The following is a 576,716-nucleotide window of genomic DNA, read 5'->3' on the forward strand; positions in this document are numbered from 1 at the left end:
CAGAGACTCCTCCTTGTTCAACACTGCAAAAGAAAATGACATTATGAACTAGGCTTTATTTGCTGAACAGAATACAGATGTGTTTGCATATACTTCTTAGCTTCCTTTTCTAATGCTCACAGTTTAGTTTATAGATTCATCACATATGCATATGTCAACTTGTGGCTCTAACAGATTCATTTCACTTTATCCAATATGTTGCTAAACCTCTTGGGGAATTCTGTGGTTTAGTGCAATGGGCTGACATAGCACTAATTTAATCCAAATTCTGTGTTTCATACCGTTAAGATGTTCATTATTGTAGCATTGTTTGGGGGGATTCATATAAGGTTGTTTAGTGAAAGAAAACATAAGACAAATATGACATTCTCCCAAAAATCACAGACAGCTAGAGATCCTGCTTGAACCAAGTGGTTGGCATCTCCACCCTGGCTCAACCGCCAATTCTTCATTCACATCTCTTTAGCTCTTCTTGGTGCTCTATGATCATCTCCTTCCTGCTTGCCCCTATTCCAGAGTCTCTGTTTGGAAGCAGGTTTCTCTCTAATCTGATCATGACCTTCCTACCTAACTAAACTTTTTGGGTAGGCGCCTATAAGATAAAACAGAAAACAAACAAACAAAAAAAAATGTGGCTTTACGAAAGTACAAAGAAGCTCTGGCTTTGTACAGCTACCTGAATTTATGAATCACCACAGTCTACAGCTTTGTCCTCAGATTCATAAGCTCAGAAATGTGGTCAAGTATCTTGGCAGTAGACCCATGTTCACTAAGCCTACAAGAGTCATGTAAGAACAAAAATTGTCAGTGTATTAATTTTCATTGAAGCATATTTGCTAGACAATTCCTAATCCTCATTTTGGCCTGAGTTGTATATTCCTCCCCCAGAAGCAGTTACATGAGCAGTCATTTTATAATAAGATTATTTATGGCGCAAGGAGAGCTAGTTGTTCAGCATTTGGGCCCTTAAGGGAATGACGGTTCTGGCTCTGGTCATCAGGCCCATCTATCTCACTGTAGGCACATGCAGCAGATACAGGAAGCTCTCTTTTATAACATGATATCACTTCATTGGGCTTCAATCCAGGCTGACCAGACCTCCTCCCTCCTTTTCTTTTCTCTTTTTTCTTTTTGGTGAGTGGACTTAGGACCTCACACATGCTCAGCATACACTCTACAACAGAGCTATACCTCAATGCTCAACTAGCCCTTTTCTGTTGGCACGAAACAGTAAATTAGGTTCCATATTCTGTACGAAATTAGTGCCTACTCTCTGAGAGGGCATGTCCCTTGGAATTCTGGGTGTCCCTCAACTCTGCAGTAACCAACTTACTGATGAAGTAAACCAACTGGTTCTTGCTTCACTCTCATTAATGGAACACTTTCCATCTATGCCCTCTCAGGGGACATCTTTATTTTCCAGTTCTTAGAGGTCTCTTTTCCTGTTGATCTTTAAAACCTAGCCTCAACTTGCCTTATCTCCACTGCTTCCCACACATACCATTCTCCCTGGCCACACCAAACTCTCCACTTTTCTTCCTCTTTGCTGGATCCATAGACTATTATTCTTTAAGCCATAGAACCAGCTCTGGCTAAGTTCAGCAGAAAAAGGATTTATAAGGAGTATACAGAATAGCTTTCTGCATCGAGGGCAAAACTGTAAAAGCAGGTTTCAGAAAAGACAGAAACTGGGGCTATGCTGAGGACCCAGGTAGCAGAAACAGTTGGGTGTATCTTCAGAAAGTCACCACCGGGATGAATCAGCTCCTATCGTGTTCTATCCTGCCAAGCTTCAAATTCCTACAACCCACACTTTGGGCCAAGGAAGGCAGGGTACCTTTACTGGCAGAACCACAATCCGGTACAGAATAAGAGAGGAACCATTCCTTAAAGGAAAATCGGTGTGCTAGAACTATCACAGTGGTGGTTGAAGAGAGCCAACTGATGGAAAGTGGTGTGGAACCGAAGAACAAAGTTGGACCTGAAGACGCACACAGCACAAGCATTTAAATGCACAATTTGAAGGTTAATCAAGTGCATGAGTAATTTGAAGGTCAAAAGAGAAAACATCTAGGCTGGGCACATTGGCATATACCTGTAATCCCAGCAGGCCTGGAGGCTGAGACAGGAGGATCTCAAGTTCAAAGCCAGCCTCAGCAATTTAATGAAGCCCAAAGCAACTCAATGAGATCTTGTCTCTAATAAAATACAAAATAGGGCTGGGGATGCGGCTGAGTGGTTTCATGCCCCTGAGTTCAATCCCTGGTACCTGCCACTCCCCAAAACAAGAGGAACCATCTAGGAGGTACCACGCTGTATACAAAGGACAGTGAGAAATGAGAAGAAAGGGGTGAAAGTTTTAATACAGTCACATGCAGCATAATGACATTTCTGTCCACAACAGACTAGATATATGAGCACGGTTCTTTAAGATTATGATGGAGCTGAAAAATTCCTATCACATAGCGACCTTGTAGCCTTCCTAACACCATAGAGCAACACATTCCCACGTGCTTGTGGTGATGCTGAGTGTGAACTAACCTCCAGGAAGATAAAAGTATAGCACACACAGTTTTGTTCAGTACATAATACTTGATGATAATACAAAATTGTTACTGGTTTATGAATAGAACATACTATTTAATCATTATAATGTACATATTCTACTTATAAAATGGATTTAATATAAAAGAATGCATCTTGTGTTTGTGTAAGAGTATCCTTGTGTTGCACAATGACAAAATTACTCAACCGCACATTTCTCAGAACATGTCCCCATCCTTAAGGCATGACTCTATAGGTAAGTGATTTATGGAGATTTCACATGGTGTAAAAGCATAATGCATAATAGGCAAACACTTGGTAATAAAAAAATGAATTTTAATTGGATTTCAAGATCCTAAACAAATTCATAGAATTAATATTTTCAGCAACATTTAAAGTCCTAGCTCGCCAAAATGGTTTCACAACACAAAATCTGACCTGGCTACTCTTCCAGCCACTAGTTTTCTAGGCTTCAACAATGCCCCACATTTTTTCCCTCAAACACCAGATTCCTCCAACCCTAAGACCTTTGTACTTTTGTTTCTGCATGGTTCCTTCTCTTAAAGTCTTCCTCACCTCCTATATTAGAGTTCTTCAGAAAAAACAGAACATATGTATAGTGCACAACATTTACAGGGTAGGCTGGAGGGCTAATAAACAGTGAGAGGTGATTTCGCAGTCTTGAGTCCAAAGACTGGAAACTTGGACATAATTTCTATGTTGCATTCTCGAGGAGAATTCAAATTCCTTCCTCTTGCAGGATATGAGAGGGAACCTCAATCTTTGTTCTTTAGACTGTCACTTGATTAGGTGAAGCATACCCACATTATAGAAGGTAATCTGAATTATTCAAAGTCTACTGATTTAGTGTTCAAATAATTTTTTTTAAAAAAAATATTTTTGGCCAGGCATGATGATGCACACCTATAATCCCAGCTACATGGGAGACTGAAGAAGAAGGATAGCAGCTTCAAGGCCATCCTGGGCGATTTAGTGAGACTCTGTTACAAAATAAATAATAAGATGAGTTGGGATGTAGCTCAGTGATAATGCACCCTTGTGTTCAGTATCAAAAATAAAAATTAATAAATGAAAGCGTGGAAAATCTGGATTGGTGTTTGAATAATGAAGCATCACAGCTAGCCAAGTTGACGCATAAAATGAGCTTCTCCTGTGTCCCCACCTACCCACCTCCATGGAACTTGATGCTTCCTTCATGTTTCACCTCAAACCTCAGGCCCCTGGCGATGACTTCTCTGACTTCATCTTACCCTTTGAGCACTCTGAACTTGGCTTCTCAGCCCTTCTCATAGTCAGGGACTCAGACTGTGAGCAGGAGCATAAAACTGTTTCACTACAATGTCTTCGCCCACTGAAAGGTAAGTCCCATGAGGTTAAACTGGTCTTCTCATCACTTATCCTGCTCATATAGGCACTTAAATTATTTTTTAAATAATATTAAGGTTTACGATCATAGCCTATTTACAGACTTTCAAAAGTTAAAACAGCCACAGAAAATCAGTGGTAGCTCTTACTGGCCTTCTAAGTTGAACTCAACTTCTTACAAGGAGCATCATATAAAAGATTTTTCTAGAAGTTTCAAACAAAGAGTCCCATGAACTGTTCTCAGCCTGCAATTAAATATGTTTTAGTTTTCTTTTTCCTTTTTTTTTCATAATTCCAAAGATAATAAAGTTAAGGAGGGTCACTTTGGTTACAAGAAACCTCCTTCCAATAGTAAACAGACTTCACTGGGGTCAGAGATCAGAGCCTCAGTGACAGATTGAAGCTCTCAAGAAAAGATCTTAATGTGGAATGAAGAATGCTATTACCCCGGGAATCATCTAAATACATACAGTTTCACGGATAATGGATTTGCTAAGCATGCTTGGAATATTCTCCATCTTAAACAGCTATGAATAATTATGGTATTCATAAATTACTATACTATAACAGAATGAGCAGGCATACTACAGTCAAATTTAAGTCATTAACCCTTTCAAAACTCTGATCCCAGGAAAACTGGAAGAATATATCCGTAAGAGTAAATCAAAAAAACTCCATAAGGTTCCTTCCTAAACAAAATACCACTGACTGTCTCTTTCCTGTGACAATTTAGTGTGATGAGGACAAGATACTATGAAAAATAAATGAACAAGCAAATATGATTGTATCATGTCATTGGAAAGATCTTTTTTCCTTCTGGTGTCTTCTACCTACTCCACCCTGCTCATCCTTGACTTTCTCAAGACAGGCTTTCTGGATTTACCCAGGTTGCCCTCTCTGGCTTCAAATAATAGAAAGCAAGATATATCAATAGATAGATGGATAGATGATAAATAGATAGATTTTTTCCCCAGTGTTGGGTATATTTAAAAGAACACATATGATGACTTTATTTTGGCCTTGGCCTTTAATAATGAAATGCTTAGTATGCACTCTAACAGTCATTAGAAAACAAAGACAAACCAGACATAAACAAGGCAATGAACAAAGCACATGTACAGACATGGATGGTGGAGTACTTTTTCAACATGCACTGCCAAAGAAATAAAAAGCTATCTTTGTCTTTATAACTCAACTGGGTTGGGGAGGGAGGACAATTAGTAGTCACACTGAAATTGCCAGAAACCTAAGGCTATAGGAGACCATTCTTCATTGGGTACAAGATTGATTTCTAAATGCAAGAAGGTCTAAGTCAGTGGGACTAGATTTGATGGCTTGGGGTAGGAGTGGAGGAGGCCGGGGAGAATGACTAGTCAAACCTAAGGGAGTTTAAGACCAGGTCAGAAGAGACATCAGGGCTGGATCCTACACACACCTGGCTGCAGAAAAATAGCATCACCAGGAGGATCAGGGAGGTAAGTATAAAACACTCGGAGATGGAGGGTCTTGATTGCCAAGTGTTTAAATGAGCTCTAATGAACAACAGCACATCAGCCCAGGGAGTAATGGAAATTGCTGTCAAGGAAGTCGACAGTGGAATCAATAAAAGATCCTTGATTTTGTCTCTCATTACTTTTTGACTCAGGAAAAAAAAAAAAAAAGCTTTAGAAGTAACCACTGACTTTGGACCACACTGAACAACAACAACAAACAAACAAACAAAAAAGTAGGGTTGTTTCCAGCATCTGTGCAGTACAGATTGCAGCCTGGGGAAGTGGGATGTGGTCTAGTAAAACAAATATTTACCAGTAAATTATTTGTGCTCGTTTTCAAGGGCAATTACATATTTTATGCTTGCTTTCAAGGGATTCGGATTATCCTCCTTTGATACATAATGGTGACAAACTGTATCTAAAGATTTACCCAGGGGTTTTCTAAACTAAAAAAAAGTCAAGCAAACAGCTGTTTTAAAGAATTAGCTCGTCCTGGAGAGGCTGCATGGCACCTTGGGACTGAGCCCTTTAAGAGCCTTCAAAACAATAAGCCATGATGGTCTAATGCAAACCAGAAATTCACCAGCACAGCTTTCTGATTTACACACACTCCAGGCCCAGCTGGAAAGCTAGCATTTCAAAAGCCAGGGTAGATAGTTCCAAGTGGAAAAGCCTTAGCTCTGAATAGCAAAAGTGGAGTTGGAGGAAGACAGTAAATGACATTGCAAAGACAATTAAAGGAATAGACAAGACAGTGTGGAAAAAAATAATATTTAAGTTTTCCTCGCCCAGACATGAAAATCAGATCTTTTTTTCATTAAATTTTGGATTAAAAAGATGAGTAATCAAGAAAGCACAGTAAGACCTACAATTTGAATTTTGTTCTCTAGGGTTCACTCCTAATGAAGGTGAAATATCTGAGAAGAAAATTCCAAAGAATCACAGACTTAGATTGCTTGCTTTTTTTTAAAAAAAAAAGAAAGAAAGAAAGACTAATTGAATTTTCCATAAAGATGGTTGACACCATCTCAATCATTAATATGTTGGTAGTAATTATAGTTTAGGGATTTGGAGTGTGTTTCCATGCAGAACATATGCATATTCACTTACAATGGTTAACAGCAATGTTCACCACACAGAAGGTGCATATTCTCTTCATGGTTCAGACTCCCAGGCACCTATAAGGCACTATGACCATCTTCATCTCACAAAATGAGACACCAAAGCAACTTTGTCAAGGAACTATTCAATGGGACAGAGATGAGGTTGGAACCTAGTCTAGTACTATCCATAATTACTGCATTAGATGCCTTTGAAAGGGTGTTTCAAAATAGTTTCTACATAATGCTAGTTCACAAGAAGAGATTACCTATATCAACTGGCAAGAAGAACATCAAAAAGTACCTGACTAGTTGTGCACTATGAATTCAATGTAGCTATTCTAAAGAGTTGAAATAAACAGGAATGTCAAGCACTTCTCAGTATAATCAATTATTAAATTGTACATCGTCTGAATGATCATTGTCCATATATCTCAAAAGTTTATTTTTAAATTGTCTGATGATACTTTAGGGTTGGCCTCATGAAGACCAAACAGGAAATGGGAGCACAGCTTAGTCACAACAATGATTAACTTACCTTCTCCCCAACTTTACCCTCTTCTCCTCCAAAGTCCTTGGTTCGATCAAAGATGTTTTAACAGAATGTAAACCCCATGACCACACCTTTTTTTTTAGTGACTCAATGTCAAAAGCTCAGAAGAACAATTAGATACTTATTAGTTAGAATCATGTTTATTATTTCTTTCATAAATTATTTAAACAAACTCTATATTTTAAATGCACTAGCATGCATGAATTCTACTTGTTAGGAGGTTCCTAAATTCAGGTAACATCTTCAAATATCCAGTCATAATTTCGAGTTACTAATTTTTCCCAAACTGACAAATTCTTTCACAACAAAACAATAAAACTTGCTGAAGCGAAATTATCGGAGTTGGGTAAAACTCTCCTTCTGCTTTTTAAAAATTAATTTCTGCATCAATGCAAAATGAAAATCTATGAATAATAAACATTTTAAAAGGAGAGGGGATTTATGTTGACTTGAATGTATCAGTTAGTATCCCAGGACTCTTACAGATAAGCACTCTATTTTCTACAAAAACTTCATCCTTTCAAAGAGAATCAAGCTTAGGTGGGAGGAAAAATTGTTCTTTAGCAAAAAATACTCTTATTCTTCTCCACATAGAGAAAGCAGACCATTTCTATGTTAAGAACTCAGTGAAAATGTAGATGAGCGCAAAGTCTGTCAGTCTATCAAAATAACAAAACCCATCATTTTAGACATATAAACCTGCACATATCACTTTGAGATTATTGACTTCATATTGCCCAACAGCATCTGATTGAACAGCATCTAATTCACATAGATGCAAATCTAGATTATACAATAAATGAGCAGTAAATAGAATTATATTATCTCCCTGAAGACAGGACCTACTCTTTTCTTCCAAGGCTCTAGGAAAACCTTAGAATAGAATTCCAGTTCATACTTAGATTTTCCCTCTTTAAGTGAATTTTATTTAAAATAATGTTTAGTGTGTTATTAAGAAAACTTAATGTTTAAAAATAAGAATATGCACAAGAATAACTCACTTGAGGAGTAATAGTTTGCAGTACAAGCTAAGAAATAACTTGATCTTAAATTTTTTTACATAGGTTACAGAAAATTTGCCTGATCTGACAATACAACCCCTTCTACTTTTAGAAAATTAGACATTCTAAAATATATGCAAAACTGTTACAAGATCTCTGGTTTCCAAAGGGAATTACAAAAATGAATGGCTACTCAAAGCTAGATTGGTAAAATCAAAGCATGCAAACTGAGGCTCAGCAACCCAGGGAGTATCCTGACCAGAGCTGGAATGTCAATATCCATCCAGAAACATAAGACATTTGATCCCATGAGAGGGTAGAAGCTAGAACTAAGTCTCCTACAAAACAAGAACTTCAAAAGAGCAGCTTCTCAACAGCCCAGGGCAGCAGTAAAACAGCTTGTTTGCTATAAAGGTTCTGGGAAGGGGAGACAATTCATGAAAAAGAAAAAATCCCAAACCTGTGACATATGTAGAGGTGGGGAAGTCAAATTTACACCACCTGTGTGATAGAGAAATGGCAGGCCGAGAACTTAAACAGATGCTAGGCTGGAGACTCTGCTGCTGAGTGCAGATTCCATTGCTGGGCACCTGTGACGCCTTCTCAACGTGCACTCCCGATTCCTTTTGGTTCCAAGTTCAAAATGGCAAGTCTCCAGGATCAGCTGATTGTGAATCTTCTCAAGGAAGAACAGGTCCCCCAGAATAAGATTACACAGTTATTGGGGTTGGTGCTGTTGGTATAGCCTGTGCTATCAGTATCTTAATGAAGGACTTGACAGATACACTTGCTCTTGTTGATGTCATGGAGGATAAACTGAAGGGAAAGATAATGGATCTCTAGCATGGTAGCCTTTTCCTTAGAACACCAAAAGTTGTCTCTGGCAAAGACTATTCTGTGACTTAAAACTCCAAGCTCGTTATTATCACAGCTAGAGCACGTCAGCAAAAGGGAGAAAGTCGTCTTACTTTGGTCCAGTGTAACGTAAACATCTTAAAGGTCATCATTCCCAGTGTTGTAAAATACAGCCCACACTGCAAGTTGTTTGTTGTTTCCAATCCAGTAGATATCTTGACCTATGTGGCTTGGAAGATAAGTGGCTTTTCCAAAAACTGTGTTATTAGAAGTGGTAGCAATCTGGATTCTGCCCAGTTCCATTACCTGGTGGAGGAAAGGCTGAGAGTTCACACATTAAACTGTCATGGGAGGGTCCTTGGGGAGCATGGAGACTCTAGTGTACCTGTACGGAGTGGAGTGAATGTTGCTGGTGTCTTCTTGAAGAATATGCACCCAGATTTAGGCACTGATGCAGATAAAGAACCTTGGAAAAAGGTTCACAAGCAGGTGGTTGACATTGCTTATGAGGTGATCAGACTAGAAGGATATATATCCTGGGTCATTGGACTGTCTGTGACCGATTTTGCAAAAAGTATAATGAAGAATCTTAGGCAGGTGCACCCAATTTTCACCAGGATTAAGGGTCTCTATGGAACGAAGTATGGTGTTTTTCTAAGTGTGCCTTGTGTCTTGGGACAAAATGGAATCTCAGATGTTGTGAAAGTGAATCTGAGGAAGAGGCAGGTTTAAAGAATCATGCAGATACACTTTGGAGCTGAAAATTTAAAGATTTCTAATGTCATATCACTTTAATGTCCAAGATACAACAGGATTTTAGTTAGAGGTTGTGCATGTTGTCCTTTTTATCTGATCTGTGATTAAAGCAGATGGCCTGGGGAAAACATCAATTTCCTAAAATTAGAAATAGGAATGGCTTATGAAACCCTACAGATATCCTGATGCTGGATGGTACTTAACTTATGTAGTCCTAAAATTGTTAGTGTAAAATAGTTCTACCATCTCTGGGATACCACTCCCCATATTGCACAGCTCCAGTTGCCCTTCAAACCAGATGTGTGATATATAACTTCATCAAACATGCCCTAGTCCAACTGTTTTGTTGTTTTTGTTTTGCTTTTTTTCATTCAGTCACATCCTGGGAACCAATGTTAAATCCAGTATTGCATGTCTTGTGTAAACTATTCTAAAGAATTTTATTCTGTGTATTATATGTATCTGTAGCGCACATTTCTATATTATGTAAAAAGAAAGATCTTTTTGTCACACCAACCAAAATATCAAATAAACCTTGAACATCTAAAAAAAAAAAAAAAAAAAGTCAGGCTGGGGATGTAGCTCAAGCGGTAGCGTGCTGGCCTGGCATGTGCGGGGAACTGGGTTCGATCCTCAGTACCACATACAAATAAAATAAAGATGTTGTGTCCACCAAAAACTAAAAAATAAATATTAAAAAATTCTCTCTCTCTCTCTTAAAAAAAAAAAACAAAAGACTTAAGAAAAAGTCCTAGACTATGAAAACCTGGGACTCCAATAGAAACAAAAATATGAAATATCCTGTGTGGAAATGTCCACAACTAAGAGTCAGGAAGTTCATGCAAAAATGCTCACAATGTAAAAAAAAAAAAAAAAGGAAAAAAAGAAACCTTTGGGAATCTCTTGCAAAGAGGTAAAACCAAGGTGACAAACAGGGTCAGTTAGGATCTAGAGCCAGACAATAGAAGAAAGAACAATTAACTGCATTAGAATGATTGTAATATTAGAAACTGACAGCTAAAATACAGGTCAAAACATGCAGTTGGAAACAGACAAATGATCATTGTCAATGAAGAAATCAAAACGGAAATGTTTAATACTTGGAACTGATTAACAACCAGAGCTAAGAACTGTAAGGCAAGTAACATGTATATGTATATGTATATTAGGCACTGATGCAGATATTTTAGGAGGAAATCCATATATCTTCAAATGCATATGTTTTGAAAGAAAAAAAAAGTAAGGAGCCCAGCAACTCTTTAACAAGAAGTTAAAAGAACAGAGTAAACCTGAAGGAAATATTAGATACAAAAGCAGACCAAATAGAAGACAAAACAAAGAAATACTAGAATTGATTAGGAAATCAAAAAAATGATTCTCTGGGGGGAAAAACACACAAAGAAATTACAAATCTCTGGAAGATCAATTAAGGATAAAAGAAGGAAACAAATGATATCAAGAAAAAGAGAATGGATATAATTGTAAACAGGATGGAATTTTGTACAAGAGAATATTATGTAAAACTTTATGCCAATCTATTCAAATGAAAATTCTAGAAAAATATAAATTGCCAACATTGACTAATAGAAAGTTGGAAAATATGTATAACCCCACATAAAGCTAAAAACTGGGCAATATTTAAAGATCTAGCCACAAATTTTAAAACAACTTTTGCCAAATCTTGAAATAGCAGAAAATCTGAATCTTATAAATCTAGTTCAGAGATTTTTTAAAAATAAATAAATAAATAAAGAAGCCCATTGCTAATTTAAAAGGTTAGTATAAACTTAATATTTAAACTAGGTAAATACTATGTGGAAAAACAAATCACTAACTGTTATCACTAATGATATATATAAAAATTCTACATAAAATGTGAATAAATTTTATATCAAAGATTTCCTGAAATTTAACAGAAAAATAGAAAACTTCTGAAGAACCAGGTAGAGTTTTGGTGGAAAAGACTATAGTTTTAATCTCAGACTCTGGGAGGTGTCTCGTCTCTGTAATGGACGAGTTGTGCATGTGTGTTGAAGCTATGAACAAGTATTGTTTAACCCAAATATGCAAGATTAATTCAGTTATTTGTAGTCTATTAATGTAATTCATCCATGTTAATAGATTAAGGAAAAAATCACAAGATCAACTCAATACAGGCCCCAAAAAGTCATCCACTAAATTTTGACATTAGTTCATGATTTAAAAAAACATACTCTTAGCAAACTAGAAATAGAAGAAAATACCTTAATCTAACTAATAGTGCTAAATCATAATAAACTTCAAATCACACTTAATAGTGAAATATCACAAGCAATTTATTTAAGGTTGAAGACAACTATGAAGGTTATTACCCATTTTCTCCACTAGAGTACTGCCCAAGTGTATTTGTACCGGCCATACAGGAGAATTCCAGTTTCTCCATATCCTAATCAACAGTTAGTATTTTAGATATCTTTTTTCTGAAGTAGTATCTCACATTAATCGGCATTTCCTTAAAGTTAGTGTGACTGAGAAGTTTTAGATGTTCAGTTTTCCCTTGTATGAATTGCCTTCCATATCTTTTTGCACAATTTATTATTATAGTCCTGTGTATTTTTCTTATTGATTTTATGAAGTTATAGATGAAAAATATGTTCCTCATAGTCAACTCTTTTGTAACCACCACAAAGCCAGTAATGGGTGAAACTAGGATTCCATCCTAACACGCTTGAATCAAGATGCATCTCAAAAAAAATAAATAAATAAAACCAATAATAATCCTTACTTTGCAAAATGATTATCCACAGAATCCTACAAGAATTAATTCCACTATTACATTGAATGTTTATTTTGATTTATCTTAATTTGACTGCCAATACACTTTTCAGGATAACATTTTTTTTTCCATAAACCAGTGTCCACTTGCTGATCAGCTGACAAAATGTATCTATAATAACATCACTGTCTAACTCCAGTTGGCACTCACATTGGAAGATCTGGACCCCAAGCAACTACTGTGACTCTAAAAGCATCCTTCGGTATTCTTCTAGAGTCAAAGGCTCAGAGGGAGAAGAAAGCCACCAACAAACTCAAATCTATATGGCATTAAGCCATCTTGAGATTGTTGAAGAAAATCTGTGACTTGGCAGCCATACTGACTGACAGGCTCAGTTTAAAAATATATGTTACAACAGTTAAGCAGCTGTTATTTCTCCTTCCTTTGCCAACTGATTATGTACAGCAAGTTTTGCCATTTTCCCATTATTCACGACTCTTGGGTTATCGGTCTTCTGAAGAAACGATAACGTGCTTTATTGGAAGACAAACTGTTTGAAGATGGAGTTGGAAAATAAGTTATTTAGGGCAACTGAGAAGGGATTTTGTGCATCAGATGGTTTTAATTAAAGGAATGATATCAAATCTGCTTCTACTTACAGAGACGAGACACCTCCCAGGGTCTGAGATTAAAACTGTAGTCTTTTCCACCAAAACTCTACCTGGTTCTTCAGAAGTTTTCTATTTTTCTGTTAAATGTCAGGAAATATTTGATATAAAATACAGACAAACAGAGGGAAAAGGCTAAGTAATGGCTCTCCCAGGGAAGAGAAAGCTTAATCTTTTTGTTTCTGATTTGTTATATTTATGCAAAAATATTAGTATCTAGAATTACCTTAGCATAGGTGTACAAAACTCCAGTTTCTCCTACTGCTTCTCCAGAAACAGAGTACATGTCTCCATTTGTACCCCTTCTACTTGGCAATATATACAGAACTCTGCAATTATGGCCAAGAAGGGCATTTAGGATGCTGTGCCATTTTTATAGACATTATGGCCTTTTATCTTCACAATTTTTGTCTGCCTGAAAAACTGTCTACCTTATAGGGTCCCACGTGAATACTGGACACATGTTCTATTGCTCCTGCCAAGTTGTAGGCTTTTCTTAGTTTTCTTTAAGACATCATTGAAAAAAAACATATTTAGATCTCTCATCAAACTCTGTCACTCAACACAGCACTGGACTCATAGCTGCCAGTGTCAGTAAGAGCTTCCTTTTAAAATTCAAATTCAAATACACACTGGCCTGCCCCTTTCAAAAAAATAGCATTCAGCTCCATCTCTGTAATCCTAGAAGCAGAGAAATTAGGTCATAAAGATTCATGGAAGTTAAAAGGTAATCCTAAGGGCTGGGGTTGTGGCTCAGTGGTAGAGCACTCAGCTCGCATGTGCAAGACACTGGGTTCGATCCTCAGCAACACATAAAAATAAATAAGTGAAATAAAGATATTGTGTCCAACTACAATTAAAAATAAATAAATATTTTTTTAAAAAAAAGGTAATCCTAAAACTATATTTTCTTAAATCTAGTCACCAATACTAAATGATATTCTAACGTAAAACTGGATTAATTAAACCTTTATCTCTTTCCTATTTCTGATCCCCTCTGACTCCATTAGTTACGTAGAAAATTTTAATGAGACTTGCTTTCTACAAAGAGTTTCCAGAAGCACCCAGCATAATTCCTTAGATTGTCAAAGGGAAAAAGAAAAAGGCCCAGAGTCCCCTCAGTAGTGCTGCCTGGGTAAACCAGACTGACCTCCAGGGCAGGTTCTGAGTAAGCAGGGTCGTATCACCACGAGAACCTGAAATGCATAAGAGAGTGTCTTATTTTTTCTTGTTTACTCAGTCATGACCACACTGCTCAACACATAAAAAGTTCTCAATAAATAAGTATGGAATAGACAAATCTCCCCCTTGTAATCCACCAATCAATTCAGATGGACTGTCTTCTGAGACTCATCCATTTATTCATCCATTCAACATATATTTATTCAGCGACAACATGGGCACTGGGAATTGCTATGGTTTGAATATGTTCTCTAAAACTCCTGGGGAAATTTAATTTCCATTGTATCAATACTAAGAGGGCCATTGAAGAAGGGATTAGGTCATAGGGCATCACCCTTATGAATGGATTAAAGCTATCATTTTGGGAGCAAGTTAGTTACCATAGGAGTGGTTTAGTCATGGGAGTGGCAGCTCAGTCCCTTCCTTTTCTCTCAAGTGTGTGCTCTCTCGCCATCTGAGGCTTTCTACCATATCATAACACAGTGAGCAGGTTCTCACCAGAATCATCCCCTTGATCTTGGACTTCCCACCTCCAGCACTGTATGTCAACTAAACTTCAATTGTTTATAATTTACCCCATCTGTGACATTCGGTTAAAGCAAAAAAGAAAAAAAAAAAACTAAGACAGGGATGCAGCAGTAACAACAATCCTTCCCTTGAGAAGCTTACATTTTAATGAGGAGGAGTGAAGCCATAAAAAATAAGTAAAATGCACAATATGATAAGTATTGATAAGTCCTATTGGGGGGGATTAATCAATCAAGGGAGATAGATAGTTTTGTGGAGTGAGTTTCTGTGATTATATAAATAGAGTCAGGAAAGGCCTCACTCATAGCAAAGAGGATCTCGGGCAGAGGACCAACAAATGTGAGGTCCCTGGAAAGACAAAGGAGTCATATGGCTAGAGCAGGTTGAAGGAAGGGGAGAGCAATCAAACACAGGATAAGGGAAGTAATTAGGGTTCAGGGCCTCTTGGGTCATCACCAGCTCTTACTCTCAGGGAAGTGGAAGCCATTGAGGCTCTTAGAGTTTAGACATATTAACAGCATCACTCCAAGTGCTATATGAATAGCAGGCTATTGAAGAAGAATGGCAAAACAGGAATGCAAAGGAGGAGTGTGTTGGAAGTCATCTACAGGCAAGGGACAGCACCTTGGACCCAATGGGTAGTAAGAGCTGTGTTGAGATGTGCTCAGATTCTGGACATATCTTAAAGATAGAGACAAAAAAAAAAAAGTGGACAGGTTGAAAGTGGTGTGTGTAAAAGAGCCTTCAAGAATGACTCCAAGTTTGGCCTGAGCAACTGTAAGGTAGGTTGCCACCAGCTGAGATGGAAAGGGCGACAGGTGAGCAAGCCTTCTAGAGAAAATGAGGGTCAGGTCCAGTTTGAAATGTCCACTAGACATCCAGCAAGGAGGCAGAGTAAGCAGTTGGAGTCCTGGCTTCCGTGGAGTAATCTGGGCTGAACATCATTAATCACAAAGGTGCCATTAAAGTTAGGAGATCAGATAAGAGCCCAAAGAGAGTGAGTGTAGTGGGGGAAGAGAAGAGAGACACTTGGGTCAGAGTTCCAGAGCCCCCAACATTAAGGGGTCAGAACAGGAAGAACAGGCAAAGAAGACAGGAAGCAGCAGCCTGTGGGGAGGAGGAAAGCCTGGGGATGTTCATGCTCTGGAAACGAAATTTTAAAAGTGCCCTAACAAAGAGGGAGGGATTAACGGAGTCACATCTCTCCTGGGAAGTAAGACAAGAGCTGTCTTCCCAGTGGGGTGCAAGCTCCTGAAGGAGAGGAGCTCTGTCTTCTCCATAGCCATTTCCAAGTGCCTAGAAGAATGCCTGATGATCATCAGCACCAAGTATTAAATGAAGCTTTACAGTGTGAACGGGATGTGAAATCTTCAGAAGCTCAAACCTGCAAGAAATGGAAGAACTCTTCTTTCTATAGGTGATTTCACTTGTCTTGAGCCTCACCCCAAAGAGATGACAGGAAGCTCAACCTCAGTCATTTTCAGACCCCCTCCTCTACTCCAGAGTTGCGTCAAGGACGTCAAGGTGTTTGTGCATCCCGAGTACCTCTGATTCCCCCACGACTGTCCACCCAGGCTACTTAAGGTTGTAGTTCTGCCTGGGTCATAGGAGGATTCTGAGAGGCCACTTAGAACAGGTGTAAAAGCTACAAACCTGGCAAGGCCAGGCAGTGTGAGGGCGTGTGACTGTGCATGCTCATGCCCCATCAACATGCCCCACCAGGTATACGGAGCAGCAGCCATCCCACCCCTGTGGAGGGTTTCCAGGCAGGAATGTGGCCCTGCAATATCAGATCTTCCAGGTATTTTCAAGAGAAGATAAGATTTTAGATTTTCATGTGAAATCTTTGAATTTCGAATGACAGACATGTTTTAGAGGGGGAAAAACAATACAGGAAACAAAGTGTGTATATGCCATTGCTGCCATGGCTGCTAGAAAGAGGAAGAGGCCTATCCTCTCTGCCAGCACTGCTTTCTGCTCTCACAGTCTTTTGGGGGGTGGGCAGGAAACAGGGTGCAATTCTCACATGGCCCCCTGTCCTCCTGCCCCACTCCCAGGGAATCATTTCCTTAAACTAGAAAAAAGTCCCACCCTCTCCCTGGCTGTTTTTATGCCTGGGAATTCACACGTATAATGGCATAATTTGGCGTGAACATACTTTATATACAGAGTTATGAAAGCTTGTGCTATAAATGGGTAATAATGAGTGTAATATATTCCACTATTGTCATGTATGTAAAAAGTAAATAAATAAATAAAACCCAGAAAGATACATTCTGCATGTGCATTACTGTCTCCTCCCCAGATACCTCCTCAAAGTAATGTGAATTATACTGCCCACCGGATGGGAGATCAGAAAATGGAGGTGCAGGGACCCACAATGTTGGGATAGGACAGGGAAAATACTAGAAGGCAAAAAAAAAAAAAAAAGCCAGTCAATTTCTCAATTATCTAGATATGTATACCAGAAAAGTGATTTCCCAGATCACTTTTGGGAAAATAAAGGAGTTTAGGAATGGTCCTAAAAAAAACTTCTAAAATGCAGAGGACAACACACACACACAAGAATGTCCATGAAAAACATGGAACACAAAGCATCATGTTCAGAATCAATTCCAGATGGAGTGACTAAGAAAACGAGTCATTAAAAGTTGAATTGAAGTTTGTCTTACAGAATAAATAAATACATTTTTATTTTTAGGTAGACATTGTCAGTTTGAGCAAGATTATAAACTACATTTCCAAAAGGCAATTTGCAACATTTACTTGAATGCCATGGTGATTCTGTGTCTAGTAATATATCTTACTGATAGGTTCAATGATAGTTGAACAACGATGTTTATAGCAGCACTGTTTGTACTAGAAAAAAGAAAGGAGGGGGGTAATAAAATCTAGATATACATAAGGAAAAAATTACAATATATCTATAAAGAGGAATATCATGTATTCAAATTAAAATGTAAACAGTCAAAACAATATATATATATATAAGAATATATATATTGACCTATTGATTTTTAAGGAAGTAATTTATAGCACGTGTCATCCCATTTTTAAAAGTATGGGTTGTGTGTGTGTACACTTATTCTTGCATGTTGAAAAGTTTGTAAGGATATATACATAAAAATACTGATGGTGGTTATGGCAGGTTCATCGGCCCCTCCTGCTGTGGGTGGGATACATACACTACCTTAACACAACAATGCTGCCCATAGATAGGACTTGCTCTGACCAATGTGGTATGAACAAAGAAAGTATTCTAGACCACACCAGTGCTTTAAAGTTGACCATGTGATTTTGTTCAGCCTCTCTTCTTGCCCTCTCTAAGAGCAAGGGCATGTCCCAAAGCAGAGCTCCTCCTTCGCTGAGATCCAGAGGGAAAAGATGCGTGGAGCAGATCCTAGAGCCTGGACCTTATCTGCAGTCAGTCTCTCTAGTACTTGAGGGAAAGATACGTATTTCCTACTGTAAGCCATGATAATTGTGTGTCATTTGTTATAAAAACTAGAAAAATACAGTAACTATCACTGGGAAATTTTTTTAATGAAATTTATAGGTAATTTTTACTTTTTTTAAAAAAAAATTGTACATTTCTATAGTCCAAAAAAGTTAACAATGGGCAAAGATTACTTTTGTCATGAGGAAAAGCAATAAGAATATAAAAAGAGAAAAAAAAAAGTTTTCCTGAAAATAAAAGACATCATCAGGACCTTGCCCTTGTAAAAGTTCTGTTTCTATTCTTCACACTTGAATAAATCCTACTAATTAAAAAAGAATCACATAAAAATATTAATAACCCTGAAAGTATAAAAATATTTTTTGTTTTTAAAAAACCTTCCCAAAAGTAAGCCGTAATGCCACCAATTATGAATAATCTCTCAGTTTTGGAATAGGAATTTCTAAAGGTGTTTTTACTGTTTTGTTTTGTTTTGTTTTTTTGGGGGGGGGGATGATTGAACTCAAACTGAATATAGAATTTGTTTTGTTTTTTTCCTCATTTCTTGGAACATACATAATTTTCTATGTGAACAAATATTGTATGATGATTTTTAATGTCTATGTTTCATAGATTTTATAGATGTACCATACATAAGTCTCCTTTGCTAAACATGTAGGGTTTTGTAACTTATAATTATGTAAATAAACATATACAGAGATATGAAAAATTGTGCTCTATATGTGTAATAAGAATTATAATGCATTCTACTATTGTGTATTTAAAAAATAAAATCAACAAAACAAATACAAAAAAAAATATGTAAATAACTACAATGAACGTTTTTGGACATTAAACTTTCTGTTATATCAAGCATTATTTCCTTAAGAATAGGAAACATTTTAAGACCCAGAACAAATTGTCCAATTGCTTGATTGGTAAAAATTTTACCAAAAAATAAATAAATAAAAAGAGCACAGAGAGCATGAATACAAGCACAGGCCATATTCATTGGACTGAAGCAGAGTAAGCATGCCCATATCACTATGTCGAAAAAGTCAACATTGAGGAGCCACTGCAGACCACTGCAAAGGATTTACAGGATGAATAAGATGTTTAGAAAGATATCTGAGCCACCCAAACCCACTGTAAACTGGAAGATACAAGAGGCTAGAGGCAGAGAACCAGCAAGAAAATTGTTATAGAAGCTTTGATATAAAGTGATGAGGTTTTGGATTAACTTGAAAGAGGCAGGAATGGTTTAAGGATGGTAGGATATTGTACCTGAAAATTCAACAGCACTTTACAAATTTATAACCAGTAGATTCATTAAGTATTATTTCACTTTCTGCTATTTCAGTTACCCACAGTCAACCACCATCCCAAAATACTAAGTGAAAAATACCACAAATAAACTATTCATAAGTTTTAAATTGCCCTGTCCTATCTGGGATGTGAATCATTCCTATGTCAGCATTCCCATCCTGTATACACTACCTGCCCATTAGTTGTCTCAGTTATGATATCAACTATTGCAGAGAGTGGAAGAATTTTACTATATTTTTTCATTAAAACCTATATTATATGAAATTCTAATTTCATTCATATGCTGCCATTACCATGAAACATGAAAGAAAGAAAAGACACTTGAAGAATTAATGACAACTCAGGAGGATATCTCTGGACCTCATTGTTTAATGCATAACTTGAGGAGGAAGACAAGACCAACAGCATTTCTCTTGAAATGTACACTGAATTCATAGACGTTACATAATCACATTTAAATTGGTGGAATAATCTTTACAAAATGCTTGTCTGCACAAGTTTTTAGAAATGAAATTTGTTAGCCAAACATAATCCAATGAAATGAAACTATTTCAGGATGAGTTCTTCTTGAGTTGTCATATGACTGGGATATAGCAGACGGTTTCATTTAAAGCTCCAGAGGATATGGAATCGGCATGAATAAAGTTTTTAAGTTTATCTTCAAAAAGTCAGGACATTGATGGCCAGAATACCCTCCACTTAACCATGTGAAAATAATAAAAATTAAAATGACAAATTAAAAGCAAGGAATTCAAATCAAAGGCAGTCAGAATAAAGCTTGGCTTTGAAAAGCTTCAGCCCCTTTCCTGGAAGTCCTAGCCTTCATACTAAGAATCTCAGAGATAGTTCTGTTAAAGCATATTTACTAAAACAAAAAGCATTCATCTTACTTTAAAATTTTATTCTAAAGTTTAAAGCCAACCTCATGTTTCTTTTAAATCATTTCTAAACCTTTCTCAGTGGAAAACTTAGCCCATATTTTTAAGCTTAAAAATATCTCCGATCACATCAATGAGTTATATAGTTTGTATATTACCTCAAACTTCATCCCCAAGAGCAAAAGCATGAATTCAATAAAATGAATAACAGTGTCTAAGCTGAAATCACAGTAGTCAGTAAATATTTCTATAGCTAGTTCAAAATGTAAATATTTGGTTCCCAAAGAATCTCTATTATTGCCTAAGGACTAATTTTGTCTAATAAACTTCTTCAAATAAAGCAAAACCATGTTAGGAGAGAATTTTACTTGATACCCATCCCCTTACAAGAAAAAAAAAAAAGCAGGCAGTCTTTCTCCCCATCTATCTAGCTATCAAGACACAGGGACATATGGTTCAAAAGTTTACCAGGGTATTTTTATTCCCAGCCACACCAAAAAATAACATCCTTTAGTGCTGTTTCAGAAATGTAGGAGCACCATTTAAATACATCAAGTTATTTGTTACAGAACACATACTAAACCCTGGAATTGAACCTCAAAGTCCATCCCAAAAAACAGATCAGATATTGGGGCCTTTCCAAGCAAAATTGATTTATGATTAAAATCTCACTTAGACCAGTTCTTATATTTTGACAAGGAAAGAAGCATTTTAGCTATTTGTACATGGTCAAGAGCGTCCAGAAATAGCAGCTCTGGGTGAATGTCATGGGGTAGGTTGGCAGCAGCCTGATAGCAAACCTCCAGGGAACAGCATGCAAAGCTGAAAAGGTTTCCTCAAAGGAGGTGAAGGGCCAGCAATGTCATTTCTAGTGAATACCTTGCTTCTTGACCACACAGACAGCTAAGAAATCAGGAGTTCAAGTTCGAATCCATTCATCCTAGATTCAAGTTGTACCAAGACAAACTCTAGAAAATTTCTTTCTCCAAAATTGAAGGTGTGCTTTGACATGACAAACAGCCAAAAAAAATAATAAAATAAAATAAAAGCAATCCACCCTTCCCAACAGACAAAATTCACAGTGAGGCCACAAGGGCTGAAGATCTCAAGACACTAAGTCCTTCCCCAGCAGCAGCCCTGGCCTGAAGTTCAACCTCTATGCAGGGCCTCCTGCCTCCTTCTCACAAGGCTGTTTCCTCCTTAGCTCTCTATGAGACTGTTTCTTTCATTATTACCTCCCTTTTGTGACAAAACTCAGTGAAACTCAGTATATTCTAGAATGAGTTTGAGAGACCTCTGCAAGGGTGATTCAGATGTCCACAGGTGTTTCTTTCCAAACAGTTCCATGGTCCAATACTTTCAGGAAACTCTGGATGACAGAAGATTTTAAATGTTTCCTTTTTTTGAGTTTAGCAGGAGTCTAAACAGGTGGCTATGGACTAGGACCCAACCCAGAACAAATCACATGTTAAACCTGACCACACTTATTCCCCTCCCCCACTTCATCTTCACATGCTTCTAAACTGGGGAGATGCCTGTGGTCCCTCCCTCCCAACAACTGTCCCACAATGCGTGTTTCGACTCAAAATAAGAAGCAGAGAAATATTAAGAGGCTTTAAATTGGTCTTGAGGTCCCTTTCACAGTTCTTTTGACTGTAAGACTTAGGGTTCCTCTGGGCAAGTGGGATCTTGGGCCTATCAAAAGTTTCCCACATCTCCTCAAACAAATGAATGAGATATAAATAGCTGGAGTTGGTGTATGAAAGGAGATAGGGGTATAATAGCATTCCCTGTCATAAAATGTAAGGAATTATTATTTTCACATCATTAAGTAAGCCCCTTTTATATACCACCACGCACAACTAAGCGCTTAATAAATACTTTTTAGAGTTTATAATGATTGAGTAAATTGCATCCATGCAATTATGTTTCTGAAACTCCGAGATGTGGAATGACATATGGCCAAAGTGGGGAGAGGTGGGAGCCGAAAAGAGGGTGTTGAAGTGAGTAATTAAGTAAATGAGCCTTCAACCTAGCAGGACTAGTTTGGCAGGTGGAGATTTTCCCCCCACAGGGCCCAGTGATGACATCATGGGAATCCAAGTCAAGACCAGCCATGAGGTTAATGTGGCTGAGAACCCCCAAACCCACCTAAAAAGTCAGAGTATGGGTGTACAATGAGCCAGTGCTGCCCTGTGTACAAACAGAATATTCTGGATAAGCCAGAAAAGTATGAGCAGTGAAGGGAGAAAGAGGGCAAATATGAGAGGCAAGAAGAGGGAGCAGGGGAGTTGAAGGGAAAGATTTCCCCAGCTCAGTCAGGACCAGAAATTTCTGCTCTCTGGAAAGACAAGCACAGTACAGGAGTGGGAGTCTCCATGGATCCCTGCTTCATGTAAAGGATAGCCCAGGTTCTGGAGGCTCAAGTCGGGGCAACAAAGCATCCTCAAAACCAAAGAGCCAGAGGATACAACTCTTAGTCTCACCAGAGACTCTACCAAGAGGAAATGAGAATGATGGATCCAGATGACAGGAAGAAGCTCACAGACCATCCCAGAGAAGAAGAAAGACTACAAAAGCAGGTATTTAACCCATGTTTCCCACCATGACCACCACCAATTTTAATTCAAGGTAGGAATTAGAGCTATTTCCAAGGCAAGATAAACTTTTGAAAGATCAATTCTTCTCGGGAAGATACTACAAAAGAGCAGAGGCCTAGCAGACCAGGCCTGGCCTTGCTACTAACTGAAGGAATTTCTTCTCAGTCCTTCAATGACCACATCAGAAGAGCAAAGGAGATAATGCAGGTAAAGGAGGTTTGAAAGTACAATGCACCATGGCACAAGAAGGGCCTACTATAACTAACCATGCACAGCCTTTCAGATGGGTGGGTCTTTTGACTGATGGGTGGGTCTTTTGCAGTCATCATCTTGCAACCCAAAGGAGCCCCATTTCCTCTTTAGTCCCCCACAAATGCCAAAATCAACCTAGGCTTAATCAGGTAGACCCAAGTGTACCCAACATGCTTATCTCACAGAAGATGTCCACGGGACCCCAAGGCCTTCTCCTTTTCTCTGTGTATCCACTTGTATTTTCTGTTATGCTTTTACTTTCTATATATGTCCAATTCTATTTTCAATAATTGACCTGGGTTTTAGGTTTTAATAGCCTAAATATCAAATTTTGTTGGTTCAGCTGCATAGTTAAAATGCTTTCACTCTTTTACCCTTAAATTAATGAATACCATTCAACAATGAAGGATTCTGTTTAATCTTTTTTTCTTTAATGAGATTTAAATGATTCTGTTTGCACATGGCCCAAGAGAGGCTTTTCTTGGGGGTTAGGGGTGGGGGGGCAGTTGTTGAAGAAGTGGCACAAGCTGATTTTCCTTAGTAGAAAAAGATTCTTGTGACTGTAAAAATCGAGAGCTTCCCCACCTGGTAGTTATTTAGGAAACTGATTTTTTAACCTAATCACAGGATTCTTACACTTATATTAAATTCCACTTTTGTTAGTTTTGACCTAGCAATTCATCCTGTACATCCGTTTTGAAATTAAGCTTTTATTGTTTTGTTTTTAAAGACTTTTTTTAAAGTAAGGACTTAAAAAGTCAAAGAGGGACTAATCATCTCCTTTCCACAGAACCTACCACCTCCTCCCCACAGCTATTCACCCCAAACTCAATTTGGACAAATGCATGCAGAGGAATATCCTTCAAACTCTGTCATGTAGGCATTGCATATATCCAGATGTAATAATGTCCTGAAAGTAACCCAAAAGCCCAGATAGTGTTTTGACTTTAGTGTCTACATGTTTCTAGGAGGATGGGGCCATCAAAAGGAACCCGACCCTCAAATACAACTTGATCTATACACTATAAAAAGTTATTAGGGGAACCCACCTTAGGGTAGTGCTACATTCTTTGGCTGGCAATGATTTTGGTTTCCATCAGGAACAAGCTGCCTTAAAACAAGGCCCTTGAAAAGAGTTATTCCAGACCTTGAGAAAGAGGAGCTTGTCAACTGCCAAGTAATTTCAGGAGAGAATTCAGTTGCTCTGGAAACAGGTTTTCGACAATGGTTGTGTGTGCCAAAGGGCTGAGCACGCAGAGGGCACTGGGTTCCCGCTCTTTGAGTGATCCTTGGGGCTTAGTTCTCCAAACAGATGACTTCATTCCAACAACAATGCTTTTTTTTTCTGAGTATCTGCCAGTTAATACACATCATAAAATAATTTCTCTCATGGACACCAGAGTGGCAGGAACTAAAAACATTTTTTTCTAAATATGTGAATTAGAAAAGGTAAGTTGGAAAAGAAACAAGATTTCTCAAAAAAAAAAAGAAAAAAAAGGAATTGTAGTAACTATGGAAACTCAACATCCAATCAGCAGCTATTTTATCAGTTCCAGTATTGATTAAAGAGGGATGTGGGGCTTTGCACAACTGCCTTATTATCTTAGGGGAAGTTCATCTCAGCCTGAATAAGGTGTTTTGCAGCACGTTTTCTAGTAATGTCTAGATCTTTGTCTTCCCTGCTCTCCCAGAAGACCACCTCCTCTCAAGGAACAAAGACCCAAAGGCACATTTTTCTTTCTTTTTTTTTTTTAAATCCCATGTCCCCCATCTCCCACCCAGGTACTAGAGGGGTAAAAGGATGTAGACAAGGAGGAGTCTTTGGATGTAGTTTTTCCTCTATTTGAAGCAAACAGTGAGGGATGAGAGGAGGCATCTCCTCCCCAGTGGTGCTCAGTCTGAGCCCAGGAGCCTAAGTCATAGCTGTAAACACACTTGCAAGATGTGGAGAAGATGAGAGTTTGCACTTGATAATCCTATTCCATTATCCTTACCCTACTAAACCTTTGGATATCTTTCTATATGTCAGAGTACCTCGAACTTTCTGCACAAGTTCAGACAGTATATATTTGGACTGCAGGCCACATATGTCCCCTCCCCCTTTCTCTTCCCCTATTCTCCTTCTCACCCACACTCACCTCCTCTTTCTCCCTCTCCTCCTCCAGTTGTAAAAACAATTCGCAGCTCCTAGATTTGATCCATGTACCATTCCTTGTTTACCCCTGCTCTATGTTATGCCACTGAAATTCTGATATCTCAGCCTCATAGAATGTAGGCCACTGTGTAGTGCAAAGTTAAGTCAACCAACCAAGCACACTGTCAGAGCCACTTCCAGCTAACTAGGCTAACACGTTAAATCCAGAATCTCTCCTAAGTGCATTCATATCAATAAATTCAGGTTGACCCCATATTGTATTCTATTGTCTTGATCTAATACACATAGAATTTATTCTCACCATACTTCGTACACTCTGGGTTTCCGCTAATGTAAATTCACTAAATCCTGCAATTCTCGTGAAGTCTATGCTATCTCTTTTTAAAGTCAGATTTGAACTTATACTCCTTTACCTAAGAAGATATGACTTTAGCTATAGGTCTAGAGACAATAAAGAGTGCATTTTTGTGTGTGTTTTGTGTTTGTTTGTTTGTTTGTTTTTTGTTTTGTTTTGTTTTGTTTGTTTCTTTTTGGTACAGGGGATTGAATCCAGGGGCAATTGACTATCACAGCCTTATTTATTTATTTATTTGTTTGTTTGTTTATTATTTTGAGACAATTATTACTAAGCTGCTTAGGGCCTCACTAAGTTTCTGAAGCTGGCTTTGAACTTACAAACCTCTTGCCTCAGCCTCCCATGTTGCTGAAATTATAAGTATACACTATCACACCCAGTAAGAGTGAGTCTTAATGGGAAGGTGAGAAAATAAATTACTCTCATATGACAATATCATCAGGTATGATAAAAATTTCACCAAAAGAGAAACAATCTGAGACTTGAAAGAAGGAGTTTGTTCTTCTAGCAAGAAAGGTTAAGGGAGAAGTGAACTCAAATTTTCAACATTTTGTGAAATTTCCCATTCCAAAGCTCAGAGTCTCACTCCTTGACAATCAATTCTTGAATTTACACTTAAGAATTTGGTAAGTCTATTTTTCCAATTTCGATTGTAGTTCTATAGCCCATACAATTAAATTTGGGGCTTGGTTTTCAGTCATGTTTGTTCTATATCTCCGAGAGATATAATGATCTTCTATAAGGGGATCATAGAAGTCCTCTGTCTATCTTTTTAAAAAGAATTTTAACTATTTTAAGAATCCTATATATTTTTTAAACTGTTTTTAGTAGTTGATGAACCTTTATTTTATTTATATGTGAGGATCAAACCCAGTACCTCACACATGCTAGGCAAGTGCTCTATCACTGAGCTACAACCCCAGCCCTGGTTCTCTGACTCTTGAACTGAGAATTACAAACCCTGAACTTGACATTTTCTTTTTATTATTCCTCCAGTGCAGACAGAAAAAAAAAAAAAAGATCTCATGACATAGTCCTTGTAATGGTTATTACCACTTAACAGTCAACTGCAGAAATCACTTGGTCCTCCAATAAACTTACTTGATCAGGAATTTCACAGGAGCATTATCCCAAGTGATCTTAGTTTATAATTTATTTACTATGCTACTTCATACCATGGACTAAGAGTATCCCATTTTCCTTTGGAAAGAAGCTCAAGGCTGTATTCAAGGCCAAGATCATAACAAAATCAATGCATCAATCCATGAATATCATCATTTATAGTCTAACAGGACCATTCTTATTTGAAAAGAAGTAAGAAAGAAAGGAAGGAGGGAAAGCAGGAAGAAAGTAGAAATTACACCAATCATTTAAACAGGGAGGAATTAAAATAGGATATTGATTTCAAGGGTATTAGCAAAATTAAAGAACAAAAACACCAAAATACCTTAGAGATGCTAACTATGGGAAGAATCTAAAACATTTATGACTAGTGAAGAAAAGGAAAAAGGCTGGGATTATCAAGACCTATAAAATTCAGAAAAGGAACATGCATTCCATAAGGTTTAGTCTGAGGAAATGTACTTCCCAGCTGCTTGTAGAATCTCAAAATCTCAGAGAAAGAGCCCCTCTGAGCTGGGGCTCAAGTCTTTGGGAAAGGGGTAACCCTGGCTACAGGGGATACTTCTCAGAGGTAGAATGAAGCTGGTTCTGGTAATACAAAGAAAAGAAAAAGACCAGAGTAAAATTCCAATGTCAAAGCGACACTGACAAGACCAACAAGATATAGGAAGAAGGTCTTCATTTTCCAGCTCTACCTTCCAGTCTCCCTCTGGTGATGGAAATTAGCAGAACCCAATCAAAAGTCAGCAGGCAAGAGAGGCTGGAGTATGTGATTGCCAGAGCTGTAAACCCCGAACCACAGAGCAGAGTGTAGACTTGTGGGTTTCAGGCTGAGAGTCAAGGTGTAAATGAGCATCATCACGGTATGCTTCTCAGAGTCCTTCTTTTTAGAATAGGCCTATTAGATTCTGAGATGCCTTTCAACATTTTATATTCCCACTGTTAACATTTTACAGTCACATTCTTGCTTGTCACACCCAGACCCAAGACTCAGACAGGAAAATCACTCTTACAAGTAAGAAATCTCCTTTTCCACACATCTATGAATACCTTGGTTATTTTCTTGGTTTGGGCAGATAGACCTGAACACTATTGTAGAACATTTACTTTGACCATCAAAATGCATTTCCAAAGTACATGCCAAGTAGATTATAAAGATAAATATGACCAAAAAGCTAAACAAAGTCTAAGAGGGGACAACTCATAGCATACTCAATAGAATGCCTTGGAATAACCAATAAGCACTACCATGCAATCTACAAAGTAGTAGTAGTAGCAGCAGCAGTAGTAGTAGTGGTGGTAGTGGTGGTGGTAGTGGTCATTGTCATCATTGTAATAGTAGTAGTAACAGCAGTAAAAAATAAAAATTAAAATTAAAAATGTATCAAGCTAAAACATTAGGTACCAGGCACCAAGCCATTTACATATATTAATTCATTGTATCCACCTACCCTGTGAAGTAGGAATTAAAATTATCCCTAGATTACAGATGATGAAGTGTAAAGCTAGCCTGCACAAGTTTCATTAAAGCATTATCTAAACTATAATATATATCTCTATAGCAGATAGATATGGAGAGAGATTGATAGATAGTTTGATTGATTGATTCACTTCCTAAGCCCACCCTGATAAAGAACCTAATACCTCAACAGTGTTGCATTTTATGGTGGGAGTTAGTCACAGTAAGAGCCTTTAGCAATCTCTTTGGTCCATTTCCAATGAAAGCAATGAACTTGCTCCAGATTCAGATTCCAGAACTTTCAGAGACTGGAGATAGTGGTGATCTGTCTGTGAGGCTTCCATGTGTATCATTTCTCAGAAGCCAGCTAGCAGAACAGGCCACCTGCCAGGATATGGTTAGCACATTTATGTCAACTGGTTTGTCAGCCAGGTACCAGGGCTTTTTCTAAGTCATAGCTTCCAAACCATGGGAACATAAAACCACAACCCTAGCCAAGATAGCAATAAGAGACTTTTCTTTGTATGCCACACTAGTGGCTCTACAAAACAGTATGTGACATACTTCTGTGTACTGTAACTGGCAGTTCAGAGCAGCACAATCCTTTCTGACTTGATGTGTTTCTCTTCCAGCTGTTTTAAATTCATATTTTTTAGACAAGAATAGAGTGAGTGAGAAAATGAAGGATACTTTGATATTAAGAAAGACTAGAGCCAAGTTTCCTCCCAAATCATGTTGGAGCCCTGTCTACAATAAGCAAAAGACACATGAAATTATCTCTAAGAGTCTGGTTCTATTTTTGGAAATTCTTAACTTCTCAATATTGACCTAACAGAGTTTTTTTTGCTTTTTGTTTTGTTTTGTGTTTAGTTAATCAGACATCAGATAAAACTCCATATGCCTACAAAGAGTAATGGGAAAAGCTTATTCCACTTTGTCTATGATCAAATTTTTTAAAAGGATAAAAACATATGCATCTATTCTTTTGAAACATGGGCTTCAAAATTGTACAGGATTTGTTCCTGAAAGAAAGGAAATAAACAAGCTTCTACAAATGTCCCTAGCTTCTACCTGAGGACTAGAACAAATGAATATGGAACACAAGTAGATAACAGGATCTTAGAAAGTTTGGAAAGGTAGGGTGGATTTAATTTGCAAAGCCAAGCGTCAGAAAAGGTAGAGTTGCACAAGAAAAAAAAAAAATCCTCAGAAATCAGCATAGGTGGCCCCTTGAATCTTTGGCAGAATAGGTAGTTGCATACGTGTGGTAAGATACCATGAAACCAGGCAAAGAATAAGTATGAGTAAAAAAAAAAAAAAAAAACTACTATTAAGCTGAACAATTCCCAGAACTCATACAGGCCTGGGAGTCTTCCAGGAATCTCACTGAACAAGAAAGGCATTCAGAAGAGACCCCAGAAGTATTAGGGCTAAGCTATATTAGACGGAGGTTACTAAAGACCTGCACTAAAAACAAACCTCAAAAGGATCAAGTTGGTCTGCAAGAAATTTAACTGTCTGACAAAATAAAGTCCACCTATCTTTCAAAGAAAATTCCAAAAGCCACTCAACAAAGTGGTATTCACAATGCCAAGTAGCCTATAAATTTTTTTTTCTTTTAAAACTAATCCTGACCAAAAATAGTAAAATGGGACTTAAAGTAAGGGGGAAAAATCAGTTAGTAGAGACATACACAGAAATGACAGAGATGACATATACCTTAAGATTAATATTATATACATATTTAATCTTAAATTTAAAGGAAAACATAAACAAAAAAAATTAAAGATGAAAAGATAACCAAATAAAATTTCAAAAGCTAAAAAATACATTACCTGATGAAAATTTGGCTGAATGAGATTAATACCAAATCATATACTTGGGGGGGGGGACAGTGAACTTAAAGATAGAGAAATAGAAAATGCATAGAAAAATAGCTCATTCTTTTTCAAAACTTAATAAAAAGCCTATAGACCCAGGAATACAATACAGTTCCAACAGTATAAGCATAAAGAAAAACACGTTAGAAAGTATCATCTTAAAATTGTTGGAAACCAGAAGTGGAAAGAAAAAGCCAAAGTCACTTAATACAAAAGAATTAAGGTAAGAAAACCACTGATATCATGTCAAAAACACAAATGAGCCAGAGAAAATCAAATGGCATTTTTTAAACTACTGAAAGGTGACAAAAGTAAACCCAGACTACTATATACAGCAAAAAATATTTGAGAAAAATGAAGATATTTTTAGACAAAAATTGAGACAATTTATGATCCTCAGATTTGTACAATAAATGTAAAAGGAAGTTATTTAGCCTGAAGGAAAATGCTAACTATCAGAACCTCACCCATGAAAGGAACAAAAGACCTCCAAAAATGGTAAGTATGTGAGAAAATATCAAAAGCTTTTTTAATTTTAAAATTTCTTTAAACATAGTTTAAAACAAAAATGATAACAATGTATTAAAGAGATTGGTATGATAATCAATAGCATAAAGAATGAAAGTGGAAAAATCAGTAATATGTAATTTTGATGTTCTTACTTTACATGTGAAGTGGTAGCACATTGCTTGTAGGTAATAAGTGCTGTAATGACCACTAATAAAAAGAATTAAAAATAGCCAATATTAGAGATAAAATAAAATGCTTAATTACTGGATACAAAGACAGTAAGGAAAAGAATAAATTCGGGGTGGGGGTGAGTATGGGACAAATAGAAAACAAGTAGCAAGCTGATAAACTTAAACCTAAGTATATGGCATTACTTTAAATATAAATGGTTTAAATATTACAAAGTAAAAAACAGAGGTTGTCAGATGAGATTTTTAAAACACAAGCCCTAATTATATGCTTTCAGTGAAAAACACTTCAAACATATTGAAACAAAGAAGTCAATAAAAACGGGATGTAAGATATATGCCATGCAAATACAAATTATAAAAAACTAGAAAGAATATATTAATTTCAGACAGAGCAGACATTAGGACAAGAAAAAGTAAAAGAAATAGATGCATAACTCATTGATAAAAAGGTCAGTCTTCATGAAGACATAACAATCCTAAGTATGTGTGCATCTAATAACAGAGCTTCAAAATCCTTGAAAAAATACTACTACAACAGAAGGGGGAGGGAACGAGCTTGCACATAGGTAACTTTCAACACTCCTCTTTCTTCTTTTATTGGTGCATATTAATTACATAGAATGGTGGATTTCATTGTGGCATATCTGTGCATCCAGAAAAGTACAATTTGAACAGTTTCACTCCCTAATATTTCCCCTGTGTTCCCCTCCTCCCTCCTTCTGTTCCTCTTCCAATTTCATGGAGTCTCTTTTTTATTTGTTTTTTCCTTCTAGCTTCCACATGTGAGAGAAAATATGAGACTTTTCTGAGTCTGAGTTATTTCACTCAAAATTATGTTCTTCAGTTACATCCATTTTCCTACAAATGACATAATTTCATTCTTGTTTACAGCTGAATAAAACTCCATTGTGTGTGTGTCACATTTTCTTTATCCATTCATCTTTTGATGAACACCTAGATTAATTCTATAAGTTGTTCATTGTAAATTGTGCTGCCATATATGGGCATATCTCTAAAATATGCTGACTTTAATTCTTTTGGATAAATAGCTAGGAGTGGTATAGCTGAAACATATGCTAGATCTATTTTTGTGGGAGAGTGTACTGGGGATTGAACTCAGGGGCACTAGACCACTGAGCCACATCCCCATCCCTAGTTTGTATTTTTATTTAGAGACAGGATCTCACTAAGTTGCTTAGCACCTTCCTGTTGCTAAGGCTGTCTTTGAACCTGTGATCCTCCTGCCTCAGCCTTCTGAGCCACTGGGATTACAGGTGTGGGCCACCACACCAAGCTTAGATCTATTTTTTTTAACACTCTTCTTTTGGAAACTGATAGGTACTTTTTTAAAACATTATTAACAATTTAGAAGACTTGAAAAATTCAATCAAGCAACATGATTTAATTGATATTTAAAAACACTACACATAACATGGCTAAATATATACTCTGTCAGTTGTAAATGGAACAATCATCATGGTAGACCCATGTTAGGTCATAAAAGAAATCCCAATACATTTTTAAAAATTAAAATCATACAGTATATATTCTCTGGTAATAGTCAAAATAAATTAGAAATTAATAACAAAAGTAAAACTGCAGCAATCCCCACTATTTTAGAAATTAAGTAAAGTGCTTAACTATGGGTCAAAGAAGATATCACAAGAGAAATGTGAAGATATTTCAAATTATAACAAATAATATATAAAAATGTATAGGATGTAATTACAGGAGTGCTTAAGGAGAAATTAACAGTAGCTTTGAATGCATGAGAAAGAATGTTTCAAAATAAATGATCTAAGCTCAAAAGCTAAAACAAGTTAAACTTTAAATGAATAGAAGGAAGGAAATAATAAAGAGTAGAAATCAATGAAATAGAAAACAGAAAAGCCACAGAGAAGTCTCTCTCAGTCTCTCCCTCTCCCTGTCTCTCTCCCTCTTTTTCTTTTACTCATTCCTGAAGAATTCAGTTACCACATTGAAAGAATGGACCCATTTGGTGAGGAGCTGAGGCCTTCTGTCTACATTCATATGACTGAGTGTGGAAGCTGATCTTCCTCTACCAGGTAAGACTGGGGATGACTGCAGCCTTACCCTGCTCTTTACTGCCACATCACGATAGACTCTGAATCAAAACTGTCAGCTAAACTACTTCCAGATTCCTGACCAGAGAAATTTTGTGTGATAATAAATGTTTGTTGTTTTAAGCTCCTTTTAAAAATAGGGAAAAGCTGGGCATGGTGGCACACGCCTGTCATTCCATAGGTTAGGGAGGTTGAGGCAGAAGGATTGCAAGTTTGAGGCCAGAGCTTCAGCAACTTAGCAAGGCCATAAGCAACTTAGTGAGACCATGTCTCAAAATAAAAAAATAAAAAGAGTTGGGGCTGTAGCTCAGTAGTTAAGCAGCCCTAGGTTCAATCCCCAGTACAAAAAATAAAGTAGAAAAAGAAAAAAAAATTAGTGAAACAGTAGCAGATTTTTTTTAAATATTTATAAACTTCTACCTACACTGATCAAAATAAAAAGAGAAAAGATACAAATTATCAACATAAGACATGATAAGATATCATTACAGATCTCACAGACATTATTATAAAGGAATATTGTATTTCAGTATATGTTACTGTATGGTATTTGACAACTTAAAATTGGCAAATCTTTTGAAAAGATAAAAGATGAAAACTAGTATATGAACAAATTTAAATCTGAATACAATGCAGTTCCAATAAAAATACCAGAACGAAAAAAAAAGAATTTGAAAGGCTGCTTAAAATTTTATAGTGATATAATACAAAGAACCAAGAATAACCAAGCAGTTTTGGAAAGGAATAACAAATTTGGAAAACGTACACTTCTAAAAGTTATTGAAATGGAGACAGTGTGGCATTTATATAAGGATAGATGTATAAATAAACAGAAAACAATAGAGTGTCCATAAATATAACCACATGAGGGTGGACTGATTTCTACCATAATCCAATAAATAAAGAAGAATGTTTTTAACATAGTTCTAGAAAAACCAAATACTATATTTTTAAAAATAAGCCTTGGCCTTTGCCTCACACCAAAGACAAAAACTGACTCAAAATTATTATAGAAATAAAACCTAAGGCCAGGCATGGTGGCGCATGCCTGTAATCCCAGCAACTCAGGAGGCCGAGGCAGGAGAATTATAAGTTCAAAGCCAGCTTCAGCAAAAGCGAATCTCTAAGCAACTCAGTGAGACCTGTCTCTAAGTAAAATATAAAATTGGGCTGAGGATGTGGCTCAGTGGTCAAGTACTCCTGAGTTCAATCCCTGCTACCCCACCCCACCCTACCCCACCCCACCCCCCAAAAAAAGAAATAGAACCTAAAACTATAAAACTTCTGGGGAAAATGCAGAGGATAAAAATCTTTGTGATCATGGGGAAGCAAAGAATTTTAGATAGAACAGATAAAAATCACAATATACAAAAGAACAAAATTATAAATTAAACATTATCAAAATTAAAGACTTAACTAGTCCAAAGATACCATTGCAGAATAAAAAGGCAATCCACTGACTGGGAGATAATATTCACAGTGCAATGCCTAATGAAGTTCTTATATCAAGAATATTTAAAGAGCTCCTGCAATTCTATAGAAAGGCAGGGGGGAAAATGTTTAACGGGCAGAAAATTTGAACAGGCACTTCACAAAAGATACACAAATGTCCAGTAAGGGCATGAAACATCTTGGTCATCAGGAAAATGTATGTTTCAACCATACTCATATGGAATTTTTTTTAATTTATTTCTTAGCTGTAGTTGTACACAATACATTTATTTTATTTATTTATTTTTATGTGGTGCTGAGGATTGGACCCTGGGCCTCCCATATGCTAGGCGAGCACTCTACCGCTGAGCCACAACCCCAGCCCAACCATACTCACATGGAATTATTTACAATGAAAGACTGACACTGTGAAGGAAGGGCAGGATATAGAGCTTCTGGAAATTTCATATTTTTTTAGTGAGAATATAAAAAGTAACAACCACTTTTGAAAACAGAATGATAATATAAAGTTTAACATAAATTTCCTGTATGATTCAATAATCCCACTCCTCAAAATTTATCTAAGATTGGGCTGGGGATGTGGCTCAAGTGGTAGCACACTTGCCTGGCATGCGTGGGGCACTGGGTTCGATCCTCAGCACCACATAAAAATAAAATAAAAAGATGTTGTGTCCGCCGAAAACTAAAAAAATAAATATCAAAAAATTCTCTCTCTGAAAAAAAATTATCTAAGAAAAATGAAAATGGATGTCCACACAAACATTTTTACATGAATGTGCATGTAAAATGGAATGGAATGGTTCTGGGTTTATTTAAAAGGATGGTGGCCTTATTTGTAATGTTCTACAATTGTAAACTAAAGAATGAGTATCATGTAGAGAATGAATAAACAAAGTCCATATGATGGAAAATTAGTTACAATAATACTGATATAACAAAATGCCTAATTAGAATAAATAAATAAATAATATTGATACAACAAAATGGATGAATCTCAAAAATATTATGCCTATGAAGGAATATATGCTGTAAGATTCCATGAAAATCTAGAAGAGGCAAAACTAAGCAATAGTGAGAGCAAGCAATATATGGTAGCTGGGGGCCACAGATGACAGGGATTTTTCTTCATAGGAACACATATTTTTGGAATGTTAAATATATTTTGTCTTGACTGTAATGGTTGTCATACAATTATATACATTTATCAAAATTTATTGAACTCTGTATTTAAATGTGTACATTTTACTAAGTGCAAATTGTCCTGCAAATCTTATTTAAATTTTTTTTAAAAAAAAACTTATTTCACAGAATAACCAATGTGTACTTTTATCATTCAAACCAGCATGTAAGATTTTGAGATAATAGGGCCTCCGTAAGGCCTATTCCCGGCAAGATTGTCCTTATGGAGATCTTTCCATCTTGAACAATGCTGTGTTTAGATAAATTGCCTTCTCCAAAGATGGTAGCATACTACATGCTATACTGCAAGATGAACTTGATACTCTTCCCATCAAAAAATGAAGTCTGTACCTTCTCTAAAACCAACAGAAATGCAGTGGAAATGACATTGCATGACTTCCAAGGCTAAGTTAGAAAAAGTAATGACTGCTTAGCTCATGAGAGCCCTGAGCTACTATGTATACATTCCAAATCCCTGAAGCCACTATACTGTGAGGAAACCCAAATATCCCAACTGGAGAAACCAAATGGAAAACATTGTGACTATGTGGAGAGAAAGATTCCCCAGTCAGACCCTAGCTTCTTCCAGCACCCATTGTTCCAATCTCCAGCTACTCCAGACTACAGCCCATGAGAAACCTTCTTCCAGAACCACACATCATACCCCTTCCCACATTTCTAAGCTACAGAAAGTACGAGGAGATTTGACCTGCAATGAGGATAACGGAATCACACCTGCAACACTACCACACTTGGATCAGTGTTCCAAGTCAGTGGAAAGAGAAGGTGCAACACCACCATCCTTCTAAATAAACCCAGAACCATTCCACTCTTTGATTCACTGCTCCCAGGTAGAAATCAGCACGCCTTCTTTTACTTTTAAGACTAACTAAACATGTGCATTAAGTGACTTTCTATTATCCTGGAAAGGGGCGTTGTATTAATCCCTGAGACAGCCTGGCTCTTTGGCAGGAGTGGTGACAAATAAATGGTTAAACCTACAGGCACAATAGACTTCTCTTTTTCTGGACCCTGGACTCTCTCTGGGAGAAAAAGAATTTTTCTAAAATTCTACTAGAAAAATAATTTTACTGGGCTGGGGTTGTGGCTCAATGGTAGAGCACTTGCCAAGCACACATGAGGCAGTGGGTTTGATACCCAGTACCATATTAAAAAAAGAAAAAATAATAAATAAATAAACAAAACAAAGGCATTGTATCCATCTAATAGATAGATAGATAGGCAAACAGCATTGGCCAAACCCAAAGGAACTTCAGAAACTTGGGCTTATTTCTTTCTCAGTGAAGGTTCATGATATACATTATATAAGACATGGCACTAGACCAGGAGCCAGCCCAAACAAGACTTTGAAAAAATAATTCTAGTTCAAAACACATCAATCTGCTACATCAGCATGTTGAAGAGACAAGCTGAGCTCCAGGGAGGCCTACCCACTGGTAGGCATAAGTCTTGCGATGGTAGCTAATGGGCTAACTGCCTTTCCCCTGGTCAAAATCCCATCCATCCATCTCTGCTAAGCAGCAAGCATGAAATAAATTGAAGCAAACCAAAAAGGAGCATACACAGAGGCATACACACACACACACACACACACACACACACACACACACACATTGACCTTTCTCACCCACCAGTCAGGGAAAGAGAGCAAATAAAAACGAAGTATGTGCCTGTGTTTAGTTTAAAGTGGATGTTTATTTTTCAGTTTCCATAGGAAATAATTGAGCTAACACTATCTTCCAAAAGTAAATACCTTTATGCAAAACTCCCTAAAACTGATCCCAGGCCAAGATTCCTGCTTCGGCCGCCTTTTGCCCTCATGCCTCCGAATTCTCACAATGTGGTCCAAAGCAGAGGATTATTAACAGAGAGGAAAGGCCTTGCTTCTCCCCCCCCCCTCTTCTGAAAATTGAATTGCAGTTTTTTTCATATCCCTCTTGCCAGATCCTACTGCTTGAGATGAGAGATAAAATCTAATGGGAAACCAGAAATGCGAGGACTCCTGGAGGTTTGACCTTGTCAGTTCCTCTTGGCCATGAACCCTTTATTCAAACCTAACTGAGTCTTTTCTGGAATTCTGTAAGCCAGAAAGGCTGGTGTTGAGTTTGGGTTGTGTTTCTGGGGAGCCCTGTGAGTTTTGTGCTATTGTACTTTTGAGTAGTATTTTTCCATATATTATTTTTGGGTTTTGCTAACTTTCCTCCAAGATTCTGTTCTCTAACCACTCTCCCTTCATCAACACCACCATGACCTTTTAACATCATCTGTCTGGTTTTAAAACAACCAGATATTCCGAATGTCAATGTAATGATCCCTACATATTTTTTTTTATCATCAAAAACTACATTTTCTAAGCACTATCCTTTTTGGAAATGCAGTAAGCTCCTAATGTTTTTGAGGGGACAGTTCTAGAGACCTTTTCCAACCCCAAAATCTCAGACACAGGAATGTTTACACAGGCCTCTGGCTCTGAGTCAAGAGGTCTGAATTTCCTTTGTATGTCATCGCTCTAACCACATTTTGACCTGGATAAATGCATATAAATGGAGAAAACATGACCAACTACAGATTCGGGCTCATAAAAAAAGATTAAATTATTGAAGATAGTGTGAAAGGAGACCTGAAAGGAATTCGAGCCTTCTCCTCTTAACAGAAATCAGGCCCATACACATTAAAAATCAGTTGTTGAAATTGTTAGGCCGATTGCAGAAAAGTTATTAAAGAGTTTTTATCATTATATAAAGTGCACATTCTGTTTTTGCTCAGTGTATTCACTGAAGATGAATTCTAGCCTTACTGCAAAGGCTGAAGTCCTTATGTGTTATTAGAACATAAACGTTAAGACCCTACACATATCACCCAAAAGATAACCGGCAAAGACTGTTAAGCAAACCAAAACAAATATTCAGGAATGTATTCAGAAGGGGATAAGGAAAAAGTGTACTCAACCCAAAAAGTCCAAGAAAGGCAAAACAATTAACAAAATAAATGTCCATCCATTCAATGAAGTAGAAGGCAAACATTAAAATTATCAGCATGTACTTGCATTGTGGCTGTCACCGATCCAAAGGACCCCGAGTTCTTTAGGGCACATTATCCCATGAAATTGGCTCAAGTCTCTGTTCAGGAAATAATCTTCCTGGACAGCTAAGCATGGGCCTCCTGGCAGGAACAGATTCTATTTATTCATTAATTTGAGTCTTCTGCACATGGTATTGGAATGCTATCTCCTGATTGAGTTTAGTCAAGAAAAAATATCCTTAATACAACACCCACCGTCTCCAATGATTTACTTACAACTCTTGACCTGGAATCCCAACTTTGCTCCTAGTGTGTAACTTTGGGAAAAAGAGTTAACCTGCCTATTCTTTAGTCTCCTTACTTACAGAAAGACATGATGACATACTTTAACAATTATTGGTCTTTTTGAGAGTTATTGTAAGGAAAAATAAAACACATAAAAGTGCCTGGCACATAGGTCAGGATTTATTGATGGGTATTCTTGCTTTTCTTCTTACTTCCATATAAAAGTCATTGTCTGCCTAGTATTCAACTATTCACAAACAAAATAGAATGTAGTTTACACACCTAAGAAACATGCTATTTCTCTTCCTTAGATATTTATAGTTCATGATCGAAACTATGAGATCTCCTTTTCCAAGTTTTAATTTCAACTAAGACCTTTGGAGTGCTGTACACATCCTTAGTTTGTGGCTGGATCTGTCATGTCATTGCAAAGGAGGAAGGGCTATTCATCAAAAACTAATTACAGATGAAGCACTGCTTAAGGCATATATATACTCTTTCACATTGCTAAGCTACTTTTAAAGGTGAAGCAATAGAGATCCAGAATGGTTAAGAAACTAGCCCTAGATTCCAGCTAAGTAAATGACAGAACCAGAATTCTTATTTGGACCTGTTCAACTCTAAAGACCATGCGCTTTCCATTACACTCAGCTGCCAAGTTCAGTTTCTTACCACAATGTCGTGAACTATCGTTACAAGAAAATGAGACCACTGTTTACTATCTGTCATGGCTAGATTTTAAATCAAGCCCAAGGCCATAAAACTTATGACCTCTAAGTCTTAAATAAAAACCCGCTTGAATTAAAACCAAACAATGGAAAAATGCCTTAGTAATAATATTTGAAAAATCTCCAGAATGTGAGATTTCAACTGGCTTTATTTAGTGGAATGTCCCTACGCAGAGATGGATGGATGTCTGTGGGTGTCAGAGCGGTCCATCTCTCCAGAGTGGAATTTGTGAATCTAAAAGCTATGTGTTCTTTCTTCCTTGGTCACCAAGCCACAGTTTTATCTGCCATAATTACCCCTTTCTACGGTTTGTAAGCCTTTACCCCAACAAGATTACAAATTCTGACTTGGATTAATTTTAAATGAAAAAAACAAATGAGCTTCATTCTTTCAGTACATGAGTCAAGTAGGCAAAGAAAATTGTGGTTGGCTGTACCTTTCCTAGTCCCATGATTCTCTGGTACACACTTCTGCAAACAGCACTAAACAAGCTGAGCACTAGCAGGATGGCCTTCCTCCTGTGCCACCCTCACCTGCCTCATGCCAAGGGCCAGCTTTTAGCCCACAAGCCTGGTACACCACCTGGCACTATTTAGTATACATTTGTTCAGTTAATAAATTAATGAAAACTTGTTTTCCTGAAACATCAAGGGAACAAAATCATCCCTTCCTGGCTCCCCCATACCAAGCCTGGCCTTTCTTTTACCTGGTCCTCCTGCCTACAGGTTGAAGCCTCCTAACTCACAGGTCAAGTGCTTTCTCGAGTTTCCATCTGTAAGTCATGATGCCTGTCTACCCTAAGGTCTTAAGAGGATCAAATTGGATGAGGTGGTCAAGAGCCTATGAGTCACAGTGGATGCACCAGGCCCTTGAAGATGAGCCAAAGAGAATGCATCAGATTTTCATCCCTGGCCACAAGTTGAAATCACTTGGACAGTTTCCAAAACACAGAGACCTGAAGTCAAGTTAAATCAAAATCTCTGGGGCATTTAAATGGGCCAGATTATTTATAATTTGAAATGTAGCTAAGATTAAAGATCATGAGGTTGGAGGAGAACAGAAAGGAGGTACACTGGCCCCACAGAGTGGGAAGAAGCACCTTGCTCTCCTACAAAGGAAGAGTGAGAAGCAGAAAGCCCACTCTGGAGGAGCAGCTACTGCCTCTGGGCACAGTGCCCTCCCAGCACTGCCTCCTCCTCTCCTCTAAATAGTCCTAAAACAGGCTGTGGTCTCCTCCTGGGTAGGGCAATGGGAACCCAGGCATCCCACTCCTTAAAATTAGAACCAGCCTCCATCCCATGCTCCCTGCTCACTAGCCTCATTTCTCAAAGGACTGTGCTGTCTCCGTCGTCTCTTCTCCTCCTTGAAACTGGAGATTCCAAGTGACAAACCCCAAATCGATACTGATGCCCATTCAAAGCATTATGCAAAGGTGTGCATTTCAGTGAGTCCTAAAGGCAAGCTGCAGGAGGGAGAATAACCAGAGACCCAAATGTCAGAGCCACTTATGTCCTTTCTGTTATGACAGAGTCACTGGGGGGAAAAAATGCCTCTCAGATCTAATGTGGCATAGGAAAAAACACGCACACACGCACGCACACGCGCACACACACACACAGAGGCACATCTGTGTTTGATTTGCCCCCAGGTTCACAGCCCAACTTTTAAGGTCTGAATATTTGTGTCCACCCAAAATTCCTATGTTGAAGCCCTAACCCTCCCATGTGGCTCTATTTGGACCTGGGTTCTCTTAGGAAGTGATCAAAGTTAAATAAGGTCATAAGGGTGGGGCCCTAGTTGGATAGGATCTGTGTCCTAATAGGAGACATCAGAGAGTTCATTACCCATTCTCCCTCCCTACCAAACTCTGGCCATTGAGGACATGGCAAGAAGGCAGCCATCTTCAAGCCAAGAAGAACGTTCTCATCAGGAACCAATTCTGCCAGGCCTTGACCTGGGACTTTTAGCCTCCAGAACGGTGAGAAAATAAATGTAAACCATCTACTCTAAGGTATTTTGTTACAATCCAAGAAGACCAAAACAACAACCTTAGACAAATCACAAGACCCCTTACTCTCAGTTTCCTCATCAGTAAGAGATAAATCCTGTTCATAAACATGGAATGAAGTCATGTGTGCTTTAAGGGTTTTGTAAATAATAGAGTATCGAAGGCATTAAATCATTCATTAATCTCCACCTCTGTGCTCTCACACTTTTCAATCTTTGTGCTAGCCAACTATTTACCACACTATATTAGATTGAATTGTTTATATCCTTATGGCCAGGAGCCAAGTCTCATTCATCTTTGTATACCCAATGCCAAGGCATACAGTCACTGCTCAAGAAAGGATTATGAAACAATCCCCAGGTGGCATTAGATACCCTTTTTCTGTGTCCCTTAACACCTTTGTACATGCATCCATCTCTTATCATCAGGTACTGAAATTATTAGTTTTTGTGTTTTTCTTTCCTACTGGAATGTAGGCTCCCAAATGAGAGACCACATACTATCCTTACTGTATCCCTAGTGACTATTTCAGTGACTGGGACCTACCAGAAACTCAGTGAGAACTGATGAAAAGGAAGGAAATGACCCATTTATTGAGGAATGTGCATCACTGAATTTCAGTGTTCACAGCTGCCCTATATTCAATCCACCATCTCTAGTGGAACAAACTAAATGCTCCTTATCCCATTGAATCTTTTTTCAAAGGGCTCCGAAAAGGTCTCAACTCATGAATCTCTTTTATACTATTAGAACCAGCAAAGTATCTGAAAGCACCATTTTATTGTACCAATCAATATCATCCCCAGATAACCAAGACTAGTCATTTACACCAATAGCAGTTGCTATGCAACCTCTTTCTAAGGCTTGGTTGAAAGATCCATGGCTAAAGCAGTGATTTTTTTTCCACTTGGAAAGGATAATAATTCCTAAGGGGGAAAAACACATTATTATGCAGTCACTCAATCTACTTACAAAAGGAAATTTAACCACATCAAAAAAGGATGTTTCCTAGGCTATCCCTAAATGGGCTTTCTATAAATAGAAGCATGTATTTAACTACTGGACTCCAAACACACATACAGAAATATTTATAAATTATATAATATATATTATATATATATGAATTTCAGTGTTCACAGCTGTTCATAATATATATATTTTTATATATGAATTTCAGTGTTCATATTATATTTATAATATGTATAAATATAATATATATATTATATTGATGAGTATATATATGTGTTTACCAAGAAGGGAGTAAATATCATTTCTTTTCATTCCAAAGAAGTTCCAAAATGATAAAATTATTCCATTTTAATTTTTTTCAATTTTTTTGTGTGTGTCTGTGTGCACATGTATGTGTGTTACTGGGGATAGAGCCCAGGGCCTTGAGCATACGAGGCAAGCACTTTAAGTCCATTTCTTTTTACAGAAGCTAAACTTTTTAAATAAAAAATTTGAATTTTCTCAGAGGAAAAAAATCAGAAAATCTATGGAAGATAAATCCATATCAAATGCCTAGACAAAATAAAATCACTGCTAGCATTTGGTATGTAACCCTCCAAATGTTTATACATAAGAACATTTATATACATAAAACACCAAAATGGGAACATATTTTATATAGTTTGGATACTTCCTTGCTTCAAAAATTCACAATATGCTACGGATATCTTTCCAAGTCAATATGTAGTTAGAACATCATTTTTAAGGCTGCATAATATGCCAGTTTAAATACAATACAATGCAATTATCTTCTTGTTGTGTTCATTTTTCACTAATATAAATAATTTAAAAAACATTTTCATGGACATTTCTTTGAAAATGCATCTGATTGCTTTAGTAAGTTTTAATTCATGGACTAGGTCAGAGATCATACATTTAATTTGAATTCCCAGTACCAAATAAGTTTAAAAGTTTACCAAGAAGGTAAATAATTAACATTACTGCACTAAAGCTATTCTCAAACAGCAGAAACTAATAATATCAAAAGAAATGAAATTGGACGAGAGAGAGAACATTAATACTACAAGATTAGTAACACCCAAGAATGTCTGGCCAAAAATGTAGGGTCATAGCATGAAGGTCATAGCACCCAGGTGGTGCAAAAGCCCTCACTTGCATATGCTTCCCAGATCTGCTCCCTGTTCCTTCACTTTCCTCAATCTTGAGAAACTGAATGGACAGTTGCCAGAATAGTATTTTACAGTATGTAAAAATAGAGCTGAGACCTACAACCTGTAGCAACCAGCCCAGGAAGTCAACCTACTATTTACAATAATCAGCCCAGTGTTAAAAGAGAAAATTCCTTAGGCCAATTATGTCTAATAGCAAAGAAGAACAACCAAAACAGGATTCCCAATCAGGCAGCTCCCAGAACCAAATCCGGTTCTAAGAACTCCAACTAACAAAGTTATCTGACAGCAAGACATAGAAAACAACCTAGGTGGCTACAGCTTAGTCCATCAACAATCAATTGTTACAGCTTAGCTAGTTAGTCCACCACAGAGTCTCCTTCAACCAACCAAAGCTTCCTTAGTATGATTCAACTCTGTATTGGTCATTGGGCCTGGTGCAGATGACCAGTCCAAATCCATGGCCTCCTACAAAAAAAAAAATTAATACCAAGAAGCCAATCTGCCTTTCATAGTAAAACCAGTCCAGGAAGAAGTCAAAAAAATCTCTAAAATAATCAGCCCAAAATGGCCAGGACTTGATTAATAACATAGCTTCCCTAATTTTTGTACGAATTTCCAACTTAGGATCAACTGGAGAAAGCCAAATAAGCACCCTCACTGATCACACAGGGACCCCAATCTTACTATCACCCTTACAGCTTCCCATGCCAAGAGCCTGCATTCAGGGCACATCTAAAGCCTTCCTCCTTTCTACCATAGAGCTCTCCCACTCCTCTGCCTGCCTCAGAGTTTCTGGCGAAGTAACTGGGGCTGGCTGACTCGTGATAGCAGCTCTGAATCAGCAGCTTTTGCTTGTCTCCTCTGGATAATCATCATTTGTATTCACAGTCTCAACTCCAGTCCTGATGTTGAGAGGTGACTCAGAAAAATTTTCTAAGAAACACACTTCATGATCTTGATTCAACCTACAGTGTGTAGACCATTTGAGAGTTCAAAGCCCTGAAGGCCCATGCAACAATCCAGAAGGTTCTAAATTAGAAAAGCCTGGAGCCCTGACTGGGAAATTAGAGTCCCTGCATGGCTCTGACTTTAACCTGCTTGATCATTTTAGGCATAATACCTTAATGGTTCTGTTTCAGTTCCTCACCTGTAAATTGAGGATAAATCATGTGCTTATTCACAGTCTTGGTATAAGAATAAGACGAAATATAATATAAAAATGTGCCTTGGAATGGTTCCTAATTGTGAAAATACACTAGGTTATTTTGGACACATGCAGCTCTTCCTTCAGCACCCCCTGGTGCCTCAGACATGGGAGAGATCAAATAGGGATAAAAAAGGAAGGAAAAAGAAAATTGGCTCAAAGTACCTTAGCTGGACGAAGTGAGGAAGCATGGCTGCCCAGCCACTGGAGCTGGTTCCCAGTCATGTTATTCTATGCTCTTAAACTCCCACACAAACACTGTTGCTGGCCAAAATACATAAACCTCTTTGAATTACACTCCTTCTCTTACAGGAGCAATTGACTACAGTTGGATGTGATTTTCCTTTGTTTGTTTTAATTTATAGATGACCAGGAATGCTACCCTGCCTCCCTTTGTTTAAACACCCACTATTCTTCCTTCAGAGTGCCTCTTCTGGGGTCTTAGTTTTCTGGTAAAAATTTTTTTTTTCTAAGAATAGCTGTGGTTAGAAGCAGCTTCAAGCACAGCCCCAGGCCCTAAGGCTCATTAAGGACATTCCCCAACTCTCAGACTACAGCAGTAAATCACTGGCTCCAGAGGGTGGGTGGGGTGTGGAGGGCAACTAGAGAGCCTTGAGCTAGCTTTAAGAGGAAGGCCCTTTGGGTCTCACTCCAGGGACTGCTCCTATAAAGAAGAAAGGTTTGAGGAATTTAAGAGGGAGGACACCAAGACCCATAAATACAGACTTCATCTCTCAGTCAGCACCTGTTATGTTGCAAACTTTGCGAGCAGGGAGAGAACCAACTGTACTCAAAGACGACTCAGAAATGTGCCACCTTAGTTTCTCACTTAAAATCCCCCAAAAATGACTTCTGTCCCACCCACTTCCCAATATGAAGGGAGACTTTGACTAACACACCCACTAGAAAGACAAGTTACATGATTACAAATCAGTCCTCAGTAGAACAATGGAACCCTCTTTGTTTTTTCCTGACTTCACTATTTAGTAAGAGGGATATTTCTAGCAATGGCATTTTCCAAAGCTAGTGTAGGAACATAAAGTCAAAATGGAGGGTGGGTCGGTTTCAGAAAAGCTGACTGCTTCCTTGTCTTGGAGTGTCACAGTGCATCGTGGAATGCTAAAGTTTTTGAGAGTCCTGTGTTGGAAAAGGTGTTCATATAAAATACTGCATTTCCCAAATCTGCTTAAACACAGAACCCATTTTTGTTCCTGCGTAACATCTATTAATGTTTTGTAGACAGTACCGTCTGGTTTGAAGAGAAAGGCAAATTTGCCTCCAAAGAAAATCTTCCCAGTGCATGATTCCTCACTAGAGTAATGCTGTCATTCATAGGAGCTCCAGTCCCTGGACCAGGAACAAGTGGCAGTTACTCTCAACTCTTCTGTCCCCAACTCCCACCTTCCACTACCTCTCAGCTGTCCTCTGCCACATCTCCTCAGTGAAGACAAGCCGATAGCTTCATGGAGCCACGTGGCAGAGAGCGGAACAATTAAAATGGATACCAGCCAAAGAAATCTGTGAAGCAGATGATAATATCAAATATACATTCAGCGCATTTTTATGTGGTTCTTAAATGGAAAGAAAGATTTCTCTTCTTTCAGTCCTTCTGTTCATAATTTCTAACAAATGGACTTCTTGGAATAAGCACATTTAGAGATGGAAGGAAAATATCTGTACGTGAAACTTAAGTTTTCATTAAAGAAAATATCCCAAAGAAAAAGTGCCAGGCAATTTGCAGGACCCAACTGAGGGCTGATTTTTAAGACGACCCATGGAAAATGATTCACAATGTCCTGTTGGGTGAAACATCAAATGTAGCAAAACAGTGTAAACACTTTTAAAAGGCCTCCATGTTTGTTGAAAGAATAAACAGACACAAAAGGAAACTAAGAGAATTTATACCAACTGACAGTCGTTAGCTCTGAACGGGTTTTCTTTCTTCTTTCTTTTTACTTATCTAACTTTTCTCAAATAAAAAAAAATGGTATTTTCAAAATATTCTCACCCATCTCTCATGTTATTTGTGAAGAAATGATCCAAAAACAAAGGAAACAGTTGTGTGTGTTGTGTCTGAAGGGCGCCAAGCCAAAGAGGGCCAAATTCAAAGGTTTTCTCGACCAATCCCCGGAGGACACAGTGTCAGCTCACTGTTCCTGAGTCACCCTGCCAATCAGCACCCGCCATGTCGCCTATGCAACCCTTCTTAAGCCGAAGCTTGCAAGCTGACGCTCTCTGCCCTCTTCCTCTTGTTTCTCTCCTCTCTCTGCTCTCTCTCTCTCTCTCTCTGCCCTCCTCCTCTCCTCTCTCTCTGCCTCTCCTTAGGGCAGCCCCCCAATAAAATCTCTTGGTTGAATCTCCCTCTGGGGTGAGTCATTCGCCTTTCATCTTTCCTTGGGGGGGGGGGAAGGGGAATCACGACTAGACGGGGGTGGACAATGAGCAGCCAAGGACAAGACCATACCTTCCACAGCACTCAGTATAGGTGAAAGGAAAGCAAGGAACTGGGAGATGGGCGAGCGAGAAATGAAAGATGGAGACCAGGCAGAGATACACATGAGAGTTTATTTGTCAGAGCTGCAAATAGAGACACACCTCTCCATAGACAGAGAGAGGCAAAAACAGGCTTGAGGTTGGGGACTTTTATGGGGCAGGCTAAGAGATTGGAGAGGGGGGGTCCTAATGCAGGCAGTGAAAGGTTGGGTTGGTATGAGGGAGTGGTGAGCCTTTCTCAAAAGCGTCCTTGGGCGGGAAAGCGAAATTTTTCTTAAAATGGCAGCTGTCACTTAAGATGGCCGTCCAGATGCTAAGCAAGGACCTTACAATAGGTTTTTGAACACAGGAGGCAATAAGCCCTTGCCAAAGACAAACTATAGGGTTTATCAACAGCAAGTCATATATTGTCTAAATATCAAGGACAACCAGTACATCCCAAATAAGACCAGCCAGTGTGTCCAGGGGTCACAAATAAGATCTCAGCACTTAATACAAAACCAACAACAACAACAGCCCCTCTGCACACATACCAAATGAACAGAAGTCCAGGCCTCTCTGAATTTCCTGTTCCCATTCAGTCCAAAGAATGTCCAGGGTTGTAACTCCAATGTCCACCAGTTGGATTGATTCCCCTAGGAGTCCTAAAGAAAGGACTGGGGGGGAGGGGGTCACATGTGTGATCATGATCACCACCTGCCCTCTGCTGTCCTACTCTGTGGACCACTTTGACTACATCTCCTACAGGCTACTGGCCCCTCAAGGCCAAGTGGTCTCCTGGAAACCACCCGGCTCAGCTGCTCTTCCCTGTTGCCAACCGCTGGGAAATCTCACTGCTTCTTATAAGGACTTCCACAGAAGATCCCCTCAACAGTGCCTGTAATTCCCTTGGGTCTTCTCCTCTGTACCAGAGTTCCTCTCTCCTTTGAGTGGACAGGATGGACAGGCAGCTCAGGCTTGAAAGGGGGTCTGGTGATAGTGAGAGGAGATTTAGAGAGCAAAGTCATGTCTGGGTTGAGAGGAACAGTCTCACCCCGTATCTGAGCTCTAATATTTAGGCCTTGCTCTCCCGAGCAGCCCAGCCTGCCAAGATCTTTCCTTATACAAAGTTTTAATTCAAGGTTTTGTTTCTCTCTCTTTGTTCTGGTTTCCTTTAGATCCCTCACAAAGTACCTCAGGAAGATCAGTAGTCCACAAATGAACAGAGTTCACATGTTTTCCCCCACAAGACTCGGGCTCCAAAAAAAGCAAAAAATATGGTTAAAACCTGTACCCCAAACAGTCCAAGATAGTAGACATGTAAAGTGGCCCCACCCAAACACACTCTTTCTAAGACAGAAGACTAATCAGCCTTGGACACAAAGATTCTTTAAAGGAAGACATGGCTAATTCTGGCCAGTCTCAGCTCTGATGTGGCCAATATGCCTGTCACATGGGTAACAGTGCAAAGTAAGATGTTTTTCTCAAAATTCTCACACCAGCTAGGAGAAGCCCTACTAATCTATCCTTCAGCCCCCTACTTCCACCCACCACCCCCATTACAGGTGAGGAAACGGACTCTATCACTCAAGTCATCAGTATTATTTAGACTGAATTATAAACCTCCAGGTCTCTACCTCTGTGGAAGAGAATACCAGACCCTAATATTAAAAAATAACAATAGTTGTATTATAGAATACATAATTAGAGACATTTATCCAAATCAGATCCAACTTCTATACTAGTTTGTCTTTTACTCTTGTCTAATTCCCTTTAGTCTTTAATCTTTTTACAGATAAATAAACTGAGGCTCAAAGAGGTAACTTTCCTCGAATCATTCAGTTTGAACGTAGGAGAATCAGAATTCCAACTGAAGCCAGTTTATTCCCAAAGCCCGTGTTTTTTCTTCTATAGTAGTAAACTGCTAATGAAAATCAGAGAAGTTAGCATAGATGAAAGCTTTTATGTGTAAGCATGAAGTAGCGATTTATCAAATGAATTTACAAAGCAAACAAAACTGTATGAGTGTGCTGAATGGCACTAAATCCTCATATTAAAGACCTGTTCCAAATGGATGTTCTCCCTTCTCAAAACTGCAGTGATCTCTTCGTCAATCACATAGAATAATGACAGAAGAGAGTTCCTCTGAGGAGTAGCATTCTAATCAAGTAATTTTGAGGAGAGGTAATAGTATAATACCTATGCATTCAAGGATATTTCAAATATCGAATGGCAGTTCATAAAGAAAGAAAATATGTTTTTAATCGATGGGTAAACCATCTCCTTCAATTCTTGAAAACAACTAGAATATGAAAAAACACCAATTAGTTAAATTTGTATATAAATATTTAGATTAATGAAAGATTACCATATTTCACAAGTACTCTGGAGCGAGCATACTTATATTTTTCAATGTGCCAGATATGGGCTTTAAGCTTTTAATACATGGATAAAAGTTTAACACTTCTCAATACTTGGTGGCTGGAAAACACATGAATAGATTCGTAACAGTGTCTGTGTATATGCATACGTAGGAGTTGTGCCATGTATGAATGTGTAAATATTTTGTTCATGCTACATGAGGTGTTTGATTAATATGATTCATTTGAATGGGTGCCTATCAATATTGTTTGAAATGAAAACAAAAAAAATTTTTTAAGAAACTACAAAATAGTGGGCATGCCTTCTATTTTATAAGAAAGAAAAACTGATGTAGGTTTTCCCTTAGACCAGCAATAGATTCACTGAAACATACACTCAGAGAGACAGGGACAGAGTAGACTCAATCCATATCCTCCTTGATCAGCATCTTTTCCTTTTTTTTTTTTTCTCTAAAGTAAATTAGTGGTGGATTTTAAATATAAAAACTTTGTAAAATTCAGAAATAAATCAATATCATTCAGAGGCAACTACAGGGAAATTTGATTGGAGTTACTATTTTGAATATGCTATGTATAGTTTTAATTCTATCTTTATCACTTATACATACCCTGTATGTTTTTTACACATTTAGATATATTTTGAAAACATGATTTTTAATGGTAACATTCTTATATGGATGCTCAATAATTTATTAAGTCACTTTGCTATTGCTAAATAGAATGTTATTCCAAATTTTGCTATTATAAATATAAAGATATGTTAAATACCATACATGTTTATCTGCATCTGGGTTAATTTCTTTAGTATTTACCAAAAAAATGAAAAGTAACTACCAAAAGTAGAATTTTGAGGTCAGATTTCAATGTTTAATTTTTTCTTCTTTTTTTACTCAATTAGTATTTTATTTTTTAAAAATTCAAATAATACAGGAGATAGGAGGATGTGGAGGAAAAGGAATACTTTTTCACTGTGGCGGGACCATAAATTAGTACAAGCACTATGGAAATCAACATGGAGGTTCCTCAAAAGGCTAGGAATGGAACCATCCTATGACCCAGCTATACCACTCCTTGCATCTATCCTAAAGAATTAAGGTCAGCATACTACAGGGATACATGCATATACATGTTTTTTTAATTTTTTTTAAGAGGTGGGGGGAGCATATACATGTTTATAGTAGGACAATGCACTATTGTCAACTATGGAACCAGCCTAGATGAATGGATAAAGAAAATGTGGCACAATGGGGTTTTACTCAGCCAGAAAGAAGAATGAAATTACGTTATTTGCAGGAAAATGGATGGAACTTGAGAACATCATGTTAAGCAAAATAAGACAAACTCAAAAAGTTGTATGATTTCTGTTGTACATGGGAGCTAAGGAGGAAAGAAGAAAGGAAAGGAGGGGCTCATTTTCACATGAAAATCAAAGGAAGATCAGTAGAGGAAAGGAACTGGGGGAAGGAGAAGAGGAGGGAAAGGGGAAATTCTGGGGTGTGACATTGGCCAAGTTATGTCATTACATTGCATGCGTGGATGAATTTTAACAATGAATCCCATCATTATGTACAACTATAGTGCACCAATAAAAATATGGAAAAAAGAAACTGCTTCAGCAACAAAGAAAATTCAAATAATATAGAAATGCGTGGAATAAAAAGAAAAATGCTCCTTTCTGCCTCCCTGATCCTATTCTCATCCCTCGGTTACAATTTCAGTTTTGAGTTCCTCCCATTAAAAATTTTACTTTGTCAATCATATTTTCAATTTTCAAAAACCCTCTCTTGTTCTCTGTTACTTTCTTACCATTGCCTATTCTTGTTTTACAAATGTAAATATTCCCTTCAGATGTTGCCATTGTTGGTTTTATCCAAAGACAGAAAATAGAATTCTTTTAAGATTTTTTTTTTCTGAACAATCTGTCTTTTCTAGGGTCCACTAGTTGTTCATTCCACTTGATCTTTCTTGCTGTTGGTTTTGCACAAGCTGTCTAGTATTTCTGGATTTCCCACTCGTGTGTATGAATAAAGACTGAGAAGCTTTATTTAAGAAGCTTTGCAGTTGCAAGGGTCTTTCCCCCACCCCATACCACTTGTCTGACTAGGAGGGCTGGCCAGATGCTCTGTGGAAGACTCCCTGATGCAAACTCTGAGCCCTGCCCAGGCAGCAGTGAACCCACTTAGGTGCAGATCTTGGTGTTTTAACCAGGAGTTCATGCCCTTCCCTATTCACCCACCTCTCAACTCCAGGACCTGAGGCTCAGTGTTAAAGAGTGTATGGGTCTATCTGGCCAGCTCAGTAACAGTCACACACCTATTGTTTCGTGGCCCCTCCTTTTCTTTGTTCCTTTGATATTTCTCAAACTGCTCTTATCTACCTGGCAGTTCTCTGTGTTTTCTCCATCCTTATCAAGTCAGTCTCATTACTTTCCATAGTCCAGAAAATTCCTGTTTCTCATATGTTGATGCTGCCCTTTCTTGATTTTCATGAAAGTAGTAAAAATGCAGTTTTGAATAAATAGGCACATTTTTTTTTCTTTCATTTGAAGGAATTTAGAGAAGAGACAGAGGTGGTCAAATGTGCCTGTAAGAATATTATTTTAATTGTGACTTTTGTTCCATCTCAAAACCATCATCTTCTTCTATATTCAAGTTATCATCCCAGAACAGGATTGGAAACAAATATCAGAAAACACTGATCCAAATTCAAGCCAATCCCTTGGTTCATGTAGCTGAACATTTTAACAATGGTGTGAGTTTCAGGTGAGGTTTGACTGAACAGTTCAACACTAATACCAAGAATTCATTCTAAGGCTTCAACCTGTGGCTGGAAAGGTAGCTGCCAAGGATCCTGGAATAGTGGAAGTCTCCTGAACAAGCACCAAGCAGACAGTGTCTTGGCTGTTAGACTTTTTGAAATTTCAAGAAATTTGTTTTCTAGAAGTCCCTAAAGAATGTCTCTCCACAGCCCTTTGAACCAAAATGGGTCACATGAGTCAATCTCTGGTCAAGAGAAGGGAATGTGCTGATTTGGTTTAAACCAAAAGGGGCACAGTCTAGCATTTGCACCTGGTTGGGGTCATCAGCACCACATATTGAGGTAAGTATGGGAAGGGAGGCTGGGCAAGTGAGGAGGGGTGAATTCTGAACAAAAATCAGAGTATAGTACTGAAAAGAAGGGGAAAATAAGCTACAGTAGCAAAGGGCCACCGCTGTCATAAAATAATATGAAAACCTATGGAAAGCAAGTCATTCAGAGGATGCAGCAACACATTTGAGTCACAGAACTGAGAATCTGCTCCCCCTCACCATCACACACACACACACACACACACACACACACACACACACACGGTGATTACACTGCCTACTGCCATAAAATTTTCCACTTTAAGTTCTTCACCCAGTATATTATCTCACAGACCTGCCCACAATGAATTTCCACAAGTTATTTTATGATATTTGTACTTTACAAGAAATATTTTAAGTCAAAATACTCGCAATGCATTTCCTATACTGCAAAGTCTGAGAACACAGTCCTACATAAGATCCCCCTCACTGGAGACTCTGGCCTCCTGTGGGGAAGGAGGGCCAGGACCACCATCATTGAGGTCAGTTTGTTACAAATCCAGGCACGCCCAGATTCCCTTAGGTTTGATAATTCACTAAAATGACCCACAGAACTTAGGAAGTATTATAATTATAGTTTTACTATAGTTAAAGGAGATGAATTAGAATTAGCCAAAAGAAGAGATGCACAGGAATCAGTCTGGCAGGGTCCAAATATGAAGCTTTCTGTTATCCTCAGAGATGAAGGATCTTCTGGTCTCAAAGAGCAAAACTATGCAAAGGCTACTGCCAACACTGGGCGTGATTGATTAGGTCATTGTCCATGTGACTCAATATCTAGCCCCCACAGAACACCCAGAGGTTGCACTGATAAGGAGTTTGGGCTGATATCAAGGGGCTCAAAGCTCCAATTCTCTAATAATGTGGCTGCTGATTCTGGCATGGCTAGACCCACCCTGAGTTATCTCATTAGCATAAACCTCATTAGCATGAAGGTCTGAGGGTTCCTTCATGAATGGTGAAGATAGTCCTATCACTAGGGAAATTTTAAGGGTTTAGAGGTTACCTCCCAGTAACCAGGGACTAAAGCCAACCATCTTCTTTATTGTACATATTTCATTGAGATCAGTATAACACTAAAGTTGTATAAAATAGGTTATTTTATTATCATCTTTAAAATTTATAATAAATCGGGGAAAACATCCATCTTTTCACTATTTAACAAGTAACATAAAATGCTAAATCTATTTTAAGTTAATTATATAACATACAGTAGGATTTCTCAACAAATGGATTTTAAAATGACATCACATTTGAATTGGGGCCCAAGTATTTGTGAAATTATAGACTAAATTTAACAGAATGTGATGGTACTTAAGAAAACTATTGTGGCTCCGTGTTTAAGATCCTTATATTTTGTGTTTGAAAAATTAAATAATTTATGTTCATTTTTTTAAATGAGAGGATTTTTGACTACTCTTTGGAAAAATTTCTCTGCAGAAAATCCATCACTGGGTCTTAACCTTTACATATTCCAAACATAGAAAAAGTCAGTTGGTTATAATCACCAAATATTTACTTTTTTTTAACACTGGGATTTTTATATTAATGCTGGGATTTCTATTATAATGTTGGCAAAGATAGTGATTCATGAGTTTAATAAGCTGTTTCAACACAGAACTCCACAGTGTGTGAATGTAAAGGACGATGGAAAAGCTCCTTAAACTCAACAAGAAGAGAAGGTTAGAGAGAGAGAGAGAGAGAGAGAGAGAGAGAGGAGAGGGGAAAGAGAGAGGGGGGGAGGGAGAGGAGAGGGGGAAGAGAGAGGGGGGGAGAGAGGAGGGGGAGAGAGACGAGGGGGGGGGAGGGGAAGAGAGAGGAGAGAGAATAAGAGTAAGAGAACGAACACGAACAGGGTATTGATTTATGGGCTTAACACAGGATGAGGAGGAGCAGGGCAAGTGGGCTGTTACTTCTTCATTGGATTGGAGGTGTGCCATTCAGGCATTGGAGGTGTGCCATTCAAAGTTCGCACCATTCACAGGGATTGGAGGTGATGATTTGTGCGCCATTCAGTGCGTCATGGACCTGAGCTCCCGGAAGAGAAGTGCTCCAGACGCCATGTTTCCTGAGCTCCCGGAAGAGAAGCACTTCGGGCGCCATCTTTACCAACAGTCAATGTGAAAATGAAACTGAATTATTATTTAAAGAAATAGCATGCAGACCCATCCATTTACTCTTCTATAAGATAAACTATCATTTACACTTTTTGTCAATATCTTTATTTTTCTTTTTTTTTTTTGACAAATATTTGCTATCTATTCAGAAAACATGAGAAAAACAAAGATTAAAATAATATACACACCAGCATAATTCCACTTGCTTCAGATACTACTATTCATTTTTGGTTTATGTTCTCCAAGCTTATTAGGAATACTCACATAATCTGTATTTTCTTTTTATTTGGACCAAGTGTTTTGAAGCCTGGCTTTCACCACATGACTAGGGACTCATCAAGGGGACTTCTCCTGACACATGGACCATGTTCTCCAGTGTATATCACTACACACAGTTCATCACAATGTAAGGGAGGAAGAGACCACCAAGAGACTGACTCATGCAATTGCAGAAGGGGATTTATTGAGGATCCAATTCAGCGCGCTGAGGCTGTAGGCTCACTCAAGAAGTGAGAGCAGCCCAGAGCAGAGGCTAAGCAGTGCTTAAGTACATTTTTTGGGGGAGGGCGAGGTCTTTGCATACATCAGAACAAATCATCATGAGGCACGGGAAAATTGAACAACAACTCTCATACATGATTAGCACATTCATTGGCGGGAACAGGTTGGGGGGGGTGATTGGTCACTCCTAAGCGGGGTACACATTCAAACTGACAAGCTTCATAGGACCCTAGGCTAAATGGCCAGTAGGGCGTTGTCTTAACTGCCTCAGGAATTTCAGGTTCTGGGTGTAGCAGAGGAATTTAACAATACCTGGTCCTTCACTTTTTAATTCAGGCTTTGCAGCTTAGAAACTTTACCCTTTCAACAACATGCCCACCCTGTAGATATGCTTCTACAGATGTGCATCCTGTGATTATCCAGAACCCAACTCCTGGACCACAGGAGAATCCACCTCAAGGCCATCAAAACATCCACCTAGCTACCTTCAAGAGAGCTGTGTTTTTCAATTCTTAACTACCCACAATTCTCACTTGACTGTCCAAAATAGTGGTTTTCTTTTCTTTCTTGTTTTGGTGCTGGGAATCCAACTGATGACCCCATCACTGAGCCACATCAATGATAAAACGGTGCTTCTCAAACTCGTCTCCACTCTTGAAGTCTTATGCAAAGCCTCCAAAAGTCTGCAGCTTTGACCATGTGAAGTCAGCCTGGTGGCTGAGGAACCCAGAAAGGACCCACCCGGCCAGTGCTGAACTGGGCTTGCCTGTAGAACAGTGTTCTGGGGTACGTTCCTGAACTGGTCCAAACCCAGAAGCTGGCATTGTTCTTCCCACTGGGTCCCACAGACTTTCTGGCTGACAACTCTGAGGTCTACTTTGTAAACAACACCAAGGACCCTAAATGGAATCTGGTGACCTGAGGGGTCAGGCCACTGGGTCAGCTTGGCAGCAGTTAGGAGAGCTGAGAAGCTGGGAAGGTCCTATGTCCTCCCTAAGCCACAAGAAGAAGCCTCACTTAGCTCAGAGACTGTTCTTAAATCACAAACACTGGAAATGCCCAGCACAGACTAGGCCTCTTTGAAGATATTCCCCCAGTCTTAGAAAGAATATGGCCACGTTTTACTGTTTATTCCACTGTCTTTTTCCCAGCTCCAGCTATGCTAGGGAGAAGGTCGAAGCATACAGACGGTCCCTGGAGGTTCAGACACACCAGCCAAACCAAACTGAGCAACACTTGTAGGGTTTGGAGGAACACCAGGAGGTGTTTCCAAGTAGGTGAGCTTTAACCAACTGTACATACAAACTAGAAGGACTGACCTCTACACAAAACAGTGCTCAGTGGGCAGGTCTATTCAGAACACGTTCACTCACCTTTGTAAGGGGTCACCTCGGGGCTGCAGATCACAGTGAGATTTGAGGATGTAAGGCAGATGAAAGGTACTGGGTCTTTCTTCATCTGAAGGTAATCCTGCTCCAGCCTCTGGGATGCTGTCCTTGGAGTTCCACTCCTGCTGCTGCTCCTCTATTGTTGCAGGTAGATAGCCACTACCTCAGGCTCACGGTGGTCGGGCTCGCAGTGGGTGAGGCCTGAGCAGGTTGCAGAACAGAAGGGCCCAGGCCGCAGAGCCAGAGCTGCCTCCAGTATCTTCTTTTACTTGATTTTCAGGATTCCTTTTGTAAATCAACCTAATTAAAATATAATACATTACATCTATTTAAACTTTAGAATTGCTGGCTTTTGACTTGGTACATGAAACCATCACTATAGTCAAAGTACAAAATTTGTTCTCCATCCCAAAAGATTCTTCCCCCCCTGCCTCTCGCCCCATCCCTAAACCCCAGCCTCCACTAATGCACTCTTCATCACTAAGGATTCGTTTGCCTTTTCTAAAATTTTATGTAAGTGAAAACATATGTAATACACTGTGTTGCATTTCACTCAGCAGGATGATTTTTAAAATTCTTCCAGATTACTACATCTCTATCAGTAGTTCATTCTTTTTCACTGCTGAGTAATCTTTCATCATATTGATATATGATACATGATATATTGACCTATCATACTTTATTTGCCCATTCAGCTAATACTGATGAACATTTCAGTTATTCCTGCTTTGAACGATCATGATTAATGAAGTCATAAATTTTGTGTATAAATCTTTGGGTATATAAGTTTTTATTTCTCTTTGGTAAATATGTAGAAGAGGTATTCTGGTTTGTATGGTAAATTTAACATTTTAAGAGGGTGACATCTTTTCCAAAATAATTGAGCCATTTTGTATTTTTATGTGCAAATCATTTGCCCATTTTAAAAACTGAGTTGGATGCCTTCTTTTTCAGTTACAGGAATCCCATATATTTTTTTGGAATCAAGTCCTTTGTCAGCTACATGCTTGGAAAATATTTTCTCCTTTTCTGTGGCTTAGCTTTTTAGGTTCTTCCTAGTGTCTCTGGATGAGCAGAAGTTTTTAATTTTAATAAAGTCCAATTTGTCCATTTTTTTCTTTTTTGGTTTATGCCTCATGTGTGATACCTAAGAAATTCATCATTACCCAAAGTCACAAAGTTTTCTCCCATTGTTAAAGAAAGCTTTATAATATTGACTTATACATTGTTTTCATCAGCTTTTTCCCTGCTGTGACTACACGACCTGACCAGCAAAACTGTAGAAGAGGAAAAGTTTATTTGAGGCCTTACGGTTCAGAATTCTTAGTCCATGGAAGACCAGCTCCATTCCTCCGGGCTCTAGGTGAGGCAGAACACCATGGCAAACAGTATGGCAGAGGAAAGCAGCTCACATAGTGATCAGAGAGCAGAGAGAGGCTCCACTCACCAGATACAAATATATATATATACACCAAAGCCACGCCCCCAATGCTCTACCTCCTCCTGTCACACCCCACCTGCCTTAGTTACCACTCAATTAATCCCATCAGATGATTAACTCACTGATTGGGTTAAGGTTCTCCAAACCATAACATACATTTAAGTCTATGATTAATCTTGAATTAATTTCATATATGGGGGGCTGATGTTTCCATTTTTCATATGGAAATTCAATTATTCTAGCACCATTTATTGAAAACCAATGGACTACATATAGAATTGTTTAATAACAATTACATTGTTATTAAATTATTATTTAATAACTATTATATAATTAAATAATCATGCTTTATAATAATTTAATAAGAATATTATTATTATAAAACTAGAATTTATTTCTGGACTCTCTTCTATTGACCTATGTTAATTCTATTGATCTGTATGTTTATCGTTTCACAAATACCACAGCTTTAATGACTTTAATAGTAAATCATAAACTCAGACAATGTAAGTTCTTTTTTGTTTAATGTAAGTTCTTTAACTTTTTAAAAATTGTTTGGTCTATTTTAAGTCAGTTGCATTTCTGTGAAAATTTTAGAATCAGCTTTCAATTTTTATACTAAAATATTTAATTATCTATTTTTACATATTGTTGGATTTAATTTGCTAAATCTTTTTTGAAGACTTTTGGTTTATAAAGGATAATAGTCTGTAATTTTCCTTTTTTTTGTTTTTGCATCTAAATTATCTCTTTTTTGGTATATATTTGCTCATAATAGTTTTATTTTAACCTTTTTATAACTGCAGGATCTAAAGTGATAATGCTTCTTTTCTTCATAATATTTGTGATTTACATCTTTTTTCTTTATCATTTTAATTAGATGTTCTATCCATTTGGTTGATTTTTCAAAAAAGCCTACTTTGTTGTTGTTGTTGTTGTTGTTGTTTTCGTACTGGGGATCAAATTCAACTCAAGGTTTCATGCATGCTAGGCAAGCATTCCACCACTGAGCCACACTGCCAGCCCAAAATCTACTTTTGATTTTGTCATTTTCCCTATCATTTGTTTTTGTTAAAAAAGATTTACTCTTGTCTTTTTATTTTCTTCCTTCCATTTACTTTGGATTTACCTGCTCTTCTTTTTCTAGTGTCTTGAAAATACCTTAGGTCATTATTCTTTGTTCTCTCGTAATAGAAACATTTAAAGCTACAAATTTCCCTCCAAGTACTTCTTTAGGTGAATCCTAAAATTTTAATATATTGTATCTTCACCATTGTTGAGTTAAAAATATAATAATTTATTTGTAACTTCTCTTTTGTCCTACCAATATTGTTAAATTTGTTTTTTTTTAATTGCCAAATATTTGGGATTTACTAAATATCCCATGTCATTGTTTCTAATTAATCTCATTGTGGTGAAAGAATATAATCAGTACTATTCAATTCTTATATATTTATTAAGGCTTGTTTTATAGCTCAAAATATGTATTGGTGAACATACCATGTGCACTAAAATAAATGTGTATTGTACTGTAAAATAATTTTTATTTTACAATGGTTCAGTGAAAGGCCTCATACTTGATTAGGTCAAGATAGTTGATAACATGATCAAATCCTCTATGTTTTCCTACATAGTTTTGGCCAATTTTCTGTCAGTTCCTGAGACAGTTAATAAAAATCTTCTACTAAAATTCTGTAATTGTCTTCCTATAACGATGTCAATTTTTGCTTCATATGTTTTGAGACTGTTTTGGGGCACATGCACAATAATGTTTGTCTTCTCATCAATGAATACTTTTGTCGTTTTGCTTTACCTCTAGCTGTATTTTTTTTCTTAAAATCTGTTTTATCAGATATTAACAGAGCCCACTTCAGCCTTCATATGCTTACTGTTTTCCTGACACATCTTGTTTTATCTATATATTTTCAAGCTATTTTTCACCCTTTTATGTCAATGGATTCTCTTCTAGTTATATGTAGTTGAGGCTTGCTTTTTTTTTTTTTATCCATTCTGACAAGTTCTACCTCTTAATTGGAGTGTTTAATTCATTAACATTGCAAATGTGAGCTCAGCTATTACCTCAAAGACCAAGGCCTCCAGGGAAGACAGCAAAATCTTAGCACTGACAACAACCACAAAGACAAGCACAGGAACATGTACACTTAGGAAAACAAATAAAAGAGATTTAAATTGCTTTCAACAGAATGTTTTAAACCTCAGTAAACTCAGAAAAAACAGCTGTGAGCTCTCCAGAAGACAAAATTCATTTCATGTTGCAACAGTTTTACATATTTAACTCCAGTATCATGGTCACAGCCCTGTCGGCCTGATGGGTTTACTGGGTTCAGAAACCCTTTCACTATTCAAATATTTTTATTTTACAATTGATTGATAAAATGGAGGAAATAAATTCCTCATGAAAATCCTCTGAGCTAGAAATTCTAAAGGGACCAGTAAAAAGATCAAAAGCCCATTTTCATTCTTGAACTACAGCTGCATACAACAATAAATCAAGGAAAGTTCTTCTCTTTTCTTGAAACTCTGTCAGTGAAAGTCAGAACTAAATTAATAGCTCACACTTTTAGAGCTTCTGTTAAAAAATGTGATCCAGGGGCTGGGGATGTGGCTCAAGCGGTAGCGCACTTGCCTGGAATGCATGCGGCCCGTGTTCAATCCTCAGCACCACATACAAACAAAGATGATGTGTCCACCGAAAAAACTAAAAAATAAATATTAAAAAATTCTCACTCTCTCTTTAAAAAAATATGATCCAAATATTTTCAACTTAAAGATTCATCAAAATGGATAGCTAATTAGTTCAAACAAGATATATCTAATTCATCTTCTTGCTAATATGCATTTTTCACAATGAATTGGTGGCTAAGATATGAACAACTTTTTAAATTTTATAGATTACTGATTCTCTGTAAAAAAATAATTTCTACCCATCTTGAAAGACCTCCTTAAGACTCCTAACTTTACTGATCCCTCCAGCTCACTCTAGCCTACAATATACCCTTACACTGAGTGTTTATACCACTTTTTATCTAATATCCAGTTATTTTGATATTATTTGGACACTTGCCTGTAATTCTATAATTTCCCATAAGAATGGGTAGCCAATGACTGATGAATCTTCTATGGCTATCAAGAAAGAATATAGGTGACCTTCAATTTCTACAAAAGTAACGGTGACTGCATTTTTGTCCAGCATGATATTTGATAGCAGCAGGAGTCATCTACAGAAAGTAGAGCAAATTTTTCAGCAGGTCTCTTATCTAAGAGAAAGGCAACTCTAGTTTTAGTGACCCATGCAGGTAACCCCAACAGAATACCTCCAAGTACACATATTCAGACTTGTCAAGGTGATATAGTCTGAGGGACAGTCTCTTAAAAACTCAACGTTGTTTGCCCTCATTCAAAACACCTTCAGATGTAATAATTTGTGCTCCTGAGAGAATCTTCCCACCCGCAGGGCTGACTGAGAAGAAGAGGTAAAGCTTGCCTACCTTGCCATGACTTGAGCCTTTTCATTCAGCCAGGTCCATCTTCCTTACCTCCACTTCTGATGCACCTCTGGATTCAGTCTTACTTCATAATTCTCACCCACAAGCCATGTAGACGAGATGAACTGGGTTTAAAAGTGCTGGTTGCAACATCAAGCTAAGAAAGCAGCAAAAAATCAGGCCACCCAGAGAGTAGTTTTTAAACCCAGGGCAGGACGCCTCTGCGACCTTAAGGGTCAGCTTCCACTCTGGAAAGAGCCCACATTTCCTTTATTTTATAAGGAGATATCAGAGGGGGATAGAGTTTCAAGGGTGGAGTCTTGCCTCGTGATGTCTCATGGTGATGTCTCTGGGTCATCGGAGACATCTTGTAGAGTCACACCCATCGCAGGGGCTATGTGGATCTCAGGCAGAGCTAGACGGGGAGGTGCACCTGCATCATGCGTTCAATCCCTGACAGGCAGTTCGCAGAGCCAGGCTTAGCCCCTCAAGAGGCTACTATGCACAACACAATCCACACACATACCTGGAAAACAGACATGGTCTGGACCACATTCAAGGAGGCTGACTTGAAGTTCCTCTGGGTAGGTACTGTATTGGCACCCATTGTGCACAAGCAGATTGGAAACCACCCTGAACACCACATTGGAATTGAGTCATTTGCCACTGTTCTCTCTAACCCTGAATCCCCTGCCATCAGCAGTCCGCTGGGCTTTCAATCCTTATCAGCTGCCCATAGGGAGTTGGAAGTCTTCCTTGGTGTCCTAGGTCAGGAGAGATGGTCAAAAAATTCAACCACAGGTACAACAGTCTAGCAGGTGCCAGGCCTCAACTACAATGGGTGCATGCCAGCCTCTTGGCAGCTGGAACCTTAATAATTTCCACCACTAATTCATCACACGTCAGGCACCAAACTCTGTGCCTTTCAAATACATGATCTCATTTAATCGTCCGCGCAACCCTTCCCAGGAACCTCAGGCTCAAGGTTATATGATTTTCTCAAGGTCTCAGAGCAACCAAATTACAGGGTCAGGATTTAAAGCCAACTCTTTTGTTTCTAAAACTCATATTCTTAATCTCCAGGGTATTGATAGATTTAGTCTCTTTTTTATGGTGCATTGTAATTATACATAATAGCATGATTCATTATACCATATTTTTAAATGAACATAGCATCATTTGATCCATAAATCAATTCCCAAGAACCTTCTTTTTCCTTCTTCTCCCTCCCCTGACTTAATCTCTTTAAAGTTTCTTTTTTTTCTAATTAGGTAAATACGACAGCAAAATTTTGATTCATCGCATACAATTGCAGCACAACTTTTCATTTCTCTGGCTGTACATGATGTAGCGATGTAGTGTCACACCCTATATACAGTCTTACATTTACCTAGGTAATGATGTCCATCTCATTCCACCATCTTTTCTGCCCCCATGTACTCTCCCCACACTCCCTCCCCTTTGCCCAATCAAAATGTCTCCATTTTTCCCATGTTTCCCCTCTCCCCATTTTGGATCAGCATCCACTTATCAGAGAGAACATTTGGACTTTGGATTTGGGGCATTGGCTTACTTCACTTAGCATGATATTCTCCAACTCCATCCATTTACCTGCAAATGCCATAATTTTATTCTCTTTTAATGCTGAGTGATATTCCATTGTGTATATACACCTCAGTTTATTTATCCATTCATCTATTGAAGGGCATCTAGGTTGGTTCCACAGTTTATCTATTGTGAATTGAGCTGCTATGAACATTGATGTGGCTGTGTTACTATAATATGCTGATTTTAAGTCCTCTGGGTATAAATGGAGGAGGGGGATAGTTGGGTCAAATGATGGTTCCATTCCAAGTTTTCTAAGGAATCTCCAAACTGCTTTCTAGATTGGTTGCACCAATTTGCAGTCCCACCAGCAATGTATAAGTGTGACTTTTCCCCCACATCCTCGCCAACATTTATTGTCTGTATTCTTGATAACTGCCATACTGACTGACATTCGATTAGTAGTTTGATTTGCGTTTCTCTAATTACTAGAGATGTTGAGCATTTTTTCATATATTTGTTGATTGAATGTATATCTTCTTCTGAGAACTGTCTGTTCAGCTCCTTAGCCCATTTATTAATTGGGTTGCTTGTTTTTTGTTTTTTGGGTTGTTTTTTTTTTTTTTTTGGTGTTAAGTTTTTGAGTTATTTATATATCCTGGAGATTAGTGCTCTATCTGACGTGTATGCAGCAAAAATTTGCTCCCAAAATGTAGGCTCTCTGTTCACTTCATTGATTGTTTATTTTGCTGAGAAGAAGTTTTTAGTTTGAGACCATTCCATTTATTCTTGATTTTATTTCTTGTGCTTTAGGACTCTTGTTAAGGAAGTCGGGCCTAATCCAACATGATGAAGATTTGGGCCTACTTTTTCCTCTATTAGGCGCAGGGTCTCAGGACTAATTCCTAGGTCCTTGATCCACTTTGAGTTGAGTTTTGTGCATGGTGAGAAAGATGGCTATATTTTCATTGTGCTATAAATGGATTTCCATTTCTCCCAGCACCATTTGTTGAAGAGGCTATCTTTTCTCCAATGTATATTTTTGATGCCTTTGTCTAGTATGAGATTAAATGTGGGCTTTTCTCTGTGTCTTCTATTTATGTGGGGTTTTCTCTGTGTCTTCTATTCTGTACCATTGGTCTACATGTCTATTTTGGTGCTAATACCATGCTGTTTTTGTTACTATAGCTTTGTAGTACAGTTTAAACTCTGATATTGTGATGCCTCCTCCTTCACTCTTTTTGCTAAGGATTACTTTGGCTATTCTGGGTCTCTTATTTCTCCAAATGAATTTCATGATTGCCTTTTCTATTTCTATAAGAAATGACATTGGGACTTTAATTGGAATCACATTGAATCTGTATAGTGCTTTGGGTAATGTGGTCCTTTTGACAATATTAATTTTGTCTATTCAAGAACATGGGAGATCTTTCCATCTTCTAAGATCTTCTTCAATTTCTCTCTTGAGTGTTCTGTAGTTTTCATTGTAGAGGTCTTTCGCCTCTTTTTTTAAGTTATCCTAATTTCTCTTTTAGAGGATTCCTCACTGATGTATATAGAAATGCATTTGATTTATGGATATTGATTTTACATCCTGCTACTTTGCTGGATTTATTAATTAATTCTAGAAGTTTTCTTGTGGAGTTTTTGAATTCTTTAAGTATATAATCATGTCATCAGGAAATAATGATAATTTGAATTCTTCTTTTCCTATTTGTATTCCTTTAATTTCTTTCATCTGTCTAATTGTTCTGGCTAGAGTTTCAAGGACTATGATGAATAGAAGTGGTGAAAGAGGGCATCCATGTCTTGTTCCAGTTTTTAGAGAAAATGCTTCCAATTTTTCTCCATTTAAAATGATACTGGCCTTGGGCTGGAGATGTGGCTCAAGCGGTAGCGCACTCTCCTGACATGCGTGCAGCCCGGGTTCGATCCTCAGCACCACATACAAAGATGTTGTGTCCACCGAAAAAACTAATAAATAATTAAAATTCTTTCTCTCTCTCTCTCTCTCTCTCTCTCTCTAAAAAAAAATAAAATAAAATAAAATAAAATGATACTGGCCTTGAGTTTAGCATAGAGAGCTTTTACAATGTTGAGGTATGTTACTACTATTCCTAGTTTTTCTAGTGTTTTGAACATGAAAGTGTTTTCTCTGTCAATGTTTTCTCTGTATCAATTGACATAATCATATGATTCTTATCTTTAAGTCTATTGATGTGATGAATTATATTTATTGTTTTCCTTATGTTGAACCAAACTTGCACTCCTGGAATGAACCCCACTTGATCATGGTGCACTATTTTTTTCATATGTTTTTTCATACAATTTGCCAGAATTTTATTAAGAATTTCTGCATCAATGTTCAGCAGGGATTTGGGTCTGAAATTTTCTTTCCTTGATGTGTCTCTGCCTGGTTTTGGTATCAGAACAATTCTAACTTCATAGAATAGATTTGGAAGGGTTCCTTCCTTTTCTGTTTCATGGAATAACTCAAGGAGTGTTGGTATTAATTCTTCCTTATAGGTCTTATAGAACTCAACTATGAATCCATCTGGTCCTGGGCTTTTCTTGGTTAGTAGGATTTTGATGGCATCTTCTATATCCTTGCTTGAAATTGATCTGCTTAAATTGTGTATACCTCTTGACTCAGTTTGGGTAGATCATATGCCTCTAGAAATTTGTCAGTGTCTTTGAGGTTTTCTATTTTATTAGAGTATAAATTTTCAAAATAGTTTCTGATTAACTTCTGTATTTCAATAGTGTCTGTCATGATATTCCCATCACAAATTTTAATAATTTGAGTTTTCTTCCTCATTCTTTTCATTAGAGTGGCTAAGGCTTTGTCAATTTTATTTATTTTTTTCAAAGAACCAGCTTTTTTGTCAATTTTTTGAATTGTTTCTTTAGTTTCAATTTCATTGATTTCCACCTTGATTTTAATTATTTCCTGTCTTTTACTACTTTTGCTATTGATTTGTTCTTTTTCTAGGGCTTTGAGCTATAATGTCAGGTAATTTATTTGTTGATTTTTTTCTTTTAATGAATGAATTCCATGCAATTAATTTCCCCTTAGCACTACCTTCATTTTGTTAAGAGATTTTGATAAGTAGTATCGGAGTTCTCATTTACCTCTAGGAATTTTTTAAACTCCTCCACTGATGTCTCCTGTTATCCATGTGTTCATTCAATAGTGTATTGTTTAGTCTCTAGGTGTTGGAGTACCTTCTCTTTTTAATTTTATCACTGATTTCTAATTTCATTCCATTATGGTCAAATAGAATATTTTTTTGCATTTGCTAAGACCTTGCTTTGTGACATAACATATGGTCTATTTTGGAGAAGGATCCATGTGCTGCTGAGAAGAAAGTGTATTCGCTCATTGATGAATGGAATATTCTATATGTCTGTTAAGTCCAAATTATTGATTGTATTATTGAGTTCTATAGTTTCTTTGTTTAGTTTTATTTTGGAAGATCTATTGAGTGCTGAGAGAGGTGTATTAAAGTAACCCAGTATTATTGTGATGTGGTCTATTTGGTTCTTGTATTTGAGAAGGGTTTGTTTGACATACATCAATGCCCCCATTGTTTGGGGCATACATGTTTATGATTGTTAAGTCATGTTGATGTATGAATCCCTTAAGCAATATGAAATGTCCTTCTTTATCCCTTTTCACTAGCTTGGCTTGAAATCCACTTTATCTGATATGAGGATGGATACCCCTGCCTGTTTACAAGGTCAATTGCCCACTCTTTCACCTTCAGTCTGTGAATGCCTTTTCCAGTGAGATGAGTCTCTTGAAGGCAACATATTATTGGGTCTTTTTAATCCAATCTGTTAGTCTATGTCTTTTAATTGATGAGTTTAGGCCATTCATATGTAGGGTTGTTATTAAAATATGATTTGTATTCCTGAACATTTTGGTTTATTTTTGGTTTTTAACTTAACTTGGCTTCTCCTTTGATTAGACTTTCCTTTAGTATACTTCCTCCCTTTGCTTATTTTTATTGTTTTTTCATCTCCTCCTCCTAGAATATTTTGCTGAGAATGCTCCGTAATGCAGGCTTTCTCACTGTAAATTCTTTTAACTTTTGTTTATCACAAAATGTTTTTATTTTGTCCTCAAATCTGAAGCTTAATTTTGCTATATATGAGATTCTTTGTTGGCATCCATTTTCTTTCAGAGCTTGGTATATGTTGTTCTAGGATCTCCTGGCTTTGAGGGTCTGAGTTGAAAAATCTGCTGAGATATGAATTGCTCTCCTCCTATATGTGATCTAACTCCTCTCTCTTGCAGTCTTTAAGATTTTTCCTTATTCTGTATGCTAGGCATTTTCATTATAATGTGCCTTGGTATAGATCTATTGTAATTCTGTATATTTGGTATCCTGTAAGCCTCTTATATTTGATTTTCCAATTCATTCTTCATGCTTGGGAAATTTTCTGATATTATCTCATTGAAGAGATTGTGCATTCCTTTGGTTTGAAAATCTGTGCCTTCCTCTATCCCAATAACTCTTAGATTTGGTATTTTGATGCTGCCCCATAATTCTTGGATGTTCTCTTCATAGTTTCTTACCATCTTCACTGTGTGGTCAACTTTATTTTCCAAATTGTATACCTGGTCTTCACTATCTGACATTCTGTCTTCCACGTGATCTAGTCTGTTGGCAATGATTTCTGTTGAGTTTTTTATTTGGTTTATTGTTTGCTTCATTTCAAGGAATTCTGACTTTTTTTTTTCAGAATCTCTCTTTCTTGAAGTAATCTTTTGCTACCTATATCTGCTCCCTATCTCTTTGTTGGTGTGATTGATGGCTACCTGTATTTGCTCATTTAGGTCATTATTTAATTCACAAATCATTTTAATTATGCACATTCTGGACTCCTTCTCTGACATTTCATCAACTGCGCTGTCCATGGGTCTTGTTATTGTAGTATCCTGGTTTTGTTTGGGGCACTCCCCCACCCCTTTGTTTTTTAATGTTGTCTGTGTATCTTCTTGCAGTATGGATCTGAGGTATGACAGTGTCTACCCTATAATCTTTAGTATCCATGCAGATTATCTGTACCTCGCCTTGGGGTTGGACTTCCAGACCCAACTGGTGTCCTGCGATGGATGTTACTGCAAGTATAGGTGGTGACGGCAATAGTGGAGGTAACTGGAGATATCAGGGGAAGTATCTCAAAATGGATGCAACCTCTTTTGGAGATGGGGCTGAAAGGGTGGGCCTTACACTGGCTTTGGGATGTTTGTTCCAAGGTGCAAGCTGCTTCTAGGCCCTGTCCATTGTCCCAAGGTGGAGGCTACTGCTTGGGGGAAAGCTATGGCAGTGGCTGTAGTGCCCCAAGAAAGAAGTGGGTTAGGCCTGGGCTCCAGGTGATGGTGGGTAGGGGGGACCTGGGCCTACCCTTGGCCTGGACTCCTGCACAGTTCTGCGGGGTAGTCCTGAGCCAGGGCCTGAGCTCCGACATGGGTCTGCCTGTCAGCAGAGTGTACCTGTTCCTATCCTGGGCCTGGGCTCTCGCTCAGGTCAGCAGGGGAGATCTTAAAGTTGTTTTTGATGTGACTTTGTAGTCAGAGGCCAAAGTTCAGAATCTGCTTCTTCCTTTCTTAGTTGTTTGTCCTTTGGTTCACTCTGAACCTCAATTTCCCTATGGTTCACAATATATGCATAAGAAGACCCCAATTCTCAAGCTTGCCATAGACTGACTGCTTTTCATAAATCTACTAACCATGCCCCTTCATCATTGCAAAGCCTCTCAGTCCACCATGGAATGTAGAGTGCCTCAAGTGCAAACACCCTTGCAGAACCAGCTTAGTAAATACATCCATCCCACACTTGAGAATTAAGATAAAAATCTAATATGTAAAGAGGAACTTGTAATAAATCTAATAAATTACTAGAGATGAACACTATACCTTTGTATTGTGGATAAGAATTTGGGAAGAGTTAGTAGCCACCTGAGTCTGATCACAACATGCATATCTAGTTATACCATCAGCATCTTCTTGCTTGCATCCGCGTGCCCTGCAACTGGGTGCCCTGCCACAGATTGCATAGTTGATCTACCCAGCAATGCTCCCTAAGAACTCTGGAGGAAAGGTTACTTGTATACTATTGAGGCCTATGAGGGACACTACTGGTGTCTAAGGTAATGCATTTAGGCTCTATAGAAGGCACGATTGATAAACCAAGTCCAGGTCATTTGGGAATTCCTTAACTAAGTGAATCAAGTCCTATTAGCTCCCCCAAGGACCCAGGCTGTTATCATCAACATAATAGAGTCTCTGGAGACAGTTACTTGAGGTTGAATTCATCAGTATTTGAGGGTCTTTCTTTTCTGTGTCTCTTTAATACTAGAGACAGCCAAGGATGTGGGGTGAGCCTTGTGTAATGCTGGGGATAGGTGTGGGTTTGGTTTCACACTCAGGGTTTGATTTCCTCATCTGAGCCATCCTTGAACGGTTTATAAACACTGACAGGATGTTGGCTCAGACTGAAAACTTAGCGGCTGAGATTCTGCATTACAGCATCTTCTAGAAAACGTGTTATCTCCAGCTGTGTGAGTTCTCTGGAGTCAGAGGTGGTGAGATATGGATGGAATATGTATGTTAAACAGAATTTCAAGTTGATTTATCAGACGAAGCAGAGCTATTTGTTTTCACATATGTGGTGATCATGATCTCCTTTAGAACAGGGACTGTCTTGTTATATTTCCTTCAGTACCTGGTCCAATGCCTGGCACATTACTTTGCTCAGAAAACTTGTTTCACTACATTCAACTGAAGATGGCTATCAGAAGGATTCCTGCATGGCGTGGTGGCACATGCCTGAAATCCCAGTGGATAGGGAGGCAGAGGCAGGAGGATCATGAGTTCAAAGCCAGCCTTAGCAACCTAGTGAGGCCCTAAGCAGCTCAGCAAGACCCTATCTCTAAATTAAATACAAAAGAGGGCTCGGGATGTGCCTCAGTGGTTAAGTGCCCCTGGGTTCAATCCTCAGTACCAAAAAAACAAACAACAACAACAGAAAAGATTCCTGTTACCTTCCTGAAATCAGAAACAATAACCATGTGCATATTCTTTGTGCTTATTATTTCTAAATAAGTTACAATAAACAAGGATTACTTTGTATTAAGCAAACCAATGTCAAAAGACAATTCACATTCTTTTATAAAGCAAGGGGGTATGTAATGTGGTAAAATTAATTGCAAAGACAAAATATTAAGTGCACAATTTCATTTTAGTTACTTATCATAATGAAGATAAATTATTTAATTTATTTATTTTATTTATTTATTAAAATATTTATTTAAATTATTACTTATGAAACAAGAAAATATCCAGAGAGCGACCCTCAAGAAATTATACACAATGGTCAAGAGCCTGCCTATGGCATTAGGTTGACATAAGCTTCAAATCCTGACTCTGACACTTATGAGCTGAGTGTCCTGGACAAGTTTCTTAACATCCCTGAGTCTTAACTTCTTAACCCTGAAACGAAGATAAAAATGATACCCACTGTAATGGGTTGTTATAAAGAGTAAATAAAATTATGCCTGTAAAAGACTTATTAGGCAGAAGACCTGCATAGAGTAAGTGCTTAATAAGTCATGGTTATTAGGGCTATTATTGGTTTTATTCTGTTATTAATCAGCTCTTCCCACATCTACCCTTCAGTCTTCTCCTTAGTTCCAATTCCCATCTACTGGTGGAGTATTACAGTTCTTCACCTCTCTCCTGACTTTAAGGGGAGGTCCTTCTCCCTTTCTTCAATGAATTCTGAAACTTCTTTTCTTTCTTTCCTTCAACCCAACTAGATGCTTAACTTGTTAGCTCTAGTACTAGAACTCTGCTCAGCTTTCCCCGTGCTTCTCTCACCTCTTTTTATTTTTTATTTTTTCTTTAGCTAGTAGTCTTTATTTACTTGGGTGGGGGAAGGAAGTTTCAGATATAGAGAAAATTTAAGCAGGAATTTCAGAGAATTTCCATATACCCCTGAACCCCACTTCTCAGCTTCCCCTGTTATCCACCTCTCGCGTTAGTGTAGTACATTTTTGAAATTGATGATCCAATATTGACCCATGATTATTAACTAAAGCCCAGAGTTTTCGTTAGTTTTCAGTCTTTAGGCAATGCCTGCTTTTCTCATCTCTTTTTTTGTCCATTTTTTTCTATGGATCTCCCTACCTCTTGCTCTAACCCCCTTTGATTTGAAGGCCCTTCCTTACTCCACCTTTTGCCCAGGCTGCATCCAAGTCCTTAATACCTTTGCATAATCTCGCCTCTAGCTTCACTTGTCATCTATATTCATCTCCGTATTTTACAATAGTTGGCTCTCCACGTGTGCACTTAACACAGCACCTCCCTGGATGGTCCTTCTGAAAGTGATTCTTTCCCCTGCAGAGCCCTCTGAGATGCTGGGGTCACCCAACCAATGAGTGTTTTGCACAAATCTGACAGAAGGAAGAATCTATAGAGAGTGAAAGACTCTCCCTTTCCCACCCTGCCCTGAGAGCCTCTCACCCCACCATTCATTCCCATCACTCTTGTCCTCATCAGACCAAAAGAAACAGAAAATAAGCGCCTCTGCACCTGCCTGGCTTCCATTCTTCCTTCCTTCTTTCCTTCCTTCACAGAATCCTCTAAATTAGTTTAATTAATTGGTGAATGAGAGAACATCTGCAAAATACACTAGACATGGAAGTAAGGCTCGTGGATGCAAGGAAATAGCGGTGGCAACTCCAGTTCTTCTCTAAGTCCCTGCTGCCCATGCAATTAACGTACCTAGGGCTGCTCTCAGGCACCCATCCTCTTGCAACACCTTGACTTGGATTGGTCACCAACTCCAACAAAACTAGAAAGCCAGAACCTGCTGAGGGCATAGTGTTAGAAAGCTGGTATCTTGGGGAATGCATATTGCTTTGTTAAAGTCTTTCACATCAAATTTGCTGACTATGCGTTTGAGGCCAATGGCACATTTAGGCTACATCAATACGAATCAGTTTGACTGGATTTAGTAAAATTATGTGTATAAGATTCAATCAGATAATTGCATTTTCTTATTTACATGACATTAGTGATGAAGTTTTCAGTCTTCAACTAGTTGCTTTGACAAGTGCAGTCCCAAATTAAACCACCATTTTGTTTTTTTGCTTCATAGGACCTGGGTTAGGAAAAAAAAAATCTTTGGCTCAATGTTTTAAATGGTATTTTCAAGTCACAGAGGGGATTTACCATTTCCTCACAAGCTAAAATGCCTTTAGGATGTATGTTTAACTGCATTCTCACCCCGACATGCACTGGACAGAACTTACAAGCCCCGGTGGAGAGTTTGGGGCCAATTTTATCGTTAAATAAACTCTGGAATGCCCCAGGCAGGGTTGTTAACTTGTCTCCACTACAGTCTACACGTCCAAATAGCCACCTCCCTTCTGTGGGTTCCCACAGGGCTCTGGGTGTGCTCCAGAGCCCTCCCCCTGGCACAAGGGACAATTGGACCATTATATTTGTACCAAGAGTGAGCAGTCAGCTTAGTTCAACCCTGTACACAAAGATGAAATAAAATGGGCACCAAATATAGGCCACTAGGACAATTTATTTGTCTTAAGAGTGTTTAAGACACACAAGCAAGCCCCGTCACGATATAAATGGTCAGCTTTGTGCAATTACCACACAAGCCCAAAGAGTATTTGATGTGAATACAGTCTAGAAACCCTACCATAGGTCACACCACGTAGGTGGCCTGACAAGAGTCCCAGTCCTTGCATCTGTGACGATACAGGAGGTTAAGAACCCACCCAACATCCTTCTCCACATTTTGTTTTGTAATGATTTTTATCATTGTCTCACTTAAAACATCAATTTTAAATTCCCTTTTTTTCCCCAAAGATATTTAAATTAATAAGCATCTTAAAACTTCCAAAAGTTCTTCTTATCCAACTCTCTGATTCTTTTTTAGAAGAAACTGGTGCCCAGGAGTGTTCATAAACTTGAGATAGCTCTATTCTAATTACAGCTTTACCATCAACTCCTAGCCCAGTATGTTTTCACTACAACTGTCGACTATACCTGAAACACATATCTATGTTCCCATAAGCTTTTCAGGAAAAGAGGCAAAAAAGAAAGAGAGAAATAGAAAAATAAGAGAGCAAAGAAATGACAAAGAATGAGAGAGAGAGAGAGAGAGAGAGAAGAAAGCAGGAAAGAGGAAGAAAGCAAGCAAGGAAGGAAGCCAGGCAGACAGGAAAAGAGCCTTATTTTCTCATTCATTGTTTACAGTATGTCTTTCAGATAAAAGTGTGGGCAGGAATGCCCCTGCCCCAACCCTCTGCTGTCCATCGGGAGCATTTGCTCATCTATAATCCCTGAGGATTCTAGCTAGTTGTCTGGTCCCTCTCCCTTTTCTGGAAAGGTAAATGTGCCACCCCTCCTGGCTCATCAGCACTTTGTGTTGCAGCAGGGAAAGTCTTATCCCACAGCAGAGGAAAGCCTCCACTTCCCTCCCAGGCTTTGAAGTCCAGAGTCACTGTGTGGAGTCCCCAGGCCAAGGAAGCTGCCAGTGGAGACAAGGATGGAGTGCAGTGTGAACAGAAAGGCTGTCTGAGTGGCAACTGGGAGCCTCTCTCTTGAAAATAATAGTGAGTACATAGAAGTCTAGGCAGAGAAGACACAAAAACAAAACCACATAAGCACACGAAGGAGATTGGAAGATCCGTCGGCTTTGTGTCCAAACACAGCCAGGGACAAAACTAACCAAGAGTAGCCAAAAGGAACTCAAAGCACCTGTTCCCTTCAGGAAGGGACTGCTGAACCAGGCAGTTCCAAAGCCAGGATGAGTCAAAAAGCACTCTGTAGTGTTTTGGCTCAAGCTGCCCCATATACCCCAACTTATTGTGCCCAGCCACCAGAATGTGGCCATCTCTAGTCAGTCCCATGACCCAAGCCAGATTCAAAGTGGCTTCAGCCTGGTGCGGGCAGGGTTTAGCAGCTGTCCACTGTTCCCTCCATGTCAAGGTGCCCCACTTTCTCATTTTCCTTCTTCATGGCCTTTTGCAGATGCTACACCTGCAAGATAAAGAAGGGAAATGCTCTGGACCAGGAGAAGGAACACCTTGCCTAGGCTTTTAATTAGCTGAGACCTAAGTCGAAACCTTGAAATGGTCTGACTCTTATTAGATGGATCGTCATCTGTCAACTTGGGAAAATAACCAGGAAACAATAACCAGGGACTAAATGGCAGCTCCAGGATCAGAAACTTCATATTAAATGGCAGCTCAGCCACTTACACAAGGTGGGTAACTGGATTTGCTTCCTGACCTCTCTATGCTTTGAATTCTTTATCTGCAAAATGAGGGTAGCAGTATTGTTGTGTCAATGAATGGAGAAGACGTACATGGTAATTAAGTATGAGTGTCCCATTGTTAAATTAAGTGAGAGTGTCTCATTGTTACCATGGTGCCTGGTGCGAAGTGAAATGCGGTGAAGGTTGACCATTTGCATCATCATCGTTGTCACTAACCTTTACCAAAGGATGAAGCAGTGTTGAAAAGATACCACACTACACTTATTAGTATCCTTATTAGTATCCTGGCTTGGCTTGGCTTTTTCCTACTTTCTGGTTTGTCATTTCCTTCAGCCTCTTTCTCCCGGTGAAAGGGAAAAGCCATCCTTTTGTTACTTGGGAGAAACAACTAAGGTCTGAAAAACAGAAATCTTGCCTTCAATTCTCAATGGATTTAGAACAAAAGAAACCTGCAAAGCTCCGATAAATGTGGAGCAATAATCACCAACCGCTGCTTTTTTCTAAATTCCTTGGATCTTGTGCATCTCCTAGTGGTGATCTTTCAAAATAACTCAAACCTCACCCTTTAAAGGAGAAACTGTGGAAGAGTCATTCAAATGTCTAGACCTAACATGCCCAGACACTTACAAATTAAAGGGACAGATAGTGAGTTTGCTTCTCCCTAAAGAGGCATCAGAAAAATCCAATCAGTGAATTCCTCTGTGTTTTGTGTGGGCCCCATGCTAGTTAGTTTTCCATATTGTAACAACATACCTGAAATGACTTATAAAGAGGAAAACCTTATTTGGGCTCACAGTTTTGCAGCCTTCATTCCATGGCAGATGGGCCCCATTGTTTTGGGTCTGTAGTGTCATAGTTTTTTATGGTGGGGAGCGTGCAACCAAAGAAGCCCATTCACCTCATTGCTGGGATGAAAAAGAGGAAGAAGGAGGGACTGGGGTCCCACTGTCTCCTTCTAGGGCACACCCTCCATAACCTGAATCTCCCACTAGGTCCTACCCTTTAATGGCACCACGCTGGGGAACAAATTTATATCACATGGGCCTTGAGAGACATTATGGATCCAAACTATAGCAAACCCCAAACAAAACTGTAAGAAAACGCCGTTAACTGGAGACAGTCTCTAGTGTCCTTTTCTGTTTCCTGCCCTAATCCACCTCCTCCTCAGTTCCAGGAGGAGGTAGCAGTAGACAGGGCTGCATCTATCCACACACCCCAGAACCCCAGGACTCCTGGGCCTTTTAAGTGTGTTCCATAATGCACAATAGGCAATTCGGGGCAGGGATGAGGGTCATACAAAGAATTTGGACTTCAAAATCAGCCAGGCCCCTGGGTGATTCCAGACTCTGCTGCTGACTGTGACCTTGAGTAAGTCATTTATACGGGTTGAGCATCCCTAACCCAAAAATCCAAACCCCTAAGTGCTCCAAAACCCCAAAGTTTCTGAGTGCTGACACGATACCACAAGCAGAAAACTCCACCCCTGGCCTCATGTGATGACACAGACACACTAAAAATATAGGAAATTACCTCCCGGCTATGTCCATGAGGCATATATGCAACATAAATGAATTTCTTGTGTTTAGACTTAGAGCCCATTCATGATTCAGATTCTTCAGATTTTTTCAAAATCTGAAAAAATTCCCAAATTCCTATTTTCTGGTCCCAAGCATTTCAGATAAGGAAACTCAACCTATATTTCTAAGCCTCAGACTCCTACAAAATGGAAATACTAACCTCTTTGCAGGGTGGCTATAAACAGTACACAAGAGACGTCATAAAAGTACCTAACCTTGTGTCAGGAAAACAATAGGATCTCAGTGGACATACTCCTTCCACAATTCCTTTCTAAAGGGCTAAGGAAAATATTAAAGACCTTCCCTGTTCACGTACCTGCCGTGGCCTTTGCACATCCTTGATGGAACATCTAAAGAATCCTGCCTTCTTGCGAGGTTTGGCTCACTCATGAGAACTCGGGGACATTCACTTATTTCAGGCTATCACTCTCTCCCTTCAGGGATCTGGCCAGTCCTTAGGGAGATAAAATGTCCTTGATGGGATCACTAGGTCAAGTAGGTTGTTAGAACTGAGATTTCCTTGTTCTAACTTGTATTTAAGAAGCCCCAGGAGCAGACACTCTGCCTGAGACTTCTCATTCAAGACCCTGAACAGCTGCCCCCTGACTCCTCAGGTATATGTTAGTGTCTCCCCAATCTGGTGATGCATTTTCTTCTCTCTCACACCTATCACTTTTGCTTTTGCTCTTGCTTCCATATTATTATAAAAATAAATGTTATCTTGTATAAAGTGAGTGTCTTTGTCTTTGGCGGATCCGACCTGCCAAATTCAGCATCTGCATATATAGGTAACATTTTAACATTACACCTTCCCACCCATAATCAGAAATATTAGTGGTAAAGGAGCCAGACAGGTGGAACACACTTGTAACCCAAATAACTCAGGAGACTGAGGCAGAAGGATCACAAGTTTGAGGCAAACCTCTGCAATTTGGTGAAACCCTATCTCAAAAAAATTTTTGAAAAGAGGGTTTAGCTCCATTCTCAAGTGCCTCTGAGACCAATCCCTAGTATTGCAAAAAAAAAAAAAATGCTAAAAGGAGCTAGTCTTCAACATGGGAACTCTCCCTCAAGTTGATATATCCTTGCAGGGCATTATCTTTAAACATAGATGCATGGAATGCCTTCAAGTTCTCTGATTATCCTGCTCACACTGATGTGCTTGTTAATGTCAGCAATTTTGATAATAACAATAGGTGAGTAGTTAAGTATACTACTGTGGGGGGCCACCCCTGAGCTATTTGAGCATCTTCAGTCGGCGGAAGAGATTTTGGTTTGGCACTGCAAGCTATTTTGTGGCTCCTCCCTCTTAATGGATTGCACAAATGCACATGACCTCTGTCTATGCTCAGCTAGGAAGACTGATCTCTTAGCTCTGGAGTTGGGCGTGACCCATTGGGGAGTGGACAGCCCACCTCCTACCTTAATTGGCAAAGAACATTCTGTAGAAAGCCTTTGAAGTTCCTCCATATAAATAAAGCAAACATGGATTCTTGCTTTCTCTTTCCAGCATGGAAGCTCGACCCTTAAGGTCGAAGAGCCGTCCTGCCCCTGCTTTATGAATATTTTCTGTGTTGTGTGATTTTTTGCCATATTTCTCAGCCAGCTCGCTCCATGCAGGGGAACCCAGAGTCCGTCGCCTGCACATGCCGCAGGCGAACTACTACCATAAACTCAAATGATGAAATATTTGCAGCCATTAAAATGCATTGTATTTGGTGGATGGGCAATGCTGAGAATTAAACCCAAGCCTCATGTAGTCTACCACGGAGCCACATCCTCAGACCCAATAAAGAACTTGCTAAAACATGGAAAGTGCTATAAGAAAGTTTAAAAAGCAGAGGGGGGAAAATTGTATATTCAGGGTAATCAAAGCAATGCTAACTATGCAGAGAAATAAATCTAACTGGAAAAAGAAAATACACACACACACACTCACATACACTCACACCAAACTATGAACTATGTTTTTTTCTGGATGATAATACTTGGAGTAATTTTTCTCTATATATTTTCAATTTTCAAAAATGTCTCTAATTGCAATGCATTAATTTCATAATAGAAAACACTAAAGTAAATTTCGTGGGTTTTTAATTACCTTGCTGAATCAGCAGGACCAATGATTTGAAACAGGAGAGGGTGGAGAGATCCAGTAAATCTTCAATGGCTATTTGAACAGAAAAAAAAAAAAATTGTGCCAGTGGCTTATTGGAGAATATTATGTGTCCCGAAAGCAGAAGCAATCAAAGACAATTCAAATTAATAGCTGAATAAGGAATTCAGATCACCTCTCCTATTATGCCAAGTCTTTATCAGTTCGGAGTCCCATCCACCTTTTCTTTTTCATTTCATCTGAACTCGACTGAAGTCACACCAAAGCAGTGTTTGAAAGTAGAGGACGGTCAGCTATAGAGGCAGGAACAAAATAACACCAACAAGGTTGCCTAGGCTTTACCCCCTCTCATAACCAGAAAACCACAGGCCTGTACTCAGTGGGCACAGGCATAAAACACTTCTTTTTCTCATTAATCACATTCACCCATGTTCTATTGAATTTCCCTTCCTGATTGTTTTGTTTTAAACTCCACCTTTCACATCCCGTTCAAGGCCTTGTGCTTCCCCCCACCCTACTCCACCCCAGCTCCACCAGCTCAGTCCTAACCCCTGGCCCTGAGACCTGGGCCGTAGCAGACCTCAAGAAAGGAAGCATTACCTGTCTTTTCCACCCTGTATCCCTACTTCTGCCCCTCCATGGTGGGGCAAGAGAAGGGAGGCAAGCTTGTTTATGTCCCTCTCTTGGCTACCCTAGCTGTCTGGGCTTTCCTGGAATGAGGTGTCTGCTAGCTGCCTCCCCGTGTGGAGTGTAGGCTCCTTCCATGGGAGATGCTTCCCCGTAAAACTTTCTCCTGGACACACCTTGACTCCTGTGCCAGGCCCTGCATTCCATGGACTTTACTTATAGAGTCCTCTGGCCCTCCTGGGTGGGTAATCCATTCAGACATACAGCTGCAGCAGCGCAGCATCCACCAATAAAGATAGGTACCCAGGATGTCCTACTGAAGCTCATCTCTCCTCAACCCCTAGTCTCAATTCATTCTCCCCAGCACAAATGAGAGCCACACTACAAGCACCAACATTTTGCATAAGAGAACCCCACCCAACAGGGTAGTGAAGTTTCAGTTTTGCTTTCTTGCAGGTACCCCGTCTCTAAAGTGGCTCTCAGAGTCACATGACTTGGGGCTGGAAGGACAGGAGATTGTCAGGAGAGAAAAGAAATGCCCTGAAGCATCCTGAGCCTAGACCTGCTCTCCATCAAACTTTCCCATTCCGTGAATGTCTCTTTGAATATCCTATGTACTCTGTATAAAGGTTGGAAGTGGATGAGAGCAAATTCCAGAATAAGATTTGCTGCCTCATCATTTGTGCGGAGTTAGGCCTAATGTCTTTTGAAATTTATTACCTTTTTTTTTTTCTATCTTAGGGTCTGAACAAAAATATCATCTAAAATTTTGTTTTTCAGTGATAAGAGAAGAAACCCAATTCATCTTAGTAAGTTCAGACAGTTTTATAGACCACTCCTTGACACCTATACTCCCTTCCCAGCCACGAGCTCACTCGCCCAGTCCAACTTTTCTTCCTTCTACTATTTCCAGGGCTTTTCTGGGTAGACATAAAATATTAGTCTGCAATTGCTCCTTCCAGACTAGACTGTAGGAAATGTAAAAGCTGACTCAAGACCTCTCTGCCAGACCACAGAGCCACTTCTACTCCAGTACCAGGTAACCAGGACCTTGCCACCAACCTGGGTTTGCCCTAAGGATAAGAATGAAGGCCCCCTTCTGTCTTAGCTTCATTGACTCCATCTGGGAGTTCTGTTTTTCCTACTTCCAAAATTACACAGCAGCTGACATTCCTATTCTTCCAATTTCTATCTCCTTTCTGCAGCTTTTGAAATCTTTATCTAATTGGTGAAATGGGCGGTAAGTGGAGGATGAAGCAAACCTAGCTCTGATAGAGCACATATTTTTCCACATCCATCATTTAATTCCCAAGTCCTCAGATTGTGAAACTAAAAGCCAACTATGGAAGTACACCTTCTCCATGCCATCCCTCCCCTGAAGCAACTGAGGTCATCCAGCGAGTGGAAGAGGAGCTGGACATATCAGGGAACACCTAAGACAAGAAAACCACACTGGATAATGAGTTTCAGTGTGCACTGAAAAGGGCCTAACACTGTTAGGTTGGGGACTTGGCTAGATATATGACTAATAAGAAAGAGACCAGCAGAGTGTAATTACAGTTTCCAAGTTTCTTCTAAACACCGGTTGCGGGTTCTTTTTATACATTGACCTTAGCGTCCAGAAGAAAACGTGCTATTTAAGGAAACACACCCAGTCTCTCAATCTACCCAACTCACCTGTCCAGCTCCTACCAACCCTTCCACTTCCCCTGCCCATAAACACAAGTCCAGAAGCACAGACACAATCCACACGCCAGACATTTCTCTACGAGGCTGTGTACTTCCATATAGTCACATACACTCCTCCATGTCCCTTGAGTGGCCTACTGCCCCACCTCCACTCTTAGCTCTGTGTCTACTTAGAGAACTACTTCTCTCTTGTATCTAGCACAAGTATCATCTTCTTGGGTGTCTGTAGGAAGCATTAGCCACCTCCTGTGTGTTCCCTATTTGACTGTGAGCTCTACAAGGAGAAAGATCATGGCTGATGCCTTTTATCCCTCACGTCTTGCAACTAAACTGTAAGGGTGGTTAACAATTCTTCAAGCTTTACTCTAAAGAGAATCCAGACTTCACCAGCCCTGCGCTCTCAGAATCCTTTTAACATATCTCATCTCTAATCCACTCACATGAGTGTCACAAGCCTTAACTAATCCCATGCTTTCTGCTGCAATAAGGATAGGGGAAGTTCTACAAAATGGTTTTCGTGATAAATGGTTGTCATTACCTTAGGTCATTACCTTAAGATTCTCAGAAGACACAGATGCCTTACTTAAAGTTCAAACATCTCTAGCTCTCACTAATACACTTGTCCTCTTCATTACTCTTTAATATGAACAGAGAAGCATACAGATCTTAGATGAAATTATGCTTGTAAAATTTTGCTAAAGCAAGTCATTGGATCTTTATTTCCACTGCAAACTAGGTCATCTGGCAACAGATAAGAAAAAAAAAAAAAGAAAGAAAGGGAAAAGGAAATCAAGAATGGCCCTGGCCTATCCTGAGTCACTTGCCTCTGGCGATGTATGTATGTGTGTGCCCAAGTACAATAGTCCCCACGAGGAGAAAACAGCTACCTCTTTGCCTGCCAGATGGCTAGGATGGATTCCAAACTAAGAAAGCACCCATGAATTAGGTCATTTATCCCAGCTACTCTAATGCAGAGTTTAGAGGACACTTGTGAGAAAGGTCAGCCCTGGAGGTAAAACGATTTTCCAATAGGAACACTTAGCTCCCTTTGGAGGTTAATCCAGCACCAGGGTGCCTGGTCCCAAACTCTCCTGCCCACAGGGCTTCGAGCCCTCTCGTTGGACAATAATCACATTCAAATCTATATTTTTAAAGTAAAACAAACTGTGTCTTCTCAACCTTACTCTTCCATTAAGCTATTCTGGTCTTCCTTTTACAATAAAGTTTTCAAAAATGTGTCTCAATGACTCTTCTTTCCCACTATATAGAACTATGGTTTATTTAAATCATTATTCCCCAGGATGGCATTCACAAGATTTAACAAGTGAAATGGAATTAATTGAAATGGAGCATGCACTGAAGAGACCGGCACAATCCCGCAGAGCTAGCATGGCTGCACAGAGGGCACCAGTGAGCAGCCCCTCACCCACTCACCCACATGCCCACCCCATGAGGTTAATCAACAGAGCACCCAGCCTAATGTTAATATAGGAGCTAGAATAAGATGCTGGCTGATCCTGTTTTCGCTAATGCCCTATGATATTTTTCCAGATCTTCAAGTTCTTGTCCTAACTTAAAATGTCTAAGGAAGCCATTGCCCCCCACCCACCCCATTCTCACGTGAACTGCCACTGGCAGAAGAGAGATCCAGAGTAGCTGCAGAATAATGCCATCTCTCTCCTAAGAAACTTCGGACCACTCAGCAGATTTTTCGGGTTGAATTGTATCTTCCAAGAAGATATGCTGAAATCCTAACCTGTAGAACTTTGAAATGTGACTTTATTTGGCAATAATGATATCACAGATATCATTAGTTAAGATGAGGTCATACTGGATAGGATGGACCCATGATCATTCCCTTTAAGAAAAGAGAAACTTGGGTAGAAACACAGGGTAACTCACCTTAAGAAAACATAGGTAGGGATTAGGATGTTGCTACCATAAGCCAAGAAACACCTGGGGTTTCCAGAAGCTGCCAGGAGCAAGGATGGATGCTTCCCTCTATGCTCAGAGGGACCATGGTTCTGCCAACATTTTGATTTTAGACTTCCAACCTCCAGTTTGTTTTGTTATGAGAGAATAAATTTGTTTTGTTAAGTACTCAATTTTCCATATTTTGTTACAACAGCTCTAGAAAACCAATCAGGAAGCCAACTTGGATCTTCTTAGTACCTCTGCCGGCTTGCAGAGAGCTCTCTGAGATCTCACAAGAAAAGCTAAACCTCTGTTCTTTCTCTTTTCTCTCATGCTGACTTCCTCCTGGTCCAAGTTGTTACCTTTTCTCTGCACAGAGAGTCACCTCCAGACTCCCTGGAAGCCCCGTGTCCCCAACTAATAGCTGCCTCAGAAAAGCACTCTTTTGTATTTTGAGACCCAAGATAAACTAAATATTGAAAGTCTATTTCCGAATTAGAAGATGACACCTTTGGAAGTTCCACGTGAACCTCTTAGAAACACATTTCATCCCACAATAGAATACTTTATTTGAGGGAGCAAATCTCAACAAGCTGAATGCTGTAATTCTGCCTCCGAGACATAACACTGACTAATATTTCTGAAAAGACATAGTCTTATCTCATTTCTATTCATGTTTCATTCAACATTTCCATTATATGATTGAGACATATTATGGACATGATTTTATAAAATACAAAAAAATTTTTTTTTAAATTAAGCAATAGAAGTTTACCTATGGCTAGATATAAGTATAATTTGGAAAATCTTACTAACTAAAGGTTAGTTTATGCATTTTTTGAAGTACTGGACATTGAACCCAGGAACACTGAGCTATATCCCCAGTACCACCCCCAGCCTTTTATTATTTTTTATTTTGAGACAATGTTTCCCTAAGTTGGTTAGGCTGCCCTCAAACTTGTGATCCACCTCCCTCAACTTCCCAAGTTTCTGAGATTATAGGCATGTGCCACTATGCCCAGTTAGTTTGTACAGTCATTAACAATATACTAGTGCTGATAATTTTTAAATATGCAAATATAACCTATACCAATTGTCTCCAAGTTACTTTAATTATTCTCCTAACAGCAAAAAAGAAAAAGAAAAATGCATGTTCTCAAAATTTTATAATATATACACATTTGCGATACACTAAAATACATTAAACTTAGAATTTTAAAGATAAAACTAAAGCTAAATATAAAATTTCTTTTGCTTTTACACAGACCATTTTAAGAATTTCACTTTGAAGACCACTAGCTTACATAATGGTAAATATAATTTAGGCGAAGAGTAAAATCCTGAGTTACTTCAGCAGTTGTTGAGGATACTTGGAGGTATTCAAGAAATAGCATAGAACCAGGCCATGGGAAATCTTTTTGGGGTCCCCCTACTTCTGTGGCTCTTATACAAAACCTCTCTTGCCACTATTGCACATGTTATCACATTTCTAAAATACAAATACGGATAAAACAGATTATACCAATAAATCATAAATGCTTTCAGCCAATGACATATTGAAGAACAAACCTTAAATTTCAGAACTACATGCATCTTTTCAAGTAGAAATAGCATTAAATAGTCACACATTGAGAGGAAATACAGTATGATAGGTAGGGCTCTGGCTAGGAAGCCTGGGTTTGAGACAAGAGAAATAGGTTGAGAATGTCGAGTCATTTCTTAATCTACACATATAGAAGGTTCATATAATTAAGCAAATACTAAGCAAAGCTGATGTAAATGTCATAGGGTTATTTGGAGTTTACACACACAAATGATGGGTTTGAGTCATTTTTTCAATCTACCTACACCAATAATGGGTTCACATGTCTGGAATATGCCACACAAACCCTCTGTAAATGTCTCTCTATACATCTTTCTGTATTTGGTATGGATTTTTTCCAGATATCAGCAAGACCACTGAACTGGCACTTACATAATGAAAGTTTTCATGCTAGAATTATAAACATTTCAGCTCTCATTTACTGAGTACTTGGTAAGTACCTAACAAACATTATCTCACCCAGTTTCATGTTTCCTCGTGTACAAATGATATTATAATAATTGCCCCCACTGTGTGGTTAGTGTGATCAAGTACCTCATCCAGGATCACACAGACAAGATTTCAGGGAAGGCAGCCCAACTTCAATGGGCTTCACCACTCTTATATTTTCAAGAGTAGACTGCCTCATTTCACTGGATCAGAGAAATGACATCAATTTACCTTTTAACAACCCTTGCTACTCCACTAAATCTTCTTTCCTACTTGGTAAATCAGACGGTGAGGGGAACACTAAGCAATTAGTTGCCTCCATTCTTGCTCTTTTTTCTTAACAGCCTCAAGTTATTCATTACTGGAAACTGAAAGGAACTAATATATCACATTCTCTCCTACACCAGAATTTGAAATTTATCGAGAGAGACAAAGGAATAAAAATACAGAGAGCACATTAGCACCTCTATTATTAATAAGACTATGTTGAAGGTAATAATTTTGCCCCCAGAAAGCTATAAAATAGGCCCTAATGGTTCATCAATTAAATTTATCCCAATACCACTCTTCATCCCAGGTCAAAATCTCATTACCTGTATTCTATTTTCCACTGCAAATGAGTCTATTTGCATTCTCCAAAATATCAACAGTTCTGCAAAAATAACATCATGAAGACACTCCAGTGATAAATGCCAGGTATCTTATGTATAAATTTAAGCCTACTCACTGACTTTCCTAGAAAAATAAAATAAAATTCTCAAATAAAATCCTTTTATAAATCTGCCTTCAAAAGGGAAAACTCCAGGGCTGGGATTGTAGCTCAATGGTAGAGCACTTGTCGACCATGTGTGTGAGGCATTGGGTTCGATTCTCAGCACCACATATAAATAAACATGTCCATCAACAAATATCTCCAAAAGGTTTCAAGTCTAAAATCAAACTCCTTTCTTTTATATGTTAAAAATCCAAGCCAGACGTGGTGACAAACGCCTGGAACCTCAGCTGCACCTGAGGCAGAGGCAGGAGGATTGTGAATTCAAAGCCAGCTAAACAACTCAGTGAGACCCTGTCTCTAAATAAAATACAAAATAAAGCTGGGGATGTGGCTCAGTGGCCAAGTGCCCCTGAGTTCAATCCCTGGTACCAAAAGAAAAAAAATTCAGCAAGATTACTGAACATTGAAGTCAACAGCTGCTCCAGGGATGTAGTGATCTCTGGTAGCCTACAGTTGAGTCTCCATTGAGTCAAAAACCACAAAGCTATTATCCTAAAGAAGGTGAAATGTCGCATGAAGGACTCCTGATAAAGCCTGGGTCAATAGGCTCAGAGAAAGTAAAAACAATGACCCTATAGAGATAAACCATAAGGAAACTTGACTCTTAGTTATGGATCAAGAAGGAAAAACCATATTCTCTGAGAATTTATGTCTACAAACTTCATCGATTGAGACTGGACTGGAATTTATAGTATGCATGTGGCCAAAAAGCCTCCAAGTTGAAAATTTAGTTTAAAGTAGTCCCAGGTTGGTAATGGCATGAGCTACATAGAAGAACCAAATATAAATTCAGCCTGAAGGAATGCAACATGATCTAGTCCTCAAAGAATTGCCACAGATAGAGGTTTTCAAGAGCATGAGCTAATACTAAAAAACTATTCTAAAATAAAATGAAAATGAAATCAAGAAAATAATATGACTGAGAGTTGATAAGAAAAAAAACACAAACCATAAAAATTTAATCAAATCCATAACTAACACAGGTACTGGACTTAACAGGTATAAAATATAAATTACATTGTGTTTAATAGAATGAGCAAGCTTGAAATTATGATAGAATAAAATAGGTCAGAAAAGTTTAAAGATCAAAAATTTAATTTTAAAAAGTTAAAATATAATCCAAATCACAGACTCATGATTGAGCATAAGCTCATTAGATTAAATATAAGCTAAAGAGAACGGTAACACAGAAGACCTGAGGAATTTATCCATAATCAATCACAGAAGGACAAAGAAATGTAAAATATCAGAGGTTAAGAGATATGGAGGACAAACTGAATATGCACATTCAGAAGAATGAAATTAACCCTTATCTCACATTATATACAAAAATCTACTCAAAATGAATTAAAGACTTAAATGTAAGATCTGAAACTATAAACTAATTTTAAAAAATAAAAAGAAATCTGAGAGGGGTAGAAGGAATTGAGGGAGAGAGAGAGAGAAAGAGAGAGAGAGAGAGAGAGAGAGAGAGAGATGGAGGAAAACACAAGGAGGTCTAATTCAGTGCTTGTCAAACTTTATCATGTGTACGAAATTTCCTGAAAATCTTGTTAAAGTGAAGATTCTGATCTTATAGTATGGCGTGGGATTTGAGCTCCTGCATTTCTAGCAAACTTCTAGAACAAAGGAATATTGCTAGTTCACAGACCATACTTTAAATAACAAGTGTCTGATAAATATCTAATCAAAGATCCAGAAGAGGAGGGGAAAGGAGGAAATACCAAATTCATAAAATAAAAATATATAAAGTATTAGCTGAGACTTTTTCAAAATTGAAGAAAAACACTTTTAGAATTAAAGGGGTTATGATTAGCAAATAAGATTTAAAAGTCCACAGAAAGATAAGGAAAGTGTTACTTAGATACACTGTAGTAAAATTACAGAAAACCAAAGAAAAAGATTTTAAAAAGATTAAAAACAGATACATTGCTGAAAAAAACAAATGGCAGACTTCTCAAGGGAATCTGTCACAATGGAAGCTGGAAGAACAGCAGAACATGTTTTCGAAGGCTCAGAGAAAACAACTGTTTCCCTAAATATTTATATATGGCAAAACTATAAAAATGCATTTCCAGAGAAATGAGATTTCTACCGATAAAACTAAAGAATGTACCTGAGGAAGAAGAAAAATAATGCCAGAAAAACAGAGATATAAGAAAAATATTGAGCAAAGAAATTTTTTACAGATGTGAGAGAAAATTAGCAAACTGACTTACACAAATGCTAAAGATAATGTCCAATTCATTGCATTTTAAAAAACTAAAGAGAACTCAAATACCACACAAGACAACAATAATATGTAAATTAAAATGTGCATATTGATAGTCCTTTGGCAGCCAGTAAAATATTGGAAATAAGGTATATAATTTCCTAAGCCACATGGGAGGCAGAGTAAAAGGGAGAATAGTTGATTTAAAACAAGAATGAATAGCAGACAAATAGAAGGCACGAAAATAGATGATAGAAATAAATCTAAACAGAGAAGTTATCCCAATGAATGCAAAGGGACTAAACACTCTAGTTAAAAGACAAGGATTAAAAAAAAAAGACAAAGATCATCAGATTTCTGCAAAATAAAATCTCCTTATATGCATTTGACTGAAGGCATACCTAAAATATAAGAGAAAAAAAAGCTATTGAAAAATGAAAACATACACAGTTAAGCTGGGTGCAGAGGCAAACACCTGTAATCTCAGCAACTTGGAAGGCTGACACAGGAAGACTGCAAATTTGAGACCAGCCTCAGCAAACTTAGCAAGACTCTGTCTAAAAATATAAAATAAAACATGCTGGGTAGCTCAGTGGTAAAGTACCTCTAGCAAAGAAAAGAACATATATAAAATTAAAATTGATACAACTAAAAAGGGAAGTTAATACACAATATAGTGGGGAATTTTAGTACACCTTTCTTAGTAATTAATAAATCAAGTACACAGACAAAAAATCAGTACATTTGTAGAAATTTGAAATGCCTGCTGGGCACAGTGGCACATACCTGTCCCAGTGACTTGGGAGGCTGGGCAGGAATATCACAAGTTCCAGGCCAGCTTCAGCAAGTTAGCAAGGACCTAAGCAACTTAGTGAGACTGTCTCAAATGGAAAAAAAAATTAAGAGGGCTGGGATATTGCTCAGGAGCAAAGCACCCCTGGGATCCATCCCCAGCATGATAGAAAGAAAGAGAGAGAGGAAGGAAAGGAGGGAGGGAGGGAAAGAGAGGGAGAAGAAGGAAGGGGAAGGAAGGAAGGGAGGGAGGGGAAGGAAGGAAGAAAGGAAGAAAGGGAGGAAGGGAGGGAGGGAGAAAATTGAAATACACAATAAGCAAGCTTGGCATAAACAATATACAAGTTGAATACCCCTAATTCAAATATCCAAAATCTGAAATGCTCCAAAATCTGAAACATTTTGAGCACAGAAATGACACCGCAGTGGAAATTTTCACACCATGAAACTGTTTCATGCACAAAATTATGTAAAACATTATATAAAATTATGTTCCGTCTGTGTGAATAAGGCATATAATGAAGCATAAATGAGTTTCATGTTTGGACTTGGATCACATCCCCAAGATGTCTCATTATGTATATGCAAATATTACAAAATCTGAAAAGCTCCAAACCCAAAATACTTTGGTCCCAAGCATTTGAGATAAAGAATATTTAACCTGCATAAAATTCTGCCAACAACAATCTGAAAATACACATTCTTTTTTTAAGCGTTACTGAAAACTAGTCATGTAGTATATAAAGCAAACCTCGACAAATTTCCAAGATTCAGCACATACTCTCTGATTTCAGTATGTCAAAGTATAATTTTCAAAAAAATTAAAAAACATGACTCACAAAAATATAAAACGAACATGTGCTGAAAAGACAACTGGTAAAATGGTGAAGTTAGTTGTAAGAGAATTTGAGAAACTAGGTATTTATAAGCATTTTTTAGAAAGAACATTCCAATAAGATTGCTAGATTTCGATTTTTTTTAATAAATTAATAACCTATAGGACAAAAATAAAAAACACAACTTGTTAACTGTCTTCTCTACTGGGTAAAAATCTACCAAGTAACATGTGACTTCACGAAAGTGGGCCTTTGCTCAGAGTGAATTGCTAGTTAAATGAAGGTGCATTTCTCTAGATAGTTGAATAATCCCCGGCCAGTTAAACAATGTTCCAATATGATATGGAAAGAATATGCTGCCCTCTCTTTGCCTTATTCTATGTTTCAGATAATTTTTCTTAACATGTGTTAGCTTTGTTGGTTTATATGGAATTGCTTCTGAGCAAGGGGACTCAGAATAGTGGGAGTAAAATTATAACCTTCAGTAAAAAAGAAAAAGCCCTCAGTTCTGCTGTGGTCTTGGCAGAGCTATATTTTAAGACATTTTCAAACAAGCTCCTTTTTTCGAGGGTCCCGTCTGCTCAGAAGCACAGCCTCAAGCTTCTGTGATTCTTGGTTTGTGGAAGGTCACACCTCCACCCAAGCCCCACCATTACTGCAGCCTCAGCCCACTGACCCAAGCTCTCCTTATATCTGGAGCCAGCCCTGCTTTAATTAAAGGGTTGCCAATACGTCCATCCTTTTTTTATCATACATTTTTATATCTCCTATGGCAGCCTGCCTGGACAGACCAGATTCTCTCTCCAGGTGCCAGTTATTGCTTTTGCAAATGCACTGCTTAGAGAGTTGCCTAAGTGTTGAGGGCTATGCCCCAACCCTGTTTTTCCCATAAGCCCTGTTATTTTAGTGTGTAACATTTATGGTATGCAAGGTTTTTAGGAACTTAAACAGCCTATTATGGCAGAAACTTCTTTGTTTCATAAGGTGTTTGAAATAGCAGGAGACACTTTTTAGATTGTGGCAAAAATTATGGTAGATGAGGGATATAACTAACAGATTCATTGGTATAGACACTGTAAATAATTTGTCTAGTATTATGAAAAAAATCGTACTAATGGTAATACTGTCATAAGCAAAGACTATTTAGGAGTACCACTTGCAATAGATTTGCAAACTTTTAATTGTGAGTTGATTAGAGTTTAAGTTTCAAGCATGTATAAACATCTCTCCAGAGGGAGCTATCGCAAAGAAGAGACAGTAACCTTATTATTCATATGCTCATTTTAAACCTTCATTTGATACTATTTTATTCTTAAATGCTTTAGTTGACAAGAAGTGAATGCTGCTATTCACAGATCATTAGCTATTGCCATTAAATTGTAAATATTATTGAATCTACAGTGTTAAACTCACATTTTTAAAATGTCGCCTATGAGGAAGGAATCAATTCATACCCAGTACTTGCTCCCTCAGAAGTGATGTTTGCCATGGAGCCATATATTATTAATATGTTGCTGTTACTGCTGTTAATTTACAAGTGAAAACAGACACTTTCTTATGAAAGAAAATGTGTGTAAGATAAGCTGGACACTTGCGGCTAGCTTTGCCCCTGAAGTTACACGGAGGGCATTTTCCAAAAATTGAATGAACTCAGTGTGCAGTGCCAAGAACTTGATTTAAAAAGCATTTAGAGGAAAAGAGAGACACAGAGAGAGAAGCATTTACAGAATTTTATAGAAACCTTGTACTGGTAAAGGTTCATAAATATTAACAATATTTATATTTTCCCAAACACTTCTATGTATATTGGGTTAAACAGAATTAAAAGAAAATCAGGTAGAATTTAAAGTCTTTTGAATAAGACTCAGTAAAGATTTTTTATTGTTTCATAAGAACTTAGAAAGTGGATGATCTAATGATTGGATATGACATCCTTTTACAAATTTTATTGTTTTCAAGTCTTTGCTTTCAACAAAATTATAAATATTAACAAAACCCCACATAATCATATTGATCCATGTTTAAAAAGCATTTAGTAAAATACAATACCTGTTCATGACTTTGAAAAAATGCTCAGTAAACTATGACTGGAAGGGAGCTTTCTGAACACTACAAAATGGATGTCTGAAAAATCCACAGCTTAATATTATACTTAATAGTGAAATATTAGGAAAAAAAGAAATAGTGTCTGTTCTCAAGACTTCTATTCAACATTGTACTAAAGGTTCTAGCCAGAGAAATTAGACTAGGAAAAAAAATGAAAATTTTCATATTGGAAAGGAAGATGTAAAGATATTAGCTTATTTATAGAAAATCCTAAGGAACCCATTTAAAAAACTATTCAAGCTAATAAGTTCAACAAGGTTGCAAGATACAAGATCAGCATACAAAATCATTTGTATGATGAATACTCCAAAAATGAAATTAATTTGTATGATGAATACTCCAAAAATAAAATTAAGAAAGCAAGTTCATTTAAAATGCCATCAAAAAGAATAAAATACTTAGAGATAAACTGAACAACATTGAGAATCATAAAACATTGTTGAAAGAAATTAAGAAGTTCTAACAAATAGATATTCCATGTTCATGGATTGAAAGACTTAATATTGTAAAATTGCAATACTCCCCAAAATGATGCACATAGTCGCATTAAGGCCCCTTTACAGAAATTTGCATGCTGATCCTAGAATTCATATGGGAATCTAAGGGAACAAGAAGAGACAAAAGAAGTCTTTTAAAAGGACATAGTCAGATAACTCATACATTCTAACTTCAAAATTTACTACAAAGCTATAACAATCAAGGCAGTGTAGTGCTAGCATAGGAAAAGACATAGAGATCAATGAAACAGAATTAAGGATTCAAAAATAAACCCTTACGTCATGGTCAATTGATTTTCCTCAAGGGTTCCCAGACAATTCAATAGGGAAAGTCTTTTCAACAATGATGCTGGATAACTGCATACCCACAAGCAGTAACATGAGGTTGGATCCCCAGCTTCACATCATGTATGCAAATTAATTCATTAAAGACTTAATAGTAAGAGTTAAAATGATAAAACTCTTAGAGGAAAGCATAGAAGTAGATTTTTAGAACTTTGGATTCAGCAATGGATTCTTACATCTGACACTAAAACCATAAACAAAGGAAAAAACAGATATATCAAATATCATTAAAATTTAAAACTCTTCTACTGCAAAAGATACTATCTAGGGGCTGGGGTTGGAGCTCAGTGGTAACGCACTTGCCTGGCATGTGTGAGGCACTGAGTTCAATTCTCAGCACCGTATGTGTGTGTATATATATATATATATATATATATATATACACACACATTATTTTTAATATATATATATATATTAAAAATAATTCACAAAAATGGGGTGGAATATTTCAAATTATATATAAGTTTCAGAATATATAAGGAACTCTTATAACTCAATAATAAAATATACATGACCCAATTAAAAAGTGGACAAAATAGCTGAATAGACATTTTTCCAAAGAAGATATATTTAAGTGATTGATAAACACATGAAGACCTTTAAAACTATTATTCATTAGTAAAATGCCAATCAAAATCAAAATGAGATAGTATTTCTCATCTTTTAGGAAGGGTATGATCAAAAAGACACATCATAACAAGTGCTGGTAAGAATGTGAAGAAATCAGAATACTCACACATTTCAAGTGGGAATACAAAATGTTATAACTACTTTGGAAGACAGTTGGTATGTCTCAAAAAATCACACTTATTTATTATATTACTGGCCAATTCTCCTCCTAGGTATATGTCCAAGACAACTGAAAACACATGCCTCCCCACAAATTGTGTCCAACGTTCTTAACAGTGTTATTTATTTATCACAAACAAAAAGTAGAAATAATCCAACATTCATCAGCTGATGAATGAATACACAAATGTAGTATATTCATATATTCAGCAATAAAAAGGGAAGAATTACTGACATGTGCCAAAACCTGAATAAATCTGAAAAACATTATGCTTCGGGGCTGGGAATGTGGCTCAAGCGGTAGTGCACTCGCCTGGCATGCGTGCGGCCCGGGTTGGATCCTCAGCACAACATACAAAACAAAGATGTTGTGTCCACTGAGAATCTCGAATCTCGAATCTCTCTCTCTAAAAAAAAACAAAACTATGCAACTATGCTTAGCAAAGAAGCTAGACCTTAAAGATTACGATTATATATCTGATCTCTTTTATGGCCACAAATGGATCATTGATAGAGACAAAAGCAAATTCCTGATTGTCAAGGGTGGGAGTAAATGATGATTGACTGCAAATAGGCAAGAGGGTTGATAGAAATGTTCTGAAGCTGAATTGAGCTGCAAAATTGAGTTGGTTGCACAACTCAATTAAAAAAAAAACTTAAAAAAGTCATCAAATCACACACTTGAAATGAATGAAATTCATTGTGTATATGTAAATAGATCTCAATAAAGTTATTTTTAAATAGAAAAAAAGACAGTTTTGTAGGCTTAAAATAACACTTTCTCCTTGCCACTTATCAAAGTCATTTCCTAGACACTTACTTGAGAGAAATGCTGGTTATTACACTCATACTGTTAGTAGCCTACATAGTTTAGCCTCAATGCTATGAAGCAGATGCAGATATGCCTCTTTTAAAGAGGAGAATACTGAAAGGTACTACTTAAGTAACCTGGCCAGGATCAGATAAGTAGCAGAGCTAGAATTCAAACCCAGGTCTGTCTGACTCCAAAGCCCTAAGCCACATTGCTGCTTTGCTAAGGAATAAAAAGAGTACCGATGATATTTTTCTAGTAAAAGAAAAGAGAGTTGTTGCCCAGCAACAAAGCTCTCAGTTTCAAAACATCACATCCTCTCCATAAAGCCAGTCGAAGAATATTTCAAAACCTTTGTCGCTGACATAAAATGAAGACAAGACAAATGACTTGAAGACAGACCACCCATGGTCAATCCAGCATCTCTAACCATGACTACCAGTTGGTTCAGCTGGTTACAAAGCAGATGAAGTGGGTTCATTTATTGAATACACACAAGTCTTCCAAGTCTTACAAATGCAAATTCTGGTGTTCTATGCCCAGAGGTCCAGTAAGCCTTGGACAGGGACCCAGAAACTATATTTTTTAACAAGCATCGGAAAATTGTTAAAATCACAGACTTCAAAAATAAGGATCTGAATACCACCTTTGACCATTAACTGGTTGTAACATCTTGGCAAGTTAGCATCCCTGGGTCTCAGTCTCCTTGTCTGAAAAAGGATTTGAGAATAACTGTTGAAATCGAAATTATTATAAATTTATAATGGTTAGATATCATTACAAGCAGGAACTTTCGTGTGTGTTTCCTGAGAGGGAAGAATCTTGCCAGCAGTTGAGACTGACCGCTTTTTCTCAGAACAGGGTCAGCAGCCAACATGCTGCTGAGTTGGATGAAATCAACCTGACAGAAGAAGCAAATAGCCAAACCCTCAGGCACTGCTGACTTGTGGCCTCTGTAAGATATTTTAATATTTGGAGCTGAACTCTATTAGACTCACAATTTCATTCTATCCCTGGCCTTCAAAAATGATGCGGAGAAAAAACAGGTAAGCCACCAAGAGGAGAAACCATGAAGCAAAGATGACACCTACTGGCAACATGAGGCCCTTTGCAAAAGGCCTTCGGCCCCTTGCTTGGCAGCCTCAACCTGGATTCATCTTTGAAGCATCAGACTATTGTCCTCTTACACACTAAATGCTATTGCCAAGGACTTAATTAGAGATGTGGACAAAGGTTTACGTGAAAAATTTTTCAACCAATATTATTTATAAAAGTGAAATATTGGGAAGAGTATAAATACTCTTATGTTAAAACACTGAGAAATGGATTAAATAAATTTTGGTACATTCAGACAATGAACTATCAAGAAGCTATTAAAAGCTATGTTTTGAAATCATTTGAATAACCTGGAAAAATATGCAAAATAAATACAGAAAGCAAGCTATATGACAAAACATCACGATATAATGATTAAAAATGATGTTTGTACATGCTCATAGAAAGAAAATCTAAAGTGAAGTGCAGAAAATGTTAATAGTGGTCATCTAGAAAGATTCGTGTTTTCTTCTTTGCACATTTCTATGTTTTTCAACTTTAATAAGCATGTATTACTTTAGGGAATAAAAAGAAAAGAACTAAATATTAAATTGTCAAAAAAAAAGAAAAAGAATTTTAACAAGAAAGGAAAAGAATTACAATGACATTTTAAAAGAGACCAGGAACCACACGCAGATAATGATGGGATCGTGGAGAAGATTAGAAGAGAATAGTTAAAACCTGGATCTCAGGAACCTTGAGAGAGGCTGGAGAAGCAGAATCTGGACAGCATCAGATCAGATTCCACATTGCAGGACACTGAGAACAAAAGGAAAAAAAAAAAAGCTACATCATTTCTAAGAAGGAGAAAATTTTTTACTTCCCCGACCTAATTATCAGATGTCTGTCTCTCCTTTTGTGTTACTGCTAAATGATTTTATTACATAAATAACTATGATTAAAAGGTCTGCCCCACTGGGGGCACCTCCAATAGATGTCTGGTTGATGCACCTCTTGTTCCTTATGACGTTCTTATCAAGGCCTCTGGCTCTATCACACACCAGCTCTGTGGCCAAAGGGAAATCACCTGCCATTTATACTATTTGTTCTTCTCTTTGTTAAAGGATGACAGCAGCCACTCCACTGACCTCCCACAATTGCCAGCTGTACAGAAGATCATATGCTTTGAAATTCCATGCAAGGTCATGTAGGCAACATCCTGCATGAGCAACTAGGTGACAGACGTCAGAGGTGTTTTCTTAGAAGTTATTTCATTTAATCATCATGGAAAACCTATGAATGAGTAGAATCCCATTTTACGATTGAGGAAACTATACTGTAACTGGCTCAAAATTGACTGTTTTACATCGTAGAGCCAGCATTTGAATTCAGTTCTATCTCCAAAGGAAGAGCTCTTACATAGTAACCTGTTCTACTGCATAGTATCTTGGAATTCAAAGGTACCCTACAGATCATTAGGTTGAACCCATGTAGCTTGCAGACAAGGACATCAAGGCCCAGAGAAGAAACATGATTCATCCATAACCCAACAAACTTCACTACACAGGACACTAAGATCCACCACACAATCTTCTTTCTAGCCAATGTGGTTCCCTATTCCCAGGGAGTGGGCTGGGGTTTCTGTTCTCATTTAGCACCACTTCTCTATTGCTGGTAACTGAAGCTTTGTGTCCACCCTGTTATTCAATGGTCAAATTACATATTCTGAACTGTACCGGGTGAACCTTTGAACTTCTAGGGAAAGTGAAATTCCACACAATCAGTTTCCACCAACAACAAAGCCAAGACAGGAGCAGGGGAGGGGTGCAGAGAGGCCATGTTTTAGACAGCTTTTTTTGCTGCTGTGACTAAAGGACCCGACCAGAACAACTATAGAGGAGGAAATGTTTATTTGAGGGCTCACGGTTTCAGAGTTCTTTGTCCACAGAAGACCCGCTCCATTCCTCGGGGCTCAAGGTAAGGCAGAACACCATGGCAGACAAATGTGGCAGAGGGAAGCAGCTCACATGATGATCAGGAAGCAGAGAGAGGTCTCCACTTGCTACATACAAATATATACCCCAAAGCCACACCCCAAAATCCCATCTCCTCCAGCCAAACCTTGTCACTTCAGTTACCACTCAGTTAATCCCCATGAGGGGATTAATTCACTGATTGCATTAAGACTCTCCCAACCCAATCATTTCTCCTCTGAACCTTCTCGCTTTGTCTCACACTTGAGCTTTTGGGGGACACCTCACATCCAAACCATAGAAAGCCACTAATAGGAGGGGTCCAAGATCACCAGAGGACCTGAGCCCTAGGTACAGGATGCTCACCCAAACTTATCATCTTAATTAGAACTCTTGAAAGGGAAGGGGATACTCCTAACCATTCCAGTCACCATATCTACAAAACAAAACTATTGTCAGAAGCACCAAGTTGGAGAAACCAACAAGAGGCAGAGTTACTATAACTTGGGTCAAAGGGTCTGAGGCCAGAAGCAGGAAAATGAAACCATGTTTGAGCATCCCTGTGGGTTGTGTGGGCTTAAATACTGAGGTTATCTGCTCTTCATCAACACTCAAGTGCCACTTCTCTGATGCCATGTTGTGGCCCACATCCTCTCTGGCATTTATTATCATTTGTATTCTTTTTTTTTATTCTAATTTGTTACATATGACAGCAGAGTGTATTACATTTCATATTACACATATAGAACACAAGTTTTCATATACCTGGTTGACCAGAAAATATAGTCACACCATTCGTGTCCTCATACATGTACTTAGGGTAATGATGTCTATCTCATTCCACCATCTTTTCTACCCCCATGCCCCTCCTTTCCCCTCCCCACCCCTTTGTCCTATCTAGAGTTCGTCCAATCCTTTCATTCTCCCCACCCCCTCAACCCCATTATGAATCAGCATCCTTATATTAGAGAAAACATATGGCATTTGGTTTTTTGGAGGATTGGCTAACCTTACTTCGCATTATATTCTCTATATTGTTTGTATTCTTTATGACTGCCATTCTGACTTGAATGAGATGAAATTTCAGCGTAGTTTTGACTTGCATTTCCCTGATGGCTAATGACTTTGAACAATTTTTTCCTATATTTGTCAGCCACTTGTAGTTTCTTTTTTTTGAGAAGTGTCTGTTTGAGAAGTGTCTGTTTAGTTCATTTGTCCATTTATTAATGAGGGGGGGTTGGTGTTGAGGTTTTTTTATATATTCTGGAGTTAAGTAATTAGCAAAGATTTTTCTCTCATTCTGAAGGTTTCCTTAGCTGTGAAGAAGCTTTTTAATTTGATGCCATCCCATTTATTAACTCTTGGCATTATTTTCTGAGTTTTAGGGTCCTAATGAGGAAGTCATTGCCTGTGCCTATATGTGGGAGTGTTGACCTACATTTTTTTCTGGGATTTGCATAGTTTCTGGTCTAATTCCTAATTCTTTGATCCATTTTGAGTTGATTTTTGTTCAGGGTGAGAGATAGGGTCTAGTTTCATTCTTTACATAAGGATAACCAGTTTTATTAGTACCATTTGTTTAAAAAGCTATGTTCTCCAATGTATATTTTTGGCACCTGTGATTTATCACATGACTGTAGATGTGTGGGTTTGTCCCTCTGTCTTCTATTCTGTACCATTGGTCTATGTGACTGCTTTTATGCCATTACCATGCAGTTTTTGATACTATAATGCTGTAGTATAATTTGAATCCAGGTATTGTGATGCTTCCAGCATTGCTTTTTTGGTTTAGAATTGCTTTGACTATTCAGTGTCTTTTATTCTTCCAAATGAATTCTAGGACTGGTTTTTTTTTTTTTTCTAGTTCTGTGAAGATTGTCATTGGTATTTTGATGGGGAATTGCATTGAATCTGTATATTGCTTTTGGTCCTTTTAACAATATTAATTCTACCTATACATGAACACAGGAGATCTTCCTATCTTCTAAGATCTTCAGTTTCTTTCTTCTATGTTCTATAGTTTTCATTGTAGAGGTCTTTCACCTCCTTGGTTAGATTTATTCCTAGGTGTGCTTTTTTAAGCTATCATTAATGGAATTGTTTTCCTGATTTCTTTATCAGTAGATTCATTATTGATATTTAGGAAAGCTATTGATCTTTGTATGTTGATTTTGTATCCTGCTACTTTGCTAAATTTTTTTATTAGCTCTAGCAGTCTTTTGGTAGAATTTTTTGGATCTTCTAAGTAGAGGGTTGAATCATCTGCAAAAAGTTATGATTTGACTTCTTCCTTTCCTATTGTTATCCCTTTTCTTGCCTTATTGCTCTGACTAGAATTTCTAGCACTATATTAAATAGGAGTGGTAAAAGTGAACATCTTGTATCATCCCATATTTTAAGGAAAATGCTGTCTGTTTTTCCCCATCCACTATGATGCTGTCTTTGGGTTTTTCATTTACAGATTTTATGATGTTGAGGTTGGTTTCTTCTTTCTTAGTTTCTTCAGTGTTTTTATCATGAATGGGTGGTTTTTTGTCTAAGGCTTTCCTTGATTTTTTTTTGTTCTTAATTCTATTTATGTGATGAATTACATTTATTGATTTGCATATGTTAGACCATCCTTGCCTCCCTGGGATGAAACCAACTTGTTCATGATGAAATTGTACAGTATGTTAAAGGTTGATTAAAGAAGGAGTAGAACAGAGAGAGAGAGAGAGAGAGAGATATTGAAATTCTGAATAGAGGATATGGGGAAGATTTCATTGAAAAACTACATTTTAAATAAGGTTTGGAAGAAGATAATGAAATCATTAGTGAAGTTATCTTTGGGGGAAATACTCTAGGCAGAGAAAACAACCTGGGTAAATGTCCTGTGTTAGGACCAATTCTGCAGTGTTTAGGAAATAACAAGCAGTCCAGTGTAGCTAGAGCAGAGTGAACAATGATAAAGACTAACCAAAGATGAAGTCAGAGTGGTGTTAGGGGCCAGATCACACAGGGCCAAGTAAGCTACTGTAGGGTCTTGTGCATTTACTTTGAGTAAATAAAGAACTATTTCAGGATTTTGAATGAAGGAGTGACATAACCTGACTTACTTTCTTGAAGGATCACTTTTTCTTCTGCATTAAGCAAAGACTAAATGGGGCTAGGGCAGAAGCAAGAATACTTGATAAGAGTCTCTTGCAATAATGAAATCCAGGGATAATGGAGACTTGACCACTGTGGGAGCAATCAAAATGCTAAAAGGGGACTGAGTTCAGGATGTGTTTTGAAGATAGACCTGGTCTGCCTATTTCCTGATTTTAAAAAAAGAGAAGAGTTAAGAATGGTTCCAGTATTTCTGGTTTAGCTGCAGGAAGAATGGAGCTACAGTCAATCAAGATGGAGAAGAACGGGAGTGGAACAGGTTTGTGGGAAGAGGATCCGAGGTTCAGAGGGAAGATGTGAAACTTAACTGCCGATGGATCTGTTCCGGGGGTCGTTGTATATGTGAGTCTAGAAGGCAGTTGGGAATTCTGGAGAGCTATCCATCAATATTTGGGTGTTACTTAAATATTTGAAGCTAGATGAGTTCCGTAATGACCTAAGCAAGATAGAGAAGATCAAGAACTGAGCCTTATGGATGGCCTTTTAATGTTAACAAGTCTGAGGATGAAAAGGAATCCGCAAAAGAGCCAGAGAAATGGCTTTAAGTGAGTTGGGGAAGAACCAGGATAGTACAGAAAGATCAATTCTAACTTTAGTGGGCACACAGGTCATTCTTTTCCCCAACAACTTTTTTCCTTGGTTCCCTGAATCAATGCAAATAAACTCCACATTTCTGAGTGCTTTTTTCTTTTGCATTTCATGTCCAACCATCTCAAGCCCTCGTCCTTGGTTGCTGTGTAGGTGTGGTGGCAGCCAAAGTGGTAGCCCTGATATCAAAGAAAGAAAAAGAAGGAGCTCAGATGGGCAGCATTTCTGTAGCTCTGATGTACCCCATGTCCAGATGGAGAACTATAAATCACAACAGAATCCACAGATTACGCTGTGAAAACACAGAATGACAGAATACTCAAACACTCTGCCTGTGGCAAACTTTCAGTTATCACACAGCTGGTGGGCACTCAGCAGCATGTAGAAGACAGTGCACAGAACCCAGGGAAGAGGACGAAAAGACTAGGGAGTCCAGCACATCCTACAACTTGAGATGGACAGCCTCTTGCCCTTGTAAGTGTCCTTGGCCACATGTTGAAGTTGCACTTAGGAGGAAAGCAATGTCTAAGAATTAACTTCTATAGTCCTAAGAACACAGAAACAGCTTCAAAGCTTTAACTCTACAATCTGATTATACACTGAAATTTCACCATTACAGAGTTTAATCCCTTAATTTAAAAACATGCTTTTAATGAGCCTGCTATTCCTCATTCTGAGCTTCAAATGGGAGAACAACAAAGGAAAGGACATGGTATGATATCACAGACAAAGCCCCCTTTACTTCTACCCACCTCCCACCCCCCAGGAAGGCAAATGGTTTAGCACAGGGAAGCAACCTCCACCCCTGGAGTTTCCCTGTTGACAGATGTAGGCGGGAGTCAAAGGGATGAGTCAGAAACTCTCTGGAGGAGGCTTTAAAGCTGCCTCTGCAAATTTTCTCAGATCTTCTTTGCTACCAGAGAAACCAGCCTAAACCCAAAGGCCTTGCTGGTACACGGAAACCACCAGGAGAGCACATGGGCCCGTTCCGAAGGTCTGAGGACGGGTTTCTCAAAGCCTGAAAGAACCTCAACTCTCTCTCCTTCTCTTTCCCTTTTCTGCCAATTTACTCTGGCCTTTTGCTCTCCACCCCACATCTCCTTCAAAAATTTCACCAGTGCTGAAAAAATATTCAGTATTGTGGTTCTTTTTTCTGCTTTATTTCATATCCACATTTCTCATCTCTCTTCCAGGAAATTCTTCAAAATGTCCTCTTTGGAAGGAAAGAGGTCAGAGGAGGCAAGAGGCAGAACCGGGGGATTCTGTGAACCCACTGAATCTTGTGGCTGTTCTAAGTCTAACACTTTTCTGAGGCACTATGCTCAGAAGCTACTGGAATCTGAAGGCCAGATCCCCAACCTTGAGCTTGGAGCCTCCCTTTGAAGGCATGGGGTAGGAGGTCAGGCATACACAGTTTACCACCCAGTGCCTGGCTCCTGGATATGAATCTGGGTCTATGACTGCTTCTGCTCCCTAGGTGCCTAATTCCAGCCCTGTGTATAGATTTGATCTCAATAACTGTCTAATCAAGATTTGTCTGTCTACCCAAAAGCCTGAATTATTGTTTCTTTTCTGATTTTAAGTGATCATGTCCTCCATAACCTTTGGGGAGCCCATCTGAAACCCCAAGTAAGTCAATTTGATTTGAAATGAAGATAAAAGATTAGCATGATACAGTGAAAAGACATTGGACTGGACAGGAATCCCCAAACTTGACATTTTGGTCCTAAGTCTACCTACTGTTAACTTATATAAGATCTCTTTGTCTTTGTTTCCCCCATCTCCTCTGAAATGGGGCAGGAAAGGCCTTAAATGAGTATAGAGGACCTGAAGACTAGAGTTGGGTGGGGTGGAAGCCCAAGGCAGCCAGTAGATACAATAGCAGAAGACAAGCCCTGTTCTTACAGAACACAAAAGGCCCAGACTAAGAAAGAATACCAAATTTCTCACCAACATCAACGGGCCAAAGCCAGGAAATACATTGGTATGTCTTACATAGGGTGGCTAGAGAAGGTCACTTCAGCAAAGGGACATTAGAACAAAGTCCTGAAGTCAAAGGATTGGAAGCCAAATCAATATCTGAATAATTTTTAATCACCAAGTATTTATTAAAATCTGCAACATGCTAACTGCGAGTCACTGGGAATGCAATAATAAACATAAGAGTGACCTTGCCCTCAAAGGACTTACAATTTGATAATGGAGACAGCCCTCCCCCCCAAAAAAAATCTAATGACAAGTTGTAATAAATATAATGAAAAAAAATGAGAAAAGTGCTGAGAGGGAAATATACAGGGAAGAAACAGTTGAGATAAGGAGATGGGAGGAGAAGCTCTGTGAGAATTCCAGGTGGAGGGAAAGATTGCCCAAAAGCCTCCTTATGGCAGGAAAGAGCTTAGTAAGTTTGAGAAACAAAAACAGAGGCAGGAGGGGCTGCAGCTGAGAGAGGGACAGAATGGTATGTCTTTGAGTTCTGAGTGGGGTTTGTAGGCCAGGGCACTGAGTTTGTGTTAATTCTTCATGCAATGAAATGCTATCAAAAGGTGTTAGACCACATAGTGATGAAATCTGATTTACATGTTTAAAAACCTTCTCTGATTGTTGCATGGAGTCCAGATTGAAGGAGGGCAGAATGGCTTCAGGGAATCTAACTGGGAGGTTGCTGCATTACTCCAGGTGAGAAATGAGGGAATGGGGAACAAGATCAAGGACAGATTAAAGGCAAGATGCGTCAAGACGATTACATTTGGATTGAGTACATGACCTACAAGTGCATCATCCTGGCTGAAGGTCTAGTATTGGGAAAGACAAGTTTCCTCATCTGTGAAATTCATTCAACACGTATTTAATGCACATCTACTGTGTGCTAAGGACTGGGCTGATCACTGAGACCATAGCAATAAATGAAACAAAGTCCCTGCTCTTCTTGTGAGCTCAGCTTCTAAAGGGGAAAGAGAGATAATACACAAATTAACAAATAGATAACAGTGATAAGTACTGTTTTAAAAAAGAGAGAAAAGGGGATTGGCTAACAGGAAATGGCTAAAGCTTCAACAGAGAGAGTGCAATTAATGGAAGTAAAAGTGAAGACAAGTGGGAAGAAAAGTAAATAGGTTCTATGTTCTGAGCTCTGTTCTGCAGAGCCCTAGGTTTCATGGAAGTGCTCAGGAGTCCCTGTGGGAGTGGATGGGGACAAGTGTGGTGGGGATTTGGATAAAGTTTGGCCAGTAAGGTTCTCTCCTTGCTTCAATCTGCTCTACTTTTATCTTTGTAGTTTCCATTTGAAAAATCCTTGGGGGGCAAAGAGTTCTACTGCTTAAAACACAAACCTTTTGAAACCATTGCAGCACATTCTACTTCTGGGAAAGGAACAAGACTGTGGAGAGGGCCCCTGTCTGCATTGCTGCCCCAGGGAAAGTCTAAAGCTGAGGGTGAGAACCACAGCTGGATGATTTCTAAGGCCTATTTCAGTTCCAAGGTACTTGTATTCTACTCTCTTGTTCCTAATCCCTGAACAACAATCTCAGTTCAGTCTCCAACGGTAAGGTGGTCTGATAGTGGCCTTGATGGAGACCTAAACCTGGCTAGCCCTCCTACACTGGCTTGATAATTTATGGGCTTCTAAGAAGCAATGTAAGAAACATATATTTTGTGGTATAGGAAGCCAAGTGCTGCCTTCAATGCTGATCTTGGGGGAAAAAAAATATCACTGGGCTGAAACATTCACAGCAAGTCAGGAAACCCTTCCCTGGTCTTCAGTCTTCCTGGCCTCAGGCAGTATCTGGACAAGGTCTCATCCATGACTGCCAGCTTCCTTGTAACAGAGAAATTTACCTTTCCTGGGCAATTTTTCAGGGTCCTCCATTTTTCTTGGTGTCTTAAATAAGCAATCTCTCTGCCTCCTGTCACGATGAAATGTAAACAAGTCTACCCTTCTTCCCTTGGACAAAATTTTCTAAGCTCTTTCAATTTACCTGTAGGTCTGGAGAAGAAGTACAATCATCTTGAAGAAAATCTGTGCTTAGTTGAAGCAACTCTGCTTGTCTTTGACAGATTCATTTCACTGCAGAAAATAATGCATGAGCAGATGAATTTAGGAACCTCTAATGCATATATTTAGTGCCTGAGGTATAGAATGTTTTATAACTCTCGCGGTCTTCTTCTTATGAGACTTTAGCCCTAGATTGTATGGAAATCAAGTGTATCTCCATTCTAACACCATTTATTGCCACAAGAGAAAGAAAGCGTGGTGCCATGAGTAAGACACATAGGTCACTTGCCGAGTGTAGTGGACATCTGATGTCCTTATTGTGCAGCATCATTTCTCTACACCTCCCTGTCCCACCTTCCTCCCTGTAGTATGGTGAGGTTGATTCTCCACCCTGCTACAGGGATGGGTATAAGTCAAAGTCCATCAGGGCATTCCATCCTCCAGCTCAGAGACTTGGCCACCAGAGGTTAAAAACTCACTTGGACCGTGTGAAACTGCTGCACAGGTGATGGATACTCTCCTAAACCTGAAGTTATGGGGATATGAACCTGATGCTACTAGCATCCATCTTGCCCCATGAGGAAGCACATACCTAAGCTGAGAACCTAACTCATCAGACAAAAGAGCAGAAGAAGAAATGGTGTTTCGGACTCTGTGGTGTCTAAAGCCACAGACATGAAGTAATTCTGTTTTTCTCAGATAATTTTAATTTTTTTTTTTTTGGTCACTTGCAAACAAAGAAACTTAAATGACTGAGCCTCTCTAGATCTTGATATCTGATACTGGAAACTAATCAGTGTTTCTCAGTGGGGGCACCATTGGCACTGGGCTGGGACAATTCGTTATTGTGCAGACTGGCCTGAACATTTGTCTTTGCCTCTGCCCACTAAATGCAAGAAGCAACCCTCAGTCTTTTCTTTTCTTTTTCTTTTTTTATTTTTTTAAGTTTTTTTTCTTAGTTGTAGTTGGACATAATACCTTTATTTTATTTATTTATTTTTATGTGGTGCTGAGGATGGAACCCAGTGCCTTGCACATGCTAGGCAAGCGCTCTACAGCTGAGCCACAATCCCAGCCCAACCCTCAAACAAACAAGTAGGCACCACATTCGAATGAACGTTGACACACACACACACACACACACACACACACACACACACACAATTTCTACATGCCCCTTACTCTCAGCTAAAAAACAATAAGCTAGAAAATTTCTCAGACCCCTCATAATCAGCCTGAAATTAGACAATGTTGTGCATCAGAAATTAAATTCCCCAGAGTCTACTCCTAGCATCAATTGAGAATAATTTAATTTCTGTGTTAATTTCTTTAAAAAAATGAGGATACTAATGTACAACAACATGAGTAAACCTATCAAAGGAATACCGTAATAAATTCCTTGATGTGAAATAACTCTAGTATGACCCAAAGGGATCTTAGCTACTTTTGAATATCATTGTTACATAAAATTTGCCCCATTAAAAACATTGGGAAAAAAACTAAAGTGATCTTTTTCCTACTCTTAATTCTTCTTTTGACAAGTGATTAAAGTAACTTACAAAGCTACTCTCTGTACCATTGCTTTTCTAGGCCTCTTTAATTGTACCTCCAGCAAGAACAATAGTCTTAGCAAAGGTGTAGTGGGCACTAGAGAGCAGAGACATCGATGGCAAGGGGCCACCATGTTCATTCACTTCTTTCTGGTCACAAATTTACTAAGTGTCATTCTTTGTTAGCCAAAACCACAAATATAAAATCCATGAATGCCAAGGACAGAGGGCTAAGTAAGTGTAAGAGAATAAAGTTTTCAGTGTGGTTTATATAAACTTGTCAGTTTTTAAATCTATTTTAATGTTACCCTTGTCATCTTTGTGAATTTGGATTTTCTTTGTGTTGGAGTTTGGGTTTCTGTTTGTTTGTTTGATTTAAGCCATGTTGCTTTTTCTTCTTGGCAATTGTGTGCTCTTGATATTAATTCTCAAACACATGGCCTAAACTCTCCACTGGCAAATTTGGATTGGTTGAGAGAGTGGGCTAGAGTCCATGCCTTGTCTTTGAAATCTGAGCCCCATTAGATGACTTCACATTGCGTGAGCTCCCCAACCAAATTCAGGCAAAGGGATACAGCCCCGACACAGACGGTCTTTTCATCCCAGCTCTCTTCAAAAAGGTCATAAATTATTGTTGCAGGCTGTATTTCCAGGAGTCTGGGGACAATTTTCGTGTTCAAGAAGATTAGAGGGGGATGGTGTACCACCCTATGGGTTCAATTAGCTAGCAACTTCTCCTCTCGCCTCAGCCCTTCTGTGAAGCACAGTAGTGGCTTTGCACAGTGACATCAGCCCTTTGCAACAAAGCAGTCATTTTGCTATTTGAAAGCTGAAAAAAGATGTACCATATACATTAGAGAAGTGAGACAGGAGGAGGACGTAGGGAGAGGAAGTAAAACCACTTCAAAACAACTTTTAGAGTTTCAGGCTGTGTAGAAAGTGGCTCTGAAACTGAGAGGGAAACCTCAATCTTTCTTACATTCATCTTTGAAGCCAGAAGTTGACAAAAAGCACAGTCCCAAGCCTTCACGAATAGCAAACTTCAATCATTTCCTCAGATTTCCTACATTCACTTTGCTTTAAATTACTGAGCTGTCCTGAATAATCTCCTTCAATTTCTTTTTCCTTTATCTCCAAACCTTCATTCCTCATATTTAGGCCCTGAAAAAAAAAAAAAAAAAAAAAACCTGAAATGTAATACTCAACAGAATAGACCATGACCAAGCCTCCTGTGGGGCTGTCTGTGCATTAGAGAAATGGAAGCTTCTAGAGTCTTATCCATCCCTTCTTTATGCAAAGTAATCACCTCCAGCTGGGCCAAGCTGATGGAGCAAATGTTCAGTTTTCACATGGTTTTGCTGTAACACCATAATGAATGTATTTCTTTGATGGAAGAAAGAAGCTTCATGGAATAAACTGTTTCAGGATTTGAAGCTAGAGCTGGAAACATGGGCTGCTTTGTTCTTATGACAACTGCTTCACTATCTAAAACATTTCTCCATTTCGAAGGATCTGTCTTTTCTCTTCCAGCCACAGCCCTCAAGCTACAATAACAGGCTCATGATTTTTCTAGATGCCAAGGTTATGAATGCTCTTTTATGAATATTTTCCTTTGAACTCACTTCTCCTGAAGAAGAAAAATAACCCTATGTATTTCAGGGTTGACAGTAATAGGCGAAACATACAAATTGTTCTCTGAGGGGCAGTAAAATGCTCCAAAATGCATACAGAAAAATTCCAAATGTAACATAATGTTTATGGAGCACCGCCTTTATGGCCATAATTTTCAAAAAGTAATATTTCTGACTGGCATGAATTACACAGAACATATTACAGAGATTAATATCAAAGTTAATACCTTAAAATGTCTCCCGTTATGACATCATGATTGCTTTTCTCATATGAATGCACATTCTGAGTGAATTTCAGGATGTGCCAGTCTAAAGCAAGGAAACCTTCACTGGATTAAGCTGCTTATGTTTTCACTTTTCCCGTCATCTCATTTCAACATGTCCCTCAACCTCCTCTAAAAATAATTCAACCAATGCCAACTCAAAAGATTATAGTAGATCTCCTATTAATTTCACTCTGCCTCAAAAGGAGCTTATCATTTCAGCTTATAATTATATATGCAGTGCTGTCAACTAATGTGTAAGTTCCTTGTGAAAACTTATTTTTATGCTGTTTATCATCAGTTAAACCATTTAGCAGTTAAACAATAATACCATCAGTTAAACCATTACTCTTATGGTGTAAAAAAAAGAATATGTTTTCCCTGAACTCCTTTCAAATGTTTTATCTCATCCAAAAAATTAATCTCAAAAATTCAGCTCCCTTTAATCCTGCTTTGTGGCTTAGATTCTTTAGCCCCAGAAGCCCTCGTGTTGATTTTCTGTTATACCCAAGCTAATGTAAAATAGCCTTTGGTACGGTGGGGAAATAATTATGCACAGAGATGATGTGCCTTTGATGCTTGAAATTGTCAGGTAGATCATGGTAATAAGGATTTAAGAATGTTTCCCCAGATAGAAGGAATGACCTATAAAAACTTCAAGATGCAAATGTTGCTTTGCATTTGACTTTGAGAATATTCTGCAAAATTCTTTTTATGTACAGAGGCAATGCTTTACAGTGGTTCCAAACATAAGTTTAGAGCCAGACTGCTTGGGTTCAGATCCCACTGAACTTATTAGTAATGTGATTCTGGATACATTTACAATGAGGGTAAATTCAAGAATCTAACTATATTCTTGATTATAATTATACATAGCCATGAATTTTTAAATTATACTTCTCTTACCTGGACAGTATGTTTAAGCAATGAAACTACTTTTCCAATGACTTACACTGAACTTAAAATTGACATTGCTTCCCCACTTACCTGGTCTGTCTCACTCTCTATTCGGCCTCAGCAGAATAATTCAGTGATTATTTACTGTCTACTCCGAACTCAGAGAACAGTGGCCCCAACCAACTTCATCTATTTGGCAGGATCAATTTCCTAATTGTTCAGTTGATCAAGTTTATATTTCTAGATAATTGTCTCCTAAGACTAAAGGCAATTTGTGTGGCCTATGTATTTCCAGGGGAAAAAAATATATGCTATAAATAATTAGCCAAATTTGAATACCATATAATTTACCTGCACAAAAATTATTATAACTAGTGTGCTTTAACTCTTACTTTAATGTTGACTTTAGAGGAGCTGGGATTGTAGCTTAGTGGTAGAGAGCTTGCTTACCACACATGAGGCACTGAGTTTGATCCTCAGCACCACATAAAGATAGATAAATAAATAAAATAAAGAAAATTTAAAAATATATTTTTAAAAATATTAACAAAGACCACTCAATGGTCTTTGTCTGTCTTCAGCTCAATCCAAGACCAAAACAACAAATACCTGTCTGGAAATTACAATGATTAACAGGGGAAAACAGGCCCAAATAATAAGCCTTTTAATTAAACCTATATAAGAAAAATCTGCACTGAAAAAAAAAATAGAGAAAAAACTTTAAAAGCAATGATGATTCTGTCAGTACAATAGGATATTCTTTTTTAATCAATTTTCCAATGCTTTTATTAGTTACTATATTATTTTTACAAGAATAAAGTAGCAAAACTATAAAAATTGGGCTTCGAATTTAATTACATACTTCTTCATTTATGTATATGACAAAGAAATTCACAACATGGCATTTAATTCTTATTTTAATTCCTTGAAATTAACCCTACAAACATTTCTCAAAGAAATTTGAAAGTCTTCAAAGTACATCTCTGTTTTATGTTATAAAATAGATTTTCATGGTTGAAAAATCACAAAACTAAGGTTACATATTGCACACCACCATCATATTTAAGTACTGTTTAAAAACTATGATATTGAATAATTGAATCTGATTTCATTTCAGAGCTTTTATCTAAAGAATTTTTAAAGACATTTACTTTCTGTTTTCTTTACATGTTCCCTATTATTTCTAGATGAAAATTAATAGGTAATTGAAGACATAATTCTATAATTCATTGATCACATATTCAAAGATACCTACAAAATGCATCTCCAGGATAGAAGCTTCCATACAGCATCTATCTGGAATCAGATTATTTAAATGGTGCCTTGAATTTTGAATTTGGTGCAGAAACAATTACCATGTACTAAACCAGAATATTACAAATGAAGATATTCCAACACAAAGACTTGGATGATTTTGTTTAGATTGTCAATGGTTGACTCATCCAAATTCTCCTCATTGTCATCCATCGTGTGCCATACTTCAGGGAAAGGAGATGGTATCAGATGCAGAACTGGAACACCTAATAAGAAAGAAACCACTTGTCATTTGGGGCAGGTTTACAGCAAGTAAAGCAGAAAGTGGTCTTCTGCAAGCAGAGGGAGCTCTGTACCACATAAGGACACCTGATAATTCATCATCTGTTGGACACTTCTTTATATCTTACTCTCATACTCCAAAAACATTCACTCCTTAAACAAGTAATAATTGACTCATTAAATAAGTAAAAAGCACCTACCACCCACCAGTTCTGGTTCTATGAGTTGAAGTTTCTTTAGTGAAAAGACAAAGCCATGCCATGTGAAGCTTGCATTCCAGTGGAGAAAGAAGCAAATAAACACATATCAAACATAATTTTAGAAAGTGATAAAGTTTATTAAGAATAATTAAAGAGGGGGTTGGAGGTGTGGCTCAGCAGTAGAGCGCTCACCTACTTAGTGCGTGCAAGGCCCTGGGTTCAATCTTCAGCACCACAAAAAAATAAATAAATAAAACAAAGGTATATAAAAAAAGAATAATTAAATAAGGTAAGGGAATAAAGGATGAGAGGCAGGTAAGGGGGTGGGGGGGAGGGGCACACACCAAAGGAAGGGAAAGCAAGCCACACACAGATCCAGGGTTAAGCATTGCAGACAGGGTATTAGCAAGTGCAAAGTACTGAGGCAGGAATGTGCTTATCCTACTTGAAGAACAACTAGACTGCCAGTGTGGCTGGATCACAGTAATACCTGGAAAGTGAGGTAAGAAGTGATACTGAAGAAGAAGAACAGAGCCAGAAAATGGAGGGTGTTATAAACAATGGTAAAGACTTCAGGTCTTTTTCTATAAGAGCAAGCCATTAGACCTTTAAAATAATAACTATCACAATTTGATTTACATTTTTAAAAGATAGCTCTAACTCCTATACAAAGAATAGAGAAACAAGAACAAAATCTGGGAACAAAATCAGTTGGGAGGCTACTGCAAGAGTCCTCGGGTTGATTCAGACCTCCAACATCCCTTCTTTTTTACTGTAATTCCATTTTTTTCAAATTCAAAAAATCTTTATTGGATTAATATTTTACATGTACAGTGTATACACCTACATGGTGACAATATTTACATACGATTCATATCCTCATATGGTCTCTATAATAAAAAGTTTCTCACAATATAACCAAATGCAATAATAGGATATGATCAATAACTTAGAAGAAGTGATGCATAGAGGTTATTAGGAAGTTTAACAATTAAAAGCATGTTTAGAACTTTTATAGACACAGAAGTGAAAAGGGACTTCGTATTACAAATGCTTAATTTAGATATACCCATCTACCAAAAAAAAACTTCCACCATCTTGACACAAGGATATTGTTCCCTTATTGACCAGACAACATTAGAGTTACACAAAGTGCAAAACACAACCTAACTTTTTTGGCGGCGAGGCAGGATATCAGTATTATATAGGCTCTCATCAATATTCTACATGTAAAAAAAATGAAAGTGTCCTCAGGATTTGGAATGACTTCCATGAAAAAAAAATACAAGCCATGTTATGATATGGGAGATAGTTAAAGTTATGGTTTAGATTTGGAATGACCCTCAAAGCTCAGTGTCCCCAATGAAGCAATGTCCAGAGGTGGGGCTTTGGGGAAGTGATTGGATCGTGAGGGCTCTGACTTCATTAGTGAATTCATCTGTCGAAGGCTGAATGGACCATTGGAAGGTAGGACCTAATCTAAGGAAGTAAGTCAAGTAGTCACTGGGGTTAAGACCTTGAAGGGTTTATCTTCTCTCCTCCAACTTCTCTCTCATTCTTTTTCTCTCTCTTTTTTTTTTCTTGCTTTGTTTTATTTTAGTTTTTGTTTGTTTATTTTCCTGGTACAGGGGATTGAACCCAGGGCCCTTTGCATGCTATGCAAGCACTCTACACTGAGCTACACCTTCTAACCCCTTCTCTCTGTTAATTAAATTTAATGGTTCCTCACATAGATTGTTGCAAATCAGAGGGAATAAGAATTATTACTAAAGTCCAGTACCGCACACCAGTATTCAACTTGGATGCTACCTCAAAGACCTAAAAATGGATGTGTGTTAGATATGAATGTAGATCACAAGGAAAGAGACAAACTAAGGACAACTCCCAGGAGTCTGACCTGAACAACTACATAAATGTAGACTATTCACCAAGAAGGGCAACACTGGGAAAGTAAAATTTACTTTGAAGCCAGTCTTCCTCCATATCAATGAACAATGGTGGGTTCCCTCATTTCATTTTATAACCTGAAGAGAGAGGCCTGGTAAGGGAAAGTAAAAGCGTTGTATGTTGCATCTAAATCATATCTGGTGTCACTAAAGATCAGGTGAGGAACTTTCTAGACTTCTTCCTTCTCATTTAATGTGGTTCAAGCATCTAACTTCTTATAGGCACATAATCAGAAGATACATATTGGCCAAAGTTTGTTCATAGTACAAACTATAGTCCTTTTGAAACTATAGTTCTCAATCAAATTAATTTTATTGTCTATTTTTAAATATTTTAAATATTTTTGGATTGGTTCAAATCATTAATACATAAATTTAGCATAGTCAATCCTTAAAGAACAGTCTTAGTGATTATAAACATATTATTTATGTTTAATATGCTCTTTGAATGTACACAGACATTAGAGACCTGAAAATCTTCAATACTAAAGAAAAATATCTGATGGTACCAAGAAACTAAGGTCTGAGGATGAACCATGGCCAAAAACATTGATCTTAATTTACTTTTTTTAAAAAAAAATGTTTTTTTTTATTTTATTATTTATTTCTTAGTTTTCGGCGGACACAACATCTTTGTTGGTATGTGGTGCTGAAGATCGAACCAGGGCCACACGCATGCCAGGCGAGCACGCTACCGCTTGAACCACATCCCCAGCCCCAGATCTTAATTTACTTTAAAGAGGAGATAAGTGATATGTAGCCTTAAAATTTCAAAACGCACATAAAATACAACAAATACAATAGATAATAAAAAAGTGCACCTGCAGAGGTACTGCTACACACACACACACACACACACACACACACACACACACACAAACATTACCTTTTCTTAAAAATGGAATATGGTCATCCTGAATAATACCTCCATGACCCAAATTCTGGAAATACTTCCTCTCCAAAGAGTGATCCTTGAGCAAACCCAATTCATGAAGTTCATGTTCTGCAGATGATAATTAGATAGCCATGAATATCTATTTTTATCTGATCAAGACTCAAAACATCCTTTTGAAGGAGTTGGAATCTTAATACATGTGGCCATCATTTTTTAAAAGACTATGCAGCAGTGAGCATGGCCATACCAAGAAAATACACATCTGGCTTAAATTTAGTATTTACATTTAGAGTAGGAAAAGAGAAGAATGGCTTTAACCTTCAGATGAGAATCTCCTTGGAGGTGGAAACTCAATAGGATGATGAAGAATGAGAAATCAAAGGAAAAGAGGGGTAAACTCAGGTGTATAGGTGCTTATAAGTCCAAATGCTGCATAAAGAATGCCTAAAGAAGAGATATGGAGCTTAAAAGTGGAATACTCAAACATAATAAGGATGAAGTATATCAAAAGACCACTATATGAAAAAGAGGTACCTATTGTGACCCACATGAGTGGTTCCTGATCAGTAGTATCAGCATTATTGGGAACTAATTAGAAATGGATATTATCTAGTTTCCCCTCAGATCTACCAAATCAGAAATTCTGGGGTGGAAATCAGCAACCTGTGCTGTAACAAGCCCTCCAAGACATTCTGATGCTTACTCAAGTTCAAGAACCACTATCCTACATTCTGTCACTCTTGTCATCTTGAACATATAACCCATATGTACATAAAACCTATGTGACATATGTTACAAGATGATGAACAATCACAAGAAGATTATAAAATAACTAAATAAAAGTTCCTAAGATAGATATTTATTTTTTAATTGCTAGATTTATAAGGTGAAACTAGGCCACCTAGTAAGCAAGCACATATGATATGATTTTTGGAATATTGGGAAGCTGTAGCCACCATCAAAAACAATATTCCTATTTATTGATATTCATAATTTAATTCCTTTATGATAGGATAAAAAAATTTTCCTTATACAATTAGAGATAGAGTTTGAAGTGTAAATACCATGCAGAGGAGTAGCACAATACATTAAAATTGCATTAAGGTAAATGTTACTGATATAAGTTCATTTGAGTACAAGAAATAAGAGAAGAATGCAAAATCCTTAAAAGAAGATAAACTCAATCTCTGGAGGTTACCAGTAAACTAAGAAAAACATGGTGCAAGAAAGAGGTCCAAGGAGTTTTTATCAATAATGCCAGAATAATGATTCTTTCAAAAAGGAATTGAAATTCGCCAAAGACAAGTATCTGGAAATTCAAGTTTCTCTTGTATCATGTCTAGATCTTGATATTGGCAAATTCTTAAGTCATGGCAAAGGCCTGAGCTAAGACAGCAGTGCTTTTCCCACTGCTTAGAAATAATAAAATTCCATCTTTCTCCAAGAAGTCTTTGTGTCCCATAAAACATTTCTGGCATGAAATTATTGCTTCAAAAGCAGCCTCCTAGCCTGGGATTTATTATAAAAATCCATCTCAGTTTCATCTTTTCCTGACGCCTCAATGGTTTGTCTTGTTTTGTTCTGTTGGTTTTGTAAAGATGGGAACATGAAGGGAAGAAGTTAGGCTTTCCTTTCTCCAAGTCCCAACCTCTCTTTTGAGCCACAGGGAATCACTGTTCCTTGGCCTGACCATCCTTGATCTCTCCTACTAACCCTCCATTTATTTGGCTTAAAGTTTAAATGGCTCTTACTGGATCTCTTCTCTTATATCCTGATCACCTACTTCCTTGAAAAATTTAGCTGAGATTGTATTATATCAAAAAGAAAATATTTGATAAAAGGAGACTTTTATCAAATATTTTTTGATAGGGAGCGAGAGCATGGGAGGAATAGACGAACTCTAGATAGAGCAGAGGGGTTGGAGGGGATGGGAGGGGGCATGGGGTAATTAATGATGGTGGAATGTGATGATCATTATTATCCAAAGTACAGGTATAAAGACACGAATTGGTATAAATATACTGTGTATACAACCCGAGGTGGTGGGAGGCGTAAATGCATATAGTTTTGTGAAATAGCCCAAGTCTGTCAAGGATGCATGTATATTTTTGTCTTTGTGACAGTCTAGAAAAGTCATAACTATAGAGATAGAGATTTAAAAAAAAAAAGAAGAAGAAAAGGAAGATTATTGGTTTCCTGAGGAAAGGGAAGAAAGATAAATAGATAAGCACAGGATATGTTTAGGGGAGTTATATTATTTTGCAATAATGTAATGATAGATACCCAACATTATACATTCATAAAAACTTGCAAAACTACAGAATATGAAGAATAAATCTTAATGTAAGCGAAGAACTTTATTTGATGATATACAGTTACTAGTAATATATCAATACTGTTTCAATTTTAACAAATGTATTGCAATATCACAAGATACTAATAATCAAGTAAACTGAGAAGGTAAAGATTAGGGGAGGTGTACGGGGATTCTCTGTATTACCTGTTCATTTTTTTGTGAATCTAAAATTAAATTAATGAGCTCTATTAAGAAAAAATATCACTTGGTTTGAATCCTACAAAAAAAATAAAGAAAATAATGTCTATTTAAGGCAAGAAATGGATGATGATAAAAGTAGAAAGAGAACAGAATAAAAATTAACGACTATCTTTTGGTATCATCGTAAGGACATAATATTCATTATTAGTCGACACACTTTGCTAAGGAAAGTTTTCCCTAGAAATTCATTCTATATGCATCAAACAGGATTCTGAGGAAATATTTTCAAATCATTTCTAATAATATGCAGATGTAGAATGTAGTTAAAATACTATATTGAAACATTTCCCTTTCAAAATAGAGATACACACAGGAAAATAAACTGGCCCTATTAAAGAGATGGGTAAGGATTACAAACTAATCATTAAGGCAAGAAAATGTCATTAAAGTGCATTAGACATTTAAATCATACACTTGAATCATAAAATTTGAATTTTAAAAAGGTAGTGTTTGTCAGTAGAAAGAAGCCATGTGTTACTTTTTATTAATGGTGCTTACCGATTGCTTCAAGTCTCTGAAACCATCTGGCAGAGTTTGGGAAAAAATTGGGAAATGTTGGGTTTGAAGCTCCAATTAAATCCAATAAGACCATTAAATCCTAAGGGAGAAAAATACAGTTACTTAATCACAGTCACCTAAGTATGTTTCATACTCATCAATAGGGAAAAACAATCAGTCAAAGCTAACTGCATTGTAGTAATTGAAAATGCTACAGGGAGCTATTTAAAACAACAAAAGCTTTAATAAGAGAGAAAAGCTTCTGTCAGGGAATGGGGAGTAAATGGGAAGATACAGGTAAGAGGACACAAAGTAGCAGATATGTAAGGGAAGAGTTTTTGACCTAATGTACAATCTCAGGACTGTGGTTAGTAAGAGTGTACTGTGTTCGGGACTCTTGTTAGATGAGCAGGTCTTAGATGCATTTGCCAAATAAACAAAGGGGAGGCACGTACATGAGAGGATGGACATGTTAACTAGCTTCACTGTGGTAAACATTTATTATCTATACGTATCCCAAAACATCACCTTGGATAATTTAAATAAACACAATAAAATTTTAATCAATATTTTAAAAAAGAACAAAGGCTTTGGTAATATTGTATGTTAGTTATTTTGGAGAACTTTTTCAATCTTGCTTATGCAATGTGGACAAACTGGCAAAGTGTTAATTCTTTGTGCATACATCCCCCCAAAAAGGATGTCACGAAGGATATTAGTGACATCCGGATTTCATAGATTAAAGAAGAGTATATTTATTTTCAGATGGGAGTCCAAGCCTGTCAGATCTTCTACTCCATTCTAATTAGCCATTTTACCTTTAATCTATGATGACATGACAGTGTATTGGAAAGCACTTGAATAAATAGTAACTATCCATCAAGGAACAGGAAAGAAAAAGTCCTTGTAAAGGAGCTTTATAACGTTGTGTCTCCAGATTTCCATTTCCTTGTGAATCAAGTGAAGAGCTCCAACTAGCTAATCCCTAAAGATCCTCTCTAGTTATATGCCTCTATAATTAAACCAGTGTTCCTTGACTTATTTGAGCCATAAAGCATCAGCAGGCATGAGGACTCCCTCAAGACTACTTCCTAGCTTAAGACCTCCTGATTTATATAAGTGAAATGATGTGTGGGTAAATACCTAGTATAGATCTTGACACATAGTAGATGAATGCTGTCAGAGTCTGTAATTCTAAAAGAAATAAAGATACACTTACTAATTTTTTATTTAAAAAAGAGTATGTTCTAAAGAGGTAGTATGTATGAACTCATGAATGATAATTAAACGCGTACATTTTAAAAACAATAACCTTTGAAGCAGGAACATATTAACAAGGTTGGGTAAGCTACTAAAAATTTGTTTCTGGGGAGAAAAAAAGTGCCTTTGCCATCACTATGGATTCATATATTTAGAATGAAAAACAAATAACTTTGTTCTTATGCTGGTCAACCAATTGTCTCCTCCTTCTCGGATCCTTTCAGTTGCTTAGGCACAAGTGAATGAATGAAACATGGACTATATTCCCCTGATCCATACAGGATAATACAAACTTAAGGTTTGTTAATCATAGAAGACATTAAATGTGGCCACTTAGACTCCTATGGTGACGGTCAGTGGAGAGTTTAGGAATAGGTTATCATTTATGCTTGGTGTGAGGATCAGGGATGAATGAAGCATCCTGGGAAGAATAAAGTAGCATAAGGTCCCAAGGTGGAGTTATTGAAGTCTTGAGGACTAAGTAAAGATAAAAATGGGAAAAGTGGAAGAGTCAGGAAAGAATTCAGGAATAGGGGGTGAGGGATTAGGGATGGAATGTGAACTCAGGAATAGGAATGAGAAAATAAAGCTGGGTGTTGGGGTAGAAGGGTTTTAAGGCAGCATCAAAATGTCCCCAACCCTCATGTCAAAAATGCCACAATCAAACCAACACATGAAAATATCATATGTCCGCTACAAGGATTACAATGTTTTCATGACACTGAGAAATTCCTCATCCCCATCCTCCCCTTACCCCATTTCCCAGGACATCAGTTTCCATTGCCTTTACAAAGGCTTCAAAGAAGGAATTTGCTCTCTCTACCTCCATACACTATTTGAAGACTGTGCTGCCCTTAAACCAAATTGAATCTGATGATTCCTTAATCTGATTTTTTACATCATTTTAATTAAGCTCGGTCAAACATGGCTTCTAAACCAGAATCATTTTTCGTAGCTCTGGGATTCCTCAAAAACCCAGAGCCTGCCAAGGAATGTCCTATTATAAACACTCTACTCCAGGGATTTCATGGCACTTTTAGGTCTTTACTTGGCTTTAGCAACCTTTTCTTTAGAGGCAGAGCCTGAGCTGCAGCTCCATGGAAATCATCCAGACTCACCATGCCATGCAGTTGGTTGGTGTCTCCTGCTCCAGGTGGGTGCGAGGTTGACGCCATCTTCAGAGCTAAGTGCTGAGACCCATACAGAGAGTCTTGAGGCGACCAGTGAAGGAACGCTTCTTCCCCATCAAAGAAAATTAGCTGGAGTGAGAGATCTGGCTTGGAGTCTAAGGCATTCTGGCAAAAAGAGCAATAAAACGAGAGCAAAAATGCTGTGATGATTAAAAAAAATAAAATAAAAAACAGCACTCTTTCTTATTAACTGAGAAAAAAATAGACATGCCGTAAAGAAAGAAAGATACCAAAGCAAGTGAAATGATGCCAAATTTTATTTCACACCACTTCCTCTCCAAAAATCATCACATTTCCCATGATCTACACTCTTATAAATCTCACCTTCTCTCTGTCCCTCTGAAAATAGAAGGCTCACATTTGTTTTTACTCCCCAGAGAATTGTGAAACTATGGAACTACTGTGATGAACGCTGTGATAGGCCACCAGTTCCCCTTACAGGGGGACATGATACCCCAGTTGCTGGGGGAGCTGTCAGCAGCTTCAAGGACTGCCTGGGTTGCCCATCCTAGGCCAGTCCTACACCCTGTAACTGGCCTAGACAGGTGTGAAGGGCTCCCTAATGATGGTTGTACCTCCAGAGCGCCTCAGAGATTGGCAGAAGCTGCTGTTGAACCAGCACCACAGCTTGACTTCTCTCTCTATCCAGTCCCATATCTTTTCCCTGCCAGTGTTCATCCTCCCTCATAAATGACCTGAATGCTAAACTCCACATCAGAATGTGTTTCCTGGGGAACACAGATTGAAATAAATGCACATCTTTCTTGCCTCTCACCTTACTGAACTCTGCAATTTTTTTATTGAACCTACATTCAAGAATCTGCCCTAGGAATGTTATAGGGACACTAAGAAAAATTATAGGCTTTCCTTTAAAGGGCCCACACTTTAGTTGGGTTAGGAGAGATAAAATAAGTTCATAAGCATGGTTAAATGTGCCAAGAGCCACAAGTGTAATATAAGTCCTCTGGAAACTGGAAAGAATGAGACAAAAATCCTTGGGACATCAAGGAAAGCATTATAAAAGGGGCAGCATTTGAGCAGGACCAAGAAGGTGAATAGGATTCTGATCCACTTTCCACTTTCCACTCTTGGACAACTTTTACCTTTTGGCTTCGTCCTTCTGGTACTGAAATCCCCACAGTCCTTCAACCCCACTGAAATCACTCATACTCAATTGTTTACCTTTTCACAGCCCTTGGCCCCCATGATATTCTCGCTTCACTCCACATTCAGCTTAAATTCCAGTACATCATTCTAATTGCTCCCTTGCCTCTCTCTGCCTGGTCAGACTTTCCTGGCAAAACATTACGTCCAATTCTTTACCTACCTTGTGCCTGCTCTCATGGAGCTGAACCAACCACACTGTTTGGTCTTGCTTAAAATTCATGACCACAAACCTCAAGTTGGCGTGTCATGTGAACTGCAGTCACACTGTTCTTGGCTCATTCACCCTCATACTCTGCTGGCTTTTCACATTCCTCCTCTCCCTGACCTGCAACACCTCAGCCGAGCTCACTCCCAACTGATGACCTTGATTTCTTCCTGCAGTGCTCATATTAGATGCCAGTCTCTCCACGTGTGCTCTAAATCCTATCCCCTCTCATTTGTTCAAGGACATCACTCCAGCAAATACCATTTCTCCTACATCATCAATGTTTCCATTCCTGCTGGATAATCCCCATCAACCTGAAAATACACATTTGCAACTGTCATCTTAAAATATTTGGCCCCACTACGTCCATCCCCATTTTTAAGCCCTTTTACAGAAAAACTCCTTGATAGAGTTTATCTATTTTCACTGTCTCCGATTCCTATTCTTAAACCTACCCCAATGAGGCTTTATCTCCTCCATCTACTGAAACTGCTCTTGTCGAGGACACTATCACCTCTACATGGCTCAGTCCAAAAGTCAACTCTCAGCCTTCATATTGTATTTTACCACATAATCATCACAGATTTTGTGCCCCAAAAATAAAAAAGAAATTTTGGGGGGGAAAAAGTGGGAGGGTATGACCACTGTGTAAAGCTTTTTTTAAAAAAAAAATTATGCCAGTATTACTTAAAAATCACTTATTACTAAACTGTCTACAACACAAGATGAGGATGCACAGAGTATTTATGACTATATATTAAAACTGAAGAGTCCAAATTGGCACACATTTCTTCATGACAATTTAGCAAACATATTTCCAGTCTGAAAAAGAAGTGACATATTGATTGTCATTGATTTGTGCATTATAGTCAAAATACTACACTTGAGAAAATTTACTACAGTGTTGCAAAGTATTAGATTTAACAAAATTTAACCTGTGGCCAAAGAGTCTGCATGGCTATCACTGATTTTGTTATGTGATGCACTTTTCTCAGTGCCACTTAGACAAGATGTGTTTACCATTAGTACCACACAGCACTTTAAACTAACCACACAAGTCAGCTTTCAGAAATATATCAATAGTGCACCAAATTCTCAGCTCACAGCTTGCAGTTCCCAAGAAGAACAATGTGCAACCATGTGCCACTGGTGAATACATTGCTGCTCTGGTTACCTTCAAAATGGTATGATGAACAGAATCACAACCATGAAACGATTTACACAATGAAAAGTTATAAGCCAGATTTTGGACTGAAAAAAACAGGGCACAACAATTATGCCCTAAGGAACTCCCTCTGCCTCTCCTATATGGCCCCAGAAACCAGATCTCATGACTTCTTCTTCTTTTTTTTTCCAATTAATTATTTTGCTGGAGCATATCTTTTAAGGAACTTCTAAAATGAAACAATACATAGGAGTGAACATTCTTGAGCCTTTACACAAATGAAAATATCTTCATTCTGTTGTCATATTTGATTTGGCTGGATATGAGGATTCTGCAATGCAAATTATTTCTATTTAAAATATTTAAGGCCCAATTTCATGGTCTTCTAGCTCCCACGATTTCTGCTGAGAAGTTAAATGCCATTCTCATTCTACTTTTATATGACCTATTGGAATTCCTGGAATGATTCTCCAGAAGTATTCATTATCTCTTTTCTTACTGTTCTTCGTTCTAGAAAAGATAGTTCTTCTACTTTAGAATCCAACCCTTTTACTGATGTTTTAAAATAGTTTTTGTTTGTTTTGTATTGGGAATTAAAGCACCCAGGGATAGTTTGTCTTCAAGCTACATCCCCAGCCTTTTTTGTTTTTTATTTTGAGACAGGTCTCGCTGAGTTGCCGAGGCTGACCTTGAACCTGCAATCCTCCTGCCTTGGCCTCTCAAGTCACTGGGATTACAGGTGTACACCATTGCAATTGTATTTAAATTAATATTTAAAATAGGGACTGGGATTGTGACTCAGCGATAGAGTGCTTGCCTAGCACATGCAAGGCCCTGGGTTCGATCCTCAGCACCACATAAAAATAAAATAAAATAAAGATATTGTGTCCAACTATAACCAAAAAATAAATATTTTAAAAAAATATTTAAATAGTACTTTTAATTTTCAAGAGCCTTTTCTTACTCTGTGATTGTTCTGTTATTATGCATTCTGTTTTTGTTTCATGGATGTAAGGATATCTCTAAGGATATTGAAAATAGTGTTGAGTCATCGTCTGCTCCTTATACTATTCTATTTCCTCCAACTTCATTTTTTCAGTTTTTATTATATATTTTGCTTTTTCTTTCTTTCATGATGGAGACTGTTCTCAAATGTCTGGTCATCCTTTGTGTTTATTCATATTAAAGAATAAACACTGAAACCCTGGTTAGAGACACAAATCGGTTAGCTTTGCTGCAGCGCAATCTAGCACCCATGAAGTGTTTTTATTGAGAATCCCCAAATGTCCCTCTCTGTGACATAAGGTGATCCACATTCTCCAATCCTCCAGTTTCCTATCTGGTGAGTATCTGCTGGCTGCTGGTTACTGGGTTTTGGAAATGGGGAAAAGACTGACCATCTCATTGTTCAAAACGTAAAAATGTTCACTTAATCTCCCAGATTTCCCTGTGGCACCTCATTACTGCTCTTGTCTATATCTGATGTCCCCAAGTCCAGAATCTCCTTAATTCAATTTCTTTAGAAAATATTCTCTCATCTTCTGCAGAGGTGCCCTGGGGCACCTACCCTACCTGCTGGTTATGAATCAGGAATGTAAAATCTGAGTGTTCCTTATATGGACTTATAAATTCTCTGCGCCAGCTCCCTGCCTCACCTCTGTCTCCCTAAGAACATCATTCCTCCAATTCCTGAGTCGTTCCAGGATTTCATCAGGAGACCAGCTGGCTTCATCTGATTCTCTCCCGATTCTGATGTGTCATTTGCCATCTCCATCCACTTCTACCTTCATGTTGTGGTTCCTGTTAACATGTGTGCCCTACTTTCTTCAATGGTGGAGTTTTTCTTATTGTCTTTAGTGTGCTCTCATAAAAAAAGAGAAGAAAGTGTCTTTATCATCTGAAAACTAAGTTATCTGTTGCCAAACATTTTGATCATCTTAATGTTGCTCCTTAATTAGCCCACAAATTTCATTTCATTTTAAACCTCCAAAACTCCTGATAGCACTCAGCAGAGGATGTAGCTGTGCAACATACATGCACTCAGGATTTAATAAGTACTAAGCAGCTAAATAGATTTTCTCATTGGCAAAGATGCAAGACATATTCTTCAGAAGAGACATTCTAAGCTTCCGGCTATTTAAAGAACTTTTAATGCTTCCAAAGTTCTAGCTCCAAATCAAACAGCATAATTCCAGAGCATGAGGGCAGTTCCAGGAGGTAATGTCCATCTTCTGCAAGCTTAAAGGTTTGGGTGCCTCACTGAAATTTCAACAGCAGAGTGATTCCAACAATCAGAGCAGTGACTTACTTTCATTCTGTTCTCTTAGTACAAGTTCATTTAGACAGGAATAGACTGTTGTGGACACTGATTCTGAGTCCCACGAGGCAACCTGCTCTTTTTGCTTCTTTTCAGGAATGACAGAAAAATAACAATAGCCTTCCATTTCTAGTAACTTAGCTTGTACCTTGGAGCTAGAAGAATCTTTGTGGCCTGATTTGTGCAGGTCTTCATGAAAATATTATAAATGCCTAGTTATCAGGGTTCACATAGTTGGTGAATTATCTGCAATCATCCCCAATTAAGAGATTAAGCTAATGTCACAGTAACAAAGTATAACAAGTCACCCCAAACTCAATGGATTAAACACAATAATTATAAATGCTCCTGGGACATGAGTCAGCCCAAGGAACAACAAGCCTACAGTGGGTTGGGGTGGAGTAGCTCTGTTTCACCCTGCATTCAGCGAGGTTTCCTCTGCTCTATGGGTGTCTCTGATCCTCCTGCTAGAACTGGAAGGCCAGCCAGAGTCTGATCTTCTCAGGGTGACAGCAAAGAGAGACACAAAATAGCAAGCACATTCCCAGCCTCATGGCATATCTACTAACAACCCACTGACAAAGGCAAGTCAATAACCAAATCCAGAGCCAAAGGATGAGGAAGTATAACTTGCTACAAGGGAGGACACAGCAAAGTCACAGGCAAAAGATGTGGATATGTAATTACCATCCTATTACTGGAGATGGGAAGGGCTGCCAAGAATTGCCATCTCTCAGGTTACTTCCCACCATCACCGGCGCAATCTCTGATGGCTGAAGAACTTAGAATAAGACCTTAATGTTCATTTAGTTAAAATATAACTGGAAGAATAAATTCGATGCTCTCCAAGTGTACAGTCAAAAAAATTTTAAAAAATCCTCCACATCACCCTTTACCTCTAATAGAAAAGGCAAAGAAGAGAACGTACATGGTGACTCAAATTTTTAAATGTCAATCTTCATCCAACAATTCATTCAGTAATTTTTATTTCTGGTCACCAAAAACATGTGTGAGCTATGTGGCAAAAGGTAAAGCTGCTCACCAAGAGAAAAATACAGCAGCTAAACAAAACCGTGCCTTTACATAACACTTCATTTCATGTCCTTACACTAAAAATGCAAAAAATGAAAAATTAAGCTGTTAAATCAGCTTCTGAACTCCCTCACCCTATTGCTGGGGAAAGGCACATGTGAAAAGCAGGACAGAGCATGGGATAAAAGCATCACAGAAGGTTCAGAAAACAAAATAAGATGAAAAAAAAAACAGAAAAACGAATACTGAGAGTTATAAACAATCCTTGCTTTCTTCTAGTTCAGGACATCCACAAAAATAGAACCAAATATCTCTAATTACTTCCATTACAAGATAAACCTTTTATTTCTTTATACCCATTGTATCAAAGGCTGGACCCTTCATAAAGCTCTGGGGGAAAAAAAGATATTTTTTGCCCATGAACAAAGTTTTTTGTTTTTGCTTTGTTGTGTTTACTTGGTTATGAGTGATATCAGAACAAAATGTCTTCATCTAGTTTAGCACTTTTTTCCAATAGCCCCTAAGAACACAGAGACTGAAATAACATCTGAGAGTCCCCAAAGTACTTTGAGCTGGGAGGATAACAAAAGCTCTGCTATGCTACATAAAACTGAGCTGAGATTCAGAGATAATAGCAATAATGCATTTCTGCTTCATGCTTTTCATCTCGATATGTCTGAATTACCCACTCTACTTTAGAACCACATCCCTGCAGCTCCCTTTCCCCAACTCAAGACCCACCATCTCTCAGATCAGAAGGTTGTAATGTTTCCTCGCTGTATAAATAAGAAATAAACATAGTTTATTATATAACAAAATTCTTATACTTGGGCCTGTACTAACCTTCCTCCTTCTTCATTATTTGTAAAGAAATGTTGTATTTAATTTAATATGTACTCAAGGATGGCAAACTAGGGGCCAATTAATGAATGTACTGTCACATATCTTAAGCTTATTATCCATCGTTGACGATTTGAATCATGTCATCTTCCAATGAATATTGATTCAAACTCATATCATTTTGAAACAAAATACAAAAATATTCCAAAAAGTTTCAATTTCCAAATGGCCTTCTCACTTCCCCAAGGATTCCAGAGTTCACTCAGAGTTATTGCTAATATATGTTATCCTAGGAGTCAACAAAAGGAAAGTAGATACCTTCAAGGAAAGAAGTCTCTTGTCTAAGGCTCGAGCAAGTTCCAGAATCATTGCACACGGCACAGCTGAATCAGTGGCTCCCACAAACACTCTGTGGTCCCAATGGGGAAAATACTTGGAGTCGTAGTGGCAGGCAAGGACCAAATGTCGTTTAGCAGTGGGGTCAAGGGTGCTGATGATATTTGAGAAAGACCGGTACCCAAGGGGCGTCTTACTCAGAAAGGTGTCTACTTCCAAGACCCAGTCAGCCTGAAGTCTCTGAATTCGCTGCAGGATGTGCTGATCAAAACAAAAACCAAAACTTCAGATCTAAACAGTTTTCATTTATTAATTATGTTTTTAAAGTTTTATGTGATAGATTTCAGTACACATCATTGTGCTTATTAATAGTAAAACATTGCTATTAATTGCTCTTATAATCCTTAGCCATTTTCCTATTTAAAGAACAAATTCATCCTCTCCCTCTCCCCTAATCTTCCTTCTATCAATCAATCCCAGCCAATTGTTAATACTAACCAGTGTTAATAGTTTGATGTAGGTCTTTCAACATAGCTTCTCCTTGCTTATATGAACCTGTTAGCACACCAACGGATACATCTGCCGGAGGGTTGTTCATTTTATAGGAAAAGAAACTTACTTTACACATTACTTAGCCCTGTTGCATTCCTCACTTAACAATGTATCATAAACATATCTACACATTAGAATGGAGGCAGCTGGTTCAGAAGTATTAAAGTCAAGTTTTAAGGGGTTGGGGTTGTGGCTCAGGGGTTGAGTGCTTGCCTGGCATGCATGAGACACTGGGTTCGATCCTCAGCACCACATAAAGAAATAAAATAAAGGTATTGAGTCCATCTACAACTTAAAAATAAATATTTTTAAAAAGTCAACTTTTAATATTTCTAAGAGTCTAAGAAGGCATGATTGAGAAATCATATATGTCAAGGTCCTACAGGTCTCTAAGCTCTTTGAAGCTAGGAATCCCTAAAGGTAGCTGTTTTTGTCTCAAATGCATAGCATGTGCCCCAGGGCCAGCAAATGTTTCATATGCAATGAATAGTAACTGAAGATAATTGACACCCACCTGCCAAGGGTCATGGAGAAAGAGCTCATAACAAGGGAATGGGTCGGGGATAGTTGAGGCCCCTGCCCACTGTAAGAATCAATAAGCAACTCTGATCCATGTTACATATCAAGAAGCTTTGCGGGGGGTGGGAGAGTGGGGGGGTCTGGGGTGTGGCTCAGTGGTAGAGAGCTCATCTAGCACGGGCAAGGCCCTGAGTTCAATTCTCAGCACCAAATAAATAAATGTATTAAAAAAAAAAAGAGGAGAAGAAGAAGCTTTCCATCTGCATCCAAGACAGGTCCAGACCCATTGCTAATGCTGGGAAAAATAGAAAAGAATCTCTTTCCACGCTCTCTTGCCCACCTTGAGCCTTATGAGCAACATAGTGACTACTGGGAAGAAGCAGCAGATGGAGAAAGGACCATCACTTTTGGGACTGGAAGTGTCTGCCTTAATGACCTAAAATTTGTGGTGTGAGAAGAATGGGTAAGTTTATTGCTATTTCATTTTCCCTTTCCAGTCCTTATTTTCCCCTTGCCTCATTTTTCTTATTGTATTATTTTTTTCTTTCTTTCAAATATTATATACATGTTTATCAGTTATTTTTTTAAAAACTAAAAATGACAAACTAACAATCAAAATAACTAACAATTTGTCCCACAATTAACATCCAGAAGGGATAGACTTTGAGAGGATGAACAAATAACTTAAAATAATTGAAAACAAATGGGAAGGGTTTATTCCCCAAGGAAACATAGGATTTTCTATGTTAGCCAAGTCTTATGTGGCCTGCTGCTTGCTAATGTGATATGACACGTAGGCAAGGGCTTTGGAAAAACTATTGCAGGAAGCTTCCAGAGAAAGGGAACTTAAAAGGGGTAAGATACTGATTCTATAATCAGTCCTAAACAGGCCAAATAAACAAGATTCTCTGCAAATCATTCACTCCTTGCTTTTCATAGTGGGTGAGTGGTGGCCTAAAGAACATTGTCACTGTCAAAGCTTATTTTTTCTATACAAGTTTACATGTTATGAAATCCGCATTCATGTTTCACTTATTTTGTAATTCTCCACAATTCTTAGCACTGTGCTTTGCTTACAGAAGGCTATGGATTGACTGTAATAATAAATTTGGGTAGATGCAATAAGAATATGTAAAATTATATAATACAGAACCTAACTCTTTGAATAGAGAGAAAAAAAAACTGTGCAGCTAAGATAAGCTCTTGTACATATGGAAATGAGTTATCCCTAGAGTATAAAAAATATTTTTTCATAGAAGAGATCATCTTTAAAAAAGTATGTATATACACACACACACACACACACACACACACACACACTTACACACACACACTCCAGAATGTATATGTGTGTGTTTGTATATATATATATACACTCCAGAACATCTGGTATCCAGATGATAAACTGCTCCATAAAAATGGCTTCTTCAACACTAAGAGTAGCCCAAAGAATGGACTGGAATTTTTAAAAGTTTAATCTGTTAGCATTGTTCAGAAGCCTCACATATAAACTCATTTATCAACTACTAGCGAGGTCTGGGCCATAATTTCTAATGTCTACATGGATACTAAAATACACACACACAAAAAAAATAGCAAATGCTCTAAAAGAGTTCTTCCTGAAGGAACCTTTTTGCATTCAATATAAATATTTGTATTTATCTTAGCAACTGAGACAAATATTATTTATAAACAATCAAATTGGCTGCAAAATCTGATTAGGTCACCAACCACCCTGGTGGTTGTACTTCTGACTTTCAGACTTAGTCTGCAAGCTCCCACTACAAGTCTCCAGGGATGAAAGGCTGGCCCCTTAATGTCTGGTAAGGAGCCTAGTAGATGACATTCTACTTCCGTTTAGGGCAATAACTTAATCCTAAGTTAACATTAGTGGATAATCCTGGGTCTAATTTTAATTAAACTTAAATTCTAATTTTCAGATTTTGAGGAACAATGACATCAGTAGACCATAATTGTATGGAGGAAGTAGATTCTCCAGTATTTGTACTAAGCCTACAAACACTGTTGTCAGATACTGCACTCTGCCCCTGTGAACTTCAGGAACATCTTCTTGGATGTACCTGAAATAAGTGTGGGGTTGCAAGCTGAAGGCCCTCCATACAGGCCCTCCACACAGTGCCTGAGGGTGGACACTGGAATACCCACACCACTGGATACGTTCAGTTTGGTGTCTCAGAAGCACTGTGCACCTTTAGGAGATTTTAGATACTGATTCTTTTTTGTATGATGGATGTTTTTGACTTTTTTTTTTTTAATCGTTTTATTAAGGTCATAGGTTCTGTGGGCAGGAATTCAGATAGAGGAGAAGACCCCACCATGTCTGGGGTCTCCTCTGAAGAGCCTCAAACACCTAGGGGCTGGAACAGTGAGGTGCAGAATTCTTCACTTTTGTGAGTGCTTCCTGGACTTGGATGACCAAAAACCAGATAAGATGGACCATTGACCAGAGTACCTCACCTGTGGCTTCTCCACGTGGCCAGGCTTTTTTCAGCACAATGGGTGGGTCCTGACTCTTCTGGTTTGCTTCTTTAAGACAAAGGATATTTCTTGATCCATCATGAGGCCTTATCATTCTGCTTTTTTAAGTTATTTTTTATTCCAACCTTAGATAAAAGTCACTGACTACTTCAAAATTCAATGCCTTCACATTACTTATTCTATGAACAAGTTATTTACTCAAATAAAAGTATTCTAATAATTCTATAGGTAATTTTAGGGTCACTGAGTAAAGACCATGAAAATGTAGATTGTAACATGTGATCCCCCAAAATATTCTCTTATCCTGAAAAAGAATGCATAGCAATGCATATCTTTATTGATAACTGCAAAAGTTAATTCATTAATCAATATTATATCAAGTCCACAGTTTTTCAGATTTGAGAATCTTCTCTAGGTATAACCTTATAGCTTTGTGAGTTATAAAACTTCTGATCTAGCTCTCAAAAAGGCCTCAAAAGGAAAAAAAAATGCTAAAATTCTTGTCTCAGTTCCGAGTGAAAGACTCTAATCCTAATCAAATTAAGGTTATTAGTGTAGTGCCCACATAATTACTCTGTCATCTACCTCATTTTTAAAAGGAGATGCCCTTTGTCTTTTACAATGTAGGGGATAGGTCTCTAAAAATTAAAGGTGATTTTGCTTCTCAAAAAAATTATAAAACTGGGGGCTGGGGATGTGGCTCAAGCGGTAGCGCACTCGCCTAGCATGTGTGCGGCCCGGGTTCGATTCTCAGCAGCACCACATACCAACAAAGATGTTGTGTCCGCCGAGAACTAAGAAAAAATAAATAAATGTTAAAATTCTCTCTCTGTCCCCCCCCTCTCTCTCACTCTCTCTTTAAAAAAAAAAATTATAAAACTGAATCTCTTAAGTGAAATTTCTAACACAACCATCCTGTTATGATTTATTGCTCCATCAGCTGTCTGCACGGACAGCCCAGCCTCATTCCCAACACATTCTAAAACAACGTCAGTCAATTATTCCTTTGCCTCCACCCTTAGGAGCAGTGGAAAATATTACTGTGGATTTAAAAACTTTTAAATGAATATGTATTTTGTAACTCACTGTGTTTGTTGACTTTTACAACCCATAGGCAAGGAATTCAGACCTAAAGTATACATGTGTTTCCAGGTATAAACAGCCTTCTGAGCAAATAGTGTGGGAAAATGAAAAAGGTTGAATCAAGTGAGCACTGTAGACCTATGTTTTCTTCTAACAAAGAACTGAGGGTTTTGGAAAGCACAAGTGATTGCCTTGACCTTTTAAGAAAATGCTTGGGAGATGAGGTCCAGAGAACACTGTTGAAATGAATGGTATGTACCTCACACTCCAACTTGGATTTGAGAAGACACAGAGCTGGAACTGTTTAAGTATGCCTACCACAGAGTTGGTTCCTCTCAGCTCTTGAGTGATAGGATGGAGAAGTCAAGCACATTTGGGTCCAGATTCACTAGTACACGCATAACCTTAAGCAAATTAATTCATTTACCTAAACCTCTGGTCTTTTTAAATCCATAGCTTTGGGATAATAATGGCACCCACAGGTGGCATTGTTTTGAAGACTGAATGAAATATAAAAGGGCTCAGTGGAAGTCAATCATCATCACTGTTGTTCCTCTGTCTGCCTAAAGGTTAGAAAGTACCAAGGTCCTCTTACGGTCTGTCTCCACCATCTAATTCCTTAAGACAAGAGGAGCTGATTGGACCAAGACAAGAAGTTGGTGGGGCAACAGATACATGGCTGTCCTGTAAGACTAATGGGGCAGAAAGGGGTAGGAAAAGAAGAGCCCAAAGCCACAAAGTGGACCTTGCAAGTCTCTCTGGGCAGCTGGTATCAAGGTCTTTGCTCTGAGAAGTGCAGGGCAGGTGGAGTAGTTGTAGAGGAAGATTAGAGGGGCCAGTCCCGTTCCTTATCAAGATGTCCCTCAAGATGGAGCTAGTTTGAAAAAGCAGATATTCAGAGGTGGGATTTCAGATTGCTTAGGAAGACATACAATAAGGAGACAAAGAGAAATTCAAGGTCTAGCCCAGCTAAAATTCTGATTCCACCCTTCACAGCAGAGTCTGCCAAATAGCAGTGGTAAGATTAGTGAATCCTAACATCAGTTTAGTGGGTCATGACCAGTATTTTTTTTTAATTAGCAAAACAGAAATTAACAATATCCCGGTGTATCACAGGTAATGAGAATGAGCATTTATCACAAAACATTGGTTTCAGCTACACATATCTTTATGTTTGTATGTATAAAATGTAAAAAAAAAAAAAGAAAAATACTTTCACTGTGGGTCAAAGTCAGAAGTTTGAGAAGCACTACTCTAGAAAAAGTAGCTCATCACTGCCTCAGAGGAGAAAACAATTTCCCTAAGGGGAAAGAAAGATGACTGACAACTGACAATACAGTGATTCACTCTTTGCCCAAAGCTGTTAGGAAAGGACTGGCAAAAGTTGCTGATATTGGGTTTAAGGGTTAGGAGCCTGGGGCATGTTATTGAAATGGTCAAGAGCTGATACTTCAGACCTAGATTTCACAAAGATCTATTGAGATAAACATGTATTGCTTAATTCAGAAGACATTTCTATGACAATGAATAAAGAAGTGACAAATCTGAACATTAAATACTTCAGAACTTCAGCCATGACATCATCCCTTATTGGAAAACTAAATATTTAACAACCTTTAGATTTGTACATCATCTTCTTACCTGCCGAGCCGCATAACTTCCAGGGGATCCCGGATATCGCTCTATGAGCAATGGTCGTAGATCATTTTGCCACATTTGAGAAATACTGGTGCCTTCTGCAACTTGCCGAAGAGACGATGAATTCAAAATGGCTGGTTGGTGATAATTCTGAGGATCAAATGAAATTGCTTAACTGGCTATCACTGTATATTTAAGACAGACTGACACATTCGCAAATAATTGCATTAACTCTCAAAATAAAAGAATATTTTTATATCATATGACATGGGTAAATCAAACTACTCAACTAAGAAATTGGCCTCGTCCATTCACAAAGTTAAAATAAAAAGTTTGGCAGCTTATTTTAAAAACAAAATTGTCAGAATGCTTTTAACCTAGGAATTACTGTTTCACACCTATTACCTGTATAAATTTGAATGATGTCTGAACAATTGCTTTGTAAAATTAGGTTTAAAAATATCAGTTATGGAGGGGCTCCTGCTTCCCCCCGTGTGAGGCACTGGGTTCAATTCTCAGCACCACACAAAAATAAATAAATAAAGGTATTGTGTCCCTCTATAACTAAAAAATAAATAAATAAATATATCAATTAACGGTCTATTAAGAAAACTACAGTAAACAAAACAATATGCTTTGCTAGCACACTTACCTTGTAAAAAGCAGTGTTGTTACAGAATAAGTATTGTCACAAACCAGAGAGACTATATTCAAAAGCTTCCAGCTGTCATTCATAGGTATATGACCTTGGGTAAGTTTCTTAACTTCTCCTTCCCCCAGAAAAACTAATAAAAGAATTTGATCTAAATCCACACTATCCATCATGAGAGCCACTAGCCACGTGTGACTAAGAAGGACTTGAAATGTAGCTAGTCAAATCGGGATGTGCTTTGTATAATATCAACTCTGGATTTTGAAGACAGCATAAAAAAAGGTAAACTATGTCATGCATAATTTATAGTACATTATTAAAATTAATTTCATTTGTTGTCTTTTTACTTTTGTAATGTAGTTACCAGAAAATTTAAAAATGACATATGAACATATCATTATCTGTTTCTATTAAACAGCACTGATTCAGATATTGTTGCCATTCCTTTCAATTCGAGCTTGATGATCCTACAATCTGCTAAATAGTAAGCTTTTAAAAAAAATGCAATTAAAATTATTTTAATATTCTATTGACATTCACACTCTTAGGTACACTTATATATTAAAAACAAAACTTAAAAAGCTAAATAAACTTCACATTCAAATTTGCATCTTTGGTGTGACTTCACACATGCCATATTTTCTTATGATAATAGAAATGATGAATCATTCATACATTGTATGTCTATTACTCAATGATGGAATGTGTTACACTCCTCTTCAAAGGGAAGTAGATGATGGATCAGATGACTTCTTCCCTGAGGGGAATGATAAGAGTGACATAAGGATACTGAGTTCTTTGGAATGTTAAAGACAAATTGAGGGAGACTTGTCTAGTTACAGTTCCTTCCTGTACCAGTGAAGTTGGATATGTTGAAATAATCATGCAGATAGTTTCACTCCAGATGAATTACTGCATGTGACTGGTGAGAAACTGTGGAATTAAAAAATGCTTATTGCCTAATTACTTAGATTTCTCTACACTGTGAGATGGCCAGTCTCTGGTATTTATCATGCAAAAGAACACAGCTGTTGGATCAGACATATCCTCTCAACTCAGCATCCTCTGTTTAACATGCTATAATTCTGGCCAGGATACTTAACCTCCTTAAGGGTACATTTCCTCATCTATACAATGGAGGCAATAACACCTACATTCTAGGCTAAATAGAATTAAGTTAGCTAATATATGTATACTATCATTGTAACTATTCAATGTTTTAGTTCTATTTTATTATCTTCTATCAAACACTAAAGGGGGATAGAATGTTAGAGCTGAAAAAGCCACTTACAGATGATCTAGCCCAACCTCCTTGATTTATAAATGAGGGGAAACTGAGGTTCATAGAAATCAGCTTGTTGTCCAAAGCTATAGGAGAGCTACAGGCAAGTCCATGTAGAGATCCCTGGCCTGTGGGCTCCTAATCCTGTGCTCTGCCTCATCTATGTACTCCAGTTTACTCCTGAATGCTGTTGCTGTGCCTGAATGTCTTCAGGTTTCTGTTTGTTTATTAGTAACACATTTTTAGGTATGTTTTCTTAATAGATCTGTCACTGCCATCTTGGTATCTCCAGGGTCTAAGTCGTCATGTTAGGTCTCAAAATAGCACTTGAAGAAAAAAGCTAAAGCTAAAAGACAAAACAATGGAAATGGAAAAAGAAGAAAATAGAGGCAAGGTCTTAGGACTTCTATTGTTAAGTAATACTTAACCTCCTAACAGGAGCCTGCCTGTCTCTCCCACTGCCTTACAAGCCCCTTGCACTGGGCCCCCCACTGGGCTTTGGTCACTGGCCTCCCTACAGGTCTTAAAACACTCTGAGGCTCTGCTCCCTTAGGGCCTTGGACCAGCAGTGCCACTTCAGGCTATTTTTCTTCCTCTTCACTTGGCAAACTTCTACATGCTCTGGCTATGGTGTAAAGGCCTCCTCCTGTGGGTTAATATCTTTATTCATACACCCTGTATGAAATATTAGCTGCATGAGGGTTGAACTGTCTTATTTACCTCTCTCTTCCTCTCCATAGCCACTCAAGGGGCTGGTTCATGTTAAGCATTCAAAAAATGTTGGGCAAATTCATCAAATAAGGAATCAATAAGTGAACTAACTTTCTAAAACTGTCTTTATTAAGAATGTATTTATGTGTTAATAAAGTAAAATTTGCATCTTTGTCATCAAAAACATCAACTCAGTCAAATATACAAGCAAGTATAAAGACAGGACACACAGAGGCTACCTGCCCAGGAGCCAGGAGGTCACAAGGTTCAATATTAGCGGGTTTCATTCATTTTGCATTTCGGAATGTAGATGCTTCTGCCAGTTTTGATCTAGGTTGGCCCAGGGCGGTCAGAGTGATAGTCAAAAACTGTTGTGTTCCTGCTTGACTAGTGAGTATCTTGTTTTCTATTTACTATCTTACTCTAGCCCAGAGCCTACCTGGTCATTGTGCTCAAAGTCCTTCATTCCTGCGCTTCACATTCACAGTGAAAGAAAATCAAGTTCATGTTTAAATGAGTGATTTACAGAGGCTTGAAAAAGTTCTTATGAGACTTATGAAAAAACAGAGGCGAAATATTCCTTCAATGTCTCTAACTGTAAGGCATATTTGTAGATGAAACACAGCTGAAAAAATAGTACCCCCATATATAATTTTGGGGGTGCTATTTTTCAGCTGTGTTTCATCTACAAATATATATATATATATATATAGATTTTTATATAGACACTCATGAATCCAGAGACTAATGTGTGCTCCTTAACCTCCAGAGATCAAGCAATTCATTAATGTACTTCCGTAAAGGGTCCTCTTCCTCCCTGCCTCTCTGGGAGCAAAGATATCCTATTGACTCACAGAGATATAAGCTTCCCAGTCATTGCAGGATAGAAAAGGTAAAACAGCTACACTTAGTTTATTCCTTAGACTCATCTACTATTAAACCCCGTATGGAAGAGCATCTGACCTTCCCACTCTAAATAGTATATACATTCAATTATTAAGGAGTCTTAGTCTCAGAACTCCATAAATATAAACACCTACGTGCAGATGAAAAGACCAAATAAAAGGAGAAACCTGAGGGGGGGAAAAGGGTGCACTCAGCAGGAAGACAGTAACAGAGGCAAAAACAGAGTTGAGCCCAGCAGTAAATGCAAACCCCAAGTTATTCTAGGTTCATTTCAGTTTAAAGTCACTTAGACAATTTCCATTGGTGCAGGCATTCTCAGAGGAGCAAGGTTCTATTACAGTCCTGGCCTTGTCTTTTCATCCAGGCAGAAAGGACAATAAGTCTGCTCTAGGTGACAAGAATCTTTTAGCTAAAAAAAAAAGTGTGAACCAGCTATCCTGAAGCATCTCCTCTCTGCTAATCACATGGTGCTAAGTCAGAGAGGGGTTTAGTTACATAATTTAGAGAGTTGGCCCAGCTTGCAGAGTAAGTTGAGGTTCCAAACCACTGAATTAAAGGGAAATCCTCATAGACATGCCACCAATTCAAGTCAAGCTTCCAACCTATAGGAGGGCTCCAGCCAGCCCTCAGATTAACACTTCTGTCTGCCTGCAAATTTAACTCAGCCAGCACTTATTGAACTTCTGTGTGTTACATGCCACTGACATTACAAATGCAGCTGGGAAAGAGTTGGGAAGTGAATGAGATAACATCTGTCTTTTTAAAATGCAAGCAGTCCCTTCTTAAAATTAGAGCAGAGCAGGCTTTAAAAACAATTGAAGGTCAATTCCCAGCTTCCTCATTTATTAGCAGTGTCTAAGAAAAGGTTTCTAATGTGTAAATGGGTGTTATAGTACTTACCCACAAAACAGGAGAGGTTCCAAAAGGATGTGTTCTTTTTCCCTCTGTCAACACCCAGCCTACCACTGAGCTCCCTGTCCCTGCCTTGGTGTCTCCATGGTTGCTTCCAGAAGACTCATGCAGGTGGAAGGGTGGATGACTAAGGTCTTAGAGTAATGGAGGAGAGAAACCCTAAAGATTTAAAATACATGTAGTTCTGGCCAGGCATGGTAGTGTAGTCCTGTAAAATCCCAGCAACTGGAGAGGCTGAAGCAGGAGGATTGCAAGTTCAAGGCCAGCCTCAGCCTCTTAGCAAGGCCCTCAGTAACTTAGTGAAACCCTGTCTCAAAAATAAAAAACAAAAAGAGCTGGGGATGTAGCTCAGTGGCAAAGTGCCCAATTTCAATCCCCAGTACCAAAAAATAAATAAATAAATAAATAAAATACATATGGCTCCATAGGTAGAAGAATATAAAATGCTATAGAAAACATTTAACAGTTTTCCAAAGCCCACTCTGGAGTAGGCATCCTAGGTGATGCCAATTATCCTGTATGTGGTTCCCATCTTCAAAAAAAATCTACCTTTTAGCTGGGCACAGTGGCATAACATATAATCCCAGCTATTCTGCAGGCTGAAGCAGGAGGGTTGGCAACTCAAAAAAAAAAATTCTTTTTAATGATTGGTGCTTTTCATGAAAGTATCATGCTCCACACAGGCCAAATAAACATTAGCTGAAATTTAAAAAAAAAAAAAAAAAAGATTGGTACTGCAAAAAGAAAAAAAATAACCATGCCTCTTCATCCTCCCTAATTATATATGCGTGGGCCCACTTGGGAGTTTAAAGATTTATGATACTGTTTCCATAGAAAAATTGTTTCCAGGTTTCAAATAACCAGATCATGGTCTTCTATACACAACCATACACCATTGTTCATCTGTTTTTACATATTAGATGCCACTGAAAGAGACACACCTTTATTTCAAAACAAAGGAAATAGATTTAGAAATCGATGCTTTCTTTACCACACCTCTCCTGTTGGCAGACCAGGGTACCAAGGGCACACCTCACATGATTTAAATATCCAAATGTCATAAAAAGCAGGAAGGCATGTATTTTAGAGTGAACTGAATCATCACCAGGCTGCAAGCTGTAGCTGGTTGCCTGGAAGACTTTATGAAGGCCTACAGCACAAGGGAGGGGGGGCTAGAAATGTGGAAATGTCACGGTTGATTGTCATTTACTTATACCATTTGCTTCATCTGCTTATGCCACTTGAAACTATTTAGTTTCCCAATGGAACAGTGATTAAAAGCTTCTTAATATAAACTTAGTAGGAACTCATGCATTAAAGATATTTCTCAAAAGTTAAATTCTCATTAACTTAAAACATTTTAAGAATCACACGGTACCTTCTCCTACCCACAAATACCCCCTGCTTACACATGCCTACAAATGATCCCTTCCGAACAGCTAGTTCTAACAGTTTCCATCTCATTCTCCTTCATTTAGAAGTGTCTTACACATCTAGTGTGGCCCCACATTCTGGTTATTAATATCCCCTTCCCCATGTCTGACTCATAAGGTATTCCCAGAGGAGTAATGAATATGAGAATTTTGCATGGAATTTAATGGTCTTCTTCATGGGCATCACTTCTAGCCAACACCAGTGGGAAGTTATTTTCCTTGAAATGACTGGAGTTGACCTCCCTCTCACCTCCATCAGGTTCCCTGTAGCTGCTGGTCTCCCTAGATAAGTGGGTGCCTGGTGTAGGGTGAAGCTGATTAAGCCTGATCAGGACTGAAGTGGGCTATTCTCATACATATGCATGTGTTAGTGTGGGAGCAAGCAGTCACCAATGTGCCCTGCATTTCAAAAGTTTGAGTAGACACAGGCGTTCAGAAAGCATTTGGAAGAGCTGTTCAATAACATTGAAAAAGTTCATATCACTCCACTTTGCTGCTTTTTTGTAATTTCTTTAAAAGTATACCGTTTCACTCCAATGCCATTAACATTGGCACGAGCCCTCAGCAACTTCATGATTTCAAAACTGTTAACGCAAGAAAAGGAAGTAATTGTGAATCTATTTACTTCACAGAGGAGGAATTACAAATCACTTTCATCATAAGTTCCTATATGAGAATTCCACTACAACTAGATGTGTTTCCCTGAAAACAGCATGTACCCTCTTTTAAGGAAAAAAAAAAATTTTTTTTGTAAAGTGGAATTTCAGTTAAGGTTCTCCGTTCCTTAGAGTTGCTCCGCTTAATAAATCTAAAACAACACACGTAGGTCATGAGATGGCAGGGAAACTTCAACGCTAGGAGCGCATCCTTGGAGATGCAGAATGGGGAGCTGCGGGCACATCCCCAAGCGTTCCCAGCACCCTGGCACCCTGGCGGCCCTGGTGCGCCAAGACTGCTGGCCTCCAGGGTCGCGATGTGACCTCCTTTGCTGCTTGCCCACAGCGGACAATACACACTCCCGGTGCCTATCAGCACGCCCATTAGACCACAGTCGAGGGGAAGCCAGTGACATCACCCAGGCCCCCACCCCCCACCCCACGTCTGCTAAGCAGCCCCGGGGCCAGCTGAAGCACCCTGGCGAGGACGCATTCCCGACTCCCCGGCCCGCTGTGTTGGGGCGCCGGCTCCTGAGCCCGGGACCGCAGCTCTGCCCTGCCTCCCACTTTGCCTAGGTAGGGTTAGCCGAGCCCCGGGTCCCGGCACCCGCCAAGAGCCACTCAGGTACAATTACGCAGAAACAGACCCTCACCTTCTCTTGGGTCCAGGCAATTGGGGCCCGACTGTAAGCACGGGCTGCCAGGGGCAGGGCGGCCAGCAGCAGCAGCAGGTGGAGGGTGCCCACGACTCGCCGGTCACCGCCGCCTGCCATCTCTCCAAAGCTGTGTGGGCGCGGGTTGCCCGGGCCGCCGGCGGTCACGAGCCCGAGAACGCGCGTCCGTCGCCGTCCCCCTTCTCCTCCCTTGGGTCGACTGCGCCCGCCTTCCCATCGCCTCCAGCTGCGCCAACGCAGGCCGCAGCCGCAGCCCTCCTCCCCCAGACCTTAGCAAACCAGGGGGCTTGGCTGCCCTGCGTGACACAAGCTTCCGAATCCGAGGGAACAAAGAAGGCCACTTCTTTGTCTTGGAGAGGATGCAAGGAAGGAAGGAAGAGACATGGAAGAGCCTTTTTATGATCTTCAGTGCCATGCAGGGAAGAGAAAGGGAGAAAGGGTTCATCAGACCTTGGGGCTTAGGAAGTGTTTTTTTTTTCTGAAGCTCTTTAAGAAAACATTTACTGAATATTCTGTACCAGGCCTTGTTCTACTGCCTTTTCCGTGATCCTCTAATCTACTAATCCCATTTGACAGATGAGGAAACTGAACCCCCTGGAGAAAGCCTGAACTGGAACCCTCAAAAATAAATATTTATAACAGTGCATCTTTATCTTTTCTCACAAATAGTTGCCTGCCTTGTGAGAAACGTACATCCAAATTGAGAAGTAGGGTTGAAGTAATTATATGAAATATATAAATTCTAGAATATATGGAGGCTCTCAATCTTCTCTAGTGTATGCCTCCAAAAGGAAAACCGAAAAACAATTTTATTTACAATTGTTCCTCTATTTCCATGGGTTCTGCATCCCAGGATTCAACCAATCATAAATCAAAAATACTCAGAAAAAAAAAATGCATCTGGCCGGGCGCAATGGCGCACGTTTGTAATCCCAGCCGCTGGGGAGGCTGAGGCAGGAGGATCGCGAGTTGAAAGCCAGTCTCAGCAAAAGCGAGGCACTAAGCAACTCACTGAGACTCTGTCTCTAAATAAAATACAAAATAGGGCTAAGGATGTGCCTCAATGGTCGAATGCCCCTGAGTTCAATCCCTGGTACCCTCCCCCTCCAGAAAAAAAGCATCTGTATTAAATATTTTTTTTTTCTTGTTGCTATTCCCTAAATAATATAGTATAGCGACTATTTACATTGCATTAGGTGTTGTAAGTAACTTATAGATGATTATACAGGAGGATGGTCATAAATTATATGCAAATACTATGCCATTGTGTATAAGAGAGTTGAGCATCAGTGGATTTTGGTGGGAAAGATACTGAGGCATAACTAACATCAAAGATCATTGTTACCCAAATAATACTATAAATAATAAATAAACAACAGGGTTGGGGATGTAGTTCAGTTGTATTGTACTTGCTTAGCATGTGCAAGGTCCTGGGTTTGATCTGCACACCAGAGAGAAAGAAAGAAAGATTTTGCATGTAGGTTTCTGATCCAAATTGCTATCAGGACTATTACTTCGCCATCCTCTTTTTCTGCCACAGTGAGGTTTAGGGCTTGATCTCTCCTGAGTCATCTTTCAGCAACAGAGTTCCCAGAAAAAAAAAATCAGAAAAGGGATGTTGGAAAAAAAAAAAAAACTATTTCCTAGGAATTAGAGCAAGAATTGGAAGATAATAAGCACTGCTACAAGACCCATCCACTTTATTTTCCCAGACTTGACTACAGGTCAGTTTTTAAATTCAGAGGACTGGCTGGGGAATATACACTGTCCTGCCCCCATCTGGAACTGCTAGGGAAGACAGCATGGAAGTACCTCCTTTTCTTAGATCAAGATTGCTAATCTGGTTCATTTTTTTAATATTTATTTTTTAGTTATAGGTGGACACAATATCTTTATTTTATTTTTATGTGGGGCTGAGGATCGAACCCAGTGCCTCATGCATACTAGGTGAGGGCTCTACCTCTGAGCCTTAACCCCAGTCCTGTTAACCTAATTCTTGTCCAAGAGTTTGAGTGACAAAAATATACAGGCTTAAATAACATAAATAGTTTCCTTATTACATACAGAAACAGTATGTAATAAAGAATATCAGTATGTAATAGAGATAATTGAATCACTTCAGAACTTTCTATTGGTCCAATGTTCAGATTTAAACCATTATTACACATCCCAATATATTTCCTCTCTTGATGCTTAAGCTAGCCTTGAAATAGAGGATTTCCAGAATGGTAATAAAGAAACTAGTTTTCTTAACCTATTATTACCTTTTTATATTTCCACAGTATGATTTTTATAAGAAAAGGGGTGTAAATTGCAAACCTAGATGAAACAAAATGTGAATATAATATTATGCTAAATATAAGCAACTCAAAACAAAAAAATACAGGAAAAGTTGAACTTGCTGCCTTTTTTTTTTTTAATAGGAACATGAACCTAGGAGTACTCTGCCACTAAACTATATCCTCAGTTCTTATATTCTTTATTTTGAGACAGGGTCTTGCTAATTTGCCTAGGTTACCATCAAACTTATGATCCTCCTGCCTCAGCCTCCCCAGTTGCTGGAGATTTTATTTTTTGGTGGGTGGGGCACCAGGGTTTAAACTCAGGGGCACTCAACCACTGGGCCACATTCCCACCCCTTTTTGTATTTTATTTGGAGACAGAGTCTCACTGAGTTGCTTAGTGCCTCACTATTCCTAAGGCTGTTTTTGAACTCACGATCCTCCAGCCTCAGCCTCCCAAACCACAGGGATCACAGGCGAGTGCCACCAAGCTCTGGCTTGAGCCAAAATTTTAACAAGTTACTTGACAATGACTTTCTATTCCCTAGAGTTCTCCAATTTGAGATACATTTAAGTAAGTAAGATGCTATTGCAGTTGGGCTTTACAAAAAACAGAATCTGAAACAATTTAGCAAGCAGATGTGAATTAGGAAGTACCTCTGGGACAGATACCTGTGGGAAGAAGGAGGAACAGAATGAGGCAGAGGGACAGGTTAGCAGGGAAGTAGACCCCACAACCTCACTCAACCTCAGAGGGAGCTATGGGATTTAAATAGCCTGTCCTGTGATGGCCAAAATGATTGGGGTTTTATCTTCCTACCAGATAGAGGGATTTCCCTTTAATATCTCTGCTGCCAAGTAAGTTGCACCCAGCCACACTCAACAACCAGAGCAGTCTTTCCCTGAAGGCAAGTCTGAGCAACTCATTTTGTGGTAAAGCACCACAAATGCATCCATATGACAGATCTCATACAAACTAAAATATTTCACATAGTAAGTGAGGCTGATCTGTTTACTCAACCCAACTGTAGGTATCCCTACCTTTCTTATTTTCACATTTCTGTGTCTAAATATCCTTCTTCCATTTTCTTTCACTCATTTTTCTGTTCTTTCCTCCTTTATTCTAGAAACTTATAGAAATCCCTTATATCTGCTATTTTTTCCCTAGACCAATTTTTGCTGCCCTAAATCTCTTTCTATGGGACATAACCAATAACTTTTACACTTTAATTAAAGTCCCAGGCTCTGCTTTTTATCATGGAAATAAATCGGTTGTCTATGCAGTGATCCCTAGGCAAGATGGCACATATCCGTAATCCCAGCAATTTAGGAGACTGAAGTAGGAGGATCACAAGTTTGAGGACAACCTCAGCAAGTAAGCAACTTAGACTCTCAGCAACTTAGTGAGACCTTAAGCAACTCAGTGAGACCCTGTCTCAAAATAAAAAAATAAAAAGTGCTAGGGATATAGCTCAGTGGTAAAGCATCCCTGGTTTAATCCCCAGTACAAACAAACAAACAAACAAAAAAGCACCAAAAAAACAATAGGAGTGGTTATCATCTTAGTATAGATTTTATACTGTGGTTTAAAAGAGTAGCAGAACCCAAATGCCAAAAAAAAAAAAGACCTTCCTCACAAAGCTGCCACAGCAGGATTTTCACACACATTGTCCCATCTTTAAAGTGACATCATTGCACTAAAGAAATACTGATAGAATGTTCTATTAAAAACAACAGTTCTCTCCAGGCATGGTAGAGTACACCTGTAATTCCAGTGACTTGGGAGGCTGAGGCAGGAGGATTGCAAGTTCAAAGCCAACCTCAGCAACTTAATCAGGCAATAGGTAACTTAGCAAGACCCTGTCTCAAAATAAGAGATAAAAAGGGCTGAGGATGTCACTCCATGGTTAAGTGACCCTAGGTTCAATCCCCAGTACTGAAAAAAAAAAAAAAAAGAAAGAAAGAAAGAAAAAAAAAACAGCATTTCTCAAAATGTAGTCTATGGACCCCTGAGGATTCCCTGATAATTTTTTGTATTTCTCCAAAGCCAAATTAGTTTTTATAATAATACTAAGACAAGAGTTAGCCTTTTAGTGCAATGACTTTGCACAAATGTTGCAAAAACAATGGTGGGTAAAACTGCTAGTCCCTTAGCTCCTATCAAGAATGGTCACAGAAGGACTGGGGTTGTGGATCAGTGATAGAATGCTCACCTAGCAGGTGTGAGGCCCTGGGTTTGATCCTCAGCACCACATAAAGACAAACAAATAAAGACTGTGTCCATCTACAACTAAAAAATATTTTAAAAAAGAAAAAAAAAAAGAATGGTCACAGAATTACTATTACTTTTTTTTTTTTTTTTGGTACTGGAGATTGAACCCAGAGTGCTTAACTACTCAGGCACATCCCCAGCCCTTTTTATATTTTATTTTGAAACAGGGTCTCGCTAAATTGCTTAGGGCCTCACTAAGTTGCTGAGGCTAGCCTTGAACTAGTGATCCTTCTGTCTCAGATTCCCAAGCCACTAGGATTACAGGCTTGTGCCACCCCACCCAGCAAGGACACAAAATTATAATATTTTTAAAAACTATAGTCTTTACTGCCATGCAGAGATGGAGGGAAAGAAAAGAAAGATAAAACAAAAGAAAAGAGCCATTCTCACTTAGGAGAATTTATTGATAAAGCAATTAAAAATTATTGCTTTCATTAAATCTCAACCCCTTAATACATATATTTTAAAAGCCTTATTACAAGATAATTGTAATGCTATAAACTAAACATATGTAAAATGTATGATGAGTTTTAACATACGTATATATCTATGAAACCACAACCAGTGAGTGGACATATTCACCACCTGTAAAGTCTCCTTCTTTTCCTTGGTAATCCATCTCTCTACTAGCCCAGACAACCACCAACCAGTCACACGGTCTTTCAAAGTCGTTATATGAGAGTGTGTGGTAATTTTAGTTCTACCACATTCTCAACAAAAGTTTCATGAGTTAATCTTTAACCTTAACCATAAGACCAACTGACTGATTTCATTGATGTTCTCTATTTATGCTTCATTTTTTCTCCCATTAATTTCTACTTTGATCTTATTATTTGCTTTCTTCCGCTTACTTTGGGTTCACTTTGATACACAACAAACTCCATTTAAGTTTCAAATCATGGAAGCCTGAGTCTTCAATTTACAGCATTTTACTTTTTTCTGATAAAAAGGCTTTGGTCCCTGATTCCTCCTTAAGTACTACTCCGCTTTGTTCTGTGTATTTTGCTGTTGACTTTGTTTTCATTCAATTCAAAATGCTTTCTAGTTTCCTTTTTATTTCTTTTCAATTGTGCTATTTAAACTGTATTATTTAGTTCCAATTGAGGATTTCCCTAATTTCTTTTGTTATTGATCTCAAATTCAATTCCATCGTGGTCAGAGAAGACACTTTGTTTAGATAATTTAAAAATTTTTTTGAGATTTAATTTATATCTCAAAATAATAATCCACTTTGTTAAATGTTCCTTGTGCATGTGAAAAGAAGGTATATTCTCTTATTATAGGGTAGTATTCCATAAGTGGCAGCTAAGTCAACTCTATAGAGTTGCCTAAATCTTCTATAAACTGGTCTATTTGTTCTATTTATTAATGAAAGACTGGTGTTAGAATCTCTGATTGTAAATGTGAATTTCCTATTTCCTTTCTATTGAAATGTCCTCCTAACAAATTGACCATTTATCATCATGAAGGAATCTGTTTGTACTTGGCAATATGCTTTGCTCTGAAATCTACATTTTCTAATACTAATGTAACTAGTCCAATTTTATTTTGATTAGTGTTAATCCTTTTATTAGTATCCATCCTTTTATTTTTAAACTATGATCTTATCTACATTTTAAATGTATTTTCTATAGGCAACATACAGGTAACCTTTGCTTTTTTATACAATTAGACAGTCTTTGGCTTTAAAGTGAGGTATTTGGATGTGAATGTGATTATTGAGTGTGGATATTGGATATCGAATGTGATTATTGTAATCAAATTTAAATAAACCACTCTGCCATTTCTTTTCTATGTGTTCCATCTGTCCTTTGTTCATTTTTTTTACCACTTTTTTCCTGATTAACTTGATTTATTTTCTTAGTATTCCATTTTATCTCCTTTGTTGGCTTTTTAGCTACATTTTCGTTTTTGGTTTTGGGTTTTCATTTTTGTTTTGCTTTGTTTTTTCTCTTCTTCTTCCTTTTTGCATGTTTGCTTTGGGATTTGTAGTGTACATTTTAATTGAGCACTATCTGTCTTCAAAAATCACTTACCTTGTAGTATAAGAACCTTACAGCTGCGTATATGGTAGCCTATATTCCTAGCTTCTCAGGAGGTTGAGGCAGGAGGATCACAAGTTCAAGGCCAGGCTGGGCAACTCAAAATAAAAAATTTTTAAAGCTGGGGATGTAACTCAATGGTAAAGCACCCATGAGTTAATCCATGGGTACTTCTACTTCTATTGGTCTCTATGCTATTTTGTCATATATATTACTTATATACCTCAAAATATATTATCTTTGCATTAAACAATTATCTTTCAAACTTATTGAGTTTTTAAAATCTTTTTCATCTACCACATATTTACCATTTTTTATATTCTTCCTTAGAAGATTAGATGTGTTTCCTAAAATGTGTTTCTCCCTGTTCCCCACTCCCCAATCACCAGTAGTGGGGATTGAACCCAGGGTTTTGCACATGTAGCTCTGTCACTGAGCTACATCCTCAAGCTTTTTAAATCTGCCCAGTCCAGCATTGAATTTTTGGTCTCCCTGCCTCAGCCCCCCGAGTAGCTGGGATTACAGGGATGAGCAATTGTGCCAAGCCTAGAATATATTCTTTAGTATTTCTTGCAGTGCATATACTACAGTGATGAATTCTGTTTCTGTACAATGGAAAAAAAAATTTTCCTTAATTTTTTAAAGTTATTTTCTGTGAGTTTAGATGTCTATGTTGAAAGATTTTTTTTACTTTCAGTACTTTATAAAGATGTTACTCTGGCAGGGTATTTTTGTTTGTTTGTGTTGTAGTGGTTTGGGTTTTGTTTTGTTTTTTGCTTTGTTTTTCTTACCCTTTTCTGATGATAATTCTGCTGCTATTCTTATCCTTGATCCTCTTGGCATGTAATATGTCTTTTTTCTCTATCTGCTCTTAAAACTTTTCTTTATTCACAGGTTTTAAGAAATTTGATTATGATATGTCTTGGTGAAATTTTCTTTATGTTCTTGTGCTTGTTGTTTACCAAGTTTCTTAGATGAATAGGGTTTAAGTTTTCATCAAATTGGGAAAAATTTTAGCCATTACTTCTTCAAGTATTTTTTATTCTCTCCCCATTCTCCTCCTGCCCCACTCCCCACACACTCCTTTAGGGACTCCAAGTATACACTTATGAAGTTGTTTGAAGTTTCATCATAAGTCAATAGTCTCTGCATCTTTTTTGTCTCTCATTTCTATTTTATTTGTCTTCAAGTTTGTTAGTCTTTTCTTTTGCAGTACTTAATCTGGTTAGTCCCAATTAATGTTTTTTCATCTCAGATATTGCTTTTTCCCCCATATTTATGTTTAATTTAGGTCTTCTTTATCCCATCCTGTCCCTTCCTGCATGCTCATCTTTTCCTCTGTCTTCTTAAATACATGGAATATGGTTATAACAATAACTGTTTATCCTTATCTGTTCATTTTTTACCTGTGTCAGTTCTATGTCTTTTTGTACTGATAGTTTTTCCTCCCCATTATGGATTACATACTCCTATTTCTTTGCATATCTGGTAATTTTCAAATAGATATGAGACATTGTGCATTTTGCTCTTTTTCAATGCTGGGCATTTTGTGTGTGTGTGTGTGTGTGTGTGTGTGTGTGTGTGTGTGTGTGTGTGTTCCTTTAAATATTCCTTATCTTTGTTCTGGGTCATAGTTGTGTTGGAAACAATTTGAGCCTTTAGAGATTGACTTATAACTTCTGTTACACTATGCAGAGCAGCCTGTAATTCAGGACTAATTTGATCCACTACTAGGACAACACTTTCCTGACTATTCTACTGTTTGTCCCTTATATTTGAAGCTTTTCCACTCTGACTGGTAGAAACATGAAATAGTCCTGATCTCATCCTCGTTCCAGGGCTTGTTGCTCCTGCTTCTTTTTGGTTGTTCTTACTCCCACTCTGAGTATTGTTGTCCTTCTCACCTAAAAACTTGTGGAGAAATCTTTACTGACCTCTAAAGGCTTCCCTTCATGAAGCTCTCTCTTCTCCCAGAGTTGCTTCTGCAAAAATCTGACAACCTGACCTTGCCCTGTGCTCAACTCTGTCTTTTCATCTCCTGGAGACCACTCGGCTCTGTTTGGATCTCCTCTACCTGCACTGCACTAGAAGTTTTCTCAAGGCAGTAAGCCAGGGAAAGCACCAGGCTTATTTAATTTCTTTTCCATTTTTTCATCACTCTCCCGTAATGTCTGGTTTCCAATATTTGAACATCATTTTTAGTATTTGTTTTTCAAAATGGGATTATTAATACAGTTCCATCTTAACCAAAAACGTCAGTTGAGTATATGCTTTTTATATTCTGCATGATAAAATGAGAGGTACAAAGAAAGCACTTCTGTGTAGTGAAGGACAGTTATCATCTCAAGCAAAAGGCATTTGTAAACATTGTTTCAGATTTGTGGTGAACTTTTTGCTTTTTTCATAAAATTCAACTTTTAATTGAAATAACAATGACTGATGTTATGATTACTCAGACTTGAATATTCACCAGATATGTGTTTGAAAATAAATAAACTGTACCTATCCCTTCAAGGAAAATAACTAACAATATTAGTTGCCAATAATACAATTGGATCTTTCAAGAGAAAACTGGAATTGGAAAACTTGTATCTGCTACCATAATCTTGATAGTTCTCTAATACATAATAACTTTTCTAAAAAATCAGTGATGTTAACAAATGTGATTATACTATGTAATGAACTGTTCAACATTTGGAATATCTGCATAACTCAGTGCATCAATGTTTTTCAAATTCTCAATTTGCCATGTTACAAAATCATGGAGAAAAGATCTATTCAAAGTATACAGAAACCAAGGGGGGGGGTGTAATGTAATAAGAGTAATATATATAAAATAATATATAAAATATATAAAATAATATATATAAAATTTTACTTATGTGCTTTAGATTCTAAAATTGCAGCTAACTTTTATGATACTAATTGTCATGTTTTGATTTAATAACAAAGATTATCAATAATTATATGAAAATGCTATTAAAATACTCATCACATGCTACTACTTCAAATTTTCTTCATATGCTTTAACAAAAATAACATATTATTACAGATTGAATGCATAAGTAAATATCAGAATCTGGTTGTCTTCTAAGAAGTCTTTTTTTAAAAGAGAGATTGTTATTTAAAGTTCAACAATGTCAATGTACTTACTAAATTCTTTTGTTTTAGAAAATGCAGTTTTCTCATAAAAATGTGTTATTTAACATAATGCTTTTACTATTTTTAAATGAATCCATAATTAAACATCTATAAAATGCCTGTTTTAATTTTCAATACAATGAATATTGACATATTCCACATACATAAGAGTTACTTGTGGTCCTCAATAATGTAAGAGGTCCTGAGATCAACACATTTGAGAACCACTATGTTCTCACAGTGAAGAGATTATACATAAGCCAATGATTCCAATGGTAACTACACTTTAGAATTATCTAGAAAGCTTTCTTTTAAAATAGTGACATTTGGTCTGGGTATCAGATTATTTAAAAGCTTCTCAGGTAAATCTAAGTGCAGCAGGCTGAGAATCACTGAATTAAGCTTTGAAATTATACTTTGAAAAATACATTAGTAAAAATCATATAACCAGATTAATGATAACATTAGTAATCATGTTGCATAGTAGTTATTTTGTAAGGCTCTGAGGATAAAAGTAGAGAGACTGGGAAAGGGACAGTCCTAGAAAAATTATTAAGCAGGCAGCTTAGATTCAAACCTGTCACTAACCCTTCACTTGCCCCCTACATTTTTGCCCCTACACAAACCTCAATCTGAAGAACCCTGCTCATAGACAATTAAATGCACCATATTATATCCTTGCTCAAATCTGTCCACCGCTGCTCTCAATAATAGAATGAACATTAAAATATTTGTTTTTACAGTCTGGAGTCATACTTTTGTTATTCCTTAGAAATCTTAGGAATCTAGTTTTCCTGTAAATTTTCCCAACTCCTTTCACAAGATCAGAGGTCAGGTCAAGGTGGGAATGAAAGTTAGAAAAAAATAGTTTCCTTTTCTCTTTTGATTTCTTGGCCTTCTCCCTTCTGAGCCCTTTAGAATAACATTTACTCTCTTAAAGAGAGGGAGATACACAGTCCTCATAAACCCTCCTTCCTTTTACCAACGCTAACCATGTGTCCCAACACAATTTCATTCCCCCCTTTATTAATTTCAACATGCTGGTTTGTTTGGTTTATTTTGGTGTTTGGTTTGGGGTTTATTTTTTCTTGGGGGGGGTTGCTTGTTTTTCATTTGTTTGTTTTTTTAAACCCAGGGCCTTGTGCATGCTAGATAATCACTCTGTTACTAAGCTACATCCCCAGTCCTGTCATGTTATTTTTATCAATTTTTCTCTAAGGGCTTTGAAAAACAAAAAATGTTCAAGATCTAAAGAAGTGAATCTCTAGTAAGGAATTTCTATCCACTCAAGGAGATGAAGTAGAGAGAAAACAAGATGAAGAACTGAAGATAACTTCACTCTTTACAGATTATGAAATAGCTCTGAGCTACACAATGTCAAAACTGACTATAATGGGAAATTACAATCAACTGGTTGTTATGGGAAGTATCCATACATATAGTATATTATATATATATATATATATATATATATATATACACACACACACACATATTGGCTTTTTATTAAAAAAGATCGATCTATGTTAAATTTCGCATTTCATGGGATCAAATAAGGTGAAAAAGCACCAATTTCTGCAATATGTACATGTACAATATGTACATGGGAAACATAAAGGCTGTTAGCTCAAAATTTTTTTTCCATTTAGAATTACTAAATTTTTGTGGTATATATTGAAAATATGAACATGGATGTTTAGTGTATCCTTCAATTATGTTTTTAAAGATCTTCTAATTCTATCAATAAGTATGTTAGTGATCTTGTCATTGTCCTAATTATTAATGACAAGAAAATTAAGACACAGGGCAGTTAATCTGTCCAGGCCCGCATAAAGCTAATTCATCCTCATGCAGTGTACCCTTGTCTTAAACCATTTTCTGTTTCTATAACAAAATACTGAGGCTAGATAATTCATGAAGAAAAGAGGTTTATTTAGCTCAAAGTTTGGAAGGCTTAAGGTCCAAACAGCATGGTGATGGCTCTGGTGAAGGTGCCCCTAACTGCATCACATTATGGTGAATGACATCATGGCAGAAGAGCAGAAGTTAAGAGGAGAGGGAGAGATCACATGTCAAGACATGAAACCAGAGCTTGGGAAAGGGCTAGTCTTGCTCTTTTATAGCTACCCTCTCTTGAGAACTAGCCAGGGTCCCAGAAGAATTGCATTAATTGCGGGGCACGTAGCTCAGTGGCAGAACACTTACCTAGAATGCACAAGGCCCAGGGTTTGATCCCCAGAACTGCAAAACAACAAATATGGAAGTGCCCCCAGCAACCTTAATCATTTTCTACTAAGCCCACCTCTTGAAGTTCCCACAATGGGAACCAAGGCTCCAAGGCATAAATTCTTGGGGGGCAAATCGTGTCCAAACCATAGCAATCCTACAGGCACTTAACAGTTTCAAAGGAGAAAATTTATGAAAAATCTACTTTTTAATATGCTAAAATAAGCTTTTACTTATTTTACATATGATCTCTCCCTCTCTTCTTACTTCTGCTCATTCCAAAGACAAGACCTTTGGAATTATCTTATTTCCAGGCTTTAAGCAGAATATTCATTTTTGCATTACTTTCTCTTCTTTAAAGAAAATTAAATACCATAATATAAATTAATATAATCTAAAGTCAAGACTGAGGCACTCAGTTATCTTTTGCTTTGGGATCATTTGTGCATTTTCTAAGGTGCATCTTCTATTTATATTTGTTTTAAATGGTGTGCAATTGTGAGATTTTTCTACTGATCAGGCTACAAAGAGTTTTAACTTAAAAATTCCCTTTCTCTCAATCTTGTAATCTTGGAGCAGTGTTAATTGTGCATGTTAATTAGTCCCCTTCTGACTTTTCATGAAAGATCAATCATTGCAAGAGTAATTTTCAAGTTATATTTTAAAAAATGCTTGTTTTTAAGGTGTAGGTTAAGCTTGCTAGTCTCAAATGAAACAGGAAGAAAGACTTTAAAATCTCTTTCCACAGGATCTAAAAATAGAACATTAAGAAAGCAAATATGGGTTGGGGGTGTGGCTCAGTAGTAGCACACTTGCCTAGCAAATGCAATGTTCTGAGTTCAATCCCCCAGCACCAAACAAAAAAACAAACAAGCAAAAAAGATGACACAGATTCACAGAAAATAGCAATAGTCATTAAAAACAAGTTGGTTATACCATACATAGCTACTACTACTAGTACTAGACAGAAAGTTGCAACATAATATCATAACTCAAATTCTGCCTTAAAACCACACTATGTTCCTACATATATCTTTAGTTTTACTCAGTTGGGCCAATTTTATGCTGTTTGTTTTATTTATATACTTGAAAACACTAACAAAGTAGTTTGAGTGTTTTGGTAATACTGAAACAGCAAAAATTGTGGTTATAAAATAATCTTTCAATTTATCTAAATCCCACCCCCCAAAAGAAGCTTAAATTTTAGCATAAAATTTTAGCAAGACTAATCCCCTTCTGTTACTAGTCAAGGCTTGATATTTTATGGGCTTCACTCAGTAAGTCACATAACTGTTATAGGGAATTCTACAGCTTGAATTTAGAGTTCTGTGACAAAACAAAAGAAGTTGATTAATTACCTTTTATAATATGTTCATTTAGTCTTTCAGGAAAACCCTTCTAATAGTTTGGGTTAGATCTGTATTACAAATTAGGAAGAAACAAAGTAGTAAATTTAGAAAGGGGGAAGGTAGAGATTTCATAAGCAAAAGAAGGTAAAATGATTACCTTCTTTTGATACAATTTTTAGATTAGAGAAAATGAACATCAATCAGAAAACAATGTAATAGCTTAGACAGGAAATGAATGTCATTCACGAGAAAGCCATATATATAGGATGCAATAAAAATTATTATTCAGGATTTTTACAGACTGAAAATGTGAGGGAAACATGATATAGCAGATAAACAATAGCCTGATTACACACATCTCTGTGTGCTACAATTACATTTTATTAAATCATGCAGCTAGTTACAGAATACTTTTATATACACACACATCTTTATCATACAAATATAGGTATAAATGTGTCATTTAACAAAATAGGTACATTCTAAGAAGTGCATCATTAGGCAATTCTGTCATTGGGCAATTGTCACAGAGTACTTACACAAACTTAGATGTAATACACACAATACACACCTAATACACACCTAAGCTATATGTACCCGGGTTTCTTGATTGCCTTTAGGTTTGCAAGTTGCACCGTTGCTCCGAGTTGTTCTTGGCTTCGGGAGGGTTTTCATGAGATGATATGTGGTTGATATATGTTTGGTATAGTTTATTGCTCCTAGGACTATAATGAACAAAACAACAGGAGATTAAATTAAGTACAAGAAAAAAATTATACAATCAAGAGATGCTATAAATATATGAGGCTCCTGCCAGCAAAAAACAGTATATAGTTTTATAGTAAACTTTTTTTAATAAGTAAAAGGAAAATACTTTAAAATAACAATAAAAAGTATATTGGGGGACAAGGATGCAGCTCAGTGGTAGAGCAAGTGCTTAGCATGTATTAGACCCTAGGTTTAATCCCCAGCACCAATAAATAAATCAGTAAACAAATAAATAAATAAATAGTATAGTAAATACATGAGCCAGTAATAGTCTCTCATTGTTATTTCAAGTATTATGCACTATACATAATTATATGTTTTCTACTTTTATACAACTGCTAGTTTGTTTATACCATCATCCACCACAACACATGAGATGCACTTCTCTGACATTTTCTAACCCTTTATTTTGCCTCCTACTTTTTTTTAAACTCTTTTATGTTTTATAGATTTTTCCCATACCTTAGCTAACAGTCTTTAGGTTTAGACATAAATATCTCTTAAAAATGTTTAGTGAATCAATAAATCAAAGACTGTAAAGTCTCAAAGGAAATCTAGGAAAAACAAACAAGCTAAATTAAAATAGATTAGGCTTCGGCTAAGTTCGACTTCATCATTTAAGTAACAGACAGCTTCAAGTCTAAGTTGTATACTCAGTTCATTCTGGAGTTACTTGATGTTGTCAACTTTGAGGTATTATGATCAGAGTACAAATTAAAATTAACTATCCCAGTCATGATAGTTTAACTGACTATATTTAAAATAAAACCAACAAACATAAAACTAATGATTTTAGTTGTACTGGAACACTGCATAAATGATAGCTTCTGGTCACTTGAGGGTGGCAGTCGGCCTTCCTTTGATGAAGCAAAAAGGAATTCACTCTATGACCATTCAAATTCCTGTTCCTTTTCAGCTTTTTTGTTATTTTAAATCTCCCTCCCTAGAATCAAGGTTAACCTACTTTTATTCCTCTGTATTGCCAAATGATAGGAAGAGATAAATAGATATAAAAAGCTCTTTAACATGAATAATACTACTAGTATAACACATAATAATAATATTTATTGAGCATACTCTGTGTGCGAGGTATTTAAAAAGTGCTTTCTGTGCATTATCTCATTTAATCCTTATAAAAATTCATGGGGTAAGGATCATAATCATCCAAATTAATTGATGAGAAAGAGACAGAAGCACAAAATTTAACTTACCCATGGTCACCATAGAACCATGATACATACCAAGGCAGATTATATTACATGTGTAGTAATACATTACATGTATTTTTTTTTTCATTTAACTCTCATAAGAACCCTATGAGGTAAATAAGTATTTCCTTTCCCTTCATATAAAGAGATTAATTCTTAGTGAGGTTAAGTGGCATGAAGGTACTAAATAGCAGAGCCTAAGGGGCTGTGTCCTAAGTACCTTCCCAGCTGCTTCCTTCCAATGGACTCCTTTGGCTCCACAATATGAGAGAGAGGGTTCAACTCCTCTGTTTGGATAGGTCCTGGTGTGGTAATTTAAATAGCTTCCTATGAGATCCATAGTACCTTTGTTCTCTTTCTCAGTTGACTTTTTAAATATATTATAACTAACTGGGCACAGTGGCACATGCCTGTAATCCCAGTGACTCCGAAGGCTGAGAAAGGAGAATCACAAGTTTGAGTCCAGCCTCAGGAACTTAGCAAGGACCTCAGCAACTTAACAGGAAATAAAAAAATAAAAAGGGATGGGATGTATTCAGCGGTAAGGTATCCCTGAGTTCAATAATAGAAAGAAAGAAAGAAAGAAAGAAAGAAAGAAAGAAAGAAAGAAAGAAAGAAAGAAAGAAAGAAAGAAAGAAAGAAAGAAAGAAAGGAAGGAGGGAGGAATTGTAACTAGTTTTCAGTTTTTCAAAAGAGAGTTTTAAAATTAATACCCAATTATATTAAATCTAGAATAAAAGAAATGCTCTATAGCCACAGGGAATCTAATGTTAATTCCATTTTTAAAAATTCATTAGGACATTTATGCATTACCTTTTGTTTTTTTCCTGGACAAACCCATATTATAATCACAAAGATAAACAGAAATTATGGGGGAGGAGAACACATAATTGGCTTTTTATTGCAAATTAACTGAATTTTCACTTTTAAGGACACCATATGAAATTCTTGGTGGGGCATATATAGTAATTTCTCCCTTTAGTTAGTTACCAGATATTCCTAATCTTCCTCTTAGTCAAGCTATATAAAGATTTTTGATTATATACAGATGTTATAAATACACATGTGGATATATGCAGAGTCTATTGCATAATATTTTAGGAGTACTAGGCTAACCAATATGATAAAAACATTGAAAAATTCACCCAAATAAGCCAAAAGTTACTAAGCACTATGCTAATGGATGAGTAAATAAAAAATAAGACATGGTCTTCCACAAATTCATTAGGGGAAAGGGCAGACAGAAAGCCCAGGAAGATCCGATAAACAATTTACAATTCAAATGTGACAAATGACAAGATAATTGTATATCAAGATTTATCAGAGTACAGAATAATTACTGAAAGCATACAAATCAGAGGAGACAGTTCCAAGGGTATAATGATTCTAGATAGTCTTGAAGGAGAACAGCTAAAAGTCTTTTGTAGTAATCCAAACTGAGATATGAACAGGGTGATGGCAGTGGAAACAGAGGCAGGAGGTTTCAAAGTCTATATCAAGTGTCTCCGTTGATAAAGAAATAGATCCTAAAGTATTTCCCCCCCCCCCATAACTACCGAATTAACTTTATATTGACAGCTTTCTGAGTTTTTCAATTATGTTCCAAGGTCATGAAAAAAGACATAAACACAAAACAATTTTCCAGTAACTGCATTCTATCAATTAAACCCAGCTGGTCCTTAGCAAATCATGTTTTTTTTTTTTTCTTTTTTGTACTTAGGATTTTTAATCAGGAAATTCTCCTGTCTCAAGGCACAAAAATTTGACCCTTTTGGCTTTTGGCATATATTATGTACCATGTGTGTGGCTTTGTGTGTGTCATTAAGTATGAGGAGGAGGGATATTCCATACGGGAAAAGAAGACTGGCAATTGTGGCCGTGGAAGAGAAAGATTTTAATATTTTGTTTTCACAAAATACCACTCAGAAGAAAACTTCTGTCTGGGTCATTCAGATTGCATTTTCTATTAGGGATAAAATATATCACTTATTAAACCCGATCTGTATCTCTGTAATGCCCTTAGAACAAGAATGGAACGTCTTGAGGAAGTTGAAGTTCATGTCAAACAAAAACATTACAGGTACAAAATGTCTTATGTTTAAATGTGTTGTTGAAAGATTCAACTACAGTGGAGAAGACAATTTACTTTTATAAAGAAGCAAAGCAATGTGAGTGAAATAAAGTACATATAAACAATCTGTTCTCTCACAAGCACTTAAAACTCTGTATATTAACAGTTTGATTCATTTAGAAAAGGTCTTCTAGAAGAGTAACTGTCTCTTTAAGGATCACAACAGAAAATGGAAGTCAATAATGAGATGAGACTGGCTGCAAACTGCTCCAATGAGGTCCTGGGAATTTTGCTAAAAGGATATTTGGGCTGGACTAAAACTTTGGGAAGTGGAAGGGAAAAAAAAAAGTCAAAGTAAGGCAAGAGAGTTCTTTGAAAAGAAGATAAATGAATCTACTTTCAATTCTAAAACAAAAGTATGGAAGAATAAGACTAAATACAAAAATATAATCAGATTGAGCTAGATGCTACTGGAGACCATCAGCTTACAATTCCAGAGACTGTGTCAGAAACATCATTTAAAACTAGCTTCGGAGTAGAGCAGGGCTACATACAATTTTACTTGTTCCATCTTTAATAGAACTTATTTTAAAATCCCCATAGGGGCCAGGACCTCTGGAGAGATAGCTAGACGTAAAGTCAGTGTTGAGCATGTGTGAGGCCCTGGGTTCAATCTCCAGAACAGCAGCAGCAGCAGCAACAGTCACAACAAAATCCCATTTCTTAACTTCAAATCCAGGAATATCCACTAACATTATGATATGGTATCAAAAGTAGGGATCCAGCCAGACGCAGTGGCACACGCCTGTAATCCCAGGTTGGGAGGCTGAGGCAGGAGAATCTCAGAGTTCAAAGCCAGAGCAACATAGCAAGGCCCTGACCAACTTAGCAAGACCCTGTCTCTAAATAAAATACAAAAAAGGCTGGGGATATGGCTCAGTAGTTAAGCACCCTTGGGCTCAATTCCTGGTACCAAAAAGAAAGAAAGAAAGAGAAAAAAAAAAGGTGGTGCCCACTTAGGTCGGATTTCTTTCCATTCTCAAAACTTCCCTCTTGACCTCTGAATGGGGATAATTGACTGTAACCCCTCCAGTTGTTTCCCTGTATTTTACTTAAGTATTATTTCGGATAAAATGTTGACAGGAAAACTACGTCTTTTTGTGACAATGACCATTAGCCGCTCTGGCTTTTCTCCCACATATATCTATCATTTAACATCTCTTCCCCCTAGATCCCTATGTGACTTGCACTCCAACACTCGCCCTGCGCTGTCACCCTGGCTTCCCTGCGTGTAGGAGCCGAGGTTCGGTGATTTTCGACTGCACTTCACTTGGATGTTAGAGGTCATACTCGAGGGTGAAGATGGACAAGGAGCAAACGCGAAAACAGTGCAAATTGCCATTCCTGGTTTGCGGTGCCGAGGTGAAGCGCCCCGGCGGCGTCCTCCTCGGTGCGGACCGCCCCGGCCGCCAAGTCAGGCGGCACCTGGAGGGTAGGAGGGGAATGTGGGCGGGAGCCGACGGCGTCTTAGGGTGGGACCTGCTTACGGCTCCGGACACCTTGAAGTCCCGAGTTCGAGACTTCACCTCTAGACGCCATCGTCTTCCTTGGAGCGGAGAGCAAAAGAGAAAAAGGCATGTCAGTGGGAACGGTGGGGTTCCAGTGCAGCGCGGGACTGGGCACACACGGGGTCGCGCCAGGGGCGGCGTCGCCGCTCCGCCGCCCAGCGCTCGCAGGGCCGCCGGGACCCCACAGGGCGTGGGGAGAGGCCCGGCGCGCCGGACGCTGCCGCTGCCCCTCACCCGCGTGCGGAGAGCGGACGACCTCCCGCGCGGACACCACCGGTCGGGGCCGCGGGGGAACTACAGCTCCCGGCAGGCGCCGCGCCGGCCGCGCGCCCCCGCCCCGCGCGCCCCGGCCCCCCGCCCTCCGGCCTCAGGACGGGACGGGAGGGGGGGAGGAAGGGGCGCCGGCGGCGGGCGGGATCCTGCGAGGCGCGTGAAGCCTCGCTGGCGCCTGGTCCGGGACCCAGACGCTGGCGGGCGCGGAGTTTCTCACGACGGGCCGAGCCCGCCTCTGTAAGTAGTCGCCTCAGGGAGTGAGGAGCAGACACCGAAAAAGTTCGCGCCGCCGCCACCGCCGCCGCCGCTTTGTTCTCCCGGCCCGTCGGGCTGAGGCGGCGGCGCCCCTCCCCCACCCGCACGCGGCGGCCGCGGGACCGGGACCCCGCGGGGGCTGGGCGGCGGCCGCGGGGCTGGGCGGGAAGTTGGGGCGGCGGGCGGCCGGGGGCGCCGGCGCGGCCGCCAGATGGGGCCAAGTTCCGGCGTCCGCGCCGAGGCCAACTTGGATTCGCTCTCGCGGGTGACCACCGCGCCCGGCCCTTCAGGGTCCATCAGTTCCCGGGGACCCCAAACTAGTTGCGGACGCCACTCACAGTGCCGAATTTTGCATGAGGCTTTTCGTTTCCTTTCATCACTTTACGCTGTACCCGTCTGAAAGGGGTGAGTAGATGCTTGGAGAGTCCCCCCACCCGGGTTTCCTGATTCCTTTAGGTTTGCAAGTTGCAGCATTGCTCCGAGTTGTTCTCGGCTTCGGGAGGGTTTTCTTGAGATGAAGTACTGAAGTGCGACTGTTTCTTTGAGCAATAAAAATAACCACATACTATTTGATTGCCTGTTATTTTGTTTCAAGTTGTCCGAACCAGAAGCATAGGCCTTGCGGTCTGCAAGCACGAATATAAAGCGACAGGCAACCTGCAGAGCTTTCCACGCACAGATTGATGGCATGGACATAACTGTCTCTTCAGCCACACCCATCCCCACAGGAAATGAGACTATCGGTGTCATCTTTGATTAGGAAGGATAAGTTACACCCTGAACTCCTACTCTGCAGGACATGGCCTTAAATTTATGAACTTTAGCCACAAATGAAACGAAAACTTTTTAAATGCGCTGATTTGTCCTCTAGAAAATATTATTACGCTTAAAGTACTTGTACTTGACGTTGTGGTTCTGGTGTTTTTAGCGATTTTGTTTTTGCTTAGGTCAAGCTTAAACTTTTAATGCAGTAAGGGCAGGGAATACCTATGGATTTGCTGCAGAAAATTTCCATAAAGTTCCCCGTTTTACTTTCCTCTTCCCATATTAGAATCTGGAGTGAGGTCAGGTATGGCAATTCAGCTGAAAGGAAGAAGTTGCAAGTTTTAGTAAAAGTAGTAGTTAAAAAATGTGTCAACAGAAATCTTTAAGGTAGCTTCTGCTCCATAAGGTAATAGTATAAATGATGTAGACCTGAGCAGATGAACTTTGAGTATTCCAGTTTGAGAAGCTAGTTGTAAAACAGTTCCCATTTCAGGATTACTCAGATTCAAGAATGTTGACTGCTGTATACTTTAAAATTAATTTTTTAAGTATACCAGATAGTCTGAGGTTTTTAGTGTACACATTTTATAAGCTTTCGGTTTCATCAGATGACCTTTAAAATAGACATTTCTTTCTGTTAAACACTGCCACACACACACAAAGAATGTAATGAGTTTTGGGATATTAAATTTTTTTAAGTTACATAAGAACTGAAAACAGTTCATACAGGAAAAAATGAATAGATGATAATTTAAATGCACTTTTCTTAAGGGAAATTTTGGTACAGTTTTTAAAAAAGACATTCTATAATTGGCAAAAATATTAACCATAGTGAAATTAATTGCTCATTTTTAAAGTAACTATACAGAATAAGGGGAAATTATTTGCTAGTAAAAGTTTAAATTTGATTTAATAATCACCATCTTCTGTGCTGCTCGTACTTTGAGTCCCTCCAATTATATAATTCAAATTGAACTTGTTATATATGTATACCTTTTTGGAGCAGTTGTCTTATGAAAAAATTGAGGTAGGTACTTAAGAGATGTTTTAGTTTTAATTTCAGTGTAGGAATAAAGTTTTCTCCACTTGTGTGATTAGTTTATAGTGGTGGTATGTGAGAAATTGCTCTTTGGATATTAGCCAATCAGATTTCTTATATACTACTGGTGCGAAGATGAAGATATATGAAACTCAGCATAGATTCACTTTGCATTGCAAGACTGGTAGTCTGTAATCTTATTACTGGATATAATTTTCAGTGCCTGAGCAGAGAGTACAGGTACTATGCCCTCTCAGTACTCTGCCTGACAATGGAGGGACTGAGATTCAAATGCCACTGGTCCAGGTAAGCAGAGTTTTAAAGGAAACAATTTAGTTGAATTAATCTAAAGTAATAGTCATGATTTTGAAAATGTATTAAGTAAATAGTGGTATTTTTAAAAATAAGCAGATACTTGAGTTTTTATACAATATACAATATAAAGACCACATCCACACTATTAAGTACAGTGAAACTTGTCAAGGCAAAACATGGACATTGACTTCAGCACACTAGTCAGTGAGTGTTGCACTGAAAAAGGTCATGTTTTTTTACATGGTAAAAGAGTACATGCACATAATAACATGGAGGTGATGAGGAGACCCAACCTGCCACTTCATTAGCATTCCTAGCACACAAAACTAAATTGAACCTGGACGACCTTTTGCTGGTGGGAGTCATGGTAAATATACTGTTCCAAATAGGAAAAGCATTTTACCTCTTTAGCTTTTACTGAGTACAAAAAGAATGCTGGCTGCGCTAAATAATGAGCTATCTTTTGAAATATTTAGTAGCTAGATATGTTTTGTCTTATGATTCTGTTGCCTCTCTCTGCCTTCCTGACTAGTATGTATCAAATGGTCCTAGCTTAAATGTCACTTCCTTAAAGGGACCTTCCTTGACACCTCAGCTGAAATTAAGTCCCCTTGGTATGCATAGTCATGTCACTTCTCATAGTTTGTAATTGCCTAGCTATTTATGCAAATGTTTGTTTAATGTCTGTGAGTTCCTTGAGAGCCTTGTCTGTTTCTGTCACTGCTATCTTAACTCCAGTGTCTCATAGCAGTCTGGTAAATATTGCTTACTCAATGAGGATTTGTTGAATGAAAATGCTGCTGTTAGAGCTTCTCTTAAGTAGCTACTTTGTTAAGGTAGAAAATAATGTGTTATAGGAAAGGTGACTCTGAGAGGAAGAAGGTAGATGAACTTGTTATATACCATGCAGTAACCTTCAACCAAGTCCCTTAACCTCCAAGACCTTTGTCTATAATAATTTGGCAGACTGGGCTCATGATGCCTTTAGTATTCTATGTTTTAAGCCAGGTGTGGTGGCACATGCTTGTAACCCCAGCTGCTGGGGAGGCTAAGGCAGGAAGATTGCAAGTTCAAAGTCAGACCCAGCAAAAGCTAGGGGCTAAGCAACTCATTGAGACTCTACCTCTAAATAAAATACAAAATAGGGCTGGAGTTGTGGTTCAGTGGTCAAGTGCCCCTGAGTTCAATCCCCAGTACACGCCCCCCCCAAAAAAAATTCTGTTTTGATTGCATTCAACTATGGTGACAGATGATGTAAACTCACTTAAACACAATATATGACAGCTCCCCAAAAGAATACCTGAGATGTTCCACATAAACAGAAATTCTATTATCTTTGATTATAACCTCTCTTATAGCTGTTAAAAATAATATATCTAATTGATATACAGTTTATAAATTAATAAGATATACTATTTCAGTCTTCTACTTGAAGCATAAAGACAAAAAATAAAGCAACATACCAGGGTTTGTATAAATTAGAATTGTTAGGTTTTTTTTTTTTTTTTTAATACTTGGTCTTGATATTTTGCTTCCTACATCTTGTTGCACCTTACAGAGCAAATCGAAGTTCCCTAAACTAAACAAGGAGAGGGAAACAGAGGGAATGAGTAGGCTGAAGATAATATGACAACTTCTTGGTTTCTTACTGTTCATACTGAAACTTTTTAAAAAAATCACTTTTATAGAAAATTATATGTAATTATAAACAGTTATCATTAGTTCTATTAGGTAAATTGTATTATTAGTTACTACTATTTAATATTAATTGGTATATAAAATAGAAATTTATTGGGAAGATATTGATCAAATAATATAAAACAGTGATATTATATTTTTTAAGAGATTGGTTTGCATACAGTGTTCATCAATATTATACTACTTTATTGTGACAGTTCAGCTTTTTACAACTGTTGAGTCAGACATTTTATGGAGTTCATTCCCTCTTAAGACAACCTGTTGCTAGGTGGTTGATGTGGAATGAAATATTAGAAAAGGGATTTGGAGTCCAGAAAATTTAAGTTTGAATCTCAGTTCCATCACTTATTAGCTATGTAATTGTGGGCAACCAGCAACTTCTTGAAACTCTGGTTCCTTTTCTGTAAGAGTTAAATCTCATAAGGATGTTGCAAGGATTTAATGAAGTTTGTTTATCTCACTTGCAGAGTTTAGCATAAGGTAAGAGGCTTAATTTTTTTTTTCTTTTTATTTTTTTGTACCAGGGATTGAACTCAGGGTTGCTTAACCATTGAAGCCACACCTCCAGCCCTTTTTATTTTTTTTATTTTGAGTCAGGGTCTTGCTAAGTTGTTTAGGGCCTCCCTAAATTGCCAAGGCTGGCTTTGAATTTGTGATCTTCTTGCCTCAGCCTCCTGCTGGGATTACAGCGCCACTTGCCTGGCCTTAATTGCTATTTCTTTTGTAGTTACCATGAAAATTGCTCAAACTTACTGAATAGTTTGAGCACTTACTGTAAGCTAGGTATTGTTATAGGTACTTACACAAGTAAGTAAGTAAGTAGTGTTTCCATCTTCTGCAATAACACTGAATAAAACCAATCCCTCTATTAACACCCCTTTAAGTATTTGATGACCACTTAGTCTGTTTGGTTTTGTTAAGCACATGTTTATCACATGACATTGCTTTCCCCTTTATTGGATGCAGTTTTTTCTTCAACTCTAAATCTCTGTAGGTCTAGAAATGTGGGCCATGAAAATAAACATTACCGTATACAGATTGATGCTGATGCATTCTTGGTGCCCAGGGAATTTAGTTTTGCATTAGTCTTCTAGTCACTATATATATTATATATATATTATATATTATATATATTATAATATATATTATAATATACTATATATATTATATTATATTTATTTTATATATATATATATATATATATATATATATATATAACATTTATTATGCCATGAATTCATAGGAAATAGGTTCCAGCAGTTCAGGCTCCTTTCCATTTGTTCTCACAAAATGTGCTTCTCTGGGTGGGGCTGGGTGGGGCAGGGTGGGGCAGGGTAGCCCTTCAGCTGAACCCAGGTACCTTTCTCTTTGGCTTCCTTCTTTTTCTGATCATTTTTCTAGTCACCCATTATATTAACAGTGCATATTAAACTCTTGGGTTCATAACCCAGTCTCATATGAACAATTTCCAAGTCAACATTTTTCTTTTTCTGATGCACATTTAAATTTCTGAAACAAAATGCAAAGCTTTACATTTATCCTTGTAAAGTTTCACACTCATTTTAGTTTTTATTTCTCCTGTATTTGTTCAATCTGAAGATTGTATAAGCATGTCACCTGTGTCTTCATTAACGCACACATAATGAAAAACAATGTAAAGCTGAGAACAGAGTTCCAAGGCTCTCCCCTAAAGAATTATGTAAGTTAACAGAGCAGTACATTTCCCAATGACACTTAACATTAACTCACAAACAACATATTTGGAAAAATAGTATGGAAAGTACTTTAACTTCTGAACTTCTGTTTTCTCAACTATAAAGTGAGTTGAAAGGATTAAATAAGGTAATACATATACAGTGTTTAGAACAGTGTCCCGCAGATAGTAAGAGTTCAGTGAATGTAAGGTATTATTTCCTCCATCTAAGAAGCTGTAATAGTCATTTTTTCTAAGTTGTAAATGCAGTGGACTTGGCATTACTTTTTCTATTTAAATTCAGGCTGACATCTAGTGACCATTTTATTCTCTGTTTATTCACAAAACATTTGCTTCATAATCTATTCTTGGATTTAGTTAAAGAGTTATAACTTTATGTATCTAATTTTTGAAATTTGCTTATCTGCTTCTCTAGCCCCCAGTATTTGAAGCAACTCTACCCAACTTCTGGATTATGACTCTCTCATTCTGAGATCTTTCTCCAAGATTGTCAGAGTCAGCTTTGTGATTACACTTGATCACAAAGTGTATGGAGTGGACTGCATTTGGGCCCAGAGGCTTGAACTCACATAAAGTTGCTTTAAGTCTCTTATTCAAGAGACTCAGGTTTCAGTTCTTAATCTTTTTCTACAGCTATAATTTAAAACAGTTGGAAAAGAAAAGCAAAATACAAGTTGAGCAATTCTGTGTGATCTGTCAACCTTAGCAACATCCTCCCTGAGCAAGTAATTCTCAGTTCCTTGTTCTTGTTGAGAGATATTATGTGATTGTGGAGAAGGCACTAGATAAGAAAATATGTAACCTGCATTCTGATTTCCACTCTATCTCTTCATAGCCATGTGACACTATGTAAATTGTTTTATTACCTTGTGCTTTAGTTTTCTCATCTGCAAAAATGGTAATATTTCTCTGTCAACTTTCAAAGAGGTATTGTGAGATACAGTATGTGAAATGAACTATTAGGTACTGTACAGTATAAGTGTGGAATAATAATTTATTTGAAGGTAGCTATAAATACTTTTAACAGTTTTTCTGGTCTCAGTTTTCTGTGAGCTTTCTTTTATAATACTGTATCTGCATGTCTTTGTTGTTCTGTCATGTTCATCCTAATTCAGCACCATTAACTACTCTGCAGCATGTCACTATACGTCCACACTGGATGCCTTACTTTTTCATCATTGGAATTGTTGATAGGTACATAGATAGAGTTTAGAATCCTCTCATGAGCCATTTTACTTAGCCACATGGGGTCATACCAATGTTTTTTGTTTTTTAACTTTCCGAACTGTTTTCCTAACAACTGTCATACATATTTAATTGTATCTACTGTTGTCTTTCCTACTGTTAGAACTTCTTATGATAAAATCATTTTATCCTGTTTTCCTATCTTACGTATTTATGTCTTTGTTGTCCGGTATATTCCCTCTTGGTCCCTTAGCCTTCTGAAAGGAATTTGTCAGCAAAGCAAGTAAGGAGTCATATTTTGCAGGATTAGAATTTTAACATATGAAAAAAGAATACTTAATTTACCTATATTAGGAAATTGTTATACATCCTTTATATGACTGGGTGGTATATGTTTTACATCTGTGTCAGTGTCAGTTTTACTTCTCTTTTTTTATCCCTTCTGTTTTTCTCTTCTTGTCATACTCATTTATAATTGTACAATAAAAGTGTTGAATTTCATTGATTTAAAATCTTGCAGCTTTTTTAAAAGTGATCATTTCTTCAAGTTTCAAGTGTTAGCAGTGCCGGGGATATTTTTTAAAGCAGGAGGCTCTCTCTAAAATTATTCCTGTAGAAAAAAATGATTCTGATAGCTAGACCAAAAATGGCTACTCATTGTGAATTATGAACATACAACCAAAAATTATCGTTTTAAAAAAGTATCAGAATACATACATTTTTTTTAAATTAATGTCAAGTGAATATAAACTATTAAACTTTTTACAAATTCCTTCTAGGCTGACAGCATTTCAGAAAGCATCTACTTTTCTTGATGGATCCATTCATCAAATGAAATATGCGTGTACTATTTTTAAAAGCTTTTTACTTCATCATAGAAAAGTTTATCCCCCCAAATGAAAATGAGGACATTTGAGAGAGTGATTTGAGAAAGTGTCTTGTCAAATCGGTGAACCAAAGGATAAGTACTGAATAAATTAATCTAAAACACTATTTTTTAAACCAGAAGGCTCTCATCTTGACAGAAAAACAATTTTGATTCAGTGTGTATCTTATGAAATGAAAAGTGAGAGACAAAAACAGACTTAATATAGATGAAGATATTTAGTAAATAAGCATTGTCAACTGTATTCTCATGAAGATAACTCAGTAATGTGAAATCCTATACAAATCCTTGATTGTGGCCCTAAAAACAAGACTGTTTTTGATGGGACTGATATTAAGAGAAGTAGGACTATTTGTGCATTCAACTCACAGTGATAGAATTTGTAATCATCGGTATGAATGGCTTAGTAGAGGAAATAAAGAAGATTTCATCTACATCCAAAAGTACAGTCACTTTTTTTTACTGCTGTTATTTTGAAAACCTTTTCACAACCATTTAAAAATAATTGACAGCTATTTTTTAAAGATTAAAGAAAGGCAGATGTCTGCAAATAATTCTCCTCCATCAGCCCAGAAGTCTGTGTTACCTGCAACTATTCCTCCTGTGCTTCCAACTCCTTCTCCGTGTTCAAGTCCTCAGACAGGACTCTCTTCCCGACTCTCTAATGGAAGCTTCAGTGCACCATCACTCACCAACTCCAGAGGCTCTGTGCATACAGTTTCATTTCTACTGCAGATTGGCCTCACACGAGAGAGTGTTACCATTGAAGCCCAAGAACTATCTTTATCTGCTGTCAAGGATCTTGTGTGCTCCATTGTTTATCAAAAGGTACTGTGCCAGCTATTTATTTCAATTGTTTCTCTAATAATGTTTCTAATGCATCTCTATCAGTTATATATATGTGACAATAAGTTAGCATGTAACAATGAGTTAACCCATAATGGATCCATCAGTAATTTATATCCTGATTATGAGCATTTTTAGAAATATTCTAGTAGACTATGAGCTGAAAATCTGAAATTTCAGAACCTAATTGGAAATCTATATTCCAGATTGAGAATACCACTTATCCTAGCTTTAAAATGCTGCTGCTCTGTCTCTTAAAAGCAGGAGAATCTATAAAATCAGGGAGATATAAGAAATCTCATTTGCTTTCTGAGAAAAAGGACATTGAGGTGGCTTACCAAAAACGCAAGATACAGCAACAGCTGAGTCCCAGGTCCACATTTTGTGTTTTCTAGTTGCCCTCTACTCTCTTTTGTACACTTTCCTTTCCCTTTAGATCCTGATTATTTTTCAGAGATGGAATTTGGTCATGTTTGTTAAGTTCACTCTGTCAACTTCTTTTTCTGTGTTCCGATCACTTATATTTAATACAGTTTTCACTATAGATATATTTAAATATACAGGTGGTCTCCTGCTGATAATAGTTTGATTTAGGACTTCTCAACTTGATGATGATGTGAAAATGGTACTCATTCAGTAAAACTACTTTGAATTTTCCTAGCTAGCTATACATGGTACAGTACTCTTGCAATGCTGGGCAGCAGCAGCCAGCCCCCGCTCCCAGTCAGCCAAGCGATCACAAGGGTAAACAGCTAACAGCACTACAGTGTACTGAGTTGCTAAGTTACTGATGTTTGGTAGGCTAGGTGTATTAAATGATTTTTGACTAAGTATTTTCAACTTAGGATGAGTTTATTGGGATATAGTCATAAGTCAAGGAGCATCTATATAAAAATATTTGCTATTTGTTTTATATTTGTCCCTTCTGTTCTTGGGGACTTTTTACCCCTTCCTTTTCTGCCTTCTTTTGAATTGAGTATTTTATATCATTTCATTTTATCTTTACTGCTGGTTTTTTATTATAAAATTGCCAAACAATTCTTTCAGCTATTTTCCTACTGTAGGGGTCAGTGGTTTACATCAAAAAGCAAAATCTAGTCTTCCATTTCTTTTATTTCTATATACATTATTTCTTATTATTCACAGTAGTCATGCTCTAAAATCTCTGCAACTACTGAATTAGCAAGTACTGAACCATTGCTCCTAGTGGAAATACAGGTTAGGTTCCTCAGTCCTCTGTTCATAATATTTTTGTTAGTAAAGAAATTAACCTTGTACTCACACAGTTAGTAGCACCATAACTCATGGCTGAATAAAGGTTGATTAACTCAGCCAGAGTTTAGAGCCAATGGAAATTATCATACTTAAGGACCAGATGATAATAATCTGAAGGTTTTTTTTTCCCAAACATTTAAATTGTATGTTTCATTATATGAGCTTGCCATTTGTTTTCCCTATGCTGAAAATGTAATAATCTGGTAATTTAAAATTCATTGACGTCCACATCTAATCACAGTTTAATTAAGATAGTTGCATCTAGATAGAAAGAAAACAAATGCTAGTGACTTTGTTTTTTCTAATTGGCAGTTTTCAGAAAGTAAATAGTATGATACAGTTGTCCCTTACCTCAGGACCATTATCTGTTTTGGCCTTCAGTTGAACAAATACTTACGGTCCAGTCACAGTGCTAGGTACTACTGAAGCTCCCAGGAAGAAAGATTCCTTGCCCTTAACAATTTATGTTTCAGAAAAAATGAGTGAATGTGAAATTACTGTAATGTAAGGTAGATCGTGAAAGAAAGGTTCAAGATGGTGAAATGACTCAAATAAGAAAAACTTCTAGACTGTAGAGTTAGGAATGCCTTCCTTTTGGCTTTTGCCATCATCTCCTGTATACTTCACCTGGGGAAATAAACCTTACTGCTAGTATAAATAAACTAAGACTTTAATATCATCAGTAGTCAGTAAAAGAGCAGAAACCAATCCATTTATGCACAGGTGGACTTCTTTTTCATGGTGAAATGAATAAATCCTTGGGTACTATGTAAGCTAGGCCTAGATATTTAAGAAATTCATAGAAATCTCTGCCTTCCTTGCTTCCCTGAAATAAACTAGGCAAGCATTTGTAGTTGCTAGCTGTGAGAGGTGACAAAAATATGTGATTACTTATGTAAAAGTATTACTGCAAGATTACTTACAAAAGTGTGCTGATGATTCCCAAAAGCATATTTGTGATCCAGGTTACTTTCATAACCTTCAAACATGCCACATGCTCTCTCATTAACTAGGCCTCTGTGCCGACATACCTCTGCTTCAAATAACCTTTCCCCACCATATCATCTGCTTGGACCTCCGGCAAATCTTGCTGATTGTTAATTTTCACTTTATTTGAATGTATGTACCATAAAGCTCTATGAGGCGAGATAACACAGCCACAGTAAGTGCTCAATAAATATTTCTTGGTTGAATAAAGAAAGGAATTCAAGCTAGACACCATGACACATATCTGTAATTCTAGCAGTTTGAGAGACTGATGCAAATTATATAATTGCAAAACAATTCTTTCAGGATACAACAAATCTTTAAAGATTCTTTCAACAATTCTTTCGCAAGTTCTAGGCCAGGCTCAGCAACTTAGCGAGACCCTCAAAATAAAAAGTACAAAGGACAGGGGATGTACTCATAGTAAAGTGCCCTTGGGTTCAATCCCCAGTACTAAAAAAAGGTGGGGGGATTCATATGAAGCAGCATGGTATTGTACTTAAAACATGAAGTTTACTAGTTGGATACCTTGGTTTATTATCTGAAAAATGATATTAAAAATAGTCCTCATTTTATGTTTTTTTGTGTGTGTTGTATATATGTATGTATGTATTAAATGTTTATAAAATACTTAGCCCAGGACCTAGCACATAGTAATCACACAATTTTTTTTAAAACAATATTTAAGAATAATTGTTAGCTTGTCAATCTGATCTCACTGGGTTTCTAACTAAAAGATCTCCAAATCTCTAGCCACTGTGCTTTAAGATTACTCTCTGTTGAAAATATAATAGAATTCATCAGTGGTGATCTAGAAATGACTTGAAAGTTACTAACCAACTAAATGTATGTCAACTTCCAGTTTTGTTCTTTATGAAATATACATATTTGTCAATCTGTTTTATATAGAAGACAAATTGATTTTTTTCTTTGATCTGCATAGATAAATTTACAGTTTTCTATTAGTTCTTCTAATGCTTTTTATTGGTACAGAAAATTAGAGGTTAATGGTTTATCAGTTATGTGATTGATTTACTTTTCTTGTATGCATGTGAAAATTATGATTTCTTTATTAGAATAAATGTTCATCGTGGTAAATGTCTTTCTTTAGATTAATGGTGATTGCATATATGATCAGAATCATTTAATTTTGAGTTCACCTAATTTAACTAGATAGTTAATTGTTAAACAGTGAGTAAGCATGCTTTTTTGTATTTCCATACCCTCAGGCTATTATATCTAATATAATGAAATTAAGATACTTCTGCTTTATATACACATTCCCAAGGTTAAACTGCCAAAAAAAAAAAAAAAACATACATACATACAAACAAAAAAACCTATAGAGTCGCTACAGAGGGATAATAGTTAATAGATTACATAAAATCTTTTTTGTTGCTTTTGTTTTTGTTTGGCTAATCACTGAGCCACATCCCCAGTCCTTTTTATTTTATTTATTTATTTTTTTAATTTTGAGACAGAGTCTTGCTCTAGGGGCTGGCTAAGTTGCTGAGGCTAGCCTTGGGTTTGAGATCCTCTTACTTTAGCCTCCCAAATTGCTGGGATTTACAGGCATCTGCCACTGCACCAGGCTTAAGATCTTTGGTATCATAAGAGGGATAAGAAGACTAACTAAAAGTATGTAAATGCAAATCAGAGGTAAATTAGTATAAAATGGAGTTAACAATCAAACTTCTGAACAGTAGGAAACTCTTTCCCAGATCAGTAAACAGAAACAAAAGAGAAAATTACAGTATGCAGATTTTATTGTACAAAATTGTGATATAAACATGTAAAAATAATAAAAACAAAAGAAAGAAAGAAAAATCTTTAACGTGCTCAGAACAGAGCACTTTAAAGTGAACACTGACCTCAAATATTTGGTCAAATTATATAAAAATATATTTCACAAAAAGATTAATAAAATGGGAAAAAACATGGGGAAATGTTCAAAGTAGTTTTAAAATAAGTATAGGCCAGGCACAGTGGCACATGCTTATTATCCCAGCAACTCAGGAGCCTGAGGCAGGAGGATCACAAGTTGAGACTAGTCTCAGCAACTTAGCGAGACTCTGTTTCAAAACAAAAAATAAAAAGAACTGGGATATAGCTCAATGGTAAAGCACCCCTGGGTTCAATCAAACCAAAAATAAAAATAAATATGTATAGATTAGGTATCATGTGTTCAAGTAGGGGGGAAAAGAAATTTGTATTCTTGATATGGGGCAGAACATAATAGAATCTTATAAAAAACAATGATTTAAGGCTTATAGTGAGTTTAAGTTAATCCATTAAATTCTAACAAGGATAAAACACAAAATATATACACTGAGATTTTTATTTTCCAAGAAAATCTCTTTTCAATCAACAGATAATGTTTAGTTGAGCTTTGAATTTCATGACACATTTCAAGGGTGGAATGGGGTGGAGTTTCTTTTGTTTTTGTTGTTAGCATAAGCCAAAACTTAGCTTCCTTTTTTTTTTTTTTTTTGAAGCTTTGAAAGCCTTCCAGCATCCATGATACATTGTGATTGGTGCTTACTCATCTCTTATGCTTAGAAATATCTTACTTAAGCAAATGTTTGGTAAAGGACATTTTACCTGCTCTTACTGCTACCTAGGGATACTACAGATAATCTTTGATGGTAATTACTTGCATTGATGAAAAGATTTATAGTTGTCAGCACTGAAAATAAAAAGTAATGAGCATATAAGCACCAGTATTTGTTTCCATCCTACTTCATGTGTCTTGTGTCTTAGTTGTGCCCAAGTTGCTCTCCCTAGTGTAGATAGTTTAATTTAGTTTGTCTTCCTAGGGTTTCCTAAAACACTTTAAAGTTCTCAAGATGTTTGCTCCCTCAGGACACCAGTGGACCTATTCCTCATTTCACATATGAATGTGAATTATACTGGGCGCATGCCTGTAATCCCAGAGGCTTGGGAGGCTGAAGCAGGAGGATCTCAAGTTCAAAGCCAAGCCTAAGCAGTTTAGCAACTCAGCAAGACCCTGTCTCTAAATAAAAAAAGGGTTGGGGTTGTGGCTCAGTAGTTAAGCGCCTCTGGGTTCAATTCCCAGTAACACACACACACACACACACACACACACACACACACACAAATGTAGATAAGCCCTGTACTGTTCTTAATTGTGGAGTATTATAGTCTTGGTCTCTGATTTTAATATATAAGATCAAATTAAACTGTGGTTCTTAACTGAGGAGATTTTGATACCCACCCCAGGTGTCATTTCTCAATGTCTGAGACATTTTTAATCTTCCCAATGGGAGCGGGGAAGCAATGCTACTGACTACTAGTTGGGTAAATGGCAGGAGTATTGTCACAATGCACCAGAGAGCCTCCTCAGTAGTTAACTGGCCCAAAATGTTAATAATGCTAAGGTTGAAACCACTTATTTAAACTGACACAAAAACAGAATTTCTGACCTTTGGAGAAATCTAAAACTTTTCTCTATTGACAGATCTTAGAATATTTCTTAGATTAAAATCTTCTAAATGTAAATTGTAACTTGAGATGTTCCAAGTAAAATTTCAGGTTGGGCTTGGGCATTTTTGTTTGTTTTAGGAATAGTGCATAGTTTCTCTTGTGAATATGGATATAGTTAAACAGTGAATGTAAGATTTTAACCTGTAGGGGCTGGGGTTGTGGCTTAGTGGTAGAGCACTTGCCCTCACATGTGGGACACTGGGTTTTATACTCAGCACCACATAAAAATAAATAAAGATATGTCCATCCTTAACTAAAAATATACTTAAAAAAAAAAAAAAAAAGATTTCACCAAACAGGATAGCTTACACCTGTAATTCCAGAGGCTCGGGAGGCTGAGGCAGGAGGATCATGAGTTCAAAGCCAGCCTCAGCAATGGCAAGGCACTAAGCAACCCAGGGTGACCCTCTCTCTAAATAAAATACAAAATAGGGCTAGTGGTTGAGTGCTTCTGAGTTCAATCCCTGGTGCCCCTCACCCCTAAAAAGATTTTAACCTGTGTATATATTAGAGTCCCTTTTTTTGTTTTTGTTTTTTTAAGAGCTGGGGATTGAACTCATGGCCTTGTGTATGTTAAGCAAACACTCTGCAACTGAGCTACCCCACCAGATTCCTATTTCTTCGTATTAGTTGGTAAAACAAAATTAAGCACAAATAATATATCTGTCTTCTAGAGATTTATAAACTGAGGATAGCACGCTGTGGTTTCTTTGTTTTTTGTTTGTTTGTTTGTTTGTTTTCATGATAAAACCCAAAGAACTAATGGGACTGGCAATCAGACATATCTGAGCAGCAGGTGGAACTGGGAATGAGCCAAGTAAAAATTTGCTTATCAGATCCCAGGTGGGAGGCACAATCAAAAGATTGATTACAAGTGAGCAAATAAGTACTGAGGGAATAGACCAAAACTTTGGCCCATTTTATAATGATGCTTCATGGGTTCCAAATAGTGAAATTGCATTAGCTTTGTTATTAGTATTTTTTTTTTTTAAGAATAATCCAAGGAAGACATAGCAGAGTGTATTATCTCAGTAGAATTTCAGGAGAAAACAGACCAAGGATGCAAAATTTTTATTTTGTCACTTTCTTCTTTTGTGTGAAGTTACAATCATAATACTCATCTCTATAAAAAAATATAGTGATTAAAATACAGAGCTGATAATACAATGTCTGGCATATAATTAGTGTTCAGAAATAGTAATACCTGTGTTTTTTTTAAGTGTTTTCAAATCTGGAAAGATCATTGGTCTTGTAGAAGCCTTTAAACTAATAAATATCAGAACATGTATAGCCAATACTGTTATTTTGCTTTGCTCTTAACTTTTTAGTATTTAGCAAACTATAAAAAATAAGATTCATTGTTTATCTTATTAAAGGACAGGGGTTACTTGTTTTAGGAACTTTCAGGAAAATAAATAAGATGACTTATGTCAAGCGCTTTGTACAATTTCTGGTGCATAATGACTATACTCAATGTTATCTTTCCACCTTGCTTTCATATTGTCTGGAGGATTAGACTTTATAGTCATAACACTACTGCTAATGTTAATTTGTTGAATGAACATAGTAACTGGAGTGAAAAAGGAAATACACAGAAAGCAAGTCTTTTTAAGTTTGTAGCAATGTTTAGCAAAATCAAAATTATTCTGACTAAAGCTGACCATCTGCATTTAGCTGATTTTAAAACATTTAGTTTTAGTTTTGACCATTTACATGATACTAAACCTGAAGACAGCGATTGCAGCCTGATTTTATGAATGATTTTGGTCTACTGAATGAGTATATTGTCTCTGTAGAGACGGATTGAGTATAATTTTCAGGTTCTGCCAAGGCAGAGCAAAAAAACCCAGCTGTATCTTTTGTTTTCCAGAAACCTATTGTCAGTCTGTCTTGTTTTCTCTACTCTATTCTTTTTTTACTACAGCTGTGTTACAGTGACTTGGTGACATCCTCCCCCTTTCCCCTACATTCTTTGTCTAGGCAAAACAAGTGTCAGGCAACCATTACTAATCTGGAGGCTCAAACTGGAAGAAGAAATTTTTTTTTTAATTCTGCTTATTCCGGTTAAAACTTTGGTCCCTGAAAGTTTGAGTTAAATATAATCAGAATTAATAACAAAACAAGGAAATAAAAGAAAAAAATTGCTCTGGTTTGGGTCAAAAAGGCAGGTGTTAATTGAAACAGCTTTTCTGGTATGTAATATCCATAAAATTCTGAGTTGGAGATTAATGATGAAAGGTAAAAATAAATTCAAGTTTATGTTGAATAATTTTCTCATTCTCAACTAGACTTTATTGCTTTGTGTATATATCATAAAGTCACTGGAATTCTTCAACACTTCAAAAATTGATGTTAAATTAATATTAGACTTGGTTCTGGGGAATTTAGTAATGCCAAATTAATTGCTTAATATTCACCAATCTGGAGCCATAGCTTAGTTAGTGGTAGAGTACTTGCCTAGCATGTGTGAGGTCCTGGGTTCAATTCCTGGCATCACAAAAATAAGATTAAAAAAATAATAATAGTCAATAGATTTTTTTATCTTTTAGAAATCTTAAAACTAGTAAGGACCTGTTAAATAACTATATTCTAGGTTCTTAGGGATTTTAGAGGAAACCTGAAAAGAGAACATTCTTGCCAATTATTTTCTATTATCTGATTTATGCATAAAAAGACTATTTTAGTATCAAATTTGAAAATCATGTAAATATTCAGCATCTCAAATTAAGGGCATATGAAAAAAATCTGTGGTGCTGAGAATGTTTTATATCTTAACCTAAGTGGTGGTCAAATTTATATAAATTTCCCAGTGTCTCTATACTCTTGACTCCTTTATTCCCTATATCAGGGTTTCTCAACTTTAGCACTAAATGGCATTTTGAGCCAGATACATGCTTGCGCGCGCGCGCACACACACACACACACACACACACACACACACACACACAAGTGGGTCTGCATGTGCATAGTTTTCAGACTTCTTAAATGAGATTAGTTACTTATTATACCCAAAACAAAAACCTTTTTTTAAAAAAGTAAATTAAGTGGCCAGTCTCAATGGCACATGGCCACAGTGGCTCAGGAGGCTGAAGCACAAGGATCGAGAGTTCAAAGCCAGCCTCAGCAATTTAGCAAGGCCCTAAGCAACTAGGCAAGACCCTGTCTCTAAGAAAAAAAAAAGGGCTGAAGATGTGGCTAAGTGGTTAAGTGCCCCTGGGTTCAATCCCCAGTACCAAAAAAAAAAAAAAAAAGGAAAAAAGAAAATGTATGTTAAAACTCCCGTGGTTTCCCAGTATATTTAAAATGAAATCCATACTCTTTTAAAATAATGAGAAATTATTCATTCAAATAATGTTAAATTCTGAAGCTTCTGTTTATATGCAAAAATTGTGTGATGTGACCAAGTAAAATAAAAACTTGCAAGCTTCCTAGCTCATCTAACATTTTAGTGACAGAAGTTTAATGACATGAGCTTAACCTTAAAGAACTCTCTAAAGGGCTGGGGTTGTGGCTCAGCCATAGAGCGCTCGTATAGCACATGTGTGGCCCTGGGTTTGATCCTCAGCACCACATAAAAATAAACAAAATAAAGGTATTGTGTCCAACTACAAACTAAAAGATAAATATTAAAAAATCTTTTTTTAAAAAAAAACTCTCAAAATATGTGTTGCTTAAATAATTTTTTTGCAAGTATTGGAATCTTATAACAAGCATAAGTTAATGCCATAAAAAGGAACTTCTGTAAAATTCTTGTAGAAAAATGAATCTTTTGTTCTTGAAGCCATATCTTTCATGGAAAATCAAAGAAAGAGTCCAAAGTGAATAAAGAGAATGTGTGGGAGTGGGAATTTAATACCTTTATGATGAAATTCTGTTTCTTTCCCATATGGACAGGGAAAAGAGTTCATTTTGCACAATCAAGAAGGCTCATAGGTATAATCTGTAGAAAACAAATCAAGAAAAGCTAGTTAATTCTCATGATAATTTTATGAAATAGGCACTGTTTTACAGATGGAGAAACTGAGGTAAGATTATACAATTAGTAAGATTTGAACTCAGGGCAGTTTGACCTTAATTTTACTGCTCACTCCACATCCCATCAATAGAGACTAGTAGAAAGCAATGCAGTTGTGAGTGCAGGGAGAATAAAAACTTCCTTTGTTAATGGAATAATCTCTATTGCTAAGTAAAAAATTTTAAAAGGTACAGAAAAGTGTAGTGTGCCACCATCCATGTAAAAGGGAAAAACATATTCATGTTTACTTGATTGTATATAAAATATTTTCAAGATTCTGGGCGGTATTGATTATAGGATAGATAACCAAGCAACTAGGACTTAGATTTTGCCCTCTACTCTTTTTAACCCTTTGAATTTTTTTAAAATATATTTTTTCTAGTTGTAGATGGATACAATATCTTTATTTATTTTTAAAGAGTAGAATATCCCAAAGTATAAAATAAATATCCCTGAGTCTATACGGATATTTATAAATGATTGAATAAACAAATAAATGGAGGATAATAGACGAATCCCCTAGGTAGAAGAATTCCAAATAATTTTTGTAGATATTCTACCTTCAAGGAAAGAAAACATAACTTTCTGCTTATTAAGTGGGGGATGCTCATTTTAACTTACTTTGAAAAAATATGGTCTGGACAGGGGGTGGGTAGATTTGCAGTGGAGAAATCTGGCAAACCTTAACTCAGTCAACATCAGTGATGTCATATAATAGCTTCCCTTGATAGGATATAATGAAGATGACACAGAATGGCACTTAACCTCTGTGGTCTACCTCCCTGACACCAATAATCCCAGTCTAACCATGAAAAAACATCAAACACATTCCAGCAATGGGGCATCCTACAAAATACCTGACCAGCACTCTTTAAATACAACAGTCAAGGGCATTAGAGTCTGAGGAAATCATCACAGCCAAAAGAGGCCTCAGGGTACGGGACAACTAAAGGTAATGTGGTAACATGGATGGGATACTGGAACAGAGAAAGGACATTAGGTGAAAACTAAGGAAATTTTAATAAAATATGGGCTTTAGTTGATAAAGTTAGGTGATTAATTTATAATGTACCAAACTAATGTAAAATGTTAATAGGGTAGAACCCTCTATGTACTATTGTCTGAATTTTTCTATAAGTATAAAACTATTTTTAAAAATAAAGACTATTTTTAATATATTGAATAATGTTTTTAAAGTAAATTTAGAATTCAGGTGTCTATGGGAAAAGAAAACCTGAGCATCTTTTCAAGTTTTAAGCTCCACAGGTGGTTCTGATGTGTAACCAGAGTTAAGGCATTGTTTTACGTATTTATTCATGCTTGAAAGAACTAATTTCTGAATTTGTAAAAATTATGAACAATATCCCTGTATATCCATTTCATTGGCAGATTGTTTTGTTTATTTTGCATAATTGTTTAGACTTTTTAAAGTGTGTTCTCATTGTTTATTTCCTGTTTCTTCTTTTTAGATGTTTATCTTTAATATATTCATGCTTCCAGACTTCTAATATTTTTAAACCTTGGCCACAATGTTTCCCTCATGTTCAGTGACAGTATTTAATCTTTTGTTGTTTTTTTTTTCCAAGCTACATTTTCTATTATCATTTAGTTCTGACCCTTGCTTTCAGATAATATTACCAAACACACCTAAATCTCTTATCAGCCATACCATTAAATTATAATCTCGAGTAGCAAAAATCCATTTATTTTAGGCTAGTTATTACAACTTTTCCCCTCAGAATTCTTAATTTGTCAATTTTATAGGTGAGTATATTATGAAAGTATTTACTAGCCTAGAAAATGACTTTATTCTTTATTACCACCAATAGCTTTCCAGCCTCTGATGTATAAATTTTTATTTTAAATAAATATTTGTTATACTTTCTGTAATTTTTTAACTTACTCTTGCATCTCTTAATACCAATTTCTTCTTGTTGTTATTCATTAGGTCATATGTCTGTTAAGAAGGTTATGTTTGTTTTTTGTCCAAGCTGTAAATTTATTTTAATATTGTTTTCCTTCTTTCATTGGTATGTTTATTAAATTCAGTTCTTTATTACCATTCTTTAGGACTTCTGCTTTGATCAAATCAGCATTAATGATCCATATGTTTTGTTAAAGAGAGAAGTATTCTTCATCTCTTTTCATTTTGTATTATATAATCCAGACTCTGATTTTTATTTCCCATACATTAGTTTCATTCTTTGTTTCAGGAGATTGCTCTGGTCTCTTCTATTTCAGTTTATTTACACAATGCTATAAGCATTATTTTTTTTAGGTAACAGATTTGTTCATATTATTGCTTTGATCTGAGTCTCTCCCTCTTGGATACAGAATAATATGAACCACCAGTATTTATTGATCATAGTGCTATCAAGAAATTTAATTTTGACAAGAACTCTATAAAGCCACACTACTATGTTATCCCCATTTTATAAACAAGAAACTGATAAAGGGAGGTTTCATAGCTGATCTAAGTTTCTGTAGTTAGTAAGTAGCAGAGCTTGAACTAACTCTGTCAACGCCAAGGTTTTTAGTATAGTCCGTCAGGCCTGTGTGTATATTTGTGCTATTTCTGCCCTGTTCTTCCCTACCTCATTCTTCAGTCTCATGGCTACACTTCACCTTGTTCCATTTACCTTGTACTTTCTCAACAATGACACTTACATGTTTACCTTTATCTTATGGAACCCATGCATGCCCCCACCAGCTTCTTTAACTACAGTTCTGTTTAAATATCATTCTGTATCCTTTACTGTACTTTCCCAGTTATTTATTTGCTTTTATTTCTATGATTTTGTTTTTATTTCATTTTCATCATTAACTTAACCATGTGGTATAATATTTGTGTTTATTTCCTACTAGATTGTAATCTCCTAGAAGATAGTATCTTTTTTTTCTGTTTATACATTATGGGGCAAATACCTTGCAGTTAGCAGACTTACAAGAAATATGACTTTTAAAATTCAGCTTCATTCATACAAATATTTTATCAGAAGCTAGACATGGTAGTACATGTTTTTAATCCCAGTTGTGAAACTGGAGCAGGAGGATTGTAAATTCCAAGCTGGCGTAAATAACTGATCAAGACCCTGTTTCAAAATTAAAAAAAAAAAACAGGGATAGGAATGTAGCTTAGTGATAGAGCACACCCACCAGTATTTAAAAATAAAAAAATCCAATTATTTTGTTAGAGAGTTTATTTTTATAAGGATGAAATGTGGATTTTTTTTTATTCACTGTGAAAAATTGTTGGAACTAAGTTATGAAGATATTCTCTAATTAAAATTTTAACATTTTTAAATTATTTTAAATTTTAAATATCAGTTACCCTTCCATATAGGGTATATTTAAAATAATATTTAAAATAATAATTTCCTGAGTCTGTATTTTTATTGTTATCTTTCCAGCTGAGAATTATTATAGTGTTAAATATTTTAAAGCATATTATGAATTTTTATAAATCCTATTGGGCAACTCAAATTATTGAAAATAGAATTAGTTTTATAAAAATCTAAATATTTCTATTTTTTCCTATTATTTAACAGGTTCAAAAAATACTAATAATCTCCCAACTTTCTAATGAAGTTCTTGTTTTCAGTTTTTTAAATTTTAACTTTAAAAAATAAAAGATTTGAGAACTCTTGAGAGAGAGATATAAAAGATTTTTCTAATGGGAAAATTAAAGTCAGAAAACAAGAGGAAGGTAGGTTGCTTCTGCATCTAAAAACACCTGCCATAGATCCTAGACTGGTAAAGTAGACTACAAATATGGCTTGTTTTTTTCTAGTAGGCAAAGTAAACACAAAAACATCACTGATTATATATCATCCAAGTTGCTCATACAAAACTAACCAGGGAACTTTTGTTTCATGGGTCCTCACAAAGCAGGGCTATTGTATGAAGTAGTAAACTCTATCACCAACAACATCCCTAAAGTAAATGCATTTATAGTTTTATGTGATTTCTTTCAGGCCATTCAACATAGGCCTGATAAGGCCTGACACACTGTATAGTTTATTAAAAAATATTTTGTGAGGAGCTAAAATAAGTTATGAATGTTCATAATTCTTGAGACCTGAAGAATTTTCTAGAGCAGCATATCCCAAGACCCTAGTAGGTTTGAAGATGATCTCATTTTTAAAAAATGATTGGGAAATTAAACATGGTTATTTTGTAAGGCCAGTATTTAAAATCCTCTCTTAACCTCAAACTATTTACTATTAAAAATATTAGTCATACATCTTCATATTTTAGGCCACATACAAATCCCCAAAGTGTCTTGGCACTATATTGACAAAATGGAGAAGCCTTAAAATGATACAGATAGGGCATGTGTGAACAAATCTGCAATTCTCCTGCTCTGGCCAAAGGTGTTTTTTTGTTGTTGTTGTTGTTTGTTTTAAAGAAAGGTATTGTAAATGATGCATTTGTAATTACAGTGAGTAAATATAAATAAGGTATTAAATAAATGCTAGAGACTGTGTGTCTGGCAAAAATATTGGAAATAGCAGTCTTGTGACTATAGTTTGATTATTATTGGTCTTCTAAGCATTGTTCAATACAATGTACTAGGATGGTGGAAGTGTTCTATATCTGTCTTGTTCAGTATGATAACTTGTAGCTAGCATGGCAGTTGAGTGCTTATATATAATGTGGCTTGAGTGAATAAGGAATCAAAATTTTATTTTTACTTAATTCTAATTATTTTACATTTAAATAACTGCTTGTGATTAATAGCTACATTAGGCAACCTTAATAGACACCTGAGATAAGCAGCTTATAAAGAAAAGGTTTGGTTTGGCTCACAGTTTCAAAGGTTCCACTTGCTTTCAGTGAAGAAACACATAATAGTAGAAGCATGAACAGAATAGAACTGTTCACCTCATGAGGGAGCAAAAGACAGTTAAAAAAAAAAAAAAAGACCAGGGTCCCACAGTCCCTTCAGGGAACAATGACATAAAAACCTTCCAGTAACCCTACTTACCACTTAATTGCTCCATGATCTCCTAATAGCACCACCCCAAGGTGCCAAGCCTGTAACACATAAATCTTTGGTGAGGACTTAAGATCCAAACTATAGTAGTAAATATAGAAGCTATATATCAGACAATGCAGTTCTAGAGAATGTGAAAAACTACTTGTCTTTCAAGCTATATAATAATAAAGTATGAGTTCAAGATTATATTCTTCATCAGCAATATAAAAATTCTCTATTTCAAAGAGGTGTGGGGCTGGGGATGTAGCTCAGTGGCAGAGCATTTATCCAGCATGTAGGAGGCATTGGGTTCAATCCCCAGCATGACACAAAACAAACAAACAAAAAAAGTGCTTTCATTCAAAGAGATTTTGTCTTTTAAGATAATCAGTTGGGGCTGGGGATGTGGCTTAGGCAATAGCTGGATCACCTGGCATGCGTGCAGCCCAGGTTCGATCCTCAGCACCACATACAAACAAAGATGTTGTGTCTGCCGAGAACTGAAAAATAAATATTAAAAAAAAAATTCTCTCTCTCTCTCCCTCTCCTCTTTCTTAAAAAAAAAAAGATAATCAGTGACTATTTATAAATTTACTTTTCTATTTTTGAATTTTAACCACAAATCTTGAATGTGGCTTTTTTTGGATATCAATAAAATTGCTATCAAATAGTGTTAAGCTAAAACACTATTAAAAATTCTCTTATAACTTTGAGACATTTACTTATAAAAACAGAAAGTTATGAGTATATTGATATAGGACTATTTTCCCACAGTTTCCAGAGTGTGGATTCTTTGGCATGTATGATAAAATTCTTCTCTTTCGCCATGACATGAACTCAGAAAATATTTTGCAGCTGATTACCTCAGCAGATGAAATACATGAAGGAGATCTAGTAGAAGTTGTTCTTTCAGGTAAGTAAATAACTCCTTTTATTTTGTTCTTTTTTATTTTAATTTTTGCAAAGAGCTTTATTTTCTGCATTAAATGCTATGTTCAGTTACATTTGGTCCTGGTACTATATGGTTGCTTACTTCTTTCCTCTATAAAATAGTCATTATTATGTAATTTTACTTTTAGGAAGATTACTTACTACTTTCACAGATGAAAAAAAGTAGGAAAATGAACTGCAAATTACTTGTGTTTTACTAAATTAATGGAATTGTCAGTTGAACTGACAAAGAAATATGTTCTTTTTTTATCTGAATCAAATAAATAAAACAATATTAAAATTTTGTTTTCTTTTTCCATTTTATAAACAGTTTAGATGAGGGAAATTGAGATTCAGAAAAGAGAATCGGAAAAAAAATATTAAAGATATGAAAGAGGAAATAACAGTACTGGTTTCCTTGGCTTAAAAAAAATGCTTCTTCCTAGTAGGGACTGAATTAGAGAAAATTATATTCCATGATTGTATAATTATGTGTCAAAATGAACCCTAATATTATATATAACTAAAATGAACTAATAATATCAGAAAAATTCATCTTCTCATTTTGTTCCCAATGGGCATTTTCCTCTTTACCTTATTTGCTTTTGCCATTCCTTGTTCTTTAACTCCATTTTTAGTCTCATCAACAGTTTATGGGCAAGATTGTTAGTGACATATGTAAAGGGAGAAAGAGTGTCATAATTATGCACATAATAGGTCTGTGATACTTTTTGTTTGACAAGAAAGGAAGACTCATAGAAAAAGCAAATAAACTTGCCACCTAAGAATTCAGAGTCCTGCTACCACGTTTCCTTCACCCCAAACTCATCTTTGAGCCTATTCTTTAGAGCCTCTCTGACCAACATCACCTTTCTTTATTAGTTCCTACTCCTTTTATATTTCTGTTCTTCTCATTCATCTAGCCCCTCCCCATCACTCTTCTAAACTACAACCCCAAACTATATATATATATATATATATATACACTTTCCATTCCTTGTCTTTTTCACTCATGAGGGGCTTCCACTCCTTGCCTTCCCTGCAAGTCATGCTCACATCCATTCCTTCTTTGTTATGGACCAGTCGGAATAAAACCACAAGGATGTATAGTAATTATACTTGCAGGTTTGTTCTTTTGTTCACTGAGAGGAAAGGAGTCTCTCTCTCTCTTAATCACTAAGACTATGGAGAACAAACAGAATGTATCATGGGATCCTAAATCAGAACTCTTTTCCAACAGAAATTTGTGATAAATTGAGGTTAAGTTCCACAGTATTTTCATTTTAATTTTAGTGTTTTTTTCCCCGGTGTATTGGAAGCTAAACAATTTTTAATTAGTTAAAATAGATCTAACAACTGTTTATTGTCTTGTCATTATGTGAAAATGCTTGTGGACCAAATAATCTGCATATAGACCTCCAAGTTGAGTTGGAGTTCAAAATTTGAAGCCAGTGGACTTTCTAAACAAGTTTAAAATTCACAGTATAGAATGTGGAAAATAATTTAATTTTATGGTCAAATGAAAGTTTTAGAGAAATGGTGATTCTGTTTCAACATAAATGTACATGGTGAGCATTTCTGATCTCCTTGTAATTACAAATGCAAAGTTTATTTTAATACTTCTCTTTTTTTAAAAGCTTTGGCCACAGTAGAAGACTTCCAGATTCGACCACATACTCTCTATGTACATTCTTACAAAGCTCCTACTTTTTGTGATTATTGTGGTGAGATGCTCTGGGGATTGGTACGTCAGGGACTAAAATGTGAAGGTATGTGGTTTAAAATTTTTCATATTTGCATTTTTTATTATTAAAGAAAAAACAAGTCATAGTTGGATCTAGTAGTAACCAGGGTTTAGAATTGCAAAGATTAGCTGGGTGCAGTGATTTGGGAGGCTTCAGCAAGAGGGTCACAAGTTCAAGGCCAATCTCAACAACTTAGGCCCCAAGCAACTTAATGAGATCCTATCTTGAAATAAAAAATAAAAAGGGCTGGGGATGTAGCTCAGTGGTAAAATACCCCAGGTTCAATCCCCAGTACTGAGAAGGGGGAAAAAAAAAAAAAAAGGATTGCAGAGATTATAAGATTCTGTTCCTACTTCTGCCACCTACACATTTTTATTCGTAGGCAATTTACTAGACCTGAGGATTGATTTCTCTGTAAAAATATATTCAACCCCACTGGTTTCATGAATGGTTCAAATAAGGTAATATAGATAAAACATTTGGCACAAAATGTGGCTCAGTAAATATTAACCTCCTTACTTAAAAGTTTTTAGAATTGCTAGGGGATAGGCTGCAGATGTACATTTTTTACAAAGAAGCAGTCTTTTAGTATGTAGGGTCAATAAACTTTTTTGTAATAGCCAGAGAGTAAATATTTTAGGTTCTGCAGAGCATGTGGTGTCTCTGGTGACTTAATTCTGTTGTTGTAGTGTGAAACAAACCATAGACAATACATAAACAAATAGCATGGCTGTGTTCCAGTAAAAGTTGTATTTTTGAACACTGATATTTGAGTTTCATACGGTTTTCTCATCAAAGGAAAGATTTGATACATGACCACAGTTTGCTGCTGGCCACTGTATTAAGCTGTGGCTCTCAAACTTTACCAGGCATCATAAAACACTTAGGTAGGCCCCCTCCTGAGTTTCTAATGAAATAAATCAGAGGTGAAACCAGTAATTTACATTTCTAACAAATTCCAAGGTGATTGCCTTTGGGATTGCACTTCAGGATCTACTACTTTAAAGCTAACTTAACCTTTCTAAATAAACCTTTCTGCATGTTTCCTGTTCTTGAATTTGTTACCTTCTACTTAGCCTGTCATCTGAATTCTTAATCAGGGTAGATATTGTTGACAGAGGAAATAAGTTAAATAAAAGAAGTGATAGTTTTTTATGTGTCACATGTAAGCAGTAAAGTTTTTTTGATCTTACATTTTACCTTTTAAAATATATTTAGGTTGTGGACTAAATTATCACAAACGGTGTGCCTTCAAGATACCAAATAACTGTAGTGGAGTAAGAAAGAGACGGCTATCGAATGTATCTCTACCAGGACCTGGCCTCTCAGTTCCAAGACCCCTACAGCCTGAGTGTATAGCCCTTCTCAGTGAAGAGGTATGTATTCTAAGGAAATAGAAGGAGGTTTTGCTAGTTATTCCTAATGCTTCCACAGGGTATGACATCATTCTAGAATATAACTTATATAATTAAATATAGTAATATTCCTACACTTAAGAAGTTTAAAATGTAATAATGAAGACAAATCTTACCAGTAGGAATAAATTGGATTTTGTGTACCTAAGGATTGCATTATTTTATCAATTGGGCCATTGCATTAGCTACTAGCCAGTATCCTGGCTCCTGGTCTCCATACTTAACTTTCCATCTCATATAAAACAGCCAGATGAATTTCCCTAATATGCAACTTGATGTTGCTTCCCACTAGAAAACTATTAGTTCGGGAGCTCCAGAAGAACAGAAACAATAATGTGTGTGTGTGTGTGTGTGTGTGTGTGTGTGTGTGTGAGAGAGAGAGAGAGAGAGAGAGAGATTAAAAGAGGGAATTTATTAAATTGACATATACAGTCAGAGGTTTAATAGCCCTACATGGCCATCTGTAGGCTGGAGAGCTGCTCAGTCGAAAAAGCTGAAACCTCAGAGTGTAAGAAGGACCAATAATGAATCCCATTTCAAGGCTACAGGCCCCAAAGTGTCTTGGAGAGTTTCTAGTGCAAGTGCACATTCAAAGGCTGAAGAAGCTGGAATCTGTGATGGCAGCAAAAAAAAGAATCCTCCCCCCTAAAAGAGGATAGTATGCATGTACAAGTTTTCTTCTTCTTCCGCTCTTTGTTAAAGCCAGGACCCCAGCTTATTGGACAATGCACATCCAGGGCAGGTCTTTCCCACTCAGTTCTGTGACCTGCATGTCAGTCATCTTTGGAAACACCCTTCCAGACACACCCAGAAGTAAGCTTTATGGATTTTCTAAACATTTCTCAATCTAGTCAGGTCCATAACCAAGATTAACCATCACAGAAATCTTTATATAATCTATGTTCCTGGCAGTCTACGTTATTCCAACATTTCCTGCACATCCTTGTTCCTCCTAACTTTGTTCTTCATGTCAGTCGTACATAGTTTTTCCAGACCTACCTCAATAGCTACCTTCCTGCCTTTCCCAATTTTCCTTACCTAGAAGTTATTTTATTTTGTGAATGATATCATACTTTTCAAAACTTTCTAATTGTATATATGACATACTACCTAATATCACTTTTGTGTCCTGAAGGAGTTTATTATCTATTTAGAGAAGACAATATTTGTGTCTTTATGTGCCCCTAATGCTCATCACAGTAACTGGTACTTAGTAGATACTCAGTTGATGCGTGAATTAGTGAGTGAATGATTCCATTGAACCTCACATTTTGAGGTATATTCATAAGTCTGTATACACATAAGACAGTGGAGACCCAGAACCTGTCTGAAGTCACAGAGCAAATGAATAAGAGATATTAGAATTAAATCCAGATCTCATTATTTTTAAATCTGTGATTTTTCTCCCTAATGTATTGTGCTTCTCAAAGATAAAGGTCAGAGAAAAAAGAAATAATCCCTTAATCATTTAATAGTACTTGAAATGACTTTCATCCATAGATTGTAATCTTATCATTTAGTTGTTTTATAACCTTTTTGATCTTCAGTATATTAGTGGCAAAATCAAGACTTGGGATATTGTCTTGATGCCCAAGGGGGTTACAAGATTTTGGTATACTGAGATATTGGGGTAAAACCTTCTGATTTTAAAGTAGAAGAAGAATACTGTGGCATAGAGACCAAGAACAAGGAGTTAGGTATAAACATATGGAAAAGCTTGGGTGAAGATTGATAGTAGGAAAGTTGGTGCATCTTATGAACAAGTTCATGGATGCTCAAGTCCTTTATATAAAATGGTATAGTATTTGCATATAACTTTCACACATCCTCTTGTATATATTTTTTCTTCTTCCTCCCCTTTTCCTCCCCTTCTTCCTCCTCTCCTCTGTTGATCTTCCTTTCACTCCTTTATTTTTGATTCGTATTTTCAACATGCACAGAATTGTGAAATTCTCTTTGGTACATTTATATATGCATATACTCATATACTTTAAATCATTTCTAGATTACTTATAATACCTAATATGCTGCAAATGCTGTGTAAATAGGTGTTGTTCTTACTGTTTTGGGAACTTTATTCCTAAGGAAAATAAAAAGTCTGTGTATGTTCAATACAGATTCATCCACCATAGGCAAACTACATTTGTAGTTCAGGGTTGGCTGAATATGTGGATGCCAAACCCATGGGTACAGGAGGCTAACTAGTTAAATTTAAATCTTTTATATTTTATCCTAAAGATGAAAGTTCCTTAAGAAAGTATAAGAAGTAGAGTGACAAGTTTGAATTGGCTTGATTGCTTAGAATATTTTACAACAGGTAAAACTGGTAGAGTGGAAAGTCCTCAAGGTTTTGTTTTGTTGATCTAGTCATGCAGTCTCAGAAAGTTAGATATAAAGTAAAGGAAGAACTCGGGAGGAAAATCACAAGGAAGAAAGATAAGAAGAGAGAATACATTATAGGAACAGAGGAGATAGCTGAACAAAGAGAAGAGCAGAGTGGCTCACATGTGCCAGGCTTTGTGCTAGGAGCTTTACCATGTCTCCTAACCACACTCCTAGGAGCTATAGTCTTGTCCTGATTATATAGGTAGGGAAATGAGAAAGAAAAATTTGTGAGTCACTGAGATATTATTCGTATTAGAAATCTTTGAGTCTAACAAGATGGTTTTTGTTCACATGTAAGAAGGCCGTTTCTGTTATTATATCAGAAGTCAGTCTAAAGAGGAAACAGAGATAGAAGAAGAATAGAAGAAGATATACTATTCATTGAGTTTGGCTAGATTGGGATCACTAAGGTTAAAGAATCCAAAATTGAGTGCTGACGTTTTGAAGATGAGACAGTTAAGTGCTTCTTTATATTCTTGAGGGTATAGAACAGAATGGAAAGAAAATGTTGGATCTAAGTGTATGTGTAAAAGTGGAGATATTTCTTTCACTGAGAAATACTCCAAAGCCAATTAAATATACATAATTGAGGAATTACTGATTTTAAAAATGCTTTTATTTTCTTCATTATTATATACAATATAGTATTGGTAATGTTATATGGTTTTTGTGGACAATTAACTTGGGCAAATGTTAGCTTAAAACTAAACTGGAAATAATCAATTACTTTTAGAAAATTTCTGGCTTTGCATTAATAGGCAAGAAATAACAATTTAAGCAAAATGGTAATTTGTAAATAGGGGACATTAAAACAAGGTAAGAAGAAATTTCACTCATTGTTACTTTAATCTCAATAGTTCCCTGCCCGTGTGTGTGTGTGTGTGTGTGTGTGTGTGTGTGTGTGTGTGTGTGTGTGTGTGTGTGTGTGTGTGAGACACGCTCGCTGCCAGGGATTGGACTTAGGGCTTTGCATATACTCTATCATTTAGCTAAACTTCAAGCCCTGCAGATATTTTCCCAGATAGACCTTATGTGTTTCTTTTTAAGTATCCTGTGTTTGGGATTTTTGTGGTGATCGTGGTGAATTTTTTGTTTGTATGTGGTTTTTTTGTTTTGTGGTGCTAAGGATCAAACCCAGGACTTCACATATGCTAGATAAGCAGCTCTACCTCTGAACTAAATCCTTAGCCCCTTCATAGTCCCATTTTAATCAATTTCTCTTGCTAATCTACCAATGTTCTCTTTCCTTCAAATTCTGATTAAGTCTGCCATACCATTTCTTCCTTAATAGATAAACTGCTGTTACAAGTAGGATTGTATTGGAAACCTGAATATATTTAAAAAAAATTTTTTTAATTGTAGATGAACACAGTATCTTTATTTTATTTATTTTTATGTGGTGCTGAGGATCAAGCCAAGTGCCTCACATGTGCTAGGCAAGTGCTCTACCACTGAGCCAAAACTCCAGCCCCCTCAATATATTGAGATGGGAAATCTGTAGATGGACTAGAATGAAGAACTAAACATAAATTTAGATTCTGATATTACCGCTTACTGGTATTAATCCCTTTGAGCCTATTTTTTCCTATTTAAAATTGAGATAACATAAATAACTTTACCTGGATATAACATATTAGGTAGCTGCTACAACCTTGATCCTCTGAACAGTTCCTGATACACATGGTCTTTACCATGTCCCCAAGACCCTAATCCCAGCAGGACCTGACCAGAAGGCAGTAACTGACCACTGATATGTGTAAAGGTCTGTTATGAAGTTTCTTTTTTACAGGAGTGCCCTTTATGTTTGATCATGGCTGCCTAAATCAGTCTAACTCCACCTTGTGTGTTTTGAACTTGAGATAAATCAAAAGTGGTAGAAGCAGAATCAAGAGAAGCAGAGTATTGAGCCACCATTAGAATAGGGAACCAGGGGTAAGCAGACTTAAAATATCTGTTTCTGGTTCCCTTTGGCTTCTTTCTTAACTTTGCAGAATCCCTGTGGTGTTCCTTTGGCTGAAGGTGTTCCATGCATGGCAGCAGGGAGGAAGGGTGAGCCAGACTAGACACCTTGGACATCTGAAGCATGCAAGTGTGGTTTGGGTTTTAACATTCTTTTTGAACTTTTCCTGAATTAAACAGCTTCATAATTCATTTCAGAAATTTCTCGCTACACATTAGGAAAAAACTATTGATCTGAAATTACATTTGTGTTCCTTTTATAGTGTTCTGCATTCAGTTGTTTTGTTCTGTTCTTTTCCTTTTCTTCTGTGTTTTGCTCATCTTCCTCCTTTTACTTCCTCTTACATTTCTCTGTCTCTTGTTTTTTTCTGACTTCTTTTGCTTCCATTAGTGGAATGTATCAATATAGAATAACTCAACTTTTCTGAGTTATAAATATTCCTATTTACAGAAGACATCCAAACAGTCTCAGGACCTCATTTCTGGCAGAGAAGATACAAGTAGTTACATACAGCATAATCTGTTCATATATCTAGGTGATAGTTAGGTATTTAACTTTGTGCTTGAGAACCTGGGTTATGTTTTATTCAGTTTTGTGTCCCAAATATATAACATGGGGCCTAGCATATAATAATAAGTGAATGTTTGGTGAATGAATGAAATGAGCCACATTGAAATAGCCAACAATTTACTTTATTTCCTTCATATAGAAAGAGCCATAGTTACACCTTACATTACACAAAAATTTCATATTGTTCTTTAATTTTGTTTTTTGTTCACTTGGGAGAAAAAAATCCAAAGAACTTGAAAATATTAAGGAACTACTTAAAGCCTAATTACTAAGGCTAAAGCCATTTTTTTTAAATGCATTTTTTTAGTTGTAGCTGGACACAATACCTTTATTTTATTTATTTTTATGTGGTGCTGAGGATTGAACCCAGCACCTCACACATGCTAGGTGAACACTCTACCGCTCAGCCCTAGTCCCAGCCCCAGCCCCTAAAGCTAAAGCCATTTTAATTATTTTGTACCTGTCATTAATTGTATCATCAAAATGAATTAGACATAAATTTATATATTTTGGTTGAGATATATTTGAAAATCTAAAATTTATTTTAAAATAATTTTGAGACTTCATGTTCAATAATACAATAATAATCTTCAAATTTGTGTACATTTTCTATTATTAAATCCTTAGGGTTTTGTTTTTGTTGTTTGTTTGTTTGGGGTTTGGAGGTTAAACTCAGGGTCACTTAATCACTGAACCACATCTGCAGCCCTTTTTATTTCTTATTTTGAGACAGGATCTCACTCAGTTGCTTAGGGGTCCTCTGAGTTGCTGAGGCTGGCCTCAAACTTGTGATCTTCCTGGCTTAGTCTCCTGGGTGGCTGGAATAACCAGCACGAGCCACCATTTCTGGCTTTGGTCATGTTTTGAATAGATTTGAAAATTAGTTATAAACTAATGTTAAACCGATCATGGTGATACACCCCTATAATTCCATCAGTTTAGAAGGTTGAGGCAGAAGGATCATAATTCAGTGCCAGACTGGGCATCTTAGCAAGACACTGCTTCAAAACAGAAAATGAATAAAAAGAACAGGGAATGTAGCTCAGCATTGGAGCACCCCAAGGTATGATCCTCATTACAACAAAAAAAATAAAATAATTGCATCATGTTAAGGTTTTTGGCTTTTAATTATATGCTGAACGTGCCTGGCAAATAATAGTTAGTCAATGAAAAAATAACATATATCTGAGTGAACACACCTTATTTTCATTTGTTGTTGTTGTTGTTGTTGTTAATGTAATAGCAAGAAAAAGAATCTTTACTTTTCTCCTTCAAGGGTTGATAAACTAAATTTTCCATAGGAAATTGCTGAAATCCACATTTCAGATTATTGACTTTAGCATTGCAAATAATGACTTTTGTGGTTAAGCTGTGCTCCCACACTTTGTTTTTAATATTGACTTATTTATATTTTAGTCACATGTTCACCAAGAACCAAGTAAGAGAATTCCATCTTGGAGTGGTCGCCCAATCTGGATGGAAAAGATGGTAATGTGCAGAGTAAAAGTTCCACACACGTTTGCTGTTCACTCTTACGGCCGCCCCACAATATGTCAGTACTGCAAACGGTTACTGAAGGGTCTCTTTCGCCAAGGAATGCAGTGCAAAGGTAGGATTGAATGTTTTCTTTCAGTAAAATTTCTTTTTTTTTCTTAATAAATATAAAATATTTTTAGTTGTAGATGGACACAATACCTTTATTTTATTTGTCTATTTTTATGTAGTGCAATGGATTGAACCCAGTGCCTCACATATGCTAGGCAAGTGCTCTACTACTGAGCTACTAAAATATTTTTATTTAGAAGAATTTGCTGAAGAAATTGTTCTTCTACTTGTCAGCTTTAAAAAGAAAGGGGTGTGTGTGTGTGTGTGTGTGTGTGTGTGTGTGTGTGTGTGTGTGTAAAAGCATATAAAATATATGTGTCGGGGCTGGGGTTGTGGCTCAGAGGTAGAGCATTCGCCTAGCATGGGTGAGGCACTGGGTTTGATCCTCAGCACCACATAAAAATAAAATAAAGATATTGTGTCCACCTATAACTAAAAACCAAATATTAAAAATATATATATGTGTGTATGTTAACTTTTACCTGCAGTGTTTGTACTACATACCAAACATTGTATGAAAATCATTAGTACTAGCAGTCATTTTCCATTTGTAAATTGCTTAAGATCATATACATAGCTAGTGGAGCTGGGGATGTAACTTACCAGTATAACACTTGCATAACATGCAAAAGGCCCTGAGTTTAGTCCCCACCACCACAATAACAAAAAAAAGTTACATCACTAATACACAGAAAAACAAGAATTTGGCTCTTGTAAGGTAAGTTATGGTTATCTACTAGGTGGTTACCTACTATATGACTCTTTCAGGCATTAGGCTTTCTCTCCTTTTTTTCATACTGGGGATTGAACCCAGGGCTTTGTGCATGTGAGGTAAGTGCTCTACCACTGAGCTGCATCCTCAGAATGATGAGTTTTTAAATAAAGCCTGTTAACTCTGCCACTGGATTATTAGATTAACCTTTTAGGATTCTAGAAGAATAATATTTTGTTCTTATACTGGTTCAGAAAATGTCAAGTTAATATTTCTGAATAGCTGAGCCTTTTCAGTGATCCATATAATTATAATCCAGCAATTCCTGTTTATTATAATATGAATTAATACAGTTAAAAAGGAAAATAGTCATTGTTTTCATTCATTTGAAAAGCTAAGAAAGCAAAAAAAAATGTTAACAATAAAATTATATGGGGTCATTGATCACTCTTCATTTATTCATCCATCTATTTATTTATTCTCTTATTTTCAAATTCCTTTCCTATACAAAAACTTAATGCAGCTTGAAGTCATGTGTAAAATCTAAGCAAGCATAAATAAATTACTTAATAAATGGGTAAGAACATAAAGAAATAAAAATGCCTACAATTAGAACCTATATACTACAAGTGGACCATTTAGCTTTACATTTTCAAAGGGAAAATGGAACTTGTTATTTGCAGAATTTGCAAAGTTTATGAAATTAAAACCTAATATGTTGCTTAAGAGATATACAAGATATTAACATGTATGATTTTTTTACTAGGACCTCTCCTAAAGACTATATTTTACCTAATGTGAAGTTTATTACCCATCAAATTATTAAGTTCATGGCTGTTTTTTTCTATAATCACTTTCAACCTATGCTGCTCATGTGATACATGGGATTTCCTTGACTCACAAGAGTTACAAAGCATTGTAAATCAGGACTCAAATTATTTTTACCCAGTTATTTTTGGTAAATTGATCTCAGAAGCAGTGTTAGACATGGTTACATTAGTGGATCTCAATTTTAATGTTACTTAAAAAAAGCTCATTAGGACACAGATTTCTCAGCCTTACTTCTAAGAATTTACATTTCTAACAAGTTGCCAAATGATGCTGATGCTGAGCTGGGGATCACAATTTGAGAACCACTGAGTTATACAGTCATGTTGAATAGATTATATCTGATTCTATTCTGCAGTGCCATCAACTCTGAGGTTCTTGTAGGCAGAAGAGAACCATTATGTAGAAATGGAGATGTAAGTCCTTTCTTACAGGGCTGTATGTGAAAATCCTTATTAGAATATATTTGGAGTCTCAGTCTCTTTTCTGCATCTGGTACCTTTTAGCATCTGTATCAGGTTTTAATACTCAGAAGATAAAAATATGTATCTGATGTCAGCTTAAAAGACTCTTATAGGAGATTATCAGCTTAAAATACAGGAAATACAGTGATATAAGAGATACAATGCATGTGAGATAAGAGAAGTAAACATGGAGCTGCCAGCACACTTTTGCAGTATTATATTAATGCTACTAGCCCCATTATACAGATGAAGTTCCCTGGTGGAGTTGAGTAACTTGTGGAAGGTTAAATAACTATTAAGATGTGTCATCAGAAGTTAACTAGACCTTTATTGCAAGACTTGAGTTCTTAGTGGAGAAAGATACTATTATTTTAGCAGCAATATCATCATTAGTATTTATATTCCATGTGTGATTTAAGGAAAGTCTAACCATATCTGATATTGCCTATCTACATATAATAATAATAAGCCATATATTTTTATTTTAGATTGTAAATTCAATTGCCATAAACGCTGTGCATCAAAAGTACCAAGAGACTGCCTTGGAGAGGTTACTTTCAATGGAGGTAAAATTATTTTTCTTAATTTCTGTAAAAGAACAGAAAAGATCATGATTCCTTTGTGTATTACCTTTGTGTCAAATTATATTTACATATTTTACTTTATTTTTCTTTTTTAAGGTTTTTTTAGATTTAATAATCAAGCAAACTATAGCGATTAGTGATACTATTCATTCAATAATAATTATACTGTTGGACTGGGGATGTGGCTCAAGCGGTAGTGCACTCGCCTGGCATGTGTGTGGCCTGGGTTCGATCCTCAGCACCACATACAAACAAAGATGTTGTGTACGCCAAAAACTAAAATTAATAAATAAATATTAAAATTCTCTCTCTCTCTCTCTCTCTCTCTCTCTCTTTAAAATAATAATAATAATAATTATACTGTCCCATCTTTCCTCTAGCCACATTCCACTTTGTTGTTTAAAATAGCCAGTAGTGCTACATATCAACTTCCATCTGTAGACATAAGATCTCTTTTAAAACCCTGCTGTTGTCCTTATTCTTGCAAAGTTCCTGTATTTATTAGCTTTTTACTATGTTATACACTGTTCTGAACTCTAGAAATATATTGACATTTAAACATAAGAAGAACAACCCTTTGAGATAAGTACCAAGAAATGAGTAAACAAAGGCACACGACATGAAATAACTTGTCAGAAACACAGCCAATAGTTAGCAGAGTCAGAATTTGGACCCATATGATCATATGATCTGGGTACCTTAGTTCATGTCATTGAAACACTACCCTACTGTCTGTCATTGTGTCGTCATGTCCCCCCCTACCCCTTCTCTTTTCAAGATAATACTAAGCAAAGACATTACCATTTTTTGAATGAAGGAGGAAGGACTCTAAATTTTCAACATATTTTTCCTTTGACAATTTACATGACTATTAAAAATATAATATGTTATTCTGTAGAAAAAAGCATAAGAAATGAAAAATTAAATTACTTGAGAGTTTAACATTTTCTTGTGCTGGGAATGTGGCTTAGTGGTTGTTTGTGTAGTATGTATGAGGCCCTGGTTTCAGTTCCAAGCACCGCAAAATAGAAAAAGAAAATTTGAAAAACAGAGTTTAATGTTTTCTCTTGTGGCATGCTTTCCATTGCTACTGATTGTCTTGGTCTGTTCAGGCTACTATAATAAAATACCAAAAGCTCAGCAGCTTATAAATGACAAAAGTTTTTTTTATAGTTCTAGAAGCTGGGAAGTTCAGGGTGCTGGCAGATTCTATGTCTGGTTAGGGTGTCCATCTCTTGGTCCATAGATGATACCTTTTAGCTGCATCTTTAGATGGTAAATGGGTAAACCAGCTCCATTGGGCCTATTTTATAAGGGCAATATCCCAATTATGAGAGCAGATCTCTTATAATTTAATCATCTCTCAAAGGCCCCACCTCCTTATACCATATTATTCTGGGAGTTAGGATTTCAGCAAATGAATTGTGGGTACAGTCATTTGCACCATAGCTAGGTAATATCACTGACAAAGTAAAGTTGGTTTTATTTTTCAATTAATCTTTATTAATATAGTTTTCTATGACTGAAGTCTTCTAAATTTACAGTTCATTTATTTGCATTTTTGTATCTTTTTTCCTTTGACAAATGGATATGAAATACTATGTATTTTAGTGTGCATTTCTCTGATTACTGTTGAGTTTGAGCATCCTTCAGATGTTTATTTGTTATTTAGAATTTCTTTCCTTGTAAATTGCCTGATCAAATGCTTTGCTATTTTGTTTGTTTATTATAGATTTTCAGAAGTTGTTAATTCTACATACTAATCCTTTTTCGATTATGTATGGTATAAGTAGCTTCTCAGTGACTTTATGTTTTAACAGATTTAAGATGTAATTTGCATACCTTACAATTCATCTAGTGGATACATTCACAGTTACACAGTTGTAACTGTAATATTAGAACATTTTCATCACCCCCAAAATAAATTCCATAACTAGTGGTTCCTGTCCTCTCCTTCCTGTTACCCCTGGCAACCTCTAATCAACTTTTTGCTTTTGTCTTTTTAGACATTTGTATACTTGGAATTACACAATATGTAGTCGTATGAATGGTTTGTTTTACTTAGCATTAATGTTTGCAGGGTTCATCTCTATTGTGGCATCTGTCAATACTTAATTCATTTTTTATATATTTTTAAAAATTTTTAGGTGGACACAATATCTTTATTTTTATGTGGTGCTGAGGATCGAATCCAGTGCCTCATGCATGCTAGGCGAGCACTCTACCACTGAGCCACAACCCCAGCCCCACTTAATTCATTTTTTATTGACAAATAATATTGCTTTTCAGGTTTATGCTGCATTTTTATTTATCCATTCATCAATCAATGGATGTTTGAGTTATATTGGCAATGTTAAGAATAAGGTTGCTATGAACATTTGTATAATTTTTCAAAGGAGATATTTTCATTTCACTTGGATGGATACCTAGTAGTAGAATTGTTGAGTCATACAGAAACTTCATGTTGAACATTTTGAGGACCTGTCAGACTTTTCCAAAGCAGCTGCACTATTTTACATCCCACCAGCAATATATGAAAATCTAAGTTTTTCTGTGTCCTCACCACCTGTTGTTATCTGTCTTTCTGATTACAGGTATCTATTAAGTGTTAAGTCTATCTCATGTGGTTTTCACTTGCATTTCCTATTGGCTAATGATATTGAGCATCTTTTCATGTGCTTGTTGGCAGTTTTTATCTCCTCTTTGGAGAACTTTCTCTTGTGGTCCTTTCCCCATTTAACTAAATTATTTGTTTTTTTAATTATTGTTATAAAAGTTTTTCAGATGTTCTGGATACATATTCCTTATGTAATATATAATTTACAGGTATATTCTCCAATACTGAGGGCTGTCTTTTCACTTTCTTAAGGTGTGGTGTACCCCACAGAAGTATGTTTATTTGATAAAATCCAGTGCATGCATTTAATTATTTTTGTCACTTAGGTTGTTGGTGTTGTATCTAAGAAGTCTTTGCATAAACCAAGATCACAAATATTTACTCCCATGTTTTCTTCTAAGCATTTATACTTTTAACTCTTATATTTTAGGTTGATCTACTTTGAGTTAATTTTTTAATATAGTTTAAGAAAGGCATCAGACTCAATTCTTCTGTATGTAAATATCCAGTTGTCCTATCAGCATTTATTTAAAAGACTATTTAATTCTTTCCTCATTGAATTGTCTTGGCACTGTTACTAAAAAATTTTTTTTACCAAAATGTAAAATAGGGGCTTATCTTTTATTTTGCTTATATGCAGTACCTTCTGTCATATGGAAATTTAAAATTCTAACATAATCAAAATTAATTTTGTACCTCATGATTTTGTATCTGTGTGTGTGTGTTTGTGTGTGTGGTGGGGATTGAACCCAGGGCCTTGTGCATGAGAGGCATGCACTCTGCTAACTGGGCTATATCTCCAGCCACCATTTTGTTTCTTCTTTAAGAAATACTTATTTATCTTAAATCACAAAGATATTTTTCTATGTTTTAAGAGTTTTATAATGTTTTTTCCTGTTTAACAGACTACTTAGATATGTTATTTCATTAACATAAAACTCTGAAATTCATTTAAAACTTTGCCAGAACCTTCCAGTCTGGGAACAGATACAGATATACCAATGGACATTGACAATAGTGACATAAACAGTGATGGTAGTCGAGGCTTGGATGACACAGAAGAGCCATCTCCCCCAGAAGATAAAATGTTCTTCCTGGATCCATCTGATCTTGATGTGGAACGAGATGAAGAAGCTATTAAAACAATCAGGTAACACGGGTAGATGTTGCAGACTGCTTCCAAAATCATGGTCAGGTTATTTTTCTTAAAAAGAAAAATATTTAAATATAGTCTAGATTTAATGTCTACTTATGGGGCAAACCACAAGGTGTCAGTATGCTTCCAAAATCATGGTCAGGTTATTTTTCTTAAAAAGAAAAATATTTAAATATAGTCTAGATTTAATGTCTACTTATGGGGCAAACCACAAGGTGTCAGTATTAAACCATCAGTTAAAGCAGCCAGTTTCTTCACACAGGCAAATTACCTGATGATAGAAATAGCAATAAAGAATATATTCTTGATGGGCTGGGGATGTGGCTCAAGCGGTAGTACGCTCGCCTGGCATGCGTGCGGCCCGGGTTCGATTCTCAGCACCACATACAAACAAAGATGTTGTGTCTGCCAATAACTAAAAAATAAATATTAAAATTAAAAAAAAAAAAGAATATATTCTTGAGAATATTGCATAAAAATGAAGGCCATGAATTTGAGGGTAGTTTTCATACTAACACAGTTAATCTATTAGCATTTTTGTACAAATGTTACTGGACTATAAAACTTTTAAATATTCACTATTATGTAAATTAAATATTCATTGCCTATAGGATATACTACTTTGTAGTAAGATGTAAGCATTTTTGGCAGGTTTTGTTTTTCAGTTGGCAGTGAAGAGTTATTTAGAGAAAAATGGGTCATTTATCAATCTCACATGGCTGAGTCATCATTTATTTACTTTGACTTTTCATTAAATTATAGCTTTTATTGTCATTATCATTACTAGCTAAAACTTGATGTTTACCCAGTTTGGAGACTGCTAAAAAAATCTAGCTAGTTTTCTAATCATGGATACCTCCTAGTGAAGAGAACATTATTTAACTGTTTGTAGATGAACTTTCAAAACTATATTTGAGATATATATATATATATATGTATATATATATATATACACACATATTTATACACACCAGATTGCTCTTTTTCTCCAGCTATAGTTACTGAGCAACATTACAGTATAATCTGATTGGACTGATAACATTGGGTTTATTTATTTAAGAAAGAATTATTTATGAATTATTTTCTTTTGGGGCTGGGATTGTGGCTCAGTGGTAGAGTGCTTGCCTCATAAATGTGAGGTACTGGGTTCGATCCTCAGCAACACATAAAAATAAATAAATAATAAAGGTTTTGTGTCCGTCTATAACTAAAAAAAATTTTTTAAAAATTATTTTAGTATTGACTATTAGAGGGGCTTTCGCTAACAACATAATCAACTGAATTTGACATTTGAGCCATGTGAATTTGAGTATATGTATTTTGCCATATTATGGATTTGCTAATTTATCATGCTGCCTAGGCAAGAAAACAACTCCACAGCAAATCCAAATGAGATTAGACCCTCCTCCAAGCTCCAGATCTTCTAGTTAAGGAGTATTTTTTCTGCTGTTTATTGTTTCCCTATTTTTTTGTGACCCTCCAGAAAAAAATCATTTACTCATGTAAATAATGAGTATTTAAAAATTATTATCTTAGTTTTCTATGTATCATAATAATAGGGTTAACTTATTTTCTTTTGAGTAGTTATCTGTTTTCCTAAGATGGTTTGAAAAATTTTAGCTGTTACTTTAAAAAGACTTGATGAGCTTATAGTATTTATGATGTTTTTAAAAAAATCTAAATTATAAATATTTATAAATGTTAAATATTTTTTAGTCCATCAACAAGCAATAATATTCCGCTAATGAGAGTCGTACAATCGATCAAGCACACAAAGAGGAAGAGCAGCACAATGGTGAAGGAAGGGTGGATGGTCCATTACACCAGCAGGGATAATCTGGTCAGTAATTACGTATCTTTTAATATGCTAGTGAAACTTGCTTCTGAGTTTTATTTTCCATACTTTTAAAATCAAAATGAGGATGAAATGTACGTATATATTAAGACATCTGTGTACAATATAGCAATATGTAAGTTACACTGGAATTATAGTTACAGAAGCTTTTGAAAGGCATAACATCTAATGTGTTGTCTTTACAAACTGAAAGAATAGTCAAGATTCAAAAAGATTCTGAATCAGTCATGGTGGTGCACACCTGTAATTCTAGCAACTGGAGGCTGAGGCAGGAGGAATGCAAGTTCAAGGACAGTTTAAGCAACTTAGCAAAGCCCTAAACAACTTAGCGAAAGAACCTATCTCAAAAAAATAAAAAGGGCTAGGGAAGTGACTCAATGACAATAGTGCCCCTGGGTTCAATCCAGAATGCCCCCGCTAAAAAAGAACCCGATATTATACAATAAAGAGTAATGAATCAAAACATAATGAACTACAAATAAAGGTGGAAGGAACTAGAACCTTATCCAAAGTCATTGTAAGTTATTACAAAGATAGAGGCATCTGTTTTTATGTAGATTTTGACTTAGTGTAAATAGTCAAATTATTTTTTAGATCTAGCTAGCAAAGAAAAGGAATGGTGAAATTATAGTGGGATGGCAGTAGATATGAAGAGTTAACTTAGTGTTGTAGTTAAGAACATAGACTTTATACCTAGACTGCCTGAGTCTATGTGACTTACTAAAACTTTATGAACTTGGGAAAGTTACTTATTTTCTTTATGCCTCAGTTTTCTCATCTGTAATATTGTTGTAATAAGAGTAACTACCTCACAGATCCAAGTGAGTTAATATGTAAGAAAAGTTTAGAACAGTGTTTGACATGCAGTAAGTTCTCAAGAAAGTATTTAATAGCCATTATTTTGTTATTTTTCTTAATTTGATGAAGGTTACTGAAAGACTTTTTAGTAGACCTTTGAAGAATATTTAGAGTATTCAATACATTTAGCTGGTTTTAAAGAAGTTCTATTTGATGACAGGAGTACAGATTATAGATGTATATATAGAGAGATATAAATATTATTATTATTATTTTTAATTTGTAGTTCTTATCCTTCTAAATGGAACTCTGAGTGATACATGTTTGAGAATTTATCAGCATATCAAAGGTACTATATCACATCAGCAAGGTGAGAGGTAGATAATTCAATAAATGGTATTGGGACAACCACATAGCCATTTTGAAAAAAAAAAAGAAATCATAAACATAGCCCACACTCTACATGGAATAAACCTAAGTAGATCTAAAATTTAAATGTAAACAAATTGGGGCTGGGGTTGTGGCTCAGAAGTAGAGCGCACACCTAGCATGCATGAGGCACTGGGTTCGATCCTCAGCACCACATAAAGTAAAATAAAGACACATGTCCACTTATAACTAAAAAATAAATATATATAAAAAAATAAATGTAAACAAATTAAACCAGTAGAAGAAACTGTAGAATTGTTATTTATAAACTGCCAATAGGGGGGAAAAATCAGTAAATTCAATCTTGTAAATTCCACATGGCGGGCTGGGGATGTGGCTCAAGCGGTAGCACGCTCGCCTGGCGTGCCTGCGGCCCGGGTTCGATCCTCAGCACCACATACAAACAAAGATGTTGTGTCCGCCGAGAACTAAGAAAAAATAAATGAATATTAAAATTCTCTCTCTCTCTCTCTCTCTCTCTCTCCACCCCCCCCCGCCCTCACTCTCTCTTAAAAATAAATAAATAAATAAATAAATTCCACATGGCAAAAACCAAATGACAAGCTGGAAAAATTATTTTTCACTCGTTTTCTAAACGGGTTAATTCCATAATATGTGAATAAAACCAATAAATAGATATGGAAAACATCACATCACAGTAGGAAAATGGGAAAAGAATATGAAGAGAGGGCTGGGGTTGTGGCTCAGCAGTAGGGTGCTCACCTTGCACGTGTGAGACCCTGGGTTCAATCCTCAGCACCACATAAAAATAAATAAAATACATTGGGCCCATGTATAATTAAAAAAAATTTTTGAAAAAAAGAATATGAAGAGTTCACAGAAAAATGACTCTTACATATAAGATTTTGATTTCATTTACAATAAAAGAAATATCAATTTAAACTTGCATTGAAACACCAGTTTTTATTTTTCAGAATTTCAAACATCAAAAAGTTTAATAATATACTGCATTAGTGAGAGTATGAGTAAAATAGTACTCTCATGTTGCTGATGAGACTGCAAATTAAGTCTTGTATAGAATTATTTAACACTATTTTTAAAATTACACATGCACATATTTTTCGATCCAATAGGTCAGCTTCTAGAAATTTCGCCAGTAGGTAAATTATATATCTGTGTGTATATGTCTGTAACAAATACATATTTATATGAGCATGCATACATTTCTCTAAAACAATTTTCAAAAATCTAACAACATTGTTTGAATGGAATGAGGGTCAGGAATAGGATCTGAGTGACTGCATATCTTATATTTTGAAAATTTAGAATCGTGGATTTTAAACTTATCAAGAATACACACTTCTGCTGGGGTTGTGGCTCAGTGGTATAGCACTTGCCCCACACATGCGAGACCTTGGGTTCGATCCTCAGCACCACATAAAAATAAATAAAATAAAGGTATTGTGTCCAACTATAACTAAAAATTAAATATTTTTTTAAAAGATTACACACTTATGAGTAGAAATTAAGGAAAAAGAAAGTATAAGTTCTTTGGAGGAATTATTTTTGAACCTCACCATCTTTTGATCTCTAATTTATAGAGAAAGAGGCATTATTGGAGACTTGACAGCAAATGTCTAACATTATTTCAAAATGAATCTGGATCAAAGTATTACAAGGTAAGCATTTTACATTTTATGAAAGTTATTAAAATATTTTATTTTTCCAAATATATCTAAATATATACTGTTATGACCCTGCCTAATATTATTTATAGAAGTCACTGTTAAATTTCTTATTGAAGCACCTATTCTCCACCCCTCCACACAACTCCTGTCAGCAACCCTGCTACCAAAGATTGCTTTTTGGTTGTATGTGTGGTTTTGTCCTGTCAAGTTGAAGCTGCTTTGATTTGGGATAGTGTGATTTAGATTGGACAGCTTAGAAAGTCCATTTCATTGCCTATGCAGAAGAGCCCACATTATCTTGGGCTCCAGTTCCCAGTTATTTATTTTTACTCTTCATCTTCTTTGTATAGTCTTCTTCCTTGGCTTTGCACCACTTTTTGCCATGTCACAGACTAACACTAAACAAGATTATAAGTGTAGCAATTTGGTCAGTAAGAAAGAATGGGAGGAAAGTTTCATCTTTCACTGCTTTTGGAGCCCTCCAGGTTAATGTTCAATACCAGTACTTTCCGTAGAGGGGAATGAAACATGGTCTTTAAAGGAAAAGCAGCTAAAAATTAAAGAATTGGTGAAAATATTCAGTGAATGAAATATGGTTTCATGCTTAGAACAATCCAAGCTACTCAGAGTCTGAGGCAGGAAGATAACTTGAGCCTGGAAGTTTGGAGCTAGCTTGGACAACATAGGGAGACCCCATCTCTTTAAAAGAAAGAAAATGCACAGAAGCACAACAACATGTTTTTAAGAATAAACTTTTTTTTCCTTAAGAAGTAGACTGAACATTAAATGACTGGTAGTTGACTTCAATTGACAGAACCAGGGAGTATTTATGTGACCTCTTAATGACCCAAGATTCTGCTTTTTCTGCTTCTTGCTCACTTTGGGGCTATAACTTGCAAGAAAGGTAGCCACTAGAAAAATAGCTGTTAAGCTAATTTAATGACAAGTGGAAACTGAAAAAATTTTGGATATAGTGGCACACTACCCTCCTAAATCCTTCCTTCCTGCATCCTAATAATGTATTATAGGCCTAAATCTTTTGTTATACTTATCATATTTCATGCTCTGCCTTTCACATTGCTAAACATGCAGGTCATTTAAGGCAGGCATTATCATAAGACTTGATTCTGTGTTCAGTATACCACATATTTTGTTTATCTTACTGGAGTTTTTTCAAATGCATGTCTTAAATTTCTAAGCTTATTTAAAAATGAAAACAAATAGGTATTCATATTTTTTTAAAGTTTAATTTTTTACTTACACTTTCAGGAAATTCCACTCTCAGAAATTCTCCAAGTATCTTCACCACGAGATTTCACAAACATTTCACAAGGCAGTAACCCACACTGTTTTGAAATCATCACTGACACTATGGTATACTTTGTTGGTGAGAACAATGGGGACAACTCTCACAATCCTGTTCTTGCTGCCACTGGAGTTGGACTTGATGTAGCACAGAGCTGGGAAAAAGCAATTCGCCAAGCCCTCATGCCAGTGACCCCTCAAGCAAGTGTTTGCACTTCTCCAGGGCAGGGGAAAGACCACAGTAAGCAATAAGATAGTTGATGACTTTTTCTCCTCTTTGGTTTTAAACATTTTGGGATGTAATTATGTTCCCTTGTGCATTCTTAATGCTTAGCTTAAGCTTTATATCGTTGATTCCTTTATAAAATTATGCTATTATATACACATGTGCCTGTGCACGCACACACACACACACACACACACAGCCCAGAGCCAGGCTCCAGAGTAAGTCTCCCTACATATAAGTAGCTTTACCAACCCGCTATATGTTCTTAGTCAAATACTTTCCCTCTCTGTAGTAGTAACTGTTTCATGGAGTTATTAGTATTAAATGAAAGGGAATCTATAAGGTACAGAACAGTACTTGGCATCTATGAAATTTCACTGGATTAAATATTCTGTTAGTATTTTTGCATATGTTGGGATGTAAACAAGCAATAAAGTATTATGTTCATACCATACCTACAATCAGTAAATTCATACCATACTCATGATATATGTGAAGTCAGAAATGTTCATTTACGTGAATTTTAAAAATTCAGCAATATTAAGAATTATTGAAACACATGTTCTACAGTGGGAAAATTTGTAAAATTAGCCCTAGATTTGATAAAGGTTTGAGTGAATAGTTAACAATCAGAAAATCATAGTATAATGCCATTTATACTCCATTGGCAATATGGAGAAAAAAGTCATTCAAGAAATACATTCATATTGAAATAAGTAACAGCCACTTGCCAAATATAGTTTATTTCACTTTACCTACATAATTTTGTGCAACTCTTTTTGGTTTTATGCTAAGCCATGAGATAGAATACAAAAGAAATAGCAAAAATCAAAAGGCCTATATGATATACATAAGTAAGTGGATGGATGCATTACTCAAGAAACTCTAATGTGGATAGGAAGAGAAAGTAAGAGACTTCTTAATAGAATCTGATTTGGACTTTGGACATCAGGGAGTAATAGATTAGGCAGAGCTAGATAAAAGAGGTAGGAGAGTAATATTACCCTAGATAAGGAGAATAGGGGTGTTCAAAGGGATGATGATGACCACGTACATTTTTGCTGTTTACTATTGATATTGTGAGGGATAGGTAGATGGATATTTGACAATGATTCTTAAGTTCTGGGAGTTTTAGACAGAATCTCAGACGTTCTCATTAAAACCAAGAACCCTTTCCCCAGAAAACAATGCAGACGCATACACACACATTTTATATGTAGTTTCCAAGGGTTTAGGAACCCTTTAAAGCTCATCTATGCACCTCTTATCTAGAGTTGAGTCTCTAAAGATAGAACTGCAAGTCAGGCACTGTGATACATGCTGGTAATCCCAGGCGCAGGAGAGGCTGAGGCAGGAACATCACAAGTTGAAATGCAGCCTTAGCAATTTAGCGAGGCCCTAAGCAACTTAGTGAGACTCTGTCCCTAAATAAAAATATAAAAAAAGAACTGAGGATGTGCTCAGTGGTTAAGTGCCCCTGGGTTCAATCCTGGGTATGCACACCCCCCCCCCTCAAAAAAAAAAAAAGAAAAAGAAAAAGATGAAGATTCTAGAGAGTTTACACTCAGTTCTGATGCTTACTGGATATGTGTTCTTAGACTCTACAGTTCTCTAAAGTGGAAAGAAGAATAATGCACATAATGTGCTCAAGACAGTGCCTGATACATAAATGTTGTTATTGCTGTGCTGTTGTTCTTGTGGTCCTTAAAACAACCTTTCTGGAACAAATAGAAATTAAAATTGGATGGAGCTTGGAGCTAGATAGAGGAAGCCTTTGAAAGAAAATAAATACTGAGACTTAAACTAGGAAACAAACTACTGAAAAGCAGAGTGTTAGACACGCTAATTTTGTTCATGTTCTGCCTTTTATTGATCATTAATGTTTAAATTTTGAGTTATTTAAAAAACAATTGAAAATCAACTTTAAAAAATGTAATGGTACCTTTTTCATGTTACTTATTTTTGGTGAATACTTTGCTTCCATTTTTGTATTAATGACGTTTTATATTTTTATATTTGGGATTATAAAAGAAACTCCATTTTTTTTGAGTTTTCTCTGAAATTCTAGATGTTTAATACTATTCTCTTGCTAACTTCCTTTTTTCCTTTTTTCTTGTCAGTTGCTTACTTTGCTTACCAAAGCAATACATTTAAATTTTATAGAAATATGTAATTTAGCTGGTAGCACACACCTGTAATGAAATTTTGAGGCCAGTCTGGGCAACTTAGTAAAGACAGAATTAAAAGAAATGGAGAGGTAGCTCAGTGGTAGAGCACCCAAGTCAACTCCTACTGCAAAAAATTTAAAAAGAAAAGAAATATGTAATATAAAAAGAGAAAGTCCTTCCTATACATATGTAATTCCCACCCCCCCCAAACTCCTGTAACTCTGCCCTCAGGAAACCATTATTAAATTTGCTATAAATTTCTAGATTGGGGAAGAATTCAGGGTGGGGAGAGAAACCTACACTACCTGCTATACTGTTTTAGTTTCCTTTTTACAAAAACATAGAGTCATACCCTGTGTTCTTTTTGCAACTTGCTTTTATTCATGATTTAATGTATACTAGATACATTCCAATTACAGTATGTAGGCTTACCTAATTAATATTTTTAAATAAAAATAATGCATGCTTTTTATGTTTTAAAAAGTACAGATAGTATAGAAGTAATATTTTTATTTTTAATTCAGATGTTACCACCATGCAGCTTTTCTTTTTTTGCAGGGGGTTGGTTGCTGGGAATTAAAATCAGAGCCTTATGGATGGATGCTAGACAGGAACTCTACCACTGAGCTATGCCTGCAGCTGACTCAATATGACATCCTGGCTAGCTTTCTGATTACATATTTATAGTTCTATGTCATTTATTAAGTGTTTAGAGTATCATTTGAATAGATTTATCATATTTTATTTAACTAGTTTCCTCTTGATGGATTAGAATTTTGTACATAGAAAATTATTTTAATGTACATATTATATATTAACCTATTTTTTTAAGTTTGCTATGCCATAGGTATTCACAAATCCTTAAATATTGTTAAGTCATATACTAATAATTTGTTCTTTTCTCATATACCATTCTTATATTTTACAGAAGATTTATCTACCAGTATCTCTGTATCTAATTGTCAGGTCCAGGAGAATGTGGTATGTAATAATTAAGCTAACATTTATAAATTGGGTGATTAAAATAGGGAAAAATAAAATATGAGATCTTACTAGAGAAATAGGTTCATAGCCCAAAGTGTTGAGCAGTTTGCCTAAAGACAATTATACTTTCTGAGTGAGAACTTACCTAAAGAGTTCTGCTTTATGGAGGAAACTAAGGCATATTTTTTAAATTACAGAAGCAGAATAAACTTTTTCACTTAAAAAGTGACATTAGAATAAATGTCACTAAAACAATAGACTTGTTAAAGAAAAAGGAGAGATTACTTCTTTCTTGGTCAGCAGGGAAGGCTTCCTAAATAAAGTACAATTTGATCTATGTTAAAGGGATGGTAATGGGTTTTTGATAGAAGTACTGAGGATATAAAAACAAGAGAACAACATTTTATGCAAGTACAGGGAAGATGAGCAAATAGAAAGAAGCAGAAAATGCAGGACTTTTAAGAAATAGTAAATAGATTAAGTTTGGCTAGTACAATAATAGGTATACTAGGATTTTATAATTGGTCAGCAAACTTCTGAACAGGGCTAGATATTAAATATTTTAGGCTTTGTGGACCATATAAAACTTCCTAACTCTGCAGTTGTGGCAACAAGGCAGCCATAGGCAATACATAAATAAATGAGAGATCCTGACTACTCTAGTAAAATTTGTAGACTTTGAAATATGAGTATCTCGTAATATTCACACTGCAAAATATTATTTGTTTGGTCATAAACTTTAAAGACCATTTTTAGAGGCCATGCAAAAAGAGACAGAAGGTACATTTGTCCCACTAGCCATAGTTTGCCAACTCTGGATCAGAATGAAGAAAGGCTAGAAAATGAAGCCAGAAAATTGTAATTTCTCTAATTAAAATTTCTCTTTCTCTAACTTGGGCATTCAGCTGTTACATTTCTCTAACCTACAATGTTTGAAATTTCTAAGATCACAGTGAAGACTGGACATTTAATAGTATTATAGGAGATAAGAAGGTTTCAAGGAGATACAATCTATGTGTTTCTTGTCCAGGTGGTAGGTAGAATAGTTTATTAAAAAAAAAGAAGGAGGACACCAAGAACATGAAAGGACAAACTGAATGATCTCACAGGAACTTAAGGATATATCCATGCATAGATAAGAAGAAAAAGATCCAGAATTAGTATTTGTTGAAGAACCTTTTCTGGCAGTTATATTTATATTGGATGCCCCTGGTCTAATTTAATTAGAACCCAAATTGGTTAGTTATATGAAAAAATTGATTTAAATTGAGAAGCACATAACAACTTGGCATGTATATATGCACATTCACTGGCCTTAATTGCTGGGCTGAGGCTTTGTCTTTAAGGGTGATCTGCTAAGTGAAGTTACACTTTGTCTTTCTTCAGTCACACCTGTAGTGCAATTCTGACACTACACATCCCATGTTAGTACATGAATATTCTGACAGCAACAAACACTATCAAAAAAAGAGGGAAGAAAGATTGAGGAGTGAATTTGAATTAATTTTTCAAAATCAGCCTAATCCTAATATATACTTCTGAGTTTTTCTTCCCAATCAAACATAGTAGTCTTTAAAAACAACAACCCCCCCCCAAAAAAATTTTTTTTTTAGTTGTAGATGGACACAATATCTCTGTTTTATTTATTTATTTATTTTTTTAAGTGGTACTGAGGATCAAACCCAGTGCTTCACGCATGTAAAGTAAGGTCTCAACCACTAAGCTACAACCCCAGCCCCGTAGCAGTCTTTTTAAAAGCAAAATAGATAAAATTTTGTTTTTAATTTTTTATGTTAATATTCTTTTATATACTTAATATTTTATATACTTTAATGCTTAATAAATACCACATCTTTTTATTCAAAGTATTTTTTCTTCAAGGTTCTTGGGGAATACTTTATACTTGCCCATTAATATCATACCATAACATTGGAGCTTAACTTTTTCTAGAATATAAAAAGCCTGTGCTTCATGAAATATTTTGTACTTTATGAAAATTAGTTGTCTTTAACATAAAAACAAAATGTATTTAAGTATTTGAGTTAAGAGATATTGGCATTGTTTTCCAGACATAAGTGATGATTACTTTTTCCTGATAGGACATCAGTACCGTTTATCAGATCTTTGCAGATGAGGTGCTTGGTTCTGGCCAGTTTGGCATTGTTTATGGAGGTAAGCAATTACAGCCTTTTGTGTATTGTAGATCATTTTAGGAAAATGATGCAATTTTAAGCCTGCCAGCTATTTTGTCATCTCATAGTTTATTAAGTTGCCTTTTCTCAGAGATTTACTTGTATCCTTTTGGCTGTTCTTTTCACTAAAACTGAGTATTTATTCCTTAAATTCCACTGTAAAAGTAACAAAGAATCAGAAAATTAATTTTATAATAGTTTTTATCTCTTGTATCTCACACATAAAGATGTTTGTGGTGGGGCTGGGGCTCAGCAGTAGAGCACTTGCCTCAAATGTGTGGGACACTGGGTTCAATCCTCAGCACCATAGAAAAATAAATAAACAAAATGAAGGTATTGTGTCCATCTACAATTAAAAAATATATATATTTGTGTGGTGGGGATGTAAAGTTTATGATAGGCTATTTGAACTTGTCCATTGAAGTATATTCCCTACTAGTTCTGTAACACAGATGTCTTCATTTGTCCAGTATTGACATAAATGTTCTATCATATCGAAACCTTAAATTTTATTCTGCTCTATGACTTATGTTGGTGAAGTCATTTTTGCATTACTGTGTTCATCTGTTTAATGGAGCTAATAAAATCTGATCTGCATATTCACATATTCAATATTTTAATTTTTATATCATTAACTTTATATTTTAATTGTATTTTATATTAAATTTAATATTAATTAAATCTAACATGTGCTCCAAGATACAAAATAATTGTTAAACCTCATTATCCCTTGCTACAACTGTACAGTAGACTGTTAGTAGTTGGCCTTTCCGCCTCCAGTATTATTCTTTATTCATATCACTCTTGGAGTGAATCTTTCAGAAAACTCACTTCTGATAATTAGTACTACTTCATATAGAACCATTTTTTACAGATTCGTGGCCATTGTTCTTAGCAAGGCATACAGAGCTGCTTTGATCTCTCCCAGCATTTCTAACTTCTTAATACAATTCCCTCTTTGCTGTCTTCTTCCAGACCTACTGACATGCCTCCATCTCTTGCCTCTGCTCCTTCTCTATCCTTTTATCCCTGTAGTGAAGATTTATTTATACTTCAAAGCTCAACTGAAAAATCCTTTCTCTTAAGATTTTCTTTTCCCCATCCCTACCTTTCCATCAGATAAGACTGATTATTCCTCATTGATCCTTTTGCTGCATAGTAGACATATATCTGTTAGAGTATCTATAACTTTGGGTTTCTGTTAGTCTCTTCTGGTAGGCGAAAAGATGTCTGGTTTTTCTTTGTATCCTAACAAATATCATTATGTTTGACATACAACAATCACCTAGAAAATACATACATATATAACATCTATGATTTGTAACTTTCAGTTTGTCAGTTTTAAGACTAGTGACATCTCTGGAAAACTTTCTCATTGAGGAGGCAAAGAACTGAGGTACTTTTGACTTCTTACCAAACATGCACAGAATTGTCTATTCTTTTGAAGTGTCATATTTTTATGATTGTGCCCTTCTAATAGCTGTGGGTTACTTTCAGATACATAGCAAGTCACACACAGATTAAAAGAAGTAATATCAGAAATCTGTCATTTTCACTGCTTAATCTGTAGTGTCTAAAAGTACCTACTGTATAATAGGCACAAGATATCTAGTTAGTTTGAATTAATCAATGAAGGAGGGGCTATTGGTTGCATGACTCTATCTTAAAAATCTTATATGTAGTTAATCACTGTGTAAACCTAAAATAAAATTATTTGTAGTGTTTCCATCTTGATAGTGTCTGAACACTAGGTCAGGGCATTCTATTGTCATTTATTTAACAAGGTAGATTACTTTTCAGCAAACAAGTTTATTTAAATTTTCTTATTTTTTAATAAGAAACTGCTGTTATTAAGGAGAAACACTGTAAAGGAAAAACATAACTTATCAAAATAAAAAATGAGTGAACGCATGTGGAAAAAGAAAATGAACATAGTACATGAGTAAATTTCAGTCTATGGACATAAATTTCAGTCCAGGGACAACTTTCTAGTAAAGCTTTTGTATTGTATGTGAGTTGTCTGTCAATTTGCTGCTTTCTTTTTTCTTTTTTTTTTTTTTTTAAATAGGAAAACATAGAAAGACTGGAAGGGATGTGGCTATTAAAGTAATTGATAAGATGAGATTTCCCACAAAGCAGGAAAGTCAACTCCGTAATGAAGTGGCTATTTTACAGGTAATAAACAGAGTGGCTTGTGTAGGTTTAATTTTATTTACCAGGTGGTTTTTTTTTTTTTTATCTGAGTTTATTTAGTATGCAGATAAGAATAGGACTTGTTTTTCATTTTGTTCTTATGATCTTCTGGCTTAGAAAAAAGCTGGTGAAATACTGATTTAACTGTTTGAGTCCTTTTTTTAATATTACAGTAATGTATAAGTTAATAATGCCTGCCATTATTTTGCTCTGTAATAGCAGTTTGTTTAGAACACATTTTTGTAAGTAAAATCTTTTAAAATATCTTTATTTTATTCATTTATTTTTATGTGGTGCTGAGGATCAAACCCAGTGCCTCACATGTGCGAGGCAAATGCTCTGCCACTGAGCCCCAGCCCACATTTTTTAAAGTAAAAATCTTTAAAAAGAAAGAAAGAAAAGAAAAGGTAAAATTTCATTCTTAATTCAACAGTCATCACTCAAAGAACTTCAATTTGCTGCTTCAACCATCACATTTTATTGTGTCATTGTTATGCCCTTCCAGTTCTCACAAATTATATGCTAGATTATTATAGCTATTACTATAAAAATAAAAACTGCTAAACAATACCTTTAACAGCAGCATATTTTTTATTTATTTGAAATCCTATTTAATAATTTTATAATGGTGCAGTCAATTAAGGTATATTAAGAAATATAGCAATGATTTAAGTCCAATTAAATAAGTTACTAAGTGTTTTTCTTTTTATCTAACATTTTTACCTCTTTGGGGGGGTAAAAATGAAAACTAAACTTTAGCTTGATCCTTAGATCATTTTTCTGGGTTTCATGTATAATATTGATGGTATGCAAATGTCTATTAATTCATTGCATATTGTTTGCATATTATTTAAGAATCATAGCCATTTAATAGTTAATGCCCTTTTACTTGTGAGTGAAATTCAAGAAAAAAAACTGCCTACTTATGCTTCCTTGAAGAAGGTAAGAAACTTACACACAAAAGATGTTTCATTTGTTACATTGTTGGTCACAGTGGTAACTATTTGCCTCAATTTTTTTTTTTCTCAGAGGAATGCTAATAATGGTGGTCAAGTGCCCCTGAGTTCAATCCCCAGTACCACCCCGCCCTAAAAAAAAGCTTGTGGTCCAGTCCATAGCCACCTAATGTTACATTAAACCTACCTCCTCCCTTGCAGAGCTACCTTTAAATATAATATTAATAGCATTTAGATTCTGTTAGAGATATATTTGGATATTCAATTTTGGAATCTTAAGAGCTTGTTTGGAGGTTCTGACAGGGGAGTGCAACTACTTGTAAACCCTTGGCCAAAGAATAGTCATTTAGCAGTTTCAGCAGTGATGCACATGGAGTAATGAGGGAGGAAGGGGAAGCCTGCATAGCCAGCCAGTCAAATCAAACCTGGCTATCAGTGGTGTGACAAGTCACAAATTGTCCTAACCACACACACACACACACACACACACACACACAACATATATATATATATAATCTGGAGGCAGCGGGGGTTGGGCGTATCCGGGATCAAACCCAGGTTCTTGTACATGCTAGGAAGGTACTGTACCACTCCATTCTACCACATCCCCAGGCCTAATTTTAGAATCTGATCATCCAACTAAAATGCAAAAATATTTTAAATTAAGAATATATGCCTAAGGATTGATTTCTCCCTGACACTTTGATCACTAAAGTACTTTTCCCCATGTTCAGCTATAGATCATAACTAAATTTAGGAACTTTCAGTTAATGCACAGTGTGAAAAAGAATTATATCCTTCTGGTTATTTTCATCAATATTGCCAAACTGAGACTATAATTAAGTAATTTCAGTATATCTTCAAATATACTCTTTCATACTAATTTAATACATCACTGCCTTTGTTGTAGATTCTTTAAATAAAAAATGTACATTTTATATTTAGTAAATAACTTATTTTGTAATGTAAATATACTTTTTCTCAGCATAACTGAATAGGAAGAAGGCAGGTTCAGAATTTAAATCTAAACCTGTCTGCAAATCACATATGCTTTCTTTTTTTATTTATTGGACCTACTGTATATGTGTGTGTACATATGTAAAACAGTGACTTAAAACAATCCTCTGCAGTTTGTAAACTCAATAAATATAGCACAAAGTTGAATTTAGCCTATTTTGTATATGAAATACACAAATATAATTTTGTTAGTACAATATGAATGGATGCAATAAATATTTTAAAAGAAAACCTATTCAAATCATCCCTCATTTACTGAAATTAGTTCCAAAAAATTGAGGTAGACTTTCACATAGATTGAAAGGAATCCTCTATCCTGTACCCTTACACACCATACTTTGGCTCTTTCCCTTCCTGTTGTATCATCTTTACTTTTCCATTTTTTCCCTGTGTTCCTATATGTAGCCTTCAACAAACAAACCATTCCTGTGGTTTATTCTGGTATTATCTTCTCCTACGCATCAGTGACATCCATAGCTTTCCTTTCCCATGCCCACGTGTACATATTATTTGAGATCATAACTTTGGCCTTTTCAGTAGAAGGAAGGAAAAATCCTAACAATCAGTTTAATTTAGAAGTGATTGTACAGCATACGCAGCAACGTAAGCTTCTCTGATAAGCACTTGTTGATAGGCTCTGTATTCCTCTCAGTATATTAGAAATAAGCATGTACTATTTTTGGATACTTGGGATTGTTAATTAAACAGAACCAAAATCCCTTGAAAATGGCTCCACTGTAGATAACACACTCAACCAACTTAATCTCTTTTCTAAATGATGATCACATTCACTTTCTTGCTGTCTCTCAGACATCCTCCTGTTTTAAGGGCTTTGCATTAGCTGTTCTCTTTGCTTAGAATGCCTTCCCCCTTAGATATCTGCATGACAAATTCCCTTGTCTCCCTTACAGTTTGCCCAAATATCATTTCTTTAATGAAGCCTTCACATTCTATTAGCACTAAACCCACCCTCCCACCCCTACACTCTTATTTTAGTCAGCTTTTTTGTCACAGTGACCAAAAGACCTGAGAGGAACAATTTGAGGAGGAAAAATTTATTTGAGGTCACAGTTTCAGAGGTCTTAGTCCATAGATGACCAACTTCATTGCTGTAGGCCCAAGATAGAAAGAACATCGTGACTAACAGACATGGTGAAGGAAATAAGCTCAGGACATGGCCACCAGGAAGCAGAGAAAGAGCTCCACTCACCAGAGAAAATATATAAACCCCAAAGGCACACCCTCAGTGACCTGCTTCCTCCATCCACACCCTATCTACCTAAAGTTACTACTCAGTTAATCCACATCAGTGTATTGATGCACTGATTAGGTTAAGGTTTTCACCAATCATTTCGCCTCTGAACTTTTGTCTTGTCTCACACATTAGCTTTTGGAGAACACCCCATAACTAAACCAGAAGTGCTTTTCTCCAAAGCACTTAACCACTTCCATTGTAGGTAATTCACTACTATTTCCTACTATATGTCTTACCTCACTGGAATTAATTAACTCTATGAGACAGGGCTTCTTTTTCAGTGTTATTAATGGATCCAGATTATCTGCATAGTTCTAGGAAAATGACAAATACTCATTTACTATTCATTGAATAGATATGTTTAGGTAGGACATTATCTACAATGTATTGTTAAATGAAAAAAAAGTGTAGAATTATTACATTTGTGTGACTTTTTAGAGGAATGTATTATATACAAGTCAGCATAGCCACATCTGGGGGATCATTGTGGGGAAGCAAAGAAATAGGGGAGTATTTTTGTTTCCTAGATATATGGGTAATGCAAGATGTTTTTGTTATTTGATATTGCCTGAAGAGAGTGGTAGAATAGTGGATATGTAGCATCCTGTAGCTACCTGTGTAAATGGAAAAACATTAGAAATTTTTGAACATTAAGGTATGAATTCAGTACCTTCCTCGTATTTTCTTGAAAATTACTCCAGAGCTACAAAAATGATTAACAGAAGTGTATACTGTAACAAAAATAGAAAAGTTCAGACTTCTAGAATACATAGAATATTTTCCAAAAACAGTAGATGAAGCAGGACTACATGCAAGAGGAGGGGCCACAGTGAGAGCTGTTTGTGCTGCTTTTCTCTGCGATCCCATCTGTGGTACCATCTCTAGTTCCCTTCCCCAAACAAAAGAAAGCCAAGGGGTCATGATTTGACAAAATTTAATTCAAGGGAAAACATGAAATGAAGAAAGGGCCCTTAAAAATGGAAGAGTAAAAATCACACTATAACAAATAACACCATCGTATTTATGAAGAAAAGCAAGAAAAAACACAAGGAGAGACAGCCAAGCCCATTTTAGTAGTGCATCACAGATGGAGCAGACAAAAATAAGATACAAAGCCTAAACAGAGTAAGGAAGATCTACCTGCTTTATACTGAATTCTGTATCCTAAAATGAAATAAAAGAAAAAAACCCTCATCAATTCAAAATCAGTATAAGTCCTTGATCTTAATACAATAAAAGCAGACATAAATTATAGAATAAAGAAAACAAAAAGTTCCCACTATGAAAACTTCTTAATTCTCAATTCTTAGAACAAATTTCAGAATACTTAGAAAATGATGATAAAAATACTGTATATATTAGAGTCTTTGGACTTTCATTCAAAGAAGCTTTATAATATCAAATATTAAAGCAAGAAAGAAATGAAACTAATCCAACTCAAAAATTAATGAACAGTAAATCTTGAGGAAAGCAGAAGTGTTAACAAAGATAAAATGAAATCAGTAGGTGAAGAAAAGAATACAATAAATTCAGAAACCAGTTCTCTGGATAGGAGGTGAGGGGAGGTGTGCAAAAGTAATAAAAGTAGTGAACTTAAGAAAAAATAAATATAGAAAGATGACTACATATACAGAAAAAAAATGGAAGGAGTAGTACATCCACTCTTCTGTGCACAACTTGGAAAATCAGAATTTATGATCATGTCTAATCATTGTACTTTTTACATTGTTTACAAACATTTTAAATGTGATTTCATACAGTTAATTGCAGCATGTTAATTATTTCTGTAATAAAACTACTTCTGTACTTTTAAAGTTGGTTGTTTTAATATCCTGTAACTGCTCCAGAATTTGCATCATCCTGGGATTGTAAACCTGGAATGTATGTTTGAAACACCAGAACGAGTCTTTGTGGTAATGGAAAAGTTGCATGGAGATATGTTGGAAATGATTCTATCCAGTGAGAAAAGTCGCCTTCCAGAACGAATTACAAAATTCATGGTCACACAGGTATTTTAGCTCTCTTTTGAAGCTAAATAATTGAAAACTATTAAGAGCAGTACTTTGAAATATTGGGAAGTTGTAGGAATTGTTAACCTTAAGAAAGAAAATCACTCTTTCAGCTAAATCTGAAACTATACTGAAGTTTTCAGAGGACTGCACCATTCAAGGAATCACATTGTGGTTTAACTAATTTTCCAAGCATTGAAAAAAACCTCTTCTTTATTAACAGATACTTGTTGCTTTGAGGAATCTACATTTTAAGAATATTGTGCACTGTGATTTAAAGCCAGAAAATGTGCTGCTTGCATCAGCAGAGCCCTTTCCTCAGGTGAGATATTCTTTTGAAGCATTATTTTAAGTGTCTGACACTTAAAAGTACCCACATAATAAAAGTCAGTGTACTAAGTGCTGTGGATTCAAGGTGTATAACATCTTACAGAAACATTTTAGTCTATAACTGCCAGGATTAATAACTAAATAAATTTAATTCTTTTATTAATTGTGTTATGTTCATTAAGAGTTTTTTGACTTAACGGATCCCAAGGAATGACTTTTTGTAAATAAATTCTTGGCAATTCACCTATCCCTGTGGGCTGGGAGTAGAGAGAATTAGCCTTGGTGGTGCTTGGTACTCAGGATGAATTCTCCATAAATTAAAAATAGCTGAGAGCTGGTACCTAAAAAGGGAAGATTTTGGTTGAGACAAGCAGCCAACCTCTCTTTTTTTTTTTTTTTAGCATATTTTAAGCATTTTCACCAAAACTAGCATAAAAATTTAATTTCTCATAACCATTGATGCTCACACTCACATAATAATATCATCTGTGTGTGTGTTCTGGCTATGCGTGATATACTCTGATTTTTTTTTTTCAATAAAGTTGAAGTGGTTTTTTTTTTTTTTTAATGTTGATCTTGATCAACTAAGTTTATCTCACAACCTACTTAATAAATCAGAATTCAGATTTTACAATTGTACTGAGAAACCCGTTAGTTTAGTACCTATGACTGTTTTTCATGATTGCCATTGATGATTCCTCCAATCAACTAGAATATCTATTGCCAAACTACCATTTATGTACATGTGAAATGTCGTCATATGGCTAGAACAAGGACAACACATAGCTATCTTACTTTATAAATTCAACTTAAATTGTCTTTCAAAGGAAAATATGTATTTTAAAAAATCATTCTACTCTATTTCACTTTTAAAGCAGGAAACTAGGGAAAATTATTGTCTCTGTCTATTTCTTTTCACTGGTTTGCTGATTTGTTGAGGATTAAATGTTGACTTCAGTGTTACTGAAATAAACTTTTTAACATAAGAAAAATAAAGTAGTAAGCATTTCTTTTATAAAGCTTATGTTGTTAAAGTGATTGATTCCCTATCATTGTGAGGTTAAAGAGTTTCCTAGTAGTTGGTGGAATGTTTTAAATAAATAAACTGCTTCTATATATTATTTCATTTAATCTTCAAAATAGTATAGGCAAAGGATGTACACTTGTGAAGCTAAAGGCTAAAACTCCCAACTTTCTGATCTCTACTTTTGTGATCCACAGTGTTCCTATTAGGAGCAACAGGGAATTTTTTTTTTTTTTCCCTCACATACTAGCCATGGCCACACTTCTTTATTCAGTTGCCCAACTGCCAAGTCATTTTTACTTTATCTAAATGTTATCTAAAATTTGGCATTTAACCAAAAGAGAGTTCACATTTCTTTGGGGTTTGTACTAGTCTTCAAATACAATGACAGCAAATATCATTCATGAAAGCATACGTCGGTGTCCATAACCTAGAAATAACAAGCAGCATTTGAATATACCTTAACCTCTTTGTTCTCCTGTCACTGTACCACTGTTTTCTAGACACCAAATCCCTTTTCTCTCAATTTATCTTAATGCTTTTTCTGAATCATATTTTGAGTCAAGAGCTCTTCCAGTGGAAATTAATTGACACTTGCCCATTCAGCATAGATGCAGTCATTAATCACCAAAATCTACAAAAAGTTGGGTAGCAAGATAAATATTTATGTATGTATGTATTTATTTATTTTAAAATACTTTTTATTTTATTTATTTGTATATGGTGCTGCTGAGGATTGAACCCAGTGCCTCACACATGCTAGGCAAGTGCTCTGCCACTGAGCTACAGTTCTAGCCTGCAAGATAAGCATTTAAAGCTCTGCCCATTTCACCACACTTCTAGAACTCTTTTCCTGAGAGAACATGGTAGTGACTATGGCTGCCTTCATGTACAACTTTTTTTCAAATATAAACATCTAACTAGCAATAATTTGTTCTATGGTAATATAAAACACTGCTACACTTATTCCTTGGAGAAATCTCCAAAATTACATCTTTTACTATTCACATTAACAGTTATTTATAAATGTTTAATACTTCTCAGTTTTATTTACTTGCCAATATACAGTATCTTTAGGAAGAGAGACTCTACATCAAGCAGAATAAAGGATGTTTTTTAAATATTGTAATTTATTTGTGGGAATTTGTCAAATCTCACCCCTTTTTTGTTTCTGTTGTGTTTTTGAGACAGGGTCTCACTAAGCTGTCCAAGCTAGCAACTTTCATGCCTCTGCCTCCTAAGTACCTGGGATTGTAGGTGTGTGCCACGATCTGCAGACATTTATTGAATATATTTATGTGACCAGACATTGAGAAGTCACTGAGGATTCAGAAATGAAAGAGTTCCTGCTCATAGATAACAGAAAAGTTATCTCCTTATGAGACAAATGCAGTACCCTCCACTTCGTAAAAAAATTAAAGCCCTGTAGCATCAGTCTGGTAATTAGCAGGGTGGAAGCTAGGATACAAAACTTTTTTGAAATAAGCACTAGGGGAACTCTTCATTATGTTAGTATCACAGAGCTATATAAATATATCTGCCTTCTGGGAAAATTATATTTCAATTTTCCTATCTACAGTTGTTTGGTATTCATAATCAATATAGTTGGTAAGTACATTTTCATATTTAGGGAGAGGCATTTATATAGAGATCAATACAAAGTTAACATCATTCTTCCATAATTTCTAGGTGAAGTTGTGTGACTTTGGATTTGCACGCATTATTGGTGAGAAGTCATTTCGGAGATCTGTAGTGGGAACTCCAGCATACTTAGCCCCTGAGGTTCTCAGAAGCAAAGGTTACAACCGTTCTCTAGATATGTGGTCAGTGGGAGTCATTGTCTATGTGAGCCTCAGTGGTACATTTCCATTCAATGAGGATGAAGATATAAATGACCAGATCCAAAATGCTGCATTTATGTATCCACCAAATCCATGGAGAGAAATTTCTGGTGAAGGTAAGAAAAGTTAAGTTTTGACTCTCTGCCCTGTAGTCTAAAATTTTTTGTGACTTCAAATCAGCCTGTCTCTTCTGACTTCCCTATTTAGTTATCAAATTTTGAGCACTCTCCTTCCTTTTACACTGTCTTTTCTATCCCTATTTTCCTTATAATTCCCAGGAAAAGCAATAATGCAGGCCCCAACTGCCTCATTCTGAAACACCTAAAATATCTTCTTAACTGTCCTACCCATTAGACTCTCTTTTATGGCTCTTCCCAGTCACTACTGCTAAGTCCGTCTTCAGGAAACACTACTTTCATCTTATTCTACTCCCAAACAGTTCCCTTTGGTTTTGAAGTTGACTCATTCTCCAAATAATGAAATATGTATGCCAAGATCTCACCATATACACCAAAACACCCTGAATCTATTTGTTAAAACCTATTGAGTATGAACATTTGGAACAAGTTCTAACCTCATCTATAGAGGCAAGGCAATAGCTTTGGCTACTTTCCCAGACAAAACCAAGAAATAGAGAGCAACATGGCATCCTTTGAAGTGGCAAAGAAGATCAGCCTATAATCGGAGTGTTTCATGCATCTTGAAATACTAGTTAATATTTCACACTTATGTGCTAAGCATTGTTCTAAGCTTTTTAATGTGTTAAATTGATTTCATCTTCTCAATAGTTTTATTTTACAGATGAGGAAACCAGTGTACTGTAGGGCATAGTAATTGACCCAATATCACACTGCTAATCAGTGTAAAATGGAACATATTCATCCAGGCAGTCTGGCTTCAGAGTGTATACATTCAATGTATACTCTGTACTGCCTTCTTAATAAAATGAAAATTAGGTACACTTAATTTAGTTATGGACCGTTTTAATTGTTCAAGTCTATGTTCTTAAGCAAAAATTCTCAATGCTTTATTTCTTTTTTTATATTTTTAATTTGTTTTAATTAGTTATGTATGACAGTAGAATGCACTTATATATTTGATATATCATACATTGATGGGATATAATTTCTTTTTTTTGCATTACAATTCTTAATACACATATATACCACAGTTTTTGTATTTGTTTATATATAAAGTATGCTGACACCCAATTCAAGTCTTCATACATGTACTTTGTATAACGATGTCCATCACATTTCACCATCCTTGCTAATCCTCTGCCCCTTCCCTTTCTTTCCTACCCTTCTTCACTATCTAGAATTCATCTATTCCACCTATGCTCTCCTGCCCTATCCCACCTTCTTATATCAGAGAAAACATTTGGCATTTGTTTTTTTGGGATTGGCTAACTTCTCTTAGCATTATCTTCTCCAGTGCCATCCATTTACCTGCAAATGCCATGGTTTTCTTCTTTTTTAATGCTGAGTAAAATTCCATTGTGTATATATGCCACATTTTTTTTGTCCATTCATCCACGGAAGGACATCTAGGTTGGCTCCTAAGTTTAGCTATTGTGAATTGTGCTGCTATAAACATAGATGTGGCTGTGTCCCTGTTTTTAAGTCCTTTGGGTGTAGTCTGAGGAGAGGAATAGCTGGGTCAAATGGTGGTTCCATATCCAGTTTTCCAAGGAATCTCCATACTGCTTTCCAAATTGGCTGCACCAATTTGCAGTCCCACCAGCAATGTATGAGTGTGCCTTTTTCCCCACATCCTCACCAACACTAATTGTTGTTTGTCTTCATAATAGCTGCCATTCTGACTGGAGTGAGACGATATCTTAGAGTGGTTTTGATTTGCATTTCTCTGATTGCTAGAGATGTTGAGCATTTTTTCATTTATTTGTTGATTGATTATACATCCTCTTCTGAGAAGTGTCTATTCAGGTCCTTAGCCCATTTGTTGATTGGGTTATTTGTTTTTTCGGTGTTTAGCTTTTGAATTCTTTATATACCCTAGAGATTAGTGCTCTATCTGATGTGTGAGGGGTAAAAATTTGCTGTAGGCTCTATGTTCACCTCACAGATTGTTTCTTTTGCTGAAAAGAAACTTTGTTTGATTTCATCCCATTTATTGATTCTTGATTGTCAATGCTGTATTTCTATAGATTAAATCAAACTGCCCTCCAGAAAGAATCATAGGTTTGGGGTATTTTACACACTGAGATTTGTTTATCTAATTTTGTCTTTTCTCTTAGCAATTGATTTGATAAACAACCTGCTTCAAGTGAAGATGAGAAAACGCTACAGTGTTGACAAATCTCTTAGTCATCCCTGGCTACAGGTAAAAAAATATATATCTTTAGCAATCCTCATTTGAATGGTTCACTGTGAGTTCTGTGACACAAGACAAGATCAACAGATTCTGCATTTTCTTAGAATAATTTAAGTGCTTTTTTATGGTGAATTTGTATCATAATTGATCCTCTGGAAGTTGTTTATGTATTCATCCAAATTGGTATTGACAGGCTGAGTACACTGCATCACACCTATAATCTCAGCAACTAGGGAGGCTGGGGCAAGAACATCACTAATTTGAGGTCAGCCTCAGCAACTTAGTGAGGCCCCAAGCAACTTAGTGAGATGCTGTCTCAAAATAAAGAGGGCTGGTGATATAGCTCAGTGGTAAATCATCACTGGGTTCTATCCCTGGTACCATTAGGCAATTAAACTCCCATGTACTAAAAGCAACCACAGCCTTTTATAAGACCTAATGCATTCATTTCACTTTTTTTTGTAAGACTAACATTACATACTATTTTGTCAGGTGTGTTTATTTTAAATCCTCACTAAAAGGCTCATTTTGCATTGAAGAGACAAAAAAATAAAGCCCTTTAAAATATATTTGGATTGCCAGGCGTGGTAGTGCACACCTATAATCCCAGCAACTCTGGAGACTGAGGCAAGAGGACTAAAGTTCAAAACCAGCCTCTGAAACTTAGCAAGGCCATAAGCAACTCAGCAAGACCCTTTCTCCAAGTAAAATTTTAAAAGTTTTACAAGTATTTTAAAGGGAATGAAGAGTAGAATCAGCTTCAAAATAAATGCAATCATAGTTAGGCTCACCAATTATAAATTAACCTGATAATGTATTCCAAGCACTTTCACGTTTTGAGGAGTAAAGTTTAGGCCGATAATAGTATAGGGCAAAAGCTTTTAGTAATTATTACGAGTTATCTCAGAGACCAGGTTTTTTTCCAGTTTTTTAAATTTCAGAAACTAGTTACTTTCGGGCTGGGGATGTGGCTCAAGAGGTAGCTTGCTCGCCTGGCATGTGTGTGGCCTGGGTTCGATCCTCAGCACCAAATACAAAATAAACATGTTGTGTCTGCAGAAAAACTAAAAAATAAATATTAAAATTCTCTCTCTTTAAAAAAAAAAAGAAACTAGTTACTTTCTTTTAATAGACTTCAGATTTGAAAAAACGATTTTTAACATTTCTAATTCAAGAACTTACAAGTAGAGATTATCAATTCTGTAACCAGGATGCTAAGCAAAGGGGGAAAAAATAGTAGCCAGTATTTATTTTATGGTTCATAATCATGTTAATTTTTTCTAGGACTATCAGACATGGCTTGACCTTAGAGAATTTGAAACTCGCATTGGAGAACGTTACATTACACATGAAAGTGATGATGCTCGCTGGGAAATTCATGCATATACACATAACCTTGTATACCCAAAGCACTTCATTATGGCTCCCAATCCCGATGATATGGAAGAAGATCCTTAATTATCAATGAGCTAACTTCAATAAGGAAGGATTTAATTTTATGGACTGATATTTTGCTTCATAACTGTTATTTGTATGTTGTCATCTGCAAGGAAGCCAAGACATGAGGAAATACAAGGAATTGGTGATAATTAATACTGTAGTTCATATGTAGGTACAGGAAGGGAAGCTAAGTAATAAAAACACATAATGGAATCAAGGGGAAGCTTTCTATAAATTTTTATAGCGTAAGTAATAACTGGTTTTGTATTGTTTCCTGATCCTTCACTTTAGTACAATAATGCCACTTAATTTATCTTCCCTTTCCTGATCTTATGTCTTTTTTTTTTTTAAAGGCAAGCTACCAAAGCTTGACCAAATCATACAAGGATTGTAAAGTTGATTACTAAACATTTTCATTGAAGCAATAACTGTGAGGCTAATAATATGTGATTTATTATAAGGACTTTTAAATGTTTGTCTAACCGACCATAGGGGCATTGAAGCGTTTTTCCTAGATGCCTACAGAGTGCCAGGCTGTTTTATCTTTCTTGGTTAGGTCAGTTAAGACTCTAAAACAGTGATTCCTTACTTTTTTGGAGCTGCAACTCTGATTAGGGCCTCTACAACGTAAGAATGAAATTATCACCTTTTGAGTATTTTGCAATAGCCACTAAGATAATTTGGAATGATTGGTGTTACAAAAAAATAGAAGTAGGAACTGCTGGTGTAAGTACTGTGTGGTTATGTGTGCCTTCTTGTAGCTCATTCTGCTGCTTAACACTGATGTTCCCACCTGATACCACTGTGATACCACACTGTGTCCCCAGCACTGCATGGGTGAAGATCTGAACTTTAATTACATAATTGCTATCTTTACCCAAGGTTGAATAATTTGAGGGAGAAAAGTAAATATATACTAAAAGGAAGGCCAGTGTAGGTCAGTTAATGCTATCTATATCATCACTATATAGCAAACAGTATCTCTTTTTCTTGCCTCAGCCTATTGGAGGGTTTGCAAATATTGGGAATGTTTTTAAATCAGTATTTCATTTTAAGCAATTTAGGGTTTGGTTTGTGGGTGGAATAGACATGAAACAGTTTATGAGGGTTGCACTATGTTATATTAGCTTAACCCAGCAAATCAAAGAGTGGAGTAAGTGCTTCTTTTTACATTTCAGCTCCAGCAGCCAGCTATTTTAAAATAGTTACTAATACAGGTTCAGTATCCCTTATTTGAAATGCTTGGGATCAAAGTGTTCCAGATTTTAGAGTTTTTTAGATTTTACAATATTTATATAAACTTTACTGGTTGAGCATCCCTGATATGTAAATCTGAAATGCTTTGAAATCCAAAACTTTTTGAGCTCTGCATTACTTTCACATTAGGGATGTTGGGCTCAGTGGTAGTTTTTGCCAAGTATGCACAAAGCCCTGGGTTTGATCCCCATGGGGGTAGGGGGAATACAAATTAGGGATGTCAAGTTGTATTTTTCCCAAAGAAAATTTAAGATTTGGGATCCACTTAAAATATATAGTGGCTTTTGTTTCTTCGTTTTTCAGTAATCACCACAGACCTTGTTTGTCTGTTTCCTTCTTTCACACTCTAAAAGCAAAAGATTCGGAGTCAGAAAATCTGGATTTAAGTCTTTGGCTCCATTATTTATTAGCTCTGTTGGCCTGGGTAGATAGCCCACCTAAGTCTTTAGTTCTCAGTTTATAAAATGAAGACTACAGTCCTTGCCTCTACCTTCCTCACAGTGGTTGCAAAGATCAGATACGAATGAATGTATTCAGTAAGCTCAAAATTATAAACATGAATTACTGCCCACTGAATTTGAGGTAGTAAAGGAAAAGAATGCTCCTGCACATCAACAGAGTAAGACTGAGAGGGCTTTTACAGATCCCAAAAGTAACTGTCCTACTATGACAAAAACATCATTGAGAAAATAATAGAAAGATTATGCAGTGGTTATATATTCTAACTTCTTTGAGTGTTTTAATTTATCCTCACAATATCACATGGTAAGTACATTACGAACCCCATCTTATACATGAGGAAACTAAGGCACAAAGAAATTAACTACTAAAATTCCCACAGTAGTATGTGAATATGAACCCAGGTAGAATGTCTCCAGAATCCCTCTTCACCCTGCTGGCCATTATGCTGTACTCTATCCTTTGCAAATATATTTTTTCACTGAGGGATATTCCGCACATCTCGTTAATCTGTTCTCTTAGGGCAGTTGCAAACATTAAACCAAATTAGAGAAAACTTTGGATTTTCCCTGTGTTAGAGAATGACTTCCCCAAATTTCTCCAAAGTAAGCCCATTTATATCAACATGCACAAAATGGAATAATTTTGAGTCACTACTGTGGTTTTACTATATAAGGTAAAAATTAACTGGAATGTTCGTTTTCTATTCTTATATAATCAAACTTTACAAGCCATGAAATTAATTGCACTCTTTTTGTTAATGCCTAAGTTTTCTAAAAAGTTTTGTAAGGGCACTGTCAGATAATTTGGAGTTGAGTAATTACTCCAGATACTGTATAACTTGCATAACCTTTTGTCTTGAAATTGTGTTTGTATAAGAAATAATTGCTAGAAACATTTGATAATGTACAAAGTAGTCTAATGACATTCTTCAGTACATTTTTATATTTTTTGTTACATCCCACTTTTTGTAAATATGCTCTAAGAAGCTTGATAATAAAATGTATTTCTGTATCACTATACTTTTCCATGTAAAAATCTCAGGCTATCTCTAGCAGAAGTATCCAAAGAAAATTATACTCAGTTGTGTTTTCCCAGGCCTTGATCACAGAAATGTTGTGAAAATAGCATTTATATATGGAAGTAAGGCTTTGTTTAAAAGAACTGATTTATCTGAAAAAAAAAAAAAACCTTCATTACACTGATACGTAGTACATTTAAGGTAATTATCTAGAGGGTTTATTTCTTGGAATGAAAGTTTAGAGTAATTGTAATTTGTAATTTTTTTAGTAACTATAACCAAATATTCAATTACTGTTAACTACCAGAAGACTTAGAATAATTATCAAAACTACTTTTCTAGGATTTGAGTTATAAGTCACTAAATGTCTCTTTGCCCTTAAAACTATTACCTTTGGGAGGAGTCAACTATGGGCATTTTCATGTTTAAAAAGAAAGTAAATAGGGGCTGGGGATATGGCTCAAGTGGTAGCATGCTTGCCTGGCATGCTTGAGGCACTGGGATTGATCCTCAGCACCACATAAAAATAAAATAAAGATATGGTATACACCTAAAAGCTAAAAAATATATTTTTTTTAAAAAGAAAGTAAATACGGAAAGAGAATAAGAACAACTACAAATGGCCTAAGGCTGGGTAGCATTTAAAAGATAAAGTTTTAATCTCCTTTTACTTTCAAGTGAGATATAGAATAATCATTTTCTTATTTAAGCAGAAGCAGCAATAAACATCAATACTTCATCACTCTGCCCATGAACTTCCACTGTATTTAATCCATAAGTTCACAACATGGCTGGTATTATTTTTTTCTTTAATCTCCCTTGGAAATTTGTGTTGCTAACATACACTTCCTCAAAAAGTCTGTGTTCCTACTATTAACATACAACGTGTATGAATCAAAAGATGAGAACCTAATATGGAGCTAACATTTGACATTTTTCTGAAAATAAGAGAGAATTAGTTCCATTTAGAAAATTATTCCTCCTAGGTTGTTTACATTTACTCTCATTTCAGGTACAGGTCAAGTTTACTACGATATTTTTACTCTTTGATACGTCAAAATAGGATTTTTTAAAATTTTAAATTATCTATAGAATATAAGATAAGAAATTCAATACCAACTCTCTCTCCACTCTAAACCCATTTCAGATTAGGAAATTCAATAGTGTTTACTGGGCATTCTGCACTTACTAATTCTATTGAAATACATACTACAGAGCAGAACACAGTAAAATTTGTACTGGTATATTAGTTTCTATGAAAACAGTTAGAAATATTAACTTAAATGTAGCTCCCCCACACACAACAGAAATGGAAACATATCTATAGAAACTTTTGCATGTAATTATTACTACTTTTTTTTTGGTACCAGCGATTGAACCCAGGGCACTTAACCACTGAGCTACAACCCCAGCCGCCCCTTCGCCTTTTTGTTTGGAGACAAAGTCTTGTAACTACTTAGGGCCTTGCTAAATTGCTAGGGTTGGCTTTGAACTTGTGATCCTCCTGCCTCAGTCTCCTAAGCTGCTGGGGTTAAATCTTAAAATTGAGATTTTTTTATTTCAGACAATACTCCTTTACTTCCTCTTTTTAAATAAAATACAGATCTATTTAATCAGTTCCTTGGGAATAACTATTTAGGTTTTTTCAAATTTCTACTAAACCAACCAGTCTCATGTGTAACTTTTTAAAATAAAATAGAAATATAGCAACCAGCTTTACTAAAAGAAACTCAATTTTACAGTAACCTAATTACTTCAGTCAATTGAGAAAACACATTTGCACCAAGAGTCCATTCCAACCCAAAAGATCTGTAATTTTGTTTATTATTTAGGTTATTTTCATTGGCTGTGAAGAGATAAAATACTCCAAAATCATCTGTTTACCTTTAATGTATGAAATATATTCCCTTTACTTTGATTTCTTAGGCCAATTGAGGGGTATAAAAGGTCCAAACTGAAATATCACCGCCAAGTAAGTTCATCAAACCCAGCTACAGGAGATGCAGAGGGTCTTGACTGCTGTGCATTCATCTGATGACTTCTACCATGAAGTCTCTGATGAGGTAGCAAGGCAAAAAAGTTAAATCTTTCTCCCATCTTCTTAGGATTCATTAACATATCATATCCCTGAAGTAATTGCTGTCTCATTGATGGGTCATCTGATTTATCTAAAAGAACCTGAAAAGAAAAAATTTCTTAGCATAAGTAACCAGAAGAAGAATTCCTAAGTAGGTGAAACAATACTGATTCTTAAATGTTCCAGTGCTCAAAATGTGATTTCTAATTACCTAAAAATCACAGGGTGCTTATTAAAAAGTTTATTAAAAGTTATTAAAAGTTTCTCTGACCCAAATTTATGGATTTGTGCTCTTAACAAACATCCCCTGGTGATTTGCTGTGTGGTTTTCTTACACAGGAACCCTATTTAGAAGCCTTAACTCTACCCCATATGGAAACTTACCAGGCTGTTCCACCCTCCATCTGTCTGGTTATACTAAATTCTACAAAACCGAAAGACTGGAATACCTATGGAGCTGCATAATTACAAAAATATTAAAGCCAAATGAACCTAAGTAAAATAATTTTTGAAGTACTATGAAATTAATAAATTTAATGATAATAAAATAAAATAAACCATTACCTTCAACCGGACATCAATACCCATATTTTTCAAAAATGTTTGTTGTTCTATTGGACCCAAAGAGGCTACTTTTTCTTCTGCCATTCTGCGCAAATAATGGAAGTCCACATCAGCTGTAAGGTCTGCTGTTCCAGGTGCAGTTAAGACATCATGGAGCCTGTGGCCACAAAACCCCTTGAACATAAAGAAATAAGTTTCTGCCTTTTTATAGCTATCAAAATCAAGACTTTAAAACACTATTATATTTGCACATTTTATATAGCATCTGTTGAAAAGGAAAATATGGTCTAAATTTGTTTTTTAGACATGCAATAGTGCACTTTCTTCAAATGAGATGTAAGCATGGAAAACCCAACATAATGAGCAAAGTTGGAATGTAAAGATGCTGCTCTTAACATAAAGTTATTTAACATTTTCATAAATACTTCTCATGAAACAGATGATCTCATTAATTTATCTAGATTAATTCAGGTTATCAGAACGTAGACAGTGTTATGAAGTGTGTCTATCAACCATGCACACCTGAAATCACCTGAACATGTTTATTAGTCTCCATTCAGACCTGATTAATCAGAATTTTGGACTTGAGGATAAAGATCAGCATTTTTAGCAAACTTCAGGTTATTTGTATATAAAATAATAAAGTTAGAAATTAAGAACCACAGATGTAGGAAATGACTAATAACATCAAGTTATGTATGTTTTGATTAAAGAATATACAACAAAATTGAAACACTGAAAAATAATGTTGGGGAAAGACATGTTAAAAATTCTGATAGAAAAAGTTTGATTATGTACCTAGATTAAATCTGAAAAGAAATGGCATTTTTTCAATGAAGGCAAGGCAGAAAAGTTTAAGAACTTACAGGAAATACTTCCATTTGTATTATTCAGATGCTTACTAGAATATATGCAAACAGGTTCTGCAACTAAAGAAATCAAGTAGTCTGTTCAATGGTTGGACAATGGGCTTAGGAGAAAGATCTAGGATTAAAGATGATTAAAACATGAGGACTGAGGTTGTAGCTCAGTGGTAGAGTGCTCACCTAGCATGTGTGAGGCACTCAGTTCAATCCTCAGCACCACATAAAAAATAAATAAAATAAAGGTATTATGTCCAACTACAACTAAAAAAAATATATTAAAAAAAGATAATTAAAACATGAATCATTAGTTCTAAACAATGTAAAAACCAAAGATCTTCCATGAGCTTCAAAGATAACCATGAAATTCCAATCAACCATGTTAATGAATTATACATACTCTGAAGGTATCTGTCTTTGTTCCATCATGACCATAATCAGCAATCAGTGCAGCACCTCCAGTTAATGAAATGCGTTGAGAAAGTTCCTGAATAATAACCCCAGCATCAGGACATACTTCAACATGATCCCTTGTTTCATCATGCTGGTGAGGGAATAGTTGGAACAATCAAAAAGAAATGTTTCCTTAAGGCTTTTCACATTATTCTACAATGAGCATTTCATAAGTGTTTATAATAAAAATAAACTCCTTCTCAATATGACTGTGTTCTCTACCTACACTAAACACTTCAAATGACGTCCTTTTTATTATATGGAACTGAAGCTTTAATGCTATCCACTAAGTTTACACACATTTTAATCTCCTTAATAAAAAGGGATATGCCCTTCCAACCCACCAAATGGCAAAGTACATTATCATTTTACTTACTGTAAAAGTACTTTCACGTCCTAATATATATAAACATACTCCACTGGGCTGAAAGCCAGAGAAAGAGATTTCTGTCTGCATGGAACAGTGCCTAGCATTAATAGGCACTCAAAAAATTGTGACAAAAGAACAAAAAATATAAACCCAATATAACAAAACAATTTTATTAAACAAGTATATTATGATGCCTTCTCTTGGGCAGAAAGTATCCCAATGATATGTACTATATCTAGAGATATCAGCTTGTAAACTAGTATCAGAATACCTGAGACCCTTAACCCAACATGTTCAACCATTGTCTAAAGGTCCACAAGAAGTGCTTACTAGCTTTAAAAACGAAGTGACTATTGTGGGGTGACATTAATAAATGACAAATACGCTTGTCAACTTTACTAATATATTTGAATTTTCACTGATACCTCAAATGAATGAAAATTTGGAGATTTTTTCATGGTAAAATCATACATTATCTTTTGCTCCCTCTCTCCTAAAAATGAGGTAATGACCTGCCCAGATGTAACAGGCATAACATGTGTACAGTCAAGACAGACTTAAGATTGAATCTCAGCTCCTCTAAGTGCTGATTGATACATAAATTATTTAACCTTCCTCAGTCTTTTTTCTCATTTTATGTATTATAGGTTTCTACTGAGGACTAAATAAAATAATAAATTATTTGGCTCCAAGTGTAACTAAATAAATTATTATAATGTTGCTATAAAAATCATGAAGCTAGCCTCTTCAGGCATCAGCTGACAAACCTCAGCTTACTGTGCTGTTTGAACCAACTTGGACTGCTCTTCAACAAGGCAAAAGACAGCACAACCATTCACCCCATTCAAGTGCAAAGAGAAAACTCTGCCTCATCCATAAATGCTAACCAAGTTAACTAAAAAGAATCACAACTCCCAGGGCCACAAGGATTCCTCTTTTTTTGGCAGGGGAGGAAGGCAGCAACACAGATTGAACTCAGCGACACTCACCCACTAAGTCACATCCCCAGCCCTATTTTTGCATTTTACTAAGAGACAGGGTCTCACTGAGTTGCTTAGCGCCTTGCTTTTGCTGAGGCTGGCTTTGAACTCAGAATCCTCTGTCTCAGCCTCCTGGCTGCTAGGTTTACAAGTGTGAGCCACCTCACTGCCAAGGTTCACTCTCGATAGCTTTATAAATATGTTTTTGTCATTCAAGTAAAATTAGGTAGAATATGAAATATAATGTGAAAATAGAAACCAGGTGTGGTGGCACATACCTATAATGCCTGCAACTCGCAACTTGGGAGGCTGACACAGGAAAATTGCAAATTCCAGGCCAGTCTCAGCAATTTAGCAAGACCCTGTCTCAAAATAAAACTAAAAAGTGCTGGAGATGTAGCTCAATGGTAGAGTGCCTCTGGACTTAATCCCCAGTAACCACCTAAAAAAGAGAATATTAAAAAATAGAAATGTTCACAAGTGTTTATATTTTAACTTACACTTGACAAAGAAATCTTAATTCATAGTTGTATGTTTAAAAGCAACTGTGCTTTTAAAACTGATAACTTCTGAGGTAGGAAATTCTTAGTTACTGTCCAGAAAATTAGTTTTTCTCCCCTTGGTGAAAAGGAATCATAAAGGTGTTCTGAAGCCTTAGACCTTCCCAAATGTAGGTATTTGGAGATCTTTAAAACACAACTCCAAGATAGATATGCTCTTCTAATTATTCCTTGAGGAGAATAGAATGCTGCAGTGAATCTTTTTGGCAGTCTACAATCAAATTTGAATTTGGTGGAAGCATGAAGGAAAAGCCACAGTACACCCAAAGATGGGGATTACAACAGAACTTACCCAACAGTTGCTTTGAAAGCTAAATAAGAAAATACAGAGTAATACATACAAAGAACTCAATAAATATGATCTGTTACGTTATTTTTCTGTGACCTATAATATACTGCTTTCACAGATATGGAACTCATCTTGTAGACCATATTGTCACCATTTGATAGTAAGGAAACAGGTACAGAGAAAGTGAGGGACTTGTGTGATTTAATGTGTAATTACTAGCTTTCTCTCTTACTAGTTGACATTAAGGTGACACACTTAAGAAATTGTTTTAACTTCTTCTCCTAACTCTAGATGCTCTGCACTTTCACTTTCAATAAAAAGCAATTGCTAGCAATTCACCCTGTGAAAAATTCTAAAACAGTAACTCAGAAGAATTTGAATAGCCAGCAATAAGAGAAAGAAGAAAAAACTATATTCTTACTTGTATGAAGGCTTCTGCAGGGGTGGCACAAGGAGCCAAAACAAACCTTAATTTATCAGAAACTTGTGGATCAATATCAATAAATACTTCTCTCCATCCTTGTGGTGTTTTCTAAACAAAGTAACACATAAGAATAAATTTTTGCAAGTTCTCAGAATGCTTTTCCCAAACTGTTAGCTTTCTCCTCATACCATAAATATAATACTGAGTATTTTCTATACAAAATTTTCTAAATGTATCATTTCTCAGAATTAAATAATTTTTTAATAATTATCCCAAGATAAGAGTTATAGTTAATATATCATTTTTGCTTTTTAATTATTCATGTTCATCAAAGTTCTAAATAAACAGTTAAAAATAACTTCAACAGCCAGTTGTGGTGGTAGGTACATGCCTGTAATCCTAGCAACCTGGCATGCTGAAGCAAAAGGATCACAAGTTGGAGGCCAGCCTGGGCAACTTAGTGAAATTCTGTCTTAAGATAAAAAATAAAAAGGACTGGGGATGTAGCTCAGTAGTAGAGCACACCTGGGTTCAATCCCCAGTACAAAAAAAAAAAAAGAATAACTTCAATAAGTAATGTCCATATGTAAATATTCATTCTTGCAACTCAAGATGTTTCATTATTTAATTATAAACATAAATTTTTTTCCATCAATACCTGAAATTTATGCACAGGAAGAACATCAAAAAATTCATGTGCAAGATAAAAGCTGTATCCTATTTAAAAACAAAACAAGAAAATTAATGATTCAGCATTTTGAGACAATTAATTGGTTTTAAACATTAACTGTAAAAAAGAAAATGCCTAATTCCTCAGTATTGGAGCCTGAGATACTTCTATACACATTACTATCAAAACTCTCTCCTGCTTTTCATGATAAATATACTTTATAAAATATAGAAAGGAATAATATTATATTCTCATTTTCCACATAACAAGGTCAGAGAACTTTCATACCTGAATTATCAGTTAAATCTACTCATCAAAAGGCCTAAAAGAAATTAAAACTCAAAAGTTGTTAGCAGGAAAAAATCTAAATCATACAATCAACTGACAAGACTGAATGGAGGAATGGCTTAGATTTCTTGCCCAAGATCCTATCACCTACACTTTAGGTTTGAGCTGAGATTCAAATTCCTGATTACTATCACGACACATTGCTTGTCTTTAGGAAGTAGGATTTTCAAAAGATTAACTCATTAAACTAAACCCATCTACTAATACTGCTTCCTTCAGACCTTGCTGTGTTGGGCTGTTTTATAATCAGTACTATTGTAACTACAAAGAAACACTAAAGAATACAATAGAGATTCACATTTTGGTTTTTGGTTGGTTTGGGGTTTATGATTTGTTTTGTTTTATAAGACTACATAAAATATACTGCTCCTTAATGTTAGAAAATTTTATCTTCCATTACAGTGCTCTTTTCTAGAGGGAAAAAAAAAAGATGTTCTCTATGGGTAATAGGTTTCGGCAGCAATTATATATAATATTGCTGTAAAAGGTTATGGTCAACTAACATTATTGTGAGGAGTTGTGATAAAAAATCTTTCATTATACAATGTAAAGTAATTACCTTTTGGAACATCCTGTAAATTTCGGTACCAGGAAATTGGAATCCCAGACTTAGAAACACCCTTCATATAAACTAGGGATTCAGCATTTCGCTCTAAGGGGATCTTCTCTTCAGTCAGTGTCAGTGCTTGAATCTCACTTAATTTTTGGCTCACCTCCACCAAGTGTATTGAAATGTCACAGTTTTTCAGCACAGATCCAAGTTGACTGAACACCTAAATACAGAGAGAAATAAATATTGGCAAGATATAATATGTAAGTAAATTTTAGGTTTTCTATCCACTTAATACAGTAATTCAGTCATGTCACAATATAAGTAATATGTTCCCTCAGAGAGATTTGTTTCTGGCCCAAGCCACCTTCCAGAAGTCTATAAGAATCACAACCTATTAGTTATTAAGAGTAATCTATACAAGATTTCTTAATGATAAATCATGATTAACAAATAAAAAGATTTGGCATCCAATAAAAACAATGTTTCAGATTATGAAATCTAAAAAAAAAAAAAAAACCTGTACGTCTATAAAATAATCTTGTCTTCAAGATGATTAAACTGTATTTTCTGAGACTCAAATCTGAATGCCAGTGCAACAGTATTTTTATTTGAATTTAAATTTGATGGGTTAATGGCTTACTACCTTTGAGATATGAATGTACAGACTGACTATTCATTTGAATGAGATGATTTTATCCAAAATATAATTTTGAGATGGAATTATACATGAAAAGACTTGCCAAGAGAAAAATATCTCAAAAGTAATATCAAAACTAAAATACAGGTAATATTTTGGCTATATTTTTTTTAACATTTCTTTAAATTCTTTGACTCTTAAAGAGTTCTTAAGACTTGATCTAGAGAAACATTCCTTATACATTTTAGGAGTGATGGACTTGATTTTTTAAAAATATTTTTAACAAATATTACTTAAAAACCTTATTAAAATATTTCATGTGCAAATGACTACCAACTTAAATAAAGCAGAACCCTGGAAATTAAAATCATCAATGTTATTCTATCCCACCCCCCAATTTGATATAATCAAAATTCTTGTCAGATGTTTATAAATCTTCTTTAAAAAACTCCTCTAATTTCTAATTCAATCAAAATTCATATAGCATCAAGAAATGTATAATTTATAACCAGGCATAGCAGTGCATGCCTCTAATCCCCGCAACTCAGGAGGCTATGGCAGGAGGATCACAAGTTCAAGGCCAGTCTCAGCAACTTAACACAGCCCTAAGCACCTCAGTGACACCCTGTGTAAAAATTTTAAAAAGGCTGGGGATGTGGCTCCGTGGTAAAAAGCAGCTCTGGATTCAATCGCCAGTATCAAAAAGGGGGGAAAAAAAAAAACAGAAATATAAATAGAAATTCATAATGAGTACATTGTATTTTTTTTAATGAATTGCCAGGTACAATGGATTCCAAAATAGTATGTTTAATTATTATTTGCCAGGTACAATAAACAGTAATGCTTCTTAAATGTTTGTATGAAGTACTACATAGAATAGAAGAATACCCACTTAAATAAGAATATCCACTTTAAAAGAAATGAGATATGACCTAGTCTCTAAAGCTCTTACATTTTCCTTGTACCCTTAGAAGTCACTACCATTCTGATTGTCCAATTCACCTCTTCCTGACTTTTCTTTATGAACATTACTATATTTGTATCATCAAATATATATTACTTACTGTTGACTGTTTTTGTATTTTATATAAATACAATCATGATATGAATTATTTTGCAGATTGTATTTTCGCTCAATATTTTATTTCATGTTCAATACTGCTACATTCTGATTTCATGCATTCTAACAGCACTTGGTGTTCTACTGGATGACTATATATAATTTGGCTTATTTCTCACTGTATGGGTTGTTTCTAATTTTTTGCTATTTCAAATTATGTTGCTATGATCTTTCACATATCTCCTGGTACACATACATACTAGATTCTCTAGGGTGTATGAATCGCAGTAAAACTGCTGGGTCATACAATACAAATAATTCTGGTCAGGCACCCGCCTGTAATCTGAGCTGCTCAGGAAGCTGAAACAAAAGGATCATGAGTTCAAAGCCAGTCTCAGTAACAGGGAAGAGCTAAACAACTCAGTGAGACCCTGCCTCTAAATAAAATACAAAATAGGAATGGGATGTGGTTCAGTGGTTGAGTGCTCCTAAATTCAATCCCTGGTACCCATCCCCAAAATAAATAAATAAATAAATTAATTAATTAATTAATAAATAAATAACTGATATTAGATAATATCCAATAGCTTCTCAAAGTGGTTGAACCAAATTATACTCTCATGCTCCACATAGCCCCATCCTAACTAACACTTGGTACTGCCAGACTTTCTAATATTCTTTATGGTTTTTTGGTACTGGGGTACTAAGCTATACCCCGAGTCCATTTTTATTTTGAGACAGGGTCTTCCTAAGTTTCTGAGGCTGGTCTCAAACAGGTAATCCTTCTGCCTCAGTCTCCTGAGCTGCTGGGATTATAGGTGTGGATCACCATACCTGGCTTCTAACCTGGTAAGGGTTACAGTGCTACATCACTAATTTTAATTTCCATTTTCCTAACTATCAGAGACTGAGCATCTTTTTATTAGTCATTTCAATATTCTCTTATAAAGTACCTTTTCACATCTCTAGCCTGATCTTTCTATTTAGTTATCTGTTATGTGCTTATTGATTTAAAGCAGTTCTTTATGTATTATAACTATTTTAGTTATATGTGTTAGAAATAACTTGTCCTATTTTGTCTTATCTCATCATTCTATAGAGTCTTTGAAAAAACAAGACATTCATAATTTCTTTAACAATAAGTTCTTAATTTTAATATAGTTGAAATTAAATTATTACTCTTTTCCTTTATGGCTTCTGGGCTTTTTTTTTTTTTGGTTTTGTGGTGCTGGGGGTCAAACCCAAGGCCTTGCATGTACTAGGTAAACACTCTACCACTGAACTATATCCCTAGCCCAGCCTCTGCTTTTTATATAATTTTTAAAAATCTTCCTTACTGAGAAGACAAATATACTCTCCCATAACGTCTTCAAACATTTCATAATTTTAGCTTTATATTCTCTCTACCATATTTTTTAAGCTTACAGATAATAAATAAAGATGATCCATTACATTTCTCTGACATTATTATATTTTAGCTGAGAAATATAAGATTAAGGAGGTAGGACTGCATGCTGAGGAATTCAAACATCATATTAAGAAAACTAATCTACATGTGACTTACACACTTTTTTTTATTACTTACCCTCAAAATATCTCCTGTGAGGGTACCCCGACCTGGGCCCAGTTCCACCAGCTGGAAAGCTGCACTTTTTCCAGCAGCGATCCATTCACTAATGAACCATATTCCTATTAGCTATGACATGGAAAAACATAAAGCATTATAAAGTATTAAAGAATATAAAACTCCTCATAAATAATGCACTTTATGCCAGAAAGCAAAATATTTCTTCTGTTATTTGATATATATATACACACACACATAAACACAGGAACTTCACCAAGGCTATCATAATATACACCATGTAGAAAGCTTATCAACAGGAGAAAGTAATATGACAGCCTTCACTGTAAAAGGCCCCATGAAACAAATAAGAGGATAACCACTTACAGAAAGATTCTCAAGATTTGAAAGTAGACAGACATGAAATGCCATTATGCCATTTCTTCATACTCACATGATTTTATAAATACATAATTCTTAGATATAATTAGTTTTTCAATACCTGTATTTACTTCCACTTGTGTATAATTTCTTATTTCTAAATCACCAAAGGTACTTTATGGAAATAAATGAACTAAAATTCTGTTTTAGTGGAAAGAAGATTTTTACTGTAACTATGGATAAATCATGATTGGGAGCTTTAGACCTCATCTTGAGTCTACTAATTCTTCAGTGTTCTTTATTACATTTTCTTTTTTTCCTGCTTCCATTCTAATATTTCCTCTGGTTCTCCTCTTCCAACCTCTTTACTTTCATCATCTTTCCTTCTCTTTGTCCCTCTCCTCTCTTCATTTCCTTTTCCACAGAGAAGTATAAACTTTTCAAATGTCTTCTCTACCATTTTCCTCTATTGCCTCCCTATTCCCTCTAAAAGTTTTTAAAACTTGATGAATCTCACACACACACACATACCAAAAAAAAAAAACTTGTAAAAAACTATTATCAACTAATACAACTTGATCTGCTGTGCTTTCCAATGTTTATTATATTAAATATTATAGTGTCTATTATAGATTACATTGGGTATTACCTCGCCAAAGATCTGACTTATTTCAGGTGAAGTAATGAAATCTCCTTTTTCTCCTAGCATGTCATGGTGTACGTAATATCCCTGAGTAAAAAGAGAAAATGGAGAAAAATTAATTTTCAATTAAGGCTTTTTAAAAACACTCCTTCGAAATCTTATATAATATGCAGCAAAGCAATTCAAAGTATCAAACAATTCAAGTGTCAAAGTTCTCTTTTGTAACTAGGCAAGATAAAGACAGTATACTATTTACCTAAATTTTACAAAGTAATAATGATTTTACAGAACTGACAAAAAACAATTACTCCTCAATTTTTCAGCCATGTAGTGTTCCATCTCTGTCCTCCCTACTTTTCCCCCCTCCCTGCTCTTACAGTCCACCAGAGTAAGACCCTGCCTACCCCTCCTGCCTCATAGTGTTTTTAAAAATGCACAAAATTTTAAATATACAGCATTGTAAAAATCAAGTTAAAAATAATTATCAAATGTTAAAAAATACATTTGTGATAAAATATATATACTTCTTTATTAGTTTATTAAGATACAAAAATCAAACCAAAGACTAAGTTTTTAAGTAGGAATGAGTACAATGGTATTTTGAAACAGCTGTGATCTATATAATATATCAGTGATTTCCACTAATAACAAAGTCACAGATATTGTGGGATGTTACTGGTTCTTCCTGTTCATAATTGAAGAAATATTAAACTGCTGTTAGAAGTTAATGAAAATGAAGGAGAAATTTTTTTTTCAGTTCAAGTTCACAAACTCCCCAGATTTCCATTCAAGGATCCTTAGGTTAAGAACCTCAACACTAAATTTTAGAGTTAGACCAAATCTTAATTTTGGAAATCTTTCTTTCTGTAAGTACACACTTTCCAGTTCCTTGTCTTTAATCACCATACACTGATGACAATCAAATTCACACATACACCCCTAAACTTTCACCTGAACTCTAGACTCCTATAGCCAATTGCCTACTTACTATCTCCACCTGGATGTCACTGCCAACACAGTATGTATAAGATGCAGCTCCTGATGTAGACCTTCTTCCCCAATGCTCCTTCAAACCTGATCAACTCTATCTTAACCTCAAATCACCACCATCACACAATAGCTGAAGAATCTAGGAATCAGTCTTGATTCCTTCCTTTTCTTCATCTTTCCATACTTAATCCATCAGCAGATCCTATGAGTCCAAGTTTTGTTTCTAAACCACTCACCTTTCACCTTTCACACTCATCTAAGCCGCCTATCTTGTAGCACTGCTCCCTGCCTTTAGAAAACCTCTGTATACTTGTGTCTCTCCACCAATTCCAACAGTAATTGGCCGAACCAATCCCAGAATTCTACAGGTATCACATTTAACCCAGCAAAATGTAAAAACGTCTAAAATAAAGAATTACAGGCTTCCACCAAATGGATTTGTAGAGCTGACAAGAAAATTCAGGTCAAAAAAAAATTATGGCAGTCCTTAAGAGGACTTTAGAACAGGAAAGACGGGGCCTCTGCATCCTCAGGAGTCAAACCCATACCTTGGCTGGGTTGGTCAACACCTCCTTCATATACTCGGCCACGGTGATGGGACCAGTAGATTTTATTTTGTACATAAGATGCCGCAGCATTGGGGTCACCCGGTTGTTTTCTGCCGGTTCATTCCCGGAACTGAAGTATTTCCCTCTCCAAATGCAAGGAATGACTGAAAAACACAGGTCAAGTAGGCCCCATTATAAGTCTCAGTATCTGTATGTGCAAGCAGCCTGACAGGTTTCAAGGCAGCTTCGCTAAATCCAGCCCTGAAAGCAGAATACCGTGCGCAGCGCGCCCAAAAGGCGCAGAGGAGGCACGCACTATGGCCACGATCTCACAGCCATTTAGCGTGTGGCGGGACTCCAGTCTCCGGCCCCGAGCGCCTTCTGGCTGGAGGTGAGCCCCTGAGCCCCAGGAGATCCCAAAGGAGCACCGGAGGCGCTCTAGTCGATTCCACTGGAGCCCGGATTCTGCGGAGCCGACGCTTACCAACGCGCGCGGCGTTCCACAGAGGCCGCACAGCGGACCTCACTGGGACCCACATGCTGACCGTCTCAAGCACCCATGCACCGCCCCGAGGGCGGGGATTGCGGTCGCTTCCGGGAGATGACACGCCCCCACGGGGAAGTACGTCACGTGACAAGCGGAAGTGGCCCGCAGATTGCGCGCGCGTGCTCCGCTAGGCATGGCGGCTGCTAAGGCGCCTTTGGAGTTCCACGCCAAGCGGCCCTGGGCTGGGCAAGAGGCGGTAGGCGATCCGGATGAGGAGGACGAAGATGATAGCGGTGAATCCGAGAATGGGTTCTCCCTGGAGGAAGTGTTACGGCTCGGAGGCACCAAGGTAACGGCCGGAGGCTTCCACGGAAGGGAGACCCGGGCGGGTGTCGGAGCAGTTCTGAGAGTATCAGGGCAGTGGTCCGCCGCTCCAGCCCTGCGGATCCAGATCAGAGCTGTAGAATGGGCTCGGTGCGCTTCCCTCGCTTCTTTCCACCGCTCTTTGCAAGAGAAAAAGTCTGGATTGAACGTTTTATGCTGTGGCCTTCTTCAGGGAATAAGCGATCCTCATGTTATTGACGTGGTATAACCATCACTGCATCAGGTCCGAGAAAACGGACTTCTTGGTCCTGACCTCGTGATTTTAATGTTTTGATGGCCTGTGTTGGAACTTCTGTACTCAAAGGGGGCTTGGGCATGCACGCTGTACGCTCCAAAAGCCTCCCTTTTATGGAATTCACTTTCCAAGTTAAGAGAAACAGTAAACAAACTTTAGGTAGTACATCAGATGCTAAGTAGTGCCAGAGAAAAAGGAGGAGGGTACAGAGTTGAGAGGGCATTACAGTTTTAAATGAGATGACCTGTAAACGCATGTCTGAAGATACTTGAGCAAAAACTTGAGGAAAAGGAAAGGTGAGCCATGTGTCTGTCCAGTCAGATGGAACAGACAGTGTAAAGTCAAAGACAGAATTGTGCCTAAGTTTGGAGAGGGGTGGGGGAGGGGTGCTGTTAGAGGAAGGATAAATGTAATCATATGGACAGATTTATTGTTTATTTCATACTTGGGTTATATTTAATTCTTGAATAAGTGATATATATACGATATAAACTTTAAAAGGTTATTGGGGTGGCACACAATGAAAAATCTTCTGTCCCACTTTTATCTCCTGATATGCAATTTATCTTCTAGACAGCAATTATATTTTATACTTTATTTTGTATTTTATATCTTCCAGGTATATCCTAGACCTCACACATGCACAATTATGTAAATGAAGTATACGCATGTATTGTTATTCTTTACACAAATGCTGCCATATATTTTGCATCTTTTTTTCTGTCTTAGAGATCCTTCTGTGTGGCTGTATAAAATTCTGTTATTGGACTTGTATCTGCATAAATCATTTTGTGTCTTAATTTATCTATTATGAATATTTAAATTGTTGCCAATGATTCGCTACTTTAAATAATGCAGTAAATAACTTTAGACATTTTTCACCCCCATATTTGTAAGTATATGTGTGATTTAAATTTGCCGAAATGGAAATGCTGGGTTAACGGATATGTGTGTGCCTTGTGTTTTGATTAAAGTTGATAAATCACCCTCCGTAGAGGTTGTACCAGTTTACATTCACATCAACCATATGTGAAAGCGCTCCTGCCCTCACCAAATGCAGTTTAACTTGAATTTGTACAAATGCTAACAAAGTTGAGCATCTTTTCATATCTTCTAAAGAACCGTTTTTCTCTATCATGTTGCTATCCTTTGCATGTTTTCCTGTTGGGTACTTCTCGCTTTTTTACTGATACGCAAAACCTTTTGTACTAAGGTAATGAGCTTTACTTTTATGAGTTGCTACAATTTTCTTTTCAGTTTTCATTTGTCTTTTTATTTTTCTATATGTTTTATGTGTGAGAGAGTGATAAATTTACTGATCCTATCTTTTGTGGGCCCTGAGTTTTACATTGAATTTTAAGATTTTTCCCATTCTAAATTTTTTTTTTTATGTTGTACCTTCTTCACTTATTTTATGGTTTTGGCACATTTAAATTTGGATCCATCAAGTATTTGGAGGGAGGGTAAAAGCCCAGGTAATACTGTAATTCAATGTTTCATTGATTTCAAAGATGAAGTTGTAACTGAAGTGTTGGATTGGTGATATATTTTTAACTTTTTATGTTTTTATACAGCAAGATTACCTTATGCTGGCTACTTTGGATGAAAATGAGGAAGTGGTGGATGGAGGGAAAAAGGGAGCAGTTGATGATCTTCAGCAAGGTGAACTGGAAGCATTTATTCAAAATCTTAGTTTGGCCAAATATGCAAAATCTTTCATTGAAGATGATGAACAACCTAAAAAGGAAAATGCCAACAAAAAAGAAACAAAAGTATCTAACATAGATAATAAAAAGCAAAATGCAACAGAAAGTGAACGGACATCAATCAATAAGGTGAAAAATAAGAGGCCAGAACAGCGTTCTGATAAGAACAGTGGTACCATATCAAAAGTAAAGAAAGATAAACAACAAGACATCTTTGAATTTTTTGAGAGACAGACGTTGTTACTCAAGCCTGGGGGCAAATGGTATGATTTGGATTATACCAATGAATATTCTTTGGAACCTCAGCCTCAAGATATTGTGTCTAAGTACAAAACTCTGGCTCAGAAGCTATATGAGCATGAAGTTAACTTATTCAAAAGTAAGACGAATAATCAAAAGGGAGCCTCTTCTACCTGGATGAAGGCGATTGTATCATCAGGGACACTAGGTGACCGGATGGCAGCCATGATCCTTCTCATCCAGGATGATGCTATTCACACACTCCAATTTGTAGAAACTCTTGTGAACCTTGTTAAAAAGAAGGGCAGCAAACAGCAGTGCCTCATGGCTTTGGATACTTTCAAAGAGTTACTCATTACAGACCTTTTGCCAGAAAGTCGAAAGTTACAGATTTTCAGTCAGCGTCCATTCAACAAATTAGAACAGTTGTCCAGTGGCAACAAGGATTCAAGAGATAGAAGGTTGATATTGTGGTATTTTGAACACCAACTAAAACACTTAGTAGCTGAATTTGTTCAGGTCTTAGAAACTTTAAGTCATGATTCATTAGTAACCACTAAAACTCGAGCACTTACAGCTGCTCATGAGCTTCTTTGTAACAAGCCTGAGGAAGAAAAGGCTCTTCTTGTTCAAGTGGTAAATAAACTGGGAGATCCTCAGAACAGAATAGCCACAAAAGCCTCCCACCTGTTAGAGACATTACTTTGTAAACATCCCAATATGAAAGGAGTTGTGTGTGGTGAAGTAGAAAGGCTACTCTTTCGTTCAAATATCAGCTCCAAAGCTCAGTATTATGCAATTTGCTTTTTAAATCAAATGGTCCTCTCCCATGAAGAAAGTGAATTGGCTAACAAATTAATAACTCTTTATTTTTGTTTTTTTCGGACTTGTATCAAGAAAAAAGATATTGAGTCAAAAATGCTTAGTGCCCTTCTAACAGGTGTGAATAGGGCATACCCTTATTCGGAGACAGGTGATGAGAAAGTGAAAGAGCAGGTTGATACTTTGTTCAAAGTGTTGCATGTTGTAAACTTTAATACCAGTGTGCAGGCTTTAATGTTGCTTTTCCAGGTAATGAATTCTCAGCAGACAATATCAGATCGATATTATACAGCCTTATACAGGTAGGTACAAAGCATTCTAATACATAAACATGACAAATAACTTGATCTAATATAGCACGTGCAGTTCCCTGTGTAGAGCTCAAGGAAGAGTTAGAAAACTGCAGTTAGACCTCCCTCAGCAACTTGCTACTCACGAACTTTAATTAAAGTCATATCTTACCATCTGTATTTGAAAATTAACATTTTGTTTTAAATCTTTTGGGATATTAAGGAAATAGAACTGGAGATGTAATGGAAGTCATTTCTTTGGTACACTAAAAAGAATCTCAAAGATCTTACACAACACTTTTTAAAGAATCTGTGATTTTTTAAGTAATTGATACTTACCATTCATAATTTAAGAAGAGTTCCAAAAAAGAAAATGTGGCATATGTACACAATGGAATATTACTAAAGAATGAAATAATGACCGTTACCAGTAAGTGGCTGGAACTTGAGATTGTCATGCTAAGTGAAATAAGCCAATCCCAAAAATACAAAAGCCAAATGTATGTGGATGCTAACACATTAAGAAGGGGAGGGAAGAATAGAAGTTCTTTGGATTAGACAAAGAAGAATGAAGGAAAGGATGGGGGATAGGAATAGGAAAGACGGTAGAATCAATCAGACATAACCTTCCTATGTTCATATATGAATACAAGACCAGTGTAACTCCATGTAACTCATGTACAGTCACAAGAATGGGATTATACTCCATGTATGTATAATATATCAAAATGCATTCTACTGTATAACTAAAAAGAAATTTAGATTTTTTTTTTTAGGTGTAGATGGACACAACACGATGCCTTTATTTTTATGTGGTGCTGAGGATTGAACCCGGGTCCCACCCGTGCTAGGCAAGCGTTCTACCGCTGAGAAAACAAAAGTTCAAAGCTGAAAATGTAGAAATTTGGAGGTTTTATTTAATTTTTGAGGGTCATAGAAATATTTTTAGAAAATATTTGGAATCTATTTGAAAAGTGTTTTCTCATCCTTGTAATAGCAGTCTGTTTAATGCAACAGTCTATCTCAGAGGACAAATATATTCCCAAGTTCTTTTCAATTACTATTAGCCAACACCTCTCAGAGATGAATTTCTTTTAAAACTTTTAAGCCCTCTTAAATGATCTATTTGCTCTTGGCTTTACTAAGAATTCATTAAATTTTAAAAATCCTACTTAATTGAAGGATCAAAGAAATGTGATTTGGATGACAAAAATATGATTTATCAAAAACTTAAGGAAGGCTAGGGCTGTAATTCCGTAGTAGAGCACTTGTCTCACACGTGTAACTCCTCAGGACCAAATACAAATAAAGACATAAAAAGATACTGTATCCATTTACAACTAAAATAAATTTTAAAAACTTTAGGAAAATGCTCTCTGTCGTGATGAAAACATGTCTAAATTCTCAAATCTGTTGACCTGGGATGGAATTTATGATTAAAACTGAGTTGCATGGGTAAAAATATTGAAAAGTTTAAGTGTGAAGGAAGAAATCTGAGTAATACAATATTCTCTTTATCACTGAGATATTCTAGAATTATAGAACTGACAACAGGGAAAATGGGTATACAGAGCAATATAGAAACATATATTTTCATTTCTACTACTAATGAAAAGAAGTTAATGGAAATGCTTAAGAGTAAAGGAAGCAATGATCCCACGTTATTAAAGCTAACCTAGTTAGATGACCTGATATGTAGAGATCCAGACCAGTTGGGGCATCTGTGGGATTCTAGTTGAAGAATATTTTAAATTATCATAATAGGGTATAGTTTGGTGGTAGAACAATGGTAAGAGGCCCTATATTCAATTTCCAGCATTCCCAAAAATAAAAGTTAATGATATTAGAATTGAGCACCCCATAGAAGACTCTGAGGAGAGAGAAACACTATTATTATATAGCTATTATTAGCTATATAGATTCAAGTAGTTGAAAAGCTGTGCGGTAAAAATATAGTTCGGTTGTGTTGCTTCAGGGGATATTAGAATTCATGTTTGTAGATTATATAGGAACAGATTTCGGCTTTGGATAAAGAAGGGATTTCTGGGGACTAAATGGTAAGAGACTTGCCTAGCGTATGTGAAGTCCTGAGTTTGAGCCTCAGCACCCCCCAAGTGAGTGAGGAGATTTCTAGCTGTCCAAAATGGAATTGGATTCCTAGTGAGAGTGAGGAATGCACAAACATTTACTTTGGATATTCATTTATTCACTCAAAAAACATTGAGCCCTTAGTTCAGACATTAAGGACACAGTAAAAAATAAGCAGAGTCCGTGTTCTATTGGAACTTAGGAGAAAGGCAGGAAAGCCAAAGAAACAAAGTTTGTGAAACTGTGAAGAACATGAATATGAAAATGAGAGGATAATAGAGGAGGAATTGATTTTAGATAGTCTCTAAGTGGGGAAAAGCATTTTGGACCTAAAGAATAGCATATATGGAAGGGATACTATACAGCTAATACATTGGACCAGAGATTCTCTGAAGTCCTCACAATTTAGTTTTCTATTATTCATAGATAGTGTTCACTAGAGCCATGTGGGGATGCCTCTGGTCACCCAGTGAGTAGGTACTAATATGTGGAGAAAAGCAGGTCTTCTGGCTCACTGCTTTTTCATTATTTGGTTTCAGATTAGCCTTTTAGTGGGGTGCTATATTCTTATAAACTTTACACTATTAGGGTTGTGTCCAGTTAGTTTATAAAACAGAAAGGAGAGGAAACCATAAAACAAAATGCTTTTTGCTCCTGTGACTTTTTTTCCCTTGTTACCATCATCACTCTTTCTCTTCAGGTCATTAATTTACATTTTACCTATTTCCTCTAATGTAAGTAGGAAAGTTATACCTCTGTATTGATTTTATTTTACAGAAAGATGTTGGATCCTGGGTTGATGATGTGTTCCAAGCAAGCTATGTTTCTTAACCTTGTCTACAAATCTCTGAAAGCTGACATTGTGTTGCGTCGTGTGAAGGCTTTTGTGAAGCGGTTGCTTCAGGTTACTTGCACACAGATGCCACCTTTCATATGTGGAGCTTTATATCTTGTGTCTGAGATCTTTAAAGCAAAACCAGGTTTAAGAAGTCAATTAAATGATCACCCGGTATGTTTGAAAACTGTTTTTTAAATCAAGTATGAGCTAAAATATATTGGTGGTTTGTTTTATTTTTCTTTGCTTCAGTGAAGGTAACTTAGTTCTCTGGAGCACAGTGTGCGGTCTAGAGTCAGACAGACCTAGATTTTAATGCCAGGTATACAATTAGCTAGGTAGGGACAGGTTGCTTGATCCCTTTACTTGTAATAAATTGTATTATACTAGAAACTCCAATATTGTGAGAAAGTTATAGAAGATTATAGAACTAATAGATCTCTTAATTTGTTTCCTCAATTGCAAAATGAAAAAAAAAAATTATAGCACCTCATAGGGTTATTTACAATATACCAAATATTTATTTGTGGGCTAAGTAGTAAAGTTCCAAAACCTTAGGAGCTCTTGGCTCAAAATTTAACACTTTTTCATTTAGAAATAAAAGGATGCTATCTCTCTTAATCTACATATCATTCAAGCCCAACATTTTATTTATTAGACTTTTCATGTTTCACCAAATTGCAAAAGTATTTCTTCAAAGTTCTATATCACATGATTGAAGACTGACTTTATTGCAACTTCCAGTTAATTAACATAAATTTATTAAACCATTTTTTTAGGAGTCTGATGATGAAGAAAATTTTGTTGACATAGGAGATGATGAAGACATAGAAAAATTCACTGATGCAGACAAAGAAACAGAAATGGATACAATGAAAAAAGTGCAAACAGAGGAAGCAGTGCCTGAAAGCGACACAGACACCACAAAACCAAAGACTCCTTCCTGGGTACATTTTGATAACTTGAAAGGTGAGGGCTTTTGAATCTTTAAATTTTTCTCTTGAATTCGTAAACCAGCTAATTAGTTTTCTCTTTGATCTGCACAGAAATTTTCTTTTCTTTTTGGTGATGTAGAGGATCAAACTATATACTTGTCTATACTAGGCAAATATTCTACCATGGAACTGTATCCCCAGGCGTAGAAGTAAATTTTAAATATAGCAAGACATTGATAACTATGCATTTTAAAATAGATAATCAGAAATTAAAGCAAGTAGAGCTGTGAGGATTAAGTGAAAAAATTGAACATTTGAGATGTACAATAAGTCTCATTTCCTTCAGCTATATAAAAGTTGAGCCAATTTTAATTTCATGACCTTTTATCTTTACATGCAAAGCCCTTAAATACATGAATATAAACAAGTAGTTTCTGAACAAAAGCATTTTGTCATAAGTTGTGAATTGTGTAGACCTTTTTGTTCTTTTATTTGACCATCTACAGTTTCTTTTTTTTAATATTTATTTTTTTAGTTGTAGTTGGACACAATACCTTTATTCCATTTATTTATTTATATGTGTTGTTAAGGATCGAACCCAGGACCCCACGCATGCTGGGCGAGCGCTCTACCATTAAGCCACAATCCCAGCCCATCTACAGTTTCTTAAAGCAGTGTTTTCAGATAGTAAAACTTTCTGTGACTTAGAAACCTTAAGTGGTTTTCCACATACACAAACTGAATTAAATCTGTCGTAGAATGTTTTTATAAGAATTCATCAGTTATCATGAAGACTAACCTGAGAAAAATCCTTTAGAAGGATGACAAGGTGTGCATTGTGAGATAGTTTACACTGGGTTTTTGAATAATGGTGAGCTTCGTTCTTTTGTGGGGGGAGGGGGGGTACTGGGGTTTGAACTCAAGGCCACTCTGTTATTGAGCCACATCCCCAGCCCTATTTTTTTTTTTTTTTTTTGTAATTGTAAATGGACAGAATACCTTTATTTTATTTATTTATTTTTATGTAGTGCTGAGGATCGAATCTAGTGCTTCATACATGCTAGGCAAGCATTTTACCACTGAGCTACAATCACAGCCCAATGCTGAGTTTCTGAAAACGTGAACATAGTATAAATCTGTTCCAAGTAAGAATTATTTCTAGAAACACTCTAAAGACAAATAATTGGAGCACTCTACAAATACAGAAGAACTTCAAACCTATTCTATCTTCAGGTAATTTCCATCTTCACATTTATGAACCTGGATTTGTGGCTCAGCACCTTCTGTTGCTATTTGAAAAGTAATGAAGGGATGTGTTAGTACCTGAGCTTGGTTTATTCAAGAACAAATGTTAGCTTAGATACCAAGATAAATTCTTGAAGAGATTTGGAGTTTTTAAGCTAGGAAGCCTGGCTAATTAAGATTATCTATCTATGAAAATATTGATCATAGTAGTTTTAATGGCATCTTGGACTAGAAATAAAGCATTTGAAAAATACTATTTTTGGGTTTTAGGTGGCAAACAACTGAAAACATATGATCCATTCAGTAGAAACCCTTTGTTCTGTGGAGCTGAAAATACAAGTCTTTGGGAACTCAAAAAGGTAAAATAATTCCAAATTATCTTTCACTTCATTTGTGCTATGTATAGTCTTGATCTTGTGGATTTAACACATCAAAGTTTCCATTTTTCCTGTAAATGATAAATATTTTCTTCCTATACAACTATTATTAAAATGTTTATCACAGACCTCTCAGGATCCCTGATGCCTTTTCAGTGAGTCTTCACCTTAAAGTGCATGTCTATTCGATTTTCCATAGCACATTTCTGTAGTGTGAAGATTCTTTCATGTCTCAGGGAACTCTTGGGTAGCCAATCCAAACTCACGTAACTGCTTTTTCGTAAAACTAACAAACGGCTTACTCATGCATAGGGATCTGGGAGGCATTTTTTTGAAAATGAATCAATCCTGTTGCTTCAAGGAAAACAACCAACATTATTTGTTGTTAATAATGAAATTCAAGATCTCAAGCAAAGATTAAAATTTTTAGAAATCTTATAACCACTATCTTGAGCTTGACAGTATAACAGCATATCCCTAGGTAAAAAAAACTTTTCTGATGAAATTAGTGGTGACACTATGATCGTTCTATAATAAATTGTACCAATATTTGGAAGACTACCTAAGTCAGTTGGTATTTTTCAGATGACCAATGTATAACATAAAGATACAAAGTACACCAAATAATTATAAGTAAACAATGCTAACAGCTTGACTTAGTTTCAAATTGTAATTAATCTTCAGTGGCATCAAAGAAGAAAATCTCCATGCTTTTGTCAAAGGGTATTATTTAAATCCTCATTTTCCAACAACATATCCATGCGAGGCCACATTTTCTTCATATACTTCAAGTAAAATAACATGGAATACAGTAGCAGATAAAAAAGAATCCATTGTCTTTTATTAAGCCAGATATTAAAGAGATTTGTAAAGCTGTAATTTAAGCCAGGGGCAATGCCCTACACTTCTAATTCTAGTTACTCAGAAATCTGAGGCAAGGAGGATTGCAAGTTTGAGGTCAAGTCCCTGTCTCAAAATAAAATTTTAAAAAAGGGTTGGGGATTCAGCTCAGTGGTAGTATGTGCCAGCCCCTGGGCTCAATCCCCATTACCTTCAAAAGCAAAACAAATGCTGGGGTTGTGGCTCAGCAGTCGAGTGCTTACCTAGCTGGTGTGAGGCCCTGGGTTTGATCTTCAGCACCACGTAAAAATAAATAAATAAAATGAAGGTATTGTGTCCAACTACAACTAAAAAATAAACATTTTAAAAAGTAAAGGAAAATAACCTAAGACAATGTTATTCTTCTTGACATAGTAAATTTTTTTGTCTGAAAACTATTTTTCATAAACATGCGGTTTACATTAATAGGTAATGGGTTTATTATTTTAAATAACTATAATTATTTACAAGTTTTCTGTTGTAATTGCTAATAAATACCAAAACATATAACCCACTAAAATAAAATTTCTGGGATCCTTGATTTTTAAGTGTATAAAATGGTCCTGGCACTGAAATGCTTGAGAATCATCTTTCTGATGTATTAAGTTTCAGTTCTTTGGATTGTCCTCAATTTAAGTTTAATTGCAGTAAGAGACAATCTTAGAAATATTGGCATTAGCCAGGCATGGTGGTGCACGCCTGTAATCCCAGCACCTCAGGAAGCTGAGGAGGAGGAGGATCACAGGTTCGAGGTTGGCCTCAGCAACTCTGTGAGACCCTGTCTCAAAAAATGAGTAGAGTTCAGATATAGTCCAGTGATAGAGCACTACTAGGTTCAATCCCAGTATCAGGAAAGAAAAGAAATTGACATTATTCACATTTTTCTTCCTAGTTATCAGAGCATTTTCATCCCTCCGTGGCCCTTTTTGCAAAAACTATCCTTCAGGTAAGTCTAAAATATTCAAAAGTGATATAGGTTTTGATAATCAATAATTGGTCATATATTTTCTCCACCATCTAGAATCATATATATATTTTTTTTCCACTACTCTTGTAGAGGAACAACAACTTGTAGAGCAGCAAATAATTCTTCCCAATGTCTGAGATGAATAGAAATGTGGGACATTAGAAAACCATAATGGTTATTCATTACATTCTGGCAAAATTCTGGAGAAAGATTGCCCTCTCCCTATTTGCTGAGTTTCCCACTTTAGGGTTTGATTCCCAGCTAATGGTTGGATGGCCACATCTTATTTACCTACACACAAAATCAACATAGCATCATATAATGTGTATGTATATGTATATTTAATTCATTTGTAGTACAGTGTGTATTTGAGGAATATTTGAACGATGATCTGTGCCTTTGATACAAGATAATAGAAGCTTATGTTTTTCTTTTTTCTTACCTGGAGAGACCGATTTTTTTCCCCCATTTTTTTCTTTTCAGGGAAATTATATCCAGTATCCCGGGGACCCACTGCAGGATTTCACCCTAATGAGATTCTTGGATCGATTCGTATACCGAAATCCAAAGCCACATAAAGGCAAAGGTAGGCTTCTGTTTAATGAATTATTCAGTGTTCGATGTTGATACTTAGTAAACAACATGAACACAGGTCTTATATTAGACTGTCCTGATTTACATTTCAGAAAATACTGACAGTGTTGTGATGCAGCCAAAAAGGAAACATTTTATAAAGGATACTCACGGTCTTGCTGGTAAGTATAAAGTTGGACAATTGAAACAGAAAAGATGGTACAAGACAATAAAACATAAATTATATTATTCTTTGCTCTACTTTACCAGAGTAAAAATTTCAAATATATCCAAAAGTAAAACCAAACAGTATGATGAAGGCTCCTGGAACCCTCACCCAGCTTAAGCACTTATTACCGTTTTCCTTTCTTGTATTATCTATAGCTCTATCAGTAACTCCTTCATAAATGTTCTTTTATGGCTCAAATCATTTTAAGTTTTCTGATATAGGCTTAGCAGGAAAAAAAAAGTTGACTTTGTCATGGAGTATCATTTTAAACTTCATTGATAATCCTACTTCTGTTAAACAGGATCTGATTCTGCTTTTCTATTCAGAGCAGATATTTCTTTGCATGTGAAATCCTACCTTCCCTTTGTTCTGAGAGTAGGATTAAGATGAACTTTATAAATTATTTAATTTCCAACTGACTGACCTCACAAAGAGCTACAGATATAAAAGAGCTTACTCAAAATTAAAAGTAGAATTAGAAGTCAGATTTTCTTTCATTAAAGATGAATCAGATGTCTTTAATTCTGAAGGGCGAAAGCTAATGTTTTTGTCATTCATTATTCTTGTTTCTTAATTTTCTTTTTTTTTTAATTTTTAATATTTATTTTTTTTAGTTCTCGGCGGACACAACATCTTTGTTGGTATGTGGTGCTGAGGATTGAGCCCGGGTCGCACGCATGTCAGGCGAGCGCGCTACCGCCCGAGCCACATCCCCAGCCCTCTTAATTTTCTTAATAAGTAAAATTATAGAAAATTCTGTTTACCTTTACTTCCTGTTCTTAGAATGACAAGCACAAGTTTAAAATGATTATACATTAGAATAACTCTTTGGGGCTGGGGTGGTGCCTCAGTGGCAGAGTGCTTGCCCAGCATATGTGAGGCACTGGGCTCAATACTCAGCACCACATAAAAATAAAGTTAAATAACTCTTTTAATTTTTATTTCTCTTAAAATTTGGATGCTGGATGCAACTGGAAGACTAAAAGAATCCTTTACTGTGACTGGGCTATGAACTGCCTACTTTTCTGTGTGACATCAACAGTCTCATATGTTGAATCCTCTCCACAACAACTTTTCCCAACATTGTTCTTTGCATTTCAGGATCCCTTCTGTCCACCTTCCTCACATTTTAAGATGTTAGAATTATAGATGTGTTGTATTTAGTCCTCAGAGGTTGTCACATAAAGGAGATTACTATGGTAAATTAAAATGCTTTATTTTTACAGTGAATAGTAAGGAGTTCCTCGCAAAAGAAGAAAGCCAAATACCAGTGGATGAAGTGTTTTTCCACAGGTAATATATTTAATGTAGTTTCATTGGGGAACTTTTTAAATTTTTAGATCCCCTAAAATCCTTCATTGACATTGTTATAGTTTGAGAAGATCAGAGAATAATGTGTCTATAATTCTATTTTGTAAAGGAAATTAAGATTACTCATTTTGCTGATCTTAAGATACCTTAATGAAAATACAGTCAGCTTGAGGAATTTTTAATAATTTAGCATATAAATTTTTGTTTATGATCTTGAATTTATAGAATTTTGTCTTTTTTTTAATACAGTAATTTTATAGACTTAAAATTAAAATCTACATTAGTTTAGGCCAGGCGCAGTGGTGCACACCTGTAATCCCAGCGGCTCAGTAAGCTGAAACAGGAGAATCGTGAGTTCAAAGCCACCCTCAGCAACAGCAAGGCACTAAGCAACTCAGAGAGGCCCTGTTTCTTAAGATACAAAATAGGGCTGAGGATGTGCCTCAGTGGTCGAGTGCCCCCGAGTTCAATTCCTGCCACCAAAAAAAAAAAAAAAAAAAAAAATCTATATTAGTTTAACATAGTGATAACTCATCAGTAATTTGGCCAGATCATGGCCTTTAAAGCCGAATTGGCCAGATTCATTGTGCCTTCGTAGAAATAAATTCTAAATCTGCTAGAATTACTGTTAATACCTTATAAAAGTAAAATTATTTTAGCTGGTTAATAGGTTAATTTGACTTAATTTTAAAGGTATGGATATCATCTGGAAAATACTTTTTTTTTTCTTTTTTTGCTGTGTCCTAGTATAAGAGTAGGGCTGACAAACTATTGTGATTTTGAGATCATTTAGACCAAAGTATTCTAATACTTAGATCGTCAGTATTGAAGCTGAAACAACCTATTGCTCTACTTTTGTGTTTTCTGTTGTCGTCCTTACTTTTTTCACATACTGATGATCAAACCAGGTCCTTGTGCATGCTAGGCAAATGCTGTACTACTGAGCTGCACCCCCATCCCCTACTGTGCCACGCTGATTAAGATGAGTTAATCAGTGAGTTGTTAAGAAATAGTTTATAAGAAACTAAGATTGTTGAAATTTATTCCACTGCATTTCTCAAGTTTATACCTATTTTGTTGAAATCTAATTATTTTTTGTATATTGACAAATTTCACTCATCTCCAATTGTCTATACATAAAAAATTTAATATAATTGTGGTTTGTCTTCAGTGTTTTGATTATATCAAGATCAGACCTTTAATAAATACATAAGATGCATTTTTGTTTTAGGTATTATAAAAAAGTTGCTATTGTTAAAGAGAAACAAAAACGGAGTGCTGATGAAGAGAGTGTAGAAGATGTGGATGATGAGGAATTTGAAAAAATGATTGGTAATTTGTTTTTATTGAATCTCAGTTTTAGATCTATTAATATTTATTATTAGAAAATGGAACCTTAGTGGCATAAGTGAGCTTAGTGTTTAAAAAGTCATTTAGCTAAGAATATCATGTAAGTCATAATGAAGGATTAAGAAATATTTTGATGGTATATGGTAACTCAACCACATGTAATCTAAAAAATAGTCTAAGTGAGAAAGTTTCTATTTATATGGTATATAATTCCTAAGGCCAAATAAGAACCATATTTATTGTTCACAGTCTCATAATACTATTGCTAGAATTAGTCTACTGTCTCATCTATTTTATCTTCTCACAGTACTTGAAATTTTAATTGAAATGTAACAGACTAAAACAAAATACATGCAAAATTGGAAAGACTTAACATTGATTTCACTTTTGTTACATTATATCTACTAAAAATAAGCAGCTAAATAGTTCTCATAAAGTAAAAAAGAACTGAAGTTACTACAAGTCATTTTATTTAATGTACTTTTTTCTCCATAAAGCAACTGTAAAAAGAAGTAGAACCCATTTTAGTATAGACACTTCATTAAAATCAGCTTTTAACAGTTCTAAGACACACCAATAGTAATCATGTTTCTGTCATTTTGGTGCTTGTCATAAACAACAGAACATAATTTCTTCTACTGTAATTGATTCAGATATAAGACATGTCAACCTTGTTATTCTTTGCTGTGTTTCACAATTTGAATCTTGTTCTCTGACAGACACATTTGAAGATGATAACTGTTTCACTCCTGGAAAGGATGATCTTGATTTTGCCAGGTAAAATACTTTACTTCAATCTTCTCTTTACTGTTTCCTAATACTTCCCAAATTGTTGTCTCCCACAGCAGCAGACCTAGATCTACATGATTTTATGGGGAAATTGTATTCAATTAAGTTTGGGAAGTGAGTGTAGTACTTTTATTTTGGACATTTGTAATACATGTTAGTATACTCTGAGTAGTCTTTAATTTTCCTTTTAAGTCATTCAGTATCCTTGTACTATATTAGGCCCTAAACACTTTAGAAAACAATACCCGCATTACATTATAAGTTTGGGATTTTTTTCCAGCAATATGAAGAAAAAAACAAAAAAAGCTAAGGATAACTTGGAATATGAAGATTCAGAGGATAGCGATGATGAATTCGATAACCTGGATGATGATGAAGTTTCTTTGGGAAGTATGAATGATGAAGAATTTGCTGAAATCGATGAAGATGGAGGAACATTCATGGATGTGTTAGATGATGAAAATGAGAGCATTCCAGGTGAGTTTTGGTTGTTCTTGTTTTTAATAAAATACAAATACAAAAAAATCCTTTCTCAGTCTTGGGCTACTTTTTCTAATAAAGATTTCTAATGTAATCTGTATTCAAATTAATACAATAAACTAGAATTTTTAAAGAGGACCTTTTTCTTATTTCAAACTGAAGGTTTAAAGGCAGTATTTTTTTGTTGAGTTTTGAGTTTGGAACTTTTTTTTTTTTAAATATTTATTTTTTAGTTTTAGGTGGACACAATATCTTTATTTATTTATTTTTTTTATGTGGTGCTGAGGATCGGACCCAGTGTCTCACGAATGCTAGGCGAGCGCGCTACCACTTGAGCCACATCCCAAGCCCCAAGTTTGGGACTTTTAATCAATAATTAGCCTCTCTATACAATACTAGTTGAGTATGTATATTGTATCTTTTTAATGTTAGAATAATAATTAACAGGTTATGGCTCAGCGGTAGAGTACTCCCCTAGCACATGCGAGGCCCTGGGTTCAATCCTTGCCATCAGACTAAGATTTTAACATACCTTGAAGTTCTTTTGTTTTGAAATGGCTTAATAACAAATTTATTTGGGTAACAGAGTCTGATGAAGACGGCTCAAAAGTCAGTACTAAGAGAAGCAAGAGAAAGGATGATGATGATTTTGACTTTGCTGGGTCATTTCAAGGTAAGAAAATGCATTTAATCTTTTAAACTGAAACAGTATCCATGTGAAAAGTATTATTCATTATCATTTTTGGAGATAAACTTTTCTATTGGTTAATAAGTTTTAGGATTTTTTTTCCTTAAAGATGTTTCTATAATTGGTAATAGGGTTTTTTCTTTTAATGTGAAAACTATTGACATTCACCTTAAATCATTTTTATCTTCCTAAGTTTCTTCTTCTCACATTTAAATATCTCTATCTAGATCATCTTTTCATGTTTAAAGCACTTCATCATATATAAGCCCTGGATTCTCAGAGTGTTGCTTTTTCCTTTCCTCAGCAAAATGTTTTCTTTGCCATTTGACCCTTGTCAGAATTCATGCTCCTTGGGGCTATGGTTGTGGTTCAGTGGTAGAATGCTCACCTAGCACATGTGAGGCACTGGGTTCAAACCTCAGCACCACATAAAAATGAAATAAAGATATTGTGGTGTCCACCTACAACTAAGACAAAATAATAAATATTTTAAAAAAGAAAAAAGAATTCATGCTCCTTCATTAATTACATTCTCCTTTATGATTAATTTTCTAATATTCTTTATAATATATTTCATAAGATTATGCTTTATAGTATTAACATTTGCAAAGTACAAATAAAAGAAAAAGTTCTATGTCAAGTGACACTTCCAAGTTTTTGATAAAAATATGGAAAGCACTAAATGCTTTGTTTCTAATGTCTTTCTAGCTTGTACTTACCGGAAGATACTGATAAAAATTAAAAATAGATTTGCAAAGTTAAATAAAAACAATTTAAATATTTTTAAAGAAACTATGTGCATTTTAGCCTACTTAAGCCTACAAAATTTTTTTATCAGCTCTTAAAAATACTGCTGGTATTATCCCCTAATACCTAAATGATTTAACTGATAAAAATTGTTATTTTCCAGATTTTTACTCCCCTTGAGTAATAGTAAATCACATTTTATTAAGAGCATATGCTCAAATGCAGTTTTCCTGAGGCTCGTCCCTCAGGGCTGGGGTATAGAGCACTTCCCTGGCATGTGCAAGGCCCTGGGTTCAAGCCTTAGTACAATTAAAAAAAGAGGGAAAAAGAAAAAAGACCAAACAAACTAAGGGAACTTTTAAGAAAATGGTACAGACATACTTACTCATAGAGTTCAAACAGATACTGCTATGCTAGTATTTACTCAGTTCTTATGTAATATACTTTTCACCTTAATAAAAATGAAGAAGAAATGCTCAGTCAGTGGTGGAGCACTTGCCTTACATGGTGAGGCCCTGAGTTTGATCCTCAGCACCACATGAAAAATAAATAAATAAAGATATCGTGTCCATCTATAACTAAAAAAAATTTTTTTTTTTAAAGTGGCTCTCATGTGTCAACATAAAGACTTATAAAGGGTTGATCATACCAGCCTTATTCATTAATGCTAAATCAACATAAAACAAATGTCCATTAACTGATAAATGGATAAAAAAGAATGTGATATATCCATACACTAGGATGTATTCAGCCAATGAAATGAAGTACTGATACATAACATGGATGAGCCTCAAAAATATTATACCAGCTAGGAAGATATAGGCAACCATATAAATGACTCCATTTATATGAAAAAGTTAGAAAAGGCAAATCAAAAACAATGTAAATCCAGGGAAATAGGGGTAGCATGGCTGCAAATGGGCACCAAGGATCTTTTGGAGTTGATGGAAATGTTCTAAATTGGTTTATGGTCATGGTTGAACAATTCTAAGTTTATTAAAAAACTGAATTAATGTACTTCAGGCAGCTGAATTTTTAAATTATAATTTTTAAAAATCCTCATTACCACATAAAAATAAAGGCATGCTGTCCATTTATAATTACAAAAAAATTTTTTTTTTAATTTTATTTGCCTTAAATATTCCAAAAACCCATCCTATCAACCTTGAAATTTTAATCTGGGTTGATAATATTTCTCTTAAGGGCAAATTCTGATCAGTGGCCAGATCTGAAAAATTCTATTAGAATATCAGCTTTCTTAAAAATTGTATATAGTAATTCTTAAATTATGTTTATTCAAGTATCTGCTTCTTAATAGTGCTAGAAGATAATTGCAGTTATGTCTTTACTCTGCTATAACTTTTTATGTAAGCTCATGTTGAAAGATTTACATTTAAAATATATATATATAGGATTTAGAATTGAATAATCTGGACACTGGTTTTTTAGGACCAAGAAAAAAAAAGAAACGAAACCTCAATGACTCCAGCCTGTTTGTATCTGCTGAAGAGGTAAGGCTAATATACTGTTTTTAGAAGTTAGCTATTCTACATTTTTACATTTTCTAATAAACTTTTTTTTTTTTTTTAAAGTTTGGCCACCTGTTGGATGAGAATGTGGGATCCAAGTTTGATAATATTGGCATAAATGCCATGGCTAATAAAGATAATGCAAGTAAGTAACTTGAATTTTTTAATTGAAGTTTTTAAAAATAGCCTTGTCTAGGGCTATAGTTCAGTGGTAGTGGTAGAGCATTTGCCTAGCATATCTAATCTTAATATACTGTTTCTTTTCTTTACAAGTAAAAGTGTTTCAGGGAAATGAAATCTTCGGAACGTTTTTTCCTTTTTCTTCCTTAGTCATTTATTTGTAAAATATTAATCTTTGACAATAAAAACAGAAGAGCAACGAACAAGGAGTGGGTTTGCATAGTGGGTGGGAAGTCACAGGCCAAAGCAGACCTGAAGTTCCTGTTACTTGGTAGGATGTTCTGTGGTAGTCCAGAGTCTATAATGGGATTAAACTCATCTTTCTTCTCCTTTCAAAGGTCTCAAACAGCTCAGATGGGAGGCTGAACGTGATGACTGGCTACACAACAGAGATGTGAAAAGTATTATCAAGAAAAAGAAAAATTTCAAGAAGAAGAGGCAGAAACCCACTCATAAAACTAAAAAGCAAAGGAAATGAATTATTAAATTATAACTTAAAATTCTACTTATACTTACTCTTAATTTTTGCTATTCAACCATTTCTCTTGATCTTGCCTTCTGATTTCATACATTCCAGACTGTTCGATGGCTTTATAGTAAACTATAAATAAAAGTAACTGCCATTCATAAAAATCATATAAAACGTTAAACTTTCATTGAGAAAAATAATCTTTTTTCCATATTGCTACATAATTAAATGAAAACAACAATACTATTAACATTTCCTGTGTAAGTTCTAACTACTAATTACCGTAATGAGCACTGATCAAGTGTTATAACATAATCTTGTTCTGTCCTTATAACAATCACCTGAGACACATTACTTGACAGAAGCAGCTCTGAGAGATAGCAAACTTGAGATAAAACAAATTTTTAAAACTGAGGTTTAAGTTGTGGTTTGCTTCACCCAGATGTGTCTCATTCTACATTCTTAATCACTGGAAGTACTAAGAATCTGCCCATAGCTAACTCAGCTCTCATCTAGATAACTAAGTAAGAATTTTCCCCACTATGGTCTCAGAAGGAGCTAAAATAGGGGTGAATAGTGTTTTTGAAAACTGACATACGATAAAATAAAGCCATTTAGTCCTCAGTCATAATTTACTGCAGAATTTACAGATTACCTGAAAAAGTTGTTATGTACTCCTTTTTACTTAAGGAAAACATACCTTCCAAGATGAAGGGAAATTTCTTGCTCATTGTTTGCCTGAAATCTAATGACAAAAAGGAAGTTAGACATGATCAGATATTCATCTTAGTAAAACATAAAGGCACAATTTTGTAATTTAGAGTCTTTATGATACAAAGAGTTTTAAATGTGGTGTAATTTAGAAATGTGAGTTTTCATTAAATATAACTATGAATTTTTATGGATGTTATTTTATCTTGACAAGGAATTGGAAATAAAATCATACCTAGTTTTTTAAACTAATACCAAACTTTAATTTGCTTTTAAAAACTGTTGGTATGTTTTCTTTATGCCCTTACTTATTATATATAGTTCACATATATGTATATAGTTTAATATGTATTATTTTATAGTTTAATATGTATTAACTCTGTATAAAAATTTGTAATTATCCAGTAGCACTCTGGTACACAGTGTTCCAATAAGATACTTTGAGGAAGAGAAGTGACACACTTCAAAGATAAGTCACCACCCTACTCTTTGCTTCATTCAGTTTTAGGGCAAGAAAAAGCAGTACTTCCTAATTTAAAATGTGAGAACTCTAATATAAATCACTTTCAGTGATTGCACAGGGAAGGGTTTTATTGCTCACTATTGATGTATAGGAAGATTACTATAGCCCAAGTAAACTGGTTATCCTGAGAATACAGTGATATTACTTCCTGCTTTCTATAAGTCTACCAAGCAAGGAAATACAATGGGCAGGCTGCTCCCAAACTAATGCTGACCCTACCCTTCCCACAAGTAAAACCCATAGTTGTGGAAGTTTTCCAAGTCTAAAAGCAAATTAGCATGTGAAAAATGTGAGAGTCACCTCATCTACCATAATAAATACCTTGCTTCCTCTCTGCCCATAAAAACATCTAATACATTGAATCTGAAGGAATGTTTCTCCAAAAATGCCAATAGCATTTAATAACTAAAATGCATTATGTCCATCTTGAAAACATTAACTACTGAATTATGATTACCTTGACTTGTATTCATCTTATTAAACAAAAAATAAGCTCCAAAAACGCCCATCAATTCAGCTACTAAAATTCCTTTAAACATCTTCTTTGCCGTTGATTCCATTTTGTGGGCCATCCTACATTTAACAATGACAAATATGTATAAACTCAAATGAATATGCTTAAATTTATTTTGCCACATCTATGAAAAAAAACTCCATTCACACAGTGTGAAGTACTTTATAGGAATTAGACCCCAAATTTACTATATTGTTTTAGACACATCCTACATACCTAGTTTTCATCTCAATGCCTAAGCAGCACAATAACCAAAGATTCAAGACTGCATAAAGCACAGAAAGGGATTTAAAATTCAAGAAGGCATTATTAAAAAAACTAACAACTTATAAAAATTTTTAAAACAAGTTTAAGTATGTGCTACAGTTCATGCATTTTGCTAGACACTAAGGATACAAAGTTGAGCAGTAAGCTAACTGCTTCCTCTTCCTGGGGAGATACTAAGTCTTAAAACTTTAATTGCATTGCCCAAGAGGCTCAGCCTGCAATCCTCCACTCCCAATCTCAATTCTGATTCAGCAAGTCTAAGGTTGGCACCCCAGTAATCTGCCCTTTAGTAGGCACTCGAAGTAATTTTTATGCAAGAAGCTCATGGGCCACATAAGGGGGAAAACTGATGAGGTGATGACCCAATAAGTGGCAACACAGACTAGATCTTCTCTTCCTGTAATTGAAATAAAAACTAATCAAGAAAGTTGAAGCCAGGAGTAGTGAGTGACACACCTGTAATCCCAGACTAGTGAGGCTGAGGCAGGAGAATCACAAGTTCCAGATCAGCCTCAGCAATTTAGTGAGACCCTGTCTCAAAAATAAGAAAAGGCTGAGTGTCAAGCTTGGTGGTAGAGCACAACAGGGTTAAGCATCACAAAACATGAAAAAAGTTTAGTAGGCTGGGAGTGTAATTCCTAGGTAGAGTGAATGTTTAGCATGTGTGAGGCCCTCAATTCAATCCCCAGAAAGCTTAAAAGGGAGGAAGAGTCTTTCTAATTAGTGTAAAAACTAAAAACGAGATGGGCAAGAAATGGGCAATATGAGACTTATTGAATATACGAAACCTAAGTCCAAGTTCTTGTCCCGCCTCCATATAATCTCAAAATCAAGAATGGGAGAAACACTAGTTTTTAATCTTACATTGTGATTCTCCCTTGTCCCCACCCCCATCCTTTTTCTCTCTGTACAGAGCAGTTTGTTGTCTTAACACTCTCCAGTCCCAGTTGTCTCTCATCACTGGCAGATGCTTACTCCCTTTCTGCCTTCTTTTCACAATACCTAGGAATAGGGTGGGAATCTCCTAGTTCCTAGAGAGCTAAAAAGTTTATTTAACCTGTCTTCCACCATTCTAGATCCTTCAGACAATTTTAAAATCTTAGTTTTATAAGAGTGTAGGCATCTCCTTCGAATACCATCATATCCTTCATCAAGTATTCACCACCCCAACTCCCCACCCAAATAACCAACTCTCATTTTGATAATGTGCTCGCTTAGGGACCAAAAGATTAAATTTTTTATTATTCTTACAAGAAATGAAGCAAAGGAAGTTAGAACTTTGGGTGAGTAGGTGAGAATGGTTTTGTTCTATTCTCTACAATACTGTGCATTACTGACAAAATAAGTCATGCTCAGCAGAGAGCTCTCTTGGTTTTTTATGTATTTTCTAGTTATTGATGAACAACCTTTATTTTATTCATTTATTTATATGTGGTGCTGAGAATCAAACCCAGGGCCTCACACATGCTATGGCAAGTGCCGAGTCACAACCCCAGCCCTCTTGGAGTTATTTTGTAAGTTCAAGACAACAAGACCTGCCTGCAACCAGGTCTACAGCTTAAGGAATCCAAGCCCCACCCCACCCCCCAAAAAAAATGTCGCTGGAAGAGTTTGATGCTAAGGATTAAAAAAATAATAATAATAATACTGTGATAATAAAACATTTGCCTTTCTTTAAAAATATAAACTCTGAGCTTCAGAGACAGAGTTTCTATCGGCTCACAAATACCCTTTGCTTAAAAACCACCAGGGGCGCCCTGACCAGAAAAAGTGGCAAGGGAGCACCTGGGTATTTTCAGCACCAGAATACCCAGGATTGCCAAGGCGGGTGGGGCTTAGATGAAATTTAAAATGAAGCAATCAGTCAAGCTCAAAGAAAAAAGGGGTGAGTGTCATGGGTTAACATCATGGTGTCATGGGTTAACATCATGCTGTCCTGGGAAACTGGGTTCCGGTGCACACGCTCCAGTGCTGAAGTGTCCGGATTGCGCAGCGCTGTCCCGAAACCCCTGACCTGAGGCTGTGAGTGAAGGCTGCAAATCAAAGTCGCTGATTTGAGAAGTGGCCTACAAGGCCCAGCATCTCAGAGCGACACGAATCGGAACAGCAAGGCCTCCCAGTGCAGAAGCGAAGAGCGACGTTTCCCAGCATCTCGGCCCTGGGCTTGAAGAGCAAAAGCAGTCGCGCAGATTCCCGCGGTAGGGAACCAAGCTCCAGGCGGACGCCTCGGCTCCGCTCCCACCCTCTGGGATTCCCGGGCCTCCCTGCCTTCCGCCGGGAGCTCTCGGGGCGGGTCTGCACCACCCCAGCCAAGGTCGACCAGCGACCCGGAAATGCTCAGCCTCCCGAGCACGGGACACAGTGACACTGGAGTGTCCGAGATCTCATAACTTGGCAAGGCCTCGCTTCCAAAATAAAAACTTAAAAACAAAAATAAACTTGTCCCTGTGGTCTCCCGAGAGTTACAACTAGGGAAGCCTCGCTGGTGCCACCAGCCGCTCTTACCTGAAGTGCACGCACCCAAGCAGCGCATGCGCGAGGCTGCAGCGCCCGCCCCTCCCGCTGTGGCCCCGCCCCCAGCCAGTCTGGCCGCCCCTGCGTGTTACTTTACTAAGCCCCCACGGTAACCCTGTTCAGCAGGTGCCGCGAGTAGCTCATTTTACAGAAGAGGTAGGAGATTTACCCTGCACACAATCACACATCTTGTAAGAGAAAGAATTCGGATCATTTCTCGGCCTTTAGGCTAAAATCAAGTGTGAAGAAATAATTCAGAGCCAAGAACCAAACTCAGAAGCCTGGGATGAGTATCATCTTTCTGCATCCTAAGCCACAAAGTCTCAGGATCAGCAACATCTCAGAACTGGACAGAAATGCAAGCCCACTGAACCAGGGTCTGCGGTCTATCAGTATCCCTAGACCATTCCTTTGCCATTCAAAATTCAAGAAGCTCTGTCAGTAAATACTGTCCACTAGGTAAGAAGAGAAAGAGATGACGCAAAGGGAGGAGAGGGAAAATGAGGGGTCTATTGAGATATCACGGGTAACACAAAACCTGGAATACCCCAAATATTTAGATAGACCTTCACCGAAGTATAGTCTAATGAAAAGTAAAATATATCCACAAATGACTGGAGAAAAATACACAATGCTAAAGACCTTGTTTCTGAGCCCAGGAAGCCATGAAGTCTTTCAGAGAAGAGGTGATAATTGGAGCTGTTTTTGTCAATACCAGGTGAAGGAAGCTCTGACCGCCTCTGCAACACTCACCACATCCCCCACCCCAGCCAAATCCAAGTCTCCAAGTCCAGCCTATGTGGTTCATTTGTACAACTACCATCAATTATGAGAAATACTGATGCATAAACTATATTAAAGTATGTCATATTGGTCGATAGCACTCAGATCTACACAGATCCAGAGCCCTTAAGCATACCCACCAGCAGCCCTAAATCAACTTTTCTAGTATCTTCTTAATATTTGGGCTTTGTGCATCCCCTTGACCTGTCTGCTAAAGAAACCATCTCTGGATTGAACTTTTATTCTATTTAATATTTCTTTCTTTCTTTCTTTAAGACAGCCATAATCTTTAAGGGATCATTCTCATTCATCATTTTTTCCACAATAAATATTTTCATTGCAAAAGAAACCCCATTATGTTCATTAGACTTTCCTTAAATATGTATCAGTTAAAACACTATTCGATAGTAAAGAAATATCATAAACTAGGTGTTGTAAATGATAAATCTTTATTTCTCACAGCTCTAGAGGTTGAGAAGTCCAACAACAAAGCATTAGGCAGATTCAGTGTCTGATGAAAGCTAACTTTCTGATTTCTAAGATGACTTATATCCTAGTAGAAGAGGCGAAGGATTCTCTTACATAAGGACACTAACTCCAGTCCTTAAGGCCCTACTCTCCTGAATTCATCACCTCCCAAAGACCCCAACTTTTTAATATCACTTTGGGGGTTAAGATTTCAACATATGAATTTTAGGGGAACACATACATTTATAGATTCCACAATCATGTTTTGAGGCAAGGAACATTTGGCCACAAGGTTTAGGGCAAGAAAAGTGGAGATTCAGTGGAGACCAGGTGAAGGAAGCTAAGGTGATTTGATCAAATAATTGGGCAGAGGGTGTTTGGGCATGTGGGAGAGACTCTTGTGTCAGATTTTTCAGGGTGGCACTGGTTCTTTTGAGTGTCAAATGGAGAGACTCACAAATAGCAGGTGTAAAGGCTGTTCTACATAACTGAGGGGAGAAGGCAACTAAACCTGCTTTATCCCAGCCCCAGAATGCAAATGTTCAAGCTCCCCAATTCAGAAGTCTAGTTGATCCTCCTCCAAGTCTCCAGCACCTCTCCCAAAGGGTCCTTTGGGGGCAGTGCATTCCTGGTCCTGTCCTGATTTGCTAGTAGATGGATACCAGTGACTAGAAGTTCTTGTTGCATCATGCAGAGACACAGAAGCTAACCAAAGTCTCCATCTTCTGAAATGACTATAGGGCACCAGAAATCTCCCCATAACGAATATAGAGAGGTTCTTCCATGCTCACCTCAGAGAAAAAGCAGCTGGTCTGGAGGATACTGGAGGGAAAAGCTCTTTCATTATCTGACATGAGGCAGCAATGATCCCTCACAGCTGGACACCAAAGGACACCTTCTCAAAGAGGAGGGGCCTAGGGTTTGGGAAGTGGCTGAGTCTTCCCTGCAGAAGACCACAGAGTAGTCAAGAGCAGTGGGCACTGTTTCTGCAGCAGGGACAATGGGAGGTGGTTAGGACCCTGCTCTGCTAGCTGCTGGACTTTGGAATGGAGCAGTCCTCCATCACCCTCAGTCAAGGAGGTGATGGGTTTCAAAACATGCTACCCCCAAAGAGGGCAACTTGGCATTTGAGAAAACAGCAGATGCAGGAAGGTCTCTCTCACCTTTCCATGTCTTTACCCTTTTCCCCCAAGGCATAAGATAAGATCTAGGAAGGATTTTCTGACCTTCCACTAAAATAAATCATAAGACCTTCTTAGTGAGGAGCCCTCCCTATGCCCAGAAGAAAGGAACATTCTTATCCCTGAAAACACAGGATCAAAGGAAAGAATCAGAACTATAGGCCTGGCTAAGTTCCCCTAAATGTATTCCTCTTGGATCCCACCCCTTTGTACAATTACATGTCTCCATAATTGTCCACTATTCATCAAATAACATAAAAATATACAAGTTGAACTGTTTCTTTGGGAGGCTTCAGTTCTTGATGAAGTCTATATTATGTAAAATTTTAATAAGAGTTTCTCTGGTTAAGCTGTCTTTTGTCCTAGGAACCTCAGCCAGGAACACAGGATGGGGAAGGAAAAGGAATTTCTCCTTCCTTACAAAGGCCAAAGTAGCATACCAGACAAGCCATCCTGGATCTCAAATGCTTCCGCCTCCACTGTCTCACGGCATCACCTGCCTGGTGGGCCAATCTTCAGTAAATCCCCAAAAGAAAAAGATTTCAGTCTCCCCCTGTCTGAGGAATTCCAAGGTAAACCTCACTCTTGAGCTACACTGGAGAAAAGCTCATCTCTCGCTAAAGAAAAGAAAAAGCACAACTTCATCCAGAAGGAACGCTGCTGCATAGCGAGGGCCATAGTCAGAGGGGGTTGACACTACTGTCCAAACCACGGGCAGTGAGGCTGGCTGTCTCACAGAAACCCATGCTATTTGACCCGGCTTTACTAATCCGACTTCATTTCCAATCACACTAGACTTTTTTTTTTCTTTTTTACCATCTGTTTTCTCATGAGAAGGTGGATGATAAGCCTGTAGCCAAGAAAAAGAGAAGGTAAGCAGGAAAGATCTTAATGCAAAGGAGGGACATTTAAATAAGCCTCCTTTGCAGCTGTATCCCAGAGCAGTCAGGCTGAGGTGGGATAGAAGAAATAGAATAGGAGACGAACAGGGAATGAGAGACTCTAACCTCCAATCTAAAAACTCCATGAACACCCTTCCCTTCAACCTCCCAGCCCTGTTTTGTTTGTTTGTTTGTTTGTTTTATCTAGGCCTAAATTCTTAAAACATCCAATAAAATTGTAGAGTATCTCATTTGCTTACAGAATGTATTTAGAGACTAAGTAAAAGAAGCCTAGAGAGAAATGTTGTTAAAGATCCATGATATGGGGGCAATCTAATTGACTAGATGATAGCAGCAGCAGCTATCGACTAGATAATATCAACCTGAAGATTCTAAGAAGAACCAGATCTCTGTGGCCCAGTCTGTGCTCCACCATAAAAAGAATCAAGTTCATTAGGCTGATGCCACCTGTATGCTTCTCATGGTCCCCATTTACATAGTTTCCTTTAAAAAAAAAAAATTGAGACCCCCCAAAGCATGTCTGAAGCTCCACTTCATGTACCCCTCTACCTTTGAGTGCATATCCTGCTCTAGTATTTGTTTTCCTGAATAAATCTTGCTGTCCTAAATAAATCTCCACTTGTGCATTTTTTTTTTTCAAATTTTTTTTTTAGTTATAGATGGACACAATATCTTTATTTTATCTATTTATTTTTAGGTGGTGGTGAGGATCGATCCCAGTGCCTCATGCATGGTGAGGCAAGCGCTCTATCACTGAGCCAAAACCCCAGCCCTCCACTTGTGATTCCTTTGACATATCTATCTGTGATGTAGGTTAAGAACCTGCCGGAGGGATGAAAGAGTTGAGATCCCCTTTTCTCCTTTGAGGATCTCTTTGGACTCCATCTAGTGAAAAGGAAACAAAGTCTAGAAAGTCTAGGCCATTTATCCTTACTGTGGATAAGACAGGTGCTGAAGGGGAGGGCGGGATTTCACATAACATGAGGCCCACCTGCGCTTGTAGGTGGGCAGTGCTAATATATCTACTTTCCTGCCCTTTACCTTCATCATTCATGCCAGACAATTCAGAGTTGAGTATGTGGAATTGCCAATTGACAGAATGACCCAACCCTGGGGAGACAAACAAGAATCGAGGTCACATTACCCATCCCAAAGAGGCCCCTAAATCCTCTTATAATCACAGTATTGCTGTCAGAACAGGATCCAGACCATTGTCTTTTTAAATATTTCGCTCACCTAGAAGCAAGCAAACAATAATCATGTCTGAATCAATGTCTTAAATTCTATGCTAGAGGAAAACAAAGACTCTTTGTGTTGAATTGGATAATCCCACTGAGCCAATTTGCAGGAGACCAGTCCTATTCCTTTCTTTTCTGAGAGGGAGATTCTTATAACACCTTCCCAACCACAGTGAACATCAACTCATTATTGTGTAAGACAATAAGGCCTTCAAGAGGGAGTGGAATATACAAATATTAAGATACTCCGCTATTCTGATTTTACCTTTTCACAAGTCAATTTTTTAAAAATAAATATTCACAGCCAGGCACGGTGGTACACCACTTGTAATCCCAGCAACTCGGCTCACATTTTTGAGGTCAGCCTCAGAAACTTAGTGAGGCCCTAAGCAACTTAGAACCTGTCTTCAAATTTTAAAAATGGCTGGAAATATAGCTCAGTGGTAAAGCACCTCTGGGTTCAATCCTCAGTACCAAAAATATTTACAAATTTGATTATATTCAGATATTTGTTCCTAGCTAAGGACCCTCTTTTATTAGTTCTTTCCTCTTGTAAAATAAAGACAAAAATCTACTCTCCCACATCCACACCCTGCTCAGTAAACTACTTTCTGTTGACATATATATAAGATTTCCTCAATCCTAAGATATATATATTTCCACATGTTACATTTCTGAAATTAAATGAGTCTTACAATTAGTGTAAACATCCAATGTAGTGTTTGGTCAAAATGTTGTTTTTAAATAAAATATTCTAGAAACCAAAAAACTTCTTTCCCTTGTGGTCATAAAAATCTTTCTCTTCAGAAGGTAAGTTCCCCCTCCCCCGGCCTCCAGTGAAAGGGCTGGTATTCTTGTTCTGTAGCAGGTAAAGAAGCATCAGAAAACATACCAGCACTGGGTGTGGTGGCTCATGCCTGTAAACTCAGCCTCTCGGGAGGCTGAAGCAGGAGGATCACAAGTTCAAAGCCAGCCTCAGAAACTTAGTGAGGTCCTAAGCAACTAAGTGAGACCCTGTCTCAAAATAAAAAAGCCAAAGAGGGCTGGAGATGAGGCTCAATGGTTAAGCACCCTGGGTTCAATCCAGAGGCCCGAGGCGGGGGAGGGGGTGGGCAAAACCAAAAAGAAAGAAAAGAAAATATACCAGCACTAACAACTAAATCTGGGACTTCTGAGGTCTCTCAATAGCTGCTATTCTCACTAGTCTGAGCTGTCCAGCCTGCATGCTGATACCAGCTCCTTCAAGGGCTTTGCAAATTCCAGTTAGTTACTTTGACCCTACAAGCCTCATCGGCCAATTGGTAATGAAGTAACACCAATTTCATAGGTCTGTTAGGAAGTTACCTTACATCATTCATGTCATCTCAGCAGTGTCATAGAGGGTGTGGTACATGTAAGTGTTCAATAATGTGAGCTATTATGTTAACTGATAAACGAATGATTACAGCAAGGAAATGAGGCATAACCAGGAGTTAGCTTCTTAACAGGCTAGAATTGGTTTAGAGAAAGGTAAACGGAGTAAAAGACTATGCTCTTAGAGTTGGGGAGAAAAATGAAAGAAAGGTAATGATGTGGAAAAGAGAATGGGAAGGAAGAAGAAAGGCACAATATGTATTTATGGAAATTTGATTTTAAAAGCTAAAGAGTAAATTTTGATCCAGCAAGTAAACTAGACAGGATATATAGAGTCCAGAGAGCTTCCTGACTTCCTGTCTCCAGCATGATACAGATTTTTCCTTTGCCTAATCTCAGCGTTACCTTGGGCAACAGCTGATTGGTCTGGAAGGAATGCTTCTTTACAAGATTATGACATTATGTAGTTCCTTCCGTAGACTTTAGTCAAGAACTCTGACATCTTGATATTACCAGATTAGATGCTAAAACAGCAAGAAAATGACCAGAACTTGCAGGGGGAAAAAATTAATGTATGCAACAATTCAGATATGGCAGAAGTGAAGTCAATGTTCCAGAAAGTTCTTCCAAACCAAGGGCAGTTGTCTGGGGAATGCGTAATCACAATGGTGCTGTGTAAACAACTTTTAGCCTTAAAATCTTTGACTCTGGAAAAACTGGAGAAAATGCAGCAAGCAGCACAGGATACAATTCACCATCGAGAAATGTCAGAAAAAGAACACAGCAGCAAATAACCCATTGATGAGAACTTACCATAGGGAACACCCTACTTTATCTACCTACCACTTGATAACTAAAAAAATCTTCTGCGGCTGTATGCTGAAAGTAGTATTTAATAACACTAGTAAAATTCATAATTCATATAAATGAAAATAAAATCCCCAAGATGGGTAAAACTTGTGAATTTAAACAGTGGTTTGTACTGCCAGGTGCGGTGGCACACACCTGTAATCCCAGCAGTTTGGGAGGCTGAGACAGGAGAATCCCAAGTTCAAAGCCAGCCTCAGCAAAAAGCGAGGCTCTAAACAACTCAGTGAGACCCTGTCTCTAAATAAAATACAAAAAAAAAAAAAAAATAGGACTGGGGATGTGGCTCAGTGGTCGAGTGCCCCTGAGTTTAACTCCCACTACCCAAAAACAAACAAAAAACCAGTGGTTTGTGTTGACCACAAGCAGTTAAAAGTTTAAATCAAATCTTACAGAATTTTCCTTTTACTCATGTTGTTAGAATTGCAAATTGTTCTTCATTTCTACTGCTATCAGTTTTATACTTACAGGCATAAGTGACTAATATAAGTAACTTTTATATTCAGAGGATCTTTACATGTTTATTAAATACCAGAATTTGAAGATAAACACACACACACACACACACACATGCACTTCAGATGAAGATTTGTCATAGATGTGAGTCATGATTCTGTGTTCCTAGGTTGTCCAGTAGCCAGGTTTCCTCTGTTTTGTTGATCTACCATCCTCTGAAATGATGTTTTTATCCAAATTAATAAGTTTAGCTCTCCAGCATCAGGTCCGCCATCCAGATGTGGGAAAGGAAATAGATATGAATTGGAAAAACCATCAACTTCTGTTTTAAGGACATGACCCAGAAGTTAAACATGTCACTTATGTTCACTTCCCTTTAGCCCCAGGCCCACAATAAGCTGTAAGGGAGGTGGGAACTGTGGGCCAACTCACCCAAGGGAACAGGGGAGAAGAGCCAGGGAAACTGCTCTAGAGAGCAGGATCTCATCCTAGAGAGTGTACCCAGCAGGAGCAGAACCCAGAGGGCTAGACACGGGCCACATTGAGTTCTCCCCCTCACAGAGCAGTTCCCCCTATGAACCATAATGTTCTATTGTTAATAGGTGAAGAAGAGACTTCTAAATCCATTGAGCCCATAAATGGTAGACCTGAGCCTGATGCCCAGGTTGTCCCCGGAGTCCGGGCTCTTGTTCACCTCCTTTATTACACTGCAACTCCACTGCTTCCCTGTCACACTGACTAGGATGTGTGTGGAAAACTTCCCACCAAGAAGAAAACTGGGTTTCATTCTGTGGATGGCTAATAGGAAAACAGTATGCCTGATTCAGCTAAATACCTATTGTTAGATATTTAATATGCATTAATCCTCTATTAGAAGATTTCATTCTTACTTTCACTGGGCGGGTTACCTAGATGGTAATACAATCGGCACTCAGGGTTAATATTGCCTGATCCTCACCCTGGTTTGCACCTGTGGCTTTCCTTTTGTTGAGGATGATATGTCAAGAGGGGGAAGAGGTGGATGAGAAATAAACGATGAATGGGAGGAGTTCTTTATTCTAACTCCATTAAAAGCAATCCCTGCACCTGGACAGGCACAGAGCAGATTCACTAGCAGGAAGTCAGCATGGCAGATAAGTCCAAATTTATTGAGTACATTGATGACGCTTTAGAAAAATCAAAAGAAACTGCACTTTCTCGCTTATTCTTCACCTATCAGGGGATTCCTTACCCAGTTACCATGTGTACCTCAGAAACTTTCCAAGCGATGGACACCTTTGAAGCCAGGAGCGATGACATTGTGCTAGCATCTTACCCAAAGTGTGGTAAATAGCCAATCATTTCCTGTAAGCGCATTTTTAACAAGGAGTAGGTTGGAGGTGGGTGCAAGATAAAGTGGGATGAACACAGTTCATCTTTCCATGAAGCTGGCTGGATACCAGTGAGGAGGGAGGTTTGAGAAGACTAAATATACAGGGGGTAAGATCAAAAGCTAGAATAGCTGGGTTTTAAAAAACCCCAGTGTCTGAAGGAAGAGGTCTGTATAAATGGCATGGTGGATGATGGGTGGTGGAAGTGTGGGGTGGTGGGGCTGCAGAGGTGAAGCAGGAGGAGGGAAAGTCCAGTTGCCATGGAGCTTGGATAGTGGTAGAGATTTTCATCTTGGTTTTTGACCAAAGGCAAAAGCATGGCTGTTTCTGTAACTTATGTAATGATTTTTGGATCACTGGTTATTTTTCAGGATCAAACATGGACCCTCCAGTTTCTCAGATCATTTTTACAAAAGTCCTTTATCAACGGAGGATGAGATATTAAGAGTCTAAATTACCCTTTTTGATACCATCTATTTTTAATTCTTTGAACTGTTGCGTATTAAAGTCAGCTTCATTTAATATTTCTCTTTCTTGTACCCACTGCTGGGTTTTGATTAAAAATCAAAATTGTACACCCCCAGCATCACCAAAAAAAGAAAGAAAATTATATTCTCCTATGGAAAATATTTGTTAATTTAAGGTAAAATAATACATATAAGATACAATAAACAACCATTTCTAGAACATAACTTTTTTTTATAAGGACACATTTTAGATTCAAAAAGAAGCATGTCTCTTGTTAAAGGAGACATCTGAGAAGTCACTTAAATTTTAAAAATAAATTGGGTTTCACACTAATATTAGTAAATGCTGTTTATTACAAAATGGTTTCTTTGTATAGCCTGAGTTATTTCAAACACAGGAGAACTAAAGCTACCCATTGGGTAATGGTTGGACGTTTTCTTTTTTCATTGTACATTTTCATTTTTTTTAAAGAGAGAGAATTTTAATATTTATTTCTTAGTTTTCGGCGGACATAACATCTTTGTTGGTATGTGGTGCTGAGGATCGAACCTGGGCCGCACGCATGCCAGGCAAGCGCGCTACCACTTGAGTCACATCCCCAGCCCGTACATTTTCATTTTTATCATGAATGTACTAAACCCACATGCCTTTGTTATATCAAGATTCCTTAATGAGCTTTTATTTTCTGGATTTTATTATAGGTTCAAATTGGATTCTTCACATTGTCAGTGAATTAATATTTGCTGTTTCTAAGAAAAAATATGAATGTCCAGAATTCCCAGTTCTTGAATGTGGAGACTCAGAAAAATATCAGGTTAGTACAAACAGACTTTAAACTTGCAAAAAATTATCATAGTAGGAATTCTTCCTCATTGGAGTTTCCTCAATGCTGAATTCAGTTAGAATAATGGTAACAATTGCTACAATTTATTGTGTGCTTGCCATATCCTCAGTGCTTTCCAGCTATTATCTGATTTTATCACAAAACAACCTTTATTACCATTTCACAAAAGAAACAACTGTTAGAGATTTACCCAAGGTTAAGAGGCTAATAAGTACCAGAATTTGAACCCATGCTTTCTGATTTGAGCTCTTAAAGATTACATTGCATGCTGGGCTCAGTGGCTCACGCCTTTAATCCCAGCAGTTTGGGAGGCTGAGGCAGGAGGATCTTGAGTTCAAAGCCAGCCTCAGCAATTTAATGAGGTGCTAAGCAACTCAATGAGATCCTGTCTCTAAATAAAATACAAAATAGGGCTGGGGGTGTGGCTGAGTGGTCAAGTGCCCCTGAGTTCAATCCCTGCACCCCACCTCCAAAAAAAAAAAAAGATTACACTACATAACCATCCATATTATTATTGTTATTTTAATGTAGTAGGGGAAGGTAGACTAAGAAACCTCTGGAAATGAACTGAAATTTAAAAAGCTTCACCTCTGAAGACACAGACAAGGGCAGGATACTATGGGAATCATTTTTGGTCTTTTCCTCACAAGACATTATTTTTTTTTATTTCCCTGTCTCAATTACGATCTGGTGTTTATGTTTGAGGGATGGGAAGGGGCCAAATGATAGCTGAGAGACGAGGGCACTGATGTGTGGGAAGGCATTAACAACTCACCCGACGTGGTATTTCTCACCTTTCCAACACTGGGACTTGGGTGTGAGTCAGGATGTTCTGCTCCCTGGCAGCTCAGGGAAGGCAAGAAAGTGGTAGAAGCGAGGACCTTAGTGCTTACACAGAAGAGGAGTGAGGAGGAGCATCCTCTCCCTGCCCCTAGACACAACAGAATGCAGGGGGAAAGATATGCTGTATTTAAGGGGACCACAGTCTCAGTAAAACTTCAGAAGTGTTCAGCACCAAATCTCCCACCAGGCAGACAAAGCTGTTACTCTAAAGAAAGCCACTGGACTGGGACCTAGGGAATAGCTTACGGAAAGTGACTGAGAGTCTTACCACGATGACAAATATAAACTTAAGACAGCCCCTTTCCATGGATTGGGCCCAAGTAGCAGAAATAATTGACTGGGAGAGTGGGGTGGGGAGGCAAGTGCCAAGTCCTGGGTCTGGTTGGTGGCCAAAGAACATCAGCAGTCATCAGAAGGACTAGCAGGCACATCAGGGCTGCAGGTCCCACACCTGGGAGGGTCATCTGCACAAAAGGACAATTGGTAGAGGCTCAGTCGGGACAGGTTCAGACATGCAGGCAGGATGGGTGGACAGGAGATTTAAAAAGCTTTTTTTTTTTTTTTAATTGGAGAAACCAATGAAAAATCCCATTAACTTCTCCAGGTCCTTGCAAAACCTTTCCCCTAATGACCGTGCTTAACATCAACCATTTGAAATGATGCTAACACATGTCTAGCTTTCCAGCTTCTCTTTTAAAAACTTATTATGTGGGTCACAGGTCATCTCACTTGTTGTTATGCACCTTACCAATATAACCTTTCTTATTGTGTTTGCTTGTGTTATTACCTATCACTGAGATAAGCAGGTTCTTCTTAAAATTGAAATAGGAGGGCTGGGGGTATAGCTCAGTTGGTAGAGTGCGTGCCTTGCATGTACAAGGCTCTGGGTTCAATCCCCAGCACCAAAATAAGTAAATAAAATTTTAAAAAATTGAAATTGGGTTTGGGATGCTGAGTCATAAGTTTTCACATTTTTGATTGTTTCTCTAGGAAAGTCTATTTTAATTTCCAAACAAGTAACCTCAAACAAATCTTTTCAATTTACAGAAAACCTTTCTAGAATGCATATATTTCCTGAAATAAAATAGTCTTTACATGGCATAGTTTGGCTATACTATACATTTTCATAAACACAGTATTATATATTTATCTAATTTTGTGACAGTTAACTGTCATTTTCCCTGGGGATATATTTCTAAACCTTTGAATAACCTTTCTATTTCTCATGTGTCACAGTGTGATTTGGGGCCATGTAATTTAGTAGAAACAGTACTCTATCACTTAATCTGAAAATCACCACCTGTGTAATTTTACACAAAGCATTTAAAATCTCAAAGCCTGGTCTTAATCTCTAAAATGGGGGTTTCAATATCTACTTGAAAGGATTGTTGTGAATGAATGTAAAAGTACTTCAAATACTATTTGATGTAAATCAGATATGATCACTGCTAATCATCACTTGGACCCAATTGTTGACTTCAATATTTTGACTTAAATATTTTCCTTTTAAAAATCTCATTTTTTTACTTCCCTTCTTGAGTTGAGGTTTGTGCTAAATGTTTACAGAAACAATTGGCCACAAATGTTCAAATATCATTTTATCACTTGAAAAAAGTAGGTATACCGTAGCCATAGCAAACAGAGTGACTGCTAAATATGTGGAACTTAAACTTGAAGACTTAATGTCATCCCCCCCACACACCATGACATGATCTAAAGGTCTGATTTTAAGTTAAAACCCTTTATCCTGGCAGATTAAATAGAAAAAAGCTTGATTTCCAAAGATATAAATAACAAAGAGATAGATAACAGAAAAAATTAATCACCAGGGCTGGGGACATAGTTCAGTTGGTAGAGTGCTTGCCTCAAATGCACAAAGCCCTGGGTTCAGTCCCCAACACCACACACACACACAAAAAGAATCAATCACCTTATAATTCTCATACTGACAAGAATTTCTTTTGTAATATATTTCCTAGATATTTAAGTAATTCTTTGGACTTTCAAGTTCTGTTTATTTATTTATGTATCTGTTTTAGTTGTTGATAGACCTTTATTTTATTTATTTATATGTGGTGCTGAGAATCAAATCCAGTGCCTCACACATGCCAGGCAAGTGTGCTACAGCTGAGTCCCAGCCCCAGCCCCCTGTTGGGATATTTGCATGGAAATTTAGTTGGTTAAAAAAAGATCTAGATGTTAAAAATAGATTTACAGAAGCTGTGGGAAGACTTGAATATTTCCATTAAAAGAACTTGAATGTGAAAAGCTCCAAATAAGTGAAAGAGTGGATTGCAAATTGTAAGCTGTCTTGAACATAAGAGATTTGAAACAACTGTAGAAAAAAGTAAACAAAAAAATATTAAGCAACAACAAACATTGGAAATTAATAGGCAGGATCCAGCAAGGACATTTTATTAAATTGCTTGCAGGGGGAGCAGGAGAAATGAAGAAGCAGTGATAGTGGTGCTTGAAGCTCTTATTTAGATACCACACTTTAGGGGTGATTCAACACACACACACACACACACACACACACACACACACAAATGCACGACACCTGCTCTTTCATCTTACTTTGTATGTTTTAAAGAGAATGAAACAGTTTCCGTCACCAAGGATTTTGACAACTCACCTCCATTATGACAAATTACCTGGCTCCATCCTGGAACATAAAGTCAAGGTGAGTGTCCCTTCCTATTGGTATTTGAATTTGCAATTTTTATGTGTATATATTGGCTGGGTTTTTTTTTTTCCATTTGTTTTTACTGTGGTACCAGGGAAGGAACCCAAAGTCTTGCATATGCCTGAAAAGCACTTTAGCATTGAGTTATACTCTAGCCCCGTAGCTATTAGCTTTTTGAGAAACATGATGAGTTTTCTCATAGAATGCTGATAATCAAAATATGAGATTTAGTATTTCTTTTGCTGTTGTTTCTTTTTTCAGATATATTTGCTATGGTTATGTTCAAGTCCAATGCGTTTTGGACTAAGATATAAGACAAATGCATAGAATGAAAGGTGTAGCATTTTGTACTCTGTTTTATACAATTAGTAGATTTCAGAACCCCACTAGACTATTTTAGAGTGTTTAACAAAAGAATACAGCCTCGTAAGATGAGCAGAAATTGATTATTTCTGGTAATCACTCCTTGCCTGAGATCTGAAACTATTTTATTTCTGCATTTCACACATAATAATAAATTTCATGCCATGCATGCAGAACTACTTGTGCTTTGGCTAGTCTGATCATTTGTTGAAAAATCTTGATTCATTAATCTATTTCTTACAATTATTAGTTCTTACCTGGTCCTTTTTGTTTTCTGTTCCCTGGTCTCCTCCTGCCCCATTCTTTTTTCTTGGTGCCTCTTTTCTCTGTCTCAGAAGGTAAGAATGAGAGTGAGTAAAAAATCAAGATTTAAACTTTTGAATGCCACAAAGAAGAATGGGAAATAGTGAAGTAACGTCAAAGAAAGGAAAAGAAAACAGTTGGATTAAACTGCCAGGGGTGAGAGACAAGAGGAACAGAGGAGGAAAGAAGAGTAGGATGGAAGACATTAGGAAAGTGGGACTAGAATTAGCCACCTGTGGCTACAATACAAGAATCCTGGGAGCCTAGAATTGGAAAATACCTTAAAAATGGTCTGCTCTATTCCTAGTGGGTGTTTTAATTCCATTAAGTGATTGTCTGGACCAAGACTGAGCACATCCAATTGTAAATCCTCTGTTCCCTAAATTGTACTAAGCCAGCTTTGTACAACTGTGTAAAACAGTTTTTCCTTATGTTGAAAATCTACAAAATTAGAAATAATACTTTAACGTACAATTTTCTGTTTAATGCAGTTAACATAATCACAAATCTAGATGGCCTTTTTTTTTTTCCTCTTAATGATTTCATTACAAACAGAGCTGAAGTAATATAATGCATTTGGTCACTTTCTTTTCTCTCTCTCTCTCTCTCTCTCTCTCTCTCTCTCTCTCTCTCTCTCTCTCTTTTGTAGGGGGAAGGGTTACTGGAGATTGAACCCAGGGTTTGCTCTATTACTAAGCTACATTCCTAGCCCTTTTTACTTTTTAAAATTTTGAGACAAGTCTGGTCAAGATGTAGAGGAGACCGGCCTTGGATTTGAAATCTTCCTGCCTAATAGCTGAGATTACAGATGTGTGCCACTGCACCTGGAAGGATACAAGGGCAGGGCTGGGATTGTGGCTCAGAGGTAGTGCGCTTGCCTAACACACATGAGGCACTGGGTTCGATCCTCAGCACCACACAAAAATAAAGATATGTGTCCACCTATAACTAAAAAATAAATATTAAAAAAAGGATACAAGGGCAAGAAAAGAGCAACAGATGGGTTAAGAGGTGGATGCTTAGGATTTGTTCATATTCTCGCCTATTGGTTTTCTCAATTCAAGTTCCTGTTTTTGTGAAATTATGAATTACTGCAAACCAAAGTGTTCAGTGAGTTAAAGCCTCAAGCATAAAATCCTTCAAATGACAAGAATATACTAAATTTGGATAGGGGGGAATGGTAAGCTTTAAATCAGAGTCAAAACCCCAGCCCATTTATCTCTCTTTTTTAATTTGTTTTAATAATTTATTTTTCTGAATATTCAATTTTACCCTGTTATGGCCAGCACAGTGGTCCACCCTCTTTTAATCTCTGTGACTCAGGAGGCTCAAGCTGGAGGAATGCAAGTTCAGGGCTAACCTCCATAATTTAGTGAGTCCCTGCTAAAATAATAATTTTAAAAAAAGAAGCTGGGGTGTAGCTCAGTAGGAGAGCACATGCCTAGCATGTGCGTAGCCCTGGGTTGATTCCCTGCGTGGGAAAATTTTTTCCCAAGTAAAGGGACTCACCCAGGGCTTTGCACATTCTAGGCAAGCACTCTATCACTGAGCCACACCTCCAGCTCAGGGGAAAAAATTTATACTGTTAGCATTATTTCATTTTTTTTAGATGCACAAGGTGTTTGGGGATCCTATTTCCCTCTCAGTTTCATGTCATCTACTGATTTGATAGAAATAGATCTGAATCTTTAGGTCAATCACCCATGAAATTGTTAACGATGGTCCTCTCAGGATAAAATAAAATTCAGACAGGTTTATATTCATTAATGATTTAGCCTCCTTTGCACTTGAGTACTGGTTAGCTTTATATGCCTAATTGCTCCTGCTTCCCACTGACGTTCTTCTATTTTTCATACAAGCAATCAAAAGCAAGTCAAATCTATTAATTAGAAACCATGTCCAAAAATCCTGCTGTCAGCAGTGCCGGTATCTGAGAGGACCCAGGTTGCCCCCTACTGGTCACTGCCTCCTCCTTTATGTTGCCTTGAATATATTTAGCCACCTGGAGAAATTTTGCCTACATGGAGGTCACAATTGCAATTGGAACTCTGCACCATCTGTGTCTCCCTTACGTTCCGTAAGTGAAATGACCTCTGCCTGCTTCTAGTCACCTGAGCTCTTCTGTGTGACCTAGAATACCCAGAGTTCACCAACATGCTCAGTGACCTTCTCCAGAATCCTTGGTTTGAAACACAAAGTATCAGATTGGAAGCCAGAATACTGGGAGAGCCGCCAGGCACCCTACCACAATATTTGATTCTCTTTCAATTTGCTCTTTACAGTGTTTATTTTGCTTTTTATTTTCATCCAAAAAAACTCTGTCATCGTCAGAGAAGACAGAAGGTGGCAATTTAGTGGTTCTTCTTCATCTACATCACCATCTTACACAAACCTCATACCTTGGTCCCCAGACAGTGGGCCTTGCCATTCTTTGATCTTCTCCACCAGTTCTAACCTTATGGTCTTTAAAGTTATTTTGCAATTTTAATTTTATTTGGGGGCTTAGCCTTTCACAGGATACTCCTATGACTCCTCTGGTGCCTGTGCTCTGTTTTCCTTATTTCTATCATCTGCACACACATTTTTAGTTTCTGAAGTCATCATTAGCCAAGGCCCCCTGCGACCACATCCATCTTCCTTGCCTTCCTCTTTCTTCCTCCCCTCTGCCCAGGCTTCCCCATCTGCAACTTCTTAATGTCTGTCCTTCTTTCTCTCTCTCTTAACACAGTTGTACAAAATATACATCTGGACACAATGACACTGCTCTCCCTTTCACTCTTCCAATGTTCAAAACATAGACCTAAATAAATTAACTTGGTTTTCACTCCCCAGATATTGGTGATATTCCGCAACCCTAAAGATACAGCGGTATCTTTTTTCCATTTCCACAATGATGTCCCTGATATTCCAAGCTATGCCTCTTGGGATGAATTCTTCAGACAGTTCATGAAAGGACAAGGTATGGCTATTGGTAAAAGAACCCTCCTTATTTCAACTGATGACCACCTATATATGAAAACTCAAAGGTGTTTTAGAGTAAGAAAGAAACGTTTTAGGTAGATCCAGGAACTAAAAAGTTGCATTCAAATGAAGTTTTGTAGCACCACTAGTTCTGGGCATCAAGAAATTACAATGCATTACTGATTTAAAAATAAGCTGGACAATTCATATGTTGTCTAGGAGTATTGAATGGCTGTGGAACAGGGGGTGGGACAAGGTCTTTAATGGAGTCACGTAGAAAACCATTTCTAGTTCAGTCTCTTAACTCACTAGGTAACACAATGATAAAAACCAAAAAAGATTTTTTTAAAAATCCTGACTCAGAGCAGCTACGTGTAAGACATTTGTTTGCCAGTTTTCATTAGAACGTGTTAATATTTTATCTCTGGTCATTTATAATCACAGTTTGCTAGTGTCTACCTATCCTTCAGGCACTAAATTAAGTGTCCTATGTGCATAATTTCACTTACATAACAAACCATGAGTAAGGCCTCATTCACAGATGATGAAACTAATAAAAAAAAATTAGATTATTTGCCTGTGGTACCACTGATTATAAGTGGCCATGAGTACAGTGGTGGAACAATAAAGACTTTCATTAATAGTATCTTCTTTGAGTCTTTGCAGTGTAGTAGAAGAAAGAATTGATGCCAGATGGCCCTAGGGAAAAAGTTTTGTCAGTTTACTTTTTTTTTAAATTTTTTATTTATTTTTTAGTTTTCGGCGGACACAACATCTTTGTTTGTATGTGGTGCTGAGGATCGAACCCGGGCCACATGCATGTCAGGCGAGCGCACTACCGCTTGAGCCACATCTCCAGCCCCGTCGGTTCACTTTTAAAGAACCATTTTCCTTCTTCTTTCTTGCTTTCTTTTCTTTTTTTCAGTACTGGAAATAGAGGCCCACTATCACTGAGCCATACCCCCCAGCCCTTTTTTATTTTGAGACAGGACATCACTAAGCTGCTGAGGCTGGCCTCAAATTTGTGATGTTCCTGTCTTAGCCTCATGAGTTGTTGGGATTGCAAGCAAGCACCACAGCATTATATATATATATATATATATATATATATATATATATATATATATATATGGTGATTACAGTCAAGCAAATGAACACATGCATCATGTTACATAGTTACTTTTTTTTGTATGTGGAGACAGCAGCCAAAATCTACTATCCTACCAAATTTTCAGTGTACAATGTTATTAACTATCTAGTCCTCATGCTGTACACTGGATCTCTAGACCAATTCACAACTGAATAATTCAAAACTGCATACCTACAAGTTTGTACCTTCTGATCTACATCTTCCCATTACCTCTCTCCCTCACACCTGGGAAACAGCATCATACTCACTATTTCTTTTTACTTTTAGTTATAGATGGACATAACACCTTTATTTTATGTATTTATTTTTATGTGGTGCTGAACCCGGTGCCTCACACATGCTAGGCAAGCACTGTACTACTGAGCTACAACTCCAGCCCCCCTACTCTCTATTTCTATGTATTCAATTTTTTCTAGGTTCCACATTAAGATGAGATAATATAGGTATGTGTGTATGTGTGTGTGTCTGGCTTCTTTCAGTTAGCAAAATGTTCTTTAGGGTCATTCATATTATTAGAAATAAGGACTGGGGATATAGCTCCGTTCACCGAGTGCTTCCCTTGCATACACAAGGTTCTGGGTTCAATTCCCAGCTCTAAAATAAATAAATAAATAAATAAATAGCACTATGTCTTTCTTTTTTAAGGCTGAATAATATATAATATGTACATATTATATGTATACATTATACACACACACATCAACCAAAGGACTTTTTAAAAAGGTGATCAGCACAGAAAATGATGTAACATCCCACCTGTGTGAACACTGAGTACAGTGCTGGCTCCCAAGCAAAGATTAAATATTGAGATTGAGAAGAGCAGAAAGAAAAGACCATAAAGGGTACATAGGAAGCACCATTAAGAATGCTTTGTTTGGGGGCTGGGGTTGTGGCTCAGTGGCAGAGTGCTTGCCTAGCATATGTTAGGCACTGGGTTTGATTCTCAGCACCACGTATCAATAAATAAAATAAAGTTCCATTGACAACTAAGAAAAAAATTTAAAAAAGAATGCTTTGCTTTGTCTAATAACTCTTCACTAAGACTGTACAGATGCAGTTAACGCAAATCTGAAATGTCATTCAATTAATGACACAAGAGAACAGTCAATGATGAGAAATTTGTTATGTTTTAGGGAATCTGTCACCCTATCCATTCTCTTACCACAATTAGTTGATTGGCAGTGATAATATGTGGCAGTGATAACTTGGATAGAAGCTCTGCCTTGCACATTTCTTAGATGCAACTTATAAAGGCAACTGAATGCACTGGAAACATCAGATTTGGAATGAGACGGCCTGGATTGGGCTTCATCACTCATTATATAATAATAATTAATATTGGACAAATTACGATAGATACCAGTTACTAAGAAGTTACTACATGACAGGTGGTATGACAAAACCCAGTATTGAACTTTAATTCTCACTATAATTATTAAGGATAATACTGGAGAAAAGTATTATCCTCATAAGATAATATTCTTATTATCCCCATGTCCTAATGAAGAAAGTAGAGGCATGGCAAGGTCACATAGCCATTAAGTAGTAGAGCTCAAAAGTAAACCCAGATTCACATGACTTTATACCTGAGTGATGTAAGCAAGACATTTGATCTCTCTGAACTTCAACCTCCTTAATTATAAAGTGAAGATACGCATTCAGCCTTCAGGAGGTAAGACAGTATAGAGAATTCTGTTTCCCATTTTTCTACCTCCCTTAAGCAGTACCAGCTCTGTTGTCAGACTGACTGAATGATAGCAATACCTGTAGTGTACTAATGGTGTGGCCTTAAAGTGGTTACTTATCCTCTCCCTGATTTTTTTATGCACGGAATGTATAAATATGCTTTTTCAATTGTGAGTTTTGTGAAAAATAAATATACTTAAGTATTGACAATAAAACTTTAGCATTTAAATTGAGATTCTGTATATATGTAAAATACCCACCAGCTTTTGAAGACCAGAATATAGAAATAATATGTCTCCTTTATTAACAATTTTTAGGGCATAAATTAACTATCATTTTTACCTCAGTTTTGTAAAATTCCCTATATATGAAGTCTTTTTCCCTGTGTTTTTAGTTTCTTGGGGAAGCTATTTTGATTTTGCAATCAATTGGAACAAACACCTGGACAATGAAAATGTTAAGTTCATACTATATGAAGACCTGAAAGAGGTAAGACTATGCTCATTGATATTCTAGAGCAAGACTTATTATAAGTTACAATGTGCGGCACATATATACCAGGTCTGGTTGTATAGTCAAATATGATATTCAATTTTAAAATATTCCAAATATGCAACACACTACTAGAAAACAATCTAACCATACATACATGCTTAAGTTGTTACTTAACACAAATAAAACAACACTTAACAACTTAAGAGTAACTGATTTATTCTTTCTTTATAATGGATAGTCCAAATTAGTAATGGAAAAACATTAGGTTAGTGTCAGTTGATCTAATTGAACATGCATTTGATTGTGAATTGATTTTTTCCAGCTTATGTTATTTTTATTTCTTTGTATGTCTATTTATTTTTGCAATACTGGGGATTGAACTTGAGAGCACCCTACCACTGAGTAACATCCCCATCCCTTTTAAAATCTTATTTTAAGGGTTGGGGTTGTGGCTCAGTGGTAGAGCACTCACTGAGCCACTTGTGAGGCCCTGGGTTCGATCCTCAGCACCACATGAAAATAAATAAATAAAGATATTGAGTCCAACTACAACGAAAAAATAAATATATTTAAAAAAATCTTATTTTAAGACAGAGTCTCATTAAATTGCCCAAGTTGGCCTCAAACTTGCCATCCTCCTGTTTCAGCCTTTTGGGTAGCTGGGATTACAGGCATGCACCAGTTAGTGTTATTTTTAAAAAACTGTTAACTCAACATTGTTTTGGCCTGAGTGATACATCAGTCTCAGGCTAGACAAAGTTCAGTGCTTTGCAAGAAGTTGCTTACCAGTAGAAGGACGGAAGACAGAATGATAAACAATAAATATAATAAAATTGAAAATTTGAAAATGTACGTAGTATGTGGGGGAAAAAACACACATAACCGGTTAAGAAAGATTGGAAGTGCCAGTGGGTGGGGGATTAGAATGCTGCACAACTCCCCGTATAAAATAAGGTGGTCAGTTGGGCTCCTATGGGGGAATGTGATCTGAACAAAGCTGAGAAGGAGGTGAGGGAGTGGGCCAAATAGGTAACTGGAGGAAGAGCTTTGTAGGCAGAGGAAATCAACCAGAGCAGAGTCCCTGATTTCTTCACGTGATTAAGGTACAGCAAGAAGGCAGCCAGGCCTAGGCCAGTAGAAGAGAATCGAGAGAGTCACCTTGAGGGTGGAGTGAAAGCATTAGGATGGCGGGACATTGAAATGACTCCTGCTGTCACTCTGAATGGAACGGGAAGCCAATGGTGTGTTTTTAACAGGATCGTTTTGGCTGGTATGTGAGTATAGACTGGAGCAAAGATAGTGCAGAGACACCTGTGAAGAGGCTACTGCCCGAATCCAGGCATCTTCCAGGGAAGATGGAAACTTAGGCCAGGAAGGGGCAGTGCAGGTAGGAGAAGTGGTTAAATGCTGGATAAATGTTGAAGGAAGAGTCAATAGGATTTTCTGGTGGATTAGATGGAAGGGAAGGTGTGGAGAGAAAGAGGAGTCAAATAAGACTCCAATGCCATCAAGTGAGTTGGAGATGGCACTAGGTGAAGCAGGGCTGTGGGGCAAATCAGAGGTTTTGTTTGGGGCATGATAAGTTTAAGTAAGATGGTTATTAGTGAGCCTAATGAAAAGGTCAAGTAGGCAGTCGAGCATAAACGTCTTGAATACAGAGAGTTGGGAGGTGTAGATAAAATTGGGGCATCACTGACACACAGATGGCATTTAGGGCAGAGATTTCACACGTAGGTGTAGAGAGAGAAAAGAGAAGATGACCGAGAACGGAGTCCTGGAGATGGCTGATATAAAGAATTTGAGAAGAGGAGGAATCAGTAAAGAAGCAGTTAGTGAGGGAGGAGGGAAACCAGGGTCCTGGATCCTCAAGGAAGACAGTGTGTCAAAGGGAAGGGAGTGTGTTAAATGCTCCCTAATTTGAGTTCACACTATTTTCCTGAGATATTCTTATCAAAAGCACATGCAATTTAATGCACCTTTTCTGTTTATTTGATGTATTTATATTACATGGAAGACATTTTAAGTTAGTCTTTTCTGCCTCTAGTTTAAAGTAATGCTTCTGAAACTTGTGCTTCATAGATTAGCAGTGTTGCCCCGGATGTTAGTATTTCTTTTTTGGAAATTGGAAGGAGGTTGTTTGTACAAAGAGATTTAGGAAGTGCTATATTACATAGCCAGCTCCTCTGGAGAGCCACACTGTAGATTGATCAGTACATTAAAGGCTCTGAGAGAGTCTAAAGAAAAATAATCTTGCCTTCATTTATCTCAAGGATTTTAAATGAATTTGACCCCCATCACCCTTCTTTTTTTCCCTCCATGAAATGTCTACAGCTGTCTTACGGTACATTAGCGTTTTGTAGAATACAGTTTAAAAACCTGTTCTAGAATATTTATGACACAGTGTTGGGTGGATCATGATTTACATGGTTAATTAGACAAGATAAGTTTTAAGATTCTTTCAAGGTTTTTTTTTTTTTCTCCTAGTACAGGGGATTAAACTTGGAGGCACCTCTATCACTTAACTACATCCACAGCCCTTTTTATTTTTTAAAATTTTATAATGTATTTTTGTTGTCGTTGTTGTAGGTGGACACACTACCTTTATTTTATTTTTATGTGGTGCTGAGGATCTAACACAGTGCCTGACGTGTGCCAGGCAAGCGCTTTACCACTGAGCCCCAGCCCCAGAACCCTTTTTATTTTTGGAGACAGGATCTTGCTAAGTTACTGAGGCTGGTCTCAAATTTGCCATCCTCCTGCCTCAGCTCCCTAAGTCACTGGGATTATAGGCATGCACCATTTTACCCAACTCCAACCTTTTATGACTTTAAAAATTAGACTTATTTGGTGGAATTAAACATTAGCTACAAATAGGATTCTGAAGAAAGATTTGAATAAACTCATATAAATACATTTGTTTCCTTGGGTGGTCTAAGCTGATGCTTTTTAATACAATGGATATCATCCTAGATGAAATTCGAATCTACCTAATTAATGCTACTATCATTATTTATATTCTAAATACTATAATCTAGTTCAGTGAGTGTCATAAATTGAAACTACAGAGTACAATCAATGTAGAATATATTATAATGATATCTTGAATACTTACATAAAAGTATCAAAGAAATCTAAGAGAGAAGCAAATTAACTAGGGAGTTAGACTTTATAATCTTAATCCACTCTGATTAATAAACTTAATCCACTCTGAGTTTTTCTTTGCACCAGTTTAATTTCCTTGGAAAAATATTTATCCTTTAAATTTTTTATTTTTAGAATCTGACTGCTGGAATAAAACAAATTGCTGAGTTCTTTGGATTCTCTGTAACTGGGGAACAGATTCAAACCATCTCAGCCCAGAGTACCTTCCAAGCGATGAGAGAAAAATCTCAGGAGACGCATGGTGCTGTTGGCCCATTCCTGTTCCGCAAAGGTAAACTTGCTTTCATTTCTGGGGTATCATGTCACTTGGGGAATAACTTTGCACATAACAGGCAATCTCAATAACTTCATCTTGCATTTTCCTCTTCCATGATAAGAAATCTGGAATAGGCAGTGCAGAGCTGCTTAACTGGCAGCTCCATACATAACCTTTTTATTGTACCGAGTGCCTTCTGCCTTTCTGCTTGTCACCTGTGATGACACAGAGAGCAGCTGTACTCCATCATTGCATTCAAAATCTAAGCAGCAAATTGGTACAGCCAATATGGAAAGTAGTATGGAGACTGTTTGGAAAACTGGGAATGGAACCACCATTTGACCCAGCTATCCCTCTCCTCAGTCTATATACAAAAGACTTAAAAACAGCATACTACAGGGACGCAGCCACATCAATATTTATAGCAGCACGATTCACAATAGCTAAACTGTGGAGCCAACCTAATTGCCCTTCAGTAGAGGAGTGGATAAAAAAAATGTGGCATATATACACAATGGAATATTACTCAGCAATAAAAGAGAATAAAATCATGACATTTTCAGGTAAATGGATGGAGTTGGAGAAGATAATGCTAAGTGAAATTAGCCTATCCCAAAAAAACAAATGCCAATGTTTACTCTTGATATAAGGAGGCTGACTTATAGTGGGGTAGGGAGAGGGAGCATGGGAGGAATAGATGAACTAGATAGGGCAGAGGGGTGTGAGGCAAAGAGAGGGGTCAGGGGGTTGGCAATGATGGTGGAATGTGATGGACATCATGATCCAAAGTACGTGTATGAAGACATGAATTGGTATGAACATACTTTATATACAGAGATATGAAAAATTGGGCTGTATGTGTGTAATAAGAATTGGAATGCATTCTGCTGTCATTTATTTAAAAAATAAAATCAATTAAGAAAAAAAAAAGTCCAGGCAGGTTGAAGGAACCAGCAAGGGAAAGAATCATGCACATTATCTGAATGAACCCCCTTTAAAAAGAACGATCTGGAGGCGCCATTCAGGGACTACTTACATTTCATTGATCACCTCTCTCTCTGCAGCAATAGTTAGAAAATGTGATTTAAACAACAACAACAAAACCTAGGCACATTGTTACCCAATTAGAATCAGGATTCTGTTTAAATATAAGAGAAGAAAATGAGTGTTGGAGAGTTAACTAGGTGTCCCTGACACAGATGATTTATTGAGTTTCATTAAAGTACTCTAAATTCTTGTGCCAGTCTTTCTTTTTTCTTTTTTTGCATATAATGCAATGAAAGTATGTTAGAACAAAGTTTAAAGGCAGCACGTGTAACAGCAAGGACACTTGCTAACATGGGGCATTTGATCATCTATTAAACATATTGTTGGAATCAAATTTCTTAATAAAAAAGATATGAAATCGCTAATTTAATTTTTTTTTTAGTTTTAGGTGGACCCAACACCTTTATTTTGTTTCTTTTCTTTTATGTGGTGCTGAGGATCAAACCCAATGTGTCTTATATGCTAGGCAAATGCTCTACTGCTGAACTATAACCTCAGCCCCCAAATCCCTAATTTTACAAATATAGGAAAGGAGCCAAAGTTATTACTTCTTCTTTGTTATGTAGCTAATAAACAATGGAGTCAGGAATAGAGCCTCATTTGCATTATTCTACTATACATTTTTCAGTTGAAGACCCATTTTGAAATCCAGTATGCATGAAACATTAAACACAAACCTGGCTTTGGTTTGATTCCTAACTACTTCTAATTTTTATGCCTTATTATTAGCTTTATGGAGGGGAAAAATTGAACTTTTCCATATATTGTTAATCAAATTACTATTCAGGATAGAAAAATTCTGAAGTCAACAAAGTAATAATTTTAAATATATTTTTTTAGAAAATTCACAGCACAGAAAAATGTGGAAAAGCCTTAAAATATAACACAAAACCATTTACAAATGTTGTCAAAAGTTTAAATGTTTCCTAACAAAGGCGCATTTTATCCCAGCCTTTTTCTGTTCATGCTTTATATAGTTGACATTTGTAAACAGTTTTGTGTTTTATTTCATTTCCTTAATATATGATAAGCTTTTCCTTGTGTCATGAAACCCTCTATATCAACAAATATTTCAAAGATTATGCAATATAGAACTTACAATTTCAACACAAACCATCAAAAGATTCTAAAGATAGAAATAACATACCCTCATGGTAGGTAGAGTTATTAAATTTTTGCAAAATTTTCATTATCTTAACCAAAACCTGATAAAAATTGCTACTTTTCAAAGGGTATTTAAAGTATTTAAAAGACTTTAGAGGGGAAAAAAATTAACCTCACAAAGTGGAATTTTAGATCCCAGATGTTGGGAGAGGAGTGGTGGTAGGAGTTCATCAAGACTGAGTCTTTTCTCCCCCAGTGATGTCACACCACCTTGCAGGAGCTCCAGTGGATAGTGTTCATTTTACAAGGAAAATTATATTAGTTTTTAATGCTGTCTAATTTTTTTTTCATGTGTTCATTTTCACATTTCAAAGCTGAAATACTGCATGCACAAAAATAATAAAATCAGGTAGGGCATACCTTAAAACCAAGAAAAAATATTCTAACAGATGTCTGGGTCTGCCGCGTTTTTGTGTTGTAGGTGAAGTTGGTGATTGGAAAAACTTGTTCAGTGAAACTCAGAACCAGGAAATGGATGAAAAATTCCAAGAGCTCTTAACAGGCACTCCCCTGGGAGTAAAGCTGAAGTATGAATCATATTGCCAGGCTTGATTCTGGCCAAGTCAGCAGGCCTGAATGTTTTCTTTTCCTTAATCATAATTGAATTTATATAATTATGAAAAATTCAAATAATTAAATAATGATAATGAAACAACATTTAAATCTGAATAATATAAATTCAATAATAATGATAACATCTGAAGTCTTTGAGCGCAAATTTAAGTTTGTTCACCATTTGAAGAAAAGGTTCACTTATCTGTCCCAAAAGGACACTGTTATTAATGTGTTATACTGTTTTTTTTGGGGGGGGAGGGGGATATACGGGGATTGAACTCAGGAGTACTTTCCCACTGAGCTACATCCCCAGGAGATGGGGTCTCATTGAATTGCTTAGTGCCTTGCTTTTGATGAGACTGACTTTGAACTTGCAATCCTCCTGTCTGAGCCTCCTGAGCTGCTGTGATTACAGGTGTGTGCCACCGCACCAGGCTACATTGGGATTTTAACTTCCCTTGTGCTCTGAGTTCACAAAAGGGCATTAGTAGATACTATCAGAAACATGCCTAGATCTGTGTTTGAGCATAGATGAAGAGCTCTTCATGTGATGCACCATTTTTTGTACTTTCCTTGTAATTACTCTTTCCTTGTAATTACACCATGGATCAAAGCACTTACTGTTGAGGAAAATTTAATTCTGACTCTGTATTGACATTAGTTGAATAAATGATATTATGTTTGATTCAAGAAAAATACACTGCTCAACTGCTCTGTGTATATCACTGCAGAAAGCCATATGGAAGCTGTCAAGAAACTTTATTTTTCTATTGAATACATTAAAAAATTTTAATTTTTTAAATTTATAATTGAATTTATAATTTATATGTGGACAAAATATCTTTATTTTGTTTATTTATTTTTATGTAGTGCTGAGGACTGAATCCAGTGCCTTACATGTGTGAGGCAAACGCTTTGCCACTGAGCCACAACCCCAGCCCTATTGAATTCATTTAAAAGATATTTTTGGTTGTAATAGACACAATATCTTTATTTTATTTGTCTATTTATTTTATGTGGTGCTGATAAAATCAAACCCATTGCCTCAAACATGCTAGACAAGCACACTACCACTGAGTCACAACCCCAGCCCCTGAATACAATTTTTAATTCAAAGTTAAAGGTGAGAGATTGTATTATTCTATCATAAAGGACTTCTTGCCACAAAGCCCATGGAATTAAGAAATAGAGAATATTCTAAAATGAATCTGCTGTTTGATACCTCCTAACCTCTTAATAATCTTTACTGTTTACATTGCAGCTACTTCTACTATAAAACTAAATTATGTGCAGTTAAGAATAGAATGATTCATAGAAATGTTAAGAAAAATTATTTTGAGGATTACAATTTCTAAAAGTATGGCAAATTAAGTAAACTGAAAATTTCCCCCTTTAAAAAATTTCCAAAAAATGTTGGATAAAAGTTCTTTAAAACTATGTACATAGCTTATCTCCCAGTAAATACACCATCAGGACCCAGAGCAAAGAAAGAGCAGAGAACCAGAACAAGTAAGAATCAGAGATGACACTGAAGGATAAGCATCTGCTTATCAGAAAAAAATATTTGGCCTTTGTTTTTTGAGGATTGACTTATTTTCACTAAACATGATATCCTCTAGTTCCATCCATTTACCTGCAAATGCCATAATTTCATTCTTCTTTAAGGCTGAGTAATATTTCATTGTGTATATGAACCACATTTTCTTTATCCATTCATCTGTTGAAGGGCACCTACGCTGGTTCCATAGATTAACTATTGTGAATTGAGCTGCTATAAACATTGATGTGGCTGCATCACTGTAATATGCTGATTTTAAGTTCTTTGGGTGTAAACCCAGGAGTGAGATAAGAGGGTCAAATGGTGGTTCCATTCCAAGTTTTCTGAGGAATCTCCATACTGCTTTCCATAGTGTTTATGCCAATTTGCAGTTTAAATTACAATAAAATTAAAGAAACAGAGAAAAAGACAAACGTTTTAAGATGATTTTAAGAAACCAGGAAAAGGGCACTGATTTTGGTGTATTTTACCTCTGCTCTAAAAATGAGATTCCACTTCCTGATGCATATGTAGAAGTGGTGAAATGAACTAATGTGAGGTTAGAGTCACGTCTGGAAGGAAGTTTGTTGAGCATTTCGCATTGTGCCCCCATGTTGAGAGCCACAGCCAAAGGAGCCCCAGAAAACTTCCAGCTATTGGCTCACCATGGCCCCAGCAAACTTCCAGCTGCCTGCTGATTGGCTCATCTGCGGTGATGCTAATTGGTCTGTTTTCCCCCCCTTTCAGACCATGGAGCTGCTTATTGGGGGACTCTTTTGGCTCTGCCCACATGACCCAGCCAATCGGCCTCAAGAGCAGGAGGAGTGGGGGATTGAGAGGCTTGTGGGAAGCTGGTGGTGGCAGTTGGGCTCTGAGGGAATTCCTGAAGAGCTCTGGTGGTGCGGCGTGTGTGTTCTTAAAATAAAGTTTGTTTCTGCTTGATAAGTGGCTCGTGAATTGTGCCCAGTCAGACTGCAGCATTCGGTGACCCGTACGGGGGAACGAACCCTCGACCTTGGCGTTATCAGCAAACAAAAAAAGAAGAAGAAAATTGATCTTCTTCAATAATTCTGGTTTGATATCCCTTTTTGGCCCCCAAAAAATACATTCTAAGGAAAGCAAACCAAACCTGTTCAAGTTGTGTTCCCACAGACAACATTACAACAGAGCTGGTATTGAGGAAGCAGGAGTTTAAGGACCAAGATGGAATATTTAAGTGATGGGGAGAAACAGTTTGTGCTTCCACAAAGGTCCTTCTGTTGGACAAAAGAATTACCCACAAGAATTGGCTAATAATATGCCCCAAGATTATAATACGCACCAATGGGTTTCCAATTTTCCAGGATCACAGGGGTTTGGGCCAAATCCCTTGAAATAGTGACAAATTAATTACATCATAAAACTAGGAATGATCTTCTCAAGTAAAACCATGATCTCATCTTATTTGTTTGTCCTCTGTGTGTTATAATATGATGTATAGAAAAAGTAAGAGGTGAGACTAAGCGTGTAAAGCACTTGCCCAGCAGGTGATATCCCAGGCTTAATCTTCAGAACAACAACAAAAATAGTAAATTCAATAAGTACAAGAAAGCAAATAATTTAGAACTGGGGATTAAGTTCACTGATAGCACACATATGCACTGTTCACAAGGTCCTTGGTTCAATCCCCTGCACCACTCACCCATGCATGCACACAAATTTTTAAAGAGGTCAAATTTTAGGAAGATCAAAATGAATGAAATAAATTAACTTTACAAATGTTAGACAAAATGAGATTCTACTGGGGTGAGAAAAATCACTTGAGATGAAGCATGAGTTTGACTATGAAACACTAGCACACAAGCAAGCACCAAAATATTGTTTTTAAAGTGGGAGACAAAGAGAGAACCACTAAATTGAGAAAAATCTTTTCAATGACTATATTCGTTCTTAGAACTGAGACTTCAGAGTTATTAGGTATGACACTGATATTATTAAGCTCTAGTTTTCATTAAAAACAAACCACTACCACCACCACCACCACAACAACAACAACAACAAAATATCAAACAGGAAAACCCCAAACTGTAGAGGTCAACACAAACTAATTAGTCAACAATTACACATCTATGTCTATCCGATTCAGGCACTTTGTACTTTGAGTTGAAAGAGTAATTAGCTATAGAAAACCTAACATAACAGAATCCACTCATGATTTGCCAAAACTATTTTTATAATTCTATGCTACTGTAATGAGGGACCTTCTGTATCTCCCCATAATACTCCCATTTTTGTCATAAAAAAATCTGGTAAATTGAGATTATTGCAAGATTTAAGAGCCATTAATAATGAGATGATTATTATGGGACCTGCTCAATCAGGGATTCCCCAATTGTCTGCTTTGCCAAAAACCTGGTATGTTTTAGTTATAGATATTAAAGATTGGGGGTTTTTTCCATTCCAATTCACCCTGAGGATAGTCCAAGTTTTGCATTTACTATCCCTGCACTGAATCATGAAGGTCCTGATCAGAGATATGAATGGAAAGTACTCCCTCAAGGGATGGCTAACAGTCTAACTATGTGTCAAATTTATGTTAACAAAGTAATCCAGCCACTTAGAAATCAAAATCCTGAACTACAAATATTTCACTATATGGATGATGTATTATTAGCACACAAAGATAAAAACACATTGCTAGAATGTTATGCCACACTAACAAACTTATTTAAAAAATTATAATCTAGAGATAGCAATAGATAAAGTACAATTAAATTTTCCAATTAATTATTTAGGAGTTCTATTATCCTCCACCATGGTCCGTCCACCAAAAATTCAAATACGAGTAGATCAACTCAAATCACTTAACGACTTTCAAAAGTTATTAGGAGACATACATTGGATAAGGCCTTATCTAGGCATACCAACAGGAGAGCTGGGACCTTTATTTGATATCCTAAAAGGTACATCAGATCCAAATTCACCCCGAATGTTAACGCCTGAAGCAAGAAAGGCATTAAAAATCATTGAAACATATATGGAAAATATGCATTTGGATAGAATTGATATAAGTTTGCCTTTATTATTTATTGTACTACCAACAAAAAATATTCCTATAGTAGTATTTTGGCAAGAAGGTCCATTATTATGGATACATTTATCTTATTCTCCTAACAACACTATTCTTACTAGGTATCCTAAGGCTGTAGGACAATTAATACTCAAAGGAATAAAAGCAGCAAAGGGAGTGTTTGGAATTTCTCCCAATAAAATTATTACTCCATATACTATGGATCAAATTGATGAGTTAGCTAATGAGTTAAACACTTGGGCAATAATCATGTGCAAATCTAGTGTTTCATTTGATAACCACTTACCATCTAATCCTTTATTGTCTTTTTGGTCATCGCATCCTGTAATTTTTCCAAAAATGACAAGAAAAACACCCATCATGAATGCTGCAAATATATTCACTGATGGGTCAAATAATGATACAGCAGCAATAGTTACACCTGATCAAACTTTTACATTTTTAGTACTCAAACAATCAGCTCAAAAGGTAGAGCTTAATGCAGTATTACAAGCTTTTGTGATGTTTAAAGATTCTGTATTTAATTTATTTTCCAATAGTCAGTAAATAGTTAATGCTATAGTATCCCTTGTAGATGCTGGTAGGATTTCTCCTTCCTCTACTGTTTTCTCTTTGCTTTCCACTATACAAAGTCTAATCTGGGACAGAAAAGATCCATTCTTTATAGGACATATCAGGGCACATACAGGATTTCCTGGAGCCCTTAGTTTGGGCAATGATTTAGCAGATAAAACTACACATGACATACATATTTTCTCTACACTAGAAGAAGCTACAAATTTTCATAAAAAGTTCCATGTCAATGCTAATACTTTACAAAAGTGTTTTAAAATAACTAAGGAACAAGCTAGACAAATAATAAAACAATGTCAAAATTGTGTGACCTTTCTACCACAAGTTAATCTTGGAGTCAATCCTAGAGGACTGATACCTAACCATATTTGGCAGATGGACATCACACACTTGCCAGAATTTGGAAAATTAAAATATTTGCATGTTACAGTTAATACTTCTTCTGGATTTTTGATGGGCTCCCTTCATGCCGCAGAAAAAACTAAAGCTATTATAGCTCATTGCTTACAAAATTTTGCCACTGTGGGCGTTCCATAACAGTTAAAAACAGATAATGCCCCTGGTTATACTTCTACCTCTTTTAAACAATTTTGCTCATCATTTGGCATTACTCATATAACAGGAATCCCATACAATCCACAGGGACAAGGCATAGTTGAAAGAGCTCATCAAACTATTAAAATGTACTTATTAAAGCAAAAAGACGGAATTGGGAAGGGGTATATATTCCCCAAAGATAAACTTAAAATAACCCTTTTTACTCTAAACTTTTAAAATTTGGATTCATCAGGGCTTAGTGCTGCGGATTGGCATATGTGTCCAAAAAATGTACATAAGCCCAAGGTACTTTGGAAAGATATTCTAACAGGACAATGGAAAGGTCCTGACCCAGTAATTGTCTGGAGTCGGGGGTCTGTTTGTGTGTTTCCACAGGGAGAACAGCAGCCGATTTGGATTCCAGAGAGATTAACTAAGGTCCTGACCCAGTGATTATCTAGAGTTGGGGGTCTGTTTGTGTGTTTCCACAGGGAGAACAGCAGCTGATTTGGATTCCAGAGAGATTAACTAAAGCGATTTCTACAGACCAAAAAGAAGATGATTTGGCTCAAATCCATAACAGCTGATATCCAGAACTCCAGTTTGGCTATCCTTACATCTGTGACAGAACCAGGATGCTTTTTTCAATATCTATTTTATTATTGCCCTTTCCCACATCATGAAGTTCTATTTTGTTTTTTGAGCTCATACAGACCTAGGTTAATGTTTTGCTGATCAGTTCTATTTTTTGACTATAGAGTTTTTAAACATTGCAATGGAGATTTCACCTGTAAAAAGTTATAAGGCCTTTACTATTATGTTATGGGTTGTATGTATTATATTATGTGTGCACACTTGTGTTTTGTGTTGTATATTTGTATGTTCATATGTCCATATATCATATATGATGAGCACTCATGAAACAATGGATCCAAATATTTTTTTTCTTATTCACGTGATTTAAATGGTTTAATTTAAATTGGGTAAACAGCTGTAGAGGATTGTTTTAATATGTGAACAAAAAAGAAGGTTAATAGATCTGTTTGTTTACTTTCACCTTTCCTTTTCATTATATTTAATAATTCTATTCAGGATAATGTAAATTGTTCAGAAAATTGTTTTCTTTTAGTGCCTTCTGGAATGTTACATAATTTTCTCTTTAGCCATTATTGCCAGAATTCCTATCTTCATCCCAGTGCCGGTGACGACAAAGATAAAACTAATCTACAGCTTCTGCAATAGCTATCACTGAACTCCTTGCAGAACTTGCCTGGACTATGTATCACTTGTATGCATTGTGAACTCACTTGTATGCATTGTAAACTATCTGTTGGTGCAGCAACTTGTGGTAGTACTGGGGTATTTTTGCTGATGGTGTCATCGGTGGTACAAAAGGAGCCATCAGTTGGCTTGGTGTATCCTCCTCCTTTCTGCTTGTGATGGTCGTTCAGCTAAAATTTGGGGGCCAACAGAGGTGAGGCAAAGAAACTCACACCCCCGCTGGTACAAAGGCCTATCCACAGGTGTGGCTGTATGCTGGACTGGTAGTCAATGACAGGTAAGATCCAATTGCAATGGTACCAACCTAAGACAGGAGGCTGACACCTTGAGGTCAGCTCATCCGATGATGGGTAAGGACCATATGTAGTATTGGACAATCTAAGGCAGGCATGGTCCTTAAGTCACTTGCATGTTGTTTAAACATAGAGGGGGAGATGTTGAGAGCCATAGCCAAAGGGGCCCCAGAAAACTTCCAGCTGATTGGCTCACCATGGCCCCAGCAAACTTCCAGCTGCCAGCTGATTGGCTCCTCTGCGGTGATGCTAATTGGGCTGTTTCCCCGCCCTTTCAGACCACGGAGCTGCTCATTGGGGGACTCTTTTGGCTCTGCCCACATGACCCAGCCAATCAGCCTCAAGAGCAGGAGGAGTGGGGGATTGAGAGGCTTGTGGGAAGCCCGTGGTGGCAGTTGGGCTCTGAGGGAATTCCTGAAGAGCTCTGGTGGTGCGGTGTGTGTGTTCTAAAAATAAAGTTTATTTCTGCTTGATAAGTGGCTCGTGAATTGTGCCCAGTCAGACTGAGGCACCCCCATGATGAAGATAAAGACAACAAGCACCTTGAGTTCAAAAATTTTTTTCCCCAATTTACCCTTAGGTAGCAGATGCCAGGTCCAGGGGGATCATCCGCTGGGCAAATTCTCATGAAAGGAACAAACTGATAAATGAGGGAAATCTGAGAGGTTGGGTCTTGCTTAAGATCCACTCACTACATAGCATTCAGGTTATCTGATGAGGACTTTCTCAGTCCATTCAGGCTGCTCTAACAAAATGCCATAGACTGTGGCATATGAACCACCTGGGAAGCCCAGGATGGAGGTGTCTGCAGACCCAGTGTTTGACCAGGGCCTGTTTCATGGTTTCCTGGTTCCTAGCTGGTGTCTTTTCACAGTATCTTCACATGACAAAAGGGACAAGGCAGCCCACTGGGGACTCTTTTATGAGGGCACTAATCCCGTTCACAAAGACTTGGAGAATGGGAACTTGAGGATCCTGGGCATCAGTGGACTCTTGATAAGAAGAGTTTAGAAGTGAGGTTAAAAAATAAATAAAATAATGACATCTGAGAAAGAGAGCCATCAGAGATGGGAGATGGCATAGATATTGACCACTCTGCAAAGTCTCAAAACAGGAACAGCAATAATTGTATTTCCTCTGCTAGTTAAAGGAGGTTAAAAATACTTGGCATGAGATTCTTTATCATTGTCCTGTTAGTTGCTTTAACATTTTAAAGTTTGGTTTAAAAGTTGCTGTGAACCTCAAAAGGGATAAACAGAGATGGAAAGGGAATGAAGCTTAGTGATGTATTTGCCTAGCAAGCATGAGGCTCTGGGTTCAATTCCCAGCAAACACACACACACACAGAAAAGGAAAGGAAAAAAAGTGACAAATAAGCCAATGAGATCAACTATAGGTCATGAGTTACAAATAAGTAAGGTCATCTCTGAAAATTAACAAAAATGATCTAAGATGCTTCTAATCTGTCCATGTATCTACCTACCTCTCTTTCCATCTCGTAAGCACCAGTCTATTCCCTTCCTAGGACAGGCCTTCTTTTAGCAACCAATTTCCACATAAAAAAAAATTTTAAGGGCACAATATTACTTTGGACCGTCATTTTATTTCCATTATTATACTGCCCATGCTAGGCTTTCAATACACATTTTATTAAATAAATTAATGGAGAAAATTTTCTAAGAAATGTGTTTCAGAATATCAGCTCAGTTAGGATGCTTTTGATATAACAAATACAAAATACAATACAAATTAGTTTTTGAGGGAAGAAAACAATGGAATGATCTTATCACTGGATCTGGTTTCAAGTGAGGCTTGATCTGGGCCTCACATAAGGACCTGATTCTTAGTCTTCATTCCTCAACTGTACTCCCTCAGTGTAGAATCTGTTTTCAGGGAGGTTTTGTTTATTATCCAATGTTTGATGTGAGAAGCAGAAATCACTGTATGATAAGCAGAAAGATAAAGTAGGAAATTAACACTTCCATAGTTGTTGGAAGGATTGATCATCATGGAAACCAGAAGAGACTTACCTTCCACTGTGGCTGCGATCTCAAACACAGGACCCTTCCATTTTCCAGTGCGGGTTTCTCTCCTGCCACCATAGAAATCTAATACCCTTAGAACACTAACAAGGGTCTAAGGAGTTTAGTTCTTACAAAAGCCCCTGAGTGTCAGAGCTTACTCGTTTATCCTGCCACAGAAGGATAGCTTTATTCTCCCTTCCATCTCCCATAACTTACATTGCTGTTCATCCATCATTGGCAGGTCCCAACTTATATGCAAAACTTTAACTCCACAGAAATACGGAAATAATTGCTTAAACTTCCATATATTATAATTCAGGAGATGAAGAGACATTGAAGGGAGTGAGAATAGAAGCTTAAAAAATTAATAATATCTGGTACAGTACACCCCTTCTAACAATAAAAATACACCCCTTCTTTCAATCAAATAACAAAATTGCCTCTCTGATGAACACAACCATTTTCTCCTTTGAATGAAAACATGCCCACCCCATCCCTTAAATCTTTATACCCGTTACTCTGTGTTGTTCCTTCATCTTCTATTTTAGTCACAATCCATCTTAAGACATTCTAAATTAAAGACTATCTTATAAAATTAGCCATCAACAATAAATATTATATAAAATGAAACAGAGAAGCAAAAGAAATCCATTAACATATATAAAAACAAAGGAGAAAACTTGCATAGCTTCTGTGATTCTTTATTCTTTGCTCATAAGATCACAGTGGGTGTTTATAGCTTCCTGTTCCATGTTCCTTTTGCCCTCAGAGTACTTCCCTGCTGATAGAGTGATATTAAGCTTCAATCCTGAAGGGTCTGAACCCATAGCAGTCCCACCTGTGATGGACAGGGGTAGTTTAACATTTATCACTAAACATGGAATTACCATGAGGAACCCCAGAGGAAGCCCTCAGTTGAAGACATACACTTCTACTGTGGCTCTCTCATCTCTCTCAGCGGTGGCTGTTAATTCAGGGAAGAAACCTGACAAGGGGTGATGGGAAATGAAGAAAAGGGCCAGGTGGGCAGCCAGACTCTAATGGAGTTTGACCCAGAGCTAGCTCAGCATTTTATTATATAGGTTTCATCATCAAAAGGTTATTTGTGGGAAAGTTTCAGCGAAGCAGGCAAATTGAAGGACACAGAACTGATGAGACATTAGGGTCATCTTGTTATGCTTCTCTGTCCCTGGGAGTTGGTGCCTGATAACTGCTGCATGCCTTTGCACAGAAACTCATCGGGTCGGCATCAACATAGCAACTGGTCCTTCTTGACCTGCACCTTTGCACAGGCAGTTCGAGTGCAAACATGGCTACGAAAGAATCAGAAAGACCATGATTGAAATCATTGCTCTCCGCGCACTTCCTTGACCCCCTTGTGTAGCTGCAATACTATATGCCCTTGGTAAGTGGTGTCAATCATCCCTCCAGTTCAGCATCCCACCACCCCTTATTTTCTTGAAGAATGACAGCATGAGAAACCTACAATGTCTGAATACATTTCAAGTTCTCCTTCAAGGAACTATGTAACCCTGGTGGAAGAGAGCTCAAAGACATGGAAGCAGAGGCACTCATTTTGTACTTTGTGATTAGGTGTAATTGTGGTAGATAACCTTCTACTTCTATTGTTTCCTGGGGCCATGCATCCTAGCCAGGAAGGAGCAGCAAGTAGGTTTAGAGTATGTATTGCACCTGAAGGACAAAACACCTCCAACTTGCTAAGTGTTGCCTCCTACCTTGAGCTGTAACTGCGTCTTCAACACTCCATACTACTCTCCTATAAGGCTAGCTGCACTGGGGCAACAGAGCTCATAAAAAACCCATTGAATCCTATAGTAGTCAGTATACAGCCTCACTGCTTTTTTTTTTTTTTTAAGGTCTCCTTAGTGAGAGATACTATGAAGGTGAATAAGGCATTAACAATATCCACAAAGATGTGCTGGCAGAGACATGGCTGGAAGGAAAAGCAAACTGAATAAATGTTTACTCCAAAGAATAAGGGGAATAATGTTTTACTCCACAGAGGAAAAATTCCCTGCCCCCTCCATAATGAGAGGGCCCTGGTGTAACCAGTCTGCCACCAAATAGTTGGCTGGTCTCCCTTGGAGTGTGGAGTATTGTGATACACACTGAGGGCTCAGTGTAGGTCTTTGCATATGGTGTTCAGAAGCCACAGTAGCTTTGATGAGAAGTCCGTCTTGACAAACTCACATTTCTGCTGCTGGTTAAGAGCCCCAGAGAGGCTGGGGCTGTATGTAGCTCAGTGGTAGAGTGCCTGCCTTGCACATGTAAGGCACTGGGATGGATCCTCAGCACCACATAAAAATAAATGAAGATATTGTGTCCATCTACAATTAAAAAAATATGAAAAAGAATAGTTTTTTTTTTAAGAGCCCAGGAGTAGCTGGGGGGAAGACAGAAAAGTCTTGCTTACCTCCTTCCAAAAGCTTGTTTAGCAGAGGGTGCCTTTGGTGAACATTCACACACACACACACACATACACACACACAAAAAAAAACCCAAAAAAATAAAAATAAAAACAAAAACAAAAACAAAACCAACATACTCATACTTTGTCCAATTCCAAGATGGTTCACCCTCATCATTTTCCCCAGACCCCCTTTTCACCAGCTCTCTGATTTCATTCCTTCCAAATCTCTGAACATCACCTAAACAGCTGGCCATGGATCTGTACAAGCTACCAGAGGAAGGATGTTTGAATCTTCTTGGAGGACAAGGTTAGGGAGTGAGTGCTCAGGTTGAGCATTAATCCACTCTAATATTCTTGACTTCCTGAGTATTTCTGATTTCTTTATCTGCATAATTTGGCATTACAATTTCTTTTAATGTGGGCTACCATTAAGCTCTGGTTGCAGTAAACCAACTTGAGCAAATTTTAAAACCATCCCCAGTGCTGGAGCTAGCACATTGACTTCCTTCATGTTGTCTTTTCCTGGGTTTCTAATAAAAATTAAATAATAAATAATAAAAATTAGTGAAATTATTCTGTTGTATAAACTGTCTCCTCTCCAACAGATCTTTTCCTTATCCTTTTGGGTCATGGTAGCGTTTGATTCTAGTTCTAGGAGTGAAGGCAGAAGTAGGGATGGTGCATTTGAAGAGTCAGCACCTCCTTACAAAGTGACTACCATGGATTCTTCAAACCAGGCTGTGCCAGCCTGATCACTATGCTGGAAGGCCTGCAGAGACTGCACATTGTGGGAGGGCCATACTACTAGGATTCATTCAATCTACTCAAATTCCCAGGGCGTCATTCTTTCCCAATACATACACTTCATGTTCACTTAAGAGACTAGATGAGGCTCCACATTAAATTAATATTGTAATTCTGCTACCTGCAGCAATAGACTCTGCACCTGATTTTTGCGACATTAGTTCTGGATCTATATGAAATAGGAGGTCCTTCTGGAAAAGTCACAATAGCTTGTATCCTGTGATCATGCTTGAGATTATGATTTTTATTTCTTAAAGTTCCCTTGGGGGAAGTGCTGGGGAGTGATATTGCCCAAAATATATTGTTATATTGTGGGCATATATGAATATGTAACAATAAATCCCATTGTAATGTATAACTGTAATGCACCAATAAAAAAACTCGGAAAGAAAAAAAAAGTTATCTTGGGCAGTTCAGGGCCCAAGAATATCAGAAAACTTGTCCCTGCTGCTGCCAGTGATGTTGTCACACCCATCACACACAAGCTGATGAACAGACTCCTGCAAACACCCACCACCATCAGAGAGCTTCTTTTTTGTCATCTTGAAATGCTACAGAAAGATGGCTCTCTCTCTCATCTACCTTCTTTTTTTTAATATTTATTTTTAGTTATAACAATATCTTTATTTTATTTTTATTTGGTGCTAAGGATCGAACCCAGGGCCTCATGCATGGTAGGTGAGCATTCTACCTCTGAGCCACAACCCCAGCCCTCTCTCATCTACCTTCTAAACCTCCCACTAGAGCTTCACATTTAGGGAGCTTAAACCCTGCTAAGGACCTAAGCCATAAGAAAAGTGTAGATTTCAGTTGCTGATATCCTGTAACAGAGAGGCAAGTGGATGGACAAGCACAGTATATAATGTGCATTTGAGACCTATCTTGGGATCTCCCTGTCTCTTCCTAGCTAAGACACTGAGTGCAGACTCAGACTCCCGGTTCTAATTCTAGCTCTCCTTCTTACTGGCTAACTTCCCTGTGCCTCAGACACATTTCCTCAACTGTTCAATGGGAGTAGTAAGGGCACTTAGCTTGGGGTCCTGGTGTGAGGATATGTGCACCAGTGTTTGACACAAGGTAAATCCTCAACACCCTTTAAGCGGTGTCAAGGAGCGAGTGTGACTCTAAGAAAGTCACAGTCTATAGTGTGGACAAGGAAGAGGGATACTTCGATGGCTACAGGCCTGAGCTTGAACTGAATCCTGGCTTTGCCGCCTACCAGAGTTAGGACCCAGAGTGAGTTACTCAATTTCTCCTCTTGTAAACTGGATCCCTTACTATTCAACTCCCTGGCCCCATCTCAAAGGTTGTTTTTTTAAAGAGTAAACAGGACCATCCATCCCAGAGCCCAGGGAGCACCTAGCACGCCTCGGGTGCTGCAGCACGTGGGGCCAGGAATCTGCCCGAAGCCCGGGAGGGGTGCGGGGCGCCGCAGCAGCAGACCCGGGTGCCAAGCCCGCCCCGCGACGCTCCGCGCACGCTCGGGACCCAGGTCGGTGGTCAGACCCCCTGCAGCCGCTGTGCGCTTGTGCGAGGGTTGACAGCGCTGAAGGCGGAGTCCGCCTGGGAAAAAGAAACCGAGAGTCGATGGCCGGGAAGCGGGCCGGCTGCGCCTGACTGCGGCGGCGCGGGGCAGCGCGCCGGCGGGCAGACCGAGGTCCAGTCGGGACGCGGGTACGAGCCCGGACCCGGAGAGGCGGGAGTCCTGCAGCCTACGTGCGGGGACCCCACCCGGATCTGGAGAAAGGATCGTGGGACGCAGCGGGACCCAGAGGCCGTTTCCTTCCCGCGAAGAATATCAGAGAAGGTAAGAGACCTCTCCCAGGCAGCGGATGTCGGGGGTGGAGTGGAGGGGATCCGGTGGAAAACCGACTGGCCCCAGGACCCCACGGACAGCTGGGCAGTTTGGAGTCCTGGATTACCTACAGGTTGGCGAAATAATCGCTGGCTAAATAGCTCCTGCTTGGAGAGTTGCAATGATTTCCCAAATTGCCCCGCAACAGCCCGCTCTACCCCACTCCCCGCACACCGCAGCAAGCGAGTGTTCCCTGTGTCACAAGGCCACACTCACCTGCTCTGGCCCAGTCCTTCTCCTCAGAACCCGGTAATCAAGGCCCCAAGGCAAGGCCCCTCAGGTGCCCCTTTCTAGCTACACTGACTTCCTTGCTGTTTCAGTTTCTTTTTCCTGAAAAGCTCTTCCCACAAGATACTTGCATGGGCCAGTTCCTTGCTCTATCTTACCTTCTTCCAGTACCAGCTTCACCAGGCGACCCTCTAGAAACAGCTTGTGCATAAGAGAGATGTCCCTCCACCCGGGCTGCCCCCTCCAGTTTTCAATAGAGTGCTTACCAACCTGCGACTTAAAAAAAAAAAAAAAAAAAAAAAGATGGGTTTGTCTGTCATTTTTTCCACTAGGAAATTCACAAGAGCAGATTTTATTCAGGGCTCTGACCCCCAGCACATAGTATAGAATATGTGCTTATGAAATGTTACTTGAATGGTGATTCATAAATTCTTGGTTGAATTCCAGAATCATGAAACTTCATATGGCTCATACTTTCTTTAGTACTCAAGAAAGAAGGCCTTGCTAAACCGGGGGCGGTGGCGCACACCTGTAATCCCAGCGGGGTTCGGGAGGCTGAGGTAGAAAGATAGAGACTCTGCTCAAAGCCAGGCTCAGCAATGGCAAGGCGCTAAGCAACTCAGAAAGAACCTGTCTCTAAATAAAATACAAAATAGCGCTGGGGATGTGGTTGAGTGCCCCTGAGTTCAACCTCTAGTACCCCTCACCAAATATAAAAAAAGAATGCCTTGCAAGATGGAAACTAGAGGATATACTATCTGCTGTCACTTAGGAAGTTAGGTAAAGAGAGCTTGAATCAGGACAGTGCCTGTAGACATCTTTGAGAAGGAGAAATGATTTTGGTGACAGGGAAGATCATAAAGGCAGTTTGTTGAATATTTTGAGTTTAAAGTTCATTTAAGGTGTTCAAATAGAGTTGTTGGATAGAGAGACCTGAAACTCACAGAGATGTTTATGAGAGATATATAAAGTTTAGAGTTAATAACATACAAATAATTGTTGAAATTATGGACATGCAAAAAAAATGAAGAGAACAGATTTTTGTTTGTTTGTTTATTTGTTTGCTTGCTTTTTTTGTTTTTGTTTTTGTTTTTGGTACTGGGGATTTAACCCAGAGGGGATCTGCTACTGAGCAGTATCCCTAGCCTTTTCTATTTTTTATTTTGAGATAGGATCTCACTAAGTTGATTAGGATCTTGCTAACTTGCTGAGGCTGGTCTTGAACTTATGATTCTCTTGTCTTAGTCTCCCAAACTGCTGGGATTACCAGCATGTGCTGCTGCATCTGGCAGGAATAGGGTCTTCAGACCGTGTCAGCATTTGGGGCCTATGAAATTAAGAAGTGTTACCCATGGAAGAAGGAGAATCACAAGAGAGTGAGAAGTAAGAGTTTAGCAGGGTTGCCTTGCAGTCTCTATAGGTGTACATACTTATTCTGGTGGTTTCATATAAATAGAATCATATTATATGACATTTCTCATCTGGCTTTTTTCATTTAGCACGTTCTTGAAGTTCATCCATGCTATAGCATATACCAGTACTTCATTCCTTTTTGTGACCAAATAATGTTCCATTGTGTGGATATACTACAGTTTGTTTACCTTTCATTAGTTGATGGATACTTGGTTTGTTTACACATTTTAGCTATTGTGAACAGTCCTACTATGAACATTCCTATGTAAGGATGTGTTTGAAATCTATTCCTCAATTCTTTGAAATACCTAGGAGTGGAATTTAGTTAGCAGCTTCACTTCTTAAAGCATTTCAATTAATTTTTAGGTGATACATAAAAACATAAAAATTGTGCATGTTTATTATATGCCAAGTAATGTTTTGATACATGTATGCATTATGCAGGTTAAACATAGCAATCTGAAACTTTATTCATTTCTTTATGGAGAAAACATTCAAATTGCTTTTTCCTAGCTTTTTTGAAATATACAGTTACATTGTCATTACCTATAGTCACCCTACTGTGTAAAAGAACTCCAGAACTTCTCCCTTCTAACTAAAAATTAGGCCACATTGGTCAACGTCCCCTTATTAGCTTAACTTTTTCAGGGAACACCAAACTGTGTTCCTTAGCACTTGTATCTTTTACATTCTGTTCAACAATGTATGAAGGTTTCAATTTTTCCACATCCTTACCAACATTTTCATTCTCTGATTGTTATCAGTATTGAGGTGGATGTGAAGTAGTATGTAGTTGTGATGTTGAGCATCTTTTCATGTACTTCATGGACATTTATATGTCTCCTTTGGAGAAATAGCTGTTCTAATCCTTTTCCTATTTTCTATGGATTTGTTTATTGTTTGTTTGTTTATTTTTTTTTGTGGTTCTGGGGATTGAACCCAGGGCCTTGTGCATGCTAAGCAAGCACTCTACCAACTGAGCTATATCCCCAGCCCTTGGGTTGATTTTTTAATGTTGAATTACAAGAATTCTTTATATATTCTGGTTACCAGATCCTTACCATATATATAAATTAAAAATATTCTATTCTGAAGATTGTCTTTTTATTTGCCTCATGGTGTCCTTGTTACACAGAAGTTATTAATTTTGATGAAGCCCAATTTTTCTGTGTTTTCTTTGATTCCTCATACTTCTGCTGTCATAACTAAGATTCTCTTGTCAAATCCAGGTTCATGAAGATTCACATCTATGTGTTTTTCTAAGAGTTTTATAGTTTTGGCTTCCTATGTATAAATTATAAGTCTTTTAAATTTTGTTTATAATTTAAATCATGTTATCATTTTGGTCTACTGAGACCTGTAAACCTGGATCTTAATTTACCCATTGGGTGAATTGTCCTAAAATTGATTTCTGCAGATTTCAAAGGAGGAGTTTTTGCAATTTCATAAGAGAATCTATTTCTATACAACCAAATCTTTCATGATTGTATAAGCTTACTTATTCTGTATACACTAAACCTTGCTCTCAACATCCAAAAATTCGAATTTTACCTGTTCCCTTTTTAGCTTCATGAGCAGCTATACAGGTTTGCATTTGACACTCAGTAGGAGCACAGAGTAGTGTAAAGAAGGAGGGCTCTCTTCTTTCTTAGCCATCTGAGTATGTTTTTTCTTTTGTTGTTGTTGTTGTTGGTAGTGCTAGGGATTGAACCCAGGGCCTTGTGCATGCTAGGCAAGCACTCTACCAACTGAGCTATATCCCCAGCCCCCCGCTGAGTTTTGAAAGTAGAGTTTTTGGACAGATTAGCTTGATTGTATAGTCCATAGGAGAGAAAGAAAGACTTCAAAAGAAAGTTCTCTGAATTTCTGCGGGACCCCTGTGAGTCATTTAGAGTTTGTTCTAAATTGCACTGGGAAAATCAGATTAAATATGTTCTGTGAGGGCTGGAGTTGTGGGTTAGTGATAGAGTGCTCACCTAGCATGCATGAAGCACTGAGTTCTATTCTCAGCACCACATAAAAATGAAATGAAGATATTGCGTCCACCTTCAACTAAAAAATAAATATTTAAAAAATATATGTTCTGTGAGTGTCACTTACTGAAACATCTCTTCCATTGTAGGTTACTGGGAGAAGAAATGGCAAACATTATCTCACGAGGTTTCTTCATAGAAGAACTTAATAAGTACCGTCAGAAGTATCAAGTAGTTCTTAAGTACCAAGAACTGGCTACAACAGGACCTCCCCATGATTTAAGGCAAGTTGCTATCAAACAAGAGAAGTCCTAAGGGCTTGGGTGGGGGTGTAGTTTAGTGGTAGAGCTTGTGCTTAGCATGAGTTCGATACTAGGTTCGATACCTACAACATACATCCAGAAAAGGATATATCCTTGTAAATGTAAATTAGGACACTGGCTACTCTGGTGTAATTTTGAGGTCAATAATTTAGTTCTGTAGCAAAGTTGTCAAAGAGTTCTATGAGAATCCTCTTGACCTAAACTGGTGACCTCAAATGACTCTGGGAAAAAAAAAAAAAAAACAAAGAGGGTATAGCTTTTGTGAGCTTCAAGAAGGTGTGTTGTTCTACTGTTCGGGATGGCTGCTTACATTCTAAATAGAAGATAAGTTCACACCCTTAAAGATAGTCACAGGAAGTCTGGTGATTGGACCACTTGTTCTTACACATGCATGAGTTGTATGTGAATATTCTCTTTGTAATTAGGTTTACGTTTCAAGTTATAATAGATGAGAGAAAATTTCCAGAAGCTGAAGGCAAATCAAAGCAGGAAGCAAAAAATGCTGCAGCCAAAATAGCTGTTGATATACTTAATAAAGAAAACAAGGTAGGAAATTGCTCTTTTATTTCTCCTAGTAAAAGGGAACTTAACAAATATTTAGTATTTCTCTCTGTGAAAAAAAATACCTACATACATGGTAAAACCATTCACAATTTTCTTTACATTTTAGTTCAGTCTTTCCCTGTCTTCTTCTTTGTAAAACCCTGGGAAATACATCTGGGAAACAGTGGGCTAAGCTGGATAATGCCCAGTTAGAGTGCTAGCAGCAATCCAGTACTCAGAAGTTGGGCAAATGTGTAAAGCTGAGACGTGGTCAGGCAGAAATGAACTGACAGGTTGTGGGAAGAGTCCCCTCCAACTCATTGGGGGACATAGAAAGGAAAGAAGAGATGAAGTGCTTGTAAGGAGAATGATGTACATGGAGGGCAGATAATGGAGAACCAGCATAAATATAATTGATGTCCCTGAAAATGCAAACAGAGTAAATAGAACGGGGGAAAAAAAAAACTGTTGGGCTGGAAGGGTAGCTCAGGGGTAGAGAGCATGCTGAGCATATGCAAGGCTCTGGGTTCAATCCCCAACACCCAACAAACAAACAAAACCATCTGAAGAGATTTCAGCATGAAATCTTTCATTTCTCAGGAAAGAAAGATGTGACTAAAGATTAAAATAACTCACTGGATATAGGATATTATGGTTTGGATGTGAGGTGTCCCCCAAAAGTTCATGTGTGAGACCATGCAAGAAGGTTCAGAAGATAAATTTGGGGTGGGAGAGTCTTAACCCAATCAGTGAATTAATCCCCTGATAGGAATTAACTGAGTGGTAACTGAAATGGTGGGGTGTGGCTGGGGGAGGTGGGAATTGAGGGTGTGGCTTTGGGTACATATTTATATCTGGCAAGTGGAGACATCTCTCTCTGCTTCCTGATCACCCTGTGAGAGGCTTCCCTCTGCCACACTCTTCAGCCATGATGTTCAGCCTCTCCTTGAGCCCTGAGGAATGGAACCTGCTGTCTATGGACTGAGACCTCTGAAACTCTGAGCCCCTAAACAAACTTTTCCTTCTCTACAATTGTTCTGGCCTTGTCTTTCAGTTACAGCAGCGAAAAAACTGACTAAAACATAGGAAAATACCAGGCCACTAAGAACAACAGTGATCCTGACAAATGTACTGAACTCTAGGGAGGGAGGAAGGAAGAAGTTAAAAATACACAGAAGAAGAAAAATAACAAAGTGTAAAAATGAAAAGAATTTTGGTGATGTCCACCAGGAGACAGTGGAGCAATGGTTGTAAAATGAGACATGAAGTCATTCACATGTGAGACAACAGAGGATCATTTTCATATACTAAAAATATTGGGAAAATTTAGCTTTCTTGAAAAAATTCTTACTTGAAGATGTCAGCCTTTTAATCAAAATTGAAAATAACTAAGCAAAAATTATTATTAATAAGCTGAAATTATTATTAATAAGCTGAAATTGTTATTAATAAGCTGAAATTATTAATAAGCTGAAAACTGAGTCAAGAAGTTTAGAAAATAAAATAGACTACCCTACCTTTGCTAAGATTATTAAAGTAGAAAAACTTTGACCTGACCTGGTCAGATTGATTAAAAAAAAAGAAAAGAATAAGGTTCAGATAACAATAGTGGGAATGATGCTATCATCTTAATCATTTCCATTAAAGTGTGATCCAGGATATATCTTTACTTTAATATGTTACCCTGTTTTTTAAGATTTAGAAAAGATAAGTGAGATAGAGAGTGTTAGAGTACATTGCCTGATTAAACAAGAAAATTGACAAGATTTTGTTTTTTTCTTAATGGCATTGTAAAAGGAAAATGGGTGAATTCATATATTACCTACCTTAAAATTACTGAGAGAGTAGATTTTAAGTGCTCCAACCACAAAAACCAGATAAGTATACATTTCAAAATGTCATGTTGTATACCATGCATATACATAATTTTTGTTTGTCTATTCATTCTTTAATTTAAAAAGCCTTTTTTGGGGGGTAGAGGTATATAGTTACCTCTATCTTTAACAAGGGGATATCATTAATACCATCTAAGATGTCTTTCAGATTGTGCACTTAGTAATTGAAGGGTAAAATAAAGGGTAAAATCTTTGTTATAACTTATATGAGACAAGTTTTTTTTTTTTTTTTTTTCCAGACAGTTAGTCCTTTATCCTTGGCGACAACAGATACTTCAGAAGGATCACCCCCTGGGAATTATATAGGACTTGTCAATAGGATTTCCCAGAAGGAAAGACTAAATGTAAATTATGAAGAATGTGAATTGGGGGAGCAGGATCCCAAAAAGTAAGCTGTAGTTTGGTTTTTCCTTTTATTTCATTGTATTTCAGCATATAGTGGGTTTATTTTCTTCTATAATTTTCAAAAATATTTGTTCTTATATAATTTTCAGAAATGTTTGTACTTCTGCATGGAAGGGTTCAATAAGCAACTGGATATCTTTTTTTTTTTTTTTGAGACCCTTTCTCACCTTGTTACCCAGATTGGTAACACACACACACACACACACACACACACACACACACACACATACACACACAGGGTGTGGTATTGTTTGTGGTTTTAGGCATCTACTGGAGTTTTTGGAACGTATCTTCCATGGCTAAGAGGGGACTACTGTATTTCTGAGATGTATCTGAACAGTTAGTCTGTTATACAACTCAAGAGTACAGGGTGCCCCTGCTTGAGCCATGTGGGGTTCTTCCCATCCCCGAAATCATGGTGACAGTAGCTATGTGAAAATTGCTGTCACATGTCTAGAATGACTTTTCAGATCAGGGAGCTATTTGTCTAGGTGTTTGTCCCTAAAATTTGATTAAATGGTCAAATACCATGTATCAGAAGGAATGGTTTTAGCCTTAGACTTGAAGGGAACAGATCTGAGGGATATGCTGAATGAACAAATGGATTAGAGACTGAGAGTTACTAAGAACATCACCAGTGAGCTCAGACCTGCGGAAGTGGGGATAAAGGATGGATTGGCACTGAAAGAGTAGAAAGTAAATGTATATAGGGCGATTGTACCTCAACTGCAGCCAACTAGTTAAATGAAAGAGAAGAGAACCCAAGTGGCAAATAGTCCAAACTATCACTCAGGATACTGTCCTATGAAGTGACTCCACTGTTTGCTTTTTACTCTGAAGAATTTCAGACCAGAAATAGAAAAAGAAAAACTCAGTAGTATTATTGGGATGAAATAGGCAAAAGTGAATTAGGTGGGTCAATCTCAATAATTGTGACTATTTTTGTGTAGTTTGCCTTTTCACTTTCTTCCAGTTAAGCACTCCAACACCAGGTACCAAAAGAGAGAAGTCTATCGGGGGGTACTGGATGAGACGGGAACTATAGAAATGATCCCATCACTCAGCCCAGCTCTTTAATTCAGGGTGTAGTGGGATGACTCATCCTGGTTGGGTGTGTTTCCTTCTACATCCTTCAGTTGAAATAAAAAGTTAAAAAAATGCAAATACTGGAATAATTTTATAGTAATATATAAAGTAACTCCATGATATGTAGTGCTGTGTTCATTGCTTTGCCTTTAAAAATAGTTCTTAAAACTTGGAATGCAACCACCATTTGACCCAGTTATCCCACTCCTTGGTATATACCCAAAGGACTTAAAATCAGCATACTACAGTGATACAGCCACATCAATGCTTACAGCAGCTCAATTCACGATAGCTAAGCTATTGAAGCAACCTGGGTGCTGTTCAGCAGATGAATGGATAAAGAAAATACTGTCTACATACACAATGGAATGTTACTCAGCCATAAAGAAGAATGAAATTATGGCATTTTCTGGTAAATGGATAGAACTGAAAACTATCATGCTAAGTGAAATAAGCCAGTCCCAAAAAAACAAAGGCCAAATGTTCTCTCTGATACATGGTTGCTAACACACAATATTGGGGTGGAGGGTGGAATAGAAGTTCATCGGATTAGACAAAAGGGAATGAAGGGAAGGGATTGGGGATGAAAATAGGAAAGACAGTAGAATGAGTCAGACATAACTTTCCTGTGTTCATATATGAATACACGACTGGTGAAACTCTACATCATGTAGAATCACAGGAATGGGATCCTAATTAGAATAAGTTATACTCCATGTATGTAAAATATGTCAAAATACACTCTACTGGGCTGGGGTTGTAGCTCAGTGGTAGAGTGCTTGCCTAGCATGTATGAGGCACTTGGCTTGATTTGCAGCACCACATACAAATAAATAAATAAATAAATAAAATATATGTTCACGGACGACTAAAAACTATAACAAAATACAATCTACTGTCATATATATCTAAAAAGATCAAGAAAATTAAAAAATATGTATCATTGTTCACATTTTTTTTTTTTGGTACCAGGGATTGAATCCAAAGGCACTTAACCACATCACCAGCCCTTTTTATTTATTTTTTTTATTTCAAGACAGGATCTCACTAGGTTGCTTACAACCTCACTAAGTGGGCTTCAAACCTGTGTTCCTCCTGCAACCTCCTGAGCCCAAGATGCTATGATTACAGGCATGCGCCACCATGCCTGACACCACAAATGTCTTTGCATCTAATATGAGGGGAGTGTGGATTTTGGTATTAAAAGGATCTGCACCATGGGGGATTTTCATTTTTGTGCAAATCAGCAGGTAGCATAAAATGCTGATGTTAGCACAAGATCTATGTTCTGTTCATCCTCCCACAGGCTGCTATAGCACGGGGACCTCAGATCTTCTCCTTGTAGAAATCCCCTTTTGTTTACTGCTTTTTCTTTCCTAAATCTTTGGGCCTTTGAGGAACTTTTAGAAATCATCACTTGGTACCTTTGTGTAAGATCTTTCAATGAAGCAACAAAGAATTAGAAGTTGCTTGGAAAATGTGAGCTGAGATGTCAGCCAGTACTGGTTATTCAGACAAAGTGACCAGCCATCTTACCGAAGGTTTAATTATATAAGATAGGAAATATAAATCTAGCAAATAAATTAGTATTATCTTACTATGTGATTCTTTTTTTCAAATAGTAAGTTCAATTTACTGTTTTTTGGATATTTGGATGAATACTCTATCATTTCTCCTAGATTTAAGTATAAATGCAAAATTGGGAAGAAAGTATATGGTATCGGTATAGGTTCCACTAAGCAAGAAGCAAAACAATTGGCTGCTAAATGTGCACTTCAGAAACTATCAGAAGAAAGCCCAATGGTATGTACTGCCATTAATTTAATTTTTTATGCTTTAAAATTTCTTCTGAGGTTGAGGTTGGATTGTATTTACAGAATGCCAACATAGCCAGTTGCATAGTAATTGATTCCTCGGTTCTGTGTCCCACCACAGGGGCCACGCGAGGCCCTAAGGGATAAAAGTTCTGGGAGCAACTCAGGGTTGTTTTTTAAATCCAGATCAAACATGCATAAAATTATATTTCTCTTATAATTATTTATGCCTGTGGATTTGGTGAACCTGGGGGAAATGCAGGTAATATTTGTACCCTGAGGCTGAGTTACTGGGGTAATAGTTGTAAGCTGAGGCTAGTTACTGGGGAGAAGGAAGTTAGTTGTATTTAAATTAAACGCTGCTTCTTCTTTCAGAAAACTGACCTAGTACCCTCTGCCGCTTTTGTCAGTCCTGGTAATGTCAATAACTGCGGAAGCACAGGAAGCACAATGAGTTCATCGTAAGTTTGGGCAAATAAACGGTGATATTTGCATATTCAAATTGCTGTGTAAGAGCTGGGGCTGTAGCTCAGTTGGTAAAGTGCTTTCCACAGCACATTCAAGGACTTGGGTTCCATCCCCAGCACTGCCAAAAAAAAAAAAAAGAAAGAAAAAGAAAAAGACATTGCTGCTTGAAAGAGCAATTTTTTATGAAAAGTATTTTTTAAATATTTATTTTAGTTGTTGATGAACACAATACCTTTATTTTATTTGTTTATTTTTATGTGGTGCTGGGGATGGAACCCAGTTCCTCATGCATGTTAGGTGAGCGCTCTACCACTGAGACATAACCCCAGCCCTTATGAAAACTTTTTAATGTTTAAGGGAAATTTATGGAAAGAGGTGACTGGTTAAAAAAGAAGAATTCAGCCCCCGGGGGTGGCCCACACCTGTAATCCCAGCCAATGGGGATTATGAGTTCAAAGCCAGTTTTAGCAATGGCAAGGTGCTAAGCAACCCAGGGTGACCCTCTCTTTAAATAAAATACAAAATAGGGCTGGGGATGTGGCTCAGTGGTTGAGTGCCCCTGAGTTCAATTCTGGTACAAAAAAAAAAAAAAGAATTCACAAACTAATAGTTACTCTTTTCTTTTAGTTTGTCTGAGCCACTCTCTGAAAAGGACTCCTCATCAGATGACTGGACAAATGTTCAGAGCAGTGAGAATTTAGACAGTTCTGGATCTTCTTCTATGGTATAGTATTAGTCTCTAATATTTTTTTCTTGTATGTTTCCTCATTTGAAAGTGAAGGATTCATATATTTTCTTTCATACATGGAGATAGGAAGGAGAAAGGAAAAAAAAGGTGGGGAGGCGGATCTCATGAAAATCAAAGGGAAGGGGTGCGGGTGGAGGGAATGGTGGGAGAGAGTGCTGGGGAGTTATAGTGTGTGCATATACGAATGTGTAACAAAAAATCCCATCATTCTGTACAAGCATAATGCACCAATAAAAAAATATGGAAAGAGAAAAAAAATGACCTTCATGCCTGGGGTTGTGGCTCAGCGGCAGAGTGCTTGCCGCCTAGCACATGTGAGGCCCTGGGTTCGATCCTCAGCACCACACAAAAATAAATAAAAAGAAAGGTATTGTGTTCGACTACAACTAAAAAATAAATATTTTAAAAAATGACCTTCACTGTGCCACAAAATTTTTATGTTTTTGTCTCAAGTTCTCATGCTAAATAATACTATTTAGCAGCCTTTTGATTATTTTTTTATTATTATTTTAATATGATTTTATTACTGGGGCTGAGTTGTGGCTCAGTGGTAGAGCACTCACCTAGCATGGGTGAGGCACTAGATTCAATCCTTAGCACCACATAAAGATAAATAAAGGTATTGTGTCCATCTACAACTCAAAATTTTTTAAAAAAATATTATTTTATATTGTTTTTAAAAATATTTTATTTTTTTATTAACCTTCACTCCTCACATGGAAAATTCTTTCACATTTCACTCCCATTCTTCCTACTCAACTTGTGTTTTTAAATATTCCTGTGATCTTATTTTTTTTCCTCCCATTAATTGGACAATATATGAAGGCTCATTGATATAGTTCTACTTCTGTTTAAAAAACTCAGAACTAAACTTAAAAAAATCAGATAATTTTTTACAAAGCATTCTTTTTATAAGGAAATACAAATCAATAACAAAAACCAAACAACTCAGGAGAAATATGTACAGAGTATCTGAGTAGATATTTTTGAGGTGAGACACCCAAATGGGCAACAAATGTGAAAAGATGCTATATTTTACTAGATTTTAGGAAAATGCAAATCTAAAAAACAATTAGATGCTATTTATATCCCTGTATGAGTGACAAAATTCAAGTCTTGCAATACTAAGTTGGTCTACGGCTTAACAAGAGTGTGAACATGTGTGAAGCTGTGTATCTTATAGACTTAGAAATGTGGTCAAGGAGACACTTAAACAAGACAAAAGCCAGGTGTGCTGGTGCACACCTGTAATCCTAGCTACTTAGGCTGAAGAAGGAGAATCACTAAGTACAAGGTCAACTTTGTTAACTTAGTGAGACTCTGTCTTAAAATTAAAAAATAAAGGGGCTGGGGATGTGGCTCAAGCGGTAGCACACTCGCCTGGCGTGCGTGCGGCTCGGGTTGGATCCTCAGCACCACATACAAAGATGTTGTGTCTGCCGATAACTAAAAAAAAAAAAATAAAATATTAAAAAATTCTCTCTCTCTCTCTCTCTCTCTCTCTCTCTCTCTTTCTCTCTCTCTCTCTCTCTCTCCTTCTCTCACTCTCTCTTTAAAAAAAAAAAAAGAAAAAAATTTTAAAAATAAAGGACCCGGGGATGTAGCTCAGTGGTAGAGCACGTCTGGGTTCAATCCCTAGCATGGGGGGAAAACATAGGGGGAAGCCAACCAAGACGATTTAAGACTTAATCATCTTAAATTATCCTAACTGAAACATCTTAAACTATTTCCCACTTTTTTTTTTTTTGTAGAATGGTCTCAGTAGTAATAAAAAGAAGAAAAAAATGTGAGTATTATTACACATCAAACATATTTTGGACTAAGGTTTATTTCAGATTTAGTTTGTCAGTCTTATTTATTATCTTCAGTATTCATAGAGTATTATACATGTTTATTTGAGTGGAGTTTCAGAAGATGTAAAAGCTTGAAATCTATAAATAATTTTAATATGTAGGGAAATCTTTGAATATATGTGTGTGTGTATACATATATACATATATACATGTATTATGTGTATAATACAGCATAAATACATATACACATGCTGTACTGTAGACATAAAGCCCTATGGTGATTGCTAGATTAATTAGTTAATGGCATTATTTTGGATGAGGCTATGAAGAATTGGGCTTAGAGAGGTGTTTTCAAGGGAAGTGCATTAGTTTACAGTCAGGTAGGGTAAAGATAATGTAATAGCTTGAGTTGTAAAAAAGACCAAATATTATGTAAGTTATAGTGAATTGTTTTCTTTAACTGAAGAGAATAGCAAAGAGGCAAATATAGTCAGAAACGAGAGAGGACAGATGGAGCCATAATGACCCACCAATATTCTCAACAGTAGATAGACATGTTGAAAAAAGATGATTCCTGACGTGAATGGAGGGAGAGAAATGAGACTGCATTGGGCCTGTGGCCATGGTTATTGAGGCAGGAGAATTTGTCAAGGAAGGGTCGGCCTGACTTGAGGAGATAGCATGTAGTAGCCAGGTGAGAATGCAGAAGAAGGAAAGGAGAAAGCATATGAACATTGCTCCATTTTGAACAGGCTGCAGACGAGAATCATGCCACTGCTAATGCTAAGGAAGACTGGAGGGCCCAGGGGGAAGAAAGCAATTGGGATATGCTTAATTTCGGGTGACTGGATTTCCAATCACAGAAGGCTTATCACCAGTGAGGAATGATGGCCAGAGAAGGTGCCAGGAGATACACTTCCTGAAGTTTTGAGTCTGGAGAAAGAAAAGGAGAGGCAAGTGGCATGCCAACAATAAAAGCGAAAAAGAGAGTCAGGAAAGGGATGAACAATTATTGGAGGGCAGAGAATCATAGTCTATCGGTTTATAAAGCAAAAGGTTAACACTTGCTACCCTGCTTTTCTAATAGTTGATGCAAATTATGCAAACCCTAGTGCAAGACATAAAACCTGCTATAAACAAGTTGTATTTGAATTTTATATTCTTGTCTTAATTTTTAGAAGTTTGGCAGCTAAATTTGACTCTTATAACGTAGAAGAAAACCAGTATACTGTGGACCACAGGTAAGAGGGAAATTTTCAATAGAATTTGTTTAAAGATATATTTGTTCATTCAACAAAAGTTTCTTAAGGGCCAGTTACTCCCACCCAAACAGTTTTATAGTTGTAGCCCAGTCAGACCCACAAAGGATCATTGTCTCTTGGAGAAGTAAGGTTTAGATAAATCTAAATGAAATGTGGTAAATATAGATCTCTGTGATGCTCATGAGTTTTTCTGATATCCATGGATGTTATTGATATTGAAAGCAAATACTCCTGTAAGCCTGTGTGTGATTAAGCAACAAGTATGCCTGTAGGAATCAGAATAGATCCATTTGGCTCTGTTATCTGTTTTCTAGTTTCATATCAGATTTCACTTGAAAAAAGTTGTTCCTCTATGGTAGATGATATGTTTGGGTTTAAATTAAGCATCGAATGCCAGGCATGGTGGCCCATGTCTGTAATTCTAGCAGCTTGGGAGACTGAGGCAGGAGAATCACAAGTTCAAAGCCAGGCTCAGCAACTTAGCAAGGCCCTAAGCAACTCAACGAGACCCTGTCTCTAAATAAAATAATAAAATATAAAAAATAGGCTGGGAATGTGGCTCAGTTAAGTGCCTCTGGTTAAAAAAAAATAATAAGCATCTGAAATGATAGAGGTCTGTTCGCAAAAGTAGGGCATTGAATACAAGTTTTAAAAAGCAATGAAGAACCTATACATATTTATTAAGCCCCTGATATATATCTGGCACTATACTGGGTATTGGGTTTATTATAGGACCAAATATAACCATTTTCTCCTCTCATGCAGTTTGGAGGGGATGACCAACATTAAATATGTATTTACATAAAAACATCAGTAATTACTAAATGTGGTCGAAGCTCCCAAAGAAATAGCATGGTGAGAAGTGCAAATTCGAATTTAGTATTAAGGGTGAGACAAGACTTCCCTGAGGTCACATTTGTGGGGAGACCTGAGGATGTGTTAGCACAAAGAGATGGTGTAGAAGGAAGAGTGAGTGAGAAGGTGAAGGTGGAAAAGGTGATGTGCATTTGAAAAGCAGACAGGCTGTGTGCTGGAAGAGCAGCGAGGAGGGCTGAGTACCACGGGGTAACACCCGAGAAGGAAGTGGGAGGAAGATCCTATGACACTCCCTGGGCCCTTTAAGGGCTTTCTGTTTTTTGCCAAATGCAAAGATAGACTAGTGGAGGTTTAGCAGGAGGGAAACATGATCACATTGAGTTTTCAGCATTCTGGTTGTTGTGTGATCATGGACTGGACTGGGGCAGAAGAAGTGCATGTCCAGTAGGTGAGCTACTGCAGGAAACTTGATGGGCGCGTGGCCTGGGATGAAGACACTGGAGGTGGATTATGATTAGAAAGAATTGGCTGGATGGAACGTGGGGTTTGAGGGGGAGGAGAAAAATAGGTTATTATAAATCGAGGCAGGTTCAGAGTATCTGCTCATTTCTCTAACAGAGTAGAAGCTGTGGAGCACAACAGAATGCTTCCTTAAAGTTTTATACTTGTGGAAGGATTTCTTTGGCTTATGTACAGTTAGAAGTCGACCGTGACCCCTAGGGGCGAGGGGTTGGATTCTCTATGGAAGGAGGAGGAGCAGAAGGGACCACCCTTTGTGAGCAAAGAGTCTGCAAAACTAGACTTTTAATAACCAGAAGGGGAGAATCATGTTGATGATTCAGCCCTTTTCACTGTGAAGGGAGGTGGGGGAAGGGAGCAAAAAACCAAACCTCAGAATAACAATCGTATTTATCTTTAAGGTTTGCCAAGGATTTTAAAGATATAGAACCAATTGGCAAAGGTGGATTTGGCCAAGTTTTCAAAGCAAAACACAGAATAGATGGAAATACTTATGTTGTTAAACGTGTCATGTATAATAACAAGTAAGTAGTAAATGTTTTATTTTTTTAAATGAGGTGCTTGTTGAACCTGCACTGGTTTTTTTGTTTTTTTTTTCATGTTTCTCTTTTTTTGTTAGCATATCATTTACTTCTTTCTGGTCCTCCTTAAACATTTTATTCTACCTAGAGCTTGGCTTAATCTGAAATCATCTCATTTTACTGTGGTTATTTTAGTTAAAAGGGGGGGTTATCCACTGATCATTCTTTTCAGGCAGTCTTGAAAACTGATGCTATAGAATCATTTGGTTTAAGGTGATCTTTGAGGTTTTCTAGTCTCATTTCCTTACTTTATAGATGAGGAATCTAAAGTCCAAAGATGTGAACTAATTTATCTGAGGTTAAAGCTTCTTGATACTTATTCTGGTTATCTATTATTGCATAGTATACTGCTCCAAAAATGCAAAACAGTAAAAAAAAAAAAAATTACTGTTTCCTGTCATGGTACTGTGTGTTGATAGTTCTCAGCGGGGCAATGTCGGTCGGACTCTCCCAACATTCTCAGTTGGGAGTTATTTGAAAGCTTGATCAGGCTGGACGGCTGAGATGGACAGCAAGTGAGGCTAACTGTGGGCTGGATATTCAGCTGGGCCTGTCAGTCATGGCACCTTCACATAGCTTCCTTGAGTGACCTGGGTTTCTCACAACTGAGAGGCGGGGTTTCAAGAAGAATTGTTGCAGAAGGAGTTGTCCAAGTGATCAGGAGGAGGTGGTAAGCCTTCTTTTGAATTAGTCTTAAAAGTTCCAGAGTATCATTTCTACCACAATATGTTGGTTAAACAAGTCACCAACACCAGCTCAGCTTCCAGAGAGCATAAATAGACTACCTCTTAATTCCAGGTATGTGTATGGGAAGGGAAGGAATTGGGATAATCATTGGACAATATCTACTGTGTAATGAGTTAGAGGTTTAGAACTCATCTTCTGGAATGAACCATTGCTTCCTGTGTTTGTTTATATGTATAATCTGCCCCCTCCCTCACTAAATAGTTCAGGAAGGAAAACACATGGGAAAGGGCTTTTGTTGTTGTTATTTTATTTTTTTGTGGTGCTGGGGGTTGAACTCAGGGCTTTGCACATGGTAGGCAAGCATCCATCAACTGAGCTATGCTCACAATCCAAAAAAGGTCTTAAATCCCATCTTGTCCAGTTCACCAGTCTTGGTAGTTGTTCTCTGGCTGTTGTGACTTTGAGTAATTTGGCCCCACTGATCTCTCAAGGACAGGGAAAGGAGGTGGAAAAAAGTTCTGGGCTAAGGAAAATGACATGAGCATAGGAGAAACAGACATGGAATCCTAGATGCTTTTCACCCCAAACAAACCTACTTCCTCTCTCTCAGACCTACTCAGCATCAAAACAAGGTTTTTCCCTTCCTGTCTTATACAGGAAGTAGTATTTTTCTTCTATTAGATAACTATTTTTAAAAATGGTGATAATGTTGATAAGGATTGAAAATCTTAGGTATTTCCAGTGCTTTATGAATTTTCAACATGTTCAAAACATACTTGGAAATATTAATCTAGAGCCATGAAAATGTTTACGTGCTTTGACCCAGCAATTTCCTTTTTGCAACTTCTTCTGACAGTATTATCCAAATTGTGGCTATATGCAAGGAGATATCAGTCACAGTCTATTAACAGTGGAAAATTAAAACAAAGAAAAATATGCAGCAATAAAGAAATGGTTAGGGGCTGGGGCTGTAGCTCAGTGGCAGAGCGCTTGCCTAGCATGCGTGAGGCACTGGGTTGGATCCTCAGCACCACATAAAAATAAACAAATAAAATAAAGGCATTCTGTCCATCCACAACTATAAAAAATATTTTAAAAAAAGAAATGATTAAATAGGTTTTGTTTTTTCCCCTAAGCAATAGCTGTTTTGCAGCCATTGAAAATGAGGGACATAGACTGCAGTATTTACTCATGAAATGATATGATGCTGGAAATAGCTTCACAATAATCCAGGGGAGGAGGAGGAAGTGGGTGAGAGAACAAACAAAATGAGATCAGCCAGGAGTTGACAACTGTTTCACTTGGGTGATGACTTGGCAGGTGTTTGTTATACTATTTGCTCTATTTTTTGTGTGTTTCTAAAATTTTATATCAAAAACTTTATATTTGAAGCCAGGTGCCATTGTACATACCTGTAATTCCAGTTACTAGGAAACTGAGACAGGAGGATCACAAGTTTTAGACCGGCCTGGGCAACTCTGTGAGATCCTGTTTCAAAATAAAAAGTAAAAAGGGCTGAGGATATAAGTTAGTGGCAAAGCACCCCTGAGTTTAATCCTTAGTACTGAGGGAAAAAAAGCAACTTTATAAGTTGATGCTTATACAAGTTTTTAAAAAAAGTATTTATTTATTTTTAAATTGTAGTTGGACTCAATACCTTTATTTACTTATTTTTATGTGGTGCTGAGGATTGAACCCAGGGCCTCGCACGTGCTAGGCAAGCACTCTACCACTGAGCCACAACCCCAGCCCTATACAAATTTTGTTACAAGGAAAACTATAAAGATAGCATGTCACATGAAAAAAATATAAAATTATATAGTATAATTACAAATATAAAGCATGTATATGAAGAGACACTATCAGAAATAATCTTAAATAATAACTGATTTGGGGGAGATTATTGAAGCATCAGTAATTTTTTCTTTAGTTTTACAAATTTTATGTCACATAGAACTTCTTAAAAATAAAATTGTAAAATGCTTATGTATCTTTGGAAACTCAATTCTTTTCACTCTATTTAGCATGGATATGTCAGAGCTTTTGCTAAAACCCATATAAAGCTCCTGTAGTATGTAGTGAAGTTTCTGCTTCTCTGCATAAATTACCATTTTGGTATGTTTTTGTCACACTTTGAAAATTCTGAATAAGGGGCTGGGGTTGTGGCTCAGCAGAAGAGGGCTCACCTAGCATGTGCGAGACACTGGGTTCAATCCTCAGCACTGCATAAAAATAAATAAATAAAATAAAGACATTGTGTCCAACTCTAACTAAAAAAATATTTTAAAAAAATGAAAAAGAAAATTCTGAATGAGGTTTTGCGTGTTGCTTGGGTTACCTGCCCTTATTGTCCAAATGGAGTTTGCTTGTGAAATCCCAAGATTTTGTCCAAACAAAACATGGTATATGATTTAATTATCATGTTGTGTCACTAGCATTTCAAAAACTAACTGCAAATGACTTTTAAATTGAAGCACTTAACTCACTGCATTTTCTTTTACGTTGAGAGTGAGAAATACTGTTTTTTTTTCCCCCTATATATTCAATTTTTCCTCCTGGATCCCATTCTAAAACTTGATGTAGGAACCACAATGACTGTTTATTAACTGTGTGGACAGTTGTTTTCTGCTATTTGAATGTTTTGTATTTATCAGGGATGTATAGTGACACATTTGTGTTCCTGTTCCTTTTAACAGGAAGGTAGAGCGTGAAGTACAAGCACTGGCCACATTTAAACATCCCAACATTGTTCATTACTGCAGTTGTTGGGAAGGAGATGATTTTTATGAGGATCCTGAAAGCAGCGCAAGGTAGGTAAAAAGAAGTTCTCATAGATGTAACAAGGTGGAAGGAAACTGAGACCATCAATCATCACAATTAATAATCACAACCAGTTCTGACAGATGCTGTTGTGCTCCTCCTAGCCTTGCTCCAAGTTGCTTTTAAAAGCCTTCTGTTAAGTCTGGTAGAGTAGAAGAAGAACGGGAGAGGGGAGGGAGGAAGAGAAGGAAAAGGGAGAAGGAAGAGGAAGGATCATGAACTGAAATCAATTTCTATGAGCCCTACTAGTATGTATAACTATAAAGCTCTAATAATAAGAAAACATTTTTAAAATGTTTTAGCTGGGTGTGGTAAGGCATTCCTGTAACCCCAGTAACTCAGGAGACTGAGGCAGGAAGACTGCAAATTTAAAGCCAGCCTTAGCAACTTAGCAAGACCCTGCTTCAAAATAAAAAAATAAAAAAAGGCTGAGGTTGTAACTCAGTGCTAAAGAGCCTGTGATTTCAATCCCCCCTACTATAGTTAATTAATTAATACCTTCTTTTATGTCCTCAGCTGTTTTCAAAATTTTAGATTTAGCTTTCTTAACTCCACTGTTTAATATATAGCTCTGCCCCCACCTTAGGACTCAGCAAGGTCCTAAGAAACTTAGTGAGACCCTGTTTCAAAATAAAAAATAAAAAGGGCTGGAGTTGTGGCTCAATGGTTAAGCATCTCTGGGTTCAATGGCCAGTACCAAAGAATAAAAATAAAATAAATAAAATAAACCAGTCCTCTAACTTTTATCTCATAGTAAGCAATTTATTGCCACTTATCCTAGAGTTTCTGTCCTATATAGTTGTGTTAGGTTTGTTTTTCCTCAGCCTCTCTCCTATTAGGCTACAGTTCCTATAAGGATAAGGATAGTGCCTATTCATTTTCTCATTTCTAGGTGCCTGTTTTGTGCCTTTCACAAAGTAGATGCTCAATTGATTGATGTGAATTAACATGTTTCAAAATTATATAATAATGGAATCTGGTTTTCTACCATTAATGGTCTTGTTCCTGTCTATTAGCAAAAATGATCAAGGGTCTTTAGCTTTAAATAATGAGCTGGCTTATATTTTGTAAATGAGCAAAACAAAAATCTAGATACTTGGAAACCTATGATTTAAATAGAAAATGGCTAATGATATTTTGATTTAAATTTATTATATTTAGATTTCTGTTTTGAGGTATGTTTGGATGTACATAGAAGCTATAATTTAAAATATTTTTAGAAATTTATTTTTATTGCTTTTAACATTCTGTGAATTTTATATCCAGAATAAAGACCAAGTGCCTTTTTATCCAAATGGAATTGTGTGATAAAGGGACATTGAATGAATGGATTGAAAATAGAAGACAAAAAGTACCAGACAAAGCTTTGGCTTTGGAATTATTTGAACAGATAGCAGAAGGAGTGCATTATATACATTCAAAAGATTTAATTCATAGAGACCTCAAAGTAAGTGGGAAATGTACTTCATAAGTCGGCGACTGTAACTTAGTAATTGAAAATTTTATCTTCTCTGGTTTTAGAATTATGATTGATCAATAGCCATGGCAAAATACTATCTCTGATCCTTTGAAGTTAGAAGGGATCTAGAGCATGCCTCAGTTACCATTCTGTGCAGATACTCAGAAGATCTCCAGGGCTGGTGAACTGGGGACAGTCTGACTATCAGCCAAATAAGACTGCTCATTCACATCCAGTCCTATTTGGCTGATAGTCAGACCCCAGTTGAAAGACTAACTTTCCTAAACGGAACATTTCTGTACAAATAATTGTGGCTGCTACTACTCAGGCTTGTTCAAATGTCATGGTTCCCTATTCCCTTAGTCCTTACCCCGAGGAGAGTGGGTAAGGGTTGCGGGGTCGAGAGTCTACTATTTTTTTTTTTTTTTGGTTAGGCTTTGAAGTTTGGCCCAGGATTGGTAAACTGCAGTAATCCAAAACTTGGAGCATGTATCATTCCTTAGTATTTTTGTTTTCCTTTGGTTTTTATGATCTGAACAAGCAATGTTCCCATGTTTCTTTCTCATCAAAATGAAAGACAAAGAGGCAGTCTTTTAGTTTCTCCTCCATACTCTTTTCCCCTTCCTCACAAATGATGTAGGCTAAATCCTACCTCTGAGCCTTTGCTCATGTTCTTGTCTCACAGACACTCTTCTGCCTGTTTCCTTTAGTCCCAACTCCTTTACTCAGCCTTCCCTGATCACTGTGCCAGAAGTCCCTCATCCATGTGGATCTTGGCTGTCTGCTTACTCTACCTGTCTAATGCAGCCAGGAAAAGGAAAGGAGCAAAGCGGTTTCTGAGGAAAATAAGTGCCCCATGTGTAGAGTTGTTGGCTTGACCTAGCTAGGATTCAGTGTCCCTCATAGAATACTGCTTGGGTCTTCCCTAGGGCTGGATGTCTGATACTTTGACGTGTGAGCCCACCTGGTTCTAATAGTTAACGTTAACGCTATCTAAGAGTGATTTCAGAAGTGAGAACATTAGATGGACCATGTTCAAAAGAAGAAATTGACTGTATTAGTTTGGGATCAGTCATACAGTGAAGTAAGCAGTTAAGCAATTGTTTATCTGTTAATTGAATTCTAATCTGATTGCTAATTTCTGCCCAGGGCCTGTCAGGCTGGCTTTTCAGAAGCTCCTTGTATCCTTCCCTAGTCTTTTCCTTCTCAGTTCTTTTACTAGGCTCTCTCATAAATGTTACTCCACAAGGTATGTGTGTGTAGAGCCCAACGTTGTGTTTAAAGTCTAGCCTTTGCAGGAATAGCAAAATATTAATTTCCACATCAACAACCTTCCTGTTTTCATGGTCTGTGGGATATTGGTCAATACCTTCTACAAAACTGTGTAATGGGGCTGGTCACTCTTCATTCTGTACTTCTTTGTTTTTTTTTTTTAATTGGCTTAAAGGATTACTTAGGAAAAATAATTTGTGCTAGTTGTCAGCTCCCAGGTAGCTTAGAATTCTTTCAACATGAAGGGCATGTGTTTGTAAGAAGTTGATAGAGCCCTGGAAAAGTTGACATAAAGGAAGCTCCTTGGAGAAATTCTGCACAGGACATTCTGGAGCATTAGTAAGAATGGATCCATTTAGAGAATCTCAAAATTGGATGGGGGTCTTAAGGGTGTTTGCTTCAATCCTCATCTGATCCTGAACTCATATTTGTGATATTTCCTCTGGTAGATGTCTAACTCCATCCTGGGATGCGGAACTCTTTCACTCTTTGAGCCACATAATCAGTATATCAGTGTATTAGAATATATTAAAGCAAACCTTCAGGTCATGTCTACCCTGTAGACCAGGATCCATCCCTGGATCCCTTCAGAATGAGTCTACTTTTCACTGACAGCTGTTGAGATACTTGGAAGCGCCTATACCCCAAGCTACCTCTGCTGTTGGCTAAAAAGTCTTTCTTTCAACTGGCCTTGTAGAGACTGTGATATTAAATTCTCTGATTTTGACTACCTGGATAAGGGTAAATGCCATAAAAGTAAATACAGAAGTAGCCTTTGCTAAGATAATTTGGACATGTGGTATTACTCTGTCAAATTGGTACATATAAACTAAAAATTGTTTGTTTTTTCCCCATAGCCAAGTAATATATTTTTAGTAGGTGAAAAACAAATAAAGATTGGAGACTTTGGACTTGTAACAACCCTGAAGAATGATGAACTGCGAACAAGAGAAAAGGGAACTCGGCGATATATGAGCCCAGAACAGGTACGTTCCCTTTCCTCTCTGCTCTTATATATGTTGCTTCTTTAATTTTTTAAAATTATAAAAATATTAGACCCTTCTCATAAAAAAATTAAAGCTTTAGAGAAGTATATAGAATAAGAATCGAAAATTCCCTTTGTATCAGTCAGTTTTTTTCCCTGCTGTGATAAAAAGACCTGACAAGAACAATTTTAGAGGAGGAAAAGTTTATTTATTCACTTATGGTTTCAGAGATCTCAGGCATAGATGGCTGACTCTATTGCTCCCTGTGTTGGAGATGAGATAGAACATCAGGGCAGAAGGGTGTGATGGAGTAAAGCAGTTCAGGACATGTGACAATCAGGAAGTAGAGAAATACTCCCCTCAACTGTGGGTTTGGGTTCTGGGACACCTCCTCCCACCCCACAGATTCCAAATCCATGGATGTTAAGCCCTTCTATGAAATGGTACAGTATTTGCATACAGCAAATACTACATATACATCCTCCCATATGTTTTAAATCATCTCTACATTACTGACGATACCCAATGAAAATGCCACATGCAAAGCTATTATATTGTACATTGCTCAAGGAATAATGCTTAAACAATAGGAAAAAGAGTCTTTACATGTTCAATACAGATGCAGAGTTTTTTCAAGATTAATCTGCAGTTGGTTGAATTGTCAGTTAGAGAAGCCATTGATAGGGGGCCACCTGTATTTCTATGATAATCTGGTAGATTCCTCAAAGTCAAATGACTGAATAGAATGATAAGTGCATTTTACACTGATAAATTCTGCCCAGTTGTTGTTAAATAAGAGAGTCTAGTCAGGTGTGGTGGTGTACCCTCCCATCAACTCTGCAGTCTGAGGCAGGAAAATTGCAAGTTTGAAGACAGCCTCAGCAACTTAGTAAGACCCTGTCTCAAATAAAAAAATAAAAAGGACTGGGTTGTAGCTCAGTGGTAAAGGCTTCTGGGTTCAATCTCTGATACCAAAAAAAAAAAAAAAAAAAAAAAAAAAAGAAAGAAAGAAAGAAAACAAACAGAGAATAAAAGTGGGGTTCTAACAATAATCTTCCAATAAAGATGAGAATGCCGTTTTCTTATACTCTTGATCAAACTGGTGTACTATCAGTCTTCAGTATGACCAGTGTGATGAATGAGGATGCCTTGCTATTTTTATTTGCATTTTTTCTAGATTTTTTAGTAAGCTATGCTATCTTTTTACAAATTTACTTATGTTTTTTTCCTGTAAATTCTCTATTCATGCTTTTCCCCATTTTTCATAGTTAGGTTGTCTTTTTCTAATGTATGTGGAAGGAATCTACATATTTTGGATATTGATCTTGTATCTGTAACCTATATTAAAGTCTTTTCTCCTTGTTACTTTGTTTATCATGCCTTTTGTGGTACAGAGTTTTTAAGTTATCATATTTATCAGTATTTTCTTTATCATTCCTGGATTTGTCATTTTTATTTTATAGGCCATTTACATCACGAGAGTTTAAAATATTTTGACTTTTTGCTAATAATTTGCTTTAACTTGAATTAATTTTTGTGGATGTGGAAGGAATCTAACTTGATTTAACCCACATGAACATGCAATTTCTCCATCATCATGTAGATGGAGAAATAGTTTATGATTTAAAATACTATAAGGAAAATTCATGGTCATGGAAGGAGGGAGGAATAGGAAGTTAATTACTTAGTAGTTATCATTTCTGTTTGGGAAGATGAAAAGTTCCATAATAAATGGTGGTGATGGTTATGCAATATTGTAAAGGTGCTGAATGCCACTCATTGTTCACATAAAAATGGTTAAAATAGGTAAATTTTATGTTATGTTAGACTTTATTACAATTTAAAAAGTGCTGTTTCATCATATGTAAAATTCCTACACACTTGTGAATCTATTTCTGGACTCTGTTCCATTTTTTTTTCTCTTTAACATTATTCTGTTTTAATTATTGAGGCATTATAAAATAGATTTTTGTATTTGAACAATAGGACCTCTCTGCTCGTAATTTTTCAGTTTTAAACCATCCTTAGCGGTTCAGATTTATAATTCCGAGTGAGCTCCAGCAGCAGAGTGTCGTGTTCTATGACTGGTTTCAGGGGTTTTGATAGCTGTTGCATTACATTGAAAGATTTGGTTGAGAACTGACCTTTTTGTCTCGAGGAGATTGGTACGTCATGGCGTTTGTTCAAGTCCTCCATCAGTTGGCTTTTGCCAGGCTATCTACAGTAACAAATAAACCCTGGATTTCTGATGACACACAAAGCACCTAGAGTTTATTTCTCTCTCATGTGCTAGGCCAGCAACGCTGGCAGTTTTGCTCCCCTGTTTCCTTTAGGCTGAAAGTAGAATCAATCTGGGTGTCACTGCCTTTGTAACAGGAAGCAATAGTGGAACCTTGTGGTGGCTTTTACAAGTTCTGTTCATCAGTGGCACATACATGCCACACTTTGTTGCCCAGAACAGATTGCTTGGTTCAGTTTGGGGCAATGGGGGTGGGATGTGGAATCCTCTCCCTGGGAAGCCAGTACACAGTTGAGAGCGCTAGTACAATCTACCTTAAGGTCAGTTTTATAATATTCAATGAAGTGAAAACACTTGTAAATGAAGGTTATTCATACTTCTTAAAGCCTTTCCCTGAAACATATTGTGTTTTGCTATTAAAATGGGATTACTTATATAAATTTGGTTGTTAGGGCATTGATCTTAAAAATATATTTCTTTCTTTTTTATTGTGGTAAAATACACATAACAGAAAATGACCATCTCAAGAGCCTTTTTTTTTTTTTTTTTTTTTTTGGTGTGGTGCTAAGAATTGAACCCAGGCCCTTGTGCAATGAGAGGCAAGCACTCTACCAACTGAGCTATATCCCCAGCCCCAAGAATCATTTTTAATGGTGGCCTCAAGTACATTCATGTTGTTATGTAACCATCACCACCATAAATTTATAGAACTCTACATTTTACAGAAATTCTGTACCCCTTAGTTAACTTTCTTTTCCCCTTCCCTCCAAACCTTGACAACAACCATTCTGCTTTCTGTGTCTACAAATTTGATTTGTCTACATATTACATATAAATGGAGCCATGTAGTATTTGTTCTTTTATGATTTATTTCACTATGTCTAATGTCCTCAAGGCTTACCCAGATTGTAGCATGTGCCAGAATTTCCTTTCTTTTTAAGGCTGAAGATTATTCCATTATATGGCCGCCGCACTTTTTTATCCATGTACCCTTCAGTGTGCACCTGGGTTGCTTCCATCTTTTGGAAGCTATTGTGATTAATGCTGCTTATTAATATGGTTGTACAGCTATTGGTATTTGAATATTGTATCTTTTAAAAAAGTTTTTTTAGTTGTAGATGTATACATTTATTTATTTTTGTGTGGTGCTGAGGATCAAATCCAGTACGTCACACATGCCAGGCAAGCACTTTGCCAACTGAGCTGCAGGCACATCCCTCCCTGAATATTGTATTTCACATATAGACTTCTTATACTCATACTTTTTTTATTTTGGTTGATTGCTTCTTATCTATTTTTGTCTTTTAGATTCTTCATCTTATTGTCCATTTTGGTTTTTAAGTGCTCTTTTAAGATGATTTTACTGATTTATCTTTCAAAATACTCACACTATTCTGTCATTGAAGAATAAGTCTACTGAGGGCTGTGGTTGTGGCTCAGTGGTAGAGCGCTTGCCTCACATGTAGGAGGAACTGGGTTTGATTTCTCAGCACAATAAATATATATAAATAAAATAAACATTCATCAACAACTAAAAATAATAATACTAAAAAAGAATAAGTCTGGGGCTGGGGATGTGGCTCAAGCCATAGCACACTCGCCTGGCATGCGTGCAGCCCGGGTTCGATCCTCAGCACCACATACAAACAAAGATGTTGTGTCTGCCGAAAACTAAAAAATAAATATTAAAAAATTCTCTCTCTCCCTCTCTCTCTCCTCTCTCACTCTCTCTTTAAAAAGAACTAGCTGGTAGCTTGACAATGTAAAATGGAGAGAGCACTCACTGTGAAAGTAGAACACAATAGGAAGCTAATGGCTTTATTAACTATCTCCTGCATCCTACATTGTCACCCTCAGAATATTAAAAAGGCATTCGTCATAGTGCTTTTATTTTTCTTAGGTAATTTTTAAATTTAAGTACATTTCATTGAGAATAATTTATCTACCATAAAATGCACATATCTTAATTTTACCTGTATTAGTTTTGACAAATGCATACTCCTGTGTAACCTATAAGCCCATGAAGATGTAGGACTTTCTTCCTACTCAAGAAAATTCCCTCAAGCCCCTGTCCAGTCAGTCCTTCCTCCTTATTGCCCATAGGCAACCAGTGCTTTCCTTTCTGTGATTGTATTTTAGGTTTTCCTGTTTTTGAACTTCATATGAGTGGAATCACATAATACATATTTTTTTGTACTTAATTTCTTTATTCAAGGTAATAGGTATTGGAGAAACTTTAGTTGTTATTTGTACCAGTAGCTAATTCCTTTTTATTGCTGAGTAATATTCTGTTGTATGTGTAACATGTTTCTCCTTTGATGGATATTTATATCATTTCTAATTATAGAATATTATAAATAAATCTGCTATGTGGGCCTGGGCTGTGGCTCAGTGAGAGAGCACTTGCCTGGCATGTGTGAGGCCCTGGGTTCGATTCTCAGCACCACATATAAATAAATAAAGGCTGGGGCTGGGAATCTGGCCCAGCCTTAGAGTGCTTGCCTCTCTCGTGTGAGACCCTGGGTTCGACCCTCAGCACCACATAAAAATAAATAAACAAAATAAAGATATTGTGTCCATGTATAACTAAAAAATATTTAAAAATAAATAAAATAAAGGTCATCAACAACTAAAAAATTTTTTAGAAATTAAAAAAATAATAAATAAATATGCTATGAATATTTGCATGCAAATCACTTACTATGAACTATTTTCATTGCTTTACCTGCTATATCTGATTTAACTCCACACTCGAAACTGAGGTCAGTATTATTTATTGGCCCCATTTTACAGTTGAGATTATTCCTATGGGAGTAGTTAATTTATACAGGTTGTTCTGCTATTCAATGGTAAAAAGTTAAACCCTTGGCAGTCACACTCACAAATCTTGCTATGTTAATAAACAGACTTTGTTGTGTGATATAAAAAATGTGGTCAATAGTTTTTTGGCATCAGAAGATATATTTATATCAGGTGAGTAATGAAGGCAAATATATTTTTGGTCTCTTCAGATTTCTTCAGAAGAATACGGAAAGGAAGTAGACATCTTTGCTTTGGGGCTAATTCTTGCTGAACTTCTTTACATATGTCCCACAGTTTCAGAAACACTCAAGGTAAATAATCTCAAAGAAAATATTAAACAACACAAATGATTGGCTGTCATCTTTGCTGCACTGCTGCAAATAGGTATTGTCCTCATGTGAGGGTGGTCTTGAAGTATTAGTGTATGATTGTAAGTAAAATATGTATTTTCTCTTGCAAGTTTTGACAACCATTTTTGTTATAGACCCAAACCATTGACCTTTGGAAGGTGTTTACATCTCATGAGACTCGAACTGGAGCCAGTCAGCAAAATTTCATCAGTGCCTTCTTGAAGGCAGACACTGTGCTAAGTGTCATGAGGGTTATAAAAATGAGCAAGCCTATTCTCTGGAAGTTAATTTCCTAAGAAGAAAGAGAATGCAAGAGAACAATGTAGGTGTTTTAGGAGAAGTCTGTGGAAACAACTAGGAGGGAGATCTTTCTCTATCGGTAGCAGTTAAGATTTCATTGGAGGTATGTAAGCTGGACCCAGAAGGGTTGGTTGTTTCTAATAGTCTAAAATAGAAAGTAGGCAGTCCCAGCATGGAGATAGAAATGTGCAGTGTATTTGAGAACAGCAGGCAGTGCAGTTTTACTGGAGTATGTAAGCAACAAGGAGTTGTGGTTGATGGGGCTGGAAAGACAAGTGGTGACTAAATCAATGAAAGAATATGGACTTTCTTGTGTGGACAGCGGGGAATCACTGAAGTGAGCAGTAGACAACTGCATATCCTAGTCTCAAGCTCAGGAATGGGACTTGCCTTGCAGCCACAGCCTTCTCCTCTGTAAAAAGGGACATTGAAAGTACCTGTCACATAGAGTTCCAGCAAGGATGAAGGGAGGCGTGAATGTCATGCACCTAATGCTTCCAAACATAGAATGCTAAGGATGGTTACTAGATTGGGGTAGGGTATGGGGAAGAGAGTTCTATTTGCTTCCTGGCTAAAGAGACTTTTCCAAAGATCTGGAACTATCCTGGATTTAGGGTAATCTCTGCTTTTAGTGCATCCTGTTTATTTTTCCTCCCAAGAAAATGATTTCCTAATAAGTAAATATATATACATATATATGTATATATGTATTTATGTTTTACCACCAGATTTTTGAAGATCTAAGAAATGGCATCTTCCCTGATGTATTTGACATCAAAGAAGTAAGTGCTTGACACTAATCAGAATTCTATTTATTCCAATGTTTTTTTTCTTAGTATTAACTCTTACTATTATTACAGAAAAGTCTTCTACAGAAATTACTCTCAAAGGAACCTCAGAAACGACCTGACACGTCTAAAATACTGAAGACCTTGGCCAAGTGGAAGGATGTCTCAGAGAGAAAAAGAAACACATATTAGGGCTCTCTAAAAAAATATTCAGCTTCTGGTGTGTGTTTTCTTTTAATTATCTAAAATCTACTAGGGGATATTGATGGATATTTACTGTTTATTTTAATTTTTCTTTCCTTAATTTTTTTTTTACTGCTTTTGAATGCAGGTTTTCTTTTTCTTTTTTTTGGTACTGGGAATTGAACCCAGGGGCACTTTAGCACTGAGCTACATCCCCAGCCCTTTATTTTATTTTATTTTATTTCTCACTAACTTGCTGAGGGTCTCACAGAGTTGCTGAGGCTGGCCTCAAACTTGTGATCTTCTTGCCTTAGCCTCCAAAGTTGCTGGGATTACTGGTGTGAGTCACCACACCCAGATTTTTCTTTTTTTAAAAAAAAACTTCAAAAACATTTTTACACTTGTTTTTTTCTATTCTATCTTATCTCTTTATTCTGTAAGAGAAAATATTTTCTTTTTATACCAATTAGTGAATGGACCAATTAATATGGTTATTAAAAGATGAATGTTTCTAGATGCTCCTTCCCTCAAAAAAAAAAAAAGATCTTTCCTTGCCTTGAATAGCTTACAAGCCAGTTGAGGAAGTATGGTATCTATAAAAAGTCAAATGATATACCATCACTTTGGAAATCAATTTGACATTATCTAATAAATTTGAAGCTATATTTACCTTCAAAGCAGTCAGCTCCATTCCTATATACATGCTTACAGGAATGTTTATAAAAACCCTGTTTATAAAGGAGTCAAAAGAACTGGAAACAACCATAATGCTCATCAAAAGAAGAATGAAGAAGACAATTATGTTTACAGTTGGGTGTGGTGGTGCACACTTGTAATCCCAGTGACTCAGGAGGCTGAGGCAGGAGAAGCAAAAGTACAAGGCCAAACTGGGCAACTTATTGAGGCCCTAAGCAACTTAGGGAGACCTGTCTTAGTGGTAGAGTGGCCCTGTGTTCAATCCCTAGTATTAAAAGAAAAAAACTATAAAAAAATTCACATATTGGAGTGCATTAAAAATGAATGCATTACAATGAAATGAATACCAATAAAATTTATCTCCCAGGAATGTTAAGGTTAGGAGAGCAAAATAGATTTCAGAAAATATACACAGCAAACTCCATTTACATACTATTATAAATCATGCAATACTAAATATTTTTTTAGGATTCCCAAGAAATGTAATAAAATAAAGGGAAGGAAAGGAATGAGAAATATTAAATTCTGGATAGTGGTTATCTCAGAAGGGAGGGAGATAATGTGAGTGGAGAGGAGGACTTCAGAGAAATTATAATTCTTTCTCTGAAACTGACTGTTGAGTCCACTATACATTTTCTATTTATCTTAAGTATTTATTATGTCTGTTATAACAAATGCTTTGAAGAAAAGATAACTGTGCTAGCTGAACAGCAGTAGTTAAGAATAGAAGGGGGGAGCTTTCAACCAACCTCAGGCTTAGAAGTAACATGCCAATGAGACCTGTCCTAATTTTGTAGAAAATGCTGGAAGATAATTTGAATTGCATCTTGGAAGACCTTGAGGGTTAATTGAATCTTCAGAGCAATCAAGTATCATTCTAAAGCTGTCATGCAATTTTACAACTTTTAAAAGTGAATCAAGTAATCTCAGTGGCTTGGGAGGCTGAGGCAGGAGGATCAAGCTGGCCATAGCAATTTTATGAGGCCCTAAGCAACTTAGTGACACCTTGTTTCAAAATTTAAAAAAAAGTGTTTGTGTGTGTGTGTGGGGGGGTGTTGATGATGTAGCTCAGTGATAAAGCACCCCTGGGCTCAATCCCCAGTACCAGGAAACAAACAAACAAACAACAACAACAACAAAAAACTAGCCAAATTTTGGCTAAGCAGAGTAAGAGAAAATACTTATATCAAGGTTTATACCTATTTTAAAAGTATTCATAAAAAATGCTTAATATGTGTTCAGCTCCCAGTGCAGTATTTGATGAAGGCAAAGTTCATCAATGGATGCTAAAACAATTGGGTGAAAAGATGTTGGGAAACAGAATATTCAAAAGGATTTAAGTGTTATCCCACAGATGATATATTACAAAGAGGAAAGTGGCCTTTTTCAATGGAGAGATCTGTGGTCATTACAATAACCAAGTCATTCACCCTAGTATCATACAAGGTGGAACAACCTAACATTATGCCCCTCCTGACATGATAGAAAAATTATACAATAGCATCTAGCTCTCTTGCCCAGAGGGTCTGACTAGAATTCAGTCATGAGGAAATTATTAAATCCTGAATGTAGTCAATGTAGTCATTCTACAAGATAATTGACTTAGTCTTCAAAAAGTCAAATGTCATGAAAAAAAAATGTAGGGGAACTATTCTAAATAGAGACAAGAGAGATCTAATGATCAAATGCAATGCTTGAATCTTTATTGTATTCTGTACATTAAAAAAAAATCCCAGCAAACAGCCACAAAAGACATTTTGGGGACAAATTGAGAACTTTTGGAGTGTAGACTGCATAGTAGGTAACAATGTAATTGTTAATTTTCTCAGGTGTGACAATAGTTTTGTGGTCAAGGAGAATCTTTTATTCTTAGGTAATGTATGCAGGAATATTTAGGGGTAAAGGGTCATGATGTTTGCGACTTTCAACTGGTCAGCAAGAATTGATGCATATATGGAGAAGAAAAGAGATGAAGAGAGAGAATGAAATATGATAAAATGTTAACTGTCGGAAAATTGGTAAATAGATTGTACTACTATATCAACTTTTCTGTAGGTTTGAAAGATTTATGGGTAGATAGAATTTCTCTCTGGTTTTTTTTTTTAAAACTAGTAATATCTGGTTTCAATGAATGAGGATATACTTAAAAAGAAAAACTAAACAAGGTGGCCATGAGAATGTAGCCTTTTAACCTTACCTTAGTGCAATATTTCTACTCTTATGAAAAAATATAGCATCTCTTAGCAGCTATTTATTTGTGAATATATATCTTTTCAGCCTCAAAAAAAATACTAGACAAAAAGTATCTTCTTAATCAGAGGAGAGAGGCAAGAGCCAGGGACCTTATTTGCAGATAGTTTTGAAAGAGCCATTTGATCTAGTTGCTTAACTAGAAACAGGCCTTCTCGTTAATTTTTAATTGCTAAACATGCATATTATTCGTTAAATATGTGTGTTTATTTAACATAAACATATGTAACATGCATGCATGCTTACATTATTTATGTTAAACATGTTTAGCATATATATAATATGCACACATATATTCATATTTATGTGTGGAGTATGTGTATACATGTATGGGTATGGCCAGCCACCTAATTTGTGGGACCAACTACAAAGTGTAAATACAGGGCCCTTGTTAAAAACATTAAAGGTGGACACTTCTGAGCATGGTCTTGTGCACAGATCACATGTCTGTGAAGCCAGCTCTGTGTGTACATATGTATGTGAGTATCTGAGAAGAAAATTTTAAAATTCATTTCACTTGTAAATATTTAAAAATGAATCTCTAATAAATAAGGTATTTTAGATTTTAGCAAAACCACTATATCATTGTCACTTAAAATTAATAAGATTTCTTTAATAGCATACAATAATTAATCTGCATTCAGTTTTGCTATCTCAAAAATATCTTTTTATTGCTTGTTTAAGTGTGGATCCAATAGTACATTTGGTTATACGTCTCTTGTACTCTATAACATTTGCCTCTGTTTTCTTTCCTTTCACCATGTATTTGAAGAAGGACCTAGATCATTTGTCCTGTAAACATCCTACATTTAGGATTTGGCTTATGGTATCCCCATGATGTCTAGTTAGATCTAGAAGCTTGATTTGATTCGGGTTCACTTTTCTTCAAGAGTACTTCGTAGGCGATGCTGTATACTTATTTTTGCAATACTTCAAGAGGAACATGATGCCTGATTGTTCCATTTTCAGTGATTTTTAGATGGATCTGTAGGTTATAGTGGTGTAATCCACTTTAAGGCTTTCCATCATTCTTTTACCTTATGGTTTGAGAAGCCATTGATGATTGTTACCTAGGTCCATTATTTCATTTTAGGGATTGCCAAATATTGATTTTCTGATTCTACCAAACTTCTTGCATTTATCATTTGTGATTTTTCTATAGATAACTTTCTCTAAAGCTGAATGGGAAAGAGGGATAAGTATTTATCAAGTTTATTTTTCTGTGTTACTGGGCCTCGGACCCAGGGCCTTGTACACATGAGGCAAGCAACTACATTAGATTGTACTATATGCTTATCCCTTTTTTAAAAAAATATTTTTTTAGTTGTCAATGGACCTTTATTTTTTATTTACATATATGTGATGCTGAGACTTGAACCCAGTGCTCCACACACACTAGGCAAGCACTCTACTACTGAGTTACAACCCCAGCCCCCTGCTTCTCCCTTTTTATACTATATTAACAAGGTTTCCCTAAGTTGTCCAGTCTGGCCTATAATAGAGAACCCTCCTGCTTTAGTCTCCAGAGCAGCTGTGTAGCTATATTTTGACAGGCAGGTACTAACCAGCACGTGATAATGTTTATTGATTTTTTTTTTTAGAATGAGTTAGTGCCTAGCAACCTCCAAAGGTGACAAATGAGTATTTTTTTAAAAACAGGGGTGTGGTCCAACCAGTACTTGGAAATAATGTGCTTAGAATGGGTTAGAGCAGGAAGAGACTCTATTTGAAAGGTTAGAAGGCTGAAGGACTAAGCTTGAACAGCAGGAGACGCGGGGGTTATGGAAAAGGTCAAGGTCAAAGATTATCTCCAGGTTTGTTCAGGTGAGTGGCAGGATTCTGATGCCATTAAATAAATATAATCCGATGAAACCCAAGAATCACATATCTTTGAGAGGTATTTTACTTGTCTCACCTTTACCTAATACACAGTTTTTAGTAATTTGGAATTTAAGCCAGTAGTGGGGCCACCATCTATATGGTGAGGTACGTTTGGAAGGTAAAATGTTGAGTCCCATTTGGAGATCCAAGTTGAAGGCATTGCCAGAAGAGGAAGATGCAGAGACTGCAAGAAGTGCAGGTAGGAAACATTTGTATTTAGATGTTTACTGGCTACATATAAATGCCTGTCCAGTTGTCACTGGCTACAGTTCAGTATCTGTGATTTTGACCTGTCCTTATCCTAATTCTTCATTTCCCCAAAATGGTCATAGATGAAGGGATCAATTAATAAATGTATGGTGACATTACTACTGGCTTCAATTCTAACTTAAAAACTGTAAATAAGCAAAATTGTAAGGGAAATAAAGTGCTTCTCAGATATGTGTGATCTTTTGGGGACTAATTTGGTTAAGACCTATTTTAATTTCTGTGGTTGTAGTAACAGATTACTACAAATTTGGTGACTTCAAACAACACATATTTATTTTATTATAGTTCTGGAGGCCAGAAATCTAGAATGAGTTTCTTTTGGTTGAAGTTTTGGCAGGGCTCTGCTCCCTGGAGGCTCCCATTACACATCCCACATTCTGTTACCGGATTAAAGACCCAGATGCACATGTCTGTCCTCTCCTATCATTTCTACTGAAAATCCTGCAACTTTTTTTTTGTTCTGTGGATTAAACACAAGGGTGCTTTACCACTGAACCATATCCCTAAACCTTTCTTATTTTTTTTAAATTTTGAGACAGGTCTCACTATGTTGCTGAGGCTGGTCTTGGAACTTATGATCCTCCTGCCTCAGCCTCCAGAGTCACCAGGATTACAGGCATGCACCACCCTGCCCAGGTCCGTGTAACTTTTTAAAATAATGGTTTTAAATAAATGTTGGTGAGGATGTGGGGGAAAAGGTGCACTCATATATTGTTGTTGGAACTGCAAATTGATGCAACCACTTTGGAAAGCAGTATGGAGATTCCTCAGAAAACTTAGAATGAAACCACCATTTGACCCAGCTACCCCACTCCTTAGTTCATACCCAAAGGTCTTAAAATCAGCATACTACAGTGACACAGCCAGATCAATGTATATAGCTGCTCAACTCACAATAGCCAAACTTTGGAACCAATCTAGGTGCCCTTCAACAGATGAATGGATAAAGAAAATGTGGTATATACACACAATGGAATATTACTCAGCCTAAAGAAGAATGAAATGATGGCACTTGCTGGTAAATGGACAGAGCTGAAGAATATCATACTAAGTGAAATAAGCCAATCCCCCCAAACTAAAGACTGAATATTTTCTCTTGATATGTGGATGCTAACTCACAATAAGTGTGGGGCTGGGGAAAAATAGAGGTACTTTGGATTAGGCAGAGGGGACTGAAGGGAGGGGAGGGGGTATGGGGATAGGAAAGATAGTAGAATGAATTGGACATTAATACCCTACATGCATATATGATTACATGACCAATGTGTACAACCAGAAGAATGAGAAGTTACAATCCATTTATGTATGATGTGTCAAAGTGCATTCTACTGTCATGTATAACTGATTAGAACAAATTAAAAAATAAAATAATGATTTTATTGAGTTCACATTCAATATAATTTACTTACTTAAAATATACAATTTATTGGTGTTTAGTATACTCATACTCAAAGAGTTGTGCAACCATCACTACATCCCATTTTTAAACATTTTTGTTATCCCCCTCCCCAAAGAAATCCTATATCCAAGGACACTCACCATCTTCTCCCAATGTTAGTAGACCACTGATCTATTTTATCTCTATAAATTTGCTCAGTCCAGACATTTCATATAAAAATAATTATTTGACAGTGGTCTTCTTCATTTAGTATTTTGCTTTTGAGTTTCATCCATGTTGTAGCATTGATGAGTGATTCATTCCTTTTTGTTGCCAAATACATAACATTTTATGTATCTCTTTATTAGTTAATGGACATTTGAGTTGTTCCCACTTTTTAAAAAGAATATATTTTTTCATTTGTAGATAGACACAATACCTTTATTTTATTTATTTACTTTTACGTGGTGCCAAGGATCAAACCCAGTGCCTCACACATGCAAATGCTCTACCACTGAGCTACAACCTCAGACCCAAATTGTTCCCACTTTTTGGCTATTATGAATAATACTACCACAAATATATGCATGGAAGATTTATGTAGACATGTTTTATTTTTTGATGTATATCTAGGAATAGAATTCTGGGTTATAATAGTAATTCCTGCCTCACAACTTTGCATATCAAAGTTATGCCCATCTTTCAGAACCAAATTGTGTTACTTCCCTGGTGTCCTACCATATCCCACTCACAGTCATCTTCCCCTAGCATTCCCTTTGTTTAGTACCTTATTGTTACCATTTGCTTCCAAAGTCAGTAATTCCTGCGTGTTTCCCTTGTTATACTGTAAATTTTTGGAAAGCCAAAGGCAGGTTCTCCCATTGTTGTATACTCTAAGGCAGCGGGTACTGTGCCTTGCAGAAAGCAGGAATTCTGTTAGTGATTGGTGTGGAATAAAAGAGTTTCATAAGCTTGATCCTACAAAATGTGCCTAATATTTAATAAGAATGTTCCCCATCAGATTCCAACACTTAAATGCTTGGTAAATAACACTTGAAGTAAACAAGTGTAAGGTAAATCAGTTTGATCATTTAAAGTATTTGTTTTGAATGTCAGAAGCTGCATATTTTGGATTTATAATTAAGGAAGACACTAAAAAACTCTAGAGAGGACTTTGAAAACAAATGCACAATACAAACAAAAGTATAAAAAATTTAATAGTGACAACATGTTAAAACTTATTTTGTTTTAAAGTTTCAAAATTTCATGTAAATGTTCTAAAGCAAATTAAATTGTTTTCAGTGTTCCCTCAGTTTTCATTGTCTGGTTATGAGGTCACAAAAGGCCTATTTGCATAATTTTTTTTTGTATGTGTGTGTGGTATCTGGGATTGAACCCAATGCCTCTAGCATGCTAGGTAAGTGCTCTACCATTGAGTCACACCTCAGATCTTTTTAAATTTTGAGACAGGGTCTTGCTAAGTTGCCCGATTCTCTTTCCTCAGCCTCATGAGTAGCTGGGCTTATAGATATGTGCCACCAAGCCCATCTTAAAAGTATGTTTCACTCTTATTGAAGCCTCTATTTTTAACATTAGGTGCACAAAAATGGAGGCATACCTCCTGCTTAGTCAAGTTCTAGAAAGATGTACTCCTTTTTTTAGCTATTAATATAATCTTATTGCTATTTAGACAAAGAGCAAATATTAACTAATAGTACCCAAATGCACACTTAAATATTGGTGTTTCATATCTGTACATTTATACAAATTATTACTTTTTTTGGTTGAAGAACTGAGACCGATAACTTAACCAAATTAGTGGTTCTCAAGCTATGCTGCATCTTGAGTCAAAGGTATGTTGCCTAGACAGAGTGGCCAATTACATTAGAATCTTGGGGTGGGGAGGAGGGAGGCAAATTTATTTCTTGAAGTCCTCCATGTAAAATCTGCAAACAAATGAATTAGGTCATATAATGTCAGAGATTAATACATACAAGTTATACTGTTGATTATCTTGCCCTATGCAAGTGTAGGTTAGCTTTTGCTATTCTCTTGTGTATGCTGTTTTTAATTAAAGGAAGAAACTGATCTCTTACTAAAGGTAACTGAAAAGTAAGCTGTAAAATCACATAGGTGTAATCACAGTTATCAAAAAAATATACAGTGAAGCTGGGACTCTTTATTTAAGCAACAGCACTAGTTATTATCCTCGGTTACTTATCAACTCATTCTTAGAACTTGGAAATAGACATCTAAGAGCTCCCCTTTCATAGTTGATTCAGAATTACTGGGGAGAACCTGAGCATATGGACTTTTAAAAATGTTTATGATTTTGATGCCTGACCCTCACTGGGACTCTTTAGACCTATGCTATATAGTATGTCCTTATATATATTAAATTTATAGGGAGGCAGATTCTAATTTAGGAGAGAAAAATTAACATAAAAATAATTTATAGCCTATCTAGCAATGGAATGGTTTTTTTAAAAAAATATTTATTTTTTAGCTTCAGGTGGACACAATATCTTTATTTTATTGTTATGTGGTGCTGAGGATCGAACCCAGTGCCTCACACATGCCAGGCAAGTGCGCTACTACTTGAGCCATATTCCCAGCTCAGTGGAATGGTTTTAAAGCAGTGAGTACTCTATAGCTGGTAGAATAAAGGTAGAGATTGGATTACCACTTGCTGGGAATGCTGACCAGGAGTTTCCAAATTCAGTGTAGGCGGAACACATGAAATTTAAGGTTCCTGCCAATTCTTAAGTTTCTTTAGATAACACTTGCAACAGATCACTTGCATTGCATATCCCTTGCCATGAAAACTCACTTGAACAGAAACAACAAAACTACTTTGTCTCCAAAATTATCAGAATTTAGTAGTGCTAATGGAGGATTGCTAGTCTTACCCTCTTCCTTTTCCTCCTGGTTTGGAGAAGAGAACTTCTTGTTCCTTGGGAGAGAGAAATAAGGAAACAAGGTCTCTGAACCTTCATTCATCCCTTCCCACAAGAGAAGTGTCTTATCTGACAAGTGATACTGGGTAAAGAACTGAGCATGTTGGTCAGTTGGAACCAATTGGTCAAAGAACACAAAGTGAGCTCTGCCCCTACCAAGAAGAGGACTGCAGTTCTCTCTAATCAAGGAGTAAAATTAGGAGGCCTCATAGAGAAAAAGCCAACCTTGTTCTCTCTTTCAGTTTCATGGCTGATAAAGCTGACATTTTGGTCTCCCTCTGACTCCTGTATCTTACTTCTTAGTTTGTTCAAAAGTGAAGAGGGAAATAAGAAAATTACCTGTCAGTGTCCTTAAATGCCACAAGCATCACAATATAGCCATAAATTGTAATTGTCTATGTCTACGATATTTGTGTTCTGAGTAGTATTACATTATTTTTTTCAAGTCAGTGAACAATTATATTTTAAAGTACAAAGTATTTCTAAAGCACAAAAGAATAAAGCATTAAGTAAAGGCTCCTTTTCCTTAGTGGTATAAACAGTTTCCACTTTATTGGGAATAATCTTAGTCATGATCTGCAGAAGTTGGTCCCGGGCAATTTGAAGACAGGTCTTCTTTATCTGTAATTTATGTGAGGGAATAATAAATTAATACAAATTTTATAGGACACTAGGAAATAATTTCAATATAGCAATGACTTTTGACTTTTGTTTGGTATTTACTCTGCTAAACAAATAAGGAAAAGTTAAAAACAACGATAACCCAGATCAACTTGGGCACTTGGCTTTAGGGACTGAACCAGTACTGGGCATGTTTATCCCCCCATAAAGAAAAAAACAAAAGGGGTAGATTTCAACAATCTGAGTTTTATGGTTAGGAACAATATTCTGCCTAACAATATGTATTTGTTGAAAAATTTAATCTAAATATTTTTCAAATGTGTAGCTAAAGAATAAGTCTTTAAAAATTCATCATCCTTAAGTTATTCTAATTGTTTTTGAAACAAAACACTGAAAAATTCCCTCCTGTACATTCAGTTACTAAAAAGCTAAAACGAATTCTAATAAGGAATCAATTATTTGAATAGTCACTGTTTCTTTAAAACACTGGCCTTATCTTTCTATTTGAATGGAATAAGAAATTTTCACTGTCTATGGGAAAGGTGACTTTTATTAAAATCAAAGAGCATTCATAGTCAATATTTTTAAGAAGTATAAAATATCTTTTTACCTTCATAGGCTGTTCCACACCAAATACAATACAAATGTTCTTCTCTTAAATAATTAGTCAATATTTGTAATTTTTCCAGTACCTAGATACAGACACAAGTACATTAGTAGTTCATATTGAATAGAACCTGGGTTTCTAGGTCTTACATCATGCTCAATTTGCCCCAAGCTATAACATCCGCTATACTTTTCGACAGTTATTAGAGGTGCCACGGGCAGACTTAATATAATATATCCCAGAATACCAGCCACCTGAGATTTTTCACAACTATGCTAGATACAATAGAGACCACTGATTAGCATTTAGAAAAGTTTTTGACTGATTCTATGATAGTTGGCATCCGTAAAGCCCCCTCCTAGTTTTAACGCAGCTACCCCATTCCTGAGTAGATTGGTGAAGGTGGGACTGTCTGCTTTTGTCATAAAAGTTCTCATTAGTAATCTTCCAGCAAAGTAGTCAGAGGCTTTTCTAGAGAATGTTCTCTACAAAATTCTTGTTTTTTTCCTCAGTTCCAGGGTGATCTATCACTGAGCTACATCCCCAACCTATTTTATTTTGAAACAGGACCTCAATAAGTCGCCCATGCTGGCCTTGAACTTGTGATCTTCCTGCCTCAGACTCCTAAGAAGGTGGGATTACAGATGAGTGCCACCATGCTGGGCTCTATGAAATTTTACATACAATTAACCAGTAATGTGTATTCTCCTTTTTTGAATAATCTCTACTTCTTTTTGACTATATTCTGTTTTGTTTTGTTTACTGGTGGGGGAAAGAGGGACACATTAAATCATTCCCACAACTTAATAGGAAACAAGTATAAAAGAATTTACATTTGTAGCAAATTCTTCATCCAAACTGAAGCTGAGGTGAGAGAGCAAATTGAAGCTAAATGGAAAAACCATATGAAATTTTGATGTGGGATTAATAAAACAATCCTGTAGAGCAATAGTTATCAAACAGGGATTATTTTTTCCCTCAGGGAATGTTTAGCAATGCTTGGAGATGTTTTTCATTGTCATAAGGGGATGTGAAATTGGTATGTAAAGGCCAGAGACCCTGCCAAACATCTTCCAGTGCACAGGACAGCTGCCTACAACAAAGAGTTACCCAGCCTGAAGTGTTAACAGTGCTAAGCCTGAGAAGCCCTGCTATCAAGTAAATGGCACCAAACATACAGTTAAATCATCACTCTCATATTCATCTTCATCTTGTTCTTTTTCTTCCTTTTCCTCTTCAGTCTCCTCTTCAGGCCTCAACCAGTACCATGCCTCTCTGGGAACCTGAATATTCTAAAAATGCAAAAATTATTATCATGAAACACAGCTAAGCATAAGATTACCACAAATATGTTCAGGTCAATATGAATTTGATCTTTCAATAAATATTTACTAAGTGCTGTTTTAAGAGTATATTACTATAACATGAACTATGGGGATATGGTCTCAGAGTTGCTGCTGACAGTCTAGCAGGAAAGATAATCTACAGGTATAAAATAATACATATAAGATAGGAAATCTTAAGTGTCAGGAAATACATTAAAAAATAAAGTCCTATGGAAACAGCAAAGTAAGAACTGCTACCAGCAATCTAGTTAGATATGTTGGAAATTTTACCAATATTTTTGAGACTTTAAATGAAGTTTTATTTTGATGATATTTAGCTACTAAAAACAAAGAATTTTTTAAAAAATCATTCAAATATGAAATAGCATTCCAGCTTCATTTTACTACAGACATATAAGGTACTGAATATGGACTGAAAATAGACTATTTTGGTTAATCAAACATGGAGAAAAGAATTTCCAAACATTCTAGTTCTAAGTAATCAAAATTCAAATCAACAAAGAATGCATTGTTTTTGTATCCATTTTTAGATAATCAAAATAACTTGGGTTCCTGCAGTAAACAAGCCATTATTTTATCACAGATCAAGAATGCACAGTGCATGAAAGCTTTAATGGGCAAAAAGCTAGATAAACCAGGCTTGGAGCTCTTTTTTCTTAAGTAAAAATGTGGCAAATCACATGGGGTGCCAAGACACTATACAAAACTGAAAGCAAGTAACAGTTTACCTTCTGGGTATCCAATTGTTGACAGGCTCTCTGGCTTCTTCTCAGGTCTCCTTCTAGCTTCATTTCATCTTGCTTATTTTTAAGTCGCATTCTAATTGAAAGAAAAATTTATAAAGTAATGTCTGTGTTCTCTTTTATCATTTTATATTCCTAAGTTCCAGAAGACATACCAGGATAAAGAGGATTTAAAACCAAAACCTGCTCAAACATAAAGTTTTTAAAAATATATATATACATTTTTAGTTGTTGATGGACCTTTATGTATTTATACACAGTACTGAGAATCAAATCCAGGGTCTCACACATGCTAGACAAGTGCTCTACTACTGAGCCACAATCCCAGCTCCCAAATGCAAAATTTTACCTAAATTGTTCTGCAGCTTTTTCTTCAGCTTGATTTTTCATGTGAATCTTTCTTCTATAACTTTCTAATTTTTCCTCTGCTTTCCGTTTTAATAATGCTTCATGACCAATGCCACTTTTCCCTATACAAACATAAAGTTCTGATGAAGAACTTATTGATTCTTTACTTCGTAACATGACAATTTAAGATTTATGAATTAAATACAATTTTCATTTCAGTATAATCACCCCACCTCATTTCACTGGAATGACAGGAGAAAACACTGGGTTTATATGTTTTATCATCTTCTCAGAGTGTAATACCATATACATTTTTAAACATTAGGGTAATAGTATAAACTGTCATACTTTCATGTAAATATGATAAATAAGATATATGCATATATTTTTTCTTTTTGAGTTTGATCACAGTATTAGGCAAAACATTTTGTGGATATATCCATCTCAGAATACTTTTAAGACATTTCAATCAAAAAAAAGTGTTGTTGTGTTTTAAGGATTATGATTTCCCCCACATTTTTATGATTTAAATTTTATTTTTACTCACTAAAATTTACTTCTGTTTCACTAATCCTTAATTTTACTTATTTTTTTCCTAGAAAACAAAACCTTCTAAAAGGTGTATAACTAACAAACATTTTTCTAAGGGTTTCCTGCAGTAAGAACTATAACTGTACCATCACAAGACAGTGTTAAGCAAATATCTGTGGTTGATCTATGCATAAGTTATTATTACTGGTAAATATGCTCAAAAATAATGACGTACCTGTTTTGACATTGAGAGGAATTGGTTCAACAATACCATCTCCTAAAAAAAGAGAACAAAACACAAACTACGTTATTCCTTAGAAAGCTGGGAATGGAATCATCATTTGACCCAGCTATTCCCCTTCTTGGACTATACCCGAAAGACCTAAAAACAGCATACTACAGGAACACAGCCACATCAATGTTTATAGCAGCACAATTCACAATAGCTAGAATGTGGAACCAACCTAGATGCCCTTCAATAGATGAATGGATTAAAAAATCTGTCATGTATACACAATGGAATATTACTCAGCACTAAAAAATAACAAGATCATGGCATTTGCAGGCAAATGGATGGCATTAGAGCAGATTATGCTAAGTGAAGTTAGCCAATCCCTAAAAAACAAATGCCAAATGTCTTCTCTGATATAAGAGGGGTGACTCAAAATGGGATAGGGAGGAAGAGCATGAGAAGACTACCACTAAATAGGGAAGAGAGTGGGAGGGAAAAAGAGGGAGAAGGGGAGTTGCACAGAAGATGGAAGGAGAACCTCATTGATATACAGAATACATGTATGATGTTGTGAGGAGAAAAAGAAAAAAAAAGTGTGTCACATTAGATTGGATAGAGAGAAAGGATGGGAGAGGAGCGGAGGAGAAGGGAGGATAGGAAGGGCAGCAGAATAGAATAGACAATATGATTGATGTATGTACATACCATGTATGTATTGTATGTCAAAATACATTCTGCTGTCATGTATGATTAAAAAAATAAATAAATAAAAGAAAAAAACATAAAAAAACGCAAACTCTTTAGAAATTCTACCTCAAACTTCAAGCCAGTATAGTATACCACTTTACAATGTATCCACTCCATTTCAGTGATTTTCATCACTAAAATCTGAAATCAATACTCTCTATACAATCAATTACCTTCCTTGCCTTTGATTAATAAGGTTGACTCACAGTCTTCTCCCCACCTTTGCTGCTGAGGACTGAGCTCAGGGATGCTTTACCACTGAACTACACTCCCAACAGTTTTTAGTTTATAGTTTTTAGTTTATGCTGTCACTAAGTTTTTGAGGGTATTGCTAAATTGCTAAGGCAGACTTCAAACATGCAATCCTCCTGCCTCAGTCTCTCAAGTCACTGGGATTACAGGTGTGCACCACTGCAACCAGCAATTCACAGCCTCTTATGCCACTTTAAGAAACAATAATGCTGATATTATGGTTCAAAACCAGTGATGTCCTTAAGAGAAAGCAAAGCCTTGCAACTGCAAAGCAATTATAATAAAGTAGGAAAGAAAAGAAAAACAGCATAAGGAAGCTACTCTAAATATAAAGCCTCTGCATCTTAATAATCAGTTTCACTTCCTAAAAAGTGATAATAGAGCTTCTCCAACTGAATGGGCACTCAGCTGCCACAGGTAGAGACTTGCCATCCTCTCCCATTCTTTTCATAGTCCTTTGGCCACTGCACTTCTCAAACCATCATGGGTCACCCTTCTTTGCTGCCTCTGCTGTAAGCCACCTCCACTCCAGCTGTTAGTGCCTTCATGGTTGCACTGCACTGATAAGCAGCTTGTGATGGCATGTGTATTATTGAAAACGGAAAATAAAAGTTCTTTATAGGGACTGTTAGCACATAAGAGACTAAGAAGCTAAAGTTGTTTTAATTTTTTTTTGTAGATGGATAAAAATTAAAGTGTTATCTCTTTTCCTCATAAATACATCATAATTGGGTGGGTAGGAATACCTATTTCTGAATGTGACTTACCACTCCTTCCAAGAGCCTGACCACTTTTATATCCCATTTTTTGGAGCAAAGCAAAGCCTTTGTTTTCAGAGCCTAGTGCATTCTTCAACCCAATGTCACGTCTTTCTTGTTCTTCTTCCTTTAAACTCTTCTGCCTATTTTTCAAATTAGCTTCTTGTTGCTTTTCTTCTTTTCGACGGGCTTCCCGGATTTGCCTCAGCATGGGCAATCCTGGTCTGACATCTTCTCTGAACAATAAAGGAAATGATTATTTTAGATGATGTTTTCTCATAACTTTGCCATTTACTCACCTGACACTAGTTAATATTTCAGTATTTCAGTATGGCCTCTATGATCATCTTTGTTATCACTGGCAATTAGAACATAATCAGTGATGTCCAAGAAGAGCAATTTTAGTAGAAATGATGAAGGCTGGTTACATACGGTAACTAAAGAAAGTATGGAGTTTAAGAACTTATTAATAGTAAATATGACTTTTCCTAGGAGGTCAGCAACAATAAAGAACAAGGCCAAATAGAAGCTAGAAGAGACAATAAGATGCAATAAAGGAAAAGGAGTACATTTCCTTACAAGAGGGCAACCCAAGTATCTAGGGAAGAAATAAAATGGTTAGCATTAAAAGGGAGGAAGGGGATACTAATACCTTTGTGTGAGATGTTTCCATAAAGCAGTAAGAATAACTTTCCAACCGCACATTTAAAATGAGTGACACTGCTTCACAGTCTACACGTTTCATAGCATTCGGTATGTACATTTACTTACTGGACATTAATGAAGGAATCAGACATATAGTCCTCTTCTTCTGCCATGTTCAGCTTCATATGGTGATAGTATCTATAAATCAAACAAAGTAAATATATATATATATATTTGGTTTACCAAATGGGAATACACCTTTATGTATTCCCAGTGGTGAGCTTTCTCCAGAACTCTGCTACATATCCAATGCCTTTTGGACAGCCTTATTTGTGGCATTCTCTAACTCAATAGTCCAAACAACTCATCTTTCTACTAAAACCTCACAACATGCCCTGTGTTTCCACATTGTCACCCCTATCTCCCTCCGTAATATTTCTCATAGACATTTTTTTTCTCTACAGTTGTGATCACATTAGTTCAAATTTTTCCTCACCTGAATCATTTTATAATAGCTTCCTAATTGGTTTTATTTCCTTTGGCCTCATCTTCACAGTCTAAAGAATGTTTGTTTCTTTTTCCTTTTTAAATACAAGCTAGGTCAGGTTACTTGTTTCAAATCCTTCAACAAACTTGACCATACAAGCAGTGGCAGACCAATCACATTAGCAAAGCATGGGGTCATTCTTCATATACTTATTACCCACCTTAAAGATTTTTTATTCAAGCCACATGGGCTTTTCACTGCATATAGGCACAGACATCCTTTCCACCTAGGTCATGGCTATCCTCCTTCTTAAAAACCTGTCTTGACCATTCCAGGCCACTGTCTATAAGCACTATTTTAGGGGAAGTTGCTCATCCAGATACATTAATACCTTGTTTATATGGAAATATTTTGGGGGAAGAGTTTCCAACCAAAGTAGTTAACATCATGTAATTATTAGCCCTTAAAGTGCTTCTCAAACTTTGTGTGTATGTGTTTGTATGTGTGCATGAATTGCCCCAGGATCTTCTTAAAATGCAGAATCTGATTTGGGGATTGGAACCTAAGGTTCCGCATATCTAATGGGTTCCCAAGCAATGTCAATGCTGCTCCTAGATACAAAAGTGCAGTCACTTGTTGCAGGGCACATATGCTTATTTTTTTCCTATTATTCTTTTTGCTAATAACCCACTCTCTGCTGTCCAAGTGGTTCTAGAGGAAGGTGGCAATGTTAGCACCCTATATTCATTCCCTTGTGCACAAAGATGACCAATTATAGTACCCTGTGTCCCAGAAAGAGAGGAGGAATAACAACCAGGGAAAATAAGTATTTCTTTCCTTGTATAATATGAATATATGCATTGTAGAGATTTAAGTTGTTTTCACTGGGCTTTCTGAATTGGGAGTATATGAAGCTAGACTATGAATGGCCATCTTCTTGGCCACATTAAGAGGACCTGTCTGCAGAATGAAGCCAGATAGAGAAAATGGGCAAAGATAAGCCTAAAAGCAATAAGTCTCCAATTCTAGTTCCTAAGGTCCTCATTTTCTGATGCTATAACGTGGCATCCTTCCCAGCTACATGGACTAACAACTTTCTGTATTATTTAAGTTTGCCTGAGTTGGGATTATGTCAACTGCAACCAAGAGTCTGAGCAGTTACACTGGATGAAAAAACTATCACTGTCCTGGCTCTGAATACTTTTAACATTTATCTTTCCAACTAGGCTGGGAAATACAAGAAGTCCTTTATGTCCTCACTACCTACCACTGTGTCCTAAACATCATAAATTCTTAATAAATTTTTAGCTACAACAAGCACAAAAATGTCTTTAATATTTGAGATTTTCTAATAATAGAATACTTTTTTCCCAAGGTAAACACATCTTTTAAAAATGTTTTAATAAACATATCATAAATACAGAAAACTACATAAAACAAATGTATTATAAGGCAAACACTCTTATAACCATGTGGTATCTTTTAAGATGGTCCCTTGTGATTCTTGCCTCTTGCGCTTTCAACATCTCCTCCCACAGTGGATGGGATTAACCTGGGTAACCAATAAGATTTTATGGAAATGATGGAGTGTAACTTTTTGGTCATAGTAGACACTACAACTTTTAGCTAGATGATTTATTTGAAGGAAGTTAGCTGTCACATAATGAGGACATTCAGGAAGCTCTATGGAGTAGTCCACATGGGAGGAACCAAATTTTTCTGTCAATAGCACAAACCTGTGAGCCACATTAGTGAACTACTTTGGAAATGGATCCTTTGGTTCCAGTTAAGCCTTCAGATGACTCAGATTGGGTTGGCACTTTGAGGACTGCTTCTTAAGAAAGTCCAAGCGAAGCTAAGCTGCTAACAAATTTCTAACCCACAGAAACAGATACAACAAATGACTATAGTTATTTTTAAGCTGTTGAATTTCAGGATCATTTGTTATACTGCAAAAGATAATACAAATCATCATCACATAAGGAAACAGAACTTTGTAAGTCAGTCACTTTGGAGCCCACTTTTTTCCCAACCAAAATGTACTCCTTGTTCAATGAGAGGAACAGTTACTATTGTACCTTGTATGGGAATCTTTATAGATTCATTTTCCACATGTAAATCATATAGCATTATATTTTTAAAACTTTAAGTTAAACATGTGTATGATTGTATATAGCATTTGTGGTAATTCAGCCTCTGTCTCTAAGCCTCTCAGGTTCCTCATGATAATAATTTACAAATAATTATCAGTATTTACCTAATAAAGTAGAAATAAAGTTCCCATTTTCTAGTTGGAGAAATTAAAGCTCAATATGGCTAAATGACTTATTTACAACCACAAAGAATTCAGGTCTCAGTGCTTTTGCTACTGAAGACAGGATTAGATGATGGTGGTGGAGGAGGAGGAGCTGGGGATTGAACCCATGCTAGGCAAGTGCTCTACCACTGAGCTACATCCCCTATTCAGAATCAGATTATTTTTAACAAACCCATTTGGTTATAAAGTGCAAGGCAGGGCTGAATAGAGGATGAGGATTCCTTAAAAGTCTCCTTTCTACCTGTACAATATACTTTAACATTACTCACTCCCATCAAACATAAGCATAAACTTCACAAGGCCATAATCCTGGCAGAGAAGACGGTGGCTTGGACCATCGCTTGGAGTGATAACAGTGGAAGGGGTCGAATTCTGGATATATTTGAATGTAGAGCGTACAGGATTTGTTGATGAATTGGAGGTGGTGTGGAAAGAACGATTTAAGATTTATGCCAGTTTTCGCCTGAATACCTGCAAGAATAGAGTTAACATTTTTTTGAGTGGGAAGGCTGTAAGCGCAGGTTTGTTTTTCGTTTTAAAAAAACATTTTTTTTTTCCAGACAGGGTGGATAGTTGACAGCAAGAGTGCTGTTTCACACAAACTGAGGATCCCACTATACAGCCAAGGGAGAGATGGTCTAAATAGGGATGTGTAGAAGGAGAACAAGAAACCCCTCGTTTCTACACACGCCCCTCAGGAATGCTTGGTCCCTTCTCTCCTGCATTCCTCCCGGCCGAAGGTGCCACAGCCGCGACCACCTGCGGGTGGGAACTTGGCTCACCTTCGGATGGGTAGTCCTAGCTAGCGCGCATCGCCCTCTACTATACCCTCAGACCTCCGCCGATCCTTACCTGGTACCTCTACTTTGCCCGGCCCCAGGGAGAGCCCGCGCTGCGCATGCGCCCACCAGCTAGCGCAGGACGTGCGGGACTCCGCCTCCACCTGTTCCTAGGCCGACTGAATTGGAAACCCGCTGTAGGAGGGGCTAGGAGGAAGTGGCGAGTGCGCAGGAACAGTGTCTCGCGCACGCGCTCTCCCCTCGCTTCCTGCGGGCAAGAGAGCGGGAGGCGGGGCATCCGGGTCCCTTGGCGACTGCTTCAGCCCCGGGAGCTCAGCTGATGCGGCCTCTGCCAGACTTGGAGGTGAGGCCGTACCCCTCGCCGCCAAAGCATGCACGTTGACACGCACACACACCCCTTCGCCCCCAGACGTTTTCAGAGGAATGGAGAGGAAATTCCCGTTCGTAATGAACGTTTTCTCTTCTGGCCCGGGCTGTGTTCCGAGCCACCGCCTCGAGGGGTTGACAGCTCCAGGAACCCTGCGACGCGGGGTTGACAGCTTGAGGAGGCCTGGCACGTCGTTTTGCATTTTCCCCAGGCCCGGCGCTGCGCTGCGCTCCTCCCAGCAGCCGGGTGAACCCAGACCCCAAGCGCACGAGGCCTCTGCCGGCTGCATTCACGGGCCGCCGGTGTTGTCACGGACGCTCGGGCCGCGGGGACCTACCTTCCCGCGCCCGCCCCACTCTCGTAGGAAGCTTGGGAAGCATGCTGTTTGGGGTCTTTTTGCTGGAACAGGTGCTGCGGGAAGGGGTGAAGGCGCTGTACACGAACTGTGGACAGGAAAAAAGGCTTGGTAGAGTAGTAAGGCTGGCCGCAGTGCTTGATACTGGTGATTTCGTTTTCTTATAGAAGCTAGTATCTGTGGGTTCTTCTGGAGTAATGCCTTTTTTGCAATGATTAATTTTTCTCCCCCCTCTCCCTTTTTCATTCTTCCTCATTAAGCACCGTTTTTAAATTTTGTTCGTACCTTTGTCCTTTCAAAGTTGGTTCTCTGGTTGTGCTGTCAAAGAAGTTATGTTTTTCCCCAACAGAAATAAGAAATAAAGCCATACTTCCAGTGGTTGCATTCATTAAGCTTGATTTTTAACATTTAAAAAATCCTTACATGCATTTTTAATCTGTTAATTTAAGGTGTGAATTACAAACTTCAGTAATGGAGTTAGCCCACAGTTTATTGCTAAACGAAGAAGCTTTGGCTCAAATCACTGAAGCAAAGAGACCAGTTTTTATCTTTGAATGGCTGCGATTTCTTGATAAAGTCTTGGTTGCTGCTAACAAGGTATGATATTGCTTTATTTCCAATTGGATTAACAGGTAGGGGCTAATAAAGCAAATCATTTTGGAAAGGTTGTAGGTCACTTAGGGAACTCAAGAATGTAACACTAATGGGAATTTTTTGTCTGTCCTTTTTCTGTTTTGTGGCAAACTTCAGCTCATCGCTGACTTCATTTCTCTATCTAGTCAGCTAAGTGTGATTGGAGAAAAACATAGCTATGTGATTAGTATCACTTTAAAGTCATCATCAGCAACTGCTAGTAAGTTTCAGCACTATTGGTAATCCCAGTATCTTTACTTTTCTCTCTGAGAAGTTAATAATAGGCTTTTATTTTTTCTGGTTTTCTCTTCCTACTACATAGTCTCTTTGATTCAAGTTTATTGTTTGTATGTTTTATTTTCTTTGTTTAAAATTAGGTGCTTTTATCAGATGGTGATGACCTTCCATTGTCTGCTTAAATTTTAGAATGAGCTGTGAAAAGTCTTCTGGTAAGGGTGAATTTTGTTAACTGGATTTCGTGTTAGGCTAGTTTGCTTCCTGTCCTTAGTATCTCAGGTTTCTCCAGGCTGGTCATTCCCCCAGAAGACTTACTCTAATGACTGGGAATTTATGGGTGGTTATCTAGGCTGTAGGAACTAGGGAAGAAGACTGAAGACTTCAGCATTTGGTATGTAAACTTTTACTCAATTTCTCTATTTTTGGTACAGTTAACTCAGCCCTTAACTGTGCCTAGCCTCCTCTACTCCAGAGATACAATACCTTACTCTTTCCAGAGAATAAGCCTCTGGTCTTTTTCTAGAATGGGAAAGAGAAATAAAATCTTATAGTTTCTTAAAAAAACTCAACCATTCCCTCCATTTCCAAATGCATCTTGACTACTGCTGCAGAAGCACCTAGGGCTTTGGGTGCTCTGTGTAGATTGTGTAAATTTCTGTGTGTATAAACTGTGTAAATTTCTTCTCAACTTTCCCTATTGGAAAGACTTGGCTTCTAAATTTTGTGTTGATTCTTTTCCTGTTTTCTTTGCTCTTTTGGATTTGTGCAGCTTTTTTTTTTTTTTTTTTTTTTTTGGTAGCCCATTAGTCTGAGTTTAATGGAGTTTCTAGAGAGGCAGTTAATATATGGATTTACTTGCAATCTTCAACTAGAAATTTCTGTTTTCTCTTAAACTTCACGCAACTAGATATTTGTTTTCTTCCCTCTCACAACTATCATGGATCTCACATTGTCCAAAACAATGGTCTGTATTCTATTTTATTTGATCCATCTTCACCTTTTGATATAGGTGATACTCTACCCTAAAACACGTAAAACATTTTTTATTTTGTGGCCAAGTTGACATATTCAAGAGTATATAAAACATATCTAAATTATAAAATATAATAATAGGAATATCTGTGAACCTTCCACTCAAATTAAAAAATACTTTGTTTTACTTAGCATACTTTGTGTTCAGTTCTTCCTACTAGTGGCCTCCCAAAACACCATTTTCTTTTAGTTCCCTCCTACTTCACAAGCTTCTAATTCTCTTTTGTTGGCTTTTTTTAGTCCTTGGCATTCTTTTTTTCTCCTATGTTTACTTACTTTTTCCGTGATAGCATCTAATCTTAAAATTTCTACTGCTGTCTCCCACATATCCAACTGCCTACTGTACTTCATTTGTGTTTAAAAAGCATCTCAAATTTAACATATCTGAGCCAGATTCTTTATTTACCTTCCCAAATGTGCCCTTTCCCCAGTGTTCTCCACATCAGGAAATGACCATTTTATTTTCTGCTTGCTTAGGCCAAATACTTCAGAGTTATTCTTTCTTTCTTTCTTTTCTCAAACTTCACATCATATTCAGCAGCAAATCTCATGGGTTTTATCCACAAATATACCCAGAATTCATTTATTTCTCATCATCTACCTCTTAAATTATCTCTTATCTGATTATTGCAGCAGCTTCTTAATTGCTTACCATACATATACTGTATTAGAGTATTCTCAGTTCACCAGTCAGAGTGAGCCTGTGAAAACATTTAGATTATGACCCTCCTCTACTTACAACCCTCACTCAGAATAAGATACAACATTCTTACAGTGGTGAACGTTATACTACACAATAACGGTCCCTGCTGACTTCATTTCCTCCTACTTTTTCTAACTCCGATCCAGCTGCACTGGCCTTCTTGCTGTCCTCAGGTATACTAAGCATGCTTCACCCTCAAAGCCTTTGCACTTTTGTTCCCTCTGCCTGCAGTGTTCTTCCCCAGAAACTGGCATTGCTCACTCCTTCAGGTTTCAGAGAGTTCTTTTCTAACTAATATATATATATAAAACAGCACTTATACCATTCATTTGTTTACTCAATAAATTCTGTCCCTCCCCAGTAAAATGTGAACTTCATAAGGACAGGGACTTTGTATTGTCCATTGTTGCACCCCAGTGCCTAGGATAGTGCATGGCATGCAGTAAGTGCACAGTTGAATTTTTTAAATACATGAATTGATTCTAAGTATTGATTACGAGTAGGTATGGGTTTTATGTTCTGTTGCCTAGGTGTCTTCAGAGTTTTTTTAGTTTCCTTTACTGAGCTATAACTATTTGGATTCTAAGACATCAATTGTCCATATATCCAATATTTTGCATCCTTTGTTGGTTTATTTCTTAGTAAATTGGCCTGGAAACTTTTTGGATTAGGGATGTTACTTTTATTGGAGGCTAACTTTTTGGCATTGAAGGGAAATGAAGGAGATTTAATATAAGAAAGAATGGATCATTTTTTACTAAACTTTTCCCTATCTTAAAAGTTTTCACTTATGATTTATATTTAATACAGATTTTAGAGTGCCTTAAGTGTTAAGTATTTTGAATCTTAATTAAAAATAATGATCGGTATAAGAAAAAATGATAATGTTCTTTTGGATTTTTTTTTAATAACAGACTGATGTAAAGGAAAAACAGAAAAAACTTGTTGAACAGTTAACTGGATTGATAAGTAGTTCACCTGGACCACCTACAAGGAAATTATTAGCTAAAAATCTTGCAGCCCTTTATAGCATTGGGGATACTTTTACAGTTTTTCAAACACTTGATAAATGTAATGACATTATCAGAAATAAAGATGACACTGCAGCCTACTTACCAACAAAATTGTAAGTACTAACTTGACAGGGACTCCTCAACTTTTGTGTCTTATTTCAAGGTAACTTAGTAAGAGATGGTTCACCATAGAGACTCCCAGTGGGTGGACATGCTGCTGACAATGAAAGTGTTAAGTAGATCTGGGGAAGGAGCTCTCCTTCCACATATCCATCCATGGGAGGGAAAATGCCACCCAAGTAAGAGTAGTAACAGTGTGGGGAACAGCTTTGTCAAGGAAAGCTTCTCAAAGAACCATACTTAAGGAATGGGGTTAATGTGGGAAGAGGAAAGGTGAATGTGATAGACCCAAGGTCAGCATGTTTTCTGGAAAAGGCCAGATAGTAATTATTTTCAGCATGTGCAGTATACATCTCTGTAACAACTGCTCCCTTCTGTCATAGTATGTACATGTATGAATATGACTATCTTTCCATAAAATATTATTTACAAAAACAGGTGGCAGTCTGGTTGGTGGCCAGATTTGGCTACTGGTTGTAGTTTACCAACACGTTTTGTAGGTAAAGGGAACTTCTAATTGGAAAAAAAGATGAGGAGGAAGGGGAAAATAATGAGTTCAGTTTGGGGCATGCCAGCTTGATAGCACAAGTGGTGATAACCAAGTAACAGTTTATAGTAAGCAGTTGAAATCCTGGTCTCATATCATAGATCTGAGTTGAGTATGTAGTTTTGGTGAGCAGAGAATAGAGATTTGGGAGTAGGTTGAACACTTCAATATAGATAAAGCTACCTTTTGATAAGAGAAGATGGATATGGATACAACTCTAGAGAACACCAACATTCAAGGGTTTGGGGGATATGGAGAGATTATGGTGAACCTAGAAGCTGATTTTTAAATCTGTTCTCAACTGCATTGATACTATGTTTTGAGTTGTTTGGAATGACACAGTTCTCAAAAGATTTTATGGGAGATTAGAGAATTCTAGTGCTTTCTAATTTATTTTGGAGTTTAAAACTGTGTTAATAATTTGATGATTTAATTTTCCACCACTTAGCGAATGCACACATAATTTTGTAGTTCTGGTTAAGTCAAATTATATAGTTAACCTAAACAATAACCAGTGAAAATATTCCCACAGGGCTGCAGTTGCTTGTGTTGGAGCATTTTATGAAAAAATGGGGAGAATGTTAGGTAGTGCATTTCCAGAAACAGTAAATAATCTTCTGAAATCTCTGAAAAGTGCAGAGGTAAGTTTCACCATGAAAGTTATTTGATATTTTGCTTGTGACAAGAGTTAGATGTCAGTTAATATGTTAGTTTTTTTTTCTGTCTCTGTGGTACTCATATTGCTTAGCAAGAAAGTAATTTCAAATTATTACTTAGCCTTTTTTTTCAAAATATTTTAGTTATCAATGGACGTTTATTTTATTCATTTATTTATATGCAGTACTGAGAATTGAACCCTGTGCCTCACACATGTGAGGCAAGTGCTGTACACTCAGCCACAATCCCAGCCCTGTCCTTTCTTTTAATTTATGTTACCTTAAAGTTCAGAGGGAAGGGAAAAAAAATGCTCTCTTGTCAAATAATAGGTTTGCCTCCTATTTTTTTATTTAGCCCTATTTTTGAATTGCTATTTTATTTTTTGTGCCATACCTAATGTCTTAATTTTCTATGAGTGCCATAATAAAATACAATAGACTGCATGGCTTAAAATAACAGAAATTTCTTACCTCCCAGTTCTGGAGTCTAGAAATCTGAAATCAAGTGTCAGCAGGGCCATGCTTCCTCTGAAGGCTCTAGGGAAGAATCTGTTCTTTCCTTTTTAGCTTCTCCTGGTAGCCAGAAATCCCTGGCCTTCCTTGAAATCCTTCCTTCCAGAAATCTCTGCCTCCTTTGTTGTATATAAATTCTTCTCTTTTTACAAGAGTACCTGTCTTTGAGCCAGTGTGACCTCATCTTTTTTTTTTTAATTTCATCTACAAAGATCCAGTTTGCAAATAGTCCTATTTATCTGTAGCAGACTTGAACTTATTTTTGAAGGATGCACAGTTTAACCCATGACAGCTAATATCAAGTAAAAATATTTGTTTTGGTAGATCAGTTTGATGTTACTTTCCTGAATTCCTTGTGAACTTCATGCTAACTAAAACTAGATTAAGTCCAAGACACTCTCAGTTTAATTACTTTGTCCAAGAAATGAAAATCTTCTGGAATAATATCTCTTCTGGTAACTTTTTGTGTATTTATTAAACACTAATTGAGGACATATTGTTTGTGAGGCTTTTGGTGTACAAAAATGAATAAGACATGGTCCCTGACCTGAAGAATATTATAGTCCAGTGGAAGAGATATGTGTATGAGCAGTATTGTGATATACCATGATTGGTACATAAGAATAAGCATTATGCGAGTATAGAAGGAGTTTAAGTTAGTCAAAAGAAGACGAGGGTTTGTCATATTTCTGTAACAGGTTTTTAAAACTGGATTGAATGTTTTCTTCTTCCTCTTTTGAATGGTTTATATTATTTCTTAACTATTTTTATTGAATCTTGTGTATTCTGAAGGCTTGGACCCTTGAGATATGGTATCTATCTTCATGTTCTTGTTTTATTGCACTTTAATATATCATGGAAAAATTGAAATATTTGCTTGTAACAATTTTTTAGAAGACAATATTTAGTTGAAGTTAATAATAATTATCATTTCAGGTATTTTCTGGAATACTTAATTTTATTTTAATTTTCATTATTTAGTTTTACAATTTGGTGGTACGATCATTAGGCCCAGAGAACTGTTGTATCTTGGTGTGTTCTTGTTTAAACATGGAATTAATTTTGTTCTATAGTTTTAAAGCTTTGCCTTATGTACACATATAGTCTCAAGGGAGAAGTGAAATCTTAATGAGTCTACAGAAAGTTCTGAATGGATTAGGAGGTGCAGCAGCTTCCTCTCATCGTGATATTTACAAGAATGCCAGATCCCTCTTAACAGACAGATCGATGGCTGTTAGATGTGCGGTGGCCAAGGTTTGTACTCAACCAATTTGAAATGCTTATTCTTATCTTGCTTATTTTTAAATAATTCATGATTTTTTAAAAAACATATTAAATTATGATAGCGTGTTTTTGTTCTTTTGGATTAGTTTCATTTTCTAGATTACATATGAATGAAATCATGTGGTATATGTACTTTTTGTATGTAGATGTATTCTGGTTTCTTTTATACAGCATAATTATTTTTAGATTTAGCTATGTGATGCATGTTATTAATAGTTCATACCTTTTTTGAGTAGTATTTTATTGTATGGATATACCACATTTATTTGTGGCTTCACCTGTTAAGAACCTTTGGGTAGCTTCCTGTGTACAAGTTTTTGCATGGACTTATACTTTCATTTCACTTAGATATTACTATATCTTATAGTAGATTTAGTTTAACTTTTTAAGAAATTGCCCAATTATTTTACAAAGTAGTTGTGCCATTTTACATTTCTACCATTTTGTACTCTGAGAGAGAGAATTCTACATCCTTTTTCTCCTCATCATAATTTGTCATTTGGAGTCTTTAATTTTAGTCATACTAATAGATACATATAGGTGGCTTTAATATGTATTTCTTTAGTGACTAATGATAAGCATGTTTTGGGGTGTTTGCCATGCATATCTTCTTTAAAGATTCAAATCTTTTGCCTATTGTTTTATTCAGTTTGTTTTTTTATTCCTGAGTTTTGAAAATGATTTATAGATTCTTTTTAAAATTTTTTTTGTAGTTGTAGATGGACAGAATGCCTTTATTTTATTTATTTATTTTTATATGTTGGTAAGGATTGAATCCAGCACCTCATATGTACTAGGCTAGCACTCTGCCACTGAGCTACAGCCCCAGCTCTGGAGATTCTTTATGTATTCCTTACCAGATATATGATTTGCAGATATTTTCTTCCAGTCAGTGGACTGTTTTTTCATTCTTATTTTATTATTATTATTATTTTTATACTAGGGATTGAACCCAGGGGCACTTTACTACTTAACTACATCCTTAGCCTTTTTTATTTCTAGACAAGGTCTTACTTAAATTGCCCAGGCTGGCCTTGAACTTGTGATCCTCTTGCCTCAGCCTCCCTAGTAGCTTGGATTATAAATGTGTGCCACCATACCTGGCTTAAATAGTGCCTTTTTAAGAATAAAAATTTTGGAACTTTGTCAAAGTCCAATTTATAAATTTTTCTTATATGGATTGTGCTTTCTGTGTTGGTGTACTTGAGAAAAATTTTCCTAATCCAAGCTTTCTCCTATATTTTCCTTCTAGAAGTTTGATAGTGTTACATTTAAATAAATGATCCATTTTGAGTTAACTTTTATATATGGTGCAAGGAATAAATCAAAGTTATTTTTTCCCCATGTAGATATTTACTTGTTACCACACCATATTGAAAAGCATATGTTTTCTTCACTAAATTACCTTTACATCTTTGTTGAAAATCAGTTGTCCATATGTGTATTGGTCTTTTTTGGGAATAGTTTTAATCTATTTGCCTATCTTCATGCCAACTGCAATTTTATAAATTACACTACCTTCATAATAAGTCTTAAAATCAGGTAGTGTTGACTCTCTGTTCTTTTTAAAAATTCTTTTGCCTATTTTAGGTGCTTTGCATTTTCATGTGAACTTTAGAATTAACTTATTAGTGTCTACAAAAGTAGCATGATTACATGCATTTGCCACTGTGCCCAGCTGTATATTAATTTTATACCTACTAACGTTACTGAACAGACTTAATAGTTTGATCCGTTTTCTAAAGCCTGTTATGTAGACCATTATGTTGTTTATAAATACTGTTTTCTTTTTCAGTATCTATGCTTTTATTTCTTTTTCTTGTCTTATTGCACCGACCAGATCCCTTGTTAAATGGAAAACATGAGAGCAAACATCCTTGTCTTATTCCAGATCTTAAGGGAAAAGCATTCAGTCCTTTACCATTAAATATGACATTAAATGTAGGTTTTTGTAGATGGCCCTTTATCAGTTTGAGGAAGTGATTTCTATTCCTAGCTTGCCAAAGTCTTAATTGGGAATGGATCAAATGCCTTTTTTTCTTATCCTATGATTTTTCTTTAATCAAATGCCTTTGTTTTAAATTCGTTTTCTTGTGTTGTTGCTCTTCTCTAGCCAAAGTTTTACTTTAAGGTAATTATAGATTCATATGAAATTATAAGAAAAAATAGATCTTTATAAACCTTTACCAGATTCCCAATGGTAATATCTTACAAAAACATAGTACTGTGTAACAAGTGGGATATTGACTTTGATATAATACACTGAAGATATCCCCAGTTTTTCTTGTATTCCCTCAAATGCTTTTTTAGCATCTATAGAGATGATCATATGATTTTTTCTGTTTTAGTTTGCTAATATGGTGAGTTGTATTGATTGGTTTTAGAATTTTAGAATACCGATCTTGTGTTCTTAGGATAATTGTATTTGATCATGATGTATTATTCTTTTTGTATATTTTTGTCTTATAGTAGCAAACAGTTTAGCATTTTTGTTTCTTTGTTCATGAGTGCTATTGGTTTATAATTTTCTTCTTTGGTAGGATCTGTGTCATGTCACAGGATGAGGAAGAAAGTTCTCATTAATTTTCTGAAGAGTTTCTATAGAATTGGTATTATTTTTGCACTTAAACATTCAGTTGAATTCACCTCTGCAGTCATCTAGAGTTACAGTTTTCTTTGGGAGAAGATTTTGAATCATAATATCAGTTTTTAATGTAGACATTGGGCTCTTCAGGTTATTTCTTTCTTTTGAGTGAGTTGTCTGTTTCATTTAAGTTGTCAAATTTGTTGGCATGAAGTTGTTTATATATTTTCTCTTTGTCTTTTTCACATACGATGAATCTTTGATAATGTGATTTATTTCTTTCCCGATTTTGGTAATTTATGTCTTTTTTTTCCCCCCATCAGTCTGGCTAGAAAGTTGCCAAATTTATTATTATTCTCAAAGAAGCAGCTTTTGTCTCATTTCTATTATTTTTTTTTAGTTTTCTAGTTCATTGATTTTCTTTCTATATTATTTCTGTTTTCTGCTTACTTTGTGTTGAATTCACTCCTGTAAGAACAACTGTCTTTTACTGCCTGATGTACAGTGTATCAAACTGTTGTTTTGGGGCTGAGGTTGTGGCTCAGTGGTAGAGCACTTGCCTAGCACATGTGGAGCTCTGGATTCCATCCTCAGCACCACATAAAAATAAATAAGTAAATAAAATAAAGATATTGTGTACAACTACAAAAATAAATATTCTTTAAAAATAAAATAAAATAAAGGTACCATGTCCAACGACAATTAAAACAAAATATTAAAAGAAAAAAACAAAAAACCCCCATGTTCTTTCATATATTTTGTGTAGTTTTTTTTTTTGTTTGTTTATTTCAATAGAAATATCTCTATCTGGTTCTTGTTACTCCATCTCTGGAACCAGTAGTTCTAGGATGTAATTTTTGTTTTTAATTCTAGTGTCTACTAGAACTACAGAATGAAGCTGTCTTTATGTGGACTGCTGAACTGGAAAATATAGCCACTCTCTGCTTTAAGGCTTTGGAAAACTCAAATTATGGGGTACGAGTGGCAGTGTCTAAACTCTTAGGAACTGTCATGGCTACAGCATTGATGCCAAAGCAGGCAACAGGTATTATTTGCTAATGTCTGATTTAGACCATAACAGATATTTATTTGTAGTTTATGGAATGCTTCGTTCTAAATTGTTTAATATACATAAGGTGGTCACTTTAAAGAATTTAAGTTGTTGGATATCCTTCATAAAATGAAAAGAACCTAAAAGGCATTTTTCTTTATATAGTCAAGGCACTTTTTTTGTGATGATAATATACAAAAGTATAACTAACAATTATGCTGGACATAAAAGCAAATAAGATTTATTAAATGGTTTTGTGAAATGTTTAAGTAATTGGATCCTGACGCTTTTTGTGATGATTTCTCACTTTCAATCTCTAATAGATCGTCCTTTGTACCTCAGAATTAATCTTTGGTTTTTCTTGACCATAATTGTAAGCAGCATCAGACATCTTTAATTTTGCAAGGGGCTTCTGCTTTGCCTCATGGTTCCATAGAGATGTCTCAGGGAGGGTTGTGAATAGACACTGAGTGCTCCTAAACTGTGCTCTTCTCCCATCTCTATCTTTTGGTAGAGTAGAAAGAGATAAGATGTTATCAGTTCGGGTCCTAGCCTTTATATTTAAGCTTTGATTTCTTTTATCTTTAATGATAATTATTTCATTTGATGATGATGATGGTATTACATTTTTAAGTGCTAACTTTGTGGTAGGCACTGAACTAAGCATATTGCAGATTGCTTTATTTAATCCTCACAGAAGCCCTAGGAATTAAAAGTACTGTTATTTTAAAAAAGTTCTATTGTTTTATTGTAATTTTATAGATGAAGAAGTTGAGGCTTGGAGAGATTATATCACTTGTGTTCTAAAAAGTGTTGTATTGATAAGTGTCAGAACTGAAGTTCAAACTCAGGTAGTCAAATTCCAAATCCTACATATTTAACCATACACTTTATATCTCCTCTATGGAATTTTTGTGAGGATTATGTTTGTTACTTTTTAAATATGAAGCTGTGTACCAGAGATGGAAAGTAATTTGTATTACCAGTGGAATTTTAATCCTTTGGTGCTGTATTGGAAAGTCTCTTTGTGTCTACCCAGCTGGGAATAACAACAGTGATCAGTTAGCAGTATCTGCTGTGGACATACTTTGTCCTGGTTGTGTTACACATATTAAGTTTATCATCATCATTTGTCTCTTCTACATAGATTTATTGAATTGTTTTATATTCTGTTTAATATATTGTTTTATATGTTATATATAAAACATATATATTATATATTTTCTTAGCATTTTTTGCTTCAAGATTGAATTGAGGCTTATAAGTGTATTATACATATTAAGATTATAAGAAAACTGAATGACCCTATTCCTCCATCATAGTAAAGTACTCTTAAAAATAATTACTTAGATTTTAAAGTTAGAATATTAGAAATATGATTTAACTAATAGCAAAAAAATCTGCTCCAGAAATACATTTGCATATGAATTTACTTTTCTTCCTAAAAGTAATGCGTCAAAATGTGAAACGAGCAACATTTGATGAAGTCTTAGAACTTATGGCCACTGGATTTCTCCGTGGAGGGTCAGGTTTCTTAAAGAGTGGTGGAGAAATGTTAAAAGTTGGAGGATCTGTTAATCGTGAAGTAAGAGTTGGAGTTACACAGGTTTGTAATATACATTTATAAAAGAATCAAATCACTTGTGAAATTTCTTGGAAGACTCTTGTTAAGTAAAGCATACACAGTGAGATTTTTATTATTGTCTGTTTTCTTTCAAAATGTTTTTTTTTTCACAAGATTAATGAATTCATTCACATTCCAAATTGCATGCTTGTATGGAAATATAGATACTTAATGATGTGTAAATAAGTCTATGTCTACTGTGTTTATATGAATATCTAAAATTTCTTCCCAAATTTTACTTGGCTGTACATCAGATATAAAATAATTCAATTTTATTTGAAATCATATTTAGATATTCATAGCTTGAGGTAGCTACCATAGGTAGTTTGAGGCATTTTGATTTTAATGTTTTCTGGTGATGCTGTAGTTAAAAATATCGATTTATTCTTTGATTTGATTTACTGTCAATGATAAATTACCAATGTAATTATAAAATCAAATTTGACTTGAAATTATAGTTTCAAATAATAGCACCAAAGAAGATGTTGTGGTTTATGATCTGACAATAATTAACACCAAATAGATTAAATGGTCTTCATGATCTTAGTCAAATCACAACTGTATCTTTTCCTGAAAAAAGTATAAAGGGTAAGTAAACTATTTTTATCTTACAGAAAAAGCAAGTATACTGTAGCTATAAGTCAGTGCTTATCTAACACGTTAAAGTTTTCGTATTCCTAAACCCTGTTATCATCCTGATGCTGGGGTGATTTTAGCTTTCGTTTCTTTCCTCACCACTCTTTCTTTATGTTCTTCACTGTTATTTTAACTGTGTTAGTCAAAGGGATGAGTTGTTTTGTTTTATTTTGTTTTGCCCATAATTCCTATGCTACAAATCCTAAAAAGATGTGAAATTTAAATTTTCTGTATTTTAATTTCAAATATAATTTATTTTGAATGCTTCCCTGAGTTATTTCTGTAGTTGTCTTTATCTGTGATTTTTGTTCATTTATATGCATTTATCTAACATCATATTTATGTGTTTATAGGCATATGTTGTTTTTGTAACTACTTTGGGTGGACAGTGGCTGGAGCGGAGCTTTGCTACATTCTTGTCCCATGTGCTTGATCTGGTTTCTCATCCTCGGGCAACACAAACACATGTGGAGGCTGTGTATTCAAGACGATGTGTTTCCTTTATCCTGAGAGCTACTGTGGGCAGCTTGCTAGGTGAAAAAGCCCAGATAGCAGCTGCCAAAGAGATCTGTCAAGCTATTGGAAAACAAATGAAAGCAGTAGGTAAGAATTGATATCATAATGTGTAGCGTTGATGCCCTTAGTCACTTACCTCTATTATTATTATTATTAATGAGTACTAATAGATCGATTAGTTTGTATCTAACTGAACTGTGTTTTCATAATTGTTTTTATTGAGTACTCTTATTTAATATTAAAACAACATGATTATAGTGAAGTGAAGATTGGGGTAGCATGTTTGTAATATTAGGTTTTCTGTTTTGTTTCTAGTACCTATATGAATTTTGTAACTTTCTTGGAATGCAGCAGCATGTTGGTTTTTGTTTTTAAGGAATAATCTATTGTTGTTATTCTGCTTAGAGCCTGTGGTTTTATGAATACATATTTTTGTTGTTGTTTTCTCCCTTAATAGGCTTCATGTAAAGGCTGAGCAACAACTATAGTTGGGTATTAGTTCCCTATAGGACATATTATAAAATCTCAATAATTCATAATTACAAGAAATCCATTTCTTTCTCTTTTAAATATATTTTAATTGGAACTTAATAATGATACATATTTATGGGGTATAGTGTGACTTTTTTTTTGAGGTGCTAGCAATTGAAATGATGGCCTTACTCATGCTAAGCAAGTGCTCTACCTCAGAGTTATATTCCTAGCTCTTTTTTATTTTATTGTTAAAATTTTATTTATATAGTGTCTCACAAAGTTGACCAGACTATTTTCAAACTTGGAACCTTTTGCCTCAGCCTCTTAAGTAGCTGGGATTACAGGAGTGTGTCACCATTCCCGGCTTAGCATGGCATTTTAATACTGGTATAGGGATCAGATCAGGGTAATTGGCATATTCATCACCCCAAATGTCAATCATTTGTTTTGGAGACATTCACTATCTTCTCTGTAGCTATTTTGAAGCATATAATTAATTATTGTCAATCATAGTTACACTATTGTGCTATAGGACATTAGAAGTTATTCTTTCTATCCTGTTGGACTCCTGTAAGGAGAAATTCTTTTTTTTTTTTTAAGAACCCATTTTATAAATTTTTTCAGTTTAAAAAATAATTATTGAATATCTAAGATTTGGAGAGCAGTAATTCAGAGTTTAAATAATGAGTGAGATAAAATTCTGTCTTCATGGAGTTCGTAATTCAGTTAGAAGACTAAAACAAGGCAATATATAAATACTCTAAGACAATCTAGTTTTATCACTGTTGGAAATAGATATTAATTTTGAAAATCAAATTAGATTTCCTAAAAAAGTTCTTTTGAGAGAGAGAGAGAGAGAGGGAGAGAGAGAGAGAGAGAGAATTTTAATATTTATTTTTTAGTTTTTGGCGGACACAACATCTTTGTTTGTATGTGGTGCTGAGGATCGAACCCGGGCCACACGCATGCCAGGCAAGTGCGCTACCACTTGAGCCACATCCCCAGCCCCTAAAAAAGTGCTTTAGAAGTAAAGATTTAATGAGAAGCTACAATCAGCAATTTATTTATAGAGCATATATAAATGAAATATTTTATAAAATTAAATTTATAGGGGCTGGAGATGTGGCTCAAGTGGTAACACGCTCGCCTGGCATGCGCAGGGCGCTGTGTTCAATCTTCAGCACCACATAAAAATAAAGATGCTATGTCCACCAAAAACTAAAAAATAAATATTAAAAAATTTCTCTCTCTCTTTAAAAAAAAAAATTAAGGGCTGGGGCTGTGGCTCAGTGATAGAGTGCTCACCTACCATGCATGAGGCACTGGGTTCAATCCTCAGCACCACATAAATGTAAGATATAGTGTCTGCCTAAAACTTAAGAATAAATATCTTAAAAAAAATTAAATTTATAAATACTGTACTTTTTTTTAAATAATAACTTACTTAGAAAACCATTTTTAAGAGTATAGGGATAACTGAAAATTATCCCTATACTCTTAATCTGCATTTGAATTACTGAAGTATTATTCTTTGGATATGCTTAAATAGTTATCTGCTCTATATTTAAAACTTGAAAAATATTATCCAGATTCATTGAAGAAATGCTTAAATGCCAGAAACACTGTGCCAGATGGTGTGGGTAAAATAGCAAACCAGATATTGACAGTGCCTGTCTTAAGGGAGCTTATAGTTTAGTAAGCAAAAGACAGAGTTCCTGCATTTTCAAGTTCAGAAATATCTAAGAAGAGTTGTTCAATTATAGTTTATCATTTATTAACCCATTCTATCATTCTGTATTGTATGTTTTCATTATCTATTCACGATATATGTAAAAAATGAGAAAGTTTTGCTATCATTTAAAGGTTATTACTTGTGATGCTAGTTTAGCTATTTGACTTTAAAAAATCCTAAAACCAGTATTAAGTACAATGATATACATCAGGATTTATGAGCCAGACTGTATGTATTCTCAAATAGTAGTTTGACAGAGGATTTTTTAGTTATCTCATGTTAAATATATTTCAGTTTTAGTGTACATTAAAAGGTTGAACTGAGGACAGCAAAGTAAGTAGGAATTTTTAGGAATGTTCCAGTAAGAATTTCTAAAGCCACTTTCCTTATAGATCACTTTCTGATTGGTAATTTGACAGTGATACCTCCAATATATTGACGTGCTTGAAATAGCAATACTACTACTACCACTAGTACTAAAGTAATAATAATGGCTGCTAACATTTATTGAATGTCTATTGGGCAGCATTGTGTTAAATTCTTACATGCATTGACTTTTTAAGCATCAGAATACCCTTTGAGATAGGCATATAAGCCCTATAAAAGATGAGGAATCTTATAATAAAAGTTGAGCATCTTTCCCAGTGTCACATAGCTAACATAACTGATGGAATTGGTACTTGAACCCAAATCTTCTTGCTCCCAAGTCTGCTTTTGAAAAACACTATGCATTGTTGCTGCTTACTAAAATTAAGTTGTATTCCTAGAAGTGGTTAAGTTTATATAGTTATATTTTAGTATTATCATATAAAATCATTAAACTGTGTATTTTAAGTCATTTCAGTACTTCATTATACTTCTTTTCCACTAAGCAAAAATTGCATAGAGTTTGACACACAGGTATTAAGTGTTATAACTAAAATATAGTGTGCAGACCAATAAAAATACATCAAAATTCAGTTCAACCACATTAAATACATGATTTTGTATTTTAGAAGCAGTAGTGAATGATACTAGTAGTGAAAACAAATCAGGTGCAGCAGACATTGCAGCAAGTCAGCACGTGATGGTCTGTGCCCTCCAGGAGCTTGGAAGCCTGGTACAGAGCCTGAATGCCACTGCCTCTCCTCTTATTCAGGAGGCATCAATAGGTATGACATTCTGTTAATTGCTGAAGTATTATTTTACCATCTTTTAAAGTTATCTGTATGATACTTAACTCTTGACTGGGTACTTATTATAATTAGCAGTTTAGGTGATGGGGTTTAATTTAAATTAATCTTTACTGTCATGGGGAACATGGAATTAAATGGTGAAATAAAGTTGGGAGACAAATCAAAAACAGTCACAGTAATTTTTTCTAATAATTGACTAAAATTTGTTGAAGATTTTCCTTTTAATCAACTTTTATATTTTATTGGATGTAATTCTATTATGTTCTTTGGAGAATACATTTGTTTAAAGCACACTACTGTCATGAGTACTGTAAATGCTTTTTGACATAGTTGTGAGACTAGTGCACTAAATCATGGTGATTATTTTAATTATTGTGTTATACATAGTCTTTGGTTTCTGAAATAAATTACTTCATTAAAAGTAATATTTTGAGGATTTCTCTTTTAGGGCTCTTGGAGATTGTGACTTCAGTTCTTCTTCATCCAAGTATGGCTGCTCGGCTTGCTGCTGCATGGTGTTTGCGCTGTGTGGCTGTAGCCTTACCTTTCCAGTTGACACCATTTCTAGATCGGTGTGCAGAACGGCTCAACAACTTGAAGACTTCTCCAGAAGCTGTTAGTGGATACAGCTTTGCAATGGCTGCTTTGTTAGGTGGAGTCCATCAGTGTCCTTTGGGCATTCCTCATGCCAAAGGAAAGGTATGACACAGATCAAAGATTTGTAAATGCTGTTGGGTGAGCTTCAGTCTTTAGTGGAACACTGATGTGCTTAATATTGAACTGGGTGATCAAATAACAATCAAATAACAATTTTATTATGGTAATATAGAATATAGTGTTAATAGGCCCTAATTGAAATTTCATTTTGATGTATAGATAATAGGTTTTGTATGGATATAGTATCATGTTATAATTTATTTTAGAGGAAAAACAACTTCAGAGTATTTATTTAAAACTCAGCTCTTTTCACTTTTTAGAACTGAAATTCATATTGCTGTATTCAAAGATGACAGGGAGAATATACTATTGACATTTCAATAATACTTAAGCATATTGTGACTAGCTTTTTAAATTCTTTTTTTCTCTGGGCTCAAGTCCATTCATTCTTCCATGTTCTGGGCTCTGTGACTATTTCTAGAGGAATCTCAGCTTCCATATCCTTTGTCATGATTGTTATCTTGTTGCTTATTTTTCATGAAGTCTTTTTCTCCCATCTTTCTCACACCATTTTCATATTTCACAAATGCTTAGGTAGGACACGTTCTGATTTCTCACTTTTCTGTTCAGAGTAGTTCTGTAGCTTTTCCCTATTCCTTTTTCAGAGGTCTTTCTTACACTAGAATTTATTACTCATCTGTATCTGTTTAGAGACCTAATTTAAGTTCCATCTCCATGAAATCTTTTTTCTTTTAATATTTATTTACTTATTTTAGTTGTAGTTGAACACAATACCTTTGTTTTATTTATTTATTTTTTTATGTGGTGCTGAGGATCGAACCCAGGCCTTGCATGCACTAGGTGAGTGCTCTACCACTGAGCCACAACCCCAGCCCTCCATGAAATCTTTTCAAAGGCATTTAGTCCATATTAGTCTTTACTGAATCTGAGCTCCTATTTTGTCATTTAATCATGCACTGCTTACTACTTTGCATTCTTCCTGTGTCTTCTTTATCTAAAAGATACCTTAATTCCAGAAGATTAGCTTAGCTTAAAGGACCACTAATAATAGCATTTATTCAGTGGTTACATGGGCTAGCACTGTTCTAAATACTGTATTAACAAATTTAATCCTGTCAAGAGTGAGATAGATACTACTATCTTTCTTATTTTACTAACAAGGGAAGTAAGGCCAAGAGATTCAGCTGTCTCAGGTCATAAAGCTTGTAAATGGCAGAGTTGGGATGTGAACCGAAGCAGTTTGGCTCAAGAGCTTACTCTTTACCACTGTTCTGAGTCACTTCCATCATCAGTGTATTCAGATCTAAGTAGATATTGTATTGCCTCTTTGAAAACATTAGTTAACTACAATAGCATGGAGATAATTTCTTTTAAAATTAAGTATACTGGTTATCTATTTTCTTGTTTGATTTCTTCAGCTTATTCAAATTGCAAACTATTTCTAAATTTCTCTTATAGATGGTAGTTAGTATTGCTGAAGATCTGTTACGAACTGCTGCCCAAAATAGCAGATTGTCTTTACAGCGCACTCAAGCTGGCTGGCTTTTACTTGGAGCACTTATGACTTTAGGTACAACTATATTTGAGTAGAATTTTGTCTTACTCTGTAACTGTCAGTGGACTATAAAGAAAATTTAATATAAAGCATTAAATTCCACATTCTAGACTTGAGGTTGTAAAATGGTAAAGATGTTTTGTTTGGTAGTTGATATCTCTTTAGTAATTTCTACTGAAGTACATTTTATGAAAAAATTTTTAACAAAGTTTCACCTTTGCTATCAGAATAACCATTGTCTACTTTATGAATTTACAGTTAATCAAAAGAGCTGAAAATGTGGGGGTGGAAATTCTATTTCCTAAGTGAAGTCATGATTTTAATAGAGTGATAAAGTCAAATTTAAGCCATATTGTTGGTGCTGCTTTTGGGGCATCCTTATGTGCTTTGCTTTCCTAATAACTATAATAAATCAGATTTAGGCAAAGTTTAGCATTTTGCATAGGACTGAAATACAGTTATCATTGTGATGAAGTATGTCCACTTTTTAATTCATATGTTTAGCTATTACTATAAAAAATGTTGTGTGTTTACTCCAAATTTAAAGTGGTAACTCTTTTTTAGAAGTTTACATTAAGTATGTAAATGGTATGTTGAGTGAATTCCTTAGCAATGTAAATATATGCTCCTAGTTCCGAATATATTGCTCCTCCGTGAAACTAAATGAGCCATATACATTGTCCCTCAAATGAAGGAATATGTATTTGTGTGTGGGAGTGGGTGAATATGTTTATGTACACATATGTATTTATGAAAGCAACCTCATGAAATATATTCCAGATAGATTTTATTATTAATAATATGTAATCCACCATCCTGAATATAGTTGACTAATTTTTTATTACTTTTTATGTATTTATTTTATGCTTAGATACCAAAAATATTTGATGCTTTTAAAGTGAATTTTAAGCCAAGTGCAGTGGCACACAGGAGCTCAGAAGCTCAGGAGACTGAGGCAGGAGGCTCACAAGTTCAAGGCCAGCCTCAGCAACCTAGCAAGGCCCTGAGCAAATTAGTAAGACCCTGTCTCAAAATTTAAAAAAATTAATAGACTGGGGATGTGGCTCAGTAGTTAAGCACCCCTGGATTCAATCCCCAGTAATCCCCAACCAAAAAAGAAAGAAAGAAAATAAATTTTGTTATGCAAAAATAAATATTTATTTTACTTACTAGACGAAAAAATTTGAAATTAACGTCAAAAATTTAAAAATAAGTGAAATGGTAGAGATATTTTTAAAGTTTCTTTGACTTTTGTTCATAATGTATGTTATATATTTATGGTTCTATACTCTTTATTTTCTTGGACAGGACCATCTGTTGTTCGTTACCATCTGCCCAAGATGTTGTTATTATGGAGAAATGTTTTCCCTCGTTCTTTAAAGGAACTGGAGGCTGAGAAGGCCCGAGGCGATTCTTTTACCTGGCAGGTAACTTTGGAAGGTCGTGCTGGAGCTTTATGTGGTAAGAACTGAAAGGATTTCACTTTCAGAATATTATTTGTGAATGGAAGGAAAATCACTATTTCATTTTTTTTTTATTTTACTATCTAATGTTAAATTTGTAGACTTTTAGATTTTAGAAAGAGGAGCAAGGTATAACAGTGGTAGAATGTGTGGTTAGCATGCATGAGAGGCCCAGGACTGTAAAACAAACAAACAAGAAAACTTACCATTAGATTTAGAAAGGAGTTTGTATAAATAATAGTAGTTAAAATTTTGCTCTTTTATAATAAAAGTGAAGCTGAGAGTCTAAGAAACTGGTAAGATAGGAGCTAGGACCTAAGCCTGTTTATACCAGTAGTTGCAGTCTTCATCTGTCAAAAAGTTCCACATTAAAAAAAAAAAAAAAAAAGTCCAACAAGAAACAGCATTACCAGGGTTACTAGGTTTAAATTGGTTCTTTCATAATGGAAAAGCATCTTTTTTTTCTTTTTCAGTGTTGTCAAATCTACAAATGTTGATGTGTTTTTTTAGACATCAGCATTACAAAAACGATTGAACAGTTGTTTTTGTGTGGGAGTCAGCAGTTTGCAGGAAAGGCTCAAGTTTTGTTTCTTTTGGGAAGGAGAGTTTCACTGGCTGTTCCGTGGTTTTTTTTTGTTGTTGTTGTTGTTTTTTTTTTTTTTTTTTTTTGCTTATCTCAGGATAAAAATACTTCTTTTCCCAAACCGGAAGAGAAAGAGATATTTAACCATGAGGGTGGTAGGGAAAGGTGTTTTAGTCTTAGCTCTATTCTAAAGAACCAGTGAAGATATTCCTTCTCACTGGACCATTTTGTCCATAAAATGGTCCAGTGAGAAGGAATATCTGTCTTAAACCTGCTTGCTTCCTTCCATCCTTCTTTCCTCCTTCCCTCCTGCCCACCCTCCCTTCCTTCCCTCAAATAAGAACTGTCATTTTGCTGTTCCTAAAGAGGCACATAAAGTTCAATTTTGAAGGATGAAAGCTGTCCATTCTTCAGACAAATAGAGCAAAGTGTTTTCCAGCCTCCTCACATAGTAAACTGAATCCCAGGATAGCTTTAACAACAAGGCATATATTAGCACACAGTCAAGAGCAATGTGAGGCAGGGAGTTACCAGTTGGTGAACAGAAGGCTGGAAAAGTGAACCCAACTGTGTCATTTGAATCTGATAAAACAACTTTTCCATGAAGAAAGTAAGTCATTTTTTGGAAGCCTCCAGCAGACTGCAGAGTAGGTTTTCCTGGTAAAAACTAGGTTATAAGTATGCTTTAATCAGTCAGAAAAGAGAAGGAATTCTCCTTGAAGGCCCAGGTTTTCAAGACTTCCTCCAGGGAATAAGCATTTGCCTTCCTTTATATGCTCCAGTGACTGATGAACATTGTGCAAGGCGGTAGATGAAGATGCCTTCCACCAGAGAAGGTGGCAGTGATTTAACTCTGTCAAGGAATCCAGTCAGTTGAGAATGTGCATGGCAGCTCCTGTAAACCTCACCCATTCCTGAATACATGGAGACTCTCACCCCATGGGTACTAGAAAGTATGATATTTAACTTTAGGCAGATGGTTCCTTCACAAAGCCTCTGAAAAAGAGGACACACTCTACAGGTCTAAGGCCTCTCTCAAGTGTGAACTTTTAGGAGCTGTTAAACTTGGGCTAAAGACTTCTCCATATTTGTTGCTTTCATGATATCCCTACATGTTGTGACATTTTTGGTGGTGAATGAGGATAGAGCATTGACTAAAGGAATTCCCACATGTGTCACACTCATAAGGCCTTTCTCCAGTGTGAACTACCTGGTATTGAGTGAGACCAGACTTTTGGCTAACAGATCTTCCACACTAGTTACACTCACAGGGTCTCACTTCAGTGTGAAGTCTCTGGTGTTGAATAGATGCAGCTTTGACTAAAGGATTTCCCATATATACTACATTTATAAGGCCTTTCTCCAGTGTGAACTCTCTGGTGTTTAGTGAATGTGGCTTTGTGGTTAAAGGATTTCCCACACTGGCCACACTCATAAAGCTTTGCTCTAGTGTGAATTATCTGGTGTTGGTTAAGAATGGCATTTTGACTAAAGGGATTCTCACACTCATCACACCTATAAGGCCTTTCTCCAGTGTGAACTCTCTGGTGTAAATCTGTTTTTTGTTTTTTATTCATCTGAATTCCTGTGAGGTTATAGTCTTCTCCACTCACAGGAGTCTCCTCAACACATTTTCTCTTTATTTCCATTGTCCATCCTTCTTCTAGCCTTTTCTAATGATTTTTCTCTATAGTTCTTGGTGTGTTTTTTTTTCTGATTTGATATAGTTTGAGAACCTTATAATAATTGAGAATTGTAGGTGCCTTTATATAATTTTATAAGTTTAATAGTTCACAAAAGCTGCTCTAAATTTGTCCTTTTAAAATTTATCTAGCTATGAGGAGTTTTGTTGCACATTGTCCTGAACTCCTAACTGAAGATGTGATTAGAAAATTAATGACCCCTATTGAATGTGCCATGACTATGATGTCACAGTAAGTAAACACTTATAACAAGTTAACAACCTGTTTATATATTAATAAATAAATTTATTCATTTATGTGTTCCTCAGTCATTTTTTATACTTCTTTCTAGAGTTATATAGGAAACATAAAACTATTTTGTAAAGTGACTTTTAAAATTATATTAATTATGTGTATTAAAATATAGTTATGCTGGGCACGGTGGCACATACCTGTAATCCCAGTGGCTAAGAAGGCTGAGACAGGAAGATTTCGAGTTCAAAGCCAGCCTCAGCAATTTATCAAGGTGCTGAGCAACTCAGTGAGACCCTATCTCTAAATGAAATACAAAATAGGGCTGAGGATGTAGCTCAGTGGTTGAGTGCCCCTGAGATCAATCCCTAGTACTCCCCAAAATAAATAAAAAACATAGTTGTTTTTAAATGCATTTCTTACATCAAATATCACAAAATAAACGAAGATGAAAATTTAATATTTACCAAGGTATTTTAATGGTACATTTATACATTACTAAAGATGCACTGCTAAAGGTTTATAAGTAATGCTTATTCTAGTAAGCTGATTCCAACTCTGCTTTCAATATTGTAGCATTCCATCTGTCATTAAAGCCCATGGAGCTCATCTGAAAGCTAGTGCTGCAATGGTCCGTTTAAGACTTTATGACATCTTGGCTTTGTTACCTCCAAAAACTTATGAAGGTAAATAAAATTTGCAGTATCTGATAGAAATTGTTCAGTGTGCCCTTGAAGATCCTCATAGTATTAAAGAGTTCTGACCAGGGCTTTCCCACTGGCTCACTGTGCAAAGGAGGAGCACCATTTTACTATTCTTCATGCAGAGTAGCTCACATTGTTGAGTTCTTACTGTATTGTAGATCTCGTTCTAAACCTTTACATGTATTAGATCCTGTGACTCTAACCCAGCTCATGAGGCAATTGCACATATTCTGTAGATGGAGGATCTCATATAGAGAGAGGTGAAGTAACTTTCCCAAGTCTTAGAAACCAAAAGTGGTAGAGCTTGGATTCAAACCCAGATGGTTTATCTTTAAAGTCTATATTTTTAATTACCCTCCTAAACTGCTTCATATATATTGTAATATAGCCAATAATTTGGATAGCCAATAATAAGGATCTGAAAGAATAGTTATGTACTTTTCAGAAATCAAATATTATATAAAATGTTAATATTAAAATAATTTATTTTTTATAAATTTATTTTTTTATTTGTAGATGGACACAATACCTTTATTTTACTTATTTATTTTTATGTGGTGCTGAGGATCTTACCCAGGGCCTCACCTGTGCTAGGCAAGTGCTCTACCACTGAGCCACAACCCCACCCCTAAAATAAACAATTTCTTTCCCATATAACTGTGCCCAAAAATTTTGATGTTTTGGTTCAGTGTTGGCACTTATTGGGCAATGAACAATAAATAATAATCATGTTACATTTACTATATTTAAAATAAATGATCTACCCTCTCTGTAAATTTTTTAGTCACTTTAGTTTTGACCAAAAGCATAATACAATAATAAAACAAAAATATCATTATTGTGTATTAAGACTGGAATTTAAATATGTAATATATATTTTAGACTGGGCATAGTGGAAAGTACCTATAGTCCCACTTTCTTTGGAAGCTGAAACAAAAGGATCACTTGAGCTCAGGAATTCAGAGTCAGCCTGGGCAACATAGTGAGATTCCCAACTCTGAAAAAAATATAAATCAACATAGATTTTTAGTAAAGGGTATAGGAACTTATTTTATTTCTGTTGAACATGTTGCTACTTTTTGTGGACAATGATTGTAATTTTGATAAAATTATTATTTTTAATCTGATTTGAAGTTCTGTGTTTTAGGATCTTTCAATGCACTTCTTAGAGAACTGGTAGCAGAATTTACTTTGACTGACAACTCAGCCAACACAACCACCTCCCTTCTCCGATCTCTTTGCCATTATGATGATAGCGTTCTTCTTGGATCCTGGCTTCAAGAAACTGATCATAAATCAATTGAAGACCAGGTAGTAAACCATATAGGGAAATTAAATCCTGGTTTAATCTAAAACAGTGGTTCTTTTACCAGTTGTTTTTTTTTAAGAGAAAATATAGTGAACCAATGTTTAGTTTTCATTTAGCTTTCTTAGACACTTAGCAATAGCATCTTGGTGGTAGATAAGTGGTGAACAGCATTAGTTATGATTTGGCAAATTGTCTTTCTTCAGTATTTTTTATATTTGAATACCCTGTGGTGGCTATGGGAAACTTTAGTTTTAATGGGCTTTTGGTTATTTTAATGGGCTTTTTAGTTTTAATGGGCTTTTGGTTATTGGTGTTTTTGTTGTAGTTCGTTTTGTTGTGTGATAGGTTGGAGAGGCGTGAGAGTTAGTAGATTGAAGATTTAGAACCTCTTTTGCCAACAGAATATGTTATTTCCTATGTGCTTTTTAAAAAGAAATACTAAGTCCATTTTAAATATTTTTGTGGATTTAGATATTGCTGATTTATTTTGCCTCACACACTAAGGTGCATGGTATAAGAATGTTTTAGAATGAAGAAGACTTTTATTAAAATCCTATAAGGTATTACTGATGACTTTTCAAAACAAAATTTTAATTTTATCTGTTTTTAAGTTCTCATATCCAATCATTCTTTTTTATTGTTACCTTTTCTTCTTCCTCCCCCGCTCAGTTTTTCATACTAAATACTTAATAAGTGAATTTCCTAAAGTAGACTTTGAGTAATTTTTATGTCACTCTTTTGCAGCTCCAGCCAAACAGTGCATCTGGAAGTGGGGCTCTGGAGCATGACCCTTCCTCCATTTATTTACGAATACCTATTGGTGAAGCTGTACCTGGTCCTCTCCCTCTTGGAGTCTCAGTGATAGATGCCTCTGTGGCTCTTTTTGGTGTAGTGTTTCCTCATGTTTCATATAAACACCGGTTAGTATAAAGTCATTCAGGTAATTTTAGTTAAGTAAATTTTCCCTTCCCAATTAACTCCTCAATAAAGTGAGCTACTACTTAAATAGTATTCTCAAATTTACTGACACAAGTGACACATACCATATAAAATAAAGTGAATGAAAATTCCATGTAATTTGAAAATGTGTTTAAGATTCAACCTTGTGTGCTAGTGTCTGGTATTATGGACTATGTCTTGCCCAATAAAGAATTTCATTCTAATGGCTTATTTCACAGTTTATAAGAGGTTTGACCCTACCTTTAGGAATATCACTTTGCTAATTCTATTGTTTGTATTACTGAAGGAGTAAATGTATGGAAAATCTATTCTCTAATAACATTTGTCTGTAAGGTGGTTTAAGTCTGGAACTTGAGAAACTAAGTTAACTCATTCTTTTTTGTACCTGAAGCATTTTAGTTTGCTGTATTTTATAATCTATAGTCACCATTCCTAATATGAGCAGGCATTTCATATATTTATGATTTGCCACAAGAAAAGCAAAAATGAATTAATATAAGACCTTCAAAGATAATTTGAAAGTTATATGAATATGTATTTGTATGTAAAAGATTAAAAAGCTGGAATTCCTCTACTGGGAACTGCCTGATCCACACACCTCCAAGTGTTACTTCCATTTTACAAAATAAGCACTTTATGCTTTTCTTAAAAAAATAAAAATATCAGATAATCTTTAAATATGTAGATTGCTTAATTGCTTTTGAATTTGCTTTTTATATTCAACTTTAATTATAAAAAATTTACCTTACCTAGATATCTTTAAGAACATTCTATTGCCACGTAAGTGTTAAAGAACGTTAAAAGTGAAAGAATCCTTACAGCATCTATCTAACATCCTTATTTTAAATCTTCTGTTTTAGTATTTTGCAGTGTTAGGGATCGAACCTTGGGCTCATATCTGCTAGGCAAATACTCTACCTCTGAGCTGCATCCCCAGATTCCTTATTTTAAATCTAAGGAAATCTAGATCTAAGAGTTTATAGGTTTCCAATTATTCAGCTAGTTATGAGAGCTCTAACTAAAATCCAGGGTTGTTGTAACTGTATCTGATATCTTTTGTGAAACAAGGTGAAGTATAAATAAATAAATTTTATTAAAAATATAAACGCAAATAACCACCAGTATGGGGTTAAGTGAATAAATAATGGAAAGTCCATAGGTTAGAATACTTTTTAATAGAGATGATGTTTTGATGTGAGAAGTGCTCATGGCACAATGATAAAATTAAAAAGGTAAAATAAATGACAGGAGGTGATCCCAGTTTTGTTTCTTAAAGTACATAAAAATGTACAAGAACAGGACAGGGGTTGTGGCATAGTGGCAGAACACTTGCCTCATACATGTGAGGCACTGGATTCAATCCTTAGCACCACATAAAGATAAATAAACAAAATAAAATACTGTGCCCATGTATAACTAAAATATTTTTTTAAAAAGATATTTTAAAAAATGAACAAGAACATATTTATGTGTTTACGTAAGGTAAAGACCTAAAAGGAAATGTTCCAGGAGCTACTTATTCCCTTAGTAGTAACTTTTAAAAATATTTTTCCAAATTAAATGGGATAAACATTTCATAATGAGGAAAAAAGTTCTGTTTTTAAATAAGCTTTTAAAAAGGTATGTGTTTGAAGTCAGATGTGAGGTTCTGAAAAATGTTTTGACCTGAGAACTCTGACCTGTTATAAATTGAGCTGAATCCTAATAGTGACCTTTGAGAAAGTTTGATTTTTTTGCTTTAGGTTATAGTTGTCCTAGTATATACAAAATATCCATTTTCTCTGGATCCCTTTGCTCTACCCGTTTCTTTTTAGAAGAATGGTCTCACTCTTTTTAAAAAATTTTTAAAAATATGTTTATTTTATTTATATGTGGTGCTAAGGATTGAACCCAGGGCTTCACATGTGCTAACCCAGTACTCTACTGCTGAGCCACAACCCCAGCCGTCACTCCTTTTTAATTAGAATAGTCTTAAATGGCCAAGAATTTTTTTAAAACAGTCTTTTTGAAAAAAAAATTGAAATAATAAAATTCACATCTAGTTTTTATATTTCAAAATTGACCAAAGCTAAATTTTTTTTGAAATCCCAATAGCGTATAAGATTAAAACATGGTGTTCTCTTGTCTTCTATGCAAGAATGTTTGAAAAAAGAAAATAATTATGCCACATTTTTAAAGAAGTTTCAACTGATAACTCTACCACAAAGATATGTAATTATTGATTATTATTATATTCAAGAAACTGTGAATACTTTGTGTTAGTCAGCTTTCCATCACTATAACAAGATACCTGAGACAACTAATTTATAAACAGGAAAGATTAATTTTGGGGGGGGTGTATTGGGGATTGAACTCAGGGTCACTCAGCCACTGAGCCACATCCCCAGCCCTATTTTGTATTTTATTTAGAGACAGGGTCTCACTGAGTTGCTTAGTGCCTTGCTAAATTGCTGAGGCTGGCTTTGAACTCTTGATGTTCCTGTCTCAGTCTCCAAAGCCACTGGGATTACAGGTGTGCACCACCATGCCCAGCTAATTTTGGCTTACAGTTTTGGAGGTTCCAGTCCTTAATCCATTGGCCTGATATTGGGTTTTGGTCCTGTGGTGAGGTAACATAGCTAGAGCACAGAAACTGTGCTCACCTCTTGGCAAAGAGAGAGGGGGAGAAACTTGGGGTCTTACTATCACTTTCGAGGGCACATCCCCAGTGACCTTCCACAAATTTCTACCACTTAAAGTTCTACCACCTCCCAAATGCCACCCTGGGTATCAAGTCATTAACACAGGGGCCTTTGGGGAGCATTCAAGATGTAAACTATAAGCTGGGCATAGTGGTGCATACCTGTAATCCCAGCAGTTTAGGAGGCTGAGGCAGGAACATCAAGAGTTCAAAGCCAGCCTCAGCAATTTAGTGAGGCTCTAAGCAACTCAGTGAGACCCTGTCTCTAAATAAAATACAAAATAGGGCTGGGGATGTGGCTCATTGGTTGAGTGCCCCTGGGTTCAATCCCTGGTACAAAAAAAAAGATGGAAACTGTAGCACACCTTTTATATGTTAGGCACTGGGTTGGACACTGGTGTTAATGTTTAAGGACCACTACAATTATAACCTAATTTTGCTAATTGAAACTTAATATTTAGTCTCTTTTTTTGTTCACAACTATACATTAATTCAGGAGAAAAAGATCTGGTTTGGATCAGTTATGTGAATAGAAAAGAGACAACATGAAGTATTATTTGCTACACAGTTTGTACTCTTTGCTTTTTTTAGGTATATTTAAATAAGAGTATCACTAATATGATCTTTATCCTATTATTATAGATTACAAATGCTGGATCACTTTGCTGAATGTGTTAAACAAGCCAAAGGTGTCCGCCAGCAGGCTGTGCAGCTTAATATATTTACTGCTGTTCTTAGTGCACTCAAGGTATTTACTTTTAGACCATAATAAATATTATGAAATAAGATGTTAATTCATTTAATAAGTTAGGAATCTCAAGATTATTATAATGCTTACGTTTATGTATACTTGATAACTGTGCTTTTTAATATTAGCTTAATAAAGTTGTTAAAAACTTTGTTGGGCTCCTTGTAATTAAATATGTATTTTATATTTTAGTAATGTTAAAGTTTGTATTTTGATTTGAATCTCAAATTTTATATGTGCCAATAATTTTCTTTTGGAATTTTCAAAGATGCCTGATTAAAGAAATAATGGGTTTTCTAGCCAGGCATGGTGTACATATCTGTAATCCTAGTGGCTTGGGAGGCTGAGGCAGGAGGACTTCAAGTTCAAAACCTACCTCAGAAACTTAGCGAGGTCCTAAGCAACTTAGCGAGACCGTATCTCAAAATGAAAAATAGAAAGGGCTAGGGATGTGACTCAGTGGTTAAACACTCCTGGAGTTCAATCCCTGGTACAAAAAAAAAATAATGATTTCTAAAGATGTTCAAGTTCAATTTTTTATTTAGACTATAAATCATAAAGACTGTTTATGTAGTTGAAAGACTGTTGTATGGAGGGATTGTCTTCTTGTTTAGTTACTTACTAGGTTTATGATTAGTACAATTCCCTTAACCTTTATTGAACTAGTTTCTACTTATAAAGTAGAATAACAGATATTTTGCCTAGCTCACAGAGGTCATGCATCATACTATGTATCCTTTCATAAGGTATTTGAAAGCTTTTTATATCATTTAGCACTAAAGAAAGTGGTCACAAATACAGGTCCTTAAATGAGCATATCTTTAGTTATGTTTTACAAACATTAGGTAAAAGAGATATAAGCATTTTTTACAGAAGTAAAGGTTGATACTGTTTATATAATCAGTAGTATGTGTCCTATTTAGAGATCATAAAGTAATACTGACATTTGATGGTTTTTCCTTTTGTTTTTTGGTACCAGGGATTGAACCCAGGGTGCTTAACCACTGAGCCACATCCCTAACCTTCTTAAAATTTTTTTTTAAATTTTATTTAGGGACCGCATCTTTCTAAATTGCTTAGGGCCTTGCTAAGTTGCTAAGGCTGGCTTTAAACTCACAATCTTCCTGTTTCAGCCTCCTGAGCCACAGAGATTACAGGCATGCACCACACCACCATGCCTGGCAGACATCTAGATTTTTTTAAAAAAAGAAATGAGGTGTTTGGGGACTCCCTTAGAGGATGGTGGAATAGTGGACTACTGCTGTACAGATTATACTTTTCTTCATAGAAAAGTTAATGCCTCTGTTGTCATTAACATTTTCTTCTGGCACCATGACTTAGATTTTTACTCTCAAATAAGTAAATTCAATTCAAAAACAGTGACTGTGGAAATGGATGGAATTAGAGCAGATTATGCTAAGTGAAGTTAGCCAATCCCCAAAAAGCAAATGCTGAATGTCTTCTGATATAAGGGCGGGGGGGGGGTGACTCAAAATGGCGTAGGGAAGAAAAGCAGGGGAAGAAGATTATCTCTACATAGGGAAGAGGGATGGGAAAGAAAGGGAGGGAGAAGGGAAATTACATGGATGGTGGAAGGAGTCCCTCATCATTATACAAAACATATGTATGAAGATATGAGAAAAAAAAGAGAGAATAGCATTACCTTAGATTAGGTAGAGAGAAGTAATAGGAGGGGAGGGGAGGAGATGGGGGAATAGGAAGGATAGTAGAATGAAACAAACATTATTATTACTGTGTGTATATATGTGACTACATGACCAATATGATTCTGCAACCTATATACTCAGAAAAATGAGAAATTATATCCCATCTGATTCAAATGTATGATATGTCAAGGTCATTGTACTGTCATGTGTAACTAATTAAATAAAAACAATAATACAAAAAAAAAGAACAGTGACTGTAGCTAGAACAGGGATATTAGCATTCAGTATGATGAACAAATTATATCAACACTTAATTACTGATTCTTTTTACTGAATTTTGCCTTATGCCTATATTGATTATACTCAAAGATATAATTCTTTGAGTATATTATACTCAAAGATATAATTCTTTTATAGAATTCTTACATAGATGAATCAAAATTTCATACTCATCAGGCCTGGTCTTTCTATTTTTTCTTTCTTTCTTTCTTTCTTTTTTTTTAGTTATAGGTGGACACAGTATCTTTATTTTATTTTTATGTGGTGCTAAGGATCAAACCCAGTGCATGGTAGGTGAGTGCTCTACCTCTGAGCCACAACCCCAGACCAGGCTACGTCTTTCTTTAGAGTGATAAATTTCAATTTCAGTTAATTAAAGGTTGATTTATTAATATAGTATCCTTTATATACAAAAGCAACATTTGAGTATTAGGCTTTGGATAGAAACTCTCCCAGGGATTGCTGGTCTTAGGACCAGTTGAACTATTGATTGTTATTTACCATGTTCTGAAATCATATTTAGAAAAGTGATTACTATCAATTAATAGATATTTGTTCTAGGTACAGTATATGCTTGGGAAAGTTGGCTGAAGAAAATAATATATGAATATATTTGTATATTTACAGAAATTACAGAATATTCACCTTTTATTTTATTTAATATTTCATTATTTTTAAAATCAATGTAGGGTTTAGCTGAAAACAAAAGTACTTTAGGACCTGAGGAAGTTCGTAAATCTGCTCTGACACTGGTGATGGGTGCTCTTGACAATCCAAACCCAATCTTACGGTGTGCAGCAGGGGAAGCTCTTGGAAGAATGGCTCAGGTGGTTGGAGAAGCGACTTTTATAGCTAGAATGGCTCAATATAGCTTTGACAAGTAAGTAAGTCTCTTTACTAACAAGCTTTTAATAATAACTCTACCAGTGAACTACACCTCCAGCTAACCAACTATTTTTATTATTTTTTTTTTACAATACTTGGGATTGAATTCCAGGAGTGCTCTACCTCTGAGATACATTCTCAGTCCTTTATATTTTTTTATTTGGAGAAAGGGTTTTGCTTAGTTGCTGATCTTCCTGCTTCTCCTGAGTACCTGAAATTATGAGCGTGGTCATCTGACTTAAACAACTATGTTAAATTGAAGCTCTAACTCTTGTAAGGGAGTGAAAAAAGTGAATCACAGTGTAATATTTTCTGATTTCTACAATATTTTCTCTTTTTTATGTGATCTATGAGATAGTTATTACTAGAGAAGACTCAATTCTAGAAGCATAATCTTTTTTCCAGATTGAAATCAGCTCGAGATGTTGTTTCTAGAACTGGTCATTCCTTAGCCCTTGGTTGTTTGCATCGTTATGTTGGTGGTATAGGCTCAGGACAACATCTAAAGACCAGTGTCAGCATTTTATTGGCTCTAGCACAAGATGGAACATCTCCTGAAGTCCAGGTAGAGTAGTATTAATTTTTATTACAAAATTTTAAATAATTATTTTAAGAAAATTATTTGCTTTGTAAAATAATAATGACCAATAAGTTGTTTGGAAAAATATATTGTGTTCTTTCCCTTTTATTTTGTTTTAGGTGTCTTATTTGTAATAGTATATAACAAGATTTTGCTTTTCAACCTGACCTTAAAGTCTGCCTTATTTTGGGAATTAACTCCATTTACATATACTCTTTCAAACATATTTTATTTTTATTATTTGTTGTTCTTTGTACATTTTTCTTCTTTTTTTGGATTTCTTTACATTTGATTGATCAATTTTGTTTCAACTTACTATCCTTCTCTCTCTTTTTTCCTATTACCCTAGCCCAGGTTCTGGGTCATTCATTGAATCTTCTGTTTTATTTCTTGAATTTGTTTTGTTTTTGTGGTTTCTTCTTAAACATTTTATACATAAGTAAATATAACTACAGTAAGAATCATGAGCATGTGGGAAAATATACAATCATCATTTGCCATTTTACATTGATGTGCCCCAAATTATTATGAGTATATGCATATAATAATTTAGTATACTCAATTCAGTTACTGCAGTTCTTCCTTACAACTAAAATAAAGTTAAATTTTATTCTAGACATGGTCTCTTCATTCACTTGCTTTGATAGTGGATTCTAGTGGCCCAATGTATCGAGGATATGTGGAACCAACTTTGTCTCTAGTTCTTACCTTGCTGTTGACTGTTCCACCTTCACATACAGAAGTTCATCAGTGTTTGGGTAGATGTTTGGGTGCTATCATAACTACAGTTGGCCCTGAACTACAAGGTAAGTAAATTCATTTTAAGGTAAAGAAACTAGGCAGATAATTTACTGTCTTTTGATTTCCTGAATGTGACCGTCATGTTGTTTCAAAACATTTTTTTATAATAATAATTACTATCTGCTGACTATTTGGGTTTTCCAAAGGCCTGGTACTCAACTTTGTACATGTGTGATTTTTAAAAAATATTTATTTTTTAGTCATAGTTGGACACAAATACCTTTATTTTTATTTATTTTTATGTGATGCTGAGGATGGAACTCAGGGCCTCATACTTGCAGGGCGAGTGCTCCACCTCTGAGCCACAACCCCAGCCTGTGATTTTTTTTTAATACCTCCAAAAAACCTATGACATGACAGTATTTTCAAGGTTTGAATACAGAAAATATATTTAAATGGAATTGTACTTGGGGCCCCATGGAAACAAAGATAAAAATGGAGTTCTTTGGGTCTGGAGTGCTATGCACTTATCTTCATGGACTTTTGCTTCGCTTTTTTTGAACCCTAAGGGTCAGGACCATAGTTTGCAAAGCCACTGCCATAAATTAGGTAATATCTTTTTAGAAGGAGGCAAGCTCAGAAATTATTTGTTCAGAATTATTCAACATATGAGTGACATATGTATGATCCTGAAACTTACATTCTTACACTCAGGACTAAGTCTACTAATATCTAAATTATATGCTCAAATCAGTAAATTATTGTGAATGTATCCTGAATATATAAACCACTTTGAGAATTTTCCCTTTTACCCTCTACCATTTTTTAATTAAATGAAATAAATTATTAAATTTTATTTAATTCTGACAAAAATTCAGAAAGGTGTTAACTCCATCTTACAGATGAAATGCTAAGGCTGAGACACATTAAGAACTTTCCCAAGGTTTTATATCTATGATTATATGATTTCCTTGTTTGATCTTTATATGTATATAAAATTATTTTACTTTAGAAAAAAATTAATTCACTTATATTTGACTATTGAATTATTTAAACAGTATAATAAACTGTCATTAATCTTCTTAAGAAAGCTGGATTTGAAATAATTATATAATAAAAGTAATAATGTTGGTTGAACAGAATGAGAAATCTGGCTCTTTCAAATAAAGCAATGATGATTGTAAATCATAGTATAATTTATCAGAGAATAAATATAAATTTAGTTAGCTCTAAGAGAGATGTAAATCCAACTACAGTTGTGTTTTGAAATCATTTCTGTGGACTTGTCAGACTTTTTGTTTTTAAAACAATAGAAATTGGAAGAAGATATTATTTAGAAGATAATTATTTTCTAGGAATGTTTTTTGTGATACTAATCAAATAATTATATTCTACATTTTCTAAAAGGGAATGGAGCGACAATTTCTACAATTCGTTCCTCTTGTTTGGTGGGTTGTGCAATAACGCAGGACCATTCAGACTCTCTGGTTCAGGCAGCTGCCATATCTTGCCTTCAGCAGCTCCACATGTTTGCACCACGACATGTCAACCTGTCTAGTCTTGTTCCTAGCCTTTGTGTAAGTATAAAGCTGTTTCATTCATGAATTAATTTAGGGAGCCTCCACATTTCTTTCCCAAAATATCAATCTGGATCCAAACAAAAGATTTAAGTTTACAAAGTTGTGAATCTAGGGTTTCAGCTTCAGTAGTCATTTTATGACTATTAATATTATTCAGGAGTTTTCATTTTTGCCTATTTTTTTAGTAATACCTTTTTATTTATTGATTTTTTTAAAAAATAAATGACTGCGGAATGCATTACAATTCTTATACAGCACAATTTTTCATATCTCTGGTTGTAATACAGTATGTTCACACCAATTCGTGTCTTCATACATGTACTTTGGATAATGATGTCTGTCACATTCCATCACCCTTGCTAATCCCTTACCCTCTCCCTTCCCCTCCCACCCTCTGCCCTTTCTAGAGTTCGTCTATTCCTCCCATGCTCCCTGATCCCTACCCCACTATGAATTAGCCTCCTTATATCAGAGAAAACATTTGTTTTTTGGGGATTGGCTAACTTCACTTAGCATTGTCTTCTCCAACACCATACATTTACCTGCAAATGCCATGATTTTATTCTCTTTTATTGCTGAGTAAAATTCCATTGTGTATATATGCCACATTTTTTTTAATCCATTCATCCACTGAAGGACATCTAGGTTGGCTCCACAGTTTAGCTATTGTGAATTGTGCTTCTATAAACATTGATGTGGCTGTGTCCCTGTAGTATGCTGTTTTTAAGTCTTTTTGGGTGTAGACCAAGGAGAGGGATAGCTGGGTTAAATGGTGGTTTCATTCGCAGATTTCTAAGGAATCTCCATACTGCTTTCCATATTGGCTGCACCAATTTGCAGTCCCACCAGCAATGTATGAGTGTACTTTTTTCCCTGCATCCTCTTCAACACTTATTGTTGTTTATCTTCATAATAGCTGCCATTCTGAGTGGAGTGAGATGATACCTTAAGAGTAGTTTTGATTTACATTTCTCTGATTGCTAAAGATGATGAACATTTTTTCATATATTTGTTGATTGATTGTATATCCTCTTCTGAGAAGTGTCTGTTCAGGTCCTTGGCCCATTTGTTGAATGGGTTATTTGGTTTTTTGGCGCTTAGCTTTTTGAGTTCTTTATATACCCTAGAGATTATTGCTCTATCTGATGTGTGAGGGGTAAAAATTTGCTCCCACCATGTTCACCTCACAGATTGTTTCTTTTACTGAGAAGAAACTTGTTAGTTTAAGTCCATCCCATTTATTGATTCTTGGTTTTAATTATTGTGCCATAGGGGTTTTATTAAGGAAGTTGGGGCCTAATCCCACATGATGGAGATTAGGGCCTACTTTTTCTTCTATTAGATGCAGAGTCTCTGGTTTAATTCCTAGATCCTTGATCTACTTTGAGTTGAGTTTTGTGCATGGTTGAGAGATAGGGGTTTAATTTTATTTTGTTGCATATGTATTTTCAGTTTTCCCAGCACCATTTGTTGAATGCTATCTTTTCTCCAATGCATGTTTTGGCACCTTTGGCTAATATAAGATAATTATAATTTTGTGGGTTAGTCTCTGTGTCCTCTATTTTGTACCATTGGTCTATTAGTCTGTTTTGGTGCCAATACCATACTGTTTTTGTTTGGCTTCATTGTGGGACTTATGGGATGTTTGCCTAGTTGTGAGATTTTCTCCAATACTACTAAACAACTTAGGTGAAGCCATTAAGAAACTAGAGACTTTGATAAATTTATAGTTGGAATTTGGTCAAGTAAAATAGATTAAATGGCCACAGGATAAGGGAGACAAGACAGTTCTGAAATTATGGACTGTGAAGTCTCATTTGGATAGGGAGAAGGGTAAAGACAGGAGAAAGCTAATATATGTGGAGAAAGAAAGTCACTACAGTTGTAACCATGGGAGGATATATATTGAAGGTGAAAGGAGGGAAACATTATTCAGGATAAAGTGAGGGAACTGAAAGGCCAAGATATTAGATGCTAAATCTGGTGTAGTAAATTTAGCTTTCCACAACATGATTTGTTCCTATTTTATTATAGATTAAGGTGAATTCAGTCAGCCCAGACTCTCAAGGAGTCTGAGCCAGCCACAGGGCAAAACCAAATCCATGTGAAATGTTCACAAAGAACATCCACAAAGAAAATGATCAACTGTCAGTATACATTAGATGGCACTCTTTAGCAAGATATTAAGCATCCTGCCAAAAGCCTGGTTTGATGTAAGCTCCAAAGGTGTAGATAGTAAATCTTGAATAAGATGGACTGGACTTATCATATACCTGATACAGCTTAGGCAGCTGACCAAGGTGATGAAGACTCAAATATCCAATCCTAGGTTGTCTGATTCCTCTCTCCATTTTTTTTTTTTTTTTTTTTTTAGTACCAGGAATTGAACCCAGATGTGCTTAACCATGGAGCCATATCCCCAGCCCTTTTTTACATTTTATTTAGAGATGGGGTCTTGCTAAGTTGCTTAGAGCCTTGCTAAGTTGCTGAAGCAGGCTTTGAACTCATGAACCTCCTGCCTCAGGCTCCCAAGCCACTGGGATTACAGGTGTACGCCACCATGCCCAGCGTCCATTTTTTTTTCCTCCTTAAATAATTAGCCTGTGGAGGTTGATCTGATACAGTGGAGAACATTTAAGAGGATAAAGTAATGACATGGATTTGTTTACCTCAGTGGAGCTTATCAGTAAGCAACAGGGAACACTGTGTGTTAACACAGGATAATGTCTGCAAACTGATTCCCTTAATGGAACACCTAGGGTCTTGTTACAAAGCATATTGGATCATCTTCCTGAACCTTTCCAGAAGACTAAGTAGTGAGATTATAGTCATCTGGTGGAAAGGAGGTGGTATACCAGACTGAAGATGAGAAAATGGGCATTCAAGTGGATGTCTTGTTTGAATAGCACCAAAAGCCTCTCATGCTGTATTCATTCACTAGATCGTTATATGCTCTGAAAAATAGTTTACACTTGGATTCCTCCAGATTAATGAAATTAATTAAGATTTTTATAAGTTTCATGTTCATTTCTACTCAGTCATTGCCACCAAAAATGATTATATTAACTGACACTATATGTAATACCTAAAACAAATAAAATGTGATTTTTTTAGCATATGCGTTAAGATGCATTTCACTATAGTAATCTTGATTAAATGATATAGAAATATTAAAATATATGAACTATTCAATAGAGCTATTCAAATGTATTTTTTGAAGAACAAGTACCATTCTGAATTATTATAATTTCTGTCCTGGCAGGCAACTTTTTCTATCATGTGACCATAGTTATTCATTCTCTTGTCCTGACATAATCACTTCTGCATATAGGCATTTAGGTCATCTGGGATAATTTTAGGAATTGTCAATGTGAGAATTTGAAATTTATTTTTGTGATTAAAAAAGTCTTCTATTTTTTTTCTCTTAAGATTTCTTTTTGGGGGAGGGTATTACATCATTCCAAATAAGCATAAGATGGCACAGAATGTTATTATATATGGGCAAGAACATAAAGTTGCCATTGCTGCAGTTTTTCCATTGACATGAATTAGAACAACTAGAGTTTACAATTATAATTATAGGCATTTATTTTTTATTATTCAAGCCTAGTTTAGGTTGAAAATGTAGAATATAAGTACAAGATGCATATATGTGTATATAAACTATTTATATACGGTTTGGTTTGATTGTCCAACATGGTAGGACCCAAAAGCCATAAACAGAAAAGCATAGCAAGGCACATTGCTAGCCTGGGGAAAGATCAAAAATTGAAATATGATTTCTACTGAATTTGTATCACTTTCACACCATTGTAAATAAAAAATTACTAAATCAAACCATTTTATATAGACAAATGGAACACAATTGGTTGTCCAGAATTGGATTCACACATGTATGGTTTTAATTATTTATGGCAATACACCATTAAAACTTGCTGTAAAAAGGATTATCTTTTCAAGAAATTCAGGGATTGTGAGATATCATCTATTGTACCTTGCATCTCTAACATCACAGATGTTAAAATGAGAAAGAAAAATATATCTCTGGAGGCACATGCCTGTAATTCCAGCAACTCCAGAGGCTGAGACAGGAGGATCACAAGTTTGAAGCCAGCTATAAGATTTTAAAGAGATCCTGTCTCAAACAATTAAATTAAGGACTAGGGGTGTAGCTCAGTGGACAATCAAACCAAACCGTATATAAATATCTGTGGTTCGTTCAATCCCCAGTACTAAGAAGAAAGAAAAATAAAAAGGATGTTTCAGAATACTGAAATGGAAATTTTGAAAACATATTGTAAACTATAGAGTATCTTATTTCTTTTTCTTTGACTGTATCTTTTTCTTTGTTGAGGATATTTTCTTAGAATTTTTTGTAATTGTTATTACTTGTAGTGTTCTATTTCTTGTGTGCTTTGCTCCTTAGTTTTTTTTTTTTTGAGAGAGAGAGAGAGAGAGAGAGAATGAATTTTAATATTTATTTTTTAGGTTTTTTTCCGGCGGACACAATATCTTTATTCGTATGTAGTGCTGAGGATCGAACTTGGGCCATACGCATGCCAGGGGATCACGCTACCACTTGAGCCGCATGCCCAGCCCTGCTCTTTGATTCTTTCAACAATTATGTAAGATACATGAGGTGAACATTGTCCCTATTATTAGGACTGGAGCTGGGGCTCGGTGGCAGAGCAGTTGCCTAGCATGTGTAAGGCACTGGGTTCGAACCTCAACACCACATAAAGATAAACAAATAAAATAAAGGCATTTTGTTTATCTATAATTGCCATAAATAAATAAATAAATAAATAAAGCAGAGGGTTTTTTTTTTTTTTAATAGACCAAATGACTTGTTTTTCCCATCTGATAAACCGTGGTTGAACTTTCTAGTTATACAGTATTGGAAAGTTTGAAAATATCTTTCTTTTTAGGAAGAGAAGTAGATAAAACATTTTATTGATAAAAGTCTATCAGGTTTTCTCCCTCAGTTTTCTTTTTTCTTAATACTTGGTATAGATTTCATGAACTATGATTTTTTAATACAAATGTATCTTGAGTTAGCAACACCATATTAATGCATAAGAATAACACTACCTAGCATTGTGAAGTGGTTGTATATTCTGCTCTAACCCCCATCATCATGGCTAGGACTCTTTCTGAAATACTTTATTTGCTTCTTTGCTTAGAAAACAAAGCATGGAACATAATTTAATGTTTTCTTGATGAGTCAGATGTGTAGTAATAATTAATACTTAATGTTTATTGAGTAGCTACCTCATACCAGAGAATGTTATAAGCATTTTACTTGTGTTAACTCATCTATTTTCACTATATTTATGTGAAGAATTACTATTCGCATTTTATGCATGGGCAAATCCAGGACCATGTAGGAAGAAGTGACTGAGGAGGCAGGATTCAAATTCAGACTGGCATCTGAGCCTGAACCTTAACCATTGTGCTCTGCTGTTCCATATATATATATATTTCATCTATTAGAATGTACTGTATTGATTCTTTTAGGAACTTTTCAGATAAAAAAATTCTGTATCAAAACATTCTGTTTGAAGTTATTTTCAAATGTTTATATTTGCTTGATTATTTTTCATCTAAATAAACACTCTTTTGCTTTCAGTTTTTACTATATGTTCTATCCCATAACTTTTCATTCATTACATTTGATTTTTATATACTTACAAAATTTGCATGGCAAAGTTTAGTGGGACCATGTATAAAATAAGAAATGTAAAAGATCCTTCTAGATTTTCATCTAGACATAGTGCATAGATCTTGGCACAGTTATTTTAATACTAACATTTTTTGTATATCTTACTGGCATTATTATTTTACCAAAATATGATTATTTGGCTATAGTTGAAATAACAGAGGTTATTTAATTAGGAGCCTCTTCACAAGTAATGTGTTCACATATGTTCATTGGGGAAGTGAACTTAAAGAACTACCACTTAAAAACATTCCCTGAAATTGTTATGATTCACAGGTACACTTATGTAGTTCCCATTTGTTACTTCGACGAGCAGCTGTGGCATGTCTCCGGCAACTTGCACAAAGAGAAGCAGCTGAAGTATGTGAATATGCCATGAGCCTCGCAAAAAATGCAGGGGACAAAGAGAGCAGTGGTGCTAGTAAGTTCTCTTACTGGTCGATACAGTTTTTTTGCTTAAGTACTTTCTCATTTCAAATAACCTCAAAATTATCAGATTTGAAATCCAGGACTTAACCATAATTGTTAGATTTAATTTTAACCCAAAAGATACGTAAACTAGAGACCATAGTTAAATTTTATCTCTGTGCAGCTGGTTTTGTTGCTCTTGTGAATTTACATGAAAAATTTGATCTTTACCATAATTGTTATCTATAGCATACAGCAAAATTCCATGCAAATTGATCTGTAAAAATTACTTTTCAGATGTCAGTCCTTTTGCACCTGGGGTTAGTTCTCGAAGCGATATCCATTGCCGGCACCAAGGTGTTAATATAACAGAAACTGGTCTTGAGGGACTTCTTTTTGGGATGCTTGATCGAGAGACAGATAGAAAATTATGTTCTGATATACATGACACGTTGGGACATATGCTTTCTTCATTGGCAGTAGAGAAACTTTCTCATTGGTTAATGCTTTGTAAAGATGTCCTGGCAGCTTCTAGTGGTACGTATATAATGTTTAAAATAATGAAAATTGTTTTTATTTTTGTTAAGTAGATGTAGATATTTATATATACATATATATGTACATATATATATATATATACAAGTATATATGAATATACAAGTGTACATCCTACATAAATATAAGCTTACATTTTAAAGTACTTGCTGGGTACAATGGCACACACCTGTGATCTCTGCCACTGGGGAGGCTGAACCAGGAGGATCACAAATCTGTGGTCAGCCTGGGCAATTTAATGAGAACTTTTCTCAAAATAAAAGTTAGACCTTTCTCAAAATAAAACAGGGTTAGGGCTTTAGTTCAGTGGTAAAGCACTTACCTAGCATACATGAGGCTCTGGTTCAATTCCCAGTAATGAAAAGAAAAAAAGAGTACTAATAGTTTTTAATCCCTATAAAAATATTGAAGGTCAAATTATATTACAAACTAATAATCTTTCTTTAGTTTTTATAAAATTTATTTCAAAAGCTTTTTCAAGTTCAAATTAAATTTTTGTATATAAAAATCTCAACATGTAGTACAAAACAATGTGTAAAATTGAAATACATGTGTATTTTGCATTAAAGTAATTTATGATATCCTTTATTAGATTTTTAATTATTTTCTTAAAAAAGCTTGCCAGTTCTACTGTTTTCCACAGTGAGAATTGATGTTGTTTCTAAAGCATCATGTTTGCTGTAGATAAGGTGTTATATATTCTTTCTTTCTGTTACAGATATGAGTACTGCAACTCCCTTAAGTGGTGGAAAAGATGAAGAATCTGAAAAGAAAGATGAGATGGACGATGATACCATGTTTACCACACTAGGCGAGGAAGATAAATCAAAACCTTTTGTGGCACCTCGCTGGGCCACTCGAGTATTTGCTGCTGATTGCCTGTGTCGAATCATCAATTTATGTGAAAATGCAGACCAGGCTCACTTTGATCTTGCCATGGCACGTTCTGCTAAACTACGAAACCCTACAAGTAAATTTAATACTAATACTTCTTTTCCTCAAAGCATGTTTATAGGTTTGAGATATTTAACAATTATCTAGCATATTTTAGGCTGTGCCTTTAATTTGTTGTAAGTTGCTATGCCTTTTATCTTTGTTTTCTGTCCCCTACATGCTGTCCATCCCTATTTGAAAAGTAAGTTGAAGGCATCCAAAGGCAGACATGTCTGTCTGTCTGTCTGTCTGTCTGTCTGTCTATCTATCTATCTATCTGTCTGTCTATCATTTGCCCTCAGTATAATGATGGCAGCAACTTATGTTTCTTCAGTTCATTGTCTTGGTTGCAGCATTTCCATGTAAAAGAGATGATTAAACTTTAAGATGCATAAATAAAAGGAGCTTTGCAGTCCCAGCCATGGAGACTGTCAGAATTCATGAATGTCATAGCCAATTTCAAACGCTTAGATTTCAGCAATACTATTAGGTATTTTTGAAAAGTTGAAAGTTTTTTAATTTCAGAAACCTCTCACTGCTTTTTATCTTTTGTAAATCATTTATACCATACATCCTCTGGATGAGATATCATAGGAAATTCACAAAATGATCATCAGGTCCATGCCAATAAAACCTTCCTTTTCCAGTTGAGGAGACCCAGAGATGCTAAGGCATGGTCAAGAGGCTCCTATCTTGTGCTTTGTTGTCTTTCCATCACCCTCTCATTTTTTAAATATCCAAAGACAAATTATATGTGTTAAAAATATTGAAGTCTATAAATTAAAATGCTTCTTATGTTATTTCATTGTATACAAGAACCAGCAGAGCTGATGTGGTGACATATGCCTGTATTCCAAGCAGCTCAGAAGGTTGAGGCAGGAGGATTGTGAGTTCAAAGCCAGCCTTAGCAACTTATGGAGGCCCTAAACAACTCAAGTGAGACCCTGTCTCTAAATAAAATATTAAAAGGGCTGGGGATGTGGCTCAGTAGTTAAGTGTCCCTGGGTTCAATTCCCCCTGGTACTCTTCAGAAAAAACAAAAAGAAGCAGAACTCATGAATAGATATTTTTTAAAGGTAAAATAAATAGATTTTACAAAAAGTAAAGTAATAGTACATGATGTATAAAATGTGAATCTTAATATAGGATACCAGAAAAGTACAACATGTCATGAAATAGTATCTTTATTCTTGTCATTGTTTAGCAAATATTTGCTGAATCCTATTCTTTATGTACCTTGGGGATACAAAGAAGAAAAACAGAGAGGTTGGCTTATCAGTCTGGTAATTATGGTGTGTCCCAATAGTGGTGTAATAGATAATACTTTGGGAACATTAAAAAAGGTCATTTATTTCCTGAAAAGTCAGAGAAGATCTCAGAGGGGAGATTATTCTGAAGTTGGGTTTTAAAGGCAAAGAAAGGTTTTCTAGGTTAAAAGAGACTGCTTGTATTAGTTTTCTATTGCTGCTGTAGCAAGTGACTACAACTTTGGTTCAACATAACATGAGTTTATTACCTTATAGCTCTGTAGGTCAAAGTCTCACTGTGTTAAAGCAGGGCTGGGCTCCTTTTGGAGGCATTGTGGGGAACCCTGTTCCCTTCCTAGCTTTTGTATACTGCCTACATTCTTTGCCTTGTGGGCCTTTTTCTTTTTGTTTACAGCCAGCAGTGTTGAGTCTCTGTGACACTTCTTCAGTCATTACTCTATTTGACTCTAGCCAGGAAAGGTCATGGTTCCTTTTGTTTTGTTTTGAGGGTCAAGTTTTGTTTTGTTTTAAGGCGTCATGCATGCCAGCCAAACACTCTACCACTAAACTACGCCCCAACCCAGATTCTGCTTTTAAGCACTGTGTGATTTGACTAGGCCCAACTGAATAATTTAGGACCATCTCTGTTTCAAGATCCATAACCTTAGTTCCATCTGCAAAGTCCCTGTTGCCATGTAAGGTAACATATTCACATGTTCTAGGGTTAAGGTGTAGACATCTTTGGGCACCATTATTCTGCTTTACCATATTAGCTTATTAAAAGCATAAGAAATAAGAATTTTTAAAATTTTAGATTCATAATTGTGCAAACTGTACTTTAGGAATAGTGAAAATGCTTGGGTTATTTTTCTTTGCTTTATGCTTCTTAACTATTTTCTCATTTTGTCTTATTCTTTTATCTGCATTCTTAAAGATGTTCAAAAGCTTTCCTTTTATATGTGTTTTATTCTTTTCTCTGTAGGGGATCTGAAGTCTGTTTTTATGTATTTAGTTTCTTACAATTTTTCTGTATTTCTCCCACTTCCATTATATTATAATTTCACTTTTAAGGTTTTATATTCTTATTCTTTAGCAACCATCAGGTTTTTCTTTTTTTATCCTATTGAGGATTCCAAATGGTTTTCTAAATTTTATTATGGTTTTATAGAAAATTGTTAACAGAGTTTAACTCGTCTCTGAATCTTCAGATTCTTTCTTTTCCCTTTTTATGTTTTCTTCAATGACTTACTTGTTAATATAAAAGAGAAAATATATAAGAGAAAGAGAAAATATAAAAGGGAAAGGGAAGAGTGCTCTCCATATTTGGATTTGCTCACTGTGTGGTACTGTGTGTGGATGGTGGATGGATTGCCTATGCTCTCTGTCTTTGTTCACTGGGGACTTCACAGCTGCAGCTGGATGGTAAGCTGATCTAACAGCTCCCCACCTCCATTCTGATCTCTAATGTGCTTTCTTCTGCTGGAAGAAATAGGACCCATTCTAATTCTGAATGGTCATGGCAGAGTCTGTGGAAAAATGTAGACTCACGGCATGTGCTATCCAGGCTCTTTCTGTGGCATTTCCACCTCCCTGTTTTCCTATCTAATGTACTTTAGTTGCAGAGAACTCCTGTTCCCAGAATGTAGGAAACTTCTATTGGCCTCCTATTTTTCTCACCATTTTGGAGTTTGTACCCAGGCCTCCTCCCTATTCCCACTCTTCAGGAGTTCATCTCCTTAGTATTTAAAAAAAGTGGTCACAACTTGAGGAATGTTAAAGACAGAAATGTCTTTAGATTGCTGGGCAAAGCATCTCTGTCAGTCCAAGAACAATTGCCTAGCTTTTGGTTTGATATATGGATATAGTTAGACTGTGAATTAGGTGACAGAGAGTTCAGGAGGAATAATAAGCCTTTTATGTACTTTTAGGTTGTATAATATGAGTAAGCCTTTGTTAATCCAGTTCCTTCTGCCTTGGAAATTCCTCCCAAATTCTGGTTTACTGTTGTTGCCTCTCTTAGGTGAGGAATTATTAAGACTTCTAGCCAAATGTTTTACCCACTCTACTTGCTCCTGACCTAAAACCAATAGATATTACAACATTTAAATTTGAGATTCTGAAATTGGTATTTTATGTAGGCACATGAAAAAAAAATTGAAGATATATGTCTCATATCCTTTACAATAATAACAACTAAAACTTATTTAAATAGGTACTGTTTGGGGATCTGGTTGAGCCTCAGAATTGCCACTGCTTCAAAAAGACTATGAGAACCTTAGAGCTTCCTGAATGTTTTAGTCAGCTTTTTTGCTACTGTGACTAAAAGACCTGACCAGAACAATTTCAGGAAGAAAAGTTTATTTGGGGGCTCACAGTTTCGGAGGTCTCAATCCATACACAGTAGGTTCCATTCCTCAGGGCTCGAGGCAGAAGAATGTGGCAGAGGGAAGTGGCTCACATGATGATCAGGAAGCAGAGAGATTCCACTGACCACATACAAAATATATACTCCAAACCCACGCTCCCAATGACCCACCTCCTCCGGCCACACCCTACCCACCTTTAGCCCCACTCAGTTAACCTCATCATACAATTATTCACTGATTGGATTAAGTTTACTGTGGTCCGGTCATTTCTCTTCTAAACCTTCTTGCATTGCCTCACACAAAAGCCTTTGGGGGACACATCACATCGAAACTAAAACACTGGAGAATACTTGAATTTGATACATTCTTTAGATAATTTGTGTCGCTATGTCTTTTAAATTCACTGATCTTTCATATCTAATCTCTATTAATCTTATCCAGTTTATTTTTTTTTCTTATTTCTGACTTTCATTTCTCCCTTTATCATGTTCATGCTGTCCTTGTCTTTTTTCAGTATAAGAAGCATATTTTTGGGGGGGCTGGGATGTGGCTCATGTGGTAGCGCGCTCGCCTGGCATGCGTGCGGCCCGAGTGCGATCCTTAGCACCACATACAAAGATGTGTCTGCCGAAAACTAAAAAAATAAATATTAAAATTCTCTCTCTCTTTCTCTCTCTCTCTCTCTTTAAAAAAAAAAAAAGAAGCATATTTTTTTAAAAGTAATTCACTGTCTGGGGCTGAGAATGTCACTCAGTGGTGGAATGTCTCCTTAGCATGTGTGAGACCCTGGTTTGGATCTTTAGCACCACAAAAAATAAAAAATACCTGGGTGTGGTGGGGCACACCTGTAATCCAGTGGCTCAGGAGGCTGAGAAAGGAAGATCTTGAGTTCAAAGCAAAAGTGAGGCGCCTCAGCAACTCAGTGAGACCCTGTCTGTAAATAAAATACAAAATGGGGCTGGGATGTAACTCAGTGGTTGAGTGCTCCTGAGTTCAATCCCCAGAACCAAAAAAGAATAAAATAATAATAAAAAGAAAAAATAAATTCCCTGTTTGTTAAGTTTATTTTCTTTTTCAATTTTAATCTGTCCCTATTTATCATTTTTTCTTTTTGTTATGAGACATATTTTCCTATGTCTTTGCATGCTCGTAATTTTTTATGTTAGTTTTGGATTTTTCTGTGGTCTTTCAAATAGTATTAGTCTTTGTTCTGGGATGTAGTCAAATTACAATATTTTGTGTCATGTGAATTCAAGACTTGTTTTTAAGTAAGATCCAGGCTAGCCTTTTACTCTTAGGCTGAAAGAAACAAAATTTATCCTTTCACATCTATTTTTCACAAAATTGTCCTCATCTTGTGAATTTGAGTTTCCTGTCTACAAATCTGAGTTTTTCTAAAGTATGAACTGGCAAACTATAGCCTGCAGTACAAATCCAGCCTGTAGCCTGTTTTTGTAAATAAAGTTTATTAGAATAACACACTCATTTCCATATATATTGTCTGTGTTTGCTTTTGTACTGTCACAGCAGAGTTGAGTAGTTGTATAGAGGTGGTATGCCTTGCAAAGCCAAAAATACTTTTTATCTTATCCTTTACAGAAAAAGTCGCTCACACATTCCTTTTTTTTTTTTTTTTTTTTAGTTATAGAGGGACCCAGTGTCTTTATTTTGTTTATTTATTTTTATGTGGTGCTGAGGATCAAACCCAGTACTTCACATGTGCAAGGCAAGCGCTTTGCTACTGAGCCACAACCCCAGCCCACCCATTCTTAAAGATTCACAAACTCATTAGGTAAAGTTATACTAATCAAGTATTTTACTTCAGATGTCATTGTACATCCTGTATTTATCTATATTAATGAATTAACACAGATGGTTTTTAGGTTTAGCACTGTTCTGGGAAGATTAATAGAAGATTAATCTTAATTAATAGAAGATTAAGTTTTCTTGAAACAATAAATATCTTGTTTTTAAAAACATCATAAAATATGTAGGTCAAAAGAGCAGTTAATAGAATTTATTTTGTATTTTTTATGTTATTACACTAATTTTTGAAATTTTTTTTTTTTTGCATTCTATTTTTATTTTTAGATGACCTCTTAGTACTCCATCTCTCTGACCTGATTCGAATGGCATTCATGGCTGCAACTGATCATAGCAACCAGCTGCGGATGGCTGGGCTTCAGGCACTTGAAGACATTATCAAGAAGTTTGCATCTGTGCCTGAGCCAGAATTTCCAGGTCATGTGATTCTGGAGCAGTATCAAGCTAATGTGAGATTTTTCTATTTATTTAGAAATTTAAAATTGATCTTTTGAGGGCTCATTAAAAGAGTGACCCTGGAAGAATATGTTTAGAACTGTAATCTATTTTTTCATGTACGATGCTTATCTTTACTTCCATGGTCTGTTTCATAGTTTCAGTCAGCCCACAATTGAAGAAAGAATAGTGTCAAACTGTTGTCACTATTTTTAAGTTTTGATAGCATATTAGTGATAAAACTAGAATAGAAATTCCAGCCTAGTTTTCCAGTCTTGTGGTTAGATATTTAGCCATGCCATTTAAAAGACAAAAGGAACATTCACAGGAGTGTTGTGGTTTTGCTGCCATTATTTTTATGTGCTAAGTCTTGATAAGTAAGTTTAGAAATAAAAAGCAATTTCCTCTTATATGCTGAAGGACAAATTAGCTCTTAATAACTGCAGCTGAATGTGTTACTGAAACAATTAGATTCTTTGAAAATACTTATTTCATTCTAAATAGAGATAAAATTTATTTTCCTGAAATTTATATACTCATTATATTTTTTCAGAAGAAGCATAGTAAACTAATTATGGCAAAGAAAGAGGGGGGCATTATGTGAAGATTTAAAAAATTTGGTTAGCAAATTTTTTTACTGTAACTATGCCAAAATCTTGATTTCAGGTATACCACACTTTACCTAAAAGCTATGCTTGTACACAAAATAAAATCCATGAATAATACATATTCCATTGTTTTTCCATTACAAGTACAGGTGAAGAAGTTACAGTTTCTAGCCCACTGGCTATTGAAAATCTGTATACAATTGTTTACTCCCTCATAGAAAGAGGGTCTTTAAAAAAAGGAAAAAAAAAAACCTTTTAACTTATAAATAATTTCAAATGAATAGAAATGTTGCAAGAGTAATACAGAAACTATTTTACACCCTTTATTGATACTTGCCAGCTGTTAATTTTGACTCATTTATTTGAATGGTGACTGTCTTCCTCCCTGCCTCATCTCTCTTTCTCTTTTTGTATTCATATAGACACACAATTTTTTCCCTAGACTATTTAAGAGTAAATCATTTAAATCTTGCGCTTTTACCCTTAAAACACTTCGGTCTGTATTTCCAAAGGACGAGAACATTGTCTTACGTAACTACAGAACATTTATTAACCTCAGGATATTCAACATTGATCTACTACTTACATAATCTATTATGTTCCAGTTTTGTTAATTGACCCAAAAGCCTCTTTTATAGTATTTTTTCCTACTCTGGTACAGGATCCAATACCACATGTTGTAATTAGTTGCCTTGTGTCTTTAATCACAGGGAGGGACTTTTGATCCATTCCAAAACTACTGTTTTTTTTTTTTTTCTTTTGTGTGTGTGTGTGTGTAGTACTGGGGATTGAATCCAGGGCCTTGTGCAGGTGAGGCAAGCATTCTACCAACTGAGCTATATCCCCAGCCCCAAAATACTGTTGATACTGTTAGTGACTGAATCTCAATCAGGGAAGAAATCTCAACTGAGGAGTTGACAGCATCTAATCCCTTTATTCAACTCATACACATTAAATCTATTGATACACCTAAGAATCTATGACTGATATTGCTTATTTAAGATTAAACGTCATATTCCTTTACTTATTAACATAACAACAATGCATAAACTAATATTTCTGAGTAATCTTCTAGAGCATTTCTTTCTGAGGTGAAATGATCTCTGAGGTCTTTTAGTGACTACATTTTTTTTTTTTAGTATCAGTTATTTAAAGATACTGATCCAGCTACATGAGATTTACTCATTATGTCAATACTGTTAGACATGTTTAGAAAAATATAGTCAGGAAAAATGCACAACACAATAGGAATTTTTTATTCACTCAAGAGATAAGTAGTATTAGAAAAATGGTTTGAGAGCTAAAGACAGGAAAAAACCCACAATAACAGTATTTTTTATTTTTTATTTATTTTTTTATTTTGGGTACGGGAATTGAATTTAGGGGCACCTAACTACTGAGCCATATCCTCACCCTTTTTAAGTTTTTTTTTTTTAATGTTTAGTTGTAGATGGACATACCTTTATTTTATTTATTTTATTTGTTATGTGGTGCTGAGGATCAAATCCAGTACTCCATGTATTTGAGGCAAGCACTTTACCACAGCCACAACCCCAACCCCCCTTTTTAAGTTTTTGAGACGATTTGCTATGTTGCCCAGGCTGACCTTGAATTTGTGATCCTCCTGCCTCAGCCTCCTAAATTGCTGGGATTACAGGCGTGGGCAGTGGCACCCAGCTAACATTTTTTTTTTTTTATCTCTAATAACATGAGACTCTGTCAGGAAATTCTGTTTACTAATACACAAAAACAAAGGAAAAAGAAGATGAATTGCCTATTTGGTATAATATTATATAGATTTGATAATGATAGCCTCCTGGAAAGCAAAGAAAAATGGTGTGGTTGCATTTATTGTGTCTGAAGATATAGGAGAGAAGTAATAAAAAGAAAAATGAACAAAAATGCATTTTGTATATTTCCATCTTCAAAGACACAAGAGACTTTATATTTACTACTTATCTCTAAAAATAAAATGCTTTATTCATTTTTCTAGGTAGGAGCTGCTCTAAGACCAGCTTTCTCACAAGATACACCATCAGATATAATAGCAAAAGCTTGCCAGGTAAGAAGAAAAATTGGCTATCTGTGGTTGTTTTCTGTAAATTCAGAGATATCTTAGGATTTCACTGCAAGAAAGAAGAGAGAAAAATCAAATAAAACTTACCTTAAAATTGTAGCTGTTAGTCACCCCACCCCCAATACTGGGAATCTAACTCAGAAGTGCTCTACCACTGAGCAACATCACCAGCCTGTTTTAATTTTTATTTTAAGGCAGGGCCTTACTAAGTGCTGGCCTCATGCTTGCTATCCTTCTGCCTACGCCTCTTGAGTAGCTAGTATTACAGTCATGTGCCACCACTTCCAGCTAGAGGTTTTCTTTTTTATTCTGCATGAAATGATGAAGTAATTAACTGTTAATCACGTGGTTTTTTTTGGGGGGGGTGGTCATAGCTAAGAATTCGACTTTTGGATACATAGCTCTTATTTTATCCAGAAGTATACAGTCATAGGTAAATCATAAAAGGGACAAAAAAAGTACAAAAGAAAATCTATGATGACTAAAGAATGAATAAATAATGATAATTTATTAATAAGCATTATTTTGACCACAGGTTATGAAAATTCTATATGTTTGTAAGTATTAAATTATCCTAAAAAGAATCATCTCACAATTTGGAAATTTCATTGTAAAATTAATCTCAAAGCATTATTTGCATATTATTGTATCTAAAGAAAGTCACAAAACCACAGAAAAACACATGTTCCTACATCTATAAGTTCCTCTTTTTCATATGCTTTATCCTAAAGGATTCATGTATTAAGGTCTAATCTTTCAGAAAAATCAGATTGCTTAATTGGTTACCTATGGACAGAAGAGAAGCAACTGTCTTTTTCCCAGTTTTCTAGATTTCAGGGCTGCATTTCATCATTTTGGCTTAGATTCATGACCAAGGTTTATGTGACTTTTATTTGAAGAAGATTCTGCTCTCTGCCATAATAAGTTTGAAATTCTGACTTTGTCCTCTCTGGCTAATTAGGCTTGCCTCTTATTTCCATTGAGAAGATGTATTTCTCTGAAGCCTGCTTGCCTTTATGGTAGTCTGAGGAAGAATTAATTCTTCCACCCGTAGCAGACTGGAGACAAGAGAGGTTATAAGAGCTAGGTCTCTGAATTGTGGGACAAATGTTAGGGTTAGAGTAGGTGATTTGGTTTAGGATACCGACACACAAACATCAGAAATCCCAATCATGTGTAAATGTGTCACAGTGATGTTTCAGAGCATAGAATTTAAGCAGACAAAACTCCTACAAGACTCATAATCCTTAGAAAAGCAAAGGCTATTAGAATTTCATCTCTTAAATGAGTTGTATCAAAGTTTCCTGTGATTGAATTTGCCTTAAACTTCTTATTTGTTTTTGTGTCCCTAGATACTTTTCCTATAAGAAGTTTCTTCTTTTTCAGTGGCAGGCTTAAATTCATGACCTCCTTTCTTTCTGTTGCAGGAGGAAACCTGTTTTGAAACAGGTGGGGCAGTGGGTTAGTTGCAGATTCCTTTACTTGGCTTTCAGGGTATCTCTACTTGTTTGCAGGAATAATGTCATATTAAGAAATGTTAAAATCAGGGTAATTCTTAAGAGAATTAATTGTAACTAATTGTAATTGTAGGAGAGACCCTCAATGGGAATAATGTCATCTAAAGAAATCTTAAATCAGGATAACTCTTAGATATTGGGACTCTCAAGTGTGACACAGTTGGGGACATTAATCAGTGGGTTAGTCAAAAATAAATTCAAGCAGGGTCAAAATCATAAATACAATGCACCCTTAAATATTTTAGCTTCTGATATGTAGCAAGGTCTTTTCTCTTAGTAAGGTTTTGCTGAGTCAGTGCTACTTTGTCTTTTTTCTTTTACTCTTTGTCTGGTACTGGGATTTAACCCAGGGTCACTTTACTACTGAGCTACTCCCCACCCTTTTTTAGTTTTTGAGACAGGGTTTCCTAAGATGCCCAGACTGACCTTGAATTTGTGATCTTCCTGCCTCATCCTCCCAAGTCCTGGAATTACAGGCATGCATCACTGTTCTTGGTTGCTTTCTCTTCCTTCATAAACCAAACCCCTAATGTATTTTGTGGAATTTTGTTAGGGCTTCTTTAAAGTGAAGAAGGTACTTAGATTTTTGCAAAGAAAACAGTTTCAAATTTTCAATCTTTACAATTTTACTCAACTTTAAGTAATATTTCTACCAAATTGTACAGATATATTTATCAAAACTACCTACTATGTTTAGTTTCCTTAGAAATCATCTTTTTCACTGGGCATGTTGGCTCATGTCTGTAATCCCATTGGCTCTGGAGGCTGAGGCAGGAGGATCGAAAGTTCAAGGCCAGCCTCAGCAATTTAGGCACTATCTCACTGGTACTAGGGACTAAGCTCACTGGTAAAGTGCCCCTGTGTTCAATCCCCAGTAACAAAAGGAAAGAAAGAAATCACAACTTTTACTTTTCATAACCATATTTATCTCATTTCACTTTAAATTTCATTATGATTTCAGCATTGTTTTGACTGGCTTTTTTTTTTTTGCCACCAGTATATCTTTTTTTTTTCATTAGCTCAGATTATTTTATAATATTGGGAAATGACTTATTTGGTGTTTTTTTTTAATTTTATTTTTAATTGGTTGTTCAAAACCTTACAAAGCTCTTGACATAGCATATTTCAAACATTAGTTTCAAGTGAGCCACCAGTATATCTTTAATGGACAATAATCATTTTAAAATGCCCTTATTTTATCATATTTAATATTGATTCTTTGAGAATAAAATTTTAAGAGAATAAAATTATTTACTTAAATATTTATTCTCCTCTTTCAAAAAGTTTTAGATATAGAAATACAAGTCTATTAGCCATGATTTGAAATCCAGACTGAAAACCAGAAGCTTTTTAATGCTTTATTTGGCAGCAAAATCCGAACTGACTTGTGTTCATTTAGCCTTGACATAGAAATTTTAGTATTGATAAATTTCTCTGGAGTGATTCCTGATGTTTCATTGCAGAAGTATCTTGGTGTTAATTATGGAGTGCTGTCATATGCCCTTCATATGTTTTTCCTAATGAAGTTCATGTACTTTGTTACCTTTTACTCAAAATTTGTGAATTGTGAAACCCACCTTGGCCCAAGGGTTGGTTTTGGATGAGAAAGTGAGGACCTATAATTGTCGTTGGTGAAGTTGGCACTGTCAGACCACCTCTTCTTGAAATTCTCTCCTGGGCTCCATTATCACTACATTTGCCTGGATTTTCTGTTTTTTTCTTTTTACTTTCTTTTTTTCTTTATGCTTTTTCTACTTGTCCCTAAAGTGTAACTCTTTTCCCTATGATCTGGCTTTAAGGTTTTTCTTTTTTTAACCTTTCTTTTTTAACATTTACCTACTGCTGTTACTTTAGTTATCTTTGGAAATTCCTAGATTTGTGTAGTTATCCTTGAACTGGCTCCTGAAATCCAGACCCAAGTTTTCAACTGCCTGCTGAGTATCTTTCCATGTGTCTCTTAGTGACACTTAGAACTCAGCATGTAAAAATGTTTGGAATCAAAATCTTGCTAACTTCTCACCTTCACTAACCTTTCCTATTTTCTTGTAGGAGCGCCCTCAAACAAAGGTGTCAACTTCCTTCCATTCATCCAAATTAGAAGCTTTGACAATCAAAATCTTTTTTTTTTTTGACAATCTAATCTATTTCTCACTCATTTTACATCTCCCTGTCCTTATACCCTAAAAATATCTAATTGGTTTCCAAATCCTGAGTTTCTTTTGGATGCCTCTCCTTTTTCATTCTATTCCCAGTTTAATCCATTTCATCTCTGCTATATAGTATTCTAATAGACACATAATATATTGTTTACCAGCTGTATACATTTCCCCCTGTACGGTAGTACTGGCACAATTCTAATAATATCATTTGCCTCCTCAGAAGCCATAGAAGCTTAAAATTATACACAATAAGTGGGGAGAGGGGAAGAATATATTTTCAGTAGTAGACAAAGGGGAATGAATGGAAGGGAAGGGGATCAGAAAAGAAAAGACAGTGGAATAAATCCTGAAATAATTTTCTATGTACTTCTATGAATACAACATAGTGAACCCCACCATCATATACATCCATAAGAATAGTGTCCTACCTAGAATAAGATACATCCCATGCTTGTTCAATTATATCAAAAGGAATTCTACTGTCATACAACTAAAAAGAACCAATTAAGGAAAAAAAAAAAAGCAGCCATGGAAACTCATGGTTGTCTACAGAATAATGTCTGAATTCAGTTCACATTCCATTTAAATTTTACCATATCTGATCTCAAAGACTATGCTAATTGCCATTTCTTCCTCATTTAACTCCCCTGAGTCTGTATACATAAACTTTCTACTATCCAGATATTCCCATATCACCTGCTAAAATTAATCTCACTTGTCTGTTTTTAAGTGTGTAGTATCATTGTCATGAAATGTTCCTATGTGTTTGTTCAGTCTGTGTTTTCTTACTTGATGGTAGGGTCTGTATTTTTCCCTTCAATTTTTATTATTTTTATCTCATTCAATGCAACTAGCATAACCCTTTGCCTGTGGTTTGCAAAAATTTTGTTAAATTGAAAAATTTAAGACTGAACGACTGTGGTTGGAAAATTATTTCTGTTAAACTTTTTGTTAAATTAGACAATGGAAACATTATAAGTAAATTTTCTTATAGAGGAATACAAGAAAATCTATACTTGCTGATTTATTTCAAAAAAATAATACAAATTACAATATTGGGTAGTTTTTTGTTTTGCTTTCGGTTTTGTGTTGTGTTTTTCCCTCAAGAAAGAGAATATTTACTCCACTCTCTTTTTTTCAATATTTGTTTTCTGTATACAAATTTTTTTGAATTTTCCTTGACTAGGTATGCAGCACATGGATTGGAAGTGGAGTTGTTAGTGATCTCAATGATCTCCGTCGAGTACACAATCTGCTTGTTTCTTCTCTGGACAAAGTTCAGGCCGGAAAAGGATCTTCCAGCCAACTATACCGAGAAAGTGCCACGACAATGGAAAAACTGGCTGTTCTCAAAGCATGGGCAGAGGTAACCACAGCCATTGTTATTGAACCATTTCTCCATCCATGAGAAACGTTTTCCTGCTCCCATTGGTAAAATAATGTTTGTTTCAGCCTGGGATGGAGTTCAGGGGTAGAGCACTTGCCTAGCAAATAGGAGGCCTTGGGTTTAATCCCCAGTATCTCTCTCTCTCTCTCTCTCTCACACACACACACACACACACACAAAGTTTTTAAAAGCTGACCCTTGGGCTGGAGTAGTAGCTCTGTGGTGGAGCTCTGGCTAGCATGTGTGAGGCACTGGGTTTGAGTCTCAGACAGCATATAAGTAAATAAATAAAATAAAGGTCTGTTAACTATATATATATATATACACACACACACACACACATATATATGTATATATATATTTTAAGTTTTAATTTGTTATATATGACAACAGAATGCATTACAATTCATATTACACATATAGAACACAGTTTTTCACATTTCTGGTTGTATACAAAGTAGAGTCACATCCTTAAAGCCAGGGATGTTTAACCATTGAGCCATATCCCCAAACCCTTTTTTATTTTTTATTTTGAGATAGGATCTTGCTAAATTGCTCAGGCTGGCCTCAAACTTGGGATCCTCCTTCCTCAACCTCCTAAATTCCTGGGATTACAGGCATGTGCTACTGTACCCAGCTGCTTTTGAATTCTTGTTATCTGCCCTCCAGTATTTCAAGAAACTGATTCCTGCTGAACATGGTGGTGCATGCCTGTAATCCCAGTACCTTAGGAGGCTGGAGCAGAAGGATTGCAAGTTAAAAAACAACAGTCTCAGCAATTTAACAAGGTCTTAAACAATTTAATGTCTCTAAATAAATAAATAAATAAAAAGGGATGAGGGTGTAGCTTAGTTGGTAAAGCACCTGGTACCAAAAAAAAAAAAGTTTACTTGCAACGTTACTTATAATATGAAGAAGTGAATATTTTTTATCATTATATTTAAGATTCCAAAGGCTATATAAAGAATCAGAAGTAAATATAAAATTTCTGCTACAGGGAAATTATTAGTTATATTATGTACTATAGATGTATTAGTTATATCATCTACTGTTGCCATCCGAATATTGACTATCAATATCTAGTATTCAGTCAAGAAAATCCCATGATATGTTAACCAATAAAAATAAATTAAAAATTCTCTGTAGAGCAAAATTATAGCTTATAAAGATAAAATATGAATGTGGATATTGGGATTATGAGTCATTTTTAGACTTATTTTACAACCTTTATTAATGATTATAATCAAAAGTTTAAAAAAAAGTGCATACATTTTACCTTAAAATCCTGCAGTTACATTCTCCTTTGTGCATTGCTTAAGGAGTAAAATCCTCAGTTACTTCCATTTTACCCTGTGCTCAGACAGTACCCCAAACTTGTAGTTCTCTCAAAGTATAATGCTGTTGCTTGTTTTTATGCTCTTATTGTTGTTATTCCCTCTGTCTACACTGTCCTTTACATCTTTGCCTGTGAACAGTGAAGTTTTTGATGTTTTATCCTTGAAAACTGTGCCTTGAAGGAATGCGGTGGCACATGCCTGTAACCCCAGCAACTCAGGAGGCTGAAGCAGGAGAATTGCACAGTTCAGGGTCAGCCCAGGCAATGTAATAAGATGCTGTCTCAGAATAAAAACTAAAAAGGGATGGGGATGTAGCTTAGTGGTAAAGCAACACTATGGTGTTCAATCCCTAGCACCACCACATACACACACAGAAAAATTCTTTCTTACCTGTCTCATGCTCCAAGAGTTAAAATTTTTCCGTCCTTGATGCTCTCTAAGATTCATTCATTCATTCACTACAGAAATCATCACATGTTCATTAGTTGATAGACCCTGGCACTGTCCTTAGGTACTGGATAGAGTGTGGTAAGGAAGATCATTAAAAATAAATTTTAAAAAATTCCTTCTCTCAGCATTTTTCTGATACTCCTATCATTGTATTGGTCTATGGGTTCATGAATAGCAAAAACTGTATTTCTTGTCATTGTTGCGTCAGGTCCTACAGCATACTCCTGTACTGATCAATGTATACTCTTTCATATAAATCTTACTCTGCCAATGCACTATGTTCCTAAATGCAAGTCAAAAGATATGTAGTAGATAGGATTCAAGTGAACCATTGAGTTTCTTTTATTGCTTACTGAGATTCTTTTACTGCCAGTATAATAACAGATTTAGGAGGAAAAACAAGCTTAAAATCACTGAGAAGTATGAATGTGATTTTTTTTTTTAGAGAGAGAGAGAAAAAATTTTTAATATTTATTTTTTAGTTTTTGGTGGACACAACATCTTTGTTTGTATGTGATGCTGAGGATCGAACCTGGGCTACACGCATGCCAGGCGAGCACACTACTGCTTGAGCCACATCCCCAACCCCTGAATGTGATATTTTTTATAACCTGAAACCCAAAGTCTGTATTTTCGAACTTAGTTGCTATGTTTTCTCTGTGCTGTGCCTGTCTGCCCAATGTAAGAATAGAAGTAAGATGCAGTACCTCCTACAAAGAAGCTTATAGTGTACTGGACACACAGACTTCCCGTTAGACACACTGGAAATAATACTGTAGGAAGAAAACAATTTTTTTTTAAGATTTTTTGGAGTGTACTTTACTTTTTTGCTCTTATTGTTTTATATTTTGCTTTTTCATTATGATATAATTCAGTTTGTATGTTCCAAGTTGCCAAAGCCTAAATATATGTAGAAAAACAAAGTTGGCAAAAAAAGAATCTTTAAAATTATGTTTTAGGAAAGTTGTTATTATATGCCATTCTGGTTCACAAACTAGAGAGAAAGACTACAGATAATATATGTGACGAGTAAATTATATTTTTAGCTCAGCTATCTGTTGTAATTGCTACATTGCTAAATATCATTTAAGGACTGTGTAAGAGGGAGTTTAGGAGAATATTTATGGAAATCCTTTCTTTGGCCACCTCCCTATTTTCAGCCTTTCTCTTTGAATGCTGTCTGATTATGTCTTATAAGTCTAGGAAAGTGTAGGCAGTAAACAGGAAGTTATACCCCATGGCCAAAAAAAAAAAAAAAAAGGAGGCTTTGTAAAGAAGAACAAGGGAACCCAAGAAAAGCCTATTCCGGGACTAGGCTGTGAGAAGAATAGTCAGAAGCCAGATCAGCTTTAAAAAATTGCTTCCAAAGCAGAGGCAATTACTCTTTTTTGGTTATTGCAATCTCTTAATATCTATACCCATTTACCTTTTTTAAAAAATATGTTTTTAGTTGTAGGTGGATACAATACCTTTATTTTATTTATTTGTATGTGGTGCTAAGAATCGAACCCAGGGCCCCACACATATAGGTGAGCACTCTTACCACTGAGCAACCCCAGCCACTATACCTATTTACCTTTGATAATTCAACTGTACAATTACAGCAACTTAAAATATGTGATTTTATCTTAAGCCTTTTTATTGTCACCTTGTGAATATCTTACTAGGTATATGTGGTTGCTATGAATATTAAAAAGGAAGCAGAGTCAAAACCAAAAAGAGCAATGAAGAATACTGATGATGATGAGGATGACTATGGTACCATAGATGAACTACCACCAGACAGTTTAATAACACTGGTACAACCCGAACTGCCAACACTTAGCCGCCTGTGGTTGGCAGCCTTGAAAGACTATGCTCTTTTGACCTTACCAGCAGAATTTTCTAGTCAGCTTCCCCCAGATGGTAAGTATTGTATTCACAGTTTGCCTTTATAAAGTTCAGTTTAATAATTAAACAAAATGAACTTGGTAGAAACTAGCACTAGTAATAAAAATGTCCTAAATTCTTGTGGACTTAAACCTTATGTTGTTTCTTAGAACATGTTTTCTTATTGCATTTATGGATTTGAGATTTTTACTGCAAAAAACTTTTGTTAGCTGAAGCAAAAATTTTAATCACTGTTTTAGCTGTATTATGTGCAAGATTACTTGAAATAACTATGGATAACAAGTCATTATGCATAACCATGGTGAAGAATACTGCTTTACTCGTCCATGTATGCTCTTTCATATAAATCCTACTCTGCTAATGAATTATGTTCCTAAAGTCTTTTTTGCAAGTTGTTGGTTTGTACTCTAGTTTGTTTTCCTATTGGAATTTATTTGGAAATCATCATGAGCATTATTCCTGTTTAGAAAAGGTATTATCAATTCCTTTTCAAATAACCCATTTTTCTTCCCATATATTAATGATAACAGTAGTGGAGTTTCTCCTTTTTCTCCTTTCTGAATTCATTGTTGTGGCAAAGAGAGATGAGAAAATCCCCAGTGTTGGTAGTGGGAGAAGGTGGAGAGGAAGAGTAGAAAAACAGAAGAAACAAATTCCCTGGTTATGGTAGAAAGAGAGGTGACTGTGAGGTGGATCCTATGAAGACAGGATAGGAAAAGGTATGGCTACCGAATGGCGCCAGCCCTGGACAGGAAAAGGTGGAAAGCAGGTATCAGTGAGGGAGAGGCAGGCACTTGGCAAAAAAGAATCTTTAAAATTATGTTTTAGGAAAGTTGCTATAGAGAGTGGTTAGTTGGGAGAGGAGAAACTCTTTGGCCAGATGAATCTTTTGGGTTAAAAAAGATATTGTATCCACCTAAAACTAAAAAATAAAATTAAAAAAGTAGTTTTTTAAGTTTAGTTATTCATAAATGAGTGAACACTTGTAATAGAAAGTGATGTTTTTAATTGATTGTTTTACAGGTGGAGCATTTTATACTCCTGAGACTATTGATACAGCTAGACTTCATTATCGGAATTCCTGGGCCCCAATTCTTCATGCGGTGGCACTTTGGTTAAATAGCACAGGGTTTACGTGTGCAGAGTCCACAGAAGCAGCAGTGTCTGGTTTACAAAAACGTTCTGCATCCATCAGTTTAAACCAGGCATCAGGAGCAATGGCCAGTGCTAAATCTTTGCCAGAAATTAACAAAGACCGAATGCATCTGATTTTAGGTAGAGTGTCATATTAATATATTTAAAGATGTATCACTTTTGAAAATTCAAGTTTTCACTTTAATGCTTTGGGAAAATTTTGTACAGCACAATTCAAAGAAAGAATCATAAAAGGATTTTTTAGTTCATCTTATAAATTAGCTGAATTTTTGCCTAAAAATTATTTAAAACTACTCTTTAAAAATTGTAGATGTCATGTTCACTCACAGAGCAATACTAAATAATTTGCAAGAAAAAAACTTAATTTTTTTATTCTACAACAGATTATCTTTATACTTGGCACTTAACAAACCATCATCCCATAAAGAAAAAAAGTTTAAAAATTTAAAGAATCCTAATTTACAGTTACTTTCTAGATGATGTTTTAGTGTTTAAAAATTTATACATTCTAATGAAGGTTTTAGTGATTTCATATTTTCTGGGGATGGAAAAGGACCTCAATTTGAAAGGTATAATTGTAGAATTCATCTGTAGATTCAATAAATGAAAATGTGAAATATTTCCAAAACCTTAACCTCATATACATTAATAGCACTTTTTACCCATGACATTTATTGGGCCTCTATAGCTTGCCATTTAAAAAACTTGGTTTGTATATAAAATTTCTTGGCAACTATTAAATGAAAAGTGTAATGTTATAATGTTCATAAAGTTACTTTTAATATACTGTAATTTTAAAAAGTCCCAGAAATAGAAATGTTAGTTTGAATATTAATCAGTGCAATGCTACAACTTTATGTTCAGTTTGACTGCTTAGCTTAGAAACCATTTTGAACTATACTTTAACAAGTAAATGTAGGTTAAAGTAATCTGTATGAAAAATAGAGGAAAAATATGATGCCAATACAACATAAAGTGTTTTCTATCAATTTCTATTTTGTGTATTTCAGGTGTGAGTATACAGTTTCTTTGTTCCCCAAGACCTGAGGAGCCTGTGGAGCATGTTACTGCATGTCTGCAGGCCTTGCACACCTTGCTGGATTCTTCTTGTGCCCGGATCCATATTGCAGAAGATCAGGTACAGTGTATTTCTAAAATGAAAGGATCCATATTACAGACGATCAGGTACAGTGTATTTCTAAAATGAAGGGATCCATATTACAGACGATCAGGTACAGTGTATTTCTAAAATGAATAACTATTTATATACTTTGTTTTAAATATATTTATATTAGTATAATGTTATCAGATAGTAAATATATATTGTATTAATTAATAACAGTAGTATATATTACATTAGTGAAAGACAATATATAATAAGTATTCAAGATTTCTCTGTATTTAATCTTGGATGACCAAGCAGCAGTAGACTATAGATATCATTATACCTTCTTTGATTTGTTCATCATCAATCAAATAAAACTAAAACTTTAAGGAATAACTTCAGAGTTAGTAAATGATTGAAGTAGTAAAAGGCTAAAGTAACTTACAAGGCTATTAAGTAAATTATGTCACTTTTTTTAAAAAAATATTTTTTAGTTGTAAGTGGATCTTTTATTTTATTTATTTATGTGTGGTACTGAGGAACGAACCCAGGGCCTCACATATGCCAGGCAAGCATTGTACCACTGAACCACAACTCCAGCCCCAAATTATGCCACTTTTGAATGTTAGATAAAGTTTTCTCTCTCATTTAATGAAATTTGGGAGGTTGGTAGTAGCTCATTTACAATTTAAAGAACCATCTTTTCTAATTTCAGTATGAAACATCTAGGGAACTTTATTCATATTATAGAACCAAGCTGCCACTGGATTTGTTATTCCTTGTAACTAGAAATTCTATATCTTTATAATAAAGTTTGTCTCTTGACATCACCACTACCACATGGTGTCACTTGGATAGTTTCCAATAAAACAACACAAAAAGATAAAATACCAACCTGATACCAATTTTTGATGTCAAAATTAGTTTTGCATTTTATTCTACCTAAAACTAAAACATAACATATGCTATGTGAGTATAGGATTCAATCACTGATTAACTCTTGTTTGAACCCCAACCCTGTGGCCTCAAGCTGTGCTACAATTTGAACTACAAGTTACTACAATAAATATTAGGATCGTTTTCAGATAGTTAAACCTAGATTTGATCTATAAAAGAAGAGTGACTAATATATTTAAATTCGAGCATTTGGGTTTTAATATAGTATATTACACAGCTAGCTATTTTTTTTGGATTTAATGATATTTTATTCAAGTATTGCTATACAGTGGGAAAAATGGACTTTTAAAAAAGTTGGGTCCTGTACTTTCAACATTGTCAGAGGGCACTGATTCATGTTGTATTTATTCACCTAGCTGCTGTCACTCTATTTCTGTTCTGCCTCAGACCCAGTTTTTAACTATAGATAATCAAAAGTAATGTTACAGCCTCTGGATTAAGGGATAACTATCGTGTAATATGTAATTTGTTCATGCATATAAGGTGTGCTGAGAATAGGAACTGTCCTGAGAAGGATATCTTCTCAGGAAAGACAATGGTTGAATCAAATCTTACAGAGGAATTATATTTATTTATTTATTAGTTGTTCTTTTTAGACATACATGACATATTATACATACATGGAATATTACTTATTCTAATTAGGATATCATTCTTGTGGTTGTACATGATGTAGAGTTATACTGGTCATGTATTCATTTATGAACCTAGGAAAGTTATGTCCAATTTATAACTTTCACTGTCTTTCCTATTCCCATCCCCACTCCTTTCCGTTCATTCCCCTTTGTCTAATCCAATGAACTTCTGTTCTTCCTCTCCCTGCCCTCCCTTGTAGTGGGTTACCATCCACATATCAGGGAGAACATTTGGCCTTTAGGTCTTTGGGACTGGCTTATTTCACTTAGCATGATATTCTCCAGTTCCTTCCATTTACCAGAAAATGCAATAATTTCATTCTTCTTTATGGCTGAATAATATTCCATTGTATATGTGTGTGTGTGTGTGTGTGTGTATATATATATATATATATATATGTATGTATATGTATCACATTGAATTTTCTTTATCCGTTCAGTTACAGAGGAATTATTGAGGCCAAAGAAAAGGATTGGGTTTTCCTCCAAGAATAAAGTAGTAAATACAAAAACTAAGGAAGCATGAGAAAATAGGAGAAGTTTAGGGACACTATAGTCATTTAGTATGGTTTTTGTGAATGCAAAATGTAGAGGTTATTAGATGAGGCTGGACAACAGGGAAAAGACCAAATCATGAAGATTTCTTTATAGCATATAAGAGAATTTTGACTCTATCCTGAAATTGATGGGAAGTAATTAGCAATATTTAAATAAAGGAATGACATGATTGATTTTTTTATTTCAGAAGGAACATGCTATCAATCTTGTAGAAGGTTGTTTGTGAGACAAGAAGGGAGGCAGGGAGACCAATTAAGTGACTTTTTATAATTTCAGAGAAATAATATACTAGTCTAGGAAAACTGATTAAAGGAGGAAGAAAAGAGGACCAATATTGAAGCCTTGAGGATAAATAGCATTTAAGGATTGAGAGGAAGGAAATAAATCAGCATTGGAGACCACTAGAGTGGTAAGAGAAAAACCAAAACAGAAACAGTTTATCAAAGATAAGGGAGAAATTTCAAGAAAGGCAGATGAGGCCAGGAGTGGTGGCTAATGCCTGTAATCCTAGTGACTCTAATGGCTGAGGTAGGAGGATCACAAGTTCAAAGCCAGCCTCAGAAATTAAGTGAGGCCCTACACATCTTAGTAAGACCCTGTCTCAAAATGAAAACAAAACAAAACAAAAAAAGGAGGCTGGGGATGTGGTTCAGTGGTTAAGTACCCCTGGGTTCAATCCCCAGTACCAAAAAAAAAAAAAAAAAAAAGAATGCAGATTATAACATCTAAAGAAATAGTACATAAATGAGGAAAGAAAAGGGTCCAGAGGAGGTTATTAGAGACCTTCTGCAGAGGATTTTCTTGGGTTGGTAAAAGCCAGATTATAGAAGATCAGGGGGGTGAATGAGAAAGTAAATGAAGTGAAAACATCTAGGCTGGGAAAGGAAGGAGTAAGACAGAGGAGGCATGTGGGTAGATAAAAGGGTCTAAGAGACTTTGGGAGCTTTAGATAAGAAAGAATTGAACATTTTCCTTATATTGAGGAGAATAGTCTAACTAGACAGGGAGGTTGAAGACATATGAGATATGATTGAAATCTTTGAAGAATCCCTGGGAAGTCAACTAGGATGGGAACGGTGGGATCACATGAAGAAAGATGAGTCAACTTGGAAAAGAAGCTGGGTATTAGATAAAGTGGAAACATTAAGGGAAGAGGTAAAGGTACTTGATTTGCCATTGAGCTTTCTCTGACTTTGAAATTTGAGGCAGACTCATTGGGCAGATTACCTGTGAAAGCTGAAAGTGAAAGTTTGTAATCGTTGCTGAGGTGAATAGAGGAGGGACTCGCCAAAAATTCCTGTTGTCTGTGGCACACAACTCTCAGGTACTCAGCTTAGATTTGGTTTAAGGGCACTAAACTCTTAACAATAATGTTTAACTCAAGTATTTTTTTAACCTGTGGGAGAATAAGTCAACTTAAATATTCAAGACATCTATTGCTTAAAAATCTGTTAGAATGAAATGTGACCATTTCCCAAGATTGTTAATATTCTTATTTGTTACACAGTCCTCTGTGTTAATGTTAATTGCAAAATACCTTGGTTTTCATATGTATGTTTTCTCAGCTTTTAATAATATACATTTATCCTTTAAAATTAAAATTAATTCAATTTATTTGATTCAATTTATAATAGCTGATTGGTGTTGAGTTGCTGAGTGTTTTGCATCGTCTCCTTTTGACCTGGAACCCACCATCCATCCAGCTGTTGGTTACTGGAGTTGTACAACAGATAGTAAGAGCTGCTCAGGATTATTTGCAGGAAAAAAGAAATACTCTAAGTAAGCACTATAAATCACACTAACTTAAAGTAAACCTTATTTGCACTCTAATTTTTAAAGTAGTAATGCCAGGAGGTTTATGATTTAAAAAATGATCATACATTTAGAAAATTTGAAAGGACCAAATGAAATTGCTGATAGCTGATCATTTTTCCCCTCCAAAAATATCAACTTCACATAGTTCAACCTAGCATATGTGTTATTTTTATTAGGAAATAAATACCTAATATTTTCCAAGTAAAAAATAACTATCCATTAGTTTAGAGAAGTTAATACACAAAATTCTAGTAAGGCAGAGAATTATACTAAGAAAGAATTGTAGCATTATTTAGGCATTTACATGTAAATCCTTTTGAAGGAATTTCTTAAAGGTATTTATTGTGATATTTTATATGCCATTTTCAATTTTCTGCTGAAAATTTCACCAAAATTATTTTTTATCTAAGATGAAGATGACATGGAGAAAGAGTCCTGTCCAGTATTAGGAGAAGGAGGTGACAGTGGTGGCCTCATTCCTGGAAAATCTCTTGTGTTTGCAACTATGGAGCTATTGATGTTCATTTTAGTTCGGCATATGCCACATCTGAGTACCAAGATGTCAGACTCTCCAAGTCACATAGCCACTAAAACCCGGCTGTCAGAAGAAAGTGCTCGTCTGGTGGCAGCCACAGTCACCATTCTCTCTGATTTACCATCCCTTTGTTCACCTGCTGGTACAGTATTGATCAGTATTTCGAAATGCATTATATGCAGTAGTGAAAGTGGTCTTGCCTTGAATTTTAAACACTTATAATTTATTTTTCTCTTAAATCTCAAGTGTGAAATGAGAGGTCAGTCTTTTAAAAAGGTTTATGTACTTTTAAGATCCTATAAAGATTAAAGATTGGGCCTGGGGATGTGGCTCAAGCGGTAGCGCGCTCGCCTGGCATGCGTGTGGCCGGGGTTCGATCCTCAGCACCACATACCAACAAAGATGTTGTGTCCGCCGAGAACTAAAAAAATAAATATTAAAAATTAAAAAAAAAAAAAGAAGATTAAAGATTCAAAAAACGAAAGACCTAAGCTGTCTTTTCAGATATGTTTCAAACAAGACAGAACTGCAGACTGGGGAAGATAGTAAGGTAGAATTACAAAGCTCATTATTTTCTAATCTGGTTGACATTCATGAGCAACATTGAAAAGCAAAGAATTTCAGAGGAGAGTGACAGCCAACTCTAAGGAGTATCTAAAGAAATTATGACTAGTAAATATAATAGATATTGAAGAACTGTTGTATGGAAGCAAACTTTCCTTGTTTTGCTGGAAAGTAAAAATAATTATTAGTAAACATACTGGTAAATTTCAGTATAACCAAGGGACGATTTTTTGATTCTTAAAGTTACCCTACATGTGTAAAAAGAATGACTTTCTCTCCTTGGAGTTTTGTAGGAAGCTGCCTATAAGAATAGTGAAGGGATTCTTTTGTTAAGTGGATTTTTTTTTTTTCAGTTGTAGTTGAACACAATACCTTTATTTTATTTATTTTTATGTGGTGCTGAGGATGAAACCCAGCACCTCCCACGTGTTAGGCACACGCTCAACCACTGAGCCACAACCCCAAGCCCCCCCACCCCTGCCACCATGGTTGAATTTTTATCCACAAATTCTAGGATCCTATAATTTCTTCTTTGCTTACCTCAGTAGTCTTCTCATTTTCCTGGCTTGATTAGGCTGGCTTTCGTACACTGAAGGTTAATTATATATTTTAGAATTACTAATAAGATTCACCAGGTAACTTAGATACTTCTCAAAGTATATGGTATATTCTCCTTCTGTTTTTCTATCTTCCTTTCTCATTTTCATTATGAAGGGCATGGGCTACTAAATAGGTGAAATATTAGTAGTAATAAAATGGCTGGGTTGGAAAAAGAAAATATCAGTTCTCTCTTCTCTAAAATAACATGGCAATTTCTTATGTTCTTTTTCAAACATTGAATTATAGTAAAAGTAATGTAGCAAATTTTATATAAAAACAAAGAAAATAAATAATATGAAACCATAGTCAGCCAGGCATGGTGTCATGCACTCTAGTCCTAGCTACTCCAAAGGCTGAGGCAGAAGGATCACTTTAGCCTAGGGATGTGGGGCCAGCCAGAGAAACACAGTGAGACCCTCTCTAAAGGAAGGGGGGGGGGAAAGACAAACATAATTAATTATAAAAAAAATAAAGAATGAAAACGTCTACAGTGGCATTGAGTAATTATGAGGTAATCTGATTTGTTTTTATTTTAGGATGTATGACAATCCTGCCCACAATTCTGTTCTTAATTGCAAGAATATTAAAAGACACAGCAATAAAGTCTGCAGACAATCAGGTTCCTCTACCAGTCAGTGCAGCTCTTCAAGGGATTAAAAGTATTGTGACACTTTCAATGGTCAAAACTGAGGAAACTCAAAAACAGTGGACAGCTCTAATTCGTAGCACTCTTGCATGTATCCTGGAATATTCACAACCAGGTAACCTGTCAGAGTTTTTTAAAAATTTTGATCTGTTCAGATATCTATCTCTTCCCTAATTAATTAATTATTTAAGTAATCTTATCAGAAAATTGCTGTATAACATTGAATTAACTCACAGAGGTTCATTAGTCACATTTTTTTTGGATTTGAAGTTTCAGTAACTCTGTCTGAATTATTGACTTTAAATATCTTTGTCTTAGAACTTTCATACATACTGGAAAGTTTAAAAAAAGATATAATATATACCCAGAATTGACATGTGTTAGTATAATTGATATAAAATTGGAAAGAAGTTCAAGTATCTGTCACTATTTCAGTGTACCCCAAATGGAACCATAATCTTGGTATTGACATATTTTATTCTAGAAATTTCCCTATTATAAATTATATTTTCTATGTTAATATGTATCAATTATTTTAACAAATATACTTAGTTTATATATGCATTATATAGAAAGTGAGATAAGTGACCATGAATAATATATATTTTTGTACTATTTAATTTACATAAGTAATGTTATAATATCCCATTCTACTTTTTTTCCTCTGTAATTAATTTTTGGTTCTATTAATGTAGATAAATAAAACCTTTGTTCATTCTTAACTCCTATGTAGCTTTACATCACATTTATTTGTTCAATTATTCATTCCTGTCAATGGATATTTTTGCTGTTTCTAGTTTCTTCCAATTAAAAAAGTTGCTTTAGCAAACATCATGGATTTCTTTTGCATGTGTGCTGTGAGAAATTTTCTAGGGTATATATCTATAAGTGGAATTGATGGCATATATTAACTTCCATTTTATCAGACATCGCCAAATTGTTCTCCAAAGTAGCCAAATGAATTTACACTCACATCAGCAGCATAAGATGATCTTTGTTTCCCCATATCCTGACCAATACGTGGTATTATTTGGTTTCCAAATTTTGTTACATGATGGCTAATATGTCCTATCATGTTGTTTTAATTATTACTTCTCATTTTCCTAATGAATATAAGTATTTTTCATGTTTGTGTTTCATTTGGAGGGAAATCCTTAGTCATGTTTTTGTCCATTTTCTTCTGTGTTTGGCTTTTTCTCTCAAGTTTTTCTTTTTTGGCTATAAAGAAAATGTAGAAGAACTAAAAAAAGAATAATAAGGAAAGATTTGTCATGTTGCCTAATAAAAAACTTCCACATCATTTAAAAATGTTTAGTAGCCCAGGTATCAGTGGATGGGACAGTAGAACAGAAGAGATTTCTATAGAAGACACATGTATCCTCATAAGAGTAAAATAAACAATAAAGATCATTCATTTCATTATTCTTCAAATGGGTGTACTAATTAACTGTTTGAGAAATAAATTCTCATTAGCCCTTCATCTTATATCTTGATTTAAAATAGACATGAGATAAATTTAAATGGTAATATAAAATGTTTAAAATAAGAAAACAAAGAAAATACAGATGACCTTTTTGTGGCAGAATGGCAAAAGACTAACTATAAGTCAGTGAGAGATACTGCAGATACGTATACATAGACTGATATATTGGCCTATGTAGACATCAAAGCATCTTACATTGAAAGGTATCTGAAAGAGCTGGGGATGTGGCTCAAGCGGTAGGGCACTTGCCTGGCATGCGTGCGGCCCAGGTTCAATCCTCAGTACCACATACAATGATGTTGTGTCCGCCGAAAACTAGAAAATAAATATTAAAAAATTCTCTCTCTCTCTCTCAAAAAAAAAAATCTGTAATCCCACTAAATAACAGAATTATATAGTTTATATAATTCCCACCCCCATTTAAGTTTAAAAAAAAGAAAAGTATCTGAAAAACTAATAATAATATCTATGTCACTCTTTATTAACAAATAAAGAGGTCTTATAAGAGAATTAATAACCAATAGAAGAAAGAACAAAGGAAACAAGGCACATTAGTTAAAAGTGGTGGTGCACGCCTGTAATCCCAATGACTAGAGAGGCTAACACAGGATTGCCAGTTTGAGACCAGTTTCAGTGACTTAGTGAGGCCCCGAGCAGCTTAGTGAGACCCTGTCTCAAATTTTAAAATAAAAAGGACTGGGGATGTGGCTCAGTGCTTAAGCGCTTCTGGGTTCAATTCTCAGTGCCAAACAAACAAATTATGAAAAAAAATCAGCCACATTAATGGGTAAAAGAATACAGCCAAAAGACTAATGTAATTTTTTACTTGTAAAATGACTTTTGAAAAATGTGACTATGTTCAGCTGAAATTATTACCAAACATTTTTATACTTTGCTGAAGAGAATTTAAACTGGTTTAAATTTTCAGGGACTAATTCTGCAGGATGTATAATGAGCCTTTAAGAAAGCCAGGTGTGGTGGCACATACCTATAATCCCAGTCAGTCATTGAGGAGGCCAAGGGAGGAGGATTGAAGATTTGAAGCCAGCCTCAGCAATTTAGCAAGGCTAAAAGCAACCTAGTGAGACCTGTCTCAAAATAAAAATTTAAAAAGGCTGAAAACATGGCTCAATGGTTAAGTACTCTTGGGTTCAATACTTGGTACAAAAAACAAAAACAAAAGAAGAATGCATACTTGGAGCCATGTGCAGCACACCGATAATCCCAGTGACTCAGGAAGCTAAGGCAGGAGTATTGCAATTCAAAGCCAGCTTCAGCAACTTAATGAGACCCTCAACAATTTAGCAAGACCCGGTCTCAAAATAAGAAATAAAAAGGAATGGGGGGGGGCAGGGATATAGCCCAGTTGGTAGAGTGCTTGCCTTGTATGCATAAGGCCCTGGGTTCAATCCCCAGTACCAAAAAAAAAAAGGAATGGGGATGTAGCTCAGTGATAAAGTAGGTTCAATTCCCAATACCAATTAAAAAAAAAAAGAAAGAAAATGCATATTGGGGTTATATGTAGCTCAGTGGTAGAACACTTGATTAGCATGCATGAGGCACTAAATTTAATCCATAGTACCACACACAGAAAATGCATATTCTTTGGCCTTGTTAATTAAAAAATTAAATTCAAGATTATTTAAATCACCAATACATTTATTTTACAATAATAAAATGTGTGATAAATATATTTGTCAGTGGGAAAAATTATTCATGACAATATATTAGTTTGGATTATATGTCCATTTTATCTGTTACATATCATATTTTTAAGCAAATATATATATATATATATATGAGATTAATTTAGACCAGAAGAAATTAAGTCAAAACCTAGAAATTAAATCTAAACTGTCACTGGATGGTAGAATTACAAGTTTTATTTTCTTTTCCATATGCTTTTTATATTTTGAATAATGTACAGATATTTAGAATGTGATTTTTTAAAAAATTATAAGGGAAAAACTTTAGTTATATTAATGTAACTGAAATTATTTTAGCTTTATAAAGTGTTAATATTTTGCTTCTTAACATAGATTTTAACAAACTTAAAAAGATTAAATGCCTCATATATGAATGTATGTGCAAATTGATAGATAAATAGGAATATCAGGAAGAAGAAATAGTTAAGAATTTGTTATAAGTAGTTTTAATTTTGGTGAGCATATCCAGAATCTATATATATATATTTTTTATGTAATTGGACACAATATCCTTATTTTATTTTTAAGTGGTGCTGAGGATCAAATCCAGTGCCTCGCACATGCTAGACACTCTACCACTAAGCCCCAGCCCTAGCCCTATAATATCTTTATTTTTTATTTTATTTTTTTATGTTGTGCTGAGGATTGAACCCAGTGCCTCACACGTGTGAGGCAGGCACTCTACCACTGAGCTGCAGCACCAACCCTAAATTGTCAATTAAAAAAAAATTTTTCTTAGTTGTAGAGGGACACAATGCCTTTATTTATTTTTTTTTTAATTTAATTTTATACAGTGCTGAGGGTCAAACCCAGTGCCTCACATGTGCTAGGCAAACAATGTACCACTGAACCACAACCCCAGCCCTAAATTGTCAACTTTAACAGAAAGTGTTTGCTATTTTATCAAGCTGGTTCATTCATATGAAGTGAATTTGAAGGTCTGATAATCCAGTTAACTTGCCTAAGATATTCTGTCCAGAGCTGAACTCACAGGAGATATACTTATGAAGTAAGGATCAAAGCCATGGGAATATTTATATAGTATAAGGCTAGCAATTCCCTTAATTCTTTTTTTTTTTTTGAAAGAGAAAGAGAGAGAGAGAGAATTCTTTTTTAATATTTTTTAGTTTTCAGCGGACACAACATCTTTGTATGTGGTGCTGAGGATCGAACCCAGGCCGCACGTATGCAAGACAAGCGCGCTATTGCTTGAGCCACATCCCCAGCCCCCCTTAATTCTTGCTTAAGAAAAAAATCATAAGCTGGGGATGTGGCTCAAGCGGTAGTGCGCTGGCCTGGCATACGTGCGGCCTGGGTTCAATCCTCAGCACCACATACCAACAAAGATGTTGTGTCGGCTGAGAACTAAAAAAATAAATAAATATTAAAAATTCTCTCTCTCTCTCTCTCTCTCTCTCTCTCTCTCTCTCTCTCTCTCTCTCTCTCTCTCTCTCTCTCCTCTCTCACTCTCTCTTTAAAACAAAAACAAAAAAATTATAATGAAGAATTTCCATTTGGAAACCCTACTTCTATACTCTAAGAGCTGAGATATTTTATCTTAAAATATGTGCATGTGTATTTATGTGGACATACATACACACGTACATAAATCCCGTCAAAATGCTGCAAAACTTTTTTTTCACTTTTAATCCTTTGAGTTTTGAAATAAATTTCAAACTTAATTTTTTTTTTTTAGAGAGAGAGAATTTTAATTTTTTTTTTTTTTAGTTTTCAGCGGACACAACATCTTTGTTTGTATGTGGTGCTGAGGATCCGCGCCGCACGTATGCCAGGCGAGCGCGCTACCGCGTGAGCCACATCCCCAGCCCATCAAATTTAATTTCAAGAGTAGAAAACACCAGTATACCCTTCTCCTAGATTCACCAGTTAACATTTTGCCTCAAGGATTTATTATTATCCACATAACCCTCATACCTTTATTTTTTTTAAAATTTTTTAGTTATACACGGACACAATATCTTTATTTTGTTTATTTATTTTTATGCAGTGCTAGGGATCAAACTCAGTGACTTACATGTGGGAGGCAAGTGTTCTGCCACTAAGCAACAACCTCAGCCTCTACCTTTATTATTAATTTTGCTGAACCATTTGAGAATATGTTGAAGTCATCATGACTCTTTACTTTAAATACTTCACAGATTTCCTAAGAACAAGAACATTCCTTACATGATAATAGAAGAATTATAAAATTTAGACAATTTAACATTGATAAAATGCAGTTATTATTCATATGCATATTTTAAATGTCCTAGTCACGACTTTTATAGAACTTTTTCTTTTTCTTAGTCATCATATTTCTTTAGTTTTCTTTAATCTGGGATAGTTCCTCAGGCTTAATCTTTTGTGACATTAATTTTTTTGTTTGTTTTTAAGTCGGACACAATACTTTTGTTTTTATTTATTTACTTACTTGTTTTTTATGTGGTGCTGAGGATCCATGCGCTAGGCGAGCACTCTACTGCTAAGCCACAACCCCAGCCCCATGACATTAATATTTTTGAAGAGTGCAGGTCATCTACTTTTGTAGAATGTTTCATAATTTTGAGTTATCTAATTTTTTCCTTACTTTTATGCATTTTGGGAAAAATACTATATAAATACTGTTATGTCTTCTCAGAGCATTATATAAGAAAGCATATAATGTTGCTTTGTCTCATTATTGGGAATCTTAACTTTAATGACTTTGTTAAGATCGTATCTGCCTTGTTTCTCCACTATACAGTTGTCATTTCTCCCTTTTATAACTAACAAGGAATCAATGGGGAGATATTTTGAAACTACCTTAATTGTTTGCTGTCTATCAAACTATCACACAGTGGTTTTAGTATCCATTTTGTCTGAATTATTTATAATTACATGTTTCAAAATGGTAACATTTTAATTTATTTTCTTGATAAACTGTGATAAATGTTAGGAGCAGAGGAGAGTTGTTGAAGATTGAATTTCCAAAAGTTTTGGAAATGGCACTTTTTTTTTTTCTATTTTTCATTTTCAGAAGATTCTGTGCCCACACCTGATGAAGTTAGCATGCTGACAGCAATCGCACTCTTCCTGTGGTCTGCTAGTAGTGAAATAATAGGAGTCCAGTCATTACAGAATGGCTGCATGAACAGATTTAAAAATGCATTAAATTCATGTGACCCATGGGTAAGTTCTACCTAAGCAAACATTCCACTTTATCAGGAGAATATCTGGTTGATTCATTAAAATGTGTTATATGTAAGGAAAACCTAAGTATTTACAGTAAGAGTTTTAAATGGAAAAACTAGAAAATATCACTGGGTTTAACTATAGGAGAAACATATTTGTATGTTTACTTAAATATGCAGAAATTCTCTATTATCTTTGATTAGTTCTCGGCCATATTAGGAGAGACTTTTCAGAGCTTCCAATATTTATTTAAATTATACCCACTACATTAATGGATAAATTTATATTATTACATATTTTAATAAGCCTATTCGAAACTTGTTTGTTTAGAAAACATGTTTTATTATTTTACAGTGTTGAAGTCTAAAGTTATGATTATCAAATCTTCTGCGTATCAGGAAAAATAAAACAACTTAGGAACATTCCTGGCCTCCTAGCTCCCTGAATCAGAGTCTTCAGAGTTGTGACTCAGGAATCTGTATTTTTAAAATGCTCCCCAGGTATTTCTGATGTCAGTGAAGTTTGGCAATTTGTATTCTACAAAGTGCTGAAACAATTTTATTCCACTATTTTCCCCAAATATTTATAACTTTTCTTCCTTCCCTTCTTCCTTTTTTAAAGAATAATTATTCATATGAAGTTTTTCTAATCTAAAAGCCAGTGAGACTTTATTTTCTATGGCTACAAAACTTAAATTGGTATAAAGAATTATTTCGAGAGATTCAGATTTTTTTGAGAGGTTTATTCAGTTAGCTTATTGAAAGAAAGTTCCATTACTCTCTTTAATTTCTCTTATATGGAAAATAACATTTATATTTTCATTGTGCTGTATTACATACATATTAAGATGTAATGTGATTGTAGAGCAGATAAGAACTATCATATGTTAATTGATTGAATGATCTCCTTACGTAGGTTCAAGCCAAATGTTACCAGCTTCTCCTCTCAGTCTTCCAGCATTCCAACCGTGCCCTTTCAACTCCCTACATCCATTCATTAGCTCCCATAGTGGTTGAAAAGCTAAAAGCTGTTGAAAGAAACAGACCAGCCAGTAACAATGAACTTTTGGCTGCTCAAGAAGGAATTAAAGTTCTTGAAACTTTGGTTGCTCTTGGTGAAGAACAGAACAGTAAGTATTTTTTAATAAAAATTAGCCATTACTCCAAAATGAAGATCTGTATTATACATAAATCTTATTTGATATTGGACATAGACATTTGCAACAGTAAGTTTACTAAGGAGCAATTACTGTCTGAAAGCATAATATATTTGCTTATGTTAGTAACATAATCCATTGAATTGATTATTTTTATGAGCAGAAAATCTCAATGAATTACTGATGACATTTCAACATACTGAGTTTTAAATTTTCTGGGAATATATCCTTTAAGACTGAGGAAAGGGGCTGGGGATGTGGCTCAAGCGGTAGCGCGCTCGCCTGGCATGCGTGCGGCCCGGGTTCGATCCTCAGCACCACATACCAACAAAGATGTTGTGTCCGCCGAGAACTAAATAAATAAATAAATATTTAAAAAAAAAAAAAGACTGAGGAAAAATACATATGTTCAATAGATTTTTAAAAATATTTTTTTAGTTGTAGTTGGACACAATATTTTATTTGTTTATTTTTATGTGGTGCTAAGGATCGAACCTAGTGCCTCGTACTTGCTAGGCAAGCACTCTACCACTGAGCCACAGCCCCAGCCCCAGATTTTTTTAAATGGAGCCTCTCATATGCGTGATGGTTTGTTTGTTTATGTATGTATTTATTTATTTAGTATTTCAACTTTTTAAAATTTTAAAAAAATTTTTAAAATTGATTTTTAAAAAAATAAATGACAGTGGAATGCATTACAATTCTTATTACACATATATAGCACAATTTTTCGTATCTCTGGTTGTATATAAAGTATGTTCACACTAATTGGTGTCTTTATACATATACTTTGGATAATGATGTCCATCACATTCCACCACATTTGTTAACCCCCTGCCCCTTCCCTTCCCCTCCCACCCCTCTGCCCTATCTAGAGTTCGTCTATTCCTCCCATGCTCCGTGCTCCCTACCCCATTATGAATCAGCCTCCTTATATCAGAGAAAACATTGGGCATTTGTTTTTGGGGGGGATTGGCTAACTTCACTTAGCATTATCTTCTCCAATGTCATCCATTTACCTGCAAATGCCATGATTTTATTCTCTTTTATAGCTGAGTAATATTCCATTGTGTATATATGCCACATTTTTTTAATCCATTCATCTACTGAAGGGCATCTAGGTTGTTTCCACAGTTATTGGGAGCAAATTTTACCCCTCACACATTAGATAGAGCACTAATCTCTATGGCATATAAAGAACTCAAAAAGCTAAGCATCAAAAAAACCAAATAACCCAATCAACAAATGGGTCAAGGACCTGAACAGACACATCTCAGAAGATGATATATAATCAATCAACAAATATATGAAAAGATGTTCTACTACTTTCCAATTTCCTGTGAAAAAAATTTTAAGAGAAGGAGTATTTGAAAATGAGATAATTAAGAAAAAGTTGAAGGCTAGGGTTGTGGCTCCGTGGTAGAGAAATGCAAATCAAAACTACTCTGATACCATCTCACCCCTGTCAGAATGACAGTTATTATGAAGACAAACAACAATAAGTGTTGGCGAGGATGTGGGGAGAAAGGTACACTCATACATTGCTGGTGGGACTGCAAGTTGGTGCAGTCAATATGGAAAGCAGTATAAAGATTCCTTGGAAAATTGGGAATGGAACCACCATTTGACCCAGCAATCCCTCTCCTTGGTCTATACTCAAAGGACTTAAAAACAGCATACTACAGGGACACAGCCACATCAATGTTACAGCAGCACAATTCACAATGTTCAATAGATTTTTAAAGTAACACATTCTACTCCTTATAATAAAGGTACAAAAACCTCCTAACAAATATAATCAGATAATATGAATACCAAACATCATTGTTAAAATACCTCAAAAATTGGTATTTTAAAATTATTTTTAAATTAATGAAAAACTGCCATATACATCCATTTAACCAAATTTAAAATAGCTTAGTATATTACTTTATTTCCTTAATGCTTAAATCTTGATCTCATAAAAATATAATATTTGTCTTTAAATATTAGTTTTATTTATTTTAGAAAGTCTATAAATTTTTGAAATAGTATCTTATGATCAAACATTAAGCTCTTTACAATTTTCAAGATTCTCTTCCCTACCTGTCTTCATGCTACATTTAATTTTAAATAAGCATATCTGTTCAGGAATTGATCTTGAGTTGACACAATTGAAAATTATTTTAACTATTAAAGGCAGTAAGATCAGTGCTCGGATTACAAAATGAATAAGATTTAGAACTCATCTTTATGAAGTTCATAGTAGTAAAATAAAAGTACACACAAAATTATGTTGATTTTTCTAACATGCCAGTGTCAGTGATAAATTTTCTACCAAAATAACCTATATATTAATTTATTACTAATTTCAACTAAATTTATCAATTTCTCCAAAACAGTTGTCTCTAACTTTCCCAATTATGACACTCCTTCCATGCAATATATTAGTAATTGCCTCTTTTTCTTGCTCCCCATAATCAGCGAATCATTAATCATCAGATCAAATGAATTTGTCTTTTACATTCATCTGTGCATTTTTCTCCTTCCTTTCCAGTCTCCTGTGAAAATTTTTTAAGAGAAGGAATATTTGCAAATGAGATAATTAAGAAAAAGTTGAGGGCTGGGGTTGTGGCTCAGTGATAGAGCACTTGCCTAGTGCATGTGAGGCTTCAATTCTCAGCACCACATAAAAATAAATAAATATATAAATAAAGATATTGTGTCCATCTACAACCAAAAATTAAAAAAATGAGTGATAGTGTTGAATGACAGGAGAAAAGGTTATAACTCCCTTGACAAGGATGGAAGAGCCACTGGGCCAGACAGTAGGCATACGATTAAGACATTGCCACTTTCTTCTATGACATCTAACCATCATTTTTTCAGAAAAATAGAAGGGACATTGGAAGAGTAGAAGTGTGCTTTGCAGGTAGGGGGACCATTGGGGAGGAAGGAGACAAGGGTAAGGGGAAGAACTGGGGAATGTAGTTAACCAAATTATTCTAGGTACATATATGAATATATCACAGTGCATTCCAATTTTATATGTAACTATAATGCATCAAGTGAAAAATAAGTACATAGAAGAAAGACCAATAGAAAAGAGGAAGGGAACCAGAGAGGAAGCAAAGGAAAGGGAAGAGGTAAGTAGTATTAGGATTGAAATGGAGAAAACTATGTTACTTCTTTTATGAATATGTCAGAATGAAGTCTGCTTTTATGTATAACTATAATGCACTGAAAAATAAACTTTAAAAAATCAAGGATAAAATAAATTCAAGAATTGAAAATTCACGCAGTGGCTCCAGAGGCTGAGGCAGGAGGATTGCAAATTCAAAGAAGCCTCAGCAACTTAGTGAGACCATGCTTCAAAATAAAAAATATAAAAAGGGCTGGGGATGTGCTCAGTGGTTAAGTGCCCCTGGGTTCAATCTGTAGTACCAAAAGAAAGGAAAAGAAAATTTACCCCTTTGGAATCATATCACTCAATATAAAGGTAAGTCTAAAAATGTTGCTGTCAAATTAATATATTTATTCATTTATTTGATGGTACCCTCCTAATGAATGTTCTATTCATTAATAAGATTCATTTGCCTGTGTGTGTGTGTGTGTGTGTGTGTGTGTGTGTGTGTGTGTGTGTTACTGACATTGAACAGGGCCTTAAGCACACTAGGCAAGCATTCTACCACTGAGCTACACCTGCACTGTGTTTAGCCTTAGATTTTAATTTTTTTAAAAGCCAGCTACTTATTCTACCTTTTAAAAGTCTTGGTATAATACAAAAACGTTTGTACTCTGAATAAAGTTGTCCATGAAAAAATGGAAAAACCATGATGGTGATACATCTTATTTGATGTATCTTAATTAATTCTTATTTGAAATGGGTTATTTACTTCAGGGGCATTGCTGGAGTCTAATTTGCTATTAAACCATAAATTACACAAATAATATGTGAATATATTCTTATTATTAAAAATATCAAATAGGCACTCTCACAACAGACCAATCTTTGTTGTTATCTTTGTTATTTACAGGAGTCCAGTTACTTGCTCTTTTAGTTCCCACTTTGATTTCTTACCTGCTGGATGAAAATTCTTTTGCCTCAGCAAGTTCAGTTTCTAAAGATCTTCATGAGTTTGCACTCCAGAACTTAATGCATATTGGACCTCTGTATCCACATGCTTTCAAGACGGTAATGGGGGCTGCTCCTGAGTTGAAAGTGCGGCTAGAAACTGCTGTTCGAGCAAGCCAAGCCAGCAAGGCTAAAGCTGCTGCAAGGCAGCCAGCTCCGACCATACATTCTGCACCGACAATCAAGCTAAAAACAAGCTTTTTTTAATGTGTTCCTCCACTCATTTTTATATGTATTTCACCTAATTAGTGGTAGCCACTGTACCATTCCAGGCTATGGATTCTATTTTATTTGTATATTGGTATTATAATGCTTCCAAGTAGGTTAAGGAAGTCTTGTTCATGCCACTATTGATTTTTAAGTGATTTTTAAAAATTACATGGTGAGTATGTTTTCATTTTTCTGCTAATAATGTTTCTCTTTTATTAATTTTTCATTGTTTTGTTTTTGGTTTTTGTGGTTCTGGGGATTGAACCCTGCGCCTTGCACATGCTAAGCATGCACTGTACTACTGAGCTATATCCCCAAGCCCTAATTTATTTTTTAAACACTGAACCATAGTCTTTTACATGCTGAATACATAATTGTATCGTGTACTGGGACAGACTGTGGACATTATCAGGGGAAAAAATAGGTCAAAATTTGGCATTTGTCATGAAAAATTCCATTGCAAAATAAGTAAATTTTAAATTTTCAAGAAACCAAAATAATATAAAGTCTCTTTCGTGGTGTACCTACTATGAATAAAATCACATTTTTAAACATTTCTCAAAATATTCTCTTCTGATGTATCTTTTCACTTTAATATTAAATTACTGAATTGTGTTTGTGTATATTTTAGTTGTTAATTGAATTAAAGTTCTTATCTAAAGGTCCATTAAAATGTTTCTAATGTAGTATAATGTTTCTACCTTTTTTTATGTTTTGTAATTACAGAGACTCAGGTTCTGACTGTGATGGTTAGTTTCATTCATCAAATATTTATTGAATGCCTACTGTGTATAAGGCATCAAGCTAAGTGCTTCAGGGCATACAAAAATAAATTAGTCATAATTATAGTTATGCTAGTCTCTTATGCGATTGGAATTTTTCCTTGCAAAACAGATAATTGATTAAATGAATGTATACCACAGCATTTAGCAGATTTTAAACACCAAATTTTACCAGACAATGTAACATAGACTATATCAAAAGCAAGTGACTTTTCTGAACATTTCAAGCTATATATTTATTTATCACCTGCTACTTGCCATTTATTCTCACTCATACCTACACCATTTGGCAGCTAGCTTATAGTTCCTTGCTTTCTTCCTGGCTCAGTCTTTTAAATACCTCAGAAAGTCACTTTCTCTCACCTGTTTTCTCACTGACTTTTATTTCTACAGAGTTGTTTTTCGTTTCTGATTTGAGTTTCCAAAGTTATTCTTCTTGTTTTTTTGTTTGTTTTTAATTTTGATAAAAGTCTATAAAATGACTTCACATATTATACAATTCATCTATTTAAAGTGTACAATTTAGTTGTTTTTATTATAATCACAGGGTAGTACAACTCTCAGTATAGTTAATTTTGAACATTTTCATTACTCCCAAAAGAAACTCCATATTCTTTACCTGTCATCTCACAATTTTCCATTTCCCATCAGCCTTAGGCAACTGCTAATCTACTTTCTGTCTCTATAAATTTTCTACAGTGGTATTTCATATAAATGAAATCATATAATATGTGGTCTTTTGTGACTGGTTTCTTATCTGTGCATAATATTTCAAGGCTCATCCATGTTGTAGTGTGAATCAGCAATCCATTCCTTTTTATGGCTGAATAATATTCCATTGTATATATGCCACATCATCAACTGATATATTTTATGAGTTGAAGGACATTTGGTTGCTTTCACTTTTTGCCTATTATGAATATGATGCTCTGAATAATTATGTACCAGTTATTGTGTAGATATATATATTTGTATACATATATATATATATATATAATTTTTTGTTTTTGGTACTGGAGATTGAACCCAGTGGTGCTTAACTACTTAGCCACATCCCCAGCCTTTTTTATGTTTTATTTTGAAACAGCATCTCACTAAGTCCTCAGGGCCTCACTAAAGTGCTGAGGTTGGTCTTGAATTTCTATCCTCCTGCCTCAGCCTCCTGAGTCACTAGGATTACAGGTGCACACCACCATGCCCAGCTGGATACATGTTTTAATATCTTTTGAGTATATCCCTAGGAGTGGAATTGCTGACTCAAATAGTAACTTTATATTTAACTTTTTAAGGCACTGCCAGACTGTCTTCTAGTCTCATTTTTTGCACACATGCATGTGTGCACGTATCTCCTTTTCAGTCATCTATTTATATAATATATTTATTTTTGCCTTGGCTATTTTTTGCTGTTCTTGGTACCTATCAAACTTTTCCCATCATTACCCCTTTTAGGGTAGACTGCATCATATCTTAGTAATGTCTCTCTTCCCCTCCTCCCCGCCTCTCTCCTTTTTTTCTCTGTCTCTCTGTTAGTACATCTTTATTTTTTCTCTAAACCTTTTTAAGCCATTGATAACTTAAATTCTAGTTTTCTACAACCAACTATAAAAGGAAATTCTGTTTGATGCTTTGTATTTATTAATATTTCCCCAGCCCATGAGATTTTTACAACCCAAATAATCATATCTATTTAGATTATAATATCCAGTGTCATAAAGCTAAAAGAAGCAGCAGCATTATAGCCAGTGAATTCTGAAGCATGATCTAAGTAGTTTTAATAGCATAAGCAATAAAGTATCTTCTGTTTGCTTTCCAAGTTCTCATTAATCAATATTATAGGTTTGGCTTCTCAATTTATCTAGAGAAAAATAAGCTCTGAAGTCAGGTGTCCCTGTTGAATAGATTCTACTAGTCACAGGGATAAAATACAGGACCACATCTACAAAATGAGAGGAAAATTTACTAGGTATTTTTTCTTTGATCTTTTACATATCTAAAAAGTACATCTGTCTTCATAGTTATCTGCTTATTTTTATTAAGAGTGAATCTTTGAATAATCCTTTAATATTGGCAAATAATAATAATATTAGGTTTGATAAATAGTCTTTACATGTGTGTAAAATTGTTGTTATAGTATGAGAGCATAAAACATTAAATATGTAATGCAGGCACAGAAATTATAAAGTATTGCAGATCATGGGGCTTGGGTTGTGACTTAGTGGTAGAGGGCTTGCCTAGCACATGTGAGGCACTGAGTTTGATCCTCAGCCACATAAAATAAATAAATAAATGAAGTGGCAAAAAAAAAATATTGCAGATCATTACAATCAGTAAAAGCTGCCATTTCTCAGCTGGGGCTATAGCTCAGTGGTAGAGCGCTTGCCTAGCAAGTATGAGGCCCTGAGTTCGATCCTCAGCACCACATAAAAATAAATAAGATAAAAGCTGCCATTTCTGTTGAATGCCAGACATTGTGTTAGACACTTTATATTCATTATGTCTTCTGTTCAAACAGTACTGAATGATGGATAAAAATTATCCTAAGCAAGCATGTGATAATCATATCTATCAGTGACAAGTTACAACTACTCTTTCTTTCCCATTTATTCTATTCTTTTCCCAGAGAGGAATTTGTTTACACCTTTTGTCTGATATCCACAATTCTCTGTCTCTGTCATTGGAACTCATGGCTTTCTACCTCAGTATGTTCTCATACATATACTTGTCTTTTCCCCTACCCCACTATTGTCAATTCTAGTCAAAGGATCCATAGAAATTTAAGTGGACTTCTTCGAGTATTCTAACTTCCATTATTGATACTTACTTTCTTTCTTTTTCCTTTGTTTTTGATTATTTTCTTTACCTCTTTCTTCATTTCAAATTATTTCAAGTTAGATAGAAAAATGCCTTTTGTTTTGTTTGTGAAACAAAAAAGGGCTTTAATCTTTTTTGTTGGTTGGTTGGTTGGTTGGTTGTTTTTTGGTACTGGGGATTGAATCCAGGGGTGTTTATCACTGAGCTGTATTGTCAGCCCCTTTTATTTTTAATTTTGAGTCAGGGTCTTGTTAAGTTGCTGAGCATTTTTGCTCAGGTTGCTGAGGCGACCTTGAACTTGGGATCTACTTGCTTCAGCCTCTGGAGTTGCTGGGATTACAGGATAGTGCTACTATGCCCAGCAAGGGCTTTAATCTTGTCCAATGAGCATATAAAGAGACTCAGAGGAAAAAGGAAAGTCAATTTTATATCTTGTTATGAATTAATTTATTTCAATCATTAAGTTTACATTCAGCAAAATTTTGGAAAAATTCCCAGAACCCACCAACCAGAACAAATGTTAATATTTGATTTTATTTATTTCCATAGTTGCAACCATCCTACATAGTGGATGTTGTATCTTGCTTTCCTCTATTTATTTTATAAGCATTTCCCCCATACTACTACTCTGAAAATATAAGAGGGATTTAGCAATGACATTTTGATGGCTGGCTACTTAATGTTGGATGTGCCATTATCAATATCCTGTACATGGATACTTTGTTTCCAATTTTTACATTTCAATAAGTAATGTTGCATTTGACATTTGAAAAGTCAAACTTTGTATATTATTTTCTTAGGATAGATTTCCTAAAAGGGTTATAAAAATATGACAGTTTTCTAGTCCTCCCAGGGACAAAAAAAAAAAAAGCCAGACTTGAATTTTGATAGATTGTTGAATCTTTAGAAAGTAATATTTTTTGGAATAAACAGATTTGAAAATGAAACTGGGTCACTCTTTTCCAAACTCCAAGAAAATAATATAAAGGAGACCTTTCACATTGCCAAATATTTTGATATAACTAAGTGTTATATTCTATTAACAGCATTTTAGTTGAGCAGCAAGTAGAAAAGTTAATGGAGTTTGGACTGTTTTTAGTGAATACTAAATTTTTGATAGTACTGTTTTGAATACTGTGAACCCCAGTCTGTATACATAGGAGGTGGAGAAGGGTAGAGGATGTCAAGGACAATGACAAACAGATGTTTATTTAAGCCAAGTGATTTAGAGGAACTCAGGTTTGAAAAGAACCATGTGATCATTAATTTTTAGGTAGGAGGTCCAGGATAGCCCACCTGCATAAACAGGTCAGTATGTCACGTGTTTTCCAAATACTTAAAAAGGAGTTTCCTGGGGCTGGGGTTGTGGCTCAGAGGTAGAGAGCTCGCCTGGCATGCGTGAGGCTCTGGGTTCGATCCTCAGCACCACGTAAAGTAAAACGAAGACATTGTGTCCACCTATAACTAAAAAATAAATATTTTTAAAAAGTTTCATAAGCTGTAAAATAAAAATGGAGCTGGGTGTGCTGGTTCACGCCTGTAATCCCAGTGGCTCAGGAAGCTGAGGCAGGAGGATTGTGAGTTCAAATTCAACTCAGCAAATTAGTGAGACTCTAAGTAACTCAGTAAGACACTATCTCAAAATAAAAAGTGCTGGCCCAGTGGTTAAGAGCCTCTAGGTTCAATCCCTAGTAAACCACCCCCTCCTCAAATGGATTGCCTTATGACAGTGCTTTTCTTCACACTGGATACATGAATAAGGAGAATTGAATTCCCCTTTATCAAAAAATTTTGTGTTACGATTCTCCAAGGCTCTTTTATTCATTCATTGGACAATTTATATATGACAGATGTTGGGAATATAGTGGTCAAACAAAAAAATCTGTCATAATAGGCTTACATTCTGGCAGGAGATGGAATAAAACAATCACAGATGGTAGTAAAAAGGAAGGAATGGTATGAAATATGGCATGCAAGAGGACAAAAGGTAACATTCTTTTTAAAGGTTATCAGGAGCCCTTAAGATTTACTTTTTTGTCTTTTTTTTGTAACAGACATTGAACCCTGGGTTGTTTTACCACTGAGCCACATCCCCAGCCATTTTTTAATATTTTATTTAGATTCAGGGTCTTGCTCAGTTATTTAGGACCTTGCTAAATTGAACTCGCTGACTTTGAACTCGTGATCCTCCTGTCTCAGCCTCCTGAGCTGCTGGGATTACATGTATGTGCCACTATACCCAGCCATATTTACATCTTAAATAATCTGTTAGTTGTCTCAGAAACTCCTCAAACTTGGTTAATTTAAGATTGAACTCTTCATCTCCTTATCTAAAACCTGCTTCTGTGACCATGATCTCCCCACTCAACAGCTAAATTCTCCTTTTGCTTAAGCCATAAGCATAACATCACACTTCCGGCCTTCTCGCTCACTATGCTTAATACATCACGAGATCTCAGTAAATTTTTTAAAAACATGGAATGCTTCACAGAGTCACATGTCATCCTTGCACAAGGGCTGTGCTAATCTTCTCTGTGTGACTCCAATTTTAGTGTAAATGCTGCCCAAGTGGGCACAAGTCTCAATATCTTACCAAATTCTTCCATGTGTCTTTATTATTACTGTTACTACCCTACTCCAGTTCACCATGCTCATTTGCAGTACAGATGATTTTTGACTTAACAATGTTTCATCTTAAACTTTTTTGACTTTATGATGGTACAAGCAAGAGTGCTACACATTCAGTAAGCATCATACTTCAAATTTTGCATTTTGGTCTTTTCCCAGGTGAGGAATAGCCATAGGATAGTCTCTCTCCATGCTGGGTAGTGGCTACGAACTGCTGCTCCTGGTAAGCTTCAGTTGAGCCTCATGCCACTAAGAGGAAACACAACCATGTTCTCTACAGTATACCCTGTTGCTAAGTTAGGATGTTCAGTAGGTTAGGTATATTCATGCATTTTTGACTTATGATATTTTCAATTTAAGATGATTTTATCAGGATAAAACTCCCATCATAGGTGAAGAAGCAAAAATATAGCTGTGGATGGTAGGCTCAGCCTGGGTAGGAATCCAGCTATGTCACAACTTGTATAACACTGGTAAGTTACTTGTTTTTTTTTGTTTCTGCAAAACAAGAACAATAATAATGTTTATCTCATAGAGTAGCTCTGGATTAAATGAGTTAATACCTGTAAAGGACCTTTAAATGTTGCTTGACCTTTAGAAAACAATTCAGAATGCTGTTTTCTACACACAAAATCAAATGACATATATTAAAATCTAACACCTTACTAAAAACTCTTCAGTTGGTTACTTTAGATAAAGACCAACTCCTCAACACAAGGTCGTACATAACCTGGCCCCTGCCTTCTTCACCTCATTTTATTTTGTGCTGGTATCTATGGCCATGTGGTAGTATCCTTAGATGTCCAATAAAGATCGAATTTTGGGCTGGGGATGTGGCTCAAGTGGTAGCGGGCTTCCCTGGCATGCGTGCGGCCCGGGTTCGATCCTCAGCACCACTTACAAACAAAGATGTGTCTGCCAAATACTAAAAAATAAATATTAAAATTCTCTCTCCCTCTCTCTTACTCTCTCTTTAAAAAAAAAAATTCTCTCTCTTTAAGAAAAAAAAAAAAGATCGAATTTACCTTATAGGGACATTGTAAAGATTGAATTAAAACACATGGAATGCTCTTCTTAGTACATGTTCAATAAATATTAATTATAAAATAATTGTTATTTTTGTGTCAGCAATATTGGGTTTCTTCATCATATCAAATGCACTACTTTTCTTCCTCTGAGTATTTGAAGTCTGCTTTAAAATTCCATTCTGCCCTCTTCCTTTTTTAAAAATTAAGGAAGAGTTAATTTTTAATTAATGTTGCAGCATTAATTTGGATATTGCCAAATACTAAGAGCCATTTTATTTAAATTGTCTTGTTTTCCCTAGTAAATTTATATGTATTGGCTAAATTTGAATGCAGTCAGCTTATTGGTCATATTAAACATTATAAATTCATGTGAAAGTCTGGATTAGCTGGTTCAAACCAGTCCTACTCTCCTACTCTTGTTACTTCATGTCCTGCTGCTGAGGGGAAATCTGGAAAAGGAGATAACATAGATAATGGTAGAATTTTCCATTATAGAGAACAAGAACAAGTACTATAATTAACACATATTGAACAATAATAGTACCGTATGAAGAGCCTGCAGAGTAGAGTTGTAGTACATTCAAAATAGATTAAATCCTGTTTTAAAAAATCTAAGAAAAGCATGTGTCTTCAAAAACTTAAACAGAAATTAACTTCATTTTTCTTTGTGTTCTGGCACAAAGTCCAGATATTTTTCCCCTGTCATGTTTATAAAAAAAAATGTGCAAAAGTATATCACATTTTAATTCTTTTGAGGAGCAGTCTAATAGGAGTTTGGGGAGGTGGTGCTGTTCTGAATAATTCACACATAAATGAAGATTGTGTGTCTTCTGCTGAGAAAGTGGCTATACCTAGGAGCCAGTGTATTTCAGTTGCATTCTTGGCAGGAATAGCCAGCGTTCAAAAATGTTCTTACACACATACACACACACACACACACAGAGTTATTTTTATAGAATGAAGGTTATATAATTGTTTGAAATTCAGTTCCTAGCTTAGAAATGGGGGCACTTTAGTTATTAAAAGAAAACAACAGTTGTTGAGTAAAATTTTCATTCATTGGAAATTTTAAAAGGGAAAAGGGGTAGAGAAACAAGAGATGGAGTTGAAGAGGAGAAAACCAGAATGTGGTTTTGTATGTGGTTTTGAATACGTCAAAACCCAGTCTTCTTTGCTTAGAAAAATAGAATTTGATCATTATTAATATTCCAAGAGAAGTCTTGCTACAGCTTCAGAACTATGTAATCAATTTGGTCTCTCCTATGTTGTTTAAATTTATTAATAGCAATCCTGATTTTGGATTTGAAGTATTTATTAGATTATCAATTATGATAAAATTAGTTTTAATTTAAAATTAAATTTAATTTTTATAAACTTATTAAACATAATTAATAAAATAATTTTAAAATTAGGCAGCTCCTTAACCTCAACCATACTCTTCCAAGAGAAAATAATAATAGTAATAATAACAACTAACAGAGGCTATTTTCCCATCATATCACAAGCCTATGATGTAGATTTAGTTCTTAGACTCAAAGAAAGTTTCAAATGATAGAATTCCTTCATTTCTAACTTATTATTGGCTGTTTCCCCAACCAAGCCATTACCAGACTTCAGTTTTGGCTGGAGTCTAAGGGAAGTCAGACGCAGAGGCAGGGTAAGCAGTCAGGAGAAGGGAGAGAGATTGCCAAGAAGCCAGATGGTAGCAGAGGAGCCTAAATAATGGGTTATCACCTGTTCTTCCCCCAAATTCTCTTCACCCTTGGGGTGGCCTCTCTCTTAGCTCCAGCTGTTCCCCTTTTTTTTTTCTGCTCAGAATTTTGAAAGAACTGTCAAGTTCAATTTGAAGTTTTTCTTTGGGTAAAGTCTCAAAGACTCAAATAACTGGTCATTTAAAATCACTTGAAAAAAAATAACCGGGGCTGGGGATGTGGCTCAAGCGGTAGCGCGCTCGCCTGGCATGCGTGCGGCCCGGGTTCGATCCTCAGCACCACATACCAACAAAGATGTTGTGTCCGCCGAGAACTAAAAAATAAATATTAAAAATTCTCTCTCTCTCTCTCTCTCTGTCTCTCTCTCTCTCTCTCTCTCAAAAAAAAAAAAAAAAAAAAGAACCACTCATTTTAATGAAACACACACACACACACACACACACACACAAAATCAGATGTATTGTCATTTTATAGAACTATAATGCTCATCCCACAACACATACACATATATAACAAAAAGTAGAAAATATTCCTATTATCAAAATAAACTTTTAGTATTTTACATTTTTCACTTTAATCTAGTTTTAACTCTGTGTTCTTAGGGAACACTATTTTTATATTATTTAGACTTTATTATAAATTAAAAGACCAGGAAATCAACCACACTATGAGGTCTTAAAGGTTAGACTTAGGCATTAATTTTGTTTTGTTTATAAGATTATTTTAACTCTACTAAATTAAAATTCTGAATAGGGCAAGAGGGATGAGAAAGTAAAAAGAACAATAATTGAACCCCTCATATTTATCAGGGCGTGTTTTTTGTTTTTAATTTTTAGACAAATCGCTTAGGTAATTTTGAGATAAATTTGCTAAACTGTCCAGGCTGGCCTCAAACTTTGTAATCCTCCTGCCTCAGTCCTAGGAGTACCTGGGATTACAGGAATGTGCCACCCTGCCCAGCTCAAGGCCTGCTTTTCATAGGTATCATTTCAGTTAATATTCTGAATTGTATTAAAATATAGCCATTATTAGTATTTACCATATGCTAGGCACTATGCAAAGGGATTTACATTTCATCTCTCATATAATCTCACTGTTACTTTGTAGTGTAACTGATATTACCATATTAAAAACAAAAGAATCAAGGATGAAAAAAATCTCATTTGCTCAAGGTTTCCAAATCTGGAAAATTATGTAGAGTATGAAATAAAGTTTAAGTTTGACTAATTACAAATGCTATGTCCTTTTTGGCATTAACTTTTAAAGGATATTTCCCTGAAATTCAAGAGACATTTTTGCTGTTATGACTGAGAATGTACATTAAGAGGAAGCTTCTGGGATGCCTATAATTTTGTATGTCATGATTTGAATAGTGGTTATATGGAAATGTTGAATTTGTAAAAGTTCATTGACTTTTTCTGTATATATGTTATATTCAATAAAATACTTTTAGCAATTCATAATTAATATAGAAAATGTGAAAAACAGAAAAGCACAAAGTGAGGCAGGGGAAACACCAGTAAGTTCACTACTAAAAAATGAATAATTTTAGATTCATTTAGGAGGAAATTTGGGGATGCATGTACCTTATTTTTTTTTCTTTTTTTTTAAGAGAGTGAGAGAGAGAGGGGGACAGAGAGAGAGAATTTTAACATTTATTTATTTTTTCTTAGTTCTCGGCGGACACAACATCTTCGTTTGTATGTGGTGCTGAGGGTCGAACCCGGGCCGCACGCATGCCAGGCGAGCGCTACCGCTTGAGCCACATCCCCAGCCCGCATGTACCTTATTATCTTAAAGTAATTTGAGGCAAAAGAACTACAAGGGAAGTTCTCCTATTTAAAAATATTTTTTTGTTACTAAAAAGAAATATAACCATATATGAAAAATTTTTGAACAAGTGAAAATTCCTTCATAAGCCCATTTCTACTATAACCACTTTTAATATTTTGGTAAATTGAATGATATTCTCATGACATAAATCATCAACATTATCTTGGGTATAAATAAATTCTTGAAAAGGAAAAAAGATAATAAAGTTAAACCACGAATCAAAACAGTGCTTTTTGCATATATATGGTAATCCAGGTTATCTCAGTTTAATTATGTTTCATAGACTGTTATGAATTGAGTTGAAGAAAGAATCAGCGCACATCTACATTAGAGAAAAACAGCTAACATTCAACCTGTGAGATTACTTAAACCCCTCAGATAAAAAAAAAAAAAGTGGTTATTGAATAATTGTCTCCTTGGTACTCTGGTAGATCAAATGAGAAGAGTTAACCTGTTAATTAACAAAAAATCCCTGAATTAGCAGTCAGGAAATCTAGGTGCTACTTTTTGGCTCCGGCACTCAGAATCTCATTGTGGACAAGATTCAATTTCTTTGGACTTTTGTTATTTGAGTTGTAAATGAGAAAACTGGGTTGTATCTCAAAGGACACTTAACATCCAAAATAATTTATGACAGGGAATACAGCCAGGCCCTGATCAACTTCTTATGGTAATAAAGGATGAATTCACAAAACGGAAACATTCAATAACCGAGAGGCTAGAGCTTGCCATCTTTATTTGCAACCAGAACAGATACAATGTGTTTCCTGTTCTTTGCACAAGTATCCATGGGAAGAGGGGGAGGCAGAGAGGACAAGGACAGGATGTCCTTCCCTTACATATCACTCATCACCCTATATTTTTACGGGTTCCCCCTCCCCTGGACATCAGTTCTGATATCCCAAAAGATCATCCTATGTAACAGAGGATTACAAGTAACTTTTTAGGTTGAAGAAATAAGTGCCCAATAATTTCATTTTCAATTCTTAAGTGTTTTTCCTTCCTTTGTCCCTTCGTTGTAGTGAGTTTTTTAGTGATATAATAATATCAAGGTATTCAGAGAAGGAAAAAATTTACAAAACGTCCATTTAAAAGGAATGGACTTGGGTGTGCCTTTGGTAGATTGATAGTGTTGCTAGTATGCAAGTGAAACGTGGAAGAAACTGGGAATCTGACAAGTGAGAAAGGAGAGGTCCCTAGATACCCAAGGGAGATATAGTCTGAAGCAGAAAGGGACTTTGTTCTTTCAGATAGTGTAGTTTTTTTTTTAATTGTTCTAATTAGCTATATATGACAGTAGGGTGCATTTTGACATATTGAACACAAATGGAGGATAACTTCTCATTCCTTTGGCTGTATATGGTGCTGAGTCACACCAGTAGTGTAATCATACGTTTATATAGGGTAACAATGTCAGTGTAGTTTCAAGGCAGTGTGTGTGTGTGTGTGTGTGTGTGTGTGTGTGTGTGTGTGTGTATGCATGCATGTATATGTAAAATCTCAATCTCTGATGTCGTCTATCTTTACAGCTCCAGGGCGCGGGATATAACTGAAAAATCAAAATATCTGCTCTACTGAATTGAGCAAAACTCTCGGGGAGTGGGGGATGATAGGAAAAACGAGACCGAAACAACATATAGCCTCTGTTACTTGATATCTGAAACATTTACAGGATTTACTGCAGGGTTACTACAAAGGGAAATGGACTTCAGAGGAAAGAGTTTTTCGGACGAGACCTCAACGAACTAGAATTCGGAACAAGCCCCAGGAAGCCGCTGTGTTGTCTTAGGGGAGAGATGAAAAATGAAAACTCATCGGGCAACAGGTTTGAGCCCCTCGGGTAAAAAAGGCAAGCGCGACCGCGACACGGAGTCGGCGAGTGGAAGGTTGTGTAGTACCGAGAAGGTTGTGTAGTCGGAGCTAATGAGAGGACTGAGTGCGGCGGGTTGGAGAACCAACGTCCTGCAGTTGGACAGTATAGCTTGCTTTGAGCTTTTTTTTTTTTTAAAAAAAAAAAAAAGATCAGGAAGCTCTAAGAGATGTGCAACTCGGGCTGATATTTTAGCATGATAACTTCCGTGTGTGTGAGTGTGTGTACAACAGGGAGCGCCGACCGTGAACTTCCGCAGCCTCTGCCCGCGGTTGCGGGGCACAGCTCCGCCTAGCCCAGATGTAGAGGAAACCCGCGCAGGGCGCTTCGAAGGCCCCTCGGTGGAGATGGGGCGGAGCAGAACCGCGGCCACGCCCGAGCCCAGGCGCAGCCTGCAGGCCGCCCGCGCCGCGCCCCGCCCCGCGACTACATTTCCCAGCAGGCCCTGGGCTGCCGCGCGCCGCAGTTGACCCACTTCCCGGCCCGTCATGGGCTCGGCCGGCCCCCGCGCCCAAGCGACTGCTCCCTGCTGACTGGGGTGTGGGCGGGGAGCGGCGGAGGGAGGAGGAGGCGCTGCTGGCTGCCGCCGTTGCCTCAGCTGCTGGGCGCCTGGGCAGCTCCCAGGGTTTCTGAGGCCGCCATGGACGAGCAGGCGGGTCCCGGCGTCTTCTTCAGCAACAACCACCCGGGCGCCGGCGGTGCTAAGGGGCTCGGGCCTCTGGCGGAGGCTGCCGCAGCCGGCGACGGGGCGGCTGCGGCGGGGGCGGCCCGAGCCCAGTACAGCCTACCGGGGATCCTGCACTTCCTGCAGCACGAATGGGCCCGTTTCGAGGTGGAGAGAGCACAGTGGGAGGTGGAGCGGGCGGAGCTGCAGGTAAAGACCCTCCCGGCCAGGCCCTCTTCATCCCGCCTCTTCGCTCCCTTCCGCCCCGCCCCGGACCCTTCTCCCCCCTCCCCCAGTCCTCTCGCGTCCCCTCCCCCTTTGCTCGCGCCCATCCCACCCAGAACCTCATCCCCTTCTTCCCTTCACCCTTGGCTTTCGCTGACCCCACTTCTCCCACCCGGGTTCTCACTCCAGCTCTTGATGCGTTGTTTACCCTCCCCGCGCCTTTTCCTCTGCTGCTTCCCACTCTTAACTCCCAGTCTCATTTCAACTCTCTTGCCATGCTACATCTTAGGGCGTCCCTTTTACTTTACTAATTGGGCTGACAGTAGTTTTGAGAGACACTGAGCAAAACATGCTGTCCTACCGTGTCCCATCCTAGGTCTGGAGACGTTATCTGCAAAAGGTATTGGTAGTTGACTTCTCTTTCTGCAAGGAAAGTGATCAAAGAAGACAGCCCAAGTTGTGTCAGTGGGGCCTTGGCTTTCAGTGAGAGACTGATGTTGGGCAATAGTGTTAGAAATATCAACTCCCTTTTTATGTATGTGAATGTCTTTTTTTCTGGCCTTTTCTTTTTCACTGCTCCTGCGTTTCGTTTAGTTTCATGGATTTTGAATGAAAGGACCTAGGTAATTGTGGTCCAATCATGGTTTGGAGATGGTTCCGGTTCTCAGAATCTAAAACTTGCCAAGAGTTAATTTTATGTTCCATGTTTTGTGAGATTGACATGTATTTTTAAAGGAGCTAAAGAGGCTTCAGTATTAATTACTTGACTTACATGATCTGCCAGATAAAATATATCCAGAGGTGAGCTATTGTGGGCCCTGAGAAGAATGAAAGTGAGTTGATACTTTACAGGCCATTCTGAGTTGGTAAGTTGGTTTTCAGTGCTGGTTCTTAAAGTTATAAAGCACACACTTAATTTCAGGAGGAACTTAAAGAACTTTTATTGGTTGTGCCTGTTTTAGGGGCTAATCCTGTATGCTTAGGAAATTTGAGTACAGTTTTGGTTTGTAAAGTACTTGAAGTTAAAATGCTATCCAGTTTACCCCCTCTCCCCTCTTTTTGTAACATGTATTTTCTTTGGCAGAGAGAGAGGACAAAATCTGTTAAGTAGAATCATGTGCTAAAACAGACTGCTTTCGTGGAGTAGAAGTGGTTCTGGAAAGACCAACAAGGCAAGATTATAGTAAACAGGGTTATCAATAAGGACCATGCTTGCTGCTAGCTCTGTGACCTTGAGGAAATCCTTTAACCTTTCTGGGCTTCACTTTCATCATTTATATTCATGACATGTTTAGTGAATGCCCACCATGTGTGTCTAGGTTCTGGGATTAACAAAACTGACAGAGCTTCTGCCCTTGTGGAGTTTCTGTTTTAGTCTGAAGGCAAATAATCAGCAAGTGCAGCTGTGTAGAATAATGGTTTACAGTGGTAACAGCTGTGGGGAAAAACAAGTCAGGGTACAGGAATAAAGTGTGATGGGGCAGCTGTTTTAGATGGGATCATTAGAGAAGGTCTCTCATGGAGATGATAGATGAACAGGTTGAATGAATGTGAAAGTGGTCCATGGTGTCTATGATTTCTTCTAAGTCAGTATTTTTACAGCTGTATGTTTATATTCTTTGGTGACTTTCATTTCTACTGTTATGGTGCTATAATATAGTCCATTTGAAATTTGTAAGTTTTCTCAGAATGTGTCTGATCATGTCTATATAGTACCCAACAAGTTTGAATTCTTATACATTTGTACCTTTATTAGTAATGCATGTGTAAATGAGCTTGTGGATTTCAGGCTTCAAGAAAGAGTTAAAGGCAAGGCTTAACTTTAATGTGTGTATTTGCAGGATATGATTTTTTATATAGCTGCTTATATTTTAATTTCTGGTTTAGGAATTGTAAAATAAGTCATGCTAATTTGGTCAAAAACAAACAAGAACTCAATACTATAAGTAGGAGTTTGGGAATTTCTAATCCATCCTGCCCTGTTCACCCTCTCCCTCATGTTTAAACTTTTTGATTTTCCTGTGTTGTCAATCTTTACTTTTTGACAGACACACACACGCACACTTTAAACTTCAGGTAGGTTTCTCATTCATGCTCATCATATTAAGAACAATACATTTTTACAATGTCTTGATTTGTGCTAAAATTAGGTTCCCATAGAGAAACTTAAAAACTCTGTCATAGTTTCTGAACCTAGGTATTAAAGGGGAAGATGATTTGCAATAATCTGTGATCTTTGTCTCCCTTATTAGTGAAATTGGAAATTAAAAAAACATTTTTTTTCATCAGATCATCATTAAATTCAAATATTTCCCTTCATTTTTCTTCTTCACCATTAGAAATATTCCTAGTAAAACAATAGGAAATAAAATAGTTAAATGAATTTTGATGAAATATGGATCATTTTTAATTTTTAAATTTCTTCTCATGTTATTAACACCAACAAAGATTTAAGATTCTGTCTAATCTGTCCCTTCAGGAACCTGTCAGTTCTGCTCTTTTAAGTTGCCAAGGCAGAGTTTTCAAAGGCAATCCAAGGTCCCAACTACCTGGCCTGCCTCTGCCACCTTCAGATTTTGAGAGTAAGGAAACAGCTATATTGTACCGAAAACTTTTGTCATTTATTTCCCCAGGCACATTTTAAAAGACTGTCTATTAACTTTTGGCAATGCTCTCCCACTCTGAGAATAGGCTATTCATGGGAGAAAAAAAGAATAATCAAAGTATCACTGAGCTTTACATGTGTGAAAGGAATTGGAGAAGGAATACTAATAAGATTTGAGAATATTTTCTGTATATGAGACATTGTGCTAGAGACCCCAAAGAAACATGCAGTCTAGTTAGTATAATAGAAAGTAAACAATATGTAGAAGAATCAGAGTTTCTAATTTGCTAGGAAGGTTAATTTTCTTAGAATAGCATAAGAGCGTAGAATTGAAAATGAAGGAAACGAGAGCTGGAGGAAAATGCTTTGAGTTAAAGAGAACCCAAAGGTCAGTATTTGGAAATTTCTAACTATTAGGAAAGAAAATATATGAAACACAAAAATTAGTGGCCCTAGCTGGGAGCAGTGGCACAGTGCTCACAACCCCAGCAGCTTGGGAGGTTGAGGCAGGAGGATCACAGGTTCAAAACCAGCCTCAGCAACTTGGATCCTGTCTCAAAATAAAATGTAAAAAAGAGTCTGGGGATGTGGCCCAGTGGTTAAGTGCCCCTGGGTTTAATTCCTGGTCCTTCCCCATAACCCATGCCCTAGATTTTGGGGGATTACTAGGGTTTGAACCCAGAGGTGATTTACCACTGAGCTGCATCCTCAGCATCCCTCCTTTTTTTTGTTGTTAATTTTTAAATTGAAACAGGGTTTCTTTAAATTGCTGAGGCTGACCTCGAACTTATGATTCTCTTGCCTCAGCCTCCCAAGTCACTGGAATTATAGGTGTGCACCACTCACTGTTCCTGGCTTGGCCCTAGATTTTGATGATTATGTGTGGTAGAATTGGAAGAGGCCTGGACATTTACCAGAAAGTGCTAGAATTGTGTGTAGTTGGTGATAAGATTGTGTAGGGCATGTGGTGTGGAGGTTGTATGCTGGGGTATTCATGAATCTGGGTTTTGTCAGTAATAATTTATATTTTCATCAGCAGATATTTCTTAAGTACCTACCTCATGCTGTATCCCATTTGAGGTACCAGAAAAGATACAACTATGAAGAGAGAATGAAGAGATCTTGTTCTAATCAAGTTTAAATCTGGAGCAGACAGTGATAAATACATACATAACATATTGGAAGGTGATAAATGCCCTGATGGGATAAGGGGGATGTGTAATACTTGAGAGGGGAAGAAAGTTTTTACTGATAAGATGCCATTTGAGTTAAAACCTGAAAAAGTAATAACCTGAAGTGAAGTTGTGTAGGCAGGGGAAGCAGCCAGGAGAAGGGGGAATGCTTGGAATGTTGGGAGAATAACAAAGAGGCAGATGTGGCTAGAGTAGAGAAAGCTGATGGAAGAAATAATGTCATAGAAGTACTGAGTCTTGCCTATTATACCTCAGTAAGATGGGCAGCCATTGTAATGTTTTAATCAGAGAGCAGAGGTAATGCTGTCTTTAAAAAGATCCCTTTGCCAAAATGAGAATAGATGTGGAAGGGTAGAAGAAGCAGGAAGACTAGTTAGGAGTTAATTCAGGCTAGAAATGAGTGAGGGTGGCAGGGATATATGAATGTATTTTTTGTTATGTCATCAAAGTATAATGGATTCTGAACAGCTTTGAAGATAGAACCAGCAAGATGTACTAGGGGTTGGATGTAAAGTTTGAGAAAAGGGGGAGTCAAAAATGATTGAAACATCTTTTGATGAAGTGGCTTCATAAAACTGTGGAGAAGACTTTCTAAGCATTTAAGTGGAGAAAGTAAGCACTTAAAATGATGTTTATTTTTGTTATTATGATAATATATAAAATATTGTGAAAGGCACAATGGTATAGACCTTTGTTTAATTCCATGCTCTACAATTTACTGTTGTATATCATGCCTTTAATACATATTTGCCAAAATGACCTTTCAGAGCCTTGATTTCTTGTGTGTAAAGTGAGGATAATTAATTGCCTTGTGAGACTTAAATGAGTTATTTTAAAGTATCTGGTACAGGTGTGGTACATAACACAAAATAAGTGCTGAATAAATAAATAGTAGCAAATGCACTGTGTTAAGTTTTACTCTATATCTTTATCCACAGAGAAAAGTATAATCTTCAGTCATGAATTCTTTCAAAGCTAGAGCATGTATGTGCTGTCCTGGGTCCACGCAGTCTAGTGTTCTGGTTCTGACCCTTGCACTAAGGACATTTTAATAGGAATGATGATCTTGAGTATCTGCTTCAAAATAGTTATATACTTTGAAAGTACTTGCTCTCTTTAATAACCCCCAGGCATCTACTATCTTGGAATTCATATGAGTTCTTCTGAATATAATTATCTAAAGTTTGCATTATATGTTGGGTAACATTGTACACATTTACGGACCACTTTATGCAACTAATCCTCAATTTCAATTGGTCCTTTAACTTACTTCCTTTATTTTTGGAACAGGTGAACCCCATGGTGGTATGGTATAATTTTATGAGCACGTTCATTTTTCATTCTATGCGTAGCCTTGATAATTTCACAATCTTTAATTATGAGGTTTTACTCTTTTAAAACATATCTTGTTATTTGTTATTTAAGTTTTAACATTTCTCAAACCTAGCTGAAGTCTTAGAATAATGTGTGGAACTTTTAAAGTTACCTATTCGCTGGGCTCCACCCCAGACCAATCAATAATATTTATCAGAATCTTTGGAAATATGGTCCCTGGCATTACTAGGTTTTGTTGTTGTTGTTTGTTTGTTTGTTTTTTAAAGCTCCCTTATAGTTGTAATATGCAAGGATTAAGAACAAGTGCTTTAGTTATTGTTTTTTCTGTTTTTATATATACAAAACACACAGTATATATTAAAAAAAGTTTGGCAGTTTCAGTACTTGTGTTGGTATTCCATATATGGAGAGCTTTATAGAATTTGGGATATGATTTCTTTTTTTATTTCCATTGTTCTTTCTGATGATAGCTAGCATTTTATTTTTAGGCAGTAGAATATTATAATTTGAATCACCTCCCACTGACTGAAGTATATAATGACAGTGTAATCTGTGAGCTGGAACTAACTTTGAAAATAACCCCTACTTTAGGGGTAGGTAAAGTGAGGCCAGAGAGAGAGATTAAATGATCAAGAATGAAATAGTTTTGTATAAACTCTGTGACTTAAGTTTCCAGATGTCTTTTTTCTTTTTGGTTTTGGGGATTGAACCTACTTGGCTTAACCACTGAGCCACATTCCTAGCCCCACCATCCCCTTTTTAATGTTTTATTTAGAGATAGGGCCTCACTGAGTTGCGTATGACCTTGCTAAGTTGCTGAGGCTGGTTTTGACTCCAGATCCTCCTGCTTCAGCTTCCTGAGCTGTTGAAATTACAGGTGTGTACCATCATGCCCAGATCCAGCTACTCTTTTAAAAAGTCTTTTCAGATACTACTACTTTTTTTTTTTTTTTTTTAAGAATTTCTTCTTTAGTTGTAGATGGACACAACCTTTATTTTGTTTATTTTTTTATGTGGTGCTGAGGATTGAACCCAGTGCCTCATGCATGCTAGGTGAGCGCTCTACCACTAAGACACAACTCCAGTCCCACTATCTTTCTTCTTATTGTTGATTTGATTTGATTTGATTTTTTGGTTCTGGGGTTCGAACTCAGGCCATTACACATGCTAAACACACACTTAGGCACACCCTAGCCCTAATACCTCCTTCATTCCTAAAACTTTCAGAAGTAATCAGAGCCACACTAGTGCTACTTTTTATTATTATTATTTTTATTTGTTCTCCTTAGTTGTACGTGACAGCAGAATACATTTTACTTATTTTAATTAAAATATCAGACACAAATATTTTACTGTGTTTTGCCACTTACTTATTTTACATTTGAGATTTTCTTTGTCTTTAGTGTTTTGTAGTTTTATTGATTTGTCAGAGCATAGATACCTTTTTATTTCGTTTGGGACTTTATTAGGTTTCTTAAATCTTTAGGTTGGCATTTCCTTAATATTGCCTAATTCTCATAATTTCTTTAAATATGACTTCGATTGCACTTTCTTCTCTTTTTGAAAAGGGTTTTAATTATATGTATATCGTAGGTCCTCTCCTTTCTCTAGTCTATATTTTTCATCTTTTTATCTCTGAATTTCTTTTTTTTTTTTTTTTTTGAGACTGGATCTCACTGGGTTGCTAATGATGGCCTCAAACTTGCAATCTTCTCCTTATTCTCCCAAGTAGCTGGGATTACTTGTGTGTGCCACCATGCATGTCATCTCTGTTTTATTCTGGGTAATTTATTCTCATTTATCTTCTAGTTCATTTTCTCATGTCTTAATTCTAATCCTTTTATCCAGTGAAGTTTTGGTTTTGTTGACATTCACCTTGGTTCTTTTTTAAAGAGAGCGAGGAGGGGGGAGAGGGGAGAGAGAGAATTTTTAATATTTATTTTTTAGTTTTCGGTGGACACAACATCTTTGTTTGTATGTAGTGCTGAGGATTGAACCCTGGCCGCACGCATGCCAGGCAAACACGCTACTGCTTGAGCCACATCCCCAGCCCTTGGTTCTTTTTTCAATCAAATCTGCTGGGTATTTTTTCTCCGCCTCCAAATAACATTCTGTTTGTAATAGATATTTTCAGAATGATCTTTTATTCTTTAAACTTAGTAGTTATTTTATAATTACTGTCTCTGTAGTTCTTACACTTGAGATATTAGAGGAGCCTTTGAATGGTCTCTTGTTTTCTAGTTCTTGCTCATGATGACTTATTCTTTTGTATTCCTGGTTTATTTTTGTGTTCTACTCACTGTCCTTCAGAAAGTATAAGACATATAATATGAGCTCTGAGGTAGAGGTGTCTTCTTCCGGAGGGTTTTGTTTTTGCTTCTTGTGGATGTCTGGAGGCATTATCAAAATTCAAAACTACTTTAAAGTGAATTCATTGCTAAGATTTTTTTTGATCACCCAGCTGATATAAATTATGATTATAAGTACATTTGAGTGTCACTACACTTATGCCATTTTTGCTTTGAGGTTGCTCTTTAGTGTCTTAGCTTAGTGTGAAGTATGTTACCTCTTAGACTCTTCTATTTTGAATTGTCTGGGTCTTTGATTTTTCTTCCCTTGGGTCTTACGTGGCTGTCCAAACTAAAGTTCAAGTTTCTTCTGATTGGCCAATACCCAAAAGGGGAAAAAATGGCTTTTATTCCATGTACTTAACTGGATTCCCATGTCTTGTCGAATTTTGACCATGTCATTCCTTGTTATCTTGTCAGCTTTGTGTTTCTTTTAAGAAGATTGTAAGAATATTTTGTACAGAATTTATAGCTGTTTTCAGTAGGAGAGTTGCCATAGGGCACCATTAGTGGAAACTGAATTTTTTGATGTTACTTTCCAAATCTAACAAATAAGAATGACTCTAGTAATTATCTTAGGAACAATACCACTGATGGCAAGCAGTTCTTTTTTTTTTTTTTTTTTGGCATCCTGGGTGCTCTACCACTGAGCCAAACTCCTAGCCATTTTGAGACAGGGTCTCCCAAAGTTGCTTGAGGGCCTTGCTAAGTTGCTGAGGCTGGCCTTGAACTTTTGATCCTCCTGCCTCAGTCTCCCAAGCTTCTAGGATTACAGGTGTGTGCCACTGTGCTTCTATTTTAAGAGATGTGCATATTTAGTTCTAAATTTTATTTCTGTGTCTACAACTCTTTGAATTCCAGTAGTAGGGGAAGCCTGCATTTTTCTTCTCCAAAATCTTACCCATTTAGGGTATTATGAAGTTTTTGAGAGGTGTTCAAATGCCCAAATAATCTGGACAGATTACCCTTTGCCAGTCTGCTTGACAATCAGTTATTCTTTATGATTTATGAGTGTTGCTTATGGTATCCAGGTTTCAATTCTGGGCTAGAAATAAGATTGCCTGAGGGATCTTTGGAGTTTCTTGCCTGGGTAGCCAATTTAACAAAAACAATCTATTGACCATCATTATTTGGCAGTAGAAAGTATAGATGTTTGTGACAACTCTATCACTTCCAATTTACAGTTTTTCTAGGCCTCATTTTTAGTGGTAAAATGCTGGTGATAATATATGTACCAAGAAGGGTAGTTTTAAGTTTTATAAAAGGTGAAAGTATTAAAATTTGAGGCATAGTAAGTGGTTTGCTTTTGTTGATTGAGACTGAGATTTCTATGGACAGAGTGCATTAAGTTTTATTCTTTATTTAGATCATATTTTAGAAGCCAAGAATCAGGTTAAATGATCTATTTTGCTTAGTAGCTACTATATTCTCTTTGCCCAATTGAGCAGTGGTTGAAGGACAATAAACTGCACTAAAGGATAGGCTAGAGATAGCAATAATAGGTGATGATAATAACGTAAGCATCAAGGACTAGAGGTTGTAATAGAGAAAAATTTGGAATTCAGAAAGAAACTGAGGTGAGAGAGAAATTGGAGAAGGAGATGGAATAGGGGAATAGGGGTGGGAGAAATTTGAGGCAGACAGGAGGAAGAAATCATGTAAAAAATTTTTTTTGATGGCGGGTACTGGAGATTGAACACTGAGCTATATTTTTAGACCTTTTTTATATTTAATTTTGAGATAGGATCTCTTTAAGTCACCCACCCTCACTGGACTCAAACTTGTGATCCTTCTGCTGCAGCCTCCTGAGTTGCTGGAATTACAGGCGTGTTCTCCTGTCCCACATCTCTTATCGATTGGAGGTTTTTCAGCTTGCTCTCAGGCTACTAGCTTAATTAAGTTTTGTGTATATATATATATATTCTAATATAATTTATTTATTAACCATACATCAAATACTATGTAGTGTTTTGATTATTAGGTTTTTCTTAGCCTTTTTTATATTCGCTATGTTAGAACAGAATAATAAATGTGTCAACTGTGTGTTTGCTGTAATGCAGAAAGTTATTTGAGGAAATAAGATCACTTTCTTTGGCAGACATAGTGCTGTTTACCTTTGTTATACAAGTACCCTATCTGAACAAGCTGATGGACTATTAGAAAATATTGATATGTAAGAAGGAGTATTTGTTGTAGTTGACTGAAAGCAGTAGGCCAAAGGAAAAAAGGTGGGGTTTTGTTTTGGAGATGACGTGGGGAGAAAAGCAAGGGTGTAGGAGCCCCAAAATTAAGATGAGTTTTGGGAAGTATTGAAGGAGGTTGGGTGGAAGAGGTATTTTGGGTGTGGCAAATAGGTTCTTGGCATAACTGAAATAGAGAGGTTCTTCAAAAGAAGGGGGGGAGTGTTTCATTTCTGATCACACAAGTTCCATTAGCACTCATTTGCATATGACAGAAATTGAATTCAATACCAGTATATCTACTTAGGAGAAATAAACATGTAGTCAAATTCCACAAGGGTGTTACCAATTCTACTTGATGGAAAATTACAGCTCAGTCTGGGACTTGCTCTCAATTTATACTTCCTAAATGAGAAGGTTAAGCAGTGAGCAAAGGAGCTTAAATAATAGGCACAACCCAAACCTGCTCCTGAGGAATGTGGGTTCCTATAAAACTGAAAGGAGGGAATAGGGAGGTGCCTACAGATCTGGGTCAGCACACTTACTGAACTTGAAAGAGTAGTAGAGTCAGTCAGGGAAGATGGTATCCATGGTCCAGTAATTCAACCCAGTACTTTGTTTCCTCTTTCCTTTTTTCTTTTCCCTTCAAAAACAATAATACTTTTATTATTGAGCTCTTACCTTGTATCAAGTACAGTACTCAGCACTTTACATGTATAATCCATGTTCATCTTTGTAAACTATATATGGTAGATATTATTCATTCCCTAATTCATAGAGATGGAATTTAAAGAGAAAGGATAAATAAATTTGCTGTAGAAAAAATTTATAATCAGCTGAGTGCAGTGGTACATGCCTATAATCCCAGAGACTCAGAAGGCTGAGGCAGGAGGATGGCAAATTCAAGTCCAGCCTTAGCAATTTAGCAAGGCCTTAAGCAACTTAATGAGACCATTTCTCAAAATAAAAAGGGCTGGGGATGTGGCTCAGTGCTAGAGCACCCCTGGGTTCAATTCCTAGTACCAAAAGGGAGAGAGGAAAAGAAAAGAAAAGGTTGAATCTTGAATCATGGATTCGGGCCTGGTAAGTAAAAGGAAATATTTTGGCTTTATTCATTCTCTTATGTTTCAAGGTCAGTGTACAGAGCTGGAATGTTTTCTCCTCTTGTCTGCCTGCTAAATTTCTAATCATCTTTTGAGATTCAGTTTACTTTCTCTGGAAAACCTGTCTGACTACCAGAAGCAAGAAAGCTTCATGCTTCCCTAACAGCTTGAATATGTATATAAGGTAGAAATGTTGTTATCCAACACTTTCATACTGGTGGGTGATCATTTAATCAGAAAAGATGGTTAAAGTGATACCTTGAATAATATAAGTTAAAAATATATGTGTATAATTTTTTTTTTTGAAAATGAAAACAAATGATTACTTCTGTGAAAACATTTTTCTTTTTTCTTGATACATTTTTTTTTCATGAATCCAGGGTCACTTAACCACTGAGCCACATTCCCAGCCCTAAATATTTTTTATATTTTATATTTAGAGACAGGGTTACTGAGTTGCTTAGAGCCTTGCTAAATTGCTGAGGCTGGTTTTTTTTTTTTTTTTTTTTAAAGAGTGAGAGAGAGAATTTTAATATTTATTTTTTAGTTTTCGGTAGACACAACATCTTTGTTTGTATGTGGTGCTGAGGATTGAACCTGGGTCACACGCATGCCAGGTGAGCGTGCTACCACTTGAGCCACATCCCCAGCCCCTGAGGCTGGTTTTGAACCTGCGATCCACCTGCCATAGCCCCTCCCAAGCCACTGGGATTACAAGCCTGTGACACAGAGCCTGCCCAGCTGAAAACATTTTTCAATGAAAAAAAAAAGTGTATTGTCATTTGCCAGAGTAAGGCCAAGTTTACCTACCCTTCACTTTTTTTTTTTCTTTTTTAGAACACTGATTAGAGTTCTATGTTGTCATTCTTGGATAACCCACAATTATAGCATATTGTTTATGATTTCTGGTTTTGGTTTCTTTTTAGTAAAGCACATTGAATGAACACTCCTAGTGTTTTTATGACCTTTCTTCCTCATACAGTTGTTACTCCCACATCTAGTTTGACAGCATTATTTTTAGTGGGTCTTCTTTACTGTCCAGTCTTTCCAAAGCATTCTTTATTCCTTTTTTTAAACTTTTAATTTAATTTTATTTTTTAACTGTAGTTGGACACAATACTTTGATTTTATTTATTTTTATGTTGTGCTGAGGATCGAACCCAGGGCCTTGCATGTGCTAGGTGAGTGTTCTATCCCTGAGCCACAACCACAGCCCCCCCCCCCCCTTTATTTTTTCTTTTTTGTGCTGGGGATTGAACCAAGAATTTCTGGCATACTAGCATAAAAGTTGTGGGAGGAAAACCAGTTTACATCTCCCCATCCCCTCCCCCTCCCCCTTTTTTTGAGGTGCTGGGATTGAGCCCAGGGCCTTGATATATTAGACAAGCATTCTTCTATTGAGCAAAATCCCCAGTCCTCCAATTGACCCTAAGTGATCTTACACAACTCTACTGTGGAAATTGAAGTCTAAGGATGAACTACAAAAGAATGACCTACCAGCTGTGAATATTTTATATACTCTGGGCTTTGGGCAGTGTTTTACAAAGGGACCAGAGAATGCTGGCTGATTCCTAGGATTGATTAACAGAGGGGATTAGTAGATGAGAACATGGACTGTGTTTTTGTTATACCACCTTATCTCATACTTTGTATATTTGTTTCCTCAATAGACTGAGTCACTGAAGGGCATTTTTATTTCTCTAAGGTACAGCAGAGTGACTAGCATGTAATAGCTGCTTAATAAATAGTTCTTAATTGAATGACTCATATTAGTTTACATTGTTACTGAATACTTATTAAAAAATATGTGTTTGTATATGTATATTCTTTCTCCCAGCAAAATCATGTTCTTAAGGGCAAAGGTCCTGTGTCTCAGTCATCTTTGATTTTGACAGTGTTGTCATAATTGTAGTGAATGTACAATATATATTGGTATTAGGGCAGCTTTATGTCTGTCCCTTTCCTAATAACTAGTTCTTCTTTTTGCCTTCCATTGGGAAGAGGTGAGTTCCTTTCAGGGACACCACTGGCTTCATAATTGCTGCTGGATGCCAGGTAAGCAAATTGCACTTGAGTTTTGGTAGTTGTGTTATCTTTCACACCCCTTTTTGTATGTTGAACCAGGAAATGCCTTTGGCATCATGTCCTAAAAGGTCTTTATAGTCAGCAGCCCATGCTTTCAGATTTTACACAAGTTTCTTATTCCTTCTAAATAACTAATTGAATATTTTATTCTTTGAAGATAAATCTCATTAAATAAATAAAATATGTGGTTATGAGTACTATGAATTTACTTTTCTAACTCTATTTATATGTTACATTACACTATATGGTGATATTTAAACTTTTTTGAACTCTGTTTCTTTATCCCCCTTCCCTGAGTCCTGGGGATCAAACCCAGGGGTACTATACAATGGAGCCCAGTTTTAGTTTTTGAGACAGAGTCTAAAAGTTGCCAGGCTGCCCTCAAATTTGCAATCCCTCTGCCTCAGCCACCTGAGGAACTGGGATTATAGGGGCGTGCCACTATGAGCATCTATGAATTCTGCTTCTTTAAATAGGTAATAGAAATTCTCAGTTACCCAGAGTTTAGAATGGAAAATTTAACTTCTGATCCTGCTTCTTTTCATCAACAAAATTAAGATTTAGGACTGGGTGTGGTTGTAATCTAAGTGATTTGGGAGGCCACTGGCAAGAGGATTACAAGTTCAAAGATAGCCTCAGCAATTTAGCAAGGCCCTAAGCAATTTAGCAAGGTCCTCTCTCAAAGTAAAAAATAAAAAGGGCCTTGCTACCTTGTAGTTTGTATTTCTCTTTCAAATTACAGCTATTGGGGAGGTTGAGATGGGAGGATCACAAGTTCAAAGCTAACCCTATTTATTTATTTATTTAGGAAGACCCTGTCTCAAAATTTAAATAAATAAATAAATAAATAAATAAATAGGGTTAAGCAGGTAGCTCAGTGGTAGAGTGCCCTTAGGTTTAATCCCTAGTTTCTCTCTCTCTCTCTCTCTCTCTCTCTCTCTCTCTCTCTCTCTCTCTCTCTCTCTCACACACACACACACACACACACACACACACACACACAGTCTACATGCTTGAAGAGTGTTGTTGGCAAATTATTTTAGAATAGTGAAAAATTACAATCTAAATCTCAACTATAATGGAATGAATATTAACTAAGAATGCTTTTGGCTGCAGATAAGCCCTATTAATAGTGAATTAACAAATATTTTTCTCACATTAGAAAAAAACATGTAGTGGAGGGCTTATACAATGACACAGTGATGACATAAACTGGTTTTAGGGGCTGGAGTTATAGCTTAGGGGTCAAGCATGTGCTTAGTGTGGACAAGGCCCTGAGTTTAATCCCCAGCACTAAACACACACACAAATTAAAAACTATTTTTTTCTATCCTTATCTGTGAGTCTTCATCCCCAGTGTATTATTATCCTTCTTGTTTTATTATGATCCCAAGTTTGGTATATTCATAGATATCAAGACAACCATGAAAATCAGCAACAAAGTTTCTTTGGGTTATTTTTGGGGTGGGTCTTCTTTTTTAGTGAATGATAACCTTTCCTAGAAGTGCTTTCTTCTTGTCCCCAGAGGAGATTTTGCTGTATCTCGGGGTTACATAGTCATGTCTGGCCAAATTAGAAATCTAAAAAAGCAAGCATTTGGATTTCCAGAGTCTGGCGTGTGAGGCTGCAAGGTAGACGGAGCTTGGGGATATGTATGTTGAATACTGAATGGTTAAGTAAGTTATGACAAATCTACTTGAAAACCTATAATATAATCAATAAAAAATAATGGTGTAAAAGCAGTCATAAAATAGAAAATGTTTGCACAGAAAAAGTTATAACATTTTGCACCATAATTCTATTCATGTAGATAAATGATTGAAGGGGAAATTAGAAAGAAACAATTTAAAAGATAAAAATAGAACATGTCTTTGAATAGCTTTGCATATTACACTTTTGTGTATTGAGTATGATGGGGATCTGAAGAAAGCAACCCATTTTCTCTTGTTTTCCAAAGCAAAATTACAATATTGTAAGTTATGTGCATAGCTTTATAGTTCCCTTTTGCAGTTGAGGTTGAATTTTGCATTCTTCCAACAATAGATAAATATATCTGTAATTCATCTGCCTGTGAATTGGGTTTTATCATTTTAATTTACTTCTTTTAACAATTAAAAAAATCAAACTTACTGGAAAGTTTCAAGAAGAGTACAGAAATTCTTTACTCAACCTCACCCGTTGTTAATATTTAAAATGTGGTAATTTGTATTTTTTGTTACCAGTTACAGTTCTATATGTACTGGTATAGTTTCTTTATATTCTTACGACTTTTAATCAGTCTTTTGCCATTTATTTCTAAGTAGTTCATTATGTAAAATGTCTTCTATTTGAGTATGTCAGCATGTATCTTCCTGCTTTGCTCTGGATCAAATCCAGGACCTTATAGATGATAGGCAAGTGCTCTACCACTGAGCTACATCCCCAGGTATTACATGTATTTTAACTCAAATTATAATCTTTATTTCTTCAGTAGTCATCAAGGCTTTTGCTGTTTCCAAATAAGAGGTAAAAAGAACTTAAACAAACCAGTATTTAGAGAAATTGGATCATGTCTATAGTAGCTTAGCATAGTGTTGCTGTACAATAGGCATTCAGTAAATGAATTGGCAGATTTTATTTCAGTATATTGGTTAGAATATGAGTGGGGTTCAATTTATTTAATCATTTTTTGAAATCTTCATTCTAATAACTCGTTCTTTTTATGAGATACTTACTGAGTAATGATTTTATACTAGAAACTTTGTTAGTCAGTAAGGATCAAGAAGTAAATAATAGACAGTTTATATTCTAAAGAAGTTAATAGTTCACTAATCACTTTAAATGGAATCCCCCAGTACGATGCTGTATTTACAGTTGATACATTATCAAGTATATTTTAAAAGTTTTATCAGAATAACACATGCACACAATTAAAGGCAAATAGTACTTAAAGACTTAATGATGAAAAATTGCTGTTTCCTCATGTCCATTCCCTGCTTCCAAGTATGAATTTTTTTTAAAAAAATTTTTGTATCGGGAGGTACTTAACCACAGAGCTACATCCCCTATTTACCCCCCTTCCCTTTAATTTATTTAGAGAGGGTCTTGCTTAGTTGCTGAGACTGGCTTTGAATTTGTGATCCTCCTGCCTCAGCTTCCCTAGCTGGTAGGATTACAGGCATTCCAAGTATTATTTTTCAGAATCAACTTAGCTATGTTATCTCCTTTCAGTTCTTTGCTTCATATCCTAGCCCTGAGCTCTCAATAAAGTTAGATTACAACATTTTAAATTAATATCTTCATTATTATGTAAGCATATGTAAATACTTCTCACTTCTAGGCCAACCAAATGGGAAAAGAAACAATGATATTATACTTCCAACTTTGTTTTTTCTTGAGTTAATGACTACATCAATGTTTTTCATGGTTTAGTTTTCTTCTAACCTTGTGCTAATTCTTTTCACATGCTTCAGTAACCTTTTAATACAAATTTTTATGTAGTCAAACCTGGCAGATAATTCCTCAGTCCCTCTACTCCCCTTTTAAATCTGTAATCTTATTCTTAAAGCTTGCTTTGCTCTGTTGTGGATTACTTGCTATATAGGCCCAGCCATTGTCTTAGAACTTCCTTTTGCCGTTCTCTGTTCTTAGAACTCCTGTTTCCTGCATCCCATGTTTTCTTTTTGGGATTATCCCTTAATTTAAAAAAATTGAAAATATTTTTTTTTAATTATACATGGACACAATATCTTTATTTTGTTTATTTTTTATGTGGTGCTGAGGATCGAAGCCACTGACTCAGGTGTGCAAGGCAAGTGCTCTGCCACTGAACCAGCCCTATCCCTTCATTTTAGTAATATTGTTAGTCTCTTGAGAAAAGATATTTGGGACATAAGATTTGGAAATCTATATGAAAATGATTAGTTGTTGGAATTTCAGGATGAATATAATCTGAATACATTGCTTGATTTTTTTTTGGCAGTTTCAATATTATTCTGATTCTTGACTTTATATTTGTCTTATTTTTTCTCTTTTAGAAGCTTTTTATTCTGATCTAACGTTTCACGATAATATATATTTAAAATTTTTCACTTATTGTATTATATAGTAGTATATTTGTTTCTTTCAGTTCTTTTTTTAAAAATTTATTTTCTTTTTAGTTATATATGACAGTAAAATGTATTTTGACATATTATACATATATGAAATATAACTTTCCATTCTTATGGTTGTATACAGTATGTCCAATTTATTTTATTCTATTCCCCTCCCTTCCTTTCATTCCCCTTTGCCTAATCCAATGAACTTCTGTTGTTTCCTCCACCCCCTATTGTGTGTTAGCACCGATAGAGCAGAGAACATTCAGCCTTTGGTTTTTAGGGATTGGCTCATTTCACTTAGCATGATAGTCTTCAGTTCCATCCACGTACCGACAAATGCCATAATTTTATACTTCTTTATGGTTGAGTAATTGTATATTTATACCACAATTTCTTTATCCATTCATCTGTTAAAGGCACGTAGCATAGCTATTGTGAATTAAGCTGCTATAACCATTGATGTGGCCACATCACTATAGCATGCTGATTTTAAGTTCTTTGGGTATATGCCGAGGAGTGGGATTACTGGGTCAAATAGTGGTTCTATTCCAAGTTTTCTGAGAAATCTCCATGCGCCAATTTGCAGTCCTACCAGCAATATATTAGTATATCTTTCTCTCCACATCCCTGCCAATATTTGTTATTTCTTGTATTCTTGATAATTGCCATCCTGGTTGTCCTTCAGTTCTATGAATTCTTTTAAACATTATTTCTTTGATATTCCCCTCTTTGATTTTCCCTGGTCTCCCCTTCTGGAATGATTATAATTGGATATTAGGCTTATTTATTTATTTTAATATTTGCCATCTGTTTTCCATTTTCTTTGCCTTTTGTTCTATTTTTCAGGAGAATCCTTCATTTTATCTGTTTTTTCCTCCTGTTTTGATTGTCATCATTTCAATTTCAGTGTTTTGATCTTTAAACATTTCTTAATATCCTTTTGCTTTGTGTATGTGATATTATCTCTAATTTCAGCAATGAAGATGACAATAGACTTTTTTTAAAAGAGCTATATGAAAATTAAGAGCAATAATACCAGTACACCACTTAGAAAAGTCCCTGGTACATAGAAAGCACTCGGTCATGTTAGCTATTTTTTCTTTAAGGGTATCAGAGATCTTTTGAAGTTTTGTTCTGTGTCTGTATTTTCTGTTGTGGGTGTTTTGTCATCTTTGTTTTTGTCTCTCTTATTGGATGGAACCTTTTCTCAAGTGTCGAAGGAGTTCAGTAAGTGAATAGTTTTTTTAAAGCATGACACTAAGAATGTTACACAAAGCTCTCTATTTGTAGTTTTGGTGGATTGCCATGGAGTCTTCCCTAAAGGATGTTCAAGCCTTCATTCTTGGACAGTGTGATTTAGGTGAATTGCCTTTTTTGCGGGGAGAGCCCTCGATGTCAGTCATGTTTAAGTGCCCCCTCTTTGGATTTATTCATTTTTCCAGAAAAATTATTTTCCAATTACTTTCCTTTGGAGAAGGAGTTTAGATAATAGGTATTATTGGAACCTATGTGGATAGTAGGTTATAGGTCTCACCCTCAAAAACCTTTTATTTATTTATTTCTTGGTGAGGTGCCTCATTCTTGTCCTATACCATATCTGACTCTGTTAAGTTGGAGCTTGTTCCTTTCAGTTTCTTCAGAGACCAAAGTCTGATGTCTCGTAGAAGGAGAATTAATAGTCCTTTAATTGCAAGGAGTAGAGAGGTAGGTTCCTTGGAGATCAGACTACTTTACGTACTTTCATATACAAGTTTTAAGTCTTGTAAATACACGATTCATCTATGCATTTCATATTTCTAACTTCTAAGCTTTTAAGGCACTTTGGAGAAAATATACTAGCTTCTTTTAGGAACTCCCTTGGATTTCTGAGCTGCTGAGTTAGTGATCTTTTTAAAATTTTTTCTGGGGTTGGGGATGTGGCTCAATTGGTAGTACGCTCGCCTAGAGTGTGTGAGGCACTGGGTTCCATTCTCAGCACCACATAAATGTGAAATAAAGATACTGTGTCCACCTAAAAACTAAAGAAATAAATATTTAAAATTTTTTTTTCTTTTGTATTTCTGGGAATTGAAATCCAGGGGAGTTCTCCCACTGAGCTACATGCCCAACCTTTTTTAACATTTTATTTTGAGACGTGTCTCACAATGCTTGAACTTGCAACTCTATTTTAGCCTTTCTGGTAAACTGAACCTCCAAGCCCAGTTTAATGACTTTTTCTGAATCTGTTTTCTACTTTCCAAAAATAGGTAGTTATTACTTGACATTTGTCTTTTTTAATATTCTCTCTTGATGTTGTGGGTTTGTTTTTTTAAAAAAAAAATTTAATGTTTGTTTTTGGTAAGTTTTTGGGAAGGAGCTGTTCTAGCATGTTTTAAAATCTAGTATGTATTTGCTTTCATCACTGTTAATTTTCCTTTTATTTTTTACTTCCTAGGATTCTTTGGATTTCCTATTTTTGTAACAGTTTTGTCATAAATCTATCAAGTTCTGTGAGTTATCCCAAAGGACTTTTAAAAAATACATAAAAATAAATAAATAAATACATTGTGTCTATCTACAACTAAAAACAAAACAAAACAACAAAACAAAAGATTCCATCTTACCCCAGTCAGAATGGCTAGCATCAAGAATATAAAAAATAGCTGGACACTGTAGCATATGCCTATAATTTCAGTGACTTGAGAGGCTATGGCAGAATCTACACATTAACTTCAATGGTGCTATCTTTGTTAAATTTTACCAATCAGGAGCGTTAGTGATTCCCTCCTTTATTTCTCTGAAGCTATTTAAGTTTAAATTAAGCAAAAGTATATAAAATAAAAATGTTAGTTCCTAGGCTGGAGATGTAGCTCAATGGTAGAGCACTTATTTGCCTAGCATGTGTGAGTCCTTGGGTTCAGTCCCAATACCATCAAAAGTAATAATAATAAAAATAATACTTAAGTTTCTGAGTCTCACTAGTCACAATTTAAATACTCAGTAGCCATCTGTGGCTAGTGGCTGTCATATTGTACCACATAAATTGAGCACATTCCCATTATTATAGAAAGTTGAATTGGCAGTACTATTCTAGAATTTTAATATTTTCTTTAAATATCTTTTGTCCTTGATGAAATTAATATCAGTGTATTCATTTGTTGTTCATCACTACTATAAAGTATCTTAAGTGTCTAATGATAATAAATGGCATTATATGTAAAGGATATTGTAGAGAAATGTGGACAGGCCACATGTGCAATGAAGAGTTGTCGTTGCCTCCAGTTTGGTCTTTTCTTTGTGAGGTGGAAAGCTTTTTATTTTATTATTTTGTCTTAAGCATTTCAGATTCTGAGGGAATTGAGTCTTATTAACTAAGCTTATAAGAGATTAAATGCTAGTTTTAATATTTATAGAGTTTTTCCCTTTTAGTGACTAGAATATTTATAACCTATAAGCAAGTACTACTGTAGAGAACCTGCGGAGTCAAATTAATAAAAAAAAATTGATATTAGAGTGAAGAGAGAGCCTATAAAATGGAAGAAAATCTTTGCCAGCTCCTTCAACAGAGGATTAATATCCATATAAAAAACTCAAAATATATAAAGAACTCAAAAAACTTAGCACCTAAAAAACAAATAGCCCAATCAATGGATGGGCAAATGAACAGACACTTCTCAAAAGAGGTACAAATGTCCAATAATTACATGGAAAAATGTGCATCTATATCTGTCAGGGAAATGCAAATCAAAACTACATTAAGGTTTCATCTTGCGGGAGCTGGGGTTGTGGCTCAGTGGTAGAGCGCTCACCTACCATGCGTTAGGCATTGGGTTAGATTCTCAGCACCACATAAGAATAAAATAAAGGTATTGTGTTCACCTACAACTAAAAAATATATATATTTAAACAACAACAAGAAGAAGATTCCATCTCTAGACTGGGGTTGTGGTCCAGTGGTAGAACACTTGCCTAGCATATATGAGGCACTTCAATGTTCAGCACCACATAAAAACAAATAAATAAATATATTGTGTCTATCTACAACTAAAAAAAAAAAAAAAGATTACATCTTACCCCAGTCAGAATGGCTAGCATCAAGAATATAAAAAATAGCTGGACACTGTAGCATATGCCTGTAATCTCAGTGACTTGAGAGGCTGAGGCAGAAGGATCACAAATTTGAGGCCAGCCTCAGCAACTTACTGAGTCCTTGTCTCAAAATAAATAAAAAGGATAGGGGATGTAGCTCAATGGTAAAGTGCCCGTGTGTTCAATCCCCAGTACAAACACAAAAACAAACAAAAATAAATGCTGGTACGGACCTGTGAGAAGAGGAACCCTTATACACTGTTGATGGGAGTGTAAACTAGTACAGCCACTGTGGTAATTAGTGGGGAGTTTCCTCAAAACCTAAAAATAGAAATATCATATGATCTAACTGTACTACTCCTGGGTGTATACCTGAAGGATACCTGCATACCTATGTTTATTGCAGCACATATCACATTAACTGTTATGTGCTATCAGCCTAGGTGCCTGTTAATGGATGAATGAATAAAGAAAATGGAGACTGTATACACAATGGAGTATTATTCAATTATAGAGAAAAATGAAATCGTGATCTGTAGGCAAATGGATAGAACTGGAGAAAAACATGGTATAAGAAATAAGCTAGACTCAGATAAATATCAAATGTATTGTCATGTGATATCTAGAGGGAAAAAAGATAAAGTAGAAGGGAGACTATTAAGAAAAAGGGCATCATGGGGGGGGAGGATTGAAGGGAGAGTGGGTGAGAAAGGGCAATTATGAATATACATGTGTGAATATACCACAATGAAACTTGTTATTCTGTATAATTAATATGCACTGATAAAAATTTGGTTTTGGATTGGGCCAAAGGAATATGGAAAATCCTGATGAACTATTCTTGTGATAATATATACCTGTGCAGTGACCCAAAACCTCATGTCTTCCAGTTTAATTGTATCTCCTTTGCTTGAATTGTATTAAATATATATGGAAAATTCTTGTAATTTGTGTCCATCTTTATATTCTCCATGCAGACTCCCACCCTTGTATTCTACATCACTGCTTTGAAAAATAGGTTGTTATACAATTTAGGCCTCAAAATACATGGCTATCATACCTGAACTTGGAGTTTTCCAAGGTTCTGTTAGTGAAGTACTTAACAGACTGCATTTAGAATAGAGAACTATAATAACTATTGAGCTACCTTATGTTGCTTTCATTGTTATTCTTGGAAGGTGACCATCTAAACTGTAGAAAAGAGGAACGGTGCTGGTTTTATGAACTGGTTTTATGTCCTGCTATTTTGCTAAATTATTGTATTTAAATTTTTCTAATTTCCTGATTATTCTAAGTATACATTCTATTTCTAAAAATTAATACATTCCTCTTTTGTTAAATTATTATTTTCTATTCAATAGTTCAAACATACTGTTGTATAAGCATTTTTATTAGTATGTTAATGGAGTTTGGTTTATCTTTAGGTCTCCTCCCTTAAGTTAAGTGATACCAGTTCTGAACATCTAAAGTCCCCCAAATGGCAATCCCCAAAGGTTAAGCTTCTGAATTTTGAAATACTGAAAGTTGAAATTCCCAAAACCACAGTTCCCATTGTGGATACATGGGGGTGGGGGGTATTTATATGAGAAGAGTAGAAATTTGATGCTAGGAAGGAAAGGGATTGGTGCTTTTACAGTTGTATATGAGATAGCTACATAATGATATATGGAATGAATATTGGAAACCCAGTAAAACATTATTTTGGGTGTGTCTGTGAGGGTATTTCCAGTGGAGATTAGTGAGAGATTCTTGAGTGGACTAGAATCAGAAGATCCAGAAGCATAGCACACTGGATGGGACAATTTAATAGGGACTTCCTTTCATGTATAAATGAATTGTAGAAGAATTTTTTAAACAGCAGTACTAGTTAGAAAATGAGCATGAATGGATTTCTTGAGGAATACCATGTGCCCTAAAAGAAAAAAGAAGCTATTTATTATGATGTAAGACTTCAAAATATAACTAAAGATCGTCAGATCTTATAGACTCCTCTTGCAGTTGCCAATTCTCTATTCTTGTGATTTGTTTTTTTCATATGTCAGATTTTCTTTTTAGTTTTTTTAAAAAATTTAAATGCATTTTAAAATAATTTGCTATGGTCGGTATTTCGTCTAGTATCATTTCTAATACTGGAGGTATAAATTGTGTAAAGAATTTTTTGAGATCTAATTTGTTGTATGCATTATTTGCGGATTTAACTGTGCAAGTGCATTTTCACAACATTGACTGTATGGGAGCGTAGAATATGTAAAAATGTAAAAAATTCCTCGGTAAATGAAGAGGTGTTCTTTTTTGTACATCTGTGTTTATGAAAGATTAAATCTATCAGTATCTCTACTGTTTAGGCCCCCCTTGTGGGTCTTTCATCAAGAAACTTAGATTATTTATCTTTGTATTTCATAGAACCATTGTTCTAATGCTGGATACACAGAATTACCAGTTATAGTGATATGCATTTGTACATTTAGCTTGTTAACCCATTTGAGTAGTTTGTATGCTCATTATCTATGCAGTTGTTGGTAGTATATTTGAGTGTGCTTGCAAAAAATATATATTATTGCCTATTATAATTTGTAAAATGAAGTAATCTGACATGTTTTGTGTTTCTTGAATCCCATTATGAAAATGTAATTGTCCTTTTAAGAAAATTTTAAACTGTTTTTTTCCAGAATTATATTTTTAGAGTTTTGGTCTTTCAGGATCTCATCATTTAGGATTATGTCATTCCAGATTGTGTTTTCAGGATTGTGACCCAAACCCATAGGTAGGATATAAACAGATGTTTTGATTAACAAACTGTGCTAGATCCTTTTGTATACATTATAGTAATTAGTTTAATCTTTGCAGTAACATTGTGAGTTTGGGAGCATTATTCCATTTTTACTAATAAGGAAATGAAAGTGTAACAAGGTTAAATAATTTACCATTATTAAATGGCAAAATAAGCTTTAAAGTGACTAGATGTTGAGTTGACTTTTGGAATTTGATTTCTACTTTGTATCACTATTGTGAAGAACAGGAAAGATTCATAACCATAATATAGGTATATGAAAGTGCTTTGTAAGAGTGCAGAAGATAGATGTTATCATTGCCTCTTCTTAGTATATTTCAGTATGATTTATGTTAGGTATTTGGTCTGTGAAAATGGCAAAAGTGGCTTTTGTTGTTTGTTTTTTTATTTTTGTCAACTAACAACTAACTTGTTTGTTTTTTTATTTTTGTCTTCTCCAACTTTTTCTGAGTCCTAATGTCTTTTTTTTTTTTTTAATGTGGTGCTGATTTTCAAAATCAGTGCCTCAACACATGCTAGGCAAGCACTCTACCACATAGCTACAATCCCAGCCCAGTCCAACTGTCTTGATCTGAGAATTTTAGTATGTTGGCCTGGAAAATTCTGCCATTATAAGTCATATTCCTAGCCTTGTATACAAAAACATGGATTATTTCAGAAGGAGAATTTTAAGACATTCTTTTTTGGGGTGGGGGGAAGGTATGGTGGATACCAGGGATTGAACCCAGGGCCACTGGGCCACTGAGCCACTGAGCCACATCCCTAGCCCTATTTTGAATTTTTATTTAGAGACAGGGTCTCACTGAGTTGCTTAGTGCCTCACTGTTGCTGAGGATAGCTTTGAACTCAGGATCTTCCTGAATTTTAAGACATTCTTTTAGAAAATTTGCTTATAAAATGTGATAGGTAATGTATTACAAAAAGAAAGAAAGAAAGCCTGTGATCAGAATCAGAAGGCTAATTATACATTTAATAACATCAAAGAAAAACAAATGTGAGATAATTTATGCACTTGTCATATTTTTTCCTATAATTTAGAAGTTGGACAACCCATGCTTATCTGTATCACCACCTTCCATCTTTCTTAAATACAGCATTGATAGTTTTTTATTTTCTGGGCTTCATCATCATAATGAAAGAGACTGTTTAGTCACTCCCACATATATAGTTAAGTCCTATACAGTATACTGCAAAATGTATAGATGTACACACATATATACACACATAAACACATATGATATCAATTAATTTATAGGATGGTATCTGTATTTATATAATTATTTAAAGATGGGATTTTACTACATTGCCCCAGCTGCACTAGAACTCCTGGGCTGAAAGAATTTTTCTGCCTCTGTTCTCTTAGTAACTGGGAATGATACATCCTGCAGCTGGCATGTGGGATGGTTGCAAATTACTAGTTCAGTCTCTTAATCATTGTTAACATTTCACACAATATAGTTTGTGTTCCATAAACATGAATTTATCTCTTAATCTCATGGAATTTTCTTACCTTTATCATTAGATATCTTAAAAGACTTTAATTTATTGCCTTGACTGGAGGAAAAAAAGAAACCCAAACAGAATTAATCCTAATGTTTAGATTTTTATAGTTATTTTATTAATATAGATTATTAAAGCAATTATATCTTTATACACCAAGGATAGCATATTTTTACTGTGAAAGGGGGCAACTGGTTGCTTATAATCTTCAGAGAAAATAGAAACAAAGATTTTGTCTAGATGTGAAACAAAAAAAGACTTAAATATCTTCATTCAAGGGATTAGGCATTATAATTTTTTTTAAAGAAATTGTTTTCAGTCTGATTTTATTTATCATTTTTCTTTTGCCTGAATATTTAATATTTATGGTTTTCATGTTCTAAAACTTTTTTCTTATTTTATACTAGTAGAAGAAGCTGTAATTCACATTTTATGGTCACCTGCATAGTAGATGAAAGAACTAAGAGTTTAAAAAATTTCAAATCTTTTAAGGTGGGAAAAATGCTTTCTAGTACTTATTTTTTTTATATTTTAAACACTCTTGTCTTAGTTTCTTCATTTAGTGCAATTAAAATTTTATCTTTTAAATCAAATAACATTGAATATTTGCGACATTGCAAGATAGTATGTTTTGGGACAGAATAGTATATTTGTTTATAAGTCTACTGAGCATAACAGCTATATAATCTAGTACATAAAGTGTAAGAATTCTGGTTTTCTATCTTCAATATAGGCCAAGTTGGAAGCACTTAGTAGGAATTTAATGAATTCTTATTGAATGTATAAATGAAGATTTATGCCCCTAGGGGATTTATAATCTGGTTGGAGATGAGATGAACCATAAACACTTGAAAAATTAAATGAAAGCAAGAAAATAATTACATAATAATTCTGGCTTAATGAGATTAATTATATAAAGTGTTTAACAGAGTGCCTAATACATAGTAAATACTTTGAAGTGCTTATTTTCTTCCCTTTTGACTAAACACTAAAAGTTCCATAAAATGATATTTACATGTAGAGATTTGTTTTGTTTTTAAATGATAATAAGTGCTCTTGAGTTTCAGAGAGATTACTGTGAGCTGAGTGGGCTCAAATTTGAATATTGGTAGAATATGAAAAGAAACGGTGTTTGGGGAGGTTAGCAGGAAAAGAGAAAAGCAAACAGCAAGGCATGGACCTGGAAAAGTTCAATTCTATGTGAAGATGAATTGCTTCAGTTGAAGCACAGAGTGTGTGAGTAGGGATTATGAAAGGTGAAGCTAGGAAGAGGAGTTTGGGACAGATTGTGGATATCCTTATTCTGCTGGGAAGAGGCTGGACTTTATATGCCACCTGAGATTTGTAGGTTTATACTTTATACATAGAGAATGAATGCTTTAAATATAGAAAAGTAGACCCCTTGAAGAATGCTACTTTAAGGATTAATGTACATATCAAAAGAATTTTATTGGTTTAAAATGGGTTTAGAACCCCTTTGGAGCCATAAACAACATCATACATTATAGAAGACCTGCCATTTGCATGGCATGCTTTCTGAGACCATTTCAAATCCTCAGATTTTAACATTGTAAGATTTCTGTTCAAATCTTTACTTGCTCTGAATGTATTTCTATTGAGTCTTATGTTTCTTGTATATACTACTATTCTACATGTTAATATTCTTTTCAACTTTAGTGAATGTTTTATTTTACTTTATGAATTAGTTTTGCTCAGGTTGGAGTATTTGGCGAATCAGTTCAATGATTTTTTTTTTTTAATCTCAGACATTTGGTGGGCTTGTTCACATTCATAGCTACAAGTTATTACCAAATTTGATAATCTGTTCCTTTTCAGGTTAAGAGCTATCATTTTCTTAGTCTTTACATTTTCCCTTCTTCCAATATTGTTATTAACAGTTTGGCTTTTTTTGGTGGTGATGAGGAAGACATTCTTTATGAAGAAACTCAGGGGGCTGGGGTTGTGGCCCACTGGTAGAGTGCTTGCCTAGCATGTGCAAGCACTGGGTTTGATCCTCAGCACCACATAAAGATAAATAAATAAAATAAAGATAATGTGTCTAACTACAACTAAAAAATAAATATTAAATAAAAAGAAACTCAGGGTTTTAAAAAATAAAATTTTTTATTAGTTGCTCAAGACAATACAATGATCTTGACATATCATACATTTGATTCAAATAGGGTATGAATTCTCATTTTTCCACATGTACAAATTGCAGGATCACATTGGTTATACATCCATATGTATACATACAGCAATCCTAGTGTCAGTTGTATTCTGCTACCCTCCCTATCCACCCCCTCCCCGCTCCTCCCCTCCCATCACCTCTCTCTACCCATTCTACTGTGACACTTATTTCTCTCTTTTTTTCTTCCCTTCCCCCTCACACCTTCGTATATGTATTTTGTGTAACTATGAGGGTCTCCTTCCATCTTCCGTGCAATTCCCCTTTTCCCTCCCATTCCTTCCCACCTCTTTTCCTTTTTTTGTGATAATCTTCTCATGCTCTTCCTTCCTACACTGTTTTGAGTCACCTCCCTTATATCAGAGAAGACATTCGGCATTTGTTTTTTAGGGATTGTCTAACTTCGCTTAGCATAATCTGCTCTAATGCTATCCATTTCCCTGCAAGTGCCATGATTTTGTTATTTTTTAGTGCTGAGTAATATTCCATTGTGTATAAATGCCACATTTTTTTTTTATCCATTCATCTGTTGAAGGACGTCTAGGTTGGTTCCACAATCTACCTATTGTGCATTGTGCTGCTATGAATATTGATGTAGCTGTGTCCCTGTAGTATGCTCTTAGGTACACTTGTACATTGCTGGTGGGACTGCAAATTGGTGCAGCCAATTTGGAGGGCAGTATGGAGATTCCTTGGAAAGCTGGGAATGGAACACCGTTTGACCCAGCTATTCCCCTTCTCGGACTATACCCCCAAAATAACATTTTTAGTAATTGCCTTTGAACTTTGAGATGTAAATGAAAAACATTAGGCTAAACTCATGTATTTTTAGTCTTTGAATTAGGCCTTAGCCTCTCTATTGCCTTCACAAAGTATCTTCTGCATGGGTAACCATGAGTGTCATAGTCTGATATACTGAATATGTTTGTAGAATTCTTCCCTTGATCGATATCTTCTTTTCTCACACTTCTTTGTGTGCCTGTATCTGTGTGTGTGTAGATGTGTATACCATATGCATCTGGTTTTGTATTTTTTTCAGTGAACTTTCTAGCCCCTTGAGCAAACATCAGGAACATTTGTAAAGATTTAATATTTAAGAGAGTAAAATGTCCTGTGGGAACTGATTGGTTGGGAACCTAAGTGAACCTGTATGAGATTGTAGAAAACTACTACTGGGTGGTTATTTATATACTATCATAAGGCAATGATATGGATATAATTAATTTAGTGGTTTGGGTAGTTGAGGGTTTTCTGTATGGGAAACCCAGTATTTGTTATCAGACATTTGGAGATGGCTTTGTGAAAGAATGCACCACTCTTTCCTATAGCATTTCAGAGGTAATTTGTCTCCAAAATTAAATAGATGTCCCATTGTATTTTATTTGTGTTTGTTTTTATATTCACTGTTTTTGCCTGTAACTGTTTCTATTGTAAGTACATATATCATGTTATTTGTACTCATGGTGTATATGACATGTTACATCTACTGGACTGTGAACTGTTTTATTTCTATTGTTAGTCTTTTAATCCCAGTGCCAGTAACTGTGCCTAGTACAGAGTAGGTGCTTGATTAATATTGTGAGTTGAATGAATGTGAATATTTGACTGTATCATTTGAATTATCATTTATTAGAAGACTGTACTATCTTGTCTTAGCTTTTCTTGTGGACTGGTCATGTACCCTAACTAGATTGGAAATGTGTTATGAGTAGGAACTTGATTTTGTCTTTCCTAAATTCTTCTTTATAACACTTTGGGCTCTAGTGGGTAATAGGTATTCTCAAACATGTGATTGAACTGAAATATGTTGGTAGTTTTTATTTCCTTATCAGGAGATTCCTAAAAACATAGTCATTAATAAGAAATTTGGAAGAGATTCAAAAAGCCAGTATATGTGTGTGTGTGTATATATATATATATATATATATATATATACACACTTGTCCATCAGCTTGTGGGCTTGTGTAAGACTCCATACTTCCATGGAGTAAAGAGTTGTGGTTCTGGGTCCTTGTTTTTGAGTGGCCTACTTGCTTTATTTTGGCCTTTTACCTGTGTCACAGATGATGTAAGTCAGTGGCTCTTCAAATGTGGTCTCGGATTAGAACATCACCTAGGTACTTGCTAAAAATGCATATTCTCCTGCCCCCTCCAGATCTACTAAATCAGAAACTCTGAGGGTGGAGCCCAATCTGTGTTTTAATTAGTCCTCTATGTAATTTTGATGGTGAAGTTTGATGTCACCATGTGATGTAACTATCTTTAAGAGAGAGGGCTAAAGGCAATGCTTATGTGCTAGAGAAAACCCAACTAGCAGCCTAGATTAAAGAGCATAAGTAATTAAAAGGTTTTTAGAGGAAGTTAGGTATAGTTTACAAGAAGGCATTAAGATGTAAAGCAGGGGCTGGGATTATGGCTCAGTGGTAGCGTGCTTGTCTAGCACATGTGAGGCACTGGGTTTGATCCTCAGCACCACATAAAATAAATAAAGGTATTATGTTCGTGTATAACTAAAAATATATTTTAAGAAAGATGTAAAGCAAATTATTGAAACTTCATTGTATGCTATTTTTAGCTTAAGTAAACCATATTATGGATTTTTCAAGTATTTCTCTTTTTATGTGTGATTTTGTGTCCAAATTGAAAGATGAGAACTTTAGTTTTCTGTACGTTATTTTGGATTTTTAAAGGAGTAAATGTTCTTTTTCTCCCATAGCAGATGACTGAGAAACAACTGAAAAGTATTCAACACAACTGGCACTTTGTGTTTTCTTTTTGAGTATGCTTTTTTCAGTGATGTTGTTGATTTTGAATTCGAATCCTTTTAAAAAATATTTTTATTTGTTCTAATTAGTTATATATGACAGCAGAATGCTTTTCAACTCATTGTACACAAATGGGGTACAGCTTCTCTTTTCTCTGACTGTACACGATGTAGAGTCATACTGTTCGTGTAATTATACATGTACATAGGGTAATAATGTCCCTCTCCTCCCACCATCCTTCCCACTCCCATACTCCCTCCCCTTCCCTACCTCCCCTCTACCCAATCCAAAGTTCCTCCATTCTTCCCTATCCCCCAACTTCATTATAAATCATCATCTGCATAACATAAAAAATTGGCCTTTGGTTTTTAGGGATTGGCTTATTTTGCTTAGCATGATATTCTCCAACTCTATCCATTAATCCACAAATGCCATAATTTCATTCTCCTTTAAGGCTGAGTAATATTCCATTGTGTATACAAACCACATTTTCTTTATCCATTCATCAGTTGAATGGCACTGAGGTTGATTCCATAGGTTGGCTATTGTGAGTTGAGCTGCTATAAACATTGATGTGGCTGCGTCACTGTAGTATGCTGATTTTAAGTCCTTTGGGTTTTGGTATAAATTAATTCAAATGCCTTTTAATTTTAGAGTACAAGGTAGTTAAAAATTGTGTCAAGTACATTTAAAGTATTTTAGTTTATTAGATACAATACATGCAGATAAACCTGCTTATGTATGGAAGATTTCTATTCCTTTTACAAGTTGAGTATCCCTTATCTGAATACTTGGGACCAAAAATATTTCAAATTTCAAAATTTTTTGATTATGGAATATTTTCATAGACTTTACTGGTTGAACTGTTCTAATAGGAAAATCCAAAGTCCAAGATGTAACATGGAATGCAAAAGGTTTCAGATTTTTGAGCATTTTGAATTTCATATTTTTGGATTAGGGATGCTCAACCTATATATATTCTTTTGTCAAATAAGAATTTAAAAAAAATAGATCTGGCATGATGGTGCACACTTTTAATCCTGGTGTGGGAGGCTGAGGAAGGAGGATCGTAAGTTTGAAATCACTCTCGGCAACTTAGCTGTGCTATAAGCAACCTAAGTGAAACTCTGTCTCAAAATTAAAAAAAATAAAAAGGGCTGGGGATGTGGTTCGTGGTTTAGTGTCCTTGGGCACAATCCCCATTACCAAAAAAAAAAAAAAAATTTAAAAATTAAAAAATTAGTTTCCTATTTACCATGTAGACTAAATGGTAAAATACCTACATAATATTGTTTGTCTTTTTTCTAGTGGTTGGGAAATGGAAGATCTAATTTTAGATATACTATGTTAAAAAAAAAAAACTTATAGAGCATCCCGGAAGTTTTTTTTTTCCAAATATTTATTTAGTTGTAAATGAACACACAGTATCTTTATTTATTTTTATGTGGTGCTAATGATTGAACCCAGTGCCTCACACATGAGAGGCAAGCACTTTACTACTGAGCTACAGCCTCAGCCCCCATCCCGGAAGTTAATTTTTTTGAAAATAATTCCAGAGATTTCTTTTCAAAATATGTTATTATCATTAGCTGTACTCATACACATAAATGGCAATATGATGACTTGTGCCTGCTTTTTATTTAAACTCTGGAAAGTTCAGGGGAGAACACTCTTAAGAATATTGAAGTGACATTAGAGCAGCCAGAAGTGAGATTTCTGAAAAAGTAGTCAAAATATAACAATGATATGTCAAGAATTATACCTTTTAAAAAAAAGTAGCTGAAATCATCACTTCTGTACTACTCAGTAAGTTTGGAGACCACTTACTCTCTTATTAGAGGTCTCTGTTCTGGAAGGAACTTTATTGTGAAGATGAGAAGGGAGAACTTTTAAGGAACCTTGCAAGCTATTGCATTTTCTGGTAACCTTATACATTAGGTGTATGCCTTAAGCTTTCATTGTGATAGTTTACTTAGGTCTTGGACCATCACCTTAGTTCATTTGTGAGAATGCTATTCCCTTTAGGGATATAATCTAACTAATCTTTTGGTGCTTCTTTTTATTTCTCTCTAAAACTAATGAGTGTAGACAGAAACATCCAAGACAGTCTATACATGAGACTGAATCTGATGAATGAGTATTGTTTGGTTGTAATAGGTTTCAGTTACAACACTCTGCCTAAGTTGAAGGGGATGATGCATGTAAAGGTAGGTTTAACTCCAGTTCCTTTGTCTCTCAGTTACCTTGTTACCTATGGAAACATTCATAGTTACTATATACTTGTGAATTTTTCTAGAGATAATACCTATATGTAGAGGCATATGATGTGTTTACCTTTTTCTTTCTATTTTAGAAAGACACCTGAATGGTTTTAAACATTGTTCTATGTCTGGCTTTTTTTCATGTACTCTATCATGGGTATTATCCCACCTCAGTATACATAGAGCCATCTTCTTTGTAATAACTACCTAGTGTTTTTTTCATATCCTATTTTTCATTATCCTACTTCATTTCTTTTTTCTCTTTCAGTTTTTTCTTCCATTTCCTTCTCTCCCCTGCCTTTTCAATTAAATAATCCAATACAGACAACAATATGGTGTCATTTATGGAGACTTGTTAGCTGGGATTTAATCTTTATTTTGAAAGGGATTTATATTCACACCAATTACTATGTTTTAGGCACAGGTTATTTTTTCATAAGAAATAGCTTTCTTGTATAGGAACATGTATTTTAAGACTTTTGTTTTAAATTTTCCAGATGTGAAAAACTTAAGAGATTGACATTATTCTTAAAGAGTCTTCTCTATTCTCACAGGTTTTAGTTCAGGTCCTAATTTTCTTCCAGTTGTACTCTCATAATCTGTTTAACCAGTTCCCCATAGATGGGCATTTGGATTGTACATAATTTTACCTTTTTTCATTATATCATTTCATACTTTTGCAAATATATTTGAAAAAACACATTCTTTCAAAACTATTGGGTTAAAGAATATATAAACTTACGGATTTAATAGATATTGTCCACTATAAAGTGAAACTGATATATACAAACACAGCATACAAATGCGTGCTTCTCAACATACTAGATCATTAAATTAGTGAATTACTGACCTTTATAAGTCTAATAGAAAAAGGGATATAATTACCTTTTTTTTTATTTTTGGCAGTGCTGGAGTTCAAACTGTGAGCGTAGCACCTAATAGGCAAGCATACACTACTGAGTTCCACTTCCTCACCTTTTCTTTTTTTAAATGTTTTCTTTTTTAGTTGTAGTTGGACACAATAGCTTTATTTTATTTATTTTTCTGTGGTGCCTCGCATATGCAAAGTGAGTGTTCTACTGCTGAGCCACAACTGCAGCCCACTGATTATACTTTTAATTGGCATTTCTCTTACATTTGAGGTTGAAAATGTTTTTAATAAATTTGAGCTTTTTGTATATTCTTTCTATTAACATGCCTTCCTGTGTAGTTTTCTTTTGAGTTCTGGATCTTTTTCTTACTGATTTGAAGGTACTCTGTGAAAGTTAAGGAAAAGCAAATTTGTGAACTGTGATATTCTGACTTGTTTTGTTTTGATCTTTGTCAGAAATTGTCTTATTTTTTTATAATAGTTCTTCAGCAACTTTTCAATTACTGTATAAAAATTTTTTCTGAGGTCAAATGTATTTTATAGCTTTGGATTTTGTCTTATTCTCAGAAAGGCAATGCCAACTTTGAAATAATAAAACAAAATGAAACCTGCCTTTTCTACTAATATTTTTAGTGTTAATTAGATTTTAAAAAAATTTTTTAAATTTAAAAAATTTTATTTTTATAGTTCTGGGGATTGAACCTAGGCTCTTGCATGTTCTGATAAACGTGCTTTACCGTTGAACTATACCATCACTCCTGACCCCAGTTTTAAAACTCCATCTAGCTTTTGTTTTAATCCTCATTTTCTCCAATGATGTACAGTGCCACCTTGAGCTTATACTAAATTTCTACATTGATTTGGATTTTTGGATTGTCCATATATAAGTGCCATTTTTAAAGTTAACTATTGAATTATGGCTTGAAATATTTTAAGACTTTTAAATAATTTTTGTTTATTCTTATTTATTGTTCCATGTGAGCTTTAGAATTATGTATGGTTTTGTTTTCTAAAATTGCTGGTATTTTAATTGATCTCATGTGATATTTAAAGATATTTTTAGGGAGAAAAAATTTTTGTAATGCTGAGTTTGTTTAAGAACATGGTATTTATTCACATTTTTTCATGTCATTTTTTGTTCCCTAAGCATTAAAATTTTCTTTGTATAACTCTAATTATTAGATTTTCCTGGCATTCATTCATATTATTTGCAAATGGTAACAATATTTCCTCTTTTCTATATTTTATGTGTTTTCTTGACTAAATTACATTGGCCTGTACCTCTAGCACAGTGTTAAACTTTTGTGGTGAAAATAGATATTCTTATTTTGTATCTTTGGCAGGAATGGTGTTCTGTAATCATGAAGGAGTATCATTAATATTTCGGTTACTCTTAGGTTTGTCTTTTCCACATACTCCCGTCTTCTCTGTAGTCATTCTCTTTGATAATTCTGGGGCTTTTCTTTTGATTAAATATTTAAATAACCTATGAATTGGTAGGAGGATAGGAAGCAGGTATATGTGGAAATTAGGGAAGTTGTTAGTGGATTGGAGACTGAATCACCGTATTGTAGAGTTTTATAGGCTGACATTTCAGAATCATCCAAGATCTGTAATGATAGCATAAATACAGAACTAATCAAAGCATATAGAGAAGATAAAATTGATATTTAATGTTATCATTATTTTGATTGAATTGAGTAGGTTATTGCATTTATTAAAGCCATTTTAAGAGTATAAAATTCTATGGCAAAGCATACAAATTCATGCTAATGTTTACTTTAGACTAAGATTTAATTTTGTCAGCTTTAAGTGCCTGTGTCACTATTCTACTCAGGTAAAATGATTATCTCATTATAGAATATGTAATTCCAAAAACTTCAGTATCATTGAAGTAGAAATAGATACTGTGGATATTTAATGCCTTTTCCTTTGTGTATATAATTGCTTTCACACTACTTTTAATCATTTCAATAAGACACATGAAATTCAATCAATTGAAATGTCAATTTTAAGAGCTCATTGGAATGAAAATGAAAACATTACTGTACCTACATCTTGAAGATTATAAGAAGATTGCTAAATTAGATTTTATGTTATTGTGGTACTAATAGAAATGAGTCCTTTAAATTAAACAGAATTTAATGGTTTACTCATTAAACTTTAGTTGGACGATTCTCCTAGGGATGTAGTAAGGTCATCTATAAATGTAAAGTTCTTGCTTACTTGTTAAAGCAAGTGGAAAACATTGTGGAAAAACATTGTTTTTTGTTTTAGTGGATTCATATAATAGAAATTGGAGGAATAGGGAAAAATATGAGAATGAATAGTGATAGCGTTCCTTGAGGAAACTTAAATAGAGCCCCTCCCTCACTTACAGTTAACATGAATTACTTGAATGACTTAATGTTTACAACATAGTTTTAATTCCTTAAATGGAAATTATTTTATTTCTATTTTAAAAAAAATAACTCTGGCTCTTTCCTAGTCTCTCTGTTTTACTGAAGATAAAAGGGGTTTTTTAATGGTTTATTTCCTGTAAGTAATTCTTTGGTGGGAAGCAGGAAAAGGCAGATGTCTCTGGTTTTCTTTTTTTCGCCTTTCACTTTCTTTTCTCCTGCATATAACAAATCCTAAAACAGATTTGAGAGGTTGGGAAGTTTTGTTATTTGTAGGGAAGGGCTAGGATAAAATCACTCAAGACAAAGAATTCCTTGTAAAATTTCAATATATGGTTAAACTGAGACTTTTAATTTGGAAGGAGATCATAATAGTTCATGTGATTTTGCTCCCCCTATCATTTTACTCTTTATGAAATAAAGAAACCATCTCAAAAGTTTAAGAGAAAAACCCTGAGCAAACTACTGCACACCTTGCATTTGCTTGCATTGGCTGTTTTAGATGATCAGCTCTTAGAGGATCTGGACTATGAATTGTAACATCCAGTCTGAATTAAACTGCATATAGGTGTCTTTTTTTTTTTTTTTAATCTTTTGTCTCCTTGCAGTCTGTGCTTTTCTTTATTTTTATATACTTTGTGACAGAAATGGAAAAAAATCATATATAATTATCCTATTTTCCAAAGATTCTTTGTTCAACTGAATTTTTAAAAATATGTATTTGGTCTAAATTAAGTTTTGTCTCTTTGTTCCCTACATAGGCCCAGATTGCCTTTCTTCAGGGGGAAAGGAAAGGTCAAGAAAATTTGAAAAAGGATCTGGTGAGGAGGATCAAAATGTTGGAATATGCTCTTAAACAGGAAAGGTAAATCAATAAAATGGAAGGTTGTGTTCTCTCAAATGACAAAATAATTTTTCCATCTTTCTTGAAGTAAATCCAAATTTTAATGCTGTATAATCTTGAATTAAGGAGTATCTGTAATAAACATTTTTATATATGGTTGTAATATACTAATCTTACTATGGTGATCAGTAAACTGATTCATATGATTTCAAATCTTTTTCCTTTCTTAAGAAGTGTTTGTACTTACTGAACTGTCATTATCCATTTTTAAAGGGCTAAAATAGCTTTTGAATTGTAAATTGTGTCTATAAAGTTTCCTGTGATTTAATATGAATTTGATATAATTTCTTAAAAAAATTGATCAGATCTGGCAGCCTATGCTGAGAGTTTCATAGACTGTTTTTGGCATTTTATTGTTTTGTCATCAGCTATTCCTTTCTCTCTAGAAGCTAATTTTACATTTATTTTGCTAGTGTCTAAGATATGTAAGTAATGATATTTGTGTCACAAGTTAAGAAAAATAGGTCTTGAATGAGAGTTTTGCAGGTTATATGGATTAAGTTTATATACTTCAGTGGATGGTCTTTGTGTGTGTGTGTGTGTGTGTGTTTATGAGAAATCTAAGGCAGTTCATTGCTTTAGGTAATTAAATATTTGGTAGTTGATATTGAAATTCTTTATTGCCAGTTTTTTGCTTTGTTTTGTAAATCACTTATTTTTTGATGTTGGTAAATGGGCTATTTGTAAAACTGCCATAAAATAGAACTTAGGTAGTATTTATGAATATTGAGACATAAATATTTTTATTAGAACTTGTGTTCATCTTCATATAAGATCATTAAATAGTGCCAGACTTTTTATCTCTTAGTAAAAAAAAAAAAAAAAAAAAAAAGTTGGTTTTTTTTTTTTTCATACTTTGAGAGGTTGGTTGAAAGTTGGAGAGATAAAAAGAAAAACATTTTTTGAAGTATGTAATCTTGGAATTTTTGACATCTTAGGCTTTCTAAATTATAGATTTAACCAAAGAAATAATATTAGCATTAATAATGGTAAATATTTTTTTAATAACTACTGTGTTCTAGGCCCTAAAGACTTAGAATTAAGTAATGTGCTTAGAGAAGCAGAGTTATAGTAGAACTGAGTTAGGTTCCTCAGGATTGATTCTAAAACCTGTATTGTTTACTAGCATATTATACTGTCTTGCAAGGTAGGAGAACTGAAATACACAAATACTGAAGTAACCAGAGCAGGTGCATGGGAGTGTATTCAGACTTGTAAACCACTAATGTGTATGAAGTGTGATAGTTTCTATGGTAGATGTAAGTATAGGCTATACAAGGGGTCACAAAGAAGGAACTCGATATTATGTGGAAGTAGTAAGGAGGGCATAATTAGAGGAGGTGAAGCTTCAGTAGTAACATAGATAATAAGAAGGTACTTGCCAGTTAGGCAAGGTGCAGAAAGTAGAACATGTTTGACCTGGAACAAATCCTTTTGGTGTATTCAGAAAATTGTAGTCATTAAGTGTAAAGAGTAGGGTGTTAGTTGTGATGTCATCACTGATAACATGGTAGGGGAGGGCCAAGTCAGATCATGGAGTTTAGAATACCGAAGGAGAGCTACCTAAGGAGTTCATACTTTTACCTTACATATGATAGGAAACATGGAAAATTTTCAAGTACTTTTTATTCCAAAATGATCTTCAACTGACAGCACCTTTTAAGTATAATTTTTTTTTTGCATATTCAAGAATCACCAAAGACCATTGTTTATTATGGTATTATACATTATATTCAAGAGAAACAATTTTTGGCTTAAAGATCTCACCCTTCCAATATAAGGGCAACCAGTGTGTACACATAAAATGATTAAAAGGTATAGAAATTCCTGTTGGGTGGGGTAATGAAACCAATCGAGCCTGCTGAATGATCTCTTGTGAACAGCCTGACACACAAGGTGACCATGTTTCCAAATGTTGAAGCTGTTTAGATTTTTAGAATCCAAATCAATGGTGGTTACTGATCCCCGGAACTGATCATCCTCTGGGAGATACAGCCTCCAGAGCTTAGGTTGCTGCCACCAGGTCTATAATCTGCACTTCAGGGCTTCATTCTAAAATCCTGAGAATGGATAAAACAAAGCACCTCACGAAAAGGCAAATGTTCCAGGCTCCAAAACTCAGCTGCTGGTGTTCCTTCTGCTAATATGCAACCTTATGACAGGCTGCTCCCTTCAATATCCTATATTAAGCCCGCCATCCAGCTTTGTCGGGTTTGCGCAGTCCTCAAGGCGGGCCGGGGTTCTGGGTCCTTAAATCTGCGGACCCGAGGCGCCTGCCGCGGTAGCCCTCCACAAAGTCCATAGTGAAAAGAAGTATAATAAATTAAGGAATAAAAAAAACATTTCTTCAAGTCCTGGAGCTCTAGAATATTTCCAGTGTTTTCCATTCTAAAATTGTTTTCCTAATGCTTAAATGCCAAGAATTAAAAAGAAAATGTTTTTGATTGAGGAAAATTTGAGACCCAACAATGGAAAGACTGGTATCTTTTATGTACATCTCCAAGATTTAATAGATAATGTTTGTCATTCTTGTTTTAGCGTGGTCTGTATAAGAGTGAATTCCAGACATCTTGTCATTTTTCCTATAAATACTTAAAGAGTTAAGGCATGTGATGTTGTGTTGCTGTGTAGATTTTCTAAGTAGTCCCACTTTAATATAAAAAATTATTTGAGGGCTGAGTATGTGGCTCAAGCGGTAGGGCGCTCGCCTGGCATGCGTGCGGCCCAGGTTCGATCCTCAGTACCACATACAAACAAAGATGTTGTGTCTGCCGAAAACTAAAAAATAATAAACATTAAAAAAAATTCTCTCTTAATTCAGTTTTCAAATAAATTTTTTTTTTATCATGTAGCAATGAATTTATTAAAGTATTCCTTATAGTGTAATAAAAGTTACAAAATAAGCAAATTTACAGTTAGTTTTTCAAGAATACAAAGTGTATAATCCAAGATTTATTCAGAAACATTTATTCTGAGGAACTTCAAATACTATATAAAATACAGTTCTGAAACATTTCTCCAGTGTTGTTTTTCTCCATTCACTGCCACTTTTCTTTTATCTGAATTAATATAAGAATTCACCTGTCTTCCTTGCCTCTAATATTTCCATTTTCTAGTCCGTTTTCCTTATCCACAGGACTCGCTTTCTGAAACACAAATGGAATAGTTATGTTATAGCCCTACTTAAAAATATCTAGCCGATTTCAAAGTTATTTTGCAACTAGGTCCTTTCTCTAGTCCCTTCAGAGAACTCCATTCCTTCTAATACTAAATACACTGTAAAACTGCTATTTGACCCACTGTTTTTCTTATTCACTTTTATGGCACTCCTTTTGACAGAAATACCCACCTCTATTAATTCATTTGTCTGACTAGAAAATTCTTACTGTTCTTTTGAGGCTTAGATAAAATCATTATCTTCTTTTTGATAGCTTTGTTAGACATGACCTGTTATAGAATTAGATAATCCCTTATCTATATTCCTGTAACACTTGACATAACCCTTGTAAGTTCTTATCATAGTGTGCTATAGTTATTTACATTCCTGTCCCTTAGGCATCTTCTTACTTCCATCCCTACCTGATTGCAAGCCACAGGTAATTCCCAGCAGTCAGCACAGTGCCTTGTACATCGTAGGAATTCAGTAATAGTTAATTGAAATTAGTCATTTTTTTAGCATCAACATTTAAGATGTTATTGGGTATGCTATGTTTTATTTCCAACACATTATTGTAACAGACTTTAACAACAAAGCTAGAATGAAACTTCTTTAGTTTATTATAGTTATCAAACAATTTTTTTCAATAAGTGCCAATTGGGGGGAACCTGACACTTTTGTCAAATATGAGTTGTTAGACATGAAATCTGCTTATTTATCCTGTAGTCAGAGGATAGTGAAGATACTTTGCTAGCACAATGAGCTTGAAGTATTAAAACAATGGGAAGCAATATGAGTGAGGAAGTATATTTTAACATTGGCTTCAAAAGTATATTATTAGGCTTAAGGAGGGTTTTGTAAAATATTTCTTAGTGAATTTAACAAGTCAATAGAGAGAGCATGATTTAACAGTTCTTTACATATTTTGTTTTTGTATGTGTGGGGCTGGGCATTGAAACCAGCCTTGTGCATGCTTATATAAATTGTTATGAAATGTTGGGTGTCTTTTTGTTTGTTTGTATTGGTACCAGGGATTGAACCCAGGGGTGCTTAACCACTGAGCCACATTCCCAGCACTTTTTATATTTTATTTAGAGGCAGGGTCTCACTGAATTGGTTAGGCCTCACTAAATTGCTGGGGCTGGCTTTGAATTTGTAATCCTTCTGCCTCAGCTTCTGTCACTGCGATTACAGGTATGTGCCAAGATGCCCAAGCAAAATGTTACTTCTTAATGTTATTGTTTTTGTTATATTTATTTTGTAGAATGCTTTCTGTTCCTTCTTGTTAATTGCACTGCAGTTTTTCCTAAGACCACTAGAATGCACTAGAATGCAATATTTTCTGCTTATAAATGTTTCTTTTTCCTTTTTTTGTTTTTTGTAGACATATAAATTCATAAATTTTCTTCTCACTTTATTTTAAAAGCCTTAATATAACCTTTCCTTGGACCATGTAGGTTCAGTTGCTATTTGGGCTCCTATGGAAATAGTATTACTTTGTCTTATGGTAGATGAAGTATATTTCAGGAAAATCTGAAGAATGACAATGACATTAAGAATCTTGTTTACTTTCTGGTAATTGTAAGTCAAATTAATTATAAATCTTTACTACTTATGATCAACATTATTGTAAATACGTTGAAATAGATTTAGAAAAAATTTAGTCTGGTGATAATATTTCTTATTAAGGAACATTGGGAATAGAAATCCCCAGTGAACAAAAACAATTGAGACACAGGAAATAGAAATAACTTGGACCAAACATATTTACTAAAAAATTTTTTAAAAGATAGATACATACAGTTAATTAATCAAATAACTACAAAAATAGATCCCTTCTGCTTTAGTTTACTGATTTCCTTCCCAAGGAAATCATATTAGCGGATGGCTTATCTATCATGTATCTTTCCAAAATATTTTGTGCATGTGAAATTCTCTTTCCCACACACAAACACCCCCCCACACACCCCTACACCCACACCACATACGGAGGCATGTTGTGTATAATATTTTAGATCTTGCATTTTTGCTTAAGCTTAGAGATCAGTTCATATTAGCATATAAATATTGTTGCTTCTTATTTTCTTATTCCTTCTTAATCGGTTACATGTTATTACAAAACATTTTATACATATACATAGGCATAAAGACAGATAAGAAATACTCATGTACCCAGCATTAGTTGCCTATAATTTTTATAGGTTTTTTTTAAGACTCCTCTCTATATAAAACTAGCAAATCAAAAATAATTTGATTTTTCTGTTGTAACTGCAAAATGAGTATTATTGCAACATAATCATGAAAGATTTGAGTAACATATCTGACCAAATAATTTTCATTTCCTTTATATTTTTTTGAGTTATAAAAACATTAATATAAATGCTTCAATTAATTTTTTAAATTATTCTAATTTGTTATACATGACAGCAGAATGCATTTCAGTTTATATTACACATATAGAGCACAATTTTTTATGTTTCTGGTTGTACAGAAAGTAGAGTCACACCATTTGTGTCTTCATACATGTACTTAGGGTCATGATGTCTATTTCATTCTACCATCTTTCCTACCCCTACACCTCCTGACTTCCCCTCCATTCCCTTTGCCCTATTTAAAGTTCCTCCATTCCTCCCATGCTCCTTCCCCCATCCCCATTATGGATCAGCATCCTCCTGTCAGAGAAAACATTTGGCATTTGTATTTGGGGGATTGGCTTATTGGCATAATATTCTCAAACTCCATCCATTTACCTGCAAATGCCATGATTTTATTCTTTTTTAATGTTGAGTAATATTCCACTGTGTATATATACCACAGTTTCTTTATCAGTTCATCTACTGAAGTGTATCTAGGTTGGTTCCCCAATTTTGCTATTGTGAATTGTGCTGCTGTAAACATTGATGTGGCTGAGTCCCTGTAGTATGCTTTTTTTTTTTTAAAGAGAGAGTGAGAGAGGAGAGAGAGAGAGAGAATTTTTAATATTTATTTTTTAGTTCTTGGCGGACACAACATCTTTGTTGGTATGTGGTGCTGAGGATCGAACCCGGGCCGCACGCATTCCAGGCGAGCACGCTACCGCTTGAGCCACATCCCCAGCCCTGTAGTATGCTTTTTAAAAGTCTTTTGGGTATAAACTGAGGAGTGGGATAACTGAGTCAAATGGTGATTTCATTCCCAGTTTTCCAAGGATTCTCCATACTGCTTTCCGTATTGGCTGTACCAATTTGCAGTCCCACCAGCAATGTAGGAGTGTGCCTTTCCCCCCACATCCTTGACAACACTTATGGTTCTTTGTATTCTTAAATAACTGCTATATTGACTGGATTGAGTTGAAATCTTAGTTTTGATTTGCATTTCTCTAATTGATAGAGATGTTGAACATTTTTTCATATATTTGTCAATTGATTGTATATTCTCTTCTGCAAAATGTCTCTTCAGTTCCTTGGCCTATTTGTTGATTGGGTTTTCTTCTTTTTTTGCTGTTAAGATTTTTGAGTTCTTTATATATCCTGGAGATTAGTGCTCTATCTGATGTGCATGTGGTAAGAATTTGCTCTCATTCTGTAGGCTCTCTATTCCCCTCACTGATTGTTTCTTTTGCTGAGAAGATGCTTTTGAGTTTGAATTCATCCTGTTTATTGATTCTTGATTTTATTTCTTGTGCTATAGGAATCTTATAAAGGAAGTTGGGGCCTAATCTGATGTGATGGAGATTTTGGCCTACTTTTTCTTCTAATAGATGCAGTGTCTCTAGTTTAATTCCTAGGTCCTTGATCCGCTTTGAGTTGAGTTTTATGCATGGTGAGAGATAGGGGTTTAATTTTATTTTGTTTCATATGGATTTCCAGTTTTCCCAGCACCATTTGTTGAGTAAGCTATCTTTTCTCCAACATATATGTTTTTGGCACCTTTGTCTAATATGAAATAACTATAATTATGTGGGTTTGTCTCTGTGTTCTCTATTCCATACCATTGGTCTACAAGTCTGTTTTGGTGCCAATACGATGCAGTTTTTGTTACTATTGCTCTGTAGTATAGTTTAAGATCTGGTATAATGATGCCACATGCTTCCCTCTTTCTACTAAGGATTGCTTTAGCTATTCTGGGTCTCTTATTTTTCCAGATGAATTTCATGATTGTTTTTTCTATTTCTGTGAGGAATGTCATTCATTTTGACAACATTAATTCTGCCTATCCAAGAACAAAGGAGATATTTCCATCTTCTAAGGTCTTCTTTAATTTCTTTCTTTAGTGTTCTGTAATTTTCATTGTAGAGGTCTTTCACCTCTTTCATTGATTCTCAAGCATTTTATTTAATTTTTTTGAGGTTATTGTAAATGAGTTGGTTTTCCTAGTTTCTCTTTCAGAGGATTTGTCACTGATGTACAGAAATGCCTTTGATTTATGTGTGTTGATTTTATATTCTGTTACTTTGCTGAATTCATTTATTAGTTCTATAAGTTTTCTGATAGAGTTTTTTTTGGATCCTCTAGATACAGAATCATGTTGTCAGTGATAGTTTTTGAGTTCCTCTTTTCTTATGTTTATCCCTTTAATTTCTTTCATCTAATTGCACTGGCTAGAGTTTCAAGAACTACATTGATTAGAAGTGATGAAAGAGGGCATCCCTGCCTTGTTCCAGTTTTTAGAGGGAATGCTTTCAATTTCATTCCATTTAGAATGATGTTGGCCTGGAGCTTAGTGTAGATAGCTTTTACAATGTTGATTTATGTTCCTGATATCTCTAGTTTTTCTAGTGTTTTGAACATGGGGGTACTGTATTTGTCAAATACTTTTTCTGCATCTATTGAGATGATCATATGGTACTTACCTTTTAAGTCTATTGATGTGATGAATTACATTTATTGATTTTCGTATGTTGAACCAACCTTGCATCCCCAGATTGAACCCCACTTGATTGTGGTGTACTATCTTTTTTTTTTTTAACTATAAATTTTTATTGCACTTGCATAGTTTTTTAGATTCTAGTTTCTTATGAGGTTTTTGTATGTATATGAGTGTATATCCATACATAAATATAATTGAAACCAGTGACAATTTACCCCTGAGCCACATCCCCAGCCCATTTTATTTACTTATTTATTTTTTTTGTTCACAACATTACAAAGCTCTTGACATATCATATTTCATACATTAGATTGAAGTGGGTTATGAACTCCCACTTTTTACCCCAAATGCAGATTGCAGAAACACGTCGGTTTCAAATCCACAATTTTACATAATGCCCTATTAGTAACTGTTGTATTCTGCTACCTTTCCTATCCCCTACTATCCCCCCTCCCCTCCCCTCCCATCTTCTCTCTCTACCCCATCTACTGTAATTCATTTCTCTCCTTGTTTATTTTCCCATTCCCCTCACAACCTCTTATATGTAATTTTGTATAGGGTCTCCCTTCATTTCCATGCAATTTCCCTTTTCTCTCCCTTTCCCTCCCATCTCATGTCTCTGTTTAATGTTAGTCTTTTCTTCCTGCTCTTCCTCCCTGCTCTGTTCATAGTTGCTCTCATTATATCAAAGAAGACACTTGGTATTTGTTTTTTAGGGATTGGCTAGCTTCACTAAGCATAATCTGCTCTAGTGCCATCCATTTCCCTGCGAATTCCATGATTTTGTCATTTTTTAGTGCTGCATAATACTCCATGGTGTATAAATGCCACATTTTTTTTATCCATTCATCTATTGAAGGGCATATGGGTTAGTTCCACAGTTTAGCTATTGTGAATTGTGCTGCTATGAACATTGATGTGGAAGTATCCCTGTAGTATGCTCTTTTAAGGTTTTCAAGGAATAGACCGAGAAGGGCAATAGCTGGGTCAAATGGTGGTTCCATTCCCAGCTTTCCCAGGAATCTCCATACTGCTTTCCAAATTGGCCGCACCAATTTGCAGTCCCACCAGCAATGTACAAGTGTACCCTTTTCTCCACATCCTCACCAGACTTCTTGTTGTTTGACTTCATAGTGGCTGCCAATCTTACTGGAGTGAGATGGTATCTTAGGGTGGTTTTGATTTGCATTTCTCTGACTGCTAGAGATGGTGAGCATTTTTTCATGTACTTGTGGATTGATTGTATATCCTCCTCTGAGAAGTGTCTGTTCAGCTCCTTGGCCCATTTGTTGATTGGGTTATTTGTTATCTTATTGTCTAATTTTTTGAGTTCTTTGTATACTCTGGATATTAGGGCTCTATCTGAAGTGTGAGGAGTAAAATTTGTTCCCATGATGTAGGCTCCCTATTTACCTCTCTTATTGTTTCTCTTGCTGAGAAAAAACTTTTTAGTTTAAGTAAGTCCCATTTGTTGATTCTTGTTATTAACTCTTGTGCTATGGGTGTCCTGTTAAGGAATTTGGAGCCCGACCCCACAATATGTAGATCAGAGCCAACTTTTTCTTCTATCAGACGCAGAGTCTCTGATTTGATATCAAGCTCCTTGATCCATTTAGAGTTAACTTTTGTGCATGGCGAGAGAAAGGGATTCAGTTTCATTTTGTTGCATATGGATTTCCAGTTTTCCCAACACCATTTATTGAAGATGCTATCCTTCCTCCATTGCATGCTTTTAGCCCCTTTATCAAATATAAGATAGTTGTAACTTTGTGGATTAGTCTCTGTGTCCTCTATTCTATACCATTGGTCCACCCGCCTGTTTTGGTACCAGTACCATGCTGTTTTTGTCACTATTGCTCTGTAATATAGTTTGAAATCTGGTATCGCTATACAGTCTGATTCACACTTCCTGCTTAGAATTGCTTTTGCTATTCTGGGTCTTTTATTTTTCCATATGAATTTCATGATTGCTTTATCTATTTCTACAAGAAATGCCTTTGGGATTTTGATTGGCATTGCATTAAACCTATAGAGAACTTTTGGTAATATCGCCATTTTGATAATGTTAGTTCTGCCTATCCATGAACAGGGTATATTTTTCCATCTTCTAAGATCTTCTTCTACTTCTCTCTTTAGGGTTCTGTAGTTTTCATTGTATAAATCTTTCACCTCTTTTGTTAGGTTGATTCCCAAGTATTTTATTTTTTGGGGGATATTGTGAATGGAGTGTTTTTCCTCATTTCCGTTTCGGAAGTTTTGTTGCTTTGATTTATGCGTGTTGATTTTATATCCTGCCACTTTGCTGAATTCATTTATCAGTTCTAGTATTTCTTTATAGACCCTTTTGGGTCTTCTAGGTATAGAATCATGTATTCTGCAAATAGTGATAATTTAAGTTCTTCTTTTCCTATTTTTATGCCTTTAATTTCTTTCGTCTATCTAATTGCTTTGGCCAGTATTTTGAGAACTATATTGAATAAAGTGGTGATAGAGGGCATCCCTGTCTTGTTCCAGATTTTAGAGGGAATGCCTTCAATTTTTCTCCATTCAGAATGATGCTAGCCTGAGGCTGAGCATAGATAGCTTTTACAATGTTGAGGTAAGTTCCTGTTATCCCTAGTTTTTCTAATGTTTTGAACATAAAGGGATGCTGTACTTTGTCAAATGCTTTTTCTCCGTCTATCGAGATGATCATATGGTTCTTATCTTTAATTCTATGATGTAGTGAATAACATTTATTGATTTCCGTATATTGAACCATCCTTGCATCATGGTACACAATTTTTTTTTATGTGTTTTTGTATTCGATTCGCCAGAATTTTATTGAGGATTTTTCCATCTAGGTTCATTAGAGATATTGATCTGTAGTTTTCTTTCTTTTAGGTGTCTTTGTCTGGTTTCGGAATCAGGGTGATGTTGGCCTCATAGAATGAATTTGGATGAGCTCCCTCTTTTTCTATTTCCTGAAATAACTTGAAAAGTATTAATTCTTCTTTAAAGGTTTTGTAAAACTCTGCTGTATACCCATCCTGTGCTGGGCTTTTCTTGGTTGGTAGTCTTTTGATTGCTTCTTCAATTTCATCCATTGATATTGGTCTGTTCCAATTGTGTGTATCCTCCTGACTCAGTCTGGGCAAATCATATGACTTAAGAAATTTATCGATATCTTCTATTTTATTGGAATATAGGTTTTCAAAATAATTTCTAATTGTCTTCTGTATTTCTATAGCATCTGTTGTGATATTGCCTTTTTCATCCCGTATGTTAGTAATTTGAATTCTCTCTCTTCTTCTCTTCATTAGAATGGCTAAAGGTCTGTCAATCTTATTTATTTTTTCGAACAACCAACTTTTAGTTTTGTTAATTTTTTCAATAGTTTCTTTTGTTTCAATTTCATTGATTTTTGCTCTGATTTTAATTATTTCTTGCCTTCTGCTACATTTGCTGTTGTTTTGCTCTTCCTTTTCTAGGGCTTTGAGATGAAGTGTGAGCTCATTTATTTGTTGGTTTTTTCTTTTTTTGAGGAATGACCTCCAGGCGATGAATTTCCCTCTTAAAACTGCTTTCATTGTGTCCCATAGATTCCGATAGGTTGTGTCTGTATTTTCATTTATCTCTAAGAATTTTTTGATTTCCTCCTTTATGTCTTCTGTAACCCCTTGATCATTCAGTAACATATTGTTCATTTTCCATGTGATGTAGGATTTTTCCTTCCTTCTTTTATCATTGATTTCCAGTTTCATTTCATTATGATCAGATAAAATGCATGGTATTATCTCCACCCCTTTATATTTACTGAGGGTTGCCCTATGGCATAATATATGGTCTATTTTTGAGAAGGATCCATGTGCTGCTGAGAAAAAAGTATATCCATTTGATGATGGTTGATATATTCTATATATGTCAGTTAAGTCTAGGTTATTGATTGTGGCATTGAGTTCTATAGTTTATTCAACTTTTGTTTAGAGGATCTGTCCAATGGTGAGAGAGGTGTGTTGAAATCACCCATAATTATTGTGTTGTGGTCTATTTGATTCTTGAACTTTAGGAGAATTTGTTTTATGAATGACGCAGCACCATTATTTGGTGCATAAATATTGATAATTGTTATGTCTTGTTGGTGAATGGTTCCTTTTAACAGTATATAATGTCCTTCCTTATCCCTTTTGATTAACTTAGTCTTGAAGTCTATTTTATTCGATATGAGGATGGCCACCCCTGCTTGCTTACGAGGACCATGTGTGTGGTATATTTTTTCCCATCCTTTGACCTTCAGCCTGTGTGTGTCTTTTCCAATCAGATGTGTCTCCTAGAGGCAGCATATTGTTGGATTTGTTTTTTTAATCCATGATACCAGCCTATGTCGCTTTATTGGAGAGTTTAAGCCATTAACATTTAGAGTTACTGTTGATATATGGTTTGTACTTCCAGCCATGTTTGATTATTTATCCTTTTTTAAAAAAATTTAGTTTGTTTCTCCATGATTATCTTTCCCCTTGCCCTCTGTCTTTACCGAGGCATTTCCCAATGATGGTTTTGGTTATTGTTTTTCATTTCTTCCTCGTGTAGTGTTTTGCTCAAGATGCTTTGCAATGCTGGTTTTCTGGCTGAAAATTCTTTTAACTTTTGTTTATCATGAAAGATTTTTATTTCGTTGTCGTACCTGAAGCTTAATTTTGCTGGATACAGAATTCTTGGTTGGCATCCATTGTCTTTCAGTGTTTGAAATACATTGTTCCATGACCTTCTTGCTTTCAGTGTCTGTGTTGAAAAATCCATTGTTAACCTTATTGATTTACCCCTGAATGTAATCTGCCTCCTTTCTCTTATAGCTTTTAATATTTTCTCTTTGTTCTGTATATTGGCTATCTTCATAACAATGTGTCTTGGCGTTGGTCTATTGTGATTTTGTGTGCTCGGTGTCCTGTATGCATCTACATTTTGTATATCTGTTTCCTTTTTTATTTCTGGAAAGTTTTCTGTAATTATTTCATTCAGCAGGTTACTCATTCCCTTGTTTTGAATCTCTGTGCCTTCCTCTATCCCAATGACTCGTAAGTTTGGTTTTTTATGTTATTCCATATCTCTTGGATGTTTTTCTCTTGATTTTTTTACCAGTCTTTCTGAGTTGGATAGACTCTTTTCAAGATGATATATTTTGTCTTCATTATCTGACATTCTGGCTTCTATTTGCTCCACTCTGTTAGTGATACTCTCAATTGAGTTTTTAATTTGGTTTATCGTTTCCTTCATTTCTAGAATTATTGTTTGATTTTTTTTATAATCGCTATCTCCTGATAAAGATGTTTAACTTCTTCTTTTATCTGTTTATGTAATTCATTTTCAATGTGTTCTTTCACTGTTTGGATTTGCTGTCTGGTATCCTCTTTAAGGTTCCATTCCATCTGTCTAAGGTATTCCTTGAGTTCTTTATATGACCATTTTTCTGATGACTCTAGGTCCTCCTGAATATTTAGACTGTCCTTCATTGTTTGTACTCCTTTTCTTCCTTGCTTTTCTATGCTGCTCATGTTACTTCTTGTTCTGTTTGACAGCTGAGTTACTGTTTACTCTTATAAATTTATTTGATGCTTGGGAGGAAAGATATTAGAAGGGAAGGGAAGAAGTCACTAAAGAGAATGAGAGTAGGCAGGTAGAATTCAAGGAAGGAGGAATAAGAAAATTGAAAAGAAATGAAAAGACAAAAGAGAAAAAATAGGAAATAAAAAAAATTTTAAAAAATAATAAAAAATTAAAATTAAAATTAGAAGAAAAAAATTAAAAAAAATTTAAAAAAATTTAAAAAACAACAAGAAAGAAAAATGAAAATGAAAAAAAACCCAAATAAAAAAAAAAAAAACTAATAAATGCAGTCTTAGAGTTTGATTAACTTCTCTTGTAGTAGGTGGAGCTATGCCTACCAGGCCAAGCTACTCCTGTCAATACACGGGAACCAATCACTGTGCAGCAGCTCCTCCTCCCAGCTTGGGCGAGTCTCCAATCCTGAGTGCCTAGGGCCTCCTCTTGTGTCTAGTCACTTCCCCACTTTTCCTCTAGCCAGGCCCCTCTCACCAGTGACGCTCACCACAATACTGGCTACACGCTAGGTCTCCTGCTCCCGGGAGCCCTGTTTTCATGAACGACTGGGCACACTCTCCCTGTTTGCCATTCCCTCAGACCCTAAGTTTGTAGAGCTTGGGGCTGAGAATCCTCAGCGAATTTTACTTGCCCTCCGGTAGCCACGCCCCCGGTAGCTGGTGCAAGAGACCTCAGTTGTCAGCACTGGTGGGAGCGGTAGCTGGGAGTTCTGCGCCGCGGACCCGTGCCACTTCCGATTCCCTTGGTCTGGCTATCGTGCTCATGGAGAGGTGGGAGGGGCCCTTATGGGAGAGCTGGGAGGGGACCTTAAGGTTTCCCCATGTGTGGAGAGGGAAGGCTAGGGGATTACACACCTGTAGCCGCAGGTTTCAATGAAGTTATCTCCTCCGCGGAAGTCTGGTGACGTCAGTTCTCTGCCATGGTGGTATCTCTTGCAAGTGGCGACAGTTCGTTTCCCTTTGCCGGGTGACCAATGCAACGGGTGGGTCCTTACTGTCTCTCCCAAGCCCCGTTTCAAACCTGTGGCCACTACCTATGAAGGCTCGGTTGGCATTTGCCTCCGTAGGATCAGAAGGGCTGACCAGTTGTTTCAGCTGGATGGATTAGTGCTGAGTCACAGCTGTTTGTCTGCCGGAAGCAGTCTAACGGGAGCTTGAATTCAGCCGATCCGGGCTCAGTGTGTGTTCTGAGAAGTCCAGACTGTTCGCCCCAGATCCATGTCAGCTCAGCATTGCCTAGTGATCCTGAGCAAACAGCATTTAGACTGTTTACGACTCCCTATGCCTGCACAGCTGAAGAGGTCAGAGACTTGATCTCTCCGAGCCCGCCACCATGTTGGATCTCTTTATTTCCGTGTACTATCTTTTGATATGTTTTTGTATTTAGTTTGCCAGAATTTTAGCATCTATGTTCGTTAGAGATATTTGTCTGAAGGTTTCTTTCTTTGATGTGTCTTTGTCTGGTTTTAGAATCAGGGTGATATTGCCCTCATAAATGTGTTTGGAAGTGTTCTTTTTTTTTCTATTTTATGAAATAATTTGAGGAGTATTGGTATTAGTTCTTCTTTTAAAGTTTTTGTACAACTCAGCCGTGTATCCATCCTGTCCTGGGCTTTTCTTGGTTGGTAGGCTTCTGATGGTGTCTTCTATTTCATTGCTTCAATTGATCTGTTTAAATTGTGTATATCATCCACATTCATCATATGACTCTAGATATTTTGTCAATGCCTTTGATATTTTCTGTTTTATTGGAGTACAAATTTTCATAATAATTTTTGATTATCTTCTGTATTCTGTACTGTAGTGTCCGTCAATAAATAATAATAATACAGTCAAATTGGAAATTTCCTCCTGTAGTGTCCATCAATAAATCAATAATTGTAATTAATCACATCAATACACTTAAAGATAAGAATTATATGATCATATTTCCTTTTTCATCACGGATATTAGTAATTTGAGTTTTCTCCCTCTCTTTGTTAGCATGGGTTTATCAATTTATTTATTTTTTCAAAGAAACAACTTTTTGTTTTGACATTTTTAAATTATTTCTTTTGTTTCAATTTCATTGAATTCAGCTCTGATTTTAATTATTTCTTGTCTTCTGCTTTTGGTGTTGATATATTATTCTTTTTCTAGGGCTTTAAGATGTAACATTAGTTCATTTATTTGACTTTTCCTTCTAAGGAATGAATTTCATGCAATGAACTTTCCTCTTAGTACTGCCTTCATAGTGTCCCAGATTTTTCAATATGTTGTATTAGTGTTCTCATTTACCTCTAAGAATTTTTTAATATCCTCTTTGATGTCTTTTGCAACTCATTGTTCATTCAGTAGCATATTATTTAGTCTCCAGGTGTTATAGTAGCTTTTTTTTAATCATTGATTTCTAATTTCATTCCATTATGATCTGATAGAATGCAGGTTAGTATCTTTGCTTTTTTGTATTTGCTAAGAGTTGCTTTGTGGAATAACAGGGTCTATTTTAGAGAAGGATCCATGTGCTGCTGAGAAGAAAGTGTATTTGCTTGTTGAATGAAATATTCTATATATGTCAGTTAAGTCTAAGTTATTGAGTTCTATAGTTTCTTTGTTCAGCTTTTGTTTGGAAGATCTAGCCAGTGGTGAGAGGTGTGTTAAAGTTACCCAGAATTATTGTGTTATTGTTTATTTGAACTTGAGAAGAGTTTGTTTGTTTGAACGTAGATGCTCCATTGTTTGGGACATATATATTTATAATTGTTATATCTTGTTGATGTATGGTTCCCTTAAGGAGTATGCAGTGTCTGTCTTTAGCTCTTTTTATTTGGCTTGAAGTCTACTTTATTTGATATGATTTTGTATAAAGAAAAAAATCTTATTTGACCATTTTCTTTTTCTTCCTTCTATAGTATTGCATTTGGTTTTTAAAATTATTGTTTTATTATTATCTCAGTCTTAAAGCAATGATTATTTGTCACTGGCTTCATTATTTTGGGGAGAAAATCAAAATACATAGATGCATTAATCAGATATGGCCATTTAAAAATTATCCTTTTAAAAATTTCTCTGTATCTGGATTATTTTTCTAATCTCATGGTTAAATCTGACATTGTTAATTCAAGATGGGTAAATCTCAGTAAACAGAAATAATGACATTTTGTTAACTTTTAGAAGGACATAGCCTTTTCATTGACAGATCTAAATAAAAGATAAAGGATATCTTGACTTCAAGAAAAATTTTTTTCATTACTACTAGAATATTTTATTCAATACTGATGATTCAATACTTTTAATGGTTCACCATAAGTATACATGGCAAATTGTAAATAATCTAAATTACTATATTTTAAAAACAAAACTCAATTTTGGGAAAAGTTAATCTTAACACATTTATTTCATAGTCCCCCCCCTTTTATTGCTTTTGATTTATAGTAAAGTTCAATTTTAAGTCATTAAGAAAATTTGAATACTGTAGAAACTAGAATGTTAGGTGGTTGATTTGAAATTACAGGAAAATTTATGATTCCTAGTATTATTCATTAATTATGATGACACTGATGTTATAACAACAAAAACAAAAAAGGCAGGTGTTTTTGTGATAATGACTTTAACACCATGGAAGACCTTAAGCCTTGAAAATTCTAGGAGTGTTAAGCCAGGACTACCACATAAACTGCTCCTGTTATATAACATAAAGTTCATTTAACTGTGTTTTAAGATGATTGATACTTTTGTCATTTCTTTGTTAGAGCCAAATACCACAAGTTGAAATATGGGACAGAATTGAATCAAGGAGATATGAAGCCTCCAAGCTATGATTCTGGTAAGTTAGTTTTAAAGGAAGCTTAAGTAATATAAAGAAGTTTATGACTAATATTTTGTAGCAACAACATTTGTAAATATAATTTAATTTCTAATCATTTGCATGTTTTTCTGATCTGCTAATCTGTTGGCATTAATCATTTTGTATCCTGTAGATAATTTCCCACCACCTTCCTTCCTTTTCCTTCTTCCTCTTTCTTTTAGTTCCCCATTTTCTGCTTATGTTCTACACTTATTGGAAAGTTTCAGGCTTCATGGGGTAACATGCACCAACATAACCTTGTCTTGCTGGGTCCTTCTAGTATTAATGGAAACTTTGAGATGCACAGTACAAAGTACATGATGCCCTTGAAATCCTGAGAAAGAGTAGGAACTATAAAGGTAAGAGATTTCTTTTTCAAAGCACAGGGGAATTCCTAATCCTTTAAACCTGATTTAGCACCTGCGTGGGGGATGGAGGCCAGATTACTCTGCATGGTTTGGGCTGGAGGTGAAAAGACCACATGGACACAGATTTTCAGAAAGGAGCGGCCGTGGGGTGGGGGACGGCACTGCTCTGCCACCTCAAGAGTCCTCTTCTGCTCTGGAAGGCAAGAGAGCCAGTGCACCCGGAATCGCTCTATTTATAGGGAAAAGACAACAAAGGACTTTCGATAGAATATTCTACATTGAATAAGGCAAGGGATAAGGTTTTAAGGGAGTTGCCCAGTCCCATTGGGTAACGCTCAAGTCCAGAGCTGAGGCAAATTTATTTGCCAGCTGAAGTTCGTGAAGGTCATTTGCTTTGTACAGCACATGGTGTGTGATTCCAGTCCCACACCCCCTTTACTCAAGGGGAGTACTGAGAGGGGATGCTTAGCTCATGGGCAGAGCGGCTCCCACACTGACTGCTCAGTTTCAGACTGTTTTGGCCTTTCTCATGCACAGAAAATTCTATCCTATAAGCAGAACGTGTTTTAACAGGTGAAACATTTATCTTTTTATATTATTTCTTCTTTTTCTTTCCCCTACCTTCCTCTTTACCCACCAAATAATAGAAAGTAGTACTTGTAAACAATATAGATATAATTCACTTATTAGTAGGTATAAGGGAAAGTGAGAAAAACTGTTCAGAAGTTATCACATAGGTGAATTCTGGGCATGATTTCAGATTAAATTCCTCAAATATCTAAGGATTTTTTCTTCATATTTCAAGTACTGAAAACTGTAATTTATATCACTTGCTGAAATTTCTACCTATGCTAGGAGCTTTAGAAACTATAATTATTTTATTATTATTTTTAGTTATACATGATAGTAGAATGTAATTTGACTTATCATATGTGGAGTATAAATTCCCATTCTTGTGGTTGTACATGATGTGGAGTTACACTGTTCATGTATTCATATATGAATATAGGAAAGTTATTTCTGATTCATTCTGCTGTCTTCCTCATTCCCATCTCCCCTCCCTTCTCCCCATTCCCCTTTCCCTGGTCCCAGTCGGGTTAACCTCCACCAACACCCCCCTCCTTGTGAGTCAGCATCTATGTATCAGAACGTTCAACCTTTGTTTTGGGAGGGATTGGCTTATTTCGTTTAGCATGATAGCTTCTAGTTCTATCCATTTACCTGCAAATGCCATAATTTTGTTCTTCTTTATACCTGAGTAATATTCCACTGTATATATGTACCACATTTTCTTTATCCATTCATCTATTTAAGGGTACCTGGGTTGGTTCCATAGCTTAGATATTGTGAATTGAGCTCTTATAAACATTGATGTGGCCACATCACTATAGTATGCTGATTTGAGGAGTACAATAACTGGGTCAAATAGTGGTTCCATTCCAAGTAGAAACTATAATTCTTAAAATAGTTATTCAGTAAATAAAATATTGTTCTCATGTCACGTATGTGTAATTTTAGCTCACAGAAGTGGACACATTTTCCAAATTTCCATTAAATGATGAAGTGTAGAGCTGAATCCAGGTCTACCTGAAAAGAAAACTGATAAGGACTACTTTAATGTCAGAAGGAAGACCAGGAGAGTAGAAACTAACAGAAAGAGAGGAAGGAATGTTCAAAGGAAGGAATGTTCATCACTGCTGATGAATTAATTCCTATAGAGCTAAAGAGTATCTGTCAGATTAGTGGCACACAGGTCATTCATTGGGTTACTGAGAACATAATTGAAGCAGTTAAGAAACAGGTGATGGCAGAATCAAAGATGTCAGTATAAAATGAAGACCAAATGCAGTCAGCATTTTAGATGCTTAGCTTATGAAAGTGAGGAAGGACTGAAGGGCAACAGCTAAAAGATAACCTGGAGTCAGAGAGACTGTGCGTAGGTGGTTGGGGCAGGGTTCATAAATAAGGAGCCAATAAAAGGAAAAGAGTAGATATACTTAGATTAGGAAGGTATCTGAAGAAATGACTCGGATTGGATTCTGAACATAATGGCAGACACATTGGAGGAAGAACATATTTCTTGTTATTATCAAGAGAGAAACATAGAAAGTCAGGTAACAGATTGTAAGTTTGAGTTTCAGTTTGGATGGTGGGTATTTGAGGGAATGTCCTCTTAATAGCTTTATGTATGAGACATTATCTACAAAGAGTTGATCAGACTTTTAAGAAATGCAGAGAAAGTTTATAATACTGTTTGAAGAGGAAGACAAATTCACTAGGAGTTAGTAGCATTGAGAAAACCTAAGGGTTTGGTTAAGTTGTTGTTTTGTTGCAAAAGTAATTTTTCTTTAAAGAAATTTAAATAATAATATGAAAATTATATCTCTAGTACTCATAATGCCTTTGTATAGAACTGTATTTCCATCTGGTATTATTTTTCTCCTCCCTTTAAGACTTCTTTTAACATATTTTGTAATATGGGATGCTGGTAATAAGTTTTTTCAGCTTTTGTATATCTGATAAAGGTTTTATCTTGCTATCATTGTTTCTAATAAGATGTCTGCTATTATGCTTATCTTTGTTCCTCTGTATATAATGTATCCCTTTTTTTGGCTGCTTTTAAGATTTTCTCTTTATCATTGGTTCTAAACAAATTTCTTTGTTTCTTTCTTTCTTTCTTTCTTTTTTTTTTTTAACTGAGGAATAAACCCAGGGCCTTGCATATGCTAGGGAAATCCTGTATCATTGAACAACATCCCAGCCCTTTTATTTCAAGACAGGGTATCACAAAGTTGCTGAGGCTGGCCTTGAATTTAGGATCCTCCTGCCTTGGCCTTCCAAGTACCTGGGATTATAGGCATGTGCCACCATATTTAGCTAAAAAAGTTTATTATGATGTTTTATAAAATAAAATAAAAATGTTTATTATGATATAAAAGTGTTTACTATGATGTACTGTAGTTACTTTTCTCCACAGTGTTTCTTAGGCTTGGGGTTTAATGAGTTTCTTTGACCAGTGGGTTTATAGTTTTTATGAAATCTGGAACTTTTTGGTCATTATTTCTTCAGATACTGTGTTAAAAGCTAGAAACTCCTAGAAACTCTTTTATCAAGGCAGTAGCTGGGACAGTCATAAGGTTCATCCCTTTGCTTGCCTTCTCTCAAGGATCACTATCTTTTGGAAAACATTGTTTCATTTGTTTTTGTTTGTTTATTGGTGCTAGGGATTAATCCCATGGATGTTTAACCAGAGTTATATCCTGAGCCATTTTCATTGTTCATTTAGAGACGGGGCTTTGCTAAGGACCCACTAAATTTCTGAGCTGATCTCAATCTTGTGATTCTACTACCTTAGTTGCTGAAATTATAGGTGTGTGCCACTGTGCCCAGCTCATTTGTTTTGTTTCAGGCAGGAGGGTAAATGTAAATCCCTGTTATAGAAACTATACTGGATGTAGCAGTCATATTATCAAGAAATTAAACTATTAGCTACTTTATTTATTGATTTATTTTGGTACTGGAGATTGAACCCAGGTGTGCATTACCACTGAGCTACGTTTCCAGTCATTTTTGTTTTGAGACAGGATCTCACTAACTTACTGAGGTTGGCCTTGAACTTCTGGTCCTTCTGACTTAGCCTCCTGAGTCACCAGGATTACAGGTGTTCTCCATTGTGCCAGAGCTACTTTAAAATCCTTACTTTAATATAAAGCTACTTTTTAAATTTTGTAAGGCAAAAATGAATCTGATAGTTGATAATTACTTACTAGAAAGGACTATAACTTGGCCTACTATGTAAGAATAAGAGTAATTTGTCTTTTAAGAGGATGGAAGTACATTATTTTTTGACTTGTCTTAACTTACTTTTTATTAAGGCATAATTTTTTAAGGTATAATTTCTGTACAGTAAAATTTATCATCCTTAGTGTTTTCACAAAACATAGTTTGTGGGGATTGAACCCTGGATTTCATGCATGCTAGGTAAGCGCTCTACCACTGAGCAACATCCCTAGCCCAGAATATAGCCTTTTTTGATCTGGTTTAACTCACTTCACATAATGCATTTGAGATTCATCCATGTTGGTTGGGTATCAGTTGTTCATTCCTTGTTCTTATTGAGTTTATGTACCATATTTACACAACATCATTAGCTGCCAAAGTAGTCAGTATATCTGAGGATGGCATAGAAAGGATTTAGGCCTGTTCTGATGGGAGATTAAATAACCTCAACATTTCTTTTCTCATCTGAAAATTTTAAAATCTTAAAGTGTCAGTGTACATGCGCTTACTTGGCAAGTACAAGTTATTCAGTAGACTGAAGGGTATAAATTGTAACATAATTATGTTATGAATAGTTCCTGAATTGCAAAATTCATAGAACAATGTAATTTTTTTCTTTCCACATTTTTAGTTGGTGCATTGTATTTGTACATAATGATGGGAATTTGTTGTTACATATTTATACATGCTCACAATGTAACAATATAATTTGTCTAATATCATTTTCCAGCATTCCTCCTACTCCCATATCATTTTTTTCATAAAGTATTGGGACATTATTTTTGCCCTTCCCTGCAACACACACACACACACACACACACACACACACACACACACACACACACACACAGTTTGGCAGTATATCCTCTTTGAACTTATCCCAAAGTAATCTTTCTTTTGGAGTTAAATTAATTTCTTTCCTCCACACTCACCTCCAGTCCATTCTGTTACTATTTCTTTAAAATTCTACAGAACTCTCCTGAGTTATTTTAGGAGAAAACAAAACACAAGATATGATTCTTACTTTTATTCACATTTCTCCAGTTTTTTTATCATTGTTGTAATAATATATGGAGGAAAGTGCTGGGACTCTGGAGGGAGTCAGGAAGGATTTTTTACACTTACAACTGTGTTTCCAAGGAACCTGAAAATTATTCTCTAAAACTTAGCTTTTCCTCTTTAAGATAGGAATAAACATGATTTTTTTTAATTTGTAAGAATTGAAAGAGAAGGAGCTGGGCTAGTGGCACATGCTTATATTCCCAACTACTCAAGAGACTGAGGCAGGAGGAGTGCAAATTTGGGGCCAGCCCCAGCAACTTAGCAAGACCCTATCCAAAAATTTAAAAATAAAAGGGGCTGGAGACATAGCTCAGTGGTAGAGTACCCCTGGATTCAATCCCCAGTACCAATCAATCAATCAATCAATTAATAAGGAAAGAGGTAATATATATGTATTTTAACATATATTTGGGAACACAATAAGTATGCACTAAATGCTTAATTTTAGAAAATATGAAACAATTTCTTGTTCTCTCTTGTGTCTCCTCTTGAAAAAGATTTTATAAAGACTAGCAATTTCTTTATTTGATGAAGGACTGATTCAAAATATATGATTTTTTTTTAATATTGTGAATGTTGAACCATAGTCTAGTGCGGAACTTTTTGGTTTAGGTTTCTCATAGAGAAATTCTTTTTATTAATTCTTCTGAAAGGATTCAGCTTGTACATAATGATAAATTTAAGCTTTAAAAGTTAAAAGAGGTTTAAAATTCAAAGAATGTCTTTGAAAGAATACTTGAAATTTTCATTTAATAACTTGCAAAGGAAACATTTGGATTGAGGTTATTTCTTAGTATATCTGCTCTTTATAAAATTAAATTTTTGGTCTCATTTCTAAATATTTTGTTCTGGTTATAATGGGATACCTAATACTTGTATTTGACTCTCACTATGTATGACTTGATTGGATAGGTCTTGGTTCTAGAGCAAAATTCTCAGTCTAGCTAAAAGTGAAAATGTCTTTATATTCTACTACTCTAAAGGGAATCCAGTAGCATTAATTAATATGTGTTAGAGTTTTGTTATGGAAATTCGAATTAAAAACTTTTTTGGAGTGGGTGTAGTGGGGATTGAACTCAGGGGCACTCAACCACTGAGCAAAATCCCCAGCCCTGTTTTGTATTTTATTTAAAGACAGGGTCTCACTGAGTTGCTTAGTGCCTCACTGTTGCTGAGGCTGGCTTTGAATTTGTGACCCTCCTGCCTCAGCCTCCTGAGCCACTGGGATTACAAGCATGCACCACCGCACCCAGTTAAAAACATTTTAATTGTCCTAAAACATACATAAATGTTTACTGGATATTTATTAATTGAGATGCCTTCTAATATGTAAAACAAGTCAGTTTTATTATGACAATGTATTTCAGATGAAGGTAATGAAACAGAGGTGCAGCCACAACAGAACAGCCAGTTAATGTGGAAGCAAGGTCGACAACTACTCAGACAGTAAGTATCTTGTGGCCAATCTTATCAATAGTCAAGGATGAGAAACATTATTTTCATGAGATTGTTTTCCTTTTTTATTTTCAATTCAAAAGAATAAGTTTATTTCTTATTTTATTACTGCTTTGAAAAAGCTTAATTGAATTACTGTTTAATTTTCATATTAAACACTTTTCCCCTTTTTGTTTTTGTTTTGTGGTACTGGGGAATTGAACCCAGAGATGCATTAGCACTGAGCTATTTCAGTATAGGTCTAATCAGTATTTTTTGCATGTATTTTTTTGTTAATTTAAAAAATTTTAAGTAATTTGTTGAGCTTAAATTCTGAGATTTTGAAAATTCTGCATAGCATAAGCTTTCTCCTGTAAAATGTGTATCTGAGACTATACAGAGAAAACAGTTCAGTTAAGGTTTTGGTGTCAAGTAGTAGACTACACCATCTCAGTGCCTGGTCCTTGTATACCACCTTTGAAACTGGTATTCAAATTTTATGCCAAGGTAAAATGAAATATGCTGCTTGTTTGAGACTTTTGGGTTTGCTTCCAAAGTGAATGAATGCTAGCTATTCCTTTTGACTTAAGGAAGGTAATGTTACAACATCTCTTCATATTTATTTAGACAAAAATTAGAAAACAGTGAATCCTTACTAATATTTAAGTGAATTTTTATTAGTGTCCTCACTTTGGTCTGAAGTATGACTTAGGTATTTTGATTTTTAAAATAGGCAAGTTTTCTTAAAATGCTGATTTTTTTTTAAAAAAAAGTGATTTCATAATGATGTATTCAAGATATATTTTTAAAATCTTAAAAAGACCTATAATCGTCTTAGAAAAGGGTGACATTTTATCAGTTACAAAGAAACTATTAGCCTGTTTACTTATGGCTATGTGGTTTTGTTGCCAAAGTGAGGTACACATCAAATATTATTGCTAAAAATAGAAAAATACATTTTTGTAGTACTCTGTAAGAACAACTGATTAAATTCAGGAAAGTTGGAAGTTTATTACTTTAATCAAAACTTTCTATATATATTCATTAGGATTGAAAAATGAGCATCTTGGTTTGGTAAGATACACTTATTCCATTTGATCACATATCTTTATGAAATCTTTCTGCTCTAACAACTTTTGAAACCAAATCTTCAAATAAACTGAACTTAAACTATCTTGTCAACCTTTGTTTTCTTTTGTCCAGTAGACTCCATATCAACATATATTAATGCCTAATATTTTTCTATTGTTTATTAATGGCATTTGCCCTTTCCATGGTCCTGTCCCTGCCATTTGGTCTTTTTTGATTAACTTTGGTGTTAAATAGGTATTCAAGGGCTGGGGTTGTGGCTCAGTGGTAGAAAGTTTGCCTAGCACATGTGAGGCCTGGGTTTGATCCTCAGCACCACATTAAGAAAAAATAAACAAATAAAATAAAGGTGTTGTGTCCAACTACAACTAAAAAGAATTTTTAAAAAATAGGTATTCAAGTGCTGTCTGTATGCCAGACACAGTATTAGTTGTGTCTGTTTTTAAGGAAAGAAAACTCAGCTTTGTGAAAATTAAAGTTATAGGGCAAATAAGTGACAGAAATAGATGTAAGACCTAGGTCTAACTCTTACTATAAAGCCTGTGCTCTTTTTTTTCTGTGCTGCTGCCTTTCTGCAACATGCACGAATTTACATACATACCCTCTATTCCACAATTTAATTTTGGTTTATTTTTATTTTTGAGTTATTTAAGCATAGATTTTTCTGTTCTACAGAAGTGACTTTTGGGAAAATACTATATTCTTATATGATGTGGAGGAAACCATATGTACTGAAAACATTCTCTCTAGATCTCAAACAATTGATCTGGGGCTGGGGTTGTAGCACAGTGGTAGAGCACTTGCCCAGCATGTGTGATCCCCAGCACCACATAAAACTAAATAAGTTAAATGAAGGTATTGTGTCCATCTACAACTAAAAATATATTAAAAAAAAACCAGTTGATCCATGACAATTTGCATTTGAAATATAAAAAAGTTGCAATCACTGTTATAAAATAGTAATTTGGTAGAATTTGGTAGTGAACTTGCTCTGATCCTGCGGAAAGAATGTGCTATGAAATATTGAGGAACAGTTTCTGCATAGTATAAATGTAATGAATGGTGTATTGTATAGTTGATTTTTCTCAGTGACTCTAGAGGCTGGTACTGCAGGAGACAGCTCCATCTGCAGCTGGAATATTATTGACAAGTCTTAACTAGCATAGTGCTCCTAGGTCTTATGTAGGCAGTGTATTAGAAGAATTGCTTTTAATTACACATTAAATTTTAGAATACTGATTCCTATATGACTGAATTGTAAGGATCCTCTTCACACAGGTATCTTCAGGAGGTGGGTTACACAGATACTATTCTAGATGTGAAATCTAAACGAGTACGAGCTTTGCTGGGCTTTTCAAGTGATATCACTGACAGGGAAGATGACAAAAATCAGGATTCAGTTATAAATGGCACAGAGGCTGAAGTTAAAGAAACAGCAATGATTGGGTAAGTATTTTGTCTGGAAAGTATTTTAGTTGTAACTTAGTTCATATTTAATATTTTTGATTTTGAAATATTACTTTTAGGTGGGATTTGGAAATAAGTTAAAGTTTCATTTGGTTAGAAGGCAACACAGGGGTTGAAGTTGGCATTTGAGACTATTTAGTTCAAGAATGTAATTTCATATTTAGGGTATTTTATTTGCTTGAAATTTATTTAATATAAGATTTTTTAATATCTTGAAGCTCAGTCAACTGCTACTAGAACCTCATAAAATATTTTGATTTGAAATGCGGTGCTAATCTATAAAAATGGAATTTCATTATAAGTGACCCAGAAATCATAAAAATACCTCACAATTCTTTAGAAGAAACCATTTTAACCACTTTTGTTCATGTAATAATTCTGTAACTCATCTTTTCTTTGATGTAAAATATCTACTTTAAATATACATATTGTTAGCTTGAAAAATTTAATAATTTGAAATATTTTTCTTATTGAACATATTATTATTATATAGTTGTATATAATTCTAGTTAAATGAACACTAATAGTTCAATAAAGTAATCGTTCTTTATTGGGAAAAAAATTTGCTATGATTTTTTCTTTTTTTGAAAACTATTATTTTATTTACTTATTTATTTTTATTTGGTGCTGAGGCTCAGACCCAGCGCTTCACACATGCTAGGGGAGCACTGTACTGCTGAGCCACAACCCTAGCCCCTGCAATGATTCTTAGTTGAATAAAAAGCCTAAGATTCTCTGAAAACTAATTACGATGGTATTACATTTTAACCCATATTTAGGCTAGTAGAATGGTTTTAATTGAATGCTATAAATTTTCTAATGAGAACATATTTCCTGTTATTTGGAATATAAACTAAAATTATAAGATTAGGTAAAGATACAAGGTAGGAATTTTATGAAAAAATGTCTTTGGAACCTTCTTAAAAGTGTTCATTAATAATTAAGAATGTATTGGGACTGGGATTGTTGCTCAGTGGTAGAGCGCTCGCCTCACACATGCAAGGTCCTGGGTTCGATCCTCAGCACCACATATAAATAAATAAATAAATAAGTAAAAAAAAAAAGAATGTATTAACTTGTATTTACAAATGAAAGTATAGATTTTTTTCCCTGTAGACATAGATCATATAGGTATCATTCTTGGTTTTGTTTTTATCTTTTATATTAACCTAAGTCATTAAGTTAACTTAGGTAATATAAATATTTTTAGGGATGGTAATGCATACTTTTACAAAACCTTCAGTAATGATTTTCAGAAGAGATGATTCCATTGTCTATTTTTTGTTTACCTCTCTTTTAAACTGAAAAGGATGTTAGTCTGAATTTGTCAGATTTCTGTAGACAAAGAGAAAAGGAGGAAAAAATCAAAATCATAGCTCTCAGCAGATTTGAAATTGAAGATTTAGCTATTTTTTAAAATTTGCCTATAGTTGTGACTATAGTCCACCCCCCCTCCGAAAATGCCTTCTCATCTAAAACATTTTCTGATGAACTAGAGAGAAATCATTCTGTTGTGGCCCTTAGGAAAGTGTTAACTAAATTTATTTTGAGGGAGCTATGTTCAAGCCTTATATTTGAAAATTTAGTCATTTCTAAAAGATTCATGGTTTATTCATTGGCAGAGTCAAAACTTAAAATAATATCAGTTTGACTAGTATATTGTTTTCAATAACTTTATTTGCACATTTGCTCTTTTTACCTCCTTAGCTAGCTGTTTAACAAAAGATTGCATCAGAGAAAAATGACATATTTATTAGTTACTTAGTTATAAAAACTCATGTAAGAAGTTAATTGAAGAGTTGCAGAAAGAAATACATAGGGATAAAAAGGAGGCAGAGATAATGAAAGAAATATTTTCAAAAATACATTAAGGTTGATATAAGGATCAAAGGAATCTGAATCTTGAGAGGGAGTTCTTTTCAGTAGATTATCACTATTTTTTTTGTTGTTCATTTGGTATTAGAGTGCTTTTATACACTGATCTATGTCTGCAGTTCTTTTTATTTTGATACAGGTTCTTGCTAAGTTGCTTAGGGCCTTCCTTCTTGAGACTGGCCTCGAACTTGTGATCTTCTTGCTCAGCTTCCCAAATTGCTAGAATTAAAATTGTGTACCACCATGTGAGGCACAATCCTAGCCATTAAGATAATTGAGCCAGGTGTGTTGGCACTGTAATACCATCGACTCAGGAGGCTGAGACAGGAGAATCACAAGTTCAAGGCCAGTCTCAGCATCTAAGTAAGATCCTGTCTCCAAATAAAAAATTTATAAAGGGCTGTGAATGTGACTCAATGGTTAAGTGCCCCTAGGTTCAATCCCAGGTACAAAAAATGTTTATGATTATAAAGTACTTTTAAAAGAATAGCCACTTCTTATATTGCTTTCTAAATCCATAGAATTGTAATAGATGAGAATCAATGTCATTTGAGACTCATAATATAATATAAATATAAGTTAGTAAAACTTATCATGAGTTGATTTTATGTTGAGGTTAAAAAGAGTAATTGAGCATGATTATTTGTGTTTTAAACCAGAAAATCTGAGTTAACAGATTCTGCTTCTGTGCTGGATAATTTCAAATTCCTTGAAAGTGCAGCTGCTGATTTCAGTGATGAAGATGAAGATGATGATATTGAGGGAAGAGAGAAAAGTGTCATTGATACTTCAACAGTGAGTTAAATAACTCAGATAACATATATTTTAAGGACCATGTTTACTTTAAAAATAATTCATGTGGGGTTAGGGATATAGCTCAGTTGGTAGAGTGCTTGCCTAGCATGCAAAAAGCCCTGGGTTCAATCCCCATCACCATCACCCACACACACACACACACAAATACACACACACACACACACACACACAAATACACACACACACACACACACACACACACACACACACACACACACCAAAAAAAAAAAATCACGCTCTTTAATATAAGCCCTTTACTTTTTTTGTGTGAGAAATTGGAAAGAGCTTTGGTATAGATTTCAAATTCAAGAATGCTTTTAATATTATAGCTTTGCCTTAAAAGCCCTCACTTGAATTTTTATTAACTTATTGAATATGATAACATTTTATAGAGCTGATGAATATAATGAAAATGATATGGGCTGAGATTGTGGCTCAGTGGTAGAGCACCTGCCTAGCACATGTGAGGTCCTGGATTCGATCCTCAGCACCACATAAAAATAAATAAATAAAATAAATATATTGTGTCCAACTACAACTAAAAAATTAAATATTTAAAAAAATAAAATGATAAACATGTGTTATAGCAGTCTAGTGTTACAATCTTATTACAATGTAATTGGCTGCTATAAAACAATAGAACTGGCATATAATCCATTATGGTGCCTAACATCAGCTCTGATGCAGTTTTTGTCTCTCTTGTGAGTTGCTTTGGTAGGTCAGGCCTACAGACTTCTAAAACTATAGGCAAAGGATTTCTGTAATTTTTTCAGGTCTTTATTAGTTGATTGACTTTTTCCTAGCAATTTCCTGGAATAAAAGTTGTCTCTAAATTGCTATTTCTTACTTCTCTTTCCGTCTCCATGTTTTTCCTCCTCTCATTATCATTCCTCCTTTCCTCTCTTTTCACCTTTTCCTTCTATCCCCATTACTTTTTCCTCTACTTCCCCACCGTTTTTTTCTCCTTCTTTTTCTTTCTCCTTTTCTTCCTCCTCCTTCATTTCTAAGGAGATGAGGACATGTTTTACTTTGTTTAGAAAAATGTTTAAATTTCCTCTTTCACATTTATTTAAAATAAGAATGAGAAAGTAAAGAAATAGGAATCAGTCTAAGTGTCAAAATGCTTGAGTTTAAGTCCCAGGTCTGCAACTTAATTATGCTTTTTAATGTTTCAGGCTTAGTTTTTATAGTTTATAAAAATGAAGACTATAATGAATACCCAGAAGATTTTGTGAGGAACAAAGGAGACACTATATATAAATGATAGCTTCAACTATAAAGTGTAACTTTTTTTTTTTTAATGCCCTCTGCTTCCTGAGATCCATTAGGTGCTCTCAGATGGATTACTGCCAGATTATTGTTTCCCTGGGCCACTACGCAGGAGTGCTCTACTGATATAGTCCTGCCATGGATATTATTGGAACTTTGAATAGTCACTCAAATATTTTCTTATCCAAATGAATAGTAATAACTTGTGTCTTAATTTACTGTAGTAAAAAAGCCTAAGCTTCTGTGACATTTTTTTCTACCCTGATCATCTGAAAGTTATGTAACTTCTTATGATTCCTATGAGATAATTACATTGAAATATTGGTTTCCTATCAAAATACCTTATTTATAGCTAAGTGGTAAATAACTATGATGCTGTTAGTGATTATATCAACTTAAATATTTAAAATCTATAAACGAATTATTAAAACTGTTTTGAATTATCAGCCTAGAAATTTCTAAAAAACAACCTGTTTAATTTCTTAATTCCTAACCATTTGGGGGTTTTATGTTTGTTTATTTTGATACCAGGGATTGAACCCAGAAATGCTTAACTACGGAGCTACATCCCCAGCCCTTGTTATTTTTTATTTTGAGACAGGGTCTTGCTAAAAGCTACTTAGGGTCTAGCTAAATTACTGAGGCTAGCTTTGAACTTGTGATCCTCTTGCCTCAGCCTTCTGAGCCGATGGAATTACAGGTGTGCGCCACTGTGCCCAGCTGGGTTTTTTTGTTGTTTTGTTTTTAAATAATCAAATTCATAAATGTTCTGTCTTCCAGTTGGTACAGATCATAACAGTTCTGTGATCAAGCAATGAAGGTACATCTAATGTAAAGAGACTTATCCCCTTTGAAATACTAGACTAAAAAAGTTTTTTAGAATTTCAGGAAAAAATTTTTTTTTCAAATAACCGATTTTAACAGTTTTGGTAATTTTTACATTATATTACACTAAGTTTCACATGACAAGCATTTTAAAAATCAAACTTTGTAACAGTGAATAAGCATGTTCTTAGAAAATATATTGTATGTAATATAGACAAACAGAATGGCCAAAAATTATCCTATTAAAATGTGTCATTTCTTTAATCAAAATAGTTCAGTAAATTCAACTAAGGAAATATTTTAAATAGTTCAGCCAATTATTCTAGCATCATTAAATAATCTTTATTTCTTCTCTTCAGTTTTTATATATACCAGATCAGTTAAGACAGATTGTTTTCATCTGTGAGGTCAGTTTTATTCCTTTGGTAGTGGCTTCCTAGAGTACTTTATAAGACAGCTTTCTGAGGCTGTATCTCATCTCTGCTGTAAATTGCTGTGATTGATAAGTGATTCCACATATGAGAGTGGGAACAGGGCCATACAAGTCAGCTGTGTGTTTGCTAATTCTTAAGGTCTATTTCTGGACTCACTAGGCTGTCCTATTGATCTGTCTACTGAAACTTTACAATTTTATACCACTCAAAAGATTCCAGGGGTGAAGTTTGATTAGATCATACTATTTCTGTTTTGCATGAAACAAAAAAGCTAAAGTCTGGAAAATTGAGATATTGTGATATTTTATGGAAAGAAGCTGCAGACCCATTATCCTAATTTCTTAGGGCTCATGTTGGTTGAGGTAACCAAAAAGGAGATAATTCATGAAGAGTATAGACATGCTGGTCTCAGAAATCATGTCTGCATGCATTAGTCTCAAGTTTTAACCCTCTAACTGAATTTGTAATTCCATATATACTTCTAAATATATAAAAGTGAAACCTAACCCCTGTCATATTTGGAGTTTTGTTTTGTTGGTACTGAACCCAGGGGCACTTTATCACTGATCTAAATCCCCAGACCGTTCTATTTTTTGTTTTGAGAAAGGGTCTTGCTAAGTTGCTGAGGCTGGCCTCAAACTTGTCATCCTCCTACCTTAGCCTTCCAACTATCTGCAATTTAAATGTGTGTCTAATATGCCAGAGACTTCAGTAGGTTTCTGTTTATTTAAAACAAGCCGTCAAACCATTGAACAAAGTTTAAATTATTGCTTTAAGATAAATGATGTATACCTTTAAAAATGATATCTGTGTTTTTCACTGGGTTAGGTAGTACAGTTTAATACAACAAAGACATACTTTCTGAAGAAAATAATTGAATAACATTTCTTATTCAGTGGCCAAAGGATACTGTCTCCTTTATTTAAATTAAATATAAAAATTCATAAATATATCCATATTTTAATTTAGCATGTTTTTTCATTAGATTGTTAGAAAAAAAGCATTGCCTGATAGCAGTGAAGACCGAGATACAAAAGAAGCTCTGAAGCAGTTTGACTTCTTGGTTTCATCAGAGGAAGGAGACAGTGAATCTAGAAGTGCAGGCGATGGAACAGACTGGGGTAAGGGGAAGCATACTGCCTCCAACCAGAGATTTAAGTAAATAAAAGAAATTAATATTTTACCATGAGGGCCACATCTTGAAGAGCTATGATGTTGAAATGTTGAACATCCAGTGAGATTTTTAACTACTGTTGCCATTTATTCAGGGAGTGTGTGTTTAAAGAAAGTTGTATAATAAGTTGCCTTATCTTTTTTTTTCTTTTACAATAAGCAATACTCTATGAAAATAATTTGAACTCAAATGTAGAATATTTATTTTCTGCCTAGACAGTAGAAACTACAAATCTGCATTTTGTGGAAACTTAATATGAAATTTTTAACTAGAGGATTTTGAAGATCTCATTTCTAGTATCTTTTGTGCAACAAAGAAGTAGAACGTAGAAAATTGTAGTCTTTCATTCTAAGTCAGATTTTGACAGTGTATACAGGAATAGTGGTTTTTTTCCCCCTCAAATTACTCTAAATGAATTTAATAAACCTCTTAACAAGAGTTAAAACAAATATTTGGAGGAAACTTCTTTAGCATAGGTCATTCTAGTAGTATGGAAGTAAATTTTTATTATCAATAAGGTAAGATATGATTAAATCTTCAGAAATGATTAATTCCTTAGGTTTAAATATATCTATGTAAGAAAGAAAAAGTCCGTCTAATATTTGGACAAGTGTTTCTTTATTGAGGGAATATAAAGTTGCCTATTATTTTAATATTTAAGTTTATCTTTAAAAAAGCTTCTTTACTCAGTTTTCTTAAAAGACAAACCAATGGTTCCTTATTTGAAATATATTTTTTTCCCTTTAAGTTAATACTTTGTCCATAAAAATAAAAGTAATTAAATTGTTTTGAGGGATTATATGTTTTTACATGTATATACACCACATTATGAACTTTTCATTTACTTCCATTCAAACAGCTACTTTAAATACTGATTTCAATGTACCTTCAAGAACTAGAATATACATCTTAATATTGGAACACAGATATTACATATGTTCAAATGTTGTTTAGTATTTTTGCTTAAAATGAACATTTTTGTTACATTTTTAGTTATAAACATTAAAAATATTAATATAAACCCAAATTTTTAATACATTGCTTTTCTAAAGGAAACATAAAAATGTTCTAAAGCCAAAATGGAAAAAAATATTTTTTCCTTTTTAAACTTGTGTTAAAAATTTTGTTTGGAATTTTCCTTCTTTACACTTGTGTCATCTTTATATAGGAACTGATAAGAAGACTTGTCCATTTCCTAATGGACAAGTAAAGTGAACAAGTTGGGTAAATTCAGGGAAAAAGGTTGTCTAACATTTTTAATAAACAAAAAATATTTTTGAAACCTATTTTTCCATCTGAAACACTGCAATGAAAATTCCTCAAAGAAAAGAGTGTTTTTTCTCTGTAAATTGCTAATAATCCTAATAGGGCAAGATCTGGAAGAGTTAGATATTATTTGAGTGTTTTTCTTCAGCAGTCAAGGTAGCCTTTAACTCTCCTTACTTCTCAGAAATCATTAGAATGTTAGAGGTGTTTGCTGAATTTTTAAGTGATTTTTCCTATTAGGAATTAAACAAGTTACTATTATTTACTTTGATTAGAATTTTCAGTGAGCAAATGAAAGCTCTCAGTTCACTGGAGGTTTCTTTTATAGTAGTTTGGTTCTGTGCATTTTAAGAATTTTTTAATTTAGCCATATTCAGTGGCGCTGCATGCCTGTAATCCCAGCAACTCAGGAGGCTGAGGCAGGAGGATTAGAAGTTCAAGACCAGCCTCAATAATTTATTGAGGCCCTTAGCAACTTAGCAAGACTTTGTCTCTAAATAAAAAATTAAAAGGGCTGGGGATGTGGCTCAGTGATAAAGCACTGCTGGGTTCAGTCCCCAGTAAATACCCCCCAACATACACACACAAAAAGAATTTTATAATTTAATTCAAAGTACTAAACTTTGAACAAACTAACAGAACTATACTGTAAATCTTGTTTAGTTGAGTGGACATTTAAACCATTTTAAGTGCTCACGCCATTCTCTCTTCTATTCCACCCCCTTAAAAAAGAGTTGTACTTAGGTTAAGAATCTGATTAGTTTCTGGCAAGTAAATAGATAAATTATACTAACATCTTCCATGATCTTTTAGTGCTGTTGTAATGGGTCTATGAAGGTTAGGATAGTGCTAAATTTTTGCTTTAATGGACTAAAGACCTTCCAGAATTCAAAACCCATGCAGTTAAATTTATTATTACAGCCAGATTAGAGAAAGTAAAAATTTTAATTATTAGATTTTTCTTGAAAAATAAAGTTTATTCCTTTTGTTTTTAGATTATAGTTACGTATTTAGAAATGTTGATGTAAAATTGTTTTTAATAGTGTTATATTCAAAGGTCCAAAAAACAGTTTTCTAAACTAGATTGAAAGTTAAGTTGTTAAAAATAGATTTCTATTTATTCTGGTTCATTTCAAATAATTTCAAAATTCATTCAGCAAATATTGAACAAATGCTGTCTATGTACCAGGTTTTCTAGAAGATTCTTAACCCCCATGGTGCTCACAGCTTAGTAAAAGGATCTAGGCAGTAAGCAATAAACATAACAAATGATATTGAATGTCAGAGGGTGATAAATGCTATGGAAAATAGAAAAAGTAGAACAAGGTCAGGGATATAGGAAGAATTGGGATTGGATGGGGTGGTAAGAGCAACTTACAGTTTAAAATAGGGTTGCTATGGTAAGCCCTTTGAGCAAAAGATTTAAAATTGTGATGAGGGATTTGGCCATGTGGCATCTGAGGAAGAAGAAAGTGAGAGTAAGTGCCATAAGATAGCAACATACCTGTCATGCTTAAGGAATTCAAGGGAGCCAGAGTGTCTGAAGCAGAGGGATTGTAGTAATAAATGACCATTTTATATAGGATTATGTCAAATGCTGCTATGGAAAGGATATGAGTAGAAGGGTGACATAATCTGACTTTTAAAGCTTATTATGCTTCAGATAGACTACCCAGAGAACTATTGATAATTGTCTTATGTGGTGAAGGGTAATAATTTTTGCAGTAATTCTAGCAAGAGATCAGAGTGGCCAGAGAAGTTGTAGATGTGTTGAGAAATCAGATTCTGCTTATGTTTTGAATGTAGAGAAAGTGAAATATTTGATGTGAAGAGGGAGGAAAGGGTTTTGATCTGAACAAATACAAGTATGAAATTGCTATCAGATGAAATACAGAGCCTGTGAATAGAACAGATTGGTTGAGTAGAGGAGATTGGGAGTTTGGTTTTGCCCATTTAGTTTGAGATGTCTGTTCAATTTCCCAGTTGACAAGTAAAGTGAACAGTTGGTTATATGTGTCATGGATTCAAACTAGAGTTCTATGCTAATACTTCCAATAGTATTGTATAGTACATAAATTGTTTTATATGGTAAGTATAAGTATATAACATATTTACTCTTTTTTTTTTTTTTTGGTACCAGAGATTGAACTCAGGGGCACTTGACCACTGAGCCACATCCCCAACCATATTTTGTATTTTATTTAGAAACAGGGTCTCACTGAGTTGCTAAGTGCCTCGCTTTTGCTAAGGCTGGCTTTGAAATTGCAATCCTCTTGCCTCTGCCTTCTCATCTGCTAGGGTTACAGGCGTGCACCACCATGACCAGCAACATATTTACTCTTTAAATAGTCTTCTCCTGAAATAATTATTAATTTCTTTATTTGCCAGAAGTTCTGAGTTTCCTGTTTGGGGAATTTATAAATAATCATGTCATTTAAATTATTTTGCATTTTGAATGAAGGCTACTTAATAAGTTTTATAAAAATCTACTTATAAGGCCAGTAAAATAAAAATCATCATTTGTTGATGAACACATGCCAAAAGTATAAAACTCTTAAAGGGAAACGATCATTGGATACTATTTTGTACAATCTCAGTAATTGTCTCTCATCACATAAGTAAATATTAAGTGGTTGTTTTTTTTCCAGTCATTCCTAATGGCATTTAGAAAATGGAATGAAAAATGAGAGGTTCTTGATGTCTCTTTCAAGGGAAGTTTGTTAATTAGATTTGATTGTTATTTCTTAGCTACTGTATTTTGTGCAACTTAAATATCTGATGAATAAATAATGACTTTATTTTAGCTAGTGATGCTATGAAGAAAATCGTTGTGTCTTTCAGACATATTGACTTACAGTGTTCAATATTTTATTGAAAAAGGCTGTTTCATTTGTTTTCCTCTGTTTAGAAAAGGAGGACCAGTGTCTCATGCCCGAAGCCTGGAATGTGGACCAGGGAGTAATTACCAAACTCAAGGAACAATACAAAAAGGAGAGAAAGGGGAAAAAGGGGGTGAAGAGTAAGTGGAAAACATTGTATTTATAAATAATAAATCTTGCCTCTTTTACATCTCCCAAGTTTTTTTTTTCCTCCAATGTTTTCCTAAAACTACTTACTCTTTTTCTTTTTTGTTCCTTACTTCTTTTCTTTTCACCTGCTCTCAGGGGTTGAAATTAAATTGTTAGCTATTTGATTATGAACTTAAAATCATGATCATGGAATCACAGTATATCCCAATAACAAATTTAGAGCATCGTGAGAGTGTTGGGCTATGTATTCAAACATGATGATAAATTGATTTTTTAAAGTATGTATGCTTAGCCCGGGTATGGTGGCGCATGCCTGTAATCCCAGCAGCTCGGGAGGCTGAAGCAGGAGGATTGCGAGTTCAAAGCCAGCTTCAGCAAAAGCGAGGCACTAAGCAAAGCAACTCAGTGAGACTCTGTCTCTGAATAGAATCCAAAATAGGGCTGGGGATGTGGTTCAGTGGCCAAGTGCTCCTGAGTTCAATCCCCAGTACCAGAAAAAAAAGTATGTATGCTTCATTGTAATGATGTTTATTTCCAGTGGCAATTTATAAATCTCATCTAGTATACCTCACTGGCAAACCACTGTAATTACTGCTTATAATTTTAGATCTTAGGAACAAAAATAAATTAATTTCTACCCCTGAATATTCTTTGTGTTCACAACACAGTTCATTTACTCTCACCAATATATGCTATACAGGGCACAGAGTCAAATACACAACTTTAAAAAGTATTTGTTTTCTAATTTAAAAGTTTTGGCCAATTTAATTTATAGCACTATTACCAATTGCCTTTTTTTTTCTTTTCAGTAAATTCTGTGCCACATCAAAAACAAGCCAAAATGAAATTTCTAGCCCTGTGAATCATATAACTTGCTATGCAAATGAAAAGTTAGAAATAGAGCTAGTTAAGTATGAAAATGGAAATACCAAAACTTTCAAAATATCCCTAAAAACAATCTGAATTATCTTTTTAGGAGGGCAAGACTAAAAACTTCCTTGTGCTACTACCCTCATTGACAATATGATCATGGATCTCTCTTCTGTCGGAATGGGAATTTCATCCTTTGAGATATGAAAGTAATGTAAATAGAGGTTGAAATCTAAATTTAATGAGTAATATATTTTTATAAATTGCAAAGGACTAGAGGGATGTCCTCCCCCACTTTTTACTGATGTTAAAGCTTATCAAAGATCAGTCATCCCTATTAAGATATCCTTTTACAACCTAGAAGTTACTTAAAAACATTTAAGTCTTTATTTTAAAGGATCTCTGAATTTACCATTGTTCAGCTTAATTTTAAAAAAGGTTAGTGTCCACTATTGATATTAGCATAGTCTCAACAATTTTATAATGAGAGATGATATAATTTAATGCTATGTAACATAGATGAGAATGATATTAACATAAAACATAAGAACATTCTGTGCCCTTTATTCAAATATACTGATAAAAAATTAACAAACATAATGAGACATAATTTTACATTCCTTTTTGAAGTCATGGCCAAACCAGGCAAACTGAAATTTTGAGGAAAATGTCTATACTGTATATTGATATATTTCCTTAGGTTTTTATACTATAAAAATGAATATCCATAAAGATCTTCAGATTGGAAAGGTAGCCAGAATTTAAATAGAATTCATCTATTCTTACATTGATTATTTAGTTCTTCTTACAATATCAAGGAGTCACTATAGTCAGAATTGAGCACGTGAAATATAGAAGTGCATCATTTGACTGGAACAGTATTCCTACTAACAGAAGCAATTAGATTTCTTCATTTTGGGATAATGATCCATATTCAGGAATATAGCATTTTTTTGGTATAAAGAAGAAAAATGACTCTGGGGAGAAATTTTAATGTCTTTCATTAGCAGTTTCTATTTTTCATTTTTAGTTCATGTTGTCTTGATAAAATAGCAATGTGGTGACAAGCTGAAGATTTATGATTAGAAAAAGAATTGAAGCAAAGCTTTGAATTGGTATATGTAACACTAATTTATAAACTGCTATAAATATTTTTAATTGAAACATTACCCACTGGAAAAATCTTGAGTCCTTTTAATTAGTCTAGTGGAAATATTTCCAGTCAAATCGTGTACTTCAGACCTACTATCTTGAAATATATTTCTAGATATTAGTTAAAATTTCTTAGAAATAGTTTGTATTCTTTGCTGGTATAGGGGAAAACCATAACAGACTATGGGTAAGATTTTCCCATTCTTAATTAAACTTATAACAGGAAAAACTACCGAAGATCTGTTTCAGCCTCTATCCTATATAAAACAGTCAAAACAGGGATGTGGGAGAAGGAAGAATCAAAGCTCAGGTAAGTAATCTGCAGGGAATGAGACTTCACCTTGGGTGTCATAGCTTCAGGATGCAAGGCAGTGAATGCACCTTAATTTATACACAGGGGTTTTATTGTTTAATTGGGTACATAGTAGGCTCACAGTCTTTGGAATCTGTTTTCATTTAGAGCACTGTTCAATGGTTCAAGTATACAGTAATGTGAGTTTTAATGTCTACATAGGACATAAGCATTCTTTTTTAAGGAAATAATATTTGTTAGCTTAATATATAAAAAATATATATAATATAATTGTTTTTCAAGACAGACTTTTAGAATAAAATGAAAACTTTGAAAATAATTGCTTCTTATTAATCTATGAAGATGTTTCTAAAGGTAAATGTTGGCAGATGTGAAATAAGTTTTGTGGTACCATTTTGATGGCAGTTTGATAATTCTGTTCCCTCTTTTTTGTGTCCCTACCCTTTTTTTTTGGCTAGGGCCCAATAGGTCAAAACTACAAGATATGCTTGCTAATTTGAGAGATGTTGATGAACTTCCTTCATTGCAGCCATCTGTGGGTTCACCTTCCAGACCTAGCAGCTCCAGGCTTCCTGAGCACGAAATTAATAGGGCAGATGAAGGCAAGTACTTGAGACACTCTGGAGCAAAGAAAGCACTTGGACATATATCTCTAAATTTAGTCATTATAGGGGCTGGGGATGTGGCTCAAGCGGTAGCGCGCTCGCCTAGTATGCATGCGGCCCGGGTTCGATCCTCAGCACCACATACAGACAAAAGATGTTGTGTCCACCAAATACTGAAAAATAAATATTGAAAATTCTCTCTCTCTCCCTCTCTCTCTCCTCTCTCTCACTCTTTAAAAAAAACAAAAATAAAAAAATAAATTTAGTCATTATAAAAGATTGTCCTATCTTGGAACTTTACTTTTTGATCTATATAATGTTCACCAAATACAAGCTTTCTTACATTCAAGGGATGTTGATTTCAACTTCTATCTTTGGAGTTTAGGAAAGAGTGCATAATTTAAAAACCCACTCTAAATTCTGGTGTAGAATATCCTCCAGCTTCACAGACATGTAAAAAAGGCCCTTTATATACCATTCCAACACTGAGAAAATCGAGTCAAAAAAATAGGTAGTGAATGTTTACTTTGAGACTCATAAATATTTTATTGAGTATAATGATAAACAAAAAGGACAAAAAGTCACCTGAAAGCCTTGTCACATTTTCTCTTTTCATATTTCTCTTTTCATGTTTTCTTGTTCTCTTTCAGTCCTGGTTCACTTTTTATAGTTACTATATAGAACAATTCTAGTTTGTTTTATACTTAACATAAAAATACAAATAATTTCAAACTATAATACTCTATATTGTATTTTAGATGAGATGAAGCCATTTCCTTTTGAATATTTAGATTGTTTCCATTTTTATTTTACAGTATAATCCTGGGATATATAAATATAGTTCTTTGAGGTCTGGGGACATAGCTGAGTGGTAAAGCACTTGCCAATCATGTACAGGCCCTGGGTTTAATCTCCAGCACACACACACACATGAGATGTGTGTTCAATTGCTTATGACTGATGCTTCTTGGCCTCCCATCCACTTTCAGAAGAAGCTTCTGTAGCCTTTGTATATACTATGATTTTTTACTTTTTATTTATTTTTTTGACAGAACTGGAAATTGAACCTAGGGGTGCTTTACCATGAGCTATGTCCCCTTTTTTATTTTAGATTTTTTTTATTTTGAAACAAGAGTCTCACTAAGTTACTTAGGGCCTCCCTGAATTGCTGAAGCTGTCCTTGAACTTGTGATCTTCTTGCCTTAGCTTCCTAACTCACTGGGATTGCAGGCATGCACCACTGCATCTAGCTTTAGTCATGAGGCTAGTGTCATGTTTAAGAGGCATGTTAAATAATTTTATAAAATCTAATTAGTAATGTTTGTGGCCTATAGGGGCCACAAATTTCTTTTTAAAGTAATTAATTAATAGAGGCTAGGGTTGTAGTTCAATGATAGAGCGCTTGCCTAGTATGTGTGAGGCACTGGGTTTGATTTTTAGTACTGCACATAAATAAATAATTTTTTTAAAAGGTCAATTCACTACTAAAATATTTATATGTATGCACATATATATATATATATATATGTATATACATATTTAAAAAAAAGAAAGAATTGTGGCCTGTAGTCCTTTAAGTTCTGAGACCATAGAGAATAATCAAATAACAGTTATGCCATATTGCTGTGTCTTCAGTCCATAGGTTCAGTGTCTGGCTACTGGTATGTGAGGAAATCAATGTTGCCTTGTTCAGGTTTTACTTAACTAAATTGAGAGCATTAGTTAAAATTAGCTCACACAATGTGTGTGGTCAATCCCAGGAATCTTAGAAATTTTTTGGAGTTGTTTTTATTTCATCTGAACAAAGTTATCTGGAAAGGTTAGAGATGAAAATAAAACAAAAACTTGGCTGGAGACAGCCTCATGGTCTCATATGAATCATTTTTTTGAATTTTTGGCCTGTAAACTACTATTCTCACTTAAACAATCCCACTCTGTATTAGAGTTGTTTGGATCCCTCAATGATGTATGATACTTCAGGTAAAACCCAATTTTTATTATTGCCGCTATATTGTATATTGGCTTGATAACATCTTTTTGTTTTGTTCTGACAAGAATTTTATGTAGAATATCTGTGACCGCTTTAAAAAAACAATTTTATTAAACAAATATTATTAGATATGACTGAATATAATGAAAAACATCTTGTAAATATATTTTTCTACATATACTAGTTAATAAAACTGACTTGTTTCTTTTAAGAAAAAGTTAATTTACCTCTTTAGCAAATAGTTTGAACTGAACTACTAAATTCATCTAATTAACTCATAAATGTTTGTCATCAGTAAAGGAACCATCTCTAGGAAACTATTCAAAGACTATCTCTGGCAGTTTGTCAGAATAATTTTTCTTTACGAAGTGACATTTTATTATTGACCAAATAAAAATCTATTTTAATTTAGCATTTTATAAAACTGGTTCTTCTATTATGGTTGTTGAAAGAATTAGATTGCTATGCCCAGAGTTATAAAGGAAATATTTTCAAGTTTTACAAAGTTATTCTGCATCTTGAAGCACAGTTGGCAGCAGTGAAAGTGTTCAAATGAACTTTAAAAAATTTCTTCGAAATGAAAATTTAAATGAAATACAATATACCCACAGAAAAGTGCTAAATAATAGGGTATATATAACTTAGTGAATTACCACAAAGTCAGAATTATCACCCACCCATGCTACCACCCCCAAGGTCAAGTACAACATTACCAAGCCATCCATGCCTTGCTTGTGTCCCTTCTAATCACAGCCCTTTTCCGCCTCTCAGAAGTGATCCTGACTTCTAATCCAACATATTAATTTTGCCTCAAATAAGCACATTTTACAATTTTAATCATTTTTACTTGAAAACATCTATAGTCTTCTAGGTTATATCAGTTTTTTTTTTAATGAGACCAGCAGTGTTCAGAACCAATTGTTATTATATGTTTAGTAATAGAAATTATTTGAGACATTAGCATGAAATATTGAATGGGAGAAACTTACTTTCCTTCTATCGTAGTATTATTCTATATAGTGAAAAGGAAAGAGTAGAGGTTTTTAGTGTTTCTTTTTCTTCTCACTTCAGTGGAAGCACTGACATTTCCTCCTTCTTCTGGGAAGTCATTCATCATGGGAGCAGATGAAGCCCTTGAAAGTGAACTAGGACTTGGAGAATTAGCTGGCCTTACAGTGGCCAATGAAGCAGATTCACTTGCTTATGATGTAAGTAGTTTTATTTTTGATGTTTTTACTCAGTTTTAGAAAATAGAAATTTAATTTTATAGGGGAAAAAATGTCAGTTGAAAAATTTCTTCACAAGTATAGACTTGGTTCAATTTTAAATGCAGACTTTGAAAAAAGATAAATATAAAATTAAGCCAGTATTTTTCCAAATAATCTAGAGATTAAAATTATACACTTTACCTAAATCCATAAATTAGTTGATTTGTATATTGGTTTTGGTTAGAGAAAGAGTTGCACAAGTTTGGGTTTTATTTTGTAAAAGTTGAAGGATAACAGGGGTTAGTTGAAATATGCCAACCTAAAACAACATTTTCCTTGTTTCTTAAATACATCAACCAGTATTCTGTTGAAATATGTTTTTAATTATTGGTAGTCAGAGATGTGTACTTCCAGATGTGAAGACTGATTGTCAGAGATTTGAACCAAACCTGAAACCTTGTATGTTTGTGCATGCATTTACTTAATTCCAAATGTTGTTTTATAAATGCATTTATATTGATTCACCACAGTAAATTTGTCAGAAGAATTATTGCTTGTTTCACAGGTAAAGTATTTATAAACTGTCTTAACCATTTCATTAAAATCTTTTCACTGAGAGCTTATTCTCTCTGCTGGAGAAGATAGTGTGACCCCTGTGGCCAATACTGGGTATGTAGAATGGATCCTCAAGTAAACCACAGGATGATAAAGAAGCACTCCTTGCCACACACTTCTCTTCCTACAAATCAAAACCTCCAACTCTCTTTATTAATTCCGTTAGTAAGTCTTTTGGGTTCTACCTCCAAACACAGCTGAAATCTATATATTTTTTCCACCTCCCATTCATGTCTATTTTTTGTTCCTTACCCAGAACTAGTACAGTATCCTAAACAAGTTTCTTCCATTCTTCTCCGCATGTGATACAATTTTTTTTAAAAAAGTTTTCTGTTTCCAGTGTTTTTATATTGTGTTTTACATTTATCTTTTTAAAACACCATTTAGTTGATTTTTTCTTTTTTCATGACAGCCTTTTTCTTTTCATTAGAGCATTCAGTCCATTTCTTTTTAAAGTAATTAATTGATATATTTGGTTTTAAATCTACTGTCTAACACCTGTTCTGTTCTCTTTACTCTTTCTATTTTTGCCTACTTAGGGGTTATGTTTTTATTATTGCAAGCCTCTGACCCTCTGTTATTTAGAGTTTACACAAGCTTTTGCTTTTCTTTCAATAGTTTCTTTAGAGATTACCATAAAATCCTTATTAAAATTTTATTTGTGAAGTCCCTAGAATACTTTTAACTCTATTTAACTCCATCACTATTTATCATCATTCTTGTTATATATTTCTAAATATATATCTTCTATAAGGTATCATTGTTTTTTATACTTTATATTCAGTTAGGATTATCTGTTTTACATTTTGCTTTTTTTTCATTCTTTCTTGCATGTCTTACTGTCCACCTGGGATCACCCTAAGAACACTTTTAATACTTCTGTTTAATGAGAGTATATAATTCTTTTAGTTTCTGGTTTTTCTTAAATTTCTTTGTTTAGCCTGAGTGGGTTAACTGTTATCTCATATTGAATTCTGGTTGGCAGAAGTTGTTATTGTTTTTTCCTTAACTTTAAACGTTATTTTATTGTCTTTTTATTTTTATTTTTTCTTACTAAAGTCAACTGTATCATTTCTGTTATTTGTCATTTAATGGTAGCCTGATTTCTTTGACTGATTTCATTTATGTCTGTTGTTAGGCAAGGTTTAGTTTTCTTCTTATTTAAATTTCTGAGGGCTCTTAGATCTTCATGGCTTGGTGTGTTGTCATTAATTTTGTAAATTTCTCAGCCATTTCTTCTTATTATATGTTGTCTCCTCACTTTTTTAATATGCCTTATCTCATGTACATGGTTATTTTTATGTCCAAATAACTACATTTGAAAATTTTACTATAGAGATAACTTCAGACCTAAGATTATATCTTCCTCCATAAATATATTTTAATTTGCTTTTTTCAGATGTCTATAGCTATTAGACACTTGGAATCACATGTTCAATTTTTTGAGGAGTAGGAGTTCCAGGGATTGAACTCAGGGGCACTCAACCATTGAACCACATCCTTAGCCCTCTTGTATTTATTTAGAGACAGGGTCTCACCTTGCTTTTGCTGAGGCTGGATTTGAATTTGTGATCCACCTGCCTCAGCTTCCTGAGCCCCTGGGATTATAAGCATGTGCCACCATGCCCCACTCTACTTTTTATGTTCCAAAACCGATGTATGATCCCTGCAAGGGCTTAGCTTCTTCTATTCACCTTTATGTCTAGGATGCAGCCCTTTGAAATCATAACCCAAAACAAAGTGATTCATGAAGTTTCCCCTCTTGACAGGTTCTAGACACCAGTTCCTATCCCTATGCCAGTATGAGCCCATCAGAAGCACTATTTGGTCTCTCGGCCATCCCTTTTGGAATCAGTAAACACTTCTGGGGAAAAATAACCCAGATCGAGCTGACCTCCTTAGGCCTTGTCCTGTGTTCACCTACTAACCTGTACCTACCTTCATCCCTTGCGCCATGACAACTGGGTTTTTCTTCACATTTTTGTTGGTTATTCATTTTTGTTTGTTTAATATTTAGTTCAGCTTTTCTACTTGTCCTTAGTACAGGGCTAGTCCATATTCCCTAATTCATCATGGCTAGAAGTAGAACCTGACTTACGTTCCCTCTCTGCTAACCCCAAAAAGAGTCTATCCAGCATCTAGTGAAACTTGTTAGTCTTCTCTCTAATGTTAAGAGGTTTATAGATAACTTAGTTTTCAACTATTACCATAAATTTTATTTTATATAATTTAGTTTAAGTGACTTGGTTTTAGAGTCATCCTAGTTGTGTTAGTAAGCTTTCTGTCATTGTGACAAAATGCCTGAGATTACCACTTATAAGAAAGGAAAGTTTATTTTGGCTTGTGATTTCAGATGTTTCTGTCCATGGTTAGTTGGTGGGTTGCTTTTAGGCCCCTTGTAAGGCAGTATATAATGATGGAAACTCTTTTTTTTTAATATTTATTTTTTAGTTGTAGTTGGACACAATACCTTTATATTATTTATTTTTATGTGGTGCTGAAGATTGAATCCAGGGCCTTGCACTTGCAAGGCGAGCACTCTACTGCTGAGCCATAACCCCAGCCCTGAGGGGAACTCTTGGCAATAAGGAAGTAAAAAGAAAATAAAGAGGAGCCAGGGTCCCAATATCTTCTTCAAGGCAACACTCCTAATAACCTAATTTCCTCCCACTAGGCCCCTTTCCTAAAGGTGCCACTGCCTCCCAATAGTGCCACAAGTTGCCCATCAAGCTTTCAACTTACAGGCCTTTGCGGGACATTCAGGATCCGAACGATAGCATTGTGTAGATCTGTTTTGCATTATTATTTGATCCGTTTTCATATGAAATTATATTAACTTTTTTATTTCAAGTTTCATGTTTCTTCAAAGTAATCCATTGTTTATATGTTGTTAATTTCGCCTGTTGGTTATTTACATTTAAAAATTATGGGTTTTTTTTGAAAGTTACATATTGTGATGGTTAATAACAAATCAGTAAGAGTTAATGTTAAAGGTAGTGTTTTTCCCCCTCCCTAACTAAATCTATAGATGTCTTTGTTTTCTTTCTTTAATAGATAGCAAACAATAAAGATGCACTGAGGAAGACTTGGAATCCTAAATTTACATTAAGAAGTCATTTTGATGGCATTCGAGCACTTGCTTTCCACCCCATTGAACCTGTTTTGATAACAGCATCAGAGGATCACACATTGAAAATGTGGAATTTGCAGAAAACAGCCCCAGCCAAAAAGTAAGAATATTCTACTTTAACTTTATGTTTTGGTTACACTTTTTAGCAGGAAAATATTTTTAAATTATTTGCTATTAAGTTTCCCAAATATCTCTTCTAGTTTTCTTTACCTCAACACATAATTGCCCTTTTATAAATCTCATGTTAGGTTGGAAAACTGATGTTTAAGAAAAAAGTTATTATTTATGGTTTACCCAGAGTTTATAAATGCTGATAATAGCCCTTATGTAGTGGTTGTCATAATTGGGAAGTCCCATGTCTCTACTGAAAATTTCTACTGTTTTGGTAAACAGGTATAGGTAGATATGTTTAAAATGATGAAACCTCTACGCTGCTCCATTGTTTACTAAGTTTGGACTTAATGGGATGGAGGAAAGGAAAGGCTAATGGGGTAGGGCACCTCTCTTTGGTCTTATTTTTTAGCCTTGAGTCTTTAAGTATTTTCCATACCAACCAATAATATGTCTAACTGAAAGACACTGTTGCCTTTACTTAGCAGCTAGTGTTTACATTGACCCTTTGGTTCTTAAGTGTCAACAGACGTGATTTAGCATAAACTTTTTTTTATCAAGTCCCAAGCTAGCCTTAATTCCACTTGGTCTGGTGCTTATTGGAGTTCTTTTCTTCCTTGGATCACACGGTACTGAGCTAGCTTGTGCCAACAAGGGCCCTTCTGCTGTGTCGGGCACTTTTAAAAGTGCAAATGAGCATCAAATGAAGGAGGCTATACAAATTTTATTAATGGTAGAGGAAATCTATTGCCCAGTTTAAAGGAGATCATTGGCAATCATGCTGAGAATCATACATAGGGTAGATAAAATACTTGATTTATCAGTCTGTAACAGATAGGTCAACCCGATCTTGGTATAACCAAATGCAACTTCTTATGGATTAGTTATTTTCCTGTTTATACATGTGCCTCTTGCCTTTTTAGTTATTTGGTCACAATGTGTTAGTTTTAGTTCTAGAACAATCATTGAGCAAGAGATGTGAATGTTTCATTATATATTCTTTACTGAAATTTAGAAATATATTGAAACAAGTTACTTGCTGGTAATAACCTAGTAACATCACATGAAAGTAGCAGTGACACGTTTGCTTTTGAACTTAAAACTTGGAAATGATTTGAAGACAGTGAATATATGCTTATATAAAGTACTATAAAATAATGTAGAAAATGGTAAATACTTGACTTTAAATCTAGTTGGCCTGTTAGGTAGTGTAGTGTAACCCATAGTGATATCCTTAGTACCTTAGTTATGAGCAAACTGATGACTTGGACAGTTTTTGTGGTATCAAGGATAGACCTTCATGGAATTACAAGGAAATTAAAAGTATCATTTGTTGAAATCCTGTTATACATTGTTGTAGTCCTTGACTATTTTAAACTTGTAGAATCCTTGAGTGTGGTGCTACCCCCATTTTTCTCTTATTTTAAATATAAAGGATTCTGAAGCACTGAAAGACTAAAATTGCTTATTTTCAGTTAGCTAGTTAATGACAGAACTAGCCCTTCCAATCCTATGTTGAATGACCTGAGTGAAGCAGTCTCTCCCTTAAGTCAAATAGATTACGGCAATGCTAAAAACATTGTAACCAAGTGTTATTAAACAAGGAGCTTGATACCACATGAAAGTGTGATTGAAGTTTTTTATGTATCCTGTGACTGAGAATGGTATATTACCATAGTGTCTGTACTATGATGTATTATAATAATATTATAACTCAATATACATCAGTATTATGATGTATATTGAGTTATACTTTTTACTACTGAAATTTAAAGTAGTTGAGTTTGTCTTCTCTCTCTCTGATTTAGGAGTACTTCTCTTGACGTAGAGCCTATCTATACTTTCAGGGCTCATAAGTAAGTATTTTTTTTCTTTATTTTAAATCAATGTATTTTGTAAAATTTATTTTTTAGTTTAGGTGGACACAGTATCTTTATTTTACATTTATGTGTTGAGGATCAAACCCAGTGCCTCGTGCACACTAGGCGAGCACTCTACCACTGAGCCACAACCCCAGCCCCTAAACCAATATTTTTTAAACAACTTGATTAGGTCTTTTTTTTTTTAACTTATGTATTTATTATGTAAGTTTCATATTTAGTAGTGGGTTTTTTGGAATATAAAAGAAACTGACAGATAATATAATGCTAAAAACAAATTTATCACTACCAAGTAGGAATCCTTGCTGGATTTTTATTTGTGTGATGTTTAAATTATGTTTGTGTGAGAGAGAGAGCAAGCGAGAGAATGTGTGTGTGTATCAAGTTTTTTATTGTAAGCATATATATTTTCTTGTTTCCATTGAAGCACAAAGATTGGTGTATATTTTTTACATAAGGGATTATTTAATCAATTTTTTTTAGATTTTGCAGGCTACATAGTATCTGTATTTTTGTTTGTTTTTAATTTTTGTTTTATTTGTTTTGTTTGAAAATCAAACAAACGTTTTGGTAGCATTTGACCTGAGGACCATCATTTACCAACTTCTAATTTAGCAAAGGAAGAACAGTATTGATAGTATTTTCATTCATTATAAAAAGCAGAAAAATAGAAATCTATTTGAATAATTAATTAAGCATTTGTATTTTTAACAAATTATGCTCTAGAATTGATTTTTTTTTTAAGACTAGCAGCTTATACTTACCTGTTTATTTACTTATATCCCAGAGGTCCAGTGCTTTGTGTAGTAATGAGCAGCAATGGCGAGCAGTGTTATAGTGGTGGTACTGACGGACTGATCCAGGGCTGGAATACCACTAATCCCAACATTGATCCCTATGACTCTTATGGTATGTGATTCAAGGTTCTGAAAGAACAAAATGTTTTCCTTTTAAACATTTTTACATCATTTATATATAAGGACAAAATTGGATATTTAAAAAAAATAATAGGTAAGACAGAAGTTTGTCTTTATTTTGTTTAAAATGCAAATTCCTACCTTTAGGAATCAATTTGATATATAATTCTAAAAGAAAAAAAGAAACATTTTTCATGAGAAAACAATTTTCATTCTCCCAGGGTCTTACTGATTAGAAATACTGACTTGATTGACAGTTGATGTCTTCATTTAGTCATCTGCCTGGTACTTAATTCATTGTTACTAATCTTTAATCATATTTCATCACTGTTGGTAAACGACTTTGAAGTAAAATGGATGTTGTCATTATCCCCTTGGTAAAATTATTGGAGGGATGTAGGAGCTAATAAGTTTTAAAGTCCATGCCACCAAAATATATAAGACTTAAAACTTTAGAAATGCCCTTTATTCTAAAGAATAGTATAAGTCATAAATATATGATAATCCATCACTAGATATCATCAGTTTTCTTGCAGAAACTCTTTAGAAATTGGCTGTTTTGGTTTTCGGTTAAGTTCTAGGATGGTTTAAAGTGTCATTTGTCAAAAAAGTATATTTGAATTTTATTATTACTTTAAATTAATTTACCAACAAACCTAGGTAAACATAACTGCAGTAAATAAAAATATTCTCCAACATTTATGTAATGAACATTAAACATATCTTATGAAAAATAACCCCTCCCTTCCTGCAGTTCTCTTACACATTTATCTGTTCCATGTCTTTCCTTACCTTCTTTACCTCTCTCCCAGGGAATCAGCTGTTCCCCATTTTATTCTAGGCCAGTACTTCTCATTTTGCTCTTGACCTTATTCTTTCTACACTAGAAGGGACTGTACTTTAATCTCTGTGTCTCCTTTGGGACGGCACTCTAACCTCTTGATTTCCTCTTTCTCTGTCTTCTTAATTAAGCCTTACTCTGTTTTCTCTCTCTTCCTTCATCATATCAGGTATCTCCCATCCCAGACAAGATCTTTCCCTTATTTTTTTGATGGTATTGTCTAAAAAATATAATTACTAGTTACGAATGCTATGTCTTTGCCCTTTGCATCATCCCTCTGTATTCTGTCTTCTAGTTACATCACTTAAACATAACAAGATTGTTGGTGAGCTAATTGCCCAATCTAAGAGTATTTTTGATGTGGTTAATAATGTTAACAAGTCCATTTTTTTTTTTTGGAAATTTGTTATTTCATTGGCTTTTTGATAGTTTTTATGACGGTTTCTGTTCTCTATCCTTCATAAACTCCTTTTGTTTCTCATCTTAAATATTGGCATTTATGAAGACCCAGATGCTAAGTCATTCTTTGTAATATATATACATTCCTTTGGAAGTTAAACCTACTTTTTTTTTATTGGTTGTTCACAACATTACAAAGCTCTTGACATATCATATTTCATACATTAGATTGAAGTGGGTTATGAACTCCCAATTTTACCCTAAATGCAGATTGCAGAATCACGTCGATTACACATCCACAATTTTACATAATGCCCAATTAGTAATTGTTGTATTCTGCTACCTTTCCTATCCCCTACTATCCCCCCTCCCCTCCCCTCCCATCTTCTCTCTCTACCCCATCTACTGTAATTCATTACTCTCCTTGTTTATTTTCCCATTCCCCTCACAACCTCTTATATGTAATTTTGTATAGCAATGAGGGTCTCCCTTCATTTCCATGCAATTTCCCTTTTCTCTCCCCTTCCCTCCCATCTCATGTCTCTGTTTAATGTTAGTCTTTTCTTCCTGCTCTTCCTCTCTGCTCTGTTCATAGTTGCTCTCGTTATATCAAAGAAGACATTTGGTATTTGTTTTTTAGGGATTGACTAGCTTCACTAAGCATAATCTACTCTATTGCCATCCATTTCCCTGCAAATTCTATGATTTTGTCATTTTTTATTGCTGCATAGTACTCCATTGTGTATAGATGCCACATTTTTTTTATCCATTCATCTATTGAAGGGCATCTGGGTTGGTTCCACAGTCTAGCTATTGTGAATTGTGCTGCTATGAACATCGATATGGCAGCATCCCTGTAGCATGCTTTTTTAAGGTCTTCAGGGAATAGTCCGAGAAGGGCAATAGCAGGGTCAAATGGTGGTTCCATTCCCAGCTTTCCCAGGAATCTCCAAACTGCTTTCCAAATTGGCCGCACCAATTTGCAGTCCCACCAGCAATGTACAAGTGTACCCTTTTCTCCACATCCTCGCCAGCACTTGTTGTTGTTTGACTTCATAGTGGCTGCCAATCTTACTGGAGTGAGATGGTATCTTAGGGTGGTTTTGATTTGCATTTCTCTGACTGCTAGAGATGGTGAACATTTTTTCATGTACTTGTCGATTGATTGTATATCCTCCTCTGAGAAGTGTCTGTTCAGCTCCTTGGCCCATTTGTTGATTGGGTTATTTGTTATCTTATTGTCTAATTTTTTGTGTTCTTTGTATACTCTGGATATTAGGGCTCTATCTGAAGTGTGAGGAGTAAAAATTTGTTCCCATGATGTAGGCTCCCTATTTACCTCTCTTATTGTTTCTCTTGCTGAGAAAAAACTTTTAGTTTAAGTAAGTCCCATTTGTTGATTCTTGTTATTAACTCTTGTGCTATAGGTGTCCTATTAAGGAATTTGGACCCCGATCCCACAATATGTAGATCAGAGCCAACTTTTTCTTCTATCAGACGCAGAGTCTCTGATTTGATATCAAGCTCCTTGATCCATTTAGAGTTAACTTTTGTGCATGGCAAGAGGAAGGGATTCAGTTTATTTTGTTGCATATGGATTTCCAGTTTTCCCAACACTATTTGTTGAAGATGCTATCCTTCCTCCATTGCATGCTTTTAGCCCCTTTATCAAATATAAGATAGTTGTAACTTTGTGGATTAGTCTCTGTGTCCTCTATTCTATACCATTGGTCCACCCGCCTGTTTTGGTACCAGTACCATGCTGTTTTTGTCACTATTGCTCTGTAATATAGTTTGAAATCTGGTATCGCTATACCGTCTGATTCACACTTCCTGCTTAGAATTGCTTTTGCTATTCTGGGTCTTTTGTTTTTCCATATGAATTTCATGATTGCTTTATCTATTTCTACAAGAAATGCCTTTGGGATTTTGATTGGCATTGCATTAAACCTATAGAGAACTTTTGGTAATATCGCCATTTTGATAATGTTAGTTCTGCCTATCCATGAACAGGGTATATTTTTCCATCTTCTAAGATCATCTTCTACTTCTCTCTTTAGGGTTCTGTAGTTTTCATTGTATAAATCTTTCACCTCTTTTGTTAGGTTGATTCCCAAGTATTTTATTTTTTTGGAGGATATTGTGAATGGAGTGTTTTTCCTCATTTCCGTTTCAGAAGTTTTGTCGCTGATATACAGAAATGCCTTTGATTTATGCGTGTTGATTTTATATCCTGCCACTTTGCTGAATTCATTTATTAGTTCTAGTATTTCTTTGTAGACCCTTTTGGGTCTTCTAAGTATAGAATCATGTCATCTGCAAATAGTGATAATTTAAGTTCTTCTTTTCCTATTTTTATGCCTTTAATTTCTTTCGTCTAATTGCTCTGGCCAGTGTTTCAAGAACTATATTGAATAGAAGTGGTGATAGAGGGCATCCCTGTCTTGTTCCAGATTTTAGAGGGAATGCCTTCAACTTTTGTCCATTCAGAATGATGTTAGCCTGAGGCTTAGCATAGATAGCTTTTACAATGTCAAGGTACATTCCTGTTATCCCTTTTTTTTCAAGTGTTTTGAACATAAAGGGATGCTGTACTTTGTCGAATGCTTTCTCTGCGTCTATTGAGATGATCATATGGTTCTTATTTTTAAGTCTATTGATGTGGTGAATAACATTTATTGATTTCCGTATATTGAACCATCCTTGCATCCCAGGGATGAATCCTACTTGATCATTGTGCACAATTTTTTTGATGTGTTTTTGTATTCGATTCACCAGAATTTTATTGAGGATTTTTGCATCTAGGTTCATTAGAGATATTGGTCTGTAGTTTTCTTTCTTTGAGGTGTCTATTCCAATAAAATAGAAGTTAGTGAAGACATCGATAAATTTCTTAAGTCATATGATTTGCCCAGACTGAGTCAGGAGGATACACACAATTTGAACAGACCAATATCAATGGATGAAATTGAAGAAGCCATCAAAAGACTACCAACCAAGAAAAGCCCAGGACCGGATGGGTATACAGCGGAGTTTTACAAAACCTTTAAAGAAGAATTAATACCAATACTTTTTAAGTTATTTTAGGAAATAGAAAAAGAGGGAGCTCTTCCAAATTCATTCTATGAGGCCAACATCACCCTGATTCCGAAACCAGACAAAGTTAAACCTACTTCTGTGGTTTTATTTGCTGTTGACTCATAAATCCTTTTTAAGCTGCAGAATCTCTGTAGAAAATTTCAAAGTGTCTGTCTCATCTGTACATCTCAGCATGTCTTTCTTTCTTTTTTTAGTTGGTGGTATTATCAGAATTATCAAAACTAGAAACCTGAGAGTTTTCCTTGATTCCTTGCTTTGGCATACTATCCACAGCTTACTAATTACTTAGTTTTTTTTATATGACTTCCTAAATATTTTCTGAATTTACTCCTTCCCTTGTACCACTGCCCTAGCTTAGGTCTTTATCATTACTCTTCCAATTTACTGAACCAGTCCCTTTGCTTTATCTAATTCTGTCCAATCTGTCTTCTGTACCAGAGGTAAGGTTACCTTATTTAATACTTACCTGCCCCTTCTGCTTCCAGGAAATTCTTCAGTGAATCTCTAATGGCTATCAGGATAATTTCCAAGTTTCTTAATATGTCATAGAAATCCCAGCATAAACCAGCTGCCCTCTTCTCATGCACTTTCTGCTTCATCATCCACACTCCATTAATACTGAACTGCTCATAAATTTTCTTGCACATCAAGTTTTTTTTCCTTCTGTGATTTTATAGGTGCTGCCTCCTTGCCAGGCATGGCTTCCCTCTATTCTCTGACTGACGTCTGTATACTCTAGTTGTCATTCATCTCAATTACATTCTGTAGTAACTAGTATCTGTCACTAGCACTATACCTCCAACAGAGTGTTTTGAGGACAGGGTAGTATTGTGTGGCATGAGCATTTCTCATAGTGCCTGACACACAGTTTGTCTTCAATAAACATTTTATGGTACATCTGAGACAGAATATAAGACCCATAATACCATTGGCATTTCCAGACTTCATTTCTGTGAGACATCTTGAAAGCATCACTTCATAGAATCTTTGTCAGAATTAATAACTGTAGTTGCCAATTTTACTTTTATCATAAGACTGCTAAGGCTGGGGTTGTGATTCAGTGGCAGAGTGCTTGCCTGGCATGTGTGAGGCACTGGGTTCGATTGTCAGCACCACATGTAAATAATAAAATAAAGGTCCATCAATGACCAAAAAAAAAAAGACTGCTAAGAGACGATTCTCCTGCCCCTGCCCCATTATCCCACATTATTCATATCCTAGTTATCTCTCTCTGTGAATTAAGGATTTGGGGATTCCTATAGGTCTCGGTTCCTCTCAAGTATGGATAATTTAATATTCGAACAATTGTCATTGTACAATAGGATAGGTGGCCAGAAAGAGGTATAGCCAAAGTGCTTAAGAAATTCAGAGAGGGGAAGACCTTTGTTCACTTCCTCAGACAGTATGAGTTGTGTTTTCTCCAAAGGTAAATTCAAAATTAAAAAAAAAAAAAATCTAGACAAATGGAAGGATAAAAGGAAAGGAGAAGGATGTCCCTAATTTTCTTAAAAGGAAGATGATGTGCTTTTAAATTTTAATTTTGAAATGTTAAGTTGTACATTTGCTTATTTCCAAGCCTGTTTTTAATTGCTGCAGTAATTGAGAAGAATAATAGAAACTGGGGAATATATTTTATACTGTGATCAGGTGCTTTTGTTTAAATATCTTACTTTTTCTGGAGGCTAAGTATCTTTATGATTTCTTTTCCTTCTGATTTGTATTTTTGCTATTTTATATAGATCCTTCTGTTTTAAGAGGTCCTCTGCTAGGCCACACAGATGCAGTCTGGGGTTTGGCATACAGTGCAGCACATCAGCGTTTGTTGTCCTGTTCAGCAGATGGCACTCTTCGTTTGTGGAATACAACTGAGGTGGCTCCTGCACTAAGTGTATTTAATGATAATCAAGGTACGTATTTTAAAAAATATTTTTCTAAATCCTTTATAAAAACATCTTATTCTGAAAATAAACCAATAAATTAATGATTCTAAGAACTCTTACTGTTTAATGAAGACTGTTTGAAGCAACAGAAGAATATTCATTTGAATATTTATGTATTTCCAATTTATATGTTTTTTTTTTTTTTTTGGTACCAGGAATTGAACCCAGGGGCCCTTAACCACCAAGCCACATCCCCAGTCCTTTTTCATATTTTATTTTGAGACAGGGCTGGCTTTGAACTTGTGATCCTTCTGCTTCCAGCCTCCTGAGCCACTGGGATTACAGACATGTGTCACCATGCCCAACCTATGTGTAATTCTTAAAAACATAATATAATATTTGAAGAGAAAACATTAATTTTAAATTTTTAAAAATTGAGATGCAGTGTATATACAGTGAAAAATATAGATCTTAAAAGATACACTTGAGTTCATTTGATAAATGAATACAACCCTTCATTTCCCACTATTAAAACAGAACACTTTTTTCACTTCCCTAGAGCTCCTCTGTGACCTTCTAGTCAGAGAAGAGAATACAATTGTCTATTCTAAAACTTCAAATGAAATAATATAGAATGTACCTTTTAGTGTCTGGCTTTTTACTTACTAGAATGTTTCTATAATTCGGTGTCAGTTTATTTCTCTTTGTTATTAGTATTTCATTAAGCCATAATTTTGTCTGTTCATTTATCTGTTGATACTTGGGTTGCTCCATTTTGGGCCTATTATGAACAAAGCTGCTAGGAACATTATATATTTTCATACACTATAGGTGGGTAGAGACCTCTAAGTAAAATTGGTGGGCTTTAGGATAGGTGGGTTTTTGTTTGTTTATTTTAAGTATTTATTTTTTAGTTTTAGATATTTGGACACAATATCTTATTTTACATTTATGTGGTGCTGAGGATTGAACCCAGTGCTTTATGTATGCTAGGTGAGCACTCTACCACTGAGCCACAACCCCAAACCTATTTGTTTTGTTTTTTAACTTTATGTGAAATTGCCAATATTTTCCCACTGACTGGAATGTGTGAGAGTTTCATTTGCTCTACAGCCTTATCAACATTTTGAGGTGTTTTCAGTCTATTTAATTTTAGCCATTCTGGTGGATATGTAGTAGTATTTCACTTTAGTTTTTTATATATATTTTTTATTAGTTATTGATGGACCTTTGTCTATATGTGGTGCTGAGAATTGAATCCAGGGCCTCACACATACTAGGCAAGTGATCTACCACTGAGCCACAACCCCAGCCCCTTAACTTTTTAGTTTTAATGTTGCATTTCTTTGGTAACATGTTGAGCCCTTTTTTGTTTCTTAGTTGGCCATTCATATGTCTTTGAAAGTTCACTTATTTTTGAACTGTTAGCTTGCTTTAATTAGATGTTGAGCATCAGATTATTCATTTTATATGTATTAGTTTTTATGTTAAAAATATACTCTAAGATTTAACTATTCTACACAGTAAATTTAAAATTTTTTTCCTGAGTTATCATAACTTATTTTTAGATTTTGATATGTTGCCTCAATTTTGAATTTTAACAAATTATTTCTTATCTAATTCCTTAATTTTACTGACATAAAATTTCTAACAAGAGATGAATTTTTTTTTTTTTTTGATGGTACTGGGGTTTCAAGCCAGAGCCTCACATGAGCTATGCAAGCACTCTACTGCTGAGTCACTCCTCCAGCCCATTATGGATTTTTTTAAATGAAGAATTTCCCTTGGGTGACTCTAAGTACCAGATTGAGATGGAAATAGCAAAACTTGTAGTCCATAATTGTTTTCCATTTGCTTTCTAAATCAAGGTTTATAGTCCATGAATATACTAGCAGAATAGCAGGTAGAAGATATATAAAACAGGTAAGGACAATAAGGCAGAAAGTTGCAGAAGAAATAGTGTTAACATTGAGTGTCTGTGAAAAAGTTCTTATTTTAATGGTAAACCTTATATACTTCTTAAGGAAATCATGCTATTACTTGAGCACATTGCTACATTTTCTATATTTTGAGCTCATTGTCAAATAAACCCTTTAAATGCCATTCTCCAAATATGTTCTCTTTTAGAATTGGGAATCCCTGCCTCTGTGGATCTAGTGAGCAGTGACCCGAGCCATATGGTAGCATCATTCAGCAAAGGGTATACAAGCATCTTTAACATGGAAACCCAACAACGCATTCTTACTTTAGAATCCAATTTAGATTCAAGTATGTATGCCAATTTTTAATGGTTTGCATTTGGATCAGTTTTTTAACTTAATCAGTTATAACTTCCAGAGTCATTACAAAATATTCTGCTTCCTAAAGCTCAGAACACATTTTGCTTAAAAGAATATAATGATTTACAATTGATTTTTAAGGGTTAACTTTTACATAGATTTATAACTATATTATTTGAAACAGGATTTAAATTATCCCACATATGAGTCAAGATTGATTTATAACACACAATTAATATTTAGTTCTGTTTGAAGAAGGCATTATTCTGAATAGAAAATAAAATCTGTTTTTAATTCTACCCTTTATTATATTTATTTTTATTTTTTGGAGGTACTGGGCTTGAAGTCAGAGGTGTTCTACCACTAAGCTACACCCTGAGCCCCCTTTTAATTTTTTATTTTGAGACAGAGTTTCACTAAGTTACTAAAACTGGTCTCATACTTGTGATTCTTTTGATTCAACCTTCTGAGGTGCTGGGATTACTCATAATTTCATTTTTAATCAGCTTTATATTAATTATATAACTTAATACAGCTCACTACTAACTAGAGTGTAGATCACACTTTGGCTATCAGAATTCCAAATATGAAACTTTTATTGGATATAGGAGATCAGGAAATAAATGCTTTTTCAGATTATGAAGAATATAATACAGAATGGCTTTTTTGTTTTGTTTTTGTTTGGGTTTTTGGTTTTTGGCTTTTTTAAATGGCTGCTGTCTATCTTTGTCAGGTACTGGAGATTGAACTCAGGGGCAAGTTTAAGGCCAGCCTCAGCAACTTAAACAAACCCTGTCTCTAAAGAAAAAGAGGGTTGGGGATGTAGTTCAGTGGTAGAGCACTACTGAACCACATGCCCAGCCTTATTTTGTATTTTATTTACAGACAGGATCTCACTGAATTGCTTAGCACCTCACTGTTGCTGATGTTGGCTTTTGTGATCATCCTGCCTCAGCCTCCTGAGCCACTCAGATACAGGCATATGCCACCACACCTAGCTTCTATCTTTAATTATAATCCAGGCAAGCATAATTTAATCTTTAATTATAATCCAGGCAAGCATAATTTAGGTTACAGTTGAAGAAAAAAACATACATGTATGATGTTGTTTTAATCTGAGAACTAACTTTAAAAATAATTACATGAGTGTGTGTACTTGCACATGCATATCCAAACACGTATATGTGCATGCATGTATGCTCATGTGCACTTACTTGTCTTTCTATCTCCCTCTCAAAAATTTCTTTCATTCCATTTTGGCCCTTTTCATTTTTACTTCCTAATCTGTTATTCTTTGTTTTTTTTCTGATAGGCTATGAGAATTATTTGGAGAAGTTGGCTTGAGTAGAACTTTGAGCTATTTAGACGTAAAAGAGAAAGATAAGAAAATAAAAATCTAGATTATGGAATTACGGATTTTAGACTTTGCATTAATTAATTTTTAGCTTATTATGGGGACTAGGGATTTAATCTAGAAGTACTCTACCACTGAACTACATCCCCAACCCTCTTTTTCTTTAGAGACAGGGTTTGTTTAAGTTGCTGAGGCTGGCCTTAAATTCGAGTCTTTCTGCCGTAGCCTCCTGAGTTGTTGAGATTATAGTTAGTGTGCAACTGTACCCATAGACTTTAAGTAAATTTAAGTCATATTTAAATATGTGACATGAAGCACAGTAAAATTTAAAAAAACAACAACATTAAATTAGGAAGGATGTGAGCATTTTTAAAATTACTTTCAGAAATTGTAGCTATTTTTTAAAAATTTATATATGACAGCGGAATGTATTACAATTTTTATTACACATATAGAGCACAATTTTTCATATCTCTGGTTGTCTACAAAGTATATTTACATCAATTTGTGTCTTCATACATATACTTTGGATAGTAATGTCCTGTAGCTAAGTTTTTAAAAATTTCTGAGTGGCAAATGTTGATGTTTAATGACTACTACCAGTTGTTAAAATCTGGTGAATAAGATTATCTCTTTTTTTTTTTTCCTCCTCCAAGAAGTGTGACCATAAAGTAATAAGACATTTTGCCTGGTGCTGGAAACATTTTTGGAAGAAGACTGCCAAGAACATTTTTAACAAAAGCAATATTATTGAAATTAGTGATAGTTTTTAAATTTATAATATGCCCTGGCATTTCTTAAATTACCAGTTTTGGTACTTTTAGAGTTGTATAAAGCACACTAAATTAAATTAATCTTTCGTTCCTTTCTACTGTGGACTATTTCTTTGTTATTTATAGTTGATTATGTTATTCTACTTTGGAATTTAGCAGTCTTTTAAAAAAAAGTAAAAACCAAATATGCTTCAAGGTGAAAATGAATTTCATATTAAGTTTAAAATAATGAAGGATATTTGTTGTTGCAATAAATTACCTCTCTTCTAATTGATGTCAATGGTAATTAGACTGTGATAAAGTCAGAGGTAGGTGGTATAGGTAAAAGGTAACTTGTGAACCCAGTAAAAAGGTAAATCATTGGGCTGTGGTTGAGGCTCAGTGGCAGAACGCTTGCCTAGCACATGTGAGGCCCTGGCTTCAATCCTTAGCACCACAGAAAAATAAACAAAATAAAGGCATGAGGTCCATATCCAACTAAAAAAAAAAAAGTGAATCATTTCTAAATTGCAAGCTAAATATGAATATGTGGAGCATTGTTTTAGATTCATTTTTAGAATGGCTGCTAAACCTTCAAATATTCTGATGTTCTTTGCATCTTGCCTGCTTCTCTGATTTACTCTAAAATGGCGGAACTTCCTTAAAATTATTATCAAGTAAGAACTTTATTTTGCTTGCTTCCATTATTTGATTTCCATCATATTTATTTTTTACCTTTCAAAGTAATTAAAGCTGTTTTCTACCTTCTGTCTAAAAATATATGAGATATTTCAATTAAAGTATTTCTTTTTGTTATTGTTTTTGTTCTGCCAAACATTAAAAAGTATTGCTCAGTGGTGCATTATCTCTGGAAGAAAAAAATCCACAGTCTGAATTTAAAACTAAGCATCTCTTTACATTCAATGTAGATAAATAACATTTTTGTACTGTATTTGACAATATCCATCTTCACTTTTTAAGATGTTATATTTCTAGAAACCACATGAAAATTCAGTAAGAGTATACTGGTTTTTAGCTATATTTTCCATTATGTAAACATAAATTTATAGTAACTGTTTTAAGATTTATATTTTTAACTCTTTATTTTGAAGTAATTATGTGTGTATACATATATTTATTATTTATAGAGAGATTTATAGTTATACAAAGTTGGTGGATTCATCCCGAAAACTCAAATGCGTGGAATTCAGTTTCAGTCCATGAGCCCCCCCTTTTCCCTTGCCCTTTTCTCACCCATCTTCCTTCCCCTGCCCCATTCTCCTTCCTCTACTAGACTTCCCTTTGCTCATTATTTATATTTGATTGGTTCTTTTTCTTACATGTAAAGGGTGAAGTTTCCTGTTGTATATATATTTATATATGCATATAACATGATTTTTTAAGAATTCATTCTTTATTGCCTTCCCCTATCTGTCCTTCCACTCTGCCTCTCAATCTCCTCCTTCTACATTATTGATCTTCCCTTTATGATATCCTATCCTTTCCTCCCTTTTCATTTATTTTACTCTACTTTCCACATATGAGAGAAAACATTTGACCTTTGGGTTTCTGAGTTTGTCTTATTTCATTTAGCATGATATTCTCCATTTCTATCCATTTACTGGCAAATTTATAATTTTATTCTTTTTTATGGCTAAGTAGAACTCGTTTGTATGTGTTTTTATATATGCCACTATCTGTGTTCATTCCATAGTTTAATTATTGTGAGTTGTGCAGCTGTATACGGTATATCAATTTTAAACCTTTTGGGAAAATACCGAGAAGTGGTATAGCCGGATTATATGGTGGTTCCATCTCTAGATTTTTGAGGAATCTCCATACTCCTTTCCAGAGGGGTTGTACTAGTCTGCAGCCCCATCAACAATGTAAGAGAGTACCTTTTTCCCCCACAGTCTCACCAGCATTTGTTATTGTTTGTATTCTTGATCATTTCCATTCTGACTGGAGTAAGATGAAATATTAGTGTAGTTTTGATTTGCGTATCCCTGATTGCTAGAGAAGTTGAACATTTCTTCATATATTTGTTGTCCATTTGTGTTTCTTTGGAGAAGTTTTTGTATAGTTCTTTTGCCCATTTATTGATTGGGTTATTTGGGGAGTTTTTTGAGTTCTTTCTCTATTCTGGATTTTAAAATCCTATCAGAGGAGTAGCTGACCAAGATTTTCTTCTATTCTTCTATTCTTCACACTCTTTTTTTTTTTTTTTGGTGGGGGTGACTGGGGTACTGGGCCACTGGGGCACTTGACCCCTGAGCCACATCTCCAGCCCTATTTTTGTATTTTATTTAGAGACAGTGTCTCACTGAGTTGCTTAGTACCTTGGTTTTGCTGAGACTGGCTTCGAATTGGTGATCCTCTTGCCTCAGCTTCCCAAGCCACTGAGATTACAGTGGTGTGCCACCATGTCCATCTCTCTTCATTCTTAATCATTTCCTTTGCTGTGCAGAAGCTTTTTACTTTGATGTCATTTTGCTTATTGATTTTTTTTTTCTTGTTCTTTGTGGGGGGCGGGGGGGTTGTTAAGGAAATCATTGTCAGTACCTATATTATGGATTGTTAACCCTGTGTTTTCTTCTAGCAGTTGCAAGCTTTCTTGTCTATTCCTAAGTCTTTGATCCATTTCAATTTCAGTTTTGTGCAGGGTGAGAGATGGGGGTCTAGTTTTATTTTTCTACAGATAGCTATCTAGTTTTCCTACCACCATTTGTTAAAAAGGCTACCTTTTCTATAAAATATATTTTTGGCACCTTTGTCGGATATAAGATAGCCGTAGGTATGTGGATTTTTCTCTGTCTTTTATTTTGTTTCATTGGTCTTCATGTCTATTTTTTAATAAACTTTTTTTTTAATTGTAGATGGACACGATATCTTCATTTTATTTGTTTTTATGTGGTGCTGAGGATCGAACCCAGTGCCTTACATGTGCTATAACCCCAGCCCTCATGTCTATTTTGATGCTAATACCATGCTGTTTTGGTTAATAACAGCTCTATAGTTAGTGTATTTTCACATCAGGTATTGTGATGCCTCCTGCTTCGCTTTTCTTGCTTAGTATTGCTTTAGCGATTCTGGGTCTCTTATTCTTCCAAATAAATTTAAGAATTGTTTGTTCTAATTTTTCTGAAGAACGTCATTGGTGTTTCAGTGGAGATTGCATTGAATCTGTATATTACTTTTGGTAGTATGGCCATGTTGACAATATTAATTCTCCCTGTCCCAAAATATAGAAATTCTTTCCATCTTCTAAGGTCTTCTTCAATTTCTTTCTTCAGGGTTCTCTTTTGCCTCCTTGGTTAGACTAATTCCCAAGTATTTTTTTTTTTTTTTTTTAAAGAGAGAGAGTGAGTGAGTGAGTGAATGAGAGAGAATTTTTTTTTTTTAATATTTATTTTTTAGTTTTCGGCGGACACAACATCTTTGTATGTGGTGCTGAGGATCGAACCCGGGCCGCATGCATGCCAGGCGAGCGTGCTACCGCTTGAGCCACATCCCCAGCCCCCAAGTATTTTTTTTTTTAAAGTTATTATGAATGGATGGTTTTTCTTGATTTCTTCCACAGCTTTTGGAATACAGCAAAGCTGTTGATTTACAGACGTTTATCTTGTATCCTGCTATTTTGCTAAGCTCATTTAGAAGCTCTAGAAGTCTTCTGGTGGAGTTTTTTGGGGTCTTCTAAATAAAGGATCATGTCATCAGCAAATAGTTTGACTTCTTTTTTCCTTATTTGTATCCCTTTGATTTCCTTTTCTTGCATGATGTCTGGCTAATGTTTCAAGGACTATATTGAATAGAAGTGATAAGAGTGGACAGCTTTGTCTTATTTCTGATTTTAGAGGAAATGCTTTTAGTTTTTCTTCATTCAGTATGATGTCGTTGTTGGGTTTGTCACAAGTTGCCTTCATAATGTTAAGTTCCTTTGATCCCTAGCTTCTCCAGTGTTTTTAAAATGAATGGGTGCTGAGAACATGGGCACTCTCTGACATAGTACATTACAGTGATTCAAATTAGGAAATTTAAAGTTGACAGAATTCTGTTCCATTTGAGTTATGGAATTTTGCCAATTGTCCCAATAATGTTTTTTTATTAGGATACCTCCTTCCTTTCCCTGGATGGTGATATAATGATAATGACATAGCTTAATTTTGTGGTATCTTCATGTCAATTTTTCTTTTTTCCCGTATAAAAAATACTAATAAAAACCATTAATTAGGGCAGGGAATATAGCTCAGTGGTAGAGCGCTTTCCTTGCACGTGTGAGGCACTGTGTTCGTGCCTCAGCACCACATAAAAATAAATAAAGATTTTTTTTAAAAAACACACTAATAAAACTTAAGTTCTTCCTAGTTATTAATTCCCGTCTGATAAAAGACTTTCAGAGCAATTTGGATTGCTCAGGAACCAGTTTTGGCAGTCACCTGATTTGTATGATTGGAGTAGAGTTAGACATTAGACTAGGTTCTGGTTTTGTCACCTGGTGTTAGGGTAATCACAACTCATTTTGGTTCTTGGTGTATTTACTGATATGGGCCTAATAATGTATGATCTGCCTGTCTCATTGGGCATATAATTGAAATATCTTCGAAAACTCTTAAACAGTACACAAAAAATACTGTTAGGATGTTACAGTGCTACTTCGAAATTCCAAACCTGGTGTGGTCCATAGATTGTCAAATTATAACCATTCTTACAATGATAAAGACAACTCGAGAAGAGAAGATTTAAGGATTAAGAAGCTCTCTTTGTCATGTTTATCTTTAGATGACAACTATCTGATAAAGGAGCTTTGTATATAAAAAGGATGAAATTTAAATTTAAGGATTATCTACATGCAAGTAATGATGAAACTTTATTTTAAAGTAGCAAAAGTATCACAGAACATTGTAGAATGAGAAGTATCAGTAATTCTAGGCTAAATCTTAGGTGGCACCCATAGATATCAGGTAGTGGAGAAGAAAATTCTAATTCTTAGGTGCCTCTAGGTATGTCATTAAAGTGTAGCTCAATCAGTTTTCTCTTTAACATTGAAATTATGGAAATAGAGAAAAGTGAACTAAAAACAAACTAAGGTTATACTATTTTCTTTTTCAGCCTCTTTGGTGAGTATTCAGTTCTTCTTGGTCTTGACTAGTTCGTGTTGCTCTTTTTCCTTTTAAGCAGCCAACTCTTCCTGCCAAATAAATAGAGTCATCAGTCATCCCACTCTTCCAATCAGCATCACTGCTCATGAAGACAGGCATATCAAATTCTATGATAACAATACAGGTAAGAATTTTCATGAAAAATATCTCTACTAAAATACGCTAATTGAGACTTCTCTTGGTGGCTGCATAGTCAAGGACTAGGTACTACAACAAATGCTCTCCTTGTTCAGTTTCTGTTCAGTCTATTCAGATGCACTAAGACCAGTCAGTCTTTATTATGCAATTTAGAATCACTTTGGTTAGTTTAACAGTGAGTAAATGGTATATTTACGACCTAGAGCCAATGATCACTAAGAATATAATAAAATGTTCATTCAAATATCAGTAAAAATCATCTTTTGCTATGATATGTTGTAATAAATGAGGGAAATGGAGAAATGTGTCGAAAGTAGAGACATTAGATTATTGTATTTGGGGCTGGGGTTGTGGCTCAGCAGTAGAGCACTTGTCTAGACTGTGTGAGGCCCTGGGTTCGATCCTTGGTACCACATAAAAATAAATAAATTAAAAAAAAAGATATTGTGTCCAACTACAATTGAAAAATAAATATTAAAAAGATTATTGTATTTAAAATTGTTCAATTATTGAACAGCCTTATTCAGTATTCAGTTACTAAGTTATTGGGTTGCACTATTCAGTGTTGCTGATGGAAACCCTACAAATCATTTGGTTTGTTTTATTTATTTTTCCATGGACTGATCTTTTCTGTGTTATAATAAAATTTTGGTCCTGATTAATTTGAATTGGAACATGAGGCTTTTCCAGTTTTTATTGGATTACATTTCACCAGTGTAAAGGAAATTTACGAGGAGCTGTGCTTGGAGGAAAGCACTCTTTATTAGCAGCCATATTTCCCTATGTGCTGTTGACCTTGCTAACATAGTGACTTTTACCAACTGGGTTTAGCTGCAAGTGATGAGTAATTTACTGTTCTTAATTCTTTTCTGTATGTTGTTTTCACCAGAATTATGGCCATGTTTTCTTTTGGTTTGTCTCAGTTTCATTCTTCTCTCTGAATTTGAATTATCTGTTCCCATATGCCCATATAATTTTTCTATAGCTAAGGGATGCAAATAAGTGATTAATAATGTCTAAGTTCTAATTAATGAACACATAGAAATTAATGAGTTCCCTTTTGTGGTTTAAAAGAAAAAATATATAGTCTGAAATTTGAGCTGCTTTTTTCCCCTCAACATAATAATGATTAGAAGAAGTAGAGGAACATGTGGTTTTAGCTGACGGAAAAGTTGTTTATATAGTAAAGACCCAGAGAGGGATAATTGGAGGAACCAGTATAACATTTAGCTAGAATATGTGAAAGATGAGGAAAATTATCTATAAAGAGTAACCATTTCTTTTTCCAAAGGCAAACTGATCCACTCGATGGTAGCCCACCTAGAAGCTGTTACAAGTTTAGCAGTTGATCCTAATGGACTATACTTGATGTCTGGCAGTAAGTACATCAAATATAGATTATTTAACTTGTTCTTATCATTTTCATATTAATATAATCTTTCCTTTCAATTTCCTTTCCTTTGGTATAGGTCATGACTGTTCAATACGTTTATGGAATCTAGAAAGTAAGACGTGTATACAAGAATTCACAGCTCATCGGAAAAAATTTGAAGAATCCATTCATGATGTAGCTTTCCATCCATCCAAATGCTATATAGCCAGTGCTGGAGCTGATGCCCTGGCTAAAGTCTTTGTATGACACCATGCATCATCTTCACTTCTAGCTCTTTATTAATAATCAGCTGCACAAAAAAAAAGATACATACAGAAGACCAGGGCAAGAATCAACTCATCATGCCCTTTCGTTCTGCTGAAGGAGCACAGAGAACATTTGTTAAAGTATAGTTTTGCAATTCGTATACTGTTTTCTAAAATTAAGGTTTGTTCAGGTTGCTGCAAGCTCAGCTGAATCTTTGAGCCTGTAAACTCTTTCAAAATTTCCCCCAAAGATGTGCTTTTATTTCTGAAGTTGTTCTAATTCGCTAGGCAGGCCTGAGCGAAGATAGATTTAGCTTGTCCCTATTGAGTAAATAGGGCATGCTATAAGGGATAATTAAAAGCTGGATGGCTGGGAAGGAATAAAAGAATGGAAACTTGGACCTACTTCTCCCCTGAGAAATCTTATTAAACACATTAGGTAATCAAAACATTAATCTTTACTGTATCTGCTTTGCTAACCCTGTTGTGTATAATGACCAGACAGTGTTAAAAGGAATTTTTAATTTAGCTCTCCTTCGGCTGCTTGCATAAAGCACGTGATAAAACATTTTACCTATTGGGGGGAAAGATGCAATAATATGTTAAATATATTATTATTCAGAAATGCTAAACAATTTTACTTTGCAAGCAGATTTCTATATTGTATTACAGATTTGAAAGTAGATTTGGTACCCTTGTAAAGTTTAGCTGTCAAGCACTCACCATTATAAAGATAGTTGATAGAGTTTGCTTTTACTAAAGGAGTAACTTATTCAGGTTTGAGATTCTGTTATTTTTAAGGACAAACAGGGCATAGCTGTATAATAATTTCTATTTTAAAATTCACCTTACTCATGTGATATTTAATAGTACCAGAGTGATTATCTCATATTGATGAAATCTACCAGTGATTGAAAAACATGGAAGTTATTTGCTCATACTCATTTGTCAATAGCCACATAACCATGCTTCAGATAATCTCTGCTTTTTCTTTCTTGTCTCTCACATTCATGCTGACACTTACCAAAATAGTTCATAATTATTATGTTTTAATAGTTCAGAGAATATGGTTAACTTCAGGCAGCTGCTTTCAGAGCAGTTAAGTAAAGCAAACGTACTCCCATAATTTCTCTATTAGTATCTCTGAGAAGAACCACCTCTTGAAAATCTGAGTGGAAGATTTTATGCCTCATGTTGGCCAAAAGATCCTCTCTCCCTGCTCCTCCCCCTTGTTTAATTGGAATGCACTTTGTAATGCACAGTGAATCGGTATTATTCCCTGGGAAAACCATGTCTTAAGAGACTGGGTTTCCCTGAGTCCACTTTACTTGTGACCCACATGTGGTCAACTTTTGAGATTCCCACTACCCTGCTATCTGGAACTAGTGCCCTACCATGCAGAATCTTTCCCTAAACTTGTCATGCTCTTCATACTTTTTTCTTATTTGCCCCAAATGACAAGAGATCAATCCAGAGAGTAAAATAAATTATTAATGTCTAACCAAAATGTATATCCAATAGACTATCAGTCTTTTATATATTAATACATATACATATGTGTGTGTGTGTATGTGTATCCATAAATATTTTAACCCATTAAAATAATTCCTACACTTCAGCCAGGCGCCATCATGCTTGTCTGTAATCCCAGCAATTTGGAAAACTAAGGTAGGAAAGTTCGAGGCCAGCCTCAGCAATTTAGTGAGATGCTATCTTAATAAAAAAGGGCTGGGGATATCCTTCAGTCGTAAAATGCCTCTGGGTTTGATCCTCATTACCAAAATAATAATAATCACAATTCCTACATTTCTATCCCCATATATTTCATTGTAATAGCAATCTTCTGATGTGTACATTTCTCAAAGCAGAAACCTTGTGGTAATGTGGACAATAATTGACAATACTTTTTAAAAAATTTTTCTGCTTATCTGCATCTAGAATTTTGTAATATACAGGCAAATTTTCATTAAAGTTATAAGACCTGTGTTATTTGCCTGATTGTTACATGGTCATGCTATAGTATTTTGATACAGCTTCTTTTTCATCTCTGTGCTTTGGTTAACATGTAGGTTTAAGAGACTTCTTTGTACAATCGAGTGAATTGACCTAGAAATAAACTACCAGATGAATGCTTATCTTTCCATGAAAATATAAAATTCTACATTGTGTTTTGTAAATTGGATTGTTCACAAAGTGAAGAAAGGGTGTTGCTAACTTAACATTTGTAGAATACTGGAAAAATCCAGCCAGATGCCCTTACATGGTATATTTATTATTGATGACTGCAAAGCTATTGTTCCACTAGTTATTGCTTTAATTACCTTCCAAAGTCTTGAGTGCCTGCTTTACTTGTATCACTGAAATTCTGTAAACCAAGACACTTTTTTAAAAAATTCATTTTATGCCTCATGGTTGAAGTTTTTCTGTTATTGAAAATTAACCATGAGATATGCAAACTGTAATGCAAATAATGGATCTACTGAAAGTTCCTTAGGAAGCCAGTCCTGTGCCATTGGATACTGCACATAAAAAGAGATTTTTCTACCCTTGCATTGTAAGATCTCAACTTAGAAATGAACCTAAGCTATCTTCCAGTGAGCTGGTAGCATATGCATGTATTTGACTTTTCCCCCCAGCCTATTGAAAATTTAATAGAAATTCACAAAATGAACAAATTCAAGATTCAGTCATTGAAATGCTTTTATAATGCTTGATTTGTAAATATTTTGGATGAAATGTATTGGAATAGTATGAAAATCAGCAGGTGGTAGGGTCCCTGCCTTATTTTCATTATGCTGTGGATACATCTCTGGGAGCTTGCAGTACCCTTTTCAAAACTCAGCTGTCACATGGAGCTCATTTGCTGCTCAGACTATAGACAAATATTTAACATGAGTGATATAATAACCTTCAGTATTTTTCTATTGAACAAGTTTAGCAGTTTTTGCCATTAAACAGATAATTAGTTATGCAAAGTATTTAGCTTTTATAATCATTTTAGTTATGACTAAAAGGGGGAAATCGATCTGCATCACTGATAATGAACTTTGTGAAAAATTTTTGTTTATCTGACTTTCATTCCTTCAGTATTCTTGCTATAAATTTGTTTTGGAAATAATGATGAAGATTTATTTGAAAATATCTAAAATGTATGTATATTTTATAAATATATATTATATATATTGTGTGAATATATATAATATATAGACTATATATATATATAAATATAAACCATAGGTGCATTTTACTGTTTTTTATTTTCATTTTTGGAGGTAGTGTAACAGCAGATTATGATGAGTGTTGTGCTATTTGCTTTTGCAGTATAATATATAGTTCTAAATGTTTAAATTACTGTATATTCTATATTCATTATAGGCTAGCATGCTTGTTTTAAAGACTGTCATTCTAGTTTATTAAAATCTGAATGTAAGAAAACCTGGCTATTCAAATGTGAATTGAAAAATATTCCATTCTCAGTACTGAACTATTTCCATTGAACATTCAGGCTTTTTAACAAAATATACATCATCAAGAAGGCAATAGTTAGAAAATGAGAGGTGCCTTTAAAATATATATATACACAAATGCAGCCTTACAGTGAGGATGAAGATTGAGTTTGTGTAAGGGGGTGGGGGTGGGGGGGACAGTGAGAGAGAGTGTGTGTTTGTCAATCTGTGAAGGTCCTGATTTGTGACCATCAGTGTCTTTTTTAATGTAATGCTCAACCTCTAGGACTTCAGGGGACATTTCATGCGCTGTCTTTGTGCTCTTCTGAGCACCTTATGTACTTGCAAGAATTTTGAATGTGAATTCCTAGAAATTTTAGTAAGAGAATAAATATCTACTCTTTAATCATAGTCAAGTTCAGGTAAAAGAAAAGTTTTTGGTTCACCAAAATTAGGGGATCTCATTAATGTTTAATTTTTTTAAAGGCTTGCTGTTTTAGTACTTCATGTGTTTCCCCTTACATAAAAGCATGTCATGAAATTGTTACATAATTCAGATTCAAATAGTAAAAATTATTTTTAAACACCTGAACTAGTTAAAACTCCACCTGAGAATAGTCTTAAAGAATTTAAATGGCATCTCTCATATCTACCTCGTTGTTGCTGCCATTTTAACTAAAGCAAATTTTTATGACATCTGAAATGATAGTTAGATGCAATTTAATAATCATGTTGGTGCTTTTCTCAGGCTTTATCATTTAAGTTGTATTGTCACAAATCAGATTGAAAGGTTTAGAATCACTCTTAGTTTTCCTTTGAAAGAATGGCTTAAAATTAACCATCAATGTTGTGAGTGGAGGTTATCTCTGGTTGGTGTATGTCTGTGTGATGTTTTCAACCAAAAGACAAAATTGTTATTGAATTTACATGAGAAGAGAGTCCTAAATGTAATTTTATTCAGCTTCCTTTATTCTTTGAAAGCTGTTTCCAAACTATTAAGTACATTTTCCTTCATTTTATTTACTCAGAAGTTGCCTCTAACTGCTATGTTACTTGTTTATGTATGTAATTGCATTACTTTGAGTGTTTGACACTGGGATTCTGATTGTACAAAAGTAGTAGCTGATCAAAATATGTATATTTTTGTGAAATGTATTAATTCCTAAAATCCATTTTTGGGGAAGGTCCAGAAACTAACATATCTGTGTTTAAAAACAAAGAATAGGTCATGGTACTTTATTTGAATCGTTTTTATTTTTGCCACTAAAAGCTTTTAAGAGGCCATATTTGTCATCCAACTGGATCTCCATATCAGTATAAGGAATTTCATGTTGACAAAGTATTTAACAGATCCTTAACATCACTTTTATTTTTATAATCTAAAAAAAGCAAATGTTAAACCAAAAGAAACCCCTAGATTCCACTCATTTATTCTAGCAGTATTCCTCAAGTGGTGCCAGAGGGGTTGGAGTTTTCTGGATCTTTACTAGTCAAGTTTTAGATTTGATTTAACTGGGACCACAAACTTGTCATCCCTCTGATGCAAATTAGAAGGTTCATTTTAATTTAGGTTAATGTCTGCCTGCATTTTTTAACAGGCTGTGAACCAGTGAGTGCCTTGTTAATGTAGAATGATTTTTCCCCCTGTTGAGTGTTAGCTCTCTTCAAAAATGTCTCAGAGAATGGTGTTATAATTGACTTCTGGAGAGCTGCTAAATTTGGTATCATCAGCATGAGAAAGTCTTTGGTCTACCATATACTCCCTTCCCTGCTTTCTCCTCATTGTTGGGCTGAAGTTGGCCTCTTGTGAATAAACAAATACAACCCCCCCTTCTCCACTCACTTTTTTCAATCCAGATTAGGAGGTATCCCCATACCCATCCCAACTATATGATCCAATTCCTGTTTTTAGGAGGAACCACTTCTTTGTAATACTAAGTCTAATGGTTATTTTATGTCTTCTCAACTTTAGTTTACTAGATCTGATCTCAGGGTATCATCAGTTCAGTTTCCTGAGTAACCCTTGCTCTCCACACCTAAGCCCCCAACTGGTGAGCCCTGGGCCTAATTGTTTGATCTTCAGGTATTTTAAATTTTAGTTAAAGTATCAATTAATGTAAATTAATCCAAATGCTAATTTTTGTGGTGCAAAAGTTTCTTTTGTAAATTCAGGGTATGGATAAGCTAATGATGATAATCCATTTTTGGTGGCTCAAAAGTGTATTATTTGTTTTTAAATAAAGTGTACAAATATAGATAATATGCTATAGGTGTCTCATGAATTGGAATATTTGTCAGATTTGAAATGTAGCTTTGACTTTGCAATCAGTTAAAATGCTTTAATACAATCTGATTTGGGGTTTTTATTGAAGAGGTGTTAGAAGGGTGCAGAGAAGCCAAAAGGGTATAAGATAAAGTAAATATGAATCCAAAGTAATGAAACAGTCTTAGTTATTGATTGCAAGAAAGATGGAGAAATTTATCATTAGAGAATTTGAGGCTTTAGAAAGACAGTTATCTCTTAAAGATTGGGTCAGTGATACTTTGAGGGATATATGTATATTTAACAAATAGGTTTTGTAATTTTCAAGTGTTAAATAATTTTTTAATTATGCACCTATATATATAAAAATAATTTTTTTTTTGGCTTGGTTTCTTGACAGACAACCAGGACTTCCTTGCCCTCTGCCCCTTTGGATCATTACTATTCAAAGGCTTTGCTTGTCTAGAACTCAAATTGTTTTTGTTGTAGTCTAGAGCCACAATACAAATATGGAATCTAAAATGTACCTGTTCTGGTGTTTTTGAAACTACTCTTTGGGTTCTGCATGCTGTTGCAGTAGCAAGTATTATATCCTTCAGTGTATACACATATTTTTTCAGTAGTATTGGAAACGTCCTTTTTGATGAAAACTGAGATGTTATTTGCTGGAGTAATTTTGAAATAATATAATTCACATGGTCAGAAGGACTCAAAGTTACATATGAATTGATGGATGAACTCTTTGGGGTCAGTCTAGTGTTAGAGCAGAAGTCTGATCTTCAGTTTCACGAGACCACTGGGTTTTTGAAGGGTCTCAGCATTGTCCTAGCACTTAACATACTCCCAGAAACATCTGAAAGTTTAGCATACCCTTTAATACAGACCCCACAATTACAAAGCATCCTCCACTTATTAACTTCTCAGTTCCAATGACTAGGACATTCGATTTTCTATAAAGAAACACTGACAGAGCTCTCAGATTCAAAAAATTGGAATCCATATTTTCCAGAACAGAATTTTTTTTTTTTTCAGTATTGGGAATGAATTCAAGGCCTTGTACACAGGCAAGCACTCTACCACTGAACTTCTGGCCCTTTGGGATAGAAACTTTAATTTTGTACATTCTTTGTACTTGCAAAACCAAACAACAATCCAAAAATGTGCCAAAGAGAAAATGACTCACTTTAAGTATCGCTTAACTCCTACAAAAACTCTGTTAGTCTTAGTTGATATTAGACTGATTGATATTAGATTAAAAATGGCTTCAAACTTGAAGAAGGATCAGGTTATTTGAGTGCAGAATCTGCAATATCCTACTATTTCTTAGAAAATTCTCTCATCCTTGGTGATTAGTCACCTACCTTACATGGGAGAGACTGGTCTAAATGCACTCCACATTGAGTTTTCCTGTGTACTTCTTTAGAAAGCTAATTAGCCCAGTCATGTAAAGAAGATCCCACAGTTAGACATGTTAACTAGCACTTGGAGTACTAGAATTGGTATTATTAATTCATGTGCCATATTTTTTTCTGCCCTTGTAAGATCCAGTGTTATGTTCCAGATTACTAATCTATAATCTCAAACCAAAGGTAGGTAATAGAATCATCAAATTAAGGATAGTGGTAGGAAAACTCGAAAATCACTCACATATAAGAATTCTAAAACTGGAAACATTAAAAAAAAATTTGCCCAGAAAGCAAACTTTTACATTAATCATGAGTTGTAGAAATAAGCTTATAGATTTTATATAATGTGCTGAAATGTTAATTTATATAGACTTTCAACTACTCCTTCCTATGGAATTGGGAACAAGACTGTAATTTTTCATACATAAAGATAACTTCTTCTAGAGCAAAAGTAATTTCATCAGAAAGTTTACTTTGGGTGCTAAATAACTTGGGTGAAGTTGTGGAAATAAGTACCACACCAAACTGAAAAAGCAGCTAGCCCTGTAAACTGGGCCACATTGTCTTCCATTTCTCCTTAAGTAGGCTGGAAAGATGATCACTTTTGACCTTAAAAAGCGAACAGCTCCAATCCAGGCACAGTGACACACACCTGTAATCCCAGTAGCTCAGAAGGCTGAGACAAGGACGATTGTGAGACCCAAACTCAAAAATAAAAGTTTAAAAGGGGCCAAGGATGTAGCTCAGAGGAAGAGTACCCATAGGTTTGATGCACACACACACACACACCCGAAAAAAAAAAAATCCCACCTTTTTTAATTAAAAAAATTAATTATGCACATGTTATTTGTACATGCTTATGAGGTATAGTTTACACATATACTAATCACCCTGAACTAATCATTATCCAATATATCTACCACTTTAAATTTATTTCTTTATGGTGAATACGTTCCAAATCCTCTCCTATTTTGAAGAGAGAGTGATCATCATTGTTAATCATATTCACCCTGCTGTGCCGTAGAACACTAGACCTCAGCCTCCTATATAAATCTAACAGTGACCTGTTGGCTAACCTCTCCTCATCTTCCCCCTACTCTCCCCAGGTCTGGTATGCTGTTCTACTCTTAACTTCTGTGAAATCAACTTTTTTAGATTCCACATGAATGAGAGCATGCAGTGTTTGTCTTTCTGTGCCAGATTTACCTCATTTAACTTAATGTTCTCCAGGTCCATCTATGCTATTGAAAATAACAGGATTTCATGCTTTTTTGTGATTGAATAGTATCCCATTGTGCTGGTCAAAATGTGGAGAAAGAGGAACTCTTACATACTGTTGGGATTGTAAATTAGTACAGCTATTATGGAAAACATTATGGAGGTTCTTCAGAAAATTGTAAAACAAGTATTGTATGATTCAGCAAACCCACCACTGTATATATATACCTGAAGGAAATGAAATCACCATATTGAAGAGACACCTGTACTCCCAAGGTCATTCTTTTCAACAAGCAAGACAATGAATTCCTTTATTTCTATAAATTACTTACTGATTGCAGGTGTTCTCCACCCACCCACATTTACAAACAGACTTCTTTATCTTTAGAAACATCATGACTCTGTGGAGGTAAAAATGATTATACTTTCAAACTTGACTGTGGATCCAGGCAATTTTGTGCCTTCAATGTATAAAAAAAGTATATATATTATCATTCAAAATCTTTTGGATTTTTTTCCCCCAAGGCATGGGGCATAGGTAATGAGTATTTTGCTGAATGTCTTGACTCTCCTCCATCCTCAACCATCAGATTTTGTATATTAGGTACTGCTCCTTTGTCACCTAACAAAATGTTCACAATTGTTTGCGTCTGCCTTTATAAGCTCCTTTAGGCAGGGACCATGTTTGTTTTTCTTCTATTCTCTCTCAGCCTTTTGCCTATAGGAAGAATTCAAATATTTGTTGGTAAGTAATCAGAGAGCCCATCTATCCTGATCATCAAAAATAAAGAAAAATAATCCCTGCGAGTCCCTAGATAGTGCTCACATGCATTTAGATCTGTGGATATGATTCTACTGATGCCCGGCTGGGAAGGAATTTGGGCCTCACATGCAGGTGCAGCAGAATGCTCAAGGGAACATTCTCATGTTGCAACTGACATGCTGCTCATCTGGGAACTGAATGGAGCATGTAGGAGAGAAGGAAGTATCACTCAACCCTGTTAATGGCATCCCTTCCTTCCCTGGTCGTCCTACATTTGAGTGCTTGCTGTGCACCAGACAATTCTAGGGGCTGGCAGTCAGTCATGAACAGACAGAAGTCTTCACCTGATATACCTTTAAGGCCCACTGGGAGAACTGACAAGTAAAATATATGGAATCTTAATAAGAAGTGTTGAAGAAAAAAATAAATTTTATTTGACGTTTCTCTGATAGCACACACTGATGTTCCTAGCTACTCAGGAGGCTGAGCCAAGAGGATTACAAGTTTGAGGCCAGTCTCCACAACTTAGCAAGACCTTGTCTCAAAAATAAAAAAGGGGTGGGGATTTCACTCAAGAGTGCCTCTAGGTTCAATCCCTAGTACTGCCAAAGGGGAAAAAAGTGATACAAATGAAAAGAGTAAGACAATTTAATACAGTTAATTTGAAAACAAAACAGTGAAAGGCATATAACATCAAAATAACTCCCACTTTACCCCTTCATTCCTCCCTAGTATGTACCTTTCTAATTGTTCATACAAATATATATATATATACATAATTATTAGGGGTTTTTTCTGTCTTATTCTACATATTACTCTACAGCTTTTTTAAAAATTTAATGTTCATCATTAGCATTATACATATATATGTATGTATGAGTCTGCATATATGTCACTTTCATTTTTTAGCACACAATCCAGATAATCTATAGATAATTTTTAGTGGGCCATGTGCTATAAATGGAATTATATATTCTCTGAATCTCACTTCTCCTTCAACAATCTATAATGGTAATCCTTCTAAGTCTTATAGTTCTTATTTTGTTCTTTTTAATAGTTGTATATTACTCTATTGTGATGACATACCATGATTTATCAAACCTCTTCCAAATTAATGGGTATTTCCTTTGTTACTAGGATTTTACTATTATAATAAGCATTTCTGTGTGTGTGTATATATTTTTTTTTTTGTGTGATTGTGATGGTTTTACTTATGAGTAGTACATTCCCTGGAGTAGAATGCGGATTCAAGGATATGTATATTTAAATTTTAATTCATGTTGACAGATTGTTTCCTAAAAAGGCTGGAAAGATTTATATTTCTATCAATAAATGTGTAAAAAACACTTTTCCCTGTATACCTACTGGCATTAGATACCATAACACTTAAAAGAAGAAGAAAAAGAAAAACCCTAAGCCTGGTGAGTGTAGTGATTTCTCAGTGTTATTTTAATTTCCACTTTCTTGGCTACTATAAATCTAGATATCTTTCCATGTTACTTGATCATTTGGATTGTCTCATGAGTGAGTAGTGTTCTGTGACCACATAACAAATTACCACAAATTTGGGCCTTAAAACATAACCATTTATTATCTCAAAATGCTGTAGGTTAGAACTTCAGGTGGATTCCCTTGAGCTCTCTGCTCAGGTCCCAGCAGGGCTGAAACCAAGGTATTTGCCAGGGTGGACTCTTACCTGAAAGCTTTGGTGAAGAATTCACTTCCACTCTCCTTAAGGTTGTAGGATGGAGGTTATCTTTATGTTGGCTGTCAATCAGCTCCTGGGATTATGCTCTGGTCCTTAAGCGTAGTTCCTTCAATTAGTTAGCAAGGGTTTATCAAATCTTTGCATTCTTTGACTGTTTTCTCTTCTGCTACCAGCCAGAGAAAACGCTTTGCTTTTAAAAAGGCTCTTGTGACTTGGTTAGGCACACCCAGATATGTGAAGATTGACTCATTAGTAACCTTAGTTATGTCTTCGGAGTCCCCTTGCCTTGTAATGTGGCATGTCATGGAAGGAACACCAGGGTTAAAGTTCATGGGAGCCATGTGAGACTTTTGCCTACCACAATATTCATAATTATACCTGTATGTTTATTTCTCATTTTTCTTCTTATTTTTCCCCCCCTTTTTTTTTTAATTTAACTGGTTTATTCGAGCTTTTTCATGTTATGTATGTTAAAGCCTTTTTTCTCTTGATCGCAAATATTCTCCAACTCTTTATTAACCACCTTAACGGGTACCTTTTCCGTATAGCATTTACCCACTTGCAGTTCTCTCTTAAATGAATTGCATATTTGCATGTTTAAATTTACATTCTAAATTTTTATTAATTTTAATTTTTTTCATTTTAACATTTTTCCTGTTTCATTTTTTTAATTTATAAGTACTCTTTTTTTATATGTAAACCTCTTTTATTATTTGCTATTTTTTCTCCAACTCTATATAATATTTCTGTTGACTGTATTTATGACACCTTCTGCCATTCAAAACTATATTAGTATATAAGCATATTAATACTGTTTTATATTGTATAAGTATTTACAATAACTTGTAAACTCTTCAAGTACTCTGTAAGAAGTTCTCCGATCATGAGTATCATGTGTAGTCAACTAGAATGGATCTATAGTTTTTGGTTTGGGGAGAATCTTTTTGATATTGATTTTCTACAATTAAGTCTTTACTGCATTTAATTTTTCATGTTTGTAAAATGTAAGCAATAGATCTAATTTTTATTTTTCCCAAGTAGGTTGCCAGTCCAGCACTCTTTTTAAATGAAACTCTTCCCAATAAATGCTGACTTTTTCATATGTGAAAGTTTCATTACAATGAGATTTATTTCTCAATATGCTTCACTTACACTTTTTATATGGCAATTTCATATGGATTCAGTTACAGTGGCTTTATAATATGGTTTCATAATATGGTAGAGCAGAACTTTTTTCATCTCACTCTCTGCTGTGTTTTTTTTTTTTTAATACTGGGGTTGAACCAAGGGACACTCTACTACTGAGCTTCCCCCCACCCCCAATCCTTTTTATTTTTTAGTTTGAGTCTTGCTGAGAGTCACTAAATTGCTGAGGCTGGCCTTGAATTTACAATCCTCTTGCCTCAGCCTCCCAAGTTGCTGGAATTACAGGTCTGAGCCACCACACCCAGTCCCTGCTATTCTTTTTACTGCCTTTCTTGTCTGTTCTCAAGCATTTGAAATTTATGACATTTTAATCCCAATTTTACCCAATCAGGGGCTGAAAGTTAATTTGGGGAAGTTTGACATGATATTGTCATCCCATCTAAGAACATCTTATTTTGTTCAGATCTTATTAATAATATATCTTATCAATATCTCAAAATAAGATTTGAATTTTCTTCATTTAAGTTCTGTCTTATTAAATTTATGACTGTTGACCTTTTGGTCATTATTATGAGTGATTTTTTTTCTCATTTCTAAGATCTTAGAACAAAGACAAAACCTATTTTGTATACTTATATTCAACAAATTTATTATATATGTTTATTAAATCTTCTCATTAATTCTAGCAGGTTTTTTTTTTTTTACTAGAATCTCCTGGGAGTTTTAGAAATGTAATTCTGACATTGACAAAAATAATTTTATCTCGTCTTTTCTAATGTTTGACAAATTCTCTTCTTTTCTGAAATCTTAATTGTCTAGAAACTCCAACCAAATATTGAGTGATAATGGTGACAGACATTATTGTCTTTTACTGACCTTAGTTGAAATGCTTTGAGTATTTTATTATTTAGGATATTTGTATTGCTCCTTATTAAGTAACCTTTGTCTAATTCAAATCAGTTTTTTCCCATTTTGCCAAGATATTTTATTAGGAATGGCCACTGAATTTCATCCAATGACTTATCAGCATCTTTAGAGCTGATCAAAATTGCTGACTTGCTAAATTATATGTATAAATTCTGCCATTATAATACCCTTGCCTCCTTGGAATAAAGCCTTTTTGTCATAATGTGTTGGACTTTTCTTTAAAATCTATGTTTCAGTTACTGATCTTTCTTATTTAGAACTTTAGATGCATATGCATAAGTGATATTAATATAGTTTTCTTCAGTGAACTGTTATTAGATATAAAAATTACACAGTTTGGCAAGGATGTGAGAGTAACCAGAGTGCAGATCAGGGTGTAGATTGATGCAAACATATTTGAAAACAATTTGGCAGATTTTACTAAAGACAAAAATATTCATACCATGGAATCTAGTAATTCTACCCCTAGGTGTATACCCAATAAAATGCAAACATATGTTCACTAAAATTTATGTGCCAGAATGTTTGTAGCAACACTGTTTGTAATAGCCTCAATTCAAAAACTACCCAAAAGTCCGTTAACTGTAGAATGAATACATTTGTTAATATTAACATGAAATACACAGTAATGAAAATGAACGGTTACTACATGCAATATATGGACAAATCTCAAAAATGTTATATCAGGCATAAAAACGCCGAATTTGAAGTAGTACTGTATACTTTTTATTTATATAAAGCTCAAAAGTGGGCAAAACTAATCTGTGCTGTTACAAATCAGAAAAGTGTCTATCCTTGGTGGCAGGGAAGGAGGCTATGCCTGAAAAAGGGAGTGTGGGGGGCCTTCTGGAGTGCTGGTCATGTTTGTCTCTGTTTACATCACATTGTTTAGTTTATGAAAGTTCATTCAACTTATTTGTGTACTTTATGTGTATCACACTTTTTAATAGAGCTTTTGGAAAGTTATACTTATTTCATAAAACAAGTTGGGGAATCAGTAAATGGATGGAACTGGAGAATATCATGCTAAGTGAAATAAGCCAATCCCCAAAAAACAAAGGCTGACTGTTCTCTCTGATATGTGGATGCTAACCCACAACAAGGGAGGGTGGAGAAGGGAAGAATAGAAGTCTGTTGGATTAGAAAAAGGGGAATGGGAATAGGAAGGGCAGTAGAATTAATTAGACATAATTTTCCTATCCTTATATTTGAATACATCACCAGGGTAACTCCACATCAAGTACAACCACAAGAATGGGATCCTAATTAGATAAGTTATATTCCCATGAGTGTATATTATGCCAAAATACACTCCACTGTCATGTATATCTAAAAAGAACAATTTTTTCTTTAAGTTGGGGAACTTTTCATCTTTTTTCTACAGTTTAGAGTTCCTTGAAATTATCTGTTAGATTTGGTGGAACTCTGCTGAAGAATTTTTTTGGTTCTGTAGCCTTTTTAAAGGTGGGATCTTTAATCACCTTCCCACTCACTATCTTTGGTTCAGAATGTCCTCTTTTTGGATTAACTTTGATCATTTATATTTTGCAAAAAAAGAATTTAGGTTTCTACTTTTTCTACAGGACTATGCTTCTTTTAGTTTTTTCTTCATGTGGAATTATAATTTTTATTCCTTTATTCAAGAGTTGTCTATACATGTTTTTTGTCACCAAGAGGTGCTTAACCCCTGAGCCACATCCCCAGCCTTTTTTATATTTTTATTTTGAGACGGGGGTCTCACTAAGTTGCTTTGGGCCTCACCTTGTTGCTGAGGCTGGTTTTGAACTTTCGATATTCCTCCTTAGCCTCCTAAGCTGCTGGGATTACAGGGCATGTGCCATCATACCTGGATATATGTGTGTTTCTTAATCTTCATGGAGTTAAGAACTTTTCAAAAACAATTTTATGATGTTTCAGTTTTCTATAAATCTTTATAAAATTTAAGGTTTCATTTGAGACCAAGTTTATTGTTGCTTTTCTAAAGGTTTTGTGGACCTGTTTATTGTATGTGCATTTTCGATTTGAGGGATATAAGTCTTTTTAAATATCAGTGAGACAGTTACTGATTTTGTTTTTCAGTTCTTCTATAGCATTAGTCATTTTTTTTTCTGAGAGCTGGCCAGTAATAAAAGAAATATGTGAAATTTTTTTTTATCAAACTTTCCTTACATTGCTAATAGCTCTTGCTTTGTATTTTCTTTGCACATTTATTAGACTTATAACTTCATTTATTGTACTTTTATCTTTATTTTCATCTTATGCTTTTTGATTTATATTTCCTCTTCTAGTAGATAACTCATGTTCTACTCTATTTTCAACTGTTCTTTGATCCTTTGTTTTAAGGGTGTTTTCTATAAGCTCCTCATTTCGGGGTTTTATTTTTTGACCTGGTAATTCCTTTCAGTAAGTGTGTTCAGTGTGCACACTTACTTTGTTTCTTTATTATGTTCATTTTTTTGATTTATTACATTATTTTCTTTTTTATTTTTCATTCTTTTTTTTCTCATGTTAATGTGAATTTTGTACTGCACTTTTCCAAAAATTATCTTCCCTTTTCTAGCCTTAATAATCAAAGTGATATTTACCTACTATTATATGAAGAAAAAGAATCATAGTAGTCCTCCTCTTATCTCCCCCATCAACCCTCAAAATGCAATTTTTAGAATACTTTGACTCCCCTTCCCTCCCCCAAATATACTTTAAAAAATTTTTTTTAAATGTTACTGATTAAACCCAAGGGCAATCTATCACTGAGCAACAACATGCCTAGCCTTTTTTTTATTTTTGATTTTGAGACAGGGTCTCACTAAGTTGCTTAGGACTTTGCTAAGTTGCTGAGGCTGGCCTCAAATTTGTGATCATCCTTCCTTAGACTCCCAAGCTGATGGGATTACTTGTGTGCTCTACTGTGCTCAACTTCCAAAATAAATACTTAAAGATACGTTTACTCTCCTTTCCCATCCCCTGTCTGCTTCTCAAGTTTTACTGATATAAATTTCCAAAGTTCTAGACAATTATCATTTCCAGAGTAAGTGTCTTCTTGATCAGTAATCAGTGCCCAGCATTTAGCTTGTGTATTTCCAGACAGGCCATCATTATCTTGATAAAGAACCATTTGTATCTGTAGTTCCTAAGAGGGCATTGTAGCATTTCAGGTGGAACAGTTCTTTGTCACGTAGGGTTGATTCGTGCATTTTGGTTTGCCTTTGTGTTTCTTGGGTTTATCACAGTTTGTTGCTCACCCTCTTTTTCCTCTGCTTGCTTTATCTTCTTATTTTGGTTCTCGGTGTTTTCCTTCGATGAGGTTATAAATTCTCTGAATCATTGGTTAGCCACAACTCTTTTTTTTCATTCCAGGTAGTGTTGTCTAGGTTGGGCATAGTTATTTGGGGTTATGTCCAGTGGCCTGAAAAACATTCACCATATTCTAGTTTCTAGTGTTGCAGGAAAGGTCTGATGGCTGGCTCGGATTCTCTTGCGTGTGTCTTGCTCATTTTGTCTGGAAGTGGGTAGATCTTTTAAAAATTCTCTGGTTAAGGAATAATTTTTGTTGCATGATTTGAGATCTTTCTTCCACATTTTGGCCCCTAATTCAAATCTCATGCATGACTTTCCCCCTTTCCTTTTGTTGTTCAAGTTTCAGGAAGTCCTTTTTGTTTTTGCTGTAAATGAATCTACTTACAGGGTCCTAATTTTTTCAACTTCTCTGTCATGTACACATTCTTTAAACCTTTTCTAATTATTCTATGTTTTCCTCCTCATGTGTGTTATTGTCTTTATTAGGCCTCTTAGTTTAAAATTATCTGTGATGGCAGTTCCAAAAGTTGGGGTGTGGGAGCATGGCCATCTCTCAGGATTCTTTGGAAACACCTAGTTGTCTACACCACAAAGGCCAAGAAGGAGGGCTTTTCCTGTCCTTGTCTCTCCAAGGTTTTCCTGCCTCAGAGGATGGAAGACTTAGACTCTCTCTTTACCTTCTTCTCAACCCCTCAGCAGTTAGCAAGACTAGTCCTACTCAAGCCAGTTCACTGCTGCTTGCTATTTGAATCACACCTTGCATTAGCATGAAGGAAGTGTTCAGTGTTGTAATCAAGAAAGTTCTAACAGATGACACCCACTTTGGGACTCTATGATCACAAACAGTAAACAGTGCAAGCCAAAGAAGTATTAATTTTTTACACCCAATTCCCCACAGCCAGGATTTAGGAAAAGCAGGAGTTTTCCCAGAATCCCATCTGAGGAATCCCAGGTCAATCACTGAGGAAAGTGCTCAGCTTCACCATTTTCCTTGCTTTTAGGCAGGAGGAACGAACACTGGCTCTTGCTTTGCCCTCTCCTCAAATTGCATTGCTTTATCCAAGCTCTTCTTTTCTTCATGTCATTGGGAAGAGTTTGCAAAATATTTTGGGTTTTGATATCATAGTCAGTGGACAGGTTTCTCACCAGTTTAAAAACTCTCTGTAGATACAAACGTAAACTGAATGACAATAATACGGACTGGGTCATGGAGTGTAGCCACATTGCCTATCCTATCCTTGGTGTGTTTGATCATTATTACTAAGACTACTTTTCTTCAGTGTTTAGATGAACAAGTGCATCCCTGCCAATGGAATTAGTCTGAAGTTTGAGAAAACCCAACCAATAATGGCCTATTCGACGGGGTTTCTTTTATCACAAGAAGCCCCAAGAAAGGCAGTTGTTGATAGTGGTTCCACTGTTCATTACGAAAGACCCAGGGTCTATCTATATTTTCTGCCATCTTTAGAGTTTTTTGTCTCATTTGGTCTTGAGATGACTCTCATAATGCAATTTATCCAAATTCAAGACAAAAGAGCAAGGGCAGTACTAATTAGAACTTTTCTCTATTTAATTTTTCTTTTTGGTACCAGGGATTTAATTTATGCGTGCTTAACCACTGAGCCACATCCCTGTCCCTTTTTATTTTTTATTTTGCTTAGGGCCTCCCTAAATTGCTGAGGCTGGTCTTGAACATGTGATCTTCCTGCCCCAGTCTCTCAAACCACTGGGATTATAGGCCAGTGCCACTGTACCCAGCAGAACTTTTCTCTTTTGACAGTGCTGTGTACTGGATCATATTCCCACCCCCACAGTTTTTACGTTGGAACTCTAATCCTTAATGTGACGATGTGCAGCATGGGCCTTTGGGAAGTAAATGAAAAAACTTATTTCTCTATTCACAAGACGCTTCTTCAGACAGCAGGTGTTCCTTTTTTGCCCAAGCAATTCTCCAATTCTCTGAGGACATTGATTGGGTGTCTTATGATTTATTTCAGTTCTGACACTGTCTACCTTGAGTCAGAAAGGCACTGCACTTACATCTGCCACTTGTAATCCCAGTGACTCTGGATGCTGAGGCAGGAAGATGGCAAGTTCAAGGCCAGCCTGAGCAACCTAGTGAGAGCCTGTCTCAAAATAAAAAAATCAAAAAAAAGGCTGAGGATGTAGCTTAGTGGTAAAGAGCCCCTGGGTTCTCAATCCCCAGTACTAAAGTAAGAATAATACAACTCAAGAATAATGAAGTGGAAGAGACACGTAGGCAAAATATGGCGAGGTGGTGTGGAACTTCTATGTCCTGTCTGTGGTTTGAAGCATTCACCTACTCAGAAGTTCTCTGAACCCCATCATTTAGTATATTTTTAATGGAAGATCTGTAAGCATGATGATTAAATCACTGATGACAAATTGTGCTCACTCTCTAGTTCCTCTTCCCTTCCAGAAATTATGGGCTGCGGCTGAAAGTCCCCGCTCTGATCACGTGTTTCTCTCTCTAGCAATCAGACCCCAACCTCAAGGAGTCACCTCATTAGCATAAAGTTAGAAGTGGCTGGAGAGGGCTTATTATGATACTGCTTTCACCCCTAGCACTCAGGAACTGTTTCAAGAATTTTTAAATGCTCTCTGCCAGGAACTGGGGAGATGATCAAATATGTATTTCTTACTGTATCGCAGTATCACAGGAGGTAATCTGACTTAGATAGGTTATGAGGATGGGGTCCTCATGATTGTAGAATAAGAGATACCTGCGAGCTTGTGTGCTGTCTTCTGCAGAATGCCTCCACCCTCCCCATGTCATGAGAGAACACAGTATTTGAAAATCAGCGTAATTCACTACATCAACAGAGTATAGTAGAAAAACTACATTCTTCTATCATGTAGGAAAAGGAAGTGTAATGCAGATACATGGTGTGAATATTTTCATGGTTATCTGTAGTTCAGGTCATCTCAAAGTGAGAGCTGAAGTCCCACAGTCACCTGCTAGGTGCTCAGAATACCGAGACAATACAAGTTATCATCAAATGGACTTCTTTTACCATCTCCCATGTATAGTACTTACCAAGTTCTCTAGCACTAGGTGTTGTCCCTGGCATCTGCTACAAGTTCTTTCCCTTCTGATGGATCAGAACTTGCCTGATCTCAAGACACTTCTTTGCTGATTATTTATGCCCCTCTGAAGTCTGTTCTGATAGGTTCTCTACACATGCTTGTGACAGTGGGTCAGAAAGAGTACTTGCAGTGCCTTCTCCAACCCAGGAGAAAAATGTAAGAGGTACTAGTGCTTTCCTAGATCCTGCTGGTGGTGGTCTGCTTTCAAAAACTAGGAAGGTCTAATATGTTCTTTTTAAAAAAATGTTTTTTTTAGTTGTACATGGGCATAATACCTTTATTTATTTTTATATGGTTCTGAGGATCAAACCCAGTGCCTCACATGTGCAAGGCAAATGCTCTACCACTGAGCCACAACCCCAGCCCCTAATATGTTCTTCAGTGAGGAAAGGGTGGGAATTCTTGCTTTATCCAGGAAAGTTGTTATTATCTCATTATTTGAGAAGTTTCAATGAATTAATGAATTATAAAAATATGTTTTATGTTTCCATGCTTCAAAACTAAGAAACCTCTCTTCTAAAACAGATTTCTTTAATTCCATATTTCTGACTTCACATTTTAGGCATCTTTCATTTCACTCATTATTCAGAATTTATAAATTAACCTTCATAATTTCACATTATTTTGTTTCACAACATTTTAGCTTATTAGTTTTCTATGTTTTCATCTATGAGGAGCAAACCTTAATTATTTTTTTCAAAGTGTTGATGTATAATTTTTTTGTATTTACTAGAAGTGGGTCAAATTTGGCCGTAGGAAGCCACCATACATTCTTACATAATGAACTGCTACATAACTTTGTATGTAAACTAAATGACTTACTTTTGTAACAAATGGCTGAGTCTCAGCCAAGCATAGCAGCTAAGCTTCAGTCTATTACAACTGTTCAGCTCATGTTCAAATAAGGCAAATGCCAAGCAGTAACCAGTTCAACTCTGTCTGTACCTCATTTCTGTTTTCTGTCCATAAATGCCTGACCACATTGCACTTCTGGAGTTTCTCTGAATCCATTCTGGTTTTGGGGGCTGTGTAGTTCTCAAATCATTCTTTGTTCAATTAAATGCAACTAAATTTAATTTGTCAGAAGTTTTCCTTTTAACATTCCTTAAATAATTCTGGAGATAGACTTGATTTTTGACTCTGAATTTATCAAATGTGTGACCCTGGGACAAGTTACTTAACCTCCTTTCTGAGTCTCTATTTTGTCCTTTATAAACTCTGCTTAGAATTGTCATTGTGGGACTTGGTTGGGATAATAGATGTGAAGGCAGCCAAGGTAATGCAAGTACACAAAACCCCCTCTGGATGGACCAGTTTCTCAGCTGCATTTTCCCTCATCCTGACCTCCTGACTTTAGGGCAATTGTTAAAAGTGCCTAACCTTCAGCAAGAAACTTCACTGTAGAGAATTCTGGACCTGGTAACCAAAAGCAACATATTACGAAGACCTCTTGGTTCAAGCTATGAATGTTTCCAGGTGGTTTATTTAGAAGCCTCCTTAGAAAAGAAATCAAACTAAAGTAAAACTAATATTCTCCATCCCTAATATTTT

At 35.8% G+C, this 576,716-nt stretch overlaps 11 protein-coding genes, 1 long non-coding RNA gene, 2 other non-coding genes and 2 pseudogenes across 35 annotated transcripts; 9 read left to right on the forward strand and 7 right to left on the reverse strand.

Moving 5' to 3' along the window:
- The first annotated feature begins 8,677 nt into the window (after positions 1–8,677).
- LOC101970961 (L-lactate dehydrogenase A chain-like) lies at positions 8,678–9,796 on the forward strand (annotated as a pseudogene).
- Positions 9,797–54,882: 45,086 nt separating this feature from the next.
- On the reverse strand, positions 54,883–63,462 carry LOC144369608 (uncharacterized). Its single transcript, XR_013429399.1, has 3 exons — positions 62,047–63,462; positions 57,082–57,396; positions 54,883–55,193 (listed from the first exon to the last, which is right to left on the reverse strand). It is a non-coding gene; the product is annotated as an uncharacterized LOC144369608 (long non-coding RNA).
- Positions 63,463–109,989: 46,527 nt separating this feature from the next.
- Qpct (glutaminyl-peptide cyclotransferase) lies at positions 109,990–139,971 on the reverse strand. Its single transcript, XM_005336541.5, has 7 exons — positions 139,731–139,971; positions 132,529–132,675; positions 126,217–126,495; positions 119,101–119,277; positions 116,723–116,822; positions 113,659–113,775; positions 109,990–110,610 (listed from the first exon to the last, which is right to left on the reverse strand). The coding sequence occupies exons 1-7, from the start codon at positions 139,848–139,850 to the stop codon at positions 110,465–110,467; spliced, it is 1,086 nt and encodes a 361-aa protein (XP_005336598.2). The 5' UTR covers positions 139,851–139,971; the 3' UTR covers positions 109,990–110,464.
- An 18,644-nt stretch (positions 139,972–158,615) lies between these two features.
- Positions 158,616–228,127, forward strand: Prkd3 (protein kinase D3). Of its 4 annotated transcripts, none has more exons than XM_078029381.1 (19): positions 158,616–158,744; positions 166,702–167,636; positions 183,188–183,326; positions 184,981–185,112; positions 186,307–186,464; positions 192,835–193,027; positions 195,516–195,593; positions 199,195–199,378; positions 201,101–201,224; positions 204,029–204,106; positions 205,385–205,661; positions 208,743–208,795; positions 210,898–210,970; positions 213,059–213,165; positions 218,259–218,420; positions 218,644–218,742; positions 221,464–221,731; positions 223,873–223,958; positions 225,234–228,127. In XM_078029381.1, the coding sequence occupies exons 2-19, from the start codon at positions 167,349–167,351 to the stop codon at positions 225,405–225,407; spliced, it is 2,673 nt and encodes an 890-aa protein (XP_077885507.1). In that variant the 5' UTR covers positions 158,616–158,744; positions 166,702–167,348; the 3' UTR covers positions 225,408–228,127. The 4 variants fall into 4 exon arrangements, with proteins under 4 accessions (XP_077885507.1, XP_077885505.1, XP_077885508.1 ...); XM_078029379.1 differs by lacking the exon at positions 158,616–158,744 and adding an exon at positions 159,049–159,188; XM_005336542.5 differs by lacking the exon at positions 158,616–158,744 and adding an exon at positions 159,407–159,611.
- A 1,788-nt stretch (positions 228,128–229,915) lies between these two features.
- On the reverse strand, positions 229,916–242,736 carry Ndufaf7 (NADH:ubiquinone oxidoreductase complex assembly factor 7). Its single transcript, XM_005336544.4, has 10 exons — positions 242,585–242,736; positions 242,101–242,264; positions 240,569–240,649; positions 239,560–239,670; positions 236,284–236,497; positions 235,365–235,423; positions 234,704–234,814; positions 232,031–232,174; positions 230,768–230,941; positions 229,916–230,304 (listed from the first exon to the last, which is right to left on the reverse strand). Exons 1-10 carry the CDS (start codon positions 242,637–242,639, stop codon positions 230,089–230,091), a joined length of 1,329 nt encoding a protein of 442 aa, XP_005336601.1. The 5' UTR covers positions 242,640–242,736; the 3' UTR covers positions 229,916–230,088.
- Positions 242,732–262,349, forward strand: Cebpz (CCAAT enhancer binding protein zeta). 2 transcript variants are annotated; one of them, XM_005336545.4, is made up of 16 exons: positions 242,732–242,936; positions 244,781–246,276; positions 249,130–249,361; positions 249,967–250,156; positions 251,638–251,726; positions 253,516–253,569; positions 254,074–254,176; positions 254,277–254,345; positions 255,619–255,685; positions 256,935–257,035; positions 257,773–257,830; positions 258,123–258,319; positions 258,909–258,995; positions 261,207–261,268; positions 261,350–261,431; positions 261,805–262,349. In XM_005336545.4, the coding sequence occupies exons 1-16, from the start codon at positions 242,781–242,783 to the stop codon at positions 261,942–261,944; spliced, it is 3,183 nt and encodes a 1,060-aa protein (XP_005336602.1). In that variant the 5' UTR covers positions 242,732–242,780; the 3' UTR covers positions 261,945–262,349. The 2 variants fall into 2 exon arrangements, with proteins under 2 accessions (XP_005336602.1, XP_077885504.1); XM_078029378.1 differs by lacking the exon at positions 253,516–253,569.
- Positions 261,595–266,515, reverse strand: Cebpzos (CEBPZ opposite strand). 5 transcript variants are annotated; one of them, XM_078029384.1, is made up of 6 exons: positions 266,456–266,515; positions 264,407–264,481; positions 263,627–263,742; positions 262,636–262,680; positions 261,983–262,067; positions 261,595–261,845 (listed from the first exon to the last, which is right to left on the reverse strand). In XM_078029384.1, exons 3-5 carry the CDS (start codon positions 263,739–263,741, stop codon positions 261,985–261,987), a joined length of 243 nt encoding a protein of 80 aa, XP_077885510.1. In that variant the 5' UTR covers position 263,742; positions 264,407–264,481; positions 266,456–266,515; the 3' UTR covers positions 261,595–261,845; positions 261,983–261,984. The 5 variants fall into 5 exon arrangements, with proteins under 5 accessions (XP_077885510.1, XP_021589751.1, XP_021589753.1 ...); XM_021734076.3 differs by lacking the exon at positions 266,456–266,515 and adding an exon at positions 265,965–266,449; XM_021734078.3 differs by lacking the exon at positions 264,407–264,481 and having other exon boundaries at positions 266,456–266,511.
- Positions 266,516–272,979: 6,464 nt separating this feature from the next.
- On the forward strand, positions 272,980–273,183 carry LOC101972993 (BBSome-interacting protein 1 pseudogene; annotated as a pseudogene).
- A 1,655-nt stretch (positions 273,184–274,838) lies between these two features.
- Sult6b1 (sulfotransferase family 6B member 1) lies at positions 274,839–293,803 on the forward strand. Its single transcript, XM_005336547.3, has 7 exons — positions 274,839–275,037; positions 276,252–276,364; positions 279,831–279,920; positions 283,422–283,548; positions 286,781–286,875; positions 290,158–290,314; positions 292,932–293,803. The coding sequence occupies exons 1-7, from the start codon at positions 274,839–274,841 to the stop codon at positions 293,060–293,062; spliced, it is 912 nt and encodes a 303-aa protein (XP_005336604.2). The 3' UTR covers positions 293,063–293,803.
- A 9,632-nt stretch (positions 293,804–303,435) lies between these two features.
- On the reverse strand, positions 303,436–307,940 carry LOC144369407 (uncharacterized). Of its 3 annotated transcripts, XR_013429089.1 has the most exons (3): positions 307,687–307,824; positions 307,432–307,537; positions 303,436–303,693 (listed from the first exon to the last, which is right to left on the reverse strand). XR_013429089.1 is itself a non-coding variant. In XM_078029391.1 (2 exons), exons 1-2 carry the CDS (start codon positions 307,906–307,908, stop codon positions 307,116–307,118), a joined length of 474 nt encoding a protein of 157 aa, XP_077885517.1. In that variant the 5' UTR covers positions 307,909–307,931. The 3 variants fall into 3 exon arrangements, 1 of the variants encoding a protein (XP_077885517.1); XR_013429090.1 differs by lacking the exons at positions 307,432–307,537; positions 307,687–307,824 and adding an exon at positions 307,857–307,940; XM_078029391.1 differs by lacking the exons at positions 303,436–303,693; positions 307,687–307,824 and adding an exon at positions 307,857–307,931 and having other exon boundaries at positions 307,116–307,537.
- On the forward strand, positions 307,289–343,708 carry Eif2ak2 (eukaryotic translation initiation factor 2 alpha kinase 2). Of its 7 annotated transcripts, none has more exons than XR_013429086.1 (17): positions 307,289–307,422; positions 311,234–311,368; positions 311,833–311,953; positions 314,085–314,233; positions 317,016–317,139; positions 317,526–317,611; positions 318,246–318,342; positions 320,118–320,152; positions 321,338–321,400; positions 323,158–323,280; positions 326,721–326,834; positions 328,111–328,291; positions 330,433–330,561; positions 335,812–335,913; positions 336,087–336,355; positions 336,981–337,034; positions 337,113–337,258. XR_013429086.1 is itself a non-coding variant. In XM_040271143.2 (17 exons), the coding sequence occupies exons 2-16, from the start codon at positions 311,250–311,252 to the stop codon at positions 337,230–337,232; spliced, it is 1,617 nt and encodes a 538-aa protein (XP_040127077.2). In that variant the 5' UTR covers positions 307,289–307,422; positions 311,234–311,249; the 3' UTR covers positions 337,233–337,260; positions 342,860–343,708. The 7 variants fall into 7 exon arrangements, 6 of the variants coding, with proteins under 6 accessions (XP_040127077.2, XP_005336605.2, XP_077885515.1 ...); XM_040271143.2 differs by lacking the exon at positions 336,087–336,355 and adding an exon at positions 342,860–343,708 and having other exon boundaries at positions 337,113–337,260; XM_005336548.5 differs by lacking the exon at positions 336,087–336,355 and having other exon boundaries at positions 337,113–343,708.
- Positions 343,709–347,175: 3,467 nt separating this feature from the next.
- Positions 347,176–357,281, reverse strand: Gpatch11 (G-patch domain containing 11). 3 transcript variants are annotated; one of them, XM_013363449.4, is made up of 11 exons: positions 357,142–357,281; positions 356,559–356,760; positions 355,709–355,846; positions 353,612–353,683; positions 352,850–353,076; positions 351,087–351,128; positions 350,322–350,442; positions 349,958–350,048; positions 349,062–349,175; positions 347,887–347,968; positions 347,176–347,276 (listed from the first exon to the last, which is right to left on the reverse strand). In XM_013363449.4, the coding sequence occupies exons 4-11, from the start codon at positions 353,668–353,670 to the stop codon at positions 347,221–347,223; spliced, it is 792 nt and encodes a 263-aa protein (XP_013218903.1). In that variant the 5' UTR covers positions 353,671–353,683; positions 355,709–355,846; positions 356,559–356,760; positions 357,142–357,281; the 3' UTR covers positions 347,176–347,220. The 3 variants fall into 3 exon arrangements, with proteins under 3 accessions (XP_013218903.1, XP_005336606.1, XP_013218902.1); XM_005336549.5 differs by lacking the exon at positions 355,709–355,846; XM_013363448.4 differs by lacking the exons at positions 355,709–355,846; positions 356,559–356,760 and having other exon boundaries at positions 357,142–357,280.
- A 33-nt stretch (positions 357,282–357,314) lies between these two features.
- Positions 357,315–438,573, forward strand: Heatr5b (HEAT repeat containing 5B). 3 transcript variants are annotated; one of them, XM_078029385.1, is made up of 36 exons: positions 357,315–357,432; positions 358,261–358,408; positions 361,331–361,542; positions 362,629–362,737; positions 364,370–364,519; positions 368,007–368,178; positions 369,633–369,790; positions 370,798–371,047; positions 374,162–374,317; positions 374,790–375,040; positions 376,478–376,589; positions 377,883–378,035; positions 380,455–380,554; positions 381,131–381,240; positions 382,406–382,569; positions 383,312–383,487; positions 386,850–386,955; positions 389,591–389,781; positions 390,192–390,351; positions 390,983–391,172; positions 392,515–392,684; positions 398,683–398,827; positions 399,112–399,351; positions 400,088–400,339; positions 406,007–406,188; positions 408,776–408,844; positions 413,722–413,901; positions 417,377–417,614; positions 418,623–418,874; positions 419,765–419,892; positions 423,644–423,788; positions 424,235–424,501; positions 426,060–426,284; positions 432,375–432,526; positions 433,445–433,658; positions 437,702–438,573. In XM_078029385.1, exons 2-36 carry the CDS (start codon positions 358,283–358,285, stop codon positions 438,004–438,006), a joined length of 6,210 nt encoding a protein of 2,069 aa, XP_077885511.1. In that variant the 5' UTR covers positions 357,315–357,432; positions 358,261–358,282; the 3' UTR covers positions 438,007–438,573. The 3 variants fall into 3 exon arrangements, with proteins under 3 accessions (XP_077885511.1, XP_077885512.1, XP_077885513.1); XM_078029386.1 differs by having other exon boundaries at positions 406,019–406,188; XM_078029387.1 differs by lacking the exons at positions 361,331–361,542; positions 362,629–362,737 and having other exon boundaries at positions 357,316–357,432.
- On the forward strand, positions 436,426–436,550 carry LOC120885109 (U6atac minor spliceosomal RNA). The gene has a single exon (XR_005727629.1). It is a non-coding gene; the product is annotated as a U6atac minor spliceosomal RNA (small nuclear RNA).
- A 5,498-nt stretch (positions 438,574–444,071) lies between the features above and the next one.
- Positions 444,072–444,178, reverse strand: LOC120885136 (U6 spliceosomal RNA). The gene has a single exon (XR_005727649.1). It is a non-coding gene; the product is annotated as a U6 spliceosomal RNA (small nuclear RNA).
- A 6,981-nt stretch (positions 444,179–451,159) lies between these two features.
- On the forward strand, positions 451,160–561,591 carry Strn (striatin). Of its 2 annotated transcripts, XM_021734089.3 has the most exons (19): positions 451,160–451,547; positions 488,095–488,198; positions 505,571–505,644; positions 512,243–512,321; positions 514,677–514,844; positions 517,400–517,535; positions 521,070–521,205; positions 525,433–525,543; positions 527,799–527,885; positions 528,347–528,490; positions 531,555–531,691; positions 535,361–535,536; positions 537,356–537,403; positions 538,215–538,336; positions 544,423–544,590; positions 546,691–546,831; positions 554,124–554,231; positions 555,537–555,623; positions 555,715–561,591. In XM_021734089.3, the coding sequence occupies exons 1-19, from the start codon at positions 451,314–451,316 to the stop codon at positions 555,882–555,884; spliced, it is 2,430 nt and encodes an 809-aa protein (XP_021589764.2). In that variant the 5' UTR covers positions 451,160–451,313; the 3' UTR covers positions 555,885–561,591. The 2 variants fall into 2 exon arrangements, with proteins under 2 accessions (XP_021589764.2, XP_077885518.1); XM_078029392.1 differs by lacking the exon at positions 527,799–527,885 and having other exon boundaries at positions 451,162–451,547.
- The last annotated feature ends 15,125 nt before the right edge of the window (positions 561,592–576,716 follow it).

The sequence above is a fragment of the Ictidomys tridecemlineatus genome, chromosome 12 (assembly GCF_052094955.1).
Source record: "Ictidomys tridecemlineatus isolate mIctTri1 chromosome 12, mIctTri1.hap1, whole genome shotgun sequence".
In the NCBI taxonomy this organism is placed as follows: Eukaryota; Metazoa; Chordata; class Mammalia; order Rodentia; family Sciuridae; genus Ictidomys; species Ictidomys tridecemlineatus.

Coding starts and splice junctions, on each gene's coding strand:
- Prkd3 (XM_078029381.1), top strand. CDS start 167,349: ATGTCTGCAAATAATTCTCCTCCATCAGCCCAGAAGTCTGTGTTACCT. Junction 185,113..186,306: donor TCAGGGACTAAAATGTGAAG/GTATGTGGTTTA, acceptor AAATATATTTAG/GTTGTGGACTAAATTATCAC. Junction 221,732..223,872: donor GAGAGAAATTTCTGGTGAAG/GTAAGAAAAGTT, acceptor CTTTTCTCTTAG/CAATTGATTTGATAAACAAC.
- Cebpz (XM_005336545.4), top strand. CDS start 242,781: ATGGCGGCTGCTAAGGCGCCTTTGGAGTTCCACGCCAAGCGGCCCTGG. Junction 250,157..251,637: donor ACATTTTGATAACTTGAAAG/GTGAGGGCTTTT, acceptor TTTGGGTTTTAG/GTGGCAAACAACTGAAAACA. Junction 257,036..257,772: donor GGAATTTGAAAAAATGATTG/GTAATTTGTTTT, acceptor GTTCTCTGACAG/ACACATTTGAAGATGATAAC.
- Strn (XM_021734089.3), top strand. CDS start 451,314: ATGGACGAGCAGGCGGGTCCCGGCGTCTTCTTCAGCAACAACCACCCG. Junction 521,206..525,432: donor AGGCGATGGAACAGACTGGG/GTAAGGGGAAGC, acceptor TCCTCTGTTTAG/AAAAGGAGGACCAGTGTCTC. Junction 544,591..546,690: donor TGTATTTAATGATAATCAAG/GTACGTATTTTA, acceptor GTTCTCTTTTAG/AATTGGGAATCCCTGCCTCT.
- Qpct (XM_005336541.5), bottom strand. CDS start 139,850: ATGGCAGGCGGCGGTGACCGGCGAGTCGTGGGCACCCTCCACCTGCTG. Junction 116,823..119,100: donor CCAACCAACTGCATGGCATG/GTGAGTCTGGAT, acceptor TTTCTCCCTTAG/GATTTAATGGTCTTATTGGA. Junction 110,611..113,658: donor TATTCCATTTTTAAGAAAAG/GTAATGTTTGTG, acceptor CTTTCTTATTAG/GTGTTCCAGTTCTGCATCTG.
- Gpatch11 (XM_005336549.5), bottom strand. CDS start 353,670: ATGAAGCTGAACATGGCAGAAGAAGAGGACTATATGTCTGATTCCTTC. Junction 353,077..353,611: donor GATTCCTTCATTAATGTCCA/GTAAGTAAATGT, acceptor TTTATTGTTCAG/AGAAGATGTCAGACCAGGAT. Junction 347,969..349,061: donor ATGAGAGTGATGATTTAACT/GTATGTTTGGTG, acceptor GTCTGTATCTAG/GTACTGGAAAAATTACAAAT.
- Ndufaf7 (XM_005336544.4), bottom strand. CDS start 242,639: ATGTGGGTCCCAGTGAGGTCCGCTGTGCGGCCTCTGTGGAACGCCGCG. Junction 240,650..242,100: donor TGTTGACCAACCCAGCCAAG/GTATGGGTTTGA, acceptor CTTTTTACTCAG/GGATATTACGTACACCATGA. Junction 232,175..234,703: donor CTGCAGAAGCCTTCATACAA/GTAAGAATATAG, acceptor TTCCCTCACCAG/CATGATGAAACAAGGGATCA.
- LOC144369407 (XM_078029391.1), bottom strand. CDS start 307,908: ATGCACAAGCTGTTTCTAGAGGGTCGCCTGGTGAAGCTGGTACTGGAA. Junction 307,538..307,856: donor GAAGCTGGTACTGGAAGAAG/GTAAGATAGAGC, acceptor GCCAACCTGTAG/GTAATCCAGGACTCCAAACT.
- Heatr5b (XM_078029385.1), top strand. CDS start 358,283: ATGGAGTTAGCCCACAGTTTATTGCTAAACGAAGAAGCTTTGGCTCAA. Junction 358,409..361,330: donor TCTTGGTTGCTGCTAACAAG/GTATGATATTGC, acceptor TTTTAATAACAG/ACTGATGTAAAGGAAAAACA. Junction 400,340..406,006: donor TAAACTACGAAACCCTACAA/GTAAATTTAATA, acceptor TTTTATTTTTAG/ATGACCTCTTAGTACTCCAT.
- Cebpzos (XM_078029384.1), bottom strand. CDS start 263,741: ATGGCCCACAAAATGGAATCAACGGCAAAGAAGATGTTTAAAGGAATT. Junction 262,681..263,626: donor TAAGATGAATACAAGTCAAG/GTAATCATAATT, acceptor TTTTGTCATTAG/ATTTCAGGCAAACAATGAGC. Junction 262,068..262,635: donor ATTTCCCTTCATCTTGGAAG/GTATGTTTTCCT, acceptor TTTTATTTATAG/TTTACTATAAAGCCATCGAA.
- Sult6b1 (XM_005336547.3), top strand. CDS start 274,839: ATGGCAGATAAGTCCAAATTTATTGAGTACATTGATGACGCTTTAGAA. Junction 279,921..283,421: donor TCCTGGAACATAAAGTCAAG/GTGAGTGTCCCT, acceptor TTCACTCCCCAG/ATATTGGTGATATTCCGCAA. Junction 283,549..286,780: donor ACAGTTCATGAAAGGACAAG/GTATGGCTATTG, acceptor CTGTGTTTTTAG/TTTCTTGGGGAAGCTATTTT.
- Eif2ak2 (XM_005336548.5), top strand. CDS start 311,250: ATGGCAAACATTATCTCACGAGGTTTCTTCATAGAAGAACTTAATAAG. Junction 326,835..328,110: donor GATCCTGAAAGCAGCGCAAG/GTAGGTAAAAAG, acceptor TTTTATATCCAG/AATAAAGACCAAGTGCCTTT. Junction 337,035..337,112: donor ATGTATTTGACATCAAAGAA/GTAAGTGCTTGA, acceptor CTATTATTACAG/AAAAGTCTTCTACAGAAATT.